General features: G+C 40.3%; 22 protein-coding genes, 2 long non-coding RNA genes and 3 other non-coding genes across 34 annotated transcripts; 9 read left to right on the forward strand and 18 right to left on the reverse strand.

Annotated features, from left to right (window-relative positions):
- The first annotated feature begins 346 nt into the window (after positions 1–346).
- Positions 347–26,259, forward strand: gna12a (guanine nucleotide binding protein (G protein) alpha 12a). The gene is made up of 6 exons (XM_074684877.1): positions 347–1,117; positions 9,890–10,108; positions 21,218–21,268; positions 21,367–21,567; positions 22,025–22,231; positions 23,724–26,259. The coding sequence occupies exons 1-6, from the start codon at positions 800–802 to the stop codon at positions 23,883–23,885; spliced, it is 1,158 nt and encodes a 385-aa protein (XP_074540978.1). The 5' UTR covers positions 347–799; the 3' UTR covers positions 23,886–26,259.
- A 4,922-nt stretch (positions 26,260–31,181) lies between these two features.
- On the reverse strand, positions 31,182–42,991 carry ern2 (endoplasmic reticulum to nucleus signaling 2). Its single transcript, XM_074684862.1, has 24 exons — positions 42,677–42,991; positions 41,976–42,093; positions 41,843–41,876; positions 41,644–41,716; positions 41,487–41,559; positions 40,997–41,119; positions 40,804–40,905; positions 40,080–40,139; positions 39,763–39,979; positions 38,994–39,072; positions 38,201–38,351; positions 37,604–37,755; positions 37,223–37,411; positions 36,515–36,659; positions 36,239–36,343; positions 36,053–36,152; positions 35,688–35,877; positions 35,494–35,590; positions 35,189–35,388; positions 34,867–35,014; positions 34,653–34,780; positions 34,321–34,444; positions 33,875–33,942; positions 31,182–33,784 (listed from the first exon to the last, which is right to left on the reverse strand). Exons 1-24 carry the CDS (start codon positions 42,776–42,778, stop codon positions 33,602–33,604), a joined length of 2,961 nt encoding a protein of 986 aa, XP_074540963.1. The 5' UTR covers positions 42,779–42,991; the 3' UTR covers positions 31,182–33,601.
- Positions 42,992–44,348: 1,357 nt separating this feature from the next.
- LOC141801295 (carbohydrate sulfotransferase 12-like) lies at positions 44,349–51,900 on the reverse strand. Its single transcript, XM_074684293.1, has 6 exons — positions 51,711–51,900; positions 47,833–48,484; positions 47,185–47,327; positions 46,018–46,146; positions 45,694–45,886; positions 44,349–45,029 (listed from the first exon to the last, which is right to left on the reverse strand). Exons 2-6 carry the CDS (start codon positions 48,373–48,375, stop codon positions 44,757–44,759), a joined length of 1,281 nt encoding a protein of 426 aa, XP_074540394.1. The 5' UTR covers positions 48,376–48,484; positions 51,711–51,900; the 3' UTR covers positions 44,349–44,756.
- A 5,426-nt stretch (positions 51,901–57,326) lies between these two features.
- On the reverse strand, positions 57,327–65,372 carry eif3ba (eukaryotic translation initiation factor 3, subunit Ba). The gene is made up of 19 exons (XM_074697734.1): positions 65,152–65,372; positions 62,294–62,486; positions 62,065–62,184; positions 61,917–61,974; positions 61,665–61,793; positions 61,399–61,556; positions 60,756–60,887; positions 60,590–60,656; positions 60,451–60,497; positions 60,140–60,350; positions 59,966–60,038; positions 59,761–59,883; positions 59,589–59,667; positions 59,299–59,437; positions 59,089–59,214; positions 58,515–58,592; positions 58,273–58,381; positions 58,063–58,175; positions 57,327–57,353 (listed from the first exon to the last, which is right to left on the reverse strand). Exons 1-18 carry the CDS (start codon positions 65,249–65,251, stop codon positions 58,075–58,077), a joined length of 2,043 nt encoding a protein of 680 aa, XP_074553835.1. The 5' UTR covers positions 65,252–65,372; the 3' UTR covers positions 57,327–57,353; positions 58,063–58,074.
- Positions 58,697–58,787, reverse strand: LOC141787236 (small nucleolar RNA SNORD60). Its single transcript, XR_012598052.1, has one exon. It is a non-coding gene; the product is annotated as a small nucleolar RNA SNORD60 (small nucleolar RNA).
- Positions 65,373–65,453: 81 nt separating the features above from the next.
- On the forward strand, positions 65,454–71,609 carry brat1 (BRCA1-associated ATM activator 1). 2 transcript variants are annotated; one of them, XM_074697723.1, is made up of 12 exons: positions 65,454–65,899; positions 66,395–66,543; positions 66,647–66,794; positions 66,945–67,386; positions 67,653–67,775; positions 67,915–68,006; positions 68,083–68,186; positions 68,281–68,467; positions 68,762–68,835; positions 68,975–69,065; positions 69,134–69,414; positions 70,045–71,609. In XM_074697723.1, the coding sequence occupies exons 1-12, from the start codon at positions 65,773–65,775 to the stop codon at positions 70,873–70,875; spliced, it is 2,649 nt and encodes an 882-aa protein (XP_074553824.1). In that variant the 5' UTR covers positions 65,454–65,772; the 3' UTR covers positions 70,876–71,609. The 2 variants fall into 2 exon arrangements, with proteins under 2 accessions (XP_074553824.1, XP_074553815.1); XM_074697714.1 differs by having other exon boundaries at positions 67,650–67,775; positions 70,045–71,608.
- Positions 71,610–72,783: 1,174 nt separating this feature from the next.
- On the forward strand, positions 72,784–79,070 carry LOC141803203 (GRB2-related adapter protein-like). Its single transcript, XM_074687158.1, has 5 exons — positions 72,784–73,068; positions 73,194–73,291; positions 73,752–73,871; positions 77,269–77,581; positions 77,666–79,070. The coding sequence occupies exons 1-5, from the start codon at positions 72,991–72,993 to the stop codon at positions 77,843–77,845; spliced, it is 789 nt and encodes a 262-aa protein (XP_074543259.1). The 5' UTR covers positions 72,784–72,990; the 3' UTR covers positions 77,846–79,070.
- Positions 79,071–80,051: 981 nt separating this feature from the next.
- On the reverse strand, positions 80,052–102,710 carry slc5a10 (solute carrier family 5 member 10). Its single transcript, XM_074687144.1, has 15 exons — positions 102,603–102,710; positions 102,453–102,524; positions 100,720–100,824; positions 100,116–100,175; positions 99,579–99,683; positions 99,367–99,472; positions 99,164–99,244; positions 98,879–99,084; positions 95,258–95,393; positions 85,794–85,901; positions 85,478–85,628; positions 85,175–85,343; positions 82,673–82,888; positions 81,145–81,238; positions 80,052–80,905 (listed from the first exon to the last, which is right to left on the reverse strand). Exons 1-15 carry the CDS (start codon positions 102,708–102,710, stop codon positions 80,712–80,714), a joined length of 1,911 nt encoding a protein of 636 aa, XP_074543245.1. The 3' UTR covers positions 80,052–80,711.
- LOC141803189 (protein FAM83G-like) lies at positions 86,917–97,685 on the forward strand. Its single transcript, XM_074687131.1, has 5 exons — positions 86,917–88,212; positions 89,537–89,704; positions 90,662–90,786; positions 92,526–93,900; positions 96,497–97,685. Exons 1-5 carry the CDS (start codon positions 87,700–87,702, stop codon positions 96,866–96,868), a joined length of 2,553 nt encoding a protein of 850 aa, XP_074543232.1. The 5' UTR covers positions 86,917–87,699; the 3' UTR covers positions 96,869–97,685.
- A 3,208-nt stretch (positions 102,711–105,918) lies between the features above and the next one.
- Positions 105,919–121,637, forward strand: chtf18 (CTF18, chromosome transmission fidelity factor 18 homolog (S. cerevisiae)). The gene is made up of 22 exons (XM_074663723.1): positions 105,919–106,182; positions 107,284–107,367; positions 107,457–107,601; positions 108,068–108,257; positions 108,377–108,469; positions 108,545–108,597; positions 108,698–108,839; positions 108,922–109,140; positions 109,218–109,315; positions 109,404–109,527; positions 109,698–109,831; positions 109,972–110,065; positions 110,171–110,269; positions 110,348–110,478; positions 112,186–112,300; positions 112,434–112,658; positions 112,755–112,904; positions 112,978–113,108; positions 117,329–117,473; positions 117,584–117,679; positions 119,443–119,512; positions 121,403–121,637. The coding sequence occupies exons 1-22, from the start codon at positions 106,095–106,097 to the stop codon at positions 121,522–121,524; spliced, it is 2,748 nt and encodes a 915-aa protein (XP_074519824.1). The 5' UTR covers positions 105,919–106,094; the 3' UTR covers positions 121,525–121,637.
- On the reverse strand, positions 121,604–125,653 carry gng13a (guanine nucleotide binding protein (G protein), gamma 13a). Its single transcript, XM_074663734.1, has 3 exons — positions 125,220–125,653; positions 122,387–122,494; positions 121,604–122,143 (listed from the first exon to the last, which is right to left on the reverse strand). Exons 2-3 carry the CDS (start codon positions 122,482–122,484, stop codon positions 122,038–122,040), a joined length of 204 nt encoding a protein of 67 aa, XP_074519835.1. The 5' UTR covers positions 122,485–122,494; positions 125,220–125,653; the 3' UTR covers positions 121,604–122,037.
- Positions 125,654–127,188: 1,535 nt separating this feature from the next.
- LOC141785231 (uncharacterized) lies at positions 127,189–128,773 on the reverse strand. Of its 2 annotated transcripts, XR_012597508.1 has the most exons (5): positions 128,517–128,773; positions 128,172–128,302; positions 127,629–127,962; positions 127,365–127,421; positions 127,189–127,252 (listed from the first exon to the last, which is right to left on the reverse strand). It is a non-coding gene; the product is annotated as an uncharacterized LOC141785231 (long non-coding RNA). The 2 variants fall into 2 exon arrangements; XR_012597507.1 differs by lacking the exon at positions 127,189–127,252 and having other exon boundaries at positions 127,298–127,421.
- Positions 127,496–127,585, reverse strand: LOC141787233 (small nucleolar RNA SNORD60). The gene has a single exon (XR_012598049.1). It is a non-coding gene; the product is annotated as a small nucleolar RNA SNORD60 (small nucleolar RNA).
- Positions 128,038–128,127, reverse strand: LOC141787237 (small nucleolar RNA SNORD60). Its single transcript, XR_012598053.1, has one exon. It is a non-coding gene; the product is annotated as a small nucleolar RNA SNORD60 (small nucleolar RNA).
- An 819-nt stretch (positions 128,774–129,592) lies between the features above and the next one.
- LOC141804869 (caskin-1-like) lies at positions 129,593–174,272 on the reverse strand. 3 transcript variants are annotated; one of them, XM_074689530.1, is made up of 21 exons: positions 173,492–174,272; positions 162,477–162,528; positions 158,019–158,116; positions 155,227–155,372; positions 154,936–155,031; positions 154,250–154,371; positions 153,862–153,970; positions 152,090–152,198; positions 151,866–151,960; positions 150,541–150,655; positions 146,187–146,285; positions 145,902–146,086; positions 144,662–144,743; positions 142,270–142,337; positions 139,006–139,110; positions 138,390–138,491; positions 138,088–138,226; positions 136,496–137,292; positions 135,778–136,420; positions 133,483–134,089; positions 129,593–131,525 (listed from the first exon to the last, which is right to left on the reverse strand). In XM_074689530.1, the coding sequence occupies exons 1-21, from the start codon at positions 173,583–173,585 to the stop codon at positions 131,429–131,431; spliced, it is 3,960 nt and encodes a 1,319-aa protein (XP_074545631.1). In that variant the 5' UTR covers positions 173,586–174,272; the 3' UTR covers positions 129,593–131,428. The 3 variants fall into 3 exon arrangements, with proteins under 3 accessions (XP_074545631.1, XP_074545622.1, XP_074545638.1); XM_074689521.1 differs by having other exon boundaries at positions 139,006–139,113; XM_074689537.1 differs by lacking the exon at positions 139,006–139,110.
- A 1,365-nt stretch (positions 174,273–175,637) lies between these two features.
- socs1b (suppressor of cytokine signaling 1b) lies at positions 175,638–180,325 on the reverse strand. The gene is made up of 3 exons (XM_074698289.1): positions 179,921–180,325; positions 177,859–178,040; positions 175,638–176,884 (listed from the first exon to the last, which is right to left on the reverse strand). The coding sequence occupies exons 1-3, from the start codon at positions 180,179–180,181 to the stop codon at positions 176,560–176,562; spliced, it is 768 nt and encodes a 255-aa protein (XP_074554390.1). The 5' UTR covers positions 180,182–180,325; the 3' UTR covers positions 175,638–176,559.
- Positions 180,326–184,882: 4,557 nt separating this feature from the next.
- Positions 184,883–191,048, reverse strand: LOC141787138 (uncharacterized). Its single transcript, XR_012598037.1, has 4 exons — positions 191,001–191,048; positions 190,822–190,892; positions 185,121–185,213; positions 184,883–185,037 (listed from the first exon to the last, which is right to left on the reverse strand). It is a non-coding gene; the product is annotated as an uncharacterized LOC141787138 (long non-coding RNA).
- Positions 191,049–198,744: 7,696 nt separating this feature from the next.
- LOC141787137 (protein kinase C beta type) lies at positions 198,745–239,830 on the forward strand. Of its 2 annotated transcripts, none has more exons than XM_074665414.1 (17): positions 198,745–199,343; positions 199,903–199,934; positions 216,214–216,296; positions 220,998–221,109; positions 226,259–226,387; positions 226,806–226,962; positions 227,903–228,037; positions 228,204–228,300; positions 228,414–228,557; positions 228,661–228,834; positions 228,954–229,045; positions 229,354–229,416; positions 229,560–229,698; positions 229,780–229,860; positions 229,960–230,067; positions 231,064–231,204; positions 237,430–239,830. In XM_074665414.1, the coding sequence occupies exons 1-17, from the start codon at positions 199,180–199,182 to the stop codon at positions 237,580–237,582; spliced, it is 2,004 nt and encodes a 667-aa protein (XP_074521515.1). In that variant the 5' UTR covers positions 198,745–199,179; the 3' UTR covers positions 237,583–239,830. The 2 variants fall into 2 exon arrangements, with proteins under 2 accessions (XP_074521515.1, XP_074521514.1); XM_074665413.1 differs by lacking the exon at positions 237,430–239,830 and adding an exon at positions 231,652–232,260.
- Positions 239,831–242,125: 2,295 nt separating this feature from the next.
- Positions 242,126–249,507, forward strand: cacng3a (calcium channel, voltage-dependent, gamma subunit 3a). The gene is made up of 4 exons (XM_074699254.1): positions 242,126–242,336; positions 247,739–247,822; positions 247,919–248,059; positions 248,680–249,507. The coding sequence occupies exons 1-4, from the start codon at positions 242,126–242,128 to the stop codon at positions 249,246–249,248; spliced, it is 1,005 nt and encodes a 334-aa protein (XP_074555355.1). The 3' UTR covers positions 249,249–249,507.
- A 2,641-nt stretch (positions 249,508–252,148) lies between these two features.
- Positions 252,149–267,676, forward strand: LOC141801781 (uncharacterized). Its single transcript, XM_074685047.1, has 20 exons — positions 252,149–253,355; positions 253,888–253,987; positions 254,150–254,189; positions 256,652–256,693; positions 256,808–256,896; positions 256,975–257,071; positions 257,163–257,305; positions 257,398–257,570; positions 258,014–258,117; positions 258,226–258,596; positions 258,672–258,735; positions 259,611–259,668; positions 259,893–259,947; positions 260,037–260,366; positions 260,536–260,631; positions 260,795–262,385; positions 262,488–263,116; positions 263,243–263,313; positions 263,431–263,518; positions 265,548–267,676. The coding sequence occupies exons 1-20, from the start codon at positions 253,190–253,192 to the stop codon at positions 266,521–266,523; spliced, it is 5,283 nt and encodes a 1,760-aa protein (XP_074541148.1). The 5' UTR covers positions 252,149–253,189; the 3' UTR covers positions 266,524–267,676.
- A 25,332-nt stretch (positions 267,677–293,008) lies between these two features.
- Positions 293,009–347,828, forward strand: LOC141808565 (voltage-dependent T-type calcium channel subunit alpha-1H-like). 2 transcript variants are annotated; one of them, XM_074695237.1, is made up of 33 exons: positions 293,009–293,113; positions 293,389–293,522; positions 293,948–294,045; positions 298,114–298,273; positions 302,289–302,601; positions 302,701–302,793; positions 302,894–303,476; positions 308,206–308,582; positions 313,454–313,605; positions 314,201–314,386; positions 314,655–314,772; positions 315,700–315,855; positions 316,613–316,700; positions 318,374–318,582; positions 320,302–320,613; positions 321,088–321,188; positions 321,470–321,593; positions 322,615–322,683; positions 322,973–323,157; positions 323,244–323,370; positions 325,352–325,477; positions 325,604–325,693; positions 326,089–326,281; positions 329,337–329,488; positions 329,615–329,724; positions 329,804–329,937; positions 330,022–330,092; positions 334,198–334,276; positions 334,605–334,726; positions 335,104–335,397; positions 335,476–335,626; positions 343,424–343,983; positions 346,426–347,828. In XM_074695237.1, the coding sequence occupies exons 1-33, from the start codon at positions 293,075–293,077 to the stop codon at positions 347,089–347,091; spliced, it is 6,372 nt and encodes a 2,123-aa protein (XP_074551338.1). In that variant the 5' UTR covers positions 293,009–293,074; the 3' UTR covers positions 347,092–347,828. The 2 variants fall into 2 exon arrangements, with proteins under 2 accessions (XP_074551338.1, XP_074551330.1); XM_074695229.1 differs by having other exon boundaries at positions 293,025–293,113; positions 335,482–335,626.
- Positions 347,829–349,037: 1,209 nt separating this feature from the next.
- LOC141808580 (synaptogyrin-3-like) lies at positions 349,038–357,864 on the reverse strand. The gene is made up of 4 exons (XM_074695249.1): positions 357,650–357,864; positions 355,472–355,706; positions 354,957–355,102; positions 349,038–350,374 (listed from the first exon to the last, which is right to left on the reverse strand). Exons 1-4 carry the CDS (start codon positions 357,752–357,754, stop codon positions 350,147–350,149), a joined length of 714 nt encoding a protein of 237 aa, XP_074551350.1. The 5' UTR covers positions 357,755–357,864; the 3' UTR covers positions 349,038–350,146.
- Positions 357,865–359,948: 2,084 nt separating this feature from the next.
- Positions 359,949–366,397, reverse strand: LOC141786313 (protein disulfide-isomerase). Its single transcript, XM_074665045.1, has 11 exons — positions 366,223–366,397; positions 365,869–366,066; positions 363,927–364,051; positions 363,695–363,832; positions 363,293–363,400; positions 362,685–362,810; positions 362,371–362,568; positions 362,156–362,276; positions 361,476–361,657; positions 360,205–360,294; positions 359,949–360,081 (listed from the first exon to the last, which is right to left on the reverse strand). The coding sequence occupies exons 1-11, from the start codon at positions 366,395–366,397 to the stop codon at positions 359,998–360,000; spliced, it is 1,545 nt and encodes a 514-aa protein (XP_074521146.1). The 3' UTR covers positions 359,949–359,997.
- A 2,459-nt stretch (positions 366,398–368,856) lies between these two features.
- LOC141800914 (lipopolysaccharide-induced tumor necrosis factor-alpha factor homolog) lies at positions 368,857–370,793 on the reverse strand. Its single transcript, XM_074683775.1, has 4 exons — positions 370,652–370,793; positions 369,470–369,577; positions 369,140–369,341; positions 368,857–368,962 (listed from the first exon to the last, which is right to left on the reverse strand). The coding sequence occupies exons 1-4, from the start codon at positions 370,791–370,793 to the stop codon at positions 368,857–368,859; spliced, it is 558 nt and encodes a 185-aa protein (XP_074539876.1).
- Positions 370,794–374,761: 3,968 nt separating this feature from the next.
- pdia2 (protein disulfide isomerase family A, member 2) lies at positions 374,762–386,516 on the reverse strand. The gene is made up of 12 exons (XM_074682569.1): positions 386,266–386,516; positions 383,540–383,665; positions 382,639–382,845; positions 379,761–379,894; positions 379,521–379,658; positions 378,176–378,292; positions 377,943–378,068; positions 377,454–377,648; positions 377,239–377,359; positions 375,171–375,352; positions 374,898–375,071; positions 374,762–374,809 (listed from the first exon to the last, which is right to left on the reverse strand). Exons 1-12 carry the CDS (start codon positions 386,474–386,476, stop codon positions 374,762–374,764), a joined length of 1,779 nt encoding a protein of 592 aa, XP_074538670.1. The 5' UTR covers positions 386,477–386,516.
- Positions 386,517–392,072: 5,556 nt separating this feature from the next.
- Positions 392,073–394,487, reverse strand: LOC141800169 (toll-like receptor 2). The gene is made up of 4 exons (XM_074682578.1): positions 394,205–394,487; positions 393,683–393,751; positions 393,235–393,565; positions 392,073–393,102 (listed from the first exon to the last, which is right to left on the reverse strand). The coding sequence occupies exons 1-4, from the start codon at positions 394,485–394,487 to the stop codon at positions 392,073–392,075; spliced, it is 1,713 nt and encodes a 570-aa protein (XP_074538679.1).
- Positions 394,488–399,436: 4,949 nt separating this feature from the next.
- On the reverse strand, positions 399,437–429,449 carry tmem131l (transmembrane 131 like). Of its 2 annotated transcripts, none has more exons than XM_074693850.1 (34): positions 429,155–429,449; positions 428,353–428,426; positions 424,395–424,438; positions 420,409–420,480; positions 416,524–416,647; positions 416,289–416,405; positions 414,884–414,988; positions 413,407–413,484; positions 411,467–411,620; positions 410,575–410,633; positions 410,389–410,494; positions 410,156–410,258; positions 408,257–408,398; positions 407,998–408,168; positions 407,837–407,906; positions 407,619–407,742; positions 407,447–407,516; positions 407,237–407,346; positions 407,075–407,144; positions 406,748–406,881; positions 406,294–406,436; positions 405,978–406,164; positions 405,499–405,684; positions 405,199–405,348; positions 404,562–405,114; positions 404,337–404,449; positions 403,968–404,137; positions 403,577–403,783; positions 402,816–402,894; positions 402,520–402,626; positions 402,272–402,404; positions 402,070–402,137; positions 401,813–401,946; positions 399,437–399,986 (listed from the first exon to the last, which is right to left on the reverse strand). In XM_074693850.1, exons 1-34 carry the CDS (start codon positions 429,276–429,278, stop codon positions 399,675–399,677), a joined length of 4,593 nt encoding a protein of 1,530 aa, XP_074549951.1. In that variant the 5' UTR covers positions 429,279–429,449; the 3' UTR covers positions 399,437–399,674. The 2 variants fall into 2 exon arrangements, with proteins under 2 accessions (XP_074549951.1, XP_074549942.1); XM_074693841.1 differs by having other exon boundaries at positions 403,577–403,786.
- Between the last annotated feature and the right edge of the window lie 697 nt (positions 429,450–430,146).

Genomic DNA, 430,146 nt, shown 5'->3' on the forward strand with positions numbered 1-430,146 from the left:
ATAAATTAATTAATCAATTAATTAATTAAAATTACAAGCACATTTCTTCTGAACGTGCTGAACATGATGTTGAATGGTGAAAATCAGACAAGCTATGAAGACTGTGAAAAGTGCCTCAAAGGTGAAAAAAAAAGAAAGACAAAGATACAAAAACAATATGTTGAAACAGCATGTCAATATAAAAGAAAAACACTACTTTTATTAGGGAGAAGGGGACTTTCCCTGACCAAAGCCTGATTTCTGACCTGACTTCATCTCTTAAGAGTCAACAGACGCCCCCTGGCGGTGAACCCCAGAACAGTACTGGCGCCCCCCACCCCCTGTCAGCCGGACCATTCCTCCTCCTCCTCCGCCAGGAGAAGCTCCACTCTCTGCTGTCCAAGTTCACAGATCCGCTGGCTCTGTATGGAGGGTGAAATTAGCTGTATCGAACTTTTCATTTCTTTTGGATGGACAGAACCTGTTAAACTGTGGCTCTTTTTTTCTGGATTTTGCGGGGACTCAAACTTTTACAGTTTTTCAACTTTTTAAATATTTGTCGACATTGTTTTTTCTACATCCAGACGAATATTAGTTGATGGCGCGGTCTGACCAAGATGGACTCGGGTTGTCTGGCGGATGGAGACTAGATAACAGCTTTGTTCATTAAATCTAGATGTAGACTTTATCTAATTACCGCTGTAAACTTGTTAATAGTTAACTGGATGTAACCGGACTGGGTCTTTTCCACCCCAGAGGTCACATCCTATGATGAACATTTTCTCACTGAAGTTTCGGTGAACTTTTCCCACGACTCGACATGTCGGGAGTGGTCCGCACCCTGAGCCGCTGCCTGCTCCCGGCCGAGGCCAGCCGAGACGCGGGCAGCAGCAAGGAGAGGAGCCGGGAGAGGGACGCGGCGCAGGAGCGGGAGGCAAGGCGAAGGAGTCGGGAAATAGACGCGATGATCGCCCGGGAGAGGAGAGCCATCCGCCGGCTGGTTAAGATCCTGCTGCTGGGGGCCGGAGAGAGCGGAAAGTCCACATTTCTCAAACAGATGCGCATCATTACCGGGCATGAGTTTGATAAAAAAGCACTTCTGGATTTCCGGGACACCATTTATGAGAATATACTGAAGGTAAGAGCAAGGTCTGACGAGAACTGAATGGTACTAGGCCTGTTGACAAACTTTGCAGGGGTCAAAGCCTGAATTCCTGGATTTCTAAACAGTGCAGTCAGCTCCCGTTTGAAATGGAAGATCTTATGTTTATTTGGATGCATCTCAAACGCATAATAATCATATGAAGTTAGAATAACTTAAACCTAAAGTGTGTTTAATAACAAAAAACTCCTGACATTTATTTACCTGAGTAGAGAGATGGTGAATAACCAATTAGACTTAGCTGGGCTGGTAGACAACATAATTAAGCAATTAGTGAGGTAATCAGTAATGAGCACCATGGCCAATTAAGTGTCATTAACTAAAAAGTTAAGCCTTGATTCAGGTTCTATCAAAGTTGTTGTTTTTTTGTTTCCAATGATATGAAACCGATTTTATTCCCAAAAATTTAAGCCAAAAAACAACAACAACAACAACAACAACAACAAACTGGCTAAATAAGCAATTTGGCATCAATTCTGTAACTTTACTGACAGAACAATGTTTGATTTGTTAACACATTAGAATTTTTAACATTTGTATCCCATAGTTGAGAGTGAGTCTTACAAATACTCACACACAAAAAGAGGTTTGTTGACATAGTACATATTTTTATCCTGCAGTCTGGTGCGTGATTGTGTGCGTGTCAGTGTGTCTATATGCGAGCACAGCCCCTTTGTTTGCTGTCACGGCTGGGCCTCCTTCACCAGCTAACAATACCAGACTATTCCTGAGGGATGAGCACATCCGCCCTGAGTGCCACACAGCTCAGACCAGGATGATAAGAGCTGCACTTCAGCACAGACAACGCAGCAGTGTACAATAGCCCCCCCACCCCATACCAGAATACAGTGGCACTGCTGTTGCACCACATCGAGGACAGGAGCCCCCAATACACACATTTCACCACATCTGTACCTTCTAAGAAAAATCCTACACAATTAATCACACAAGACAGGAAATAGAAGACAAAAAGTGCAAGAACCCCATGACCTGCTCAGAGTCAAAGATAGAAGTACTATGTGCCTTTTTATCTCTGTACAGAAATAATAAAATAATACTGTAAGGCTTTATGCCTTCAATCAACCCTCTATCCAAAGGAACAATTGAAGACTTCTTTCCTCTAGGGTTGTGATTAAAGTTAATAAAACTAGATCCCATGATTATTCAGTCAAATGAAACTATTTTTTAAAAAAGTAACACAAGTTTTAAAATGTGTTATTTTATCCCATTAAAAGCACAAAATCCTAAATTATTCAAGTTATGTTTGACAAAAAAATCTGAAATTGGGGAAAAGTGTTCATAACAATTTAGCTTACTATTTATCCAGTTGACTGTAAAAACAAAGTCCTAAATATTTCCAATTTCTATAAAAGAAAGTCAACCAAAGCCTCATAGCCTTACATGTGAGAACCAGTGACTGATTAACTGTTAAGATTATGTAAAGATTGGCATGGTGTTCTTTAGTGAGCTGACTTATTTATCAGTGCTAGTCACGTCTTGGCTTGCTATAAGGTTGTTTGATCGTTTTATTGGAAACGAACTCTTGGGCCACATCTAAAGATTTCTCTTTTAAGAATCTGTTGATTAAAGGTCCTGTAAGTTTTTTTAGCTGGTTATGAAACCGACTAAACACGCTTAGGAAGGTTCCACATTTGTGTCTGGTAGATCTAGTGTCTTGTATTCATCAAGCTTAACAAAGTAGATCATCCTGGTCAAGAAGTTGGACTTATGAACAGTATAGAGCGTCAAAAACAAAACCCATGTTCACTGTGGAGTCAAAGCATTAGCTAAGACTGATCATTTCTTTACACAATTATTTTATTGCCCAAAACTGCTTCTTTTGGATTGACATCAAACTCTTTTCTGTTAAAAAGAGAACTTCTACTTGTACGGGACAAAATAACCAAAAAGTACCACTTTGTCTAGAGTGGCGCAAAGTTGTCAGTAATCAAAATTTCCTAAGGGGAGCTTTAAATATTGAATTATACCTAAGCCTTGAATATTAACTTTACTATCACATAAGTCAGAATTTATGACTTAAAGATTTATTAATTTGATTTTTATTTGTTGTTTTTTGGGAAATGACTTAACTTATTATTGATCTTTGAGAGTTTCCAAATATTGTTGGTCATTTGTCTGTATTTGCTTGTTGACGTTTACACTAAGATACTGAGCCGATGGGCTCAATGGGCCTCATTCATTAATAAATGCCTAAAAAATGTTCTTACTCTGCACATACAATAAGCAGTAAGGAATCACTGTCAGATTTATGACATGTTCCTGCCAGTTTTGTTCAGACACCTAACAACAGTTTTGGGTTAAAAGATTTGTTTTTGGCAAAGAGTTTTTAATGACTGCCTTTACAAGACCACTTACTTTTGTACAACTCTTGCAATTGTAATACATTATTGAAAAAAAACACACATTTTAGCTGAAGCGAAAGATGAAATACAGAATCAGGAGTAGGGACAGACGTAAAGTATATCCTCAATGCAGATCAGTGATACTGATGTAAACTGTCTGTGTTAAGTGATGAGGTCCAGTCTCACCTACCAGGTGTATGAAGATCCCTCCACCACCTCCTCTGTGGTATCCTAATGAGAGAGAAAGAGAACAAAGCAGGAAGGAAGGAGGGATTACATTAAAGGAAAACACAGACATGTAGGATAAAAGGATTATAAAAGTAAAGTACACACAGGTTCGGTTTAGGTGTGGTCCTAATCTTTCAATCCCAGTAATTATACCACTGGCTGCAAACGTATGTCTCTTGTAGTCCTGTTAAAATTAGAGTTAGGGATGTCCTGGTCAGCATTTTTTGACCCCAATTCCGATCCTGATTATCTGATAATGAGTAGCGACCGATTCCCGATCCGATTTTTGGGTTTGGAGATAATCTTTGCTGAAGAAGTGAGAAAGTGAAGCAGCAAAGTCTTTTTTTTTTAACAATTCTTAATAGTAAACAATAATAGTTAAAGCTTATTAGGTCCATTTAACCTAGTTCGGCTAGCTTTGAAGTTAAAACCCTCTGGATCCCAAACCCGTCAGCGGGATCAGAATACATTTTATTTTTAAATGACGAGCATTTACAAACCATTTGTCCAATCCAAAAAGTCATTACACTGTGGCAATCGTCGGATTCTCGAGTTTCCGAGGGTACCTGAATGCATCGCATGCAAACCTGGAAACATGTCTTAACATGATGCAGAAGACAGAAGAACTTTGAATTTCTTGTCTTTTCAGAATATTTACAGAAAATGCCCGGTTTGCTCGCTAAATCTACGCCTCTTACGGCTTTCAGCAAACACTGAATGGTAGACAACTCTTAGCATGTAATACAGCACTCTAAAATCAGAGGCTGCCCTGAACGCAACTCTCCGAAAACGGCGAGAGACTTCAACGTACATATTGGACATCAATAGGAATATCTCATGTTTTTCCCCTTTCATGGAAATATTTATTTTGCTACAAATCTGATTATAACTTTAGCTGACCTGAACTATCCATGGCAAGGAATCTAGTGGGCTGCGAGGCCCAGCAGAAACACAGGACAAACTTCTGCTGTCAAACTGATCACACCATCATGACATCCTCACATGCTGCTACAGACTGTGCTGTGCAGCACCAGTGAAGCAGGCTGTTAAACCAAGTGTCTAAACGGAGGGACATACCGTGGATAACTGAGATGGCATAGACTTGCTTCCCACCGTCTTCTCAGAGCTTTTTGGTCGCTGTCGTCCTCTCTCTGTGGATATTTAGCCGTTCATTAAAGCTGAGAAACAGCGGAGCAGCCTTTCCTCTGTAAGTGAACGATGTTGCATTATGTTTCAGGATGTTTTAGTCGAGCTGAAAACCTCTTGAAAAGATCGCAGAGCATAGATGTGGTTGTTGTGCTAAGCTAACGGACTACCGTGTTTGTTTTCGCCTTTGAGCAGTTTGTCCCAGTAGAGTTGCCATAGGGTGCGGTATGTTCTGTAATAAAGCTAAATGTGGCTGCCGTTATACATCACTATACCATAACGCGTCGGCTTTCGGCAATTTTGGCTCTTTGATGGTTAACGTGCAGAATTGGTTCAGTCGATTGTTTAGAATTCCTAAACACCGATACTTAAAAAAATGCAAAAAATCGTCCCGATCCCGACACTAGGGATCGGGATCAGGACATCCCTAAATTAGAGTTTTTCATTGCTCAAAGTGAAACAAATAAAACGGTCCGGATTGGTCCAGTATGTTGAGATTTGATGGAAAAATTTCCTTATCTCTGTTTATATTTCTAATTTTCCGTCCAGAGCTGGAACTGTTTGTAGATTTAATTCAGATACATCATTTTACAGTCATTCAGAATCCTTTTAAAGGAACTTCAAGATTTGGTGAAACCTGTCCTTCACTGACAGATTTGTATATCATGGCCTCTATTCTGTTTTTGCGCATTTCAGCTTCCTAACTAGCTATAGTTATCCAGAATATTCAGCATCTTAAAATAAGTTGGATTATTATTCAAATGTGCCTCTAAGTTCCAATTTCAACACTTTCTGTACAGATAAAATAGCACTCAAGAAACAACATGGATGTTGTGACAGGACTAGGGAAGGGGCTGTCGTCACTTGTCTGTTTGGTGTAGTTGGAGAGTTTTCTATCTCTGTATGTTCTTCAGCTCGAAGCAGACCTTTTGTCAAAGCTGAAGTGGATCAATAATATGAAAGCAGGAATAGAGCAGCTTTATCATTAACTACAGTGCTGAACGAAACTGAGACTCTAGGCCTCAGTCAGCTTAGGCATCAGTTGGCTTTTTGTTTTTATCTTTAACTGGATTTGGATACTACAGAGGGTCAGTGACACAGAAAACAACATATCAAGAGCTCTTCTATTATCTGTTTCCTATAAAAGGTGTCTCTGTCTGAGATAGTTCAGATAGCTTCAGAAAACCTTATCTGGCTTTGTACACCGTATTGGATTATTTAAAAAATCAATATCCGATTTCCCCACTCTCAAATTCAAACCCAGCTCACACCAGGATTGGTCAGTCTTGCTCTCTTTCTTCATTCTTATGGTGCTTTCAGTTTTTCCAGGAAGTTCATCTGTTAATTGATGCCAAAAAGAGAAGATGGGACATCAAGATTAAGCACTCTGTTGACAAATGAGGCTAAGGGTGTGGCCACACTGGCCGTTAGACCTGTGCCAGACTCAAGCATGATTACTGCCCCTTGCTGACCAGTCCAGCCCGTGGTCACACTACTCCAATAAGAATCAGACTTAAGGCTAAGATTTTAGGGGCTTTTTGGCTTATGTCAAGTCGTTTTGGTCTAACACAGCCCTCAAACGCCCCTGTTATGGTTTAAAACAAGTGTTAAAACAGTTGCAGCGCTTATACATGTCGACCTTGTTGTGTCTGCATGCTTGTGCCCGTGCATAAGGTGTACTACGACGAAGCACACCCCTCTGAAGTAGTAAAAATGAAGCCTGTGTGGAAGTGCTAGAAGTCGCTGTTCGTCGAGAATTTGCTCGAGGCTGGCTGCAGAAAGACCGGAAGTCACATACACACCCAGCCATAAAAACAGACTTTTACGGCATTAAAAAAACACTCTGTGCCGATCGTGATTTTTTTTCTATCTCTGTGGTTTAGAAGTTATTAGGATCGTTTGATTTTCCAATCAGAGGCACGGCTTAGGTCACGTGACCGCCGGGCGCCCTGAAGCTGCTTGAAGAAAAACTAACAGTGGGCGTCCTATGGAATGTGGCTGCGTCCGCGGATTGGCTTGATTTCATGGTTGAGGAACAGATGGGTGACGTCGCGGATGCTTCGTCCATGTTTTATACAGTCTATGGCAGTCACACTGGCTAAGGAAATTGGACTTCAGGGACTTCACAGATTAGAGGAGGATCAGAGAGGAAACGTATCATACGCAGTGTTTCAGATCAACACATGGATCTGTTTTGCTGTGAACTGTACCAACCTGGGGAATCTTTGAAGTTTTATCAATAAGTTGAAGGATTTTTGGTTCACCTAAAAGTCCTGTGCATCTCTTGCCGCCCTGTTGGGAGAGGATGGAGGCTTGTGAGAAATATTCATATCAAGTCAGTGTTCTTTCCCATTACTTAAAGTCTTGAAGAAAAATTGTCCGTTCTAATAGAAAAAAAAAATTCTTTGGAAAATGATGAACCACTGCACTTATAGTCAGTTGAAATAAAAGCATAATCTAATGTTGAGGCACCCAGGAAGAGAGAAAGACTGACCCCAAGAGGATTATGCAACACACACACACACAGATTACCAAATTGATGAAGTTAAGGTTTGCTCACAGACAGAAGAGCTGCAGATGATTACATGTGTGTGTGTGACTCAGGGCGCGCTCACAGCGACCCTCTTTTGTTTTTTCGTTTTTTTTACTGCACACATGCTGCTGTCCTCTGCATGTGTGTCACATTAAAGATATGTGTGTTTTTGTGTTCAGCTCTAGTTTGGATTTGTCAGTGTTACTCATTCTCACTACAAAAACAAAGCTAGATTCTTTCTGCCAAAACGTCTGAAATGAGGGATCAGACACACTTAGTCACACACACACACACATATACACACACATGCACACATTGTAGCTGTATTAATAAAGTTTTTTAGTCACTTCTAGCTTTGTGGTACTCTTAAGACGGGGGATCTTTGCCTGAGGTCTCTCACAGATTTATTCCTCGTCTTTGTAGAGACAGGCTTGAGCCGGGGTTGCAGCTGTTGTGGGTCTCTTAAAAGCCTCTTTATGTGATATTAAGCTGTGCAAATAAACTTTAGCAGACTTGACTGTGACTCACTGACACATACAGACACTCAACCTTTAACCCACAGCGACCTTTGAAACACTGAATATTCACTGAGATAGTTTGCTGCTGAGACCTCTGTGGATTGGATCAATAAATGATGCTAACAGGCGCTGATCAAACAGCTGATTTTGAGCCTCAGATGCTTGATTAGTAATCATCATGCCGAAAAACAAAAGAAAAGGTCAACAAGAATCCAAGTATACTTAAAACGGAAAAAGTAGAGTTGGTGAGTATTTGTTTTATGACTAACGCTCCAGGCAACTTAAAAAAGACAGGGTTTTTGGTATTTCATTCTTGAACACAAATACATAACACATTTTGTTGCTTTTTTATGATATTTATAATGTAATAAAGGCTCCCAATCAATTCCAACCCAACTAGTTTTCTAGGGTTTCAAATAGTAAGTGAGCACAGCTTGTGCTTATTGCTCAACACAGGAACACAGATGTGTGGCTAGGGTTAGCAGAGCTAGCACCCCCAGCCTTCAGTCCTTGTTGGTTAGCATCCACATGCCTTTGCTGTTACACCATTTCCCTCTCCTGGTGTTTAATGTTTAACCAGACATGGCCTACATTCAGCTTTATCTCCAGCCAGGATATGAGAGGTCATCTGTTATCTGTGCTTGTTTACATCCGGGTGTGGAGTATTAAAGCGTCAAGTCTGTTGCCTTTTAACTGGAGGCCCTGCTAGTGCCTACACTACAGCTAAGGCACAACATATGACTTTTTTTTTTGTAAAGCTAAACAATTAATCGAATTGAAACCAACATCACAATGTAATATGGTGTAATTTTCAAATCGCAAAGGCTGCACTTTAAAAAAATAAAATCAGAATAAAGATTCATGTACACAGACCTGAAGGAAATATAGTAACTTGTACTAGTTCTTCCTTAAACCCAGCAAAAGTCAATATGCTGGTTTTTCTGGCAGAAATATTACATGTCTACAAGGGTTGAAGAAAATCAATATGTAAACATTCTACTGTGATTGTAATAGTAAAATAAAGATATGTTATTCATATCAATTCATGCATCAAATCAACTCATTTCATCATAACATGTAGATCTGGCATACAGGAAAGAATTGTTTGTATGTTGACAGTATCCTTTGTTGTGTTGGTCATGCTATAGGATGATTTATTGTTTGTGTTTAGTGAATAATGCAGAAGATACTGCCATTCTGATCCCAAAAAAAATCCTAATTAGATTATTTTCCAAAAGTGTTCAGCCTTACTTTTTGGGCTTACAATAATGAAAAGATTGATGCTTTGTTGACAGCCAAGTAGCATAGGGTTGTGATGTTTAACTCTTTAACTGGCAAGACATGCACATCCACTGAATACATCACGATTTAATGTAAAGGAAAAACCAAAATAATGAAGTCAAAGCTCCTGGGAGGAACTTTCGTTTGTGTTGATTTTGGCGCCTCTTGATGACAGAGCTGTACCAATGACCTCTTTTCTGATCTTGTACATGTTTAAGTTGTGTTCTCTAGTGAAAAATCCATCCTAAATCCTATCCTACTTTAACTGTTCAATTTGATTAATTTCTTTCAGTTTAATAACCATGTAAAGGTCGTCACAAGTAAGACACAAGTTTAACTGAAACCAAGAGAAAGAAATGAGGAGCCAGATTTGAAACATTTCAAATCTTTCTCTGTGTGTTGGTTGGTTTGATCACTTGGCAGGGGACCTCCCACACAGATCACTCTGTGTTCCTTCTCTGTTAACCACCAGCAGACACACATGTGCGTGTCAGAGAGCTGTTGTGAGGTGTCGACATTTTTCCCAGGAAGTAGCACATGCAGTGTTAGTTGTTTTTTTTTTTTCTTCCTCTGTGCGGTTTGTGAATATTGCTGAAGTCTGGATAGTAGCCGTTTCATTGCTGCCCCACACTCACCCTCATGTGATCTGGTTCGGTGTGTTCTTTCTTTTTCTCTGCAGGGCATGCGTGTGCTGGTGGACGCGCGGGACAAGCTGGGCATCAGCTGGCAGAGCTGTGAGAACGAGAAGCAGGGCATGCTGGTGATGTCTTGGGAGGGGAGAGTGGGCGGCTCGGGGGTCGAGCCCAGCGAGTTTCAACTGTACGTGATGGCACTAAGCGCTCTGTGGGCAGACTACGGCATACAGGAGGCCTACAAACGAAGATCTGAGTTCCAACTGGTGAGAGGATAGGGTCCTACATCAAACAATTACTCCAAACAGCTGTCTCCTTAAAATGTTTTCCTTCTTTTCGATTCTTCCAGACACTGATTTCTAGACTTGAGTTTTTCACAACACTCAATATAAAGTAATATGATAAGTCAAAGAAGGACAGAGGACACTGATATTTTTTAAAGTAGTTTTTAAGCCAGAAACTGCTGCCAAAGAAAACTTCTTGTGCTCCTCAAACAGTCGTCAAAGGTGTCCAGTCAGTCTTCGCTGCACAAACTAAACTCTTGATAAAATAAGCTCAGAATGACTGTCCGCGTTAGAAATCACCTTTCTGTCTGATGATGGAGGAGGAGTCATCATCAGTCACAGGTTACTCATTGTTTGACCTGATGCTTCACAGTTCATGTATGTCTGTAGACAAAAGTCTTCCAACAAGTGACCCTAACACACTGGGCTTTATGAATTCATCAGCATGAAAATGTTGCTGCTTTTTTTACTTAAAAGTCAATGCACTTTTTAAAATAAAAAATGGCATAGCAGGCTAACATTTTAGTTACCCATCATGTCTCTCTGTCATTCCTCTCTGTCTCTCTCCGTCTCCGCTGCGAGCTCTCTTGGCTCCAGTCAAACCCTTTTATAAATAACCCTCCCCTGAATGTTTTCCGTTTTTGTGTGCTCTCTTGCTGCAAGTCGTAAACATATTTGTGGTCTGGCTAAGATGGGATATCTGAATAATAACTGTTATACAGTACAAGACAGAAAACTTTGAACAGAAACCTCTTTACTTCCATGTTTTGTCATTCTTGTGTTTTGTCAGAGGACCATGGATGAAAATCAACTCTTGGGCTAAATCTGGCATGTTTAGTTTGACATGTTCCAAATTTTCCATTAATCCGCGTTTCACCTATGAAACAGCCTCAGTAAAGACAATAGCATAAACCTCAGCCATAGTTTGCTAACACACACTTTTCATATCTGTTCCTAAAGGGATGGTAATGCAGCAGTGTTGAGGCTGGTAAACATGACCCAGCTAGCTAGCTAGCAGCTATATCATGTAGTTAGTACCTATGTTTACAATTATATCAGAGACCTGTGGTTTTTCAGTTAACACAGCAGTCAGGGTACATTTTACCTCCTGACACAAAAACAGGCTCTCCCAGTAACTGTTCAGATGGGCACACAAACATATCTCCTGTTGTTTTTCCCCTCATCAGTTAAGTAAATCTTTCTCTCTACTCCTCGAAGAGAGCCAAACAAACAGCCATTTGTTTTACAAAACCACTTTGTGTGATTTAAAAAACAATTTATGGACAGCAGAACAGCTGGGGAACCACTTTACGTCACAAGTTATCCTTCAAGAGTCTACAAATCAGCTGTAATGGGCCCGACAGGCTGTTAATGACACTGAATGTTTCAGCACAGTCATGAAGATGTTCAGTTATATAATGTGAACATCTCACAGCAGCTGCTGTCGTCGTCTGAGTGCTTTCTAACAGTCGTATTGGTTAAGTATGCATGTGACAGCAGATTTTCTCTCTGTTCAGGGCTAAAGTTTGACCTTTGACCTCCTTGTTACACTTTTATCAGTGTCAAAACAGTCTGGAGTCAGGCAGAAGCTACTTTGGTCTCAGCCTCACTTAACATACTGTAAGTGTGTGAGACATCAGCCCACAGCTCCAGTCAGACTGCTTTGTCTTATCTGGAGCGTACTCAGATAAGTCACTGTGGCACAGCTGCAGCGGCTTTCAGACGTCACTCTGGTTCAAAGGATCAGACTGGTGGTATTCTCCATTATTTTAATTTTAAGAAAAGCCAAAACACACATTTAGTTTAAGCGCTTTGTATGTGTCAGTGCCTCACAGAGGGGTCTAATCTGTGTAACATGTGGCTTGGTGGGTGGATAGAGGAGGGTTCAGTCTTGGGAGGTAGGACATGCCACTAAAGCCACAGCAAAATATTTACACTATGTTGTTAATGATTACAGTTTTTTTTTCATTTCTATCAGTACAATGTGTAAACAGATGAATGTGCAGATACCTTGGATGTTTTTGTCCATCCTGCTCGGTATATCATCATCATCTGTGCCTACTCTCTGGGAGTGTGCTTAACTAAATGCTCTCTGCTGTGTTCTCACATCGGAGTTGTATTTCTGTGGATTTTTACCGGATCACTTGCAGGAAAAGTCTCAGTATAGGTGATGTGATCCTTTCAGCTGTTTATATTTGCACATGCCTAACCTTAAAACTTTAGGATGTTGGAGGAGGTGGGTTGGAAATTGGATTGCAGGGGAAGCAGCAAAAATAGGCAGGCTAAAGAGGTTTAAATGGACTGCCCATTTTGCTATTTGATAATTGGATTCTTAGAAGTGATCAGCTGAGCTGTCAGCTGATAGGGACTGACGTTAGACATAAGAGCTGATGATGCTGAGCTTGACTCAAGGGTGGTGTTTGTATACATGTCAACTTCATTTGGGGAACAAAAACAGAAGCTGGTGCCCTGAGATCTATCGTTTTGCTGGGATTGTGTTTTCTCTAATAGTCCAATCCCCAAAAAACGGTATAGGGGCTAAAAATGCTTGAAATTTCTTGAGGCTTTGCAGTTGAAAGATCAAAAATGTTCTTTTTTTCCGCTCAGTGTTGCTCATCTTGTTTTCAATAAGCTTGTGCAGCCTTTTTTGAGGAAATTACTCAACCCTCGGAAGCTGTTTGTGTATCTATTGTAGGCTTTTGTTTCATCTTTGGATTAGTCAGAAATGAGAAAAATAAATTGTAACGTCAGCCTTATCCTTTGGAAGGAAAAGAAAAACAAAATGTCTGCTGTGGTGTGAATGTGCTGAGTTAGATATCTCCACCTCCCCCCTTCTCTTAGCGCTCTGAGAGGTTTTCCGGGGATACCACAGTCAGCTTTTCCCAGGCACGGCTGGAGCAGGGCCACGGGCTGACAGGGAGAGCCAGGAAAGAGCTGGAGAAATAGAAACAGTGGAAAGTAGAGTAGAGGAGGGGATGAGAGAGACGAGTAAAGAGAAACGAAGAGGAGATAATGGGGAGGAAAATAAACTGAGACTAAATACATGCCAGAATTTCGTTTAATTGCAGGTTTCTCTGTGTTCCCACCACACCCAGATAACACACAGTTTACTATAGGACGCACACACATCATAAAACCTCTTCAGCTTCACAATAACAGGCCTGTGTCTCATGCTGAGATGCTTTTTGTCTTCAGTTGTATTCACATCCTGAGGTAAAAAAAATACTGTGAGGGGAATTTAGAAGCCCTGCAAAGATGTAAAGAGGCTTTAAGCACTGAAACACACACGCACACACACTCCCCATGTGGTTGACTAAATGAGATTTCAGTCTGCTGTCCTGGCTGTGCAACATATACAGTGTGTAACTAATCCGTCAGAGTTGAGTGAGTGGAAAAATCTTCTGTTTTCTCGTGTCTGGTTTTGGTGTTTTGTTCCTTTTTCACAGTTTGTCTCTACTGGCTTCCTCATGTTTGTGGTATTTTTTGTGTTATTCCTCCTTAGAAACAGAGATTATATTGATAACATAATACACACCAATTTCCTTTTGCTCTTTGGTCTAAATTCTTATATCTTGTGTCCTTTGAAAATTGTCAATTATATTTCTTTTTTTAATCCAACTGTAGTTAAAAATTTGTATTTTAAAGTTCAGAATAGTGTACCTTTTTGGCGTGGCTTGGGAAATTTAATGTCTCAATATGCTATAGTACGTCATCCATAGGTTTCAATTTGTTGTTTGGATCAATGAAAAGTTTAACTATGTTTATAAACATTCCCCAACAACTCCCAACAAATGATAAATATTCTCTCCAACTGTGCGGGGCTGTTAGTGCCAGTGTTGGAGAATTAGCTTTTATTTGCTATGGACTCATTGAATAGAAAAAGGTAATTTAGCTCATTCAAACAAATGCACAAAGACGCTGTTTTCTCTGCAGCCCAGTGAAGGGAGCATTTGGCCATTTGTTTTGTGAATTAGACAAAATCTTTTTGTCTCATTTTCACAGGTTTTATGAGCCCAAGAGCTGCACAGTCTTTTAAAGAATCAGGCCCGACATGTGTTCCTAACACCTCAGTGAAGGTTTCTAACAACAAAATGCTTGAACGTCATTTTACTCACTAGTTGGTGTGAGTGCTTAGTTACAAGGATTAACTTACAGTCAAACTAATTTTTGTTTATTTTATTATAGTAGACCTGAATTGCTCGTCATATGTTGTTTCTAAGCTGTAGCGCAACCAACTACCACACTTTACGACCCGGATGTAAACAAGCATAGATAACATATGGCATGTCATAGTGTGTGCGTCATGGTGTGTGTATCTGGTTAAACTGCACAGACATGTCGATGTTATTCTGCAGATAGAACCAAGCAGCAACCTCCGGTCTAAGAATATGACACAATGCGGAAGTGCTAAAATCTGCTGTTCGTCGAGTGTTCGCTTGAGGCTGGCTCCAGAAGTAGCAGAAGTCACATACACATTAAGCCAAAAAAAGCCGTGTTCAAAGCAGAAATTAACCTATTTACAGCCTGGTTCAAAAAACGTCTCCTGTCTGAGTCGCTAATTTTACTACTGGCACCCACTGTATGGGGGGTGAATTTTTTTCTAACTCGGCGGTTCAGAGGATATTAAGATTGCGAGCTCCCCCAATAAGAGGCACAGCTGAGGGTCATGTGACGGCTGGCGCCCTATGGCTTTAGGCGAAGCCCTTGCCACTACCGATATGGCCGCTACAGCCGATGTGCTTCATTTTCCGTTTCAGAAACAGACGGGTGACGTCGGCAAGACTACAACCATGTTTTATACAGTCCATGATAGAACTTAAAGCTGGTGGTGCTAGCTCTGCTAACCTTAGCCACACACAGCTAACTCATTGGACATTATTTACCCGCAGACAAAGCAAACAATCTTAATGTATCAGCTACACCTATCACATTTGTTATTTTATTTATTTTACTCATTTATTTTACATTTTATAGACTTGTTATTGAGATTTACAGTGGTATAACGGAGGCACACCCAGTAACAGACAAGGCCCACACATACCTGTGGACACACACGTGCATACACACACACACACACACTGTGCAGAATGTGAGCTTATTCAGGTCTTTGCTGTGATAAAGCCCCTAATCTGCCCATACACGCCATGAATGGAGACATTCCTCTAGCCTTACTCAACAGCACACATAAACACACACACACACACACACACACACACACACACACACACACACACACACACACACACACACAAGCACACAGAACTTTAGTTTGGAAAATCAATCCTCCTAATAAGGTTCTCAAAATAATGTCAAAGTAATAAAATTAAAGTAGTTTGATGGCGCTGCTGCATCATCTACATTGCTGTTTTATTTGTGTTGATGCAGTTGAATTGTCTGGGGTAATGATCTCTGTGTGTAGGTGTGCGCGTGTGTGTCTGTGTGCTAGCATGTGCCTGTCTCTATCTGTTTGCATGTCCCCTTCATCTCTGGGAAATCCCCTCTCCCTGCTTTTTACCTCCATCCAGCCCCTCCTCCTGTTCACGTTGAGCTCAACCAATCAGAGCCCCTGGCTTTGTGTTTCCTATTGCGGTGACACTGTGGGTCAGCAGTGGGGTCAGGGGGTCGCATCTCACCAGCATGGGGGTCTCATTTCCTGGTTGTCCTGGGACATGTCAGGGCCAACAGAGATGATTTCTACAACCAAGAGGAGTACAAAACTTTCATGGATTCTGCTTGATCAGTTAGAGGGCATCTGAAAAATTAGCCATTCTGAGAAAAATTAGTTTTTGTGGTGCTTTGTTGTTGTCATTTTACATGTGTGTATGTGTGTGATGAGAGTGTTAAAATGACTCTGTATCTGGGTTCTGTCCGACTGACTAATCCCTGCCTCCCTCCCCCAAGTCTTCACCCTGTTTTCACACACACAGCTGTTTCCTGTTGGGTGTGTTTTAGAGAGAGGGAAGAAGAAATAAATTTACTTTTAAAGTTTAAGTATAAGTTCATTGAATAAATGAACAGTTAACTGAAGCTTCAAAATAGTTTTAGTTGTTTCATAAATTCTGCTCCTGTGCTTCAAGATTGTTCCTCAGGTTTTTTCCAGGCTCCCACTGGTTTTTCTTCATTTCTAAACAGTATGGAACTTAATTAGGAGCCACCGCAAACCTCTCTGCAGTGAAGATTAACCTGCAGTTACAGGGGGGCGTTCAACTCTGGTAGTGGTATTATATGCCTCAATCTCTTGTTTGAGACGCCTCTTAAGTTTCACCATGTACAGCTGTTATTTAAAGGTGATGATTATTTAAAGTAAAATAGTTTAAACGCTTAAACACAATTTTATGTCCACCAAATAAAACCTCAAAATCACTTCCATATCTTGTGTGGCAGGAAGTACTTTCTCTGTCTTTGATGCATTTTCGTATTCAAAACAAGAAATTAAGTAAACTGGGTGTTGATGCCAGCAAAAGAAAAGTATCTCAGGACACATATTATGAGGCAGCTTCTTCTCCGTGTTACATGATCTGAGAGGGTTGATTGGGTTATTTTAAAAAATGATTAATAACAAAACTGTTAAATCAGCTTTTAAAATGTATTATTTTTTGGTTTTGTGTATATTCCCTTCTGAAGATGCTCCATCTCAGGCGGCAGGTTTGACTCCTCTTTTAGAACAAAGTACATCAAAACAAGTTAAAGGTTCACTGATCAGATTTGATTTAGTCTGGTTTGTTCATTTGTTACATGGTTTGGTCTAGTTTAGCCTGGTCTTGTTTGGTTTAGTTTGGTTTATACTGGTTAAGCCGGATAAATTCAGTCTGATTCAGTCTTTGTTCATGTGCCTAGACTGTTGGGTGATAAAATCATAGCGTGTGTTTAATTTTCATGCTTAAACTCTGAATCTATTGTCTCACTGGTAAAGATTGTTCAACCAGGAATCAGGAATGTTTTTATTTAGTGGAAAGTGTTTGTTTTTTTTATAATGTTGGTGACACTTGTGCAGCTCACAGTCTTTCTAAGACGAAGTGTATTTTAATCATTTGCAATGTGAGTTTTGTGACTGCGAACTGGCAAAACAAATTATCAACAGCCCTGTTAAAGTGAAGTCACAAAAAATGAAGTACTGGGGGAATTTCTTCTGTTTTTTCCACACAGAAGGTAGAACAATAGTCATAACTTGTTTGATTTGTGCATGTTGTTGTCTCTTAAGACTAAAATAATCCCTCACATGTGAGTGTAATGAGTTGTTTTGGGTTGAATGCCGTGTTCTTGAAGCTGTCATTAATCTCCAAGCTGTAAAATGTTTTGGTTCTTTTAACTCCTCATCTGGAGCAACAGTGACGTTATCACCTCATAAATTTGTTATGGCAAATGTGATAGCTAAACATGTGCCTGCACATCGAGGTAGAAATAGCTGATCATTGATGATGTTTGTATTCACTCAATTAGAACATGTTGATAGTTGTTCCGATTCACTTTTATTTTGGGGTCTCTTCAGCCTCCTCAGGGGGAAAATGTCTGGCTCTTTAGCTGACTAGTTCCCTTTTTTTCTCAAAAAAAGCAAAATGATCATCAGTTAAAGGACTAGACTTCCTCATTCTTGTTAATCGGGACTAAAATGAGAACTCAGTCTGTTTGATTATTAATGTTTTTTAATATTCTAAATGCTGGTCATATGTTCAGTCTGAGCTAAAGCTGAGACTCCCATCACCAGCCAGAGCTGTTTTTAATGCCCTCTGCAAGAATTCTTACGTGCCCTGTCACCTGACTGTGAACTAGATGGCAGATGGCATCGCATGATGTGTCACTGTTAGTATTTTAATCTAGAGAAAGGAGATAGAGCTGTGATTAGGCTGTGTCTGAATAAACCACTCGATCGGACAATGTGTCAACAGCACAGGCACGTTGACCTTCAAGCAGGATTGAAACCTGGGGGTGCTAGCTCTGCTACTATTAGCCTCAGTCAGCCATCAAATATGGCATTGTTGACCCACAGACTCGGTGATCCAGTATTTAGCCATGTCAAGTTGACCACATCAAATTTCAGATGTTCTCTCACCTTATGAGTCATCATTTAGTCCAAATGGAAATTATTTTTTATTATTGGATGAAGAAATATTCCCATTGGAACATACAAATAAAGGCTCTTTAGTGCTTGATTAGGATGAATAAATCTTTTGCAGTTTATTTCAACAAGAGGCTCTTAGAAACTAAGGTTACGTAAGCTTATCATACACCAAGCTGTTATCTGGGGAACTTTAAGTTGTCTGTGCCTGGAGATGTCTGTTACATTACGTCCAGGAGGGGTTTTATAAAATCCCCTAGAATGTCTGGGTTGTGCTCAGCTTGTTATCCAGACCGTTACCCACTTGTCAAGATGTTGAGCATTGGAGCACAGATGGTGTAGGTTGCACTCTGTGAGGTTCACCCTTGTTCATGCATCCCAGGTTCGAATCCAGTCTGGGGTCTTTTTCCAGCATGTCACTCCCCACTCTGTTTCCTGCTCCATCCCCTGTTCTCTCCTATCCAGGAAAAAAGAGTCCCCCCCTTCCAAAAAAATCAAAGGTTTTAAGCATGGATGCAACGTAAGCACAGGGCTTGTTGGTGATTTCCATTTCAAACGGAAATGGAACGTTTAGAGTAAATTCATTCTTTACAGAGCTTATTTGTCATCTTCGAGTGTCTTTGGGCATTACCTGCAAAAGCTGGGTAGGGTATGCCCTTAATGGGGTTTTCAGAATATGGTCACCCTTTGTCACCAGCTAGAGGCTGATGACCAATAAGGTTGTGTATTTAAATCCAATACTGATACTGATACTGATAACTGGGCTCTGGTATCAGTATGTTCTGTCAGGTGAGGTTGTTGTTGGTAGATGTTCACTGGTTGGACACAACAAGGATTCTCTAGCACAAGTATAAAAAAGTAGTCTGGTAAGCTAAACTATGGTATAATTTGAGTTTACAAAATTTGCTTGCAAATAAGATCCGATCCTCAATGATTTGCTTCCAATGCACGACTTGGCAAGAGTCATGTCCTTACAACAGTGAGTGAAAGTGCTCAGGGGAAACAGAATCTTCATCCTGGAAAAACACTACTGATTACAGATAGTCCTAGCAGCACCTTTAAGCTTACTCTATTATTATTATTCAATGAGATTGTAAATGTGCAAAAGTATGGTGAAAAAATATCTAATACTAACAGGAATTACAATTAAAGGTCCCATATTCTGCTCCTTTTCTGCAGTTTAATATGGATCATTGATGTCTTCATGAAATGGTAGCAACATGTTTTGGTCCAAAAAGCCAATAAATCAAGCACAGCAGCATTGTTTCCAGGCTCTCAAAGCCCGTCTGTTCAGAATGCTCAGATTTAGTGGGCGTGACCTTCATATGTAAATGAGCTACCATTGATACCGCCCCGCTCTTCCACATCACTGAGAGCGGCACCACGAGCTCCGTGTGCACAATGTTTAGAAAATAACGAAGCTCGTTTACCATAACATTACAGGCTAAAACAACAGGCTAACCACAGCTAAAGTTAGCGTCCTAAAGCTAACACAGAGACAGGGGGGACACTGAGGAAAAGCTCTTACATCTGCTCCACAGCACACAGCATTTGAAATACTCACATTTCCAGGGTCCGAGGATTGTTGGTGGATGTTTGGTAATGCGCCTTGATTCCGGACCAGTCTATTAGCTAGCCCCCTGTTGTACTGTCCAAAGTTGGAAAAGCAGTCAGCCATGAAGTGACTAGCACACCCATGCACAGTTTTACTGAGTGTAGCTGGCACATTTCCTTGATGAATGAACTCCAGCCACTTGGTTTTGTCTTCTTCCGAGATGGGAAGCTTGTGCATGGAACTATGTGGCTGTTTACAGCCAAAAACAAAGCCGTGATGGCTCTCCAACTTTGGCATTCTTCTCCTCAGGGAGTGGCCGGGGAGGGGGTTTGGGGGTATCTGCTCCGGTGGACCAGTTAGGTTAGACTTGCTCCTGATTGGTCAAAAAAGTGAATCCCTGACGTTGGCAAATCCCCAAAATCCAAACAGCTCGTTTTAGGTCAGGATTTTACATTCACAAGCACTACTAAGTACAGGTTTTGTCATTAAATGTCACATTTTGTGGGCTAGAGAGGAATCAAACTTGCACATTTAAAAGGCGTGTTTTCTGGCACTTGATGGCAGTACCTGAAGCCAAATGACATTAAGTACTTCATCAAATCCTTACTTGTTCTTTATTGTATTGTGCAGTTGCATAAATTGTTGAATTTTGCAAGTTGCCATCAGAGTTCTTGGTGAAACAGTGAAATAAACTGCTGAGCTGTTGTATTATGGCTCTATTTTAGCTCTGCCAAGCAAAAACACACGGACCTACTAGTGTTGATGATGTAACTTACGCACATGGCTGTTGTAAACACAGAGGGGCATATAGCTATGTTGAATAGATCTTTTAAAGGTGTCTGATCTAACTTTTTGAGTGTGTATCAAACCCTGGTACACATCTCCCCTCATATTGATCCCTGCAACAAGTAAATATTTATGTATTTACCCATGTATGGGCTTTTACAATGCTTTACCTGGAAATCCAAAGCAGGCCACTTGGCTTAATCAGGGTGCACTTTGAAAAACAGAGCTCTAGAGGCGAGCAGAACTGGGTTTACATTTGGTCATAAATGGTCTAAATGTGTTGCTGACTCAACGGATGTTTGACATATTCATACGGAAATAAGAAGTGCAAAAAAAATCCAGTTATATTGATCTATTTCTAAAGAGTCACTTAAGTTCACAGTCATCTACAATCAGCACAACTTGTTCATCTTTTATTCAAAAGACACAAAATGGATTAATAGGATCATGGTTGGCTCTTGTTTTCAGCTCCTTGTTGCTGATCGTGGAAAAAATGACAAGTGGTGTTTTATTAAATCAATAATCCCTGCGTAATAGTGTCCGTTAGAATTTAATAAAGCAGATAAAATACAAGAAATTTTGTTCTTTTTATAATCAAATCAACTGCTCAAATTAGATTATATGGGACTTTCAAGTTAAGAGTTATGTAAATAAGCTTACTGTTGACTGTTTTTTTTTTTCTTTCTGTGTGCAGAGTGAGTCAGTGAAATACTTCTTGGATAACTTGGATCGTATAGGTCAAATGGTAAGTCACACCAACTAGTTCAGTCAAATCAATTTTTCTTTCTCTTGTCATAAAAAAAAGAAATGAAAGAAATGAGTGAGCCACTTTTTTTCCCACAGAACTACATCCCCAGCAAGCAGGACATTTTGTTTGCGAGGAAAGCCACCAAAGGCATCGTGGAGCACGACTTTGTCATCAAGAAGATTCCTTTCAAGATGGTGGACGTAGGAGGTCAGAGGTCCCAGAGGCAGAAGTGGTTCCAGTGTTTTGACGGGATCACATCAATACTCTTCATGGTTTCATCATCTGAGTATGATCAGGTAAGCGCTCTTACATTACCCAACCAGAAGATATCAAAAGGTTAGTCACGTAGTCTGATCATTAATCCTTCGACTTTCAGAGACAAACTGCACAAAAAAGATCACAGAGAAACAACATTTGAGGTTTACACAAAGCTCTCTTTGTGGTATGTTTTAGAAACTTGATTGTTCCCTCAGTCCTGGCTGTGGTTCAAATCTGCAGTCATATGACTATGACTGAATCTGTAATAAGTGCGTTGATAGAACCTGAATAAAAACACAGACCATCGTGTGTGTGTGTGTGTGTGTGTTTCTGTGTGTTTCTGTGTGTGTGTGTGTGTGTGTGTGTGTGTGTGTGTGTGTGTGTGTGTGTGTTTCTGTGTGTTTCTGTGTGTGTGTGTGTGTGTGTGTGTGTGTGTGTGTGTGTGTGTGTGTGTGTGTGTGTGTGTGTGTGTGTGTGTGTGTGTGTGTGTCCCAGGTCCTGATGGAGGATCGGAGGACAAACCGTTTGGTGGAGAGTATGAACATCTTTGAGACCATTGTCAACAACAAGCTCTTCCTCAACGTCTCCATCATCCTCTTCCTCAACAAAACAGACCTGCTGGTGGAAAAGATCCGCACGGTGGACATCTGCAAGTACTTCCCTGAGTTTAGAGGAGACCCACGCAGGCTAGAGGATGTACAGGTACACACCCACACACACACTGAAACATACAACTGTTGCATATTATGGCTGGCCTCCCGCAGATGGGTTAGGACTCCTGCTTTTAACAGCACAGCAGCAGCAAACTGACACGAAGGTCAGTCATGCCTGTTTATCTTTCTTCATGTTGAATCAACAACTGGACGTCAAGACTGATGTTTTCCTCTTGAAGAGAGTGACGTAAAGGCAGTGTGAAGAACATGTCATGAGTGATAAGGGAGCAGATGTGGGTGTCTGCGTCACACTGAGAGCACTAAAACAGACTTTAAACAACACCCAGGAGCAACCATTTCCTAACAGCTTTGAAAGTCTCTTTTTGAGAAGGTTGGATCTGACAAAAATAATTCTTATGAATGTTTATGTAGCCAAGGACTTCTTCTTTCATTCCTTCCAAAGTCTGTCTTTGAGTTCACACCCTGCTTGTTGGTTTAGTCATCTTCAGACCCGTTTTTTTTTTTTTAAAAGCCACTTTCTGTTTTTTTGTTTTTTTTTTGTGTTTTTTTCCCTTTTTTTCCCTTTTTTTTCTCTTTTTTTTCCTTTCTTTTTCTCTTGCAAAAAAAAAAAAAAAAAAAGCCACTTTCTGTTGACGCCACACATGCTGCATTAGAATGTCCAGTGCTTGAAGTGATGTTCATCTTTTGCCATTTTAATGGAGTGTGCAGCTTTATGGTCAGGTTGCTTTCTTGGAGTGTCATCTATTCATACATACCAGGGCAATTCATTCTAATGCCATGTCCAAGAAGGTGTTTTTCTTTGTCCTAGTAGTTGTTTTAACCTTAATTTTAGAGCACTTCAGCGTTGTGCTTCTGCTTCCCTTATTTTGGACTTTTAGGTCAGTTTTAAAAGGATGTGGTTACTAATTTTTGTTTAATTTATTATGAAAAGTATTAATTGGAATCGCTGACAGCATTAGCAGCAGTTTAAGACTTTGCCATTTTATCCTGAAGCAACAACTTTGGTGACTTTATTCCTTTACACTGACATCCACCGTTGCTTCTGACAAAGTTGATTTCAGAAGTCCCACCCTTTCTTGGTTCTGATTGGTCGGTATCAATCAGAACCAAGCAGTACAGAGAACTTTAACCAAGGCCACCTGGATGACTAAGAGCCTGCATAGATATATCATTTAGATATTACATGTCAATATTCATTGACAAAAGGAGATTTTGTAAAAATAGTGTTTTCCTTTTGGCTCAAAAGTATTAAATTTTAACAGAAATTTTCATATCTTGGTGCATTAGGATGTAAATGTCTGTAATACATATGTTACATTGTCAGTGTTTCAAGTCTGACAGCAGATGATAATCCTAGTTACCAGAGGATGGATTTTTCCCGAGAAAGCCAGGTTAGGACGCTGAGGTTAAGTCCAGCCTCCTTCCTTGATCAAGGAACACCGGATTTGTTTGGATAAAAGACGATGTTTGAGAAATCAGATGAGCTTTAACCAAGTGTGTCCCTGCTGTTCGTCTTCCAGGCATTTTTGGTGCAGTCATTCAGTCGGAAGAGGAGAAACCGGGGGAAGCCTCTGTTCCACCACTTCACCACTGCCATAGACACAGAAAATATCCGTTTTGTCTTCCACGCCGTCAAGGACACCATCCTGCAGGAAAACCTTAAGGACATCATGCTGCAGTGACGTTCGCCCTGCAGACATTGTTTCAACTGTGAAAAGACAGCGCAGACGTGATCCTGCTTTAATCTGACACTCCAGCCCAGGAGGGGTGCATTAATACTGACCTGTGGAGTCAACACAGCGTGTGAATTTAACTGAACTCTAAACCTGTGGAGCCGTTAAGCGACTGTGGACCTTAAGGCCTACCTGTGGAAACTTTGAGGGTCTCTGTGGATTAGACCCTCCTTTAACCTGTATAAATGTATGTATGGAATGACAGTCATCATCTGTCTTCCTGTAGCTCTGAAGTACGTTTACCTTTACACACAGGTTGAAAAATGTTTTAACTAAAGAAGAAAAAGACAAAAAAAAAAGCACCACCAACACTCAACCTGAGCACTGAAAGTGTTTTTTCTCCAATGATCTGTATATATATGAAAAATGACTACCCTGTCACTAAACAAAGCCATACTGCTACCGGTTCAAGTTCAGACAGTGTAAAGAGAAGCAGGGAGGACTGAAAATGAAATAAAGGCAAGATTAGAGTGAGCAGAAGAAGAATGCTTTGTCCTGGAATACATGTGATAGGAGAGAGGGCTGGGGGTTTGGGCTCAGGCCGGTCATATGCCGTGTTATGTGATAAGGTTGCACAAGTGTTCCTGTCAGTGAACTTTAAAAGAGGAAAGAGATGAATCTTTCTTTTTTTCTCCTTCTCTCTATCTTTACCTCTCCTCCTCTGCCATCATGCCAGAGATGAACAGCTGCAGATAACAAGTCTTCATCCCTCTTCTCCTCTTCTCTTCTTCTCACCACTCCAGCACAATAGACACACTGTTCATCTCTGCCCTCTCAAGCTGAAACAGTAGACTCCTAAATTAGAGACGTTTCAAGTTGAAACACACACAAAGACACACACAGCTCTTGTTGTCACATGAATTATTGTTTTATCCATAAGTATTCTACTTTTTCCCACAAGGGGAAAGTACCACAGAAGTCTGAACTTTTCAACAGATCACAAACAGCTTCATACACACCAGAGCTTTTATATATATAAAAAAACAAGCTTAGCTCTTCCTTTTTGCTTTTAAGTAAAGAGACCAACAGAGCAAGACAAGGCTGGACATGACATTTTATTCTTACTTGTCATTAATGGAGACGAGTGTGGGTTACTGTAAGTAAGAAATTGTCCATGGAAATGAACGAACAGGCAACTGTAACATAACCCTGCATTTTCACTCAGCAGTGCTGGTCATTTTAGAGTCTTTCAGCTTGTTGTGCTGGTCTCATAGCCTGAGTGATGGTTCATCTGGACAGAGGGTCAATATTTCCACTTCAACAGAGTCAGCTGAGAGGTGTCAGCGACAATTTCACTCTGTTTCATTATAAGTTAATAGAAGTCCCCACAGGAGCTTTCAAAGAGGATAAAAAATGTTATAACATCATAATTAAACCTGATCACTGATGTGCATATTTCAGCAGCTCAGATTATGATTGTCAGCCATTGTGGTGAAGTTCATTAACAGTCAACTTTAAACACTGCTGTGATCATCGCCATCGCTTATGGTTTAAATTTTATTCATCAGTAACTAAAGGTTTCTCTCACCTGCTGCACCTTAACAGGATTACTGGACAGGATTCAGTAAGAAAATATCCATGTTGTTATAATTATGACTAATAACGTATTTGTCAGGTTGTTTACCAACATGATGCCAATGAAATCTGCAGGTTATACCTCACCCTGTAGTGCAAAACGTACTGAACGTTTCTTTGCAAACTGTTCCAATTCCAGCCCATATCCTCTATCTTCTCTCCACATTACCTCCTTTTGAAGGAAAGAAAGTGTTGACTTCATTACCACTATTTGCATCATGTGCATTCTGGTACACAGTTCCCCCATCCTGAGTAAAAGGTTTCCTGGAGGAGAAGGTCTTAGTTTATCATGAGCACTTCTACACACCTCATCATTATACTGTATAAACTGTTGTTTGTATGTAGTTGTGTATTTACAAAGTGACTTATGACCCTGTTAATGTTTATACGTGTTGTACATAGAATACTTTAAGTATTGGACTGACTGTGTGTAACCTTACAATACAAATACCACTCTGTCTAACAGTACCACTGTAACTGTAACATTTGTCTTTCTCCATGCAGCCTACCTTTTCCACTCACAAGTTTTGTTTTGTAAGTTTTGTCATTGCACTGGAGAGAAAACAACTCGTACAGATAGAATATCCAGGGACAAAAGCAGAGAAACAAACAGAGACGTCAGGATTTTAAAGTTGAACAGGACAGAGGCAGAGGATGAAGAGAGGGAGGTCTTCTTCTGCTGTTGTGTTTTGTTTTGTTTTTTTTCTGTTTCCCACTGCCTTGGCTCTGTGCTCTGTGGTGAAATACACTGCCGTTTGCTGACATGCTGTTTCTTTATTTTCTCAGAGTGGGCGTCTGTGTGTGTTTGAGTGTGTGTGTACTGAAAAGCAAAAGGGTCGAGACCTCTTGAGCTTGAGAGATTAGCCGAGAGGGGGAAGTAGAGGGGGTGGAGGAGAATTTAAAAATGAAATTAGAGATGTGGGGAAAAATGAAGCCAGACGTGTTTTTCTTTCTCAAGTCTGGGGACGGCTTTATGAACTTCTTACAAAGTCAGCAAGCAGAGATTTGAGTCTTCTGATGACTTATATCAAACTGATGTGCTGCCTGAAGGCTAACTGAGGGCTCTTCTTCCACATCATGTAATATGAGGCTCATCACACCACTGGGTATGAGAGCAAAGCTGAAGCCAGGCGATATCTCAGTTACCCAGCAGAGTCTGACCTTTGCTTTGGCTTTTAATCAGAGCAGCTCTGATACATAACAGACTGCAAGTCTCAGGAGAGAGGGAGGGAGCCCAGAAACAAGCAGAGCAGATCTTTAACGTTGTTTTAGGACTCACTGGTTAACATGGATTTATTTATACAGGATGTAAGCAGAATGTGATTTACAGACATACACACACACACACACACCACACATGAATGTGGCAGCCAGAAAAAGACAAAAATGACCCTGTGAATGTGTAGGCACAGACTGGGGGAGGGACAGACAAAGGGAGGAAGAGGGAATACAAGAAAAAGTAAGAGGGTAAAGGGAGGGAGGAGGGGGAGGTCATGTTTCCTCTGTTGAGCCCACTTCCTGTCCTGATCCCAAAATGGAGAGACTGTAAGAACGACATCCCTCCGCCTGCTTCAGTCCCACTCACATACACACACACACACACACACACACACACACACACACACACACACACACACACACACACACACACACACACACATCAGAGAAACCCAAACCCGCCTCCCATGGTATCCTGCAGAAGAGATGAGAGGGGAAAGCAGGGAGCAGAAAAACATCTCCCCAGTGGTCCCTGAAACATAAGGAAGCCTCATTTTAAAGAGACAGTGAGGGTGAAGGACATTTTGTCCTCAAGTTACTCTGTACTATTTCTGAGTGACTGTCTGGCCTATACACGTGTACATGGGTGTCCCCTTCTTAAATGGAGCTTATCTTCATTTTCTGTCCATGACCAAAACTTGAGTGCTCAATAGTTTATTTTAACTCAGAGAGCCTACATGAATTCATATTTTAGTTTTCTCTTTTACATTTTGAAATAAACACATAATTAGCTTGAAATCAGCTCTAATACCTGTCACAGTAAACAACCTGCAAGGTTGTAAAAAACCTATATTCCGCTAAATGTTTGAGCTATTGAAAGAATCAGATATGCCCTCCACCGACTGCAAAGGCTGTCTTAATACACAAACAATCATTTATTTACTTGTAATTCAAATATGACACATTTGTTTCAGGGGGCAACTTTGAAATCATAGAGCAAAAGGTATAAAGACAAAAAAAGACAGAACAATAACCACACAGCAGCAATATCTATACCCTTACATATACGTTTACACACAACATACATACATTTATACATTGAACCAAATTTGCAACATGCAGGGGATTTGGCATGGATAGAGAATAAACTAACAAGGGCAACATACATGTGTTAACAAAGCAGTATAAGGCAGAGTAGTAATGTATGACTAAAGTTAATGTAGTGTTCACAGATTCTAGTTCAATCAGAAATCCCCATTTAACACACCACAACACAGTAGAATACCTCTCTGCATTTTACACATGTAAACTGGTGACATCTGTTTATAGGATGCAGCTCATTTTTTAAAGTGGCAAAAAAGTCTCATTCAGAAGGTGTAGATCATAGGTGGCCAACCAGTCAGAGACCAAGAGCCACAAAAACTACCTTGGAGCCACACACCACACACACACTTCCTCTCACACATAAACAAAAGGACATAAAAGTAAATACATTTCCAATTTTCAAAGTAACATTTATTTGTGTTCTTAAATGTGTTTAAATTGTTACTTGGAGCCGTGTCAAAGACAAGTTTCTGTTTTTACTGCTGAAGACATTAAGTTCCATATCTAGATAGCTATGAGGACATTAGCGATGTAGAGAAAAGAAACTGAGACTTAAGTATCAATTCCATCACCCAAGAATTGATCAATACTGATCACAACGCTGACATCAATATATCAGTATTTTGGATTGATCGGCACACCACTACTCATAACAATATTATTAATATTGTTTTTATGAATGGACCAAAGAGCCGCACACAAAAAGGCAAAGACTGCATGTGGCTTGCGAGCCACAGGTTGGCCACCCCTGGTGTAGACTCACTAAGGATGGGTTGTGGCTGCTGATAGCACCAAGAATTGAGTATCACTCACTATCTGCTCTATTTCAAGGTCCAATTCATGATGCAAATTACTCCAATGCTGTCCAAGCACAGAAACACCTAAATGCACACACAATTCAACATGGCAAGGACTTTAATGACAGAGAACAATTTTGACAAAAGCTCATTTGTGGTTTTATAGGTTGACTCATGCTCTATCTGTCAACATGGAGGAGGCAGGCCTTATTATTTGTACTGCAAACTTTCAACAAGGGGAGCACCAAGAATTTAGAGTTTCACTTTTGGGAAGCTCTCATGTTATCCATCGACACCTCTACAGCCATGGGGAAGATTCTTGGTGATGCTAAAGGAAAAATCTAGCAATCACCTACAAACTGTTGATGCTAACCTTAGTGGGCTGCTCATCCTGCTCCATCTCAGAAGTCTGACTAAAATGCAGCCTTCCTTCATCTTTGAACTTTATAGATTGATAGATTATGTAGTACTCGATAACAGAAGTAGATCTAAGAAATTCTCAAGGATTAAAAGAGTCCCATGGAGAGTTGCTGCAGTACACATTGACCTATGATGTTTGTTAATAAGTGTGTGTGGGCTTTAGAGGTAGTGTTTATACGGCTGCATGTATACAAGCTAATTGATCCCATGACTCTGGTTGTACTGATGTTTCTCTGGGGCTGTTTTTATTGGATCTACAGCTGAACTTGGATTTTTAATAATGAGACAAGTACTCCCTCAGTTTCTGACACTGCCCTCACACAGACGCTCGCACACCAAAGGCTTGACTCATGCAACGAAATATAAACAACTAGGGCTTCATTAGCTGATGATTTGGCCGTGACACATCACTGGACCCCGGGCCATCATTAAAACACGTCTGTTTTGGTTCACACTGATGGTGGACTTAACTGTGTGATTCCTGGCATCTTATCTTCTCTGCAGGATGTGTATTTTCTCTCTTTTGGAGCAGAGCCTTGTGGGCTGATTGTTTGTTAACACAGGGAGATCAGCCCAACAGATCAACACATACACATGAAAAGACAATAAACATATTTACAAATAGATACATGAAAAACCCAATTTTATGCATTTTCTATAAACAAATCTGTTTTTATGGAATTAGTTCATGAACAAGCTAGTCTTTCTGTTTGTGTCTTGCTTGTTACCTCCTGAGAAAGTTGGTTTGGAAAAAGGGAGAAAGAAATATTGATGGATGTCTCCCTCTGCTGTCACAAAGGAATACTGCAACATTTTAATAATGATAATTTGTTGAAACAAAACACAATTGTGATCAGATCCCAAACCAGAGTCACGACTCTCGTATTTAAATAATTTCACGAGTTTTTCTTTTTCTTTATTTAACTATTTTTGAACTCTTTTTTGATTTACCAAAACAGTATAAGCCATCTTATAAGATCACTAGTGCAGCATGTAACGATGTGTATCAAGTGACCAAAAATACAACACCAGGAGAATAGATGATGCTTATGCAGGTGCTAATGTGGATCCAAATGATGAAAGAAAAGAAAGCGTATGATTAAGAGCTCACACATTTTTGTGTGTGAAAGAGAAAGTACCTAGTGGGACAAGTAGAAGATTGCGTTTTTACTCATACAGCATCTTTAAATTGAGACACAAAGGATTTTGTGTAATGGAGTGAGGGGAACTAAATCTATTTTATTTTCAATTATAATGTGGTGTTAATAAAGTCTCAGAATGCATGATTTACTGTATAACCTGCAGGCAAAATCATGGTTGTTATTCTCTGTTATAACCAACACTAACAGCATGTTTCTTCACTGCAACAAACAGAGAATGCACTTAACCACAAGCAGTTACCCTGTGTGTGAAATCGACAAATTTTAAAAACTGTGTTTTTAAACCCGAGGGGACTTGATACAATTAAGAAAAAAAAAAGATGTTTTCAAGGCCTTTAACAAAGGGGCTTTCAAGATTAGTAAGTAAAAAAAGAACCCTGCAGGAACATCATATTGGTGACATGGCCTGGTATAAAAAACACATTAGAGAAGAAGAGTCTCTCCGAAGGAAAGATGTGGAGATGTTGATCAGTCTGAAAGAGACTCAGTGGGTAAAATCAGAACAACGTTCCTCAGGATAAACTGCAGTTTTGGGTTTTCATAATCATTCACAACAAAATATCAATTAAATATTCTTAGAATCTTTAGGAGTCTCCATACAAATGAGACAGGCCAAAAACTAGTACAGGATGGCGCCGACCCTTTGGGCCCTAAAGCAGCACTGCATTAAAAACAGACATGACTGTAGTGAAAGTCACTGCCAAAAGCCAGTGTCTGTGAGCACAGATTGTTGCTGCATCTGTAAATAAAGGATGTAACTACCACAGAAAGAGAAAACCACACATTTATGATCCAGAAACACTAATGACATATCTGGATCTGAATCCATTTAAAGTGGACTGCAACAAGTGGAAGTGTGTGATGATGAATCAAAATCATGGAAACAAACCCTTTAGCTGCAAAACATGTTTCTTATCTCTGTACAAACTGACAAAAGACCCCAGCAAAACTTGACTTTCCTTTATTCTTTGGCACACCCAAAGTATCAATTTAATCCACTCATTCAAAAAGGTACAAAAGTTTTACTCTTCATCATTCACTCTACTGCAGACCAATAAAAATCCCTCATCCAGTGGTTACAGTGAGTGGGTTCACACGGCTCTGAGTGGCACTTGTCTGGATATGACCAACATACAGGAGTGTTAAGATAAACAAAATTTTCTTTTTAAAAAGTGGTCGTTAATAATGTCTTTCTGCCTAAACCTAAAGGACAAGGCACTTCCCATTGTTGTATTTGTGACAAGAAGTCTTGTTACATTCTTCAGTCAGTCAGTCAGTCAGTGTAGTTGCATTAGACAACACAGTAGCATAAACAAAACAAACAAATACATCAAATGCATAAAACAAACAGCATCAGAGGAGTCTTTGGCACTTTCTACAGAGGAGCTGAAAGAAGCACATCAGAAACAAGGACAGGGAAAGTAAATCCTAACATGAAACAGACAACATTCTGCTTCTATGAGCTGTCCAACATTAAACATGTAACAGCCACACAAACATTATCAATACATGTTGTCCATTGTGTGCTGTACTAACAGTACTATGACAAGGTTTGAACATACTTTTTTTAAATGATCATGAAAAGATGTTATATAAAGTTAAATTCTGTCACTCTTCTTAAATCAGTCACTATGTTGCACAGCTTCTCTTCCATCATGACCATTCCTTAACTTTGATATTATTCATCCAATAAGAGCAAAAATCCTGAATTTTCAAAATGATACAATATTAAAACTGTAAACAGTTTAAATTAATCTGGTGGCTTAACATAGAATGAGCTCTGTGTTGAGAGGGACATTTGTCAGATATGCATATATTTATTTTATTCTCATGAACTTTTTTTACCTGAGCAAAAATGTGGGGAAACCGTGGATTCTTCACCTATGAAACAAAACTTAAAGGTCCCATATTATGCAAAAATCACTTAATTGAGTCTTTTAGTGAAATTTGGGGGTCTTTGGCTTTCCTCCCAGCCCACAAAATGTGATATTTAATGACAAAACCTGTACTTAGTAGTGCTTGTGAAAATAAAATCCTGACCTAAAACAAGCTGTTTGAATTTGGGGAATTTGCCGACGTCAGCAATTCCCTTTTTTGACCAATCAGGAGCAAGTCTGGCCTGATTGGTCCACCGGAGCAGAAACCCCCTCCGTGCTCACTCCTCTTCCTGCTGCTGGAGAGAAATCCCTTCACCAGAGGGAAGGAGAATGCCAAAGTTGAAAAGCCATCCCTGCTCTGTTTTTGGCTGTAAACAGCCACATAGTTCCACGCACAAGCTTCCCATCTTGGAAGAAGACAAGACCAAGTGGCTAGAGTTCATTTATCAAGGAAATGTTCCAGCTACACTCAGTAAAACTGTGCATGTGTGTGCTGGTCACTTAACGGCCAACTGCTTTTCCAACTTTGGACAGTACAACAGAGGGGTAGCAAATAGACTGGTCCTGAATCCAGGCGCATTACCAACCATCTGCCAACAAACCTCGGACCCTGGAAATGTGAGTATTTTAAATGCTGTGTGCTGTGGAGCAGATGTAAGAGCTTTTCCTCAGTGTCCCCCCTGTCTCTGTGTTAGCTTCAGGATGCTAAATGTAGCTGCGGTTAGCCTGTTGTTTTAGCCTGTAATGTTACGGTAAACGAGCTTCGCTGTTTTCTAAACATTGTGCACTCGGAGCTCATGTCGCCGCTCTCAGTGACGCAGAAGAGCGTGGCGGTATCAGTGGTGGCTCATTTACATATGAAGGCCACGCCCACTAAATCAGACCGTTCTGAACAGAGGGGCTATGAGAGCCTGGAAACAATGCTGCTGTGCTTGATTTATTGGCTTTTTGGACCAAAACATGTTACTACCATTTCATTAAGACATCAATGATCCAGAAAAGGAGCATGATATGGGACCTTTAAAACTGAAAACTGGAAACTGGTCTACAATCTAAAATAAGGAAGAAGAAATCTCCATAACACTTCTGTAATAGACAGAATACCATGATGTTTCAAATAGTTAAATAATACTTATAAGTATAAGTATATGGATGCCAGTATCTGTTTTAGGGGTAGGTAATATGTCCAGAACAAATTGAGCTGACATAAATACATCTTGTAGTTTGTTTGTGATTTGTTTTAAATAAATTTAGTAATCATTTAAAAACATTTCCTACAACATCATTAGTTTATCTGGATCTGGGAGTGCTTTCTGGGTCTGTTTTTAAAATAATTTTAGGCTCTACAACTGCAGTAAAAACAAAATGAAACTATAAAAAATCTCAAGGCATATAAAATTTCTCCATAGCACAGTCTTTCCCTTCTAAAAACAGACAAGGCTTTACAAAAGCAGTAACGGAGTGCTGAGCTTAGAAAAACAGTACACTAAAGGAGTGCAGTGGTCATGCTAATGCTACTTGGTATTAGGGGGCAGATAGTAGGGGTGAAACAGTCTCTCTTGGGCACAGATGTGCAGAGCAGCATGCGTGTGCATCAGTAATCGGGGAAACCGTGAGGTGAAGTAACTGATGAAGCCTTCAGGCAGCTCGCCGAGAGTCTCCTGCACTTCTGGTGGTAACTCGTGGTAGTGGTGCTTCTGTAACGTACAATTTACACATAAGAGAGGTCAGAAAAAAATAATATTTGTCTCTGTTTGAGGATTAAAACATGAGTGTATTAGTCTGACCTTATTTCTCATGGCTCTCAGCAGATCTCTAACTGAGTTTCCCTTATAGGTCCTGAACCGCCTCAGGTCTGAAATGCAAAGAAAGAAAAAAATAGGGCCAAAATGACACGAGTGAGAGAAATACAAGGTTCCTTCAATCAAATGTTATTTTCAGCTATCATTTATTGGCTGTTCAAATTATGAATGTCATGCTAATGAATTACTGAAAATTGCTGCACAATACACACCAACAAATGACTGAGGAGAGTACCATCAAGGGTTTTCTCTAACAATGGTTCCATGTGAACTCCAAAGAGCCCTAAACAACCACTACCCTACAGCATGTACCTTGAAGCAACAAAAACGTGGAAATTCATTTGGACTCTTGCCAGTGCAGCAAAAACTTGAGGACCTATGACCTTTTCTTAGTCCCTGAGGGAAGATCCTGCAGCTCACTGTGTGTGTACCTGTTTGTAGCGGCACAGAAATATGCATTCTCCAGTTGGTTCGAACCACTGCTCTTCCTGCAGTCTCCAGTCGAACCACAATCTGACTGTCTGCTGGTTCCTTCTCTATGCGGTCGCTCACATCCTGCATAAACACACACACACACACGCACACGTACACACACACACAAACAAAATGTTACTGACAAGTGCTGGTCATTAGGAAATGAAAAGTCAGCATTTGTGTTGCACTTTTAAACCAGGAAAAAAACTTCTTTCAACAGTTAGATGTATAAAATCACACAACAGAGATGGATGTTCATTTGTGCTATGGATTAAATGATATAACACACCTGGAAAAACAGCAGCTGTTTCTCAGGGCTCCAGAAGAAAGGATGTTTGAGGACACAGGCAGTGGAAGGGCGGCACTCAGGCTCAGCGTGGATCATTTGCTCAATCAAATCCCGGGCTATGACATCATCTGATTTCAGGGGGACACAGTTTTTTAGGTTTGTGAGTATTTTAGAACTTGAACTATCAGCAGATCAAGAAAAAGAAATGTCCTACCATGTATATCCTCCATAAAATGTGAGAGTGAATATTCTCCTGACAGGATGTTGACCTGGCGTCTCAATGAATCACCAAAAGGATGCTGCCCCCTACTGACCACGTAGTAGAACACACAGCCTGCAGAGAAAACGTCCACCACCGCCGTCTGTTCAGAGAGAAGAGAAAAACACTTGATCAGAGGTTTAAAGTAAAACAGACATGTCTCAATACTGCATTACAAAAGCAGAACTGAGGGAACAACACCCTTTTCATCTCGGAGGATGAAAAGAAATGCAAAGAAAGGCATTTCTGCTGGGTAAAACTGGAGTATGAATCCTACTGGTTTATTGCCAGGGATGTCTCGAAGGACTTCAGGAGCGATCCATCCTTCTGTTCCAGGGATTCCTGAGCGCATAGAGAAGCTGCAGCGACCGTCTGGGATCTTCTTACAGAGCCCAAAGTCGGAGATGAGAGCTCGCACTCGGCCTAGGGCACTGGGACCAGAGAGGAGGATGTTTCTGGGCTTCAGGTCACGATGGACTAAAGGAACAGTTAGGTGAAAGAAAATCAGATATAAGGATCAGAAATAAGGAGAAGGAAAAGAAAAACATTTTTTTGTAACATGCCTGTGAGTGTATCTCTGACCTATGTTCAGTGAGTGCAGATGTGAGAGGCCACACATGGTTTGTTCCAGCAGAGTTATGGGACTCAGCTCCGGGAAGCGAGACGGATCCTCCACATACTGCAGAGGAATTGAAAAAACAGTTTCACTTATGTCATTTGAAAACTTATTATTAAAACATGGACACAGCCGACTAAACAGGCCCTACGGCGCTAACCTGCTGGAGGGTTGCAGCACACAGCTCGATGGCAATGTAAGTGAAGAGGCGGTCTCTCTCCGTGCAGAAATACCGGATGACGTTGGGGTGTGTGTCGGACTCTCTTAGGAGCTGAACCTCGCGCTCTGCGACTTCAAAACACTCGGGAAGTATTCTCTTCACCGCAACTTGACGTCCATCAAAGTTACCCCTGAAGGAACAAACACACCGTAACAACTTGAATAAAGAAAGACAGATTCAGAGTCAAACTGCAGTTTTTAACACAAGATAATAAACAAACGTAAAAGTATAGAAGTATGTCCATTCTCCTCTTTTTGACAAATACTTCAAATCTACAAGCCATTTGCTGACTTAACACACTGTACCTGAAGACGAATGTTCCTGCCGTGCCGTGTCCGAGCACCTCAGCTGGACTGAAGGATATTTTACCTACATGCACCTCCTCACTGTTTCCTTCTTCGGGAGCTTGGAAGCAAGGAAGCAAATGTTAATCTAGTGTTAATACCAAACAACAGAAGAGGAAACATTCGCAAAACAGTTTGGTTTGTTACCTGCTGTAGGATTCGGCTCAGCTATTCCACTTTTGTCAACATTTGAGTAGCTGTTGCTGTGGGAGTGAGGACTGGGTGGAGGATCGGCAGGAGCTGCCTGAGAGTCTGAATAGAAAGATTGGGCTTCACTTGAAACTTCGCAGAAAGAACAATAATAATAATTCGGGGTGGGAGAAATGCTGCTCTGTGACTTTAAGAAATCTTGTGGTTCCAGAAACAGAGAGCCATAATTTAAGACCACAGGAAGCATTAAAATTTGCTGCGAAAGTGACTTACTACTGGAGAGGTTTACGTCCACAGGGAGGTTTACGTCAGATGAAACCGTTTGTGTGTTTGTCTGTGTGTATGTCTGCATCCTCTGGAGACGAGACTCCAAAGCCTCCTCGAGCTGCCTTTGAGCTTTTAGCTGCTGAGCTGCTCGCTGGAGACACAAACACACAAACAGATCACAAGGAATCATTTTGGAAGATCTGAGTTAGGAAACTGAAATATTTCCTCATTTTACATCATTTATAGAAAAGACAAACATGCAAACTCTTCTCTGAAAGGCCCCAAGCCGGTAACTTTTTCCATTGTGAGGTAACAGCTCCAACCACTGTATCGTCGTTTTTTGACAGACAAAAAGATTACAGCTAGGTGCATCTTCAGTGCCTCCTCTAACATACACAATGCAAATCTTGCAGTCTAAAAACAGAGTTTGATTGAATCTGGATAAAAAATAACCTCAAATTTTGGTTTGTTTTTTTGTGAATTGTAAATATCAATGTTAAGGAAATATGGGTCTTCATCTTTCCTGTGTTTCCTGGCACATGCTACATCTGTTCAAAAGTTGAATACCAAAAATTCTCAGGATACCTTCCATACTTTTGCTACCTCTTGCTCCAACTGTGTTTCCAAAAACAACTGTCGATAAAATACCCACACTGCTTTTTTAAGTCTAAAAGCATGTATAAACAGACAGACATAAGATAAACACACACTCACAACTGGGTAGGTAAGTGCGAAGGCCAACCATCCTCCCAGCAGCAGCGTCAGAATAGCCAGAGTGAGACGGTCCTGAGTTATAAAGACAGGCAGCACAGCGGTCGGTCTCTGGGCCCGCTCTGTTTTCTTCCCATCACCCCCTTTTCCTGTATCATCAGTCTTATCGTAACCATTAGCATCAGTCTGGGTCTGAAAGAAACAAAAACAATAATGAAGATGGAAACAAGGGAGATATGATGAAGTTTGACTCCTCTTTGTGTTTGCTCTTGGAGCAGTTTGAAGTAGACTATGATAAACAGTGAAAAGCTTGAAAGGTGAGGATTACCATCTGATATCAGTCCTGTGATGGACTGACCACATGTAGACATAGCTTTGACTCACGTGGCGCTCAGGATAGTATGGTGCAGGGGAGGCAGGGGGAGAGGGGGAGGTGGTTTGTCGAGGGGGGATGATTGCCTTGTTGGTGTGCTGCAGGCTGGCTGGGAAATCCCTCAGAATGGTGGTGTGAGCAACGGGAGGGAGCTCGTGATGACCTTAGCCACAAACACAAAAGAATAACACATTTAGAAAAGAATATGAATTTTAAAACAGGACAGACTTCCTTCTTATTGGGTCAGTTGAAAAAAATTTTAGTTTTAAGAAAAAAAAAGTCTTTATTTCTTGGAAAGATGTCTTTTATTGGGACACACAGAACAAAACATAACCGTTCTTTAATATTTGACTGGTTTTAATCCACTACTTTCTCATGCATCCAATCAAAAGTTAAACACCTTTAGTTTTTTTAGTTTTTTTTTTAATGCACAAATCAGTAACAAATTGCTCTGGCTAGGAATAGGTCAATAGGAAAATACACTCATTTAGTATATTTCAGAACTACTTTGGTTCAATGAGTCCCCTAACACCTTCTGAATGCTTTTAAATGATTCACTGTACTGTCTGTTAAGTTTCTGTGTGTAAGCTGTGTGTCTACATGTTCACCTATCAACAGCCAGTGGTTCTTCAGGCTGTTTATGGTCCCTGGTGGGTAACGCACATCAGTGGACGGTGTGATTTCACACTCTCCTTGCTCTCTGACTGTCACTCCAGCTGTAATCGGACCCTCAATCCGAGCCAGGGTCAGTCCTCGAGGCTGCCATGGAAAAAAAAACACACAACAGGTCAAATTACATCAACAATGTAATCGCTCAATGATTACAAAGTACCTTAACAGAAAAGGTGAGATCACAAAAGCACAACATCTGAATGTTTGAGTAAACTGCATATAAATATATATTAGGGATGCACCAATATGAACATTTTGGCCGATACCGAGGTTAATATTGCTGTTGTGGCCAATAACCGTTATTTGCTGATATCAATATTGGTTAAAAAAAAAGCAGATGTGTGAGTGATGTGTTGAGGCAGTTTGTTCAGCGAAAAGAGCCATCTTGAGACAAGACGACCATAGAGAGGATCAAAGGATGAGATGAACGTGATCAAAAAAGTACGTTTTGTCTGTTTTTTGGATCAAAAACAGGAAGGGAGACATAAAAGAAGAGAGTCCACCCTTCTTAGGTAGTTTTGGTGTTAACATAGTCATAGAAAACAATATTATTTAGGTCTTGAAAGATCATACCAGATGCTCTGAAAATGGCTGGCAGCCAATGAGTAAATATCATCCCACTTTAACATATCGGCGGATGCCGATATGTTAAAAAAATGACCAACATTGGCCGATACCGATATTGATACCCATATATCCTGCATCCCTAATATATATGTTTGAACTTACCACCAATGACACCCCATGATGGACAAGTGAGGTGGAGGCGTAGAGGCGGGAGTCCAGTTCACCCACATAGAGGGTGGGTCTAAAGGTCGTCAAAATATAAGAATATACCTTCAGTTAGTTCAGGGTTTGTGCATGATGACTAAAAGCAACAGGATAAGCCAAAACAAGAAATAATTGGTCACATTTCAGGAATGAAAGGGTAATGTTGTAATGCATTTTCATAGCAGAAATTAAACTCATATTATTTGATTTAAACTGTAGTGTGTCTCAAAGAAACACACGTTTATCCCATGTCATTCCTCCCTCTCTTTTACAGGTTCCTACTCCATCCACTGTCCTCTTCCCCACAAAAAGATATAAAAGCTCAAAAATAAACTAAAAACACTACCTATACATAACATTTTAAAGAATCCATGACATTTAAAGCATTTAAAACATATTAAAATCAGATGTGTTCACATACATGCCTTTCAGGAATACCTGCCTTTCAGATCTAAACACTAAAATGCAAAACACACAGTAAATCTAAATAGAATTTTTTGGTTTATTTTGTATTATTTCCACAAAACATCTCTGATTGGTTGACATGTTGGCCTTAAAAATCTGTAACTTGAGTTCCGGCCAACAGTGAAACCAACTGACCTTAATACCGTTTCACATGACATAACAGACACAGCTGCTCCTACTTCGCCTCACCCAGTAATCTCTATCTCTGGTTACCACTGTAATAAATTAAAGTGTGTGTGTATAAATATATGAGTTCTCTTACACAAGTTCAGTCTGTGCAGTGGCCTGCTCCTTCACAAACTGATAGCTCCACTTCAGCGTCGACTGGGCATCTGCCTGGTCACTGGCGGAGGAGAAAGTCAAGAAGCGGAGCGTTTCCATGGCGAGGGACAGGTGGGGGGCATGTCTCAGTGAGTCACCTGAGTATAGGTAGACCCCGACAACAGGTGAGCCGTAGTTCTGACTCCACAAGACATCACCTTTGAACATTAAAAATATTTATAGTTACACAAATACACACATTAACTCGTCACAATAAAAAAGGTATTTAGCGAGTAAGAACCACACACCTCTCCCTACCTGACTCTCTGTCAACAGTCACAACCAGACCATCGCCACTTGACACAAGGTGGGCCATCTCTAAAAATGCAACAGGTAAGACTAGTCAGGTGAGTCATCTGTTGTTGAGATTTCACATATTTTTAACATATTTCTCACTGTAGAGGTGAAGTTAGATTTCATTATTCAGGTCCTCATTATTTCTTCAGACATTTCCAACTGCTAACCGCTTTGAATGATGTCCTCGCACAGAGAAATTCTCACATTAGTTTTAATCTATATCTATTTAATTAATAAGTTATTAAAAGAAACAACATTTTATTAAGTACTGTCTCACTGCTGAGATACCTTGACTCAGATTTGTCACTAAACATAAAGACATTTCTTTTATCTTTACTTGGCCTTTTTCTTCATTTAAATAGAAATATTTTTGAGATGTTCAGGACCTCTTCTGGACCTTTGTAAAAATGTTGCATGTCAAAATGTTGTATATCATTGAATAGAAATAATTTAAGTGGAAGAAAAATTAGAATATATTCTTACAATTACACCAGTTCTGCACACATACTTATAGCATGTTATTTTCTCAGTGTGTCCCTATGTTCGAAAGTGTTTCTACCGGGCTTTTATTAGTTCCATTTCACAGAATCAGAACCAGTTTAATAACCTGTCTTGTCAGTCTTTGTAAGTGAGAATTTGCATGGATATGTGTGTGTGTGTGTGTGTGTGTGTGAGTGAGACATACTGTAGTCTTGTTTATCGTCATATGGTGGAGCAGAGTAATCGTTGTATGTGGCGTTCCATCTCAGCTCCTGTGTCTTTGTGTCAAACATGGTGACCATGTATTCTGAAAAACAAGCATGTGCAAAAACACTTAACTCTAAAGCTCAGATATGTACAATCATGTGTGTGTTTTTAGGTTTGTGTGTGAGACATACCTGTGCGTCCAATGTAGAGCAGAGGAGTGTTGGGGCAAATTGATTCCGAGGATGATGTGGTTAAACTGGTTTGCTTCTCGCCTGTCTCAGGATCCACCACAAACCAAACATCCTGCTTTTTACCTTCATCAGCACACAACACACACATCATCGTTACCAAGGTATATAAAATGATATATTACACCCAACATGAACATATAAATCATACACACATGTAGGCCAGGGCTGTACAATAGATGCACTTTTGTCAGTATAATACAGCAACGAAAATAATTATGCAACAGGACAAGTCTTGCACTTAAAATAATTCTTAAAAATGCAGCCAAAAATACAGCACAGCTAAATTAGCTTGGCAATAAAATATTCCATTTTTGACTGCGACTACTTAGAGTTCAACACAAAGTGTTGTGTGACGTATGCCCTGACTGTGCACACTGCACTGAAGTGCAACTGTCTCAACAAAGAACATAAAACTGGAGCACAGCCTCACCTGTGTACAGTATACCATCTGAGCTTCTGCAGGGTGCTGACTGAACCAGCTCTGGGATTGTAAAGGGTAGTTTCTGCAAAAATATTGAAATAGTGGGTTCAAATTTGAAAGTGACACACAAACACATGAGAACACAAAAAACAAACTTCAGCTTTACCATTAGGCCTTCCTTGTGCTTGCCACCCAGGACATACAGACTGCCATCATTGGGGTCTGGCAGAAAACCCGACCTTTAAAATATAAAATAAGCAAAATTTAGATGCCATCAAGGAGCAATCTAAGCCAGGATTGAGTAAGCAGAGCTCAAACCTAAAAAAGTTTTGCATGTGCAGTGTTTATGTGTAGGTGTAACTTACTCTGTGAGGTAGGCTGGTAATTGTATTATGGGGTCTGAAAGAAATCAAAGAGCAACTTCATCAGAAAAAGCTCGCAGTGGGATAAGGATAATAGTAGGATTTGGAAACTTTGTTGACATCAGTGTTTATGAACCTTCTCTTAGGGTCCACTTGATGTCCCCTGACTGCTTGGAAACCGCATGAAGACTACCATCCAGTGTTGAGACAAACAGTAGGGATTCTGGGAGAGTGACTGTCCTGACCCCTCCAACCTGTCAGGTCGCCAAAAGGAAAAAGAGAAAATCTTTAGACCAGCTGTCTGATAGGGAATTCTGTGAGCGTCAAGTGGGTATCCAGCATGTGTGAGTGTGTGTCTTGGTGGGTGTGAGATCCGAGTGGGTGTGTCAGACCCACCAGTAACTTTCTGATTATTATTGATGTTCCTCATTTAGCAGGATATCCTTCTACTCCCCACCTCCTTCCAACAGTGCTACACTGAGAGCCTGTCTGTGTTTGAGTGTGTTCACCGCTCCCATATTTACCCACTAACGGGTGGCAAATGGTACGGCACGTCTACACTGTGGTACAAGCGCAACATGGCAAACTTTAAGTCAATAAGAGCAGAGTGGCTCGCGCGCACTCGTCAAGACGTTAAAACATACGCACACAAAGTATTAAATTTCTTCTGGCAATTTAGACTAAACGTCCAATCATATCATGGTCACTTCGCTTGAGCCTGAAATAGACACAGAGGCGCAGTGGGATGCCAGTTGTTGGCTCGACTGCAGCATAAATAGCAAGAAATAAACAGCGTTCACAACAAACACAGCCACACATTGACGCTACAACGTTTACCTGAAGCAACTTGCCTTCCCAGGACAGCAGGAGAAGAATCAGCAACAGGCGCCTCACAGCTCCCATGACCCCCGACACTCTCTCTTTCATGGCTCTGAACATACGCGAGGACTAAAGCTATTGATATGACAACAGAGGTCGAACTCTCTCTCCACTTCCAATAGCATGGGGGTCCATTTGTCAGAAAGTTAGCACAGCTCGTTAAACATCATCCAATCCGCGCTGACCGTGGAAACACTGTGAAACTCGAGCAACATGAAATTCTGTAAACTCACAATCACAAAAACTCCACCGTTCTTGCTACCACTCCATATTTCCGTGTTGGGACGGAACCAGTGACGTCAGGAGCGAACTGTCAAGCAAAGAAGTGGGCGGGGCAACTCCAGCCTCGTGCTGAGTGATACACTGAATAGCCAATAGGCGAAGAGATTCGGAACTCATGGGGAGGAGCGATGGAAACGACTGGAACACGTGGAAAGAGACAGCGGGGCAGATGTGATGACAACAACAGAGACTTTTGTGAGATAGAAAGTAGTGGAGGGCGTCATTGTTTGTTCTGTACTGTCCCATATACAGACACTTCATTGTTGGAAAGTACCTATACATCAAGGTCGGCTCATGTACTTCAATGCTTTATATTTCGGAAAGGTTTTATTAATTAATCCGTCATATTGTTTGTTGAAGGGTTGATATTGCAGATAAGGACTTGTATTTTTTTGTAATTTGATTGTCTTGCTATTTTTATGTATTAAGTTTATGTCTGGTTTCCAATAAACACTAATAGAAACGTTACATTTACTCCTTTCTGTTAACCCCTTTATGATAATATAAATAAGATAACATAATTTAAGATTATGTTAAAATTTTAATTCAATTTAGCTGAATGGACAAAATAGAATAGATTAAATTCAACAGAATCAAGATAGAAAAACATAATATAAAGTTAAAACTTTATGCAGCATTTACACACTAATATGAATGAAACTAAACATTAAGTAGTTTGTGAATGTGAAGCAGAAGTGATGGCTATTGATAGCCTATACTGTAGTGTCATGGTGAGTATAATGTGCAGTATGAGGGAAACGAAATGAAGGTCCCGTGGTGCTTCTGATGAGTCCAATGGCTGTAGGCACATAGAAGTGCTTGAAGTGTTCAGTCTTGCACCTTGGTGGAATGAGCCATGGACTGAATGAGCTGCCCATCTGCCACAGTTCATCATAGAGAGGGTGAAAGGGTTATCTAGGATGGCATCAGTATTTGCAAAGCAGTTTATGCCTCCAATAGGGTCTTTTATACTAACTTTCAGCTTTAATTGTTTAAAATCTCTTATATAGTCTTATATACTTGATTTAATTTTGATGTTAACTTTCACACACATTCATGAAGCTCATTGAAACACATAACATATAAATCAGTGATTGTGAATGAATTAAAAGTAGTAAATGTCAAAATATGCTAAACTTTAACCCTACATTGGTTTAATGATGATGATTGATTCTAACATTTGACTAGGAAGTGCTCAGAATTACATTTCTATAAGGCTCTTGTTACTAAAAAGTACACCTGTTCAACTCATTCAATGGTCCACCACAGCTGCAGAGGACATACAGAGCTTGGTGTTCAAAGGCCAAGTTCTTCTCTCTGGACTGGGAACCATGGCGTAGCTCTTTAAATCAAAATGAACGGTATTGCAGTTTTTTAAAATAACACACCCCAACACCAAAAAAGTCACACATTTAAAAAAAACCTTTTATTTCTCTGCAACATTTTTCCCTTGAGAAATGTCAGCCTACTGCCAGACCGGTCTTTCCCCTGTGACTGCCAAAAATTCTATTCAAAGTGCTTTAACATGGGGGGAAACACTTGGATACTGTAGCTAGTAAGCAGGTGTGCTTCAGATATGTAATGATTGAATAATAAAATAATACTGGCAGGCACTTCAGTCATTTGAGGTATGCACAAAACAAATAAAACAACAGCAAAAAGACGGGTCCTTAAAGGCATGTGCTGGCTGTGCACAAGTAGGTGGGGCAAAGGCACTACACACAGTGCAGCACCAAGGCCTTTGGCACTGTGAGGTCTACCGGTGGAGCATGCTGTCAGGTTTTGGGTATCCAAACAGTTCAAAGTCAGGCTCGTACAGTTTGTACAGATCTCTCTTCATTGACATGGGAATCTGTCTAAACCAGTCTCTCTCCCAGCTTGTTGCGGTGCGGTTTCGGGCTCCTGAAGGGAAGTGTAGCAGATTATTCACCTCCAGGAGCTTCAGCAGGTGCTCTGCATCTGTTTCCAGGGTTTCCAGTTGTCCAATGAAGTCGTATTTCACCTGGCATGGATGGCACAGACGGTACACCTAAAAAGCAGAAATAGCAAAATGTACAGATATTATTTCATAATTTTATAACTGAGAAACTGTGCATTTTGTGTATGTAGTTGTACAACAATTATGTAAGGAGGTCACAGTTTTACCACTGATCTGTTCCAACCGAAATCCTCTCCAACATCCATCAATAACCACACAGTTAATAAAAAGGAATTTTTAGATTTAGATTTTGGAAAGAATAAATCATGAAAACAAAAAAGAACAATTACTTATTGTGAGAAGATACAATATTCTCTTTTAATTTGAGCTTCGCATGCTAAAATTCCTATGCTTAAAAAATCCCAGCATAGAGACACAACTGGTTCAGTACCTCTGAGTGCTTTATTGATTTATAAAGTAGTGCCACAGCAGCTGCTCTGAAATTGATTGGATGAAATGTTTATTTTTGGAAGTGCTTCGTTAGCAACCAAAAGAGAAGCTGTCTGTTTATTTTTCCATTTCTTAAAAACAATGTAACAATGTAAACAAGTATCCCTTTTGAGATAACTGTTGCACAAAGTATAAAATAGTGACTTGACAAGTGTAAATGAAAGGAAACATCTTAGGTCAAAATAAGCTTAAAATGTTTGAGTTGCAGTCTCTTAAAGTTAGTGTGCAAAAAAATAGTGTGCATGCAGCTATGCGAGTCAAATACCTGCCGCCAGTGTTCATTAAAGATACTCTCTTTCTCTGTCTCCTGATCCAGCAGGTAAGAGACAAATTGCTGAAATGTTGGTTTGATTCCTGCTGCAAATGCCTCAGCTGCTGTCTCTGGCAAACCACCAGAAACATTACCAAAACGACGCAGCATAACTGAGCCAAACTGTTTGTAGAAGTCCTCGTTGGGCCTTAAAAACAAACACATAACACACACTTTAATTATTCAAGAATGAAAAGGCTGCTGTGTTATCAGTGTGAGAGTTAAGAACATTCCTTTGAGGAACATACAAAAACACACTTAAATCATACACACACACACCTTCCAAACTTGTTCCTGAAGGCTGAGATGAGACGAACAAAAGGGTCTCGTACAAAAAGAAACTTGGTGTAGTGCTGCAGCTTGAGTGCCATCAGGTGGCGGGACAGAGAACCATAATGGCGCCAAAACCTGTAAAATACATGTAAAGAGCACCATGGGTACTGTTTGTTTTGTTCAGAGTTTGCACAAATCCAACTGCTGTGGTTGTCCTGTGTCATATACACATGAAATGAAGGCAGTTCAGTCTTTGGGGGGGAAAAAGATTTGTTGGTGCTGATAGAAAAACACACATGCAAACAAGGACAGCTCCCGAGGGGCAAAGAAAGGTCTGTCTGTGCTGCAGCACTGAGCCCCGCCTATCATTTCCACTCTCCTCTTCCAAGAGTCAACCTAGTAAATAACTCCTGAACCACAGGGAGAGTTTCAGCACCAGCTCTAATAATTATGAAAGGGTTATGAAAAAAAGTCAGAGAAAAAAACTAGATGGGTGCTTAAAAGTCATACAGGAATCAGCCTTCTGAATTAGCTTAAATTAGATAGTTATTGAGATATTTTGTGTCATTCTAAAAGTTCTTACATGACAGGTTAAAAAGATTTTTGGAATAAAAAGAGCCCTTTAATACAATCACAAAGTTGTCTTGTACTTCATCTTGCACATCCTAATTTATTGGTTGTTGAGTTTTCTTATTCATTATCAAAGTATTTTGGTTTACTGAACATAAACTGTACTTAGAGATTTCATAAATGATATCTCTCACAGCTAATCAATATTTTCCATTAATATCTGAAAAATAAACAGTTCAACAACTCATTGAACTTTTTGTTTGAGGACACACTTCACCACATGCTGTGGCTAATATTTTCTATTTGTGGAGTGCAGTTAATGATAATATCAAGATATCTTGATTGATCAAGCTGGATCTTCCTCTCAGCAAGTTTTACAACTGATCACTTGTCTGAATTTTACTCCCTCCTTACTCCACCTTCCTCCTCTAAGTATCAACAGGGTAAACTGTATAAGAAAAAAAAATCAGCTTTCAATGATTATAGGCCTGTGTAAATAAACTTAATTAACAAAAAATAGTCTTAATTACAGAAAAAGTTTAATCTGCCTCTTAAGTTGTAAGTTTATTTTTTGTGTGTGTTAGTGTGTAATGTAAGTCCTACTTGGCAAAAGTGAGGTGTAAAGAGGAGTTGTGTACGAGGTCAGGAGGGACCGCCTCTGGGTCAGTGTAAGGTTTTCCTGAGGAGGGCGAGATCAGAGACTGAGAGAGAACCACCATCACTCTCTTCCAGTTGGTGCATGCTACCTGATCAGAGAACAAGGACATGCAGAGAAAGAAAAAGAAAGGCAAAGTAAGACATTAAGACTTTAAACCTGTCTGTGTGGAATTGAGTTTTGACCAGCTAAAAACAATGAGAGAAAAAGAAGAGCTGTGAATTCAGGATGTTTTTGACTTCTCATGTTCTTCTTGCTGTTTTTAATCACTTAAACACCTTCACACTTGAAAACTGAACAAACTACAGCAGACTTTTTCAAAGATTTAGCTCCCATGGTGCCATCCATCATACTGTAACTGAAGAAGATTTGAGACTACAGACTGAGACCACTAACCCTTAAAATGCTGAGCTGGGCTAGAATTAACAAGAAGCAGGCACATTTTCCTCACTGATCTGTATGAAAATTGACTTCTGTATGTAACCAGTTAAGCCACTCCTTGCTGGCCATTAGAAATAATGCAGGTCTAATGCATTCTAAAAGCCAAACACAGCTACATATATAGTGTAAAGAACAGATATAAAAGGCTGCATTACCTTGGGGACATAGCAGTAGATGATCTGATGCGTGTCGTCCACTATCAGGTGATCCAGTTCTCTGTTTGGAATCTGCTCAAATGCCCGAGTCCTCCCTGGGAAATCTACACCATCCTTGCCTGAGCATACATCCATGATCCTCTGCTTCCTTGCCTCCTGTTCCCTTTCCTCCACTGCAGCACCACTCCTTTTTGTCTCCTCACCATCCTTTGTTCCCTCATTCTTTTGTTGTTGTGTTTCCTTTCCCTTTACCTCACCATGTTCCTGAGCTGCTCCTCCTTCCTCCTCAGGGACCAGTACTGTACTGGGAGCAGTAGTTTGCACAGTAAAGGCAGAACTGGTGTGTGCTCTGCTGGTGGACACAGAGTGGGTTGGGCCTGTAGCTGCCTGAGGGTAAGAATCCGAGTGCAGTGACTCGTGTTTGGGGTCCTGAAGCGGGTAGAGGTTGAAGCCCCCGACATCATCCCAGTATACAATAATCAGCAGGATCATAAACAAAGACCCCAGGATGAACGCCACACGTAGACCCCGCCATGTTCCCATGGTTACACTGGATTGAGCCGTGATTGGAGCAGAAGAGAGGAAGAGGTTATCTCAGCTCCATGGTGGCTGTCTATGGTGGAAGAAGGCGTTTCCTGCAAGCCAGCTGCAGCTGTAAGAAACAGGAAATGTGACTGAGACCCCTGTTCCTCTTTCAAAGAGTATAAGAAGGATGATGATTAAGCAACTAAATAACTGGGAAGACAGGCTCTTGATATATATTAATACATATTTATATGTACACCACAGAAGGAAAAAAACAATTTGACATTAAATTTGTGAATCTTGTTGTTTAATTGACAACTGACTTTCCTGCTCTAGTTCATGATTTTTATTATGCCAAAATCAAGCTTATTTGTTCCCTACATTGCTGAATTTCCTTACTGCTAATAATTTAATTTAATAATTAAATTTTAAAGCTCCTCTAAGAAACATTTGGGTTGTGTTGATTTTGGTGTCCCCCTGCAGACAAGGCAGTGTTTTTATGTGTACTTACAGCTTTATTAACAGAAATCTTATCCTGCTCCCATTTACCAGTGAATTGAATCTTTTGTTGAGAATCTTTGCCATAGTTCACCATCCACTGCCTGTAGTTATACATAGGGATGGGTGCCTTTCTCATTTGGCATGATACAGTACCAATATCAGGTACCTGGCAATCTGTATCAGTACTCAAAGGTACTAATTTTTGGTACTTTTGTGTGTGTTTATATGGTAATAAATATAATTTGCTTAATAATAAAATCTAAAAGTTTTTCAATTTGACATATTTAATTCTCAATATATAAACTTGCAATGCTGTGCTCGTGTCCAGCATAAAAAATACCCTACTTTTCTGCTCCCTCACAGTCACAAGAATGTGTTAAGGTATCGAAACATGGTACTGTTTGATTTTACATAAAGCGGACTCAGTACTATAGACGGAAATCCATGGGTACCTATAAAAGTGCCTAATTTGGTACACATCCCAAGTTACACACATTAAAAATCACTATATAGACATAGTCCCTGCTCCAATTTGTGGACTTGTCTGCTTTTTAAGTTCAAGAAGTGACACCAGTATTAGTTTTAGTGTGGTTCATAACCAGTTCAACACTCCTCCTAGGACCTTAAAGTAAAAGTAAAAGTAAGGAATTATAATGGGTTATTTTTGTAACGTGTGGACCATAGATGTTATCATGGAAACAGAATCTGAAGTCAAATTATCCTGACAAAAGCAGTTCCATTTATTCACACCTAAGCCATTATCTAAAGGCGTTATGTTAATTTTAATTGACTATTAAATCTGTAATAGATGTAAGAAAGCTCTAATCAGGACTAAAACAAGAAGGATTCAAGATTACAGCAGCAACGTCGCAGTGATCCCAGTATGATATTTACAGTAAACAAGATGAGACCAAAGGGGCAACATAAGTGTGAATGACATGTCAAAATAAGCTGGCAACCCTCCACTGTGGCTTCTACTCTATAACTTTGAATTTTGTTAACTTGTGTTTATGTTTGTATAAAGAATATATAAACAGATTCAACTTTCCGGGTACTGAATAATGCTTTTATTATTTTTGTTATGTAAATGAAACCATTTTGAAGGTTTTACTTAGATTTAAGATGATATCCAAAGTGCTCATCCAAGTTAAGACTTTTTATTATAAGCTGACTCACAACTGTGTTTAAGTTTTTAAGGTTGTGAATGTGTGAAAAAATCCACTGGTTGATGTTTTTCAGTGATGCTGTTTTGAGAGAAGGGAAAGAGGCTCTTACTTTATAGAAAACCATTAAGTCTGCGCTACAAATTTTTATTAGTTAAACTGGGTTTTGTGGCTCCTCGTGCTTAAGAGTACAAACTGGTAAAAGTCTGCTTTAATAGAACAGTGGCGTAACTTATCTGGGTGCATCATCAGAAATTACAGTATGAACTTCTCATTGAAACATAGTCAGAACAGATATTCAGTGTTCTTCCTCTTTGTTCTTTGTTTTCCCTCAGAGCACGACACTGCCATGTTGCATTTTGGCTTCCTGTTTGAAAATTAAATACTAAAGTTATGTATCCAGAAAAATAAGATGAAAAAAGTACACCAGTAGTGCTCTGAACCAACTTTCAATGGTTAATGTAACAGGTGCTCTTTTCATTTCTAATAGATATGCCAAAAAACAGGCGAGGGGGCGTGAATGCCAGCACATTGAACACATAGATACAGTGTGAGGGAACACACCAACAAGTGTGAGCTTAGTTCTTCATCAAATCTTCATATTTTCATAGAGGACATTACAATATTTCAACTATTTATTCAAGTTAGATCTCAGTATTCACCATGTAGGGTAGCAAATTAAGGGGCATTAAACTGAACGTGTGATAATGTGGTTCAAATATGAGCTCAATAATCTTTAAATGTGTGTTTTTGTCTGGAGTGAGTTGTCCCGGGCCGTGGGAACCCCAGGCTCAGTCCGGGGCACTCAGCTGTCACGGAGATGTGAACAAACGGGTGTGTGGGGGTTGGAGCTGCTTCAGTCCAGAAAGCCTGTTAGAGGGTTAGGTCCCCTTATTGTCTGTCCCATAAAAACACATCTGCTGTCAGAGTTTTTCTGTGGAAAATGAGGTATCTAATCAGAAACAGGCAGTCAGGAATAAGCCAAAAGAAGAAAATCCCCGGCTTTCATTTTGACAGAGAAAATTGTTGTTTTGACTGCGGTGTGTCTTTCCACTAGGTTTTAAATCTAAACTCCACGTTGTCTGGAGGCTGGCCTATTTTTGAAGAATCTACATCCAAATACGCGCTCGTGTCCTGGCACGCGCAGTACTCAGACACACACGTGCACACGAACACTTACAAAATGGAAAAATACATAAAAATGAAACTGTGAGAGTGTTGGGGGTTAAAATCAGTGACTATAACAAGTTGTAACACTGCTATTAAACGTATTCCTGTTAAAGAAGGCACAGAGCCTTGTATTGAAGTGTTTTTCGCAGGGGTTTCACCATCACCTCCTTCAAATCTTTGGCTGGAAAGCTACCTTAATTTGTACAGCACACACACACACACACACGCACACACAGGTTACAATGTGCCCTTTCACTGGACATTGTACCTCAATAATGAAACGGACACCTTCCTTTTCACTCCACATCGACAGAAGACGACAAAACCGCAACTTACTACCCAGTACAGTCTTCTTTTCCATTTCTCCCTTCAAAGTCCCTCATCATGCTTCCAAAGAGCAAAAAACCGGTTCAGTTCCCTTAATGCCCTTCACACCGGGAGCATCACGGCGACAATTAAACCAGTCTGAACATGAATCTGTCTGAGAGAAAATGGCCTGAGTTTCATGTTGAATCTTACCCGGCGGATGAGGTTCATGGTGCCGGGCGGCCAGCCCTTTGTCGCCTGCCTAGTGTCCCCCTCTCTGTCTGTTCGTGAGACCAGTGATGGGACCGGGTGGGCACCACAGAACGGTGGTGGTCTGCGCTCACGCTGCAGCAAAGTCACGCGAGATTTGGGGGACAAGCCGGACTCCTCAAGCTATCATTTTACAGACTGCACACACTCACTGCACACTCACTGCTTCCAGTCAGGATTTAAAGCTTTGAAACCAAACCCCTATCATCGCCTGGGGATTCAGTGGCCAACATAAGGTCTGTGGACTGAAAGGCGGTCCACTGAAGAAACAGGAGGAGCTTTACTGCAATAAAACTCAGATATACAGACTATAGACTTTAGAAAATCTTTGTGGTGTTATGGCAGTGTTTTTATTATGTGAAACTCTGTTAAACCCTTTAATTCTATGTCAAATCATGAACAAGCTTATAATAATAAAGATTCTAACAGACAATGTTACCTTAAGAATGCACTGCAGAAATACTGAAATCTTACTGTTTTTGTCTGATTTCAGTGAAAAATGTCTTCTAAGACTTAATATGAGCCACATTCACTTGACCTGTCCAGAAAATTATTTATATTTTATTTATAGACAAAAATGAGGTCTAAATTGCTCAAAAAAACAAACAAACAAACAAAACATCTGCCAAATAGGGTAAGAGTACTAGTCAAGACTACAACAATGTCATAATACACATACTTTTTTGGACTTCTCAACTGGTCAAGTGAATGTGGCTCATATTTAGTCTAAAAAGGCATTTTTACTGAAAGTAGTCCAGAAACCTGTATTGTGGAACACATTTGTTGGAGATTTGTGTTTTAGAAACTGGAAGGGAGAGTGATCAAATCCTAGCCTACAGGATGTTGATAGTATTTTACAGATTTTTACTGAAAAAGTTTAGTCTCAATTCACAACTGGATAGGAGGATACTAATATTGCCATTTTCTGATCTGGGTAGTTGACTGAATAAATAAGTAAAACAAACAAAACAGCAATAACAACGACAACATAAAATCCAAGTAGGCTTATATCTAATAACGGAAAAGTACAATGAATGTTCAAAGAGACCATGATTTTTATTTTTCTAAAATCTCACCGCAGTATGTCACAAAAACACCCTGCATACCCCCCACCCCCCCAAAAAAAAAAAAAAAAAAAAAAAAAACAGAACACATAGTATTTAACATATCACACTTAGCTGCAGTAAGAGTAAATTACATATCTTGTGCACTTTGAGATTTTGAGATGGTTGTCTTGTGGTTTTGCATGGTAGTGCTGTTTATTTTCAAGTTCCCTGTCTTATTGTAAGCTCCAGCTGCTCCAACAAAGTCATAGTCAAAGTCATAAAGTTGCAAAAGTAATTAAAAAATACTCTTCTTGGCTGAATCAAAAACAGAGTAGAAAGTTGCATACTAACAGTAGTAGAATATTTTCAGACATTAAAATTACAAGACTGACTGATTTTCATAACTCTCCGTTTTCCTGAGTGTGTTTTGTTCTAAAAGTCTAAACTTTGTATCTTTCTGTTCGAAAGAGGCCCCAGGCGCTCTCTCCTAATGACTATTTATAACCTCTGTGAGCTGACAGGAAAATGAAGGGGTGACTGTCCGCTGCCTCCGCATCAAAGCTCTGAGAGGCTCTCCAGCAGTAGCTGAAAGTTAAGACCACACTGATCGTGTTACTAAAAAGTCAAAAAGTCAGAAATGTTTTGAGGGAAAGAATTCTCAGTTTTCTCAGGCATTTTTGTATTTTTGGTGCATTTTATGCACCACGACAAGTGCATAAGTTTTGACTGCCTCTATCAGAGACCAGGAGGATTCAGGTCTGAATAAGCCTCTGCCTGTTTCCTGACAGAGCCTTCACAGATCGTAAGTGAAGGCATGTAGAAGGTCTCAAATTATGTCTGGTATCATAGAAACTAAAATGTAATTGAGGGTCAAAATTGGGTTCTATTCTGGCATGAAATCTGGTGGAATTAGGGTATAAACCTCTAACACTTATCTTACAGTCATTTCAAAGTGCATGAAGAAGAGGAAGGAAACATTTCTATATGTTAAAAATTTTAGAAATACATGAAATACATGTAACTCAACAAGACCAACCAGTCTTAATCAGGTGGTTTAGGGTTTAACAACAAATGTACAAATGGCCTGCAGCATCTTTTCCCCAGGGAACAGAAGACATGACAGGGGCATCCTTCATTACTCAACAAAATTATAATCCTTAAACAGTTGCCTGCCAATGCAAACAAAATGTCATCCTGATAGTACAGTGTTAAATTATAGTTATTGGTTTACATTTAACATTGAGCCAAACAAATGTTACAAAAGACAATCAAATTGAACCATTGCATCTTTGAAATGTTGGTGTTGCTAGCTATGCCAGGTAGTTACCCATGTCAGCAGCTCCCTACAGAAAAACCTCTGTAGACCTGAAACATCTTATCAGTCTACAAGGAGTATAAAGGCCATGTATTTAGTTCCCCCCGGGACCTTTAATGAGTAGATAATGTGGTGTATTCTCTGTGGAGCTCTCAGTTTTGTCTACTTTGTCAGTGCACACAGAGAATTTTTGAACAAGAGCGGCATCAGCTTCATCTTTCTGAGGGGTTTTTTGGTAGAGTGAAAAAGCAGAACAACATATTAGATCGTACAATAAGAGATCCTAGAACTTTCCCGTGAAAGGATTTTCTGGTAAAAATCTCATGAAACTTTTTAACTTCCTCAGTGTAGTTTTTTCGTAACATTTGAACCACATATGATTCGAAGAAAGATTTTTCTTCTGTACTGTTAAAAAAAAGAAGGGGATTTCATAAGGTGGGTGTACAAGCTCTTTTTCTTTTTTTTTTTTTTCTTTTTAAATATAGTGGAAATAAGCTCTTCAGAAACCCAACGCAAACCACCACTGAATAATATACAAATTTAATTTACTGTTCTTTTGTTTTTGGTTGGTCCATCACTTCTCTAAAGAGATTGTTTTATGGCTCCTGCCCCCCTATAGGTTTTCCTTATTTCAGTTAAAATAAAGTCTTAATTGAGCTTTTGTTATTATTTCTCAGTCATTAATTATCTCTTCTGAAACTGTTAAGTTGGTGTCAGTTTCTGTCAATTTCAAAGTTTATTGTTTAAAAACATCAACAAGACATTCAAATATGAACCATCAACAATGTTTCTGAATAGTTAAAGTTACTGGACCTGCTCAGTCAGTGATATATATACTTCAAATTCTATCCAATGTGCTGACACGAGTGAGATCAAACACTCATTGGTATTGTATCATGGTTCAATACTTGACAAGCCTCGTAAAACAAATGTAGTTTGTTTGCACTCAGTGGTAACACCTCTGACAAAAATGTGGACTATTGTGTGGTTATTTGCTGTTTTACAGCAGTGTCACTTCGTAATCAATGTGTTATGGTGAAATTCTTTGACACTCACCTTCATCTTCATGTCCATACAGAGGCGATGGGAGTGGCAGAGAGGAATTTTTATTTGAAATTCAGGGTTTGGTCGTCTGAAAAGACTGTAAAATATATAAACATGGATATTTATCTCATTAAAATGGCTCTTAAAATGCTGAAACAGGGACTAAGTGTTCTCTCTTTGGGGAGACTGTCTTGGAAAAGTGATCTGGATTTTAAAAGTAACATACCAACAAATGTTTTAAATGAACATATCAAGTGACTTACTATATTTGAGAAAACCAGCCTCAGAAACTAACAGTCTGTTTACTTCACAGACCAAGAGATGACACATGACTTACTTTCCATAAACATATTAAATTACACATTACAGCTAACTTGATGAGTGTAATGGAGAACACAAGGAAGACTTTCTCTTTAAATGATGGACCAGATCTCCAACATAATACAGAGACCCATGATTTTACCTGCATGCCATATTTAGGACTACAAAAACAAACACTATGCCTGTTAAACAGTGAGTACATAATGCTGTTTTGGACACTAAAATACTCTGAGCAGAGAGATATTTACATGTACAGACAATCCCCTTCAATTTGAACCTCTAGCAGGGAGGGATTGAGTCAGCAGTTCAGTTTTAAGCTGAAATACAGCTGTGATTCTGACTGCAGATTTATTTCATTCAGGACCATAAAAGTTGAGAAATGAATCTTCATTTTCTGATGATCTTGTGAACCGCTTACCCCGTTCAGGGTCGCAGGTGGCTGGAGCCTATCCCAGCTGTCATTGGGCGAGAGGCGGGGTACACCCTGGACTGGTCACCAGTCAATCAAAGGACTGACAGACAACCATTCACACACACGCTCACAACTACAAGCAATTTAGAGTGATCATTTAACCTGATGAGCATGTTTTTGGACTGTGGGAGGAAGCAGGGGAACCCATGCATGCACTGGGAGAACATGCCAAGTCCATCGGCCAAGCTGGGAAGAAACTTAATTATTTCACCACTACACAGTCAACTGTTAAATTATGACTACAGATGAGGGAACACTAATTGTGTCTTTACAGTGGCAGCTGCTGGTGGGTACGATGTGTTCAGCAGTGTCAACATTTTATCCTTCAAGGTGATGTGTTGACAGCTGGAAAAACTTTCAAGGGTAAAGATCTAAGGGCCTCTGTTGGCTTGATGACTGTGTTATAGTTTCTATCAACCCTTGTCCAGAGCTCAAAGTCCAAAGCTTAAAAACTGGACCACATAGCAATAAAAGAGAGGTCTGGAGGAATATTTTGAGTTACAGATGTTGACTTCATCTCCAAATTCTTGTGTTGGATCAGCAAGAGTCTGATCCATGGAGAACTTATCGCACTTTACAGGACTTTGAAGGAGCTTTTAACCAGATATCACAGCACACCTGGCAAAGTACATGTCTGATCAGGTCAGAGATGTTTTGGGACTGATCTGGTGAGTGGGGACTACATAATAATAGAAGTGTTCAGTATAGTAGTGGCTGACCAGTCAATGATCTTTGTGTGGCTTAACAGCTGTGATACTGTTGATTTCAGAGGCAGGACTAGAGCAACAAATTAAGCATCTGTAATATAAAAATTAAACACTTGGACACAAACAGGTAGTATCATATTTGAATGTTTATTTAAAGTTATTCCCACGGCGCACCCCCTCCCTGTGTGAAAGCTGAGTCTGAAAGGAGGAGGATACAGGCCACTATAGCGCCACATCAGCACATTTATTAACAAGGCTACTTGTTTGATCTCAACACCTCCAGCCCCGACTGGTATGGCACTCTGCGCTGCCCTGTGATGACACACTAGCATTGCGAGGCTACTTTAAAGACAAACCCCGGCTTGAAAAGGTCCAATAACAGATTGTAGTATCTCCAGTAATGAATAGAAAAAGAAGGCAGTATTACTAAATGTCAAGTTCCAGAGAAGTAACAAATTGAGGTGGGTGATGGTGAGGAAACCAAGAGAAAATATTCAACACCAAGTATTTTCTCTCGTCCCTCGATGTGGCTGCTGATCAGTAAGGCGTGCTTTGATGATGTCACTAGAGTTAAATTTTGAGGCTTGTGATGTTAAACCTCAAGATTCACAGCGTGGTCGTCGTCCTTCTCCAATCAATGACGCAGTTCTTCTCTCCTCCTTCCACACAAAAATGGATGGACTGAAAGAGAGGGTGGACAAGTTAGACTCGGGAAAAAGATAAAAAGTGCATAATACAGAAGCAGTGGCCGTTGATCTCAAACATTCAATTTACAAGGATGATGTAGGAATGTGAGTGATTTCCTAACAGAGCAGCCTGAAGCGTCTGAAGAATACATTCTTTCATTCAATCCAGCGGCAGCACAAAGGATGAATTTGTTGGTCTGCAACCATTGCAGTTTGTTTCCATAAAATCAATATTCAATTTTAAACCCTGACGTCACTGGGGTGGTGTTACCTAAGGTGATGGGAACATTTTCATTGAAAGATTGTGCCGAGATCTAAGTGCTTTGTGCAGAACATCTAAAAAAATAAATCTGCCTCCTCTGAACTGATCTGGGGGCTGACATCTGTCGTAGCTATCAAGAAATTACTCTCAAAACAGCTCCACTGGCCCACAGTTCTTCATATACAGTCTGCTTTGCCCAGAGAAGCAGCTTGCTTCTGTGAGCGCCATCTTCTGGGTAAAATAGAGCAACACAATAAAGTACCTCTGAATTATATGCTGGCATACTGGTGGCACTGGTGCACAAGTACTACTGTGGCATAAGTCTGATTCTACTTCCAAGCAAAATGGACTGAATGTAACTGAACGTTTCTTCCTTTCAACATTTAAGTTCACTTTCTGTATGCTACTCCTCCTGTGCCAGGTTTTTCTGCAGCAATGTTACCTGCGTAGGGGACTACAGATCTCCAAGGGGAATGATTTCTTCGTTGATAAAAAACTCAATGGTCTCCTCCTCCCAGTCATCCACATTGCTGTCCAGTTCATCACTGTCCACTCCTGGAAGGCAGAAAAGCAATGTTTTTTAGCATACAAGATAACAGCCATGAAGAGAGGAGAGGAAAGGTTCAAGGATAAAGCGCAAGAGAGTCCCTACCTCCTCTGAGCTCGAGGCGGAGGCTCTTCTGTTCCTGATAGATCTGCTGCGCTGCCTCCCTGTAGCGACGGTAGTCCTCCATCATGGACCTGCGCTTGTCCACCAGCTCCTACTCGCAAACATTGAAAATATTTAGCTTCATATCAGAGTGAAAGCCTGCATTTTAAGCATACTCATTATACATCTTCTCTTCAAAGTTAAAGAAAGGAGGTTAAAAAAAGTTAAAATAAAAGAGGTTATACCTTGGAAGCCTTGGATTGGCTCAAACGATCCTTCTGCTCGAAGATCTTTGAGTACTTCTTGAGATCCTTCTTGATCATCTGTAAGAAAAAGAGGAAGAGTTAAGATGAAGGCATAATATAATGGGTAAAAAATAATGAAATGTGTAAGACATATTTCATTATTTAGAAAACATTGTAGTGATGAGCCTCAGACCAGATTCAGAATCAAGGAGCTGCACTGCAGCCCTCATACGAGGTGTCAGAAAAGTTTGTTAGTTTTTGTCATCACTGGCTCTACACACAAATGTTATTTTGACAGTTTTTTGTCTCATCAGATATGGAACTGATCCAACCAACCTAGCTTGTTTATACTGAAGCTAGCTTGACTGTGAAAGGCTCAGAGGATGAAGAGCAGATGCGTCTCTGAAGCTTTGGAGATGATGTTATATGAGCTTGACACGTGTTGGCATGATAGACTTATTTGCGAATGAAAACCCAGAATTGTATCAATAGCAGGTTGTAAGATGGCAAGTTGTGCCATGCAAGCAATGCATTGCTCAAGCATTGCAAAGCAAACTGATAAAATGATCATTACCTTGATCTGCTCTGCGCTGAGCAGGGTAGGAGGTCTGGGTCTCCAGAGCAGCTGGCAGAAGCGGTCTTTGTTGTTCTTCTGAAGAAGGCGGCCCTGGAATGTCCACAGCCAGTACGCGTTGTCCACCTGGAAACAAACATGAGAAGATGAGGAAACAAACTGTATGACTCTTCATCTTCCAACAGGCAGGAAGGGGAAAGCAGCACGTACCTTGTGACTCCACCAAGAAACGGAGGTGACGACATAGCGACCGGTAGGGTCCCACTCCACGTCAGAGGCCATGTAGTGCTCTGCTATGTTCATTAAGGTGCAGTCTGACGTGTCCACAAAGGCAAGAGCTCCATTCATGCTGCACAAAAAGAAAACCACAGATCTCAGGTCAAAGACACATTCAGGAGCTGAGCTCTCATTCGAGGTGTCAGAAAAGTTATTCGAGTTGTCATCAGTGGCTTAACGTGTTCATCACTACCGTATGAACAGAGAGAGTGAGTTTGACTGACCTTCTGAGTCCAGCCAGCACCAAAAACTGTCCCTGTGGGCTCCAGAAGATGCTGTTGGCCTGCTGCTTGTCAAACATCTCTGCAGAAAAAAAAAGACAAACAAGGGGAAAATAAGAAGAAACCATGGACTGTGAATCACAGAATCAACCAAGATTTTATCACGTCCACTCACTTATGAGCTCGATCTTGCCGTTGTTTTTGACATGATAGAAAGACACACTGATTCTGGGAGCCTCTCCGTGAAGAACAGCAAACTTGCTGCCGTTGGGTTCCCATGCAAAGGCAATGATGCTTTCTGGTTGGACAACAAATATTAGATTAGGGTGTGTATTTTTGATAGGGAACAATCATCACTCAGTGTATTTATTGTGTTTTACCTTTCATCTCCACCACATCAACAGGAACTTGCTTCTCTCTCATGCGGAAGATTTCAAAGTTGGTGACCACACCCTGAAAAAAAGAAAGAAAGAAAGAAAAAAAAAAAAAACATTTTTTCAGTTTCACACGTGAGATCTGTGCTGTTTCTCCTCCCTCATTCCACAATTGCATACCTGTGTTCCTTTAGGAGTCCTGTCCACCTTGACGCACAGGTAATCTCCATTTCTCTGCCAGTGCAGTTTGCAGTCGACAACGTTGAAGAGGTTACGAACACGGATCTCCTGACGGGAAGGTAGCTGCATCAGAGTCACTCTGGCTGGGATGTCTTTGTCCTCAGGTACCCAGAAAGCTATGATGTTGTCACCAGGAGACCAGGAGAAGTCCCTGTAGACAGACACACACACACAAATGATTTTCGTTAATATTACTCAACAGAGCTGAATTAAATGTTGAGCATTTCATAGAATCAACCCAGGACTCTTACTTGATCCCATTAATCTTGAGACTCTTCTTGTCAAGCAGGCCCATAGACTAGGAAAAGCAGAAAATAGCTTTAATAGAACTTGCACATTTAACTTTGAAACATCTAATTCTTTTAATAATACTTTTGTCAGTCAACTCACTGGAGTCTCATAGATGCTCAAAGTGTCTGTGGTCATCCTTGCAAAGAACTTCCCATCATGGCTCCATCTGAGAACAAACAGCGGTGATTAAATATTCAGTTGCTGCAGGAGCAAAAAAGGTGAGGGAAAAGTGAGAGGGAAAAAGACAAAATCTCAGAGCACTGACTTAAAAATGGGCCAGTGTGCAGAGCTCTCGCAGTGAAACCCTCTCTTCTTCTGTCCGGTCAGAATGTCCCAGATAATGATGGCTTGTGGGTCCTCCTTGGTGTCCATCAGGGGACTAAAGGTCACCACATACCTGGAAGAAAGCACAAGAAAACACTGAGCCCCCGAAACTGCAAAAGACACTTGAATTTATATCTATCTTTAAATTAACCTCATCAGCTTGAAAGTATAGAATGAGTGGCCCATGGTGAGAAGCTGTATCGGATCTTGTTTGTAATGATGACTCGTTATAAACTGAGACACATCTACTAAATCTCCATGAACAATCATTTTGGCAGAACAAAGGTTTCAATGGGGCCCAAAATATTGATCTCGGCACCCTTATCTCACACTCTGCAAGTTCTTTATCTTCTTTATTAAAAAAGCTGAAATTTCTTCATTCATCTGGCATGGCAGACTGGTATTGGAGGAAAAAGTAGTAGAAGATTTTTTCCTTCATGTACCTGTCTTGCATTTTGACAGCTGAACCAGGGAGTTGAAACAAAACTCCCATCTCAGATTTTATTAATGACCTGGTTCATACCACCCAAAAACACTTCCATAAACCCACAGAAGAATCCCATTACTGCTCATGTGTTCATTACCTCTCACATGGTGAGAAGTCGATGAGGGAAACACCCTGATGGCTGAACCTCTGAATCTGCTTGAACTTCTCGCCTCCCCACAATGCAATGCCCCTTTGATGGAAGGTGGCCAGGTAGGTGCCTTTAGGGGACCAGCGCACATACGTCTCTGTCCAGCGCTGCAACCAAGAAATCACAACATTATTAGTCCACCAGCCAACCATTCCTATGGTATTAGATTCCATGCAACATTGTATGCTCAGTTCAAGGTGAGATTGACTGCTCACCGCTCTCTCTTCATTTATGATTGGGTCCTTTGGATCGTTATTGAAAATGGCCGTCCTCTCCCCTGCTTCATAGATCACACTGTACTGATCACGACAGTCCGGGTCCTCAATCCAGTGACGCATGTTACCCTAATCAGGCAAATATTCAGAAGGCACATTTCATAGATTAGCATCTTCCAAAACCCCCAAATGTCAACCTCGTTAACATCAAGTGTGAGAGATTAAATTTATCAATAACAAAAAAAATCTTACAAAGTCCTTGAAAGGCTGCTTCTCTGGAGTAACCCACTCATCACTGATGTTCATGTACCTGTGAAAAGAAGCATGCAGAATTAATCCACTTGTCTCACATTTTTCACACATTTTCTGCATTAGCTTTTACAGGAGGCTGCTCACTTACTTGTCAAAATCAGTGAAGAGGTTGACCCTGAACGTATGCTGTTTGTCAAGTTTGTATCCGTCAGCATTCTTCACCGCCTCAAGGGCCTGCGTAGGAGCAGCATACTCCAAGAAGATGTACCTGTATGAGTTGGCATCAGGACTTTTGAGTTTTTCTGACAACATTAATTACACATTAAAGCCAAATACAGCCAGAGCGGGGTATAACAGAGCAAGATCATTACACATACCCTTTGGTCGTGCCATCGGTCTCTGGGTAGAACTCAGTGGTAATTTTGCCAAATTTGGAGAAGATCTTATGGATGACATTTTTCAGTTTCTCTAAACGCTCTGGGCCAACCTGCGGGACATTGTCCACCACCACCACCGAGTCGATGCCGTCAGCCTCCTGGGGCTTTTCCCTCAGGATGTCACCAAGGAGCTCTGAGGGGACACAGAAGAGTAAAAATATTAGGAGGGGAAGACAAGACTTCAGTTTTTAGCATCATTTAAGTAATAATCAGCAGAATATTATCTATGAATCTGCAGTAAAAATAATGAGACAAATGAAAGGGGACAGAAAAGCAATGTGAAATGTGACAAATGCAGGCAGCAGCAGTCAATGAATGACATTTCTGAGTTACAGCATGAGCCTTTACTGATACAGAAATAGTCAGCCTCACAAGATCAAATCACTATGTTTATCTATAGTCTATGTAGGAGGTGGGCAACTACAGACAGCAATAGCTCGTTTGGTTTCTTAATTCTTAGCTTGGCTATATTTTGGCCTTCATTAGTTGCACACTTCAACGAAAGATTAAAAACATCAGATCTCCACCTTAAGATTAAACTTTTTTTTACATATGGAGTGATGTTTCTACTTTTAAGCAAGCTCAAGAGCCTCCATCACTACCTATTAAACTTGTGCAATCTTCTGATCTGGATCACTGTTAATTCATTTAAATGCAGGTAGCAGTGTGATGAAATACTGGTTCATACTTAGTGCTGAAAGGTACTCTAAGATGGATGTGCCAGTATTACTCATCTAAGCTAGATCTTAACATGACTCACTGTATTCAGTTTTGCACCACAATCCACTTCAAAGACAACTTACATTTCAATACGAATAATTTCAGAGCATCTCTGTGTTTATTTTGCAGACACGTAAGGGATTATAGACCATTGTACCCTCAACACGGAGCCATGACACACTTAACACTAGAAGTCCCAGGGTTTTCTTACCCCTGCTGCAATGCCCAGAGGACAGCCAAAAGGCTGCTCAGTTAGAATGTACAACTGAACGGCCTTCAATTAGCCACCATTGTTTTGCAAATGCAGCCCTTACCTGACAGATTGGCGGTCCACAGATGTGATACATGATCAGGGGGGAGGGGTGTGCCTGAAAAGAGCCTGGAAGCTTCCAACATCTACTGAAACTTTTTGCATCGGGCTGTTAGAGTGTGAGGCAAGTGTAGCTGTAAATATCTCTGATATAATTAGAAAAAAATATTTCTTGCATAACCCATATTAGAGTGCCCTTGTCCAAAACAGCTGTTGACTGTTTAGTTTAAGTTTACTAAATTTATTTTGAAGTTTTTTTTTTATAGCTATACTATCTCTATATTCTTCTTGACTTTGTTTATGTGTGTACAGCCTTTTGTGCAACTGTGAACATTGTAAGCTGCTAAAAGAAACCTAAGCTGAACCGACTGCCTCTGTCACAAGCTCCCGTCAGGTCCACTGTTTGCATGGCTGCTATTTTTTTTTGACAATATATCTGCTTGTATAACTGTTGGTTCACATTTCACAAATGCACACACACACACACACACAAACACACACACACACACACACACACACACACACACACACACACACACACACACACACACACACACACACACACACACACAGGTGCCACCCAAAGATCTAACTTTGAAGACATGCATATTAAAAGAAAAAGATCCTGTGTTTTTTTTACTATAATAGAGTGTTGAGTCTCAAGCATGCAAAGTTGCCATGGGGTGCTTTGAGTAGCCTGGATAAAGTTTATCTTCATCTACCCATATTTGACATTTACTCCTGAGAGACACAGAAAATCCTGGTAAAAACAATAGAATAAGAAAAGAAATAGTTAGAAAGATGGATGGAAAATGTAAAAGCAGGCCAACTGGATGTAAGGTGGAAGGGTGGGTGTGGCTGTGACCGATGGCTAAATTAGGGACCTGAAGTGGATAAAAAGCTCACTCACAGCCAATGATAGTTTATTTACTCAACCTGTGCATCAGCAATAACTCTCAGCAAGAAATAAAAATCATAAACTGTGTTGACCTCATACTGAGAAGGGAGGGGAAAATAACTTTCTGTCGTGATCACAAAAGTGGACTAATTATAGCTTGTTGAACATAAAATGAAGTCATTAACATTTTATACTAAACCTCTACCTCTCTCTCATAACATTACAACACATTGGTTTATTCAGGTAAAGGCATAGCAACATCTTTCCTTTTTCAGTAGTTCAGGAGAAAGTAATTGCCTCATTTACAAAACAATGGTGATCAGATGGCTGTTCACACCTAAAGTAGAGATGTTGATTCCAGACTAATCCAGCCACTTGGCTGCCCCTTGGGCATGGAAGGTAGAAAAGCCAAATGGCTGGGCTGTGGGACTTCTAGTGTTAATACTGCTGTGAACGCTGGTTTATGTTACTAGCTGCTCCATGCTCTATGCCGCAGTGTAGTTCGGACTGTCACATAATGTACAATCATTATATTGCTTTAGCAAATACAGCTTTTAACCAAATGACAGCGAGAAGGCCACAGTGAGTGGTTGCCTGGGCTCTGGGTGAGGCATCATAGGCGTAATGTGAAACTGCGATAACAGCGGTTAAAATTACTTCTACGTTGGGGACACAGCTGAAGAAATTGCGATGCAACTCTGTGGTTCATCTTAAGCAGCCACAAAAAGTTAGAAATTGAGGCTAGAGGGGAAAATGACATGCTACATTAAGCTAGCATTGTAGCTTCTAGAGCATCCCCGCCGTTGAGCACCTCTAAGCTAACTGTTAGCATCAGGCCAAAAAGCCGGCGTTTTTCCTGCTGCTATTCACCCTCATCATCGACGTCATCCTCAAAGTCCTCTGGGTCGCTGAAGGAGGGCTCTTCCTCTTCATACTCTGGGTCGTCCACCATATCCACCGTTTCTTGCATTTATCGCGACAGCAAGACGGATTTCTCACTACTACAGAGCAGAATCCGAAATTTTCAGAGGCTGGCGGTCTTCGACCGGTGCGGCACCATGTGCGACTCCGTGAAAATGGACGATGTGACGGAAATGTAACACCGGAACTTGTTCGGCAGAGAGACGCGCTGCGCACAGAGCGTAAAGTTGTAAACCATATGGATGGTAAGCCTGTGGAGATGGCGAATGTATTGTTACTCATCAACGTGTATATAAATACACTAGAAACGCAGTTGCTGGTGCTATGAGACTCACATTTTACGTGGAGAAAAGGAAAGAAGGGGGAAATCAATCGCCGGTAACTGTGAAACTATTTTCCCGCGACAGAGAGAGGCAGTTATCAAAACTTCAAGGGGTACCAAGGCTTTTTTGGACATCCGTCCTTTCCCCGTCGACTTCATAACACAAAGCTAGAGCCACGCTTTACATCTCTGTCAGTGTGTTTTTTTTGTCATGTATGCCTCATTCTAACTGAACGCACAGTAGTCCCATGGACACAGAGTGTGTGTTGCTGCTCCCCGGAGTGTGTGATGTCCTGGCAGACTCCGGGAGGCCGCTGCCTGATGACACCAGTCTGGAGAAACTGCTGGACTGGTTCACAGGGCTCACCGAGTCTGGTTAGTGCCGTTCAGAGTCAGTGTGACAGTTGTTTGGATTTGTTGTCTGCCTTCTTCCCATGACAGTCACAGATCTTTGGTTTTACTGCCTTCTATATTGAATTATTATTACTGGATATTTGGGGGAAGTAAAGTTAGCATCATATTTGGGATATTAGAACCACTGCATTTTTCTTATTTTACTTTGAAAATTAATTCAAATAATAATACTTAATCACTTGAGTATTTCTTTATCAATTTGGCCTGAGTGGGTAAATTTGTAACTGAGCTGCTGAGGACCATGGTGCAGCAGCACAGTGTAGGGTAGATGTCGTATGGCTTTTGTACCTCCATTATTATTCCTGATACTAAGCATTGGACAAATTTCTTTTACTTATTTGAGAATGAAGGTATCATGTGTTCTGACACAAGCAAAATGATTGACGCCAACCATTCAGTGAAATATAAACATCTTTCTGCTCCACTTTCTGTTATCTACTTCCTCTCCTTACAAAGGGGGATCTCTGCTGGAGTCTTGCCCATGTCTGAATATATTCATTTCAACTGTGATTGATGACAAAGATTCAGACTCCAGTGTCCTCTCCTTCACTCTGAAACTCACCGGCTTAATTGCAGCCACTGGGGACGGCTTCATAATGCTCCAGGTAGGGTCGTGTTCAAGCACTTAACATGTACTTAAACTATGAAAATTAATCTGAAATCCTGCTTACGAGGTCTGCATTTGTTGTTGTTGTCCACCTCATTCAGGAAAACTCTGTTCTGGACAAAGCCTTTGGTCTTCAGCACTGGCAAGAAACAGGGCTGTGGGAGGATCCCTGTTTAAGGATTGGATGGATCCAGGGGTTAAAGAACATGCTGCAGCACCCAAAGGCTCTCAGTTTCTTTGTTCAATCAGGTAACACTTCATATTGGAAGTATCGTCCCTTCTCAAACGCTGTAAATCATTAAAAAAATGAATTATTTGAGAGAGACAGGCAGAATTTGGGGAATAAAAGCTTATTACTGTTACATTTTGTATCTGTTATCTATTTACTCTACCTTTCAGATTTTATTGCACCACTCCTCAAACTCAAGACAGACACAAGCTTGTTTGTTGCCTCAGCAGCAAATCAAATGCTCGCCCACATCATGCTCTTCTTTCAGCCGGCCACATCTGCAGGATCTATCAGCATGGATAAGAAAGATGACAAAGTAACTGGGAGCACAAAAGCCTTTAATGCAGACCTAAAACAACTAGCAGCAGATTACACAGCTGTTGTGAAGGTGATCTCTGAATACCTCAGGGAGTCACTTGTACCCAAAGACAACACAAAGCTTCATCAGAGTCTGCAGACCCTGAAGCTGCTGGTCTTACTGCTGGCTGAGGCTGGGCCTGAACTGAGGGAAGAGCTGCTCCAGTGTGTCTCAGTGTCTCTGGAAGAGGTGGTGACAGCAGGCTGCAGTCAGCTCACTTCCCCGCTAATGAACGTCCTTCTGGCTGCATACAGGTGAACAGCTTTACAGACACCAGTCAAGGGAATATGCTATAATGAATAAGAATAAACTGACAACACCTGTTTTTCAAAATTGCTGTTATTACTGTTAAACATCAAACCCATGTCACCTGCCTATGCTGCTCCTCTCACATTTAAGTAGCTAAAATTCAGAACGCACATGTTTAAGATAAAAGTAGGTTTTGAAACATAGTTTTGCATTTCAATAATGATATTGTATGATCAACGGTCTAACATTATCCATCTAATGTCTACAGAAGCTCAGGCACTGACGACCATGTCCCAGACCAGCGTGTCGACCGTCTGCTGTCGTCAATGTTGAACATTAACAAACCCTCTGACCTCATTCAGGCAGCAGCTGCCTTTCTTCACAGCGGTCACCAGTAAGCCTCTGTTCACTGCAAAACTTCACACTTGTTTTCCTGCAAACGTGTTTTGACCAGCAGCACTGCAAGTTCATATTGAAGCGTTTTCCTGTTTTTATATAACCCCTAAACACTTAAATCTTCTTTTTCTGTGTAGAGATGCTTCCCACACAGCCCAGGCTTTAAGAATACTACTGCTTCCTCTTCAAATTATAACTGGTCACAATCTACTGGGCTCAAGCACCTCTGGTAAAACACTCAGAAACAAATAGTGAAAAAAGAAAATCACAATTTTGGCCGCTTGATGACAACTTTGTTCCTGCAGCTACAGACCACCAGATTTCCATGGCAGAGCATCTAAAGCGTAAAACCTCCTGCATCTCTGTGATGTGTACCTGTCTGTCAACTGCAGCGAACATCACACTCCTGGTGAGGCCGTGACAGCATGACAGCAGAAATAAGAGGTTTAAGGGTTTAATGTGAGGCCGTATTACATCACTGTCTCTCTTTCTTTCCCTCGCAGCCCTCTGGCCTCCTCCCCTGTCCTCCAGCTTTAATTATTCCTGCAGTTCTTTCCTTATTGAGGATTTGCAGTGGCATCTCTTCCACCCCCATCTCTGGTTGCAGTGAGACTTGCAGGAATGTGATCGGCAGTGGCAAAGTTCAGAAATGTGCCCTGGAGGCTCTGACATCTCTGAGCTGCAACAGAGGTAAAACTAGGTTTCTGTGTAGGATGATCCAAATAGAAAAGAAGGACAATCTCACTTCAGCTTCTGAGACGTAGACACTCACAATTTAACTGAATGTAGAAAAAGTGAAACAAAAAAAGAAAAAATACTGATAAAAAGAAGATTAATAATCTTAATTTGTCAGCAAAATGCATCAACAACAAAGAAGAAAGCATCTTTAAAAATAATGTTAAACTGACTCCAGGCCAGACACAGTATGTTTGTGTACATGAAATCTCAGCAACTTCATTGTGTCCTCAATTTTGTATGTTTTAGGAGCTCAGGAGGACGCCAGTGAAGTTTTTGCAGTTCTGATACAATATCTAAAAAATCCTGATTCTGATCCCACTGTAAGTCTTTTTGACTTCATTTTAATAAACATTTTTTTATTGTATCCCTCCAATTGAGCTGCTACCTCTAGAGAGAGCAGTGATTCAAAGGAAATGTCTTTTATCTCTTGTCAAAACAACTCTTTCTCTTTTTTGTCAGGTTCTCCATAAGTCCTACCAGGCCTTAGTAAAGTGGATCAGTGTGTGTGCAGATCTTTTCTTTTCCATTACAACAGACCAGATCAGACAAGGTAAGCACAAAAATTTCTATGTTTGTTTATTGTATTTCTGAAATTAACTGCACGTGTTTCCCCATCAGATCTTTCAAACGTGGTGAAGAAGCGCGTGTGTGACATGCGCTGGGAGGTTAGAGACTCAACAGTAGAGTTTCTGGGACACATGGCCGACATTCATGTCCTAAAATCAGCTGCAGAAGTATGCTCAGCGTCTGAAGCTCTGCTGGGAGAATGCTGTACCACTTCACTTTTGAGAGAGGCGCTTCAAGATACGGAGAGTTATGTTAGAGCAAGTGCCATCTCTGCGCTTGCAAAGACACTGACGCACCACTGGCAGCAGGGGGCAGCACCCTCTCAGGAGGAGGTGGGTAGACTGGTTAAAACTGGGATATTTAAAATCAAGTGATTTAAGAATTGGCAGACTTTCCTGCATAAACACCGCTGTCATATTATTACATGTTACATACATTTTAAAAATAGCCTGCATGTTGGTGCATTAAACATGCCAGAATATGACTTTATTTGAAGTCTTTGTATCTTTAGAGTAGCTTTCCAAATTTTGGCATGGCTCTGAAGAAGCTTTTTACTCCTACAGGCAGACTGCTCAGTCTGGCTCCACAATGAGCTTTTAAAGTTAATGACAGAAATAAAAGAACAGGAGGTTCAGTGTTTTCTAAGTGCTACAGACGGTTTGCCAAGATAACAGAAACCAAAGCTCTGAAAAAGCACTGTTGTTAGAGTAACAATCACAGAAAGGATGTGTCTTTTAACAACATACCAAAAAAAAAAAAAAAGGATTATTCTGATTTGAGTCAGTTTTATAATCCTACATATGTCTTTTAAAATTTTAGATTTTAAAAAAAGTAACGTATGTAAATGTTACTAAAAGTTTCAGCTTTTTTTTACCAATTTTTTAAAGAATTAGAGTATTTTTCTTTAGCTACACATGAACATTTGGCTGTTTTTGACTGTCCCCACCTCTGTGTCTTTTCAGAGTGAAATAATGAGCCGGCTGCTTGAAATCCTCTCACAGGACACAGAAGGATTTGCCAGGAGAGCTGTGGTGCGATACTTCATCGCCTGGTTCTCTTCTTCTCCATCTTCCTCTCCCCCGATGCCAAGTTTGCGCTCCGTTCTCTCACAGGGAAGTGCAGATCTGGACTGGGAGGTCAAAGTTCACACTCTGGAGCTGGCAGAGCAGATCATGGACAAAGCGTTTTCAGGTCAGAGAGGTTACAGGAAGGGCTCAAATCTGACCCAGCCACACCCTTATGGTGTACTTTCTGAGCAGACCTACACCCTCCATGCTCACACAGAGGGTGTGGAGTTGGATTCGAGTGAAGCATTGAAGGATCTGGTCGAGCTGGGAGTCGTCTCAGCACTGTTGAGTGGTCTGGTTGACTGTGACCGTCCTGTGGGTCTGAAGGCCTGTCGACTTTTAATAACACTCAGGGAGACAGTCATGGCAACAACCACTCAAGTATTCTGTGATCTTCCTGGTCGGGGCTGGGGGCAGGAACTCAGAAAGGTACTGTCAGTGAAGATGAAGGATTTGGCTGGAGGTGGGGGCAGATGTGTAAATGGGGCAGAAAATGGTGGCACTGAGGATGAATGCGTGGTTAAGGAAGGTGAGGATGTGACTGTTGATGTGTGTGAGGTGTTGAGGTCTCTGGATTTGAATGACAGGCTGGACGTCCTGACTCAAAGCAGTGACCACATCCACAACTCTCCCCTCTCTCTACTGCAGGATATTCTGACCGCAAGGCCTGCTCACACTCACACAGACACACAACCAGGGCAGGAGGTCATAGTGGACTGCTACTGACACACACGTGATAAACCACCACTCACCTTACCTTAAGATGGCTGCTATCAGTGATCAGCACCACCCTCTTTCTTCAGGTTACAGTTGCCCTCATATTTTATTATCATTATTTTTTTCTTGAGTTAAGATGGATTCACTTTATTACTGATTTATAATTAAAATCCAACTTGTGACAGAGCAATGAGTGTGCTGGTTCAACATGGAAAGATATCCTGACAAAACTAATGTGAACAGAACATTCCCCTTGGGTTGGCTTTCCATGAATCGGAAGGCAAATACGAATCACACCTGATGAAAGAATTTAAAGAACATTTTTATTAAAAATCAAGCGGATTTTTTTCTTTGTTGGTTTTTGTTGTGATACTGGGTTCTGATAATGTGAAAAATACAGAAAGGTTATATTTGTCCTGACTGCCAACAGCAATTAACTTCAATGACAGAACATTTATTCAATATATATTTACATTTTTTAAAGTTTGATACCTTTTCCATCTGTTTATATGATGGTTTATGACCTGTAGTTTAGTCAGTTAGCAGAGGGAGCTCTACATTTTTTGGCTTCACAGTCAGTGAAAATTCATGACATCCATTTTGATAAACATTGGTTGGTTACACATCTTTTAGGTGTTCGACCTTTACTTGAGTTGAAGTTACAAGAGAAAAAATCTAAAAGTCGATTTATTGGGATTTTTTGTTTAAAAATACAGAAATTGGGGTTCTTTGTAATAAAAAATCATTTTTTTCCAAGTTCAAATTCTACATTTCAGTTATTGTTTGTAAACTGGATTGGAAAAAAGTTACCGCAGGGGGAGAAAAGTTTATCTCTGACACAAGTGATGTGAATTTTATGGGAAAATATGGCTCCTGATATAGTCTGTAGACATTATCATCATCATTTAAATTTTTCACATGGTCTGGTGTTAAAAAAGCAAACTAAAAATCATAAATATTGAAGAATCGCAATTTAGATTGAATCAGCACCCCATAGGTAACAGAATCGAGTCTCGAGAATAGCATGTTAAAGCATATTGACCCAGCTCTAGTCTTTTCTAAGGTATTTAAATGTTGGCGAAATGAGCGCATTGAAAACCCAGCTAAAGCAAAAGTATTAGAATAATGCCAAAGCTTCATAATTAGGTTACTTTAACCATTCCTTTGTCTTTTACATTAATATAATGTGATGAAGCTGATGGGTGGTAACATAAAAGTTAAAAGTTGTATCTCCTTGAGGTGTGAGCTGTAGATGATCACTTTTGTATCAATAGCTAGTTTGACTGATCGGATCTCATCGTATGGGCCTTATAGGACTGTGTTGGGATAGGACCAAATCTGATGTTAGAATAATTAAATACATTTTTCTTTTTTTTTAAGTGTTTTTCATCTCTTTAGTAGTATATTAATAACTCAAGCTACCTGAGTCTCCAAATATCAGCAGCTCACTCACTGGAGACTGTAAAGTGAGAGTCTTACATCAGTTCTTTGAAAGCAAAAAAGCTTGATAAATAAATAAAATGTACAAAGGAAAATATGGTGCTGTGTAAATATTTCAGATTTAATTAAAGAACAGTACACAATTTTGATAGAGGAAATCGCAACCATATTTTTATGCCCAGTATTTTTGTTTTGTTGGCGTTAATTGAAATTCATGAAGCCTTTAAAATGTAAACAATGAAGAGATCCAACTGGAAGAAGTGTGTTGAACCTGCAAAGATGTGTTATAATCAAATAGGAATTGACATAAACACCTTAAGTCATCGCACTCTACTTGGAATTATTTTTATTCCTCCCCTTCCCTTTTTTCTTTCTGTCCCTGATTTCCCTTGAGGAGATGTTTGGTTCGAGCCACAGAGTTTAAAGTGTGTGTAGACTTCCACGTGTTCACACGCTCTCTGACAGAGTCACATGGAGGAACAGAGGGACACACGCGCAGAGCCAAACTCTCCTCATTAACTAATGAGCAGCAACTACACACACACACACACACACATACACACACACACACTGATTATCTCATCATGTCCCTTGCCCGCTCTGCTGCACTCACACAGCTGTGTATTCCCTCTCTTCATTCATGAAGTGAAACTATTTTTGTAGCCGACTCTTCATTTGTTCATCATGGAGGCGGTGGCTCTTTTCTCCTTCACGGCGTCAGAGGCAGACGAAATCAGTTTCCAGAAAGGGGACATCATTAAGGTAAGTGTGTGTGAATGAGTTTTCGTGCATGTGTGTGTAAATTTATCTACACATCTGAAGTGACCACAGTGAAGAAAAGCATTGCATGTTTACTGTAGGGGAATAATTCTGCATGTGTGTTATAGGTGACAGAAATGGAGGATGATTCTTGTTGGTTCACAGCAGAGATCCAGGGGAAGCGAGGCTACGTTCCAGAGAACTACATTTCCCTCCTTCCTTATCCGTAAAAACTCACTTTATTCTATAGTTTTAATTCTAAATTCTGTTTAAAAGAAGTCTGCAATTTCTCTCTGCAAGTGATGTCATGCATGTGTTTTACCCCCAGTGTTGGCTTCAGTGGTTCCCAAACAACTTTGCTCGGGCCCCTTTAAAGAACACTTAAGATTATCCTTCCTTAGATGTGTCTATTTGTGGAATTTTTGAGGCATAGATTAAAGAGTTTGGCGTTCCACGAAACTGACTACAGAAGTTATCACTAAGTCTTGTGATCAATCAAAGCTGCCACTTTTTTGGTGTCCCAATCCTAGTGTTGTAACCACTGATGCGTTAAACTCCATCTATTTGTTTCATCCTAAAAGCTCCTCTACCTCATGCTTATACCTTGCCTTGATGTTCCATGCTCCATAAAGTCTATTTTTAGTGCAAGATAAGGAAATAATTGACCTGATTTTGTGTGTTTGTAGGTGGTTTGCTGGACGAGTGTCAAGACTCAATGCTGAAAAACGTCTCCGCTGGCAAGACGTTGGAGTTTTCCTAGTGAGGGAGAGTGAATCAGCACCTGGAGAGTTTTCTCTCTCTGTTAGGTCAGTAAATGCACCACACAAATACACAGAAACACATAATTCTGAGAAATGAGTCCCATGCTACAGCCAGATGACACTCCTCTAATGATATTAGTAAACCCTGAAATATTTGTGTAGTTGTAACTTTTATTGAATTTGACACACATCTGTGTATCTCTGCAACCAGGGGTGGAAGCATATGTCTCTTTCTTCAATCTTAAAAACATAATTCAACACCTCATAGATAGAGTAAAAGGCTGAACTATACTGAAGCAGACAGTAGTGTCTCTTTTTTGATGTTCTGCGTTGCATTAAGTTGTTTGTTTTGCTTAACATGGAGCACATTTGCAAGCCAGAGCATCCACGTGTCTCTGAGTGTGTCAGGCCAAGTCAGACTATTTAAATATGCTCTAAAAAAACCCATTGCACCAAAAATATAACAGCCACACAGACAGCAAGCGTGTGTGTGTGTGATGGAGAGAGAAGGGGTGTAATTAGGTCACCAAAAGTGACGTGGGACACATTTAATCATTGAGGGTACATTCAATAATCAGGGCGTTACATAACAGCACTCATTGTTTAATTAAACACAGGTACATTATGCAATTGACACATAACACATGCATGCATGTACATACTGTTTGTGTATTAATGTTAAGAGGCTAAACATCTGTCTACCTTCAAGGAAAGAGAGCTGTTTTCCTTTAAGTGAAAGGACAGATTCAGAGGTGTAATCCTGAGAAATGTCAACAGAGGGAGGTGATGTAGAAGAAGATTCTTCACAAGATGTGCTTTATGGTTTGAAACAGCAGAGACTCATTAGAGGAGATCGTTCAGTTCTCAGCATGTCTGCAGTTAATATGAATGACACCATGGAAAAGGCACTTGTGAGGACTTCCTCTGAACCAGTCATCAATTATCTACACCTGCCTGTGTCCACATTACATCATCTTTACTAACTCTGAAAAATCTTCAAGGCGCGACGAGTCTTGAGTTTTATTGAGACTGTGTACACTAAGGTTCACTTTGTCTCATCTTTGAGAGACACTGTATTCGTCTGGGTTATGTCCTAAGGGGAATGTAGGCGCTGCTATCAACGGGAAAACATCAAGAATACCTGTTTGTCTTGGTAAAAGAAGGGAAGAGACACCTCAGAAAACTGAACTTTTATGTGCTTATGCACTTTAATTGCTCTTTTTTGCTACATCTAGCTAGTATTAGAATGCCAAAAGTGTATTTGTTATGGTCTTACTAGGAGTCTTTTTTATTTAAACATGGCGCAGATCTATTCTAACCTCGGGGCTTATGTTGTTATGCTAATCCTAATATTACTTAAAATACACCTACCAAATAGATTTTTTTAATGCGTTTTCATTATAAGTACAAAATTTAGAGTGAGTTATGATACACTCTTCAGAACATAAACCCTCAATATGGTTACTATCACCCTCATCATCTCATCACAACAGAGACTATTCTATTTTAGTAATATTTAATTGGGAATTGGTAAGCAGCATTAGACAGAAATGTTTTTAGAAACACACCTTCATGCAGCTTGGATTTGGTGATTAAACTAGTCAGGTGTCTTTGAACGGTGGGGAAAAACTGGAGAAACAAGAAGTCTTTAAAAAAAGAACCTTGTACAGACAGGAGAAGGAACCAGAGTCATGATTTTCTTTTTTTGAGGAAACCAATGCACTTGCCCCAAAATATCACATCCAATGTCATTATAACATCCATTTTCTATGCCCCATATACGTTTTCAGAGTTGAAGGCAGGTGAAGCTGAACCCTTTGAGTGAGAGGTGGGATACATCCTGGACAGGTGGCCAGTTTATCACTGGGTTAACATTTATCGATTAACAACCATGCATGAACACAGTCACACCTGTGAGCGGTTTAGAGAGACGAATGAAGAACATTCAAACTCATATGAGAAAGAGTCTCATCCAGCCAAAAAGAGAAAAATCCAAACCACAAACATTCCTCCTGATAGGCTGCACCAAAGCGTGGCGGCCATATTACCCAGGGCTCAAAATAATCCTGACGTCACTTAAACGTCTCGACAAACAATCTTAATAAAGGAACCCTGAGCAGTCCCATCCTTTAAAAGTCATCAAACGATTATCTTCAGGCGTGTGAGGGAGGAGCACAAGGATTCATTGTGTCTGTTTGTTTTAAATTTGAATGCATCTCAGTCTTCAAGTGAGAAACAATACAAGGGCAGGTACGCTCTGCAAAATTGTCCAACAGAAACAATGTAACAACACATTAAAGGTTACATGAAGGTGCTGGTTAAACCTAAAATCATTACACCACTCCTTACAAAAACTGTGGTACACGTGATGAGTTATGTATTAACTAGGAATGTCATTACAACAAGTACAACTCGTCATCATTATTTTTTTCATTATTTTTTCATTATTTAACATTTAAAATCCCTAGAAGGAGACAATTTTTCTTGTTCACCGACAGAGCATCAGAAAGACATTTATATTTACTTTGATAATTGCAAAATAATATATAAGTGATCTGAATAGTAAATAATCCATCTCAAATCAGTGTTTTATATTGCACCTTTCATACAAAAATCATGTAGCCATAAGTGTCTTCTTATAAAAAAAGATAAGAAGACATGCTTACAGCAATTCCTAAAATGATTAATGAATATGTTTTGAAAGAAATAAGATAAAACATTTTAAAAATAGAAGTGTAATCAGTAAAATAGATATCAGTCAGTACTGTCAGTCAAATCACTAAGGTTGGAATAAAACAAAATAAAATACCAGAGATAAAAACTTAAAATCTTGACATCACTTTGACTTAAAAAGGAGAAATTTAAAAAAAATGTTTTTTAGTTTCCTTTTGAACATTATTTTCCTGTATTCATAGCTTCTCTATTGTGTGGATTTAATATATACCACTTTATTTATACCACTGTAAACCACGCATCTCAGTGTTTTGTCATGCATTATTTTCATTAAGGTCAAAACACTTGGCATATTTTAAGATGTTTTGACAATGATTTTAAAAGTAAACAGTGAAACTAACTGTTCACAACTATGTCAGACATATTTTAAGGTCTCCTGTACTCCAGCCATGTGCTTCTGTCTGCTTATTTAGTCCCTTGTTGGGTGAGACAAGCGTCTTACTCACCTCTGAACTACTGTGAGCTCCTGAAAACCGCCCTGACTACATTAATCTGTGTTTATTCATCTGTCTGCTGACATTTGAGTGTCAGAACCTGTGAATTTACCTCCTGGGATGATTTAGGAGAAACAGCTACGCACTCAGATGACTTTGGTTGCTTTCCCCACACTGGTTTTGTGCACAGAGAGTTTGCATGAATTTGTAGCAGCCAATCACGAACTAAATGCTTTACACTTGTTGATACTTCCCTCACCTGACTTCTTCTGCAGCTACGGGGACAGGGTGGAGCATTTCCGGGTGCTGGAGGGGGGAGGCCAGTACAGCATCTGGGACGAGACTTTCTGCTCTCTGAATCGTTTGGTGGATTTCTATAGGACTCACAGCATCGCTGTGGAGAAAGTGGTCTACCTTAGAGACCCCCCTCTGTCTCCTCGCCTGCTGTCCCACTCAGGACGTAACCCTTACCCCAACCCTTACAAAAGCAGCTCCCAGGAGTCTCTCCCCTCCCTCCCCTCCCTCCCCTGCCTCTTCTCTCACCCCTCTCACCCAGAGAGAGAGCGTCTGCTGGAACCAGTTATGGCGGTATGATGAATCATTGTGTACACTTTTAAAATAACACACCTCTTTGTGATGTCAGGACCTAATCTGCTCTGTCTTTGTGTGTAGAAGCCTCGTCTAGCTCACGCCCTCTGTGACTACACACCCCCTCACACTGCCCACCTCCACTTCCTGCGTGGCGACATCATTGACCTTCTGGACTGCTCGAGTCATCTGTCCTGGAGGGGGCGCTGCAGAGGCCGGGTTGGAATCTTCCCGCCAGAATTTGTCCAACCGCTATACCACTGACGCCATATCAGACTGTAGTACCATGGCTGAGCCACAGCTATTCTCTGTCAGCCTGTAGTGACCTTCCTTTTAGATCCAGTGACTGAACTACAGATGAAGCAGGTGGTCTTATCAAAAAGTCCATTAACAGCAAATAGCTGACAGTGGTTACTGTTGTTGATTGAGCAATGTGTCAACCCAATGAGGTTTCAGGTCAGCTTAAAAAAAAACTGTTTAGAAATACCTGTCCACTGGTTTAAAGTGAGTAAGGCTTTAGTTTTCCACACACCTCTCACATAATGGCTGATAAGACTAAGAAAGAAAACTTCAGTAAATACTATGTGATTGTGGAAAAAACTTTATTGTTGCTATATTGCTTTATGCTCAGTGGTACAAGTTGTTGCTGTAAAGCTTCTCAGAGGAGCTTTGTATGTGTTAGAAAACAGACTAATACTGAGTATGCTTATATAAGACCTATAAAAGAAAACAAGATCAAAAGCAATGAGGCTGATTATTCCAATATTGGGTGATTGTTTTTCAATGCCAGAAGTATGGTAGCTGGTAGGTGTCAGACAATTTTATGAAAGCCACAGCACAAATACATACGGAACAACACAAATGTGAATGCTACAACACAACAGTAGTACAGCTACAAGTTTAAGAGGTCAGTTATTCCACTGGACACAGAAAAGTTGTGAAAGTAAGACGTTTTCTCTTTCAACTTCAGCTGTGATACATATAGCTTTGTAGGTAATTTAAGAATCAGTCATGCAATAACATTATTATAGCTACATTATCATAGCTGAATGAGTTTACTAACGTTTGTGTTGTGTGGTTTTGTGCTGTTTGCATTTGTGTTGTTGCTTCTGCAAATCGTCCGACACCATAGCAAAGAGTCTTGATAGCACTGTGCTACACTTTTTAAAAGATTAGAAAGAAAGTTGTGAACAGGATAGAATCAGTAGTGATAAGCAGTACAAAATTTGTTATAAAAGAATATTTACAGCAACCTAATGAATCATGTTGCAGATTTTAGAGGTTATGCTGTGATAAAGTTGTTCAGAATTAAACAAATTACCCGAATGGAGTCATCCCAAATGCCTGACTCACTCAAGTCATTTGTTAGCGACTAAAAAACCTCAATTCAAGAGTGCTAATAAATTAGTTTTGCTTGGTCATAAGATTTTGTCCCCCAGGAACATGCCATAAAGTCAGCAACAGCTGTAGACTGGAAGATTGGATTTTTTTTTTAAAAAAAAAGGAGTGAGAGTGGTTTCTCCTATGTACAGGCATTAACCATTGTTGTTAACAAAGTTTGTAGCAAAAGTCCCACCCCTTCTTGATTTTGATTGGTCAGCATTAGAAAAGGGACAGTGATGAGTGGTGCTGCAAGAATTTTTTAATACTATTTTCAAGTAAGAGGACTGTGATTCCATAAAGAAAAAACAGCTGACACACTGTAAACTGTGCTGCAAATGCAACAAAAAACAAAGAAACAAACAATCTGTGGACACAAGTCCTAATTATCTAAAACCAGTGACAAGTTAATTTATCACACCTTTATCAGACATTAGTATAACATAACACAAACAACATTCAGTCTTGCGTTTATGAATAGATTGAATCATATTAATCGAAAGTTAAATTTAACTTAATGTATGCTTTTTTTACCATCTTGTCTGTCCCTCTTCTTCCTCTTTGGTAAATGCAAGTAAACTGTACAGAAGCCAAATAAAGAACTGTATTATCTGCTTATAAATCATCCTACATTGATTTCTTTTGTGGACAAATGCTGCTGCATACTGCCAGAGGGTCTGTGGACATTGTGGAACATTATTTGATTGGGTAATACACAAAGGGAAAGACTGACACAGACCAAGACAGTTGTGTCTGGATTATAGAATTGGGTATGTCAGAAAAGAGATTACTTTGGATGGAGATTGTATTAGATCAGTGTAAATCAGAAACAATCCAGTAGTTGGTTTTTATCCAATAGTGCCAGCTTCCATCAAACACAATAGCAGTAGAAATACACTTCTGGCTTCAATGCAAATATTTTAAATTTATTTGAGTGTACACAAGGTCATAAAATACACCATTAATAAACTCCATTGGATATATAGAATCAAAAGGGTATATATATGCAAGTAACACACAACAAAACAACACCAAAAATCACATTACTGAATAAACTGACAATGTTTGCTAAGTTTGTAATGTCCTTATATTTAAATGTTAGTTCAATCCAACATTTACTGCATATTCATTTCAGCTTGCAGCAAGCCACAAGCTTTATTTTATTCTTTGCGATACATTTCAAAGATGTTTCAACTACTATAGTCAGAAAAAAGGACTCTGAAGCCCCTCTGTCTTGAACTGGGGTATTAGTAAGATGATAAAAGTGAAATGAAACATGCAGAAATTCTGCATGACTAAGAGGTTTAAAAAAAACCTCTAAACATTTAGATACTTCACATTTTGACCCTTGACAATGTACATCTACCCTTTGAAAAACTTGACTGTGAATTTGATGATTTTCTCTCATTATGTGTAATTTTATGGAAATGTAGAGGTGATTAAATTATTTTCCCAACCAAAATGAGTCATCAGAGGTTTGTGCAGCCCTTAGCAGAAGTGTGTGGTCTCTGACTTTTTGTCTGGTCGCAAATGTGTGTCATCTTCAATTTCACCCGCATGATTTACTCTAAACTCATTACCGTGGTTGTGAAGTAATGTCTTATATCTGTGAAACAAAGTCACAACGTGCTTCTACTCACTCATGTACCTGGGAAAGTCAGAGACTGTTTGTAGAGTTTTAGGTTCATGTTAAGAGACTGGCAGGAGTTCAACAGATTCGTGACACCGGATGTTAAACTGAATCCTTCACTCAGGCAAAGTATGCATAGAGAAAAATGTTAATGCTAACCAGAAGCAGAGCGTTCGCACAGCAGAACCTGGACCAGAACAAGCTCTCTCTGACACTGAGCACTCTGGGAGCTGGAGTCTCCTCTGACCCACGTGTTGCTGAGATACAGAGTCCTGCAGCCTGACCACATGTAACCCGGCGGGTTGGCTCAGAGCCTGCAATGTCAAACACACACACACATACATACACACACACACACACACACACACACACACACACACACACACACACACACACACACACACACACACACACACACACACACACACACACAAACAGCAGTCACATTCACAAAGCAGAAACAGGAAGTTACTCAAGTGATATCAACTGAGTTGACTGTAAATCACATGATGGTGGGTTTTATTCCAAGCAGCCTGAATAGTCAGAACCTCACCCTGGGAGCTACGGTGGCTGATAGAGGACACTTTCTGAAGAGGAATCTCTCTCTGTGGCTCTTCAGTTATCGTCCACCAGGTCAGATTACAAATCTACGGGGCGGGATAATGGAAATGTTGGAAATGTCACCAAATTAAGTATCAAGAAAAGCAGTTTAATTAATCTAAAGGTATAAATTTTCCAAAACAAATTAGTTTTAAAAAATCACAATGTCCACTGTATGTAACTATAACTGGAACCACAGCATTTAAGGTTAGCTTAGCTTATCTTAGCTTAGCTTAGCTTAGCTCAGCTTAGCTTAAAAAGTACAGAATTATCTGTGGTATCTTGGTAATATCCTTGGAAAAAATAGATCTAATCAAGGTAGAACTGGTTCATCATGAAGCCTTTAGTGGGCTCGGTAGGTGGGTTGTCTACCTTTTCAACAAGGCCAGGGTGGCTGTTTCTCCTGTTTTCTGTCTTACTGCAAGGCCAAGCATACCAGGACTTAACTAGAGCTTCATGTTAAACAAACTAACAACAGATTGGTTTCAGTATCTACTTTGAAGTCTCCAAGAAAAACAAACAAGTCACGTTTTTAAAATGTCAAATCAGCTCATTAATGGCACTGTATTCAGTGACTCATTTTCTTTTCAGGTCAATCTTACCTGGTTTTGTTTCAATGTTGCTATGTTCACTATATTTGCTTCCCTTTTCCTTAAATACATCAGCCCTGAACTACTTTATGTTGTACATCACTGCTCACAGTTTTCTTTAGTGTTTTGTTTTTAAAAATTTGACTCTTCACCATGTTTATATTGGAAACACAAATTTGTACCAAAAATGGATGCTACACCTGTAGCTTGTTCTCTTCTGATTTGTCTGCTCAAAGATGAATACAGAGCTACTAAGTTGTTCTGTGGTGTGCACGATATTATCCCATCAGAAAAATGTCAGACAGATAAAAATAAGATCCATCCAAAGTAGCATGGATCATATTTTGAAGCCATGAGAATTAATTAATTAATTAATTAACCTCTAAAAGACTGACATTTTTCTGCAGCTATCCTTGACAAACAATAAAATAAGTCAGTGTGTGTGTGTGCGTCCAGAATAGATTGACAGTCGCTGAAAATATGTCTCTGTTGCATATAAGGGAGGTGAAAATCTGCCCCTTTGTAGTTTTGGCTAATCCCCACTGGTGTATGTATTGTGACAGAGCTTTTCATTGGAGCAGCTGCTGTTTGCAGTTCACACACAGGCCAGAGGAATGTCAGACAAGACAAATGTGTGACCTGCTTTAATAAAGCTTGAAATGTTTAGCATTCAGGATGTATATCTTACTGATGTGTCTGACAATAGCTCTACTATACTTTGGGGATTTGGTCTGTGTTTTTTGTTCTTCTGGGCCTCTTAGTAGCATCAAATAATGTCTGTTTCTTTACCTCACATTTCTACCAATGGCAAACTGAATTAAAGGTGGTATTTGCATTCAGCGGCAAAATTGAACTACCCTTTGAGTATTCTTTGTGTCCATGAGTACATACCTGTTCAAGGCTGGGTGGTGGTGTGAGCAGTGATACTATAACCACCACAACAGCAGTCAGCCCACACAACAAGATGGCAAAATGAAGGTAATGGACGCTTCTCAGCACTGCAGGAGCTGAGTCCACGATGCCACATCTGTGAGGAGGGAAGGCAAACTCCAGCACCATCCTACACACACCTACAACCAGCCCCACCATAAGGCCCCAGAATGCCCCCTGGATAAATGAAAAACACACAGCACATAAACACACTCAGGTGACCTAATATGTCTTATAGATTTATAAGCTGAAAGTTCTGCTGAGTGTCACAGTAATTCCTGCACCAGGTCACACTTAGGTGTGTTTAGCTTCCAGCACTCTCACTTTCCCACCATGATAATCTGTCATTGTCGTGTCGTTTTTCACTTAAGTACACGCACGTGCTCCTGTGACACAAATATTTCTCTCTCCCCTTTCTTTTACCTTCAGAAAAGAATGTGATCCAGGCAGTTGGACTAAATGCTTATAAAAATAATGAGTGTCACGAGACACAAGATAAAACAGCTTTAGCCTACTTTAGATATCTCACTTTGCTCTTCATCTCTATGAAAAAAAATTGAAGTTCCTAAACCACAAAAGTATAAAAGAGCAATACTTGCTCAGAGCAAATTCCTGAATGCTAAATTCCGGGATTAAAACAGAGAGACATAGGTACAAAAACATCCAATGAGCTTGATTTACAGCTATAATTACAGGGTTAATACAAGTTTTATGAGTTAGGTTTGCAGCTGTGGTTCAAAGACACGTCATGTTCCTCTTCAAATAGTTCTGCGTTGTTTGCTCTCTGCAGTGCCAGACTAGTCAGCATGTGACACATCCTGTACACTAACATTTGGCCTTTGACCCCATGAGTCAACAACATTTAGGTTCTTACAGGGATTTCTTGTTGCGTTTATACACAGCGGAAAAAAAACCTCACACCTTTCATGTAACAGTGCTATTGACCCCTGTAAATAACGTTTTATGAGTTTAAAGTGACATTGTGACGGGTGGCTGTGATATTTTACATCTCACAAGTGAGAATCAGTTAGGTCATTTTCAGGTCTACGAATGAGCCCCTCAGGTTTCAACAGTGCTACATTTGGTTAAAATGGTTTGTCATCATCATTCAAGCTCATCTTTAGGAGGTATACATGTTTCCTGAGTCCCTCATGAAGTTACAGCATGTGATAGCGGGTTCATAAAACATCAACTGCATGCTAGTTTTTATTTGTATGATAACTCAGGGATTCAGCAAAGTCACTAATGATTCCTCCTCTGAGGAACATGATTAACCTTCCCAAAAAAAAACTGGACCACAGTCTGGAATAAAGGGGTGGGATCAATAATATTGCCATACACGTGACTGCTTGCACAGCCAATAGCTAGTTCATGTACAGGACATACTCCCTGTGTTCATACATAAGTTGGAAACATAGAGTCTCAGAAACTTAATTCTAAATAACAAAATTGAATTATTGACAGTACGATGAAGAGGAAACCCATTTGATTCTGAGAAATCTCATTCATTTTATACAGCATGTCCACAGAGGGTAGACACACCCAGTTCTTTCTCTACCAAAACAGAGGGGTAAAGTTTGCTATTGAACAGACCAGTCATAACTTGTTGTCGAAAGATGTCTCAACATGAGTTATTAAACTCTGGGCTTATATACATTCTTACCCCAGAGCTTTTATCTCATTTGTCTCACTCTGTAAATCTTTATCTTCTAATAATCACACTTTCCCTTCCTAGCACTTTGTTATCTGCCAGCAGCAGTAGTTTTGATTGTTCTTTGAAGGAGCTGCACAGTCATATCGGTGACTACAGAGGAAATGATAAACAATACACTTCATAAAATGAGTGTCTAACACACACAGATTCTTGTGTAATGTGTGCACACACACTGACAACCCATTCGGCAGGGAAAGATATTGGCAGCTGGATCCCATGTGAGCCTAATAAAACTGTCCTGCAGTACGGTGTGGGAGAGAGGACAAACAGAGTGCTCAGGAAAAACTCACAACACTAGAAGTTTTTTGATGACTGGTTCATTATAAACAATCAAGTAAAATCTGAGTGAAGTGCTGTATTTGTGCTAATGTATGATTACCTTCTGTATTAAAAGCAGACTTAGTAAAAACACTTGAAAAAACAGTTTTGTGTATTTTCTTTTAACTGTGATTGGTGCCGTGATGATTTGTTTGTAATTGGATTATTATAATTGACAAAATTGTACATCTGCTTGTTCTACCAGCTCAATGACTACTGGATTGTCTCTAGTTCATATTTGTTTGAGTTTAACTTATTAGGGTTTTGGCCTGTTGATGATGGATAAACAATTCAAATATATCTCACTCAGCATTTTAAACTAACTTATGGACAAAACGAATGACAAATTCATCAAAAACTGAAAATAGTTCCAACTTGTGGCTGTGGTTGTATCATAATATGAACACTTGTTGGGCTTGTGGGTGTGTTACCTGCTCATTGGTCCTCTTCCAGAAAACAGCCAGAGTGAAAACAGCAGTGACAGGTGGAGCGAGGTAACTGGTCACAGATTGGATGTAAACGTACAGCTGTCCACTGTTGGCTGACTGCAGGATGGGGATCCACACCACACTCACCACCACCAAGATCACTGTCACGATCCTGGAGATAAACATGCATCTCTTTTACTTTCTGTTCCCACACAAGCTTCCCTTTTATTTCAGTTATAATAGTTAACCCTTCCCTCACATAATCTGAGTAAGTGTTTTTGGTCAGGGAGGCTAAAGCAGTCTCACCTGCCAACCAGAAGCAGCTCTCGCTCGGAGGCCTGTGGCCGATGCTTTTTCCAGATGTCCATGGTGAAAAGAGTTGAACTGCTGTTGAAGATGGATGTCAGTGAAGACATCAGAGCCGCCATCATCACTGCTATCATAAGTCCACGCAAGCCTGTAATACACACACACACACACACACACACACACACACACACACACACACACACACACACACACACACACACACACACACACACACACACAGATGAGTGGGTGGCTTCTTCTTGAGAGTTTAAGAAACTTGCTTTGCTTCCCATAGCGACAGCAGTATTCTCACCGCTTGGCATGAGTTCAATGACCAGTTTGGGAAAGGCGATATTGGAGCACCCAACCTCAGCTCCACACACTCGAACACACTCTTCTGGATCCACACAGCCCACAGAGTCTGAAATATGAAGACATAGGTCACAGGATGTAACAAAATATTCTTCTCATGCAGAATTCATTATTCTTTGCTTTCTCAGTGGAGGGGCAAATTCTGCTTTTAGAACAAAGATAGCTCACATAAAAAAAGGAAAAATGTTTTGTGCTGAATATATCTAAAAGACTTCAATGTTGGACTTCATGTTTGCATTGCAATAATCTTGATGATACCATTGTTATTCAGTTATTGATCCTAGCCACCAGGTACTATCACAGGTGAAGACAACCATCAAATGTTACTGCACTGAAAAATGATGATCATTGACTGATCGAATGATAGGAATTTATTTCCAGTCAGTCTCATTATGTCTTACAGCAGCTTCATTTACAACAAAGAGGACACGATACAAAGCTGCACAGTGGTCACTATATTTCAATCTACTGACAGCCTATTCATACACACATTTCATCTATGATTTTGCTCTTAATTCAGTTTCAAAACAGACTGGTACTAAAATTGAAAAAAGGAACTGGAACTGCCTGTTTGAGCTTTATGCTTTTATGTTAAAAAATATAAATAAACAACTATGATATACATCCTTTGTTTTAATACACTCAAGTATTGGTGAGTGTACGGTACAGACTTAGGTTGAAATGTCTACAATACAAAAAATACTTATGTACTAAATTGCAATGAATAGCAACATCTAAAACTTGTTTTATTCTAAATTTAGTAGAGGCATATAAGAACAAACAACTCAGTTACACCCTTAAGTGGCACACAGCCTAGAACTTATCAACTAATTTGCAGGATGTTAAACGTTTCAAGGTTCACTGATCATTTTATAAACAAAGCTGTTTCAGAAAGGATGGGCAATCGCATTACGGTTTCTCAATAATAAACTATTATGTAGTGTGAGGGTACTTGACACAGTGGTTTTGAAACTGTGGAGGCTTTCAGTTTGTCTGGGCAGGCAGGAGGGTGGGGTTTAGAGCCTCTCCTTCCGAACCAACTACCGGACACCCCTCCTTTCTGTCCCGGTACCAGAGCTTCCGTTGCTAAATTCCAGGGTCAGATACTCACCGGCTGCTCTGCTCTGGACTCGGATGAACTTTCTGTCTGGAGAAACTTTTCTGAGAAAAAAACATGTACGACAAACGGACGTGATCTCGACAAGAGGAAGTTGAGGCTCGCACGCGCCACGTCGGTGTTGTGAACAGTTTTTGGGGCTTCGAGAAACAAAACAGACGTTTCCATTTTTGTGCCTGAAACAGCTGTTACTTTCAGACTTCAACAAAAGAAGAAAAGTGGCTCGTCAGCGCAACAGTTCGCTTGAGTCACACGGAGTTTCAACACATTTTAAAAGGAGGATTAATGACTTATTTCTCTATCTCAGGGACGTCTTCCGCTCAGGCTTGACTCACTGGCAGACGGTACATCTCAGGCGGCCGCCTCCTTACATGTCTGTCGACCCCGCGGCTGCAGCAGCTGGAACGGGCCGCCGCTGGCGTCGCCCGGCCCCTGTCAGGTGAAAGGCGTGGCTTTTGGCGGAGTCGCTTTGTTCGGAAAACACCTGAGTGTGTGTTTGTCAGTAAGATGAGCTCCCAGGTGAGCTCCGGTCCGTTTTGAGGAACTTTCACATGAAAACCTTTTCCCAGCGGAGGGGTCTGTTTACCACCGCAGAGGGACACAGTATGGACCGTTATGAGAAGCCCTGTTTCCACGAAGTCTGAGTGTTTGGACGGACAAGAAGAATCTGGGTCAGAGTGGTTCCGGTTCTTAACTGTCGACTGACTGGTGGTTAAAGTTTATTGGCGTAATGGCGCTGTCCCAGATTCAGTGTCTGGATGACCACCACGTCAACTGGAGAGTCAGCGAGAGCAAGCCGGAGTTTTTCTACAGTGAGGACCAAAGGCTGGCGCTGGAGGCTCTCATCACCAAGGGCCGCGATGCATTCATGGACTACATACACGAAAACAACGTCCGGGAGTTCCTCTCTGAAACGGAGCTGGAGCGTATCTCCCGGACAGTGGAGCTCTACCGGCCTGGGCATGAGCACCACCTGAAACCAGAGGTGCTCAGCCCGGGGTGCACTACCCCAGGGCAGGGGAACATCACTCCGGGGTCAGGAGAAGAAGGGGGAGACGGTGAGGTTTCGCTCCAGTACTGGCCAGACCGGTCTGAGGCCTCAGTGGCGGAACTGGACCTTGGTTGGCCCGAGGCCATCTCATACCGAGGGGTCACGCGCGTTACCGTTTACACACAACCTCCAACCGGGGCTCACACGCACATCAAAGAGGTGGTGCGGAAGAGCATTGCATCAGCCCAGAAGGTAGGTCGAGAGGAATAACGTGATGATGACGATGGTGATGACTGTGGTGTGTTTACAGAAAGGATACAGCAGTGACCAATTAATCAACATCAAAACACAGAACAGAATTGTTACTTTGAGAGGAGAAACAGTACAATGTGCTTCAATGTAGTCCAACAGCCATGTTTTGAGTTTTCTTCTTTTTTGAAACTTAGACAATAACATTCAACAACTTACTCTTTTTGCATTTTCCCCAGATTTTACTTGTATTGTTTTATTTCCATCATTAACAAAAAAAAATACTGCAAAAAACTTTAGTGTGGAATTTATTTTTCAGTTGTACTCATTCACATTGCTGAGAGCCAAGTAGTAACACAAAGTAATCTAACGACAGATATCTGAATTTCATCCCATGCCTCTCTAAAACAAAGCAACAAAAACGCATCAAATTGTGATGATGTGTCAGTCTCCTTACAGACCTACTTTTCTTGCCCCTATATTTCATACCTTATGCATTCAAACTTGCCAACAGCAAACTTAAATGCAACAAGTCTAATCCTGACCTGTCAGAAATGCCATGAAGTCATTAAACACATATTTCATCCTCCCCCACCCACCCCCATACATAAATTGCTTGCATATGTCAAGTTTTGACCTAAATCAACACAGACTCAAATGAATTTCACTAAGCACAAAGGTAAATTACTTTATATGACTTGGAAAGTGTTTTGGGCAGCGATCCAGCCAATACAAGTTTTTTACACAGTGCTGTTTTTCAGCTGAGCTCAAATTGTTCTTGTTTTTAAAAGTTTGCACTCAAGTTAGCTTCTTTAAACCATTTATTTCTTCCACACGCTTAGGAAAACGCTTATTCTAAATACATTGCTCACTCTTCCACATTTGTAACCACTAGTTATCCCCTGTACTTTTCTGCTTCTTTTTTGGGCATGTTCACTAAGTCACCAGTCTTTGGGGCCACATTTGTGCTGTTCTAAAGCCCAAACTGGGTCAAGCAAAGAGTGAACAGACAGCACTGTGTGAAGAGGTGCCATGCTGTCACTTAGATTTGCTCTGTTGTTGAACCCACATTGTCCACACTCTATCACCACTCTGTGAAGCTTTCGTAGTTCCCAGCGGTCCCTCTATGCGATCTTCATGTTCTGACAGATTCTTTCACTTTTCTGAGTTTAATTGACTTTCATCTGTAGTTCTCACAAATGCACTTTGTCCTTTGATGATTTATCAGATCTAGAAATGTTTAAAAGAGTAGCTCAGATCTAATCACACCCAACAGACCTGAAAAAACTAACAGCTTCTCTGGTTTCCTCTGTTTTATTTTTTTTAGGTGATAGCCGTGGTAATGGATGTGTTTACAGATGTGGATATCTTTCGGGACCTGATGGATGCAGGCTACAAACGCAAAGTTCCTGTATATATTATCATTGACCAAGCTGCAGTCCCGAGTTTTCTTTCCATGTGTGGTAGAGCTGATATGCACCGCGGACACCTGAAGGTGTGTATGCACACGCACACACAACCAGATGATGTTTTGATAAGTGGGGGGATGAGTTAGTCACATAGACGGATACTTTGGATTGGAATGTAATAGAAGACTGTTTGTTTAATAAGGCTTAAGGTCTAACATTTAAAATTACTTTTTTTTCCATTGAAGAGACTTTTTTAATAAGCACCGCACTATAAAAGGAAATTAAATGAAAGTAGGGCAGCTGAGGATGAAGGTGTGACATGTTTTTGCCTGCAGGTTTTGGCAGTGTGCATGCACCAGCTAGTTTTTCACCACAGGCTGAATGTCTTTGTTATTCTTTGCCTCCCCAAGCTGAACTGGTTAAGGCACTAACAGAAAATACTTTACATGTATTCGGGGGCTTTCTAGATGTTTTGGACTGGAGTCCAAGATCAGACTCTCAGGCACATTCCCTTTTGTGCTGCAGGCAATTAGAAAAACCCAGCACACGCTCTCTTTGCTTCCTGTTACGTGCTAATCTTTTATTTCTCCTCCTCCCTTTCTCGTAGCATCAGCCAATAGACATCCTCTCTTTTTCAACTCCTTTCTTATCTGCCATCTCTGCTGTCATCATGAGCGTTTATGACTTTTGTGCTTAGCGTCTCCTGTGAGATTTTGCTGCTCAGAACGTTTACTTACGAGGCAACGCTCAGCCTGGAGCCACACCCTTATCACAGGGCCAAAGGCAAACACAGCAGGGTGTGTCAAACAAGCATGCACATACATCAACACAATCCGTGCTCTAACCTGTAGAGTCAAGAGGTGATGGTGGTATTAAAAGTGGAGGGCTGTTCTTGAAAAGTCACTCTTTTCTGCTTCCCCATTCTCTTCGTGCATGTATTTCCCTTTTGTTCACGCAAATCCTTCCTCCTATTTGCACCAAATCCTCAAGAGCCTCCTTTTACACAGGATTAACCCTTTAGCTATGTATGTGTGCACATGCAGAATCTGCGTGTCCGCTGCTGCGGAGGTGTGGAGTTCTTTACAAGATCGGCGCAGAAGGTGCGTGGATCGCTGAGTCAGAAGTTCCTCCTGGTTGATGGAGACAGAGCCGTCTCAGGCTCATACAGGTGAGCAGTTAGTGTACAGATAGTGATCATGGGTATTGTAACTTAAGCAAAGGAGCTCACTTCTTTGATCATTTTTGCAACCATTTCATTTTTTTATATCAGCTGTTATTTAATAAATGTGTTCTTCCTTTCACTGCATGTGAAATATTTCCAAATTAATACATAAGGGAATACAAATAAACAGCTGGAATGATGATAATGATGATGATGATGATGATGATGATTTGAAAGTAGTCCCTCTTAAAGACAAACCCACTGAAAGTTAACACCAGAATCTACACAGCTCCCTTTCAGCCCACGGATCATCTTGGTATTGTTTTGGAGTGTGTCCGGAGTGCTGCTTCATTTTACCATTAAACTTAAGTTTTAAAGCGGCAGCTGTTTCCTGCAGCAAAAAAGTAAACAGGCAGCTCTAAGCTAACATGTTTCCCTCAACAATCCGATAACAAAAGATTATATGTCAATATTTAGCTTTCTGCTTTGTCCCAAAAGGCCAAAAACAGTTTAGCCATGCTTGGTGCTGCATGTAGACCTTTGTCTTCATGCTCAAATTTCTGATTTTTTTTAGCTTTTCTATCCTGGAAACTTTGGTTTGTAGCACCCCACAGTATTAATCCTAAATGAGCAGATCCCGGAGAGTTTAAGAGACGTGTGAAAGAAACATGTGAGCAGAGGTGATAATCTCAACTGTAATGTAATACATGACTTTAAAGTAAATTATGTTGTGTAATCATTAACCTATAAGTCTCAGGGTATGAGGTATGACTTCATGGAGAGTTTCAGTGTAAACAAACTCAAGAGGACTTTTTGTAGATTTATTCCATAAAAACAAGCTTGACAAAAAAAACTCCCTTGTATCTGCACTCATACTTTGCCAGTTTTATTTATGACAACCTTATTGAAGCAGGGAGGCAGGACCACTAAGAGCACTGAGGCTACTTTTATAACGGCGATGATTGCACTATAAGTAAAGCAACAAAAAAGGCACTGGACACAGCAATAAAACAGGCAGCTGACAGGGCAAAGAGATCATCATTAGGTATCATTTTTAAGAAAGCACATGATCACACTAATGTCAGTTACAAGAGACTGTTAATATCCTGAGGCGCTGAATCTGCTAATTGCAGAAGCCTAAGTAGATTGTTTGATATAAGAGCCAGTTTCTAATCAGATAATTACAGAGAATCCAATCATCTTTTTTCCTGATACGGTGTGGAATTTATCCTTAGTTAAAAGGGCATGTGAGACACCGGGATGTTTGCCAAAAGGTTGTTTATAACTACAAAGAAAGATTTTCTTTTTCACTACCCCTTACCACCACCTGAGGTATATTTCTTATATTGTCAACAGTGTTTTCTGAAAAGTTATGATATACTGCATTTAAAGCTTTTAAAATACTTCCACAATGTTATGTGAAATGTCCAGGTCAGAATGAAGCCACACATGATCAAGTCCAGTGAAAGGTATCAACCTGGGCTTTTCTGTACTTTCTGTGTTCAGCTAAACAAAATGATCAAGCCAGTTTAAATACTGTGAAATAGAAAAAAGAAAAACAGATAATGCAGCTACAAACAGCTGCCTTCCAGAAAGTTGGTGAACATTCCCTTTTAGAGTAGATGCAGTACATACATTTTTGCCTGCACTGTCAAAACTAGTTAAATAACGTTTCTTTTCTGATTGATAAAGATTGTGTTGGTTCTGGTTCTAATTGAGCATACATCCTTGTCTGTGTTATCCAGCTTCACATGGTCCTCTTCCCGTCTGGACCGTAACCTTATCACTGCCATCACAGGACAAGCAGTGGAGACCTTTGACCTGCAGTTTCGTGAGCTCTTCCTCCTGTCCAGAGGTGTGTCTCTCAGCAAAGTACCCATGGAAGATGAACCAATCCCTGACCCTGTGCCTCTTGCCGCCCCTGCTCCAATTCCAGCTGCTATTGCAAGAAAACTTGTCAATCCCAAATATGCCCTTGTTGCAACAGGAACCCACACAAGTCAAACTTCTTCTGAGCAAAACTCCAGTAAGCAGAATCCCTCTGGGTTAAAGATCCCCAAGGCACGTCTGAGGGGGGTTATTGAAGAGCCACCCATACATCCTGGGTTAGCTAATCTGGAGAAAGCATACCTAATCCCATACCTTCCCACCTGGCCAGAACCAGACCCACCCAGTGATGTTATCGGCTTCATCAACATCAGAGATGAAAAGCGAGCAAATCAGGTTCACTTACAGAGGTCTGAGAGGTTTGAGGTTAGCCAGGCTATACGCTTCACCTCACCACTGACTCTCCCTGCAAAGCCTGAGGACCCTGCCCCAGGCCAGCTTAAACCCAGAGCAAGAAAAGCAGAAAATCCCCCTGGGAATAAGGGTTCGGAGGCTTCAACTCCTGTGACTCCAACCAAAAAACAGGTTAAAAATCAAACACAGCCAGTTCCTAATATGGACCAAACCGATGCAATAGATTCAAAAGGACCTTCTCAGGAGCAAAACACACCTGTAACACAAGACGCACAACAAACAAATGCACAGACCCCTGCACCAACAGCCAATGATACTGCTGAATCACAACCAACAGAGATGTTGAAACAAACTCCACAGAGCCCACAAACTGCAGCACCCCCCATTCCTAAGCCCCGCACTCTGCAGCTCGTCATAGACCCCACCCCTTCAGAGCAGCCTGGCCAACCACAAATCACCCTGATGAAAATGGACCAGTCAGAAGAGGAGGATGAGATGGATGAGATGGGACCAGGCCGCAGCACTTTAACAGCAAATGACGATGGCCGGGACTCAGGCAGCAACGGTAACGACAGCCAAGACAGCACAAAGGTCATATGTGACCGAGCAGCCGTTGACGATCCTTCCAGCAACTCCACAGCTTCAGAAGAGGAGTTTTATGATTGTTCCCAACCGGAAACAAGAGACCCACTCACCAATGGGGTGACTACGGGGTCAGGTCACGGACAACGTCACGGGGTCAACATGATGGCTCGCCTCTCCCAAAGCATGCTGGACTTAAGGGAGCCAAGCAAATCAGATGACAGTGCTGACTTAATTCGTCAATCACAGCTGCTCCGCAGACAAACACACGCCTCACCACACAGGCACATAGGGCAGGTAAGCATCTCGTGAAAATTCACCTGATAATTCTGATTGGTTTGGTTTGAATAGGGCCTGAACCCTGATTTCTTCCTTAATCGCAACAAAAAAACGTCGAAAAGCTGGTTTACTGGAGTAAATTAGTGTAAATGTATAATGAAAGTGTGGTTATGCAAAACTGTAATCTAATGAGGTGAGCAGAGCCTGATTGCAAAGTAGAGGGGTCAGGTCGTCCCAGGCATCCATTTTGCTATTGAGAATAAATTACTGTTGTTCCGGGACTTTAACCAATCAGAATCAAATAGCAAACGCAGCTAACATGAAGAGCAACAAATTATGTAACTAGCTATTTGTTTTCACCTAGCATGTGAACAACATGCCCTCTGGATGGGGACCTGGATATATTGACCTCCCTGTCTTATCGTTTTAATGCAGTCAGGTGATGTTCAAGCTTTGGCCACTCTCAAAATTATTAGTGCAAATTTGGTGTTAAAAAGATTAATTCTGAATTTGTGAGGCACATGTTGCAAACACAGGCTATATTTAAAACATAATGAACAGCAGACAGACATAAAACTAATGATTTATTGCTATGATGAGGCCTAATAATTGTTTATTGCACTTTATATGGTTACTGCATTACCAAAGAATTCAATTAGAACATTGCGCACCTGCCCCAGCGTTTCAGGCTTTAGCACCAGGCTCTCACAAAAATGAGTGTTTAAGTGACAATTAATTAGGCTTAAATTATTCATGATGCTTATTTATGTGCATTAAAAATCAAACCAGACCATTGGGAAGGAGACTGAAAAGTTATTTTTGGTGGCTGTAGCTGCTTTCACCAAAGGCAAAAAGAAAAGATTACTTAGTGCACAGGGATCAGCAAATCCTCGCTGCAGCTTGAGACATTTTCAAGTGAAAGTCGAAAGTTTCTATTTATCCGTTAAAGTTTAGATTTTGGTGTCAAATTTTTTGTAATGCTGGTCTGACAAAACCAGCCAAATGAAGGCCCAATCATAGAAAGTTATGATTGACTCACTATTTTCATCATAACTTCATAAATCAGAAATTTATGACCATATATTAAACTGAAAAGTAGATGTAAATATAATACCTCTCTTTACCTCTGACACAGCCTTTCAATTATTCATGAGTTATCCTGAAGCAAGAGTGCACAAACCTTGCAGCACAGTTCAGTGGTTCAGAAAAACATGGTTGAAACAAATTTGCACAACCTTAAAAAAGGGTGTGCTCTTCAAGTGATGTCAAAGCAGGTTAGTACCTGCTTACAGTAAACACGTCAACCCTTTTCCCTTTTATAAGATGTGTGTGTGTCTGTGTGGGAGGTTCTCTGCCCACATCTGTGTGCACGCACCTGGGTAGAGAGCTCGGCTGATCATCCCAGGAAGAATGATGAAGATGAACGGCAACATTTTAAGATAGGCGGCCAGGATTGATGCTCCTTTTACATGACTCATGTTCTTAGCACTCAGGGATCGTTGTACAATTACCTAAACACAGAGACGAAATGAACCATTATACTTGACAGAAAGAAATCCAGGAAATGTATGCAGTGAGTTTTTGGTTCTTTGAAGTAAAGATTCAATTAGTAAGTTGTAGGAGTTCGACAGGAGTTCTTCTTTCAGGTTGTAAAAGGTAGATGGTTTATCATTATCAGGATTCAGACAACAAAAATTACCCAAGGTTAAAGTAAATCTTTAAATATTTAAAGACGTTTTATCAAAGTTGATGCTATTTTTTGTATTTCAAAGAGTTAAAAAATAAGGATGCGCTGATCCAATCTTGGTATCAGGCATTGGTCCCATAGTGACTCACAAGGCTAGAACAGACATTGGTGCCAAACAACTGATCCATTGGGCATAATCATTGGGTTCATCTTCTCAACTTAAAAAATAGATACGCCTAAAGATCCTCAATCGTCATCGTTTTCTCATCCATATATTTGGGAATAAAGACTGTTAAATTGATACTGGTATCAGCCAAAACCACAGCTAAGGTATTGGTATCAGGAATTTTATTGTTGTTTGGTGCATCCGCAATAAAACCACGGACATATTTGTGAGCATATAGCTTGGTACTTTATTTAAACTTTATTTTACAAGTGATATATCCACTGAGACTCAAAAATTTATCCGAAGGAAGTCCTGTCCAAGAAACACAAGGTTTCACTCACAGATAGCAAACCACAGATGATATCGAACTGAATTTAAATTCAGCATTCCCCGGACATATGATCCTTGATCCTTGTTTTAAATTCTTACAAGACAATGATACTGTCTTGACGAGGTGACTTCAAACCAAGACATTCCTTCTGTTTAAGAAGGAGATATATGGTGTGATTAGTTTGCAAGGATCTTCTAAATTGAGGTTTCAACTGAATTAAAGTGAAAATGGATGGAATTGTTTTGGGATATTAGAGGCTTTAACTAAAGAATGATGGGAATTGATCTGTAAAGTTCTCCATGTGTACATTTGTATGTATTTATATTGTTATTTTAAAATGTACAAGGAAAATGGAGTTAGTCGTAAGGTAGTATGCCCCTTGACTCTATGATAACCTAGATGGCCCTCTCTTTATCCTCTCTTTGTCCAGTTGTTCCAGTCCTCAAGATCTCCAGGTCGTGATGGACGACTGAGAGGAAACAAAGTAGTCCTAGCTAAACCAGGAAGTTTCCACCGTCCTGCCCGAGCAGCTGGCCCTGTGATTGGCGGGCACCGTTACTGGCATGGTCAAACTCTGCAGCCCGATTCGTCTCAGCAGCCAGTGGGAACACGCACCAGTCGGTCGCCAAGACGCCACAGTCCTGGTTACAGGAAGACAGATCATGCCACGCAACAGCCCCAAGCCAACCCTTCAGGGTTACTTGGAGTTTCCTTCTCAAAACTGAATAATTTAAAACACTTAAGAGCCAGAGCTGGGGCGCCGCAGAAGAAACCATCACAAAATAACAAGGCTACCAGGTAGATCTGTGGGCGAGCACATGTACAAAATGGTGATGTAATATTAACAACTGGTCGCCCTGAGTGGGGAATCTCTTCACTGTCTGACATGCAAAGTTATTTCCTGCTTTTAAACATTTAGGCTCAACATACAGGGCCACTGTGATTTGCGTCTTTTGACTATGTCAACATGGGTTGGCAGTTGTTTTTAGATGATTTGTTTGAAGAGGTTTTGTCTGTAGATAAATGACGTAACCTTTCCATCAGGTGTTTGTTAGGTAATGGTTTCTGATTGTGTTGGTACAGTTTTGAGTTGCTGCTAAGGAATTTTAGAAGCAGAAAAACACATTTGGGGAAAAATAAGCTCTGATGAAGATACATCAGAAGATTTTTTTAAGTTTCCAAATATGTCAACAAAAACTTTTTATCTTGGTTTCTTAAAACTTGGTTGTCCAAGAACTTTACTAAGATTTCTATCATAAGCAGGGTATATTGTATATTTGTTTTGCAACAAGTCTTAAAGGACACTGAAATGGTGCGATTATTGTAAATAACCCTTTGAACAAGTATTTCTTCATTACCTCAGCTTCTTCTCATCAGAATTTGTACTGTAACCAACACAGACAAATGTGTTGTACCTATGATGTGCAACATCAGTTGAATAGGTCTCCCCACTGGTTTGTGGGTTATGCTGTAGTGTTGATATTACTGTGATTGGTTACTGGTATTGCAAGGGGTTTTTGTTTGTATTGTGTTAACATATAATGGACTACCTGTGCAGAGAGAAGTGGTTAAAGTGGAATTTCAATCACTGATGTGGGACCAAAAGAGAAGGTTGTAAATAAAAGACAGATTATTGCTGACTAAACGCTGTTGTTGACTCTAACTGTGCAGGTAAATCAACTAATAGCACTGTAAGACTTTTAACAGTTTGAGGCTCTTTGAAGGTCAAGAATGAAAAAGATAAAAACACATATCTTGTATGCAACAAAGTATCAACATGTAGAAGTTTTTGATCATCAAAGATCTGCCTCTACCAGTATTTTGAAAAGCAGTTTGTTTGTCTCAGAATTCTGTAAACCTAAGATGGTTGCACAAAACCTCTGATTCAAGGCCTGACCCGGCACTCAGCAGCATGAAAGCACTTTTCCAAACCCCTTGTACCCAAAGTGTTTGGTTAATTTAAACATATTGAAGCAGAGGCAACAAGAGGGGAGACTAGGAGTCCTTTCCCAAGAAAGTATCAGCATGCATTGGAAGTTTTTAGGTACATTTATTTAACATTTATGCATGAGATGAATATCTAAAAAAGGCACAAAGGTGCCCCACTCTCTCACCCTCTGCCACACCACACTGCTTATCCAGAGGTTGAGTAGTTCCAAATACTTATTTCAGAGTGGAAACAATGACACAAACAAAGAGAGTTAACAAATCTGTGAACTCGGCAAATGTTCCACTGAAATTTGGACGTACAAGATTTCCAGATCTTTTCACGCCAAAAGTTAATTGTTCCAGGAGAATCTAGTTAGGGGAGGGGGCAGTTTCTACCAGACAAATGTTCAAAAGTGAGAAAAACCAAGTTAAGTAATGTTAGACTGCTAAACAGGAAGCTAATCATGCTATCCAACTGATAATGTGATACACAATGAATCTGCTACTGAATCAGAAAAGGTTCAGGTACTGACACATCAGGGGCTAAGCAAAGACTAAAATAATGTCTTGCTATTTTAATTGGATTGTGAGAATAAGTTACTTAGCAGCTAAATGATAATTTACACCTGCTGTTACCTGGATTCATTTTAGCATTCAGAGGTATCTTAGTTCATTATTTTATTTGAAGATTAAGTGTTCTTCCCAGTTTAGTGAAAGCAAAGACTGATGTAACCCATTGGTTTCTGATGGGGTACAGCATTTACTGCTGTCTTGAAAATGCTTGACTCAACCGAGCATCATTTGAGTTGAGATGAGGCAAAGTAGGTTTTTTTACGTCTTCTTGTTTTTGCCTTTACGTTTGCCTGTATGTGTAGCAGTGTACCTGGTCAGAGCACCAGTACCAGGTAGCCAGTATGGTGAGTCCCAGAGTCATGCCAGGCCAGGGTAAGTCTCCTGTGACAGCGTCTCTGAACAGATGCATGGCGTCCTCACGGGGCAAGTGGCATGTGCTGTTTGGAATGATCTTACTTGGTATTGCCATGCTGTACACACGCTCCAGGTTACCGTAGCCGCCAATCTTGTTAAAGGCTGTGGATTTGAAACACACAACTCCATCACAGACACAATCCCTATTATTGTTCATCAAAAATGTGAAATTTGTACAAACCAGTTATCGTTAGGATGATTGCTCCAACAATCATGACAAATGTCTGCAGAGTGTCGGTGTAGATCACAGCAGCAAGACCACCTGAGGGGAAAGTTGATAATCTTTCGGTACCAACACACAGTAACAAAAATCCAGTCAACCACAACAGAATGAAATGGGTTGTATGAACTGTAACATTTATGTGTCTTTGGTTGTTTGTGTACCTGCAATTGTGTAGAGAGCAGTGACTACCAGCATAAGGACAGTGGACAGGTAGAGGTTCCATCCCAGACACACCTGGACAAACAAGGCTCCAGAGTACAGGTCAGTCTGGGGATGTGACACAACACTGGTGTTAGTGTTTACACAGGTTCGGGCTCATTCATAGTCATGAAGCATAGTTGTGAAACTGCAGAGTGTTGTTTCTTATGCGTACTGATATCTTTGTGAAGACAGACAACAGCAGCGAGAGGACAGCCAGGTAGGTTCTGATCCTCTCTCCTCCAAAACGACGGCCCAGGTACTCAGGCATTGTCACGATCTGAGCACACACATTTTAACATCTTTAATTCAAAAGCTTCAGTGGAAATACAAACTCCAGACTGCCTATATGATCTGTGTATCTGCAGCTACTGAGGGAAGTTTTGTTTCACTTTTTTTTTAGTACAGTGATGAGGATCTGAGAAATACAGTAATTTATGTTTCCTAGAAGACAGTTGTATGTGTGTGAATGTGTGTGAGCAGTAATGTAACAGCCAGTTGGGGAATTCTGAAGGCGGGGAATGGTGATAACGGGAATGTCACTTGGCACCCAAATGTACCTGCTGAACCTGCCTTAACAAGCAACAACCCTTTGTGTGTGTGTGTGTGTGTGTGTGTGTGTGTGTGTGTGTGTGTGTGTGTGTGTGTGTGTGTGTGTGTGTGTGTGTGTGTGTGTGTGTGTGTGTGTGTGTGTGTGTGTGCGCAAACTAACCCCTGAGGAGATGTAGACAGGCACAAACACCCAGGCCAGGGCCAGAAGCACATAGGTGGCCTGGGAAAGGGCGCCAGAAGTTAAACAAAGCAAGGTTAGACTTCAGAAAAATGTATGACAGTGACCTGAGGAAGAAAAATTCTCAGTTGCCCTACTGATGATTAAGTTTATCTTTTCTGCTGCAGCTGGATTGCATTAAAAATGTCTCATGCTGCCCCCTGCAGCAAGCAGCATGCAACAGCTGGCAAAGAAAGTAATAGCGCTCTGCGAATAGAAGTCCTCGATCTGCACAGCTTAAGTTTATAACAGGGGACTGTTGAATTTGAACTTAGTTGTCAGAAAGGAATCAGTGTAGCTGTGTGTAGTTCTTTTATGAAACATATGGCTTGTGTTTATCCAGACAGACCCATAAATACTTAACACAACAACAGAAATAGTGTGTGGACAGATTAACATGCTTGCCTAGCCTCATTCCAACTCTGTTTATAGGATACTAATAGATAGTTAGAAAGCATCTCTTAATGTTTTGTTAAAGCTTTGAAGGTGATTGATGTGAGTGTATGTGTGCGTGTGTGTGTGTGTGTTTGTTTGTTTGTGTTCTCACATTCCATTCAAAGCCAGTGACAGCGATGCCTCCAGCAGCTCCAGTCCCAGCCAGACCAATAAACAACCCAGAGCCCTCTGAACTGGCAAAGAGAGATGCTCCAATCTGCGCACAGCAGTGACAGAACAATTGTTACCCAAGTTAACATGTTTGAGGTAGTTTCAGTTCCCTATTATAACCCACTGTTAACAATGCATGTGATACAGAAGCAGTTTTTTCAAAGCTCATTCTGACATCTTCATTTAGAGTTGGGTTTTTGAGTCCAGTGGTTCCAAATTGATGGGTTGAAAAGACCTCGGACAGGTCACTCAATAATTCAAAGAAGCATGTTGTGAGTGTTAAAAAGTCATATTATATTATTATATATAATTTGTATTAATTCATTAGAGTAAGTCCTTAATGTCTGTAGACCGGCATTTTCAAGAGGCTCCTCTTGTATGGCTTAATGTTGACCATAGACTGACTATAAAACTGGACACCATACTGTGAAGGAAAACATTTTGCTACCTCTGTTGACTGGCTGCAGTGTAGGTCACAAAACCCCATCTCCTTCATGTTAACAGATGGAACAGGGTTTAAACCATTTAAAAAGTGACATGCATAAATCATATAGATTTAATACATGCAGAGTGAAATATTTTCAACATTTATTTATTTATTTTAATCACAATAACAGTTATGCATCTTATAAAATTAGAAGTCCATTATTGTGAACTCATGTTGTCGCACTCTAATCAGCCATTTAACCCAAAAGTTTCCTGAGCATTCAAATGGTCACTTACACTGGCTAAGTAGGTGACACAAACATGTGGAAGACTGCTGACTTGACAGTTGTTTGAAATACAGTCGTTGACCCCCTCCACAAAAAGGGTAAGCTACCAAAAGGTTAATTTCTAAAGACGTTGGCTTCTCGTAGAGTGCTGAATCCAAGCATTTTTACCAGAAAGTTCAGTGAAGGAATAAGTGGGGTAGAAAAAATAAATAAGAGCAACAGGGATAACTGCAGCCAGTCCATTTTTCAGATTAAAATAATCTTTGCGTCACATTTTAGAATCAAGAACCCAGGGTCTTGAGGAAGAGTGGAGAGGCACAGAATCCAAGTTGCTTGTAGCCCAGTGTAAGATTTCCACAATCCAAAGTCAAGAGTCAGCTGTTCACCAGGAAACTTTAGAGCACTTCATGCTTCCTTCTCTTTTCCCATAGATTCTCAAAGGGGTATTGTCAAGAGGCTGATGAGAGACACAGAATCTGGTAACACAAATGACCTGAAGGCTGTGATCAAAGCAAACAAGGCTTTCACAACACCTCAGTGGTGTCACAGCAAGATGCCTCCAGAAGGATTTAGTATACAAAAATGTACATAAATTTTAGAAGGCCAACATTTCCGTAATTAAAAGATATCATTTAATTTGATCTTTTTTTTCATTGAGAAACTGAATTGAATGGTTTTCTTAAATGTAAGACAGAATCATCACAAAGGCTTGAAATATTCCACTTTGTGTAAATTGAATCTTTGTAGGCTATGTGCGTTTCACTAATAAGTTAAACTTATTGAGATATTTTGACTAGAATTAGATAAAGATGTGAGCTTAGCTTTGAGTTTTCCAGTGCAGGTTATGAGCAAACAGAACAATCACAGCTTGATGGTGTTTTAAACAATTTTTCTCCCAACTTCACCAGATTATTATAATTCTTTCTTGCCTCTGTCCACAAACATCAGTGTACAGACTTACCGGCCACCACGCCATGTCCCGTCCAGCCAGAAAATATCCACTCAGAGTGTTCCTGCTCACCCTGCATGATGACTGGTAGAGGAAGCTGTTGTAAACAAAAACCCACATTCACTGAAAATACACACACACATTAAATTCTTCAACACTCACCCAGATGCCAACAGCAAGGTTGAGAAGAAAGTAAGTGGCTATGACGATAATGTCAGAGATGCTGAAGGACTGAGGCAGGGCGTAGAAGTTGATGGTGGAGTTAGACATCCTTACTGCTCACAAAAAGATTGAATAACAATAATAATAATAATAATACACAGCTCTACACGCTCACACACCCACGCGCACTGGATAAACCTAACTCTTCCTGTCAGTCTGTCAACTCCCTCACATTATCTAACTCCAAAGACCAACTTTGCAAACACATCAAACTCAAAAAACAATACATTACACTCCCTTAAAGCTAAAAAACCACCTGATGCTTTAATAAAAATTAAAATGAAATTTAAGGTCTCACCTAACAAAAACACAAGTCTTTCTAACTTGAAAACAAACACTCTGACCCTTCCTAAAACTTCCTTCCTGACTGATCTACAAGAAGTATGAAAAATCAGCGCCTAGGATGGTGTGTGTGTGTGTGTGTGTGTGTGTGTGTGTGTGTGTGTGTGTGTGTGTGTGTGTGTGTGTGTGTGTGTGTGTGTGTGTGTGTGTGTGTGTGTGTAAATGGTGGGCTGTCCCCTTGCTGAATTGATGATTAAACACATCAACTTAATGTGGCACCTGCAGAGCTGACATACACACTGTGCTTGGAGATAATGGAGTGTCCAGTGTGGGTGTGAAGTGGAGTACAACAGATGCTCATGAAGACCAGAGTCCATGCTTTTTACACACACACACACACACACACACACACACACACACACACACACACACACACACACACACACACACACACACACACACACACACACACACACACACACACACACACACACACACACGCACACACAGATGGTCAATCATTGGCGATGTCAGGTTTATAATCATTAGTGTCTAACCACACAAACATTTGCTGGTAAAAGCTAAGTGAGGGATGTGAAAGTGTGTGAGACTGACAGAGGGACAGCTTTATTCACTTTTGATAATTCATTTTGTGACTTTAAGGATATTTTAAAAGAAAGACTTCCTGCAATAAGAGAGCCAACAGCTAACTGTAACTCCTTAAATTAATTACAACTTACAAATTTGGAGTATTTCACACAATAAGTAACTGAATAAGGGTGTTTGTTTGTTTGTATGTGCTGTGGTTACTCTTTTTTGTCTGAAGCCTTGCTTATTGAGTAGCTGCCTGTCTTGGGCAGGATGTTTATTAAAAAAACTTGCAAGCTCATGGAGTTTCTCCTGGTAATTAAATATGAATTATGTCAGATTTTTTCTGTCCATATTTTGGTCGATCTAGTCATAATTTTAAGTCATGGATATCAATAATTTGTTCCTATTTTTTGTATTTGAATATAAATATAAAAATGTACTCTGCATTGTAATAATAAACTGTATCTTTTTTTTTTGAAGAACTAACCCTGGCTGACTCTTTATTCTGAAGTTTGCTACAAGACGACTGATTACAAAATTTAATTACTCCACATTTTTCTTACTTGGTGGGCATATTTAGGAGCTCTGTTCAAATGGTGTTAAATTAAAGTTTAATGCCAGATTTAAAAGGTTGTAGGGCTCCACTTACCTTTAAAAAATGTAAGAAACTAACAAGAACAACTTGTTTCTGGGTTTTTATTTTTATTTTATTTATTTATTTATTTATTTATTACATTTTTTGGGTAATTATTGGCCTGTTTCTATCTAAACTTTGCATAATGTCTTTCCATAAACCCTTTTTATGTTTCTCCTATCACCACACACAGCAGATGTATTTAATAAAATAAATTCTTTCCTTGATATCTGAATGAATAATTTAACTTTGATTACATTTTTACTTTTTCTTTTCTTTTAATTTATCTTTTTTTTAGATATCTTCATCAGATATCTAAAAAAAAACTTTGGAAATGTCATTAATTCAAACTGAAAGGATAGATCAGTCTTTTAGCAACTGGAATCACCAGACACCATCATAAGCAGCTGAATAACTTGAATAGATTGTGATAAATAACTTAAATACCACTTTCTTAATATGAAGATACTTCTTTTGAAACTCAGACTGGTTTGGTCATTATTTATTGTTGGACAACGTTTTGGGGACGAGGAGTTCTAGAGGAGGACTATAGAGTGAGTTTGCTTTCGTGCTCCCTGGTGTGAAATTAACACAGTGTCACACACGAACTGCTGCTCACTGTTTGTCTGCTATAAGGAGCAGATGGTGGCAGAGGAGGTGCACCGACGTCACATCATCATCATCATCATCAATCTCTCAGACAAATGCTGAGAACAAACTGTCAGTGCATTAAGTGAGCTTTATGTGCATTAAAAAATATGAATAAAGGTTATTTTGCAATTATAAGAATTCAGGTAGAAATGATAATTCATGGCAAATAGAATAGAGGAAACATTTAATGTCAATTTTTCTTTGTACTACATGTTATAATTTGACTTTGCAGAGACAAGCGCAAAGTTGTTGTATGGCTTAATGTTTCGCATCAGCCTTTATGAAGTGATGAGATGGTCTGTGGGGTCCAATTTTATCAGACAAGCATCAAAACCGACCAGACAAAGACAGTTGAGCACATTGTTTAGCATAGTTTAATATCGTAAGTAGAGCATTGTTCTTTAGCTTTGAAGTATCACAGTTAAGTACTGTAATATCATGTGAATGATATAAATTGTCATGTTCATTGCCTGGAGAGTTATGTTTGTGTATTACATCAGACTGAACAAAATCTCACATTCAGTGTCAGTGAAACCTTATCAAAACTATGAACATATAAGAATGTGCCTCAGAACAAGTACATTAAATTAAACTTTAATAAGTAGTGGGGGTGCAATTAATTTATTCTGTTTTTCATCTGTGACAAGCTCTCCTCTGCTGCTGTTGTCACTGGATGTTAAATGTATGACTCATAGTGTCCATTTGTCAGTTTTTGTTTGGTAGACTAAATTTTTAAAGGAAACCAATTTAAATAGGAAAAATACAGTATTATGCCCCAGTCTCCACTTAAAAGTGCGCATATGGTTTGAAATAGCCCAAGTTTTAAAAAAGAAAATGTAAGCCAAAAAATGGAGGGGAAAAAAGTAAAACAATGTTGAATGCAATGAAAAGGAATCTCGACTTTGTCTCTAGGCCAAAGCACGTTATATCATATCATCGTGTTACCAAAGACTGTAAAAATTACGTGCAGTCTGTGGGTCATATGTGTTGGAACCACGGAAAACATAAATAAGTTATAATTTGTCTAGTCAGTATTTCTGCTGTGCATGTTGGTAACGTTACTGAGAAAAATAACAACCAATCAGAGGACGGAACACTGTTGCAACCCGGAAGCAGTTTGTCACAACAAAAAATTGCCGCGAAATCAGCCCTGTTGGGTCAGCTTCTGCGGTAACGAAGAAAACAACTGAAAAACAAGCCTAAAGGAGGGATTTCTTTTTGACTAAAAAAAATTAACGTGTCTTTGCTTGTATGGTGGACGTGTCGGAGCCAAAATGGACGAGTATGACGAACTCTTCGAGATACATGACGACTTTGAGGACCAGTTCGCCGACGAGCTGGAAGTGTTGGCTGAGATGGAAGGTGAGACATAATGCCAACTTCTCTGTTTCGGATTTCGGAATAGCAGGCATTGCTGGTCATGATCGAAGCACTTGTTAGTTCGTATTATAAACGACCCTAGCCGAGGTACAACCCCCGACCCTTACACGTTTTTGCACAAAGGCAAAAACACAAAGATCATCGCTCCAGACCCCATCTACAGCTTTACTTAGTGTTAATGAAATGAACAGTCAAACGCTTTAAAAGCCTTAGTTTTAGAGCAGAACATCTTCAATAAACTAGAATAGCTAGCCAAAATAGTGCGTAGAGACAGTGTAAATTAATAACTCAAACATGTTTAATTTGTACAACATTTTCCTATGACCGTAAAGATAGTTTTTGCCATTTTCTTTTGATTAATAGTACATGAAATGTACTTTTAACTGTGACTGTACACTGCTTGTTTTCTGTGATTCTTCCTTTCAAAACGACGAAACAACTTCTAATCCAGGTTAAATTACCTCTTTTCATGTCATAGCAATCACTCGTCATGTTCTCTACCTTAACCAACAGGAGAGGAAAACACATAGGGGTATGGAGTGGTTAATATAATGAGGCAAGAACAGTGACATTACATTTCTCAAATGTTACAGTTTTTCCAGAAATTGTACCCAGCAGATATGAGTGTTGGTGATTTTTTGTGCATTTTGTGAAGGTTTATTTCAACTCCAGAACTAGCAAACACTGTATTGTTATTTTGCCACTTTCCCCTCTGTTGAAGGATACCTATGACTAATTTCATACATATATGACTATAAATTTGATAGCCCTCATTTTCTGGATTTACAATATCATGCCAGGAGCATTTCTGTTTTTTTTTTTTTCGACCCCCACAACCAAATGGCTCTGGGTTCAGAGTGCTCATTATTGCCTTGAAATAGCCCAAGGTATCAGTAACAGAGAAAAAGGTAGCAAATTATGTCCTGAGGGCTGGACTTGGGTCTCAGCCTAAAGATAATAATAATAATAATAATAATATGAGCATCAAAAGTTTTATCAGTGTGTTTTTGTTTCTGACTGAAAAACTTATGGCTTCAGTAACATAATGTTTTGTCTTTTTTCTATTTTTATTTATTTTGGCAGAGCCTGTAAAAACCTCTAAGCCCGCGAAACGCCAGCAGCAGGACATTTCTGACATAGAGCACCTGCTGGATGACCAGCCCGTCAGTAAGTTGACTCTCAAACTGTTGGGTTGTTATGTTTGCTTGTTTATCTCCGTTATTTTGTATCTTTGATGTAACTTTTTCTTGTTGCAGCCCCCAAAGCAAAGCGACAGAAGCAGGATGTAGGAGTGGTTAAACGTCTTTTCAATGTAGCTAAAGAGAGCAAAGACCTTTCACAGAGAGAAGACATCACTCCACCGTCCTCCCCAGAGCAATACGAACCCTCTGACAAGTTCAGGTACAGGAGATGCATGGGCAGTGTCAGTGTCAGCATGAGCAGTCAATGTTAAAATTTCTTTTAGATTTATGTATTCTAACATACTTGTTTCTGCAAGGGGTGAATTAATTGGAACACAAAATGTTTTACTGTGATAATGGCAATTAATTAAGAGAGATGTACAATAATAAACACTCCAGTATAACATTCCTAAGAGGACTATATGTCAAAAGAAAAACTCTGAGAAGACATTTCAGCGCAGATAAACTAACATTTTGAAGGTAGACTGTTCACAAAAAAAAATCTCTTAAAGGCAGTTTTGTCTTTTTTTTTACCAAGAAAAGAAATAGAAAATGTTCTAGACATAGGTGATGGAAAGCTGCAGAATCAATATTAAATTTTGTTTTTTTTTTTCTACAAGATTAAATCACTGTTCTCGACCTTACATTTTTTAAGTTGAATAAAAGACCTTTTTCACAATATGTAGGACTACCTCAGCCCTATTGGACATCAGTGGCTTGGCTCAAATCCCAGACACTCCTGCACGGCTTCCCACTACAGCTCCAGCATCCCTGCATGTGCTAAAGCGACCTCCTTTAGAGGGAGAATTCATCACTGTGACAGACTCTTCAGGGAGTCGTGTCTACCTCAGGCAGAGAGAAGACACAGAGAAAAAGGTTAAACTTCTCACAGTTACTCTGCTATGATCGTGAACTGAACCCTTACATTTCTGACAGCAAACTCTGATTAAGGGTCTGTTCTGTTTTTTTACATGAATCTTTATGTTTGTATCCAGGTTGTGGAATCCAGCATTGTACCGAACTCCCAGGGTTCACTGGGGCTGCTGGCTCTGCCTATTGGTGTGTTGAGAGAGCAAGAGGCTGACAGGGTGAGTGACCAAGCTGCTGTTTGTATTAAATCTACGTAACATCCACTAATTTTTCCTTTTTTTTCCTTTGTGCAGCGTCACCAGCAGGTACTGGAAGAATCTCAGCGTCTTTCAGACCTGCTGACAGGGTAACTCAACATTGCCTCTCCATCACATTCACACTGGTAGATTTTAAAATGTTATGTGTTGTGTTTTAAACTTTTTTTTCTGATTTGTGTCGCTCCTCAGGAGTGTGAATGACATGTTTGTTGAGCCTGAGAGAGAAGGGGATGAAGAGAATGCCAACCCTGAGGACACAGAGGGCCTGACATCTCGCCTCTGGGTGGACAGATTCTCTCCACGACACTACACAGAGCTGCTCAGTGATGATGTAAATCATATTCAGAGATGACTGTACCTTTGCATGAGTAAAAGTTCCATTTTATCGACTGTGCAGGCCTGTTTTCTTCCAGTTTACCAACCGCTGTCTGCTCAAGTGGTTGAAACTTTGGGACACTGTTGTTTTCGGGAGAGAGAGGAAGTCTCGGCCAGCTCGATCAGATAAACAGGCTCCGACTCAGAACAAACCAAATCAACCCAATCAGAATCCAAATCGCTTCAAGAGCAAGATCGAGATGACTGAGGAGCTTCTGGAGGCTGAACTGGACCAGCACAAACGACCCAAATTCAAGGTTAACATTTCAAGAAAGTTCATCTTGATTATTTTTCATTGTTCTGATCATATATAACACATCTGCTCCTTCTTTAGGTAGCGTTGTTGTCTGGTCCTCCTGGTTTGGGGAAGACCACTCTAGCCCATATTATAGCAAAACACGCTGGTTACAACGTGGTGGAGATCAATGCTAGGTGAGACAAACCAGATGAAGAGTGATGCAGTAAAAGCAGTTAATCATTGACATTGACTTGATATTAATGGTTTGTTTATGCTTTGCAGCGATGATCGAAGTGCAGAGGTTTTCCAGAAACGCATAGATACGGCTACGCAGATGAAATCAGTTTTGGGAGCCAATGAGAAACCGAATTGCCTCATTATTGATGAGATCGATGGTGCACCGGCGGTATGTGCTTAACACTGAACGAACATATCTGGAACTTAAATTTTAGAAAAAAAGTTGGCACACTTGTCCTGATTATTTCTGTACAGAATTACAAAACTCTTGGCTTGTCAGACCAAAAGTTATGTCATTTTGTCAAAAACGCTTTGTTTTCTTCTTCCTTTGTCTGACAGGCTGCGATCAACATTCTGTTAGCGACCCTGAACAGAAAAGACACACAGGGTGGCGAAGTTAGTACGGGAGCAACCAAGAAGAAAAAGAAGGAGTCGATCCTGCTTCGACCAATCATCTGTATCTGTAACGACCTGTAAGTGACACTAAGGCATATTCGCAGACTCATCAAAATGGAAACAGTTTATTCTCCTGTGCCCATTGTCATTATTTGAGCTGCTGAATGTGTAGATCATCTTATTATGGATCATGTCTGAGTACTTCTCTTGGCTTCAGTTATGTTCCAGCTCTCAGACCGCTCAGACAGCAGGCTTTCCTCCTCACGTTCCCTCAGACTCAACCCTCCCGCCTTGCTCAGAGACTGGCAGAGGTTACCGCACACAAACACGCTCACACATACACGCAGTTAACTTACACACACAATCACTTGTAGACACCCTGACAATTGAGATTTATATTGAGAATTTGTTTGCAGATCTCTGTTCGACAGGGCATGAAGACAGACACTGGTACTCTGATGTCACTTTGTGAGAAGACAGACAACGACATTAGGTCTTGTATCAACACACTGCAGGTGAGTGACTGCACTGTGGGGAGGGAACACCTGTATGTAACAGAAGCAGTTTATTTATATAAATTGTTGCTTGTGCAGTTCCTCCATGGTCGAGGCCTTAAGAAGGTGGACACAAGGACCGTCCAGAGTGTCTCTGTGGGACAGAAGGACCAGAACAAAGGAATGTTCCATCTATGGCAAGAGATCTTCCAGTTACAACGTGTGAAACGGTACTTCAAACTTCTTATACATGTTTTATTGTATTTTTAAAATACAAAGGCCTTATATGATTGAGAAATGAATGCATTTATGAACTCATTTAAAACCAGAGAAAACTTTGTACATACTCCGAGAACTGTCCAATCAAAGTGTGATTCAAATGGTACAAATGTATACTTCTTTTTCATGTCATTCATTAAATCTACTGTACACACCCACAGGCCACCGTCTCAGATAGGCCTGGGTGATAAATCGATTATATCGATTAATTCAAATTTTTCCATGTGGACGATTTAAAAAATGAAGCATTCAATTTTTTCTCCCCGCTGTGGCGCACCTTTTTTTACCGCAGCAAGGGCTGACTCCGCGTGTGTTCAGCGTGATTTCACAGTTCACTAACAAAACAACAGAAACCTAAATGTCATAAAAATGTTCTTGTGCGTCTTTGAGACCCAGCACCTTGACAGACACGTGTTCCTTATGGTCTGTGTCAACAGCCCAAAGAGATTGATATAAACTAGACCTCTCGTCAGTGAATGTTCAAATCCCTTTCCTCCAACACTCTGTTTTCTATCGGTCACTTTTCAGGAGTTTGTTTAGATCTTTGACTGAAACATTTACAAAGCCGGGACCCTTTTAGGTTCATCTGCAGATTGTTGATGATGTGATTGATGCGCGTAAAACCTGCTGCTCTTCGAAGTTAAAACTCTGATCATTTTGAGATTTAGACAGTAAAGAAACATAAATTTGTCTTTCTCAAAACACCCTCACTGTATCAGAGAAAATCCCCTCTTATGGTAATTTGGATGGATCATGATTTGTGAAAGTAGACTGAGGGTTGGGGACGGGACAACAAAAGGCGATCAAACAGAGCGGCGCGCTGCGTGGACAGACATGACTGAGAAGTTGTTAAACTTTTACCTGAGGAAAGCTGAGTTCTGCCTTTCCCTCCAACTCCTTCTTTTCCACCAACTAAATCCTCCATTCAGCATTAATCCATCCGCTGACGAGCAGAGCAACATAACGAACCAGCATCGAGGTGCGCTCTGTTAAGCAGGGGCGGACCAGACTTTTTAGACTGGGGTATTTTTACTTATTTGTTTATATTAGAATTAAAGGATAAACAGGCTAAAGCCTTAAAAAATAAAACAACACAGAAACAAAGTGGGTTTTTTTAAAAATAATTTAAAAGTAGAATATAACTAAATAGTGCTTTAATTGTACACTGAAACAGTACTGTACATGCTTTTCCTTGCAGTATTTTTAAATTCAAAATGTACAAAATGGTGCAGTTTTCACTGTGAATGTAAATAAGTCTGCCTCCTTTAAAACTACAAAGTGAAGTTACTGAAACAGAAGAAAAGCTGAAAATTCAATTCCAAGAGTCAAATAGAGGTTACTTTCATTAAGTTTTTGACAAATTAAAACAAAACTAGTTTTGAGTTATCTCTTTCATTTGAACTTATTATTTTCTTTAAAAGGAAAAAAAAATTGTCAAAAATCGTAAATCGAATTATTTGTGAAAAAATCGGAGATTTTTTTTTAGGCCATATCGCCCAGCCCTAGTCTAAAGCCTCAAGCTAAAAAAATTCTGAAGTCCTGAGGAACTGCTGAAACAGAGAGTTTTATGCTTATCAAAGTGACTCTTTTAAAGTGGTTTAATGGAGAATTCATCATGTCCAAGATGCCAGTAAAATACATTTCTTTTGTTCTTGTAGGAAACGTATTGGTGAGACGTTTGAGGAGGCGCCAGGTTCAGGAGGTACAACTCAGAGGTTTCAGCACATTCTTCACTTGGCTTCATTCAGTGGAGAATATGAAAAGGTTTCTCAGGTAAAGGAAACACCTGGAAATAAAACACAACAGCGTTAAAGAAATGTTGACTAGAAATGTTGTGTAACAAGAATCTCACTGAGTGTGCATTCATGACTGTGTGAAATGAAGCTAAATATGGACTCCTCCTCAGGGTTTGTATGATAACTATCTGTCCATGCGTGTGAGGGATCCAAACATGGAGAGCGTGAACGAGGCTCTGGATTGGCTGATGTTCTCAGACAGACTGAATCACGTGATTCTGCATGGACAAAACTTCTCCCTGATGAGATACCTGCCCTTCCTGTCGGTCTCCTTTCATTTCCTGTTCGCACACACACATGTGCCTCGGATAAGCTACCCACACAGCCAGCATGAGGTACCAATCAACAGTTGTGTTGCAATAAAGGATACAAAGACATGAGATGTGCTGTAATTAAAGTTTATCGCTAAATTCTTATTGTGTCCTCTCCAGGCCTCCTCAAAGCTCCTCAGCAGCAGGAACGCTTTGTCCACCATGTTAGCAGACATCCCAGCATGCATCAGAACAAGGATCAGCCAGCTCAGCCTCACCCTCGATATTCTCACCCTGCTCCTCGACATCATATGTCCCAAACTACGGCCTGTACGTAAGTTCACACAGTATACGAGCTAGAACTCCCCTGACCCTTTAATCTCAAACTGTTTCCGTCCGTCAGGTGAATCCACAGCTCTTTAGCACCAGAGAGAGGGAGCAAATGCGAGAACTGATCGACACCATGCTGGCTTATAACCTCTCCTACAGGCAGGACCGCACACCTGAAGGACAGTACATGTACATGCTAGAGCCGTAAGTAAACACCCCTACACACAAACGCTTACACACCTGCACACAACTCAACATGGAGCTGTGATGCATGCTGGGCTGATGTGTGTTTCTGGGGATGTTGAAGGTCACTGCTCTTGTCCAAACTGTGGTTTCCTGCATGGAGGCTTAGAGGGTAATCCCTTTAACACCTTGTGTGTGAGTGTGTTTGTGTTTGATGGTGAGGGAGCTCACAGAGTAGTAAGCCTCAGAGCCTGTCAGGTAGGGTGCAGGTAGATGAACGAACAGATGAAATGAAATATGAAGGGAAAGAGAAAAAAGAAATATGACATCATCTCATAAATAAACGACAAAAAACTGGTCCTACAAGAGAACTTTGAGACTTGTGAGACCATCATTTATCTCCGTTATTTTAACCTTCTGGACAAAGCCTGTGAGGTTAGTAAAATGGGATAAGTGGTTGGACATCTCTGCCATGCCGTCCGAGGTCGATCATCAGCCAAGCTCTCAGGGCGGCTCCTTCCTCCAGGCTCGCTGTGACGAGGTGCTGGTGACCAACGACTGGTGCCTTCCTCTGGTGTTAGCTTTACTGCTGCTTCTCCTCCTCTACACCTTCCTCTATCTGCCCTCTCTGGCTCACCACAACAACACGCTCTGACCCCTCATGGAGATACTTGGAGCGGCATTGTGGACGTAAACCTTGTACATTTCACAAACCTGATAGGTCCACACCGGACTGGATTATTTGATTGGACTGCTCCTTTTTTGGAAATGGTTGTTGATTGGTCAGACTGTGTCACCAGATGTTCTGGCTTCTGGATGCCCGAATTCTGAATTTTTGACTGTAGCAGAGTATTTTCAGAGCTCTGAAAAAAATGGATGAAATCATTTCTACATCTACAGACTCATTTGCACTCCACTGATGTAAGTGACTTGAAGCAGATTTGAACTTCTTTAGATTATGTTGATTTTGTTAGTCCTGGTTTTTATACATCTGTTGTTGCTCAAACCATGTTCTTGTTTTTCAGTCACTTTTTTATTATACAGCGCTAAATTGTAACAAAAGTTTTTATAAGGACACTTTACAAGAAGAGCAGGTCTGGCTCATACTCTTATAACATTTTTAAAGACCCAACATGAATCTATCAGGAGAAAATGCCACACCAGTTTAACTTTCCTTCATCAGGCAGAAATCCCAAGAGAAACCAGACTCACTGATGAACAGCTGTTGCTCAAAGCCAGGACTGAGTGAGACAGGAAGTGAGCTGGTGTGTGGATTTGATTTAAAAGCTGTGAGTGTGACAACATTTTTTCAAAGCTGATTTTTTTATGAACACAGCACTTTGCAGCAAGATCAGATGAAGTTTTTATTTGTGGCTTTTTAACTGAAATATGACAAAGGTATGGTAAAGTAGCATGGCCAGCATAATCTCCAGGTTTTAAGGCTGCTGCTTGAGTTTAAAATCTACAGTGATACCCATGGATGAAGCAAAGCCAGGTCTCTAGTTTACTTTTTTAATTTTCAAATAATTTTCATTTAATTTAGAGTGATACCATATGACAAAACTGTGACCTTTGCTGGTTTTGTGAATATTTTTCAGAGTAGTAGCTTTTTAGGGGTTATACTGTTCCCCTTGTACCCTGTTGTATCTGAACGAGTTTAATCATTTAAAAAGCCTTGTTTCCCACCCTCTGTCTGAAACGCTTCATTTTAGCTCATCTCTCAAAGGCTCCCCGCCCCACAATCCCCCTTCCTCTGATTCGCCAGCTTTCTAGAGGCCAATCAGGGACAGACCTTGGTGTTTGAGGCCCACACCATCCAAGACATTTATTTGTTTTAAGGTTTTTCGGGGGACTTTTGTGCTTTTAACTGCCTGACAGAACAGTGGGGAGAGCAGGAAACAGGACGAGAGTGAGGAGTGATGTGTGGGGAAGTGGCTGTAGGCTGGAGTTCAACCAGGGCAACCAGCTGGAGGCTTGGCATCACTGGGCGCAACTTAGCCGTTAGGCCATGTATCTGCATCCTCATGCTAGGCGGTCCTTTGTGTTATTATTTCAGCTGGTCTTGTAAAGATGACATGTTATTTGAAGAACTAGCCATTTTGAGCAGTCAACAGACAGATTCACAACGTGTAAATATGTAATATTTTTAAAATGTGCTAGTGTTTAGTGCAGCCAGCATTGTCACTTTTTATTCATGTTCCAGGAGACCTCAATTTACCACCCCAACCCAGTCAGTATTGTCACATTGAAAGGACCCAGGCTATATGCAGTGGGGAAAATAGGTATTGAACACGTCAACTTTTTTCTCATCACATTTATTTCCAAAGATGCAATTCAAACAAAATTTCTTTCAAAATTTGGTATTAACTCAAATGATCCACACATGAAAAGAAATCACGAAGTTCAGGTCCATAAATAATGAATATGTGGAATTAAGTACAATAACACAGGAAACAAGTATTGAACACGCTAACTGAGACTCATCTAATACTTAGTGGAGAAACCTTTGTTTGCAATGACAGCTTCCAGATGCTTTAACTAATCGCCTACACTGCTCAGGTGTGATTTTGGCCCATTCCTCTGCACAGATTGTCTTTAACTCTTGAATATTCTTTGGTGCCCTCTGGTGAACCCTTTTCTTTCATTCTTTCCACAAATGTTCAATTAGATTTAAGTCAGGTGATTGACTACGCCATTCTCACAGATTGATTTTCTTTTTTTGAAACCATTTGAGAGTCAACTTTGCCGTGTGCTTTGGATCTTTGTCCTGCTAGAAGGTCCAGCCACGTCTCATCTTCATCATCCTGGTGGATGGCGGCAGATTCATATCAAGATTTTCCCGATACATGGCTTCATTCATTGCCCCGTAAATTCTATGAAGTTTGACAAGACCATGAGATGAGAAACAACCCCATGCCATCCACCTCCAAACTTCACTGTTGGTTTAGTGTTTTTTGGATGATGTGCAGAGTCATTTCTCCTCTAAGCATGTATGTAGTTTAACAGCCGAAAAGTTCAATTTTTCTTCTTATCTGACCGGACAACATTCTCCCAGTATTCTACAGGCTTGTCAAGATGCTGTTTAGCAAACTTTAAACGAACTTCAACATGCCTTTTCTTGAGGGATGGAGTCTTGCAGGCTGAGCGTTCATAGAGGCCATGGTGGTGGAGTGCATTGCCTATTGTTTTCTCTGTAACAATTGTATCTGCTGCCTCCAAGTCTTTCTGGAGCACTTTCAGGGTGGTCCTTGGCTTGTTGAGTACTCTTCTGACCATGGACTTGAATGTCATGATTTCTTTTCATGTGTGGATTATTTGAGTTGATACCTATGTCTGGTAAAAGAAGAAGAAGAAATTTTGTTTGAATTGCAGCTTTGGAAATAAATGTAACAAGAAAAAGGTGACACGTTCGATACTTATTTGCCCTACTGTACATGTGAGCTCCAGGTAGTGATAACACTGACTTACCCTTTCACACTGCTCCCAGGGGCCTTCACCACCTCAAAAACAACAAAAAGAAGAAGAGTGTGTGTGGGAGCACAGCCAGGAAACAGAGCCTGTTTGTGCCAAATCTCATCTCCTCGGGGTTAGACTGTACACTCTGCCCCTTTACAGAGGGAAAGAAGCGAAGAATGTGAGAATAAGCATAAACAGAAGATGGCTCTTTTGTATAATATTAACTGTAAAAGACATGTAGCTACTCTGTGTGAATGATCTGTAAGCTCTCATTACTAAACTGTTACTGTAAACATGTTAGCCAGAAGTTACCCTGCTTAAGTTTGGCACATTGTTTAATCTGGGATGTTTTAGGGGGCGTTGACCCGTCAAACTGCTCGTCATCCCTGGTCTCTGATGAAAACCCATCTGTTTTCTCTGTTTATGTCTGATAAACATCTCACAGTCACACAGATTGTTTTCATCTTATTTATGATTTATTAGGTCACTCAGACACTCAGCTATTGTGTGTTTGTATATGTGTGTGTGTGTATGTGTGAGCGTGGGTGGGTGATGGAGAGAGATGGGGATCAACTGTAAGAGGATTAAGGTTTTAGAGAGTGACAGATTCAGGTTTTATTCTGCTAAACATAAACCAAGGCATCAAAACTCGAACCTCTTTGTCTTTTTCTGTGTCCTCCTGAAAGATTCAGCCCTCTGTCATCCCTCTGCTGATACGACTGGTTTGATTATAAGTAATGGTGTGTTTTTGCAGATATATGCTTATCATATGCATGTGTTTGCAGACGGGTTGAGGAGGTGGTGAAGTTCCCCGGCCTGCCCCCGCGTCGTCAGCTGACGTATCAGGCCAAACAGACGATCAGCAGAGAGATGGAGCAGGAGAAGATGAGGAGAGCTGAGCAGATGATGCTGCAGAGAAATCCTGCAGGGGTGAGAGCTCAGACATGTTATCCAACAGATGGTGGCTTGTTTTAGACAATCAGGTCACAGTTTGTTAATAATGTAATGTTTTTATAATCCACTGTGTCCATGTGTGGCAGAGAGAGGGTGATAAAAAGAGCGCTGGGCCAAAACCAACCAGGAACCACGAGCAGAGGCTGGAGAACATCGTCAAACAGACCACAGTGGAGAGCAGGGTGAGAGTCACACAGCTGCACTGAAAAGAAGGAAACGTGGCTGCATTAATCCCAGGAGAAGACTGCAGGTTGTTTCATAGCATGGTCACACTGGCCTTCCTTGCTGTGCCATACTCTACACCGCTCCCATACAAACCTGATTTAAGGCACACACATGGCCTGACGATGTCATCATGAAGCATCTGTTTACAAGAAGCACAGTCTCATCAGCACAAAACAGAGAACATGGCCACAAATGTGGTTACTTTTTTAGCTTATGTTGAGTCGTGTTGGTCCAACACAGCCTTCAAACACCCCTCCCACTGTTCAAAATGATTGTTAAGAGGAGCAGTCCCAGGGAATATACGTCATCATGTCTGCTTGCTTGTGCTCATACTTATGCCTGTGCTTGTGCATGAAGTGTACCACGCCAAAGCATACCTCTCCAAAGTGTGCCAAAGCCAGCAGGGGTAGGAGAAAAAAAATCAAAAAATCGATGTATCTGGATATTTTGTTTGACAGGATCAGAACCAGGATTCTTTGTCAAAAAATCTTTTTTTTTTTTCAAATTCAAATTCTTCATTTCAGTGTTTGTTTATAAACTGGATAGGAAATAAGTTACCACTTTTCTCCAGCAGAGGGCAAAATGTTTCTCTCTGACTCACATGATGTGCATTTTGTTGGAAAGTAAGGCTCCTGATATAGTCTTTGGACATTATCATCATTATTTAACTTTTTCACATGATCTGGTGTTAAAAAAGCAAACTAAAAACTGGAAAAATAGTAGTTGTGAAAGAATCGCAAATTAATCAGCACCCAAAAAATTGTAATAGAATCAATTAGTGAGAAGAGCATATTGTCCCAGTCCTAAGAGCTAGTTGCTGAATCTCCTTAAAAGGGCAAATTTTTCATTTTAAAAAGAGAAAAACAACTTGTTTTTTGTGGCAACAGTGCAGGAGGCTTCTAGAATGCTGGATTAAGGAATACCAGGTTGGCCTTAAAGACACAGTGGTTGAAATGAAGCATTCCTGACAGAGTTGGAAAAAATGGGTTTCAAGGACACCAGCCTGATAAAGGAAAAGTGGTTTCATGGAAATCCACTTCAGCTGTATCAGAGGTGCCTGGGTTTAAAGCAGCCAGTTTAATAAACTTTAGAATATTATATCTGCTTCTCTCACGGAGATGAGCCCTAACTCGTTGTCCAGTTAATAGAGGATGAAAAAAGGAATCATTTTTGCATATTACCTATTAATATTTTTCTAGATTTTCTAGATTAGAAAAAAAGGCACTTCTTCAGAACTTGACGGCAGCACCTCCAGCTAAATAACTTGAAGCACTTCAAACTTCTTTGCTGTGACACATAAACATGTTAAGACAGGATTTGTTAATTGAGAGCACAGTTATGTCAGATGTATGGGGCTTGGTTTGGATTGAGCCTCCTGTGGTTAAGTGATGTTGTGCCAGTAGGTGGCGCCAGAGAGGACCTTCAGGAATCTGTTACACTGAGTATCCATCAGAGCCTCTGTGAGCTGAGCTGCAGGGTTATAATGGATCAGTATCTGGAGAGAGAGAAAAACCCTGGAGGGCAGAAACAAGGATAATGAGAAGCTACTGGGTTAAAGTCCCTGATGGTGAAACTGTTAAATGAGGCTAATGAGAGTGTGTGTATGTGTGTGTGTGTTCCTGTTCATTGTTATTGACCTCATTAGTAAGGACGTAGGGCAAACGTCATGATTGACAGGGTCTTTAACCTCCCCTTATGTTTGTGTGTTTGTTTTCTGCAGCCGGAGGTGGACTTCTTTGGTCGAGCCATCGCCCCCAAACCCCAGAGACCTCAGCCCTCCTCAGACTCAGGTACAGTTTGACATCAATGAGCTTCTCTTTTTCAAACGCTCACAGGCAGTTTGATGGAAAAATGCTTTGAGGCACATCTGGTCCAAACCCACAGCAGAGGTGATCACTGATGCGTATTATGTAACGCTGCTAATTCAGATCTCTAGGGACAAACTGCAGTCAGGAGTTCTCCACTTTGACATCAGTGCTGCCCTCACGATGGAGGACATGTCATGTCTTTCTTAACAGTAGACCTGGTGTGTCTAATGTGCAGCCTTTTTGATCATTTGTGGACCTCTGCTGATAAAATCAGCCAGTTAAATGTTTTAAAACATGAGAAACATATATCATAAAACATTTTGTTATAATTTTCATCAGGCCTCATGCCTTCGTAGCTGTCAAAACCTGACAAAAGTTTGCAGATTAGTTCCTATAATTTGGTTGGCTAGTAGCTTTGTGTCACTGGAAACAAACGTAGCTGCTGTGTTCGGATGCATCACGGTTGCAGGCTAAAAATAGCACATTTGCATAAACAATAGAGCTCTTAAGCAGAAGCGTGTCACCCTTTCTCTCTTCTCCATCATGGCCAGCCGGGGTAAATAAAGTCAGAAGGGTATTCTTCTGTATTCTTCTGAAGGGTATGATATTGTGATTTTGTAAAAACATCCAGAAATATGTACAGCATTTCTAATTAACACCAAGAACATCAAGTTATAGCACAAGGGAGACCGGTTCCTGTCAACATGGAGGGTTGGAAATATCCCAGTTAAAAGCCCTCAGCATTCATTGATGTGTTTGTTACTCTCTGGTTTCCAGGCCTGCAAAGGGCTTGCACATTGGAAGTTGATCAATATTGTTTTTTTTTAACAACAGAGCTCAAGAATGCAGTTACTAAAACACATGAAAGCAAATAATCCCATGTTGCAAATTTCAGAGAATTGAGCCCAGAGTTAACGATAAAGCACTCAGGCCCCAGGATTTAAAGCTGTGCCTGTTTGATTTGTTGCTCGTGCTTTGACCTGAAAACAGCCGCAGCTCCGCATTAGCACCACCATTAGGCTGTTGATCAATCTCAGTAATGCAGTGCTTTTAGGAAAGTTAGTCATTTCACTGGATGCACTTTTATTTCAGCCCCTGATCTGGTTCTCTATCACTCACTGCTAAAAAATCGTGGAGTGTTTTTTTTTTAAATTTCATCCAAACTGGATCAAGTTACCGCTGCATGTATCCACTGGGCTGATCAGTTTTATTGTCCATGTGTGTGAGCACGGTTTTCAATATAAAGCCATAAAATACACAGAAGAATTGAAACATAAATCTGCTATGTTCAGACATTTAGGTGTACATATTATGGGGTGCAGCTGCTCTTTCACCTGATGGTTATGTAGAGTGGGTTTTTACACTGTATATCCAAAAGGTGAAAAGTTTGTAAAACTGACTTAATTGATTTTTTATTTTTTTTACAGGATTTTCATTTTTATTGTAAATACTTCCAAATATCAGTTATCAGTCTCATGAACTTCTAATGTTAAGTATTTTGGCATTGGCCCTAAAAAACAATATCTTTAAACCTTGGAGGTTTTGAAAGCTTCACAGCTGAAAACCAGTCACTTTCACTCTCCTCAAAGTTTGCCTTCATGCAAATATCCTGCTTACATCCACCCCATGTAGATTTATGCAAAGCAGCTTTCAAATTATGTGGATTAATCCCTGGACGGTGAGCTTTAACTTAAAATACACCTCTAACATCTTCTCAGGGCTTCATGTAATTTATGTTTTCATTATGAATTGCGGATATGTCAGAGTTGCCGAAAAATCTTTGCCATGGGCACAAGCAAACTCCAATCTTTCATCTAGTCAGCACTGTATTGTTTAAAAAAATTACCCACAATGCTCTTGTGCTCTCTGCAGGTGAGAAACCTGCTGAGCTTTCAATGGGGACAGCTGTGGGCAACAGTGACGTTTGGTTCCGCTTCAACGAGGGAATGTCCAACGCTGTCAGACGAAATGTTTACATCAGAGAACTACTGTAACAATAAAACACACACACACACACACACACACACACACACACACACACGTGAACACTTCAATAAATCCAAAAGGCCTCTGTTAAATTCAAAACAGTCTTTATTTTGATTGACAGTGTAAAGAGCCAATAAAAAGGTGTTGTTGAACATTTCTCAGCAGTCCTTCAAAACAAACCTCCAGAAAGCTACTCAGTGCTGAACGCTTACACACACTCACACACACACACACACACACACACTCACACTGTCACTCACACTGTCACTCACACACACACACATACAGTCGTCTTCACTTAAATTAAAAGCATTCGGGGGTCTCCCAATAAATAAACACAAAAATGGTGTGTGTGTGTGTGTGTTTGTTTGTGTGTGTGGGAGGGGGAGAGGCTTGCAGAGTGTGTCGAAGGGTGCAGAGTGAGTGTGTGGGAGTGCATGATTCTTTAGTTTATATGCATCCGGGACTTTGTGTGTGTGTGTGTGTATGTATCTGTGTGGACATGGACGTGTGTGTGACCATTAGAGGATCACACACTTGCCCTTCTCCACCCAGGGATTGGCTCTCATCAGCTCCGGGTTCAGAAATGGATCCTCACACACACAACCCTCGATCCACTTCACCAGTCTGCAAAAAAAACAACAACACACACATGAACACACACCATCAGCTTGATTCTGATACATGATACTTTAGAGGACTTAAATGTGTGTGTGTGTGTGTGTGTGTGTGTGTGTGTGTGTGTGTGTGTGTGTGTGTGTGTGTGTGTGTGTGTGTGTGTGTGTGTGTGTGTGTGTGTGTGTGTGTGTGTGTGTGTGTGTGTGTGTGTGTGTGTGTGTGTGTGCGTGCGTGCAGACGGTATACACTCACTCAGTTACAGTGATGGAGGATTTCTCTCTGTTGATCGCCAGCTGATATTGAAGGCTCTCCACCTCTCTCCTCATCTGTGGAACATCCAACTCCTCCATGATGCTACTGCTGTACACACACACACACACCAGGGTTAAGACACATTAATAAAACATAAAACTAAACAGTAAAAACACACACATCAAGGTTAGCTATCCTTATTCTTGCTGCAGTGCAAAATAACATGAATAAAATTGAAACTTAAAGCTACCTGCAGGGTTGTGTTGACGTGTGGACAGAGCATAACAGTTTATATAACCAACTTTCCTCCACTCTGAGGCTTTCATGAGTTTGTGTCTAATAGTTGGTCAGTAGTTCCACATCTTGTCACTGTAGCTTTAAGCAAACATTAGTCAATCAGTAATAAGTCACATATTAATTTGAGGATTATTTTCAGTGGTGGATTAATACACATTTTGTGCTCTGCTGAGTTCACAGCCTCAGGATGGTGTGTGTGTGTGTGTGTGTGTGTGTGTGTGTGTGTGTGTGTGTGTGTGTGTGAGAGAGAGATTGGCTCTAAATGAACTGAAGTCACTGTCACTCAGAAGAGAAGAGTAGTAAGGCTCGTTAATGTCTTTTTAATAGTTAATGGATGATGGAGCTCTGTGAGGCTGATGAAAAAACTGGTGTCAGGCTTTTGCTCCAAAAAAAGTCCTGCTGTCTGTATAACAACACATTGTTTACTCTAGCCTTCCTGTTTTTTGGTGTGTTTAAAGAAGAGGTAAGGAACAAGAAGTAGTCATTCAAACCTCAATATGACTGAGAAAAGTCGATGGGCAGAAAAAAATGTCCTTTTACTTATGATTTATCAAATTAAAACCTTGAACCATGTTGATTTGATGTGGGCTGTATTGTCAGTTTAAAAGGTTGTTTTGTGACTGGCCTTTGGTGTGTCTATCATTTATTATTAACCAGCATTCTGACAATCTGATTGGTCAAACCCCTTTACAATTGTAATTTTTAGCATCTATATGCTTGGGAAAACCTGGTCACACATGTTACAAATCAATCCGCAGCAAGTAGTTCCGGCACATCTGCAATGATGATAATTTGACTAAAATGTCTACATCAGTAGACAACATGCAGCATATTTTTACTCTTTTATACTACACAGATATTAGTGAGGGATGTTATAAATAGGGCTTTGACTCTAACACGTTAATTACAATTAATTAATTATAGATAAAAAAAAAAGCTGTGTTAGATGCCAGTGCATTTTATCCCTGTCTAGTGTTGCTCTCCAGACAACATGAAACGCTGCTCAGTGCATGAGTTCCAGTCATATCAATCATTGCCATGCACAAGGAGACACCTCAAATGTTGCCGGCTTATGACAAACAAGACAGAGGAGACAATGTTACTTAAAAAAGAATAATCCAATAGAAGTGTTGATCGCTGCATTGCTGTGTGCAAATTGTGCTACAAAGAGTTCGCTATCACTTGAGTAATTCTAGCCCCCAGTATCACTTCAGCGCTTGACATGTAGCAGCCAAAGACTTCATATGGTAGCAGCAAGCCCGGACACCAACCCACCGACTCAAACTTAAGTTTACAAAAAATGTTTAAAAACTTGAATTTATTAGCTGAGCTTGGCCAACTTTGCCTGGTCAGATTGCTGCAATGATCCTTGTACTACACTTCACATTCAAGAAGAACATCTGATTAAGGACAAACATGATTTTGTTTAAGCTTATCTATCCACTGACCGAGTCAGCTACCAAAATCTATCTGAATTGGAAATGTTGCTCCTTGTTTCGAATACACATATGCGATTAATTAATTCCAAACCTCTAATTTGCTTATTTTTTAATGGAGTCCCACCAGCAGTTATTACACAATAAAAAGCTAGGGGACAGAGACGCTGACCACAAATTGAAGAAAACACTAGCAACTGTAAACCTGGAGGTGACATGAACTTGGCAACATTACAGTACTGGTTTCAGGGAAGAGGACCAACATAGGTGCTGCTGTCAGCTTCTTAATCATGTTAAGACTTCCTGTAATGGAAATTTTTACTTTAATGTGACGCGCTCGTGCATACTCGCAGTACTATATTTGTCAAATGAAGAGGTGATGTAGAGGAATAAGAGAAGTTAGTGGCACCAAAATATTTCATTTTGATATTTGTGTTTCTTAGGAAGATGTAGGCGTCAAACTGAACTAGCCCAAAATATTGGAGTCTTATCAGTCCAGGTTTGCGGCTCATAAAAAATCAACTTTACATTGTGGACGTCTGATCTATCTTTAATCTCTACTTGTTGTAAACTGTGCCCCACCCTGTCCAAACCTCACACCGGGAAGGGGGAGAGAAAGAGAAGGAGACAGTGGAGAGTTCAGGATCACTTTAGTTCCCTCTACTGGAAACAGTCACTTGTCCTCCTCTTCCTCCCCCTCTTCATCATTTAATGGATGTGAGTAAGTCTACAGCTCTGAGCCCGTTTCCTCCAGCAGCATCCATCACATCCATCCTGCTGGAGCCAGCTGTTCCATAAAAAGGCCTCCCTCCTCCTCCTCCACCTCCTCCTCATCATTTAATTATAACATCCTCTAAATGTGCTACAGTGACACATCATCTCCATCACTCGGCGATCAGGGATATTAAATGCTCCTTCATATAGAATTGACGGTTTAATAAGTCCATTTGTGACTCGTCTGTCTGTTCATAGAAGAATAAATCGAATGTACATGCTAGCTGTGTCTCTTGAAAACACCAAAACACTATTCATCGCAGATGGATGGGGATTTTATGAGCATGAAAACGACCAACACCTCCCACACGAACAACCGCTCTTACCGTCAAGTCTTCCAGGGAGGACCGCGGGTACTTCAGCCGGCTGATGGAGGACGAAGACGGGGCCGTGGCAGCGGTGGTTTCAGCAGAGAATAGGTGGAGTTTCCCCGGCAGAGGAGTCCTGCTTCAGTGCAGGCAGGGGAAAGAGGAAGACGAAGAAGAAGAGGAGGAGGTGGGGGAGGATGTGTGTCGGCGCAGGGCACTCCCCTGCGCTCCTCTCTGATAGCGACTGGATGCGGGAGGCGCAGGGCGGAGAAACGGGAGCCACACCGCCTGCTTTGACACTTTTTGACAGTCAAACGAGGTCTGGAGCAGACGACGCACCTGTATGGAAATCCAGGAGCAGCTCTGAGGCCGAGTGGGGGATGGAAGCACGCAAATTAGGACACGATCCAAAGGGAAAACATGCCCGCATGTAGTTTTCCATTCAGATGACTGCAGCTGATGTTGGTGTCTCCCGGAGGAGTTACAGGGAAATGAGATATGACGCACAATGCTGAGAGCGAATTCAAAGGGCTCATGTAGATTTACTTTTCAGGTCCCTCTGTTTCTTAACCCTATAATGCCAAACGTATCATATTTGATACATGCCTTTTTCAGCCCTCCACATAAGCAGTGTGGTATTTTTCATCCTGAAAAACCTGATGTGTACAATAAGATACATGCAGTGCACAGATAAACCAACACTGGGTAGTAAGTCACTCATTAGCCGCCCTTCCAGTGACACTCTACTGCCATGACTCAGGAATTGGACACAGTTGGTTTTTTAAGAACTTTGCAAAGTTTAAGGTTGAGGTAAGAAAAACATTACGATATTTACTGGCACATCAATAGGAACAGTTACTGGGTTCATGCAAAGTAAAAATACTAAAAAAATTCACAATATATGATAGAGTAAACCCTGTTGAAGATGGTTGAAAATTTGATACAGCGGGTATATAAGGTCACGTAACTCTAAAACAGTCAATCGCCTTTTACTTGTATTTCATGCATTATATCTAAAATCAAGCAACAGTCTTTTTATTTTTAAATTAGATAATTTGGTACATTTAAAATTAAAAACTAGGTATGAAACTTGCTGTACTGCTGTATGAAAGGATGGCCTGGATCGTTTCCCAACATGGGAAACCCGACAGAGATGCAAGCAGTGCACAGGCCACTTTGCCCATGTGTACTGTCAGAAATGCAGAGTGCATCTTTGCCTAAACAAGGAGAGAAACCGTTTTCAGGCCTTCCACCATGCAAAATAACAGGTTGTGAACTGCAAAATGAGTAAAATACTAAAATGTTATTTTTTTTCCAGGCTTCCACCCAGCCAGTTCCATTGGTGGCTTTCTCACTACTGCATGATGGTGGCACTTGCTTGTGATTTATGATGTTTTTGTTTGTTCAGGAAAAAAACAATCATTGAGCATTGTGACCTTACGTATCAAATATGATGCAAATTAAAACTTAGATATGGAAAGTGATCTTTGAAAAAATGTTGGGGGGTTGTTCAGAGGGACCAATCAAGGCTCCAAGTTCAAAGAACTGGAATTTTCTGTCAATTATTTAAAGGTTTGGGCTTTACAGGGTTTAAGAGATGTTGCAGTACCGTCAAGATCAGTGTAAATTTGAGAAATTTATTTTGCGTGTCCTATTTACAGTCAGTGTAATTTAAGTGGAGGCTTTCAGTGGGTAAAGCCATTAATTCCCTTACTTTGATATTGTTAAATTTTAATTTCAATGTCAATAGGATGGGCAAGAATACAAAATCCTCTTGCCTTACTGATTGACCCGTTTTTCCCCCAAACATCGAAAAAACCATACAGATAATGTACAAGAAAGCAAAGGTTAAAAAAAAAAACAAGACAAACAGTTCAGTTCAGAATTTTATTACACAAAATTGAACAAATACTTGCAACACCAAAATAGCTAGTCTTAAAAGTTCCTCTTTAGAGAGAATCAGACTTTCACTTCAAACTTTTAATCCTCTCCTTCACGAGCTTTGTCTTTTATTTTCTGAGTTTTCTGACCATTGATACCTGTAGGTTCACCTGAAAGAGACAGAATCAATTATGACCATCGGTGATAAAACACGTGAGTTTGTTTTTTAAGAAAAGAGCTACAGTTGCAAGACAGGCTGTCTGTGGGGGGACAAAGACTGACCATTGAACGTGCAAGATTTCACAGGACCACAGCTGCAGTGTGATGAGTCACATTTGCCTGTAAAAAAATAGAAGAGAAGATGTTTCAATTCACAAAGAAACTACCAGAATCATGGGCGAGTTTGGCCGCTGCAGCCTCAGAATAAAGTTAGAATCAGGAGCTGGAGTTCAGCTGTCATAGTAGGTGTCAGAAAAGTTTATTTTAGTTTGTCATCACTGGCTTAGAGGATTATACAAGAGCATAAAACGCTGAAGGGAAACTCACCAGCTTTTGGATCCAGTGAGGCCGCAGCCAACACAAAGTTTGAACCATCCATCTTCTGCCGCCTACCCGGGGTTGGATTGCGGGGCAGCAGCCTAAGCAGGGAAGCCCAGACTTCCCCTTTCCCTAGCTACTACGTCCAGCTCTTCCCGGGGGATCCAGAGACGTTCCCAGGCCAGCCGAGAGACGTAGTCTCCCCAGCGTGTCCTGGGTCTGCCCCGGGGTCTCCTCCTCCGAGTGGAATGTGACCTGGACACCTCACCAGGGAAGCGTCTGTATCAGATGCCCGAGCCACCTCATCTGGCTCCTCTCAACATCGCAAGTTTGAACCAAAGACCTTGAATTAAAGATGGAAAAAACGTCAACCAAAGTGTAAAATCCAGGAGAAGATACAAGTCATGTGCTGGATAACAAGCCTCAGGTTAGACTTAGAATCAGGAGCTGAAATTCAGCTGTCATAGTAGGTGTCAGAAAAGTTTATTTTAGTTTGTCATCACTGGCTGAAACTGTTTATAAGACAATATGGCAGAACTCAACAGTTCTTACATTTAACGATGCTGTTTACTTTGATCACCAGCACACTCTCTCTCTCGAGTGTTGAGTGATCGAGTTCAGGCATCTTCATAGTCCTCGGTCTCCCAATGCAGGTAACATCCAGTCCTCAGCATCGTTGCTAGCTGTAACCGAGACAGGGAATTCAAGGGTGATAGAAGTTAGATGAAACATCTAAGTAGTAGTAGTAGTAACAGAGACTTAAGATAAGTTTTTTGCCATGTGTCGGTATCACAGCGTGGTCTGTGCATCATGGACGGTAGCTCCTGCTCTTTCAGTTGAGCCACGTGCTGCTGTTCAGACTTACTCTTGAAGCAAATATCAGAAAATAAAACTCACGTGTTTAATTTTACCAGGTGACCGGTTAGGCTTCCCTCAGCCATACCGACCTGCCCCATCGCCTTTGTTCCAGGGCAGAAAACTTTGTTGTGCATGACCAAAGGACCAACGAAGAACCACTCGTCCAACCATGCCATTCAAAGAGACCGGAATTGCTGCGAACGCTTGGTTTATAAACGGCTTCCGGAAGTCCCGCCCCTTTTCAGGCCAGCTGCTGAGCCAGCTCCGCTCTTTGTTCCCGCAAATATTAAAAGAAATTTTAGTAATTATCCTTGGCTATATGCCACGCTCGAAAGAAAGTTGTTTGTGGCAAAGCTGCTGGTTTTTAAAAAGAAGATGCAGTGAAAAATAGTTTGGCACTTAAGAAACAACATCTCCCATGAGCCTTCTTCGTAGAGGCTACAACGAAGCGTCATGGGAGTTGTAGTTGAAAGTTAACAGCGACGTAACGAAATGGAAATAATTTTTTTCTAAACTGGCGAGTGCTTACATTTGTCATATGCTAGTTTCTATCAGGAGACATGATATTTTAAACTACAAAATTTGCATGAAAATAACGTAAAATTACTTTGGCTTTTCAGAATTGGAGAGCAAAATATATTAATGAAGTAAACTTTAATATGTTTTTTATAGTAGTAAAATAATAATAATAATAATAATAATAATAATAATAATAATAATAATAATAATAATAATAAAACTTCTCATAGAAAAATATTAAGTTTAATTTTTATTTTGTCCAAAGCCAGCCTTGGGTTCATATTGTGTATATTTTCAGAATGTAATTTACTCAGAAACATCATTATCCCCTAAACACAACAAAGATGACGTTTGTTTAAAGTTGTTTAAAGTGGTAACTTAGAAATTTAAGTCACACCTCCAATTTGTTGCTGGTTTTAAGATAAGCTTTTTCCTGATTTATCTGGGCCAGGTCACACACCTTCTAAACACTGAGAATAAAAAAAAGAGGAAAGAAAGATGCACATCCCCATACCGGGGAATATATTTAAAATCTAAAGCATAGCAGAAAGACACTAACAGCGTCATGTAAGATTTGATTTATACATTTATTCTGATCACAGCTGTACAGGAATGCATCATCACAGCAGAAACACAACCTAAACCCAACCATGGCACAACAGCCATCACAACACATCCAGAACTCAACCAGAAATGTACAGGCTCAATCAACTCACCTCAATTCATTATCTATAGCTAGCATAATTGTATCATTATTATTATTAATATTTTTTATTCACATAGAACCATCTGTCTCTCAAATATATCTTTGTTTTTCAAAGAGCATAAAAATACAAATGGACTCTTCATTGGGATGAACACTGGTGCTTGATCCACTGTCTTGCCTACATGGGGTACCACCGAAAACTGGGGAGCCGAAGAGGAGCAGAGCCATTTTATTACAGCTTACAGGGTACTGGGGGGTTGATAGGAGCTCTTAAAATGCTTCTCAATGGTTGCAGGAGGACTGCAGATAGGGTGATTAATTTTCTTTTAGGACACAAAACTCAACCTATAACCTACTTCTGACATCACATACATACACAAGGATTCAGAAAAAAACAATGAAACATAATGTCATAGGGGTGAAAAAAGAAGAAGACAGGGCAAAAAATAATAAAGAATATATGAAAGAGCACTACCAAGGCACAAAGAGATGTAAAAAGTCACAGAGGGAGATTAAAACAGAGGAGAGAGCATGTAAGGTGGGCCAAGTAAAGGCAGATTCACTAACCAACACTAGAGGGAGCTCTAACAGCTCAAATACTCAGGTATATTATAAACTCTATGTATGTATACTGGATGTACTATATAAAGCATTGAAATATAGGATTATCTTTAAAAACACTGTTCACTGCAGCAGGACAAAGGGAAACACTGCATGAGTGTGTGTGAGTGTGTATTTGTCTACATATGTGTCTTTGCATGTAAATGTGTGCAAGTGTATGTGTAGATTTATTTCCAAGCAAACCTCCATAGATGGAGCTACACACCAACAAAGCAGAACACCAGCAAAGTCACAACCAATGAAAAGTTTATCCACATGTGTTTGTGTGTGCGTGTGTGCGTGTGTGTGAGTGAGTGTTTCGAGTCATGGACACACATCTATATTGTCGTTCTGTTTGTTAGAGTAACTACTGTAAGAGTGGGAGGACATTGACATGAGCATCAGCAGGGACTACACACACTCATCAACGACAACAACAGCAACAGTAACAACAACGGCAACAACAACATGAAGAAAGACGACACACAAGTCAGGAAGTTCCGGCTAACCACAATCCTCCACTCACACAGAAGAGAAATCTGGAAAATGCATCTTTAATGACATCGCAGGAGTGAGAAAGACTCAGGCAGCCTGTCTTTCTGTGTGCTTTTTAAAAACTCTCGCTGGTATCTCATCTGTATGCATCCTGTCTATCGATTGAGCTATCTTATCCGCCTGTCAGTCAGTTCATGTGCTTATTTTTTGCAAGCAATATGCTTATCTGTCTGTCTCCCTGTCTGACAGAGTGTACATCTCTGTCCCAGCCAGAGTCTATGGAGATAAAAGGATGAGGAAAATGATTGTGCTTCTCATTCCACACACCCATCTCTGACTCTTCTTGGAGGTGGTGGCGACTCACTGGGCTGCAGAGGTCAGAGGTTGTGTGGGAGCGGCCTCCTGACATCAGGAGGCGTTTTAGAGCTACCGCACCAGATGAGGAGGACTCCCCCTCCTCCATAATTTGCTATACAAGGCTACATGAGAAGCGCTGAAACACACACACGCACACACTGTCAGAGTGCCAGCGTCGAGCCTCGGGAGAGTTCTCTTGATACACCTACACATGATGAGGAAGAAGGGAGGGGGATAAGGTTGGGCTTGTCTGAGACAGGACGTGGGCAGAGGATCAGTCAAGCATTGCATCCAGTTGATCTGCTAAGTCGTCAAACATGCTGCCGATGTCATCCAAGATGGAGGCTGTCTCCTTTTTGTTGGAGAGTGCACTGCAAGTTGAAGAGAGAGGAGAAGAGGAGAGTCAAGTTGATATCAATGCTAACAGTAAAATATCAGAGGTGGAGGGTGTGTAACTGGTTTTAAACATTTCTGATCAGCATTTTACAGATCCTGTCCAAAGACAACTGCAGTGTTTCTCAAAAAGGATACACAGGACTCTCCTGGACAACTCAACAGCAGAACAACCAGCGTATGGAAACAAAGAATTGATGAAAGGCAGGGGATATTGGACAGAAAATAATTCCTGTTTTTTGCACCATAGTTTTGTCAATTAATTTCCAGCTTTTCTGCAGGTGTTTTTACAGCACCACCCCCTCTAACCTTAGCTGCTTAAGATCCTCTACTAAAAACAAACAAACTGGTTGCTAATGCGTGGCAGCTGTGGCTAAATTGTGGCCGGTCATTGCCTGTGATTAAGTGCTCTTGAGTTCATTCATTATCTCTGGAAACAGGGTTTTTTATTGTAGTGCAGCGATATCTGTTTTGCTTCTTAAGTGAGTATAAAGGGTTGGGGCTGTTAACTGAAAGCAATTTCTCCCTGCAGGCTCGCTGCTCACTCTTTGCTGTATTTAGTAACAGCTAATGCAAATCAAATGATTCCCTCTGCTGCTGTTTTACATGAAACTTAACTGTTAAACAGACAATGTTACACTGAAGCAACAAAAAGTAACAAGCTGGAAACATATATATCTGTTCAGTTGTTTCTGGGACAAATGGAGTCCTGAGTGTCCTCCATACTTTGACAAACACCCTCTGTAGTCATAGTAACCAAGAGTTTCACACATCTGACTGTGTCACTGTCACAGTAATCGGTTATGAATACACCAACACTGTTTCCATCTGTTTGTTAGGACCGTGGGCCCTTAGTTACCAACGTACACATTGGCTTTAGCAGTGGCTGTTGTGATGAAGCTGGCAGCCAGAGGCAGAGATCAGAAACTGTACCACTGACCTACAAACATGAATGAAAGTGACTTCAGCTATTGACTGTTTTATCAGGTTTCTGCAAAGTGTTAACCTTTAGCATCAGTAAGCCTTCGACTCAGTGGTTTAATTATATGAGAGATGTAATTGACTTCTTCCTTTCAAGAAGCGCTTCAGAAATGTGCTTTTATTTCTGTGAGTGAGGGAGGATAGCTGTCAGAATTTGTTCTGGAAAAGCTTTCTTATCATTGTCACAGCTTTAATTGCCCATAAACACTTTTTCCTTGTTCTTGCTTCGCTTTTTTTTGCTTTAAGCATTTAAAGCTTTGACGCATACATCAACAATTCTTTGTTTCTACAGTAAAACATCACAGGGTTTACAATAAAAATTATGAAATGAATGTCGAGAGCAAAACAGATATAAAAACTCCATTTAAAATAACAGTATTTGTCATTAAATGCCTGGTTGACAGTGATTTAGTGGTAATACTGAGCTTAATATAATCTAATCTTATGCACAAAAGAGGAAAAGGACCTTTTTAGGACACCACAGGATAAGCTAGGCTGAATAGTTCCTGACCAGACTTCTGCCACTGTGGAGAATTTTTTTAAATGTTTTATCTCAGCGTATACAGCCATCCTTTCAGTGCTCCTTCAACTCAAAGCATCACAGAAACTACTCCAGCATCTGATCCCTGAAGGTAAGTTTGCTCCACCGTTTCTTATTTGCTGAGCATGCACTGAGTGGTTTCTCTTTCTGAATCTTCTTTGATTGTTGCCTTATCATAAAGCCAGGACTGTGTGTCCCGGATGTTTTCCAGTACTTTTACCATAGCTCTTGAAGTTTCACATACATAGATGAATGGCTTATGCCACTCACTCAAGAGATTAAATGGATTTCCAGAAGTCCTCTCAACTTTTCAAAGAAAATCTAAGTTATGATCCAATGTACTTGTCAACAACTTCAGTTCCTAAGTGATTGTTGTTAGATTTAAAAAGTTGGCATAATTTGTTAATACTCACTCGTTTTGAACATCCTCTTCTTTGATTTTATGTTCCACAGCCTGCACAGCTGCAGCCAAAGAGGCACTGGTCTCCTCCAAACGATGCTGCACCTCCTCCTCCACCTGCCCGTCCTCCTCTGCTCTTCCCTCCACTTGTCTCACATTTTCTTTTTCTTCTTCTGCTCTCTTCCTCTCCTCCTCCTCCTGCTGCTCTATTTGCCTCTTGTGCTCCTTCTCTTTCCTTCTCTCCTCCTCCTCTCTCCTGCCTTCTTCTTCCTCCTCTGCCTCCCGTCCTCCTACTAGATCAATGGAAAGACCTGCGATGGAGGAGCGGGGAGGCTTAACAGGGTGTGGAGAGGGAGTGGAGGGGCTCTGAGCTGGAGAAGGGAAGGTAAGGGGAAGTCCTGGAGACAGTGAGGGACCAGATGGGGTATCAGGAGCTGGGAGAGGAGTGGTAGAGAGAGGAGAGGAGGGTTTTGGGGCCGGGGTGGGGCTGGCTGCAGCTGGGCTGGTGGCAGCAGGACTCGGGCTCTTTGTAGCTGAAGCTACTTTTGCTTTGCCGGGTTTAGGAGCTGTTGGAGGCCCCCTGGGTTTGGGGGACACAGGAGGGGGAACGCGTTTTGGCTCTGATTTGTACAGAAAAGGAGAGAAATATAATTATTAGTTAATAAAATCAAACATCCTGCATTTTTTGACCAATATTCTACTAATCTTCTGAAATAAGTTAAATTTTCCCCAGTATTTTTTTTATAGAGATGCATCTGTTACTTTTCATAGATGATTGGATAATTATTTGGTCAGAAAGACCACTTTTCTGCACTTTTTATTTATATATCAAGGAAAGCAGCAAATCCTCATTATTGAGAAGCTGAAACATGAGCACAATTTGAAAAAATAATCACTTAACAACACAGTTGCAGATTTATTCAGTAAATCCACTTATGACTAATTATTTCAACACTAGTTTATCCCCAGAGATGTTATTAAGATCAGAAGAAAACATTGGAAATTATTTAATTAAAGCCCCAGTGTGGGGAGCATGCGATAGCAGGACATTTAAGATGCATGAAACTTAAATGCAACATTTCCTGTCTAATGAAGGTCAAAACCAAAATAGTTACATGGAAAAAGGCACATATGTGTCAGAATAATGACAGCTTCTGTTTTTTTTTACTTCTCACGTATGGGCTACGATTTAAGAGCATTCGGGTAGTTCACGTCCTCAAACATTTGGCAAACTTTTTTGTCTGAGTAAATACAACAGGGAAACAACAACAGCAGCAAAAACATATCACACACATCCTGCAATCACTGGCTTCCTGTTTCACTTACTTTAAATACAAAGGTTGTTTTCAAAACCGCCGCCTACATACTTCCTATAAATGCACCATGCAGTACGTACTGCAGTATGTACTGCGTAATGCATGCTGCTTTTGAATGTAGTATGTAGTATGACTGTTCAGTAATCTTCCTAAAATTAAGTGTGTCCTTGGCCGTACACAGAAACAGAAGGAGAACAACATTCATGTCATGCCTTGTGGGAAATAACGCATACGATGGACTGTTCTGTTTTATTTTGAGATTTTTTTTCCCAAATCAGAAAGACAAACAGGTAATTTTGGCAAACTGCACATTTTTCTCTTTTTCATGTACTGCATTTAGGCCAAAGCAGCATAAACTGCTAGTATGGCAGGCGGTTCCAAAAACAGCCCATGTGTCTCTGCTAACACAGCAATTTCATAGAAAAGCCCTCCTTCCAACTCATCCCACAGACCACTACAAGAAACCTCCCCTCCACAAACACCAACTGCCACCACCTTCCCAGGATTTGTATGTATTATTTTTATGATCATTAAGGTCCTGTCACACTTGTTGGTCTGGCCTATTCATTTTCCCTCCAAAAGTGCAACTAGATAATTTTAAAGCTGTAACAACTAAAACATGATAAACAGTCATTCCTAATAGGCACTCAGCTCTGTTAAGATTACAGTATTAGATTGGCATTATTTTTTTTCAAACATGAAAAATCATAACAATGTTAAAATGTTGGATGTCAGTGCTTTGCATGGGTGAACTTTCAAATTTGAGGTAAACGTATGCTGGAGTTATCCTACAATGAAACTTCAAGCCACACAAGAACTCAGGGAGCTAAAATGAGGGTTTTTGGAGACACTGGCCTGAGATCAGTCAACTTTTTCAAGCTACAATCGTGAAAAGATACAGAGCCAACATAGTGACGATATCAAGACAAAAGGAGCATAGTGCCCTCTCTTTAGTACCAATAACCTGACATGTTCCTGTGGGCATATCTTACCAGTGCTTGGTGCTGTCTCAGCGCTATCTGGCCCCGGTATGGGGACTCTGCGTGTTGGGGTTGGGGGGTCAGCCTGTGTCTTCCTCAGGGCAACTGTGGATGGTTTGGGTGACACGGGCGGCTTTAGAGACTTCCTGGCCTCCATCCACTCACAGCTCTCTCTGTTTGTCTCTGGCCTATCAGAGACCTCAGACACGGGCCTTCTCCTCAGGACCACGCCCCCATTCTGCTGCGGCTCGCTCCCTTTTTTACGGCTAACGTCTGTTTGACTGCTGGGTGATGGCTTATTGCTTTGAACAACACCTTCTGTATGCTCAGATGTGCGTTGTCTCCTGCGTATGGAGTCTGAGCTTGTTGTCATTGTAACAACAGTGGTAGCCGTGGAAACGGGTGCCTCAGAGTCTGTTTCAAGAGGACGTGGTTTTCTCCTCAGTGTCGCAGTGCCATCTGTGATGTCTGACGTTGTGCTGGAGACCACTGTAGAGCGAGGACGGGGCTCTGGACGCGGCTGTGCTGGTTGCCGTGGGGTCAGGTCAGTCTCATCTACAGGTCCACTGATGGTTCTGCGGCGACTCAAGACATCATCATCCTCAGAGCCAAGACCACCTGCTCCTGCCTGTCGCCGAAGCATGGGTGGGCTCACCTAGTGGGCACATGACTGTTACACATTGATATAAGTAAAACAAGTAAATGTAATGTGAGTGTCAGTTGCACCCACCTGCAGGTAGCTGTTGCTGCTCCCCAGATTCCTAGGCAGGGTTTTGGCTCCACCCACCATGGATGTTTCCAGCAAAGCGGCGAGGCTGCGGACACTCCCAGAGGCCCCCTCTGATCTCTCCAGGCCCCCTGACTCTTGAGGTCTTCCCAGGCTTCCACAGTCACTGGCTCGCCGCTCCCGATAGGTTGGCAACCCGAGAAGCCCCTCTACTTGAGCCTCTACCTCCCCATCTCCACCAGTAATGGAAGAACAGGACCGTTTCGGTGGAGTGGGGGGCCTCCCTTTTCGACGAGGCCGGAGAGTGACAGATGACTGGCTGCGGTTAACTGTGACATCATTGGAGGCGGCAGTACGTGCGGAGCTGCTGCGGCACACGGTGGCGTATCGAGAGTCTGATTCTGAGCCGATCAGACTGTGGGTTCTCCGACGCTCCTCCTCCTCACAGGGCAGGCGCAGTAAAGGAACCGGTGAGTCTGCTGTTCCCATCTGTGTTGAAGGACGCGGCCGAGCCCTGGGTGAGGCCTGCTGGGTGGTGCGGGTGTGTGGAGGGGTTTGTGGTGGGGTTTGTGTCGGTGTAAGGGGAGGGGTCTGTGAGTGTGTAAGACCTGGGCGAGGTTTGGCCAGTGGGCTTGGGGCACCTTCCCTTAACTTCTTTGGCTCTCTGTGGGGCTCTGAGCCGGCGCTGCTACCAGGACTGGAGGGAGGGGTGGAGGGACTTTGTGGAGGCTCTGAGCTGCTCTCTCTTCTCTGCAGCTCCTTCAGTCTCCTAACTCCCAACATCAGCTTCTTCTGGTGGCCTGGGAGGAGGCAGGGTGTGAAGGAGAGGAATGGAAGAGTTATTGTGATGGCAATAGACAAAAAGACACATTCAGACTTTAAAATACACTCCAAAGTAGTTTGAAACTTTAAAATTGACAACCTCAGCCATTTGAAAAAAAAATCCAAATTTACTTTTTAAAGTTGTTGATAATATACACTGCTCACAATTAGAAGGTTTCAAAACACTTGCTCCAAGACTTTATGGTGATTGTTATACTTTTCTATCCATGGTGTTATGAGAAAGTTTTTGTTATTATCACCGCAAGATCTCTATTTTGAGTCCAGAGAGTAACCACAGTTAAGTATACAGAATATAAGGATTATTGTGTTTATTCTAATATTAATAAACAATTGAAATTTGGGTTTCTTCTACACCAGAGACACTGTATACATTTTGGTCCAAATATTCAAGATAACAGATGCAATAATTTTATCTTATGTGTTATAAAGCAACACAAAATTTAATAAAGAGGGTACTGAAATAATTTAATTGTTATCGTTAGTTCAGAGTTTTCAAAATATTTCATTATTTTTTTTGAATATCTTAAAGAGATACCTAAAAATCACAAACTACTAACAGCTTGGGCTAAGGAAACCTATTTTTACCTTCATGACTAAACACCACTCAGGTAAGTTGACAGATGTGCCTCTAATTGCGTGCGGTGGATGTTTGGTGTCACTGCTTTAATCAAATAACTAAAATCGAAAAGCTCTATTTTCACGTTTTCTATTATTTATGTTTTTCCAATGCCAACTACTTAGCTGTTCGTTACCAAGTTTAGTAATGCCAATCTCTTGCAGATCCTCCAGGCTGATGTCGGAGATGAAGTCGATGTTTTCATATCCATTCTGCACCAGAACCTGATAGTACTGACTGAGACCCAAGTGAGACAGCCAGTCTCCTAGATTGGCCTAAAAAAAGCAGGCACAGACACACACAAACATGAGATAAAGTATTATTCCAGTGCAATGTAATATCAAAACACTGTGTAAATGCTTTGGTCGGTGCAGCTGCCGAAACAAAACATGTCTTCCTTCTTTTAAGTGTGTTATGTAGTACACGTGCGAGCCTTACAGGCTTGTGATCCGGCAGCCAGTCTGTGGAGGGCAGCTTGCTGATCTCTGATGTCAACTTTTTTCGATGTCCAGGCTTCATGACCCCGATTGCCGTCAGGTCCTTCAACAAAGAGCACACTTGGTCACATCAGGAACTCGCCACAACCACTGTGAGTGTTTTTTCTCTTTTATATGTAAGCAATTTTATGTGTTCTTTTGACATTTGTATTAGAGCTGCGTGTGATGTGCCTTCAGGAATACTTTGTGTGGATAATCTCTCATGAGTGTCCCCGGCCTTGAGGCAGTTTACGTCACACCACTGTGTCCGCTTCGATACACACACACTAAAACACACACTGGCACTGAAAACACACTCAAGGACAAACACAGAGCAGTGTTTACAGCACAAACTGGAGCACACGGCCATGTGTAAGCACAGGTATGCATGAAGCAGACTGAGCATGAGAAGTGACTGGTTGAGGCTCAGGACTCACACCGGGGGGTCAGGTGACAGAGACAGGAGGGTCATGATGACATCATCCAGGTCAGTGGGGAGCTGATTTGAGAGCTGAGCTGGGCGGAGCCTTGACAGACATGGGGGCGGGGCGTGAGGGGGTCAGGGGTCATGACCTTACCTCAGGGGTCATGCGGCTTATGGTGTCTAGATCATATCCCGCGGTGAGGAAGTGGGTGGTGTAGAACTGCAGCTGAAACTCACCCAGCCACGCCACTACTGCCTGCTTCTAGAACACAGAACACAGAACACTACTGCCTGCTTCTAGAAGAGTACACAGGCTTCTTCTAGAGCACACACCTGTTCTAGAGCATGGCATTACAGTCTGCTCTAGAACACAGGAGAGAACACTGTTCTAGAAAACAGCAGAGAAACATCCTTTTAACCCCAGAGAGCAGCCTGCTCAACAACATGACCTGGACGTTTTCCTGCCAGCCTTGTACGGATCAAATACTCTGCATGCTGACGGCACAGATTCTAAGAACTATTCTGACAATTTGTTCACTTGCAAAAACAGAACCATGTCCACTAAAGTGCAGTAAAAACTCTGTAATAATAGTTGATGGGTATATAAAGAATACACATTAGTACCAAACACTGCTTGTGATCCTGAGGCAATGTTTTTGCAATGCAGTGTGGATTTTTTCTTAACAGAATTTCAAACAGTCCCCCTTTAAACCAATGCCTCTTCACAACTTACTGAATTTCAGTGCATGCGTTTGGGTTAAGTTCCTCAAAAAAGCCAAGTAGATTTGTACAGTGGCTATGTGTGAAACTCTGCTTGTAAAGTTTAGCCGTAAGAAGAAAGTTAGCTGGCAGGAGCCTTTTGTTTTTTTTCTTTTTACATTATGTTTAGTACTTGTGGCTGGTACTGCATCCTGATTAGCAAAAGGATGTATGTTACCTGTATTGTTTTGGACAGACATACTACTGCTGTCTTCATCCCAGAGAAACAATAAGGAATCAACCAAAGAGGTGACTATTTATAAAAGTTCCTCACGGTTCCTTTCAAAATATGTGACAGGGAGTAAGAATTTACTGAGTTATGAAAAAGATGGGAAAAAAAGTCTGATTCAAACTTAAATATTGACTACTATTGCAGATACAGTATATCTGGTAATGTTTAGGACCTCTGTTGTTAAAGCTTCTAGTGCATGAAGTGCATGATTGTGGCCAATGGAATACAATTTATAGTGTTTAAAAAACGAATACATTGTTTTAGAAAAATTGCAAAGGCAAGTTGTTTATTCCAAATGAAACTTACTGGTTAGGGCCCGGGTTGGGCTGGTGCAATGCATTCACTGTGAGTGTATTGCTGTTGCTAATGGAACCAAAAAATGCGTATAATTTGCCCCCGCTATCTGGCAGCCCTGTGCAGTTTGCTCCAGTTTTACACCCGACTGTGAATGAGATGAGCTGCCACAACTTCACACACACATCTGCGCCATGTGGTACTCTGACTACACTTCTATCCACAGACAGTATATGATGAGCTAGCTGGAGAGGGGGAGTCATTAACTTCTCGTCTATTTATGATTTATGTGACACAAACTCCACAATTACTAACCAGATTACTTCCCAGATTAAGTCAGCCAAAGCAGATCCTTTTATTTTTATTTTTTTAAACTGTTGTTTTAATCACCAAAATGTTGAGTGTAACATTACCTATAAAATCATGATGCAGTCACAGCTCTGAGCAGAACATAAATATCACATTAAGCTACTCGCTCTACAGGGTGATTTACTGAGCATTTGCCTGTGCTTCGTGAACTGAACAAGGCCTTTTTTGGCACAACTGCACAGGTTGAGCAGGCTTTAAAAATTGCATCCTTTGGTGAATCAGGTCCGAGGAGCAAAAAGACTGTAAGAAATTAGCAAAATTTCTGTTGTTTTTGTAATTTGGAGACTTTTGTCACCACTAAGAAAATTAATTCACCAGTAATGTATCTAATGACAGTAGGAGCCTGAGCAAAGGTGGAAAATTCACGGATAACGGATACTGTAACCGATATAATTATTTTTTTTTTTTTTAATGTATTACATTAAAAAAAAAATCTCATATCGGTGCACATCACAGTAAAACGAGCTGATACAGTATGTCCTGAATAGGCCTCAATCAGCCCAACTATTATGGACAATCCATAAATTGTGTGTGTTCTGCTTATAAAGCATGCAAAAGGAAACTTAGGGCCAATCCCAGTTGCTCCTTAGCCCTTGGTTTTGCACATGCATACCTAGTGAAGTGGTGTTCTAATTCTCCATAAGGGGAAGGGGAAAGGCTACACAGCTCTTAAAACTAAGACAAACCGGGGCCTCACTTGAAACTAAGGTGGATGACAAATTCTCCATGATATCAATATTTTTTTCTTCTATCAGATATCCAATCCTTTGCTACGGCATGTAAATATTAGCCATGTTTTGAACTGTTGGCTGTATTTTGAAATTGCTTATTGTAATGATCTACCTAACGCTGCCATAGCGACAGCTACAGCTAAAGCTACATAATATAGCTTCTGATTACTGTCACACTTTTATAGCTTTTCATAGCTTAGCTGTCTCATTGCTCATACAGTACATCATACAGTCCATTTGCTGTGAATTTGTTACCCTCATCTGACATCGGCTTTGTAAAAATGTGTTCAGTTTGGACATGAATAAACAGTCCCTCTTCGTACTACACAGCCAATTAGGGGTGATGGCATAGCAAGAATCGAGTGGCATCTAGTTTCTAAGAAATGTGTTTTCACCCCTTAAGGGGGAAAGGGTAGATGAAGAGGTAAGACGAAAAGTAAGGGAAAGAGCGAAAATTGGGATTGGCCCTTAAGTTACCAGTAAGGCTTAATACCACAAATATAACCATTAACATGTCTGCACATAGATTTCTATATGAATTCAGAGTCAAAGAATGAAAAGGAGATCAACCAATCACAGAACACTTCAGAACTCTTCACTGTCTCCTGGCAACTGGTAAATACTATAAAATAAATAGTCTGCTTGATTCTAGAACACAAGCAGAGAATTTAACCCTCAGCTTCACAGAACACACACACACACTGTTGGCAGGTTCTAGAGCAGAGCAGCATGTGGCTTCCTGGTTTCTCAGTTTGGTGTGAGGACAGGGGGCTGGTGGAGGGATAGAAGGCAAGACTGACTCCTCTATGTGTCTGTCACTCTGCCTGTCTTCACGGTGGCACACCTGCATGCCCATCCTCAGTGTGTCATCTGTTCAGGTGCAACACAACCATGCCTGCTCACACCTCATTGGGTCCAATGAACCCACACTTGTAGATGTTTTTCTCTCACACCAAAACACTGGTTGAGATGAAGCAGGTGTAATAGAAAGAGAAAGCCACAGAGTGAACCAATCTGCCATCCAAAAACTCACTTTCCCATCATCTTCCTCTGCTTTCCGATCAAATGACCGCTGTTCATGAACTGTGCAGCTGGAGGAGCCTTCAGGTTAAGGTGAAAAGCGGAGACAAGAAGAGAGAAAAGAGGGAAAAGAAATGAAGTACATCTCATACAGCTGCAAAATATAATTCAGTCATTTCACTCTTTTCTATGTTGTTAATTCAATCTAAGAGAGGATTCATACACACCCATTCACAGCAAACAATGATGACACTAAAGAGCACTCAAGACACTGAAGATACTGATTTCTACCTAATCAAACAGACGCTGATAAATGGCAATCGACTTCCTGATTCGTGAGATATCAGTGAGTGGACAGAAGACATCAACAAGTAGACAAAATTTCAGGTGGTAGGATGTTTTTGATGGAGAAAGGCAGGCAGGCTGAAATGAGGGTTTTCAAATGAACCAGCCTGAGATAAGTGAAATATTTTATGAGAGTAGTCTGAAACCAGACACCACTTATCTAAAATAAGAATTCTAAAAAGTACAGCTGCCTGTTCCAGATGAAGCTCAGAATAACCAAAATGACGGAGAATCTTCACAGAGCCTCTGAGTTTGCCTTAAATCAAAAACCTTACTGAGCAAAAGTTAGGCAGGCAAGACCACCATGTGTGAGACCTGCGTCCCAATAAACAAGCTTGAAACTATATTCCAACAGTGACCTGCATTTACAAATCAGGGTAATGAACAGCTTGTGTTTTGGGCTTGCCAGCCAGCATAGTTAAGTGTTTGATGCTGAAGTTGTGGTGTCATCAAAAATTCTGGGCAGTGTTATTAGCTTCTGCGTCTTACAGTTCATTAATACTTGGAACAGAGGTTAGGGCATGTAATCATTTATTTGTTGTAATGAGCATAAAGAAACTACATCACTTCCTTCTCTGTGGTAAATAGAAGAAGTAATTGCATTCAGTGATCAGCCCAAACCGTTTCAGCTATTTCTGGATAGTAATCTAAGCCATGAACCGCCTGTTATGAACTCTAACTCATCCGACAGGTCTGTTTCGGAAAATATTTAGGATATAAATAGAGAAATAAATATTAAGGCAACCTCTGTCCTTCACTGTTGTTTCTATAAGCTGTGTGGAGTGAGAAGCCGCAGATATACACAGTAAATGTTTTGATATTATATTCAACGCTCTCTGCGATCCTTCCTATCTGTGGGAACAGCTTTTCTGCTTTGCCAGATTTTGTGTTGGTGTTTTAGCACTTAACTTCCCACGTAGCACCTAAACCAGTAGAGGCTCAAGTATGCTAATACGTCTGATTATATTCAGAGTGAGATAAGCAAATGGAGCTCAACAACACTGTCCAATTAAGTGTAGTAATTATGCAAACTGGGAAATGAAGGAAAAATGCCTCTGAAGTTTTTGGACTGGCCAGACAAATCTACTGTTAGATCAGTGTGAAAGCATTCATGTCATGGCTTTTCCTTCCTTAGGAAGTGTTTATGGTCGTATAACCCTAAAATGATGCTGATTCTGTAGTTGGAATACTTTGACAGTTTTGTAGATATTGTAAAGAAAAAGCGCAGTCTCTGCAAAGGTTTTCTTTTCTTCTGCTTGATAAAGCTGAGAAGTTATGAAGGAGGCAGATTAAGTTTCAGTTTTAGTCTATGATCACACCAGCAAGACCGATGGTTGGTTAATGGTTCAAATGCAATAAAAAAAAAACTTTGGATTTTAAATTCAACCTGAGAAATGCTTCAACTTAGCATTGATGATTTAGAAAATCTGTCAATTTTAAGAAAATTTACTGGAGTTAACTATGTTCTATATATTTCATCAGGCCTAAAACATGCAAATTCCTGTCACTATAAAACCTTTGATTAGCTTTTATAATTGCAGAATTAGTAAAAATGTTTCATTAAGGATGTAGGCGGTAATTGCAGCTTGTGTCTGATGTGAACAGACAGGTGGTGTTTAGAGGGCAAGATTTAGTTAAAGTGAAATGAAGAAAAAATAATTCATAAAATCAATGATCCAAAGACGCCGAAAGACACTTGTTTTGCTGGTGAACATGTCCTTAATCTTTTTTAATTGTTATAACTTCACTACTGGCAGGCTGGCTTTATTAAAAGCCTCACTGACTCACTGCTGAGGACAAACTGCAGCTTCCTTTAAAATCACTGCTGTGTTTGATCACTGAACAGACGGCAGCAGCAAAGCAGACGTTCGGCTTGAATAGAAAATGACACAATATTTCACTTCAAGTGGAGCTGAAGATATTGCTTGGTTGCTGTTGCTGTATGTGTGTGTGTGTGTGTGTGTGTGTGTGTGTGTGTGTGTGTGTGTGTGTGTGTGTGTGTGTGTGTGTGTGTGTGTGTGTGTGTGTGTGTGTGTGTGTGTGTGTGCGCGCGCACTTACTCGCTGACTGCTCAACAGACTGAGACTGCTCCAAAAGATGCTCCTTGGCTTTTACCGACTGAGACAGCACAGTGGCCAGGAGCTAAAACACAAACACACACACACATGAGTAGGCTCTCTCTCTCTCTCTCTCTCTCACACACACACACACACACACACACACACACACACACACACACACACACATTTACTCAAGCATAATCATTCAAATCTCAGAGGTGTCCTGTGACTCAGCTCAGTGGACTAAGTGAGCATTAAACAGAATGATTCTGGCTTGTGACCCTCTTCCTCCTGTGACTCCTGCAGTTTACCAGTAATGATTCATCAGACATCCCAGAATAAATAGTGCCAAAAATACATGGTGTCTCTCCAGCGTTACATGGAAATAGTGACCAATTTGGCTAACTTTAATAGGGTATTTCGCAGAAAAATCCAAAAATAGCTGTGACATCTAATGACATAGTTACAGTGTCAGACAGTAAACTTGCAGTGTCATAAAATATATCCATCTTTTAAAATTTTATTCTAAGGTGTCTGTTGACCTGGTTTCTGTTTGCAGTACAGTTGTAGTCAGAGTAGTAGTCAGTGTGTTGTAACTTAGGCAAACTTCAGGCCTGTTAGTTTTAAATACATCATGTGAAAATGAGTTTCATTTTTGGTCTCTGAAGTAAGCCAATGTAAAGTTTCAGTGTGACTAACTATTCAATGTTGAACTGAAACTGATTAACAGGCACTACTCTGGGTGCCTTTTTTTTTGTTTTTGCAAGTATTAATGATACACTGAAATAAAAGTACTTATTGGAAATCACTCCAGGCTGACTACAGCAGGATTACTGAAAAGTTAGCATCAGTTTTCGGAGGCGTGCATCATCTAGCCTCACCAGATGACAACAGAGAATAGTAGAAATGCATTCAAGACAAACCAAATAGCTTATTTAATTAAAAAAAATAGTTAGCAAGAGTATATTGTTATTCAAAGAGAATTGAACTTGTACAATGCTCAACATGTGCTAGAAAGTAAAGCTTTTTGGGGGAAAAAAAACAGTGAAGTTGATATTGCCGATGCAAGAAAAAACTGAGCAGAAAGTTGATCTGTGGTAAATCTTGTGGAGAGGCTCATGTTTGTTTCCTGGAAATGTTTCGCAGTTTCCTGGAAACAACAAATGTTTTTCTGATGTTCAGAAGACCCAGCAGATATGCTTCAACACATGCATACAGGTATAGGTACAGAGTGTCTTACCTTAACTCCCTCAGCTTGTGCATGCAGACCTGGAGCGTTAAGGCCGTGTGTGTTGACTCCTGGTGTGTTCGCTGGAAGTGGACTAGGTGCAGGTGTGGTCAGAACATGAGTGTTTCCAGAGCCCTGCAAGCTGCTTGACGAGCGGACGCTGCCGAGGCTGCCCACACTGCCACTGCGCTCACCACCTGCACACGCAACATTTATATACAAAGAGTGCTACAGCTGTAAACACAACACACACACACACACATTAAAACCTTCCAAAAATATAAACAGGGGATTTACCTGCTAGCGGTTTGCGTAGCACCCAGATATCCTCGCTGGTGCTGCTCTGGTGCCCAAGAGTTGGAGAGCCTTGAGGACTCAGCTCTGCAGTCCGTGAACCTGTCGCACACACACACAGACAAATGCACACAGACACACACAGAAACACACATGTACTTGTTACTGCCGTCATATTTGTTGTTTATTCAGACAGTTTTTACAACCAAAAAGACCAACAGCACTATAGACACATTTTATACAGTGTCAAAAAATCTTTAAAAGTATCTACACTGTATATAGTGTTATAAACATAATTCATGTATGCTTAACAAGAATTACAACACTACACAGCTCATAAATGTGTCTTCGATGAACACCATCAAACACTCAGCCTCACAAAGATTCACTCAGCCTCCTACATTCATTAACATATTAATCCTTTGCTGGTGGCTCCACCCTGTAACTTGGAAAACTCTACAGACCCTTGGACAGGTTTGTTACTTTGTGTTTTTTTTGTCTGCAGACAAGCACTGCTGCTTACACAACTGACCTATGGCTCAGTCCTGCCCTCAAATGCGATGAGCGAATCACTGTATGTATAGCTATTTCCACAACATGGACATTCTCTGCCCAGAAGTCCATTGAAATGCATTGCAGAAAGTCAGTTTTCATTCACTTTTATGCAGTTTTTGTGAGAGTTTAAGTTTAAAAATGGACAAAGATGGGATGTAATTTTTTTAACCTTTCCTAGGCTACACCTCAAATGAGAAAAACGTCTTCTTTGGATAAAGTTGTGCAATAGACCACAGCATCAATAAACCATGATGTCTCCATCTGATTTAATGCAAGTCAGCATTATATTCAAGACATTGTCCCTTCACTGGAAAGGAACACAAAGTTATCTTTAATGTCTCTGACATTAGCTACAGTTAGCCTAATGTTAGCTCCTAATGATGCCACTTTGTGTGTAGGGAGTTCATTGGCCTAATCTGTTTTAGTTTTTTTACTTTGGTGATCATACATCATTTTGAACAATGCTGATCCTCTGTCTTGTTGTCTGGAATGTTGATAACAATCAGATGTAGCTTATCACCGTTGCACTTGGACCTTTAACTGAAGCTTTTATATTGACCCTCTCAACAATAAAATGATTCATATATCCCTCCAATGTGTAGTTTAGGCCCCTTTGGTGACTTTCACATGATATGTGATCTTTCTGTCTCGTAAAAATCTGTGAAATGGCTCTTACTGTGACACCTGCCATAGGGCCTGTCTCTGAATGTTCAATGTTTGTCTGAGTGAGTGAGTGAAGGAGGTGCAGCTTAGCCAAAGGTCAATTACTATACTCAAAACCCCAACTGTAGTCTTCTCACTCAACCCAGTGAGTATACTATGAATAACTTTTCTTTGTAAATGCACCGCAGTAGAATATTTTTGGAAAAAGCTCAGTGTCACCTCCAGAGGGTCTACATGCAGTTTGGAGACGTTCAAGATAGAAACTTGTAGCAGCCATTGAAATGTGTATACATCCAATGGCATGACCAAACAAACAAATAAAATATTCATATAGCGTGTTGATGAATCTACAATGAGGGGTCAAAGATGTAACATGATGCACGCTTTGTTGCTGTCTGTTTATTGTTGCTGCATTATTAGATATCTATGTCAGCATAGTGTCCTCTGCATGCATAGTGCCATTTTAAGCAATTTATTTGCCAATATTTTTACTTTCTGCTTTTGGAAATAAATGAAAAAACGATATTCTCAATATTGTGTGGCGTATAAATCAGAGTGCTCGTATAGAAATTTGGATACAGAAGATGTCTACATGTTGAATAAGAAAATCCAAGGGTCCAAGGCATTAACAAATGTTCATAAAGTATTAAAACTGTTCTCATATATTTTCTATGATGGTTACAGCATGCGAAGTATGTGCCCTTTAAATATGAATGCTTCAGTTAAAGGGTCAGTTCACCCAAACTACAAGAAGGCTTTTTTAAGCACAGCTGCGCTGAATACATACTCAGGGGGGAAATGTGTTTTAAAACTTAAAGTGACCCCATTGCTGAATCTTTTTTAACAACGTGTCCTGCCCTATCTCCAGTTTCAAGGAAGGAACCTTTTCATTCCTGAAAGTCTTTTCTGTTTGTGTTGCCCCTTGTGGACAAAGCTGGACATCTTTCAGCATCTTCCATCTTTTCTGATTTTGTTCTTTGTGTTTATGTGTTTCAATACTTATCTTTATTGTTTGAACAGTGACATGGTCTCATTCACTGTAAATACTGCAGTAGGAGAAGATTAAAGGGCATATGTTTAAAAAACCTAATCACAGTGACTTTAAGTCATGGCTTTGTCCTCCCCTTTCTCATACCTCTTATTGTGTGTTTTCTGAACTCTAAACTTGAACTTGTCACTTGGCTGTTTAATGAGACGCCATGCTGTAATATACTAATCTTTTTTAGACTGTTTATGCCTGTGATCTTGGAAATAACTCTCTTACAGTCACTGACTTGCTGTAATGGACAAAAACAAAGTCTCTGCAGTCAATAGATTAATCTTCAGACATGTTTAAGGACGTTAAGAGTGTCATCAGTTAGTTTTTATGATGTTCACTCTTGTCTTTTGACTCCTTTGTACTTGATGTTTTAAATAAAAGGTGGGGTCTATGTCTAAATTTGGATTCATTACCTAAGAGGTTTGACATACTTTGTTACGATGGTTGTAATAGCTAAGGAGATAATATTTTGACCAACATCTTGTTTTTTTCCGTCTCTCTAAAGGTACAGTGTGTAGAAATAGGAATATTAAACGCCAAGCAGTCAGATTGTAAACTGAAATGTTCATCCTTTTTATTGGTGAAGTGATGGTGGCTTTAAGGACAAGAGGCTTTTGTGACCAGAAGCATCTATCAATGCAAACTCTTTTGCTTCCTCTCTTTTAGTTTTCTAACCAGCAAATTTTGGCCAAACTGGCATGCACGCTGTTCAACAAATGCATATGACCATTACCAGTTTGTCTGTTCTGTTTTTCTGCAAGAAAAATATGGGTGCCAGATGGCAGACTCTGTGGAAGGGACCTGCTCCTGCGGTAGATTTAAAAGGCTCATTCAATGTTAACGAAAACAAAAAGCTTCTTATGTTCAGTTAATTACATTTCAACCAAGTTTTTTTTCTAGTTAGTGTCACAAGAAACTTCACACTGCACCTTTAAAGACAAATATCTGAGATGCGAGACATTGAAAGTGTATGAAAGGAGGTCTTTTGTTTATCAGTATCTTCTATACATTTATCCTGGTAAGATGTGACTGAGAATAGTTTTGAATCAAATAAAATGGCAGTATATACTAATTAGTGTAGCCAGGCACCAGCTTGAAATGACGTTTAAGGGTGAACTGATCCTTTTTTTAACCGTAGAAACATTAACACACACACACACACCCATGTAGCTGCGGTGAAGGACAGAGTGAGGCAGATAATAGTCCTTATGTGTTGTAGTCAAACAGAGTGGAAAGGATTCTTATCTGTGATTCAAAGTGATTCTACAGTATGTACCTGTCTGACTCTGCTGCTCCTGAGAAGTGGAGAGAGGAGGAGGAGGAGGAGGAGGAGGAGTGGACAGAGGGGGAGTAGACAGAGAAGGAGGAGAGATGGGAAGAGGAACGTACCCAAATGAGGAGAACCGAGGGAGAGACTGTGTGTTTGGATGGGAGGGAGAAGGGGGAGGCAGATGCAGGGGGAGGACTTTGGAGGGGGGGTATGAGTGTCCGTTGGCCGAGGCAATGGGGCAGGGGTTGGGCCTGCGGAGGAGGAGGGTGTGGCACTGCAGGGAGGGGGAGTGGCCTGGTCACAAGCCAGGAGGAGGAGGGAGGTGCAAAACAACAACAACACAACAACAACAACTGATCAGTCAACTTGAAACAAAACAAATCTAATCATGAACGAAATAATAGTTGATTAAAACCAAAATGTGAGAAAAGAAAAACATCCACACATTCACAGGGAAATACTTCTGTAACTCAAAAAATTAATATTACTACAGGAACAGAGCAAACAATATGAACACAAGCATCACAAGCTAGCAGAGCAGGCGGGTTAAAGGGTTTATAGGTCACGGAGGGAGCAGAAAAATTGAGGAAGGGAGGAGGGTCAGTAGGGGGCAGTGTTTAATCTATAAAGATGATTGACAGGTGGAGAGAAATGGATGGACTACCTTAAGATGCCAATGATGCTGCAGCTAGCTACAACTAATGGTAAGCTATAGCTACAGAACAGCTGCTGAACTCACACACACGCGGTGCACACATACCCTCCCTGAGAACACACACCCACACACAAACACACACACACACACACACAGCTGTGATGCGGGTGGTCACCTGCCCTCTTGATGACTTCCACCATGTTGGAGGGGAAGTAACCAACACGGTCATTTCCTGTGCGGTTGTCGTGAATACAACCTTTCCATCGGCCATCAGAGTGCTGCTCTAAAACCTGTCAGCCAATATACACAAGCACACACACATAGTTCACAAAAATAAGATCAAAGCATGTTTACACTCACAAGGTTTCTTTGTGATTTCACTCCAAACTCAAAAGAGCTAGATTAGTGGCTTGCAAAGGTGGGTTGCAGCCAGACATAGGAAAAAAAAGGAAAGTCTTAAGCTAAAATTATCCTACCCCCAAAAGATTTGTGTTTCAGCTCCCACATCATATTATTATCTGCTAAAGGCTGATAAGGTCCCACATTTTTTACACAGAACACTCATCATGCAACAATCCAGCTGGGTCTGCAGGTCATTCAGGACTGTGGAAATGATTCTCTGGATGGCTGAAATAGTGCTGTAGCGCTCTTCATTTAAGATAAAAAAAAAAGCAGACAACCCCTCCCACCCACGCAAACAAACATTAATGTAAAACACTTTCCAAAAAATTTTACGGGTCTGGACATGCCAATGTTCTGTTTATTACAAAGTCTGAGTAGCAGTAATGAAGTTTGGAGGTTGATGGTAGTTAGGTAAAATAAGAGAGTTGAGCTAATTCAACTTCCTGTATAAAACTTAAGGCATACAAGCTGATACTAAGCAGAGAAGGCAATTTTTACACTTAATGTGTCTTTAAAAATAACTGCTTCTTACATCATACAGCAACATGGAAAATCTGTGAGATTACATGTGAAGTGCAAAAACAGATTTGAAAATTTTCTGCTCGAGCCAACATAGCTGATGTTAACATGGTAAGCAGTTTTGGTTGTCTAAAATATTTTTCCTGTTAGCATTTTTATTAAATAACAATTTGGTTGAATAAAGTTAAGAAACTGAATTGTAAAAATGTATGTCTTTGCACCAAAAGTTACACCTAGTGGTGAGCTGACTGGTGAAGATATTTATTCACAATTTATTATGAACCAGATCTTATAGCGCAATCCACTTAAATAAAGTGATTCATCAACATAAATTACCTTCAAGCTAATACCTTGTGATATCTTAATCAGCCTAGTGAGACCTTATTAACAGCAAATGCGGCTGTATTTAAAAATTTACACAAAGGTTTTTAGTAGAGTTCAAATGGCTCTATTTAAGGTTATAACTACCTAGACAGATTTTTTTCTCTTAAGGCTGATAGACAGACAGTAGATCAAAGTGTAGTAGTCATAGTACAGGCTCTGAAACTTGTAGTAATATGTGAGAACTGGATTTATTACCGTGATTATGTCTCCAGCTTTGATGTTGAGGCTTGTGAGGTCGTAGTTGTTGCAATAATCCTTCAGCGCACGCACCTGCATCGCAGCTGAAGCATCTACAAAGACAAGAGTTTGTAGTGTAAGCGAAAAGCGGGGTCGAGTTGAGTCAAGTAGGGAACAAGTGCACAGCAGTGATTTTCAGGTACTCGACAATGTGACTACATCAAAGGTGTGTTTGCACTCACCTCTCAGCAGTTGTTTGATCTCACGGCTGGCCTGTGTGGTGGTGAATTGGTTAACAATGTCCAGGGCAGTTTGGCTCAGAGTGTTTCTCACTCCTGCGCTGATACCACTCTGGGGGGAAAGTGGAGAGTAAAAAAGTGATTGGAGCTGCAGCATGACATTGTGCCAGATAGCGTACATAACAGAGATAAACTGTGCATTTGGTGTCAGTCTGCCTCAGTGTTGACTACATGTGTGCAAGTTATATTTGTTGTGAGTGTGCTACTACAGCAATGACATCAAAGTAGAGCACAAAGTAGTGGAAGAAGTTCGCAGATCCTTCACAGAAGTAAATGTCTTAGTCTAAGTTCTGCATTTAATGTATGATGTGTGTGTTATCAGCCAAGTGCCCCTGTTAGTCTTTAAAAATTACACAAGATGTTATTAATTATAAACCTACTAGTGTCGCTCTGGTTCAAATAGATCAGGGGTGGCCAATCAATCAGAGACCAAGAGCCACAAAAATTACTGTTGTACTACAAAGTGTCACAAAAAAACATGGTCTTGCAAATGCACTTCCTCTCACACATAAACGAAATGACATAAAATGAAAATCAATCAATTTCCAATTTTCAGAGCAAGATTTATTGCGTTTGTGAGTGCGGTCAAATTTGTACTTGAAGCCCTGACAGAGACAAATTTCTGTTTTACCGCAGAACAGACAAAGTTCTATCTATCTATCTATCTATCTATCTATCTATCTATCTATCTATCTATCTATCTATCTATCTATCTATCTATCTATCTATCTATCTATCTATCTATCTATCTATCTATCTATCTATCTATCTATCTATCTATCTATCTATCTATCTATCTATCTATCTATCCATCCACGGGCACATGAACGATTGAGAGGAGCACATGTACGGAAAAGAAACTGAAACTTAAGTATCAATCTCATCACCCAAGTATTGATCAATACTGATCCCAAAGTTTGCAACAATTTATCAGTTTTATGAGTGGATCCAAGAGCCGCACACCGAAAAGCAAAGAGCCACATGTAGCTCACGAGCCACAGGTTGGCCACCCCTGAAATAGATGTTTAAGATTACCTTAATTTTCTTGATACAGTTAGATATGTTAACCAAAGTAATTATTGTTTTCTTTAGAAAGGTCACAAGTGTAAAGCTAAAGAGATCTATCAGACCTACATCTATCTCTGAACAACTTAGAAGCAGCTTAGAAAAATATATTTCTTCAGAATTGTTATATTTTTAACCAATTTTAAAAGCAGAAAACTCTAATTTCAAAGTCAGAATTCTGAGAAATGGGGATTTGACTTGAAAAAGAGTGTAAAGAACTGTATTCTGAAATACAATGCACCCAAAGTGCATGAATTGCGCCTGTTGTGCAAAGCAGCATTGAATAAAATCAAGGTGCTTCCACTCTCCTGTAAATATGCTCAGTTACATTCAAAGGGAGAACAACAAAGACCTGTCCAAAAGCCAAATCCCTGTTCATGCCAAGGTGACAGGGTGGAAAAAGAGAAATAAAGCAGAGCTGGTTGGCAATGATTGCATGACAGTAAGGCTGCTATCCAGTCTGCTACGGTTTTATATAACAAGCAGACGTATCCCACAGGCTTCATCACACAGATCGCTGGGAAGAGCGCCAAGTGCTGAGGTGTAAACTTGCTCAGCTGAGGAGAGGGAGCCCGCTTTAACAACAATTGCTTTTGTAAACACATAAGACAGATAGACCGACAGACAGAGAGACGGGCAGATGGTCTTACATCCAGCAGCAGGCGTACTACCTCCGTCTTCCCACAGAGAGCTGCCTGATGTAGCGCAGTGCCTGACTCGGACTGTCTGTTGATGTCAATGCCAGCCTGAATGAGCAACCTGAGGACACAAAACAACATTTATATTCAGCTGTATCAGAACACATATTTGAAAAAGGCAAATGACAAGCAGAGATGAAGGAGACTTCTACTTTGTTAAAACACAAGAAAAACCTAACTTAGTGGAAATGTTTTGAATTACATTAAGAGCGAGCAAAAATCATCCTAATATCTTTTTCAGATCATAATCCTGATCCTGGTAAAAATGAATAAACTGACAAGTTAATCAGACAGGATTAAGAACTGCAAAATTCAGGGTGAAAGGATGAGTATTTCAGACTTTATAACATCAATGTGTCCGTTCTTTGCAGCAAGATGCAGTGGTGATACTCCGTTGGGGTCCGATGGTTTAGGTTCCAGCATGGCTGCACACATGTTACTGCTGAGAAGGAGCTGGACCACCTAAAACACAAACAGAGAGCATTCTACTCTATGATAGAAAGTTACTTTTACATTACAGTAACATTTTCACAGTGCATAAGTTCACATCTTTCTGTTCACAATGTGGCAATGTAGCTAGTTTCTTAAAGCATTGTGAAAAAAAAAACATTAGGGATGTTTCAAATATAAGCCAAATTTGTTTGAGACTTCTGCAAAACTTGATCTGTCGTTGTCACTCACTGCAAATTCAAATCATGGCTCTTTCTTTTCTTTCTTTTTCTTTTCTGGTAGCGAACATTTGACATACCCCAGGGTCTAAATCTAACCACCTCATTGTGTGACTGTTTAAAAAAATCAAACTTTTTTGTTGCTTGTCATCTGAAATGAAAAACGGCCTCATTTTCTTTTCTTCTTGTGTTTTCTCACTTAAAAGCATTTTTTCAATGTTATGAGTATGATAGTGTTACCCTATATGTAGCTAACCCAGTCATGTAGGGGTTAAATTGAATAAGATTTAATTAAACATTAATATGACTTTTCTGTGACTTGCTATTATTCCTGTGGTACTCGATAAGATGTACTCACTCCAACTCGTCCAAATTCACAGGCCAGGTCCAGAGGTGTTTTCCCCGCTGTGTCTGAGATACACGGGTTGGACTGGTGTTGTAGCAACATTTCTGACTGTAACACACACACACACACAAACATTTTGCTGCTGCCTCTGAATTTCATTGCCAGTAACAGTTACAAATCATGCATGCATCATCTGGCACACATAACAGATATACACACACGCACACACATTTACACACACATACCTGTGCGCAGCTACTATTCACACACAATCATCCAAACTGTACACACAAGGACAGTTACCCCGTCGTAGTGTCCGTGCTGAGATGAAAGGTGGAGAGGGATCTGTCCTTCATCTGACTGTCCGTTGACAGACGAGCCTGCCTTCAGCAGCATTTTCATAGGCTCAGTCTTCCCCTGCCACGCAGCGTAATGCAGAGGACGCATCCCTGCACAAAATCACACACACACACACACACACACACACACACAAAACCAAAGATGACAGCCCAATAAAAAATTACACACAGAAACACACTAGAGAGTATAAAGACACAGGAGCATGCAAACACACACGCTCTGTTTTTGTAATCTTATGGACAGTAGCCTCCAACCATTCAGCAGTCAAATATAATTTCTTCATACATTTTATGGAGAATCCAGAAAACAAAATTACTGTTGAACCCACATGCTGTCAGCAAACTCGTGCTGTAAAAGCTGATACTACCCAAAGTGTTACTGGAACTAAAACAAATAGTTAAATGATCAGTAGATTTTATAGAATCATGAGAAAAAGTGTACAGTGAAGCTCTTTTCAAACATTTCTTTTTGCTTTTGCAGCATTTTTTTGCTCAGACTCAGAATACCTCCTGGAAATGCAATCTTATTGTGGTTGGCATGTTTCTGACCTTTTGACCGTGGGGGTATTGTTTGTGAAAGCACTGAAACCCTCGGGACGTCAGAGACAAACTGCTTCAGACAAAGGGCAAAAAAATCCCCTTCATGTTGCCTAACCAGTCCCCAGAGGACCTCGCACGAAACTGAAGATCGCAACCCACACCTGGAACCATTCAGGAAATGTAAGGTAAAGCACAGTTCACTTCAGTTCAAGATGAGAATCCACCATGGAGTGTTTTAAGTGCTTCTAACTTGAAGACATTAAACACCACTTTGTAGCAGTGGCTGCAAGGAGCAACGAGCATATTTCTGATGGCAGTAGCCCAAGACCCCCAGACTTGATACCAGCGATGAGCCACATGATGGAGTTGAATAAAGAGGCCCTGCAGGCCTGGCTTCCATGAGGGAGTCCTGACTCAGATGAGTGGTGCTGGCAGGATGAAGAGACACAGCGGCTGTTGGAGTTACAGAAGCTAAAGCCTCAGTGTATGAAAAGATGTGATGGAATATGATTTTCAGGCAGCAGACTCACAGAGCCTCCAGAGAAGAGAGGACTTTAGACTCCAAACCGAGCAGGGAGAGAGACTCTGAACTTTTTGGAGGACTGGCACAATGAAACAGACAAACCAGGTTCTTTTGGAAGACTGCCACAGGTGATATGACCTATTTCTTGTGCTTGTGTAGTCAATGGGTTAGTTTTTCCTGAAATTCTGAAAGCTTCCTTGTAGAAGTGTGAGGTTCACATACGACTTTCAAATGGTCAAATGTTTTATTTGGCAGACAATAAAAAAGACAGAGGAGGAACACATTCATTTGCCTTCAAATGAAGAACCAGTCAAGTCTGAGGACAAGAACCATCTGTTTATTTTTACATTGAATGCGCTAAAATGCTATCATTACAACAGAGGGTTTTTCCAGCTCCTGAAATCCCCTGGACTACATCCTCCCAAGTTTCCTGCCAGTTTCAACAAAAACAAAGTTGTTTGCCTCCTTCTCTTTTAATTGTTTTTTTGAAACAGGATATGCAGTCCAGACGCTCATTCCTGCAGGATATGCGAGTGAGTGACCTTAAATTGATGACAATAACAACTCCTAGAAAAGATTGACACGGTCTGGGTGAGGACCAGAACTTCCAAATAAGAGGAAACAGCTTCTCTCAGGAATTATTCTGAAACCTGCAACTTTCTGGGTGACTTGAGATGTTGAAAAACAAGCTGTGAACACAGCATTGATGTAGTTGAGTTAGAATGGCACAAATCATCGTGATTGTTGAGTCTCTGATATCCTGATAAATGTAAGAATTCACTCCTTTTTGACTCTTTTTTTAGGCTCCACCAGTTTGGATGATTGTCTTTTTTATTAAGTCTACAGTTAATATACCTAGCTTCACAGATCCCTCAACTTGGGCTTAGTATCTTACTTTAAATATCAACATTCAGCAATCAGCAATGACACATTGACTCAGCTGCTGCAGTCACTCCGTGATTCCTCTTCCCCCTTTTTGATTTTTCTGAAAATGTTTGCTGGTATTGATGCTTTTTTCAAAGATGTGGAAGTGGAGGCAAACTGGTGACACCGGCAGCTGTAAAGGAAACACAGTGAGCTGAACACTGTTTATACCCTGAGTGAAGCTGAAGAGAGAGTCAGCCCACTCGAGAATTGGTTGGAGTTTCACTTTCACCTTCAAGAGGAAGTGATAACACCTGGTGAGGATGCGTGCCAGTTGTAAACTTCCATCAAGAGCCACACTGGGCATGACTGACTGGGAGTATAGTGACAGCATAGCCAACATCCTGCTGGGATTTTATCTCCCATCTGCCCTGAGATTTCTTCTTCTTCTTCTTCTGGGATCTGGCAGTGAGAGCTGTGGATATTTGCTGCTCTGCTTCCTGTTGGCTTTCAGTCCTGCAGCCACAAAACTCCTCTTCTTCTTCTTCCATTGTCTATTGTTTGCTGTGCTCACAAATCTGTCACTCCTCATAAACACCGAACCCTACACTTATTTATTTTTTTGTTGCATTTCCACCTTTTGTTACATAACGCAGTGTTATTGGTCATGCAGGGAAAGCCAGGAGTATGTTTGTTTTCCTGCTGTGATTTTTTTTTTATTATGGGGCTTAGCTCTTTGAGCTTTGTTCCTTTTCTCTGACAACAGGGAGCTGAAAAGACACTTATAATCTGAGTGTGTGTGTTTTTACCTTTGTGGTCTTTAATATCCACTGCTGCCTGGGCCTCCAGCAGCAGAGAGATGAGTTCCTTGTTTCCACTCAGGGCAGCATGATGCAGCGGCGACAACCTTCACACAGACACACACAGACAGATTATGTATAAAAATACACATATTCATGGATTGGGTGTAAAACCAGAGCATAACTTTGCTGAAATAATCTCCAGCGTAGTGCAGCTCCTCCCCTCAGCTCTGTGTGAGAGACAGGAGGGGGCAAATGACCTACTTCCATTAATAAGCAATCTCTCTACCCTGGAGCTGAGCGTGAACACAGTGCGTCTGTGTGTGTCTGTGCGTGTGTGTGTGTGTGTGTCTAATGGATCCCTGGTGAATATAAGGGCCGGGCCCTGGAGTCAAATCAACGAATCATCAGTCATTACACAAGAAGCTGAGTCCAATTATCTGATTCCAATCAACATAATAAAAAGATCTTTGTTATCTGATGGAGGCAAATGGAACACAATCGCAAACCAAGCATGTGCACACATAAAAAGACAATCATGAGCCTAAATATAGCCAAAATCCATAGATGTTCATTCAGATCTTATATGGGAACATTTAGAAGACAATTAAAAGCTTTGAAATGTTGGCATTCCTTTGAGGTACTTAAAGTGATTAGATTTACAAAGTTTCATGTCTCAGAGATAGACTTAAGCTAAAGTCATGATACTGGATATCAAATATTCACTCTGTAGAGGAGATTGCACATAATTTTCTTGCTGCTGTTAATTGAATGCTAAAAAATTGTGTCCACCATGACTTAGGTTGAAAAATCTTGCTGTAATTTGATGTTTTCCCCACAAGAAGTCTTACGTCATGTCATGGAAGGCAGTCAGGAAAAATGAACCATTCAGGAGGTTTCCACTTTTTTTAGTCAACTAAAAACCTTTTGTAACAAACTTACTATTCTTTTGGATTAGCCTTCAAGACCACCTGATGGATTTAAGGGTACAGTTTTACAAATTCTTGTTCTTACAGCAGTGGCCTACAAGGACAAAAGCTCCTGTGAAGCACGATATGTATGATTCTCCACTGGTCAAGTGTTTATCATCAAAAAAGGTCTGCCACAATGTCAGGACTCAATCTATTCACTTATTCAGAGCATTTCGTGAAGCCATTAATGAAAGTATGTTACCAGTTTATTTTTTCTGAGCTAAAGTAGAAACCGAGCAGTAACCTCTGGTCTAAAGTTATGAGGCAATAAGGAAGTGCTAAAATCTGAAGTTCATGGAATGTCCGCTTAACGCCTCAAACACACCAGATATGTCTTCAGTGCGACTCTGTTGAGCTGCGTCTTGACTGGGTTTGCCAACTCACACTGGCTGTGTGTTCAGCTGCATGACTGTCAGACAGCTGGAGTCACAGGCCGAGGAGTTCCCACACTTCCCACTCCATTGATAAATCTCTCTTTAGTCATGTTGGGCTGTAAAACCTCAAACCTGTTGACTCCTGGTCTGGCTCCGCTCATTATGTCTGTTTATCATCATAGTCAAGCTAGATATGAACTGATTTATGACACAGTTTGTCTTATTTGAAATTTTACCAAGTGTTTTAGGTAGTTTCTGGTCACGACTTCCTGTCCTGCCTGAGCTTCCTTACACTGAATTTATGCATCAAAGCCCCGCATCCAGCAAAAATAGGATAGCTGCATATTACCTGCAACTTGACGACCAGCCACGCAAACATACTGCAACAGAGCAGATCCAGTGTAAGTTGACACACTGACTTGGATGGAAACCAACTGATTGGTACAGAACGGAGATGCACTGCAGATGCATCTAGTGCATTTCAGCCAAAAGGCTGGCCCTTAAAGCACCGGACACCACACACCAAGCCAAAAAAAGCAATTTCACAGCAGAAATAGAAATGTTTACAGCCTGGTACAAAAAAAGTGTCTCCTGTCTGTGTGGTGAAAGGCAACCACTGTACAAGGGGCGAATTCTTGTCTCTAACTCAGCAGTTTAGAATATATTGAGATCACGAGTTCGCTCAATCAGAGGCACAGCTCAGCAGGTGGCTTCCCTTAAGATGTTAGTGAGGAGTCTTAAGCCCCGTTTACACGACAACGTTTCATCTAAAACGCTGTGAAAACGCAGAGAAAAAAATCTGCGTTTACACGGAAACGCTGATGGACTGAAAACGCTGTAGTAAGCATGCCAGGCCTGTATGTGGTACTATAACTGTCTTGTCCAGAAGCCGCTTTTGGGAGATCTCCACCGAAGTAGAGTTGAGCTGATCATCTGGTGCATTGGGGAATACTAAGTTAAAAAGTGGAGTAAAAGATGCACATTTTGTTGAAAGACGGTCAGCAGATACAGCAGATTGAGCAGCACAAGCACGACACGGAAGTTCACGAGGATCGTAACAATGTCCTGTTGTATGCGTGTGCGTGAGGCAGAGTGTGATGTCAGCGTTTCCACTGAAAACACCGGCTTACTGTTTACACGGCAACGGTGTCGGGAGCGTTTCAGAAAAATCCCGCTCTGGAGGCCGTTTTCAAAGGTTTGCATTTTAGGTCGGCTAAAACGGTGTTTCCGTGTAAACGCGAGGATGAAACGCAACACAACGTTTGCGTTTCACCCTAAAATTGTTGTCGAGTAAACGTCCCCTTAGCGTCCCACATCACATTTTTCTGCACTTACTGACATTATGGAGACATGCAGTGCACTTAGATTACTCAGGTGACGCACTCAAAATGGTCCAAAAAGCTAAGTGTAGAATGCCAGACACTTCTTACACTCAATAGTCACCATATTGGCTACATAAAGGAAGGGGCGGGTACAGATAAAAAAATGGTTGTTGGATGTAATCAATGAAAAGCAGAAGAACATGTGAACAGTTGTGAAATGCAATTGTAGTTTCCAGTAAGCACGAAGCTGCAGTGTTTGATTTGGGACAGAGTACGTATGCATTTCATGTACTGACGGAGGTACATGATTTGGGACACAGCATCTGTTTCAGGAACAAACAGGCGCAACATGAAACTACAGCCATTCATTATATAGTCTATAGTAGAAACATGCTCCTATATATGTAAAATGTTTATTGAGCTAATTAAACACAACATCTTTTACCATACCCCTCCGTTCTACACTTGCCGTACTCTAACAAGTGTGCTCTGCTAAAAGCCGCAAAACCCTACACATTGCCCCTTGATGACCAGCTTGTTGTAACCACAAGTCAACAGAAACAACATTTTGTTTCACCCACATGTACGCGGTAGCCTTCAGCATCTGCGCCAAACCGTGCTCTGAACTAACTTCTATGAAAAGCCATCAGCAGAAACATCAAACCCTCAGTGCAGCAGCTTTTAGTGACATAGTGGAAAGACAAATAGTTCTGCCTACAGGCAACAGACTGGTCAAACAGAACAGAGCTCTCACTTACCCACAAGACCAGGACTTAACTCAGACCAAAAGCCAAAAATTTAGTTACTACTTTACCACAACACAAGACCTTTTTTTAACTCTGTTCAACAAGAAAGTTGTTTTTCGTTAACCCGGCTGATGCTGTGTGTCAAGTGAGAAGAAAGCACACTCTACCTTGTGTTCCTATGTGAGATGCTTTAAGCTGTGACAATGTGTTTTACAACCTGTGTATGCAGAACTGTGGAAAATTCAATTTTTGGTCACCTTTCAAGGTATTACTTGCTTTTTATTGAGCACTCATGAAAACTTTCCAACAGTTGATAACAGTTCAAACATCAGTCTCTTTTAACGTCCGCCCAACACACATCATCCGGCTCTTGTGAAACTTCCCTTTGAGAGCTGGCCAAATGAAAACAATGAACTTGCTTAAACCATTCAGAGAGTCAAATGGAGCTGCATATTCACACGGTAACTCTCTGGCTCCATCAGGATGACCTCTTTCACATCATCTCATTGATTTAACATTGACTTATGATACATTGTGGGAAATATTGATGATAATCACGTTTCAGAGTCCCTCAGGCAGGTTTTAACACTGAGTTCAGAAGGACTGCCCTGAATTTTATGTGAACACTTTTAGGAGCCAAGCCACCTTTAATCTTTACTGAGTTTCAATATGTTTTGATTGAACTACAAATATTTTGGTTAAGACTGATTTAGGGAGTCTAACCTGTTTCTACTATGCAATGTGCACCTTATTTATATTTCTGTTTCATTTTATTACAGCTCTTCTAGGATGTATTTACTCCAGGGATCACTGAGTCAACCTGCGATACCTCTACAAGGTGAAAACTCTGGAAGCCAGCAAAAGCAGGAGTTTAAGAGGTGTTATTCATCAAATAACGTCAATGAGCAGTTGCTAGTTGAGACTTACAGCTACAAACATAAATGAGCCAATATTTGTAGCAATAAATAGAAAGGCAGATTACATAAAACTTGAAGGAAAATGAAAAAAATGAATGTTATAAAAATGTGCTTCAGGAAGAGTTGCTCTCTCTCACCCGTCTGCATCCTGGATGTTTACGTTCACCCTCTTTGCTGCACCGAGTAGCTCTGAAAGAAGAAGACAAGCAACAGGCTCATTACAAAAACAGTCCAAGTTGAGATCTTTTTAGTATTCAGTGATTCATTTAATCTGTCCTTGTACAGTTTCTTATATTTCTTTCCCACAGAGAGTCATTGGCTACACTTCTGTACCCATAAGCACCCTTAAAAAAAAAAAATTTCCAAACTCAGAAAACAGTAACAACAACAAAGGTCAGAACAAAGTGAAAAGATAAAGAAGACAAAGAGAAGTCTGCCTGGGAAACTGAGCAAAAACCTGTAAAGACCAATATAAAAAAATGTGATATTTATATGCAAAAAGGGTAATCTGAGTGTCTCAAAGTATCTATCTTAGTCGACAGAAGCTGTAATATATGTATCTTCTTCTTCAACAGTGAGGAGCAATTTCAGCCATGAATACTATGATTATCACTGTACATTTTCAACCAGCTTTAGTGCCCACATATGCAAAGAAGAAGCCTCCATGTCATATGAGCATTTCAAAATAAATAAAGATGCTAAGGAAGTATGTTACGATGCTGGCAGACACCCAATAATAACAATGCATAAGAAGAAGAACATATTTTAAAAACATAAACAACTTAAATCTATATTATTCCAACCCTCCATCGATGTGACTATTTAATTTCAGTTCAAACACCGGAGTAGCGCTTTCCGAGTTGTGTACATACACACAGCTAGAAAAAAGGTCAAGCTAACATTAGCATCAGTTTAGCTTATTGCCCTTTCTGACATTTAACTGTCATTATACACTGAGAGCCATGATAATGTTTGCAGTGAATGAAATTAGGCTAATATTTGCAGATGCCAAATTTACACAACAAATACTTGAACATTCACTTGTATTGGCTAAGTGCCCATTCAATAAAATTCCTATAAAAGAAAATAGAAAATATTTTATCCTTTTTAGTTTTATTCTACTAAACCTGGTGTACTTTTAATACTTCAGCAGTCCCAGTCCTCCAGGTCCTCAAGTAAGCTCCTAGAAACAGCTAAAATAACAATCATGCAAATGTTAGCAGCAGCTAAGTTAACAGCAGCTTCTAACATCTGCTAAAGAGTGTCAGTCGAACCCTATTTTCAGCTTTTCAGTTTAATAGCTTCATTGTACTAACCCTCTGAAGATGTTTAATGTATTTCATGCCTGAGAATGCTTAATTTTTTTTTTTTATCCAAGCAGAGCTCCTGGAATCAGCTCCCAGGCTAACCTAATGTTAGCAGAACCTCCTCTACTTCAAGCTATTTCTGTTCTTCTGTGTCTATTAAAGAGTGTCAGGTTTTTTACTGTTTAACTTTGTGAACCTATAAGTTTTTAGATTTCTAATTTTTATTTCACTCAATGGTTAAAAATACACAATTTTGAAATTATGGTGGAAAAAAAAGGTTGCTGATATTTTGCTAGCTCTGACCAACGTTAGGCTAAACCTACAGCTAGCTGTGTTTTGTTTTCCCATGATCATATTATCACTTACCAAATAGTAATACAATAACAAAAGACAAACTGAAAATACTAATGCGGTGCGTACAGCCTTTTTTGAGAAACTAAAAATGTCACGTTATTCAGGGCTTGTAAATTATGCTATTGGCTCAGCAAGACTGGCGCACTCGCGCATACTCACACCTGCACCTCAGTGCTTCATACTGAAAGCACTTCTGTTTGCTGGTGTCAGCATTGAAACACTTGCGTGTCATCTGTTTGCATGGGTAGCTATTGGTCACAGTGTTCAGCTAGAAGTTTCCTATGAAATATTAGCAGCATTACAGTTAATATTAAATGCAAGTGTGGTAACACAATGTGAGTAGGATATTAGATGTTATTTGATTCCTGCACACACACATGCTCCAGCCTGACCTCGGTGTGGTGTCTTGGCTATTGGTTCTGGAGATTTATTGCTTTGAGGTAAAAGTTATCTCTCATTCTTGAAGCCTCAGCAATGAAGCACCTGTGTCATCGCAGAGCAGGATCGTTCTCACGTGTTGGCTCTTTCATTCTCAGCCTCTGGACAGCTCGAAGAGTGAAAGCAGTTTCAATCAGTGGGTCAAGGTTTCCATTTCAAAACAAAATTTATTTAATTAGAGGCTTATTACCATGTAGTTACATTCATCATCATTTGCACTATAGAGACAAAACTTTGTTTGACTGATGCATTTAGGTAAAATTGGGTTGAATCTGTCTTAAAGAAAAATAAGGCACTTAAAGGAGTAGTCACTCTCATGTCCATTGGTACACACACTTTTGTTTTAATATATTTTTAAAGTATGTGTATGCATCTGTGCTTGTTTTTGGGTGATTGTGTTTTTCATAATCTTTACTCTGACAGAAGCTTCCCAAAGATAAAGGCTCCAAACAGCAGGAAGAGGCACACACACACATGCACACACAAAAAGCTCACAAAAACCAATGTACACACTCGGAAAAAGAACGGCTTGTCTGTTCCTCTGCATCTACTTTTCCTTTTTTTTTTGGTCAAACCCTCTTAATCCACAGGCCATAATCTGTGGCTGTTCTGTAATCTGGGGAAAAGCTTCTCCCTCTCTCTGCAGCTCTATCTGCACTTCATCCCTTCATCCTGCTCTCACACTCTAATTTTCCCTGTAATTTGCTAAAGAGCGGCATGCTGATTGGTGGCTCTGCTGTGTCTGTTTACACACCACAGCTGACATCATTCTCCTCTGCATGTGTGTGTTTGTTTGTACATCTTGCCACCAACCCTGTACGATCTATCTTGGATTAAAAACAAGAACCAGCCCCTCCCCCCTCTTCTTCTTCCCCCAGTGGATAAATCAATGAGCGCAGATATCTGTGTCATCATCGGAGAGACACATGACACAGGATAACAACAAAAAAACTTGTGACAGGGCCACCAGATTTCTCCAACAACGAAAATGTTTCCACTTCCTTTTCTACATTAGATTATCTCTCCTTTACAACATGAATTCTGGATCACAGCATTATTTAATAAAGCTCCCTTCCTGACCCAAAACCATGATGTATATTTAATCACATGTCCTGATGTAGCTGCCGAGACACGGTGTCATTCAGCCGCCCATTTCTTTCATAAATTGTATCACACAATCCTTTTGAACTCGAATTTATGCAGAATCCATATCTGACTTGAACTGATTCTCTAAGAGTATTACCATAATGCGTCTCTGATGGTGTCCTTGGACCAGGGTTCACATTTCATTGTGATAGTTTTAGGAAAAACACTGCAACTGAGCCCCCGTTACCATGGCGAGCATTTTCTATGTGCCATTCTCACAGGCTGTCAATCACTTGGCAGCGATTACCATGATATTATTTTGCAGCATCTCGCTCAAATTGTTGCTATTTTAGACCTTACTTGGCATTCAAAACCCGTCGTTCACAATATTTGAAACCCTCCGCCCTTTAACAGAGGGTGCAAAATAAACTTAAAGTGTAACAGAGCAGATTTCCCATGAAAACCCCAGGAGAGGTGAAGTAGAGGGCTTCTCAGGGGTTCTCATTACCAGAAATGTTCTGAAGTCCAGTTTTTCTGGCGCCTCAGACTTTGCCTGTCATTATAAATTTAGAGTGTGTAGCCTCAAAGCAAATGCCATCCCTGATCCACCTTTTTTTACCCTGTTTTAGACAAGTGCACATATACTGTACAGGGACCGGATTCAGGGTCACAGTGTGAAACAGTCCTGGAAATGCATCATACTTAAAATTACAAAAATCACACAGAGATCAAGATGATTAAATGAAATGTTTAAGCTATCAAATAGAAAATAATGAGAAACACTTGGTAACTAACTACTACTTGTTGCACGATACAGTTGTTCAGAAAAGTAAATATTACATCACTACAGCAGCAAATATTAAAGTTGTAGCAGTTACGTTTTTCTTGTGGTGCTCCAGTTCTCATAATGAGGATGTCTTGTCTCTCAGCTCATTAGCCTGTAGGCACTTGAAGCTTTCTGAGTAAGTCCAGACAATAAGAACAAAGAGAGAAAATGTTAACCAGTAACTCCTTGTCTCCTCACATTAAACCTTTTAAAATGGAGTTACCGGCTTTGGCAGATTTATTATGCATTAAACTCATTTCAGCTTTCAGGAGAATCTAGGTCAGTAGTGGCAAATTGGAAAACTGAAAAGAGAGTGAAGTGCCAAAGAGTGCTGTGCACTGATATGAACATGACAGGAAGAATGCGATTTCAAGAAAGACACCAGACAAACTTAAGTCCTCTCTGGAGATCAGTGTTAAGTCTAGTAATCATAAATGGTTCTCTAAAAAAAGGTTTGTTATCTTTCTGGGCACTGAAATTAAACAGTCAATAAAAACATTTTACATTCTTTTAATTTTCATAAGACTTGAATAAAAAAAATGTCTCTTTAAAGTTTAAAGGTAAAATTAAAGGAAAAGTACATCATCAATCAAACATTCTTAGGCATTATCTTTTGGTTAATTCATTATTCAGAGAAGGTGCCTCATGTTTTATGTTCAGTACCTGTTGCTCTCCAGCTGAAAACTCAAGTAAGTATTTATGCTGTATTTGGGAAAAGGAAAGTTACTTGCCAAGTATCTTTGAATAAGAATAATGTCTTCATACAAAAAATCTAAACAAGAAAATTGTAAAAAAATTCTAAGAAATTTCCTTTACATCATTGGCAGATTATTTTTCCTCTTTACAAGCAGCTTTGGGCTTATCTTTTATCCATCCATCCATTTTCTATACCGCTTGTCCTGTTCAGTGACCTTCTTGCTGTGAGGCTGCAGCGCTAACACCATTGTGCAGCCCACTTTGTCTTTTAATATCTTGAAATTAGACATTTTTCTGGACTTCTCAGGTCAGCGTGGCTCACATTAAGTAATTTGATTTTTACCAAGAATGAGAAAAATGTAACTGAAGCAATAAGACACAAGACAACTCTTCCTTGGATTTGATTTTTTCAGTGTAAGTAAAAACAATAATGTATGCGTCAGAAAAAAAGGCCAGTACAGTTACACATTGTAAGACTGAGTGTCTGTTTCAGTATATTTTTGTGAGTTAAAAGAGACGTAATTATGATAAAGATTTTCTTATATCTCTAAATTAGAGGGATACTGAGCCAAGATTGGGAAAATGCTGCCAAGTGTTTTAAAACCAGCCTTCTGTTGTGTAGGAGGCAGATTAGAAAATGGCTAATAATGCCATCTTGTCATCCTCATGTAGAGGCTCCGTATTTTTGCTTTTGTTAATTACACTTTACAACAACCATTTTGAGCCAAAAAAGTGACAGAGAATTTCTGAAAATCAGCACCCAAAGATTTCAATAAGACTGAATATGTTATGATTTGAATGTATTCTGTGCTTGTTGTTCACAAATAACAATAAAACAACCCACTCCATCAGTGCACAGATCTCTTCCTCTCTGTGCACCACACATTTGTGAACCTCAGTGTTACACACCACACAAGTTCCACTGTGACAATGAACAGCATTATTTTGTCTTTTCCACATTCAGCTTCCTCTTACCTAAAATACACATGAGAGCAAACTCTGTGTATGCACAGCGCTGCTGAGCATAGTCCCAAAGACAGACCTGAAGAGTTTTCAGAAGTAAACAGGTTTAGGGCTGAGAGAAAAGATTTGAGAGAAACATTGTTGGTCCGGTTTGGGAAAGAAGAAGCAGATTTATCACATAACTATTTCTGTTCAATTGAAAAGGATATTTTGGGTTGTTTTTTTCTGTGTAAAACGCACTCATAAAACTTTCTGTACATAAGAAGATTCTATAGAAACTCAATGAAAATATAGTTTTAACTTTTCTCCCTTAGATAAAAAATGCCTAAAATTTGAGCTATAAATTGTTTTTATTCTATAAACAAGGCAACCTGACACGCCAGACGAACAGTTTCATATATCCGCCACGGAATTATTTCACTAATCCATCTGGGTAGCAGCTCTTCCGATTTGTTTTCAGAGGCAGGACTTTAAAATCTGCAGCTGGTGATTGGACGACCGTTCTGATTAACACACTCACCACGGACCAATCCACATCAAGCCACGGTATGACGTAGCTTATGTGAGCCGATGCTTCTAAGAAACAATAGATGAACAACTACTGAATCACGAGAAACAGCTGTGAAAAAGGCGTTAGACGACAGCTTCCGTTTTTATAAATTTAACTTAAGAATCAAATGAACGCTGACAAGTATGAAAGTCTGCTGGCGCCACGTCTGCTCCCACAGCTCCCGCCTCTCTTCCCTGATTGGGCTGGTTAGAATTTAGCCCAGTGAAATCGTTGGTCATTGGAGCCTGGCAAGATGGACCTGCAGGAGTTCAGAAACTGAATCGGGCAGGTCTGTCTGCTCTGCAAGGTTATAAACAAGGCAGGAAGATAATAATGAATGAACATGGTAGGGTCTCCCCGGTGTGATTGAAAAAAGTCACAATACCAAATTGATCAAGTGCCAAATCAGAAACCCTATTAGACTAATCATGTGTTTTACTGCCTTGAAGAAAAACAATCAAAAAAAACAGATTTAGTAGAGTTCTTGAATGCGTTTCTCCCCTGACCTTTGAAAGGCTCTTTTACTTCTTAATTTAGCACTTGAAAGAGCTAGAAAATGTTAGAATGTTAGAGAATAATTGTCACACTGGGTCATTAGCTGAGGCAGAGTCAGATGATCCCAATGTGGCAACCATCAGTCCACTGATGACCCTTAAGTTTGGTTTAAACCTCTGAGTTGAGCCTATGCGGTATAAGCACTATATATTTATTTATATATTTCTGCGCTCCACTCTTTCCAGTCTGCTCCAAAACACATGAGGGCAGTGTCGTCTGTATGAACAGTCTGATTGCCAGTTTCCAGTCTCACTACATGTTCTTTTTGCTTTGACACAGCAATACCAAACATATTTTATTTTACATGATACACGTTTCCTCTAATCTTACAGCAACTATTACAAGGGAGAATGGAGGGGAGATGTCAGAGGATAAGTAGCCGATGTGCTGCAATTCAAAAAATGTTGTAAATACAGGTCAGTGGACCAACCACAAGACTTGCTGTTTGTGCCAGCTGATTTCACTGATTAGTCCCTGCTCTCTGTTTTGAAGGTGAAGTAATCAGTGAAATTAGTTGGTGGAGTTTTTGGTTGGAAAGAAAACCTGCAGCCTCTTGGCCCTCCATGACACAAGTTTGAGATCCCTGGTTTAGGGCTTCAGTTTCTGGTTCTGTCTTCCACTCTGTTAGTCGAGTGTGGCTAACCTTAGCAGAGCTAGCACCACCAGCCTTCAGTTCTCTTAGCAGCTGAATGTCCACATGTTTTTACTGGCTACACATCACTTCTACAACTTATTTCTGCCAAACCCGTCACACCAAGAGATGCTTACTCCAACCTGTGCTTGCTTGCATCCAGGTAGTAGGGCAACACATGTACCAGAAGCCGATGGCTGCTTGAGGGAACATATGATGAGATCTGGCACTGATTATCGTAAGGGGACAAAATTAAAACGAGGGCTGCAATGACAAATCGATAGAATTATTAAAAATCAATAAATAAAAGCTTCAACGTTTTTCATCATCCCGTGATTATTGCACCACTGAGTCTTCAGTTTATTTAGGTTAAGGTTAGCAACTAGCTGAAAGTACAAAACCTACATGACTGTAGTGTAGTTTGTGTAACTCACGGGGCCACAGGACTGTATATGTCACATGTGTACGTCACATTTGAACAGATGAGCATGGCATGGTAGTAGGACTACAATGGTACAGCACCTGAAACTTAAACACATTGGGCTCTTTTTACATGCCGTAAAATGGATGTTATGTCTCTTCAAGCTCTTCTTGTCTTTGTATCAACTTGTCGTCCTGTTTGTCAACCCCGAAAAGTTCTTTAAGGGTTACGTTAGCTTTAGCTGCTACAGGTGGTAGGGTGGAGGGGGTGTTCTGATTGACCTGCAAGTGAAAAGATTGAGGACACATTTTTGATTAATTGCTTTTTTGGCCCACTAAGCTCCTAATCTGATGCCATATCAGTGTATTTTCTATTATTCTGCCCACACTGTTCAAAGGAGTTTGTAATAATTTATAATTTTGCAACTTTTTTGCAGAACTCAGGTACATCTGAGCCATAACCTGTTATTTAACTGTTGTCTCAGTGCTTTTTCTAAAAGATTTTCTTTTCTTCTAACAAAACTGATAAAGAGAAAAGGGGGTTTACTTTGTTTCCAATTTACCAGTTAAACCTAAAAATAATCATCAGAGTAAACGATAACTAAAATAATCATTAGCTGTAGCCCTAGTTAAAACTAAATGATTGCATCCCAAACAAATGCTTCAGTTGTGAACAACAGACACATGCAGACAACTGAGAGGTGCAGTAAAGGGTTTAGAGCAGCGTAAACTACAGCACCACTTGCTGTGACCTCCTGACTTTACCCTCTGCATTCAGTCATAGCTGCTCAACCTGACTTCATGGGAACTTTTTCTTGGGGGGTAGGCAGGAAAAGGTCTGAGAAAAGCTTGCTTGTTTGTATCTTTACATGATGCAGCCCATCTTCACGTCAGATTTGGATGTTTTGTGGAGTTTTGAGCATGTGTTAGAGGGGTCACATAGGTACAGAAAGACTGACCTGATAGATCTGATTTGACTGGAACTGTTTCAGACATACTATTTGAAGTGGGCTTTGATCTTTTCCTCTAATGTTCAGATAGAAAGCAAATGGGCCTGAAAATATTGAAACTGTTGCTTCGGTTAGTTTGACTGACTGTGAAATTCCCCAAGATGTTCCTGACACCTCTCCATTTCATGTAATCAAATCTATTTCAGCCTTTAAATGATCAAAGAGTTAATATTACAAATGCAGGCAGACCACCTGACTCACAGCTGAAGTGTTTCTGTGCAAGCCAGCCGGTGATTGAAATGTGTGTTAGAGGTGTTAGAGTGTGTGTAAAGACGGTGATTCTCCAGCAGAGAAAACTGACTTCCTGTTTAATTATTCAAACATAAACCTGGAGTCACGCTGTCACACATGCACCCACCATGCATAGCTCGCCCTTTTAGCCTTTTTGCCATCACTTCCTCACCAGTCACCTCCGCTAAACCACATCTCTGAAACTCCCTCCTTCTGTTCTGCACCCTGGCACGTTTCCTCTCCCATTCTAACTGTCCTCACCCTTCACTCCCCTCATCCTCACCCCTATCCCACCTCCCCCTTTCTCTTTTGTCAGTGTGCAGTGGACTGAGCACTCAGTGCTGATCTGTTCTGGCATTTGAGGAGAAGCATTTTTCTTTTCCATGGCACTGCTGGAATGTCCAGATACAAACACACACGAGAGGAGAGGAGGTGACGAGAGAAGGACAGGGAAGGAGGAAAAGATGGGATAAAAGGAGGAGGAGAGGAGAGGAGAGGAGAGGAGAGGAGAGGAGAGGAGAGGAGAGGAGAGGAGAGGAGAGGAGAGGAGAGGAGGGGAGAGGAGAGGAGAGGAAAGGAGGGAAAATTTTAAAAAGAGGAAAGGACTGAATAGAAAAGAGGAGAGGGAGGACTGGCAGAAAATAAGGGGTAAAATAGAGGCGGGCAGGACACAAGATTGAGAAGGAGAGGACGGAAGAATAGAAAAGAGGAGAGGGGAAGAGGGGGAGGAAAATGATGAAACAGGTGGGGAGGAGAGGGGAGGACAAATATAGATAGATAAATATAGATAGAATATAGAGATATGGCAGAAGAAGATCTGGGGAAGAATGTGAAGGAGGAGGAGGTTGTAAAAGATGAGAGCAGGAAGGAAGAGATGAGAAACATAATGAGGAAAAAAAAGAAAAGAAATGAAGATGGAGGAAAAGAAAAAGCAGGCTAGATAGGAAAATAGGGGGGATTTCAAGGAGGTCGGAGTGGAGAAATAGGTAGATGAGAGGGAAAAGAAGACTTGGGCGAAGAGGGTAGGGGACATGGCAGGAAAGGAGTGAGTGGATAAAACAAGGGAAAATCCAAGGAGGAAAAGGCAGGGGACAAGATGGGAGAAGCAAAGGAAAGAGTAAAGGGGAGGGAAGACGGAGAGTGGCATACTGGACAGTGGAAACGGAAGAAAACGAGAGAAGAGGAGTTACTCAGGTGAGAGAAGGGGATAGGAGAGCAGAGAAGGGAAGAGAAGATGAGAGGGGAGGAGAGGAAAAAGGGGACCAAAAAGGAGGAGAGGGGATAAATTCAGCATGGGAGAGGAGGAGAGCAGTTTCAAGGCTGTAATTGAAATCTAATTATCACCTCAAGTCCCAGCTGACTTCACGTCAAGCAGTCAACGCACCCGACCACGCACGCGCGGTCCGACTGCCACATCTGTGCGCATGCAAATGTCTGCACGTGCGCACTCACGATCATCACATTATTACCGCCAACATCTGGCGTCTTCACACACCACTAATCCCCACGTCCCAAGAGCGGTGCATGGAACCTTCGTGTACTTTCACCTCTCACCCTCAAACACACACTCACACTCTTTACCACAGGCACTCACACATTTTGTATTCATTCAGGCACACACACACACACACACACACACACACACACACACCATGGTGGTAAATGTGTGACAAGCATTTCTGGCTCCTAATTACATTCTAAAGTCTCCTCTCACACTTGTGCAACGTCATCACTATCACACACCCAACGTCATAGCACAAGTACCCACATGCATGCAGGGGAAAGCGCACACACACACACACACACACACACACACACACACACACAGTTATACAGTGCACCATTTAGGCTAAATGGCATCACATCAGATCTGGCCTGCACTGTCTTGACCTGGTAATGCCAGGCGCTGTGTGTGTGTGTGTGTGTGTGTGTGTGTGTGTGTGTGTGTGTGTGTGTGTGTGTGTGTGTGTGTGTGTGTGTGTGTGTGTGTGTGTGTGTGTGTGTGAGAGAGAGAGAGAGAGAGAAAGAGAGAGAGGGAATGGATGGATAGATTGATGGATGGATGGATGATAGAGGACTACTGACTGGCTTTCCCTGGCCGAGGTCTCTGTAGAATCCGCTGAGCTGTCAGCAAGTCCTCGGTCTTGACGGCCTGGAGCAGCTCCTGGTCCTTCCCCATGTCCCCTCCGTCCTGCTTCGGTCCACTCGGTCCCGCTCTCTTCCTCTGAGCGCCCCTCTCTCCTGCGTTAATCCGCTGCTACATCCTGCCGCCGCTCCGGGCCTCCCGCTGGAGCTGAGGCACGGAGGGATGGGTGCTGCTGCCAGGGGTGGGATGCTCTGGTTCGGCTAGGAGTCCAGTGCAGGTCCTGCTTTCACTCACCCTGCACGCGCGGTCTCCAAGACCCTCACACCGGCCACCGACCCACCTACAGACCGGACCTTGCTCCTTAGCGAGTGTCGGGATTCTCTCCGGCCGCGCAGAAACGCTCGCGACAGATTCCACAGATTCAATCCGCGTGACGATTTCGCCGGGTTTACGTGCGTGCCGTGCGTGAAAAACAGTGGAGCTCGAGCGCCCTCCTGTCTGCAGGGTCAAATCCGAAACCGCTGAATACTCACGAGATCCACAACCCCCCCAGAATAAAAACGCAGGGTCCCTGATGGTTAACGTGTGACCGCTGTCTCCTCCGCTTTGCTGGACCAGCTCGTGCCAGTTCCCGCGCGTTTAAACACACACACTCACATATGGCATTATATAAACATGAGCCTCTTGTGCGCGCGACACTCCAGTGGTTGTAATCCCAGTCCGTGAGTGTGAGCGCGTGCGGGCGTACAAGTCAGGAGAGGTCGTTTGACATCGTAATCATAATGTACTCAGTCGCGTGCAAGAGGGGCACAAGAGCGCGGGACAGTGGGAGCCCGGGATCGCGCAGACCCATGAGACACTTCACATAAGACATCAAATGTAGTTTGACGATTTACAGTGTTTCTTTCGATTTTTATTTGTTTAACAAAATGATTTTGCTTTTGCTGTCAAATAAATTCACCAAGTTTTAAACCAGAATTTGAGTTTTGTAAAACTATCAGATTAAAAAAAAGCTGTTCTTGCTTCTATGTGTGTCACTGAGGTGATGATGTTACGTCAACATTTTAAAGGTTAATTAGACAGAGATAATTTGAGGGCAGCACAAGTGTGTGTGTGTGTGTGTGTGTGTGTGTGTGTGTGTGTGTGTGTGTGTGTGTGTGTGTGTGTGTGTGGCTCCCTTGTGCAGGGCTAATTTAGACTAAAGGGGCCACTGCCAGTCAGATTTAGGACAGGAAATAGAACACATGATACACAACTGGTACTTCATAAAAAAGCCAAACAGTGTGGAGGGCTCTGGTTCAGCTGTAATATTTGATTAGAATGGCTGATAGTTGTTTGGTTTATCATGTCTTTTAATCTAAAGAGCATGGTTTCAAATAAACTGGCTGATTTAAGTATGATCCATACAGTCAGTTTGAATTTTAGAACTCCATAAAAAGTGTAGGCCTCGAATCCACACCTTTGTTCCAAAATAATATGTGAAGAAGAAGTACAGAGTTACAAAAAGTATCTAAAAAAATAAATAGCTCTGGAACACGTATATTAGCTCAATAGCACACAAGTGAAAAATAGAAAAAATGACCAACCTCTGTCCATGAGAAATGAAGCTGACTGCATACAGCTGCAGTTCATAGAGTGTCCACTCCAGTTAGGTTTGCAATAGCACAAGAAAAGATATACTTTCTGCTTCAGAAACCAATGGGTGACATCATTTAGGTTGTATCTATGTATTATATAGTCTATGGTTCGAAAGCCTTTTTTTTTTACTGCAAAATCCAACTTTTTTCAGCTAGGTACAGAAAACAACTCTGAATCGCTAATTTATACTAACACAATATGCGGGGAGTGAATCATTAACAAATTAGGTCCTACATATCTGACACTACCTGCATTCCTTTTTTTTAAGTCGTTGATGTGAGTTCTTTGTAACTGGGTTTTGAAAGATAAAACAAGCCAAAAATAGACATGTATTAATACTAAAAGACCATTAAGAACCTGGTTATGCTGGGCCTATTTGTTAAGCCACTTGTTCAGCCATGGGGCTTAAAAAAATTACAGAACGTCTTAAAGAATAACAGTTTGACTTTATTAAAATCTTTGAAAAAGCATCACACTTTCCTATACATAATTTAACTGAGCTGGCTATACTACATGTCAAGTGATTTCAAGTCATAGTGGAAATTTAAATCTGCATTAATCAAAACTGCTAACAAGGGAATGAAGTCTCTACAGCTTGTAGAGTACTGTAAATACCTTAAGCTTGATATTTTCTCTTCCTATTGGTGGTCAAGCAGCAGGAAAAAAGTGGGCTACAGAAAATCTGTCCAGTGGGTAAAAGTTAAACATCCTGTCACACAAACTAAACTAATGGTGACTACAACTTCAAAGTGTGAACTCCAGCTGCTTATCTTTCAGGTACTATCTTAATGGAAAAATTCTTGAGAGACATGCAGATTGTTGGATTACATACTAGGCTGGCTATTTACACTCATTCCAATAAAAAATTTTACAACTCACCCAGAAGACTACCTGTCGTTCTCCTGGTGAGTGACATAATTCACCTAGTAAACACTTTGTTTTCACCAGTGATCACAGCAAGAAAAACAGGTTGAAACACAAAAACATGAAGCCTTTAAAGACAGAAAACAAAACACATTTTTCTCAAAGTCAAAAAAATCTAATATTTCAGCCCTAACTTTATAACATTTCTGTTGTTTTGTCACCTTAAGGTCGAACATTGATTTATGCAGATTTAAGCAGCATATTTTACATTCATTTTGATGTGAAAAACAGACACATGAGGATAAAGACAAAGTTCAAGCAGCTTACATGAATGTTGGATTGTGGGACGGTTGGATGTCTCTATAGTATGTCAATGATAAAAGAGAATGATATCATGTACCACAGGTGTTCTTTATTATTTCGGTTGTATGTTTTATGCTGGTAATTATGTATTTACTATGAATAATTATTAACTCTTTAACAAATACAAAATCAAAAAACACAAAACTACTTTAATACCAAATATAAAATAACCAAAATCTTGAAAGTGACTTTCAGTGCATCACTATATACAGTGAGGATATGCACGAACATAGTCTCTGTCTCGACTGCTTAGTCCAGGTAAGGTGCTCAAATTCTCGGCTCCACATGCGCGGATGAGAGCTCTTCGACACATCTCTTTCAGTCGCTCAGGACGCTGCCGACGATAGGGTATTGTGAGTTTACAGGATGAACCTGTGTAATATGTGAGCAGAGCAAAAAGTGAGGGGAAAGTCCTGTGGCTGCCATGCAGACTGAAGAGCAGATTGTTCAGCTGGACCCGGACACTGGTTGGCCCATCATCACTTTGGTAGCTCAGAGTGAAGAAAACATCTGACTGGCCACTATCCCTGCAGCAAAACCACAGCAAAAAGTCTGTTAGTGCCTGTTTATTTAGTTAAATGTTTTACAGAATGCTTTTATGAAGACAACTACAGAATAACAATAAGTACTAATTGCTGTCCCATTTGTGGCAAAAAATATTTGAAACTGAATAATGAGTTGTAAGGAAAGAGAAAGGGGCAAGTGAAACAAAAATGACCTTATCAAAGGTCCAAACACACCAATTGTACTCAAGCAGCAACCTCTGGTGCTGATAAGCCAGTGAGGAAGTGCCAGTAACTGCAGTACCTAAGGTGGCCCCTAGTAAGCTGGCCCCAAAACTGAGTCAATCCCCATTAAGACCCATAGTGTTACACCTTTCCAGTAGAACTACATATTTCAAGCCTGGTGCAAAATCATTTTTAGTCTGTATTGTTTTTTTCCCATTCATGAAAACCATGTAGGCATGGCATATACCAACCCTCCCATTTCACCAGTTCCACTGCTCAACAATCTGTTTGAACAGGGAACTGGTTTTATATTTCTGAGATTTGTGGTTATGAGGCGCATGAGTTTCAGTTCTGCTTTGAGATTCCCATCAGTGACATTGTCATGTTAGAATTAGACCTCTTGGAGAGTTTGGCAGTCCACAGAAGCATCAATAATCTGCCAAAAAAGGCAGGCCACAAACCAACGGGAGATGAGACAGAGGTAGAGTTCATTATTCATACAGTGAATGTGTCTCATCAGCCTCAGCTTTGCATGAAAACAGGATGTCACAAAAAGACCTAATGTTTGCAAGTCATCCTTATTCTTTAAATATTATAAAGGAACCGCAAATCCAAAGAATAGCAACTTCCAAAGGCATCGCTGACTGAATATAAATAAATACACTTTATTTTTCAAAATAAGTTCAATTTAGGTGACAATAGCTTTCTGCAGGCAAGAACTTGGTTAAAAGTTGCACATATATCAGCTCTTAGACTTTTAAATAGAACCTTACCTGATGAGGAAGGTGCCAAGGGGTGCTGCTGTGAGTATATTGTGGGCTATTTCCATGGTCATTGATCCCCAGTAGTATCCACTGTGTTGAAGCTGGTGGTAGGTGTGCTTCACTAGTTTGTACTCTGCTGCGCTGCTGAATGGACGGAGGTGTGTGGGCAAGTTTGCAGCACCAGAAAATGGCTGAAAAGTGAAAATGAAAATGAAGAAATAGAAGAACTGTCTGTGATATGCACTGAGTGAAAACTTGTTAGACTGTGCGATTAAGGTTAACAAAGACATAAAACCACAGTTTTCACAGGCTCTTTATCTAAATACACACAGATAATGATCTGGATTCTTAGCCTTGGACATTGCCTCTCTGACTACATCATAAGGGTGCTTTTGTTGACCTGGTTTGCTGCCAGACAGCTCTTTTTCTTTCAAACAGGACACAGCTGTTCTACAAAAAAAAGTCAACATTAAAGCTAAATAAAACCCTACTCTTGATCTTTTTTCCCATCTGAGTTTGGCAGTGGCTAAACCTAAATAAACTTTGATATTTTCACAACTAAAGCCAGATGTTTTCAGAAGATTTCACTTTGATAAAGGTGTAGGGGAATATCACATTTTGAGCTAAAATAATCTTTAGTTTCCAGCTAGAGTGGGGCAGCAGTGTCCTAAAAGTACGTTTTGTGGTTTTGACATAATTTGCACCTCGATCTGCTCCCTGCACTTTATCACTTTGTATACTACAACACCTGAGGCTTTCCTTGGGGCTCTCTGGCAGAAAGGTCTGAATGCAAATCTTTCCAATAACAGGATATGTGCATCCTGATAGAAGACTTGCCGGTACTGATGAAAAACAGCACAGAACTTGTGAGTTATAGTTTTTAACGGTATGTTTGACATAAGATTGAAAGTGCAATCAGAAACCCTGTGACAACCCTCCAAATAAATTTTACAGGCAGCTGTAGCCGAAAGATACGTTTCAATCACAAATTTAATGTAACTTTACAACATTTATATGTTTCTGTTGGAGCATTTATTAAATCTAACCTGTTGTATTATCTGTGTAAAAGTTTCATATGAGGATTTGTTTAAGAAACAACTTTAATGTTTTAACATTAATGTTACCATCACACATACTGGTGATTTTTTTCCATATCGTCTTCTTCTAACAAATAGAAGAATTTATAATTATGTAATTGATTAATCATTTATTAATAGTTTTTGTTGGTTGTAGTGCTGTTTTGAACAAGTAAATTCAAATCTGCATAGCAGTATATCTTTTCTGTATTTTTTATACATTTGTTCCTGTACTGATACTAACACGTGTATTATTATTATTATTATTATTATTATTATTATTATTATTATTATTATTATTATTATTATCATCATCATCAATGGAACATTTCAAATGCTGTTGTAATGTAATAATTGTAATAAATTTTTTCATGTATTTTCACATCAATACTACATTAATTGCACCACAGTAAAAGTGGCACCAGGAAAAACCTGAACACACAAATCCTATCAAATAAATCAACATGAAGGATTTATTAGATTTCATCTCTGTCTACTGCCGCTGTGATGGTTTAAAGATGGAAACATTCTGTGTTAAAGACGTTAGTTTCTGTCTATGGTGTCTAAAGTCTTGAACTACATACAGTTAGTGAGTACAGATTGTGTTTAGGTCCTGCTCACTCTTTCAGAACTACTTTTAAATAGGCACCAGTTTCCTAAACATTACCCTTACATGTCGAAATATATGATAATAGGATAGGATTAAGTTATGCATAAATGTTTTTTGCTTGCATAAGAATTTGATGGAATGGACAATGTGAAATGGTTCTTTAGCTACCTAAAGTATATTTTGAAACTTTGTTACTTTCATTTCGCACATTTTTTAATTCAGTGCTACCTTTTTTTTCTTCCACAACTGGTTGTAACATTGGCTGAATCCAATCCCTGTGTTTGATTTCTTTCTTAATCATTTCCTAGCCATCTGTCCAAACCGACATCCTAGAGTCGTTAGCTCCATAGACTGTGAGTCACTTGACTAACTGCGAGTACTCTACCTGGCGCCAGGTGTCACCTTCTTCCTCGAAGCTGAATTTGTTCTGGTGCAGTAAATCAAGCCACTCCTCTGCTGGCTCTTGAGTGTCTGGTTTATCCCTCTCTGGGCTCTTTTTCCATTCAGGTCCTGTGGGTTCCTCGGGTTGCTGATCTTGGCTCTCAGCAGCTTGTTTCTGTTTCTGGCTCTGAACTACAGATTTATCAAGATTGTCTTTGACCATCCTACAAAAGAGAATCTTTTCCTTGACTGCTTGTTGAACCATTTCCTCTGCCCTTCACTGGCAGATCCTCCATCACTGAGTCCTCTCTGGTCAGTCATCAGCAGGACAGTCCTTTCTAAGACTCCATTTTGAAAACACCACAGTGTTTTAGAGGCTGGGGCAGCTCAGTTGTCTGGAGGTCTTTTGATCAACTGGAACACAGAAAGATAAATACAGACAGTTAGGAGTCATCATCGTATCATCAAAAACCAATCAACAGTTATCATCTTTGTGTTTACATGACAAACTTGTCGACAAAAAGCTAATTATTGTAACATCCAAAAGTTACTGCTCCCAATATATATATGAGGTTGTGCCATAGTGCAAGTGTGAATGCATCTCCCTCCTTTGATTAATGAGCATGTTTGATAACTCATGGAGAAGCCATCACCCTTTTGTTGTCAAATAATAGGAAGTCAGAGCTGCCATCAGACCATCGACCCAGGCAGTTGGGGATCAGGTGCCTTGCACAAGGGCACCTCAGCAGTGCTCAGGAAATGAACTAGCACCTTTTCAGCTACCAGCCCAATTTCCAAACTTGGCCCACACTGGGATCGGCGATCTTTCAGTACCCCAAGCCAAGTCCCATTGTACCATTGGACTGCGCCACTGCTGCCGCAGTAATCAACAAGCAAGCTGCTAATCATCCTGATGGTTAAATGAGTCAGTCTGGGTTTTTTGGTTCTGCAGGAAGTGAGTGGTGCACAATGAAACTACCAGTGAGCCAAACATTAGGGAAAATTAGCTGAAAGTCACTTTTAAGTTGCTGCATACTGTCTGTTTCCTGCTCTTGCCTGCACTAGTGCAGTATGTCAGCACTGATGGAGGCGCTCTTCAGGCTTCTCATCCCACAATTTGCGGAGTTCAAAGCCTGCTGGCTGTCCACAGTCAATAGATTTAACAATGGAAAAAATATGATTTCAAGCAAAATGCTAAAACATCAAAAATTCTTCAGCAATGTGATCAGACTAAGAATGCTGAAAATGTATGCAAGCTTCCTTGTTCCTAACCTGCAAGATCGATCATAAATCAAAGAGATAATCAAAACAGATTCATTAAAGCATAATTATATAATAAAAACTACTTATTATGATTACAACTGATGGTAGTCTAATACATTATATCTTATCATTTTCTATTGTGTATTTGGTGAGGCACAGATTTTACTCTAAAGAAACCCTTTCATTGTTATCAGTTTCTGGTTTCTGACTTAACTGCTCACTGTTGCAACATATCAACTTGTGTGAATGTTTTTCTTTGTGCATTTGTGTGTGTGTGTGTGTGTGTGTGTGTGTGTGTGTGTGTGTGTGTGTGTGTGTGTGTGTGTGTGTGTGTGTGCTCGCATGTGTAGAAAAGCAGAATAAAGAGTCAAGTGACTGACAATAAAATGTGCATTACTGGTAAGGGGCGGATACAACCTAATTGTGAGATGAAAGCTTTCACTTTCTCATTCTCAGGCCACAGAGGAAAAAGGGAGACAGCAGAAAGGTGGATTTCTATCGATTTAGTTACTTTGTGTTAAAATGTTCCAACATGTATGTTTGCACTAAGAGTAGCTTGGCTTAAAAAATAGAATGAAATTTATTACAATACTCTCCAGAGCAAAATCAAAAAGGGATCCCAGGATAATGAAGGAGACTTCAAACTTAATGCCTTCACATAAGAATAAAATCTAACCTTAAGAAATTTAAGGTTTTTAAAATACTCATACATTATTATTGCATTGTGCAGAGTGCAAATAATTATAACAAAGTTAAACTTACTAAAAAAAAAGACATTTAAGTAAAGATCCACCTCATTCTTTTTCTTTTAGCACAGAAAAAAATAACAGAAAATGTTATAAACTGGTTTGGTGTCTTATCTCTGAAGCAGGGGGCTGTTTAACTAGTCTACCAGATGTTATGCTGGTAAAAAATGTTGCTGCTGAAATGAGATAACCACCGCTCTCACAGGACTGTGATCTATCACTTTAAGAAAAAAAAAAAAACTATGACAAAGAGGATTTACTTAAGGTTTGTGTAACTCTGTGACAAAGACAAAGGTCCATTGTATTTGCTTGTTAAAAACTCTTCTCATAAAGTTTTCACTTTTGAAAATGAGATTATCATGTTGTTGTATAATTAATGTATGGACTTCACTTCATTTTTCATCCTGATTTATATCTGAACATATCACAAGTAATGCTCACAGTCTCACTGTTCTTTTTTTATCACTTCTTTTTTGCCACACACCTGAAAAAAAAAACTCAATCTGCAGGGTTACACACATAACTTTTTTTTTTTCTTTTTTTTTTTGGGGGGGGGGGGGGGGGGGGGGGGGGGGGGGGGGACGACAATATTTTATTTTCCAGCTGTGCAGAACAACAGGTCTGAGAAGGGGCTGTGACTCCAGTGCTGTTGACACAGAGTAGATGTAAACACCCAAAAATTAAATCTGAGCAGCAGCACTTGGAGCTCATCCGCTCTGGTTTATACATATGTGAGACAAAATCAACCCAAAAATAAAGTACTCCTAAACACTGATGGACTGGACACCTCGATCATTTCATAAAAAAGAAAAATCTCTTGAAAATGTAAAATAAACAAATATACAAGGGCCCTTTAAATTATTTTATGTGTTTTTTTCAAAATAAGATACTTATTTTAACTCTATTGCACATTAAACAACGTAACGTGCTAATTTAACATTTTAAAAAATATTTAGTGTAAAAAAGTTAAGTGGCTGAACGAGTTGGTTAGAACTTTCTGAATGAAAAAGGAATACCGAAAATCGTTTTTTTTTTTCTTAACACGTAGTTGAATCTTCACTTAAGATTTTATAATTCAGGTAAATTTTTGTCTTTACCCGTTCAAGTTATTGCTGCCCACCTGTTGAATTTAAGCTAACCAAGAAGCACCCATTATTAGTGCACGAAACTTTTGAAGCGCATTAATTATGAATTAATTAAAGACATATCTAACTTACCGGCTGAATCTCCGAGTCAGAGCCTGGGGAGTCCACACAGCTGAGGATTTCTGCACATCTTTCGCAAAACCATCTTTACTTTCGATTTAGATTATAGCAGGGCGGGGCCTAAGACTTCTAGATAACCGCAACATTTCATGCGCTCTTGGCCAATGTGGGTTGACAGACAGACAACTGTTTGTGCTGCGTGTAGCCTGCATCTGCACTATCTGCACCATGGCACAAATAAAGGTGACACGTAGGAGTGGTTAAAATAACATAGCTTTCGCTTTCACTTTGTCAACAGAAAAAAACTGGAGGCTGCAGTATCAGGGGTGCGTTTCTGGAACCTTTTCAATCAATGTTTCTGCGACAATAAGACTCAGTGAGAGTTAGTGTTGCTGCTTTTTACTCCTTCCCCCCACTTGATGCTAAACTGCATCAATTTATGTGGTTCTTAAAATTGCGGTCCCATATTTGCGGTCCTAACTCAGCAGTCCCTGGCTCTGCAAGAGCTCAGCTGCATTACAAGAAGTCACGTGATGTACAAGCAGAGCGTTTTTGAAAGTGTGTGTGTGTGTGTGTGTGTGTGTGTGTGTGTGTGTGTGTGTGTGTGTGTGTGTGTGTGTGTGTGTGTGTTGTGGTTTACAAGTTATTGAAGCATGTGATCTTTTTCGGGGTTCTAAAATGTATCGCGTATTTTGTGTCACTGTAAAAGCTGAAAAAAGTAAAAAGAATTAGAAGTTGAATTAATATATGTATGATAATATATGGATACATTTGAATTCAATATTATGGAATATTTTTGATTCTAGTCAGAATGAATGTGAAACAAAAAATGATGGGTACAATATAGCAGTAAACTGTTGAGTATTATAACCTATTACTAACTCATTATAGTGTCATTATCATTTTGATGATAGCCTTTGATCTTTACTCTGTTAAAGGAGGTCAACAAGGCTTCACAACAACTAGTATCTATCTATCTATTAAAACTCAATAAAGGACGAGAAATTATTCCTTTTTTTAACAATACAAGCCCCAATGAGATTGTTTTTTTTCTAGGACCCAAGATTACTGGTGTTTCTGCACGCACGCACACACACACACACACACACACACACACACACACACACACACAAACACACACACACACGCAGAAAATGGAAATGAAATATTTGAAAAGTCTTTGGCACAATAAATTCCATAAATTGAAAACTGTTTTAAGTTCAACCACTAACTCCAATTGCTGCTTTAAAGCCACAGTTGATGCCTCAGTGACAGAAACAGAAATCAGACATTTTCACTTTAATTATTAATTATACTGCAAAAATTTTAAGCTACTTTGAGAGAAAAAAAAGTAATATGTTTAACAAACTTTCAAATTCATCATCGACAAGCTCCAACATGCTTTCTTTTGCTTTCTCAGATAAATCTTTACGTTTGAGAACCTGCTGCTCCAAAGCCCTGAAAATGTGTGAACTGTCAAACTTCTGCTCATCCTACACCAGTCTTGTATTTTGAGATCATTTAGATCCTCATAATTAAGTTGATATGAAATGAGGATTTCATGTTGGAACAAAATACAACATCAATATACTGAACAAGCAAAAATAAAAATATGATTTTGGTTTAGTGTCTTCAGCTGCACGTTGACCCCTTGAGGAGAAACTGGTTCACTGCACACAAATACTCAGTCACACTTTCTGATGTCATGGTAACTACAAGGACACCGAATGATAACCAGACAGCAATGTGCATTTAAATAGAATTTATTAACAGAGTACAGGTAGGGTCATGTAGATTTCCTTCCATATTCAGGCCGTGGAGCTGGATGTCTGCTCTTTTTTGTTTTGTCTGTGCAAGAAGTAGGCAGCTGCTGCCACAGCAAAGGCCCCATAAGTGGCCAACACACACTGAAAGAGAAAAGAAGCGTCATTTTCTGCCGGAGGGCTTAACATGTAAAAGCCTTATCAATGTTTTCACAATGCAAACTCACATTTCGGCGGCCTTGCAGTGTGTAGCTATTTAAGTATTTCCTTAAGCCCGTCAGTTCCACAGAAGTCGGCGCTTCAATACCAAACAGCTGCTTCTGAAACACAAAAAAAACACCACAGCTACATGAAGGGGAAGTGCTGCAGTCGAAGCACTTTCTGTTTCTCCTTACATTAAAACTGAATTAAATGCAAAGTATTGAGGAATATGTCTTTTTTGAACAAACATATAATTTCAAATGAACTCCATGCACAGTTATGACACAAAAGGCACATGGGAGAGCAGTAAGCAAGAGCAATAAACCACATGTGAAAACGAAAGAAAAAACAGTTGACCACAAAACAGAAATGACAAAAAAAAATGCCTGTAATCAGGACATAGGGAGCGTTAAGCAACATTCTCTGTGATGTAGAAAGTCACTGTTTGATATCATTTGAATCTTAAAAGCAAAAAATAATAATGGGAAAAACAGCTTTTTGAGAGCTAAACACAAACTCTTGAAATATCTTTCTTTTTTGTATAGTCTAAAACCATAAAAATCTTAATTTACAAACATTAATATCAAACTTTTCTGTCATTAGTTGCAGCTTGTTAATCAGGTGAACATAGGTTAAGATCAATCCAGCAAGCAATTTGTGGGTTTGGCCATCTTGTATGATTCCCAGCTATGGTGGGAACAGACAGCTACTTGTAAGAGCAGTCGTCTGTCTAGATGGTGAATTTTTAAGTGCTCACCTTAAGGGCAAAGGACTTTTAATGGAGCAAAGGTCACTCACATTAGTAGGAGGACCTGAGAAGTCAAGTTTTTTCACATCAGATAGATTGGTGTAGACAGGGTACAACTCAAGAAAAGTGTCTCCTTTTTTTGGACAGCTTTCACTGTCTTTTAATGAAAATAACAAAATGCTATCTATGGATGCCTTTCAAGATGCTCGAGGTCACCTTGCAAAGACAACATCAGTAAAATGAACTCGATATCAAAGAAAACTGTGCAATAACTCAAAAATTTGATAAAAAAAAAGAGTGTTACACAATGGACATGTGTTTCTAAAAAGGCTGGTTTGTAGGCAGGTCTTAAAAGTGAGAAGAGAGTCAAAGTCACTTATAGCAAGAGGTAGAGAGCTCCATAAACCATATAGACAGATGTCACTACATTTAAGGCAGCTTATCATGTAACAACAAATTTCATGTCTCATTAGCTTCAGCCAATGTTGGCATTGAGCTACTCACTAGCTAACAGTGCCAGCTAAGACACGGATCACTTGTTACCATTTTGTTAGCTCGCATTTAGCCTCTATCACATCATTTAACGCTACTGAACAGTTACATACATTTCCTATTGCATCCTGCCAATGATGATTTTAGCTATCAAGTAGCTGAAGGATAAAATTAACTGCCATTCAAAGCCAGGACTGGTTTGTCCAATTTGTTCTTTTGGCAGGTTTTTGGGTGTGTCTGCGATGAAGCTGAAGCAGAAATAGTATTTGTTTTTGTTTAAAGTCGTACACATTACATCTTGTGGTATTTGACATCCTACTCAAGTCATGCGAGAAAATTTTCACACAAGTTTATTTCATGGTGGCTTAGTAATTAGTGAATGAAAAGCCTAGCTGTAAAACAATTTGCCTTTGGCAAGGGAGTCAGACTGTTTGACCCGGCGCTACCCCTATCACATAACATGAGAGCCATGCACATTCATAATGAAAGTGAAACATTAAATAATAGGAACATTTATCTCCATTGAGCCTTGTTGCATTCTTGCATGAACCCTGTGGAAAAAAACAATTCATTTCTTTGCAAACCTCAGTGACAGTTGAGAAAGCAAAGCATAGTATTCAACAAGGAAGTAAATACTTCAGCAAGTTTGAAGAGGTTTGTTGGCAGGCAGAACTGGGATGATAAATCGTTTCGTGGCCATGCAAGTGACATTAAAAACTATGTTGAATTAGATTAACCTGGATTATTCATGAACAGGAAGTTCACCTTATCAACTGAACTGCTGGCAGCACTTGGTTCTTCTGCACAGACTCCCCACAGTTTGTGCCTTGAGGGTTAGATTGTGTAGTTAAAACTTAAAGCTTTAATCCTCTTCTTGAAGATTTTTTTTGAAGCAAACATTTTTAACACAGCTGCCAAATGTCCAATCTTGCTGCCAAATAAATACACAAAAGCCTGGTGGGAAAATTTCATTTTCATGGTACAAAAAGTAGTTTTATATTTTGCTTAGTCTCAATAACAACAATAGATGCATTTAGAGGATATGCTTTTTGAGCTTTTGTTTACTATCCGCTCACCATTTGTTAACAGTAGTTGAGCATTTTGGGGAAAAGAAAGTAACATGTAGAGAGAGATTCAAGAAGACTTTACAAACTTTAATACAGTAAAGACATAGCAGTCTTCATCCGAATATTATCCTAGCTTAGCAACGAACAGTGGTGGAGGTAACTTAGTTTCTAAAGACTTAACACAATTTGGCCTCTATAAAGCATACAAATGTTAATTGGTGTGACACTGACAAGTTTGGTTTAAAAAACATTATTTAAGAGTTTATTTCTGCTCTCACAAAGCTGCATTTACCCTTTATGATACAATTTAAGTTATCCTTCTTGCGGCTTCAGCAGTATATACCAAAAGACATAATTGGACATGATAGGCGACAACAAAATCACTTCTCCTCTCATAGTTAACTGAGATACTTGGTTTCATTCTCGTGTCTTAACAAGTTTGAAGTGACAGCCAAGACACTGCCAGCTGAACTTGGCACAAAGACAGACAGATCAAAACAAAAAATCTGACTCCTCTGCCAAGTTAACAAACCTGATTACAACTGCATCCACAGAGTTCTTTTGTTTGTTATATAAAATCAAAACCAAACCGTGCTCTTGTGTCATACTTCTGGCAGAACCACAAGAAGGATCAGATTTCATTTCAAGCTCTCATTAGGACTGAAACAGACTGACATTATTAACTGGTTTGGCTGTGCAAGACCCTTACCTTCAATTAAATTGAGTTTTAATGTTGTTTCTCACTTGATAAAGCACGAGAAAAAACTGCAGAATATTAAAATCCACATGAAAGAGGTTGTTATCCGTTGTAAACATGAGACTTATAGGAAACCTGCCAGAAGCAAATGCAGAGTGCTGACAAGGCTGCTCTGCTCAGTAGTTTTCGTTTATACTGAAATGGGTTTTAGCAGAGGGAAAGCTTTTTGCCCCTCGAGCCTTCCACATATTTGACTACAACTTGAAAGCGCACACTTGACTGAAGAGTGAAAAGAGATTGAAAGCTGGATTTTAAAATGATGTAAAAACAGCAGCTGTGCTCTCGTTGATACTGACAACACTGCAAATCAACATCTCAACCGGGCAAACTAGTTGAAAGTGGCTGGAAACTTCTTAAAGAGGTGTAACACATTAAGGGCAAGTGTCCACAATGGCAAGGATGTTAGAGTGTATCTAGTTCTAGGCAAAAGAAGCGAGGTATCTTTTAACAAAGTCATCATCATCCCAGTTTGGCACATAATCATTTTCTAATATGTCAGCCCTATGGAATAGATCACCTATCATTGTATTATTATATATTGTATATTGTTCACAAGGGTCCAATACAACATTCAGTTTTGCAACTGCCAGAGCTCTAGAATTGAAAATCAAATAAAAGGTACGACTAATCCAGGTATTTTGCACTCTAATCTGATCTGGTCAACAGATGTATTTCTTTGAGAAACTAAGCTCTTTGATTTTTTAAATGACCAAGTGCTCTTGAATAAATTTATTAAACAATCCAACTCTTTAGTGTTTCTTGAAATAAATCTTACAGATTATCTTACAGATAGTAATAATAATAATAACAATAATAATACATTTTATTTGTAGAGGGCTTTTCAGGACTTAAAGATGATGTACAAAACTAAAATTAATACTAAAAAGAAACAAAGAAAAATAACACACATTTCAGACAAAATAGAAAAACAACAACAGAACAATCACAAACTTTAAAAAAAGATGAGTTTTCAACAGTGATTTAAAAGTTGATGGGTCAGAGTGGGAAGTTAATTTCAGGAGGGAGCAGCTATGGAGATGGCTCTCCATAAGTGTTTCCGGGGCAGAGAAAGAGAGAAATGGATGGGGGCAGGCTATGTTTCTAAGGTGGAAAAAGGCTGTTTTGGTGAGCTGGGTGACATGGTGATGAAAAGAAAGGTTGCTATGAAAAATGATACCAAGGTTATGGACTTGAGATGTGGGAGATAAAGCTGTATTATTGACTGAGAGACTGAAATTCTGAACCAGATCGGTGAGGGACTTAGGTCGATGATTACGAGGTTGGATTTGTCGTATCTTTTAGTACTGTTTTTGTGCTGTGCTAGGGATGGAAGCTGTATTGAAATGGTTCAAAATAAATGTTAATAGTGAGGTGGGTCGACGATGGGTTGATCTGAAGAGCAACAACACGTTGCAGGATTTCTGACTGGGGAGGTTGGAGATGGGCTGGAAGTTGCATTTATTATTGAGATGGAGTCCAGGTTTCTTCAGGACAGGGGTAATGGCTGCATGTTTGAGATTATTGGGGAGTGAACAGGCTTAAAGGAGGAGTAAATGATTTTTGTCATGAGTGGGGAAATGGCTGGGTAACAGTTTTTTTAACCAGGTTGGTTGGGATGGGTCCAGAATACATGATGAATTTTTCATGCAGAGGTGGAAGACAGTTCGGCTGGAGTTATGGGGGTGAGGGGAGACAGTGGCTGGGTGTTAAGACAAGGAGAGGCAGGGATGGCTGTGTGGATGCCGGGAAGAGTGGTGAGGCTTGTATATATCGTCTTAATGTCTCAAAAAAGACAGAAATTAATTGCATTTATCAACCGTGAAGGATAAGGAGATGTTACTGGGTTGAAGGAGTTTATTCATTGTGTAGAAGAGAGTCTTGGAGTTGGAAGAGCCAAAGTAGATTAGGTGGGAGTAGTATGTGTACCATGCTGAGACTAGTCTCCTACATTTCCTACATTAAACAGAATTATGATGTTTAACCATTTACAACATGTGGTTGAGTACTTGGATATAAGAGTAGAATCGTAAGATTTCTAGACAGGGACATACTCAGTGTGTAGTATTATCAAAGTAATAAAGCAAATAGATAAAGTAATGTAATTAAATAGGTTATTGTTAACAAGTTATGAAAAAAAAATGCTCCAATAACATGATAAAAACAAATTTAGACTTATAACAGGGGGTATAATACTCATTCGCTTGACAAGATAAAATTTGTCAAATGTATCCAATATTATTCTGAAAACACAGATACCTATAACAAAACACAAATATACTTTTATATCTATGAACGAATCGGATCATTCCTATTTTATCCCACTTTAGATAGCTTCCACTAATTCATTATCCATCAAAAAATATTTATCTATTTATTTACCAATCAATTACAGATTTTATTTTTTGGGGTCGCTGGCAGACAACCATCCGGGCGCACTTTAACCCCTTTGGACTACTTAGAGTGACCATCAACCGAGTGAGCATGTTTTTGACTGTAGGAGGAAGACTGACTCAAGCATGCAGACGGAGATCATGCAATCTTCACACAAAGAAACCTGCCCAGTAGGGGAATCGAGCCTGAAACCATCTCCATGTGAACCAGGGCAGCATCAGAGCAAACCCCTGCAGGATAAAAAGCATGTAAAGTCCAAATCCTGGTCTTACCTTGACTTCTGTGATGAGGTGACCAAAGCTCGTGAGGGGGATTCGCGTTTTGACAGGAGACGTCGGCATTACTGCAGGCAGTTAGAATTAAAATTTGACCTTAAACCGTTGTTCTTTGCCATGAAAAGTCTCAGGCGTATTATACAGACAGTTTGTACGATGCAATGTGATATACTTACTGCTTTATGTTTAGAGAGACAGGTCGGAGGACACTTATACAATTGTGGGTGCTTCCCAATGTGCCAAAATGCAGTCTCCTATCTCCTCTCTCCTCCACGACACCGGAAGTACTTTGTGAGCAGCCATATTGGAGGACATTCCAAAGCGCCAAATGTGCTCGGAGGAGAGAGGAGAGAGGAGAGAGGAGACTGAGCTGGAGGAGGCATAATCGAGGAAACACAAGTGCAGGCTTCGCGGAAGTCTTTTCACTGACAGACACGCCCCCTTGTGACGTATCAGAGCCGGCCACAAAGCGTCAGCTGTCCACATGTGTGAAACGTGAGCACCACGGAGCAAGATACGCTGTTTAAGTGTAAAGCCGGGCTCGCACTTCAGCATTCTCGCCCGATTTAACCCAGATTCGGTCCTCCCCACAATCGGGGAAGAAATCTGGTCGGAGACTAAAATCAGCCCCGACGTTCGGCGAAGATTATCTTCTAGTGTGAGCAGTTGACAGATGAATCTTTAGCCCCACGATCGTCTCACAGACTCGTCGGAGCCGCCCCGATAATTTTCCAACATGTTTGATATTTACCTGGATGATTACAACATTCATTCTCACCGAGGATGAAAACAGACAATTAGAAAGAGCCCCAGAGACCGGACAACAGACAACACATGCAGGCTGAAAGTGCAACTGAAAGGCTTCGGGTCAGCTGACTGCTCCAGCCAGTTCAATAATGCCTTTAAAAATAACACATAACCACGCAATTGTCATACAGTAGCAAACTGTTGTTTTATCAGTGATGGGTGTGAGATCATGCAATTTTTGGCTGATACAGCAACAGTTTCACCTCTGTCCCTCTGCGTGCGCGTAATGGATGAAAGGCAGCGCTGCAGATAGCTCCACTTCTCTCTCCTCCTGTCCCACCAGTGCGCTAAGCAGTGCTTATAGCAGAATAAATACATTATTTATGAACACAAAGTGGCCCCAACATAAGAATTAAAAACTATCACTCTGGGCCTGGGAAAACGTGACATTTTTTTTTTTCATTCATGAACATATTCATGTTAAACTGATCTAAAAGTGAATATGAATTTTCTGTGGTCGAGCGCCCTGTTGTTTACATTATTTTCTTTAATTTAGTTTCTCCCGTGCGTTCAGACCGGTTTATCCAGCTGTGACGCCGCCATCACTCCAAGACTGACGTCATGTGACGCTCCGGAGGAGAGGACATCTCAATGCTCATAAAATGAACCTCCTCGTCTCCTCTCTCCTCTCTTCGTTTCCTCGTGTCTCTGGCATGCATCTCTGGTGGGCGGGACTAAGACGCAAGTGGAGGAGGCGAGTGGAGGAGGCGTGGATGGAACTTTGGAGCTTTGAGAAGCACCCATTGTCATGTGTACATTGTCTTCCGGGAGTATGACGTTTAGTTCGTACTGTCCAATCGCGTGCCTCTCTGGAAAGCGCTGACCAATAGCGTATGGGATTATGGGCGGGTCGTATGGGGGCTTACACAAACAGCAAATTGACGGCCGTGCTGCCGTACTACTCTAATTAGCCACAAGAGGGCGATAGAGGAGTGTTTATGAAAAGCAAAGATGAGTCCACTTGTGCACAGATTAACAAGGAAGTCTGTAATGTTACAACGTTGTCAAAAGTGCACCTCTGTTTTCTGGAAATGAATTTGGAAAATGTTCTTATCAAGTTTTACAGACAAACCACACTAACTGTTTGCTCTTCTTCAACTTCTGCTTCTACTTCAACTTCAAATTCAACTTTATTATCCCCTGAAAGAAAATCTGCTTTGCAGTGGGCCAGGAAAACAAAACACAAGAACACAAAAAACACAATCACATCTAGATATCACACTGATTTGAAAAGTTCTTCTTAGTGGAGTAGTAAAGTATTCTGCTTGAGTTATAGTACCTATGTGACTCAGATGTGTGATAACCTGTTATTCATACCAACCTTTAACATGTTGTATGTCTATCGCCATGCTATTTACACTTTGAAGTCCTTATTTTTGGCCAGGATTCATGGCAGGTGTTGAAGTAGTCTAGTTGAATAAGCTCCATTTTAATAATTGGATCCGGTTATTACATAAAAACAATTTGAAATGTTCCCATTAAATGCACAACCTTCACTGGGGGCATCACATTTGTACTCTGTTGTTAGAGTTACATTAGCAGAAGAATAGAGTTTTTTTTTTTTTTGCATCTGTTAACATCAGCCTGCAGCCAATTTGAACCCCAGAGGGCAGCACTGTGAGACTGTTTTGCTTTCAGGCCTTTAATTAACATTACAGTAGTACAGTACAGAAGCTCCAGAGAAGCATTAACCTGACATGCCAAGGCTAAAACTTGCTGATGCAGCAAAACCCAGAAGAAAAGGGCATGTCTAAGATGTAGGACTTATCAGATTTAGGTTTATATGTCTGTAAGGGAGCGTTTAATACCTAAGAGCAACTTGCAAACTGCATTTCCTAGCAAATTCTTTGCCAAGTCCTTCTGGAAGGACTCATAGTGGTAGATTAAATCCTTTATGGAAAGGTTCCTGGGTCAAATGGTAGGAGTCATTTTTATTATGATTCACAAGCAGTAGAAATCCTCTGAGGAGGGCTTAGGGTTTCAAAGTGTGTTTGTCCTCAGTGTCTCCAGGCTGTCGAACAGACACACACACAAAAAGAGAAAAACTGTTTTAATGCTTGGAATACACACCCAGTTTCCACAAGGTTTTTGCATGGGCATGAAAACTGGCAATGCTCCAAACTCTTCTTCTTTTCTTCTCACCACTTGTTCACTGCTGAACGGCATCTTCACCTCAGAGACTGCAGCCGTGAAGACAGAGAGTGCATTCAGAGAAAGAAAAGACTGGGTTAACTTCAGAACAGCAGTTTCACCCAGCACTACCTGTGAGCAGCTGGAAGGGTTTTCCATCCTGACTCTTTCAGACAACATGTTGCACTGTTTTTTTTTTTGTTTTTTTTTTTTAAATCGCTGCACTCACTATGCCCTCCAGATTAACAAGCATAAACCCAGACCTAAAGACGTAGTATGGTTATTTTTCTAAAGGCCAATAAAGTGTAGTCCACCTTTACAGCTATATTTTTTATTTATAAATGACTTATATTTCTAAAACACTCCACCGGTAAAACATGTCAAACAAGAAGTTCTAAATCTTTTAATCCTTCTCTTGAGGTATTACATTTTTTTGACAAATGTTCAGAGGCTGGTACATTTTTTGGGGAAAATGTCAAAACACACTCATCAGCAATACTCATGGTTTGTTTAGCATCACCAGAAGCTCCTTCATTAGAGGGGAGGGCTCAGAAGTATCAGTAAGTCCGGCAATGTTGTCCCTTAAGGGAATGGTTCCAGCTCTGGTCCAGTTGACCCTGCGGACCCACCTCCAGCTCAAGCTAGGTAAAACCAAGGAGCATGTGGTGGACTGCCATGGAAGCAAAATCCTCACACCTCCCACTCCAGTGAACAGGGGGGACACAGAGAATGTGAAATCTCACAAGTACATGAGCAAGGATGAGTAGTGTCCACCTGAACAATAATCTGTACTAGTCCTAAAACTCAAACATGCTGTATGGGGAGAAACAAAGCAGACTGTTTCTGCACAGGAGTCTGCAGGGGTAGTGGCAACTCAGCTGCTGACAGGAAGAGACAAAACAGACTGGTGAAGAAGGCCAGCTCTGTCCTGGGCTGCCCTCTGGATTCTGTGGAGGTGGTGGCTGACAAGGGAATGATGGCCAAGGTGTTGTCTCTGACAGACATGTCCCACCTCTTGCAGGAGACATTAACATCACTGGGAAGCTCATTCAGTGAAAGGATCTTCTTACCGAGGTACCGAACAAATAAAAGATTATCTTGTCTTATATTTTCTTTTCTTACCGTCATCATGTCTTCCCAGTGAATATACCCAATAGTTGCCGTTTGCTGGTTTGAGTGTTTGAAGCAGTGGGTGGATGACTGATAAACACCTTTTCTCAATCTATTTTCTCACACTCAACCTGTAACATGACAGGTCCAGACATAAGACAGGGACAGAGGTTTGTGTCATTCACACATAACCTCCTACACATGACATGACTGCTTCAGACAGCTCTGTCAGTCCCTTGTCTGGATGTGATCAGACAGGATCAGCTACAATCAATAAATCACGTAATCATCTTCTTTAAAGAAAAAAAAAATCAATAATCTACGAAAGCACATTAAGCAAATTTATCTTTCCTGAAACATTAACCAAAAAAAAAAATACTTGAGTGTAATAAGCTGACAAGGTTGTGTTTGTTGTTCAGTTTCAACTTTTGGTTTAAAGGGCTAGTTTAACTATTGAGTGAATAGATAAAGCTGCATTCACCAGATAATTCACTAAGCTGGAGTTACATAAAACCATACAATTGACGAAAGTTCTTACATTTTTTTAGACAGTAGTTAAAAAAGCTCCAAGTTTAGACCTCAAAGTCATCTTACTTTTTTTTTAAAGCCTGTAAACCTCATGTCAGTCGTGGGTTTAAGGGTGTAATAAATGTCCTCATCACCAGCTGCATCTGTGAAGTCTGACATGATTTACACTTTATTTTTAAACAATATTTGTTAGGCTTTTTAAAGAATTTATGAAATTGAGGAAAGGTCTGCAACATGTAACAGGGAGAGAGAATAACAGTTGGTAAAGGGCAGATGATGAGTATCAAATCACTGAGGAGGACAATAGCCTCTGTTCAAAAGTTTTGATACCATCCTCAAATCTGTAAAACCTGAATGTGGTCTGGCAATTCACAACTGTTTATCTGAAGGTGCTTTTGACATTAGGAACCAGGAACCTTTAGTTTGAGGAACTTCTCTCCATGGAACTGGGTCCACTGCCATCCGTGTTTCCACTGAGGCCTGAAGTCCAGTGTAGTCCAACACAAATCCAGTAACTTAAGCAGTAAAAAAAACAGCATTAAAGCAAGGGGACAAATTTCAAAAGCCATGGCAGAGCTCGATAATGTGGCTTTAAGCATGACCCTGTTAACTGGCAACTTCAGGTCTGATGCATCAGTTGCAAATGGCTTTAGATTATATTAAATACCTATGTGTATTTTGATCATGGAATAAAACTAAACTAAGAAACATTCCCAAGGACTTCTCAACTGCTGTTATAAACTTGATATCTACTGATGTGTCACACCAAAAGTCTCGAGTTAACAGGGTCACTATCCAGACTGTGATACAGAGAGCTGACAGACACATTACTGCTATCAGGCTAGGAGAAATAAAATCAAGTGAGTGTAATGTTATTGTGAAAGGCAAGTGAAATAAAAACAACAGACCAATACACCAGTTAGAAACATTCAGCTTTGCAGTCCATGTTCTCCAAAGTTCCTGGACCTCCAGAGTTGGGAGTTTTCAGGGTGTAGATTAACTTCTCTGAAAAAAAAAACAGATCCTGGTCCCAGATGTTGAAATGCACAGCTCCTCAAAAGTTCCCTAGTTCCTGGGGAGACAACCTGCTGAGGAAAAGCAGGTTAATGTGTGTCAGGTTTAGTGTTATAGTAATACAGAGAAGCTTCACCAAATATCTGTAAACAACCAAAATGGCAGCTGCTGATGTGAAAAGTTGTGGCTCTGACAGTGCAATAGTTACAAACTGTCAGTGTGTAACATTAAATAATGTTGAGTCAAACTTCTTTATATCCATCCTGGCAGCTTACTCTGACACATCATGTTTCCTATCCTTGGATGCTTCTGGGCTGGTGGGTATTTGGTCTGAATGGTCCTGGCTCAGGAACTGGAAGGTCTCCAGTTCAAGTTCAAGTCCAAGTCTGAAGTAGGAATTTGGGACTAGTTGCTGGTTAGGGGTCAGTTTACTTTTTGAACCAAGCATGAACTTTCCAGGAACATAGAGTGCCAGTTTATGTGCAACCCCCTCACTGGCATCTCCATTAGTGCATGATGCAGATTTTGAAGTATGTGCTTGAACAAAGATGGGCACTAATGTAAAAATCCATCATGTCATGCTGACATTTGAGAGATCCTTTTTGTAATGCATATTCAGTAATCTTAGCAAAAATAGACTCCAGAGTAGATTGTAAGTAAGAGCAAGTAAAAACAAATTTAAGGCAGCCCCATTTTAGGAATACTTCTCAAAGTTGAACTTCTGTAAAAACCAGTTTGTCTGTTTTGTGTAAGTATTTCTTTTTGGAGCAGTGGCAACATATTCAGGTAGATCATTGGAAGATATCAACTTGATGGTTTGGCACCTGGACCTGACCCTTTGATTGCTAACAACTCACATGAGCTTTAGGCAAGTTTTATTAAGGGGCAAGCCTAGAACTCATTGGATATCATCTGACTACAATATACTGTACATATATCTCCAGGAACAGTTGCCAAATTTTTAGGATATCCAGTCTTAGCAACTGTTTTTGGATAAATGACACCTGGTCAAGACTTCATTCTGATGAGCACTATGCAGTCCTACAAGCATCAAGTTATTTTGAATACAGCTGTTCGAGATGATAAAAAAGAGCAAATCAGTCTGGGGTGGTGGTGGATTTCTAAAGCAGTTTGCAGGTAAAGGAGAGAGAGTATGCAGGCTAAATAAGGTTGCACTTTTTTAAGCATTTTGATATTTGCTTAAAGGAGATGAGCTGTCAGCTGATACAAGTGGGTCAAGCATGACTTTTGGCCTTCCTCCTAACCTAACACTATGCTCAATCGTTTTCGATAGTTTGATGAGATTAATATACAGCACATATATCCTGCCCTTGTTACATTTTACATGGAATCTTTTCCTGCAGGTGGACAAAACTCCTCATATAAATATGAACCTATCTTTTAAGCATGCATCTCCCAGGGCTCAGTGAGTTGTGCTCTGGCAGCTCTCAGTGTTTTTGCTGATAAGGTAATTTAAGCCAGGTAATCAAAAGACTTTTCACTGCTAGTTTTAGCTTCATCAGCCTTGAAGAAGTCTCAAGCGAAGGCAGCATCTGAGAAATGAGGGGAAAAAAAGTCTTGCCACTTGTTGAAGTGGGCAACCTAAACAAATTTCATCAGGTTGGTTTGACATGTAAATGTATACAAAATGTATATTTGTTAGCCTGCACCCTGCTGCATGTTACACCATCAATTTAAGCTGGTCCCATGGTAAAGTCAAACTCTTTGGCTGTTCAAAATGTATGTTAACAGCAGAACAGAATTTACCTTATACTCATAGGAATGTTATAGATTTATTTGCGATTACACAATTCCATCCTTATTTATAATGATGTGGTTTCAGTGGGTGATGCGCATGAGACAATATTTTGGTTGGGTGCAATAATGTACTGTAATTTAAGCTAATGACTGCACATTCGCCATCTTAACTTGATTTAGCTGCATTAACAGTCTCTTTTGGTGTGTAAACAGAAACCAAAATTATTAATGTAATCACTGTACTGGAATAACAAGCTGTAGAATAATATGACACAATTTCCACAAAATAGCATGAACAATAGCCCACTAGGTTTTACAAAAGAAACCCACAAACAGATAACAATGAAGGGCTATCTCTGGTGGATATTGTGGTGTAGCCTAAACAAACTGGTGAAGACACTGCACTATCAGTTTATCTGAGTACCTAAACCTATCTGTAGCTTTTTGAGGCCCAATGAGTCCACCTTCATGGTAATTCACGTTGTGTGTTTTTAAGTCTCCTTTAGACGCGCTTTAATGGAAATATGCAGCACTTGTGGTTTGACTTGTGCTTCTATTGACGCGGAAGGATTGCTTCGTAGTGGTGACACATGTGAACAGCTGTACACACACATGTTTTGGTTTGGATGTCAAAGAGAGTGAGGAGGAGAAAAGAGGGGGAGTCGGGAGAAGGGAAAAGGAAGGAAAGAGAGTGAGGAGGAGGAGGAGGAGAAAGATAAAGAGAGAGTTGTGAGCTGAAACGCATTGGCGAGGACGGGCAAGCAAGCGAGCGGCGCGGGGACCCGCCGGAAGAAGGAGTAGCGGCAGCTTCAGCGGGAGCGAGACGCAGACCGACCAACACCGGCAGCACGAGAGACACAGAGGCGGCCAGCGGGGCGGAGAGGAGGCGGAGGAGGCACCTTCACCGCAACTCGTTCTCCCCTGCTGCCTCCGTTATCTCCCTCCTCTGTCTCTCTGCTCTCTCCTCACCCCTCGTCTCTCTCGGACCGCCGCCGCTTCCTCGTTAAGATGGCTGACCCCAGCAGCGACGGAGAGGTACCAGAGAGCGCGCGCGGATTCGCCCGACAGGGAGCCCTCCGCCAGAAGAATGTGCACGAGGTAAAGAACCACAAGTTCATCGCGCGCTTCTTCAAGCAGCCAACCTTCTGCAGCCACTGCACGGACTTCATCTGGTGAGTGGCTGTGTGTGTGCGGGAGAGAGAGTGAGAGTGTGTGTGTGGGGACACAGGTGATTCACTTGCTGCTGCGGCTCTGTTCGGCCTCCTTCCACACTGCTCAGACACCGCAGTGTTTCATTCATTGTCATTGTCAAAAACACCGCGATGCGCCATCTCCTCCACCTCCACCAATGCGACACCACCAGCAGGCCTTACCGGAGGAGGTGATGTCGGCAGCCGCAGAGCAGTCGCTGCTGCTGGGCGTTTACCGCATCATCACCCCACCAACCATCTCTGAAACTGGAGGTCTGGTGGAGGAATGCAGCTGGAGACATACTTACACAGGGCCCCTCTGTTGCTGCAGTAGCTGTGTGTGTTTATGCCTGTGTAGGTGTGATTGAATATCTCTGCTTGTGTGTGTGTGTGTGTGTGTGTGTGTGTGTGTGTGTGTGTGTGTGTGTGTGTGTGTGTGTGGGGGGGGGGGGGTGTGTGTGTGTGTGTGTGTGTGTGTGTGTGTGTGCATGTCATAGTCTGTGCACCCAAAAAATCTCACTTCCTTGTCTTGTGTCCACAGGGGCTTTGGAAAGCAGGGATTCCAGTGCCAAGGTAAGAGCAGAGCCTCATTCACAAATCCTCTGCTGCATATGGCTGTGGGTGTGTGGACGGATGTTCACTGTTTGCAGAAGTGTTGCTATCTTGTTTTTTTTGTTTTTTTTGCATGTGTTTGTTGTAATTCAGAGCCTCTGGTCTGCACACTGTAAGAGTGACCTATTGGCTCTTTCTTCGTAGACAGCATGTTGGTGTTAGCAGGCAGGTGTCAAACTCAAAGCAGGTGCTTGGCAACTGTGATAAATGAGAGTGAGAATCCTCTGAAGAGGCTCATGCAGCAGAGACAGTGTGAGACGCAAGAGTAGAAGAGTCAGTGGAGGGCTGAAAGCTGAGATGTCTGCGTTTGGCAGAGCAGAAATAAGACGAAACAGGAAGTCAGATTTTCTTATGCTTTTTTTATTCTCCCCTAAAAGCCAGCTTGAAACCTGATTGGATTTGTGAGAGTGTGCGTGTGTGTGTGTCAGTTTCAGTGTGGATGGGCTGCTAGTTGTGGTAAGCATATATTCGCACACCACTGCAGGAAATGGTTTCATAAACAGACCCCTCACAGCAACGCAGTGACACCCCTCAATCACTTGCATACCACAGTGTGACTGCAGCAAATGTTGTGTGTCTGCTTGTAGTATCATTTCCTCCTTTTTACTGATCCATCCTCTCCTTCAGACACCCACCTCTGCTCATCTAGCCTCAGTCATGTGACCATGTGTGGAAGAAAATTACCAAAGTTTCCACATCACCCCCTTGCTTAAGAGTCATGTATTCAGGAGAGTTTAATGCGAGGTTGTGCAATTTTAGAAGCAGTGAAAAGCTGAAGTGTCCTCATCACCTGACTTGTCAACATCTCTGAGGATAGAGAAAAGTTAAGACTTCATGTGCTGGAGTGACTCCTGGATTGAATTGAGCCAGTGTGTGGTGCCTTACCCCGAGCAGTTGAAACATTTGAGTGCATGCACACACACGCACACACACACATAACACTTTACAAAGCAGTGACCAATCAGAAGGTTACACAGGTAGAGCTGTGGTCAGATTGGGTTTCATGGTGAGTTTCTGACAGTTACCCTGAAGACAGGTGGCGGCTTGTCCAAACAAACTGCTGCAAGGGTTGTTGTTATGCAAGTGATCACTGTGCTCACTGTAGATACAGAAAACCATTAATCTACTGATAAACCAAACAGACAACCCCCAAGTAAGAACTGATTTAGGCATTTGCAGGCAGCAGAACATAATATAAGGGTTAAATCTATAAATAAATGTCAGGAAAAATGTAAAAGGGAGTTCTTTATCATACTAAAAGCAGGACTATTTTTAATGCTTGATACCATGCAGCAGTATCAGAAATGCCCCCTGCACCATGTGCAATGGGGGCCGAGTTATTGGCTCGTACAGCAGTTAAAACACCAATCCAATACCACCTTTAATTAGCCTTGAAATACTTGTTTCACTAAAATCAATCCTTCTTTGCAGCTCCTAAATAGTTTTCACAGCATGCTGTGCTGCCAACATGGATTACAGTGTTTGCCAACAGCAATTTCTGTTTTATAGTGGTGAAGAGGAGTTGATGTCAGGTGGTTTGACGAAGCAGACAACATCAGTGAGAGGTTTGCAGAGAGTGTAACGTGAGAAAAGTATTGGCAGTTAAATAATATGCTTTGCTTGAATGTCTGATAACAAAATGAAATGGAGCACAGTTTTAGGGTAGCATTGTCGGTCCAATCACAGACTGAATAAAACATGGACATACTCTCAGTGATGTCATCTACTGGTTTCTGAATTGGCGTTGGTAGACTAAACCATTTTAAAATGACTGTAGTTATTTGAGTGCTAGGAATGCAGCTGTTAAGCTATTCTTTGCATATTTTTAGTTATTGCTATTGAATCAGATTGAAGCTTAATGATTGTTAATTGATAAATGCTTGTATCAGATTGTAGTAAAGAAACAATACACACCACCATCAGGGTGTGCGCTACTTCTGTGGTGATTAGGTCACTGTTGTCTTATTTGCTAACCAATTCTTATTAAAAAATGAGCTGTTTGGACCTTTACTGGCAGATAACAGTAGAAAACAACTCAAAGATATTCATCAGAGCAATAAATAGACCAGGAAAAGTTATTCATTTATTGGTAACTGCCCCATCAAAAAAGATATGTCAGGCATTCAGTTTCCAAAACATGAAGCTGACCCTGGGTCTAAAAGAAGCAGCTCTCTAAATGACTAAACAATACAAAAATGCTGCTAGTGAATAAAGAAAGGGATCAAAGATGAGGCAGAAGATTAATAAACAAGTATTATGTGAACAGGTCAAAAGGGTTTCTGTGATGTTCATTTTTTTAAAATGAAAGTGAATGATGTAACTTCAACATGGGTCAGACAAATCTTTCACCACAAACACACATTAATCTCTGATTTAATAACTACGGCATAAATTAAAGATAAGCCTGTCTAAATCCATTTAAAGTGTGTCTGTTTTGTTATGCAGCAGGTCTTTTTTATTTCAACACAGCCAAGTGCTTTATTAAGAACATTAAAGCAGAAATTTTCAGATAGAGACTCAAAGGAGTATTGAAAAAGGACTATATCCCTTCAAAGATGCCAGGCTTATAAATGCCGTCCTTGAGATGTAAGATTTTTTTTTAACATAAAGTTCAAGAGTTATATTTGAAATTTGTTTCATTTTGAGTGGAAAAGAAAAAAATATTATCCCATTTCAAGCTGAATCACATTTCATTGTGAATAACTGTCAAAATATTGCATTGTTTGTCACATTTACTGACTTAACTTAGAGTACCAAAGAAAGATTTACAAACTAATATTTACTGAAGTTCTCTACAAGCATTGATTTATTGACATACAGTTCAGAGTGTACTTAGCTTTGCTTACTGTGCATCAAATTAGTTTAAAAGGAGCAGTATGTGGTTATTAGCTGCAGAACATACTTAGTAGGAATATATATAAAATAAAATATATAAAATTGTATTGAATTAATTATGCACTTTTTACATAAAAACCACACAGTAAACAAGATAATATTAATATCCTCAGCGTCTTTCTTCTGTTTTGAGCTCCTGAAGTACAAGTGATACACAAAACTGTATGTGCCTGTTTTTGGCAACTGTCATTGGATGAAAACAGCGGAAGATGTAACACTTTTGTTTTGGCATCTTCAACAAAATCTGTGGAAACATCTTGTTGGTTTAAAAAAGTAAACTAACAGGTGTGCTGTTTTAACATTTTATTGAGTTATAAAGTTGACATGATGGCACTAAGCGCTGTGTTTCGACAAATGTTTTGACATGTTGGTTGTGTTGTCGCCCCTGCATGATATTACAGTATTGCACAGATTGTACTTTGCGTTGTTAGCTGCATCCTTTTTGGTGAAGTGAAGCCAAGCTTTTGAATGCTGTGATCTCTCTGCATGATTGATGTGTAGCACGTCACGTGTTGTCTTCGTAAGGTTCGGCCACTACTCCGTAATGTAAAGAATTGACAAGAAAATATTTAATCATAAAAGCTAATAATGTTGATGGATCAAACCTTTTGAAATTGGTTCCTAACAGAAACCACTTACGGATATCCACCTCTGCCCATCATTATGATCACAGACTTAAAATTTACCAACAAAATCTTATCTGTGTTAACACTGACCCTCTGTAGTTGCGACTTTCATAAGATCATATCAGAAATACTAATACCACAAACTGACAAATGAAGAGTTTAATGTCAACATCATTTACTTCATTTTGAAGCTACTGTGTGAGCTAGAAAAGCAAAAGAATATCAGGAACAAAGCTTGATGTATTAACATTTGTTTTGTAAACAGGTCAGTGCAATTTGTTGCCCTTTTTTAACCATTTGTTTTGACTACAAACTTCCTGCAGTTTCCCTTAGAAGATGACTGATACTTTATGGTCAGTACCAGTAAAGAAACAGTGTGCGATAAGATTCTTATCTGAACCAACAAGAGAGAAAAAGTGGGAGATTTGTGAAAGAGGAAGAGAGGTTTGCATGAGCGGTGTCTTCAATACAACTACAGACACATCCTGGGTGTAGAAGCAGGGGAGTATGAATGGGAGTTGTTCATGAACCCATGAAAACACACACACACACACACACACACACGCACACACACACACACACACACACACACACACACACACACACACACACACACACACACACACACACACACACACACACACACACCTTCATCACTCATCTTGGTCAGAAGGAATTTCAGACATGTGGTTTAGACTTGTTCAGACATGCAGTATTTAGTGTGTGTTTGTGTGTGTTTGTGTGTGTGTGTGTGTGTGTGTGTGTGTGTGTGTGTGTGTGTGTGTGTGTGTGTGTGTGTGTGTGTGTGTGTGTGTGTGGTGTGTGTGAGTGTATGTGAGTGTGTGTGAGACATTGTGCTTGGTGGGTGTGTTTAAATACCTGTTCTGCAGGTGGTGTAGATATTTCTTCTTTCGCTCTCTTGCATTTACCTGTTGTTTTATTTGTGTCAATCTGTATGTATGTGTGCACACTTGTGACTGTGCAGAGAGCAAAAAGAGGAACTTAGCCTTGTGTTATTTCCTGCTGATCCAGATGTCTGATCAGACTGAGTTAAGATCAAACTTCTTCTGTTACCTTTCCAGAGAACTTGAGTGAGACTTGAGAGATTCTGTTTTATAAAAATTGAGAACACCCTTTAAATATAGATACTGACAGTTTGGTCCTGTTTTGAAAATGAAGGAGATTCAGCGAGGAAACCCAGTTAGTATTGTCAGTATTGCTTTAAATGACACCAATTTTCCAACAGAAATTCCAGCATGCCACCATGAGAAATGAACAAAAAATCAGAGTGACTCAGTTGACATCAGCTGTCTTTGTAAGCCACGACTTAGAGCCAAAAAGAAGCATGAAACTAAATGAACAAAATAGAATTCAGACATTTATTTAGTGAAATATTCAATCCAAATAATTCAACTCTACTTCAAAGAATCTGAACTACCCCTTTAAAAGGACAAACTGCACAGTGAGGGAACTGATTGGTTAATGATCTGGTGAACTTCTCATGCTTCAGTTATGCGACCCTGCGACCCAAAAAAAGGGGCCAGAATCTGGGCCATATGCACACCCAGCAAGGAAAATGGACTGTTCATACTAATGGTGAAAAAGAACATTATGAGCAGCAGGGTTAAAGCCCCAACAGAGCATTAAATTTAATGGGGGTAGATTCCACCATTACAGATGCAAAGGGCAGGATTACCACACCTGTTCAGCTGTTTGAAGGATGGCTGATGTCGTGCTTATGCGTAAGCGTCTAAGAGGAAATATGTGAAGACTATGTCATTTGGTGGGAGGCGGGGTACACCCTGAGCTGGTCGCCAGTCAATCACAGGGCTGACATATAAACGGACAACCTTTCACACACACACTCACACCTAGGGACAATTTAGAGTGACCAATTAACCTGGTGAGCATGTTTTTGGACTGTGGGAGGAAGCCGGAGAACCCAGGGAGAACCCACAAATGCATGAGGAGAACATGCAAACTCCACACAGTCCTTTCTGTATGTGTGATGAAATACTAGAGTTCATCTAACAATTGCTTGTACAGTGTTTTTTTATCAAGTTACTTTGACATTTCTGCGGTGCTTGTTCCACAAAGCAGCTTTCATATTGCTTATTGGGTTTTTGAGATTTTTAGCGAAACGTTCCCTTTCTCTTTGTTTATCTTCGACGAGTGACTAGCTGTTCACACTATTTTCTTAGTGCTCAAGTGTCAGTTTCTTCAGCTGTTAATTTTTTTTTTTATCTTCTCTCAGCCACACTGTTACCGCTTGCCATGTCTACCGCTGTTCATGCATAGTATGTAAGTGCAATTCGAATTTGTTGGATAGGGGTTTTTAGGAGGTTCCCCTTGACATGTGATGTTCTGCATCTGCCTCCCTTTTGTATTGTGGTTAGTTAATCGGCCAACTTTTGGCAGTTGTGCACGTGGCTAACGCTGTGGCCAATTGGGCCATTCTATAACAGAATATTAAGACTAATGGTCCTGTTTGTGTAATGACTGGACATGTTTATGGGCTGATCTTAAATTACACAGTGTAAGCCCTAGGTGTGGGAAATGTTGATGTATCAAAGTATTGGGACTTCATTTGTAATTCTAAATGGAGATTTTTTTTTTAAAAAAAACTTTTTTTTTACAATTTAAATCCTTCATTTTAATCTTTGTTTATAAGCTAGGTTGAAAAAAAGTTTAGATGTCAGTGCCCTGTGCTTTTTTTGGGGGAAAATATGGCTCCTGATGTAGTCTGTAGACATCATCATCATCATCATTCAACTGTTTCACTTTGTTTGGTGTTAAAAAAAGCAAACTAAAAATCACAAAAATTGAAAAAAAGTACTTTAAATCCAATTGGCACCTTATAATCATAAAGGAATTGAATTGGAAGAAAAGCATATCGCCACAGCCTGAGTATGCCCTGCCTATAAGTTTAGATGAACTCATGTAGGCCCTGCCACATTTCTTTCTCTGTCAGAAAATGCATCAAGGTAAGGCTTCTAATAAGTTTCTGTGAGCATGCACACAAACTTCAAATGAACTCCTCTGTTTTTTGAGATGAAAATGTTTGCACTGGGAGGGGACAGACTGAGATTTTAACTCCCCTTAACTTGGCTAAAAGATGACAGGAGTGAAACATGTTTTTGGTTCCACTGAAGAGGCCTTTGGTTTTCACTGACGTTTCCACTTCTCACTTCACTAATCACATTAATGATCTGCTTTTTCACACCGTTCACAACCCAAATGTGCAACTCTCAAAAAAGAATAAACTTGTTTCTGTGACCACATTGAAACTGTTAACCTCAACAAGTCCGCTGAGGAGAGAAAGCAGAAAATACTGGATAAAGAGGGCTTGTTGTCTGGGCCTGTCGCTGTTATTGATTTAATCGAGCTGCAGCTGACATTTAATCCTGGTCGCTGACTGATCACTGCAGTTGAAGAAGTATCTTTGTCATTGATTTGGAGCCAGTCCAGGGTATATTACACCATCAGTAGTAACCCTGTGGTTATGGCTTAGCAAAAAATGGCATACTTAGTTACAGAACAGTGAAATCCACAGTGAAGTGATTGCTCATGAGAAAGTTTCCTCACAATGAATTTTAAAGCTGAGAGAGTTTTCATGCAGCAGATGTCTCAGTTACTGAGTGGATGGTAATTACCTTTTTTGCAAAACTGCTCTGAATAGTGTGGAATGAGAGATTAGATTTAACTGAAAAATAAACAAAAAAATAAAATAAAATTCACTGGTTTATATAGCTATGAATATTTTAAGCTATTCACATGACCACACTGTTACTGTTAAGACTGTTACATGCTCCAGCCCGTGTCTCCGTCTCAGTGAATGTTTGAGGCAGGCAATACGTTTTTATTAATTTTTGTTCTGTTATTATAAATATGTATTCCTCTACAATACTTGTGCATGTCAGAGCTTTTTTTAACAAGCTGATTCACTGTAACCAAGACATGAGGGTGCTGAATACTGAATTAATAACTAATGTACTGTACAATGCTCCGACAGTGCTGGAGAGATGGCGAATGTAGCAGACAGTCGAAGAAAACCAGAATGAGTTCAGTTTTAACAGAAGGGACGTTGGATCATGTTTTTTGATACTGCTCTTAATGACTCTGAGATCCAGCACCACATGAAATAAACTGTAGTGTATTGGCAGAAAAAAACAATGACAACTGTGAGGTATGAACGATCTCTGCATGAGTTATGGGTGCATAGATTTTGTCTCAATATACCTTTATTGGAAAGGAAAGGACAGTGGAAAGAGTAGGATGGCTGGAGCCTATGCCAGCTGTCTTTGAGCAAGAGGTGGGGTACACCCTGGACTGGTTGTCAGCCTATCACAAGGCTGACACTTAGAGACAGTAGAGGCAGACCGATATATCAGCCGGCCGATATATCGGGCTGATATTTGGACATTTGTCTCTTTCAGCCATCGGCCGTATTTTCTTTTAAAAAGCCGATTTTTGATCCGTTGTATAAAATGACGTAATTTTTTATCAGGCACAAAAAAGATGAGCACCTCAAACCTGTGGAATCACTTGGATACATTGCATACTTTTGTTCAAATTATATTCATAAGTTTAAATTTCTTTTTTGACATTTTAAGAAGAGTGTGAATGTTTACTACTGCTTGTTACATTGTGTGTTTACTTAGACAAAATATTTCATTGTTTTGAAAGCTGAATAAATGTTCAGAGGACTGGACACGACTTGTTGTAATAGATTTCTTTTAGTTGCTCAGAAATTGCTGTGTTTCACAAAAATGTGATAAATATATATTTAACATTCGGCCTGAATACCAAATTGGAAAAATCGGCTATGCATATCGGCATCGGCTGCCCAAATTTAGAAAGCATCGGCATCGGCCCCCAAAAAACCCATATTGGTCGACCTCTAGGAGACAGACAACATTTTATGCACATACTTACACTTACAGGCAATTTAGAAAGACCAATTACCCTGATGAGCTTGTTTCTGGATTGTAGGAGGAAGCTAGAGAATCCACACATGCACAGGGGGAACATGCAAACTCCACACAGAAAGGCCCACCTTGCCTTGCCCAGGATTCAAACTAGTGACCTTCTTGCTGTAAAGACAACAGTGCGAACTGCTGCTTCAAACTGCAGCCCATAGTATTTAATATGATATAAATGTTGTCATTGAAAAAATACAGCATTTCAAATCAGTCTCACTGAAAATTCTTCTCACTTCTTTATGACCATTTTCCGTAGTACTGAAAGATGCACTCCAGTCTGCAGAAAGAGTTCCTTTCATCTGTGATGGATGGACTTAACGGCCTGCAGACCCATGTGTTAACCACTGCCTGTTTTCTTGAGGAGGTGTGAGAAATGCTTTCCCCTGTGCTGTGATCCAGCATGATACTCCTGTGGCATACGTTTAACTGAGGGCTGCAAAGGAATTGAACACACCAAAAGTTGTGAATGATGTGACGGTGATTGGGCTTGTAGTAGGAACTGGTACAGTCATAAAATTAACCCTAATAAAAGTTTATGTTCAAAGTTAAAGCATCTAGGTTTAAGTACTCAAACTGCTTTTGGAAGATTTTGGAAGCACTAAAATTTTACTTTTTCAAGAAATGTGCCTTTTTACAGTTGTGCTGTAGTTTTGTTATTTCAATTTACAGACTAACAACATAAATATTGAGTGAAGATGAACACTTTGTCTTTTTAAAAAATTTTCTGATTCGTAAGTTATCTGGTATTGGTTGGAAGGGAGTTATTCATGGTGCTGATGCAAGTGTGCTGATCTAGGCAACTAGATCCATGCCTTTTATTTTATCGGTGCCCTTGGCTACTTGATTTGAAATGTTACCTCTGATGCACTTTCTTTGATTTTTGCAGCATTACCAGTCTACAGGGTATAAAAGTTTACACTTCAATAGCAATTTCTGTAAATTCCGAAGCTTTTTTTTTTTTCAAACTGCTTGTAAACATTTAAATATTTCACAGGAATGCATGCAGGCTATTATTCAGCACTGGTATTGGATTTGGATTAACATCGGACCTGATACCTAAAGCCCAGGTATCAGTAACGGGACCAGAAAAGTTGGATCAGTGCATCTCTAATTTTAGATAAATGCAAAACACTGATAATAACAGCACTGTTATGTTAATTATTTTTGTTGACGGTATGTCGTATATTGTGATGGATTTAGTCATCTAGATCAGGGGTGGCCAACGAGTCAGAGACCAAGAGCCACAAAAATTACTGTGGTACAACGAAGAACCACAAAAAATGTGGTCTTGCAAACGCACTTCCTCTCACACAGAAACGAAATGACATAGAATAAAAATCAATACATTTGCAATTTTCAAAGCAAGATTTATTGTGTTTGTGTGTTTAAAATTTTACTACTATCTATCTATCTATCTATCTATCTATCTATCTATCTATCTATCTATCTATCTATCTATCTATCTATCTATCTATCTATCTATCTATCTATCTATCTATCTATCTATCTATCTATCGAAGCACACAAGTGATTGAGAGGAGCACATGTAGAGAAAAGAAACAGAAACTTAAGTATCAACTTATCACCCAAGTATTGATCAATGCTGGTCCCAACATTTGCAACAATACATCAGTTTTATGAGTGGATTGAAGAGCCGCACTCCGAAAGGCAAAGAGCCACAGGTTGGTCACCCCTGATCTAGATCTTACAAAGGGTAACAAAGCTGTTAAAAAGATGTTCAAAAATGGATGTGTTGTTTATAAACATATAACACAGTACCAAAGTACAAAAACAGAACATTTATATTGTGGATTTGCTGTGGTTGTTCAGTTGGATTCAGTCTAGATGTACCTTTTTAATATAAAGGATGCGAAAAAGTGTTTAGTTTTTTGAGTGTAGCAAAAAATGTTAATCTCACTTTTTTTGATGGATGAACTGTCCTGTCTAAATTTTCAGCTCCCAACGATGCTGCTCAAAAATGAGAAATATAAAGCTTATGTTTTTAGCAAGCTTTGCAGATGCAACTTTTTTGTCTCGTAGATTGTTGCTGTACATTGTGAATAAAAACTCAGTAGTGATTTGGGTTCAGAGTACAAGCAGGGAAAGGGGATTGGACACTGAATGATTAATGTAATAGGTCACTTTACAGAATGAAGTGAACAACAATTAAAATAATCAGTTCTGTCAGCAACCTAATACATGACTGTACGGACTCAATATTTCAGCTTTGCAGAAATAAAGAGGCAGTCATTTCTACAGTGATTGACCTGTACCCATGATTCACCTGCTGATAACAGTCAGGATGAACTCAGCTGACCCATATTTTCTAGCTCCATCTACCTTCTGTTTACGACACATCAACATTTCACTCATGTGTCTGTTTCATGTTGACAGGTTGTCTCTACTGCCGCAACAAAGTCCCCAAAAAGAATCATTCATTGTTATAATTTTAAATCATCTTCACTGAGTCACTTTTTTTGGAAGCAGTTGGTGAACAATTAAAAACAGATCTGAAGCAACAGTTCATTGATCTTTCTGATGAAATGAACTAAAATTTCTTCAGTCTAAGTGTTTTATGTGAAAGTGTTTCTGATGGAGGTTTTGCAACCGTTTTCCCGACAGCTTGTTGATGCTTCTGTTCTTTTTGTTTTTATCTTCTGCCAAGAATGAAAACAATGAGACAGATTTGATTGTTTATTGTATTGCAGGGGCTCACGGTTATGTTTCAGCTACAACTATTTATCAAACACTTTATTAAACTGAATTGAAAAGCGACTTTTTTATTTTTAAGGTAATATGCCTGATTGACTTCTTTGCTTTGACTCTTTTGATTTCTTTGAGACTTGAAAAGAGAAGTCTTTTTTTGGGTGATTGTCACAGTATTGATTCAGCTGCAGTGGGAATTGTATCCTTAAAAATGCCAAAATCGAATCAGTGTATTAAATACAGTTATTTAAGTCAAAATTTCTTGCTTCTAGCTTTTTGAATTTCAACACATCTTTTGGTGTTTTGACTCTTCTTGGAAAGCAAACTGAGAATATCCTGCCTTTTTACAAACAAGATGTTTGAGGACACCATTTTAGGCTTCCAGATACATTGGTTGGCACGTCATACAATTCTCCATTTCTCAACCATACGACTGACCAACAAACAGATAAGTTAGAAAGAAATCTGATCAGTCCACATGAATGTAGCTGCCGGCTGCAGCCCTGAAGGCCTCAGTCCTCACAGATCTGTTCAGGAGTCTCATCTCTTTGGTTTCAGTTTCTCAAAGCATGTAGAGGCCTAATCAGTGGCAACGAGTGTTTCCTTCGACTGTGGGATTTTGGATTGGTGTTGATGAGCCAACATGGAGGAAGCCTCCTGATGTCCCCGTTGATGTAAAGCTGTCAGCCCGCTGTCATCCTGGCACTCCACCGCACAGGATCGTTTCTTGGATCGCCTCTGATTTGCTGCTATCGCTGTCAGTCCCACAAAATGGGGTTGTGTGTGTGTACGTGTGTGTGCCGACTCAACTGTAGGGCTCAGCCTGGTTGCTAGGCAACAGAGCAAAGACCTCCTCAGCAGGTCACTCTGCCTGCCTTTGAGTGGCATGTGTTTGCACACAGGTGTGTGACAGAGCACATTTTTTGAACAAAAAGCTGTGAAGGGGGATTTTTTTCTGTTGCTCCATTTTCTTTTTCTGTGTTTTCTGACACACTGAAAAAAAAAAAACACTCAAATGAATTCCCCGCCCCCTCACACTGCCTCAAACCCAGCTGTGCCCCCATCCCTTCCTGCCCACACTCACACACACACGCACAAACAGATACACACACCTACATACACACACGCACACTCTGTCTCTCCGACTTGATTTCTTCGCTCTCTTTTCCTTCTCTCTCTTCCTCTATGCGTTTCCTTTTTTCCCTCACAGTCTGTCTCTTCATTTGCATTGTGCTGATCTGCACTCAGGCACACTTTAGACATGCTACGCCCAGCCAAACACCAAGAAACCAGTCTTTTGTGTCAGTTCAAACTATACTTGAGCTTACTTTAAACTACACCCTATCTGAAGTGTGCTGTTGCTCAACAGCTTGAAACCTGCAGAAAGTGCAGCCAGTGTCCACAGGGGCTCATGAAAATGTAACGAGAATGTGAATAATTAAGATTAAACTAGAGTGTAAAGTCACCCAGTGTGTGTTTGTGTGCGTGTGTGTCCTTTGTTCTTGTTTTCAGTCACTGCTGTTGCAACATCAGTGTTTGCATAATCAGGTTCATCAGTATGGTAGAAATGTGAAGTCATACCAGCTAATTCTATTTTTGGGTCTCGCTCAAAGTCACAGGTGGAAGTCGGTTTGAATACCTGAATGCAGAGCTACACCTTTAAAACGATGTTAACCCGTGATGTGCACCTTCTGGGGAGATAGCTGTACTTTGCTTTTTATCTAAGTGGTGTTCTGCTGCTGGTTGTGTTCACATCTTGGTCTGTAGAGTGTCTGATGGAAATTAAAGGGGATGGACTGTACTTTGTCCCAAGGTTTCAAGGATGATTTGAAGTTTATTCTGTCTGACAGCCTGATCTCAGATCAGCTGGGCGTAAAAAAGATCTATAGGAGCTGAGCTCAAAAACAGGAAATTTCCTCACAACTTCAAAGTTAACACTCATAGGTACATGTTGAAATTCTGAAGGCTGCAACCTCAGGACCCTGTGGCAATCATCTGCCATATGTTTCTAGAGAACTTAGCTAGCTTCTTGCTAATTTTGGTCCAGTGCTGAAAACTGTCCCTGCAAGACTTCCTTTCCTGTATGGCTCTTATATAACCCTATGTGTAACATATACCCTGTCATTTCTTGCTTTGTCACATCTCTGAAGCAGCACCAGCCAACTGTTTCTGGTGGGTGTTTAACAGTTATAGTACATTGCACATGGTTTCACTCTGATCTACTTCAGCTGTGTGATACTGATCTGCTTGTAACTTACAGGGCTTAAGTTTTCTAAATTAGCATCATTGTAAAAATCACAGCAGTCACTGGTTCAACTCCAGTTTACAGCTCTTTGCTGCAAGTGCCCCCCACTCCCTGCTCCTCATGAAGCAACCTCAGGTCTAAAAAATGGCAGAATTGAAAAAAAACTACTGTTCTGTTCTCTGAGAGTCCACCCGAGGCTGACTGCAGAAACACTAAAAACCACAAACACACAAAGTCAGAAAAGATTATTTTTAAATAAAAAGCAAACAGTCTTGTTTTGGTTTAAGTATCTCATTTCTCTATTTGCACACACTGTACCTGGGACATTTTTGTAACCTGTCATGTTGCAACAAGTTTTGCCCATGTATGGGCATGGCCCATTTGACTGAAGGGAGGGCACTCTGTAGCCGTCTACAAAGAAGCTAAAGGCCCACCTCTTAACTTCATCCAAACTACATAGACACTAGGTTGATTTCAGGATATCCAATATGGCATCTGCTGACAGTGTCTTCAAATCTCTGTGCTAGAAACAATATCATGTGCACTACATCTGTGGTCCTAACGTGCAAAAATGCACCCCAAACCAGTGCATTATGATAGATGGATCATACAAAACCTTTGCCAGGTCTCTTCCTAAGAGGATATGGGCAGACTATTGAAGTGTTAAGCAAATATCAGTTAAATTTACATTTTGATCATGTGTGAATTAATATGAAAAAAAGTGAACCAATACTGAAGTGTGAATATTGTTTTAGTATGATATGAAGTTCCAGCTAAAAAATGCTAACTGTCTTGTTTTTATCCATCTCCATCTTATATGATAACCTTTGGGTGTGGACTGTTTGATGATCTTGATGCAGGATTTAAATTTGACATTAAACAGCATATGGCCATGATCATAACTGATAAAATCTGTTTTTGAGATCTCATCACGTGGACAGTTTCTTTGTGTCTCAAAATGTATATCAAAGCTTTATTTGCAAATAAAAACAGAGCCTCATTTACAAACAACACAGAAGAGAAGAGGAAAGTTGTACATGTGTGTGATTGATAGAAATCACATAAGTGATGACAGGGTGTTTAGTTTGGCCGTGAAATCTGGTGTTCCTACTCATTTCTGTAGTTTATCAGAGAAATACAAGAACTCCACTGTAGACCTAGGTCTCTTTTTTAGACAGTGAAAACCAAACCATCAGATGGTGTATCATGGTGTATTATGACAGACCATGCATAAAAATCCAGGACAGATCAGGCTCACATGGATCATTGTCTGTTCAAGATTGTTTTGTATGTATGTATATATATATATATATATATATATATATATATATATATATATATATATATATATATATATATATATATATATATATATATATATATATATATATATATATATATATATATATATATATATATATAGTTAACATGCAGTCTCTTAATGACAGAGTTCCTATTCACATGTTAGAATCATGTGAGAAATATAAATCTAAAGATTTTCATGAGACATTGCAGAGTAGTCGGTGAATCCATGTGATCGCTGCCATAAATATGGGGGGAGTGGGTGGTCCTTATTGAAGCTGAGGACAAATGAGTGTACATGCTGCCAGAGCATTGTGGACAAATGTAACCAAGACCACCTTCATAGGAGCATATCTCCAGTTACCATTTTGGTTATTAGCAGGCTAAGCTTCTCCACTCTTATTTTATCATGATAACGTGCTAACAGGGCTAGCAATCGATGTGATGCAAGACTGCCTATCTCCGCTGTTTTCTCCTTCTGCTTGGATTGATGTGTTTAAGCATCAAATTAGTTATTCTATGGCATGCAAGTTTAACACCAGGTATTTTGCACTGCACATTAACTTCTTCTTTTTCTTTTTTTTTTTTGTCAAAATAATTCCAGACATCACTGTTCTTGACTGACATGTCTCAGGTCTGGCAAACAGTTGTGCATTTATTATGCTTTTTCTTTCTGTGTAAAAACATGTTCCTTGAGAGTTGCTGTTGCTGCCGTTCAACAGTTGTTCTTGCTGAAATCTGGCTCATTGTGCTGAAACAGTGGCTGGAGAAATCATAAGTTTGTATCCTGTTAATAATTTTCCCACCCAGTATATGCAAAAAAAAGAAAGCTGGATCACACACGTAACGCTGTAAGTTACGTCACCCAAAGCAGCACCTCGACAGGTGCGCAAATAACAAAGTGTTATTCAAATAATGGTGTAATCGGCAAGTATTTGAGTGCACAATTACTCCTACCCATCTCTGGTTGAAATGTGTTTCTGTGGATTTTTTTAATCTATTTTCAGTGGATTTAAATGCTACTAAAAGTACCCCACAACTTTTGAGCAGAACTGCTATCATGGTAACTTTGTCATGGTTTTCTGTCCCCAGCATCCTCCCCAACCTACTTGAAGAATGTTTATTTCCGTCAGTCTGTACTCTGAATGATTTTGACTTCAAGCAGTGAAATATCCCGCTGTTATTTGGATCTGCCTCAGAAGTTAGGTGCAGCAGCTTTAATGTATTGGCCTTGACTTTGAGTTACCCCGCCATGCTGTGTTAAATATAAATTCTTCTAAACTGAAGCAGTAAAACTAAATATAGGTGTCGACTGCAAGGAAGGAGCAAAAGGGAACTGCTGAAATATTAGAGGTTTATTGTGCAATGTGTAATGCCACATAATTGACATATTGATTCATCTCTTTGTTGCTTTTGTGTCACCTTATTTGGCTTTGAAATGTAGCCTGACTTGACATTTGCTTTTCTTTTTTCTCTCTCTGCAGTGTGCTGTTTTGTGGTCCACAAGCGCTGTCATGAATTTGTCACCTTTTCTTGTCCGGGGGCCGACAAAGGACCTGCCTCTGATGTAAGTAGAGGAAATGTAAATTCAGATGCACTGACGGATGTATTTTTAGAAGGATGAACTCAATCTGTTTTATTTAGTTCTAAACACAGCATAGCAAACTGCTTTAACAGGAATCAAATTGTGTACTTTGATTTTATGGTTTCATCTCATCTGTTAACATGGCGGATGGGGAGCATATGACGAGTGCAGCCACTGCCCAGCAGGGGGAGCTATGATATTTTGGCTTCCTTTTCAAGGAGCCGTCATGTTGTCCATCTTTTTTACAGTCGTAAGAGCACATCATGATACTTGTTAACATATTTGTCACCATTAACTGACTCAGATTAAAATTGTGTCCTGGTTATGGGGCAGTCAGCTGAACATTAAGCTGTATTGTGTGTTAGTCTATAGAATGGGATTTAGCACTATAGGAAGATAACTGGAGAAGCTTTATTTAACTGAATTACAGTCCATGGTTTAAAGAGTAGCTCAGCTGGCTTAGCTCAGTTAATAGAGCAGATGTCCCTCATACAAGGACAGTCCTCACTGCAGCAGCCCCAGGGTTGACTCCAAGCCTTGGCCTTTTGCTGCATGTCTACCCCACACTCTATCCCCTGTGTTTAGTCTCTAGTCAGATATGGTATTGTTGTGGCTGCTTTCTTTTCATTGTCTTTGGACTGCTGGGTGCTTATTAAGGGACAAGGTTTTCAGTGAAATCAACCTTGGCCTAAATTTGACTGTGGTAGTTCTGCATCAAAATCCCCTGAATCCATATTTCCTCACAGCAGAGACTCGAGATGCTGGACTCAGGATAACATTAATACACTGAACTCTTTCTCACTCTGCATCTGTTTATTTGAACAGTTTTAGGTGGTAATCACAGCTGAGTTATCTTTGAGCTTGTACTGCCCGACACAGAAGAACACCCAAAGAAACTGAGTAAAAACGACAAACAGAAAGTGGCAAGAAAGAAACAAGAAGCAAGATGAACGCCTACACCACTGTTTTGTAGAAAGCTTACAGCTTACTTTTCTTTTTTCTTACTTTTCTAGACAGACATGTTTCATGTTTAAGTAATACTGACTCCTCAGGTTACTAACTCTCAAGATTGGCATGTGAGCAGGTGGCCATCTGAGCATGTGAAATATTCATGTTTTCACTTGACCGAGGCTTTAGTGACCTCTGACCTCTTATTTATTGGCAGCTTATGTTTTTCCCTTTGTTTCAGAGGAAGCTTGTTTTATGTCTCCTCTCATGCAGACCAGAGTCAGTTTTAACTTCAGTGTATTCTCAGTCCAATGTTTTAACTAAACAAAGTTCACACTTGTTGAGCATTCAAATAAATATTTACTCTGATAACTGTTATCAAATCTTTCATCTGCTCTTCACATTTATGACTGTGGACCACTATAGACAAGTATATCACTTAGTGGCACTATGTTTTTTTTTTGTTTGTTTGTTTTTTTATAAAACACGAGTGCTGATATTAAATAACTTTTCCAGCCACAGTGTCTCAATGAAACGGTTTTCAGAATATTCTTGAGAGTGCCCGATTGCCATGCTTTTGCAACCTTTCTTTACCTTTCACATGGTATAAAATATTTTTTAAGGGCCTTTTTAATAAAAATGTTTCAAATAGACTGGTTTGCTGTTTGTTACATGAAAAATAAAATTCTGACAAGTCAAAAAGTTTGGAGGCAAAAATGAATTTTGGAGAGAAAAAAATCCCTCAAAATTTAGCACAATTTGTGCTGAATATGGGATCACCTGTAAATGCCTGTAAGTCTCTCTCTACTAATGCACCATCACCCTTAAAGCGGCTGTGAGGAGTTCTCAGTGGTCTCGTTTCCCTTTTAGATATATTTCTGATTGTAATGTACAACTAAAGACGAGACTATCAGCGCCAGGATAGGTTATTTCTTAATGCTATTTTTTAGCTTCTGGACCGGGTCAGGCAGAACTGGATTGACTGGATTGATTGTCAAAGTCTCAATAACAACACCATAGTGGCTGACGGACTTTAGTACTGAGAAGAGAGATCTGCGCTCAAATTTTCATGAACGGTGAACTAAACGGTGAACTGAACCGCTCAGTTCATAACTCATAAACAGAAAGTGAGTGCAGTTCACTCCAAGGGCAGTGAATGGCTGCTTACAGTCTGAGAGGTGCCAAAAGTTGCAGAGAGATTAGATGGTGGCCGAGAGATGCCAGCACTGTGTTTTAGAGCAAAAGTCAGGTTTACTACAACTCTCTCCGTGCATTAAGCATGGCTAATCCTGCGGACAATTCACACAACACGGTTAGTATAAGCAGTGCATGATGTCACCATTGGCTTTGGTCCTGCTTTATTGCATATTGATTCAGTGCTAAAACACTAGTTTGACTAAATATCTGTCTGTCATGTCATAATAGCATACAGAGATTTGTTTATTTTTGTAATTGGCTTAAAGCGATAAGATAAAACTCGAACTGGTTTGTTTTTTGAATTGTGAACTTAGTTCAAAGTTTTTGAAAATGAACTTTGAACTTGAACTAGTTCATTTTAATTGGTGAGAATTAAACTTTGGGCTCCCTCACTTTTTGTGAGCTGGCACAACACTGGTGAAAATGTTAGCAGATGGAGCAGCACAAGCTCTTTCTGCTCTTTCCTGTTCATTAACATCCACATGCCTGTGTCTGTTACACATCACATCAACCTCAGGTCATAGAATCCCTTGAGCTTTTAGAAAAGATCATATCAACAATGCGTGGACTCACTTTAAAAAAAAAATACTGGATCATTCCCCCATTCTTTGCATCTCTGAACAAAGCCAAGCTGTTCACACATCTTATCAAATCAATCTGCCAAAAAAAGAAAAACAGTTTCAACAGCCTTATTGTGGATACTGATGCAAACATGTTAGCCTCATTGAACCCTTTTTTTGCATGTTGGAATAAAAGGCTTCTTTTTATGTCACTGATGACTACAAAGAAAAAAAACAGTTGTGATTGTAAAAGACATTGTTTGAAGTAGTGACTTTTGCAACATTTATTTTTAGAGGTGTGTCATCTGCAGAGTTTCAAATGGAGAGCTGAAGAGGACAAAATTCAGTATTTATATCCTTCAGAAGAATGGAAATGTTCAGTCAAATGATTGTTAAATTAGCATGCTAATGTTTCATGTTGACTGTTGATTGAGAGTTAAGTTTGATGTTGGTCTTTCTCTAAGACAGAGGATTAGACAACAAAGCATTTATTGTTTGCTAATATCAGGCCACAAAAAAATCAACAAAAGTGTGTGCTGTTGCTCTGAACACCAGTACTGCTGTGGTTACCTTTTGGCTGTGCCCAAACACAGTCATGTTACCACCCAGAACTACTCAGTTACTACTACTTGAGGAAACTGACTGATAATATTCCACTATTTTGGTAAAGCAGTCCTTTAAATGTTGACCCAATTTCACAGGGAGATACAGTTAAATAACCAAGAGAAATTAAACAAGTACTGGCTAAAAAAAAGAAAACAACAAAAACAGCTTTGGTGATGTAACACAAACAAAAAAGACAGAGGAGTTAGAGATTAATAAACATCTGCCACATGACGAAGCTGACTCACAAATTGTGAGTGTTTGTGTGTGAGTGTTTATGTGTAAGTATTTTTGTGTGTGTGTGTGTGTATCAGTGAGTGAGTGAATGAGAGACCCTGGCTCATTAACCTGAGGCAGCCAGGCAGCACATTCTCTCTTTACTGACATGACTTTATGATTTGAGGCTGACAGCTCAGCAGGAGGGAGGACAAGAGGTTACATCTGTGTGTGTGTGTGTGTGTGTGTGTGTGTGTGTGTGTGTGTGTGTGTGTGTGTGTGTGTGTGTGTGTGTGTGTGTGTGTGTGTGTGTGTGTGAGAGTGTGTGAGAGTGTGTGTCTGTCCAACAGCACTTACAGGAACTACATGGAAGTACACAAACACCAAAAGCCAGTGCTGACTTTGCTGATGTTATAAATGAACCTTTGACAGGAAACAATCGCTAACCATGTGTCTAATAAACATTTATTTCACACATGAGTGGCGAGCAGGGTTAGAACTTCATATGAAACACGTGCACAGCTTTTATACTAATCAAATCAAAAAGTCTGAATTTACTCCAGTAAACAAGAAAACAAATTTAATTTGTCTTTATTTTTACAAAGGCCTGACAGTAGCCTAACAAACCTGACAGTATGACAGGCGCACACCGACTGTAACCCCTTTGAAAGCTGTTCAATTTCTGCCAATCAGGAAATAAAGAAGAAAGCATTAATGCCAGGAAAAACTAGTCAAACTGTTGAGGTTCTGTGAGATCTGGAACCAGCAGTTTGAGGTTAGAAGAAACAAAACTACGGTCATGTACAAACTTTGCATGGCCAAACTAGCACAACGGATGTTCACAACAACTATGCACAGGGAGCAAGGCAGAAAGGGCAGCAACTATTCGATTAATCCTCAAATAATTCTCAGAGGTTATTGAATAATAAATGCTTAAAATGCCAATCGGTTGTCAGCAAACACATCTGCAGTTCCTGCTTGCAGCCAAAGGTGCTGCAAAAGGAACAGCTACATTACTTTCTGCACTTGGCCGACAGGTGAGAACATCAGAAATCGCAGTTTAACCTTTTTTTAAAGGACTCTGCAGCGCCACAGATGCTAGAACTGACCTGGAAACACTTTGATTAAAACATATTGATGTGTGTTTCTGTCTCTGCAGGATCCTCGGAGTAAACACAAGTTTAAAGTCCACACTTACTCCAGTCCAACGTTCTGTGACCACTGTGGATCTCTCCTCTATGGGCTGATACACCAGGGCATGAAATGTGACCGTAAGTACACAAATACTCTTGTCTGTGTGCAGGATTATTTATGTTCACATGGATCATGATTCTTAACAGCATCAGTCTTTGAGATGTGGATGTGTTACACTTGGCAAAAACAAACCCTTTCGTTTAAGGATGTTAATTTAAAGGATGAATGAGGCAGTAGTCCAAGAAGAAGCTCCTTGTGTACTTGAGTAAAAGGAAGAGCAGACTTAGAAAATATAGCGCTCACATACTGTTAAAGACTTATCGTATGCGTAAGCGTATGTAATCTACATTTTATTTGTATACATGGGTTGTTGACTACACTCCAGCTGACCCATAGTCTCTAAATTTAGATCACATTCATAATTTACAAAATCAAGTTGCTCATGAGTCATAATAACATCCAGTTAAATAGATACGATCATCTGAATGACAGCTGCACACATATCCTCAGCTGCTCATAACCATGATGGAGTGTTCTCTGCAGTCCTGCTGTCGTCTCGTGTTTATAGCTGACCATTTGCGTGTTGTTGGCAACAAACACACAAGCAGGAAGTGGGCTTTGGCTCTGCACCTCCAGCCATGAACAACATTATTTAACCGGTTAACAGTTCCTCTTTGTATCTGCTACCAGCACATACTCTTTGACTGGGCTTTGCAGCAGTTTTCACATTTAGTCATCTGAAGGAAACTTGGGGTGTTTGTGTGGCACTCTTGAAATGACTCAAGCAGCTCAACACAGATCACAAAGATCTTTTCATGTTGTGTATTAATCCATTCAAACCAAACATATAGGGACTGGAGGCTCTGTGTTTCTTGCAAATTTTATTCAAATTGGATTTTTAGACTGTGTACCAATTTCGGAAAGAGCAGATGTGATCCTGAGACAAACTTAAAAAAAGCTTGATCATAAGCCTTTATTTTAAACATTTAAAAACATGGGTTCAGGAGATTTAACTTTGATTGGTCCTTTGTTAAGTGTCAAGAAATCATGTGAGCACGTGCTCATTTAGAATAAGCTGAAGAGTACAATTGCTGTAGGACATTTCAGACAACAAAAAAACACATTACTCTTAATGTTGGGAAAAGGAAAGAATAAAAAAAACAGTCATATTCATTAATGAAGTAGTTTTAGATCAGGGTTTTGAAGTGACATTTGGTGGTGTTTGTTTTGCCCAGGTGCAGTGACATGTGCAGTCACTGTAACTCTTGTTGCGCTGCTCAGGAGATTCATTAGCGTTCCTGACATGATTTGGAGCCTGTTCTCTCCCTTCATATTTGCTGCCTTTTACTGTTAAAGGTCCCATATTATGCTCCAATTCTGCAGTTTAATATGCATCATTGATGTCTTTATGAAATGGTAGTAACGTGTTTTGGTCCAAAAAGCCAATAAATCAAGCACAGCTGCATTGTGTCCAGGCTCTCATAGCCCCTCTGTTCAGATCGCTCTGATTTAGTGGGCGTGACCTTCATATGTAAATGAGCCACCGCTGATACCGCCCTGCTCCTCCACGTCACTGAGAGCGGCGCCATGAGCTCCGAGTACATAATGTTTAGAAAACAGCGAAGCTCGTTTACCGTAACATTACAGTAGAGGTGTCCCAGTCCGATATTGATATCGGATATCGGTCCGATATCAGCAAAAAAACAAATATCGGTATCGTATCGGAATGCATCTCCAGTCTCCGATATAAGCACTCCATTCCAGACCCTGCTCCGACTGTTTTTATTTGATATATTCAGTTTTTTTTTTCTAGGTCTTCTAATTTATTCTTTATTTTATTCAATTACTAGTATATTCTTATGTTTAATGTTAAAATTTCTGTTACCCATTGGTTAATAATAAATGGGTCAGTTTTTCCTCATACCTACTGTTGCTGACTACTGTTCTTTGTTTGAATAATATCACTTAATCAAGCCTTTTCTAACATGAAAGACATACTACAAAATAAGTAATAAAAGTATGCAAGTTTAATGCTGATATTGTATCGGATTGATATCGGTATCGGCCAATACTCAATGCTGCAGTATCGGTATCGTATCGGAAGTGAAAATGTAATATCGGGACATCCCTACATTACAACAGACAACACACAGACTAACCACAGCTAAAGTTAGCATCCTGAAGCTAACACAGAGACGGGGGGGACACTGAGGAAAAGCTCTTACATCTGCTCCACAGCACACAGCATTTAAAATACTCACATTTCCAGGGTCTGAGGTTTGTTGGCGGATGGTTGGTAATGCGTCTGGATTCAGGACCAGTCTATTCATTAGCCCTCTGTTGTACTGTCCAAAGTTGGAAAAGCAGTCAGCCGTGGAGTGACTAGCACACACATGCACAGTTTTACTGAGTGTAGCTGGCACATTTCCTTGATAAATGAGCTCTAGCCACTTAGTCTTGTCTTCTTCCGAGATGGGAAGCTTGTGCATGGAACTATGTGGCTGTTTACAGCCAAAATCAAAGCAGTGATGGCTGCTGGAGCAGCAGTGGGGAGGGGAGTGGGTGGGGAGGGGGTGCGGGGGTATCTGCTCTGGTGGACAATTCAGGTCAGACTTGCTCCTGATTGGTCAAAAAAGTGAATCGCTGACATCGGCAAATCCCCAAAATTACAAACAGCTCGTTTTAGGTCAGGATTTTACATTCACAAGCAATACTAAGTGCAGGTTTTGTCATTAAATGACACATTTTGTGGGCTAGGAGGAAAGCCAAAGACCCACAAATTTCACTAAAACACTTAATAAAGTGATTTTTGCACAGTATGGGACCTATAAGTTGTCCTGTCAATTGATGGCTGAAACCCCAAGAAAAATGTCTTTTAATGGACTGTTGTGTTGTTCAGTGTCAGGTGTGTGCCGCACAAAGCTTAGGGTTGTGATGTTGCACTGTTTGCTAGTGGAATCTAGAGATTTGGGCAGAGACTTGTGTGAATATGATTCCACACACTTGTGTACTGCCATTTCATTTACACAGCTAAAGTCTGTCATGGTGTACTGCCGCTAACGTTCAGTATGCTTTAGCTTCACTGTGAGACAGTTCTCTTTGAACATCTCTGATTCAAGGTTAAGTTGATACAGTTTGAAGCTGAAAATTTCAGTAGAGAGAGAAGGATTCAGACGTCAGTTTGCATGGCTGAACAATACTGAGCATCTTCCTCTGTGAAGCATAGATATTAGGGAAACTCCAGGATTTTAAACACAGCCCTGTTTCACTTACTATGCAGTCTAAAAGATGGACGAATATTAAAAGTTAGGAATACCTTCTGTTATTTCCTCATCCAGCAGCTGCGAGAAAAGCTGCAGTGGCTATAACTTTGTCCTCAGTGGGAAATCTACCTGATCAAAATATACCACCTGAAAGTCCCCGTCTCTGAAGGTCAGATGGTTATTTTAGAGTCTTTGTGTTGGTAAATTTATCCCCTCTAGAGGGTCCGTTTTACAGGGCCAAACGAGTTGCACAACACTTTTGCTACTCTGACAAAACAAACTCATTTTTCCAGCTGGGACCAATTTTTCCATCAGTCGTCTTTCCTATAAAACCTCACCTGTTTCACATAACTTCAGAGACTTATCAAAGTTAATGCTTCTGCTTTTTGATTTGAAAATGGGTCTGTCTGCTAAAATCACCCTCACAGATTTACCCGACATTCTGGCTCTGCTTTGGCTGAAACAAGCACTGAGACACACTCTGAGATGGAGTAGCCTGCAAGGATTATGATGCAGTCTTCATGGCGTGTTTGGATCCGACAGCTAGCTTAATTCTAATATTTTTCTTCATTTTAACCATTTAGACTAAAATGTTTGAAATCATGATCCAGGTTTAGGAATATCAGAGTTTATCTTTTAGGGACTGTTGCACTCTGATCAGTGGATTTAAATCGAGACATACTTCAGTGGAGGCAGGAAGAGAGAACAAGCTTTGTGAAATTACATAAACCAGTGATGTGATGAGTGAACTGCCTGCTGGTGGGGGAAAAAAAAACCCCATAAAGATAGGTTAGTGTATAAAAAAAATTCACATGAGAAAATCTCCAGACAGCTAAAGATCACCATCTCATTCTCTCCCTGCAGTGAGGGGAGTGAGATGTGAACATCTGAGTAGTCTGACCTCTTGTGGACAAACTGAGAAATGACATCAAGAGTGATTTCATTTCACAGGAAAAGAGAAATCATAATGCCTGCCTTTTACTGAAAATGGCTCTAAAATGGTCCGGGTGAAGAGTTTATTCTTCTCAAACTGTGTGTTTATTTATTCACCAAGACAAGATGCACTTTTATTTGGAAAACCTTGGAGGAAAACTGAAAAAAGATAGATGGACAGCTCAAAATGAAACATTTGTAGCTCCAAAGAGCTAAAAGATAACAGTCTGTCTTCAGCCCAGCTTAGAAGAAGGGCTCATCGGCAGTCACTAGCTTGTTTTTAGGCATGGTACATGATTTTTCATCTGCTTTTAGTAGATTTTGGAGGTTTTTAATTCCAGTTGCAGATACTTCCTGAGGAGCCATTGAGAGTCATCTAAAGTCGGTTGTACTAAGTGACAACAGTGTGTTGTGTTGTTAGTTTTCTATTCAGTCCTATCAGTCTGAAACCTAAAGAGCTTTTATCTAGAGCCACAGATCAGAACTTAGGCTTTATCTTCATGGCTTTGCAGGGGGCTCTTTAAAGTCTGAAAATAAATCACACCTCAGGTATCCTCAGGAGTTAAAACCACGGCTGTGAAATTGACAGACCTTGATAGTTATCAATCAGCGATGGTCTGTTGATGAGCTGTTAATGGGTTGCATTATGGGTAGAGTAGGATGCAGTAACCTCATGTCTTGAAGTCGAATTACCTCTGAGTTTGCTGTTTAATTTTTGACTTCAGTGTGACTTAATGAACATGCAAAATTAAGTCACCGCAGAGGTTTTTCAATTTGTAATTAAAGCACTGAGAGTTCTGTGGTCATTCATTTAGAACAAGACAAAGAACTGAACTTAAAAACAGTCTGAAGATACTGCATCATCAGCACATAACCATAACACATGCAGCAGGTTAGGTTATAAGCAATCAAATGACATGTGAGGAGTTTAAAGATCAAAGATGACACATTCCCTATGGATTTAGGATTGTTAGGTTGTTGAATGAGAGTAGTTTTCCTGATGTGTGCATTTCTGTGTGTTTGTGTCCAGACTGTATGATGAACATCCACAAGAGGTGTGTGGCCAACGTCCCGAGCCTGTGTGGGACTGATCACACCGAGAGGAGAGGACGCATCCACATCTCTGCCCAGATCACCGGGGAGGCTCTCACTGTCACCAGTGAGTGTGCTCTCCTTTTGACTGTCTCTTTAATACACACACACACACACACACACACACACACACACACACACACACACACACACACACACAGCTTTTTCCTGGCCTAAGACTGTAACTGGAAAGTCCATTAGTCGATCAATGGTCCAACGATTGACCCACATCACCACTGGGACATACATCCACGTGTTGGCTCTCTCAGACTGCTGTGGATTGATTATAGGACACAAACTAAACTGTTGTTAAGTGTTGTCAGATGTGAGTTATTTAGGCCAGGACACAACCTGACTCACTCTAACTCTTAAAGGTCCTGCTGTTCTCTTGAAAGGACAAAATCCATTCTGACCACGTGTCTAAAAGTGTCTTATCTTGAGAAATTTACAGTCTTATTCACGTCTTCTCATCATGTCCTCAACAGTCAAAGAGGCTAAGAACCTGGTGCCCATGGACCCTAACGGCCTGTCAGACCCTTACGTCAAGCTCAAGCTTATCCCAGACCCCAAGAGTGAGAGCAAGCAGAAGACCAAGACTATCAAATGTTGCCTCAACCCCGTCTGGAATGAGACCTTCAGCTTGTAAGACATCATTCACTTAACACATGACAAATTTATAGAATGAGATGATTTTTTGTTTTGAGACACTACTGATGACCAATTATAACCTGATCCTGGCAGCCTACTGAAAAGATTAATTGACTTTTACCCCTTTTTTTGTTTCGTGCACAATGTGTAGTTGATGCCCATTTAAGGGGTAGAAATACTAAAATTTGGTGAACGAAGATACATACACATAAATGGTCTATACTGAGCTTACTTATCACTTTTGTTAATGCTCCAAGGACAAAGAACTGCTCTGACTCCTCAGTTGTCATCTATTTGTTGTTGTTTTCATCCCTCCACGGGGCCAATCATCATCCTCACAGCACAGATGTTGGTTAATGGCAACAAAAAAGTTTTGTCACTGACTGTGTGGTTGATTGGATAGTGAGTGTTTGTCAAGATCACATCATGCAGGACAAGTCAGGATACATATGCAGATACAGTTCAAAACATACTATAAATGGTGAAATTCATGGAAAAAAGGACAAAAATGAATCCTTTTTTGTGTATCGTACATTGACAACAAGACGCTTAAAAGAGCAGAGCAAGTCAACTCTTTGCTGTATTGCATCAGAAAAAGATAAGAGTTCAATCCTTGCGTATCTGAATACACCAAGAACAGAGTGCTTTGCAATATTTGACAAGTTACAGCAGGGAGGAAAACTTCCCTTTATCAGACAGAACCAGGCTCAATCTGCTGTTTTTGTTATGGATACTTTCATGAAGCTAGTGCCAGTGCTTACAGGCAAGCTCACCAAGACACTTTAATAAATTTACTGCATTTGAGTCTACTTTAAGTGCAATTTTAACGCAGTCATAGAAACTAAGTAATGTAGAATTGAAATTGTATTAAACACCTTATAATGCACTTCATGTAACCCCTTTTCCACTGTCCTCCTTTACTCTTAATATTCAGCAACCTAAAGGAAAGTGACAAGGACCGCCGTCTGTCTGTGGAAGTCTGGGACTGGGATCTGACCAGCAGGAATGATTTTATGGGCTCCCTGTCCTTTGGGGTCTCGGAGCTACAGAAACTAGGGGTGGACGGATGGTAAGATGAAAATCTTTTAGGTGGTAAGAGATAGTGTAAAATTTTTGTGACATTACTTAGGTTTAAACTGAGATAACAAAGCCCAGGGAAAAGGGGTGACTATATTCAAAGTGCAGTAGTATTTGTGGATTTAATCTGCTATTTTTCTGGTTTATTTACATTTTAGGTTTAAGCTGCTCTCCCAGGAGGAAGGGGAATACTTTAATGTTCCTGTCCAGCCAGAGGGAGAAGAAGGTAACGAGGAGCTGCGACAAAAATTTGAGGTAAGACACAAAGAAAAGTTATAAAAGGACAACTGATTCTTTCGTTTTTTATTAAATAAAGCTGATTTGATCACCCTCATTATCTTGCTTTTTCCAATAATTTCTCCCTTCAGAGGGCGAGGGTGGGTCCAGGGAAGCCCACAGACTCCTCCTCATCCTCCGCTGTGTGCAAGTTTGACAGCAATGGCAATCAGGACCGAGTCAAGCTGTCAGACTTCAACTTCATCATGGTTTTGGGCAAAGGCAGCTTTGGCAAGGTGATGCACATTTTCAGGTGTTTTTTTAAGATGATGGTCTGCAAATGGAAACTGGATCACACTTAAACTCACCTCTCCTTTTTTTTCTAATTCTGTCTCTCAGGTTATGCTGGCTGAGAGGAAGGGTACTGATGAGCTGTATGCTGTCAAAATCCTGAAGAAGGATGTGGTGATACAGGACGACGATGTGGAGTGTACCATGGTGGAGAAGAGAGTCCTCGCTCTGTCTGGGAAACCTCCTTTTCTCACTCAGCTGCATTCCTGTTTCCAAACCATGGTAGGGTAAAGAAGCATGCTGACACATCACATAAAAAACAAACCTGTTACTCTCATCATTTATCCTTAAACGTTTTCTAACACACAGTTAAAGCACAGTTCATTTCCATTGTTCTCCAGGACCGATTGTATTTTGTCATGGAGTACATAAACGGAGGAGACCTCATGTACCAGATACAACAAGTTGGCAAGTTCAAGGAGCCTCATGCTGTGTAAGTAAACACACACACACACACACACACACACACACACACACACACACACACACACACACACACACACACACACACACACACACACACACACACACACACACACACACTCAGAGAAGTTCATATTTAATGTAGTTTAAAAAATGTTAAAATGGTCTCATCTGCTGAACACCTCTACTCAGCTATTGCATGGATTTCCTTTTACACCTCTTAGTATAATTTTTTCTGACTGAACCATGATTTATAGAGCTTTTAGCTCTTTCCAAATCTGTAATACACAGATCAAGTTTTAAATGTTTTTATTTCAGGTTCTATGCTGCAGAGATTGCCATCGGACTCTTCTTCCTTCACTCCAAAGGCATTGTATACCGGTGAGTCAGTTTGTGAATCAGGTCCCATCGTTTATAGTCATTTAGCCCACAAGCATGAGTAATGCTTCTGTGTGTGCATGTGTGTGTGTGTGTGTGTTTGTGTGTCCCTCTATGTTTGTGTGTGTGTGCGTGTGTCTTGTTAGGGATCTGAAGCTTGATAACGTGATGCTGGACTCTGAAGGCCACATAAAGATTGCTGACTTTGGCATGTGCAAAGAGAACATGTTCGACGGGATCACAACAAAGACCTTCTGTGGAACACCGGACTACATTGCACCTGAGGTGTGTTGAAGGTTTAAAGGGAGTTGATTGGGCTTGTTTGTACACTTCAACTTCTGAATCTCAAAAACTCTTGTCTTGTAGATCATAGCGTATCAGCCGTATGGGAAGTCTGTGGACTGGTGGGCCTTTGGAGTTCTGCTGTATGAAATGCTCGCTGGACAGGTTTGTGTTCGGCACCTGAGGTTCATATTATTTTAAAGGTGAGATGATACAACGCTGACAAAAATTGGTTAATGATGCCGTATATTTGTACCCATTCAGCCACCTTTTGATGGCGAGGATGAAGATGAGCTGTTCCAGTCGATCATGGAGCATCATGTCTCTTACCCTAAATCCATGTCCAAAGAAGCTGTTGCCATCTGCAAGGGGGTGAGTACTTACACTCTGAAATCACAGAGACTCAGCCCTGATCTCTACTCAAAGCCTGTCTTCTCTGATCACTGGAGAGAGAGGCATAATGTGGGCTTCAAGCTGGTGTAACAAACCAAATTGGTCATTCTGAGCCATCGGATAGACCATCAAAAAACTCCATATACATCACACAATAACTTAACACCTGGGGAAAACCAGCACCCTGTCTGTGTTGATGGTGATGGATATTGTAATTGTGATAATATATTCTTTAGTTTTGAATATGCTATGGCTTGAATAACAATTTAGCACGGCACTTATGACAGATTAAAGAAAGTCAAAAAGTTTCCCCATTTCTCACATCTTAAAGGAACTTTTTTCCCACAAATCAGATCACAGTTTAATATCTGAAATTTTGTCTATTTTCCTAGTATTAAGAAAACTGTCGAATAGGATCAGGGTCACTGAAAAAAATCTGTAAGGCCAGTAAATATATATCTATATATCTATATATCTATATATCTATATCTATATCTATATATATATATATATATATATATATATATATATATATATATATATATATATATATATATATATATATATATATATATATATATATTCCTTTTTCAAATTTCTTAACTTTCTTATAATTAAGTCAGCTTGATGAGAAATAAGAAATAAAAATAGAATATTAACATTAAATTTACTCTTTTTTTATCAGAATACCTTTCAGGTTCAGAGTAGAAAAAAACCCTGTTCTTATCTTAAAAAGTGTTTTTTTTTTTAATTAATGGCTGTAACCCTCTTCTGCAGAAAGGATATTTTAAAATGTTTGTAAATCTTTTTCCCTGGTTAAAGATTTGGTTAATTGGTACATTCAATGTTAATATTGTGTGATTTAAACAAGCTGTAGTGACACGCTGTTTTGTGGGTTTAGGAAAAAGATGTATAAGCAGACAAAAACACACATCTCCAACAGCTCCTCTTCCTTTGTCTCGTGTGTTGTTTCAGCTGATGACCAAGCACCCAGGTAAGCGTCTAGGCTGTGGTCCAGAGGGAGAGAGAGACATCAAGGAACATGCCTTCTTCCGCTATATAGACTGGGAAAAACTGGAGAACAAAGAGGTCCAGCCACCTTTCAAACCTAAAGCTGTGAGTATATTTGACATTTTCTACCTGCAGTATGTGAGTTATCACTGCACTGCACTCACACCTACAGGACTCTCCCAGTATGAGGAGAGATAACAAACCTAGTCAAACTTCAAGGTAAGTTTTGGAAAATATTAGATTGCTCATTTCCCTGAACTCCACCATCGCCTGCCATTGGTCACTACTCTGACAAATACAAAGCTCACATTTGTGAGTGTAGTCACCAATGATGTAGCTGAAATGCTGCTGACTCACAAACGAACCAATGGAATACCACAGTGTTGGCTGTGTGTGATTTGATTGGTTGATGCCATGTTTTAGTTGTATTTCTCTTTTTTCTCTTTGTTGTTGTCCTTTTTTTCTTCACATACTCATCAAACTCGCTTCATCCTGCATCCATCTCTCCCTCCATCCCTCTCTTTCTTTCTCTCTCTTTCCTCTTCATGGCAGTGTGGGCGTGATGCGGAGAACTTTGATCGCTTTTTCACACGCCACCTCCCAGAGCTGACCCCCCCAGATCAGGAGCTTATAGCCAACCTGGACCAGGAAGAATTCCAAGGCTTCTCATTTGTTAACCCTGAGTACCCTCACACAACTCACTGACCATGCCACATATCACTGGGCTGCACCAGTAAACCCCATTCCTAAGAAAAAAAATCAAAACGAAAACAAAATAAAAATCACCATGTTGTCATATCCAGGTTGCATTTGGCTGGGTGAAGTGCTAAAGGAATGTTAGACATTTTGGGAAAAACATTTTTTGAGCATTGGATGAAAAGATTGATGCCAGTCTTTCATGTTTGCATAAACTACAGAGTTGTGACAAGAAACCGTTGACATTAACTCTGTATGTAGACTGAAAATACAGGGAACTAACTAGCCTTGCTCTCAATAAGGTTAAAAAATCTACCAACACACCTTTAGCCTTCCACTTTACTTTTTTTAACAACATAAATAAATATAAAAATTATAGTTTATTGAAGAATTTAAGTGGCGTAGCTTTATCTCCCATCTTGTGGTCACAGTAAAATAAAGAGTAGAGATGCTATACCCAAGTTCTGGTTGGACAAAAACAAAACAAAACAAAAAACTGTTAATTAAAGACTTGTATCAAAAAATTCCCAAAACCAGGAGTTTTTAAAGAAGCTAATTTGACCTGCAAGGCAAGGGTCACCTGACAGGTGAAAACAGCCTAAAGCAACTTCCTTATTAGTACTGTTAGCTTGTCAACTCGTACCAGGAGAAGCTAGTTGTTAAAATGCTATTGTCACGACCAGGATCTGTTTTTCTTTCTCTTTTTAGCAGCAGTGTAGTAGTACCTGATCACTGTGATCATATGTAATCAAAGAAAATATTTACAGTCAAAGAAAGTATTTACAGTCATCCTAACTTTTTAATTGGTACAAATTAGCAAGTGTTAGCATGCTAACTCCAACATGGCAAGATGTTCAACACAATCCACCATCGCTACACCTGTTTCATAATGGCAGATGAAATTTGACAATAACAGTAGCTGAATCACTGTAGATGTTATAAAATCAGTGGCTTTAGTGACGTCAGTAACTAATTAGTTGGCAGTTGACTGAAGCATTTTGCCAGTCAACATCTCTTTTTTTGTTTGTTTTTATGCCATGGGGAAATAGAACCAGAGGATGGGTTTTGACGATCAATAGGTCAGCCAATGCAAAGTCGTGGGTTAATTTTAGCAATTAGCAAAGTTAGCATCCATGACTAAAGGAGGTATTACAGTGGTAATTCATTTGAATGCATACTTTGCCTGATGAAAAACAGACTCAAACCAAAATTTACCATCAGAAGAAATTACAGGTTTACCCTCACTGTGTCTTTTTGGGTACGACCAGGGTCTCCATTTTTTTAACTGCCATAACAGAAACATGTAAGTCAGAAGGTAGCCAAACTATACAGAATAGCTAGCTTAATCATTATGTCTTAAATGTAAACACATTTCACGATTCATATGCTGGATTGGGGGAACTAACTTTGGACCTTGATGCCAATCAACTTCTAACATACACTTAATGGTTTTTGCATGCTAACATTGAGTTCACATACCCCTGTGCCTAAGGCTAGTGACACACACAGCCACAAGCATTGTCTGTAAACTTGAATCCTGATGGTTTCTTTTGGATCACACACCTTAATGGGAATGTATGTTGCTAAAAGAGACACAAGACGAGCTAAGAGTTGCACTGCTGATAATAGCTTATGAGCGGACCAACAGAATAGCTCAGCAGGTTACTTGTATGTGTAACCCTTGCCTTGATTGCCAGAAGTGTCTTCCCCATAAATATATTTTCCTATCTCCTAAGCTCTGTATTTGATGTACCCTCATTAAGATGGTATCAATCCTGTCATCTCCTTGGAAAGAGAACTCACTGAGTGTTTTTCCTGAAATACAACTAACACTTCCTTTAAATTATATGCAGATGGAAATGCTAACAACCTGGAAAAATAACCTCAGTTTAATGTGTCAAATTGCCAGTAGGAAACTGTTCTAGTTTCTGGGTTGGTTTAACACATCATGGTACACTGCAGTGCTAATCTCATATCAGCTCTACTGGCTGTATTTCTATCATAAGTCCAAAAATGTTGCTCCTAAACGCTGTCTGGCTACTCATATCAGCAGATTCATGTCCGAGCCTGACCTCTGGGCTGACCTGAACCTGCTCTATCCCTATGTCACCATTCCTGTAATTGCATATTGACTATGACAACCCATCGGTAATATTGATGAGTGTACAATGATCACATATTGGTAATATTCATGCTGTGTAGGTGAAAACTGACAAAATGCTTTGCTATGATTGTTTGAGTACTGATCAGTTTCCTGATGTTGACTTTCCTTTTCAATAGGACCAAAATACTTCTACACTTTATGTTCAGTCAGTGTTGTGGTGAGGTTTTCTTAAGACGTGCTGATATAATTTTCGAAGAATAGAAGTCTATATACATGCAATCTGCAAGAGTGTAAGTCGGCATCAAGTTTGTGACCTAAGACTGAAAACTTGTTTCTTTTCTCAGTTCATTCCTTAAAACATTCACCTCATAACACTGTGTTTATTGACAGAGGGCATATCTCTTAGATTGTAAACAAACATTTTTGGAGGATTTGACATGCTCGGTTGAGTCTTGTGAGCCAGGTAGTCTTTTAGCTTGTGAAAAAACAGGATGTCCAAAAAGTGCCAAAATAGAATTCAGAATAATGAGGATGTTAAAAATACTGTCCTCAACAACTGTGATGAAGTGCAGCCATTTTGTGCCATTTTTCAGTACATGTAGAACTATTAGAATATGCATTATAGCTTATCTGTTCTGCTACAACACAACACCCTTGGACAGTCATTTTCATGTATTGAATGAATGTCTGACAACAGATGTTTTATTGTGAGGCAGATTGTATTTTTCTTTTGTAACTGTGTAACGATACAGGATAGTAATGTGTCAAATTTTGTTCTTTGAGCTTGTATCAAAAAAAGCGAGTTAACTGTCGCAGATTTGTCATACAAAACTGCTCGCTGATGAAGACAGGTGAGAGCACTTATTATGTTGATACTAAATGGCGACAAATTGTGAAATAATGAAAGAAAGGATAGGGATAATTAAATATATTATGATATATCAGAGAGATATTTGGATTAATTTGTCTGGATGAGAGAGATTCTTCTGTGAATTGTGCAATTGTCATGTATGACTGGAAACTGATAATATACTCACTGGTGCCTACCAGTCTACTCCCGTGTCTGCCTTGTTAATGCTGCCACAAACAAAATGTTAAACTGAGCTTAAACACTGTGTTTGGTTTCTTTGTAAGACTTCAAGCAAATAGATAAATACTTAACTGGTCCCAAGGAAAATTCAAGTGATATTTCAATGAGAAGGTGTGTCCCTATAAAATAACAAAAGCCAAAGCAAGACAACTGGCTCGTGAAAACAGGGGAAAATATTCACTCATCAGCACCATCCCATCTTATTTTGAAGCATTACACATCTTTCCTTCGTTTTGTTTTTACAAAAACAGAAGTGAAACAACCCTATGTAGTTTTTTTTTTATTTAACTTTTTTTATTTTGATCGTCAGCAGATTTTTCTAAAAGGAGAACCAAGAATTCCTGGTTTCAATTCAGCTTCCTACAAAGGAAATTATGCACACTGCTGAAAAAAATAGAGGAACACTTTGAAAACACATCAAATCTAAATGAGGGGATAATAACCTTTGATATCTTTTCTGAGAATGAGGTGATATATTTGTAACAAAAGAATGCCACATATTTTTTTAAATGGAAATGGTCACCCTATAGAGAGGTGAAATCAAAAATTAAAATAAAAATAGAAGGGAATATATAGGTTTTAACCTTTTTACACATAGAATTGAAACTTTTTAAGGTCAAAGCTCCTGCGACAAACTCTCTGGTTGTCAGGCACCTCCTATGGATCTCTTATTGTAAATGTGCAATTATAATTATCTTTGCAACAAATCTCCCCCCGCTGTCTTGAAATACTTATTAAATAGTTATTACTCAGATTAAATCTTTGCTTTGGAGTAGGAAAAAGCTTTTTTCAGAGTCTGGTCACTTTCTCGAAGACCAAAATTCAGTGACAAAATTTCTCCCTAAGCTTCAGACACATCCCCTGGCCCCATCAGGTGATAGCTATATGGTGACAGAAGAAGTTATCACAGTAAATTGATGATGCAGATTTTAGTTATTATCAAATAGAAACAGCACGAAAAACATAAGGCTTAAATTTGTTTTACAAAAACTGCATTATTATTGATTAAAAGAATTTTCGGATGCATAACAGGACTAAAAATTGATTTCAAGTAAATCAACGAGATACCAACACCCATGTTACTTACTACATTGTAAAATGGTGTTTATTTCATAATTATGCTTTTTAAAACCTGGGAGTTGAATAGCTATTTAATAAACACACTGCAGGCATAAATCTGGAGGGTCACACCTGTCTTGTACCCAAATCTAAACTGAATTGGGGCCTGAATTCATGGACCAATGGTAGAGGTGGAAATGTTTCCAGCACCTCCTCATTTCAGCTGGAGGCCCTGTGATCAGACAAAAGGAGGAGGTAGGAAACAAAATGCTTTGTGTGTGTGTGTGTGTGTGTGTGTGTGTGTGTGTGTGTGTGTGTGTGTGTGTGTGTGTGTGTGTGTGTGTGTGTGTGTGATACATGTGTCTCGCCTGAGGCTCACTGCTTAACCTCACTGTGTGAAATCCTTTTGGGTGGTGGTTTGGTATGCAGCTGGTCTGTTCAATCGATTCTCGTCTGTTCTCTACTGAAAGCGCTTTCTTGCTTTGGAAGTTTGTCTTGGATCTTTCTTGCATTTGTTGTTGTCTGCTGTTGAAATGTTTTGGTGGGTCCTTTTCATTATTTGGCTGTGTTTCTTGGCTTTTTTGGTCAGGGTTTGTTTTTGTTGTCTACTTAGTCCCCCAGTCCTGTAAGGAGTCAGCAGTGTGTTTTGCCAAGTCTAGACTCCTTGTGTTGCCACCATTTACAGACTATCAGAGGTGTGGATGAGATAATACTTAAACTTGAGTAAATTAAAAAATATGCAAGTTGACTTAATCTGCAGCCTTTAAGACTCTTTAAATTTTTACTGTAAACAAATAAATTATTTGAATTTATGAAAATTAATTAGATTAAGATTTAAAGGGATAGATCCCCTTTGACTGTTTTTGCAGTTCTTTCTGGCTAAAATATCAAAATTTGATCCTAGCAACAAGTTTCAAAAAAGTTGTGAAAATACTTTAACTCCAGTCTGCTGGATCCTGTCTTTAACTTGTTCATTAAACTAAAATTTCTCTACACTTAGAGTTGGAGTTAGAATTACTAAGATAGAAAAACTCTGCAAAGATGAGATTAATGACATAAATGAAATCTCTGGAGAACTTTGCACATTACTTAACAACATTTGTAACAATAAACTTGCCTTAAAGTAATATTATCTGAATTTGGGCTTGTTTGTTCTGGCTAAAAATAAGGTAAGTGAAATTGTGACTCAAAAACATTGTTTTCCCCACCTCTGCAGATCACTCTAAACTCCTCTTCTCTTCCCATTCATCGTTGTGCTTCAAGGGGACAGTGTTTTGTTTGTCAATCTTCTGCTTCCTTGACAGCCTTTTGAAGGCTGTAAAAACACTCAAACCTAAGTTTTCTGATATTATTTTCTTCTCTTTCTTTTTCTCTGCCACAGAAATCTCGCCGTGATGTTGGCAACTTTGACAAGGAGTTCACAAAGATGGTGGTAGAGCTGACCCCCACAGACAAGCTCTTCATAATGAACCTGGACCAGAATGAGTTTCAGGGCTTCTCCTACACCAACCCAGAATTTGTCATACAAGTCTGAAGAGTTCATGTTGGTTGAATGCAGCAAGATAAGACTTTACTACCAGTTATATTTATCAAGGACCCAGACAACATATCACACCACCTGTACTCAGTGCCCTGAGGCTCAAGCAACAGCATCTTACATCAGTCTAACTCAGTCCAAACCAGCGTCTAAGTGGAAAAATAATCATGAATCATCACATTTGCAACATATTCACATCAACAAACACAAAAGAGGAGAGTAAGATAAAACTGCTTTTGGCTCCAAGTGTGTGTAGTGTTCACAGGACCTCTTGGTGAGCAGGTCAATGCAAAGGCTGGCACTCATGAGTCACAGTGAATATGCATATCTGTGTATGTGCTCTGATTGATCCACAAATGCTTTTTTGTTTACTCGACTTTTCTTCTCTTTGACCAGTAAAATTTGCATCATTAACATTCCTTGATCAATAAGTCATGTAGGCTATTTGCTCACAGTCATACACACACAGACACATACTTGTAGAGCTGTTTAGTGAGGACCCTCATTTCTAGAACATTCCTCACACTTTAACCCAAACCTGAAGCTAAAAAACCAAGCAAGAACTGTCAAACAGTGAGAAACCAGCTACTATTCCTCACCTCCCAAAAGGTCCCTGCAAGGGCCTCTGTACAAGAACAGTCATACACACTGGTGTTTACTAAGGGACATTTTGGGGACATTATGTCAAGTTACATTCCTGGAGGCTTACCTTTACCCCCACCATAACTTTGTCTTTTACTGCTAACCAAAATATAAACTTTCTGTATGTTGTGGATGCAGGTTTTTTCAATTGGACAAGCCGTTGTCAATCAGTCCACTGTGGGTTCCTGAAAGTTGGCCAAATCCTAACCCACGCACATGTGTGGTTGCAGTGTAGAAGAACAATAACTGTCGAATGCTAAAAGTCCTAATAATAAGCTTATGTCTAAGTTAGTCTTACACTTAGTCTAAAGCACGTCTTGTCTTCCAAACCAGTGCATACACAAAAAAAGAAAAGAGAAATAAAAGAAATCCCCAAAACACCTGTTTGGCAATGATATTCAAACTGTTTGTCTTTTTTCCTCTTCTGATTTTTTTTTGTTTTACAGCACTATGTAAGCAGTGGGTTAGTGCTGTGTAGGCCTATACAGTCTTTGTGGTGCATCTCCTCTATGCATGCCATGTTGGTTTGTACAGTAGCTCCCTAAATTTTGCTTTTGACATCATGGAGGAAGATAAAAAACCCTGTGTGCTGTGTTTCCCAATGCAAGTGAGTTTTAAAACGTCCACCTTCAAGTTTCAGTTTTCACCCCAGAGGCCGTTTACACCATTTTTTATTTGTCAAAATATTTGTGGCTAAGAGTCTGCTGTACAAAGCACGGAGCAAAGTTTTCTGTTGTTCTTGACAAGAAAATATGAGTAAAATGAACATATAAAGTAGATGTTATAATTCTGTATGTTTCAGTGTATTTGTAAATAAGAGAGGGATTTAGAACTAGAAGTGGTTCCATGTTATTGTACATTTCTCTACTACTCCTCACTGCCCCATCTTCTTTTTTCTCTGCACTTTATCCCTACCAGCACTCTCAGCTATCACTGTCCCCCCTCTCCTCCTCTTCTGCTTTCTTTAAATCTTCATTTTATCTCTGTTTTGTCTTTCTTTCCCCAAGTCTTCCTTTTTACCCAGCTAAGACTCACATTATTCATGTCCAAATAACTGAATAAATGACTTAAGAAGGGAGGGAGAGTAGAAAAGACTGGAGACTAAAGCGTTTTCTATGCAAAAGGCAGGAGAAGAATAGGATGAAATGAGGGCAACTTTTATAAAGAAAATGACATTGTGCAACAGGACAGTGTACATGTGTTGCATGGACTGTCTTTACCTGCGTGTGAGAGACTCATACAGTACGATATCTACATTAAAGTGAAATATCAGAATCCCATTTTGGTAACTCTGGCTGTTGTGTTTAATTGTTTGTACATTAGACCTCTGCAGCATCTGTGTGCCAAAAGTGAAAATCCTGCCATGATGTCACAGGTCTGACCAGGAGAGGGTGGTACAGCAGATGTTTACCTTCAGCTGAAAAGATTTTGGAATTCCATGTGTCTGCATAAGCAATATAAGAACATCCTGTTGGCTACAAGAGACAATTCAGTGTGTGGTTACTCTTCAAAAATGGACTTTTATAGTGACCTTAGAGCAGTAACTACGATCTTACATGCATGATCTCTGTAACAAATGATTAAGGTGAAAACTACAAATAAACTCTTTTAAAAAAGGTAAGGACTGTGTTCTGTATGAAAAGTTTCCAGACTCGAGATTAGATTCATGTAGCATTTATCAGGATAATCTTCTGAAATCAGAATCAGGTTTTATCGACCAGTTATTTCAGCACCCATTAGCTTTCCCCTGCTGAGGATGATATTGCCTTAGGAATTGATAGGTTGCCATCTTTTAAGGGCTTCTGTAGTAACAAATGATTGGTGATGTGGGACTTCTTTTTATATTTGACACAAAATATGGAGTTGAGGATGAGAGACGTTGTCTAAGAGTAGATTTTAAGCTGCATTTGTATAACAACTTCTGTTTTTGCAGATTATCGAACACCAAATAGTTGTTACATAACTGCAAACGGGAACCAGGTTTGCATTACAGTGGACTGTTACACCTATTGACTGAATAGCAAATGGACACAGCACCTCCATGCTCCTACTATGAGACATGAAACCAAAAGATCACCTTCATGGGCATATTGTATTAGGACAGCAAAGGTAATCTGTTTGGTGGATTTGTAGGATTGACAGCCCACCCTTCTGTAAAACAAAGTGCATATTTGAACTAAGCAGTACTATCACTGAGAAATACACATAGACAGAATTGAATGTACAAGTTAAATCGGAGGTAAAAGCCATAACTACGGAAAAAAATCTGAGCTTAGTTTAGTTTCGTTTCGGACACTGAAAATACTAATAAATGTAACATGTTTTTTAAAGTTTATTATAAACATTAATATTCTAAGAATTTATTAAATCATTTTAGATTCTGAGAAGAAAAATGTGAAATACATACAAACGTCTATTGACTTGAAAAACAAAAACAGACTTTTCATATGAATCCAGATTTTTGTGATGACATTTTGCTTCCCTGCTGGGTATTATGGTTCTTATTCATCAGTTGGTTGAAGGGACTGCACAGTGGTTTAAAAAAAGCTCTCTGTTTTATTGTTTTGCTTTTTTTTTCTTTTTTAAATTTTGGCATTATGGTGTCACTAAAAGACATCTGAACTTTGTCTTCTTACTGCCAAACTGCTAAATCCAGACTTAAGAGATCTGCAACTGAAGGAATTACACTTGGATTTTGTCCCAGACTTAGACAGACTTTATTGTCATTCTGTATGCAGCAGGTGTATACAGAACGAAATTTAGCATGCAAAGGCTAGGGTTTAGAGCAAACAGATACAGTGCAAATGAAACAAGGTGAAGTGTACTGCAGCAGTAGTGCCTTTGCGGATTAGCTTATGGAGTGAGATAGAGTTGTACATAGGCGTAGAGAAACACTACAGGAACTACTTAGGGATAAAGAAAGAATTCTGACCCCCCTGAATCATTGACTGGAGAACCTTTCGTGTATTTATTGAAAAATAATTCTACTGATAAAACATTACTTTAAGTTTATTAGTTCAAGGACGGTTCTCTACAAAAAATATAGACAACCGGAAAAATAAATAAATAGGTTTTAGAGATGGGGAAATACTAAGGTTTGACATTTTAAGAAGCTTTATGTTCTTTTCAAATTCTTTAAAAATGAGTGTTTTTTTTTTATTCATGTTGCAAAATCAAATTTTACATACATTTAAATAAGAATAAAAATTTCTGGCTTTTATTATGATACCAAAGCAGCTTTGGTCACTGTGCTGCCGCTGTCCATGGTGCTGAACTATTTGGCATCAGTGGACTGAATCAGGCTAAACACATACTGCTATAACACACTCATTAGTAGGAACACAAACACACACACACACACACACACACACACACACACACACACACACACACACACACACACACACACACACACACACACACACACACACACACACACATACATACATACATACATACACACAGTGAGGCGTGGCTATTTGCCAGTTAGATCCATTCAGAGTTAAGCTAAACTGAACTGGACTGTGCCCTAAGAGCGCTGCTGCTGTTGTTTTATTTTTGACCAACTCTGGTTTCTGTCCCTGTTTTGTTTTTCCTTTTTGCTTTTATCATCCTTGTTCCGTTTGCTTTGATTGGCCCTTCTTTGACTTTTCTTTTGGGCTTAGACGACGTAGCACAGTGATCCTCTCCTCCGCCCAGACATGGTAGTGTCTCCGCTCCGTGTGTGGTTTGCGGGGGAGTGACTCGTCCTGAAACCTGTAGCTGCAGTTTTCCTGTAGAAAAGTCGTTGTTTAGGGAAAATGTTCACAAGTTCAGAGTTTTTCTTTCCAAAGAAGAGACACCGGGGGAAAGTTTTTCGAAGTTTCTAAACCTGGCTGGTGTCTGTACACCGGAGGACATGAGGGTGTGTAACCGGGGTATGATGATGCTGCTGACCACGGCAGGGGCTTTCTGTGCCTTCAGCCTCATGACCATCGCCGTGGGCACGGACTACTGGCTTTACTCCCGCGGTGTGTGCCGCTCCAAGAGCCAGAACGACAACGACACAGTCCGCAAAAACGAGGAGGTCCTGACCCACTCCGGACTGTGGAGGACCTGCTGCACTGAGGGTAAGACAGTAACCCCCAAACTCAGTTGTAGTGTCCAGTTTTAAGTTTGTTTCTACAGATGAGAAGTTTTAACAAAAAAGAGCAAAAATAATAATTAAAAAATATGCTTAATGGGTTAGTATTTAAAAAACAAAGCTTGTGATTTTCCCTTAAGAAAATAACATTTCCTGTATTTCTAACAATTAGGATGCCACAGAGATGATAATGGTGTACTTGGTTTAAAGTATAGTGGGGGACATATTCCATCTTCAGTAATACAGAAACAAAAGTCTAAATGTTAACAGTATACTTCTTGTACAAAAAAGTTACTCAACTGTAAGTTCTCATTAAGGTATGCCATATCAAAACCAAGAATTGGTCATACTTGAGGCAAAACAAACAAACAAAAAATCTTGCCCCTGTGAATTTTTGGGTTATGACAGTATTTAAGATTAAAAATATTTTATTACCATTCAAAACTCTTGTGAGGGATTTTTTTTCCCGTTGGTTGTGAAACCATCAACAAGAGAAGTATCTGTTACTGCAAATTAGTTTTAATATTTAGAAAGACTGTTGGGGGTTTATGTGTCAGATCAACCTGCTGATAGTGCTTTTTTGACCCAGGGCACTGAGTGATGTAAGCAAGGCTTGCTGCCGCAGTTTTTCAAATTTGCTTGGCTCTTTGCAGTTGGAAATACCACATATACATTTACATTGTTCAAAATCTTTGGCCAAACATTACCTTACTCTTTGTTTGTCTTTGACAAGTGACTGATATCAGCTGTTGGTTCACTCTACATCCTTGTAAAAAAAATGTCTATTTCTTCTGCTGACAATTTGTTTTTCCTTGATTTTCTTGTGGTAACACTGTTACAGCTCTCCAGGTTTATTGCTGTTGAAGCATGGTAGGTATGCGCAATTTGATTTTTTTGGAAAGGGATTTTCCAGGAGGTTCCCCTGGATTATGACGTATTGTGCACCTGCCTCGCTTTCATGGTGCAATTAGTTAACTGGTCAATTATCTGCAGTAGTGCATGCGGCTAACATTCCCTAATGGTTCCAACTAAACTAACACTAGTTATGACTTTGTGTAATGACTGGGCCCAGACTGTCAAACTTTATGCAATAATAATGAATTCAAACAAATCCCCTTTCCCACCACTAGTTTTTAACTAGTGTTAATGTGTTAACCCATGTTCTGTGACCCATGGCCTGCCCAGTGTGAAATCAGGAAGTGATGCATCAGTAAAGAAGAGGATGGTAGGCCTCTTTGAGCAGAAACTGATTAAGAATCTGGTCTTTTAGGGCAACTTTCAAAGATAAGTGACTCTCAGGACAATACCAGAGTTAGGCTACTGTTGCAGAAAGCCCTCATTCCACCATGCAGAAAGGCTTGATAGTTAGCAAGCAGAGAAGTCAACTTCACAAGCAACTTCCAGAAACTGCTCACAGACTGATTAGGACGACAAGGATCTGTTTCACATATATCGTATTTCATCCAATAGCTGCACATGTTGAGAGCCATGTGAAACAGCTAACAGAAAAAAAACAGAAAAGCAGGCAAGGAATCATCAAAAAAAGCTGTGTATCTAAGTCATACCAAGTTGAACATTCTGGGAGAAGAAGTTAAAGAAATGATAAAACATTAATGAGTAGAATGGAAGCTGCAACCATTATTCAAGCCACTTCTAACATTGATAAAGTTTCAGGTTTGTGGGCAGAGCTCTGAACTGCTGCGTTATTTTAAGTTTAGACCGCTGCATCAAGTGTCCCACATTCCAATTCTCTGAAAACACCATCTTGAGATTACTTTATGTCTTTTGATGCCTCTTAAAACTTTTTAAAACTATTCAAAAACTCTTCTGTCACATGCTTGTATTTCAGTGGAGATGGATTTATGTTTGAGTGTAAGTTATGGTGAGATCATGCATCTTAAATTTCATGGGAATGGCATCTTGAATTATTTAATATCTAATATCACTCCTCCTTGTCTTACCCCGGGATTGCTTTTCTAATTTTCATGAATGAAATGGAAAAAGTTCCACTTCATTATATTCTCTCACTTCCATCCCTCTGCTCTTCGCATAACCTCTCTCTGCTGTCTAATTCTCAGCCTCCAAATGCTTTGATGGATAGCTAAACAAACAAACAGAAAAACAAAAAAACAAACAGAGGATATCAATGCTTAATCTTTCCTCTGTTTTTGTGTGTGCTGAAGTTAGCTCATTTTATATAAAATTAAGTAAAAATGAAAATTACCCAAATCAGCCCAAAAACAACAACACCAACATAGATCTAACAATGTGGAATAAAACAAATGATGCAGGAGAACAGCTGGGATTAGCATCTATACCCTTCAAGTTTTGGGTTCGGTGAATATTAGATAATTTACAAAGTCTCTTTCAAGGATTAATCTTATTTTTCTTCTGTAATCGCACACGTTCATTTTTGTGAAATCTAAACTTTCCTTCGTTGCTGTTAACCATAGTGTTAGGATTTCCTCTGTTTTTTATCAGCTGCCTACATACTGTCACACATAGTATGTTAATGAGATGTATGACAGGTCTGTTTAGAGTATATGTGTACAATGTATATCATTTATATCTCTGTAATTATTGTGAAAAGAGTAAAGAAAGGTAAGAAGGAGGCGGGGCAGAGAAAGCTGGGAAATCCTGGGATAAGTTCTGATTCTTCTGGAATTTGCAGATTTCTTTCAGGATTTGTTAAAACACTCTTAATAAAGTTTTGATTAAAAAGATTAAATCACTTTACTTTTAACGTTTCAAATACACTTTTTCTGGGTATAAAATCACAATGACTATAAAAAATGAGTCAAAAGACCTTGATAGGTCATGGGGTGGCACAAAATAAATCAAAATACATCATCATCCTGACTCTTGCAATATATTTACTGCATCCCTTGCGACAAATACCCATAGTGTATTTTGACTTAGTACATTGCTCCGATCAGATTTCCCTTACAGTTTAACTTACAGTATTGCCACTAATAAAATTAATTATGCATTAAGCTGTTTTGCTGGGTATTATGTCATATGGTGTCACATCACAAAGTGCCATGCAATTTTTATCATGAAGTTATGATGCTGAACCAAGAAATTGGGCCCAAGTGCAAACTCAGGAGGAAGTTCCAAAGCTCAGAGTCTGATTATTCAGGCCCATGGTAAGTACACAGGGGGTCAGAACAGTGGGGGAAAGGTATCAAAACCACAAGGTAAAGTTAAACAGAAAAACAGGTCAAACTCTAAGGCAAAAACAAAGAAAAACAAGGCTGGATCATTGACACAACGGTACAAGACTTGGTGGTACAGAGAGAAGAGTGAGAGTGGGCTTACACTGCACAATGGGAGTTAACGAGGCACAGGTGCAACACATCAGAGTAATCAGGGGAGCAGGAAGTAAATGGACCTAATGGTCTAATCTGGAGGCAGTTGATATCAGTTGACAGTTGTAGGGAGTTGTACTGTATTATGTCTTGTGATGTATTAGCGCTGCATTCGTACTGTATTATACCGTATGACATCATTTCATATTGTAACGTGATGAGCTGGATTCTGACTTATCCCTGTGTGGTTTAATAAACACTGTATGGTGTCACTGTATCATGTCATGCTGAACATTGTAATGCCTCTTAGGGTATATTACAGTATAGTCTACTTTAGTATTATATAATTATGTGTCACACATCAAACAGGGGTAAATATTCGTTTATTTAAAGATGCTATGAAGAGGATCTATTTTAATTGCACTCCCTCGCCACCTTGTGACCCAGAGTCTTCCGCACACTGTCGTAAACTACGTTTAGTAAGGCGTGTGTTTGTTTTGGAATTAAATGGAGGATCGGATTGAAACAAATTTTCTTTGTTCAAGACAATTTTGTACTGGATACAACACGCTGATGTAAAGGACTTATCAGTGCAGTATGTATGTTGTGTACGGTTTGAAAGCAAACGTTTTAGCAGCCGGCGTATCTGTAGGCTAACATGACAACACGGTCAGTTTGTAAGTAGTTTAGTAGCTGTTTACATTTAGTGCAGCTGGCAGTCGTGCTCTAAGGCGTGGTGTTGTCATAGAGACCTAGACGTGCTGTAAATCAATCCTGCTCGGCCCGACCTGGAAACTAAGGAGTAGCAATTTAAAATAACTTATAACCAGAAATATTGGCGCTGATATTCTCATTTTTAAGTGTGGATTACGATCAGGCATGTATCTAGTAGGGAGACTTTTTCAAGATCACTTTCAGACTCCTTGCAGCCTCTTTAAAAGAAAAGCATATGAATAAGACACAAGTAACATGCAGCATCTCTCTCTGTTACAGTGATGCTTGTTTGTTTTTATGTTAAGCTGAAACAAAATTTCCCTCCACATGAGCAGTCTAAAAAAACTAATGGCACTTTAGCAGACTAACAAACCCTCTTAATAATGAATAAGTCTTCTTAGTCAGAGTCAGGGAAATGCTGCAGAACAAACTTTACCCCACTCTTTTTGTATCCTGTCCACTATTACAAAAAGCATCCTCAGCTGGGTGCTTTTCCACTCTGACCTGCTCATTGAGGCCCGGTTGTAGCTGCTGAGTGAGTATTGTTTTGGTAACCATGGTGACAGAGTTACACCATCAATAACTGGTCAATCAGTACAGCGGAGAGGGACACATTTATCAATAAATCTCTGTGCAAATGCTGAAATGCAGAGCTGGGCCAAAGGTGACTGGAAACAGGAAATCTGTGTGCAGCTGGTTTATGAATGTTTACATGTTATGACAGTAATGGTCTTTTTGTTCAAAAGCTGAATGATTACAGGTAGTGCTCAGTATTTGTGTTGGTTTTTACTCTCTTAATGTCTGCTTGCCTGCATGATGACTTATCCCATTTATGATATCACTGTGTACCTTCCTGTTTGTCATGTGTAGAGCTCCATTAGAAGCAGAGGGGGAAAATGCTTTTTGGTAATAATAGGCCGAACAGAAAGGGAATTCAGAAAAGGAAAAATTAAATGTCAAGTGAATTTTACTTATAAAACACTTAGCAGCATGAAAAACGTCATAAATAAACCTTTAAAAGTGAGCTGCTATCAGTGTTTTGGCTTGGAACCAGAAAAGTTTGACTGTTTACATGAAAAAGCAGCACCCTATGGTTCCGGGAGTCTGAAGAGAAAATCAGTTTTTGTAACAACATAAACATTAGTGTCCTTCAGAATGTAACTGATACTGTAGTCTTGGAAATACTTCAAATAACATTTTCATCACAGGTTACTGGGTTCTATTTGTAGAGAAACTTAAACTGCTCCCTGCTTTACTTAGCATTTTGGATAGATTGAATAATGTCAATGTTTTGTAACCATACAGGGCAGAGTGATGCAGAGCTTGAGTATTATACTGATGTTGTGTTTTTTCTGCATTTCTGCAGGGACATTTCGAGGTGTTTGCAAAGACATCGACCACTTTGCTGAGGATGCAGACTATGAGCAGGATGCTGCAGAGTATCTACTACGTAGGTGACAAAAGTCTCTATGTGAAATCTGAGACAGAAGTCTCCTTATGCAAAGTAAATGCCTCACACTACAGTAACTTCTTCACCTGTCCTTAGGAGCAGTACGAGCCTCCAGTCTATTCCCCATCCTCAGCGTGGGGTTGTTATTCCTGGGAGGTGTGTGTGTAGCTGCCAGTGAGTTCTACAAGTCACGCTACAATGTCATCCTCTGCGCGGGGATACTTTTTGTCTCAGCAGGTCAGAAACCCACAGAACTCACAAATTAATTTGTTTATTTTTATTTATGGAGTGCCAAATAATGTCAAAGGTCATCATTGGAAAAACTGAGGAGCAGGTCTTTAAAATTATGCTAAGTTATTGAAACCTAAATCCACCATAGGCCAAAGTAGGTGAAAAAACGTCCCTTTAATAGGCACAAAACTGAAGCTGAGCCAGAGATACTTGTGGACAGTTATCTACAGGGCTGGCAGGACAGAGAAAGGAACAGTCCGTCTCCATCCTAGTCTCTCTTTTCCCAATTTACTTTTTCATCCCACCCAGTTTGGGTTGATGGCTGTTCATCAACGAGCCTGCTTGTTTAAGAAAAGTTTGTCCTGCAACTCATGCAGTGGTTCAGGTGGGGTCTCTCTGTTAAAGCGCATTAAGTTTAGAGTAATGTAAAACATAAACTTTATTTGTATATTTAACCCATACGTATACTTCACATAAATGTCAATGTATTATACAGAATTTACATCTTCCAAAAACATAAAGACTAGAAGCAGGGATGTCAGTATAATAGTAGAAGGAGTATAATATGCATGCACAAAAACTAACATTGTTCATCTGACCCTGAAATCCCTGTTCACCCTCCCCAGGTCTCAGCAACATTATTGGAATTATCGTGTACATATCAGCCAACTCAGGTGACCCCAGCCAGAGCGACAACAAGAAAAGCTACTCCTACGGCTGGTCTTTCTATTTTGGAGCTCTGTCCTTTGTGCTGGCTGAGATGGTTGGCGTCCTGGCCGTGCATGTGTTCATAGAGAAACACCGGCAGCTGCGCACCAAAGGCCGACCTTCCCTCATGAAGCCACCTGCCTCCCGTAGCTCATCTAACTTCCGCAACCGTTACTACCAGAACCGCGGGCGCAGGTTCAGCTCCAGGAGCAACCACAGCTTAGGGGACACCAACTCACACTCCTTTCAAACATCCCTGGTGCCAGACAGAGAGCTGTCTCTCTCAAACGAGTCTAAGATCACAATGGCAGGTTTGCCTACACCTGTGACGGTGGGGACAGAGTTCATGCTCTACACTTTGGCTTCAACTCTCAAGGATGGTAAAATTGACATGGACGTGGACAATTTAACTTCTGCAGCTGCTCACAACAACACAGAGATGCTGCCTGGAAACTGTACAGCAAACAGAAGGACAACGCCTGTCTGAGAGGAACAGAGGGGAACTTCTGCATAAGGGGAGCGAGACATCCTCTCACTGTCTTGTCAATGTAAACAGAAAAGTTTTCAAGCATAGACTGAAGGTGCATCCAAAAACCTGAAACAATACTTTGGGGACCCCCTTAAAAATTAGATGCTACATCTCAAGGGGCTATCACGAAGAAATTGAAATCGAAATATTTCACTTTTTTTTAAATATAAACTAAAGCCACTAAAATATTTGAGTGTTGCATAAATAAAACAGAAAAATTACCACAGTTTTGTAGAATAGAACATGGTGTCTCCAAATTGATTTTGTCCGGTAAACCAACATGCTTAATTGATGTTTTAAGTTGAAATGTTTATTTTTGGTAGATATTTTACCTACCTTTGCTTTGTTTTAATGCACACTGTTCATCGTGTAAAGTTTGGCTGGGAGTTGCTTAGTAACACTTATTGTAGCTGAGCGGTTCCAGTAACTGTTCTAGTAAAAGTGGATTAGCTAAGCAAAGCTAAGAGGTGAAACACAGTGTAAGTTGCCTACAAAATGCAAGCTCAATCCAATTCAGTCAAAAAGAAAAAAATCTGTAAAATTTACTTACCAAAGAAAAGTGCTTGCATGACAGGCTCAATATGTTTTGTCCAGTCTCTACATTAAAACTGCTGTTCAAAAAAAATGCAAGAACAAAAAATTATTTGATATATAATTAAATAAAAGTCACTTGGTGTTATTTTTGTTCTTATTTGCCAAGAAAGTTTGCACATTGTCTTTTGGTGCAACATCAATTATCACATACACAGAATGAAACTGTAGAAAGCTAGCTTAACAGCTTTCATGGAACTTGAAAAAATTTGACCATCTAAATTTCTTAACCAATAACCAAAAGATATTCAAATGGCTATGCTATAAAAAAATTAAAGAAAATCAGCAGCAAAATCTTTTTTCAATCTTATTAACTCATTGTATAATTGCGCCAGCCTAATAATTGACTCATTTTTGTCTTTGATTCACAGTCATTGAGCTCAGAGAAAGAAAAAAATTAACAAGAACACGGTATTGAGTTCAGTTTTGCTCTTGTCGTGTAGTCGGCTCTGCTGTTTTGTTTTCTATATTGAGTGTCTGTGGCTCTGCTTAGCAAGAAGAGCCTGTTTCAGACATTCGTGTGAGGGGCACAAAGAGAAAAGAAACTATTGCATGTAAAGAACTGGGTATGATCCAAAAAAAGAGAAAAAAATATGTCCTGTTTTTGTCCACCCTTATGTGGAAAACATTAGACCTACATGAAACACAGAGCTCTTTCTTTTGCTCTCTCTGTTAGTGTGCCTGAGTGTGTATACTGTCAGTTGTGAGCTTGAGTGATACAAGATGATTTGGCCGGCTGATTTTGTCTGCGAGTCTCTGTTTACATCAAATAAAGATAAGTTGACTCAAAATGTGCTTTGAAGGAACACAAGTGTCGTTCAAGGTGAAGTGCTGATGCTTTTGTACAGGTCAGGGTCACCTCAGAGAGAAAAAGAGAATATTCAAATTCATCCTTGCAGAGGAACGAAAGCAAATGGTGCAGATATAAAACGCGCCAGTACGCAGTAAGAAAAGATGAACTGAAATGATTAAGAGAAATGATTGATCCCCTTGTATCAAAATAAATAAAGGACTTTTTGTTTGTGTACATGCATGAATGATCTGTGTTATAAGTAATGATTGGGCAGTATGAGCAGCACAACAGCAGGCTGTCAGAGAAACCCTGATGTGTTGCTATGGCAGCAGTTTTGTCTTTATGCATCGATGGCAGGTGTACTACCTACACTTAATGTCCCATCCTTCTCTGACTACAAGAAAATCACATGATGTGCCTTTTACCCATAAACAGTGTAACTCTTCAGACAGTGTTATTTAATTCTTTACAGTTTTCCCAAGAAAATGTCAAATATATGAATACAGGATACTTCTTTGTTTGAGTGATGTGAAGTTATGGTCTTAAATCTACCTTCACTGTCACAACTAAAATCTGGGCTGGGCTTTTTGAACACTCTGCCATCCGACCTCCAGAATACCTCTATTAATTGATAGAATATTGAGATCATCATCTTAAATTACACATCTTTTTCACTGAAAAGGGTGGAGCACAATTGTTTTTCAAGAGACCTGTAAATTCAAATAACAGCACAATAGGTGCCTGGACGCATGGATAGTTGTCCATGATAAGGTCTTTTACATTATCAAGAGGCGAAATTTTACAGGGTTTAACGTCACGAGACCTTGGCAGCAGTGGGATTCGAACCCACCTACCCAAAGAAACTGGAACCTTAATCGTCATGTTCAAAATAATGAACTACATAATGAAGTAAATAAGGCGATATTGATGTTTTTAAGTTAAAGAAAATGATGTTATGTAAATCAATGTACGTATCTGACCACTGTTGCTGACGACCTTCTTTGACCGAGTAAAACAATGACTATATAACAAGGTTAGAACAACATCTAGACACAATCAAAGAAGAGCAGGTGAGTTAGATTGTTCACCGGCACATGTTGAACGGTCCCTGCTTTTAAGTCGTAAACCCAGCAAACAAAAAAACACAGCCACTCAGCATCTAAAAATATCAACGTGGAGGATTAGAGTAAATAAACAAGAACAAGGATTTTTAAAATCACGTTTCAGGAACGGAGGACCCAAACACCCCATATTGTATTTAGCTATATACAGTATCACATGTCCCGTACCCGACAAATTGCAAAGCACAGAAAGGAAAAAAAGTGTGCAGAGATAAAAAAAAAAAAATATCAAATTCAATATTTGTTACAGGAATACGGAGTTTTGTACGAACAATTGGGGAAACGTTAATTCTTCATCTTTCTTGCGTGAAAGACACCACGCAAGGATGACGCACTAAGAAGTGAAAGGTCCAAAATAAGATCGAAGCAGAACCTCTTGCCCCTTCTTTACTCTTTGGAAATACCCTGATTACATCCGTTTCCGCTTAGCGCCATTTTGATGAAACGGCGAAGAGGCGAGCTGCTCGTTCAACCAAAATGGATTTTATGGATTAAAATTCACAATCAAACTGGATTCACAAGTTCTCAATCGCCTTACTGGACACCGTTTTGTTACGTACAGGATTTTCCGCGCCCAAGATCTGTAACTGTTCGATTTTGTTTGATATGTTGATAGCCAATTTGAGTATTACGGTTAGCATTGTACCGTTGACTATTAGCTGCTAGTGCTCTCATGATGTTCAAAGCTAACGCTGTTAATCGCGAGGTGTAGCCTATTAGCATAACCGTTAGCTACCATATCTATTGTTCGGCAGATTTCCGTTTCAGAATAACACTTTACGGTCTTAACAGTGAACACGCCAAACTTTGGGACTCGAGGAATCCTCCGTGCAACATTTAGGACTATCTGAGGAGCCCGATAGTGCTTGTCTTGACTGGAAAAGAACTGTCCCCACAAGACAAACATTACCCACACGGACTGATGTTGGGATAAACCCAGGCCTACTGCTAGCCACATTAGCGGCTTGTAGTGAAGCGGCCAGGGCTTCCCACCAAGGACAGTACACCACGGACTTGGCATTTTGATTTCTGGCATTATATCCTGTCTATTCTGCCTGGACTTTCTTGGATTTGTTGGCTTCCTGTTGTATTTTATCGGACTTGAAAGAACTGGCGAGGCACAACGCGCTGCTCAATGGCGCTCTGGCCTCAAATCTCCTTTATTTTTCTTTGGCAATAACAAGGACTTTGTCGCCATCTGCGAGCTGAACCCTTCCCCATTATAGCCCCTTCTTTGTCCACAGTGTTTTCATCCAGTATAAATAAGTTTTCCCCATTAAAGTCACCAGATTTAGCATCCTGTGTTCAGTGTTAACGCTGTTTAACTTTGTGATATCACAGGCCTGTGTTTTTTTCTTTGTGCTTGATTGACGTTAATTCTTAGACCTGTAAAAATGTCGTGTGTTCACTATAAGTTTTCCTCTAAACGGGACTACAACACTGTCACTTTTGATGGGCTGCATATCACCCTTAGCGAGCTGAAGAAGCAGATCATGGGCCGAGAGCGCCTCAAGGCCACAGACTGCGACCTGCAGATCACCAATGCGCAGACTCAAGAAGGTAAGCTGTCAGCTGACTGGATATATGGTACAGATATGTCATCGGAAATTTGGGGGTTCATGGGAAATCTGTAGTAGTTTTACTTCTCTTTGTCACTTTGGTTTAATGTGAACAACAACAAAAAAAATATTAAACACCTAAAGTCCCTTAATACCTAGCAGACTAAAACACCCATTGCAAACATTCTTCAAGGCTGATTGTTCAGTTTAAGGACACCAATTTTCGATTCTAATAGTTTAAAATATGAGCAACTTTTTATGATGATATTTCTATTGTTACATTATTTTATAGTTTGTTTAAATGGAGTTCTTCAAATAATAGAATGATCACTTACCGTTTCCCTTGATTTAACGCAATTTGAGAAATGTTACTTCTCTTGACACAGTTATCTGTGGTCAATATTAAAAAAACAAGAAGCTTTTAGCTGCAGAAAGTAATTTGATTTTCTTTAAAGAACAAAAGCCCCACTGGAACAACGATCACGTTTTCATCATGCTTGATGTTTTCTATTGCATTTTTTCTTGTTTTGTAGAATACACAGATGATGAAGCCCACATCCCAAAACATTCATCGGTAATCGTCCGCCGCACTCCCATCGGTGGAGTGAAACCTGCTGGCAGGACGTTCATTGTGTAAGTAATGCTTTGATATATTAATTATTGTTAGAATTAAGGTTTAGAAATGCACTTTATCTAAAAGCCTTGGTTAAACAAATGCAGTCTGAAACTAAGCTGTCCAGTGAGTCTTTGGTTGGCTTGTAGTAATGACTTTCTGTCCCATGTTTGTTTCTACAGAGATCGTTCTGACACAGCTGTGGTGGGATCGTCTAGACCCGTATGTAAAACAAACCCAAAATCAACACTCACTCCTCCTCCTCTCACCTCTCTTCCTCTCCCCCTCTTTCTGGCTTAAGTCACCTTTCTTGCGAACATTCTGTCAACAAATTGAGTTGTGTGTATCTTCTCTTCACTGTGTGTTGGTTACATTTGTGTCGAGATCTCAACCTCTATATGTTATTTAATGTTTTGGGTGGTTTTCTTTAGGTTCCTCTATGAATGAATGAAGTTTGTTGTTTCTCTCTAAAAGTGCAGGTGTTTGTTTGGAAATGAGCAGATTAAAGTTTTATTTTATTAAGTGAGATGAGGTTTAGCAGAGAGAGAAACAACAGACTAGTAACCATTGTTTTTGAATGCTCCAAACTTATCGAGTGTTAAATTGTTGCCATTTTATTACTGACAAAGATATTACAACTGTAAATGACTGTGTTTCATAATGAAATGGTTATGTAGCCTGCTTCAGGCCAGATACCTGTGTTTTTAAGGGGGTTTTGTAAAAGGACAATATGCAATTTTTGTATTTTAATCCATGTAATTTTATTTTCTGTGAAAATATTTTATTTTTTGGTTCCCTAACCAAATGGAGTTAACTGTGGCTGGGATTTATTGTATTCAACTTCCGTTACAGTTTCGAGACTCGCCAGTGATTTTTTTTTTTTTATCGTAACCTGCTAATTTAATATTCTCGACTATGTTGTTGAGTAACATCTGCCAATGTCAATTGTGTGTCCTGTACAGTAACACCATGAACATGCTTTGAGTATGGACTGATCATAACAGTTAAACCTTAAAGGTTCACAGATTCACCCTGATGAGTTAAGTGTTTGAAAATGATTCAAATTCCTATATGTCTGTTTTACAAAGGAGCAGCCACTAGATCTAAGTGTACTGTTAAACTGTGGTTCAGGGGGATCAGAAAGAAGTTGGTTTTGACAACTGAGATGCTGTGACTTTGTCACTGAAGTAAAATGTTGCGGCATCATGACAGATTATAATGACACCTTATCGTTGAGCTAAATGCCTTGTTCACCTTTGAGGCCTTACATGGTTGCTGCAGTGAGACGTATACTGGTGTAGTGTGTCCTGTAAGCTGTAAGCTGCAGAACCTGTCAATAAAGTTGTTCAGTGGTTCAGTGTCAGAACCACTTGCACCAGATCCTTGTGTGTTCCCTCCACAGCATTCTGCAATACCGAGTCTGTCTGAGCCCTGCGTATCATGACCGGCAACTCCGCCTGCCTGCTTGTTTATTTCTACTCACAGATTTCCAGATACTTTTTTCACAGTAATAAGAAACAGCAACCTTTTTTTGTAGAACAAAATTGTGATTCTTTTATTTTTCTTTCATAGTTTGGCACTGTCAAAGGATGTTTTATGTGTCACTCTGGTGTTGAAGGGGTTGTTAAGGGAACAATTTTAAGGAACTGTTGATCAGTCTTCCATTCATTTAGATATTCATCTGGCACAATTTCTCAAGAGATATTGGTTCCCATTATAATTCCCTGGCTGACCTTGTAACTGTTTGCCTTTTTTATTGGAAACATTTTACTTTGCTGATTAGTTAACGTTAAGTAGCCAGGACCTGTTTTCGATAGGAGTTTTAAGCAGTTTTGAAAACTTATTCTGACAAACTGGTGCAAAAAATTAACTTACCATTGCCTGGTTAAAGGAAACTGCATGCCAAGTTAGAAGCCTAATATTTCCTTTCTGGTATAGTTGTGGAATCTTTAGGATTTGTACTGAAGGATGTGAGAACATTTTGAATATGATGTGAAACATCTTGAAGATTAAGCAGATGGTCTTTGCTAACAGTTAATATCGAAAGTGTCAGAGGAAATGCTGGTTGAGACTTGAAAAGAAGGAATATTTGGTGTTTGCTTTGCTGATTTTCATGCAAGTTAACAGTGCAGTAGTTCATTGTTTCCATACAGAGACAAACTTATTGACCAGTTTCTCTTTGAAGTCAGCCGTTTAATACAGTCTCATTTTGTCTTACCTTGTCAAGGAAATAGACATGACCCAAAGCAGATTTTTATAAGTAGAATTGCTCACCCACATTAAAAAAAAACCCCATAAATTTAAAACCTTTGTGAAGATAATGCTACCATGTTTGAGGGACTGTCTGGATAATGCTGCAGACAGTTTGAATCTCCTTGATAAATATGACTCTGTAAAGACAGAACCCAAGCCTAGGCTTTCAAGATACTTTCCTGTGGATTATGACTCAGTGCTGTCGGCGCAGGGATAATCATTGTACAGACAAATAAAGCCTGTCTGATTGAAAACTTTGCCTTCATGTACCTGTATATTTCATGCACTTGGATTATTTGGTGCAAAGAGTTAGATGGAGGCACAAAGGGACTGGACACGTGGTGGGGAATTATCTGGGCTCATATCTTCCACTGTAAATCTATTACATATTGTGTTAATACTTTAATATCTGTACTCTGATTCTCCTGCAGACCGATTCTTCGCCTTCTATGTCACTTGCCCAACTCGCAAAGGTACTGTTTGTGTGCTGGCTGTCGCTAGGAAAAAAAGTATTGCTTGATGTTTACTTCTTTGGGGCCTTGATGTCTTTTTCTCTTTTTCTCCTCTTTTTCATTTTCTTGTTATAGACCGCTAACCTGGTTGACGCAAATGCATCAGAGGAGGATAAGATCAGAGCCATGATGTCTCAATCGAATCACGAATATGACCCCATACAGTTAGTATATACACATGAATTAACATTGTCACATGCTGTTTGAAGTTTTAGAAAAGCTTACCATGCTTGTTTCTTTAGTTACTCCAAGAAGCCATTAGGACCTCCACCAGCCCACTACACCTGCTTTCGTTGTGGAAAGGCTGGTCACTATATTCGCCAGTGCCCATTGCTGATGGTAATTATAGTCATTCCTATCACATATCCTAACTTCATAAAGAGTAAAACCAAAACTTTGACGATGCTTTTATTTGATTGTTTCCTTCTAGGTCCAGGATAAGAGTGTAGAGGGACCAAAGCCAGTCAGAACAAGTAAAGGTATCCCGCAGAGCTTCATGGTGAAAGCAGAGCCAGGCACAAAGGGAGCCATGTTGACCAGCACTGGAGAATATGCTATACCTGCTATAGATGCGTACGCCTCATCCCTTTTGTAGTCTATTACATAAATATTGTCAAAGTAATCTTTATCCACTGCCAGAATTAAAACTAAATTTGTCCCTGCAGGGAGGCATATGCACAAGGAAAGAAGGAGCGTCCCCCGTTTGTCCCACATGACCAGTCGTCATCTGAGGACGATTCAGACCCAATTCCAGATGAACTCTTGTGTCCAATCTGCAACGATCTGATGACAGATGCTGTAGTAATACCATGCTGTGGAAACAGCTACTGTGATGACTGTGAGTTTGTTTATTGAATGATAATGTGGACTTGTAGTAAAGATGTAAATTTGTAAAGGTCGGGGAAAAAACATACCAGAAAAGGCAGAACAAAATTGACTCAATGATAGCACTCTTTGTTTTACTCTCCCACACATAACATTCTTTAAGAGCTCATTATGCAATAGTAAAAATCCCCTTTGGAAATTGCCAAGACACCCACTTATCCAATATCGATGAGCTGCTGCCTCTGTGCAGGATACATTTTGAGAAGTTGCTGAGTTGGTGGTTTGCACTTATACTTGTATTATTTTTATACAGTGAATTATTGTCATGTAATGCTTACTTTTGGTAGTGGTTGAAAATGCTGTCTGGTATATGCAGACCATGTAGGCTACACGTATGCTCTTTGGTCAGAAATGGTCATAACTGTTAAAATAAAAATTGTCTGTGTTTGTTTTCAGGTATTAGGACTACCTTGTTAGACTCAGAGGAGCACATCTGTTTCACATGCAAACAATCCGATGTTTCTCCAGATAACCTCATTGCCAACAAGTTTCTGCGACAGGTAATTCATAGGTGTTAACGTGTGGATTTTTCTGGGTAATTTTACTGAACTTGGAGCAATGATGCGATCAGAACATCTTTTCAAAAATTCATTTTTTTCTTTCTGCAGGCTGTGAATAACTTTAAGAATGAGACGGGATACACTAAACGCACTCGCAAACAATTCCAAAATGCAGCCCCGCCTCCACCGCGACCCCAATTGCTCAGGCCTCTTCACTCAAGGCAGCAGGACCCGCTGCTAGCCAACGTATCACAACCTCCTCCAACAACAAGCGTCCCTACCACAGCCCCTCAAGCACAGATCCCTCCACCTGCACCTGCACCTGCACCTGTACCCACTCCTGCTGCTCCAGCTGCTGCTCCTACTCCTCCTCATGTTGCTGCCGTTGAAGAACAGGTGTCTTCACCAGATCATCCACCTGTTGCTGACCACCATTCTCCTATGCACTCTACCAGCCAGGGGGAGCCACCTCCACCAGGGTAGGCCTAATCTTGTTGAACACATGCAGTGGTTGTTGTAAGGAGGCAATTTAACTTTGTTTGCTTTTTTTGTAGTGAGACTGATCCAGAACCTGCTGTAAAACCAGAATCATCACAAACCTCAGACAGCGGATCACAGGTGAGTCTGCTTTAACTTCATACGTACAATGCTGAATTTTAATCGCACTGACCAGTGAACAGCGGCATCAACATGTACCAAAATGTAACAGGATGAAACCTACTTATACTCTTTTCCTAACTTAGTCCAATTGTGTAAAGTTAATGGTGTGGTACACAAAAAAATCATGGTCTAAGAGCCGAGAGTTACAACCAGAATGCCTTATGGTATTATTATTGCATATCGGGGATGGGTACCAAGTTAGGTACTTTTTTAGACTAACTTCCATCTGTTGCACTGAGTACTGATTCACGCAAAATCAAGCTGTACCATGTTTCAATACCTTGTGACTGTGAGAAAGTGGCAGAGTGGGCAATTTTCCATGCTGGACATGAACGCAGCATTGCAAGAATATATATTGAGAAATGTTTAATTGAAAAAACATTGCGATTTTATTAAACACATTTATATTTATTACCGCATTGACACATGAAAGTACCAAAAATGTATACAGTTGAGTACCAATATAGATTGCCAGGTACTGGGCATCGGTACTGCATCATTTCAAATGTGAAAGGTACCCATCCCTAATTGCATATCACAACCAAGAGGCCCTAATAAGTGCATCCAAAATATTCATGTATTAGTTTTAATATTTGCTTATCAATACTTACAACTTACAGACATCAGTTCAAACAGTGGAGTAGACAAGACATGTTTAGTTGAGTTTAGGATCAGAGTATAATCGGACAATAATGTTTTTCAACCCCAAACAGCTGTTTCCTTGTAGTGCTGTTTCATTTGTTTAACTGAGGTGGAATTAGTTTTAAGCTTTGTTAATCTGAAGATCTGATGCAATTTGACCTTTTCTTACTCTTTGTGATTTTCACACACAGGGCTACCATTCAAACTTTGTCAGCCACTTGCCACCCATGAGACAATCTCATTCATCAGGTAAGAAGTTTAGCCTTTTAAGCACATTAAGTGAGTTAAGACTGAAAATCAACTTAGGGATGTGGCCACACTGGCAAACTGTACCGTGCTTAAGCATGCTTCAACCCTAATGTCCATATCATTTGGCCACTGTGACTGCAAATGTGCCGTGCTTGAGTATGGCACGGTTTGGATAGCCAGTGTGACCAGGCCCTAACAGCAAATTTGTGTCTTGGCTCTGCTAGGTCACCAGTCACGGCCCCACCACTCTGGCAGAGGGGGAGGCAGACACTGGGAGAGGTAAAACTTGTCTTCATCACTTTCTATCCTACATCAGACTTGTACTGTGAAAGCTGAGTCTCACATTGTTTCTGTTCCTCACTCTATAGCAGGTCTTTTAGAAATAGAGGAGACCACGCCTCTGCTCAGCTCCACACTGGTCCACCACCTGCTCCTCTCCCTCCAGTATACCCAGCTCCATCCCTTTACCCACCTCCACCCCAGGCCTATCCTCCACCCTTCCCTGGGCCTGGCCTCATTCCTCCCACTGCACTCAGTTACCCACCCCAGCCAGTTTATGCCCCTGGACCACCAGTGCTCAATCCTCCTTGGGTTGCCCCCAACACCCAGCCTCCTCTCCTCCCTCTTCCTCCCTCCCTCGCTCAGCCCCCCCTCTCCAAGGAGGAATTCTACAGACAGAGACATCACAGACAGGACAAGTGAGTCCCTTTTTCTCAACTCTCTATCAACTATTACCGCTGCTCTTTGTTGACGTGTATTTGCAGTTAACATGACAAGGGTTAGACTGGATTTATTAGATCAATGTTTTCTGCTGGTTAATATTGGAAAGATTTGAAAGTTAATGTGTGTTCGTTTTTGTATCCACAGAGTTACATCCAAACTGGATGAGTTTACGAAGGACTTTCACAAAGAGCTTATGAAGTACAGAAATGCACCAAAGAGAAGAAGACCATCCTATTCCAGGTAAATTCAGGGTGGCAGCCTATCTAATGAGTTTTTAGTTCATACATTAATTACACATGCCTAATCCTTAGAGCCATTTGTTACTTCCTTTGCATAATCCTCTTTCCTTCTTCCTTTCTTCACTTATGTCCTTCTGGTCTTCTCATTCCTTTATCTTTTCTAGGTCACGATCATATAGTCGCTCTCCGTTCAGTCGTTCTCCTTACTCTCGCTCCAGATCAAGATCCAGGTCCAGGTCCAGGTCTTACTCGTATTCCCCAAGTCGATCCCGCTCTCGTTCACGCTCCCATGGCAGATCTTATCCACGCTCCCCTTATTCCAGACGAAATGGACGCAGTTATGGCCGCTCACGTTCGAGGTCCCGCTCTCGTTCAAGGTCTTTTGGATATCGGCGTTCTGGGTCACCAAGGACTCCCCCTTCCTTCCGTGGAGGAGCCTGGGAGGGAGCAGAGGGGGCAGGACCCTTCCGGTCAAGGTCACAGTCTCGCTCTCCTGGTGGCTTCCGGAGCCGAAGCCCTGGTGGACGAAAGCCACCACCAAGGGAGCTTGAACCCTATGAGCTGAAGGGTCTGAGTCCTGGAGGTCATGATCGCTGGGAGAGAGAGCGGTATCGACAGTGGGAGAAGCAGTACGCAGACTGGTACAACAAATACTACAAGGACTACGATCGCCAACATCCCTCACTGCATCACAGAGGTCGTAGCAGCAGAGACCGGGAGAGAGATCGAATGTCTCCTGTACCCAGAGATTACTCCCCCCAGGGGAGGGGGAGAAGAGGGAGAGAGGACAGAGGTCCTCCTCCACACCACCCACAATCCTCCTCCTCATCAGGAACAAAGACCAGCACTAAAGTTCTGAAGACGAAGAAAGTGAAAAAGAAGAGGACTGGAGAGGAACCTGAGCCCTCACAGTCAGTGGACAGAGGTGATGCTACACCTGTCAGAGATGAACCAATGGACGAAGTCCCTTCACTGAGTAAAACACCCCCAATGTCCTCAAAGCCTCCAGGTGGCGCTACAAGCACTAAAGCACCAGTCACAAAAGGCTCTTCTTCATCTGTTAAACCCTCAACCAAGGCCACAGGAAAACCTCAGTCTGATAAGACAAAGAAAGACAAGCCTGTAAAGGTGAAAGCAAAAGTAAAGACAGAGGGTGTGAAGCCAAAAAGTGACAAAGGGAAGAAAAAGACCTGCGAGGGACTGGTCACTAAAAAGAAAGAATCCTCCTCCTCGTCATCATCAGTCTCTAAACCAGTAAGGACTGTTAAAAAACCAGAAGATGGTCCCAACTCTACCACCCCTAAAAAAGACAAGGGAAAGAGCTCGTCTGTGAGGCCTGCCCTTCCTAAGACCCCACCCATGCCCTCCCATAACCTCCCTCTACACCACTCCTCTCTCCATGACTGCCCCCGACCGGGGCACGACATCCGAGGCAGAAGAGATCTTCCTCTGTGTGGCGGTCCTCTTCCAATCCTCCATCAGCACCCACTCATCCATAGACCTCCCTCCATGGGGGACAGTCGGAGAAGGATGGGAATGGAGAGCCGCTCGTTGCTTGGGCCTCCTCCTGGAAAGATGAGGAGGATAGATGGATTGGGTGATGTCATGCCCCTCCCACATGTGTCCCATCAGCCTCAGCTCCACAGACTCCCAACTGCTTCAGATAGACCTGGTCTTCTTCCTTTACCAGTGAGCCGTGACATGAGCCGAGATGATACAGATCGAGGATCCATCAGACCTTTAATGGACTTTCAGGTAGGTGTAGTGCTTAGACAAGATCCTGTTTTGACCATGCCTGGTCTTGCTCAATACGTTCTTATTGTTAAAGGGTTGTTTCTGACTTTTGTTCATATTCAGGTGAAGCCTCTGCCCCAGAGAAGGATCAAGCTTAACAGAGATCTGGGGAGGAAAGGCAGTATTGAAACACCGCCTTCAGACAGAACACCATCCAGTCTTGAGAAGACTATGACTACCTCAGACCTCAGATCAGCCGCTCCCAGCACTTCTGAAGGAGACCGACCCAGCAGCACAGCAGAAACTGCCAGAAGGAAGGAGCGATCACTGTCTGCTGAGAAGGGCATGTCCCGAGAAAGACCAGGAAGTGCTGGAGAGCGATTGCAGGTCTCTGACAGGGAGCAGAACAGAAGCTCAGGACCAGACAGGGAGCGAGACAGACCCTCAGGGTCAGACCGAGACAGAGACCGGGACAGAGACAGAGGGTTAGCTTCTGACAAAGAGAAGGACAGGGTCTCTGGTTCCAGCTCACAGAAAGTCTCTGTTACAGTGGAGAGGGATGCTGACGGAGAGAGGTCGGTAAGGACTGAAAGAAAGAGCTCCAGTGGAGGAGGGAGATCTGTCTCTCTGGATAAAATGACCATTGGAGAGAAATCAGCTGTCACCAAGAGAGCTGCAGACCATCAGGAGAAACCAAGCATATCCTCCAAAGAGAGAGGAGAGGGGTCAGAGAGAGCGTCGAAATCTGACAGGTATGTAACACGTAATCCCTGCTGCTTGTCATACAAGCATCCATATCTCTGATTGAGAGAAGTCCTGTGACAGCAGCTCTGTAAACACAGTTATTAAATGTAATTACATCCTCCTGTTTCTCCCAGGAGTGTTTCCAAGGACAGAGCAGAGAGGAGTGCACCCTCAGGAGAGAAACCCACCGCTGCTCACAGAGAAGGTAATTTGAATCTTCGTGTACACGCCTCAGAGAAGAGATGATAACTGATTTAGTTTTGTGCCATTTGCTGAAGAATTGATTACAAGTATTTCTTTTTTCGCTGTCGTACTCCCCCAGGAGTGAAGGATGGCGAGGAGTCTGCCGTGAAACGTAGACCGAGGATCAGTCGCAAGGCACTTACGAGCAGCACGGCGAGTTCCACGAGGTGAGACTGTTGTGCATTTGTAACTTTAAGAGCAGAACATTTGATTTTCTGTCATTTCTGTGCTTTTGATATTTTTGTGCAATTCTTTGATTTAAACAAAACGGCTTTTTTGCTGACAGATACAAAAAAAGTTTTTACCTGGAATTAACTAAGCATGTAGGATGTAAGAGCTGCAGACAGGTAATTAAACCCTGATGCTGGGAGTATCTCCATTCTGAAACAACCATGTTACTTAGACACGTCCTGTAGTCAGGGAAACAATGTTTCACTCCCAAACATAGCCGAGTTCTTCCATTGTTTTTAGTGGAAGTTAGAGCATATCCACATGTTAAACGTAGAAAGAACTCAGGAGAGTGGGACCAAACAGCTGTTGAGGCTTAAGAAAGACACATATCAATGAAGCAAATCAGAAAAAATGGATTCAGTGTGCTAAGGAGATCAAAGATTTGGCTCTAGAACTGTGGATAAATGTGGTTTGATGAGTCCAGGTTTGTCTTATTCTAGAGTGATGAGCAAGGCAAAGAAAGGAGAGATGGATGAAGTAATGCACCCCTAATGAGTAGTGCCTAAGTTACATGTCTTTTGAGGTGACATATGCCCTGCCCATAGGCTGGATCTGATCTGGGCTTCCTTCAGTTGGTTTGGTCTGGCTTCAGCAATGTAATTTACCAAAAGACTAGACCCGTTTATATAACGTTTTATCCAAAAACAATAAATCGCAGTGAAAAAAATCTGCATTTACACAGAAATGTTGAGGGACTAAAGACGCTGTAGTAAGCATGCCAGGCCTGCAGATGGTGCTATAACTGCCTTGTCTGAAAGCCGCTTTTGGTAGATCTCCACAGAAGTAGAGTTGAGTCGATCATCTGGTGTATTTAGAATACTAAGTGCAGAAGTGGAGCAAAAGATGCACATTTTGTTGAAAGACAGTCAGCAGATTCAGCTGGTTGAGCAGCACAAACACAACATGGTAGTCTGCGATGATCGTAACAACAGTACTATTGGTATGTTGTATGCACTTGTGGGAGGCAGGGTGTGACGTCAGCATTTCCACCGGAAACGCTGGTTTGCTGTTTACATGGCAACAGTGTCGGCAGCGTTTCAGAAAAATTCCACTCTGGAGGCGGTTTTCAAAAGCAAGTTTTAGGTCAGCTGAAACACCATATGTGTGAAAAAGCGAAACGCAATAATACTTTTGTGTTTCACCCTAAAAATGTTGTCGTGTTAACCTGACTACCGGAATATGCTAAGTTTTCCATCAATATGTTTTCCTTACCTGGTAGCCCTGGCATATTCATAGGTGACAATGTTTGGATTCATCAGGTTCGAGTCGGAGCCTGGTGTAGAAGAGTGGTTCAGGGAGCATGAGACGTCATTTTTGCTGATGGATTGAACAAACTGTAACCTTGCACAAAGCCTCTAGGATATACCAGAGAAGACTGTACAGTCCTACTATTGTCAGTACAAGACTTCTGGTCATAAATTTATGTAACTCTGGATGGAAAGAAATTTCATGACATTGCTTAAGCTTGTAGGAATGATGGTGCATGTGCTGCCGAAAGCTACAGGAAGTTGTGCATTTCTTGGAAACCCAACAAATGCAACAGACTCAATTTTATCATATTAAATTTTGAAATGTATGATTGAAATAAATGGTGCACTGTTGCATAAGTGTGGTCTTCGATTCACGCGTCAACTGCAATAAAGTTAAAGCTTGAAATTAAGGGGTTAATACTAAAAGCCAGACTTCTTTAAACTACTTAATTGCTTCTAAATTTCAACAGTTTAAGATCACAAAAGCCTTTTTTTTTCATTCACAACCATTGACAAGCTACTCATCTCCTCCTTTTTCTCTGTTTAAAGCTAAAATTTACAAGCCACAATATCTAATTCAAGGATAACCAGCCCATGGGGTCTAATTTTCACAAACATAAATATTTCAAATGATACCATATTGTTTTTTAAGTCTAACCCTGATATGGTCCTAAATTACTGTAGTGCTCTTTTAATCATGCCTGTCTCTCCACAGCTCAAGGTCAACTCAAGAAACTAAGCAGGAATCAGACAAAGACCAGAAGAATGAACCATCCAGGCCTGCAGAGCAGCCCCCACCCAGCCCTGTGACCAGCAGAGGCCGCAGCCCAAGTGTCAGCCCACCATCCAGCCCCGTAAGGGAGGAGCCACTCATTCAACCTCCTCCTCGCTCCAAATGGGAGAGGGAGGATGATGAAGACGGCCAGGAAAACGGACTAAGTGCCCCCAAAGAGCCGTCACCAGTGCCACAGAGAGGCAGAGGTAGGGAGATGCAGGCTGAAGCTCCAAAGCCTGTCAAGACTGAAGGCAAGGAGGCGTCGAGGGAGGAGAAGAGGGGAGCTGTGAGAGAAGAGAAGAAAGTGAAAGCACAGAAGGAGGAGAGTAAAAGCGGGAGGCCAGCACCGAAAAATACTGATAAACCAAAAGTCAAACTTGTCAGGGATGAAGTGAGAGGGGTTAGGGAGGAAGGAAGAGCTGCCGCAAGAGAGGAGGGGAGAGGAGGAGTAAAAGAGGAGGGACGAGGAGTGACCGTGAAAGAAGAAAGAGCAGCAGAGGGGAGAGGTGCAGGACGAGATGAAAGTCGTGGCCCAGAGCCCAGGAGACAGCGTTTGTGTTCTGATCTGGGCCGTGAGACAGATGAAGCAGCTTTTGTACCTGACTACAGCGAAGGGGAAGGCTCAGAACCAGAGCGTGGAAGGAGCGGCAGCCCGAGTCCCTCCCTCAGCCAGCCCTCCCACAGCCCCAGCCAGAGCAACCACAGCGGCTCAGTTACCACCACCGACAAGAAGAAGAAGAAACACAAGAAACACAAAAAACACAAAAAGCACAAGAAGCATGGCAGCCAGGAAAAAGAAGGGGAACACAAGGTGCACAAGCACAAACACAAGAAGAAGAAACACAAAAAGAACAAAGACAAAGACGGGGAGGAAGAGGAGGGGAAGACAGAAAAAGCAGGAGATACTCCATGCTAACAAGGCCAAAATCTGTAACCTTGGGATGTTGATGTTTCTAGGAGTAACGCCCAGCAACCCCATGCTGCATCATGTGCCACTCTGAAGGGAAGGGATGAAACAGAACTTTCTGTGAACTGTCTGAGACACTGAAGGAGGACTGTGTGACTGTTATTCAAACACTTCATGTCACTGCAGGACCCCAAAACTCTTACGGTACTTTCTTGTTCCTGCTTCACAGCTGCTAAAGTTCCCTTAATATTTAATGCAAGCCTCTTTGCTGACTTAGGTCAGGAAAACTCGATAGACATGCTGTGCTGCACATGATCAACAGAGAGCCAGGCCGAAAAGACAGAAAGATAACTGATCACACAGCAGTCACTCTGAAGATTGAAATAAGAAGCGCTGTACTCAGGGATGTGATTGCTTCTTTGCAGAAGAGGAATTGCTTTTTCTCTGTATGACTCATTTGTAAATAGAGATGAACTGTGCTTCACATAATAGTAATTTTCCTTAGTTTGTTTTGCTCACATCCCTGTGTGCTGTTCAAGGTTTAAATGCAGATTAACCTTTATTGCAGAGTGTATTCTTGTTTCAAAGACTAATAGTTTTGCATGTTTTAGCACATCAGCCACAAATCATGTACATCATCCATTCCTGGCGACCATTTCTTTTCTTTGTAATCTCATTTTTACTCAAGGTTAGGTTTCAGTTCATGCCAGTGCAGTGTTGTTGTATTTTTGATCTAAGTTGTGCTGTAAATTTAAATAAAGGTTAGCTATCTAAGTAAAGTTTAATCTACATAAATATGATGTTCTTAAACTCAGTTAATACTTGTGAAATTACCAAACTCTGGAAATGCTCAACAGTAAAGTATTTGTGATCAATGTGCTAACACATGCAAAAAAATTCCAGATCAGTTCTTTAAGTCAAATGAAACCTTTATACATTCATGCTACACTGGATTATCAACATCTGGTGATTATTAATAAGTAAAAACTAATCTGCATGTTTTTGTTCCAAAGGTGCAGTAGCTGTTCATCACAATGTCTGAGTGTGTGAGTGTGTGTGGTGTGAAAGTGAAATGTGACTTGACGACTAAGTGGAGGAGTAGTGTTCTTACAAACGAGTTGTTCATTTTCTTTTTTAATTAAAATGTTTTGACCTGATGAAAGAGTCTGAGTTTTAATATGATCAAAGTTTGACCTTCTTTCTTCGTCAACTCCTCTGTACCAAACTGATAGTCTTAACATCCATACCTTGAAGAGTAAGATTTACATATGCCATGGTAAAAAAAAAAAAAAAGTTTTATACATGTCATTACCAATCATCATCAACCTTTAAAGTTCCTCAGGGATGAGGGCAGTTCTTTGCAATGATCCTGAGAGTACATACAAAATTGACAACATGAGTGAAAAAAATGTTATGGCTACCACAGAGTTGAGTTAAAACAATAAGAACAATGAAATATATGAATTTAAGATTATTAAAAGGCCAGAATAACTACCATGATTAGCCAACAGTTAGAATCAAACAAAAATTTTACATTCTGGTGAAAATGCTATTTCTAAAAATGTCCATATGGGATAAAAGTGCTCAAGTTCAGGTTGTGTTGCAAAAAAATCCAGGAATTTGTAGCACAGAAGCTAAAAGCAGTTCCTCTGATGTCATTCCTGGCATGAGAGACCTGGACAACCAGTCTCCCACCAGAGCAGGTTGAAAATGAACCAGGGTTTAGATGAAGCAGACAAATGATGTATGATGGTAGCTTTCCAGTAATTGTCAATTGCAAGAAATAATCCAGGATCATCTAACAGAAAGATTGTTTTTAGTATCCCGGGTAAACACTAAATCTGTCGAAGTTATAACAGATTGCAGTAATCCTGAATTATTGATGTGTATCGTTCTGTGGTCCCTGTGGGATAACAAACCCACACCTGTCTTTTTAAATGACCTATACTGTTTACTGAATGTACACCAGAGCATTGACAGTAATCACTGGAATCTTTGGGAACACACAAACACACACAAACACACACACAAACACACACACACACACACACAAACACACACACAAAAACACACACACACACACACACACACACACACACACACACACACACACACACACACACACACACACACACACACACACACACAGAGTTTTAGCATATCAGATCTACCCATGAACATCTCACCTTTATATCCGCAGCTGTAAGCCAGCTGCGGATATAAAGAACTTAAATGTAGCTATGGGTGATTAAAGCGATTTAGAGGATAATGAGCTAATACCCACTAAGGATACAGTACAGCATAAAGGGAACAATTCTCTAAAAGACAGAGATTACCTGAGTGATAAGACAGCTTTATTAATTAAAAGGCATTTAAGCAGACCGTACTCACATTATCACATAATAATGACATACTATGTTTATGTCTCATTTTTTCAAATGGAAATATAACCACATGATTTTTTCTGTTCTCTTAAAGTACAGTAAAATTTGTATGAAATAACATTGATTATTTGTAACTCAACATGTAGCTTGTTATATAAAGGTTTGTGTCCATACAAACAGTCTGATCTGTTTTTACAGTAAGTTCAAGCTAAATCTTATTAGTTTTATGTATATCTTTATACAAGAATCAACAAATAAGGTACCATGTATCAGAATAAAAACAGATTTTTCTGTGTGGCCTCTTAACAGGAATGTTATCTGTTTTAATGCACTTGTAGTGAGTTGCTGTGTCCCTCCTCACTCACGGTTGCAATAATTGTTCTGATTTTACAACAAACTGTCCTTCGATCTATGTCAGATTTTTTAAAACCATAAAACTTCCAAAAAAACACACCACCCCCTGGAAGCAATTTCTTCTCGTGTGTCACCGGTCACTTTGTTCTCCATCAGTTTGTGTCATAAACTTCCTATTTTCCCATTATTTCACAGCAAAATGATTTTTATTCTGACTCTGTTTTGAAACTGTGAGTGAGGAGGGAATGCAGTGGATATGAGAGCCTGCTGTATCTTGGCATAGTGTGTGGGTTGGTCCAGACAGCTCCAGCTGCATGGACCATTGTCTGTGCTCCACTCCATAGACGGGCTGTCTGTGCTTCACATGGCATGGTCCATGTATCCAATGAGTTTTAGGATGTGCCTTGTGGTAGTAAGCGAGATGTGTTGATGTTGGGCAATTTTAAAATCAGGTGTAATAAAGGTAAGAGAAGCCCGTCCATGCAGTGGAGCACAGACAGCCTGTTTCCCCCACGCAGACAAAATTACTTAGATATAAAATAGTGGTTAAACTGGCAGCAGGGTTGCCAATATTTTAAAATTCTGTGAAATAATATTTTTTGCAGAACTCTTTGCATTGTCACTTCATTTACGCTAAATGTAATACATATATATATATATATATATATATATATATATATATATATATATATATATATATATATATATATATATATATATATATATATATATATATATATATATATATATATATAGTTTTAATTTCAAAGTTTTTGTCTGGCAGCCACAGCAGACATTTTTTTAAATCTTTTTTCTTTACAGTGTATTTTTACCTGTCCCCCTGTGCAAAATGTGAAAAGGATCAAATTATCCATTCCTGTGTACAGGAACTGATCCCAGATATGTTCATACTCTTACTGAACACTGGATTGTACTGTGCATGGCTTGTGAAGTTAAAATTGTTGGCATTTAATTAATTATAATCTCATAAATACATAAACAATTTGCACGATTAAAAGTAGATAAAGATTACTCTAATAGACAGCATACATGAAAAGTGTTTGAGATGTGATGGACGTGGTTTAAATGTAATATATATCTATAAAGATGCACTTGAACATGTCTCTTCTGTGAAGTTAGCAGGTAAAATTATTAAAAACAAGCTTAGCTGGAAAAAGTCTATGTTATACGTGTCCAGTGAAGAAAGCGAATATAAGGATTGTGGAATGAGTTCATTATCTTGTCAAAAATAAACCTATCAATCAACAGTACGTTCCCATGTAGTTTCTTATTTCATATATTCAAGGAAGTTGTTTAACATATTTAATCAATACACTCCAGACTGAAGCCAGTTCTTGAGAATTAACTTCCTATTTTCTTCTGAAGACTTTTATGGTCTCAGATTCACTGTGATCCCAGCCTTATTGGTGATCTTCTACAATGTCACTACTGGCCTCAGCCAGGTTTCTGTTAGGCACAGAGATCCAGTATCCAGAGTTACACAATCGGAGATCATTTTTCGTATCTGAAAAAGGTCTCAAAAAGATCCTCTTGTGTTCTCTTTCTGTTGTACAATAGTATTTAAATGAGGTTTGTTACAGTTCACTACAGAATCAATAGTTTGTAAAATGTTTCCCTTCCTTCTTTTAGTGCTTTTATGAACAGGGTATGTGAATTAGTTTGCTTTAAGACATGATAAAGAGAACTTTTTCAGTCTTTTATAACGTTTTTCTGATGGTATTTATGGCAAGAAGCTGAAATTACATGAGGGATACATATCAAACCAGCTTGTCAGAGATAAAAAAAAAAAAAAAAGAAAAGAAAGCTGAACTGCAGCTCATGGATTATCAGATATATTCTCAGATAACTGGATTTGTCTGGCAGGATGTCCTCGAAAGCAGCCCTGACACAATGGTGAGTTTCATGGTCTTTGGCAGCTCATTCCTCTACAAACATGAATTATTTAAGGCCAAATGTCCCAGAGGGGCTTGACTGCAGTGAGACAGACTGAACACTGTGTGGTGCTGTGAGTCCTACAACTTTTAACAAGAGGGATAGGCAGATTAACAATAAAAATCTTCTCCTTATATGCATCAGCTCCCTAACACAGCCCTCTATACCAGCCCTTCTCCTTCCCATAACACATAGCAGTAAGCTTCATTGTTTGTGGGTATGTGTGTGTGTCTGTGGGTGTGTGCTTGTGTTTGTGTGTGTGCATGCGTATGTGTGTGCACGCGCATGTGTGTGTGTGTTTGTGTGTGTGTATGTTGTCAATGTGCGTACCTACTCAGGGGGGATGGCGTGACTGCTGTATAACAGATGAAGGCTGGAGATGAGTTCACAGGCAGGTTGAGGGAACTCTGAGAAATAAAACAACAGTAGAGGTTTTTTTTTTTTCTATACATAAAAGCACATCCTCGGCTTAGTCTGTGCACTGTATTATGTGCTTGTGTTTGTACATATGTAATGTCATTCTTAATGGACTCATGGATCAGTGAGACCATCAGTGCAGATTAATCTATTGTCTTAACCCCAGCCCGGATTATCATCACAACTCATTATTCCCCTCAAACTCCATCCTGTGAGGGTCACTCTGCATGTGTGTGTTTGTCTGCGTCTACACACGTGTGTGCCCACGTGCACGCCTATGAGTGTGCTCGTTGTGCATTTTTACGCCTGCTTCTGTTTTGTCTTACAAGCGTGACATCATTTCCTGTCATCAAGGCCAAAGGTTGCTTAGCAACTTTACTCCTGCTGACTGTCACAAAAGATACTTCTCTGCTGACTGACTTGCAAACTAACGCTATCTTATCTCTCTGTCACAAATGTACCATGTTTATACGAGATGCTGTGTATGCATGACTGCCCATGCATCTGTATGGAGCGCTGTGCATTTGTGCTTGTAGACGCTGACAAAAGCTGAGTGACAAAGAAGAGAAAGAGAGAGAAGAGGGTGGGTTTGGGGAATGTATTGTATGCTAGATTTCTGTTTTTCCTAGAACTAATAAAAAGGATGAGTCAGTAATGTGACTGTATGGTAGAATCCCTGCTGTCGTTTATCTAATATACAGCAAAATATGCAGTCATGAGCAGCCTGTTCTGCTGCTGAAAAAGTTAGCGGCATCTTTTATTTGTGACTCAGACTAAGTAGGACAGGGAAGGCTTGATATGATTAGGACTGTAATAATGTTTGATATTACACATTGCAAATTACAGAGTGATATATAAAAAGTTTACCTTGAAGGAACATTGAAGCCTGCATTACTTTCATTGTAATCCACTCAAAAGTTGCAGAATAATTATTGTCAATTTAACGGGAGCACTATAATACAAGTCAGGGGATCAGATTGTTTTGTCTGTGAAACATAAACATTTAAACATACATTATAGTGTTAATCTGCACACTGGTTGACTTTATCATCACACACACAGAACCTCCCCCAATAATGATGCAGTTTTAATGTCTCATTTTTAAAACATAACAAAGTGAAATTTAAAAAAGTCTTCGCTTTAATAATGCATTGATTTAGGGGCAGCAGTAGCTTACTCTGTGGGGACTTGGCTTGAAAACAGGAAGGTCTATGGTTCAACTCCCAATGCTGACCAAGAGAGGCTGCGGGACAGATGCCAGTTTACTTCCTGGGCACGTCCAGTGTGCCCTTAAGCATAGCAATGAACCGCCAAGTGCTCGAGGCGCTCATTCATGAGCAGCCCCCTCACTCTGACATCTCTCTATTATAGCATGTTCATATGATCCTGTTTCTGTGTGTGTAGCATGATTGTTTACAGAGTGAAATGCTGAATTTCCTCCTCAGGGATAAAAAGTCTGTTTTCCTCTTATGGTTTAGAAAAATGTGGAATTGTGCTAGCTTTATCGTAGTGCGTTTATTTTCACTCAAAATGTCAAGTGTTTGCAATGCTGATGGGATTACGAGGCAGTGAAAAGTTTCAGGGAGATAGTTCTTGATAGAATTAGCCACACAAAAGACAAAGTGATATTCTCAAGCTGTGCATATGGGTTCATATGCAAAACAAGTTATTACATAGATGATGATGGGTCAGTACATTGTTATTTCCTATATGCTTGGAGGGGAATTGTAATAAGGAATCAAAATATGAAAATCAAAGTTTTGTTTTGGAAAAACGTATGCCCCTGACACAAAGGAAACTGTGAATACTTGAACCATTCATGCAGTTCTACAAAAATATGATTAGTAAAGATTGTTAAGATTAAAATGTAGCATCCTTGAAAAAATGAAGCAGATGTGACAGTGCTGACAGCTGTAGTTCCTCAAGTGTCCACTTGTAGCACCAGCAGTCACCAAAGCCAATCTTCAAAGCAAAAATAAACAAAAAATTTGATGGGGTAAGGGTGGGGGTGGTAACTAATCAATTTTAAATAAACATATTAATATAAAGATATTGAAGATATGTCTTGCATGACCAGAGGCAAAGCTGACTTGACTTACAGGTGGGCATGCAAAGCTAAAGGTTTACCTTTACTCTGCCTGTTTACCTCAGTTAGGTCATCTAGATGTTTGATTGAGTCAGCTTCTCTGACAGGCTACAGGACTAAGCTTCAGAAACTAATCGTTGACATCACTGAGACTACATCCATGTATGATACAGTCTGTGTGTTGGAGCAGGGCACTGTGACTTGGATATTTTATAGAAAAGGAGCCATGCTGTACACTAACAGATGTATTTAAGAATAACCATCATATTTCTCTCCCTTTTTTATTAACTACGAATCAAAACGTTGTTGATCGTTATGACATGGACACCATTTTTATTATAATCTAAAACCCAAATTGACAACAAGAACAGAATGAAACCAACACAAACTGGTTCAAGCATCTTTGATGGGAAAATTTGCTGTCTTTTGTTTGTCAGGTCTTTGACTTAACAATGAGTTTTTGGTTTTGTGGTTTTCATAAGACAAAAGAAGAAGCTTGAAATCGTCAAGCACTGAGGGATTGGGATGAGGACTTTCAAAAAATGTTTGAATAGATTTTATCATAGACTAAAAATAATTATTTATTGTGAGTACACACACAATGGTTTTTTCATGATTTCTTGGTACTTCGAAAAGTCATTGAAAAGTAATTTTGGTAGCAAACTTTCTTCATTCTTCATGTGCTTATATTTGTACATTTTAGCAAATAAACAACAGTACTTAATTGATAGGTCATATTTTTTTGAAGGATATCAACCACGTTTAGCCCTGTGTGAAAAAACCCAAAAGTAAAACTAAGAGACAGCAAAAAAAAAAAAAAAAAAACAGATTTACAACGAACAGAGAGGTAATTACTGTTGTGTCCTTTAACCATCTGCTCTGAAAACTGACACTTAAAGAAGATCTGACACCTCTGACCATGCCTCTGTGTGTGTGTGTGTGTGTGTGTGTGTGTGTGTGTGTGTGTGTGTGTGTGTGTGTGTGTGTGTGTGTGTGTGTGTGTCCCTTTAACCCCTGCATGTACCACCAATGTAACCAGGTCAGGTACAGGCTCGGTGTCACACTGCTCATGTGTTCTAGCACATGTGTGAATGTATATATAGTTTATTTGTGCGTGTGTATGTATATGTGTGTGTGTGTGTGTGTGTGTGTGTGTGTGTGTGTGTGTATGTGTGTGTATGTTCACGCTCAGTATCAGGATGTGCCCTCAGGTGGTTGTCATGGCATTTTCAACAATTGATCAGGATTATTGATCTGTAATCCAATTCCTGTGGTGGTGTGTGTATTTGTGACAATGGCACGGAATAAAACACTTCCTCGTATGTAATGTTATGTGATGGTCACCATGGAAACACACCCAAGGGGCGCTTACCACACACTGATAATAATGTTTGGCCTAGATACCCATCTTCAACCGATAACACAGGGAATGTATTTCTGACTGCGTGTGTGTGATAATGTGTGTGTGAGTGTGTGTATTCAGTGACTTATGTAAACTATCATTTGAACAGCACACTGTCAGAGCTGGAGTAAAAAATGCATGAAATCATCCCATGGAGCAGAAGGAGCCTTGCCAGAGTTACATGAGACAGTAAGCGTGAGCTGGATGAGACGAGATGGAAGTGCAGAGGAAAACGAACAAAAGTGGGAGTGGGAGTGGAATCACACAGCCAGGGAGACCCAGCAGCAACCGATTACTGCCAACGCATTTACACTCAGAAACTCACAAATACACAATGGCTACCAACAACACACAACAGTTTATGTCTCTGTGAAATGTTAGCAGTAGAGGTCTGTGTGAGTGTTGGTGCGGTTCAATGTGTCCTAGATATCTTAAACTGTGTTGTTGAGACACACTTAATGTTTGATGTCTGCTGCTGCTGTAGGAGTGATGATAGCAGAGGGAGTCTGTCGGCTGTGGGAGTTGATGGGGTATTGCACGGTGTTTCCCAGCTCTAAGAGGAAATCTTATCTTAGTTTTTTGCCACAGCACAGGGGAATCTGTTGGTTAGTCCACCAATCTAGTCAAGCGAAAAATATTCTGTTTATCTCTCATGGTTTGGTGCAGCCGCAGAAAAATATCAACTATGATAACCCCTGACTTCATATCTGTCACCATCAACAGATAAACACTCCTACACTTCCTCCTTTTTTTAAATGAGTTCACTTAAAAATAGAATAACCACAAGTTTCAAGCATTTTATAAAAATATAGACAGCATAACAGCTCCAAAAAATGGAGCCAATACATTTGGAGCTCCCCCTACTGACTGGCTCCAGTAAAGGTTGTATGGCCCACCTCCCCAGTGTTGACAGATGGGACATGGGTCCAAGTACAAAATCCAAATACATGTCGAACAAATGTTTTATGGTCTCTATCAAAAGTTTTTTTTTTTTCAGAGAATTCTGTTTCAATCAGTTGTTTGATAACACAAACAGGGGTACAGTACCACAAATGAAAGCTCCATCAACAAATGCAGCCCCTGTTTCCCTTTGTGCACCACATTATCAGAGTAGAAGAGGAACAGAGAGGGAACATGTTACAAACGGTAACACTGGAGTCCTTTCCCTGAATGAAAGTGTGAGCTCAAAAAACAACTCTTGAGTCTGTTTTGTCGTTGACTGTGACAGTCTCAAGAGTTGTTTATGGTTATTGTCAGGTTACATGTTGATGGCAGGACATCAATGTCACAGCTCCAGTCGTACTGTACAGCATGCCGACACTTGCTCTTGATGATTTCTACCAGTTTAAGAATGTCAGTGCCCCTTTGTGGTGGGTTTTTGGCTTCACTTTATACAGTAGGGGAAAGAGGGACACATTATCCATCTTATACAGTCTGCAGTTTGAGCCAAGGTGTTACCCCAAACTGATACTTTAGAATAGCTTAGGAAAGACTAAATGAACCTCTCAGCCTTTTACTTTGGGAATAGACATTTATCTCAAAGACATATTTGCTGTACTAATAGTAGAGGACATCCATAGACTGAAACATCAGTCTGGACATTTTTATACTCCTTCCATAAATATAACTTCTTGTGCTTTTTATGGACGCATCTGCGTTTGCTGTTTTTCCTCACTCATTATCTCTGCGAAGTATAAGCCTTGAGGGGGTCATGCTTTCGGCTGGGTGTGTGAGTGTATCTTTCAGCTTGCATCTAATCTTGGACCTTTCATTCAGCCTTACATGTTCAGTGCAAATCAACAACTTTATATTCAATGGCCCCTTGTTGTTACAGTTATTAAAAACCCATTTTATTTACTGTTTGAAGCCATTATTAGCTTTCCACACCTCTTAAGCAAGTGTTAGGACAACAAGTACTTGACCACAGCCTCAAGAACCATGTTTTAAGAAGATGATCAAAAAGATCCCAACTGCGTACTGGTCATGTACATGATCTAAAACCAACCATGGAGAGCACCACTAAAAGAAGCGCTATCTGATGAGGGAACAGACCAAGCACCAGCTCCAGGATCTTTTCTAACATGGTAGGATGAGGTTTATCTGGTACTAATCTGTGGACAGCTTTACCACTCTGATTATCTGTGGTTGTTCAATAAAATATTTTCCTCTCCAGCAGGTTGTTGAATCAGGACTTAACTATTATGATCTGTTGAGAAAAAAAATGCACAATTGAATAAAGACTGCAGCAAAGAGATCACTCTGCACCACAAGAGAAGCATGGCCAGCTTTGCAAAAAGACTAACAGGCAAAAATAAGGCTGATAGTGATCCCCACCAAATGTCACAACAGCCAAAACAAAGACAAGAAATTGTGACAAATATATTGCCCTCGGCTCTATGTTGCTGTTTGACGTTTAACAGCTTCCATGGCTTATCGAGGCTTTACAGTTGGATGCCAAACTCTGAAGTTGCAGTGAGGGATAGATCTGATAATTTTCGACTCAAGGCAAGTTCAAATGCAATGGCTTCTTCACAAAATTCTGGTTGACATTAAGTCTGAACACACTTTGGGAATGTCGAGTTGGGTCTGAAAGTCCAACACGTTTGTATTCTGCCCCTCCACAGAGAATGAAACCTTTTAATTTAAGCCAACAACATGTCTTTCTCCCAGCACAGCTAGTCTGATCTAGGAAAAGCAAAGCTGTCTATTTTTAATCCATCTAAATTTGTTTTCTTGTAATGAACACAGCAACGTGGAGCCATGTAATGAACATTCTGCCCCTCAGGGTCACAGCCGTGGGACTCTCGTATTCTCTTTAATGGTTTGTAAACATTAAAAACAAACAAACAAAAAAAACCTCCCAAGAAAATTATTTTGGCAGCCATATGTAGCTATTAAAAATTAGCAGGAGAGCATTAAGAACTAATTCTCCCTGTAAGCTGTTTGCTTAGACCTACTGTATACTGTACAGCTAATATTAGCTCCTAAAGTGTGCTCCATGGACTGCCAGTGGGACTTTTGGGAATTGGATTGAGCCCCCAGGAAAAATGAGCAGTAGTTAAGTTAAAGTACTATTTTAAGACACTGAGGATGCTTATTCTGCCTTTTCCTTCTCTGTCTTGGCATCAGCCCACAGTGTAAAATACGGACTTGTTTTGCATGATGAGGGATTGTACATGTATGAATACAATCACATGGAAATTAGCTATATTATAGTCAGTGGTTGAAAGCTTATTTCAAAACAAATGTACAAATTAAGAGTATGTTTCAACATAGTAAGCTACAATTACCACTGAGGGCAGATTTTAGCTGGCAGAACATAATGTTCTTCAACATACTGAACCACCTAACCAGAAACTTAGCTTTAGCCAACTTTTGAACATCTCAAAACATAATTATGTGAATTAATTGGCATAAATAGCCTATATATTTCTAAAAACTGTAAACACTTTGTAAATGAAACATGTTTTTATCTTGGCATTGCTAGTCTCGACTACAGGATCTATTTTTTCCTCTCCCTCCTGTTGTATACAGGATAGTGTCTGTCTTAAGTAATTTCTTGTCCTCTGAAACCTGACATGACATAAGCTGATTCAAAGGTATTGTGTTGGAGCTCTGCCACATCCTTGGGTTTAGTGAATCGACATCCCTGCCGAGTGTGACAGAGCATCATCTCATGTATGACAGCAAGTGCAACACCCACCCACTCACTGCCCGCCCGCCCACACACACACACACACACACACACACACACACACACACACACACACACACACACACACACACACACGCGCGCGCGCGCGCGCGCGCTCAAACAGCCACAAAATGCAGGGTCGCCGGATGGTGAGACAACCGCCAGAACAGAGGGATATTGGGATGAGGTGTAGGTGAGGTGAGGTAGAGGAGGAGAGGGGACATGTCACATGCTTGCTGACTTGTTCAATCAAAACTGTCAAGTTAACCCTTATTAAGACGGAGGGCCTCCTAAAATAACCTTCAAAATAAAGCAGCTAATCATTATGTTGGAGTGGCATAGTATACGATTTAACGAACTCGCCACAGAGTAGCTAGCTGAGTGTTTGGGCGCTTTCCCCTCAATGGGAGCCATGAGGACGACACAAATCAGCAGGTTAATCAGGCCAAAACATCACCGTTTGAAAAGTAAGTTTGAAAGAAGAGGGTGGAATGGGTGAAGTTACCTGTTTCAAAGTTGGTTATTAACGGCTAGCACTGCGAGCGTTGCAAATGTAGCTTAGCCTAACTGCTAACCGTTTCTTTTTAAGACAGTAACATGGAAAGTTTGTCTCTTGCGGTTAACAAAACTGAATGAGTGACTTCTGGCAGTTATCTTTTCACTTTTTTATTAAGCTAATTAAAAAAAAAACAGAGCTGGCCTTGTAAGCTGGATTCTGCCTTGATGTGCTCTTTTGAAACAAAGTGATAATTTAAGTATTCAACACCCATAGGCGTTACTTATTTCACTCCGAGTCATTGTAAATGTATTTCACTCGACTTTGGAGTGTTACTTCCGGGGGAGAAAAAGCTGTTTTATTTTGAAGGTTACAATCCCCCATTTCCAGCCTGCCTCACTCTGGCTGGCTTCACGCGGCTCTCCCTCTCCCCGGTGCGCCTGAACTCCGGTACCTGACTCCGCAGAGCGCGTCCAACGGATGAGGGGACGTAGACGCACGGGGAGCCGCTTGGTTCTATCTAACTTCACTTTTCTCGGTCACCAAACTTCTGCGTCTTCTTCCTCTCTCATCTTCCCCTCTTTTTTTATCACCCCACTGAAGGACTGAGTTTGGATATCGGCAAGGGGGAAGGAGGCAGAGGACCAGCGGGCTGCTCTCAGATGGAGCAGCAGGGCTCCGGGAGCTCAGGGCGCACGGCGGACCCGGAGTGAATGACGCTGGTGGATGGACGCTGCTCCTCCCAGGTAAGAACGGCAGATAAAGTTTTTTCTTTTTGTGTTGTAATGTACTTTTGTTCGCTTTCCTGTCCCGGGTTACGCGCTTGGTAAAAGCAGGTGAAACAATGGAAATTGTTCAGAATTTATGATGTCGCTCTTTGTCAATGGCAGTGCGTAGTACATGTGGATGGAAGCAATATTACCTTAGCCAAAATATACAGTGAATGTCGTTCTTGCTGAGAGGTTAAAGACATTATCCACTTCATGATAGGTCTGTATGTGTCTGATGTGGTATCATCATGCTGACGCTTCTCTTGCTGTATTTTATTTTATATAATTCTACTATTATAGGGTTAACTTCACAGTTTGTCGTTTGTGTTCCCCAAACCCAAGTGATACTGGGACGTGATAGAGTCACGGATTTCAGTACATGAGTTTAATAGGTTGAGGATGTGACTGTGAATTTTACATTGAAACTTAAAATTTCTAGAGATGTGTAATCTCCTCTGATTTTAAAGAGTATACTGTTTTTAATTTTGGTAAAGATTTGAGGCAATTTGTGCATCTCAGTTTGCAGTGCACATTTGAGGCTCAGGTGATTTCATAGGTCTGATAAATGAGTGAATATATTTTGTTCTGGGGACTGGTTGTGGTTCAGTGAAATGATTTAATTTCCACACGGCCTAGCTGTTAGCACAGGGAGGCTCATAATGAGTTTTTAAACTGCTTTGAAAGGTCTCATCAGCAGGTTTTTAACTGCGTACAAGAATGCTTTCCTTTTTTCTGTTGTCAACTGATGTCTGTCCAACAGCTACTATTCAAACACAACAAAAAATCCTTAAGCTGTGCGGCCCTGGACTCCTCATTCAGTCTAGGCTATGTGCCCATAATGGCAATACACAGGAAAGAAGGATACTGGCAGATTCAATCTCATTATTTTCATCAAACACACTCACGCTGATACACTCCTCCCTGTGCTGCGAACTTGCATGCCAGCTCTTCTGCTGTCCTGTCACTCTGTAGGGGAGAGTATGTATCCCTGCATGGACTGATGGTTGGCTTAGCTTCTATTGTCCTGTGTTTCCTTTATGTTCCTTACCCAAATAATTCAGCTCTTGCTCCAACGTGATAACAAATTGGTATCTTTGGAATAAATTTGCCAGGATCTCTCTTGGGATCAATAAGCAATTGGAATGAGCCGACTGTGGACCAGTGAGGAGCATTTTCTGTGTACTCGTGACAGTGTGGACTGTGTCATATGCTCCATCTCCCATCTTTTCCTGCCAGACCCCACGGCACTGAATCTAAGGCAAGGCATGAGTCGTCTCTTACGATCAGGCCGTTAATGTAAACTGAGATTATCATTCAATTTGACATTTCCTACATGATATTGTTAAGCTTCAAGAAATTCCTGATAGTACTTAATGGAATTAAACATGGCTGCTGAAGCGCAACGGTGTCACAGTGTTTCATTAGATTTGATCACAAATTACAAGTCTGGAAAATACATTAACAAACATGAATTTAATGAAAAAAGAAATAGCTGACACAATTAGAATAAACTCAATACTCTGTTCTACTCATAGAAAATGTCTATGCTACTTTATCTCTGTACGTCCAGATTGTTGAAAGCCAGTCTGGATTAAAGGCATCAGCTGTAATGGCCTGTTTTCATCATTGTATAGTACAGCTGCAGGATTATAATAAAGGGGTCTTAGAGCTTCCTGTTGCCTCCTTTGACTCTTGTGTTAGCACCTCTTCTCGCATCTATTAGTCGCTTCTGTTTGGGTTAATGTAGATTTATATTTCCTGCACAGGACTGCTGGCTGTGTTTCTTCGACTCAAGGTCGCCTTTTTGTTTCAGTGAAATACAGAGAAGCAGTGTTTTTTCTATTTTGCCTTGTGCTGCTTAGCTAGAGGGTGAAGGGTCTCGTGGACAGGATGGCAGCCTTGACAGTCAGCGCAGTTCCGGTTTGTTTTGCGGAGCTGCAGTGCCAGCCAGAAATGCAACACAGCAGAAACACATACACACACAGTACTCAGAAGAGCTGCACAATAAATCTCATGTCATTCTCAATGGGATGTGAGTGCTTAATAAACATGGTGTAAAAGTTTTCTGCTAGAAAAATATTTAATCTAAATATGTTTTATCTAAAAAAGCAAAGCGTTTACCACCATCTCACTCACTGTATCGCGGCCTGGGTGTAATGGCGATGTTTTCACACCATTTTGTTGCAGCCTGATGCTCAAGATCGCCGTCAGCCATCTTCAGATTAAAAAGTACCAATTACTGGCACAAAATCCTGTTTTTGGCTTCAGGAGGTACATGTTGCTAATACAGGTATTGTGTAAAGCAAAAAAACAGTAGATACAAACTTGGAGCTGAAGCTGCTATGTGCTTCTGAATGATTGTATGTGAATCACACGTTATAATGTGATCTTGATTTTCAGTGATGTAATCGCACCACACATTTTTCTCCTACTGCTCAGATTAAACACACATGCATCCATACGTTGTAGTATGCCTCCATTCCAACTCCCCTTCTTTATTTTAGATTCAGGCTGTTCCCAGCACGGCCATGACAGGCACCCAGGACCCAGACCTACATGAGCAGCGCAGAGGACCAACGCAGGAGGAAGGGGATGAGGAGGAGGAGGAGGGGGAGAGGGTGCATGTGTCAGTGGAGAGAGAGGAGAGGGAGTGGGACGGCAAGGAAGAAGAAGAGGAGGAGGAGGAGGAAAAAGAGGAGCTGCCGTACCCCACTCTAGCACCAGTGGTTCTCTTGGCTCTGACCCAAACCAGCCCACCTCGCTCCTGGTGCCTCAGAGCTGTCTGCCACCCATATCCTACTCTATAACTATGCAATCATGTGTGTATGTGTGTGTGTGTTGCTGTTTTTAAGTGGGAGAATGATTGTGTGTTTGTGTTTAAGCTCTGTACTTTCTCAAATCTGCTGTACCTACAAGGCATCTTGCACCTTACTGTTTACTTTATGTTTAAACATAGTGGAAAGAAGGTCAGTGTGTGTGTCTGTAACTGTGTGTGTGTGTGTGTGTGTGTGTGTGTGTGTGTGTGTGTGTGTGTGTGTGTGTGTGTGTGTGTGTGTGTGTGTGTGTGTGTGTGTGTGTGTGTGTGTGTTGTGTATATGTGTTTGGAATACCTCAGGTATTTCCTCGGACCCATTAGTTGTAGGAAAAGATGGCAAACATTTTTTCCTGATTGGAGGTTTCCATAGTGACAAGCCCCTAATGAATCTCCAGGGTTACAGCCGCCTGTCAGTTGCATTGTTACCGGCCCCCAGTTTTACAGCAGAGGGAGTCACAAATAGTCAAAAAACTCACGTCACCTCCCGGACCTCGCTCTGCTTCTGTCTTCATCGTCTCACCTCCCATTCCCCTCCCTGTCTCTCACTCTGCATCTCAGCCACTCTCGCTGAAGACCTGAAGGTGCGATTGCGTGTGTGTGTGTAGTTATCAGCACTCTAGTGTGTGTGTTAGTAGCTATGAATACTCTGAAGCATGCCTAAACGTCAGCAACACCTCAGGGATTTGTCAAGGCGAACTCCAAATTGAATATTTTCCACCAGTTTTTGCCCAATAAGTGAAGGTGTGTGAAGGTGTGTGTGTTTGGTTCCCTGGCTTGTGTGCGTGTCATTGTGCGCCCGTCTGTGCCCGTCTGTGGGTATTTGCCATTGTCAGCACTCTGTGTGCTCCATAAAATATAAATACATAATTGCTGAATAAATAAAATGTACACCAAGAGGATAAGAGAAGAATCATCTACAAATGCTCCTCTGCAGCCTGCTGAACATTGTACGCTCAGTTTGTCAGCACCAACTTACTGGACACACTTACAAACACACACATTCACAAGGGAGTGTGCACGCACGCATGCACACATCAGCGAGTGAATGCCCTCACACAAGTGAGGGAATCTCCCATGGAGAGGCTCTTTAGAGGAATCACCTGGTTGCTTGGCAACAGTGTAGCTCTGCCCCAGCAGCCCGGTTACTTCCGATTGCAATGTTTGTTTTTATGTGTCGTTTGTCTGTCATCTTATGGCTGTTCATCCAGAGCTGCTCCTGACATGTGTCCGGCTGGGTGTTTATCAGGATTAACTTTGCAGTTTGCGTGTGCGTGTGTTTGTAGCTGTTTGTGTGTTTCTGTGAGTGATCTGCGGGGGAAGTAATGTGGGTGGACTTTGTTCGACAGGGACATTAATGTGAGCGCACCGGGGTGGGGCTAGCCCCCTAGAGCTAGAAGTCACATTTTCCCTGAGGTGACCCCTCCATCTTTACTGCCTTTTTTTGCACTCAGAACATATTATAAAATTAATTTCCTAACTCCTTTGCTTCCATATCCTCCCCCTCTGAAAAGATACACTCATCCTCCTTTTGTGCCATGTGTACAACATACTGTACATCTCCTCACCCTGGCGCGGAACAAAAACAAGATTTGCTTTTGCTATTATATAACACTCTGTTGTGTTCCTTCTAAGCTACATTGATTTCTGTTATTTCCGGTTTCTTCTTCTACTTTGTGAAGTGCTGAGCTTTCTATGTGGCAGGCATCATGCTCCTTTTAAGTGTAACTTATGACTCGTATAGAAACACGTGCACACATGTAGGGAGGTGCAGGGGAGACACACACTGAGACACACACACACACACACACACACACACACACACACACACACACACACACACACACACACACACACACACACACACGAACGACATAACTTATTCAGCAGTGCATGAAACATTCAGAGCGTTTCCTTTTGTTTAAAGATGAGAAAAGCTGTATCAGTCACTTCTTTACAAGTACCTTTCTTTTCCTCCCTTTCTTCTTCTGCTGTACATCTCTTTTTATTGTTCCTCTCATCCTTCTTTACTCAATATCAATCCCTGTCCTGCTGTTTATGCCTGTTCACTCTCCTGTTTCATGAACTGCCTCTTAATTGGGCCGAGGTGTGTGGATATGTGTGTGTGTTGTGCGCGTGTGGGGGGCTGATAGGGAGACAGCGATGGATAGGAGGAGGTCTTACTCAAACTAGGGTGAGCTGTCAGAATTATTTCATCCAATTAGCATGATTCCAGCAAGTGTTTCCATAGTTACTAGCTGTCACATTCATTGTGGGTGGAGCCAGAGGACCTGACAACTTGACAGTAACTTAACTTGGTCTCTGTTTCAGGCACTCTCTTCCTCCTCCTCTCTTGTGCAGAAACCTGTACTCACTACACACCAGGTTTAACTAGGTTATGTGTAATGAACTCTGTGTGTGTGGAGTCCAGTGTGTAGGAACCAGTGGGCAGGATCCTCTTTTATTCACAGATGTTCAAAATGTGGATTCCCACTTGGACCACATGTTTTACAGTTAATACAGTAACAATTATAATCTAACAATATCAGCTTTATTTTCTTAATAAAAAAAACTTTGAGCCTGACAACGATGCTCCTCTTGCATTGCCTTGTCTTTAGGATTTCAGTTTATCACTTGGAAAATAATGCCGTAAACATAGACTGTTAAAGACATCATTGCAGTTTCAGTGGGGTCTCAGATTCCAAATGAAGGTGGTCCCCAAAATGGGAATGCTAACTCTGACTTACTCTCAGTCAGATATAAATCTAACAAAGTGGATATAGCAAGAAATATGTAGTGAGCAAGATGTAGCGGGAGGTCTCACCTCCTGTCAGTCAGCATGGCCGTAAAAGCATTCGTAAAACTTTGCTCAACTCTAAGTCTCAATAATTTTCAAAGAATATGATGACTATTAAAAAGGTTTCATTGACTCTAATGCCATATTTGCTTCTGCTTATAAATCCAATTCCTAGTGGATTACCTTATGAATTCCTTTGGTTTTTCCGTTGTTTCCATGCTTTGTATTAATTTTAACAAAGAATATGAAAAAAGGTCACTCTCTAAAACTATAACACAAGTACATCATCAAACTTATGGCACTCTTGATCATCACATTTGTGCTGTGTCAGCATGTGTCTCAGCACGTTGCTGGTGTTTCTACTTAAAATCACAGAGCCAGACATTTCACGGTAAACCATCAGCGTTTTTAGTGTAAAATTGAGCAATACTTCTAACTGCTTCTGTCTTCCTTGACTCCCTGGTCGTCATTTGCGCTCGCTGCCTCAGGCAATGAATGATGTCATTGCTTTGCAATACTCATTTATCTAAGTCAAAGGTTTATAAATGTCATCCCTATTCAAAAAGTTATGAAAAAAAACAACAAAACCCACCTCAAACCCCCACAGCACAGTTAAAGAAATGAGCTGTCCAAAGCAAAACTGTGTCTTAAATTAGGCTGTAAACATGTCCAGCATTGCTGTTTAAACTGGTGTGGGTTTTATTGGTGTTTCCTTTGCTTTTGGAGATCACCTCAAATGGACTGAACTGCAGTTTTCTGCACTTCCCCATTAATTTTGTTTCTCAGCACTTTAGATTGCTGTGTGGCAAAAACTGTAGACTTGGTAGATAATGTTGAGAGAAAAAAAAAACTGTTTTCAACCATCTGCAGTGAGAATTAAGATAATGTAAAAGTGTAAAAGAAACAGTTCATCAAGTGTCCACCTGAGGCTGAAGTACTGGAAACCACTTACACAACCATTCAAAATAGCCAATCTCACTGCAAAAATAAACGTGTTTACAATTTTATTCATAAACACTTGTAGTTTGAATAGCTCATTTCAAACTGTACAGGGGGTGTATTTCCTTACAACCCAGTAGCTCAAAGGAAATTAAGATTTCCAGTTTTGCATAACTAGAAGCAAAGCTGCCGTAGAGCCAGATGATTTAGTCAGTATGTGGCAACTGTATGGGCTTCAAAACTCTGCATCTGAAACAGATGGGTGATGTCACAGAGGCGCTCGTATATTATGTTTGTGGTATTACCTTCACTGCAAAGTCTTCATTTGTCCATACAGGCCAAGCTTGATAGACCTTTCACTCATTGGATGGTGTTTTATTTTTTTATTTTTTTTCTAAGAAACAGTCACCATTGCTGTACAATTTTGATTTTTTTTGGCGAGGTACAATTTTGACCTTAGGGTGCTATTGTGTGATAGCACATGGCAATATTAATTATCTACACTGCTGCTAGCTTTTTAAACAATTTTTGATTTTCTGCAGATTTTCTTTACTACCTTTCTAGACTATATCATGCCAGAAAACAGCTGTGCTTGTTGATGTCTTGTTCATCCAACACCAGACTTGCGTTGCCATTATTGTGCAAAAAGATACCTGTCTTTTCTTTTCCCCAGTCTAAAAGAATTACTGCTAAACAGAGAGCAGATGTATCTTGTGTATCAAAGCTCATGGTTTTCCTTGCCTCAGGTGCTTGACGTTTTCTATACACAAAAAAAAAAGATAAATCAAGAAGAGCAATTTAATATGGTTTAAGTAAATAACCCACAATCAACATTCTGGTTTAAATGAGACCTTAAAAAATTTGTCCGGGATAAAAAATTTCATTATTGTTAAACCCCTTCATGACAAGTGATTTCTGCTGAAAGTTGAGTTAATCCATCTATCTTCTATGTGTTAACATTAGGTCCTAAAAGAGTTAATCTATCTGTATCAAATAATTAGGGTGGTGACAGAGTGTCTGTGTTTGATGATTTGTGAGAAATCTTTGATGAATATAACAAGTTTCAAGGTTTCCAGTCCAGTAGTTGTTAAAATGTTTCAGTCAGGGCCAAAATGAAGAACCAGTTAATAGAGCAACAGGACCACACAGCTGTCTAATAAAGACGCACTACCCTTTATTTATATGTCCTCAATAAGGATGTTAACGTAACAACCTTCTCTCTTTTCAATTATAAATGTTATTAAGTCATCAGCAAACAGATATTACAGTAACCCATCAAGACTGCTGTAAGTTAACGTCAATAATTGATTAATAGTAAGGTAAGTGCACGCTCTGTGGAGCTCCTAGAGATAGTAAGTGGTCAAATGATCCACTTGATAGACCCTCCTGTTCAACTTAAGGGTCGAGTAATAAGGCAAGGGCTACACTAGAGGAGGATATTAGATAGCCTCAGGGACCTAACAACCTGCTGAGAAGTTGTTCTTGTTATTGATTCTGAACCAAAATATACATTTGTAAGACCCAACATTTCAGTTTTAATGAAGAATATAAGACAGTGGAGCCACTTTTAAAACCTACTCTAGCATGCTTTGAAAAAAAGTGTCTTATCCATGTGTCCCCAGAGATGATCCTTTTAAGCTAATGAATGTTGCATATGAAAACGTCCCCGCTCACTGGCCTAAGCATGTGTATCAGAGCCAAGGGTGGAGTATGATGCCAGAAAGATCAGAGTGATGTAATCTGATTTGATTTATAATCTCTTCCTGACCTTTATTACCTGTGTTGGCACTCAAGGAGAGAGAGTTTGAGTGGGGGGTTATGGGAGATGAGGATGATGATGATGGGAAGGAGGAGGGGTGGGTGATTCTTGGAGAGTGAGAGGTCGAGAGGATAAGGCAATTAAAGGGAAGGGAAGCGTGTAGAAAACATAACGTTTGTAGTTGTTCACACTCAAAGCTGGAGTCTACGGGGTCTTAACCTCTCTCGTTGTGCAGCGTGGCTTTTTTCCCCCCTTTGACATCAAGCCAGTTTTCTTCACCTCATCTCTAATTGCACTTGTTTCTTGGCCTCTGTTTTTTTTCTCCTCTTCCTTTAACTTGTATCTAAAGTCCCATCTCTCCCCCCTCCACCTCTTTGGCTATGTTAATTATTAAGTGTAGAAGTAGTTTATCTGTTGGCTGAGTCTCAGGTTCTTGACTGAGACTAAAGCTCTACCCAAGGGCGGTCGTATGTCGATGATGGCTGAAAGTGACGGAGCGGGCGCAAAGGGGAAGCAGCTGGGAGAGAAAGCAGAGTGTATGTGCACGAAAGAGGATGAGAGAGGCAAAAAAAAAGCATGGGAGAAATGATATGGAATGAAGATGGGAAATTATACGGCATTATATAAAAGAAGAAGAGGGAGAGACAGAGAGCAGGAGCAGAGCGGAGAGGAAAATAATTGGGCCAAAGAGAGGGAAAAAGGCTGCAGAGAAAAATGAGAGATGATAGAGGGAAAGGTTGAGTGTTAGGAGGGGAGATGAAGGAAAGCAAGGGGGTAAAATACTTGTTTGTGTTCATATTTTGATATTGATGATTGTCAAGGTAGCAACTATTATTTCTAGGGTTTACTTTTGCCTACACGACATTAACACAAAAAAAAAAACAATATGATTTTTGAAATGATAATAAACAATGACCAGCAACACAACAATACATAGGAGACTGTAAAATTGATTAAAGTCAATTGTAATGAATCCATTGAAAATAATGGCAGCAATCTCTCATAGTGCTCATATAAACAGTTTATAATTCACTTTTTTTTAAACTTATTTGTTTTTCATTTTCTGTTATACTGGGACTGAGATTGCACTTCAGCCAGCCTGTCTTTATATAAGACTTTGTTAGACAGCTGATTCAGAATCTTGATACTTATGACACTTATACTTTCTATTAAATTGATGGTTAATTTAAAGATCCCTTCATTTAAATCTGGGCAGCTGCAGGCTGCTCTTTATGAAATAGTGTACAGGCTAACCATCAGCTAAAATTATGACTTTAGCCTTGTATTGTAACTTTTAAGGTCTTATAAGGAGCTTATTGGTGATATTTAGATATTCTCACTTTTATCAATTTGCTTGTTTTTAATCTACAATTTTGAACGAGATTATCAGCAATTAAGGGGGTGTGATATAGCGCAGGAAAAAGGCTTATAAGTGGGCTAAACTGTTTGTGATAATGTCCATTCCAACCCACATACAGCAGTTTTACTGCAGTGGTCTGTTCAAGCTTGATCAATAAAATGAAGAGTGAGGTTACGTCGGCTCTGTTGCTGAGGTTGTAGTAGGTAGCAGAGTATTGTTGGGATATAACCAGAATTGAGTTGATGAGAGTTCACTCTGTTGATTCTGCTACGTAACAAACACGCCCAGGTGCTGAGAGCCATGCACAGCGTGACCCCTCTTGACATCCAGCCTGTTTGGAGGCGAGAGACGACAAAAACAAAAACGCATGCACATGGCGATGTATTGAAGCTGGTCAAATGATCAAGTTTATTTCATTTATCGTGAGATTGATTGATTTATTGACTTTCATCCCATGCCTACTTCTCATCTTATTGATAACTTTGTTTTCTCAAGATCACAACTTTAATCTTGTATTGTGGCTTTGATTACATGATTCTACTTTCTCTATACAGATAGTAGTTTTCTGCATACCCCGAAGCCTGCTGAAAAATATTCAGCCAGTATTTCTTTAGCTATGATTTTACTACAAATGTTATGAGTGCCTGCCCAATCCAGACTTCAAGTATGCATTTTGTGATATTGAGACTGACAGTGTAAAACAACCTTTTGAAGCATGCCTGAAGCAGAAATTATGGCCATTACTAGTATAAAACATTTGAATAATGTGAACATCTTTAATTTTAAACCACAAACATTTCTTTCTTGTTTTAAATTGTGTTTTGGGCTTTTAATGCCTTCAAAGATAGAGGAGAGGACAGTGGATAGAGTAGGAAAGGGGCTGAGAGTGGGGAGTGACATGCGGGAAACATGCCAAGGGCTGGACTCGAACCCAGGCCACCCGCTCAAGGGTGAACCTCACAGGGTGCATCCTAAACTGGTGGGCCATCTGCGCCCCGACGGTAAATATTTCTGCGAAGGCTGAGTGGAGAAATGAAAGAGATGGAGGAGAGGACGTCCCCTCTATCGTTTATACTCTGTGTTGAATGATGGGCCAAGCGTGGAGAAACTCCCATCTCATCCATCACTCACACCTTGACCCTGCCCCATCTCGTGTTTAACAATGCATGCGTGTGTGTCTTTTGTGTGTGTGTAATAATGGACACACAGGGTTACCTAAGCTGCTGTAACTTACACCAATAAAGCAGGATTTAAAGGACCCTCATCAGCACTGAGGAAACAGAGGATGCTGCAGCAGGAGTTGTGCTGAAGGACGTTGTTTTCTATTGTATGTGTGTGTTTGTGTGCGTGTGTGTTTGTTTATGTAAGTGTGTTTGTTTGTGTGCGTATTAATTGTGTTTCCAGCCCAGACAGGATGCAAGCGGATTGTGAAACTCAGAAGTCAGTTCCCACGGTGAGATGGGGGTTCCCATGGCAACCACAGCAAAGGGAGGACACTGGATTACCCCTGCTCCCCCTTTCTTTCTCTCTATCCCCCACACTTTTTCCCTCTTTTACTCTCACACCCTTCCTTTTCTATCCTTTTTTTGTCTTTCCCTCCCTCTAACGTGCGCTCATTTTGCATATCTCCACTCTTTTTACTCTCTCATCCTTTCTCTCCAACTCTCACCCCCTTCCGTCTCCACACTCTTGCTGTTTCTGTCTCACTTTATTTCACCCCCTTCCTCTCTCTTTCTCACCCTCTCCTCTCACCCTCGCCCCTCTCTCTTTTTCTGTCTCAAGGGTGATAAAAGATTGTACTCTCATTAATTTTTCTGCCCTCTTGAGAGCAAAGTGTCCGGGAAAGGGGACTGTGCGTGTCAATCCATGTGTGTGTGTGTGTGTGTCAGTGTGTATGCTCCTGGCTCTGTTATCTATGCGTCCTTGGTTCTTGAATACATCGCTGTCAACCATTCTGCGGTTTATGAGCAAATGTGAGTGTGTGTGTGCGAATGTTTGTTCGAATTCAACACAGTCATTCCTTTAACTTTCTACTTCTGACTAGTTCTCTCCTTTTAACGCTTTATGTTTTCTGTTCTGAGCCCTGTGTTATTTTGACAGCTAGTAGGCAACACTGATGCGCAAACACACACCCTACACAAGCTTACACTTGCACTGACTTTAGATGTGTTGCAGTGTGTTTCATGGTAGCTGTCTTTCTTTTGTAGTTGTGAACATGAAAGGTGTCAAAATGCTCTGTTAGAAGTTGCGCTTGTAAATTAACGTTGATATATTTAAGCCTATTACTGCAAGTTTCCACTCTTATTCGAGTTGTTGTTTTTCCTAGGTTAGTACATTTGGTTCTGTGCTCACAAATTTAATTTTTGGAGCAGTGAGCCACATAATGCACACATGGATTTGTGGCTTCTTGCTCACTCAGATGGTTTTGTTCACTCCTGTCATGTTCCATGCTCTGCAACATAAACATGGCCAGACTTTTCATATGTACCTAAGACTCCTCTGGGTTGCATCTGACTGTTTTACTGCCAGATGCCTTTATATAGAGAGGAGTAAAGTCAAAGGCAAATACTGAATAAAATAAGGAACCTAATTCATGCAGATGAATCCACAAATGGAAAGAAGAGGTCATTGAATGGTTTGATGTGAAAAAAATCATGTTGATAACAAAAATAATATCGTCACAGTCGCAAGATTTCAGCCAGAGACTACTATCTAAGAGGATAATGTGATGTGTTTGCAGGGCACATTTTAAGCCAGTTTGGGGCACCTGGGGGAAGCTGAATCTGGACATGCTGACAGCAGTTTACCAAGCTGAAACCTCCACTCTAAAAATATAAGACAATGCGGAAGTGTGAAAATCTGCTGTTTCTTGAGTGTCCGCTCAAGGCTGGCAGGAAGTACCAAAAGTCACATACACACCAAGCCAAAAAATAAAAAAAATGTTATTACAGCAGAAATAAACATATTTACAGCCTGGAAAAAAAAAAAGTCTGGGGTGAATTTTTTTCTAACTTGGGAGTTTAGAAGATATTAAGATCCTGAGTTCACCCAACCAGAGGCACAGCTCAGCTCAGGTGACTGACGGGCGCCCTATGGCTGTTTGTGGAGATTCCTAGCCCACGTCATTTCAGCATGGCTGCAAAAGCTGGTTTGCTTCAAAAACCCCTCCCAGAAACCTATTAGTCAGTTGAATAAGCTAACATACTTAATACACTAAAACATGCTTATATCAAATGTTAATGTTCAGTGCTTGGCATGTTGTTGATCCTTGACCTGTGGCACATGGTTTGAGCGTGTGAGCATTTTGGCCATCCTGCTGAACTGTGTGACTCTGGGGATGTTCCAGCCCTGTGGCCACACCCCCTACGTGCTGCAGGTAAGCGCTCTCTCTCATACACACACACACCACACACACACACACACACATCACAAAGATATTCACACACATAATTACAAACTAATTATGTTCCGCTGTGAGACTTTATTATCAAGGGTCTGAAAAGTTTTTACTGCAATTATTTTCCTACTTAATCTGTTGACGCTAATCCTTTTTGTGTGCTGGTGTGTGTGTGTGTGTTCGTGTGTTCGTGTGTGTGTGTGTGTGTGTGTGTGTGTGTGGGTGGGTGTGTGTGTGTGTGTGTGTGCTCGCAGGCTCTGGACGATGGTATCTTTGTGTTTTTCGCTGGGGAAATGGTGGTGAAGATGGTGGCCCTTGGGGTCATAGGTCAGAGCGGTTACCTTGGGGACACATGGAACAGATTGGACTTCTTCATTGTTGTAATTGGGTGAGTATTTGATGGAGCCCCCCCCCCACACACACTCACACACTCTGCATGCACACGCATGCACATGTGCATGTGACATTAAATATGAGCCAAAAGTGTGTGTTTATGTGTGTGTTTTGTGTAAAGCTTAGACACTTGTTTAATGCCAGTTAAATGTCAAGCATGTGTGTGTGCACGCGGGTGTTGTGTGTGTGTGTGTGTGTGTGTGTGTGTGTGTGTGTGTGTGTGTGTGAGACGGCTCTGTAGAATGACAATGGCATTGTTCGGTCCTGAGAGACAGGGACCTCAGTGATTGGTAGTTAAAAGGCAATGTATCCCAGAGACGCAGCTCTGCGTTCGGCTGGATTCCCTGTGGACGTTCAGGGTTTGCCAAGGTCATGCTGATCATGATGCCAGTGACTCTATGGTGGCTTTCCTATTTACAGAATGCTAGAGTACTCCCTTGATGGACACAACGTCAGCCTATCAGCTATCAGGACCGTCCGAGTTCTCCGCCCACTGCGAGCCATCAACAGAGTTCCCAGTGAGTTTCTCTCCTCTCTTTCCAACATACACTCACAAAGTATTATGAGTCTTATTGTCTTGCATTGATTTGGCACTGTGCTCAGGCACACTGGATTTTAAATTAAACACTTACTATGAGGTTAAAGTGCTGACTTCTATTTTCAAAAGCTTTAAAGTGTGTTCACATCCAATTTAGGAATAGAGGACTCTCTTGACTTTAGGACAAAGCAGTTGGTCAGAGATTGTAAAGAGAGCAGAGAGAGGGCAACTTAGGAGATTTTCTTGTTCAAAGCGTATAATGTTCTTGACTGGACAAGTCGCTGACCTGACAGCAATCCAACACATTGTGTGTTTGACTCACAGAGGAGCAGATTTAAGCCTCCGAAATGAGCGCAGAGTGAAGATGACTGCAGTACAGGGGCTGGCAGAGCATAAGAAAATGTATTCCAAATGTCAGCTGAAGACTGTCTGGGAAAACAGAATTTGGCTGTGCATTAAGATAGACATTGCAGTTCCTTCTCCTCCTTGTGTACAAAATTGAAGCCAGAATACTCATCATGACAGGCGCTGACATCTTTCCTTATGACATCAGAAGTCTGCCCCTTCTGCTAACCAAAACAAAAAACAGAACCTGTAATAAAATGGCAGAAATCGCTCAGGTTGGTACAGTCCTCAGAACAACAAGGGCACTTAGGTAAAGAAGGGGAAACTAGCGCAGAATACTGTCGCTGATGGAAATTAACAAACAGCCCTATAAACAATAAAATAATGATTGTACTCTCTTTTTTGAACTTTGTGATCAAATTTGCTATTTGATCTTAGTTAGATACCTCACACAAAGACAATGTAAAATTATGATTTTAATACCATTACATTCAGTTGATATGTTGGTTTATTTTTCCTACACTATCAAGGATGTGTAGTAGTCATGCTGAGTCCATGTGTTTTCTGTGATCCTTAAAGTCCACCACCTCTTTTATCCTTCCTGGCTGTTTGTTTACATTGCTCTGGGTCTTGTACTGTGCTCTTGTCAGACAAAAAAGGAGGTTTTTGTCCTACTTCCTTGAGCAGGGACTCCGCTTCCTAACTTCTAGCTGGAAAAAAAAAGCAGTCAGGGTGGTATGCAAGTGACATGACCTGCATACTGAGTTACAACCTCTGCCACTGTACATGTTTAAACACTTCAGAAAGTCCTTCATGGAAAAAAGTAAAAAATAAAACAAGTGTGTGGGACTTACTGCATGTTAGATTGTCTAATCAACTTCCTGTCCCCTATAAATGGCAGAGCATGAGTAAAATGAGATAAACTTCTTGATCATCTGATGTTGAAACACCCTCTTCTAAGGCCTTGTACACACGTAGCTGGGCATTTTTAAAAAACAAACCTCTTTGGATTTTAAAAATACTTTTGTCCACACAGACCCACCAATAAGTGGGACTCGAAGCATGCCATATCAATATTCAGCAGTGTTTTTCAGACATGAAACGTGCTAGCCAATCAGAATGAACCTCTGCCATTAGACTGTGAAGTTTGAGAACCAAAAACTCTGTTTCCCGGCGTCTACATGAAACCATGAAACCAGAGTTTTCCAAAATCTTCACTTTGGCCGGAGTTTTCAGAAAACATTGTTTTTACTGATGAAAACTGTGGTTTAGTGTGGATGACAGGCTTAAACGTATAAAAATATATGCAGTTTCCCAGATACCCTGGCTATGTGTGGACATGGACTAAGAAGTCACATCCTCATTAGTTACAACAGAGACTTTGAAAAACGTGTCACTGTCCTTGTGTTCTTTGATGGTGCTGTAAATTCATCTTCATTTCTTTACTTTCCCTACGCTGCCCACTTTTTAACTGCAGCAGCTCTACTTTTGATGGATGCGTGCGTAAACAAATCAGGGCACAGGGAACAAAGTCATGGGAATCATTGTGATGCTTGTGTTGTTCGTAACAGCTCGTTGCACAAACTGGCCGGCCAACTTGATGTTTTTTTACAACCCTCTGTGACCTTGGCAGAGCTTGGACTGAGTTCTTGTAACACTGTAGAGTGTGTTTGAAGTAGCCAAGTCTAAGAGCAGTAAAGAGGAATATTTCAGATCTGTGCTCTTCAGCAGAGTGGAGTGGAGGCCAATTATCAGTATTTGAACTCTAATTATTGCCCATTCAATTAATTGCACTGTTCCAGTTTTCAGCAGAATACATTAAGAGATTTTCTTCTGGCTGGCTGGCAAACACTTCTGCCTGACGTTGAGCTTTAAATGTGGATTTTTGTAAGGCTGTAGCGTGTAGTTACTGACGGGGTTAAGAGTTTTTTTTTATTAACAGCTTATTAGATAATTTCAAACTCCTCACCCAGGCACAGGAGGTTGAATAATAGGAATAAAAACATACAGAGTGATGTGAATCAATTTGCAGTGTACCACTTGGCCACTGTCTGATTTGAAATACAATACACTTAAAGGACATCAATCTCAAGTCAAAGGAAAACCTTTTGTCATCACTGTTCGAATAGAAATCAGTGGTTAAATGAGCAGGAACCACTATGATTTGTCGATTTCATGTTTACATGTAGCTGGATGTTATCTAGATTTTATGTTACCTGTAGTACTATTGAGGGATGGGTAAAAATATCGATGCATCAAAATATTGCCTCGCCCGATTCAATACTGATCCATCAAATCCTCTGAATCGATTCATCTTCCTGGTAAATTGGGGGAGTGTGTGTGTTATTCGCGTTGTGAGGACTTGGGCCACGAGAGACCAAACAACAAAAAAATGGCAGCCAAAGCAGCAGCAGCAGCATAAAGCCAGATCCTTCAGCTTTAAAGTCTGATGTTTGGGTTTTTTTATTGCTCCAAAAGGTGAGGTGACATACCACATATGTTCACATGGAGCATGAAAATCGATAATTGAAGCATTTAAATCAACATCAAATCGAATTGCAACCTAAAAAATCAAAATCAAGTTGATTTGTGAGGTTCTTAGCAATACTCATCCCTAGTTATATTCTAAAATGCAATACCTGTCACTTTCACTATAATAAACACATTATTTAGGCCCCAGGAGGGGTCACTGAACAGTTTTGACCAGAATGCAACCTGTGGTACAAACATAAAAACTGATCGTTCAGATATGTCACTTAATGCACTTCTTAATCAGTGTCTTCTGCATCTGTTTCTGACTCACTGACAAACATATACAGCTGGACTCAGCCATGTTTAACAAGTTTCTATGGTAATACAATGCTCTAGTCATGTTGGGGCAGGGGTGATAGGAGCTCATTTAGATTTAAATGTCCTCCTTAAGGACGTTAAGAGACAAACTCTGAAACCGATCATAATCAGAAAGGCTATTTAGAGCTTGTCCAAGGTCTCCTCTGGTGCTGGATTCATATAATATTTAGAATCAAACATAGTAAGTATGTTTCATCTAGGCAACAGGGGACTGCGTTAAATGATTGAAAAGTAGCATATGTCATCTACGGGCCTGTTTGTGGCAGTGGAAGCTACATTTCGCTTCATTTATCCTGAGATGTTAGCAAGCTTTACACTTTGAATTTAAACTGTTACCAGCATCAAACTGTCTGGTTGCTGCGTGGTTGGTTGTCAGACTCTGTATCCCAGCCATGGGATCAAGCTTTTCAGGACTCAGGCAGGATCATTTCAGAGCAGCCAGAGTTTTTTGGGGGGGGTTAGATGAGAGTCTAAGTGGTAACCTTACGCTGTGTTTTTCTGTGGTTCTTGTGATTGCATCATCTGTAGGAACAAAGGAAAGAGTCCTCAAGAATGCATTGATATTTATCTTTTTATTATTATATCAACACATACTCACTCAACATGTCTTAAGAGAAAAACTACTCTGCTGTACTTCCATCGCCAAAATTGTGCACACACTTGTCATCATTGTTTACAGCTTGTAAACAGGTCTATACTCTCAGAGTTGTGACTGTCTTTTGTCTTCACTAGTTTTTTGCAAGCTGCAGTACCTGGTAACTAATTATTATTTTGCTCTCTGCTCTCTTTTTATGTGTGTGTGTGTGTGTGTGTGTGTGTGTGTGTGTGTGTGTGTGTGTGTGTGTGTTGGTAGGTATGCGCATCCTGGTGACCCTTCTCCTGGACACACTTCCAATGCTGGGCAACGTGCTGGCACTGTGCTTCTTTGTCTTCTTCATCTTTGGCATCGTTGGGGTGCAGCTGTGGGCAGGGCTTCTCAGAAACCGCTGTTTCATGGGAGAGGATGTCAAGATGTGAGTTACCATAGCAACCGACAGATGTGACATCACGGGATGCCCTGGCCTCATTACTCCAAACCTGTTGTTAGAAGTTTGCTCACAAGTGATTAGCCTCTTTCACCCAGCTGTTATTTGTAAAAGGGAGATCAATATCACAGATAGTCTGATCCTGTTTGTTCTCTAATCAGTGCCGTCTGGGAGGAAGCAAATGTGCAAATGTGTTCCCTGCTGGAACCTCAAGCATTAGAGATCACAAATCAGGGATTAAGGAGGCTAAGTGAATTCAGTGTGTTGTTATTCAGACACTCGGGGGCTGTTTCAGCACCCACCTACAGAGCTATTCTGTCACTTCAGTTCTCTTCATGATCCCTGGTGCCATGTCGAATCTGTGCGGGACACGGCACTCCCACCTCACATGGTCTCACAACACGGTCGTATAGTATCACTTAACATCAGCTAACATCATACTCACCTCATGGCCTCACATCTGGTCAACCATCCTGCTGAGATAATTATCTCTGACATTAGTGTGGTGGTTTACGTCCACTTCAGGGTGCATTTTAGGACAGGCTTACATTTCAGTACTGTGTGGATTAGTGAGATAAGCTTACTAGTATTTACTATAGACTATTAATTGTTACATAACACAGATGCAAATTAATATTCTGTGTCTACTGATTAAATGTGTAGGTAATATTCAGCTCTTTAGCCGCTCAGTAGATAACGTTTTTTGGGTGGCAGGTGAAGCAATAATATCCGACAGTTCCTTAACACTAAAAAAAGAAACTGTTAACAAAAGCTGTCCAAAAGTTTTATCCATCATGATAGTTCTTCCCACTGAGCATCTAATCTGTCTGTCAAGACACGAGCAGCAGATTGAGTTAGTTAAGGGACACAGAGTTAAATGTGTCTATTACCTGCAGTAAATCTGGTGCAGGTAGAAATCCTCACTGCCTCCTTGCATTGCCAATGATTATTTTTTCCTGATAAATATCAGGGACCATGACGCCACCATCTAACAGAGACGACATCAGTTTAATGCTTGCATTTAATCTTTTTTTGCTGTTGTGAAAGAGGGGTGTTAGGCTTATTTCTCTTGGTTTATATTGCTCCTCTGATTGTTTTGAGGTGCCTTTGTATGACAAACAGCTCAAAAACCTTTTTACTTATCTCAGATTTGTGTATTTGAAAACCCTCATTTCAGCCTCTGTCTGACATACCTGAATTCACCTACTGTCCTTTTGGGAACCCAATATTCTGTAAGCCTTCTCCACTGTTGCCATTCAACAAATAACTTTTTTCAAAAGACACCTTTTCTATTTTGAGGTCATTTATATTTACAAATCTCAGGTTGTTTTTGCTAAATACTCATGTGAATTTTTTAATAAGCTGTTCAGAGATTATGTTTCATCTGATATTCCAAAACATTTACCTCACAGTCTTTAACTTTATTAATAGCTTGTGCAGAAATCTATATTTACTATTTACTAAGCATAAAACCACCTCTTTACCTTAAGCTCTGTGTCTGTGTAAGCTGTGAGTCGTCACAGTTTGATGAGACATCCGTAAAGCATAGTTAGTGAGACGGTTCGTGGTTCCAATTGACTCAAAACATTATAATATTATAATATTATATATTATGATAATATATTTATTCGGGGTGCACTGATCACAATTTTCTAGCGGATCACCAGTCACCGACCTTTAAAAAGTCTGACCTGCCAATACCGATTTGGGCTGATACCTATTTTTATTCTTTATTTTTTATAACTGACAGCATATACTTTCAATGTTCCAATCTTATTTTATTGAAAATCATTGAACAATACCTGTGAAAAAATGAAATCTTTATGTTCTAACTTAACCAATAAAGTGTCCTGAGTTTTAGGTCTCAAAGCAAAAAGCAACAATGGCTGGCTGTCAGACATTCCTGGAGGTATATATGATCAGATTCATATGTAAGGATGGGCCGATCACCCAAAATTAAGGAAACCGGCATGTCTAACATTTATTATTATAATATGGATAAAATGTCAATTTTAATACAGGTATAGTTATTAACCATCATAAAATAAATAAATAAAATGAAAAAAGACATGAAACTGTGCGTTTTTGTCCGTAGGCCAAGACTAAGACTAACTCTTTAGCTGTCCAAAGTAACACTGGGCAATGGTACTTTCGAAACATTGAGCTCAGTGCAACTTTAGGTACCATAAGTAAAAAAAAAAAAAATTCTAACGCTGAAAGCCATAAATACAAAACATGAGCATAAAAAACCTAAAATAAATAAGACCATTTAAATGCATGGGCCTTATGCAGTATATTCTCAGCTGGGCATACAGCACTGCTGATCCTGTGCTTCAGATGTCTGTCTGTTCAGCAGTGAGACTGAGGTTGGAGGAAAGACAACTGGAACAAGTCACTGCTTTACCTTAGGTAGACTTTGTAACGTCTACCTGCAGATAGCAGTTCAGGCTGAAGTATGCGTGAGCAGGTCCTTGTGATCTTATGTGCCCCTCTGACAGCAGTCACTTGACAAATGACCTGAAATGAACTGGCACTACGGTCAACAATTTGATTAAGATTAGCAAACTCAATAAAACACTTCAAACTGGCTTTGTTAGGTAAGTGTTTGGACCTGACTCTGCAGCCGTCCTTGTCACAGTTTAGTGGTCCAGGTTATGATGGCTGCAGCACAGCAGTGCGACTGATGTCCTGTTTTTATATGTTATTGTTTAAGGTGTCTTTCTAGCATTTTTCACACTTTTCATGATTTTCTGATGATTTATAAGTGAAATAGCAAACAATAGCACTCACACCAAGAACAATCCCCCCACAGAGACGATCAAGTTTACTCTCTCAGACAACAACAGAAGCACCAACACTGGACTAAAGTGAGGAAGCTGAGAAAATGTGATTACATTTCAAGAACACTACAGCTGTATAAGGAAATGCAATATCACGGTGCTGCTCGCTCGTGCCTTGTCCACATCTGGCCACATCTACCTGCTATTTATGAGCCTTTGGATTTTCAAATGAAACTTCTCCTTCTATAGATTTTGTTTTCAGCCAGTAATTTGGATTTCTTTCTGCTCCATAAACAACAAAATGACCTTTTCTAATCAGAAGTGAGGGAGTAGCGCTCCTCTGTGACCCTACTCCACAACACACATGATTGATTGTTTATCTCTCCACTGCACCCGCCCTCTCTCTTTCCTTCTCTTCTCTTCCCTTCATCTGTGATTCTCTCTGTTCCCTCATTTCCTCCTTCAACACCCTTGTGAATTTCTTACTTTCTGTTTTCTTTAATGAAAGAAAAATAAAGAAAAAAAGACAGAAGACACTGTTTCTCCCCATAGCCTCAACACAATCCAACTTTGACTTAAAATATGAATTACAGACCTTATTTTGTTGTGTTTTCATAACTCAAACAATATTGTCTATATTTTTCTTAAGTTCAACAAATGCCTTTTTAGAAATGAAACCAACTATTTATTGATTTGTCTAACTGGTGTTATTTTTTATAGCCACAGCCTGAAATTCCCATGTGCCACTGAGCTCCAGTGTTGTCCAAACCACGGAGTGGCTTACATGATAATTATTTCACAAAGAGCTGCTTTTGGTTATTTTGAGTCTCATCCCCTGCTGTTCTACTGGCACATCAAATGTTGCTGCCAAGAATAGTCAAAAGGCACTACAATATTTGCGCTGGTCTGTGAATCTAGATATTTCTGTTTGTGATAATATGCATTAAAACTCCCATGCAGCAGTTATTCTGCAGTGGTTTGTTCTAATTTGAGGGCCTATAAAAAAATGTAGAGCCAGATTGTGTTTGCTCTGCTTGGTGAGGTTTTTGTTGGTAGATGAGCACTGACAGGACATAATGAAAATTTTGCCATTGTTACAAGTTACGGTCACGTCTCAGAGCACTGGGCTTTGAGTTACACTACACAGCTGTAAATCAGATTAATACACGAATACCAAGTTGAAACGGTATCTGTTATTCACCTTTCTCCCTTCTACCTTCCAGGAGATACAACATTTCCTTCCTGAGTGGCTACTATCGGCCGGATGGCACTGATGACCACCCCTTCATCTGCTCGACAGAGAGAGAAAACGGGATGCTTCGGTGTTCTGACGTACCTCGTCGCCGTGTGGCTGGGAATTCCTGCTTCCTGAGTGCTGAGGAAGCTTTTCCAGAGATTGGCCGTACAGTGGATCCATCCGGGTCGTGTGTGAACTGGTACCAGTATTACAACGAATGTCGGGCTGGGGAAGTAAACCCACACAAGGGAGCTATAAACTTTGATAATATTGGATATGCATGGATCGCCATTTTTCAGGTAAACAGTTACATCATTGCGTGAATACACTTTTAGTACAAGTATAACAGAAATGCAGCACAACTCTTAATGCCGCGTTTCTCTTATGCTCTAAAACAGGTGATCACTCTGGAGGGCTGGGTCGACATCATGTACTATGTCATGGATGCACATTCTTTTTACAATTTCATTTACTTCATCTTCCTCATTATCGTAAGTATAAAATCCCCCCACACACACACACACACACTCACTCACTCAAACTTGTAGTGATGTCTTGCTCTGTGTGTAATATACGGCTTATCTTGACCAGGTGGGATCCTTCTTCATGATCAATCTGTGCCTGGTCGTCATTGCAACTCAGTTTTCTGAAACCAAGCAGAGAGAACACGCCTTAATGAAGTCGGAACAGCACGCCCGACAGCTCCACCAATCAGCTTCCACTCTGGCAAGCGACAGCCAGCCGGGGAGCTGCTACGAGGAGATCATCCGCTACCTGGCGCACTTAGGTCGCAAGGCATTGCGACGACTGTCACGGTTCTATGCTCAGAAACGCACACACTTCCACTGCGTGTGTGTATGCAAGAGAGACAGAGGGGTGGGATCTGCCAGAGGGAGCGGAGTTGGGGAGATGAATGGACTTGCCCACAGGCACTCGGGCCACGCCCCCAACGACCTCCCGCACCTTCATCAGCTATACCACCATCATCAACAGCATCATCAGCAGCAGCCTCAGCTGCCACAGTCTGAGCCTGCAGTCAGTAATGGAGGGAACGGATTTAATTACCCCTTTATAGCACCACTCTTCAGTCACCTGGATGCAAAGGACCTGGACCACAAGAGGCTGGTTTCCATGGAGAGTGTCAACAGACTGCCTCAGCTGGTGGCGGAGCATGGTGAGAAACTTGGAAATGTGTGTTTGTGTTTGTGTGTGTGAGTCTGTGTGTACTCTCAAGGGTGGATGCAGATGTAGAGGCACTCAGCAAAGACCAACATCAGGCCCCTGCTGTCAAGCATCTTTAGCACTTTTAACCTCTGATAAAAAAGAAGTTCTAGGCCTCTGTTTGCATTTGTGAGAGATTCAGGTTAACTTTTTTTTCTTTTCATCTCTCCTTTGAGAAATAATCTTTGAGGCTCGGTTCACCCAAGTTACAAAAGAACTTTTTTTCTCACTAACCCTCAGTCACATTTAAACATGCAGATCACAGACTTCTGCTGCTTCTGACACAGCAGAAGTGAATTTAATTTGGTTTTTCGTGCTGAAAGCATTACAATAAGAAGAAAGATCAGCTTTAGAAGGCTTAAGTCTGCACAATTTTCACATTACATTGACAAGCTTTAAGTTATGTGCCTTCATCAGGCCTATATGACAAACTGGAAGAAGAGTGCGGTTGTGTTTGATGTTGTCAAGTAATTAGCCTGGGGCCAACACATCTGTGTGTCTCTTACATAAGATTGCACCTGGGTATTGTAGTCCCATGGCCTTTGTGGAGTGTAAATATGGAGAATAAGGGATTTGATGTTTAAAAGACTGAAAAGGCACACGTAGTGACAGCAGTTGTATACTCATGCATAAACAAAAATATCTGACAGATGTTTTCATACCAAACAACTCAGTAACTTAAAAAACTCACATTCATGGAATTAGAGCATTACGTCCAAACTAATTCCCCAGACAAGTGATCTCACTTCATTTCTCTCTGACTTCACTAACTGTCCAAAGCTCCTCCCCTGTGTAAGATGCTCTGATTCCCTGGAGTCTGAGGGCAGGTAGATGGAAAGTAATTACTCATGAAAATGGCTTGCACATCTTTGACAAACTGTTCCTTTTGTCTTTGCTTCATGTGTGATAACAATCTTGATTGAAAACCTTCTACTTGTTTGCGATAGGTGCACAACTGCAACCTGGGGAGTTGCACTGGTTGAACAGTAGCATCTCTGTTCAGGGACAAAGTCAAGTAACTCTGGGTATACCACACATCCTTTTCATGACTAAAGAACATTGAGAAAGTCTAAAACTTTCACTTACAGTTGGTCCTCAAGGATTTGAAGGTGTTGATTTCCCAGATGTGAAGAGTTAAAAGGGTACTTGATAAAATTGCTCTTCCATCAATTTGGGGCACTTACCTCGGATAAACTGGAAATGGATTGCCAAACTAGAGCTACAGGCACTTAGATATCTCAACTTTTAAATCCTTTGGTCAAGCTTTGAAAACATACATTTCTTAAATTCTTTGCAGCCAGAATTTTACTACTATCAAAAAATTCTAACCCCTAAAAATCTGAACGATGGTGACAGGATTTTAGACTGACCCTGGACCAGATTTTGACAGAGAAAAGTAACCACTGATATGTGCTGGTCTTGCGTCTAATTGAGCTGGAATGACAAGAAGACCCTCTCTTTGTAGATTGTGCGCATATATTTAAACAGATAGCATGATCGATGAGTGTTAACCCTTATTATGTATCAGATTTCACTCAGCTGTGATGTTCTGCAGAAAATGCTTCAGTCTGGGGATATTCCCATTTAGCTGACTGAAGACTAAACATTGGTACCCTCTGTACTAGTCAGCAATTAAATAAGATTCACTTTAACCTATGACTGATATACTTATTATTGTTGGTCTGAAATACGAGTGATGCATTGTGTCTAATTTATGGTGACGCCACCTCAACTCGAGTGGGCCATGTGTAACCAGGACAGGTGTGTGGACATTAACCAGCACAGCTGAGGCTGCTCGCTCTGCTAACTTTGGGCATGCACAGCAAACCAGTATGCCATTGTTTCATCACAGATTCTGAGTTTTGCGGTGTTAAAGAGCTTAGACTCATGTGTTTTCTTATTTTTAAATTAGTCTGTTGGTTTCTATTTGAAATTTTGCTTAAGCAACAAGGAAATCAGTCACTTCAGAACAACAGACTGTTCTAAAGAAACTAAGAACTGAAGAGCTGAGCAAACTTTGCTGGAAAACTGTTTGATGTCACTGTTTTTAAAACAGGCGTAGCAAGCATTAGACTCCATTTACTCGCTGCTGGGAAATTCTTCCTAAAACTTGAACAGTTTTCAGTTTTCAAAAAGTTTCAGAGATTTAATTTTGTTCATAACTGAAAAGGGTTTTTTGGTGTAAGAAGAAAATTAGCAGAATCTTAAATTCATGTGTAGCCGCAAAATTCTCAGTATATACAGATGCGTCTTGATAAATTAGAATATTGCAGAAAAGTTGTTTCCTTTTTCGTAGTTTCAATCAAAAAAATGAAACCTATTATGTAGATTCAAACTTATTAAGAATGTTTTTTGCTTAAAATCATTAAAAACCCCAAATTTGGTGCTGCCCACAGCAATGATGACCCTGTCAGCTTCTTAATTGATAAAATCTTAAAGATTAAAGATAAAGTCTGTAAACATTCTCATTATATGGCAGTAAGACAGGCTGTGAAATCACAGAAACAGCTTTGAAACGAGAGTTATGTATGAAACCACGGTTTTATGAACCCTGGATGACTACCAGAGGCAGTTCTTCTAACCGATGTCTTCATCTCAGGCAAGCCCAGGTAGAGTATTGATCTCAACAAAGTCACACGTGACCTCAGATAACCCTTGACAGGTATATCTACCAGTGTTATCTGTGTGCTCAGAAGGGATAAAGGTACTGAAGGAAATCCAGAACTGCTGGGACCGAAAAGTATACCGGGTCAAGTTCCCAACCCAAACACCAGTTGGAGAAAGACTTCCAGCTATTGTCGTATTGTAGCTGTGTTGACAGTGGTCTGGCATGCAGAATTGTCATCTTGACTGTCTCTGCGCAACAACTGTGCATTGGTTCTGGCCCCTTAGTGACCACACCTACAGCTGAAGGCAGCTGGGGTTGGGATGCCAAATCTTTCCCTCCAGGTGGTATAGAAAATGCTTTCTGCTTAAGAGCCACGAGGGTGCCCCACAGCAGACTCTCTTCAGCAGTGGGAACCAAGTCCTGGCTGGCCAGCGGGGGGCCACAAGGAGGAGTTAGTGTCCCCAATGGAGCACCCTGAGTGATGTAGGCCATATCAGCGGAAACGGCAGAAAGGCACAGAGAAGTCCGCTTGGCCCCTCATGAGCCAGGGCATCCTAGCCCAGGCTGTTGAGAGTGTAGAGCGTTGAGAGCATAGAAATGATCCCTGCTCTTCTGGATAGACCACGCTGCTAGTTTGTCCACGGCTCGGTATGAAGATAATCTGTCGCAGCCTTAGGAGGGCGAGCGACGGTCACAGGGCTAACAGCGACAGTTAGTCTTCTTGTCAGATGCTTATTAGCTCTGTGCTATTAGCAGTGACCTGCGTAAGCGAGATGATCCAAGGGAATGACCACTCTGATGACACCAGTAGTTATACCTGTCAGGGGTCTTCGAAGTCACACGTGACTTTGTTGATATTAATACACGACCTGTGCTTGCGCGAGATGGAGACATCCAGTAAGAAAAACTGCCTCTATCAGTCAGGAAGGGTGAAACAAAAACAAATATATACTTTTGACTTTTTTAAGTTCCTTCTTCAGATCAAATTCAAGCCATATGTATGGACAGTTAATTCCTCCAGGCACTGCTTAAAAAATTGATTCCCAGTTAATATTTGTTTCACGTCATCCCCCACTTCTGTCCCATGATTCCTGTCTCTTTGTCTCAAGTAAAGATTAAATAATTTAACCAGGAATGCTGATGAAAGAGGGTCTCGATTTTCAGCATAAAACTCAGTTTTCATGTCAGCACATATTAAAAAGGCATAAATAACAATACTGCAATGTTTGTGATGTGGTGATTTGATGACATGATGACATGGTAACGGTTTACTGACCTGTCAGATAGAGCTTCTGTCTCCTCAGAAGACATGATGTAGTTTTCACATTCTGAGTTGTTCTCATGACGAGGGAAATAACCTTGATGTGTGAAATAAGTTGAATAGCTCAGTAAAGACATGCGCATTTATTACAGCTCAGTGATAAATTCTAATTGTAGCTGGGGCTCTTCCCATGGACAAAAAGTGCAGTAGAAATAATTCAGTATGCTGTTACATGCACTTGGGATCCTGGGCCCAGACTCTGAAAATCACAGTGTATTTAACGAATATATAATGCAGAACCATTCTCTTTTCTCAAGTCTGCCAGCTGAAAGTTTCCTTGCTACCCACATTATCTATAGACTCATACCACAGAACAGCTAGATTGGATTTACTGTATCAGTCTCGGGCGAAACAAGAGTTTGTTGTAATTGTGATGACAAGTACAGGCGAGATTAGTATTTGTTGTTATGTCATCGACAGTGTTCCTCCCGCGCTGCTTGCTAATGAATTCTGCTGAAATCTTACTCCTGCTTCACTCCACACTCCTTCCCCCCAACACACACTCTCACACACTCAGAGAACCACACATCCCTGTTCTAATAAAAGAACTCCCCCTCTGCTCAAAAGCATCCCAACTGCGCAGTTGCTTCCATGTTATTGAATTTCATCTCCCAGAAATGAAATGAAGGTGCCCTCCTCCACCCAGCATCCAATATATATTGTGTGACATAATGTCAACACACAGAATTAACTATCTGCAAACCTTGTGTGCATGTATGACCTTTCTGTAACATCTCCTGTCTGTCTGTTCAGGTGGGTGTTCTGGACATCCTGCATTAACATTGCCAGGTGAAGTCCCAGTGGAGTCCCCAGCATGCCCATACTGCATCTACTACAACCAACTTGGTGACACTGAAATTGTTAGTGAGCTGACTGAAGACCAGCAGTTTGGATACAGCAACACATGCCCTGGCAACAGCCCCTGTCACACCAACAGCCCCTGCGATTGTAGCAGCCCCTGTCGCCGTGATGCACAGGTGTCTGAGCCAAAGAAAAGGCTGCTGGAGCGTTGCTGGGCGGGACTCCGAACCAAACTCGATCTCATCGTTGGCAGCAGATACTTCAACAGAGGAATCATGATTGCCATCCTTATTAACACATTGTCGATGGGCATTGAGTACCACGAACAGGTATGTTTGTGTTGCTGTAAGAGACGGCATGTTTCTGTGTGTGCGTGCATTTCTGTGTGTTTTTATGTGACCACAGCTTGATTGAAAGTGGATGTGCTAATCACTGTGTGTGGCAGAGTCAATGAACTTACCCTCCAATCAACACTTACAGCAGCAGGCATATGGGATCACAACATGTGTGTGTCTGAGTGTGTATATGAGCACACACATTTACAAGGAGATGGAGGAACTCATAAGACCTGAAGTGTTAATTAAAGCCTGACCCTGGGACAGGAGGGAGAGTGAGCTGAGCGGAGATGGGGGAGAGTGAGAGAAGTGAGGAGGAGAGGATGGAGACGTGAGGAGGAGGAGGAGGGGAGCAGATCTGAATTTGTGATTGGCTGAAGGGCAAGAGTAGACTGTGGGAGATGAGAGAAGATTTCATTTGGCCCATTTCCTGAACAATATGACAGATACAGATGGCCTTAACTCTTTGAATGACTTAAGGATAAGGCCAACCCTATTCAATCTTTTTTCTATATTAATAAAATAAGATCTGAACAGGCGGAAACTAACTGTGAACGTATTAACACATATAGTAATATATGAATACATTACCAGGGCTTGATATCTTGTCTTCTTTGCCCTATGGTAATTTGTCTAAAACCTTTTCAGTGCAAACACACAGAGCCATGCAGCTTCAGTGGGCACCGTTCCCTCATTTCACTGAACATTGCTGCTGCAGCTTAGTCTGAAACACCTCAGGGACTTGTGTTTTCTGATCTCTGGAGAGAAACTCTGTGTCAAGCAGATGTCACTGAGCATGCTCAGACACACAGTTTCATGTTTACTCTACTTTGCTGGTCTGATGAGTTTGGGAGGAATAAGCCACAGTTTATGTGAACAGGGATGTGTCATCAAATGCCGTCATGAGACTCTTTTTATTATCAAAACTATGTTCAATAGTTTATACAACCAAACATAACTTTTGGACCTTGAAATAACAGACGGTTATTTTTCATTGTTTTATCACAGGAAGGCCTTGAATCAACCCTTCTTTAATTTACTGCCTCTGGCTCCTCCTAACTTGAGTCAGATCAATTAAATCCCTGTGAGGACTTTCTGAGTGATCTTGAAAAAGTCTCACTTCTGTTTATATGCTTGGTCATCATCCATGATTTAAACTGAGAATATCAGTGCCATGATAGGTTATTCCTAAATGCCATTTCTCAGATTCCCTTTTCGGGTAATCTATGACCAGATTGATTTATGGCGCGTAGAAGTCCCCATGACAACACTGGCTGGACAGCAAAGTTTAGCTGTGAGAAAACATATCTGTGTTTTTCTCCCCTGAAAACAATTTCCTAGATTTGCTTTGTAGCTATGGTGGACGCAGGAGCAGGAGCTGAATGGGAGAGTGATAGAGCATGGGCTAAAGAACAAGTTTAATCTGTTTGTGATAATGTTTATTTAAAGGTCCCATATTATGCTCCTTTTCTGCAGTTTAATTTGGATCATTGATGTCTTAATGAAATGGTAGTAACATGTTTTGGTCCAAAGAGCCAATAAATTAAGCACAGCAGCATAGTTCCCAAGCTCTCATAGCCCCTCTGTTCAGAACGGTCTGATTTAGTGGGCGTGGCCTTCATATGTAAATGAGCCACCGCTGATACCGCCCCGCTCTTCTGCATCACTGAGAGCGGCGCCACAAGCTCTGAGTGCACAAAGTTTAGAAACAGTGAAGCTCGTTAACTGTAACATTACAGGCTAAAACAACAGGCTGACCGCAGCTAAAGTTAGCATCCTGAAGCTATCACAGAGACAGGGGGGACACTGAGGAAAAGCTCTTACATCTGCTCCACAGCACACAGCATTTAAAATACTCACATTTCCAGGGTCCCAGGTTTGTTTGCCGATGGTTGGTAATGCACCTAGATTCAGGACCAGTCTATTCGCTAGCCCTCTGTTGTACTGTCCAAAGTGAGACAGTACATCCAACTTCTGAGATGGGAAGCTTGAGCATAATGGAACTGTGTGGCTGTTTACAGCCAAAAACAAAGCAGTGATGGCTCTTCAACTATGGCATTCTCCTCCCCGCTGCTGAAATCTCTCCAGCAGGGGTGGGGGGTTCGGGGGTATCTGCTCCGGTGAACCAATCAGGTCAAACTTGCTCCTGATTGGTCAAAAAAGGGAATCACTATCGTTGGCAAATCCCCAAATTCCAAACAGCTTGTTTTAGGTCAGGATTTTACTTTCACAAGCACCACCAAGTACAGGTTTTGTCACTAAATATCGCATTCTGTGGACTGGGAGGAAAGCCAAAGACCCACAAATTTCACTAAAAGACTTAGTGATTTTTGCATAATATGGGACCTTAAAACCCACATGCAGCTGTTATACTACAGTAGTTTGTTCAAATTTGACTGTCCGTCAGTAAAATGATGAGTGAGGTTAAGTTAGCTATGGTCTACGATCTGAAACCCAGTTTGGCTGATGAGACACATTTGAAAAACGCAGCCTCACTCACCCCTCCCCTCTGTGTTCCAAGATCCCGCCCCCCAGCTCATATCGCCCTTCTTTGCCTCCTAACAACACGCCCCCTCCGAAAGAGCAAGAAGCCGGCCGGCGAAAATGTAACGAACAAGACAGTTATCCTCCTTGTAATACACAGTGGTAGCTTTTTCAATTGGCCCGCCATGATCAAAACCATGAATTAGCCGGCAAAGCAGGTCTGGCGTTGCCACTGTTGTGCCAAGGTAGCTACCCCCGCCAGGATTTCTACCCCTGCGCTGGGTGACGACTGTGGCGGATACGACAACAAATTGGAACCCGTCTACGCTCACAAACCACGGCGACAGACGCATATGGAATCATAACATTATATGTGGAGTATCTGAGGAATAAAATACTTGGGTGTAGGACACAGACTGGACTTTATATGAGAGGAGTAGAAATCCTGGCAGGCTGAGCCTGCTAGCAGGAACTCCCCCCCCCCGTAACTCTTGACAGAAAAGAGGAAACTTTTCAGTCTCCTCCAGTGTTATTTGGCATGATGTGGAGTATCTGAGGAATAAAACACTTGGGTGTAGGACACAGACCATGCTCAATGGGGGGGGTGAAATTCCTTAGAATTGTTTCAATTTGTTGTATCGGCCGTAGTCGTCACCCAGTGCAGGCACTCTCGTGGCCCGGTCCCTGCCGCGTAAGGGGTAAGAATACTGGCGGGGGTAGCTACCTTGGCACGACACCACTGCCAGCTGATCAGAGCAGAGCCGCCTGTGGGCGAGGCTTCACCAGCTCAGTTTACTATGCTAAAGATGTGTGGCTAACTTGTGCTAAAATCTATTGACAGTTCCGACCAGCAGTGTTCAGTCATTAGCCAGTATAGGCACAGACTAACCAGACTTATTCAGCTGACATCTCCCACTGTGGTAAACAAAGTATTTACCTGTTCAACAGAAACTCAGCTGTCTCGGCGTCAGTCTTCAGTCCCAAATCCTTCTGCAGCTTTTTCCACGGGTCGTACATTTCTCCAATATTCAGTCTCTGTTGGCACCTGTATCGCTCATAATTCTTCCTTGCTTCAGCCTTTTCCTTGAAACTTTTCCGTTTTCTTCCCTTCCCTTTGGAGGTTAACAGTAACAGCTTCCTGGTTTCGGTCTTCTCTGGCTCCATGATGCTTCAGTAGATGAGCAGCTAGCTGACATGAGAGGGGTAGTGGGGAAGTACGAGGTGGGACCATGGGCATGACGGTGCGAAGCGAGTGAGACAGGGGATTGGATGGACTCACGGACCAATCCGAACCGCACATGCACTGCTCTTTGGTCTGGCATGTGTGAAACTGTTAATTTTTGTGATGGTTAAGCATATGACTGGTCTCAGTTTGCCAACCTCAGGATGTCCTTCAGAGCCAAGTCTGTCAGAATTTTGACCTGCATGCTGTCACCTCTTTGGCGAATGCTGTTGTTAACTTCTTTGATTTAGTTTCCTCATCAGGGTCTGCTGCATTTCGCTCTTGATAAAATGGTGCTCTGCTGGCTTTTGTGATGTGGTTGCATGCTGACATCAGACTCATCAGCTGCTCCTGTATATCTAGCTTGTAGGTAGTAGCACAAAAAATACTTTGATATTTTAAGAATATTTAACAGTGCATATTAGTTTTGACTCATTAACTGAGCACTGTGGGTTATTTTGACACACTGTATTTGGAGATAAAATGTGCTATCCAAAAGCACAGGGGTGCAGCAACAGCAGGAAGCAGGAGGAAGCTGCAGCAGCTTAACCACAATGCCAAACTGGACAAATTAACATCTGATTAAAAAAATTAAAATCCTTAGTTTGAATTTTTTTGACTGAAACAGATGTCTGATGAATTTTTTATTCAGTATGTTTTGTGAGTCATTTCATTGTTACAGTTTTGACATGCAGTCGCCTGATGAGTCTGTTTGTGTTTCTTTCTTCAGACCAAAAGTCTGTCTAATCTGGCGTAATTATTAAACTTAAGACTTTTTTTTACAAATCTTTCTCCTTGTTGTGTGTTTATGCCCCTCTTGCAAAGACACTCTATCCACACATCTGCCTCCCCCCACAGTTTGAGATCCAGTTGTTTTAATATCAATAGTATTGAAATAATTGTGCATTCACTCCCTTTTCTCCAAAGAATTGTGGAAAGAAGTCTGACTGTGTTCACATCCTGGGGCAGCTCTCCTCTGAGACTTTACCCACATAAATGTAAACTGTCGCTCCAAGAAGCTTTTCAGAAATTCACAACATGTTGACTTTACTGCAGGTCTCGCTGCCAGTCGACTTCTCCTTTGTTTATTTGTCCATTTTTTCCCTGTGCCTGTTCCAAATCTGTGCATCAATCCACCTCTCTTTTCTCTTCATCTCAGCCGCAGGAGCTGACAGATGTTCTGGAGATCAGTAACATGGTGTTCACCAGTCTGTTCAGTCTGGAGATGCTCCTGAAAGTTCTAGCTCTTGGGCTCTTTGGCTACATCAAGAACCCCTACAACGGCTTCGACAGCATCATCGTCATCATCAGGTAAAGCTCTGATGGAGGATCTTAATCTGTCAGTTTATATGAATTTACTGGGTCTACATTTGTCTTGTCATTTAAAAATCCTCAATGCAAGTCAGCAGCCTTCCATTTACATCATCTGAGACTGTCACGCTGATGCAGCCTTTGGCAGTGAGGCCATTTACTTCAGTCCAGAGGGTCTGTATTCACTCCATTATGTAGTACTACAAGCTAAATTATGTATCCACACTTGAAGGCTTTGCTTGTTTACTGTGCCAGCGCACACTGTTTTCACCCTCTTTATTGGCTGGTTAGTTGTAAACAACATTGGCCCATTTCCCCTTTTTCGGTTGCCACATGGCACAATAAAAATAATTTATCATTTTCCCACCTGGGCTGGAGGCTTTTGGTAAAAGAAGAGCTAGCTTCAAAAGAGTTACTGCTACACTTTAGGACACAGATACTCCCTGGTTGCTTTAAAGTGAATTTAACTTTGTCTTTAGAGCCTGTTTATTATCTGTGTGTGTGTGTGTGTGTGTGTGTGTGTGTGTGTGTGTGTGTGTGTGTGTGTGTGTGTGTGTGTGTGTGTGTGTGTGTGTGTGTGTGTGTGTGTGTTTAGTGTGTGGGAGATTGTGGGTGAGGCAGAGGGAGGCTTATCTGTGCTGCGAACCTTCCGCCTGCTGAGAGTTTTGAAGCTGGTCCGATTCCTTCCGGCTCTGAGGAGGCAGCTTGTGGTGCTGATGAAGACAATGGACAATGTGGCCACGTTCTGCATGCTGCTGATGCTTTTTATATTTATATTCAGGTACATTTTCTTCTCTAAAAGTGATTGTGCGGGGCAAAACTCAGAAGCCAAATTGTTGTCACATCTATAATTCTACAAATTATACCCGGCAAAAGTCACTATCCTTGGAACTGACCTTTCTCCGTCGTGTTATAGAAAATGTACAACATGTTCAAGGACTCATTTATTGTGAGAGTTGTATACTTGACATTTATTCATACAGGCACATTATGGCTGGTTTATGTTATAATGGAAGTTTTCATTGTTTTTGTGTGAATGTTGGTTCCAGTATCCTTGGGATGCATCTTTTCGGCTGCAAATTTGGTCTGCAGCAGAACAGTGGAGACACTTTGCCTGACAGGAAGAACTTTGACTCTCTGCTCTGGGCGACCGTCACCGTGTTTCAGGTCAGAAAGAAATCCTGAAAGATGTAAGCTCTGTAAAACAACCAATGATATTTTATTCATTTAGAGAAGTCTCTATGAATCACTGCTGAACGTAGCTTTCAGATTATTAGGATGTGATTCATATAGCATATGCTTCTGTCACTTATGCTTGAACTGATGGTCTTCTACATCATTTTATTTGCTCCAATTTGAAAGACCTGCACTCGACTTTTTCTACAATATATAAAAACTCTCCCGGTGGGCAGGTGAGATATGCAAGCTGAGGGGGAGGAAGAGTAATGAAACACGCACTCCACAGGAGCTCATTTAACACTGATGAGCATCATTACTGTTCAGCTGACAATGAGATATTAAAGCAGGAGTACGCTTCTGTTATTTTATGATGACACTCTGTACTTTCTTTTCATGATGATTAAATTTTTGTCTCTCTTCTTTTTTTCAAACAATACTTTTATATAGTTTAAAACATGTGCATATCACACTTGTGTAAAAGATTATATGAAGTGATCAGGACGTTATAGTCGATTGGAATGCTGGTGAATAAGGTGTGTATGATCTGATGTTAGGGGATTCCTTCACTATAACAACTCGCTCCCTATACAGAGTCAGCCTGCCCACATATGGACAATACTTGTTAGATTGATAATCTAGATTGTAATGAGTTTTAAAAGAAATCCTCCAACTCAGGCTGTAAACAGGCTTTTAGCTTGGTGTTTCTGCCGCCAGCCTCAAGCATAATCTCAAAGTACAGCAGTTTTCAGCACTTCTGTGCAGCCTTCACTTAGACTGAAGGTTGCCACTCGGAATGCATTTAAATGTGAAATAAATTAAAGACCAGGTGGGAATAATATGAGGAGGATCCCCCATGAAGTACGGTGTGGTTACTATTGTGTCTGATGTTGTATTGTCCACATCTCCAATCCACAGATCCTCACCCAGGAAGACTGGAACGCAGTGCTGTATAATGGGATGGCCTCCACCACCCCGCTGGCTGCCCTCTATTTCGTGGCCCTCATGACTTTCGGCAACTACGTCCTCTTCAACCTACTCGTTGCCATTTTGGTTGAGGGCTTTCAAGCAGAGGTGAGGGCAAAGACCGGGTTTTATTCGAGCTACTTAGAGAATGAGGCGGAGAGAACGAGACTAATTGAGCTCTGTTGAGCTGTTGATACCAAAGCTGCTTACAAGAGAATAATCTCCACCATCCTGTCTGTGTGGCTGCTCCCCTTACTCTCTTTATCATTCACTCATTTTCTCAGTTGTCCTCCCTGCCTCTTTCCATCTTTCTCTCTACCCATCCCCTCTTCTGTCTTTCTCCCTATCTTTCTCTCTTGCTGATCCATACACACAAAATACTCTCCAGGGGTGGGATGTGTTTGATATCGCCTGCCATTCACAGCTGGTGAGCTTTTGTTGTTTAGTTTTCATCTTTTATCTCCAGCATCAGAGAACACTTGCTCCCTCTCTCTTTCTCTCCCTTTCTCCCTCTGCCTCTCTCTATCACACATACACACACGCACACATTCACAGATACCCTTTGCCAAAGCTGTCTGCCTCCATCTTTCTGGCGTGAATTTTAATTAAATTCAGTAAAGCTTTATTGGCGTGACTACAGAAGATCGCTGCCAAAGCCATGCACATAACTCAACCAGGGAACACTGGAGATCCCCTCCGCCCGTCCCTTTGTCTCTGAGTCGTTTCACTCTGCTCAAGCTCACATTTTTCACTTTTACAACAGTCAACAGACAGCGAGAAACGGATGGGGATGAGCATGGAGATTATGATCATGATAGTGATACCATTGCTGTGTATGTTTGTGTGTCTGTGTGTGTGGTTTCAGGGAGATGCCAACAGATCTGAGGCTGATGAAGAAAGACAATCTCTCACATACGAGGATGAGGAGAAGTTGAGAGAGCTCTATGCTGCAGGTAGAAACCCTCAGGCACAGAAATATAGTTCACTCTCACCTACAATTGCCCTTTAGGATCAGTTTGGTTTAATATAGGTTGGCTTAACGTTTTCACTTCTCCTACTGGTTCAAATAACCACATTTAACTCACCAAGGTAACCGCTGACATGTGAACCTTTTTTAAACATGAACTCCTGACACTTTTGAAATTATTTCAGAGCATTTTAAGCGGGGATATTTCAGGAACTGGCCTTTCCCACATGCACCTGATAGAAACAGATTATCTGTGACGGATGCGCTCTCACAACTCGACATACTCGTTTAGTTAAGGTGAAGGGGGGACGGCTGGGCAAAATTGTCTGAAATGACACCACAAAAAAGAACCAGGTACCATTCACAGCATCAGAGGAAATACTGAGCTTTTAAGGAAAAAATAAAAAGACCATGTTGAGCCCAGCAAAGGCAGAGTATCAATTAGTAAATAAGAGGTGATAGTGCTTGTGTTTGGAGGTTGAAAGGTCATACAAATACTGATGTTTTTTAATTTAATTTGAATAATTTTCCACCTTAAACAGTATGGGTCAGGTTTTAAAAATAATCCCACAGCCTTTGTGCTTGAAAAAAACATTGTCCACTTCACAAAGCAGCCACAAAGGGTTAAATGCTTTACAAACTGCGCTGCCAAGTATGTAGCATCTTTGTGTTGCTCTTTTGTTACATTCATTGACATGAGCTATTGATAGTGATTTCATTTGGAGCAAAGCATGCCTGTTTTTATGCAAACCAGCCTCGCTTACATCTCACTTACACTTGCCACACCAAGTAGATTTAAATATTAACCATTCTCTCAGGGTCAGTGTTGTTAAATTTGGTGGTACATTAAGTTCTGTTTGACCAATGTTTACTTTGTGACAAGATCTGACAGATCACGGGGGCATATAGTGTGTTAGTTTTAATGCAATTGGTGGCCAGAATACATTCTGCCCCGTTTACACGACTACATTTCATCTGAAAACGCTAAAATGCAGTGAAAAAAAAATTCATTTACACAGAAACGCTGATGGACTGAGAACGCTGTAGTAAGCATGCCACGTCTGTAGGTGGGACTATAACTGTCTTGTCCAGAAGCCGCTTTTGGGAGATCTCCACCGAAGGAGAGATGAGTCGGTCATCTGGTGTATTGGGGAATACCAAGTTAAAAAGTGGAGCAACAGATGCACATTTTGTTGTAAGACAGTCAGCAGATACTGCAGATTGATCAGCACAAGCACAACTCGGTAGTTGGCGACAGTCGTAACAACGGTACTTTTGTCCTGTTGTATGCGCGCGCACAAGGCAGAGTGTGATGTCAGTGTTTCCATTGAAAACGCCGACTTACTGTTTACACGGCAACTGTGTCGGGAGCGTTTCAGAAAAATCCCACTCTGGAGGCCGTTTTCAAAAGTTTGCATTTTAGGTCGGCTGTAACAATGTTTCTGTGTAAACGCGAGGCTGAAACGCAACAAAAATTTTGCGTTTCACCCTAAATCCGTCGTGTTAACGGCCACTGTATGTTAAATGGAGCCAGAGCTACTTTAGTGATCAAGATTTAATACTTTTATAATATCATCATGTAAGAAAATAGATACAGATAGCTACAGAGATAGGGGACTTTCATTCATCATGAATAAAGCAAAATCTTTATATACACAGAGCTCAAGATCAAGGCCATGATGTTGAGCCCCAATGGTCTCCTGAACCCCAAAGCCTCAATGCCTCCGCCACTTCAGCCCCTTCAGCCCCTTCAGCCTCCTTTGCCTGTCATCACTCACACCGCAGCTACGCCCACCATAAACTCCGGCCAGTCACGTCGGGCGAGTGCTGCTTCTATGGATGTCAACAGCATTGAGCAGCGGTCGACAGTGAGTACATTTACTGATATACTTTCAGCGTTAAACATATATTTGCAATAACAGATTTATTAATCTCAATGAGGAAAAATAATAACACAAACTACTTTTTAGCTTAAGCTACCATTTCCGGCTACCTTTGGGAGGTACATCTCTGACTTTATAGAAGATGGAACACCACTTAGTTTACAAAAGCTATGTGTGGTCACATAGTGGTCATGACTTGCACAGAGATCTTTGCATTTACAGCTCGAGTCTGCAAACAGGAATCAAACCTCTTAGTAAGGATACTGATGTTGTGCCTCTACTCAAAACAAAACCATACATTAAACTTACAGAATAAATTTACAAGCTCAGGATAAGAAACTTAGACAAATGTAATGTATATTTTTTGTTGGTTAGCAGCAGAAGCTCTAAATCTGCACTTTTGGGAAGGAGTCATGTTGTCTTTTTTTTTATAATCCATTGGTGACATTGAATGTTTCTCAAAAATACTTCAGGACCTAACACATCACTTCAGTAGATCAAAGGATTATTTGGCTCTGACATTGTTTTAGCTGGCGGTCTGCAAGCTGCTTTTAGCTGGTGTATGGCACATTACTGCTGCGTACTGTTGAGCAATTAAGTCATTTAGCTCTTCTATTATTAAGAGACAAATGTAGATGTGCTTAGGAGGAAATGCTGTTGAGCTTGTCATGTCTTTAGTTGCGTGTTAAATGATTTCTGGCTGATGTTGGATGCTCTAAGAGCATTGGCTGGTTTGGATTTATTAACGATGCCCTGTCAAAGGTTTTTTTTCTTGTTTGGTTTCTTGTTGTGTCTACTGTGGTTTCCATTGGCCCTCTTTGTTGACTGTAGCAGCGTTGACCCGTATACACAAGTCGAGCCAGGTTCCAACACTATTTAGTCTACAGCCTAAATGAGTCTGACAGCTTATCTCTTCTATCAACAGAAGTCTTGGTTCTCTGTGTGAAAATGTCTAAAGCACAAGTGGATCCAGGCAAACGTACCATCAGCTCCGATCACATGGTGAAGGAGAAGAATGTGGTTTTCGAAGCGTGACAGAGAGTGCAACCTGTGCAGTGCAGGGAAAAATCACACGCATTGCTGCTCTTTTCGACTGTCGCTGCCTGTTAATTGGTGGCACGCTGCTGTCAGTGTTGCTGTTCTCTCCAGCTGGGGATGTTTGAGAGCTTAGCGGTGGGGATTTTCCACTGAAGTTTTGCCTCGCCTTTTTGTGTTGTTTCAGGTGATTCTGCTAATGCGCGGTGTTTCTTTTGCGGCACACTGCACATCTCTTTCAACAGCATGATCACACAATATGTATATATTTGTAACTCTCAACATCCTCTCAGGTGGATGTGACATTCTTTTCATTACAATGAACTCCTACACACAGTTTGGATTTTTTTCTCTAATGTTGCAATTTTCACATCGTTGTCCTGCCCTGCTTTTAGTCCTGCCCACTTTGTTGAGTGAGGGAATGCTCACTTGTCATTTGCTTGTACTTCTTAGGAAGAAATTAGAAGTGTTTGTTTTTTTAATACTTTTTGGCAGAATCATTGTTATACGAGAAAAGACTGGGCCTAAATTAAGCTCAAAATAAAGACAAAAGCTATACTCAAAAATTCATTCCAAATCTCCACAGGGTACCTTTAATCTGTAAAGAAGTCAAACTTTATTTCCATTGGACGAACGAAAAATCTAACTGGCTGTGACTGTTTTTCGCAGCTGTCTTCACAGTCTCTGTGGGACAGTGGCCCAGAGAGCCGTCGCTCCAGCTGGACCAGCATAGGCCGAGCTCCCAGCCTCCACAGGAAGAGCCAGTCAGGAGAGATGGAGTCCCTGCTGTCAGACACGCACACCAGCTCCATCCCCAGCAGCAGGGAGCAGTCTGTGGACCAGCCAGAGTACCTGCAGGTGCCCATGCTCCACCAGACAGACTGCAACGGCACCTCCTTTCACCTCCCTGAACACTACTACGAGGATGCACCACTGACCACGCATTACCACAGTGACCAGGAGGAAGAGGAGATTGAGGAGGTGCAGCTCTTTTTACTTTTTATCATGTATTTTTGTAATGGAGATACCAAAGTGGTTCATGTTTCGGCCAGAAAGAAAAAGCATTTTAATTGTCACGCTCTGGTTATTTTCAGTTAAAACAAGTTAATAAAAGAACTTGTTTAGACTTGCACAAAAGTTCAAAAACTGCGGCTAATTAACTTTCAAAGGCACAAATTCCAGTCTCAGTGACCTCAGACATTTACGCATCTCTGAAAATCTTTAATGAGCTCGTTTTCAATTATTAGCAGCCGTGAATAAACATGGATAACATTACTTGAAAATCTGTTGGGATTCAATTTGCTCATACACCAGAGACCCTGCATAGTTTTTGTAACTTAATACATTATTATAAAGAAAATGAAGTTAGTGGTTTATTGTCATGTAACTTCATATCTGCTCATGTAATCGAGCACATGTTGATTTGGGCATGCTTGTCTCTGTGGGTCCTTACAGAGTTTATGCAAGAAGCTGAAGAAGATGTTGGAGCCGTATGAGCCTCAGTGGTGCCTTGATCATGAAGAGTGGTCCCTCTATCTGTTCTCACCACACAACAAGTAAATACAAAACCACACACACATACACACAGTCCCCTTGAGTGGTCCAGGTGGTTTAAAGCCTCGTCATGTGCGAAAATTCACAGCCAAGGTGTGAAGGATACTGCTAAGGCGTAGTAACACCTTTTTCGCTTTTATCAATTAAAATTGGTGCAGTGAAAATTGACACGTCATCCTGAGAAATGCCAAGGAGTGAAATCATCACATTCAGAACAAAGATGGACATGTAGCTGACGGCACTCTCTTTGACCTTCTCTCACACTCTCTCTTTTTTTTTTAAGGTTTAGGGTGTGGTGTCAGAAGGTCATAGGTCACAAGATGTTTGATCACATCATCCTCCTCTTCATCTTCCTGAATTGCATCACCATTGCTCTGGAGAGACCTGACATACAGCCGCACAGCATGGTAACACAACCAACACATGATTTAACATATTTTTGTCATTTTTTGTGAGGTCCCTTTTTAAATGCTAGGAGCCTTGTGTCCTCGAAGCTTAGCTTATTTTTCTATATTTGATTGCTATAGCCTCTTGTATTACCTCATCCAAGGAGGTCATGTTTTTGGTAGAGTTTGTCTGTTTGTCTGTGAACAACTTAAAAAGTAACGGATCTTGATGAAATTTTCAGGAAATGTTCAAAACAGGATAAGAAAGAAGTGATTGAATTTTGGAGGTGATTCGGATCACTGTCTGGATCCAGGATTATTTAAAAGGATTCTTTATCATTGTAAGATAGGGTCATTTTAATCATTTGTGTTTATAACTCCAGGATAAATGATCGGAATGCTTTGCAAAACAATTCAAAACAAGGTCACCATAATTTCTGACAGATGTAAAAGTACGATCCACATCCTGGCAATATCTTGGATACTAAGATCCAGAATATGAAACATGTACTGGGTCTGCATCCAATCATAATGTATTGTATTCTATCATATATCATGTTGTATCTGACACATTTTTATTGTATTGTTATTGTATTGTAGTGTTTCAATATCCCAGTGTTATATGGTTTAGTTTTTTGTCCCACTGTGATACTCCCATCCACTGTGTAAAATCCAGCTCCAGCCTCAACTCTGACATCCAGTTTTTAACCTCAAACAGCCCCTGGAGCAGTAAAAATGTCTCACAGTAAAGCTTTAAAACTGTGAAGCAGACCTCACAAAGACAGAAAAACCCTCGCACACACACTAACAGTGCATGCTGTTTACTCACTAATCTGCTTGTTGCTGATGTAAGTGGGGGTCATTATAAGAACATGTGCTGCTCTCAGTATGTTTTTTCTGTTATGTTTCTACTGGAGTGGTAATGGATTTATTTCAGCTCATTATGTAACACGTTGCTGTTAGTTAGAGTTCAGAATCAAAGCTGACACCACGGTGACACGAAGCCCTTGAACTGATGGATGCATGCGCGTGTGTTTCACAGGAGCGCGTGTTCCTCAGCGTGTCCAATTACATCTTCACTGTGATCTTCGTCGGTGAAATGATGATCAAGGTAACCATAACAAGATACACTTCACTCCAAAGCCATTTTCTCTCCTTACTTATAAATGGCCAATTTTCCTCCTGGTTGGGGATCAGAATTGCTTTTAGTCTCATTTTGAACTTCATATTATTTTATTATTTCTGTGATTTAGCTGGAGCTCAGTGTTTTTGTGTGTGTGTGTGTGTGTGTGTGTGTGTGTGTGTGTGTGTGTGTGTGTGTGTGTGTGTGTGTGTGTGTGTGTGTGTGTGTGTGTGTGTGTGTGTGTGTGTGTGTGTGTGTGTGTGTGTGTGTGTGTTAGGTGGTAGCAATGGGCCTATACTTTGGAAAAGGTGTGTACCTCCAAAGCAGCTGGAATGTTCTGGATGGAGTTTTGGTGTTTGTGTCGCTGGTGGACATCCTGGTCTCCATTGCATCAGCTGGCGGTAATCGAATCTTTGGCATTCTCAGAGTGCTTAGACTTCTTCGTACGCTGAGACCACTCAGGTAGGTACACTGGGAGTTTCCTTACTGCATTTATATAATCTCTGTGTGTATCTGTGTGTGACTGTGTGTATCTGTGTGTGTCCCAGGGTGATAAGTCGAGCTCCTGGTCTGAAACTTGTGGTGGAGACCCTGATCACATCTCTCAGACCCATCGGGAACATCGTCCTCATCTGCTGTGCTTTTTTCATCGTGTTTGGAATTCTGGGAGTTCAGGTAAACATTTAGACTGTAAAGTCCTCGTTCATCCCCTGTTGTTTGAAGATAAGCCTCATTATTCTGCTTGGGAAAATACTTATTTTCACCCGGATTACGCGCCCAAACATCCAGAGCTTGTTGTCTTTCCTGCTGCACGAAGACACTGTTCAGCGGGCTTTAAAATAAACGAGGCATATCTCAGAAAAGGCTTTAGGTAATAAAAAGTGAAGAGGAAATTTGGGAGAAAATGCAAATGAGCTGCTGATTATGCACCAGAAATCCCTGAAAGTAATTTAAAAAACAATGGTTCAACTAGAGGGGGATTGTGCTGAGAATTTATTTTCTAATTAAATTCTAATTTATTTTTGTATCAGTGGATTAATGTGATGTACTCATTTTAGATAATTTTTATCAGTTTGTTAATTTTAAAAAACAAATGATAAACGATGTTCGTTTTAGAGAAACCAAAAGATAACAAGGGCCAATTGTGTGGATGAGATGAGCTGCTGTGAAAATGTGCCTCAGAGGAAATAAATATTGTTAAAGGTGCAAGGAAGGTGCAAAATTATTCATGTTATTGCTGCTTTGAATGACTAGTTGTGAAGGTGTTCTTTTTGGTCAAGTACATAAAAATAATACCTCTTTAGAGGTTGAAACACCTTAAAAATCCTCACTATAAAAGATTTTTTGTGGCAGTTTTTAATTTAAACACACAATGCAGCTCTTTAAGGGGTTTAAGTTTGTTGATTAGAGCAAAATCTTTTTCACTTTGTCATGATGCTGCATCTTTTATCATTTATCTCTGTTGAGATGTTTAATATTTCTTATCCCAACTTTGAATATGTATTTAAACCATTGAAACTAGTAATTGCTTTGGCATGAATTGATTGTAGTTATATACTATTAAATCATTATAAAAGGTATCAAAGGAGTGAGAAAAAACTTACTTCTAATGTGCAAAAACCTAGAGCGAAACCAGACGTACTGCTGAACTGCCACTTAGACTTTGCAGGACAATAAGCTTTGACTTTCTCTTTCATTTTATATTTTACACAGACATAAAGACCGGTGTTGGCTTACCATGAAAATTCAAAAGAAAATTAGAATACCCCTTACTGGGAAACAATAACAATGTTTGTCAGACCATGATTTTCATCTATTTTCTAGCATCTATCAAAGAGACTGTCCACTCGTCCCACTTAAGATAAGACGGCTCCTATGAGCTCTTCCACTGCAAAGATTGCTTTAAGTTTGTTCCTTCTTTCTCTGAGGTGGTTAGGCTCAAGGTTGCATCCTTCTTTGTTGGTCCTTTTTTTTTTTTTTTACAAGCAGTTAGCAGTATATTTGTACAAATACCAGTCTTTTCGAAAATGACAGACTTGCTTGTATAGGACCGTTGCATTATAGAGATTCCTTCACCCTGCATACGATGCATACACTTTTAGAAACTTCCAACTGAATTATCTTCTTTTATCAGAGCTTTGATTGAACACCAGTCTTCTTGAGATGATCCTATGTTTATTTCTTTTTTATGATTTGATTGAATGTAACCAATATTATTTCCTATCTGCGTCTTCAAGCCTCGGTGAAGCCAGGATTTTTCTTTTTTTGCTGCCTTGTTTAAATGTTCTGGCTGAAACATCTACCTCTTCCTTGTCAAATTAATTCTCCTATACTACTACTGGAGACTTGAGGTATTGGACTTGAGGAATATTGAAGCTAATGATGACAACGTAAATCTCACAAACACGCTACCACTGGATTACTCTCTAATGAGAACATGCTGGAGTGCTTGTAATGACTGCGAGGCAGACTGCAGCAGATGGCACTCAAATATCAAACATACAGTAAGCCTGCAGGCACATGTGGTGTAATTTTACTGTACATCAGAACACTGCCTTCTCTCACTCCAGGAAGATTTATTTACTTTAAGCTTATACTTTGTGTTTGCGTCAGTTTTCACACATCTGTGTGTGTGTGTTTGTGTTTATTTGTGCAGCTATTTAAAGGGAAGTTCTTCTACTGTGACGGGCTTGATGTGAGTAACATCACCAACAAAACCCAGTGCCTGGAGGCAGGACACCGCTGGGCTCGACGGAAATACAACTTTGACAACCTGGGACAGGTTCTCCACACACACCCACACCCACACACACACACACACGCTCTCACATCCAGGATAGCTCTGACACATGTTCCAGCAGAATGATTGACAGCATGACACTGATTAATATGTGTCCCTCTCTCTTAGGCGCTGATGTCACTCTTTGTGCTGTCATGTAAAGACGGCTGGGTCAGCATCATGTATGATGGTCTGGATGCTGTCGCAGTAGACCAGCAGGTATGCATACACAAACACATACAGACGAGGGAAAGAGAGGCTGTGGGGAGTGAAAAGGGAATAACAGAGGGACTGCTCAGACAGTGTTTATTGTATTTCACAGTGTTTTGTTCCTGTTTTTGTCAGTTTCAAGCACAATTTAAGGTTTTTTAAAACAGAAAGGGGAAATATTTCAGGAGAGAGTTGGGCACAAGGAAAGTAAAAGGCAGACAGATAAATAGATGTGAGTTGACAGTGTTTGCTGCTTCACTGCTGACTCAGGATTTACATTGTCTTCTTGTTTATGCCCCCCACCCCCGTCTTCACTCTTTGGTCCTCCTTTTTTTTCTTTCTGTCTCTGTGCTACCTCTTCACTGCGCCTTTTCTAAATTCTGCCTCTCTCTCCTCCTCTGCAGCCGATAAGAAACAACAACCCGTGGATGCTGCTGTTTTTCATTTCTTTCCTGCTCATCGTCAGCTTCTTCGTGCTCAACATGTTTGTGGGTGTGGTGGTGGAGAACTTTCACAAGTGCCGACAGCAGCAGGAGGAGGAAGAGGCGCGTTTGAGGGAGGAGAAACGACAGAGGCGATTGGAGAAAAGGAGGAGAAGTAAGGAAACGGGGGAGAGAGGGAGGACAAGAAATGTAAAGTGTATAGCAGTGTATGGATACAATAATATTACACACACTACTGCTGAGTCAGTCATCCTAAAACTATGAGTGTTAATCTGAAACTGAACCACCTCCACACTTCTCACAAAGCTATGAAGTCCAGATTTAGGAACCAAGCTTTAAGTATTTGCTTCCATTCAGCCGTGAAAACATTACTCCCTGTGTGGCCGCCTCCTGCTCAAAATCAAGGTTTACTTTTGTTTGGTAAATTCTCTGCCATCTTTCACATTAGGGTTGTTTTTGTTAGATCAGCTCTAGTTTTGAGGTGTAAAATAAGCTGCTGAGGAGAATTTTCAGTTTTTGTTGATTGTGGCACCCACTGTGGTCAAAGTGGTGCCCTTTCTTCTCTCATTTTCTGGCTTACCTTGACCTGCATATTTGCTTAAAGTGTTTCATGATGAAAAGTCTGTCAATGCTTTTTCTTAAAAGTCAATGACAACAATTTTTGTTGTGGACAGTGTAAATAACAGGTGTTAGAGGAGTGTGTTTGTGATTACAGCAGTGTTGTATTCAACTCACCAAACCCCAAGTCTGAGCTGAGTCACAGACCAAGTTTGAGTGAGTTAAGAAGAATCTAAGTCAAGTCCTTATCTCCTGAGTCCAAGCCTCAGCCGTATCCTCATCATTAATAGTTTTTAGCAGGGATGTCCCGATCTGGTATTTTTGACCACAAGTCCGAGTCTGTAACATTTGATTTTGAGTATCTACCGATACCAAGTTCCAATCAAATACTTCGACTCTGATAATTGCGCTCCCAGCTTAAAGCTCCTGCCATGTTCTGCTCTACTTTACAACATTCAACCAATAGTGTCACTGTTGTGATGTCATGCCCTGCATTGTTTCTGTGTGGGGTTGAGACAGTCTGACTCTGTGCCAGAGGTAACCAATAGGTTATATATATTTGTATATATGTAAATATATATATATTATGTCAGATTCCGATCAAGTCATGTGATTGGCTCTGATATCCAATCACGTGATCTGATCTGGAGATTCCTAGTTTTTAGATGACTTCACTTAAACTTTTAACTGTATGAACCTCAACTGACTCTGTGAGACCTTTTGCATATGCAGAAAACACATTTCAGTTTAACATTAATTTCTTCCTGGTCCCAGTATCTGATATTTTAAATGATCAGTGAAGTTACAGCACTGTGTGTCCTGTGTAAATACAAACCACGGATCTCACTATGGGGGTGTCACTGCAAGAGTCAAGTAACTCAAAAATACTCACAAACCAACCACTTCTTGTCAGACCTAGTTTTTTAATCACCTTGGTGGCTAACTTGGTTAGCTTGCTGATAGTAATGTAATTGTAGCAACAGTCCAAGTAGCTTATTTGAGCATCTCACTTCCTTCCCTGGGGCATCCCAAACAGACGCCTGTTACAGCTGTCCTCATCTTCTCCTTTATTATTCTTATACATAGTGGACAGGTAGCACTTCTGTTGCTTACATTAAAGATTTGAAAACCACACCCCAGGTTTGTGGTGCATCTCAAAGCATTGGGGCAGAAACTATTGCTGAACAAGACAGCCATGAACCACACATTCAGCAAACACATCTGCTCTACAGGAACTTAAATAGATATACAAGCGAGAACAATAAAGCATTTTGTACCATTATAGTCTGAATCCCCCTCTCCATCTTTCATATTCAACTAAAACATCCTCAGAGTAGCTTAAAATTACAAATTCATTTATACTTCTAGAACGTAGTGTTTTATGCTTTCTTAAGAAGGATGTTTGCATCAATAAAAGCCAAAGACTAGACATGTGCACTGTTAATAACACAACAAATGAAAATCTTAAATGAAGAGTTTTAAACATCAAAGAGAATATTCCTTTTAGGCATCATAATGTAGAAGAAGAAGAGAAGAAGAGAAGAATGTCATACAGATGTAAAATCAAAACAAGGAAACATGCTGTTTGGTATCATAAATAAATTAAGTATATCCACTTAGTCTGTACATTTTTAGGCACATAAGTCACACATACTGCAGTTTGTAAAATGGCAAACTCTTAAAAAAAATGGCTGATGTATAACTGAAGTGTGAAGCGTTTTTTTTCTACAGACACTGAGGGTTAGTGAGATCTGGTGCTGATGTTAAGTAATAAGTTCCCAGTCCCAGTGTCACAAGGTTGCCTGATTGTGTTAAAATCTATTTATCAAATATGTTTATCTTCAGCAATAGTCGACTGTAGAGTGGCATCTCTATTAAACTACGAAGTCTTACACAAACCTAGAAAAACAAAAATATGTTTCCTCATAGTTTTAACCCCTCAACGGGCTACACACTGTATGTCAACCTTTTCACACACTAATGGCTATGCCGTGCGGGACTCATCATCGTCATCTCATTCCATTACACCTCACAGGATATTCCTGTTGTGTGGCTCTCCGCTTTACCTCCTGAGCCACAGCTGCCTCATACATCATGATAAATGTATATAACATTACACACACATGATAAACCTCTCTCTACATACATACTGTATGAATACATACATAATTTCTGATACACATTGATGCACACACACTCTGTTCCTCATTTGTATGTCCCTCTGTCCTTCCCTCTCTGCACTGTAATCTCTTGTAGTGCTTTCCTCTTCGTCCGTTAACTGTCTGGCAGCAGACAGCGAGGGTTTCTGCCCAAAGACACCTTGAGGTGCCATGAAGTGTGTGTGTGGCTGTGTGTGTGTGTGTGTGTGTGTGATGGATTGGACTAAACCCCTGAGGTGGCACTTTTAGTCTTCACGCACACATATGCACACTTACACACACAGCAGTGCACCCACTTGGCACGCTCTTCATCAGTGACCTCATAGCTGATATATTTTCTTTCTCTCAGAAGCGTTTTAATGATTGTGTGTGTGTGTGTGTGTGTGTGTGTGTGTGTGTGTGTGTGTGTGTGTGTGTGTGTGTGTGTGTGTGTGTGTGTGTATGTGTGTGTGTGTGTGTGTGTGTGTGTGTGTGTGTGTGTGTGTGATGCAGGGGCCCAGGAGAAGCCGTACTACGCCGACTACTCCCCGCTGCGTCGATCCATCCACACTGTGTGCACCAGCAACTACCTGGATCTCTTTATTACCATCATCATCTTCACAAACCTCCTCACCATGAGCATGGAGCACTACAACCAGCCTCAGGTAACCATGGCAACACCTTCCTCCACCTGCCCTAGAACCATAGTAATGAAGCCGAGTGTGGCGGTACAGTACAGCCACAGCGGGACCTTTTGAAGTGTGAGAGTCTCTTTTGTCTGTGTCCCACAGTATCTGGAGGAGATTCTGAAGTACTGCAATTATGTCTTCACCGTGGTTTTTGTCATCGAGGCCATCCTCAAACTCATCGCTTTTGGCCTCCGCCGCTTCTTTAAAGAGAGGTATTCAAGGTCTTATATAAATACAAAGACACTTTCAAACGTCCTGGGAAAAGCTGAAATTGTTTGAGTGTTTGTTTAGATGGAACCAGCTGGACCTCGCCATTGTGTTGATGTCCATTATGGGAATCACTCTGGAGGAAATAGACCTGAATGCCTCCCTGCCCATCAACCCCACCATTATTCGCATCATGAGAGTCCTAAGAATAACAAGAGGTACACAAAAAAACTCAAACACAATGACACACACTCACAGGATGCTATGTGGCTGATCAGAGCTGACACACTGTGATGTTTCAGTGCTGAAGCTGTTGAAGATGGCCACAGGAATGAGAGCTCTGCTGGACACAGTCATGCAAGCTCTGCCTCAGGTAAGAGGCAACACTCATGCTGGGAAATATAAGATGTTTCTTTAACTGCCAGCCTGGTTTCCAGATCCGACGGACTGTAGACAGCTTGTTTTATCTCGCGATTTATCAGGGCTGGCACAGGCTTCCCCCCAGATGATTTACTAGCACCACTGAACACACACCCCCCCTCCCCGAAAGACTGCTCAGTGTTAAACCAGTGTCACCAAATAAAAACATCCTATTATTAGCTCAAGGCTGCTTGCTGGTCTTTTAATTTTTCAGAGTGGCTTTGGTGCCATTGTTTTGCTGTTGGCTATCTGTGAGGCGATAAAATATGAGGCAGAAAGTCCAGCTTGAAAGCTTATCGTACATAAAGACTCCACTCAGCAATTTATTCCCCTTTGAGGCAGGATTGTAAAACTCTGTCAAGTTATCACAGCAGCAGCATTTTTCCTCTTCTGCTCGAGTGCTCGCACAGTGAGGAGGAGCAATTAACACAATGCTAAGAGCTACACACAGCAACCTGGTAGAAATGCTGTCACAAATCTGATTGGCTTGAGCTGAGCAGCTCTGGACGTGAGTGCTCTCCTGTGTAACAAAAGACCTGTTAGAGTTTATAATGGACCTCAGAGGACGAACTGTAATGACTTCAGAGATCTTCTTTCTTTCAGTGAGTGCTATCATCATCAGCTTTGGTTTATGATCAGATAATTCAAAAGTTAGTATCGGCATCATTATCGTTATCCTCAGCTGAACAACGTGTTAAGGCTCACAAAGATCTCATTAACAGCTATAAGGTACAGTCAGAAGTATCACCTCAAATTCACATGAACAGAGCTGGTTTCTGTTGAAGGTGGTGAGGCTATTTAGATAAGGGTGGTCCCTAAAGCTCCTGTGTGGGTTTTGACTCTGGTTATCAAACAAACTCATATTGTTATGTCACTCTATGACCTAAAAAAAAGAAATCAAGACCATCAAAAAGAAGAGTGAGTATCACTGTATAAACTTAACACTTAAGTAAAGATAGACCGATATGGATTTTTTGGGGCTGATACCGATATTGATTATTAGTGAGCAAGGAGGCCGATAACCGATAATTGAAGCCGATATTAATTTGCAGTCCAAGTGAAAATATTGGCGTAAAAAAATTTGAACAATACAAACTCCAACACTTGCACTTCCACAAACTGCATTTAATGTCTTCACGCATATGTTTATTAAACAGCTCCCAGGCTTAGCAGCATGTTTTATAAAGTTAAATGAAAACTTAAAAAATAACTAAAGTTTTCTACAGTAAATAAAGTTATCCAAAATTTCTATGTAACTGAAATAAAACTGGACAGAATTGAGTTTGTGCTGCCTTTTGCTGGCATGTAATGCAGTTGAATTAATTTTCTGTTTGGTTTTTCATGACTGATTTTAAATGACCATCTAGGGCTTCCATACTGTAGACAGGAAATTCTGTGCAGAGAAGCATCAGAGCCAAAACAACACAGTTTTGAATGGGTGTCATATCGGCCGTCGGTTTAAAAAAAATGGCCAATACCGATATGCCCCAAAATGCCAAATATCGGCCCCTGTAATCTGCACGGCCAATAATCGGTCTATCCCTCCACTAAAGTAAGGAAAAGTTTGCATTTGTTAGGTCATTTCTCCTTATAAAAGTGATTCTTTTCAATATATCTTACTCTATTGGAAAGCCTTTTCATTTCTCTTCTGGATTGTGCCACATTTGTTAGGAACATGCATTTAGCTGTATGAGAGTGAGCCCATGAAAATTTTACCCTATTTTCTCTGCCAATGCCAAACAAATTATCCTGCCAACAGCTCTTGTTTTGTGCTGTTAGATGATCGAAAAACAAAACGCATTGGCAATTTATCAAAACACTTGACTTTTAAAAAAAGCATAATGAGATATTTTTAAGGAAACATACAAAATAAGCAAAGACCATTTTGACCACAGATGGTGACAAAATGAACACACTGAAAGTTCCTCACAGAAGCTTTGATTGAAAAAAGCATTGAACTCATTTTTAGGGCAAAAGTATGAGTGAGGTGAGATAATGGAAAAGGTTATGGAAAATAGCATACTAAAAAAACATTTTTCATCAGCACAATACATGCCATAAAACTTCCAGATGGCTCAGATGAGGAGTCAAAGTAATGTTCAAAACTACCTTGAATTTGAGCTACAACCCACGAGCCAAGCCTATAGGTGCAGTAACTTAAACTGATGTCATGAGGCATCACAAAGCTAGCTGTTCACTGTCGTTATGTAAGCTGTAGGAATCACTTAAAAACAACAACTGAAAACTGTTTTTGAAAAGCAAAATAATGGATTTATAAACATGTGACCAGCTGAAAATGTAAGCCCCAAGATCTGGATGAAACTATTGTCAGTCTAAGTTTTATTTTTTTCTGCAAAGTTTGGTGAAATCTGAGGGGTTAATTGTGATTAAAATAAAACAACTGATATTGCTGCTTTCCCATTGACCTTATCAGCAAATGGAAACCAATTGGCAATTAATATAGAATGATTAAAGACTTTTAAAGAAGTTTATTCAGAAATTAATTAGAAAACTAAAAAGCTGGATCTACTCTATTCAATCAACGACTAAATATTAACATGTTAAGATTTTGAACATGCTACCAGATCAACATTATTATTGCGCTCATACACTGCTATGTCTGAAGTTAGGGTTGTGTTTCCGCCGAAAGTACCCTAAACTCTTGTCCCAGGAACTTACTTTCTAAGCTATCGGAGGTTTCCTCCAGCCTGTTGGTGTCTGTATTTCTACAAGATTTAAAAGACCTACATAAATCAGGCCATTTAGTCCAATGAACATACTAGAACTTTGATGTTGTCTGAACTGATGGGTAGACAGACAGGTTTCCATGTCCCTGCTGGATTTCATCCTCATTAAAAATCCTCAAAAGAGCCTTAACTTTGTTGTCACTCCATCTGTTGTATGCTTTCTTGTGTATCCACATTGATGTGTTGAAGCACAGCAAGCTAAAGGAAAGTTGAAGTTGCAGATTTAAAAAAAAATGTAGTTGCCAAGAGGAAATAATGGGAAGCCCCCAATGAACAAAAAACAAAATGACAAAGAAGTCTTAGTTAATATGAAAGAAGTCGTCCCAAAGATGTTTTCTCTTTTGGCCTCAGAATAATGTCCATGAAACACAATTCAGCCACGTCTTTGTTTAGACTTCCTTAAAATGTTCCCCATCTCTTGAGGAAGTTCCTGTGGTGAAAACACATTTTTAAATGTGTGAACACAAATGGTTCATTTAGTGATATGGGAATGAGAATGGTGAACTCTGGATAAGGGGAAATTTCCAGGAAAGAGACACTACAGCTCCTGGCTCAGTAAATCCACAGGGAATGCTATGAGCAATGAGACAGGAAGGAGGGAAAGGGGGAGGAGGGAGAATGGTGCTGGGTAAATGAGACCTAACAGGTATTCAGTGCAGGGAGATATTAGGTATCGGAGGTCCTGCTCTTTAACAACAGCTGAATTATAACCACTTTAAAATTCCCTCCCAGGTTTGAGAAGGTAATGCTAGGATCTTCGAGTACTATCGCTCATTGATCCAGTGTTGGTCTACATCCAAACCTCTAAGAATATCTAGTGCAGCAGAATACCCCCGAGACCCGTACACTGCTTTCCCACCCACGAATAATGCCAGTTGTCTTTGAAGTGATGGATTATTGCTGGGGATTGAACCCTGGTCTTTGCGGTGCTGCTTCTCCCGCTGCACTTCATCTTGAAATTCTTCATAGCTCTTAGCATGGGGGAAGGATGCCAAGTCCCCGAATATTGCTTTGTGATTGGAATAAACAGGACAGTTAGTGGTTCCTGAGGACTGGATCCAGGCAAGTGCACCTCTGTTTCTCAAACTTGAAATCTAAGATATAATAGAGCTCCAAACAAAAAGAGGAATTTTTTATATTTCTCAAGATGTTTAAAACATCGATGCAGTAAGGCTTAGCAGTCTCTGTCTACAGCCTCTCTCTATCTGTTTGCATGTGTGCGTCTCCCTTGATGTATACAGTACATGTCTTTATTTTTCTGTGTATCATACACTGTATATATCTGTGTGTGCGTGTCACATGTCCGTCTAGGTGGGGAATCTGGGTCTGCTCTTCATGTTGCTGTTCTTCATCTATGCAGCTCTGGGAGTTGAGCTCTTTGGAAAACTGGGTTAGTGTGTGTGTGTGCTAGACATGCATGCATGTGCTTGAGTGCGTGTGTGGGTGTGGGTGTGAAAATGTGCAAGCATGTGAGTGTGTGCATGCATAAAAATTGATGCTGATACGTGTGTATGCCACAGCTGACTCTAGCGAGATATCGGAGGATTATGTAACATGCATAAATTGTGTTGTTACTTACATTAATTATGCCAATTTAGAATCAGTGTTATAATCAGAGCTGTAATCTGCACACAATTCTCTTTCTTCTCCACCCTCGTCTTCTTCTCACTCACTTACTGCCTTTAATACTCTTTGCCCTTCTCTTTATCCTCTTTCAGAGTGTTCAGAAGAAAACCCATGTGAGGGTCTCAGTCGCCACGCCACCTTTGACAACTTCGGCATGGCTTTCCTCACACTCTTCAGGGTGTCTACTGGGGACAACTGGAATGGGATTATGAAGGTTATTTTTCCTTTCTGTCCTGTGCTCTGTGGGAGTTTTTTAAAGAAGACGGATGGAGGAAAAAGCCTGTGTTTGTGTTAGCGCATATGTGTGTGTCTGGCAGCACCGGTTATTAGACGGGCCTAGCATTAAGCAGAGAGAAGATCACTGTTTTTATGACAGACTAAAAGCTGCTGACATTAGAGGGTTAGGAGAGTGTAATATTACTCTTCTGTGACAAGCTGGCACTCTGCTCACACTAAGATCAACATCTCCCCCTGTTGGAGAAGAGAGGAAGTGTAGCATAGAGCAATAAAAGATCACCTTAAACACCTTCATCTGTTATCATCATCCTTCCCTTCTAATCGTAATCCTCTTTTCTTACTGTTGTCGTCCAGGACACACTTCGAGAGTGTCGACCGCAGGACCGCCACTGCCTCACCTACCTGCCCCTGATCTCCCCCGTTTACTTTGTCACCTTTGTCCTCACCGCTCAGTTTGTGCTCGTCAACGTTGTCGTGGCTGTTCTCATGAAGCACCTGGAGGACAGCAACAAGGAGGCGCAGCTGGAGGAGATGGAGGAAAGGGAGGAAAGGAGGGAGAGGGAGGAGAGGGAGGAGGCCAACCGACGTCAGAGCATGGCGTCATTGGGTGGAGACCTGCAGGGCCCGAACGCTGACACACCTGCTCAGGTAACAGACAGGGTGTGAGAGGAAGAGGGGAGTAGAGGTGACAAAAACGATGACAATAACGATTTTTTCGTGCGGCAGGTGCAGGTGGAGGATGAGAAGAGTTCCCATGGCAACCTGCAGAGTATGGGACGCATGCTGTCTCTCCCCAGTGACAGCTACGTTCAGCCACTCAGATGCTCCCCCTATCCTCCTATTGGCCAGGAGTCCTACTCTGTCTACAGCTACTCAGGTAGTTTGGCTGTTTTTTTTTCCTCTCCTATAACCGATTAAATTAAAGAACAGTTTTCACTCTGCTGTAACCACCAACTGACGCTGTAAAGATTATTGCTTCCTGAAATAGCAGAGAAGCCAGTTAAAGTGTAATAAGGTACGACTGGAGGCAGTGTCATTATAGACCTCAAAGAGGGAGATATTTTTTAATGTTGGTGACAATTTGGTGGGATTAGTGTTCGCCTGTGGAGCATATATTTTCTCTACAGTGCTGCTGCTTTTACGCACTCCTCAGTATTTCCACTTTTGACATCACACAAGAAAGTCTAACACTGAGTTAGACATGTACTAAAATTTGTAGGTTTTATTTTTCCTTGTGTCTAATCTCAATCAACTAGAAATATTAATGTATCATCTTCATATGTGAAAATGACTTCCCAGTCCTTTGTGTATTGTTTCTTTTTAGGATGAGAGAGGTGGAGCTTTAAGATATGGGATAACTGGATTTGATGTACTGGCCATACTCTTCACTGACACTATTGTCCTCTGGCTCCTATATTGTTATTTTATTTTCAAAATTTGGCCTCAACTTTCTAGTTATTAGTTGTCATTCCTCATAGCCATAAACCAGCCATGTAGCTGCAACCAGTAAGCAGAGCGTTCAGGAAAGAAGAAAAACAACAACAGAAAAAAACAAAGATACCCCCGCAGAATAGTTCAGGCAGGCAACTTGTGCTGCACACAACTTGACATGCATCACCTCACAACACCTGTCAAATGAACCCTCCAAATTTGATGAGGTAAGACGCAGTCTGGTCTGTGAAGTGGGACCAGATCTTATCCATTCTTTATTAGGATCCACATTAGATTACACAAAGTGGTTTTTAGCCTTCTTGGGGTCCACACAACTAAACGAAAACAAGAAGAACCACTCCCAAATATCATAGTTTCAATAAAATAAATGTGTAGTAGAAAATCTATAAATTCACAAATAATTAAAGTATCTTAGAAATTATTTTTTTTTTTTTTTTTTTCAACATTCTTTTTTATTGAATTTTTGGCACAAGGTGAGCAAAAATTTACCATTTATTACAATGAAATTGCATATAACCCCCCCCCCCCCCCCCCCCCCCCCCCCAAAAAGGGCCAAATCTGCATTAAGTTTTTCATAAGAGAGAAAAAAATAAAAAATAAAAAATAAAAATAAATGAATAAATAAAATAAGGTAAGATAAATAATAATAATAGTAATAATAATTTAAAAAAAATAAGATAAAAATAAAAATAAAAAAAAAAATGGAAAAGAAAAAAAAATAATAATAATTCAATTAAATATTTAAAATATTTAGAGAAAAGGAAAAGAAAATAATAAGCTATATACACATACATATACAAAGTAATAATAACAATGAAAACTAAGAAATAAATTAATAGTAAAATACCGTTATAAGAATTAGAAGTAAAGTGAAACAATGACAGTGAAATAAATAAATTAAAAAATAATAATGATAATTATAATAAAAAATAATAATTATAACATTAAACAAATAATTAAAAAAAAAAATACCTAAAATAAATAAAAGAATAAATATATATATACATACACATGAATACATACACACATATATACATGTATGTATACATACAAATACATACAAACATACACATACATGAATAATTAAATAAATATAAAATAAATAATAATAACAAATATTATATAAAAAGAAACACAGAAACTCATATTTAAAACAACCACAAGGATAAAAAAAAAAATAATAAAAAAATAAATAAAAATACTAATTATAATGATTACTAATAGTAATAATAATGATAAAAAAATAAAAATAAAAATATAATAAGTAATAATAACTAGCAATAATAATAATAAAAAAAATAATAAACTAAGCAATGACAATATAATAATGATAATGATGCTAATAAAAAGTGAGGAAGCAGGAGGCCAGAAGAGGGAGTGCACTGCTATCTAGCAAATCAGACATTGGTATTTCTATTAAGAAGTGCTTATTTGTGCCAGAAAATTGAGCAAGACAAAATTAAAAACTTTCTGAGAACACTTACCAAAGCAAAACAAAATCATTAACAACAAAACAAAATGTGGTCTTCCTTAGGGTATCATTACAGGTAATGATAATGATCATGATCAGTTCCAGGCACTCAGAGGGCATAGACACAAAAAGTCACTGGCATATAGTCCCACCAACCCCCGAAATTAAAACCACATGGATAGCTACTGAAAAGACAGCAGTTACAAGAGAAAAGGAAAGGACAAAAGGGCCGCATAAAAGTCACCTTAAGTGGGCTAAGGAGTAACCTCTATCATAAGCCAGCTAGGGCCTACATAACGTTAATAAGATCAAAGAAAGGTTGCCAAGTTCTGGTGAATTTAGTAGTGGATCCTCTCAGTGTGTGTTTAATCTTCTCCAACTTACTAAAGTGGAGAGCATCCCTGATCCAAGCTTCATGTAACGGGGGGAATGATAACTTCCAGCGTAGCAATATCTGTCGCCTAGCTAACAAAGTGAGAAAAGCTACAAAATCAGTTTTAAGCTTTGGGAGGCCTATTGAGGGCGGTGGTACTCCAAAAAGAGCTACTAATGGAGCTGGATCCAGACGAACCTGTAGTGCCCTTGATAAAGTATTGAAAACCTGTGACCAGTAGTTCTGGAGAGATGGACAGGACCAAAACATGTGGATTAGTGAAGCGGGTGCCTGTTTGCATCGCTCACAAGCAGGACTGACGTCAGGATATATTTGAGAAAGTTTAAGTTTGGTCCAATAAACCCGATGAATGATTTTACATTGAATTAAACCGTGTTTTGCACACAGTGAGGACGAGTGCACTCGATGGAGGATCTGATCCCACTGATCTTCACTGATTTCCTCACCAACATCCTGCTCCCAAGATTGTTTTAAAGCTGAAAGTGAGGAGTCTTTAAGCGAAAATATTTTCTCATACAAACTTGAAATAACACCTTTTGATGGAGAAGGAGGGAGCAAAAATGTGTCAATCCTGTGAGATGGGGGTTGTGAGGGGAACTGGGGAAGAGTATCTCGTATAAAGCTACGTATCTGAAGGTACCTGAAGAAATGATTATTTGGGATGCTAAATTTTGAAGAGAGCTGCTGGAAGGAGGCAAAAGTGTTATTGATAAATAGGTCGTTAAATGATTTTATGCTGTGTTTGCACCAAACAGAGAAGGCTTCATCTACAATAGAGGGTCGAAAGACAGGGTTTCTAAATATAGGGGCTTGTAATGAAAAGGTAAGTAACCCGAAATTACGCCTAAATTGATTCCAAATTCTTAAACTTGACTTGACTAAAATGTTATTGCAGAATTCTGAGGGGGGGAGTCCTGCAGGGGAGTAAATCAGTGCAGCTAAGGAAGCTGGAGAACTGGAGGCTGCCTCCATTCTCAACCAAGCCAGAGTGTCACCCAATACATCAGCCTGTAGCCAATATTGAAATATACGTATGTTAGCTGCCCAGTAATAAAAAAGGAAGTTGGGCAGGGCCATACCTCCCAACCTCTTGGGTCTTTGTAGATAGGTTTTGCGAATTCTTGGTATTTTCCCCTCCCAAATGAAATTTGCAATTATCCCGTCTAGTTTGTGAAAAAAAGATTTAGGAATAAAAATTGGGACACACTGAAAAAGAAAGGAAAATTTGGGTAAGACATTCATTTTTATGGTATTAATACGACCAGCAACAGATAAACGGAGTAAAGACCACCTCTCCAGGTCCCGTCGTACTTTTGCCAGAAGAGGAGTAAAGTTGCACTTAAATAGAGATTCAAATTTATCAGTGACCTGGACTCCCAAGTACATAAAACTATTTAAAACTACCCTAAATGGTAAAGTATGTAGCGGGAAATTACGGGCAGCAGCATTTATAGGGTAGAGCTCACTCTTGTCAAAATTCAGTTTGTAGCCGGAAATGAGGCCAAATAATTTTAAAGTTGAGATCACAGAAGGTACCGAGATATTGGGCCTGGAAATATAAAGGAGCAAATCATCTGCATAAAGTGAAATCCTCTGCTCAACACCATGTCTTACCACTCCAAAGATATTAGGATTGGAACGGAGCGCAATGGCCAGGGGCTCAATGGCCAGGGCAAAGAGTAAAGGGGACATGGGGCACCCCTGTCTCGTGCCTCTGGAGAGAAGGAAATAATCTGAAAAATTTTGGTTTGTTCTGACAGAGGCGAGCGGGGCAGTATATAGTAGAGCGACCCAGGAGATGAATTTTGGTCCAAGGCCAAACTTCTCTAAAACCTTAAAAAGATACCCCCACTCGACTCGGTCAAAAGCCTTCTCCGCGTCCAGGCTAATCACTATTTCAGGGTCATTAGAATTTGAGGAGTTATACACCACATTGAATAAGCGTCTAAGATTGGAAAAGGCATGTCTATTCTTTATAAAACCTGTCTGATCGGGGGATATAATAGATGGCAGTATTGTTTCAAGTCGTAAAGCTAGAAGCTTGGCAAATATCTTATAATCCACATTGAGTAAAGAGATCGGGCGATAGGAACCACAGGAAAGGGGGTCTTTGTTCTTTTTCAATATTAGTGATATAGATGCTTGTAATAAAGTTTGAGGGAGGGAGCCGGTATCAGAAGAGTGTATAAACAATTTCAGGAGAAGAGGGGCTATTTTGCTCATAAATTTCCGATAAAACTCCACCGGAAACCCGTCCGGCCCAGGACATTTGGAGCTCTGCATGGAACCAGTTGCTCGTATAATCTCTTCAACAGTAAAAGGTTCATCAAGTTGTAGTTTGGATGGTGCGTCAACACTAGGAATAAGGAGGTTGTCAAAAAAAGAGGTGAAGGGAGGAGAGTCACTCACCTGTTCTGACCTGTAAAGAGCAGAGTAGAAATCTCTAAATTGATTATTGATTTCCTGCGGGTCTGTCGTTACACCACTGGGAGTTGAGATTTGAGAAATTTGGTGAGCAGACGATAGTTGGCGCAACTGATGGGAAAGTAATTTGCTCGCCTTGTCTCCATGCTCATAGAAGGAGTACTGTGATTTTAATAGCATTTCTTCGACTTGAGTAGCTGAGAGATTGTCAAACTCTGCTTGCAAGGACAAGCGATCTCTATATATAGCTGGAGAGGGAGAGGCTGCATACATACTGTCAAGCTGCAATATCCGGGTTGTCAGCTCGGTTAATTTTTTCTTTCTCTGTTTCCTTTCAAAGCTGGTATAAGACATAATCTCTCCCCTTATGAAAGCCTTAAAGGTCTCCCAAAGTAGGGAGGGTGAGGTGTCGGGGGTGTCATTCGTGGCTATAAAAAGGTCTATTTTAGCTGACAGAAAGGAAACAAATTTATCATCAGACAGTAAACGAGAGTTAAAACGCCAGGGTACAGAAAAATGATGATCTCCTCCCAAAACCAAATCTAAAGTTAAAGGGGCGTGGTCTGATATGACAATAGCGTTATGGGAGCATGCTTGGACATTAGGTATGAGTCTATTGTCTAAAGTATCTTAGAAATTAAACAATAAATCAAAATTTATGTAGTATTTTCTCACAAAATAATGGAAACTAAAACAAAGTTGTCACAAACACATGGCACCAACATTAATGAAATGGAAAGTTTCAAAACTGTGATTACATGAAATCTATGAGAAACTCATTGATATTTTTTAAGTGACTTCTTAGCATAGTCAGCTTGATCCAGATAACCGGTGCTCAATGGATGTGCTATAAACCCAAAACCAATACCCCAGCAACAGAGTGTTCTGGTTGATCATCAGGGGAGTGTGGTGTGTTACTCCATACAAAGTTCTGCATGAATAGAATTGAATAGAATTGAATAGAATAGAACTTGTAACAAGTAATCATTGTAACAAGTACAACTAAATTAAAGTGACAGCAGCAATCAAGAAAACAAAAGTAAGAAAGTGAATAGAAAGTGCAAAAAGGTCCACAAGAAAATAGATGATGACAGCTTGTCCATCATTGTCCAGTTCAACCAGCCTCCACCTCCACAGGGTCCAGGACTGAGCTTCTTCAGCAGTCTGTTCAGTCTCTGTCTCCTAGATCCTGTCTGCTCATAGCAGGTGAAGCTTTTCCAACATGGCGTTGGTGTCTGATGTTAGCTCCGTTAGCCATGTCTATGAATAGCATGATGCTACTCTGCCCTCTGGTATTCCCTCTGTTGCTGGGTTAGCACAGCTAGCTCGTCTATCTTATTGGAGATAGATCTTACATTTCCAATAACGAGAACCAGCACGTCATCCTCACCTCCTTCTTCTCACCTTGTGGGAAGACATCAGGCCTTACACCAGTTAGCTTTGACATGCTACAGGCTGCAAACAGCTGAGTTTACATGTAAACAATGCAGCCATGGTTACATGTAGGATCTCCAGACAAACACAGGAGAAAAAGTAGTAAAAATATCACTGAAGCCACAAAAAAGTTTGGTGTCAACAAATGAGCCATACAAAGTCATCACCCACTTCAAATACAAAGATTACGAAAAAGAGACAAAAAAAATTACAAGAAACGGACAAAGAAGAGAGAAAGAGAGAGCTGCTGTAAAAGGCAGCCACAGCCAACGGGGCAGCGCCAAGATAACAGGAGACGTGATTTTGGTTCAGTCTCCAGTTAGACAGTATTAATTGCTCATCCCTCTCCAGCACATTAATGAGCATGACATAAGTAAAGATTGATTTATTTGATTTGATTGATGATTCATTGATTGAATTAGGTGGTCCATTCAGGTTGCATGATTTCCTGTCTCTCTTTGCCACCGCTGCCCCACACAAGTCCTGCTCACTTGCACTTCCAACCACCCAGACATCCAACAAAAAATCTTTACCAAATCTTGAAAGAATGAAAGAATGAATCAAACACAAGTTGAGTTGTCTGACTGCATGACTTCCATGTGAAAAAAAATCAAACAAACTGTGTTTGGTCACAGCCGAACAGGGGGGTAATATTTGGGCTCTAGTTTCAGCAAAGATTGATAGATATTTACTGCGCTAGTTATTTATTTGCAGTTACAGGACTGTGCTGTTCAGTACAAACAATGCGCTTTACCAAGTTTTATAAATACAGTTCACAATTCTCATAGTTTCTTTCACATAAACTCATAAGCTGTGTTATCACCCTAAGTAGATGTGAGTTTGAGGCCAAGAAGCTTATTTTTGATGGATTTTAATTTCCTACAGCTCATGTTTGTCTCAGTTTCCTCTGGGATCTTAAGACCTGATGAAGTAAAGGCAAACTTGTGTGCTGGTATGAGAAGAGTCTTCTCATTGCTGCTCCACCTTTCCCAAATATCAACCCTGTCCCTGTTCTTTCAGAAGGAATTAACCATGTTTGCAGATGAAGTAAAGTCCCAGACACTATCATTTTATTTGTTTTGACATTTAACTCCCCAAGTGAAGATGTTTGAATACTCCCTACAGCTCCTGGCTAAGTATGGCAGAAACACGCCTAATGACTCCCAGAAACTGGCTTTTGCTCATCAGGCATGACAGTCTGAATAAAGTCAACGGTGCATTAGCTTGAAAATAGCACAAAAAAATGTACTTGCTGTAATACATAATAGATATTGAAGTTCATGTTTCCAGAGAACTTTTCAGTCATCAATGTACCTCTCCTCAGAAGTATAGGATCTGATGGGTTGCTGTAACATGGTGGAATAATGCATCATAGTTAGCTGTGTTTGAATATATATCTCAAGTTTTTAAACCATCTAAAGTTTCAAACTACTGCATTTCCAGAAAACCTTTTTTTCTATCTTTTTCCACTCTAAGTCTTTCATATCTTTGTTCTGCAGGCTCCATGTCTTCTCTGGGCTCCAGTGGAGGTGGCTCTCTGCTGCAGGTTCCTGGAGCTCTGCCGGCCTTCAGCCACGCCTCACTGGGATCTGGACGAAGCAGCAGGCCAAAGATCTTCCTCAGTACTTCTCAGAGTATCGACAGACACTCTTCATTCAGGCTGAGTCCAGCCAACAGCATGGATGGATACAGATTTAGCCCGGCTCACAGAACAAACAGACACAGACTCAACTCAGCTCATAGTATCGATGGATACAGGTTCAGCCCAGCTCACCGGATTAACAGACACAGACTGAGCTCCACTTGCAGCATGGATGGATACAGGCTGAATCCAGACCATGGAGCAGAAAGACCTACACTCATGTCCAGCCACAGCATAGACAGACACTCCTCGCTCAGGCTCGGTCCCACAGACAGTGCCAGCAGACGTCCTTCTCACTGGCTAAGTCCTGAAGACAGTTTGGACAGAAACATGCTGAGTCCGTCCTACGTTCCAGAAAGTTCAGCCCTGAGGAGACTGTCGTCCTTCCGCACAGCGAGCAGACAGCTACGGAGACAGGTTTGTTGTTTTCGAACTTCTTTACAGTAACAAAGTATTATTTTACTTCTTGTTTATTATGCTGCCAGTGTGGGGAAAAAATCATCAAAGACTTCAAAGTAGGGTCCTCAAGTAGATCCTTAAGTCCAGTGAACAGACCCAAATCTCCCCCCCCCCCAAAAAAAGTAAATCTGTACTTTTAAGAAGCTGGAGCGAGCAAACATTGACATTTCTGCTTAAAAAAACAACTGATCTATTATTTAAAGCTCCTGTGATGAGATTTTAGCTGGTTATGAAACAGACTGACATTAATATGTATAAGCAACAGAAGCAAACAAGAGCCTCAAACACATGATTGATATTTCCTAGTGATTTTTAACACTTGTGAACTCTGCCACAGGGTCCTTCTCAAGTCACTAACAGAAGATTCACGGTCATGTTGGGATATTTATTCAAAAAAAAAAAAAAGAAAAGAATATGAAAAAAAAATGCTGATTACACAACAGAGAAACAAGATGGACTACTTTCTCCACAGAGAGCACCAAAGTCAAAGCAAATTGAAAGTTTGTCCCAGGTTTTAATTCACCAAGATTACATCCACAGGTATATGGTTGTTTCTCATATTTTTCTGGGTTTAAAGAAATAGTCTGGTCCACACACCAGAGGTATTTTGAATGTTTTACTATCAACTCAACAACACAGAAATGGTTGAAGACGCCTGCATAAACATACCAAGCCAGTAAAGGACATGCATTCAGTCTGCCATGTCAAACACTAAAAAAGTATATAGTGCGCACTTATGTTGATCTTCTAGAGTGAGTGGTAGTTTTTAAACAGCATTTGCTAAAGTGGGGTTAATTTTTTAAATAAAAAAATGGAGTGTATTGTATTGATGTGCCCTTGTGTTATGGTACATTAATAATAAACAACATGCTTCTCGACATGCAATGAAAACAGTCAGAATCAAAGAGATGTACAAAAAAAAAAAAGGTAGCCTGCCATCTTTGCACATGCACAATACACAAAAACAACAGCTGCCATGTGCAGGTATGCCAGAATTTAAACTTTCATTTCTACTCTTGATACTATGATGAATAAACAGTTTACAGAAATCAAGACCTTGGAAGGTGTTTCCAGAAACTTCTATTCTCAGTGACCTAAAACCATAGACTGTATAAAACAAAAACAAAACCCAGTTGAAAAGTAGTTGTTGGGCCTAAACAAAGAAAACGCAACAACTTCAAAAATGTCCTCATACCTGTGGGATCACTCACTCATCACTCCGGTAGTGATTGAAATGATGGTTACAGATAACTTCTTGGTGTTTCTGTAATTCTATTCAGATTTTTTTTTATTTCCAAATAATCAAATACATTATGTGTTTTTTGATACTGCATTATATGTATCCACTGGCCTCTTTTCTTATAGTTAAGAAATCTCTTTTTGCTAAATGTCATAACCCATTTCCTGGCTCTATCTACGGTCCCATCGTCCAAGTCCCAAAGATAATCTTTTAAAAGGGGTGTATCAATATGTAATGATTGCTAAGTTTTAATTCCACCAACCAATACATAACAAATTTTTACAAATTTTAAGCACACTTAATATAAAGAGCAGCTCTAGACTGTATTTTCTGTCATATTAATTACAAAGACCCAACATAAATGCACTAACTCTCAGTCCAGTGATGAGAGTAACCAAACACAGTAGCCCTTTTCATACTGCCAGTGGAAGGCATGATATTTACATCCTGCCTCCAATATAAATGTCACAGAGGCATGATGATTGGACAAAGTCGTCCCACTGCTGTGCTGCCATCAGAGGTAGTAACAGAAGCATTACAGTGGCGAGACAGGATCACTGTGAGCCAGCAGAGCAGGCAGGGCGAATCGCAGCTGTATGAATGTGTGTATGTGAAGCTCCTGCTGTGTGTATACCTATTGAGCTCCATAACACAGTGTAAAATCACACACTACGACACCAACATCATGCAGCTACAAGATGGGTATTAGAGCACTACGGTGTGATGGTGGCAGAGCTTTGTTAAGGCGCTGCTGCGGACCTTGCATGACAGTAGAGAGCTCTCACTGTGAAGGTCGGACACACTCAGCACAGAATGGACCACAGCAGTCAAAGTCAGACAACTCGAGTGGTTCCTCCAAACCAAAATGTTTTATTAAATTCACTTTTTTATTGTTTTAATGCTGAGTCTAGACAGAGAAGAAAATGCACACATTGTATTTGACTCAGCACTTCAGACTGTCACAGCTTCATTTCAGCTCCCAGACTGTATAAAGAAGAACAGCAGTGTTTTACAGCGTAGGAATCCCAGGAAAAAAATTGCATTTGAAAAATGTTTTTTTTTTAGTCTCATGCTATTGTTTGTATATGTTTTTAAAGATTTTGAGCCCAACACAGAATCCCTGTCACGTTTTGTGCTGGTTCCTGTGTTTGTATCTGCAGGAAGCGGTGCGCTCCGACTCTGTGGATCAGAGCGGCTCAGCAGATGATCTGGCAGAGACTCACCTCACTGTTCCAGCCGTCTCCCCCACACCACCACGCCAGCGATCGTCCAGTGTGCACACACTGAAATACACACACACCCAGAGGGTCATCTCATGCCGGAGCCACAGCCGGAGTCACAGTGAAACCACTCGGCAGGAAGAAGCACCCGGGCCGGCCATCTGCGGCTCACCAGCAGAGGTAGAGAAGAGGCCCCTTAACCCACAGAGTCTCTCCAGTCTCAAAGTGCCCAGCGGTGACTCAAATCTTTCAGCATCACCTGGCTCAAGCTTAGACTCTAGCTCTCATTTAGATGCCGCAGATGAAGAAGTGAGTTGTATAAACAGTTCTATTCACACTCACACACAACCTCCTTCTGGCTCCTCACACAAAAGCAGACACCTTTCTCCGAGCCCTGGGGAGCACCGGAGCCGCCTCAGCCAATCAGTGTCTCCAGTGTCGGGCAGGAACAGGAAGCAGAGGATGAGCCCGCCGCCAGGACAGGAGCCTGTTACTATAGCAACCCAGATGATGGACAGCAGTGTAGAGCTGAGAAGACGGACTCTGTCGTTTGATGCCACATCCCTCTCTCCTAATCAACCAGAGGGAAGTTCAGTGGACGACTAAACAAACTCAGAAAAGGAGCTGGGATTACCTTCAGGCACCGAGGAACATGACATGATGCTGGAGCACATGAGGGGGGCAGGAGGCACAGGAAGGACACCTGTTACCTTCTCTCAGGCCCCACCCCCTCTTCTTCCCATCCAATGACAAGATTTTCACCGAGTGTTTGAGCAGAACTGTTTCAGGCTGCGTGTGTATGAGTGTGTATGTGTTCAAAGACCTGTTGTGATGTTTGCACACAGGATGCACACAAGAAGACGCTTCCTTTTCTTCGATCATAGTCCTAGCTTTAGTTCAGACACTGTAGCCCCATCCCCCTGTAATATTTACTCCAACACTGACCTGCCCCTTTGCTTGATTCTCCCCTCCTCCTCCTCTCTTTCATTCTTCCTCACTCCTCAAGCCTTGGTCAGAGTACATGAGAAAACTACATGAAAGCTGCAGCATGGGATTAATCACTGCTTGTAGACGTGTTAACAGAGAAAACACAGCCTTCAACTGCAAATCGTCATGTTTTGATTATTGTTTGTTGCCTGGATTATATCAGTTCATGTTTTTGTTTCTAAAACATCAAACAGAAGAGAGGAACTTTCATTACATTTTCTCAAAAAGTTTCACATAACTTTATTTTCGTACACTGAGCACACATACAAATACACAGAGCCTAAAACCCAAAGATATCATAGTCACTCTGCTATCAGGCAACTTAGCTACAGAACTGTCTTTGAAGAAGCTCAGATATTCAGTGTTTTCGCTTGGTAATTGATGAGTCAGTCATAAAATAAATTCAGACTTATTTTGTGATGAATGACTAACCAATCGTCTTTGGAGCTCAACAAACCACTTTGAAAAGTTAATCTCTTGCTTTGTCAAAGAGGATTACAGTTTCATTTTAAGAAAAAGAAAATCTCCTTTTAAGTCATAAAATGGATGATAATAATAATAAATACAGTTAAAGCTGACAATGAATTTTATATGTAAATGCTTAATTTGTAAATGCACCTTTATATAGTTTGGTGCAGGCCCTTTTTACATACCCTGTCCCCCAAGAAGAAATTGGTGAAGCACCCTGTTTAAGGTGAAGCAAAATAAAACTCTTTACATTTAACCAAGTTAGAGTTTAGGGGTTTTCGACACGACTTAATTTATTACACATTTATTAATCTACAGTAAACTGCCAATGAGGTTGTCAGGTTTTTAATCATTCTTAGATTGCATCCAAATCAAACATGAATATATTTATGATACATATATGTGCTTTAAAAAAAAATCCTACCCCTGAACACATCAGATCCTGACAGCCTGAAAAAAAATCAATTTGCACTAATCCTCTGAGATAAAATTGTGTAAAATGACCTCGGCTTCCGTAGTCTCTACCTCGCTTTCTTTCCTGACCCCACCTTATTCCAGTGTTGGTTCTGCTTAGTTTCTCACCCCCCTCCTCCCACTCTTCCCCCTGTCTTTCCGTCCTAGTATTCTCAGGGTAGAGATAGTTCAGACGCAGGTGAGTATGATGAAGAAGTATGTATCAGAGGTCCGCAGAGGTAGACTGCCCCCTGCTGTCTAAAGCTGGAGCCGGCTCATCGTCTCTCTTACTGGAGTGACGTTTAGACTGATGCAGATGTTCGGAAGGGCTTTTCCAGGTGAAATAAAGGTGTGTAAAACTTTATAGAACAGAGGATTAGAATATATTTTATTAACACAGCAGCAATGATATGAGAACTACAAAGGCTAATTTATACATTTTTGAATGTTAATGTAACTGCTGATGAGTGGATGATAATGAGGGTGTTCGCGCTATAGGATGTTGATTATAATGAGGGTGATGATTATAACAGTGGCTCTGGATGATGCAAATGTTTATAATCTTGTTCCTGCAGGTTGAAAGCAGGGAAAGATATGCTCACCTGACGTAACATGATGATTGGAAAGTGATGGAATAAAACCACTTCCTGTCTGACTTTCACCTGACTCTGTGAGCTCACTTCTGAAGTCATCCTTTCTTTGTTTCAAAGGAGTTAGATTATGTGCTTTCAGTCCTGCAGCATCCAAAAAATAAAGTCAACACACAGCTGTTGCCTTCTGCGGCTAATGAATTCAACATAACACGTTCTAATTATGGACTTCCAGCAGATGTTGTTTAGTATGCCTAACACATCCTTGGATCTTGTCTGGAAACATAATCACATTAAAAGAGTTTCACACATAGCATGAGGCAAAAGATGATTATTAAAACATGATGTGCACAGAGGCAGACACACAGCTCCGATGTAGGCGGTAGTTGTGGTGGATGGATTTTATTTTTCATTTAGCCACTTTAGCATATCACAATAAAATATTTAATCACATGAATATTTCACACTGAAACACTACAGCATTCAGAATGCATTAAGCTGTCCTGCCTTTATTTCCTTACCAAGAAAATGTACCAAAATTTCTTCACCTAGTTCCTTCACATTCTACTGGTCAAGCTGCCTGTCAGTCACAATTTTAGCCAATTAAAGGCCACAGGTCTGCAAGATGCAAGCTTGTGATTGGTCAAGCAGACTGAGGGCAAACAGAAGCAGATAAACAGAGCTGCAGTGCTTCACCCTTCCCATTTCCTTCACTAAAGACTCTTTTCTAAGGCAGATGGAGCTTCAGCACTGATCTACATCTATGTTAACCTGCACTTCAACATATGAACATGCAGTCAAGATGTGCATGTGTGTGTGTGTATTGGTGTGTGTGTTCTTCCAGGTGTATATACACGGGTTTCAGGCGTGGGTGAGAGAGTACAGCGGTGTTTACGTGCACTGGTGTCCTTCTGTGTGCGTGAGTGACTGAGTGAACATGAGCTGAAGACAGTTATTCTCGACACGACAGAGACACAACTAACTAAGCAGAGCCAGCAGTTGCCATGGTGAAAATAGAACATTCATCACGTGACCCGAATTTCCCTCCAATCCCAAGAGAAGAGGGAGAACTGCTAACTAGCGAGGCAGGAAGTGGTCCATGCCTGCACTGTTTTCGGTGTCGATCTGGAGCCTCCTCTGTCTGTCTTTCTGTCTTTCTGTCTCTAGAAGGCAGGGGCCATGGGTCTCTGCTGTGTGAGCTTCTTTGGGTCCAGGGTTTCAGTGAAGGGCGGGGCTTGATAGGGGTTGGTGGTTACGATGGTGGCTCCATTTGCAATGGGGTACGGCGTAGCTCGAGCATTGCTGGGGGTGGGGTCCAGGTGTTGCCACGTGAACAAGTTTTGGCTGCTGCCAGTTAGGTAGCGACGCAGGGCACTCAGTGTCAGCACAGCCTGTTAGTAACACACACACACGAACAAACACACAGAAGCAGAAAGTGTTAGTCACACTATGTTCACACCAGAGAGTGTTTAAAAGAGATGGACAACAGTGACAAGTCTCAGAAGTGGAGCCAAAAGTTTCCAAGCTGACTGGCTGCAGTATAGTTTCTGAAAACTGCCTCCAACTGTAACATCAAAAACTACACCTCAGTCAGGACCACTTTGATGGCTCTGTTCTGGGAGCACCGTGCCCTGCAACACAGTCCCTGTTAGGTTGTTTGGCATGGTTGTCGAGCTGGTAAGGAGGAGGCAGGCTTTCCTGCCTGGAGGAACAGCCAATGACAGGGAAGCTGCAGGTTTGATGAGCAGAGCCTTGCACGTGTGTGAGAAGAAGAAATGTTTGCACTGTGAGGAGTGCCAGGGTGTGTGCCGAATGAGACTGCTTCGCCTTACTCTTTCCGTTGTCCTTAAGTTTAGTTATCGTTGCCTGTTATATGTATTAAAAATAATGAGCTGTCATCCCCCTTCATGGGGAACTGAGCTGAGCAAGCTGTCCGGGAGATTGACGCCAGGCTGGACAGGGAGAAGACTGCACAGGTAGGGTCTGTCTCTTCCATCTTAACTGTCAGCCACAAAGATACCGCCACTTTGGAAGCCTGGAAGCCCTAGACTGAAATCAAAAACCCAGGGTTGTGTTCGTCATGACAACATAAATTCAGACATAAAGCAGTTTAAAGGGGGAGCAGCAAGAGTAAGCAGGCTGGAGCAGTTTAAAGAGAACAGCTTATCAGTGTAATCAGCTGACCTGTCAACTGATTTTTGTGATTGTTAGATCTATTTACTCTGAATCATGTTGAAAATTTGTTTCAACAAATTCAGTTTTTGATGTTTTGATCTTATTAGTCTTTTAAAAGGGTAGGACATATAACACAGCTCTTGCTGACAACACTGTATACATCAGATTAGCAGAGAAGAGGAGGAACGGCAAGAGAAAACCAAACAAACTCTGGTACAGAAATTAACATAGAATTTCCTTTAATGAGATAATTTTGAGACTAGACCAGGTGTCAGTATTGCCCTACCAAGAAGCAATCCTTGCCACACAGGCTGTTCTCAAGTGTGCAGGATATTGCAGGCATGTTTTGGCCTCATTTTGGTACAACTGAAGAGGTGGAGACAGGTTATCTCAGTAAGTTAGATCAGCAAAAGGAATGCTTGGCTATCAAAGTAATCTTGACCACCTTGTAAATGTCAGACAAGCAGTAGTATTTGATTATACACACAAAAGTCAGTTTGTTGCAGTGATCCATACTTTTTCCAATTGGATTAACTAAACTTATTCAGATTGAAGTTGATGAGAATACTGATTCAAAATATGACCATACAGTTCCAAGGTAGATCATGTGTTACATCAGTTGTTAGGAGGCCAGAAAATGTGTAACAAAATTCAGAGATTTGCTGAGTAGAACTTCTTGTAACAAAAAACGAACATAGATGTTAAAAACAAAACATGGAGCCATGGAGTTGGAGAACTTAGATGTATGGGTCACAGGCTACAACACAGGAGGTAAGAGCCGTGTCTGCTGTGGTGCACGCCCTCTACCGTGATACTTGGGCCATTGTTGCGCTGTGTCTGGGCTGACATTGATCATAAGCTCCCTGGCAACAGTCCGGAGATCATTCTGTGGCAATGATCCTTCAACGGAGCCGCCAGCGAATGAAGAGGGACATCTCCTGCGCTCATCAGAGAGTGCAGGAGATGAACGGTCATTACCCACAGGTGGAGACCAGCACAGGTGCAGACCAGCACAGGTGCAGACCAGCGCAGCTGGTTAAAACACAAAGCCCCAGTTAAAAAAATCAAAGCTCAGAAATGGCACTGCTGGATAGACGATATGTCTCCTCTATTTCTATTTCTGACAGTCCAACTGTGTTGATACACACACGGAAGATTCTCTCCCCCTCGTCTTGTAATACACCTCTGCACCACAATAACCGCAGCCCTTTATGTGTAACACTGTACAAAATAGATACTCAAAAACAGTGACTGCTAACAGTTTCCGGTTTTCCTAATCACTCTGCAAGCGCTAAATGATTATATTTGCATCTCCTCCTCCCAGATATGATTGGCTCATATATATCTGTTGAAACACAATTGAATGGATTCTATCAAAATTCAATCGTCCATGTCTCATATTTCTATCGAAGAAAAGTTATATCATAACTGACTTTTTGAAATAAAGCAGAGATGTCTGAATGAGAGAATCTCTTTTTTCCTGGTGTTGTGTTTCTGTGTGCACACTCCCACATTAACATTATTCACCTACAACAAAGCCTGACCTTCAAGGAAGAAGTGTCTTGCTCAAGAGCACTTCAAGGGTTGTATTTAAGGTCATCTAAGTAATGCTTTTTCACTTAAAAAATAAAAAAAAATCCTTTCCTAGCTGGTGGCTACTCTTTAGTGGTGACTGAAATATGAAGCTGGGCTGTATGAAATCACTTAAATACATTAACGGTTTCTGCATGAGTTAACTCAGCTGCACCCAAACTTTTTCTGTAAAGCTCAGTTTTGGAAAATTGACCTTCACAGATACTTAGTGGAGGTTCATTTGTGACAGTTTAAAAATGAAGTCAGCACCCTAAATGTAATTAAACGACTTTAAAGGTCCCATATCATGCTCCTTTTCTGCAGTTTAATATGGATCATTGATGTCTCCATGAAATGGTAGTAACATGTTTTGGTCCAAAAAGCCAATAAATCAAGCACAGCAGCATTGTTTCCAGGCTCTCATAGCCCCTCTGTTCAGAACGGTCTGATTTAGTGGGCGTGGCCTTCATATGTAAATGAGCCACCGCTGATACCGCCCGCTCTTCAGCGTCACTGAGAACGGCGCCACGAGCTCCGAGTGGACAATGTTTAGAAAACAGCGAAGCTCATTAACCGTAACATTACAGGCTAAAACAACAGGCAAACCGCAGCTAAAGTTAGCATCCTGAAGCTAACACAGAGTCAGGGGGAACACTGAGGAAAAGCTCTTACATATGCTCCACAGCACACAGCATTTAAAATACTCACATTTCCAGGGTCAGAGGTTTGTTGGTGGATGGTTGGTAATGCGCCTGGATTCAGGACCAGTCTATTCGCTAGCCCTCTGTTGTACTGTCCAAAGTTGGAAAAGCAGTCGGCCGTGAAGTGACTAGCACACACATGCACAGTTTAACTGAGTGTAGCTGGCACATTTCCTTGATAAATGAACTCTAGCCACTTAGTCTTGTGTTCTGCAGAGATAGGAAGCTTGTGCATGTAACTATGTGGCTGTTTACAGCCAAAAACAAAGCAGTGATGGCTCTTCAACTTTGGCATTCTCCTCCCGCTGCGGGAGAAATTTTTCTCTCGCAGCGGGGAGGAGAGTGGGCGGGGAGGGGGTTCTGGGGTATCTGCTCTGGTGAACCTATCAGGTTGGACTTGCTCCTGATTGGTCAAAAAAGGGAATCACTGACGTCAGCAAATCCCCCAAATCCAAACAGCTTGTTTTAGTTCAGGACTTTACATTCACAAGCACTACTAAGTACAGGTTTAGTCATCAAATATCACATTTTGTGGGCTGGGAGGAAAGCCAAAGACCCATAAATTTCACTTGAAGACTTCAGTAATTTTTGCATAATATGGGACATTTAAAACAGACAAGACATGGGTTGCTGCTGTGTGAGCTTCCTCGCCCCCATGCAACCCTTTCCACCATACTCAACAAAAAAGTGTACACATGAAAACGCACTGTGAGACACATGCTTTCCAAAAATAATCCGGCATGTTTTTGGGGTATTGTCTGCAAACACATAGTACAGTGACTTCAGTGTGAAAACTCAACTGGCGACTTCTAAAGAGTAAACAATTTTAAGTGACTTCAAAATTTTGTATGTGCTCAGGTAAAGCCATGATGAGGTTTGACTTGTTACAATGTCTTTCCTTTGTTTTAGTAGATGTTGTGTATAGTTTTTTGTCAGTCTGAGGTTTTCAATTAAATAATTTTTTCAAAATATTTCCAAAAAGTCTTGTCGTACTCAGAGGGTCCTGCCACACAATTCAGGAATCACCCACTAAATTATCCCAGAGTAAACAAATCAAAATCCTTCTATTGTTTTTTACTTGTGAAGCTTATCTTACCATCAAAATGTGTAGGTTTCACAAATGTTGGTTGCCTAACTTAGAATATGTCATTCCTTTTTAAAGCAGTAAATACAGGCTGGATTAGAGTCTGTGTGTGTGTGTGTGTGTGTGTGTGTGTGTGTGTGTGTGTGTGTGTGTGTGTGTGTGTGTGTGTGTGTGTGTGTGTGTGTGTGTGTGTGTGTGTGTGTGGGTTAGTGTGTTAGACTAGAGAAAGAGTGGGAGGTGTGCTGGGCAGGAGCCTCTGCTTGTCTTCCATGAATGAAATGCTTCTAAATCTGTCCATTCCCAGCAGACACTGATAACCCTGAAAGTGTACAACACACATCACACATGATGATGGACACACATTCACACATTAATGTACGCACAGGCTGGGGGCACTGGTACACATACAAACACACATGTAGGTAAAAGAATTATACAGACCCAGCTTAGGATGGAGAAGAAGCAGAAAGCAATGGTGGCCCTGGCAGCGTCGGAGCCCTGAGCCAATGGCAGCTTCTCAGCTGAGGTTGCCTGCCACTGATTGGCCAAAAAGCAGAAGCCAACAAACCACAAGAAGCTGGCAAGACCTGGGGTGGGGACACAGAGTAATCAGGAAAGGTAACACATGTTTCATTAGTACTTCAATCAAATGACCTGTGCTGAATAAGTAGAACAGCCTGCACCAAGTAGAAACATTGTGTGTTTGTCAGTTTTGATAAAATAAAGAAGATGAGAAGGCCACCAGCTAAATTTAGTCCAAGCTGTGGTCTGTGAGTGGCACACAAATGACAGCACATATCGGGGGTTGTGATTATGAATCAACCTTTAGAAGCAAACCTGAGACACAGGTGATTTTTTTTCATGTCATTGGTTGATTCCTTTTAATAACTACATTTCTGAAAATATATATTCTTAACTTGTTCTATCAACAGCTGTCCGTCTATAATTTCATTTACCAGAGAAGATGAGGTCCAGCATAACAGCCCGTTTTCTGTCCTTGACGCTGCTAAAAGAGGGAAAGTAATAGTCCAGGATCAAAAAAAAGATGCTGCCAAGGAAACAGGCCACGCCAATGGTGATGCCATAGTTACAGGCATCAGCGTTGTTGTTAAAGACACACAGCAAACGCTCGCTGCCAATATTGATGTAGCCCTCATTCACGATGCAGCTGAACACCACTATGGAGAAAACCTGCAGGGAAACAAACATAGGCTAATTTATTATCTAGCAGGCAGAAGAGAATGAAGTCACACGTGTGTACGAATGCCTGTCATTCCTCATACACACCACACACAGATACATCAGAATCTCTCCCTCGAAAATATACCCTTTAGCTTTGAAGAGTTATTTTGGATGAACAAACAAAGAGTGGAGATCAAGACCAGTGAGAAGCCGCGAACAGCAGGCAGTGAGGAGGAAAAAGAGGGATTAAAATACTAAAAGCAGTGTCAGAGCACGGCTGATCCAAGCAAGAGCTGCTTCGGGGTCAAACTAAGGCAGGAAAAGGAGAGGGTACTCATGTCTTGTTCAGAAATAAACCTCATCATTCACCAAATCACTCCTTAAGGAGCAAAAGTCTGGGACAACAAGAAGCTAAAAGAACAAAGTGGAGGAATCATCAAGAAAATCTTCAGTAACTCATCAGAAGACATGGCCTTTGTACCTACCAAAACCCAACAGCAGCCTCAGCAAAGACCCCGATATCTGAAAGAGGTCCATGATGTAGTACATTTGCGAAATTCTTAACTCCCTCTTCTCATTTTAAGACCGATAAATGGTCTCTTTCAAATGTAAGTAACTGGCTTTGTTGAATAGCTGGTGATGCAAATGATAAAACCTAAAGTGGGCTCAAAGGTCGAACTATCTTGAAAATAGAAAGTTATGTAGCTGTATGTATGTATTTTAAGTAGTTGTAACTCCAGGAGAATGGCATTAAAGACAATTCTAAGTTTCCCCTCCTGCAGTTTTTCAGATTTAAGACTGAAAAGCAATCATCTGACTTTTCTAGCACAATTCCTTTTTGGTTTTTTTTCTCTTTCTTTTTAGATAAAACTTGTTGTTTTGGTCTATTGTTTTGATCATCACTAAGGAGGTTGTTGGATATATTCACGTAGGCTTTAACTTGCATGTCTCTTAATCTGTCAGCTTTATCAAAGGAGCATCAAATTATTGCTCAAGATAGCTCGGGTCCCTTCTGGATTGTTCTATGCTGAGGAATTCAACATAAATCATCAAAATATGCTTTGAACAGACAGAAACCTTGAGCAGAATCAGACTCAGGGGTGTCATCCATCTGCTGGGACTGCCTGAGATGAGAAATTACATCAAAAGGATCCACTTTAAAATTTTGGTTGCTTCATGTCACATTTATTAAATTGAATACCTCAGAGTATTATATAACAGCCCAATGATTAGTGGCACCAAGGGGTACCTCATACACTGCATAACATTGAAGCAATTTAAGCGCATATTTATATTTAAATGGGTGGTTTATTTTTTTTTTAAGTTCACGATATCTGTTTTCTTCCTCTTCTTATGTCTGTTTCAAATTGACATGACCTTCTCTTTTTGATTTATTTGACTGCTTGGTGTGCCTTGTAATAAGAAGCTGGCCAATTGTTCCTTAACAAATCAGGTTAAACAAAATTGAGTTATGAGCCACAGACAGGGAGAAGGGTTTCCATCCTCCTGTTGACTGGCTGTGCCTCCTTTAAAACAGAATTATTACTCCTCATTGCTTCAGGGCAAACATTACAGACTGTGATGACTCACAGTTACACGCAGATGATACAGAGAGGTGTTACATTCTGGCTAGCGGGCATTTAAATCGAAAACATGAGCTCTATCTAGACACAAAGAGGCTCTGGATAAACATATGGTAATAAGACGCTGCTGCTGAAGCTCCAGCTGCATCTCTCACATGATATCTGATGATTTCTGCCAGACAAATTTAACACCAGAGCAGATGTTCAGCTGTAAAACATTAATTCTTAAAATATATTATACTATAAATCCTGAGCTAGCACGAGCAACGGCGAGAGAGGGACACAGACAATGTGACTGATCGGAGGGGGGGTTGCAGGTAGGCCCGTTCATTGATAGAAACCCGCACATTGCAGAGGAAGCTCACTTACCCACGACATCAGCCTGAGGACCGTGCGGGGATGCGTGAAGAAGGCGACCGGATCGAAGCGGACGCTACCGGCCTTCCCGGCGCCGTACGCGCCCGCTGGCTGCATCCCTTACGGCTTTCTGCTGCTCCGGCGGCCGCTGAGAGAGAAGAGGAGACGGGGGGAGAGAGAGAGGAGCTCGGCGGCGTCTTCCTCCAGCCTCCGTGTGAAGTCACTGCGCGTCACCGAGAGACTATCAGAGCCTGTACCTCTGCTGTCTGCTTCAAAATTTTGTGCTTCCCTCTTTAGTCATTAATTTATTATACATCTATATTTCCGAGCCGCTTTTTTAACTTCCAGTGTCAGTAAGGCTGCTAATCAAACCTTTTTTTTAAAAAAAACCCAACCATCAGACCCCTTAACTAAGCCTCACAATTAAAACAATAGCTCTACTGAAGGAAAATTACAACCAACAAAAAACAAATACTTTCTAAGTGCAAGAGGCGTGCAGGGTGTAATGGTTACAGCTTAGATTTAAGATGAGGTTTGTTGGGGTTTAAGGTAGGTCATGTATTTTGTGTATATTAATTGCGTAAACCTACAGATATAGGACATGCGTCGTTTGTATGTTGTAATGACAATAGCTTCAAGTGAAGTTGTAGCGTTGTGCATATCAGCCACCTAAAGTACATGGTTGGAAAATGGATAAGGATTAGGGTCACACTTAGGGTTAATATTACAGTTTAAGGTAAAGGTTAAAGTTAAAGATGCTATGAGGAGGATCTTGCACTTCCTCGCCACCTTGTGGCCCGGAGTCTCTGCACTTTCGTAAATTACTTTCAGAGAGGTGTGTGTTTGTTTTGGAATTAAATGGAGATCGGATCGAAACAATTTTTCCTTGTTCAAGACAACTTTGTAATGGATACAACATGCTAAGGTAAGGGACTTATCAGTACAGTTACTTAGCACTACAGTTTGAAATGTGACTTAAAGCAAACGTTGTAGCAGCCGGCTATGCTAGCAACATTGCTCGGTGCCCTGACGTATCTGTAGGCTAACATGACAAAAAGTAAACACTGTCAGTCTTTATGTAGTTTAGTAGCTGTCTATATTTAGCGCAGCTGGCAGTCTGGTGCTCTAAAATGTATGTTCTGTGTAACATTAGTAAATTTTGGTTAGTTGTCCTGCAAGTCATCTACCAAACAGAGCTAACGTAACCTCACTCTTCGTTGATAGGCTCTCAAGTTTGAACAGACCACTGCAGAATAACTGCTGCATGTGAATGAATGGACATTATCATAAATAGATTAGCCCCTATGTTGAGTGATACAACCCAAACTAAAGGATAGGTGGCCTTTAGTCCTGGCTGTCGGAAAGCTAAGAAGTGCCAATTTAAAATAACCTGTAACCAGTAATATTGGATCTGATAGTCTCATTTAAAGCGTGGATTAGGATTATGTTTACATCTATAAGGGAGCCTTTTTCAAGATCACTTTCATACTTCTCGCAGCCCCTATAAGGTTGAAGTCAAAGTTAAAGTTAGGGTCAGGGTTACAGCTAGAGTTAGGAGCCATGGTTTACGTTACAGTGTTAGTGTGGGTTGTTAGGTGGTTATATTTTGAATTAAAGTTATTTAACTCAAGTTTTGGGCATGGCTGGCTTGACTAAAAGGCAGGCACACTGTGGCTGTTTTTACAAAGAGGCTAAAGTGCAAGAACGAAGCTTGGTAGAGTTCAGCATGATTGTCAGCTGCAACCCAGGTTTGTTTCCAACCTCCTGTTTGTCACTCCAACTTTTTTCCCTAGTTTCCAGCCCCATCCGCTATCCAGTCTTCTCTGAAAAAGACAAAAAGCCCAAAATAGAACTTAAAAAAAGAGAGGAAATAATAATTTTCTGGCCCTAAAGTTTAGATGTGCAAGTGATGTAGATTTAAAAGTTGGAGCTTCTGTCAAGACATACCAAAATTATATGGTGCAGCCAAAGATTTTTTTCACACCTTTTTTTCTTTTTCTTATTTTTTTTTTTTTTAAAAGGGCAAAAAAATATTTTACAAAACGGTTTAAACATTCAAGACTACATGAAGTCAGTATCACCTTGACTTGTATATAGAGCTCTCACAGTCAACATGATAATAAGACCAAATTGTCTGACAAACTTTGGCGATTTTATTCAAAGACTTTATTTGATTTGATTTGATGGATGGTCCTTGAAAACTAAAATAAAAAGATAAAAACAGGTCTGTCTCCAACTATGCAGTATCACACACACACACACACACACACACACACACACACACACACATCACACACACACACACACACACACACACACACACACACACACACACACACTGTTCTCTCTTTGTTTTCGGATTAAAGCTCGTCTTTGGTTTTGTCTGCTCTTTTTGTTTCTTCATCTTTCATGGCCTCGATGTACTTCCTCCTGTCTTCATCCTCCTGTAGACACAAAGAAACAAGTTTTATTTTTAACACAGAGGGAATAAATCAGCTCAGATAAACTCCAGCCACTGCTGCTGATGTAGCTGTTTCTTGGGCAAAGTGATGAGGTGGATAATTTACCACTTTTCTATATTTTTTAGCTTCTTCTGCCTCTTTATCCAGAAACTGGATCAGGTCCTTTAGCTGTCTCCTCCCTGTGTAAACCACCACCTAACAGGAACACAGACATCACAAACTGAATATTTCCACTTTGATTTATGACAGTCACTCCACAGAGCAGGTAGGACACATTAAATATCAAACTTTTTTGCAGCCATTTGACAGAAACATTCAGGTTTAACTCACAGATATGTACTCACAGCTACCATCATTTACACTGTGTGCAGTAAGGTTATAATAGTTAACTAGTACAAAACCAAAAACGAAAACTAAAATTTTAAATACATTGCAGTTAACGCAAACTAATAATAAGTAGAAAAGAAAACAAAAATGATAAGTAAACTAAAACTGTATCTTGTGTTCACAAAACTAACTAAAACTAACTAAAGTGATAGACAAAATGTCCTTAGTTATCGTTTTTGACAATATTAACAGCCTTTAGGATTTAAATTAATCCGTCCATTCCCAGAGACACATTTTCCCAACCAATTTTAGACAGTTTTAGGCAGTTGTCAGTGCCGCACAGCACCATCATAGCGGCGTATAGGGACGAGCTTGTTTACTGCACTGACTGGCTGTGTGCTGTGCTGCGACAAAACGTAGTGGAGCAATGAATTAGAGCATCTGTAACAGTTTAATTGTTACAGAGTCCAAGTTTTTATTTATTGAAGCTTCTATTATATTGTTTTTTTTATCATTTATGTTAATATTATTTTTATGTAATTTATGTCAACATTATTTTATATAATTGATGCTTATATTTTTTATACTAAGTTTATATTAAGTTTATATTATTTTCATGTGTTTAAGGCAGCAGCCAACATTTCGGTATCAGCATTGACTGCGCAGTGAACACTATGTTGGACTTGAAAATAAACAGTATGACAAAATATTTACTCTGCACCTGATTAATAAGGTATGAAAAACTAAATTTAAACTGAAACTTAACTAAAACTAAACTAAAACTAAGCCTTGTTACAAAAATCAAAACTAAATAAAAACTAGAATGCCTGCTTTAAAACTAATTAAAACTAAACTGTAATGGAAAATAAAATGTCAAAACTAACTAAAACTGAACTACAATGACAAATCCAAAACTATTATAACCTTGGTGTGTAGCTGGGAAATAGTGTCATTAAAATCGTCCCTAAGCCTGTTTACATCTTTACTCTGTCAGTTTGTTGCATGAAAAAGACATGACAAACATCATCTACAAAATCAAAGTCCAGTACCCTCTCAGCATACAGAGCAGGGAAAAGGCAGAGTGATGGGTACGAGCCCTGCATGGACATGTTGATGTCATTGGCTGAGGCATCCATGCGAGCAATGACCACATCCTCTCGATCCTTTAAAGCCTTGGCTAACTCTTCCCAAAGAGGAAACATAGTCCGGGACGCCTTACTGTAGGGAAGATCTGAAACACACATTTAGTACAGACTTTTAGGCACAGGTGGAGTTCAGATTAAAGTCACACGACCATTGAATTGATTAAATGTTTAGGTTGTATGTAAACAACATGGATTAATCAATTCAGCACAAATCCTAAAACTTACACATTTACATCCGAAAACTTTGTCAGAATTTTTTTTATTTATTTACACATCTATCAAATTTAGCAGCCTGTTCAGGCTCTATGATGGGTATTAAAACACAACACAACCAGCTGGCACCAAAAACTACAGTTGCGGAGCATCAAAGAAGAAGTTATATTTTTTTCCACATCATCTTGTATTGTATTGAATTGTAAACTACAAAGAAAAAGAAAAACATGGAGGTTGAGGTTAATACTGGAGTTTGTTCGAGGCTGTTATGCAGACATAATGTCATAGGGGTTAAAATGAGATAATGTTCTTGCAAAATTTTAACTTCAAGCTTATTGGAAAGTGTTAAACTGAAGAGAGCATTTACATACAGAAGAGGACAAAGACTGTCTTGTTGGGGTTAAATGCGACTTTCTCCAGAGTCATTCCCACCAGCTCCTTCACCGGCTGCTCCTCCCATCCTTCAGGTATGGGCTCACTCCGCATCTTTGGCTGTTGCAGTCACATGCGCACAAACACATTATTCCGATCAGGACGAGCTGTCCCTCCCCTGCCTCACATGAATCAAACACGGGGTGTTTGTTACCTTAGCGGTGCCCTGCAGGTAGGACTCACAGAATGTTTTAATAGTTTCTACATCCAGAGTCTCAGAGGGCAGGTGATAGGTCACGTGATCTGTTAGATTGACGAGACGTATAAGAGGAGCTTCAAAATCCCGAACCTGGAAGTACTCCATCATCCTGCCATTACGAGGTTCCTCCACGTTCACCCAGACAAACAAAATCTGAAAACAAACACTCAGAGGTGAGGTGCTTCTAATTGGAAGATTATTCTTATGTTGATGCTGTTTTTGTGGAGAGTGAGTGAAAATTTGTGGAGGCAAATGTGTGTTTAGTCTACCTTTAGCCTGAATGCTTCTGCAGCACTTTGAAACGCAGAGTAGATCTCTTTAAAATCAGAAGAGCTTCCTTTGATGAACAGCAGGGCGTGGTTTAACACAGGGGATGTTAATATTTGAGTGATAGTCTGCAAGAGAGAGGATGACTTCAGCACTCCTGCTTTAAAAATGTCAGTTTATCTTTGTGTAAACGGCTACTTGTTTTTATTTTCTGCATATTTACCATTCTAAGTTATGAACAGTGCATTTCCAGATAAATAGCCACAGCCCAACCAAAAAGGTCTTAAACTTTTGAGTTCTTCCATTTTGAACTAATAGTTTTAGTAACAATAAAATATTCACACTGTGTTGAATAGTTACACTTAAAAATGAATGTTTTGGTGCCGTTGTCAGTTTGTCTTGAGGAATGTGGGGAAAAAAATCCCTTTTTAAATCAAATTTGTTGCTAAATAGGACATGCTTTCTCATATTCTCAATTACTGGCGCTTTCACCACTGAGCCACAGATACAGGGTGTAGAGGGTGAAACATGAAGAGAGAGAACACCCTGTGAAGTCTGAAATTGGAGTTTTATTTCTGCTCAAAAATGAACCTTAAATCCTAAACTCTACCTGCCCCGTGTATTCTGTGACTGGATCCATCTGGTAGACGGAGATAAAAACGATCAGCTCCTCTTTAGACGTCTGAGGCACCATTCTGTAAGCCTGGATGAGCTGAGACTGCAGCAGACAAACACAGACGCGCGCGCACACGCACACACAGACACACACACACACACACACACACACACACACACACACACACACGGTAAGAAAAGATAAACCTTTGAACTTGGTTCTGAATCTCGTACATTTCACCTGCTACGTTTGAGTTTAATCATTTAAATTCCGTGTCTTTTATCCAAAATGCACACAAATGCAAATCAATGAGAGCTTAGAAAATACTTTGACAGATACCTTGTAAGAAGTATACAATTATATCTAAGAAGTGTCTTGTTAGTGGATTTTAGGTACCTTTCTAAGCAGGAATACAACATCATATGTGAGACCATATTTAGTGATAGCTTCATTGTTCTGTGTTATGGCAAAGCTGACATCTGGGAGGTCCACTGCTGCAGCATAGAACACCTGTACATACTCATGATTCAGCTCCTGTGCACATCAAAAAACAACAAAAAAAGCAGTCAGATTTGTGATGGCAGTGTAATATTGAAGAAAGTGAGAAAATTAAACAGTCTGCGTTCACCTTAAAGAATCCAACCACTGTCAGTTCCTCTGAGGTTTCTAATTGGCTAAAATCAGTGATGAGGTCAGCAGCAGAACCCTCCCTCCTCTTCAGCCAGGTCAGGATGGAGGCTGAACTCTGAGGAACTGACACACAAACCCAATAAAACTCATCAAAACCCAAACAACTATATACTGTTGAACAGCCAAGCTGATATTAAAGGTCTTGTAAGGATATTTTTAATCTGGTTATGGAATGTCAAAAAGTAATGCTGGTGCCTTATATTGACTTATTTAAAACAGCAAATAAGACCATCAGCAAAGGTACTGATCATTCTCATTTAGTAAAGTGTCTTGCTTTTTGAAAGGTGTCGCACAAAAGAAAAAAATAAAAAGACAGACTGTGCTTACTTTCCTATCCCAAGATGAGAATAGCCAAGAGGTAATCGACATCGCTTTAAGTCAGAAAACAGAGGTCAAACTTGATATGTTTTTCCCATAGACTCTATAAAATATAGACACAGTCTCTGCCACGTCACCTGTCTGTTCCTGATAGAGTGAAATAAACCCAATCGTCAGACGCAGCCATATTGGATATGACCCAGGCTTTGAGCTTCCTTTCTAACAGCTATAGGGCACCCATCAGTCACATGGGCTGAGCTGTGTATTGGACAATCAGATGATCCAAATATCTTCTAGACTGCAGTTAGAAGAAAGTTTACCCTCTGTACAGTAAGTGCTGATAGCAATTTCTATAGTTCTACAGTTTCATTTAGCAGATGCTTTTGTCCAACGCAACGTACAGCACAAGTTAGTAAGTGTTTCAGACTGAAACCCTTTTTTGAACTAGGCTGTAAATGGGTTTTTAATGCTGTAAAAGTCTCTTTTTTTTGGTTTGGCGTGTACATCGTTTCTGACCTGATGAACAGCAACTTTTAGCACTAATTTTTCTGAACCAGATGTTGTCTCTTGGTTTTACATCAAATTTTCAACTTTCTGCAAGAAGTCTATAGTGGAATGTATCTGAATTGAATGTGTACATAAAAAATCATAAACAGGTTGTGTTTTACTGGAATTGCTTGTCATTTATTTGAAACAGGACGTTTCCTTGTGCTGTGAAATTACACATATGGTAAAGCTAATATAGTGATTTCTACTTCTGCTTTGGCTGAATAAGAATGATCACACCTGCTTCTAAAACACAAAATTTATATAGCATCTGGATTTGCCTTAAAGAGTGGCAATATACATTAATGATTCACCTAGGTATGTGTTAAGTGTATCATATACAGTCAAGACTAATTATTCCCCCTAATTCATTACACAATTAAGACACAGAGTGTCATAAAAATGTAAATTCAAAGTTGTAACTTATTGGTTTCAAAGTAAAATGAGCAAAATAATAAAACAATTTATTATGAAGTGACTATGCCTGCCCGACCAGACAACATACTGTATAGAGAGCAACATGGCGACTTAGCTAATGTTGCTTCCTTAGCTATTAAATTAGACAGTCTATTAATTGTTGGAGTCTTTCTTTACTCCTAAACCATCTTCTCTTTTACTCTCTGATGTTCATCTGTTTAAAAAGAACTTTAAGTAATTAAATATTCTTTTATTTTGGGATAGTTCAGTACGAGCACAGTAGTGTCAGCTATTGTAGCTAGCTAGCACAGCTTGGCTAACACTGATGGTATTCATGACGTATTGGATACTTATGCTTTCTTCGTGCTTTTTTCTTTTAAGGCTTGGCAACGTAAATCTCGAACCATACTATAATCATTCAAGCTTTTTACTTACAAATTTTAAGATGGTAACATGTGACACCTTCATGTTTTAAAGTACATTAGCTTCTACAGTCTCAAACAACCATACAATAAAGGTGCTTCATTTTTTTTTATCACACTTCAATTAAAATAAATTAATGCACATATTATTCAAGTTTTCTTTTCACTTGTACATACCAGGACAGGTAACAGGGTTGTGCTTGTCTCCAGCAAGGTAGAGCCTGATTGTGTGGTCAGTGGCATTGAGCTCTTTAGCCAGGTCCTTCTCCTTTGTCACATCGATCACTGCAAGTTTGACCTCTGACCCCTGGAGCTCTTCAGCAGCTCTTTCAAATGCCTCTGAGACACGAAGGCCTTGTACTGTCAGAGTAGCATCTAAACACACACACACATACACACATTCACACATTCAAACATTCAAACACACAAACACACAGAGTTACGAAACTAAAGCAGTATGCTGTGAGATAGTTTATATAATGTGTTAATATTTTGCTCAAGGTGGGTAAGGGGTGAGTGTGTGTTACTTACGGAAGTACACCAGCAGTTGCTCATATTTTCTCAACGCTCGGTTAAAATCTTTTTTCTCCAGCTGTAAAAGTCCATCTTTCTCAAGGGATGACGTTTCCTCCCGTCGGTCAGGTTGTGTGTCACAAACCACCAACAACCTTAAGGTCAGCACCCCCAACAGCAATGATGTCCTCATGACGGTTCAGGGTGACAGAGTGGACGCTCAAACAAGCTTGACTGGAAGGTATGGAGGGAGTGGAGGCAGGAAGAGCTAATACAATAATGTGTAAGTGTGTGTGAGTGCTGAGCTTGTCTTTGTGAGTGTTCTTGTTATCTGCCGACCAGACCCACCAATCTGTTGCTGATTAACTTTCATATCTGAGCCTCGCTGTATCTCTGCTATTGGCTGCTGCTCATATCAAGTGTATCACTAATATCTGAATGTCCTTGTGCCAACACTATTAACATAAACAAGGTCAAAATGGAATTACAAAAGCACTCACACATTAAGTTCAGTCACTTAAACATATCTTTTAAGATATAGAATATTTATTTACTTATTTGTGTGGAAAGAAAAAACTTCACACTTTTTTCAGAGCTAGCAAGACCAACTTTATTTCTCTATCAACATGACAGAATAATAAATAAAAATATGATGAAGACATTTTTCTTATCTTGAAAAACAGAATTTCAAATTGCCAGGCCTACAAGGCATTATATTACAGTAAAGACAGCTTTGAGGATACCTGTTAAAAAGTCATTTTAAGTGTAAACTCAGGAGTGGCATCACACTATGCATTTGTCCACAACCTGGTGACCACAACAGATTTATCTAACAGTATCAAGTCTATGGCACTACAGTAGTTCAATATGTTTTCTTGAGACCTGGCTTTAATTAAATGTCTGCTTGGTGGTTACGGAAATATGACAGGAGCGATTAATGTAACAGAAAACAACTGAGATCAGCTAGCATCCCTCCATCTAAAGGCAGCAAAGTTTCTCTAATTGTATCTCTAAAGTTTACCAGGAACTATCTACAAGAGTTATTGACACAGTGTTTAAAAGCATTTGAGTCAGAAAAAAGCATCATATTTATTATTGTAAAAAATGGTTGTAAGAGTCAGTTTGTTTTTCAGTTTTCATTGTAAAACTTCAAAATATGAAGCAGACAGTACAATCACAAACCCAACCCATGACATATTATACAAGCATATTTACCTGCATGGACTGAAATAAATAGCTTAAGATTCATTTAATTTAAAAAACAATAGCAACTGTCCTAAACCTGTTAGCTATGCTGTAGCTTTTCCTTAGGTTATGGTTGTTACTCCATCCTTCACAGTATGACAGAGATGCAAAGAACAATTTAGTGGTGGATGTGAGGTGAGGAAAAGAAAGCTTTGGGATAAGCTTTGTGGACTTGTACTTTACATACTCTAAGTGATGTGTGAAGATATGTGTCAGTTTTACACCATCAGCAAGGACATTTCTTTTAAACCAAACACTGAAGCAGGGTAAACATAGTTAAATAGTCTGAATCATATATATTTATATCCATAAGAACAGTTTTGTGTTCTTTAACTTATTGTTAAACTAATTATATAAGTCAAAAATGTATAAATGTAAACAATTTTCACAACAGAAAAGCAGTTGTATTTAATATAGCCATGGTCTTGTGCGCCTCTTTGAATTAAATGTTCCTTCAGTGCATTGATTTGCAGATTAAACTTGGACCTGCTGGACAGAGCTCACAATAGAATGACATGAGGTCACTCCGTTTCTACATACCTAACAGTATTGATAAAGGTGCTATATAAAACAACCCAACAGGTGCAATAAAGCCAACAGTAGAGTGCAGGAAGAGAGCGGCCTGTGAACTCCCTCATAATTCTGAGAAAGGACCTGATCCACTTCAATAATTAAAATAACATTTTTATTTCAGCAGGAAATGTATGTGTAGAGTCTAAAGCTTGAACAAGTTGCCCCCTTCATTCATTAAGTAAACATTAATCCTTGCTGTATGTACATTATAAAATGATTTAAAAAAAATATTTAAATAAAGAAAATTTCCATCATCTTTCATACCATAAATGTCCCTTGTGAGAAATCAGACCCTCCTCTACTGAAGCTATTTTAGCTCACACCCTCCTGTACATTCTCATGAGCGGTCAAAAGTTCAAAACTAGTTTTTGCTTAGTTTTCTTTCATACATAAGAAATGCTTGTGCATCTGTGAGGGACACCTCTCAACATCCAAAATGTTCAAATACATTAAAAGAACTTGTAAAAAGGGTGGTGAAAAATGTGGGGGAAAAAAAAAGAAAATGACCTCAGTGCTGACACTTGAAGAAAAGCAGACGACATTTCCAAGATTGTGGGAACTGACTCGAGTTTCAAATGTCTAAAATATGTACAGCTCCTGCTTTAGTATCCACTCTTGTGTTCATCTTAATGTTGGTTGTTTACCTTTTAAATCTTAAACTACACTTGTTTCATAAGCTAAATACACTCTTACTTCACTGTGTAGCCTGTGTAGTGAGTCATAGCATGACTAGTTTACATCATATATTTTATCTTTCCACACTGATATAAATATTTTACGAATGGTAAGTGTGTTGACTTTTGGAGGAGAGAGGTTGAATAAATGTTGATGGTGTCATCTTGAGTACGTGTGCAGATGCTTTCCACAGTGCTGGCAGTAATGATGTACATCCTGAAGACTAGGCATCATGAACGGGATCAGACAGCAACCGCAGATGAGCCTGAAGTGCACGCACACACACACACACACACACACACACACACACACACACACACACACACACACACACACACACACACACACACACACACACACACACACACACACACACACTACCTTAAAGTTTTGTTGAGCTCTCTGACGTTAGAAATAATAAGTGTGTGGGTCTGTGCCTTACCCCATGAAGCTCATAAGTAAACACATGCACCAGGCAGCCTTCCCAGGCTGGTATGTGACTTTTGTTGTATCAACCTGATGGCAGCTCGGGCAGCGTACCACCGCAGAAGTGTCTCTCAGATGTGTCACTACGACAGGAACAGGCTCTGGCTGGGTCACGACCGTCTGGGCTTGTCTGCTGCTGACAGACGATGGTACACCAACTGGCATCCAGAGGATAGAGGAAGGACAGGGGAGGGTAACAGGAAGAAGAGAGGATGCAAATGAAATATGCTGTACTGCTCATTCTGTTTGTTTGTGTTCTATTTAGAGATGTGGTGAGCTGAAATACTTTGTGTAGTGGGATGGATTATGACTCCGGTGTTTCGTGAATGTGATGATCCAGCAGTTGGCACACGAGGTGGGGTCAGGACAGGAAAAGGATCTGGCTGGACGGTTACTGGAAAAAAAGAAATGTTTTGACATACATATAAGAGGGGCGCCAAAGTCAGCACAGAGTTCTCACTGGAACCAAAAAGGACACAATAACTAAGAAATATGTAACACTATTAGTCTCTGTTCATGAACAGCTTACATCTCAAGCAAAAAAAACATCTCAGACATGCCAGAAATCTACTTCTTGTAAGAAATTTAGTCATGAACTAGACTCAGGTCAATGTATTTTTTCCAAACCTTTTTTTTCTCTCCCTCTCTTTAAAGATGCTGCTAGGAGGATCTGTTTTAATTGCACTCCCTCGCCACCTTGTGGCCCGGAGTCTACGCACAATGTAAATTACTTTTAGTGAGCCATGTGTTTGTTTTGGAATTAAATGAAAATCGGGTCAAAACAAAGTTTCTTTGTTCAAGGAAACTTTTTACTGGATACAATGCGCTGAGGTAAGGGACTTATCAGTACAGTTACGGAGTGGTACTGTTTGAAACGTGACATCAAGCTGGCTACATGTATGGCAGCCCTGTAGTCTATCTGAAGGCTAGCGTGACAACATGTAAACACGGTTAGTTTGTAAGTAGTTAAGTAGCCGCTTATATTTAACGCAGCTGGCAGTCTGGTGCTCTAAGACATGTTTGTAATGTGTAATATAAGTAAATCCTGGTTAGCTTTGTCCTGCCAGTCATCCACCAAGCAGAGCTAAGGTAACCTCACTCTTCATTTTATTGATAGACTCTCAAGTTTGAACAGACAACTGGAGAATGACTGCTAAAAACTGAGCAACTTACCATTTCATTGCTTCTTGTTCATTTATGTCCTCTCTGGATAGAAATTATACATTTATTCCCTGACTTAAATGACAATAGTTTAACTGTGGGGGCAGAAAAATAAACTTTTATTTCCTCTGGTTAATGAGATTAATTTTTGAAAAGCTTGGTTTAAAAAAAGGGAAGAAAACCCAAGAGGAAACTCAAAAAAGTCAGTCTTGACAAAGTGCCTCAACAGTCACTCAATAAAAGTGTTTTCAAACTGAGCTACCCCTGTAGGAAACAGGAGAACAGAAATGGGTGAAAACTCCTTTACCTGCTTCTCCATAGGTGGGAGGAGGTGTTGGAGGGGAGTGAAGGGACACATCGTACGAAGGAGGAGGAGGAGGGATATTTAATCCATCAGAGACCAGAGCAGGAGGGTGGAAACGTGCCTCCTCATATGAAGGCGGTTCCATCAGGAGATCATCCAGTCAGGCAAAAAGCTGCAGAGAGGAGAGAGGAGACATCAGATCACACACACACACACACACACACACACACACACACACACACACACACACACACACACACACACACACACACACACACACACACACACACACACACACACTTTTTTTTTAAAGTTTTGAGCTGAATTGAACACACTTGATCCAAAGAAATAACTTGCTCAGGTGATCAGAGACTGAATGAAGAGTGGAGACAGACAGCGTCATCACTCATCACTGTGGATATTGGAAGAGTCAAACTTGCTTTTCTGAGTATCAATAGATATTTCACTGTTGTCTTTTGTATTGTAACACTTCAACTAAATAAAAACTGAGGTGAAATTTCCAATCATGATTGTCATCCATGTTATATTAGACCCAGCTTCAGTTTGTCAATCTAGTTTAATTATTTATTTTTAGTGCACCTGCAACATAAAAGCCATTCCACCTTAAAAATCGAAGGGCTGCTGATTGAGCAATTCAGCCTCTGTGAGTGGTGAACATTTTAGAGCTTCAGACAATAAAAAAAAAAAAAAAAAAAACACAACAAAACAAAACAAGCAAAAAGCACAAAAACAAACAAAGATTAAAAGGAAATGTGCAACACTAAAATGTAAAGAAAAGCTCCTAGCAGCATGCTCCAGCACAGCCCAAACATGTATTTACCATCAGTTTTACCTTTGGCAACAAATGACCAATCATAATTTCAGGTTTAGAGGTGAACAACTGGAGTACAAAAGAGATGCCCAGTCCTGTTTCATCATACAATACAAGCTGAAAAATGTGGACAAAATGGCACATAATAACGAAACAAAAACACTCAAACAAAAACCAGAATGCTCTAATACTCAAATCTAGTGCCTTAAAATATCCAATTCAACTCAAAGCTCTTTTTTTTATAATCCCACTGAGGTCTGTTGTTAGTTCGGTATTGCAAGCCCCCATTTTTTCCAATTCCCTCTCTTTTGAGTTCAGAAATGAAAAGTGTATTTTTAAAACAGTGTGTTTGAATCTGAACATATTATGTGCAAGAAGCAGAGTATAAAACCAATTCCCTGCATTATGGCATCAGCAAAGTTTATTGAAACACTCCTCTCTGGCAAGAAACTGTAATTCACGGATACAAAACCTCCCACCACAGACATGTTCTTAGCTGACAGTATCAAGCCTCATTAACAAAGCTGACACTGAATAAGGACTTTGTGGAGTGACACTCTTATAACCTGTGATTCTTTTTCTCTGCCAATATGTCAAAGTCGAACACAGTGGTACCAAATCCCCCAAGGCCAGTCCCTCACACGTGAAAACCTCAAATAAACCGTATCTGGTGCTTCAGTTGAGTCTGTAGTAAGACTTTATTCACTGGTATAAGCAGGCAACAGGGATTTAAAGTGACAGTTTGAACAAGCACATACACACTGAAACATTGATGTAAACCACAAAGTTCTTTTTTAATCTCTAGCTCTCAAATAATCTATATGTGGTGACTCTGCATTACCCCTAAAAGTTCACTGTTGAAAATATGATAAGTTTTAAACCCATGTCTGGGATAAGTCTCTACTTTTTGTAATACAAAGCTTCAATGAAGAAACAATGAAAGAAAGCTCAAATGTAAAATGCTTTTACAGGTCACAATCTCCCAAAAAAAGTTTTCAGAAAACACTACAGGCTCTATGGTATGTATCATTAAACTGATGTAATCCTGATTCATGCGATCACACTCTCCTGCGTAAACCGAAGAAAGTGTTTCCTGCCAACATGTAACCTAAACCAGTGCTACGAGACATTAAACACATTATCTGAATACAGCCAAGTCATTGTAGCTCACATGGGACTCCGCTCTCATGTAAATAAGAGCCCCAGTGTTTGATCCAAACAGGTACAGACCTGCGATCTGCCGTCAATAAAATACTCCTAACACAGCCTGTAGAGTGAATCTTTTCCTCCTTCACAAATTAAACACAAGTGAGACAGAGAATGAAAGAAGTGGTCTTACCTGGGACAAATGAGGAAGCTCGGCTGGCAGTAGGAAACACGTACCATGTTGGTGACAGGTGTGACATCACAGCCTGTTAAACCTGTTTTCCTCTGGAATTAGAAACATTTTACCTTCCTCAGACTGGAAAACTACTCTGTGCTTGTTTACTGTCACTGCTGCCTTTACTGAGATCAGTGCTACTTTTTAAAGTCTCTACTGTCTTAAAACTTTTAATTTTTCACCTAGTAGCACTTGGTAGTGAAAGTGATATTTACTTTTGTAGTACTCATCAGGTTCTATAGGAGTCACTCATCATATTCTCCATGTGTGTGTGTGTGTGTGTGTGTGTGTGTGTGTGTGTGTGTGTGTGTGTGTGTGTGTGTGTGTGTGTGTGTGATTGCTAAGACTTTTTAATATGTATAGTAAGCCATATTTTCACAGAGAAGTAAAATATGAACACAACTTATCTGATTTTTATGAAGCCAAGGTAAAAGCATTGGACAATTTTTTAAACAATTTAATGTGTTTTTAAGCTATGGAGCCTTAAACCATCTCAAATCAAAATAATGAATTAAAAAACATAAAAAGTACAGTGTAGAATGGGAATATTTAAAAATATCTACTGGTTACATAAAAGACTGAAATATTCACACCCCTCCCATTAGGGGAGCAACAGTAGCCTATGAGAACAATAACCTGCTGTGATGCATAGTTAGTATGCAATGAACAACCCTCTTTTTTCTCTTCATCTCAACAAGTCTGAACAAGAAGTACATGTGATTGTTATTTTTTTTTCTGGAAAAATGCAACAACAAAACCAACTTACCCATGCTCAGGACAGGATTAGTAAGAAGATAAGGCAAACAGCTTTTTCCAAAAATATTACAAATTTAAAGGTTTCTCTTTCTGCTTTTTTGGAAACCTAAAATAAAAGTTTTATTGTCATCATGTGCACCTTCCGTATATCATATTTTTAAACAGGTAACATGTCTTCACTCTTGATTACAGCCACATATTCTCCAACAGACAAAATGATAGAATGAACACCAGTAAAAAATTAGTCAACCAGAGAGTATAGCTTATGCCTGAGGTTTTTCATCTTCCTTAGAAGCTCATGAGCATATGATTTGAAAGTTAATCATCAAACCACAAACAAAGATATTTTTAGGATGTCAGCTGCTCAGCTCCTGAGTGTGCATGTGGGAAAACAGTCATGACATGTTCTGCAGTGAAAAGCATTTCTTTGATATGACATCATTTTTTTTTCACATTAAACACAAGACCAAGATCAGTAAACACCTGAAAATAATGTTTTTTTTTCTTTATTACATTTGGATCTTTTGACATCATGTACAAATTCAGCTTAAAGACTGAAGTTGAACTTTTTAACTCTCTTTTTCCTCACTCAGTTACCACACACTGCATGCCCTGCCAAAGCTCGGGGAGAGTGAAACATTCTCCGTAAATGAGGCCAAAGAGCCGTGACTTTGTTTATTTTTTTTTAATCTTCTTCCTGCAGTGTGCCATCACTGGAAAGAATGCAAAGTGTTAGCTCTGCTTTTTTTGTGTAGAGCTGACACAAAACCCCCTAGAAATATCTAGTGCTGTATGTCAAATTTTAAGGCACACATATCCCATAAACACAACTTAAACTTTGGGCATTTAAGTTTTAGCCAAACCAAACAAATCAAAAAGTGTCAGATCTGGAAAGTTTAACTTTGTAACTGACTCATTCAAAAGAAAAGCGCAACTGAAAGAGAAAATAGCTTCTTCGTTGCTCACAGGCAGTTTGATGTTGTAAACACTCAGGATGGAATTCAGTCATCTAAACAACCCAATGACACCTGTTCACTGAGCCATGCATGCAACATGTTGTAATGTTTTTGAACCAAGGTAGTTTTATTAAGAAAAATTGGAAGACGCTAGGTTGATCCTGATTGGCCAGAAAAACAAAGTGACATCACAGCTCATCTTTAGGTGGTTCTTTGGTTTTTCCATCATCAGGCTCCTAAAGAAACAAACAACAGGAAAGAGGTGAGGGGAGGGGGGTTCATTTTATGAGAAGCGCTACATCACAAATTGTTTAAAATACAAACCTTGTTTTCATCGTCATTCTTGTCATCTTTTTTATCATCACCATCATCATCATCATCAATATCATCGTCAAAATCATCCTCATCATCATCATTTTCCTCCTGAGGCAAAACTCCTCCACTATCAAGGAACTTAGAAAAGGTCTCCAGATCTCTTTTTCCAGTGTAGTCTATCGCCTTAAGTGCAACAAAACAACAACAAGAGAAGAATTGAGGGAAAAAGGGTCTGGGTAAAAAGTCTCAATTATCTTTTAAAAGGATCCTGTGCGTCAGTACCTCTTTGTTTTCACCAGCCGGGAAATATTTTAGCGTTGGGAAACTGGCAATCTTAACATCCGCAACCTCGTTGGCAGTGGAGTCCATCTTGGCTATGATGATGTCGTCACGGTCAACGTATTTTTCACCCAGCTGATCCCAGATTGGGGCCAGCTGCTTACAGTGTCCACACCAAGGAGCGTCTGAATGGACAGGCACAAAGTTCTGAATATATGCACTCCTGAAAACAAATTTGCTCATTCACACATGCTGCCAAAGCTTGACATTGTCCCCATCAGACAGAGCCAGGGAGACCTGCGGTAGTAACAGCGTAATGTTTACAAAATCTCCAAAATGGCAGAGGAAGTAGTTCAGCAGTTTTTGCCTTTACATTAATGCTTTGTTTATTTCAATGTTTCCATAGTTTCAAAACAGGAAAGCGTAAGGAGCAGATTCACTGTTTGCACAGGGATCCCTCTTGTCGCTCACCTGACACATGACATAAAGGCTGGTGAGTGAATAATGAATGACTCTCATCCCTGAAGTATCTCAGGTCAGTTTCGGTCTGTGTCTACATTTGTTAAGCTAAATGAACTGAAACTAATGCTCACCGCATGGCTGACGCTAACGCTAAGGGATTGTGGGTGAAGCAGATGTAAGCTAGCTGTAAGCTCTCCTGGGTTCAGGAGAGGACAACAGCCTTATTTTTTGTTTGAAGTGTAACCTGCAAGTGGCAACCTGTTTGTTAGAGCCCAGTAGCATGAGCATTAGTTGTGCTTAACTTCACTGTTTAAATCTGAGGCTAACGGTAGATTGAACTGTAATTTCATTTTAACGGTTAAAGGCAAAAATTGCTTTATAAAGCCTTTTAGTGAAAATTGTGGGTTTTTGGCTTTCCTCACAGCCCACAAAATGCGATATTTAATGACAAAACCTGTATTTAGTAGTGCTTGTGAATGTAAAATCCTGACCTAAACCGAGCTGTTTGGATTTTGGGAATTTGCCAACGTCAGCGATTCCATTTTTTGACCAATCAGGAGCAAGTCTGACCTGATTGGTCCACCAGAGCAGATACCCCTGAACCCCCTTCCTGCCCACTCTCCTCCCGCCTGCTGGAGAGAAATCTCTCCAGCAGCGGGGAGGAGAATGCCAAAGTTAAAGAGCCCTCACTGCTTTGTTTTTGGCTGTAAACAGCCACATTGTTCAATGCACAAGCTTCCCATCTAGGAAGAAGACAAGACTAAGTGGCTTAAATTCATTTATCAAGGAAATGCACCAGCTACACTCGGTTAAACTGTGCATGTGTGCTAGTCACTTCACGGCCGACTACTTTTCCAACTTTGGACAGTGCAACAGAGGGCTAGAGAATAGACTGGTCCTGAATCCAGGCGCATTACCAACCATCCACCAACAAACCTCAGACCCTGGAAATGTGAGTATTTTAAATGCTGTGTGCTGTGGAGCAGATGTAAGAGCTTTTCCTCAGTGTCCCCCCTGTCTCTGTGTTAGCTTCAGGATGCTAACTTTAGCTGCAGTTAGCCTGGTGTTTTAGCATGTAATGTTACGGTAAACGAGCTTCACTGTTTTCCAAACATTGTGCACTCGGTGCTCGTGGCTCTCAATGACGCAGAAGAGTGGGGCGGTATCAGCGGTGGCTCATTTACATATGAAGGTCACGCCCACTAAATCAGACCGTTCTGAACAGAGGGGCTATGAGAGCCTGGAAACAATGCTGCTGTGCTTGATTTATTGGCTTTTTGGACCAAAACATGTTATTACCATTTCATGAAGACATCAATGATCCATATTAAACTGCAGAAATAGAGCATACTATGGGACCTTTAATGTTTATTTATCATTCCTTTATGTGATTCTGTTAACCTGAATAGTCAACAAATTAAATTTTGCTGTATTCAGAGTGTGTTAAGTCTAAAGGAAAACTCTGAGGAGACAGATAGTTCCCCTGATGAGAAGCTGATGAACTTTTGCTCTGAAACAGGGGAAAAAAACTCTTGAACTTGAAGGTTCACAATGAGTTGATTTCTTTCACTTCTGTGTCACATCTTCAAAGCGAAACACTCAGACTTACAGAACTCCACAAAGACGTTTTTGGTTGGGTCCAGGGTCACAGAATCAAAGTTTTTCCCCACCAGGACTTTAACTGGTTCTTTATCCCAGTCCTCTGGGATCTCCTCAGACCGAAAGTAGGGCTTCATCACAAAAGATGAAAGATAACAGGTTTAATGTAGCTGTTTGACAGCACATCACATATTGCCATGTATGTTTGTGAATTTTTTGTGTTACCTGTGCAGTATCATCAATAACCTCCTGACACAACTTCTCCAGAGACTTTGGCGTCAGATCTCCAGAAGGGATGGCAAACTTCTTTTCTGTCCCCATATTGATGATGCGTGCTGTTGGAACGTCCGCCCCAGACACTCCAAAGTATTTCAGTACATGAGAGAGAGCGTCTATGACGTCTATTGAAATGAACAGCATCTATGAAAAAAAACACAAGACATGACAGCCATCAAGTTTCCTGTTTATCACTTACTTTCTCCGACAGACCCTCTTTACTAGATAGAGTGGTAGAGTGACCTAACTGAGCCTTTGACTTATCTGGGATGGCATGAAGTATTTGAACACATGGACATGAATGCACTGAATTTTCTTACTTTCTTTCCTTTGACCAAATCCTCTGACAAGGTTAATACCAATCAAAGTTCAGGATTTTGAGGCCATGGCCATCCCTCTGTACACACTCTCTCTCACACCCACAAACCTGATTCTTACCTTGCCATCAAACTTTTTGGCCACTGCCTTGGATTCACCAATCAGCGCTGTCTGGCTCTCAACAGACGAGTTGATGAACAGCAGAGTGTGCAGGAGGATGCTGGAGGAGAAGATCTTGTCTGCAACCTGAGACCAAGAACACTAGGTTGATTCCATGTAATGCTGTAGTAATTATAATTTTTGTAAACATGTGTGTGTGTGTATGTGTGTGTGAGAGTGTGTGTGTGTTTTACCTCTTGACTGAATGGGATAATCAGTGGCAGGCTTTTTGAGTTGATGAAACTGGTCAGATTTTTCTTGTCCAGTGTCCCGCTTTCTGGCAACAAAAAGTCTGCTCTGCCGTCATCAAACTTACGAACAAACCAACACACACACAGACACTCACACACACACACACACACACACACACACACACACACACACACACACACACACACACACACACACACACACACACACACACACACACACACACACACACACACACACACATCTGTCATTAGAGAAAATTTTAATGACCAGTAACTTCAAATCTATACTTTTTTTTATAGTTTTGAAAGACTACCCAACGATTAATATCAGTTATTCTACATTTACAAACCCCACACGACTAGTACACTATGTGCTAAATGGACTATCAAGCATGTAAATATAACACTGTCACCATTTACCATCTTTCATCTTTGAGTGGTTGTCTTCTTTATGACAAAACAAAACACTTGTGCCCTTATCAAGCAAATAAATAAATAAATAAATGAATAAATAAAAATGAAAATGAAAATAAAAATACGGTTTCAAATTTGAAATAACACAAGAAAAGGACATACAAAGAGCCAAATACAGATTTTAAGACAATGCATAGCCTGTATATTTATGTATAACCCCCCGTGTCTTTTAAGTGATACAGACGCTAACATAGACACAAACAACAGCTGTGCTCTTTTCAGTCATTTTGTGTCTTTTTGGAATCATTTTGTGTTATTTTCATCACTTTGTCCCCGGTTGCGGCCGCTCTATTTACATTTTTCAGAATGTGATTCTGTGTGTGTATTTTTGTATCTTTATAAATGTTTTGCTGACTTTCAGCCCTTACACTCTCACAGGCTTACCAAAACCCAGGCTGTGAACCTTTTACACCCCTTTTCATTTAACATTAACTGATTTTTTATTCATCACAGTGACCCATAATAAACTGTCAAACACAGAGTTAGACACAGGTTTTGGTTATCTTGACTTACTACTTTCTCCAAATTTGCAACATTTAATTGACTGAGATGATGACAACTCACAGATAAATCAATAAGAAATGATCCTAAAATAAGAAGAGTATTTGATTTTGTCTTTTACCTAAAAGCTTTCTTGAGCTTTGTTTTACTAAAAACAAAACCCTTAAATCAAATTTGTGAATATGACATTTTAAAGAAGAAAGAAAGCTTTATGACCTTACAGTATGACACTTTTAAGACTAACTGTATGCCCCATGTTCAGACACTAGATGGCAGCAAAATTAACAGCTTTGAATTACCTGACTGCGAAAGAAAACTTGTGTGTATTTGCTTTAGTCCTTCATGATCATACCTTTTTGAAGAGTACCACAGAGTTTGCTTTTGCTTCATACTTCTTGATAACATCAGAGCTCGTTGACAGAGCAAACTCTGCGTCAGCAAGGTCATAAGCAATTTCCTTAAACTCCTTCACCGCCTCACTCTCCAGATTCTGATATGAACACAAGTTAAAATACAAGTATATAAAGATAAGTACACAGTGTTAGGATGTTTATGATGGACTAAGTGAGGCAGGTAAGTAAGATAAACTTACCTCAAAGAATCCTACCACAGTCACATTAAAAGAGTCAATGAACTGAGCTGCAGAGCCCACTGAGTCGAGCACCACGGCACCAGGACCTGCACGACGTTTCATCCACTGGACTATTCCTGATGATGTCCTCTTACCTGAAAAACACAAAACACACAAAGAGTCAGAAAACAAATGAAGGCATACCATCAAGTTGAAGTAATTTCTCACACTCTGACACAATATGATTGCACTGAATGAAAGAAGTCCTATTGTAGCTGAGATGAAAGTTTTAAAAATGTTAAAATATTTGCTGATATGTGCTAATTATGTAGTATGTGCTAAAAAGCTATAAACTCTGAAATTTAAGGTTAAAAACCAAAAACATAAATCACAACAACATATTTTACTGTGGGTACACAACTTAGCAAGAGCATCTTAAAGGTTTATCATTGAGCCAGAGATAACAGTTGGTGCGCTTTGCCAAACATAAAGGTAAAAGAAGAACACAGAAACAAACCATGGGCTGAAAAAAAAAAAGAAAAAAAAAGGAAAAAGATTGCATTGGAGCGGAGCAAAGCCAGAAATGCAAAGGCAGGCTCCCCTTGGTGACTGGCATGTAAGATCTGAAATCTAATCTCTTCTATTATAGTGGACGGAATGTGAGTCAAGCTAGAAAATTAAAATAATTTTTTTTTTAAAAAGTATTTTTTTTCCTTGTATATGGTTTTTTCACTGTAGTAAGTTCTTCACCTGCTAATTTAAGTGTAAGTGCTCAACATTCAGAGAAATTTAGATTTGAGTTATGTAATCAGGTCAGAGGCAGATGATTGTTTGTTTAGATTAGCATAAATATTGAATAAAGGAAGAGACAGTGGCTGTAAGATCTAATAAACTTGTATCACTTACAGATTGAAACCACTGTCGTATCAGTTTATGTGTTATTAACTGCCTGCCAAAAGACTGATAGTTTACCTTAGCCTAGTTTAGCTTAGCCTTAAACAGTGAAGCTCAACTCACCTGACCCCCATTAAAGCCAAATAAGTATCAGTGCTGTTAACTGTAAAAGAGTAGGTTTGTTGTTAAATAAAACACATTAAAATATCACCGAGAGGAGGTGAGTGAGGTCGAAACGACTTTGTTTCTGTGCTTACTGTATAGCTTAAATTAGGATATTAGCAAAGCGACTGGATAAGGGGAACTGAACTTTTATTATGATAAAATTTGTTGGAAGTTATCTTTACGCTTCTATTTTAGATTTGAACGCCCCTCATCTCGGAGGACATGATATATATATATATATATATATATATATATATATATATATATATATATATATATATATATATATATATATATATATATATATATATATATATATATTATGTACAATAAACAAGTAATCTATATAAATCTACAGCCAGGAGCCATTACCTGAGCTTTGTCTATAGAACGTTTGCGCTGACGTCACGATTTGCGTAGTTCCCCGGATGTGCGGCTGCATTGGAGGTACCCAAACGTTAATATTGAATGGACGGGGATAGAAGTGCGCGGCAAAATACGATTTTAAAATGTCTTATCTGCCAACAAGTGTGGAAAAACGCACGGAGTACAGTAACTTTGTGAAGGCCTCAGCCAGCAAGAACAAGAAAAATATTTTGAAAAATTACGCCAAGTGACCCATACGAGGAGTTAGCATCCTGAGCATCAACTACCCAAAGGTATGAAAACAAAGATGTAACTACTATCATTTTCATGGAAGAAGAGGTTCATGGAATAAATAATACTCTTTTGGTAGAGGCTCACTTAAAAAAACCCATGAGCTACTTATTGCTGTGAAATACTTCTTTAAGTTATACTCTATCATAATGTATTTACTTTTACTAAAGTGTGATTTAAGATGCTATGGGCAGAGAACATGACAACCTGACAGGAAATGCTGTGAACAGACTTGAATGTTGAGATTAATGACAGATTATTGCCTTGGAAATCCTGATGGAGTTTAGCTAACAAGCTAGCTATTTTACTATTTGTACGTTAACAATCCTATATACCTGCGAGCTCAGTGCTGTTCTGTTGTGAGAGTACCTCCAACATGGTCGAGCTCGAGTTGATTACGTCACGTGAAAACACAATAGTGTGAAGGCAGAAATGGTTAGCATTGTTGTCTTTAAAGTGACACTGTTAGCGCTTTACTTTACTGATTGACAATGAGTTTTTTTCATGTGGAAGTTTGCTAATTTTTTGATGCAAGTCAGATAATTAGATTAATTCCACTTTCAAGTCTGCATTGAAAATAAAGGCACAGCTTGCAGATCCTTAACAGATTTTAGTGTTAACTAGTAACAGAGACACGACTACAGCTCTGACTTGACTCAAAGCTGATAAATCTAACTAAACAAGACATCATTTCTTTAGATATAGGTGGAGATATTTCACTTCCTGTAATAATTATGGCGCTGGGGTCAGGTACTGGACTGGTACTGGGTAACTGGTTAATTAATTTTATTCACCATTTTTCTGGCCCATGTCTCAAAATTTAGTTTCACAAATTCCAAAACTATACCAGTTTTTAACTTAAGATAAAAGAGCGATAGCATAGAACAAAACGCTTCAAATCAAGTTAATTCTGCTGCTGAAACTTTTAAGCCAGAAGTGAACTACAGATGAGTCAATTAATTAACTGTATCTATCGTAAAGCTGGTAGACAGGTTCGGGGGTAAACAGGCTAGGTAAACACACACGCTTGCAGACTCAAGGCACATAGCTGGCTGTCCAGGATACACTCAGTCTGAGTGATGATGTTTGGTTGTGAATCTGTACAGACAGACAACAGCTTTCACAGTATAACCTACAAACAAAGTATTAACTTTTCTGTGTGTGTGAGAGTTTGTGCGCTCACCACTGTAGTCGATGAGCTGCTTTCTGTCTCCTTTCGTGAACAGTTTCAAAGTGGGGAAGCTTCCAATTTCAAACTCGTCAGCCAGCTCCTTTTCCTCGATGGCATCCACTTTGGCCAAACGCACCGATGGCAGATCTTTCCTCAGCTTCTCAGCAGCCTCGGCATAGACAGGCTCGAGGCTTTTACAGTGGCCACACCAAGGGGCATCTGCACAGGTGCGCACACACACACGCACACAAACACACACACACGGGTGAGCAGAAAGAGAGAATTCACCTCTTTATTTGTCATTGCGCTGAGTTTAAATGTGTTATTTCAATGTAAAGAAAATAAAATGCAGCCTCTCCACAGGCCTCTGCTCTGCTTGTTCTTTGTTTCTGTTCAGAGACAGATATACAGGGAAATGAGCTGCTGATAACAGCAGTGACAGTTTGGATAAGCCGTCCCTTATTTCCCTTTGCTTTTTTTGCTTTTTCTTCCCTTGACGTGACCTCTCCACTCAGAGCCCTGAGCTCACTGGTGGGAGAGTTGAATCAAGTTAACATCTGGAGCGGTTAGGCCACGTGTGGGGGTCAGAGCCTCCGACAGAAACTTCAGCACATTTGCATCTTATTTTACTACAGTTTAACCATGTTATCTTTTATCAACACATTGGATTATTTTCCACAACTTCAGCCTCTTCTCAGTAATGTATTTAATTTTACTTTTTGCTCAGTTTACTCATCTGTTTTAACAAACATTTAAACAGAAAATGGTCTGCATGAATCCGTTTAAGTCAAACACTGGTTTGATTGTTGCCTCAGACAGGAACTTTTTTCAGCTTGTAGAAGTAATTTGAAGCCAGTTGAAAAAAATAGAAATGGTCTTTTCACTAGATTGGATATGATCTATGTTTACTTACAGAATTCAACCAGTAAATGCTCATGTTCACTGAGAGCTCTGTCAAAGTTGTTGATGTGGAGAACGAGCACATCTTTCTCCTCCTCTATCTCTGTAGTTTTCTCCTTCTTCGGTTCCTCCTCTTCTTCTTCATCCGTGCCATCTGAAGTATCTGATGATGTATCTTCTGTTACCTCTCCTTCGTTATTTGTTTCTGTCTCTTGGCCAGTTTCGCTGTCTTTTGTTTCTGTCTCTTGGTCCTTTTTGGCATCTGTGTCGTTGGCTTGGGAGCAGGAGGCCAACAGCAGCAGGCCCAGCAGGGTTAGGGATAAAAGCATGCGTGTCCTCATGTTGGCTCCTCAGGTACCTGTAGTACACGTGTTGCTGAAAGATTGTACTTTTATTTGTGTAAGATGAAGAGTGTGTGTCAAAATGTTACTGGCCTTCCTGCTCAACCAATCAAGTGATGGGGACTCTTTTCAGTCTTAACCAATCACATGGTGCCCTGTAGATTCTGAAACAGACAAACTGGCATATCAGGTGTTAACTTAATATTTACCATTTTTCCAGCCATCTCTTTTTATTGCCTGTCCTCCTCATTGGGTGTTTTAGACAAAATTACCCAGCAGCTGGGAGTATGTTCTTAAAATGTTCTCTCCTGATGACTTTGTCTCTCTTTAGGTCTTATCAGACCCTCTTTTACCTAAAGCAGGAAGGGTACGGTTAGAGTACAATTCTCCAGCTCTTCTTCCTTTTCACTATTTGCCACGTCTGTTTACTCAAACTAGAGCAAACACATTCACCTGTACCCCTCCTTTCACCTTCATACATCTCTCCACACCTCTTTTAATGGATAAGAAGATAATTGATCTGTTTTACAAACAGATCCAGGCCAGAATGCTTGATCAGGACTCTATATTACTTGAAACTCTTCAGGGGGTCTGTGCACCTGAACTTGAAGGGTTTTGTGATGTGGACTGTATCAGTTTGGCCCAAAATAACTCTGGCAGTGAGGACAGTTTGATTTGTAAATTGTACAATTAAACTTGTAAGCAATATAACCTCAAGTAGATGATATTACCTTGTTTTTTCTCTAGATCAGGGTGTTTCAGCTGTTATAGATTCCAGGTGTTCAGAAATTATTTTCTGTGCATTTTATGGGTTCTAGGTCGAAACTTATGTTTGAGATAATGCTTAAAGGTGAAATGATCACAAAGTACATTAAGCATCTGTTTTGTAGCCTGTTTAACTAACTAAATGAATAAACAAATGAATGAAAAAGAACAGCAAATAAAATTTTTATTTATGTATCTAAATAAAATCCACACTATTTTTTATGACATAATGACCTTGTTATCCTGCATGGACACCACAGCTCAGGGTGACAATCCAGGTTAACTGGAACAATGTCTGTGCAAACAAATATTTCATAATTGTATTAAATGTAACATTCAAAGCTTCTGTGAGACGTTTTTAGACATTTAGGAAACAGAGTGAAACTTAATTGCTGTGTCTTCAAGACCTACAAAAGCAAACTCCAACATTAGAGACGTAGTAATTTCTATGAAGTCTTTTTTTTTGTCTGCTGCCAAGGGGTAGGCACCAGGCAGAGTAATAACCTCCAAGAGTCATTTTTTATTTTTACTCAATGAAAAAATAAAAAATCGCAAATAAATCTTTTTTCTTTTCTCCAGATGCATAAAACAGAAGTGACATCTGGGACAAAGGAGCCACCAGACAAGAGTGCTGAAGCCACAGAGGAACTTATGGTAAGTCAAAATGTGTGGATATTTCTTTGTGCTGCATGCTATAAAAGAATGTAGAAGTTTTAACTAAAATGCTCTGACAGAAAGTGAGAAACTGAGTGTTTTTGTCCTCTACATAAAATGCATGGGGACGAAATCAGCCAAGAGTCAAGACCACAAGGGGGCGCCATCAATTACATAATCCTCTAGTTCTTCGCAGGAGCTTTAAATCCTGTCCAAGCTGCAAACTTAGATTAACAGCTGAATCTTTTAAACCAACATTCACAAAAATAGGCTGCAGATGAATATAGATTTTCTTTTTTTAATTCAAATCTTTACAAACACTTATCAAATTTAGAAAAGGACATTGATTAGGTATGTTGTGTGTCATGCTGTGTGTGTGTGTTTTCTGTCAGTGTGTGTGTGAGTTCTGGGTTTGGATCCCAGTTTGCCAGCAGGTCACTGAAGTCTGGCTGAGTGCTGTCGAGGGTGTGTGTGTTGTGGTGTTGCAGACTGAAGTGAATGTGTGTGTTATTGTCAGTGTGTGTGCTGTCCTGTAAAGTCATGTTACTGTTTGTGTGTGTCATGTCAGATGCGTTGAAACTGGCCAGAGAGCGACATGGGATTGGTTCAGTCCAGAAACTAAGAGGGAGATGACGCTTTATCATCGGGCGCCCGCGGCCCTGACTTTGGCCCCCGTGGTCAAACAGTTCAGCCAGGGGCCCCAAACCGTCAACTCCCTGATCCTCCCCTGCAGTGACAGAGCTGCTCTCCTGCTCAGGACTTCCTGCTCTTGCGATTTTCAGTAGATCATCATAATACCGCAGACGCCCGCTGCTTGTCAAAGAGACAGAGTCACTGTAGATGTCACAGGTTTCTTGATCGCTGGAACAGCGGCCGAAATATCTCTGGACATCACGGCTGATAAGGTCTGCAAACTTCAGGAGCTGCTTGGTCTTATCTAAAGTGCAGTGGGCAGGGCTCAAGAAAACCTCTTCTAAACGTTCCTGGTCTTCCTCTTGAGCTTCATCTTCCTCCTCCTCCTCATCCTCTTCATCGACTTCTTCTTTTTCTTCCTCTTCATCCCTAAGTTCCAGCTTTTCTTCCAGCATTTCCTCCTCATCCTCCTTACATTGGGAGTCCTGGAAAATCAGGGGGAAGAAGGCTGGTGTCGGGGCCTGAATGAGGAAATTTGTCATCACACCTGCCGCCATGATGTCTTAATCAAACAGACACAAAACAAAGACAATTAAAGAGGAGAAAAACAAGAATTTAACAAGACAGTTGAAAGCATTAAAGTTGTGATTTATTTTATTTTATTTAAGGAAGAGTAATTACCTGGTAAGGTGCAACCAGCCTGCAGGTTCAGTTGGGTCTGTCCTGAAGTCTCCTGGAGAAAGGTCTGCCCTCGGATCAACTTTTCTGTGTGTGTGCATGTATGTGTGTATTTGTAATACCAGCCCATCAGGGTAGTTGCAATATATATACTTCTGCACACCTCCGCAGACGTGTGCGTCTCTTGTCTGATGAGGCGGCTTCCAGAACAAATATTTGCATGCTGGACTGGCCCAACCACACTCTGTTTACTTTATCACTGGGCAACCAGTGAGGGGGTCCAGAGCTAATGGATCCTCTCCAAGGGGACGATGGAGAGTTACTTTACACACACATGCACACACATATCATTGCTTTTTTTCCATCCTTGTTATCAGGCTAGTTAAAGGGTAAAAGAGCGTGAAATCAAATCATACGCCGTTTTGACTTTTAGAGGGGGAACACTCTGAACTGACAACAGACTGAGAGTCAACACAACCTCATCATTTATGACTCAACACAAAACAAAACAGGACGAGCCTTAATGTTCTTTAATAGTGACAAGATGTTATACTCACGAAAGGAAACTGAGTTCTCTTATTTCCTCACTTGCTGCAAATCATCAGCTTTCAGAAAATGGTGTTGACATTTTAATATTAATGTATCCACAAGGGTTTAAATTTATAGATGAGTCTATCATTACCATTTTTGTTGCTGTTTTGTTTTTGAAATTTTAAAGCCTTAGCTACTAATAAAACATGTAAGGTCAATGTTTCAGAAAGGCAGCAGAGCAGTACATGTTAAAGAAAGTGTAACTGCACATTTATAAGGTGAATTATTGTGGGCTTGACCCTGGACACCCCATCCAACAACACTTTTTTCCCCAAGTTTTTATGAATTAACTCCAATTTAAGCTTCTCAGACTGAAATGTATTGCATTCTTAGATCCGTGAGGAGAAGGTGTAAAATGATCAGACTATGGAATTAATTTGTCTGAAAAGTTTTCATCAAAGTAAAAAAGCAATTGTGTGTTTTAGAGGAAACAGAAGTACAACATATCCACAGACAGAATTTAGGTTGTAGTGTTAACATAATCAGCAATATGCTAACTAAGAGGTTTTCATTATAATATATTCATGACATTGAGTTTTTGTGTCCTGTTTGAGACATGGTGGCTTTTTCACACCTCACCTACTGAACACTTTCAATATGGACTTAGTGCTTTTTATTTCATTTATACTTAATATTTTGTGTTTCTCTTTTTATATACCATATTGTTGAAGCAACTTGCAAAAGACTTAACTGTGGGATAAAGTTTTCTCACATGGTGTACCAAAGCTTAGCCCTCAGACCCCTCCTATTTGTATTATTCTAAATCAATATGACAGTTTAAAGGTTTGACTAAATGTAAAACAAAAAAGGTTGTTTCCTCTCATGATGTTCACAGTACACCTCTCTCCTTGCAGTGTTCTAGACATCAAAAATTAAAATATAGAAATTGTCAGTCCTGTTGTTGATGGTTGTATTTGCATTTGTGGACATAAAAAGGAATCAGTTTCAACTGGTTTTGCAACCAGTAGAAAAAAAAAACTCACAGAGGCTTTTGGCGCAAGTAGATTTCTCAAAAAAAAAAAAGAAGGATCATTTAAATAACCGTAATAATAGCCAACCAAAAATACTTTAACCACAGTCAGTATTTGAAAAAACTAAGTGGAAAATTTGTGGAGTTTCAAAAGCTTAAAAAAGGCACTGTACGACTTAACTTCAACATTTTATTTACGACAGAACCAAACTGCTTGCGTGGGCAATTTTAAATTTAGTTTGGCATTTCCAGAACATGACCCAGCTTGAGAAACATGAAAATGTAATGAAGTGCAGCAATGCTGTGTATTTTAGAGACAACAGTAAAGATTGCAACTCACAAGTTTAAGTTACTAGTGTGCAACAGTATGTACAATAAATCAGAAATGTTTGTCTTTTTCAAACACATTTAATCAGCAAGATGTGTCAATCATAATTTAAATGATCTTATAACACCAAAATTCACTCATTACATCCTGTACTTTTATAGATTTAACTGACATCTGCAACTCTGTAAATATGTGCATGTGTGTCTGTTTATACATGTGTGTTAAGTATAAATGTGTGCCTGTGTGTAAGTGTTGGTGTCTGTGTGTGTGTGTTATCATGACACCCTGACTCCTTTGGCCTGCCTGTCATCAGTAACCAGGCTTCTGTGTTGATTTTGGGACTAAAGATCAATAGCAGCAATATGTCAGCTCTCAAGAGCCTGACTGAATTACACACGCTTTTAGGCATACCACACACACACACACACACACACACACACACACACACACACACACACACACACACACACACACACACACACACACACACACACACACACACACACACACACACACACACACACACACACAGGTCAGCCATATGTGCGTAAAGTCATTGATGTAATGTAGAAAATTACAAGAGTAACAGCAGCTATATCAAGGTTTCAGAAAGAGACTTTTTAAAAAAAAAATTTGTTACAAAAAGAAAGGTCAAGAAGTTCTGTTTTTGAGCATTGATTTTGGAGATTTTTGAAGTGTAGGAAATCCTTCATTAAGAGAGTAGCAACAAAGAGGTTGCTTGACACCTGGTATATGAAGAAAACTGTCTCAAGTTGAAGTCAACTTTTTTCATGTAGTTAAAAGGCTGTTGTTTGGGTGAGCATGAATATTTTAACTTACTTTTTTAAGGGTTTTAGTGTCACACAGAATCATTACCAGAGTGGGATTTCTCTGAAACGCTGCTGACACCGTTGCCGTGTAAACAGTAAGACTCAAGAGCACCCATCTGCAGGGACTGAGTGACGCCATATTGTTAACACATAGCGGAAAAGGCAAACCGGAAGTTGGTCTTCTTCGTGTTTTTTTTTTTTTATGTAAGAATGTGCAATTAAAGTTATTACAGCACTGAAGATTCTTTTGTTTTTGGAGTCCTTTTTTTTCTTTTTTTTAGTATTACCAAAGTACAATTAACAATATACACATAGTTGCAGCCAGGGGCTAAGATACAGCAATCATCCAACAAAGATGCACAAAAATATACACATAACAACACAAGAAAAAGAAAAGTTTAAATATTCTTTGTGTTCTTTTTGACTGTTTTAGCGCTACGGTGCTCTCATTTAACTGAAAGATGGACGTATTCGAGATTTTATTCTGGGCTCCATAACAAAATGTGTCTTTATTTTCCTGTTTATGGTGAACGGAATTCAGACTGGCGCTATACCCCTGGTTGTGTTTCTTAACCATTTTTTGTTGTATTTCTGGTTAAAATTTTTGTTTTCTGTTTTGTTTCTTACATGAATTACTGTTTCATTTGAAACGTGCATAATACATGTCAACAGCATATCGTCTACAAAATCTGGTTACGTCAAAATGTCATTTGTGTTTCATTGAGATCTGGTATTATTGGCTCTAAGGGGCGACCGAGTTCCTGCATGGTGTCGTACAGCTGAAAAAGTGAAAAAATAGACGGAGAAGACCAACTTGGTTTGCCTTTTCCGCTATGTGTTGACGATATGGCGTCACTCAGTCCCTGCAGATGGGTGCCTCCAGTAAGCCGGCGTTTTCAGTGGAAACGCTGACGTCACACTCTGCCCTTAGGTGAGCGCAGACAACAGGACAACAGCACAGTTGTTACGATCATCACGCACTACCGTGTTGTGCTTGTGCTGCTCAATCTGCTGAATCTGCTGACTGTCTTCATACAAAATGTGCATCTGTTGCTCCACTTTTGAACTTAGTATTCCCCAATTAACCAGATGATCGGTTCAACACTACTTTGGTGGAGATCTCCCCGAACCTGCTTCTGGACAAGACAGTTATAGTACCACCTGTAGGCCTGGCATTCTTACTACAGCGTTTTCAGTCCATCAGCGTTTCCGTGTAAATGCTGATTTTTTTCACTGCGTTTTAGCGCTTTCAGATGAAACGTTGTCGTGTAAACAGGGCCTTAGAGACAAATGCCAAAATGGGTTTTGTCACTGGTTGTGGAAGTCATTTGTGTTTGTGCTTAGCATGTAGGACAGTTTTTGCAGGGGATGACAAGTGATTAATGTTTTTTTTAAGAAAATCAAATTAAATGTAGAGTGCAGGTATCAGCAATTGTTATAATAACCCTGAATTTTAATTACACTTTACTGGGATTTGGCCGAGTCAAATGAAGCCAGATGTGGATGCGATTTAATTATTATTATTTTGTTTTTGATGCTTAGTGCTATGTTTTCTTCAAATGGCTGTGGTGTGAGAGGTGAAAAGGTCGTGTAGGCAAAAGGAGTGAATGGGAAGTGAAAGCTACTTGCAGAGGCTCACACAAACCCTGTATGAGTCAAACATGTATACCTACACATATCCTTTTTAGAGAAGTATTGTCTTCACTCGAAAACAGGAAGAATGAGACAGAGCATGGCCCCAACTTGAAATAACAAATGATGAAAAGTGCATTGGGTCACCTACTCAAGATGTTAAATGGAAGTCACACACAATGTTTGAGGTTCTTTTCTCTGATCCTTCCGTGTGTGTGTTACAGAGCAAGAAACCTCAGGTGAAAACTTTATTAACATGTGATCTCAGAATAAACTATAAACTCTGAAACCAAACTAATCCTGTCCTTGTCCTTCCAAGGAAAGAACACAAATTACAAAAACCTTCACCATGGTATAACTGTAGTTCCCTGAATGTCCCCTTGAGGCTGGCTCCGAAAGCAAGGTAGTTTCATCTATGTTAACTTTCCCATTTCAATGAGCAGTATGACCATTTTTAGAGCTTTATTGTCCGTGGTGAACAAATCAGTAGCTGAGCAGAATAAGGTGTGGCAGTGTTGCTTGATACAGTACAGTACTGTATATTGCAAAACAACAAGAAATGATACAAAATGATGTCAGACAATAAGATCTAGTACAATACAACATGGTCCAAATTACTTCAATACAAAATGATTTGATATGACTATAAACTATGTTAGAATATGATAGGTTACAATGTGTTGAGACACAGTAAGATGATACAATTTCAGTCCTTTTCAAACAAGGCGATGTAATATGGATAGGGTAAAATGGAAAAGGGGATTATAGAACAATATTCTAAAATATACATTATGCACTATGATAAGACATGATACAATGTGATTTGATACAAGATACAAAGTGTTGGGGTAGGACACAGTACAACAAGATTCACTTAATTTTGTCAGGCTTAAAGCTTCCCAAAGAATCAACCCCCACTCTGGAGGTTCTGGGACAAGATCCTCTACTCCCCATTTTGTCTATACCGAAGACATTTTTGGCCAATGCTCTTTAAATAATCTGAGTTTCTTGCATTCATTGTAACTTTGTTGACAGTTACAACAAAGGACACTTCCGCAGCAAATGAAGCTGTTTCTGGCTTTCAAAGACCGCAAACCAAATTATAATCCTACAGGGTAAATAAATCAGTTCCTATTATAACCCTCCAGGTTTTGGGTCTCAGGTCTCATGGTGGCTGCTCTCAAGCTCTGCCAGAATCTGGGGAGCTGGTTGTCATCATCAGGCCACTCCAGATATGTCTTAGAGTTCATGACCTTTCTCAGTTTACAGAACTTTTTGGGGATGGTCTCTTTATCAATGGGCTCCAACAGAATCAGCACAACTGTGTCGTCATTATGATCAAACAGTCGAAAATGTGTGTAGTCCAGCTCGTACTTGCACCACTCACTCTTGACAAAATGCTGTGAGAGGACAAACAGAGTTCGATGGCTCCTCTCTATGGCGTCCATGATGTTGTCCAGGATCCAGCCTCCAGGTACAAAGTCTCTCTTGTGAAGGCAGAGTCGGAAAGGAGGCTGGGCCTGCTCCAGCTGCGGGACCAGGTGTGCATCCACCCAACCAGAGTCCATCTCACTGTAGGACACAAAGGCGTCATACTCAAGCTGTCCCTTCTTTAACTTTGGCTTCCTCTTTGCTCTTAGCCAGGTCCAAGTCATCTTTAGATACCACAAAACACTGAACTTGTGACACAACCCTGCAATAAGCAGAATCACTGCAAGGATACCAAAGCAGAGAAGAGAAAAAGCCAAAACCACATGACACTCAAACACCGACAACGTTACATCTCTGACACTCGTTCCTCTCTCAGCGTCAGGGGAATCGCAGATATATGACCCAAACTCATCTCTGATTGTGACCTGATGCTTTGTCACTTCTTGCGCCATGAAAGCTACAAAGTCACATGAACAGACATAAGTGTCTGAGCTCCCCTCCAGACTCTTCAGGTTTTCATACGCATTCAGGACATTAGAGCTTAGAGTCTGGAGGCTGTTGTTCTGAATGGACAGAAACACAAGGCCAGGGTAGAAGGAGCCATCTGGCAAACTGATGAGCTTGTTTCCTGTGATGTATAACTCTGTAAGAGAAGGCAGCTTGACAGTGAATTCAGTCAACATGTTGTATGACAGATCAAGAATGTGCAGACTTGCAGGCAAACAGGCCGTCACTTTTGTTAAACGTGACGAGGAAAGGTTCATAAATGTGAGACTGGGCGGCCAGTTACAAGTCTCAGGCATTCCTTTTACAAACTTATTTCCACTTATGTCAATATTTTCAAGCTTTTGTAGATTGGCAAATATCTGACTGTTGAATACAAGCAAGTAATTTCGGCTGACGTTCAGGGTTTGCAGACCTTGGAGCACATCTTTACCATCACACAACATATTACTTAGTGCTTGATCAGTTATATGGTTTTCACTCGTGTCAAAATACTCTAGGTTTGAAAAATGGCCCATTGAAAAACATGGAATGCCATTCAATTTGCAATTTATCAAAGACAGTCTGTGCAACACTTTCACCACAGGCAACAAGGGAAAGAAGGCTGGAAATTTGTAGAACCAAGGGATATCAATATTTTTAAAAATGGCCTCCTCAAACTGGCCATTTTTTACAGATAAAACTATTCTCAATAACCAAAATTTCAAATTTTCTTTATCTGTTGGAGTAAGAGTTGTAAAATCTAAAATTTTGGAATCCTCAACTGTGATCTTAGACAAATTTGAGCCTGACATCTGACCAATGAGTCCCAATAAGGATTGTATTGTCATGTTCACACGTTTTAAGATGAGGTTTCTTGTTCCACCGTCTGAGAGCACACGAAGTGGGGACATCTGATCAATTGTGTTAAACCAGGTGTCAGTAAATGTTGGGGTTGTGTTTGGGTGAACAATGTCAGACAAAATATCCTCTACAATTTTTCGATTTCTCATAAACGGGTCATACAGACTGAGTGTTATACGCTGGACTGGCCTCATTTGGCTCAAACTTCCCTTTGCATAGGATTCAAGTTTCTGTCCATCAAAAATAACTTCCTCAAGACCACTGAGGCCAGAAAAGTCACTGTTTCTGACAGACTGATAGAAGGGTCCTCCAAAACAAAGGCTTTTTAATCTTCTCAGTGGTTGGAAAAGATTTCCTTCACCCAGTGTTTTATATATATTCCCTAAAAGATTTAAATGTTGAAGAGAGGAAAGGTTTTCAAACCAGCCTGCAGATAGATTCTTCAGTCTGTTAAAGGACAAGTCCAGTTTCTCCAAACCTGTGAGCATGGAAAATGCCTGCTCCTGGATTGTTTGGATCTTGTTGTTGTTCAAGATCAAAGACCGTAAATCAGTGTATCCCTCAAAGTCATTTTTCTCTATTGTCCTGAGAGTGTTGAAAGACAGATTGAGTTCAGTGATGAGCCATGAAGGGGCTGCAGGGACTCTGTCCAGGTCTTTTTCTGAGCAGTTCGAGGATGTTTGTCCAAAGCTGTGACACTGTGGTTTGGAGCAGCTTTGTTGCATCAGCAGGATAAGCATGAGGACTGAAAGGGGTGTCATGGTGAGTCCCTACAAAGCATAAAAGACAAAAATCATTAAAGCTCCTGGGAGGAAATTTCTGCTTTTGTCAATGTTGGCAAAAAAAGAAAAATCCTCCTTTGGTCATTAGCACTTTACTCACTGTGAATATTTGGTCTGAAAAAATTAAACAAAATTAAATAATGGAAAAAAGTCTGTTTCTCCTGTTTCCTGTAATCTGTCTGGTTTGACAAATGTCCCTTCATAGCAGGTTCAGCAATAGAAAACTTTATTAAAGGAAACTGTTAGTCTCATATCTGATGTACTTGTTTTCTTTTGCAGCTCATAAAAAGACTTTACTGTTACAGCCAATCTGAAAGAAATCCTCATGGGAGCTTTAACCAGGCCTGTTTTTGTTTTTGTTTTTTGCAAGTTTTCAAAGTTAAATTGTAAATTCAGGTTCAACCTTAAAATTCTGGCTTAACCTACCAAACCACCTCAACATAATTTGAGATAAATAGGAATTTGAAATAATGGCTGACAGGAGTGACTGTAATGCCACCTTATGTTATAACACCCCAATATGTAATTTTCACTTCATTTTACAATAACGCCACATTTTGTAATAGTCTGCCACATTTTGTTATAAAATTCTTGAATGCAATATGTAATATGTATATGTATGTATATGTAACAAGTTCTTACTCATTTCATGCAGAAACACGCCATTGGTAATAAATGACACAATATGTACGAACTTATCACATAATGCAGCAATGTTTATTACATATTGCATTCAAAGATTTCATAAAAAATGCAGCAAATTACTACATAATGCAGCATAATGACAAAATGAAGGGACATTTATCACATTATTACACACTGAGGCGTTATTACAAACTGGGGCGTTATTACATAGTGCGGAATTACAGGGACAATCATCTTTGGCTGTAGAATTAATAAAAATAATAAAGTGATTAATTGAAATTTTTTTTATAAATTTTGTTTAAATGCTACTTTATCTTTCATCTGTATTTGTCTTAGCTTAGGATATCCAAATCTCACATGTAATTATAAAAGTTGTATTTTTCAGTGGTTGCCTTAGTGCCTATATACAGAGCCCAGAGTCCTTACACCCTTCACTGCATTACATTCCTTACACTGTCCTATCATCTCAATGAAGACATAAAAACTGTCCCTAAAATATATTTGAACAACTAGAGAATTAGAGAATTACAAATTCATGTTATCAAACTTAAATAAATTTACAATAAATTTTGATAACACATTTTAAATTATTCAAGGGTTAAATCCAGGTTTTTTTTTAATTTAAGATTAAGTGAAATTAAAAGTGTCTGCTCACAACAGTCAAAATATTTAACAACTACTCCAACAGCTGACTGAAAAGCATAAAGTATGACAGAGCAGAAAACAGTATGCATCCAAACAAAATAACATACCTCTGTCCAGTGTCTTAAAGGAGAATTCTTCCTTACTCTGAACACAATCCTAGCTTGAAACTGAGAGATGTGTCAACTGATACCTTTTCAAGAAAATGTCTCACCTGTTCAAGTTACTTCCCCTTTCTCATAGGAAGTAGAGCAACAGTAAAATTTAAAATGAGAGATGGTTCTATCTAGAACACACACACACACACACACACACACACACACACACACACACACACACACACACACACACACACACACACACACACACACACACACACACACACTCACACACACACACACGCACAGGTCAGCCATATGTGTGCAACAGCAGCTGAATCAAGGTTTAAGAAAGTAGCTTTTAATCATTTGCATTGGCTACAGTTTTTTTAAATGGTATGTTGTTAAATGAATGTGAGAAACCAACTAAAAACATTAAAAGGAAATTTCCACTGTCAAGCAGAAGCTCGCCTATTTGTGTAAATTTGGTATATGTTGACACGAACATGATGAAAATGGGATAAATAAATATCAATTCCTCTGGAAAAGTCCAGAACAATGCTAAGTCATATATTTGTATTTTCCCAACCCTGACACATTATTTAAAACTGCCATACAGGAAAAACTGTACATTTAACTATTTCCATCTCTTGAAATGTGTTATCATTTTATTTGATCAAAGATATGACAGGATTTTCTCTTGTATAATTTTCTCCTTGACTGATAAATAAACCTTAGAAGTACAAATGTCCCACTCTCAGGCTCTATGTAAGGATGACTCAAGCGGCTCAGTGTATACAGGTGGATCAAACATATGGGCAACATGCTGTAATGGTTTTATAGCATAAAAAACAACAACATATTGTGGTCATAAACTATGAGTAAAAGGTGCTGGTGTGGTAGTGTGTATGTGTGTGTTTGTTTAATTTTTTTTTCTTTTACAGCGTTTTCATCACAGTGAACACAATTTTTAATGCTATTAAACTTTCACCCCATCATTTAGGACTTTTCTGACTTTTTTGAAAGTCAGTGTGAACTGGACTGCTGGATTTTCCCGTTGTTGTTTTTGGCTTTGTGATTCATGGATTTAAGTCAAACAATATTTTCCCAAAATAATGACAGATGCATTTTTTTTTTTTTAAGTTTTGGAGTGATGGTGTATTTTTTTAGAGAGCTTTTTTTATTTCCAGCATCTTCTGGCTGCAGGATGCTTGCTGCTTGGATGATTTCTCAAAGTAATTTTTCTCTATTGTCCTAAGAGTGTTGAAAGACAGATTGAGATCAGTGATGAGCCATGAAGGAGCTGCAGGGACTTGGTCCAAGTCTCGTCTCGAACAGTTCCAGGATGTTTGTCCAAAGCTATGACACTGTGGTCAGGAGGAGCTTTGATGCATCAGCAGGACAAACATGAGGACTGACAGGGGTGTCATGGTGAGTCCCTACAAAGCCTAAAAGACAAAAATCATTACAGCCCAAAGGAATGACGTCACTAATTGAGAACGTTTAATGGAAAGATGGTAAAGGAAGTTTACAAAAATGGACATCAGTTCCAGACAGTGGATGTCCCTGTGAAGCCATCTTCACCATATGGAGCAACAGTGGAGCTACTCATTACTGAGTCACTTCATATCTTAGTTTTTTTTCTTAAAATTTTTATCAGGAATGTATTTATTAATTACTCTAGCTGACAACAAGAAGTATGACAGAGTACCAAACAGTGCATAAATAAAAAAAACATACCTCACTCCTGAAGAATTTTCTCTCGTTCTCATTGCAATCATCGCCAAACAGAGAAGTGTCAGCCTGTTTGTTTTCCAGAAAATGACTCACATATTTCCCTTTGCCTCATTATTAAGCAGAGAGGTAAAAAGAAAACGAGAAGTTGGTTCCCTCTAGAACAACAGACAGGTGTTTCTTTGTTGTCAGTGCAGCTGAGTGTGCAAACTGAACCAAAAACTAGGAAGCAGTTCAAAGCAGAAAGTGCATCACAACTTAGGGTAGAAAAGCCATGGTTCGAATCTGTCTGAAATATTTAGAGGATTGAGTTTTTTTGGAGTGTGCGGTGGATTACAATTGGAAGTTGGAAAAGTTTTTTTGTGAAATCTCAAGGCAGAGGCCTTTTTGGGGACAAAGCAAAGTTGAAAGTCTGGTATTTATATTTTTGGTTGTATGAAGTTTACATTTGGTGGTTAATGTTATCTAGTAAAGGATAATAGTCTGAGGATGGTTATGTTAAACAGAATCCTGACAGGGTGTGACAAGAACATTTTATCCACTTTTTAAGCCAGCTGCTGAATCCCACACAGCGTAGTGGTTTATGTCCATTTTTTTTGTCAATTTTAGTGAAATCTTTCATTCTGCTCTTTATATGTTTTAACATTCTTATCTAGTTTTGGTCAAATACTGATTCAGCATTTCAACATATTGTTATCTGATTCTTTCTTCTTCTTCTTCTGTATGTTTTTTGTGGCTTGCCATAACTTCTTCAATTTTTCACCTATGTTCACCATTCAAATCTTAAACTATTCACCTTCTTCAGGACATGGGTCCTTTGACTTTTCTCATCTCTAAATCCGTAAACGTTTTAATTTATTCCACTTTTTCTAACAAAATTTGCCAATTTAAAATGCATGCAAAACTTCAGCTTCACTGCCTAAATCTCCCTTAACTTTGAGAGCAGAATTATTTCCACCTACACACTCCATTTTTGCTTTAAAATGTTCACAAATCTTTCAGCTATTCATGTATTCAGTTTTTGAGATTTCACTGATTAAGCAACACAAACCTTTACTAAAATCACTGCTCTTTAGCTTGCCGTCTTGCCAACATTCTTGATCTACAGACATGTGAAGCACAATGTGTATTTTAGCTGTGTTCATAAGAGTCTCCAGATTCTCATGGTGCAGACACACAAGAACTTTCACATGCACTCATTTACTGATACTGCCATCCCTACTACAGTTAAAATACCACAACTTGTTCTTTACCATCACTTATTCTGCTTCAGACACTACAACTTTTTTCCACAACTTATACTACTTAAACTACTTCTATTTCATTTTCTATAGCTTTAACCTCTATTTCTACAGTTTTTACTATTTCTTCTGCTTCTTTTTCTCCATTCCACATTTTCAGCTCTGTTTACTGCTTTTGGCGTTTTTTTTCCTTCTTCAGCTTCAGCATTTCAACACATTTGCTGCAAGGAAATGAAATTTCTCTAGTTTCTGCATGCTTCTTCCTTTTCTGTTTACTGTTGTCTGCAAATAACCACCAATCAAAAGTTTTATGTCTCAAAATAATTTGTGTAACATAAAAGACATCCTCTGTTTTTTACCAATAGTGTTGGAAAATGCTGCTTTTGCCACATTGTCAACAGTAAGAGGTAAAAAACATAAACTATATATTTCAAAGTTTAATTCCCATAGTTATGGGGCTTGACCAATCAAATATACAGCCGGGTGATAGGTATTGACTGGTAAGTGATCTGATACATGTAATTTGGCAAATACTGTATTATTTAATTAAAGAAAGAATGACTTCAAGTACAAAACCTTTTTTTTATTTTCTATGGTCAAAACTGCAAAACATCTAGAAAAATATACAACAAATGCTTAACCTTTCACAACATTTAACATTTGAAAATGGGAACATAAAAGAAAGGGAATATTCACATTTTCCCCATTAACGATAAAAGAACATTCATTTTTATTTCCTTTCTTTTACATATCAATGTTTTATATGTTTGCACTCATTGTTAAGGTCTGCCACAATTTTTGTCATTTTAAACATCTCCGCAGTAGCCAGAGTCGTTGGAGAGCTGTGAGTTGGAGCTGCGGTTGGAGGAAGAGTTCCAGATGTCCAGGTTCATGTGTGGGCCGAACGGGTTGAAGCCAGGGTACTGGATGGGAGCGCACCTTACCTCCGGCTCCCGGCTGAAGGGAGAGTGAGGTGGGGTGATGGGGGACACGGGGGAGATGGGGGCAGATCGCTCAGGTTGGAAGTGGTGGCTCTGGTAGGGCTCACTCTGAGGGGTCCAGATGGATCCAAACAGGCTGGACATGGGGGAGAGGCTGCGGGTCCCCGAGAAGTATGGCTGTGACAGGAGAAAGGAGAAAGAATTTAAGCAGTTCAACCAAAATTTTTAATGAACTTTGGCTCATTTGTGTCCTGTTCAAAGAAACGGTATCTTTGGATTCAATTTCCGTGACACTTTCTAAACTTATGCTCTCATTTAGCTGCCTGCTCTCTGCAGTGATGACCTGGCTGTCGTTACAGTTCAGAATCTCATTTCCTTCTTTTCAGCTTCAATCAGTTAAATTTCTTAACTCAAAACATTAAACTCCTCTTTGTCCTCAGCTAAATATACCATCATATATTCCTGTGTAAATCTTTAAGTTGCATGTCATGTGAAACCCTGTTTGATTCCAGCTACAGAGCTGTGATGTATTATTTTCCAACCATTCTTCCAACCTACTGCTGTGCATTTCTCCCTTTATTACCATTAATCTCATTCAACATATATAACTTAATGAGGTGAAATAATCTGAGTAAATCACACTGACTGGATTTTTTTAACCATTAAACAAAGTAACAGATAAAAGAATAGAGTGTTTTGTTTAAAAAAACAAACAAAAAAAACTTAGTATATTCCTGGGAAATCTATGACTATAAGATTTTAGGGGCACATGGCTTGGGCAGGCACTCTGTATTTGAATTCAAATATCTTAAAATTTAAGGAAATGCAAGAAAAGCTCCATTTCTAGATTGTTTATGAAGCAGTATCTATTTGTGCATGAGCTGAAATACACCTGTCCACAGATTTACTGCAACTTAGATCAGAATTTTGAAAGTATGATGGTACAGCAATAATCTGCCTAAGTTTTTAAATAGCAAGCAGAAAAGTGCACCCTGCACTGACCATCTGTACAAAAAAAGAAGAAGCTCCAAAGAGAGAAGTACAAAAAATAAAAAGGTTTAAGAGAAACTTTTGGTTAAATGACTACAAAGTAGTCTTGTTCCTCATTTTCAAACAGGAATTTGCAGCAGAAAGAAGTACATGAGAGGACAACTTCCCCTTATGGTGTTGAAGTCACAGCAGATAAACCACTGGTGCTGTTAATGTGAGTGTTAGGGTGTTGTATGGAGGCAGGATGATGAGAGTAATGTATCTTAATACGGGTGTAAAGGGGAACATGACCTCTGATTAACTCAGCTCATGCTCTGAAGCCTTGTTTGTGCTACCTATAATTTCTCAACTGTAATTTTATACTGCAACAGAAGTCACATAAGTATTGTCACAGTGGTACCAAAGTTGAGCTCTAGTTCTTCATCATTTTCTCTTTGGTTCTGTTTATCTTTCTCAGCTGCTGTTGACAACTCAGGTAAAGCTTTGTGTTTGAACTGTGTTCATTTATTTGAACCACAGTTGTAACCAGTATTTCGGTTAAATATTTTCACCACATCCTTCACATCTTTGTTAGTGCAACTGATATCTGTAACATTTGTCAATTTTACAGGTGATTTTCTGAAGTAGAAACATTTTAACTTAAAACTTTAAAGTGTTTATCATGTACGAGTCAGGTAAAATTACAGATCTTAGAGTAGGAACAGTTCCTGAGAGAAATGGTCACACATTAACTGGAGGCACCATCTCAAATGTGAATCTTTTCTGTGTTATATACGATCTACAGTGAATTTGTGAAAAAGAAAATGCAGCTTGTACTTCAAGCTTCAGAAAGTATTCAAGTGCAGGCCTCTTATATTTGTAAAACATATTTCATTGCAAGAGCCCAGTACCCCTCTGAACGTATTGGATTAAGTACTACATAAATATGTTTGTCTCTGCCTTCCTCTGGCTTGGATTACAGACTGAAATGTGGCTGGAGAGCAGTTGGACTCTTTAGCTTGGCGATTCATCACCTTGCTGCCCACACAGGCTGCTGTTTCCCAGGCTGAGGGCGATTCCTGAGGCTGTTCCTCACTCCAGCTGGTCTGGCTGCAGTGTGCATTCTGGCCCTCCTGACTGGGATAACCACTCGAAAATGTTGCGTTACCTGCAAGATTACACATACAGAAATTACATCCAGAGAGATCACTTCTGAAACATTTCCTAAAAATGTAATTTTACTCTTCTTCTCATTCCAATTTGAATTCACTGTTAAGTCATGTGTCTGTACCTATGTAGTTCTCTTCACAGTAGGTGTAGGGACTGTTGCAATGGCTGTTGGCACTACTCCAAGTAAACCTGCAGAAAAAAGGAAACACTTCATGCTGGATACCATCTCCAACACTGATCGAATGAACAGCACAGACAAATAACTTTAGTTTTGTAAAGGTCGTGACAAATAATTACAGGAAACCATGCACTCAGAAACCTACCCGTTGTATGATGCGGTGGTCGCTGGTTGAGGTATGTAGGGCAGAGCTTCAGTGGTGTTGTATCTGAACTCATTTGTGAGTGGGATGGATGGAGGAGTCCACATCTCTTCAGGCAAACACTGACCTGTCAGGTCTAGAAAAACATGATCGTATTTCAATACATGTCAGAAGTTTCGTCAGTCTTTTTGGATTGAAGACACAGACAGCTGTTCTTTTAACAAGTATGTTTTGACAGTTAATGTCTTCACCTGTGTTCCTGTCCACTCCTGCAGCAACAGCAGCAAAACTTGGAGCAAAGCTAGGAGCTGGAGGATCTGGGCTTTGGCAAACTTCTTTACGGTACAGGATGTTCATGCTACGGGAAGAGATGAGGTCACAAGTGAAACTAACATATGAGAATCCAAGTTTAATACCAAATTAGTCTTTGTTAACAGTGATTCACAGTTATACACATCTTTTGTTGAAAATCACTAAGAACTTTATTAAAGAGCATATTTCTGAGGAGTTTTAAACAGTCAGTGTGTTTAGGTGTTAGCTGAGTTACCTATGAGCCTTATAGTTCATATTCATGTTCTGGTAGCAGTCTCGCTCTACTGGGTAGACACCGTACTGCATGGATTCCCCTGTGAAATAAAAAGAGAATTAGTACTACAGATAAATCTTTAGAACAATCCAGAAATACTAACACATGGAAAACATATGAAACTAAGGTGGGCTTTACACGAGTACGAATTTCTACGGCTCCGGTAAAATAAACTATCGATCCGGTGATATTGACACAAGGAGACGCATATTTGTCCATGACTCCGCACCTTTTTTGAAAACGGGTCTGCAGGTGGATATCTGCGTATTCGTCTTCATGCCGTACTTGGTATAAACAGATAAGTCCGGAAAAGACAGTGACCTCATAGCACCCCTCCTACTCCCCGCCCCCCACCCACGTTGTCACACACAACAACAATAACAAGCAGCTACAAATATTGCTTCGACTATTATATCAACATTTTCTCAGAGAGCATGAACAACACCAGCTATGGCAACAACAACAAGTGCTCGCAGCATGTTACGCGTGCATGAGCACTTGTTGATGTGGAATCCGCCTCGGAGCAGAACCAGACGGACAACCCGATGACAGTTTTGCGTTGTCATGTAAATGCACAAGCCTATGCACAATACGATGTGTAAACAGCGATGCACGTTTTGATGCCTACATCAAGACGATACGGGGCCGTCCTCGTGTGAGGAGGGCCTTAAAAGGATGTCAAAAGCTGTAGTTCTCCTGGTGAGACAGTGCACAAGTCTCACTTTTTCTAGATGAGGTAGTGCAAGCGTGTGTCCGAGCACTCGGGTCTTTGTCCCCCTCCATGCTGCTGGCACTGCTCCAGCTGCCCCAGCTCCCTCTGCTGGCCCTCACGCTGCCTGATGAGCTGCCTGAGTCTGAGCCAGACTCACACACGCCACCGCCTCGGCGCTCTGTGGGGCACTTCCGCCGAGTACGAGCAGGACACACACCTGCTGACAATTGGAGCAGAGTGACATTAAAAGGGTGTGTGAATGCAGATGTAAACTAGTTGTAAGCTAAGTGGTAGAATGCATCAATGGATAGCATTTATGTTCAAGATTATGTTCCCTTTACAAATAATATGTAAGTAGTAATGACAATATAGGTTTAGAACAGCTGGACTGTAACACACACCGTTTTGTTTGAGGGGGCTCTCAACGCTCTGTCCAAGCTTTGGTGCTTCTGACTTAGAGCCGTTGCAGGAGCGGTTCCTGTTGCGGGTTCCACTGATGCCGTGGTCCCCTGTTTTCCATTCAGGGTCTTTCTCTCTCTCTGGCATCACAACCACATTGTGCTCTGGAGCACTGTACACAGAGGATATTACAGAACATTATCTTGCTGTTTGGGGTTTCATTAGAACGAACATTGCTGCTTGACTTAGCTACTTGTTCCTTTTTTTGGGGAAGTTACACAACCAGGGTAATTATCATATAACAAATAAACAGCAATAAAAAAAACTGTACATTTATTTTTGGATATAAATGAAGCTGAAATGGGGATTACCTGGAGGCATTTTCTGTCTTCCTGCGACTCCTTCTTCCCTTATTATTTCCTGTGACAGTGCCAGCCTCTGCATTCTGTGCTTTCTTCTTCTGCCCTTTCTCGTTTTCTCTCAACTGTGCAAAGGAAAAAAATAACAGTATATTTTTTCAAAAAGGCTCTGGGTTGCATGTTTTTCAAGGGCAATGAATACATGAATAAGATAAATGAATTTGACTCCTTGCATACCTCCATTTCAGTACTGTCCCTTTTCTCAGAGTCAATCTTCTCTGCATAGTGCTCGGTGCAGCTCTTATCCACAGGGCTGCACAGCAACAGGCCTGGTCTGGGTCCTGGACTTAAAGTGACATTATCTGGGAAACCAGCAGGCATTTCCATAGGAAACATAACAGCTGCTGGCACTCTTTCCTCTATAGTGCTGTGGGGATCTTCTTTAAAGTCTGCAGGTATCTTTTTGTCCATCTCACTGATGAAAGCTGGCTCGTTGTTGTTGCAGATATCAGGGTCTGGAGTCAGGGGAGGGTCTGGTGTTAAGTCTTCGTGCTCTTCATCCACTATCACAGCTCCAGCTGCTGTGCTGGACGAACTGGACTTGTACTTGGTGTAATAGAGTGAAACCTTGTGTTTCTTCTGTGACTGGGACGGGGTGATGGATGATCCTTTCTTTGAAGACTGAGGACGTGGAGCAGGGCTGTTGGCCAAAGCTGGAGAGCCTCGCCCCTTACCTTTGTCTGAGGTGTGCCCGGTGTCGACATAGCTCTTACAACTGCCCTTAGTTTTACTGCACAAAAAAAAGACAAATGTGTAACTAAATGTACTTCAGTGCCAGGAATAAAGCATACAGTTGCACGCACACTGGACTCACTTCACTCCATTGGGTGTGATATTATTGACGGGCCCGTTATCCCGGGACAGGACAGAGTTGTGATTGCTCCTGATGCTAGGAGTTGAAAACTCATTCAGGATGTACTGGGCCTGATGGAAAGCCATCAGACATACACCAAAAAGGGAGAAGCTGAAACGAAAACAGATACAATGGATAAGACAAGATTGAATCAAAATTTAAATACATAGATAACATAGCATATCATACATAATAGACCATGTTTTTAAAAAAAAATCCTAAGTGAATTTGGCAGGACTGCAGGAACAATAGAGTACTAACCATGTGAAGATGAGTGTGACCACCCAGAAAGTTTCCTCCCAGCTGGGACCTGGGACCACCTGAGCGCAGAGAGGCAACATGTGGTGTGGCAGAGTCACATTCAGGGTGAAAGGGAAAGCGGTGCCACGTGATGTCACCAGGGTGAGGTCCCTGATCACCCAGGAGGAAGTGAAATCTGGGGTGAAACTGAGGACACAGGAAGGTAGAGAAAGTGAGAGACAAAGAAAAACAATGACAGCAGGTTTGAAGAAAGAACAAAATGACAGAATTGACAAAGGAGACACAAGTTGCGAGGGAGGAAGTAAAGAAAACGGATAAGGAGTAAGAGATGCAGGTAATGTCCTGGCAGCAGTTAAAAACCTTGTTCTTATGATTTCCATAACTAATATGCAGGGTAGAAGAGGTCATATGGCAAAACTATACAAACATTAAGTCTGAACAGTAATGATTAAATCTGCTGAAGACCAGAGGAAACTTACCCAATGGTGATCTCAGAGGAGGTGTTGTGCTCGAGGCTGAAAGGGCGACATTGCAGGACCTCAAATCCAAACCCCTGGCACTTGTATCCGTTTATATTCATGGACATGACAGTCAGAGGAAGCTCTCCTGCATTCTCCACTTTAAAACTCTTCCTAATAGCAAAAAGCGGCTTGTTGGTGCGCAGACCTAGAAATGACAAACAGGAACCATTTGTTTGATGAATTGCCTTATCTTTCAGTTAGCAATAAAAAGGCACCGTTGAAACTCATGGCTTTGTAGTCATGTAGTAATATATAGTTAAATCATTTATCTCACCGTCTCGGCACTCCATGAGAGTTGACTGAGGCACGTTGAAGCGTAGAGATGCTCCTGGGCCAGGAAGCTTGCCCCCAACTCTCAGCAGCTCTTTGGCCCCATGGCCCTGCACCGTCATCATGTCAAACACCGTCAGGTTGTTTCTACAACAGTGTTTAAAGGATATTAGAGATCATGTTTTGATGAACTAACCCTGTGCTTGACGTGGTGGATAAAAACTTGCTTCAACTGCAACATTTTTTAAAAATACTATTAAAGAGACTTGAGAGCTTTATTGGATATGAGCTGTCATGGCCTTACTTACTTTTCTTCACATTTTTAGAACTTATGATATAATAACTGCAGAGAAATAAAATCTCCACGACTTTAGAAGTATTGTGCATGCTTGCTAAAAATGCATTTAAAAAGATCACTACCTACACCATTATCATAACCTTCATACATATAAAAGTACCTGATGATGAGAATGGTTGAGCTGGGTTTGTGTTCAGAGGGAGTAAAGACCACAGCTACTTCTCTTGCCTCCCAGGGCTGCAGCAGCAGACGCACAAAACCTTCTCCTGTTAGGTCCTCCACAGTTTCATCCCCCTGAACACAAACACACAGGAACAAGGGAAAGTTTTATTTTGAAGGCAATGATTACAATTTAGAACAAAATAACTTCACACTGTCATAATTTTGCTTAAGGGGTCAAAGAGTTAGAGAAAGTAAGATCCAATAAGTAAGTACTGAGACACTTTAGAGTGACAATATAACGATTCAGGATGTTCCCTGAATGTACCTTTGGGGGCGAGGCCGACAGAGAAAACTCTGTACTGCTGATGTTGACAGAAACTGGGCTGATATTAAACCTGTTGATGAAAAAGGGTGTGAGATGTATGGCACTTTGAAGGGTTAGATACTCCTTTCAAAATTCAAAGCAATACTTTCAACTCATGCAAACCATTTGTTTAGGAGTCCCAGAGCCTCGAGTGGGGCAGGGTACGAGGAGAGGCATCGAATTTCTACAGAAACCACAGAAGAGGAAGGATTCTTCAGCGTGAATGTCTTCACCTGCATCAACAAAAAAAATTGTCATTTCTTTGCAATAAATTCCTTTTTCAGCTCAGAAAAATACATCATTATAAGCTGGGGGTGGGTAAGTTTTTCCCACCTTGCTCTCATTGACAGGTGTAGCACCAAAGTCCAGAGGAAGGGATGTCTCTACAGGGAGTCTTGGCCACCTAAGAAGACAAAAAAGATTAACAGTGTTAAACAGTGCACAATGAAAAATGACAGGACACAGATTAGCATGGAAAAATAAATATCTGTGTCATGTGCCTGACCTGCAGGGCAGTTTTTCTTTATGGCTCTGCCAGCGAGAGCAGAGCTCAGCAGCCAGCTTGCTGTCTGTAGCCCAGGAAGAGGTAAAGAAGTCTGGGAGGAGGGAACGCTGCCACTCTGAACGTCCTGGATGGGACATGAGAAAGAAATGAATGTATGAACAACAACAACAATAAAAGTGCCTGAAATCTCTCAAATAGGTTCATGTGCACCATCTTACCTGCTTCAGACAGTCTGAGAGGGCAAGGACGCCCACACTCTCGCTCTGCTTCAAAAATCACCTCTCCCTGCTAACAAAACACATCAGATTTTACCGCATCTGACCATGCGTACTGGTCCCAAAAATAAAACAAGTGTTAAACACCAGAGCTTGTGTTTTACCTTGAAAGGGGTAGAGTGAAAATAAAGAGGGATCTGCAGTGCTGTTCCTAGGCTGGTGTCCAGACTTAGAGTGGACAGCTGGTTGACAGGCAGAGACTTGCTAAGCAGCTGGAGGGACAGAACATGCCAGCAGCCCTGAGGAACCATCTGTGGAACGCTGAAGTTCACAACCTGACAGATAGAGGGCAGTAGAAAGACTTTTATCAAACCCTGTGAGCTGTGTTGGCTTTGTATCATCCTATAAAGTGGTGATGCTTACCTTCATCACTCCCTGTAGCTTCTGCGAGAGGCTGACATTGAGTACAGCAAAAGGCAGGAGGGAGTTTGTCAGCCACAGTTCCACCTGGTCTGGATCTCTTTGTTTCAGCTGTACCAGACTGAATAAATCCCCCCCTGTTTGTCTGTGGAGAGCATTAACACAATGTCACTTTATATATCGTCACCCTATTAAAATAAAGTCATTTCTTCAAGATTTTAGGAAAAAACAAAAAACTTTACCAGAAACAGAGTATATATATTTTCTGACATTCTAGTGTGACTTAGGCAACTTTAAACCTGGCTTAAACTGCCCTTTTATTCCATAGTGCAAACTCAAAACTGAAATTACCCTGAGTTAAATTAAACAAATGTCAGGTAAATCAAATTGGTCGAGAGACGGTCCCTTTTCTCACTTATCCAGGTCTTCTTTGTTGTTGTTGTTTTTTTTTTAACTTAACCCATTTCCAACATCTTGTTTTCACAACTTTTTGAAACCTGACCATTGATTGACCCCTAATTCTGTAAAGCAAACTCAAAACTTAAATAAAATTGAACAAATGTCAGGTCAATCATACACTGAGTAGGCATACTCATACTCATTTCTTTAATTTTAAAACTGCACAGCACATCCCCCCCGTTAATCTCTCTTAACAGGCCTCCAGTAGCAGCTCGAATCAAATTCAAAGCTCTTCTTCTGGCTTACAAAACATAGACAAGAACGGCTCCTGCCTACCTGGGGTCCCTCATCCAGGTCTACACTCCTTCACACCCACTACACTCTGCTTGGGAAAGATCCCAGCCTTGCACAGCGCTAAATCTCTAGCCACACTCTTCTCCTCTGTTGTTCCCAAATGGTGGAATGAATTATCTAACTCTATATGATCCACAGCGTCCCTTTCTGCTTTTAAGGGATGTCTGAAAACTCATCTGTTCAGGGAACACTTAGACACTTAAGCTGACCCTTCTCCTCTTTGTCCTCAGGGGTAGAATGAGTCAGAAAGTCTAAGACCTCACTCTTAGTGAATTTTCAGCTCTAATTACTGAATGTTATTGAAGGTTGAAGTATACTGTTGCAGCAACTAATTGTGGTTAGTTGGATAGATTATTCTACATAAAAAATAATAATAAAAAAATCTTCTTGCACTTAACGGTAGCACCCGCAGCTAAATAACTTGTAGCACTTTGTCGCACCAACTAGGTTTTCCCTTCTGTCTACTTAATTCTTGCTTGTGTAGTGTATTGGACAAAAGCATCTGCTAAATGAAATTGTAGCTAAATTTGTAATTAAACTATAACTAAATTACTACACAACACTACACTCTAGACTTTATGATAGTGAACCCAATCACTCAAAGGTTGAAACTGATTCAAGAATCAGGTTTACAGCCTCTCCTGCACTATTGATTCTGTTTCTTGTTGAAGCAGCCACCATCATGAAAGCTTGTTAAATTGCCCTGAGTCCTACATTTTATCCTAAATCAACTAAATTTTGACTTAGGCTAGGAATAAAATGGCCTAAGACACCTTCTTGACAGACATTGTCCTATAGGGCATAAAGAACACGATCCTTTTAGCTAAAGTTTTAAGCAATTTTACCAGAGATGGCCAGGATTATCAAGAAATGATTTAAGCCAAAAACTCATTTTCATCAAAAAATGACATAGGCCATCATTTTAAGTGGGTAAAAATATTATGCTTTACATTAAGGGGTCAGATGTTCAGTATAACAACTATGGTGCTTCCGGGGAATTGGGGTATTTTTGTGAGGCCTAGTATGCTGTATTTCAACAATAAATCAGTGCTCTTGAAGAGACATATATATTGATAACAAAAAAGGGACAATGCACGGCAATGACTTACAAGGGATGACTTAACTGTGAAATTGCACGGGTATTCTTACCTGTGTGTGGTATGTAGTCCAGGGAAGCTGAATGTTGTCTGGTCCCCCAGAATTTTTAAACTGATATGACTTGTGCATTTCCTTCCATGACCTGGCAATGAACCTGATATAAGACACAAAACTTTTGTTAACAGAATATTAAATAAATGGGTGGGTTAAACAAATGGGTTAAATGACACCACAATCTCTAAGAGGATTTTGACGAAATGATTAGAAGTGAAATGATTGTTTACCTCTGCAGGCAAGTGTGGCCACTTCAGTGAAATTTTTTGCTTCTGGTTGGAGAAGAACTTGATTAAATTCCAGACTGGCCTCCACTTTTGATAGCACCTGCATGTCCTAGGGAGATAAGTCATCTTGTTAAAATCAATAAATTGCTTCCTCTAATACCAACATAGCAAAACAAAGAAAAATTCTACCTTTATGGAGAGCTTCTTGCTTCCAGAGTTCAGCATATAAACTCCAAACCTTGGTTCCCCTGTTGAAACAAATCAGACCACGACAAACAGTTTACAGTGTGATAAACAAAACGTTTTTGGGATCCTAACATGTATGCATAAATACAGTTGTTGTTTTTTCCTGAAATGCAGGAAAAACAATGCTGCCCAACAGGCCAATTACAAGGATTGCATTGCTCATTGTTTCAATGCACTGTTACATTTTGGAGGTGGTGCAAATTAAACAACGCTTATAAGCTTCTTTGTTGGAACAAGGCTACAAAAACCTGGGGCTTAGGCCATGGGTTTGATGGGACAAAGAAGCATAAATCAGGCTTTAGTCAAAATCTACTGCTGACTATTGACAGAAATAGTCTAACACCATGGAAGGGAAATTACATGGTTTAGTGAGAAAGTCTGTATGGGTGAGTAGGATTGCGTTGTCTACAGTAATTGTTCACCAGTACAGATCTTCTACCTCTTTCTGAAGTGAGTGCAATGAGGCAAAACTGGAGTCTCATTTTAAATTTTTGTCTTCTGACAGCAGAATAATCATTAAAATCATATCATCGTTTTGTCGAGTTTTCTCTCCTAGAGGCCAAGTAAACAAAACTCTGGGAGAAAAAAAAGCAACAACTTCAAACTTCAGACAGTCTCATTAAGTCTATGTGTAGCATAAACTGCAAACACTTTCTTAACCTGCTGACCTTTTCTTTTTGGTACCAATGCACCACAAAACTGGATCTAACTGGTTGAAGTGAAGGCTGATGAAGTGGCTCCATTAGCAGTGAACACAACATTCAATATTCAGCTGTAAAACTGATGCTGTCTAATCCTCCTCCAGATGTTGGATAGGGAGGTCAAACAAACCCACCTATTGCAGCCAGTCTGGCTGCAGGGGCCATCAGCAGCACCAAAATATGCTCAATGACGTAAGGTTTGAGTTTGTCCAGGTCAGCGGGTCGGTCGCCACATGCAGACAGATTAATCTGCAGGCTGAGGCGCTCCTCACTCTGTAGGCAGGAGCCCTAAAACAGGACAGTGGAGGAAACATCAGTCATGCACAAAACACAAGGATAAGCATGGGAGTAATGAGGAGGAATTTAAGGGAGAATCCATCCAGAGAAAAGAAGATGGCAAACAAAAAAGAGTCGGTCTAAAATAAAACCATAATAGTTTTGGCTGCAAATGATCAGACAGAAACAAGCTGGCAGTAATCTACCACAACTCCCCACCCTGGGAGTAACACCCGACAGAAGCTGACAAGTCAATGCTGGGTGAGTGCAAATCTCTCTATAAACCAGGGCTGGTCTCGGTGGATGAATCAGCTCTTGACGACCTGTCGACAGAAGCCCTGGCCTGGAGCCACGGAGGCTCAAGGATGCAATAGCAAAGCTAATCCCCATGGAACCAAGACTGCTTCTAACTTCCTGTGTGGCTCGTTTGGTCTATTTACAGCGTGGATGCTGACCAAAGGCCAGTCCTCAGTTTTCTTAATGAAGTTTTAAAAAGGATCGAGAGGCAGGTGTTGATCTTGGCTTAAGGCCAAATGTCACAGCTGGTAGAATCACGCAACACACAACGTAAGAATGACTCCAGTTTGAATAGTCATGACATGATAGTTGGGCACTGCTGTCAACTCTTGCATCATGTGTTTCACAAAGGGAGCCACAATTAAAGTCTCTTGAGAGGGCAATTAAGGGGCCGTTTACAGAACAGTTTTAGGCTGAAGTGAAAAGTACTGTTGCATTTAAGCCTCAGAAACTGCGTTTTAGCTGACCTTAAACACAAACTTTGACAACAGCCTCAAGAGTGGATTTTTCTGAAACGCTGCTGTCACTGTTGCGGTGTAAACAGCAAGCCAGCGTTTTCAGCGGAAATGCTGACGTCACGCTGCACTTCGGGCAAGTGTATAAATGGTACAACAGTATGGCTGTTACAATCGTTGCAGACTACCATGCTGTGCTTGTGCTGCTCAATCCAATGAATCTGCTGACTTTCTTTCAATGTAATGTGCATCTGTTGCTCCACTTTTACACTTAGCATTCGCAGATACACCAGATGATTGGCCCAACTCTACTTGAGTGGAGATCTACCAAGAGTTGCTTCTTGACAAGACAGTTATAGCGCCAACTACAGGCCTGGCATGCTTACTACAGCGTTTTCAGTCCCTTTGGGTGTAATTAAGGCAGATTTTTTTCCCCTCCTTTTTTTTGCATTTTGTGGTGAAACGGTGTTGTGTAAACGGGGTCTGGCAAGAGATCTCACCATCCTCAGGGGTTCAGCAGACAACAGATGATGAGCCCAGCTTTCTGTTTGAGCAGAAGGCCAGCACGTCTGAAACTTAAAGGGGTAGGCGAGACGAGAGCTGTGAGCAAGACTCACTGAAAGTCCAGTATAAAAAAGCTAAAAACAGCAAGGGACCGTGTGTGTTTGACGATTAAACACTGTTTCCCACTCTTTCAACTCAGCCTGTTCATCTTTAAACACAGTCCTTTCTTTTCAGCTGAAATATTTTGTTTTAATTGACAGGTAAAATTTTCAGACCGCAAGTTGTCGGGGTAATCTAATATATTTGAAATATTTTTGAAATATCTTTCTAGTTAAGAAAAATGAATTTGGTTTTAAATTCTAATGTCACGCAATCTTTCGCATTGACTTGGTCAGAAACTTGCAGCAAAGGGAGAAATTGAAAAAATGAAATGCAAATCAAAATCAGGAAATTGAAGACTCTTGTTCAGTCCCTGTTTGATAGAGTATTTGACTTCTTGCAACATATGTGATGAAGATCTTGAAATAAATGCAAACTAGTACCTGAAGATTGTTGAACAAACTCTTGGGTAAGCTGCACTCCAGGAGAAGACCCAGTATGGTGATGTTGGAAGCATCTTCCTGCAGGAAAAAGAGAATGAATCACATGAAGTCAGCGAGGAGTTTTCTTTACAGCATTCAATGACCTGTAGTGACTAATACAAAGCTATACTGAACTCTAGTGGTGCTAGCTGTGAACTGTATGCTGTAGAATACTGGACAGATATTCATAAACTCCAATTCTGATTATCTTGGATTATTTGAATAAGATACAAGAAATTTAGTTTAATATACATGTGAAAAGCAATCAGATAAAGTTTGAGTCAAACTACAACAATCATTAAAGGTATTCACAATTAACACCCCAAGAGCAAATTAACATAGCTCGTATGCATATATCCACAATTTTTCTTCAAGTTTCTTTTTTAGTATTTGTAAGCATTTTCTTTTCATCTTTATTGACAGGACAGCTGTGCAGACACAGGAAATGAGGGGAGTAAAAAGTGGGGCAAGACATGCAGCAAAGGAACATAGCTAAACCAAGAACTGCTCAAAACCAACTATGGCCTCAGCATATGCATTAACTGTAGCTTAAACAACGAGGCCAACTAGTGCTGCTTCCTTTTCACCTGAAGGAAGAGAATACAATGCATTTTTTACACAACTGTATGAGGGAATTAATTTGTTTTTGATGACTGATTTGATTTGTTGCATCCTCTGCACAGGATAAACAGAAAGTTTGATCTATAGCTTTAAAAGGTCATCTGAGCGTTACGCTTCACTATCATCATATCCTCAAGTTTCACGCACAGACATTGGCTATAACCTCTCAAACAAGCTCTTAAGCTCATGCATTGTCAGCCCAAGCATTATAATATGTGATACACACACACACAAGAGCAAAACAAACAGAAAAAAGGTACAACATTTGAAGCTTGCTGAGAGAATTTGAGTCTGCATTCAGCACAAGCAGCAGCTGCCTGAGTGATTCTGGAAGCTCAAGTGTCTTTGCACTCGGCCAAGCTGACACTTTGCAACTGCCACCCCACTTCCTGTTGCAGAGTGAGAACTTTTGTCAGACGTCTCACACACTTTCAATGCCTGTGCTTGGGTCTAAGAGAATGCACTAATTCATTGTTCTTTTCAATATTTCTGTAAAGTTTCAAATTACATGTTTAAATGAACAACTGTGCATAGTATACGTCTTCGTGTTTACATTCTGCGTGCAGACATTAGAATTTTCGAATATTTCTCATTTAGAAATATTAAAGAGCCTGTGGGAGACTGCTACACTTAAGGCTATTTTATGACAACAAGAGTTTTTCAGTGTGTATCAAAAGGCCTCTGTGTGCATGATGCAACCAATCTGTTTATCAGGGCTGGCAGGAAAAGGGAAATCAGCTGTTTTCAATGATGAACTGTTGCTCAGTGTCATGCATAGCCCTCATAAACAACAGCACACAGACATTTAAACACATACCTGAGTTTGGGTCAGCTTAATGCTCTGGATGTGGGGGAACATTACCACACTGTCTTTTCTTTGGACAGATTTTAATGAACCGCCATGCACTCCTACACCAAATACCTGTGGAAAATGGAATATTTACATCATGATGTTATAAAGAGCTGACAGTGTACAACCTAACAAAGCTTGAAAATCAATTAGTTTGTCTTTGAACTTCAAGTTACAGCAACACATTTGCTGGTGTTTTGTAAATGTAAATGTATAAAATTACTAAAAAGAAAATTACTATCCCTGCTTAAAATGTAGCACTTTTCCAATCTGCTACATTTGTATTTTCCCTGTTTTTATGTACATCAAGAAGACAAGAAAGTTTGTAAGTTTTCACAGATGTCCAATTGTTATCAAGAGGTAAATTAAACATTAGATTAAGATTAAAAACAATCAAAAAATTCAGCAAAAAAATGGTAAAGAAAAACTGAAAAACAAAACACAATGATGACACAAAGACTAAAATTGTTAAGTAAAGCTCTGCTGTCATACTTTCTTGTCGTCATCAGCATATGTTCCAACATGTGAGCGGGAAACATAAAAAAGCCTAATAAGTGATATCTTTTGAACGTTTATTGCACCATCAACTGCAAAGATAAAATATCTAACTCTATAAATGGTCAATAAACAAGTGCCTGACTGTAACCTTAACGTGACTTTGAAGCCTGAGCAGGGAGTGGCGCTGTTGAAGGCAGTGTTTGCATGTTTGGGCGTGTTTGTTTGCATACAAGAAACACTGTTGTGCACATACAGAGTCAGACTGCTAAAAAATGACACATTTTTAATGTTTTGTTGAATGAAAGTTTGCTCTGCTCACAGTCACTGGCAAACATTCAAAGTGTTTTTGACTCAGGTCTAGTTTTCCCTGACAAACTGATTAACTTTATAGAAAAACACAAAGCATGTTACAAGCTTGTTTTGACATTCAAAGAACATTGCTTTGGCCAAATTGTTACCAGGACCTTTTGAAAAATTAGTTTGATGAAGTAGCACAACCAGTTAAGCTGGAATAACTTCATGACTAGGGAGCAGGTAAGTCCAGAGGACACAGCAGCTTGAAGCATGGAAATGCAAATTAGCAGACTGTATGATAATTGTAACAGAGTGAACATACAGAGGGCTCCTGAGGTAAACACGTCACTGACATAAACGTTGCAAGAGGAGAAGCAGTGGTGTGTAAAACTACGATATATTATGCGAAGGGCGATAGTAAAGACCTGGATATAATATTTTTCATTGCGAACCACAACTCTGGTGCAAAATTAAAATGAAGACAATTGATCTAAACTCTGTGCATCAATCAGCCACTAACAGCATCCCAACAGCACATGGTCTGTCACTCTACAGGCAAAGGAATATCGATGAAACTGACCTGGTATGAGAGCAGCCCATGGGCCGATGTGTTTATAAATAATATGTTTTCTACACTGCCCTCCTCAGACGGGAGGAATATTAATTTAAAAGATGCCTTCCCTCTGGGTGGGATCACCTAGAACAGGACAGGAAACAGGAAGATATTTCAGACATGTTAACACTTAACAAGACTTCAGGACATGTGAATATATTGTGTATAACAGACAGACGTACACACACGCACACACACTTACTCTTCTGTGAAAGAAGGGTACGTAAAAATGCCTGCTGGATGTATACATTGACAGCAGTGTCACAGGAACATCCTGGCTTGGGTTTTGTATATATATGGTTTCAGCTCTTGCCAGCCCCAGCGGCCTGTGAAGACAGAACAGCATCATAAACAAGAGGCTGTCAATGAAAGCATCTGACCATGGAGCAGCACAGACAGCTCAGACAGCTTTTTAAAAGCACTGAAATGTTCTTACGCAATTATCTATGAGTAAATTCAAGAATCCTTATTACATGAGGTCACTCTGCTGCTTATGAAACAGATTAGGAGTGGTGAAATTGTAGTGATTGTTATTCAAAGATTAATGATTAATGTTTATGGTCTGAAAACATACAGCGTTTAGTGCAGTGTTTAATGACCCAACACAACCAATGTGATACTTTAATGTGCCAAGCCAGGAAACAAATCCAGACATCTATTTGCATTTAATATTTGGGTAAGATGAATATAAAGACATGCACCAATCGAGCGGCTGACCTTAATTTTGGAGGATTGGTGATTGGTGATCAGACCTTCCTTACATATGAAACTGATCTTATATACCTCCAGGAAGGTCTGAGAGACCAGCCATTGTCGCTTTTTGAGACCTAAAACTCAGGACACTTTATTGGTTGTTTGAGTTAAAATGTAAAGATTTATTTGTTTAACAGGTATTGTTCAATGATTTTTAATTATATAAGATTGGAACATTGAAGGTCTATGCTGTCAGTTATAAAAAATAAAAGATAAAAATCGGTATCGGCCCAAATCGGTATCGGCAGGTCAGGCTTTTTAAAGATTGATGTTCGGTGATCATCGACCAGGCACGGAAAATAGAGATCAATGCACCCCTAGAAAAATTCAATTCATCGATTGTCGGTGTTTACTAGTTAGAGATCAAGTACCATAGAAATTTTGTCCCAATGTCACTGAATAACTACTGTTTTGCATTGGGTCAACACGGGTAATCTTTGGGAGGAGAACACATTTACCATTTTGTCAATAGAGAGGTGAAAATGTTATCCCTGTGTGTCCAAATTAAAAGGACAAGCACATAGAGGATTTGGATTATCATCAAGACTGAAATTAACCTTCTTTTACAGTGACGCTTGCAAATCAACATTTTCAGTTTGGTGCCACCTGAGAAAGGACAACAGATTAATGCCTCCAACTCCTCCCTCTATAAAACACACCCACATAAATTAAATCTATTATTTAATTACGTGTCCAATTACACAAAACCATATATCTGTTTGTAACCGCATGTTCCAACATTTGTGATCTCACAAAAGGGATTATAATAACAATGTCATTTGACTGAGTACCAGTTTTCTCAAAGGGTGTTTATTAAATCATGCGGCTGTGACTCATGTAGGATGGGAGGGGCTTTTAAGTAGGTAAAATTACAAGTTAGCTGGGTCTTACAGAGGATCTTGCATAACACTGAGAACAAGCAGAGCTTACTGTAATAACAGTTTGATTCCTTTGATTAGAGTAATAACAAACTGTAACCTTTAACAGCATGTATTCACATCATGTAGCCCTGTAGCAAAAGCTGCTTTTGTGAAGATTTTCTTGTTTGGTGTCAAGTCTGATCCACAGAGGTGCCATTTTACCTTTCTGTGATGTTTTTAATGCTACGATTTGAGTGTTAAACTGCAGGGTTACCTCGATAGACTGCTCATTGATTGCGGTTGTGTTTACACCAACCTTTTACACATATCTTTATTTGAAGCATGAAGTTAGATGATACTTCCTTAAAAAGAAATAACAATCAAGCCTAAAACTAATTAACCTGCTGTGCTGAGAGTCAAGCATGACACCAAAGCCACACACTTTGAGACAGTAGTAAAAAAAATATACACCCGATTGATAAATACTTAAAAAAAAGCAACATTTAAACACAGAAAAATGTAAAAATCGGAGCAAAAATTAATCTTGAATAGCACCATCAAATATGATGAGAAGCCACAGGAGCTATTTTTGGAACGCAACGTAAAAAGTAAATAAATACTTTAGTACTAACAAAAGAACTGGTTATTCCAATGTGCACTTTTGGCCTGAGACCTGTCTGACAATCATATGTTGACCAAGAGCTTTTGTGCACTTGTCTCCAAAGTTTTCTGACGTTCTCAATGTTTAGTTTCCTGTGACAGCAAACATTTGGTGAGCATACATTCACTTTTGCCAGATCTGAGAAACTTCCAAAACAATTCCAAGATTTTGAGGTTTAAGTACAGTTTATTACTTCCCAACAACAAGTCTTTGGTTGATTTGCAGTTAAGTCAAACTGAGTTAAAACTGTCCCCTCTTCTCCACATACACTGCAAACAGTCAGTGTGTTGTGTTGAGAAATATACTAATGTAATTTTTTATGTATAAATGGTGTTTTGTGTTTACACACTTGTGCTGATCTTTAAAAAGGAAGTATAGCAATACAGCAGGGTACATGTATTTGTTTCTGCAAATTGTGTTTGCACATGTGGACTAGGAAATCCACACTTTGCTGCACAAATGGAAAAATTGGAAAACAGCAATTTGTTCAGCATGAGAAAGATTACAGTACAACTTCAGTTGGAGATACTTCTTCACATGAAAGGCACTGCAGAGCAAATTCTGACATGAAAATATCTGAAGTAAAAAAATGTAGCTCTATTTAAGGTAATTGCTTTTATTTTTTTGTAAGTTAAGCAGCCATTTACAGGTGAGGAAAACACTGACTTATCTCTACCATATCAATGCCTCAAGCAATACCTTCATCACATTCTACAAAGTTTTAACCGAAGCATCTTTCACTTCCTATTTGTCGGTGAGAGTTTAAGTTTACTTTCACTTTAAGCAAATGAACCGCCTACTCAACAGAGGTACCGAAACCCAGAAGACAGAGAGGCTTTAGTATGTATTTCCTACACATTTCTGGCTAATGGCTTGTTAAGTATTTTGGATTAGTTGTCATGCAGCATCCTGCCAGCTAATTCCTAGATGGGCATATATGATTTTCCACATACTTTCAAAATGCAGCCTGCTGTGAATGTGAATAAGAAATAATTAGGAAAAGACACACAAACCCTACATGGAAAACCAAACCAAGTGGCCACATAGACATGCATGCTGAAGCTGTGACAAGCATTACAGCTGAGTTAAAGTGTACTCCCAAAGTTTTAATACTGATAATCTTACGTCAAACCATCACGATTAGATACTTGTGAATACTGGTGATTTACTAAAGCAATTAAATAATAGCTGTATCCACACTTTGTAAGAAATGAGTGGGATTTCCCTTTTTGATCTCAACTACAAAAAACTCCTGGGGCAATTTTTCAGTGTCTAAATATTTTTCCAGTACTCTTTGGTCATTTTCCTGCTCACTGCATTCCACAAGTATGGAACAAACTTCTATTAAATAGATGCAGCTTGCGACTGTTTGCTTTTAAAGGAGCAAAGGGGACTGCGTTCCAACCACAGCATTACGTCTAAACTTTTGGCTGCTTTGGGAGTATGGAGGCAAACAGTGAAGTTCTTGACCCCTCTGGCTGGGGTCAGCCCTCTCCAGTATGTGTCTGGATGCTGGGAAAGGAACTTAATGCCATACTTGGATATCCCATCTGTCCTTTAAGACTGAGAGGGCCCCCTGTTTCATGAACTGTTAGCATTTTGTAGCATCCATCCTAGCTACAAGTTTGGAAATCACTGTTATTTTAATTTACAATTGGTGGGTGCTGTTTCTCAAATTACACCAGACAGGGAAGTGTTGAAATGAGAGGGATTTGTTATTGCACGTTTATGAAAGAGTTTCATCACTTTTAGCTTAACAAGAGTCACAGGTAGGCTTGTAAGGGCATGTGAAACTTAAGTAGGAAGAACTTACTGCGTCCCGAACTCCAACGCTGGGGGCTGAAAATGCAAAGGCCTCCCATTCTCCCGTGTATATGGAGAGGAGCTGGTGGAGAAGAGAAAACCAAGAGGATAAAACATTAGCACAGTATTACAAGTTGTTTCTGTATATCACCAACAGTTAAAGACAAGTTAACCCTGTCCTGTTTCCAAAGAGAGCATGTGACAGTCCGCATGGATGAATTAACAGACCTAACTGCCTCCAGGGTTCCTCACAAAACAACCATAGCCCTGGATAAGAACAACATTGACAATAAATGGTCAAAACACAAATGAGGGAAGCTAGGACTGCACATCTTAGATTAATATATGATCTAATTCAAGTTGAAGACCTGAGGAACTATTTAGTATTAGTGAGTTAAAGAACTCGCCACTTGCAAGAGCATAGGTCACATGGTGATGTAAAAAATGTAGATACTAAAAAATGTTCAGAGTGGATCATTTCCTGTCAAGCAATGGTCCAATTTCCTCATCTCATGTAGTGGCTCTCTTTACTTGTCCTCAGATAAAATTCCTACATACATTGCTCTTCTCAGGGAAATTTTTTTGGAACAAATGCATTTTTTGTTTTTGTTTTTTCCTTCAAAAGAGTAAGGCCTGACAGGGTTGTTTAGAGACCTATACACACCAGCTCAGTTATTGTAGGATATCAAAGAGATCACAGTTAGACTTAGTGACAGGACGGAAGGCCACTTTGCAGGAAGCTCAGGGTGTTGTAAAGATAGACGTGTGTCCTCAGCTGTGGTGAGTGGGGTTAGTGTTCAAAAAGAAACCATTAGTCCAAGGCCAGGATACAAAACTACAAAATCAGCATTCTCTAGAGAAAAAATAAATCTACACGCATAAAGCACAATTTATCTGAAAATTATCTTTTGTTGAAGAAACATTTTCACTTGAATTGTTGAAGCATCTGAGAAAAAGTGGGGAAAAAAATAGTTTGCTGGCTGCTGTTCTCTAACTCTCTGTCTCTTTTTAAAGTTGACTTGTCACCTGTGCCAAAGCTTAATGGATTAAGATAACTGCAGAGCAGTTTGGCAATCAATAAAAAGAAAGCAATATACAGCTCAATGCTGAGATAACAGAAAGGAAAAGAGAAACGACGGAAACCCTAAAGCAACACTTTATCTTCCTTCCAATGTGGCCAATCAATAGCTGCTTTTTTGCCTCAGTGCCTCAATAAGCTCCATGAGAGACTGAATAAACCAAAATGTGCTTAGTCATCGAAACATAAAAATAATTCACTGCAAAGTGAGAATGAACTAGGTTAACTACGAGCGACTGAGATCAGCTTATAACACCCTGATCTTGCACAGAGACATCAACGCTCTGCAGGAATAGAAGACCTTACAGGTGTGCTTTGAATTTTTCCCCTCAGATTTTTGGAGCAGATCCCACTACATTCATTCAAAAGCACTTGATTATAATAACATTAACCACATTTCTGCAGAATACATAGAGTGTCTGTTATACGAGTAATATGACAAACTGGTAAAATACCTTATTTGTTTGTATGTTACTGTAGAGAAGTCTCTTCTAAAGAACTTTGTATTTACTTACAACAGTATGCTGTCAAAGGAATGAACATTATTTGAAGATGTACTATTTTTTACATAAATGTGTTTCATCTTTCATGATTCACAGACAGACAGACCTTTAACACCTTGAATGGTCTGTAAATAATATTTGCAGCTATTTTTCCCTTCTGTATTTTTAGCTCTTCGTAACAAAGTCAACATTTAGAGACCAACAAAAACACTGCTTGTGTGGTTTGTCTTGATAGAGTCAAACCACACCAGTGTCTCCTCTGTTACATAAAAGGCTTCCTCTCTGCCTCTCTTGCTGCAGTTGTAATTGTTTGTTAATCCCTAACTCGTCATGAAGTATAACTTCTCACAGAATGAGTCAGAGTGGAAAAGCTGTGAGTGGGAGAGCTTTCAAGGGGTCAGATGTAAAGGGGAAACGAGGTTGTCTAGCTGTGCAGGGAAGCGTTGGCAGAGGGTTGGTACAGATCTGGTATTTTTATTAGAAATAAAAAATTGAACAACTAAAATGTATCAACAAATAAAAGCAGATATTTGAAAAGGCACATACATGATTATTTTTCCTATGCAACAGTCCACATGAAAGGTTAATGGACTGCAGAAACAAGCTGCACTCTTGTAAACACTTCATGTTTCTCAGCTTTTCCCTGAGTTTCAGGTTCTTATGCACTTCAGAGGAAGGCATGAAGCTCATCATAGGTTTGAGTATTTTCTCCAAATTCAACAGCAGCTGCTCTGGGAGGAGAAACCCCGCCTCTCAACAAGCGTACCACTGAGCTCCAGTCCAAAGGGTTCTGTCCACCGCCACAGTACATAAATAACAAGTTATGTTTGGCGCTATTTGATCCCCTGGATCTAACTCAAATAAAGTCAATGTTAGCAGTGACCTCAGCCGTGCTCCCAGGGAGAGGTTAGGACCAGCGGAGACTTGGGTCACCTGGTGTTGACATGCTTTCGTACACACAGGGAGAAGAGCTTGACTTCAACTGAATCCAAATGGCACGTAACTGTAATGCCACAGTATTAACACTACACTTCAGATAGTAAGGTTGGTGTCAGGGGAACACCTTTCAAAGCAACAACCATCAAATTCACATGTATTATAAAAAATGAAAGTAAAAGCTCACACTTTAACACAAGCCTGGACTGAAGAAGAGATATCATTTAACTCTGTATCTGTAGACTGCTTACCTCCTCAGGCTGAGGAGAGTGAGAGTGACGGCAGGCCTGCTAAGTGCCTGATAACCCAGGGATGAGAGGCCTAACAGCCCACAGCCCTGGAGGTCAACAGCAGAATTAGTTCTACTTTACTTCCAACCCCCCCTTCATTAAAAACGAGCATATTCCCAATGTTACAGGCAGTCCCCAAAAGTATTATCAGTAACTTATACAGAAAGGTAGAAAAATCTTGCAGAGGAGAATGAAGTCACTGCGCACTATGAGTGGAAGGAACACACATGATACTGTAGGTTTAGGTATATGATGGGCTGGGCTCTTTACATTACGGCTATGGCTTCACTTAAAAGATAAACAAGAAGCGGCAGCCAACTCAAACACTTGAATGTACATGTGCTACTTGAAAAACAGAGTATTTCCAACCAGTAAATGAGACCGATGTGTTTAAGAGGAAGCTACACAAAATAACACCATTAAAAGCTGATAATATGATGCAAACAACTTTTCTTCTGAACAATTTTCAGGGGGAACAAAAAACAGCTGGGAAAGGCAGACCTCCCCTCCTTTTTTCTTTCAAGGAGTTTCTAAAATTAGTCAGGAATTTGGTTCTGTGCCTCTCTTACACACGCCCCCAAAACTCTCCCAGTCACACACACCCCCCTACTCACCAACATAAACAACATCGCCTTCATACAGGGGAGTACTTTTAAAGGGCCTTTTTAGAAAGCCTCAGCCCTGTTACACTGAAACCACACCAAGTCATTGGCCTGCAGGATTACTTGACAGACAATTTAGAACATTAAAATGATAAATCAAAACGCTTTTTGATAAATGACAAAAAAGGACACAGTCATTTTGTGGCAACACAGAGAGGTAAACATGTTTTCTGTCTGTCCATTCTAGTACTGTGCTCTCACCATAAGTCTGTCAGTATAATTCTAGTCTACATTATACAAGAGGGACACTCCAGTATGATGCAATCTGTAAGTTGGTTTGGGGTTTGTTGGTAATTATGGTTTTGGTCAGACTGTAACTATTCCCAAGTGCCATTCAAGAACAGGTGGAAAACTTCCATCAACTTCAACCAGTTCTATGACTAATGTTCAAACCAGCAAAGTAAGACACCCATGTTTCTTTAGCATCATGAGTCACAGTCATTCCCCACTGAATGAGAGATGCACAAGTGTGTAATAAAAAAAGGACATCACTGCTTCAACAAATAAAATTGAAAAAAACAGCATACCTGTCTTCAATTGGAAGACCATCTTTTCGTCGCTCCTTCTCCACCTGAAAAAGACAGAATAACACTTAAATCAGTGGTCACAATAGCAAAATGAGAGATGGATCTTTTACATCCTAAAACCACAATGTTTCATGCAAACACAACCTGCTACAAAACACTTTATTGTTCATGTGTGTTTATCTCTACAGAAATGCCTAAGGGTTTATGTTGCACAAAACACAAGTTCACTGTAAATTAAGCCAAGAATCCAAGCAGGAAACTGGAATTGCTGTAGGAAACCAAAACTGGCTTTGCATCCTTTGGATGATGAGGGTTAGAAAGCAGGCAGCAATTTCTGTGGCTTGGCAGTGTGCTCTGTACTTCTCCAAATAACAAAAATCGTTCATCCCATTTGTTGCTCTATACATCTCACAGTGGCCAAGCTGGATTAATGACTGAATACAGCCCTTACAAAATTCTGTGGCTACATAGAGTACAAACTGTGATGTGGTGACAGTTTCATATTATGCTTTAAAATAAAGGTGAAACCCTCCATCAGTCAGTTATTCCACATTGCTAGATTTTAATGGTTATATTTAGATTATCAAGTGTTGGTTTAATGCTATTACAGGGGGGATATTTCCTTCAGTGATCACAAAATTCATTCATTTGCCAGATAGCCAAATTAGGGACTTTGCTTATGGTGAAAATAAATTTATTTTAGAGACATGAAAATACAAGTTCTCAATGTGCAATGTGAAAATTAACTTCTTCTGATTGAGAAATCATGTGCATACAGCAGGCTATTCCTTACCTGTTTATACCATTTAGAGTGCCTGTTACTTTCTGTTTTATGTCACTCTGTGAGTAACTAGCTGAAAATTACAACACAGTGCGTCAACAAGCAGCTCATACAACGTTAACAACAGTGAGGTTGGATATGCTATCCATACTTAGTCTACACAGATAAGCTTTGGTCTCTTCAAACATAGATCATATAGTTACCATAGGAACGATCTGGGGGCCTTTGAGCTACATCATGGCTTCATTACCACACCACTCACAACAGGAAACAAGGACACATTTAGGTATCGTGAATCTTAATTGAACAATTCTCTTTTTAAATCCACCCAGTTCTCCTCCTCAAACAATACACAATGGGGATCAAGCTAACATCTTAGGGAATGTGACAGATCTTCAACACCTGTTACTGTAGCTGAAATCCAAAGCTCAAGAATGGTTCATTACAACACTGGCTTCACCGGATGTCATAATCATCAGGCGTAGGTCTAGGTGACATATCGATCTTATAGAGTAATTTGATTTTTTTTTTTATTGCAGATGATTTAATTTTTTTTTTTTAATCCAATTTTTCCTCTGCTTGCTACGGCTCACCTTTTACCCCAGGGAGCGCTCGTAGATTTCCCCTTTCCCTCTTGTTTCCTTCACATAGATGCACACACAGCAACTACATGGCTACAGCTAACAAGGTAGCAAGAAGTTTGTTCCCAAGAAAGGAATAGTATTGTCAGTGGTTTGGAACTTGGCAACAGACGTGGAACAAGTGACTTCATGCTGCAAAGTTTGTCCAAAGCCCATTGACACAAAAGGCAGCAGCACAACAATTTTATTCCAGCATCTAAAAACAGAGGCATCCCCTTTACTAGGGGAACAAGGCCGCTATAACCAACAAACAGCGCTAAAAAGCAGCTTACAGTGGTCCAACTATTTACCCAAGACATCACCGAAGCAGTTGCTTTGCACATCACTAAAGATATGATACCCATATATTTAGTGGAAAAGACTAGGTTTGTCCACATGCTGAAAACTATAGAGCTCAAGTATGTACTACCTAACCGCTAGTATTCTACTGAAGTTTCCATCTACAAATTGCATTTTTGTAAACAAAAGCACAACTGGCACTTTCATTCCAGGAGAGACATAGGGCTTACTTTTGTGAAGTTTTTGATAAAAGCTTTTTTTTTTCAAATTATCTCAGTCATTTGTACTTCTTGTTATTATTTTAAGTGGGAAGGAAAAAATCAGGAAAATTGAAAAAAAAAAAAAAAAAAAAAATCAGAAATGTTATTTTTAGGCCATGTTGCCCAGCCCAAATCAGGCAGTTAAAATCATGCATTATCATCTACATTTCTGACACATAAAAAAGTTTCCCAATCTCAAACATATGTAGAAATGTATCCCCTGATGTACCGTCTTGTGGTATGATTGCACAACTGTAGTCTTATCACAGCAAAACATACATGTTGCAGCTTGAAAAGTTTCAGCAGACAGATCCTTGTTTGATTCTGGTTAATATCCTACAATACCCCCAGCACCTCTGAAATTTGGATTAACTGAATGAGACAAAACAGATTTTCTAGCTGATTAAGCCCAACAATGACAGAACACATTCTGCAGCTGCCTGTTGCAGCAGCTGTGCCATTAATACACAAGGAATATTCAGTGGAGTGGCATTTGTAAGTAATTAATTGAAGATGAAGGAGTTTAGAAACACATATTACAGTGGTCTGATGACAAAACTCAAATGGACAGGTGAGATAGATGAAAAAGTGTCATCAAAGAACTGAGGAGAGATTGGAGGACAGTAGTTCAACATGCAGCCAATCTAACTTAGATTGGCTGCATGTTGAAACATGATCCTGGATTAACGACAGAGCTCGAGTCAATGATTTAAAAAAATAGTTTTATGTGATAAAACATTAACACTTACAAATTGGTGTCATCCATATATTACCACTATCAACTCACTGATGATCTCTGCAACTAAATTTGATCTCTGATGAGATTTTAACTACATCTCATGACACCATGTCTTTCGTATCATAACCTCAGTGTGCCTGCAGCAACACAGCCCACCACTTAACCAGCTGACCAGCAGCAGAACTCCAATATAGAATGAAGAAAGACACCCATGTCATGCTCTATTTCCCATGGCCCATGTAACTGAGACAGTCACTCCATTCACCGCTGCCTATCTAAACATGACACCTAACAATGTCAACAATTCTGCCATCTGCCAATTGGTAGAGGAGAGCAAGGCAGAGATGAATGGAAAGTACACATCAAACACAACAGACTTTCTCCCTTCCTTTATCTCATCTTAATCAAACACATGCAATCAACTTCTACTGTAACTGCTGCAGTGTGCAAATTCCAAATAACACAAACAAAATTGAGTAATAATGTACTGTGGTCAGTACAGCTGCTTCAAATTTCACAATTCATTCTTCAATAAAGAAATCATCTCCTTTATTCAAAGTACCCTTATTTATAAGAATTACCATTTATGCTTATTTCCCAAACAGCCAGATAATTACATTTTACAGCTGTTAAAGTCCTGCAGGAAATGACACACCCCCCTCAGGTAACATGACAGTCAGCTGTTAACCTCCTGACAGGTTATCAGTAAACACTGAACTCCTACTGTTTGTACTTGTTCTGCTTCTTGATTACATAATCATTTCCCTTCCTGCTGTGTAATGTTTAGGATATTGCAAGTCAACAAATTTCTGCACAACACAGTAAAACCAGTAGACTATGGGAGCAGGAAATAAGTGCACACTGAGATGCAGGAAATGACCGTGGAGTAGTATTTCTGACTTGCTTTCAGCGTGCAGTGCAAACTCGACTCCACAATGGACACTATGTACAAAAGAAAATAAGGAGGAGCCACATGGCAGGTGGCCTCCTGCTCTAGTTTCTGTTTAAATTTTAACCACGAATACTTGCAAATAAAACCATCTGCACACTAGTAAAATCACAAGTTTTATATGGTCGCTGATATGTCCTTGTGTAATCTTACGAACATGCATTACTCACCAAGCTGCAAACTCGAGCGACGCACAATGGGGATGGACCACACGTGCTCATGCATGAGTTTACTTCTGAGACATTCGTGTTTGCATACAACTCCTGAAACATGTAATATCAACACATCAAAGAGAGATATTAAATTTACCTGGAGTGGGACTAATGGGTCTGCGTCCTCTGGCTGCCAAACCTCGACCACACTGGTGGACATCTGACTCAGAGCTTTGAAGGAGCAATAAATTAAATTCAGTGAGGTGTTTGATGGAAAATGAGCAACATGGCAAAGAAAACAGATCGGGGGATACACACGATTTGGTACGAACCCTCGATATAGCTTTGAGCTGCAAAGTACCATTCTCTTTCATTTTAATTAACATCAGTAGAAGAATAAACTTCAACAGCATGGGTGATAATCATGCAGACAAGTGAGGAAATGACTTCGCCTCGGCAGACTGACAAAGGCTGTTTGCTAGCTTCTTGATTAGCAGACAGGTTAGCTCGGTGGCTAACGAATTTGCACTCACAATAACGCAGCACACACAACAATTTTCGCCGTGTACAGTAACCTTACAAATATATCAAGGTTTATTTCAGTGACAGAAATTACCATACAGCGCTGCTTTAAAGTCCCGATAATACGACACTTCCCTGCCTGAGCAAGTCAACGTTTACACCAAAAGGCACAGGGAACTGGCAGCTAGCATAAACTAGCAGGCTGACAAAACATAAGCAAAAATCGCCTTTAATGTGAGTTTAAAAATAAAATATCAATAAGTTACCACTTAATGGCAAAGCCAGAACATTTTTTAAACTTTTCAATAACACACAGTGTTTGGACAAATTCGCCAGAGAATCATTTTCCAGTGTACCGTCTTCTGTCATGTCAGTTTAAGCTAAGTCAACGGTCGCGTTGCACCTCCGAGGCAGAAAATAAAAGGTGAGTTACAAACCTTGCAGCTGTGCTCCTCCGTGCTGTACGCAGGGCAAAAGCAATTGTAGTATTCCTAGTAGTATATTGATCCATGTTTTCCTGTGGCAGTGGCTGCCTTGTTGGAAGTCCTGTAGCCCCGCCATGCTGCCCTCTCTCAGCTAGCAGCTTGCCGTGTTTCGCTGCGTTAGTCTTTCTTTCTCTCAGCAACGAGCAGTAGAAACAGCAGCAGTAGGAGCAGCAGCAGCTCCCTCCCTCTGCTCCACCTCCCCGCCTCCTCAAAACACAATGTGGAGGGAGAGCAGATTCCACTGTCACTTACAACAAGACTGTTTACGTGTCTGTTTTTCAATGTAAACCAAAGTCGGCCAAATAAGGGATAATACCATACAGTGGTGGAAAACAACTAAAACATTTATCCAACAAATTAAAGGAAATTGTACTTAACGTGAGTACTTGTACACCTCAAGCCTGGTACAATAGCACCGCATTTTAGAGGGAAATGTTTCTTACTCTAGATTTGTTGGACATTTTTTTTGTTTCAAATTACTTTGGAGAACAAAATCAAGCCACCAAATAATACACAAAGAAACAACCTCCAACTCTTCCTCAACTAACTACAGTATAAAACAGGCCATCACTCAGACAGAAATAAAATAAAAGACCTAGCTGCTAAAAGGTAGTTGATAAAGTAAAACTGTAAGAACGCTTACATAATCTTCATAAGCCATCATTACAGTGCAGGACAGTTTTCATTTATAGCTGATTTCATTGGTTAAAGCTCAGAAACCGACATTTTTCAGGTACCTTTGTACCACTATTCCCTTACATGTGGGGGAAAACATTCCTTTTTTACAGCATTAGATGTAAAGTCTCATTAAAAGTAACACATTTTATTTACAAGAAAAACATTTGAAATTGTGGGGTGAAAAACAAAAGAAAACAAAAAACAAAAACAACAAAAAATGGTTTGAAACATTCTGGCCCAGCAACACCTCACAAAATGGTGTCAAG

Source organism: Halichoeres trimaculatus, unplaced genomic scaffold (genome assembly GCF_033239565.1).
Source record: "Halichoeres trimaculatus isolate MK-OKI-2021-1 unplaced genomic scaffold, fHalTri1.1 fHalTri1_scaffold_2, whole genome shotgun sequence".
Classification (NCBI taxonomy): Eukaryota; Metazoa; Chordata; class Actinopteri; order Labriformes; family Labridae; genus Halichoeres; species Halichoeres trimaculatus.

What these genes read in the sequence shown, in the direction of transcription:
- gna12a (XM_074684877.1), top strand. Translation starts at nt 800, where the DNA reads ATGTCGGGAGTGGTCCGCACCCTGAGCCGCTGCCTGCTCCCGGCCGAG. An exon ending in TTTATGAGAATATACTGAAG is followed by an intron (nt 1,118 to 9,889) that starts GTAAGAGCAAGG and finishes TTTTCTCTGCAG; the next exon opens with GGCATGCGTGTGCTGGTGGA. An exon ending in GAAGATCTGAGTTCCAACTG is followed by an intron (nt 10,109 to 21,217) that starts GTGAGAGGATAG and finishes TTCTGTGTGCAG; the next exon opens with AGTGAGTCAGTGAAATACTT.
- ern2 (XM_074684862.1), bottom strand. Translation starts at nt 42,778, where the DNA reads ATGTTCAGAGCCATGAAAGAGAGAGTGTCGGGGGTCATGGGAGCTGTG. An exon ending in CATACTATCCTGAGCGCCAC is followed by an intron (nt 37,412 to 37,603) that starts GTGAGTCAAAGC and finishes TGTTTCTTTCAG; the next exon opens with ACCCAGACTGATGCTAATGG. An exon ending in AACAGCTGCTGTTTTTCCAG is followed by an intron (nt 34,445 to 34,652) that starts GTGTGTTATATC and finishes GTGTTTATGCAG; the next exon opens with GATGTGAGCGACCGCATAGA.
- LOC141801295 (XM_074684293.1), bottom strand. Translation starts at nt 48,375, where the DNA reads ATGGGAACATGGCGGGGTCTACGTGTGGCGTTCATCCTGGGGTCTTTG. An exon ending in TTCAGGAACAAGTTTGGAAG is followed by an intron (nt 45,887 to 46,017) that starts GTGTGTGTGTGT and finishes TTTGTTTTTAAG; the next exon opens with GCCCAACGAGGACTTCTACA. An exon ending in TTAATGAACACTGGCGGCAG is followed by an intron (nt 45,030 to 45,693) that starts GTATTTGACTCG and finishes TCTGCTTTTTAG; the next exon opens with GTGTACCGTCTGTGCCATCC.
- eif3ba (XM_074697734.1), bottom strand. Translation starts at nt 65,251, where the DNA reads ATGCAAGAAACGGTGGATATGGTGGACGACCCAGAGTATGAAGAGGAA. An exon ending in CTCTTCACTGATTTTGACAA is followed by an intron (nt 61,975 to 62,064) that starts GTAAGTGAGCAG and finishes TTCTTTTCACAG; the next exon opens with GTACATGAACATCAGTGATG. An exon ending in GACTTCTCACCATGTGAGAG is followed by an intron (nt 60,888 to 61,398) that starts GTAATGAACACA and finishes GCTTTCTTCCAG; the next exon opens with GTATGTGGTGACCTTTAGTC.
- brat1 (XM_074697714.1), top strand. Translation starts at nt 65,773, where the DNA reads ATGGACACAGAGTGTGTGTTGCTGCTCCCCGGAGTGTGTGATGTCCTG. An exon ending in CACAGGGCTCACCGAGTCTG is followed by an intron (nt 65,900 to 66,394) that starts GTTAGTGCCGTT and finishes CTCCTTACAAAG; the next exon opens with GGGGATCTCTGCTGGAGTCT. An exon ending in TTTCTTCACAGCGGTCACCA is followed by an intron (nt 67,776 to 67,914) that starts GTAAGCCTCTGT and finishes TTTTCTGTGTAG; the next exon opens with AGATGCTTCCCACACAGCCC.
- LOC141803203 (XM_074687158.1), top strand. Translation starts at nt 72,991, where the DNA reads ATGGAGGCGGTGGCTCTTTTCTCCTTCACGGCGTCAGAGGCAGACGAA. An exon ending in ATTTCCCTCCTTCCTTATCC is followed by an intron (nt 73,292 to 73,751) that starts GTAAAAACTCAC and finishes GTGTGTTTGTAG; the next exon opens with GTGGTTTGCTGGACGAGTGT. An exon ending in TGCTGGAACCAGTTATGGCG is followed by an intron (nt 77,582 to 77,665) that starts GTATGATGAATC and finishes CTTTGTGTGTAG; the next exon opens with AAGCCTCGTCTAGCTCACGC.
- LOC141803189 (XM_074687131.1), top strand. Translation starts at nt 87,700, where the DNA reads ATGGCGCTGTCCCAGATTCAGTGTCTGGATGACCACCACGTCAACTGG. An exon ending in GCATTGCATCAGCCCAGAAG is followed by an intron (nt 88,213 to 89,536) that starts GTAGGTCGAGAG and finishes TATTTTTTTTAG; the next exon opens with GTGATAGCCGTGGTAATGGA. An exon ending in GCCGTCTCAGGCTCATACAG is followed by an intron (nt 90,787 to 92,525) that starts GTGAGCAGTTAG and finishes TGTGTTATCCAG; the next exon opens with CTTCACATGGTCCTCTTCCC.
- slc5a10 (XM_074687144.1), bottom strand. Translation starts at nt 102,710, where the DNA reads ATGTCTAACTCCACCATCAACTTCTACGCCCTGCCTCAGTCCTTCAGC. An exon ending in GGTACTGGTGCTCTGACCAG is followed by an intron (nt 95,394 to 98,878) that starts GTACACTGCTAC and finishes CTCTGTGTTTAG; the next exon opens with GTAATTGTACAACGATCCCT. An exon ending in GAGCTGCTTCTGGTTGGCAG is followed by an intron (nt 85,344 to 85,477) that starts GTGAGACTGCTT and finishes GTTTATCTCCAG; the next exon opens with GATCGTGACAGTGATCTTGG.
- chtf18 (XM_074663723.1), top strand. Translation starts at nt 106,095, where the DNA reads ATGGACGAGTATGACGAACTCTTCGAGATACATGACGACTTTGAGGAC. An exon ending in ATCTGTATCTGTAACGACCT is followed by an intron (nt 109,832 to 109,971) that starts GTAAGTGACACT and finishes TCTTGGCTTCAG; the next exon opens with TTATGTTCCAGCTCTCAGAC. An exon ending in CTTGTATCAACACACTGCAG is followed by an intron (nt 110,270 to 110,347) that starts GTGAGTGACTGC and finishes TTGCTTGTGCAG; the next exon opens with TTCCTCCATGGTCGAGGCCT.
- gng13a (XM_074663734.1), bottom strand. Translation starts at nt 122,484, where the DNA reads ATGGAGGAGTTGGATGTTCCACAGATGAGGAGAGAGGTGGAGAGCCTT. An exon ending in TCCTCCATCACTGTAACTGA is followed by an intron (nt 122,144 to 122,386) that starts GTGAGTGTATAC and finishes TTTTTTTTGCAG; the next exon opens with ACTGGTGAAGTGGATCGAGG.
- LOC141804869 (XM_074689521.1), bottom strand. Translation starts at nt 173,585, where the DNA reads ATGGGGAAGGACCAGGAGCTGCTCCAGGCCGTCAAGACCGAGGACTTG. An exon ending in GGATATTAAAGACCACAAAG is followed by an intron (nt 155,373 to 158,018) that starts GTAAAAACACAC and finishes GATTTTGTGCAG; the next exon opens with GGATGCGTCCTCTGCATTAC. An exon ending in GCTACGCAAACCGCTAGCAG is followed by an intron (nt 146,087 to 146,186) that starts GTAAATCCCCTG and finishes TTGCGTGTGCAG; the next exon opens with GTGGTGAGCGCAGTGGCAGT.
- socs1b (XM_074698289.1), bottom strand. Translation starts at nt 180,181, where the DNA reads ATGGTTCAACAAGCAGTCAAGGAAAAGATTCTCTTTTGTAGGATGGTC. An exon ending in AAGGTGACACCTGGCGCCAG is followed by an intron (nt 178,041 to 179,920) that starts GTAGAGTACTCG and finishes TTCACTTTTCAG; the next exon opens with CCATTTTCTGGTGCTGCAAA. An exon ending in CTTGGCACCTTCCTCATCAG is followed by an intron (nt 176,885 to 177,858) that starts GTAAGGTTCTAT and finishes GTTTTGCTGCAG; the next exon opens with GGATAGTGGCCAGTCAGATG.
- LOC141787137 (XM_074665414.1), top strand. Translation starts at nt 199,180, where the DNA reads ATGGCTGACCCCAGCAGCGACGGAGAGGTACCAGAGAGCGCGCGCGGA. An exon ending in GCAAAGGCAGCTTTGGCAAG is followed by an intron (nt 228,558 to 228,660) that starts GTGATGCACATT and finishes TCTGTCTCTCAG; the next exon opens with GTTATGCTGGCTGAGAGGAA. An exon ending in TCCAAAGGCATTGTATACCG is followed by an intron (nt 229,417 to 229,559) that starts GTGAGTCAGTTT and finishes GTGTCTTGTTAG; the next exon opens with GGATCTGAAGCTTGATAACG.
- cacng3a (XM_074699254.1), top strand. Translation starts at nt 242,126, where the DNA reads ATGAGGGTGTGTAACCGGGGTATGATGATGCTGCTGACCACGGCAGGG. An exon ending in GAGGACCTGCTGCACTGAGG is followed by an intron (nt 242,337 to 247,738) that starts GTAAGACAGTAA and finishes GCATTTCTGCAG; the next exon opens with GGACATTTCGAGGTGTTTGC. An exon ending in GATACTTTTTGTCTCAGCAG is followed by an intron (nt 248,060 to 248,679) that starts GTCAGAAACCCA and finishes CACCCTCCCCAG; the next exon opens with GTCTCAGCAACATTATTGGA.
- LOC141801781 (XM_074685047.1), top strand. Translation starts at nt 253,190, where the DNA reads ATGTCGTGTGTTCACTATAAGTTTTCCTCTAAACGGGACTACAACACT. An exon ending in CAATGCGCAGACTCAAGAAG is followed by an intron (nt 253,356 to 253,887) that starts GTAAGCTGTCAG and finishes CTTGTTTTGTAG; the next exon opens with AATACACAGATGATGAAGCC. An exon ending in CACTTGCCCAACTCGCAAAG is followed by an intron (nt 256,694 to 256,807) that starts GTACTGTTTGTG and finishes TTCTTGTTATAG; the next exon opens with ACCGCTAACCTGGTTGACGC.
- LOC141808565 (XM_074695237.1), top strand. Translation starts at nt 293,075, where the DNA reads ATGTTCCAGCCCTGTGGCCACACCCCCTACGTGCTGCAG. An exon ending in AGCCATCAACAGAGTTCCCA is followed by an intron (nt 294,046 to 298,113) that starts GTGAGTTTCTCT and finishes GTGTGTTGGTAG; the next exon opens with GTATGCGCATCCTGGTGACC. An exon ending in GAGAGAGCTCTATGCTGCAG is followed by an intron (nt 316,701 to 318,373) that starts GTAGAAACCCTC and finishes TTATATACACAG; the next exon opens with AGCTCAAGATCAAGGCCATG.
- LOC141808580 (XM_074695249.1), bottom strand. Translation starts at nt 357,754, where the DNA reads ATGCAGCCAGCGGGCGCGTACGGCGCCGGGAAGGCCGGTAGCGTCCGC. An exon ending in GCTGGACCTCATCTTCTCTG is followed by an intron (nt 355,103 to 355,471) that starts GTAAATGAAATT and finishes TCCCCACCCCAG; the next exon opens with GTCTTGCCAGCTTCTTGTGG. An exon ending in TCTTCTCCATCCTAAGCTGG is followed by an intron (nt 350,375 to 354,956) that starts GTCTGTATAATT and finishes TGTTACTAACAG; the next exon opens with GCTGTGCTGACACTGAGTGC.
- LOC141786313 (XM_074665045.1), bottom strand. Translation starts at nt 366,397, where the DNA reads ATGAGGACATCATTGCTGTTGGGGGTGCTGACCTTAAGGTTGTTGGTG. An exon ending in TTGTATTCCTGCTTAGAAAG is followed by an intron (nt 363,401 to 363,694) that starts GTACCTAAAATC and finishes TGTCTGCTGCAG; the next exon opens with TCTCAGCTCATCCAGGCTTA. An exon ending in CTAAAAAATATAGAAAAGTG is followed by an intron (nt 360,082 to 360,204) that starts GTAAATTATCCA and finishes TTGTGTCTACAG; the next exon opens with GAGGATGAAGACAGGAGGAA.
- LOC141800914 (XM_074683775.1), bottom strand. Translation starts at nt 370,793, where the DNA reads ATGGAACCGCCTTCATATGAGGAGGCACGTTTCCACCCTCCTGCTCTG. An exon ending in TCCCACCTATGGAGAAGCAG is followed by an intron (nt 369,578 to 370,651) that starts GTAAAGGAGTTT and finishes CTTTTTTTCCAG; the next exon opens with TAACCGTCCAGCCAGATCCT. An exon ending in AATCCATCCCACTACACAAA is followed by an intron (nt 369,342 to 369,469) that starts GTATTTCAGCTC and finishes TCTGGATGCCAG; the next exon opens with TTGGTGTACCATCGTCTGTC.
- pdia2 (XM_074682569.1), bottom strand. Translation starts at nt 386,476, where the DNA reads ATGGCGGCAGGTGTGATGACAAATTTCCTCATTCAGGCCCCGACACCA. An exon ending in GCAGCTCATCGACTACAGTG is followed by an intron (nt 379,895 to 382,638) that starts GTGAGCGCACAA and finishes TGTGTTTTTCAG; the next exon opens with GTAAGAGGACATCATCAGGA. An exon ending in CCAAAAAGTTTGATGGCAAG is followed by an intron (nt 377,649 to 377,942) that starts GTAAGAATCAGG and finishes TTTTTTTCATAG; the next exon opens with ATGCTGTTCATTTCAATAGA.
- LOC141800169 (XM_074682578.1), bottom strand. Translation starts at nt 394,487, where the DNA reads ATGACACCCCTTTCAGTCCTCATGCTTATCCTGCTGATGCAACAAAGC. An exon ending in ATCCTTATTGGGACTCATTG is followed by an intron (nt 393,566 to 393,682) that starts GTCAGATGTCAG and finishes TATTGAGAATAG; the next exon opens with TTTTATCTGTAAAAAATGGC. An exon ending in AACAGTCAGATATTTGCCAA is followed by an intron (nt 393,103 to 393,234) that starts TCTACAAAAGCT and finishes AGTGACGGCCTG; the next exon opens with TTTGCCTGCAAGTCTGCACA.
- tmem131l (XM_074693841.1), bottom strand. Translation starts at nt 429,278, where the DNA reads ATGGCGGGGCTACAGGACTTCCAACAAGGCAGCCACTGCCACAGGAAA. An exon ending in GGTCTTCCAATTGAAGACAG is followed by an intron (nt 420,481 to 424,394) that starts GTATGCTGTTTT and finishes CTTCTCCACCAG; the next exon opens with CTCCTCTCCATATACACGGG. An exon ending in TACCCTTCTTTCACAGAAGA is followed by an intron (nt 416,406 to 416,523) that starts GTAAGTGTGTGT and finishes GTCCTGTTCTAG; the next exon opens with GTGATCCCACCCAGAGGGAA.